The 407,088-nt window shown below is 39.8% G+C and overlaps 3 protein-coding genes across 13 annotated transcripts; 1 reads left to right on the top strand and 2 right to left on the bottom strand.

Moving 5' to 3' along the window:
• Nucleotides 1-1,389: 1,389 nt before the first annotated feature.
• Nucleotides 1,390-135,617, bottom strand: GLT1D1 (glycosyltransferase 1 domain containing 1). 7 transcript variants are annotated; one of them, XM_087754378.1, is made up of 14 exons: nucleotides 135,220-135,617; nucleotides 82,103-82,187; nucleotides 72,488-72,674; nucleotides 57,913-58,061; nucleotides 54,253-54,358; nucleotides 48,394-48,445; nucleotides 43,507-43,543; nucleotides 42,249-42,305; nucleotides 32,567-32,662; nucleotides 31,438-31,487; nucleotides 24,387-24,430; nucleotides 22,760-22,880; nucleotides 15,386-15,484; nucleotides 1,390-8,470 (listed from the first exon to the last, which is right to left on the bottom strand). In XM_087754378.1, exons 3-14 carry the CDS (start codon nucleotides 72,631-72,633, stop codon nucleotides 8,324-8,326), a joined length of 1,104 nt encoding a protein of 367 aa, XP_087610504.1. In that variant the 5' UTR covers nucleotides 72,634-72,674; nucleotides 82,103-82,187; nucleotides 135,220-135,617; the 3' UTR covers nucleotides 1,390-8,323. The 7 variants fall into 7 exon arrangements, with proteins under 7 accessions (XP_087610504.1, XP_087610506.1, XP_087610508.1 ...); XM_087754380.1 differs by lacking the exons at nucleotides 72,488-72,674; nucleotides 82,103-82,187; nucleotides 135,220-135,617 and adding exons at nucleotides 69,626-69,748; nucleotides 69,938-70,024; XM_087754382.1 differs by lacking the exons at nucleotides 72,488-72,674; nucleotides 82,103-82,187; nucleotides 135,220-135,617 and adding an exon at nucleotides 69,916-70,054.
• SLC15A4 (solute carrier family 15 member 4) lies at nucleotides 70,225-101,106 on the top strand. 2 transcript variants are annotated; one of them, XM_009474505.2, is made up of 8 exons: nucleotides 70,225-70,869; nucleotides 79,166-79,461; nucleotides 80,340-80,508; nucleotides 81,581-81,658; nucleotides 86,143-86,311; nucleotides 90,607-90,762; nucleotides 96,178-96,336; nucleotides 99,718-101,106. In XM_009474505.2, exons 1-8 carry the CDS (start codon nucleotides 70,300-70,302, stop codon nucleotides 99,864-99,866), a joined length of 1,746 nt encoding a protein of 581 aa, XP_009472780.2. In that variant the 5' UTR covers nucleotides 70,225-70,299; the 3' UTR covers nucleotides 99,867-101,106. The 2 variants fall into 2 exon arrangements, with proteins under 2 accessions (XP_009472780.2, XP_087610503.1); XM_087754377.1 differs by lacking the exon at nucleotides 99,718-101,106 and adding an exon at nucleotides 95,603-95,737 and having other exon boundaries at nucleotides 96,178-96,315.
• Nucleotides 135,618-139,208: 3,591 nt separating the features above from the next.
• On the bottom strand, nucleotides 139,209-362,473 carry TMEM132C (transmembrane protein 132C). Of its 4 annotated transcripts, XM_087754856.1 has the most exons (10): nucleotides 362,398-362,473; nucleotides 362,041-362,225; nucleotides 295,573-296,461; nucleotides 236,910-237,056; nucleotides 196,861-197,044; nucleotides 168,739-168,882; nucleotides 153,113-153,318; nucleotides 152,358-152,631; nucleotides 151,128-151,319; nucleotides 139,209-142,142 (listed from the first exon to the last, which is right to left on the bottom strand). In XM_087754856.1, exons 3-10 carry the CDS (start codon nucleotides 296,331-296,333, stop codon nucleotides 140,943-140,945), a joined length of 3,108 nt encoding a protein of 1,035 aa, XP_087610982.1. In that variant the 5' UTR covers nucleotides 296,334-296,461; nucleotides 362,041-362,225; nucleotides 362,398-362,473; the 3' UTR covers nucleotides 139,209-140,942. The 4 variants fall into 4 exon arrangements, with proteins under 4 accessions (XP_087610982.1, XP_087610981.1, XP_087610980.1 ...); XM_087754855.1 differs by having other exon boundaries at nucleotides 362,041-362,425; XM_087754854.1 differs by lacking the exons at nucleotides 362,041-362,225; nucleotides 362,398-362,473 and adding an exon at nucleotides 360,847-361,377.
• Nucleotides 362,474-407,088: the final 44,615 nt, after the last annotated feature.

Below are 407,088 nucleotides of genomic sequence, written 5' to 3'. Positions count from 1 at the left end.
TCTCTCTCTCGCTCTCTCTCCAGCTGAGCCGCTGTGTGTGTCCGTCACTGGCACCAGTTGCCACCTACCGCTGCCCCTTCTTGCCAGACTGGCTCAGGCACGTCACCCTCATCCGTTCTTTGCCTCCCAAGTTCATGTTCAGGAATTTGGCCTCTTCTGAGGTAGGTCAGGGTTCCATGAAACTTTCCCATTTTCCCCTGAGCTGCCCATCAACTCTACAGATGCCAGCTGAACCTCGGCACATCTCCGTTACGTGGCTTTTAATGTGCTGGTTCAATTAACTGACTGGGGCTGGGACTGGAGACATTAAACAAGACATAAAGAGGAGCCATCCACAAGAATTAATGACTGCTGCTTAAAAGCTACAGACCTGAGCATCAATTCTTCCTGTTTAAAAATGGGATTTAACTTTACAGGTGTTAGCAGCATGAGGTAGAAGTGCAGTGACAATAGAGACTGAGTCTCTTAGACTGGTCCTTCCATTTAAAGCCTGATGAAGCTGGGATCTTACAGTGCGATCCGTTGTGTGATGAAGCTTTGTTTCAATGGAATGAAAGCAGTTGGTCTCAGCAGTCTCAACCTGGTCCTTATGAACAAGCATTTGCATTCAGCCCCAACAAAAATCTCGCCACTGTGGTTCACTGGGCTAAGAGAGATCACAGTCCAGGACCAGAGGATTTATTCTAGTCCAGTGAATGACTTGCTGTGGGATAGGTTCCCCTCCACACAATAGTTCAGCTCCCGAGTCTGCTCTGTTGTCTCCTGATGTGACATTTAGAACGGTGTTGCATTGCACTGGCAAAACTCAAGCAAGTGCTACAACAATATTAGCTGGCTGGAGCTCCTGCCGTGACCCGTAGAGGTGTGTGCAGCCATCAGTCATCAGGAGATCCTAGCCTCACAGAACAAAGAGTCTAAAAGGCACTTTTCTTTTCAGGGGGAAAAAAAAAAAGCCCTTGGTTTGCAATCTCACCTGCTGGAGAAGGGAATTACAGTTCTATGAATTGGTCTTCTTATCCTCAAAAGAAATGCAAACTTCTTGAAGGACATCAGTAACAATCCTTCAAAGCTTCCCCTGCTTAGCAGAGAGAAGGGCTGAGGATACACCTCTTCTTTTATTTCTGCTTTGGCTGAAATTCCCATTTCACTTACAGTTTTCCCTGTGTGTCCACGGGCACGTCTACAGCTCCCACTTCTCAGCAGTGCAAAGGGCCCTGTGCTACCGCGGTAAAGGGCATCCCGTATCTGCGCTGGGCTGGGTGACTCGCTCCTGCTGTAGAGCTGCCTGTTGGCAAAATCGGAGCTCGGCAAGCAGTGGGATAAACGGACAGAAGTAGCTTCAGCACGGAACAACGTTGCCTTAACAATGATGGCTGGGAGACTTCTCTGTGCAAGCTTAAACACATCCTGATGTTTTATTCAAATGACATGCAGGGACAAATGTTTTAAGAGTGGAGGGGACAGAAAAATTATCTCATTAAGCTACAGAAAAGTAACTAAAAAGGATGGAAGATGCACTAGGTAACTAGCTGCACAATACTCCAGGGACACCTTGGAGCATTTCCCAAGGCTACAACAATCAGAGATGTAAACAGTAAGAAGCAGTAAATACAAAACTGAAGATGAGCTACAGGCTTCGTGAAAGACTTTAAACCTGTTCGGAACAGAATCATTACTGAGGTCATACTGAGATCAAAAAGGGAGTGAAATGGTATTAAAAGATGATGAATATTCAGAACATGTAATACTAATGTTCCCCTATCCCAGCAAATGGTTATTAAATTTCCCCGTTGCCTCTTACTTTGCTATATTTTCATACAGAAGAAGATGCAGCTTTTTCGCCTGACTTGCAGTGCAGTCTGTAAATAGCTATATTGTCACTAATACTTGGCCAAAACAAACTTATTTTCAACCACATTACAAAGTGTGAGCCGGCCTTTAATGCCTTTATTCACGTCAGATAGCACCTTGTAATCCAACAGCTGCTGATGCTGTTTGAGGAGCGAGACGTGCCACGATGGCGTTACAGTCTGACTCTGAAGGCAGCGGTGCCACGATGGCGTTACAGTCTGACTCTGAAGGCAGCAGTCGACTGCTAAATAGGGACCGAAGTGCTAGTATTTTGCACCAATCTTTGAGAGCATTACTGCTTCCTTGGAGGGCGTTACCTTTCCAGCCTTACTTTGCTCTTCAAATCACTGCTGTCATTGCTGGATTATACCAGGTGCATAAATAGGGATTGTAGAGCCAATAGTTCCTGCCAATAGTATTTATTATTTCCACTGCGGACCAGAACACCGCTGTGCAAAAAGCCACGCAGAGAGCCTGCAGCCTCCTCGCTCCTCAGAAGCCCCGAGCCCCAGCGTGGAAGGGCACGGGGAAGCACTGCCTCGGGAAAGCAAGAACACTCTTTAGGTGACTTGGGCGTGCACCACAGTGGGTGATGCAAGGTGTGAACACTGGTACAAGTTAAGCAGGAATTTATGTATTTTTTAACGTGGTTTCAGGTGACTGTACTTAAACATATTTTTAAAAGAAAAAAAAGCTAGGAAAGAAGCTAGGAGGCTGTCAGGGATGGCAAAGGCCACGCTCCAAGCATATAAGCTTTTGATATATTACTCACGTTAAATTAAAGATTCCGTAACTCATTTCACTTCATTAAAGTCACTAAAATAACAGCACTTTTCAATGGCAGGGATTAATTTTTGAAGCAGTACAGGGGCATTTAGTTTCAATGCCTGAATTGATTGAATCAGACAAATGAAATAAGTGACCTCGATCTAGCAAGGTTATAGTTAGAGCTGGACTTATGTCTTAAGAAGATTTGTGCTGAAGTACACAAGAATGGAAATTGCAATGTAAGTAGCATACTAAAATATCATAAAAGAGGTGATATGACTTGTTTCTGGGGTGGGAAGGGTTAAAGGGTGCTGTAGGGGTATTTGAAATGGTATTTCAGGTCAGGTGTTCACAACTGTGATTCCTCAGTAACCAGATGTTCTCTGCTGTTCTTATTAAAATGTATTGTTTAATTTTAAACAAATGTTTTAAATTAGCTTAATGGTAATGCTCTAGGGGAAATGGATTTCTAAAATCATTCTTCAGGCACTGGACAAAACAAATGCTGGCCTACATTTTTGGAAAGGATGAAAGATTTCAAGTGCCCTCAATATTTAATACCTAAAATTAAATGTCATAGGAATGACATGGAATAGTTACTTGATGAAAATATGGTTCATTTAAAGAGGATTAAATTGCACATAGAAATTATCCACCCCTTCAGAAAATTTAGATTGTTTTTAAAAAATTAGAAATCCTGGTTTCATCTCACACTTTGCTCTTATATTGGTGACCATAAGTCTTTTTTTTATAGTACATCTTTTACTCTAAAATTCTAAATGCAATTAAGACTTTGGAAGATCAAGACTTTCCTTTGGCTACCTCAGGCAGAATTAAAGGTACCTGTGGTATCCAGGAATACTGGGACATTTGCAAGGAGATGCCAAGCAATTGCAGCTGAGGCTGTAGAGACCTGCTCTTATATGGGATTTCAGTTTCAAACATGGAAGCAACTGGGCTTGGACCAACCAGCCAGAGGAGGGTGGAAGCGAAATAAATTCTGGAGTGATGAAATTACTTTGGACAACTTAATGAAAAAAAATGCTCGGATCCCACTGAGCCATTAAATGATTGATTTCCACATGGAAGCACCCATCTCCGCTGAGAAGCCTTTGACAAAACTGTTTCTTTACTTTCATGTGGAACGGTTCTTGACCAAAAGATTGAAAAGACTGAGGGGAGAAAGGGCCAGAACGGGTTATGAGCCCAATAGACAGGAGAAAATATGTTGAAAGGCTGAATTACTTGCGCATTCATTAAACATAAAGGTAGCATTTGCAGATGTTTGGATTGCTTAATATTCAGGCTAAGTAAGTAAGTTGATGGTAAATCATATGGGAACACAAATACTTTTAAAACTTCCAATATATAATTTAACATTTTCTTTTGACGGTTGCCTTTAAGTCCTGATATGTCTTTATGTCTTTAAGTCCTGATATGTCAAGTAAAAACATCAAGCAAAACATCAAAACTAATTTCCCTGAGATCACCAGGTAACTCCCGTTGGCTGATTTGGAGCTCTGAGGTTCTGTTAGAACTCGAAATCCCAGTGGTCAGCATCAGGCGCAAGCGGCATCCCAAAGGGCTCTGTCTTAATCTGTTGAGTCAGCCAAGCTACCAAAACGATCATGGCTGAACATCAGAAGTCCTGCAAACCTTGGCATCCCGGATAACTATTTTAACAGTCAACTTCAGCTGTGTGCAAAAGCTGAATTTAAAATGTTAATGCTCCAAATGCCATGTTACTAATTACTTTTGGAGTTAAGTCTCCCCAGATATAGCCTTTTCTAAAATATTGAAAGAATTTGCTAATATCCTTACAGCCATAGTCATACTCCTTCCTCTGCTGCTCTTTGTTTCATTCATGCCTTCTGAAGTCTGAAATACTCCAAAATTTCTAAAATGAGCTGTAATGAGTCCAGAGAGAAAAGTTCGACTTTTGTTTTCTTTAAATCCTTAGAGATACATATCTAAATCCTTTCCCCAATTCTATCAGACTACATTAATTCCCTCCAGGCACAGTGTATGGTCCACCTCTAAGGTGCTCTGGTTATTGCTGAGATAAGCTGGTACAGACGCGTATAATCTGTTTTCCGAAGGCCGGTGTCAGAGCCAGCTGTTGATTGCACTATTGGCAAAGGACAAGAGTCTGACAAATTCTGTGTGCGTTCTGGGAAGCGAAGGTGCCCTTACTGCCTACCGAGACCCTTTGTGAGCGTAAGCCCAGGGGCCGGTTAATGCTCTCCCCGGCAGGGCAGAAGCAGAGGGGAGTGCAGCACTGGCTCCGCTTGCTGGGCAGAAAAGCAGAGCCAAGACTGCGGAGGCGGGAGCGGGAGCTGGTAAATCCTTGCTGGTTTAGGCCAACAGTAACTTTTTGCCTGGGAGCAGACAAAAATGGGAAGAAAAATTAACTCACTATCAGTGTTCTTATGGCATACATCGGTTAAGTAAGTCTGTAATGGGAATATAGAAAGTAACTCTAAAAATTGGAATATGTATGCTTTAGGGCTACTTAAAATGAAATCCTAATTCCGGAAGCTCTCATTCCACACACCACAGGCTCTAGCTGGGTTTTGCCACACACTACCAAATTGTCTCCACTTCTGAAGTACTCGTGCCAAGAGAGGAAACGGCATAGTAGCACCCATTGTACAGGTCCACTGCTTCATTCAGTTCCTGTGGATTCATGGCAGAATTAATTGCAAAATAAAATGCATGTAATTGGATTAATTAACAGTACATTTCGAGGTCCTGAAATACAGAATTGGCCACGGGGTAAATGCACAATGCAGGTTTTTCCTGCGAACAGAACAAGTGCTATTTTTGGCGCTGTATCTGTATCTCATCGAGGTGTGCCTTGCTTAAAAAGCTGCTAGGATAAGAAATGGGGCTTTGAAAGGGGAAGATAAATACTATAATTAGGGCTGCAGGACAACAAAAGGATTATTCTTAAATATAAAAGCATTTGAGTGAAGTTGCTTGAAAGATAATTATACCTAAAATTGCTTGCATGGGGTCTGATATTTTCTTTACAAGGACTTACAAGACTCATTGAATATTTATGGACCTGGAACATAAGACGGGATGAAATTTAAAACATAAATTCAATTGCAATTTATTGTGATGAAATTCCCTAGCAGTTGTTGCCCCAACCTTTAAGCCTTAATAGACAGGCTCCGTGTTGCAGAACGCAAGCCCATGTGATAAATGATATCAAAGCTGAATGCCCTTGATTGATGAACGCTGCCTGGTTTGATGACAGTAAAACAGTCCTGAGGGCTGAGCTCACCACTATTTTGGTTGCTTTATTTTTTTTTTTTCCTTAATGCATATATTGCAGAAGGGTTGTTTGTGCTTCTGGTATGGTTATCACATGCAAATGAGCATGCTGTTTCCCAGATGCAGATTTCATATTTATAGATTAAATACAGCCTGAAAAATCGTATGTTAATTATATTCTGAGGGTGTAGCAGAATTTCTCACTTGAACATGTTTTGTTTTGCTGGAAATAGCGCAAATTCCAGATCAGTGTATTTAGCTGCTTGAAGCTTGGTAATAAATGTATCACGCTTTAGAAAAAGCTTTCTCATCATTACTATTACTAATCATTTAGCATTAGCTTAATGCTTAGACTTCTATCCCACATTATGTATTTGTTTATTTGTTTTTAATAATCCGCATTTCTCAGAAGACAACTGATCCTATAGGAAGGGGGCTGGGAGGAGGGCTAAGGATCAAAGCCAAGCAAGCAGATTATCAGAGATACACTGGCAGAGGGGCCCTGTGAGAAGAGGTTTTGAGAAGAACAGGACTCCCTGCAGCCGGCTCAGTTAGCTATAAATGGTCTTTTTTTTTCCTATTGCCTCTAAAGGTCCCATACCACATAGGTCATGCTGCAAATCCGTGTTCTAGGGCTCCCTCCTTTAGTGTATATGTATAGTTTGCTGTGGCCAAAAGAGACACACTGCGATCCCACGAGAAGGCTCGCTACTCACTGGTAACGGAGACGTCCGAAGAAATATGGCTCCTCCTGAGGCAGCAGGGAAAACCCAACCGGCTGATTCAGTTGCAGATTTAGAAACTGTTCAGTGGTAGATGTTGGCTGGTGGCTTTTAAACTGAGAACTAGTGCAGAGGTACTTACGTCCCAGCATGTCCAAGGACACACCAGAAATATTTAGGAAAAATGTGCTCAAAAGGGAGCGTAGCAATTTTCCTCTTTGAAATTGGGCCAGTTTGGCCCTTGGGGACTGTGTTATCGAAGGCAATGCTGAGCAGAAGTCCACTACAATAGAAGGGAGGGGAAGTTTCGGAGCAGTCAATATACGACATTCAAGTTACTTTCTTGTTTACTGTCCCAACAGTTGCAAAACATCAAAAATAAAGAGGAAAGCTTAAAATACACAGTGAACTTCATTATTACAAAGAAAAGTCTGATACAACCACCATTCAAATCAATAGAGAACTTCTCACTGGTTCTTATGGGGGCAGGATTAAGCCTATACAAAGCAAACAGAGTTTCCCAATAACAAGTAGTTAAAAATACGACCCTTTTTTTTTCTTCTATAAATTTAAGTCCTTTGATGACCAATTATGGATTTAAAGATATGTCCATAACCACTGGGTTGGCAGGAATGATTAGTATGGACTTCAAGCACAGGTAAGTCTCACTTTAAAATAGCCTGCTGCAGTATATTACAATATATCCTGAGAGCCGCAAATGAGAATGAACAGTACCAAAATACATAGTAAATTGAAAATACCTTCCCCCCCCGCTTCACCCCTTTTTACAGCTCTCATAAATCTTTTAGTAAATAAGTAAATCACAGAGGTACCAAAGAAACTGGCAAACTAAGAGGTAGTTTATGTAACAAATCATCTCTGTCTGCAAGCACATCTTGCTGCTGCGGGCAGCACTGTGCAGTTCTGGAATCCGAAGCCATGTACGGCTGTCGGGTGCTGTGCCGACCTTCCTGCTCTAGTCCCAGGACCCAAGAGAAAATGCAGACATAGGACTGTTTGGCCATATCAGCTTATCCGAAAGCAATTCAGGTACTTAGAGGGTAGTACAAAACATGCCCTATGCTCCTCGCTTTCCCCAAGCATCAACACTCCCTATGCTCTTTGGCCCCTGATCATTATGCAGTCAACAGACATACAGACATTTTGATCTTTCAGTCTTAAGAAAGCTTTCATCTTAATATTATTATACTCTGTATATATAACTACTCTTGGCTTTATGAACATGCATGTGCATGTCACATGTACCTGAATACATTCAGATTGGTATAATTGGGAAGAAAACTGCTACTGCGGTTTGGTTAGGATGCAACATGAGCAGAACATTTGATGTAAGCTCTATGTGGTGGAGTGCTCCACTGTGTACAAGAAATCATCCTCCCTTTGAGGCCTTACAACAACAAAAATTTTGTGTCTGCTCAAGGAGTATTTTTCTCCTATGTGATGTTACAAAATGATACTGCTCCGTGATGAATTGGTACACTAGAGACAGTGTGCTGAATTAGATAAATTTGATAGTTTGAAGTAACAGGCAACTCCGGTGATGCTGCTATGTTTGAATAGAATAATAATGCATGTCTTACTATCTCTTCTAAAAAGAAACCAAGAGAAACCCAAATCTAATCACATAGCCATCGTTAAAGTGCTCTACACAGACTGCTGGGTATCAGCTGTAGTCTTGCAATTCACTGGAGTCTTAGGACAAGATTCTGATAGGCTTTTCTTTCACTCTCCCATGAATGATATTTCTTCACGTAGGCTTTGGCCCTTGTTACAATTTCTCTTTCCATAATGGGGTTATTCATCAAACTCTTGGACAGCACAACAAACTCCTAAAAAAGATAGAGAAAATAATAAATTAAAAGTTCCTTGAAGTTCTAATGGTACTGAAATAGCTTGTACCCATATCTCGATTTCGGTAAAGCACTTCAACTGTGAGCCAATATATGGAGCCATTCAAAGTCATTTTTCAAGGTCAAGTACCATAGTTCATTTATAAACAATGATCAATAAATAATTATTTTATATATTAATTTATGCACCCCAACAACTAAGACATTTAAAATCAGAGACATTCCCAAGGCTGCTAGGGCAAATATGGGCAACAAATTTAATGACACAAAAGTTGTTTGCCTACCCAAGTGTTAGAAAACCAGGCTGGTTATAAATTAAATAATTCACCTGGTTTCCTGCATGGAGGACAGCTGGCATCAGATTGTTTGATCTCAGCTCAGCTAAACTTAGATCTCGTTGCTACTGTGACATCTTTAGTTAATTTTATGGTAAGACTAAGAAACTCACTACATAAATATAGTCACAGTGTAGAGATAAGAGCAGGCATGCAGCAAGAAGCTCTTCGGAGCAGTTGCATCTGGGCAGTTACAGATACAGCAGTGTTAGCTCAACAAGCTCTGCAAAAAAGCCATGTATGAATTTCCTTTAACTTTACTAGGCAAAATGCTAGACCTTGCAGATTATAACTATTCCTTTGCCTGCTGCTCTGCTGCTCTAATTTAGTTCTGGGGAAGAGAAATTGTGAACTTCAAACATGTGAAAGGAGATTTGATGTCTGAACTAATCTATTCTGAGCAGCTGGTCTAATTTTCTATCAAGAGACAACTTCCAATACTTCAGCTTGATTACAAATGTACTCAGATCTTTGCAAAATAGTGTCTTGGTTCGGCTCAGAAAAGCAGACAGCTATTGTGTCAATGGAAAATTAAGATAATACATTACTACACAATTGGTAGTGAAGATCAGTGCGTAGGGACACGGGGGACAAAAAGGATGGCAGAAGGAGATACACTATTTACGCAATCTGTCAGCCATGAAAGGAAATATCACAAATAAGACCAGAGTTCATATCAACACTAGGTTAACGAGAAAACTATACTTGAAAGCCTAAGTACACAGTGTATATAAATATATACACAGATATAAACTTTTTGGTTACCACAGAATCAATGTTGCTGTTGTAATGCAAGTGATGGCTATGCATAATACATAACTATAACCTGACCCCTGGGAAACACTGATATGTGAAATCACATCGAACATGTTATAATCGCTGCTTTGACTCTCACTGACAAGACAAACTATCAATATATGCATCACTGCCATGAAATTTAAACAGTCAGAGATGCACGTCAGTTCTGTTGGAAAGGTTTGTAACTAGGTAATAGAGTAAGAGGATTTTCATACATGCATATTAACGATAACCTCTTATTTTACATAAAATCAGTACTGCTTGTAATCTTTGCTCTGTCCGCACAGCACTGAAAGGGCGGCCTCTGGAAGAGCCACGAGGGCCACATGTGTCACATCCAGCCTGCTTTCTGACCACAAGGACCTTCCATTCGGGTATGTGCTAATTTATCTGGTGTATTCAGGTCCTTCCTTGGGACCCACGTGCTCTGAAGAGGGTGTTTCCTGACTGCTCGTGCAGCTGTCCCTGGAGGAGATAGGTGAGTCTGGTCTAGAGCACCCTGAGGCTGCGGCTATCAGGCGCTGCAGATACAGCCCATGACTCCAACTTCAGAGACACGTTCTTTTCCTTCCTCCCTGTCTGCCAAGAATACAGAACAGGGAAGGTGGGAAAGTCTTACGTGACTTATGCTGGCATCATCCAATTGCCTGTATAATCGCAGTAATAAATACCGTTCACACTGAACTACATTCCAACTTTAATTTTATGCTCCTGTGGAGGATTTTATTTAAAGTAATGTTTAAAAATAATTTATGTAAATTACCTAAGAACAGAGGCAGCAATGTAACATTTCTTGACAGGTAGTCCTATTAGCATTCTTTTAAAATGTGGATATAGAGGACAAAAACTTGGAAACATGTAAATGATAGAAGAAATGAGATCCTTATTCACAGTTACAATACTTATTGCTGGGGATAATTTCAGGAAAATGCCAAACTGAGTCCAAAGCATAAAAGCTGAGAAACTGCAGGAGGGAGAAATAGCAAATGGAAAAATACCAGGAAGCAGAGAATAAGGACTTCTCAGCTTTATCCCTACTTCTACTAATCAAATGTGACCACCTACAAGTCACTTGCAATCTGACTGGAAGCCAATGGGAAGATTCATTATGACTTATCTGGGTTTTGCCTCACACTCTTTGAGCAGCTGGATTAGCTTGTTTTCAGTTTCGGACACTCAGCTTTAGGTAGAAATAACTTCATTTTTCAGGTGCCTCCCTTAACTCCAACTGACTTGCATTTCAGTTGTAGTTTTGTGGTAAGTCTGAAGCATGGGCTCCCACTTGCAGAATGCAGACAGTCAGAACTCGGAGCTCCTTCAGAAAATTGAGCATTTAATTTTTCTTTTCTAGAAGCCCACAATATACAAACTACTTACGGTGTAATAACATGTCTCTGTATCAGCTGTTATGCTTTAAGTATTAAGTGATATTTGCACAAATATTTGTGCACTCATATTTTATTGTAGATGTGAAGTAAGCTTCATTTTTCGTGAAAGGGGGCAAAATTCACAAATTACTTTTCAATTATCAAACATAAGGGTATGCACTTCAGCAGCCAAAATGAAGGAGGTGCTATGCATGCTAACTTACTACTTGGGGGACATCCGTATTTCTAATAAGCCTTTTGTCCACATACAGAAATGGGTATAATTACTATATATGCGACAGAAAAACACAGTGTATAAGTTGAACCTCAGTAGTTAGCCACAACTCAGAAAGAACAGGGGAGAAGATCATCTTATGTACATCCAGAACTGATATTACACATGCCCTTTTTATGGGTAGTACTTCAAATACAGGCATTTTTCAACAGCCACATCCCTAATATATTTTTCTCCTGGTAAATTGACCAGTCATCTTTAAAGAAAATGTCAGCTTCTCTATATAGTACCTAAAAGAAATTCTCTATAATATTTTGCAGAGACCCAGAAATACAGGTATCTGGGAGATAAAGCTAGAAAATGAGTGCATGAGTAAAAAGAGTGAATGTTCCTTCAATTACCATGAGAACTACACCGGTGCCGCGGCTCACGCGTAATGAAAATAAGATGCATGGTTAATATATTATTTATATAATGAAAGTAACCATTTCATATCAGCTTCAGCAGATAAAAGAACATGATTCTTAAACAACAGAGAATCACCCCAGGGAAGGCAAACGCCAGATGTAAATTCAGAATAGCGACAGATCTACCTAGTGGCAGGCAAAGCTCAGAACTTAGCTGGCACATCCGTGTACTTCACAGGGCAAAGGGCCAGTATTTCTAGGGCAGTATAAACAGTGGTTGCTGGCACGGCCAAAAATTGCAAATTAGTCTATTCAGTGTGAAGGTTCAATGGTCTAAAGACTTTGGCTATATTCTGGCTTGAAGCCCCGGTAGAAATGGCATTGACCCATGTTTGGCAGAGGAGACCAATGCACCTCCAATGTATTGCTGCCTGTACTCAGCGGAGCTGCCTTTCCCTCTCACCACTTCAAAAGTTGTCCCTGCTCACAGTAGTCTTTCCAGGTCCTGCTCTCTCTCAAACTCTGTTTATGCTTGGCCCCTCTCTTATTAGCTTTGAAGTTTATTTACCTCCTTCTGTTTATTTAGCTCCTTCAGTGAGCTTTTACAGATGCTGAACATAAATTTGGAAACTTAGGACGCTGAATAACTCTTTGCGTCTTCCAGTTTAACATGGTTTTGCATTATTTATTGCCCAAAAGCCACTGGCTATTCTTATCTCATTTTTTTATTTCAGGTCCCATTAACTCAGTGTCAAATATTCCATAAACTTGTAAATTCAAGCAGTGGCAGGATCAAACCATAATTTAAAAGTAATGTGCACAGATAATGTAGTACCAAGGACAAAACGATTCACAGCTTTCACTTTTACATTAACCGTTTCCATCTGAGTATTGTCTTCAGCGACTGAAGCTTCAGGCATGAAGCCTCAGCCTAATGTGCAAATGGTTAATGATGACTACAGTTACGCACAAAATCTCCTACGTTTCTCTAAGCCACAAAAGCTCACTTTCAGCAAGAATAAAAGAAGAAAACCAACAGCATTCACAATCTAAAACGATTCTCATTGTGTAATGGTCAATTTATATCACTCTAATTTAGCTTTCAAAAGAGGAGACAGTCCACAGACCAGCCACAATTGCTCATATCTAAGCTAACCGTATTGTAAAGCTTTCCCTCCCCAGATCAGGAACAACTTGAAAATAAGCAATGCTTTCTGCTCTTGACCTATGATACAGTCTGTGTCATCACAACCAGGTAGGATCCACTAAACTTAGCAATGAAAATTTCTTTGACATTTTCTTAAAAATCTTTGGTGGCCCAGACTCCTCAAGATACAGACAGACTTCCCCAGGTACCTGAATACAATACTCATCTCTCTGTATGATTAAAAGCATTTTCCCTAACTAACGTGCTGCAGTTGAGGTTACAGCAGAAAATAGTTTACCAGATGCTTAAGATGTCAAAGTAGTCAGAGTAACAAAAAACCCAGAAAACTTCTTCCCAGAATATATGCTTTCCCATCCCTATTGTCAGACTGCATCTTCTAAGGCAGTATTCAAAGTGCCACGGGCAGACTATTCCTTCTTCCAATAATAAAAATATGAGGAACACCTTGAAACTGTAAGTGTTCTAACTTAATAGCATTTCTTTGATCTAATATAACTCTCAACCTCTGATAGACTGTGTAAGTGGTTTAAAAACTGTATTTGACATGGTTTGGGGAGATAAGGAATAAGAGTAAATGGTTACTTTATCTTTGAAACCATGAGTGATGATGATTGGCATTCTGAGCTCATCTCTGCAAGAATAAAGTTTTTCAACAACTCTGCAGTGGGATTAGGGTATTAGTCTGCAAACAAGTATTTTCCTGACCCATTTGCAAATGTTGATAGTTCATACGTTATTTGACACCAATGAAAGTATAAAAGGGCTTTTATTAAATGAGATACAATTGCTGTTTTACAGAGAAAGCAGGGATATTACTTTCCTTTCTAAGATAGGGTAACTGCACAAACATTAGTCATTCCAGTACAAATATCACCTAGGAGTATGATAGCTAATATGGCAATGCAAGTTACCATCTTCACTTAAAAGCCATTCTGCGTACTACAGAGAGAGAATAACAGCAAAAAATGGGTCAACAAACAGCAGAATAGGGGGGGTTCTGATCTTTGGCACAGCACGCTGCAGAGAAGGGAGCTCAGACAGAAGGGGTTTATATAAACTAAGGTTACAGCGTTCTAGATGTATTTACAGCCTGTGACTCCAGTTCTGATATAAAAGAAAGTCCTTAGCCATTTGTACAGAGTCACTGATGTCACTGGGACTACTTTTGTGCTTAAAATTGCACTTTCCTTTAAGTGAGGAAATATATAGCATATTTTTAATTGATCTTGAATTCCAAATAAACACTTGGAATGTAGGATGCTTGGAGATCACAGAAGAGGCTTCTTACAAGGATGTATGATGAAGCTAATTGGGTCTGGTATGAATAATGTATTTGAATTCCAAGCCAAATGTAACTGGCATGTTGAGGGAAACAACAGAATCTATCAGAACTAATATCTGGAGAGCCATCTCTCTGAGTGTTCAACACGATCATATATCCTTGAAGTTTTGAAGAAGCATATGGAAGGCACTGGGCTTTTTGCAGGGAATACATGTACAAATAATTTTACAAATAGCTTTACATCTCAGCCTCCACTAGCCTGGAAGTACCCCATTTCCAAGGGCTATTGCAAGAAGAGGGAATACTTCTGCAGCAAAGTAAATTGCAGAAGTTAACAAAGAAATTTTGTTGTAGAAACCATCAGAAACATTGAATATTCCAGGAAAACAAAACAAAAACATGAGCTGCAAGAATTTTCTATTTAAAAAGCCTCCAAAACTAACAGAGAGAACTCACCTTCCTGAAACACAACTTCATAGGATGCATTCATCACACACTCCACAAAGTAAATAAATATGATACATTTTCTACTTTGCAAACTTATCAAATGGACTATTCTAGTAAGTTTTTTTTTAATCTCGAGTTGGATAAAAACACTAAGGGAATCTGTGTCTGAGAGTCATCTTCCACAACATATACAAATCTGTAACAGCAAAGCCACAATGCAGGAAAATGTACTGAAGTGAAAATTTCCAGCATTTAAATATGGGTAGTGTTCCCTCTTTCCCTACTCTTGCTTATCTTCACAGAAACTCCATTCTACCACTTTGCTTAATTTTAGTCATTAATTATTTTCTGACCAAGCGCTATCGTGGGCCTAATAGTGCTTTATATTAACACTTACTGCTAGAAATTATAGATAATGTATTATCTAAAACTTCAAGCTCATAGTTCTCTTTTGGTTAGCTACTGCTTGTCTAATACGAGTGCACATTCAGTTAGCACTTGAAGGGAAACAGGACATATGCACAGCATCTCTTCCAGGGTTTGCTTATGGAACCTTCAAAAACTAAAGTGCAGCAAGTTGAGAACGGAGGGCCGCTCAGATGGCAGGCGCCGAAGCAGCCCAGGCTAGCCAAATGTTCAGCAAGGCTGACACCTAGTAAAAGTTTAGTGAACTGCAAAGTGAACGTGAGACAACCGCAGGGCTTCGAGAAAGGCAGTCTAACACCTAGAGGTTTAGGAGCACCTGAGAAAAACTGCTGAGAGAAAAAGCCGCGTTTCCAAACAGACAAAAGCATGTAATGGAAAATGAACCTAACTTTTGGAAGGGAAAGGTCTAAGGATTTGTTGTTTTCTTACCTGGGGATCTGAAAATAGCAGCCCTGTTTCCTTATGTTTTATTATTGCTGCATTCCCAGGAATGTTCCTCGCCAGCACTGGAATATCTAAATCCATTGCCTAGAGGAATACAGAGAAAGAAAACAACAGTTTATTAGGATTCAGGGATTCTGAGATGTTACTGATGACAATTTTAAAATTAAAAGCAGAAACAAGAAACCAAACTTCCTTCCCATCTCTCCAACTTTTTAGCTGAAAAACACCATGTCTATGGTGATCTCCTATATGGAACTTCTCTGAAATAGTTTGTTTATATTTTTCTTAGTCTTGTAGCTTTGAACATATTATCAGAAGCAATCAATCCAGAAAGTCAATGGATAGCTGTTTCATCCGTTACTATCATCTTCCACCTCAAAGTATGCAGTTTGTTTCCCATTGGAAGCTCCTGACATATGGCAGGCTTGCAGAGGATGAAATTAAGGTTCAGATCAAAGGTTGTCACTGTCACTCCTGCCGCTATTGTGCATAGATAAGAAGATTAGTTCATAGCACAAAAAGGCAGTCTCCCCAACAAAGTAGCTGTTCTCTTGTTCCATTAAAACACACTTTTCACAGATTTTCTACAATGTGCAGAACTGGACAGATGTGGGCAGTTCCAGGACAGTGAAGGTGACTGTGGAAATCACTTGGCTCCTTCTCCTCAGTTCTGATTCCTACTGGCCATCTAGGACTCTGGACGTTTGTTTTTTTTTTGACAGCATCTGTTACTGTAGCCTGTCTTGGACTTTGAGCTTTCAGGGAATGCAGAGAAGTATGCAGTGATGCACCTTCTGACTGAACTGTACCAAGGAGGAGCGAGAAAAGGTTATGCTTTCAGAACACATTATGCTTTCAAAACATATTATCTACAAAGCTATTGGTATGGGACTCCTCAGAGACAAGGAATGCATCTGAGGAAGTAGGGTTTGATTCCACATAAATTACGGGCTGGTTGCTTGATGTATTTATTCATTTATTTGTATGCATATGTATGTGCGCATGTATGTATATACATAAAAAAAGGAAAGGACGTGTGGGGCTCGACATCGTAGCATTTCAGGTTGCCTGCAGAATCACAAGCAGAGACGCAGCACAGCATCCATTCAAAGCTGGTAAATCATTTCCAAGAGATCTAAAGCCTGGCAACTTTTAAAAATACAGCTTAGATTTTGAAGTAACTAGTGTGCAAACCCTGGCCACTTAACTCTTACTCATGCATATCCTGATCTGAAACTTTAATTGCTATTGATTAATTTGAAAGTCTTGAGATGCATTGCCTGTAAAACCAGGAAAACTTATATTGTACAATTATTACAGTGTCAAACAAGAGAAAGAAACTCACTCCCCCAAATCTTCAATCTGTTTCATACTGATTCCCTGTCACTTCAGAGTGAATGCATTTTTAATGACTGTCATTACACTCCCGGATGGGGAGCAATTTTGCTTCAGTCTACATAGCAAGAAAACAAAACTCCAAGGAGAAAACCATGTTTTTTCATACTTCGGACAAAACTGAAGACAAAAATACCCTGGTTGGTAATGTACAGAACCAATTATGTTTTTAACAGTGAGGGACTGCTGTGACTTAGCAACATGTCTTAATAGCTTAAAATATCCAAGAGAAATGCTGTTTAAATCACCACTGCAGACAAATTTACTCTGGACAAAGAAATTCTGTAGTCCTTCTGGCATGAACATCTGCTTTGCAGCAGTTAGCTCTAAAAATAATAATAACCCTTAATGAAATAACCTGTTCTACACTTCGTATCTGAAACTACTGGATCAGCTGGAAGGAATTTAAACAAATAGTTTAACAAAGTGATCACAAACCAGAATAAATGAGAAATATAAAAACTACAGACCAGATTTCTGAACTTATCTAAGTGTCTAAAGTTGTTGAGATGCAGCTTTTTTTTAAATAAAAAAAGAAGTAATTTTGGTGAGAGGAAATACGGGTTTTGGTCATCCACAAATTATTTTGTGATTTGCTCTGACTTCACTGTTAAACAAAGCAAATCTGTTTTCCAAAGGCAGATTTACAAAACGTACGATGACAGTATCTACTTATCAGTACAGCGAAGTTCGTAGAACTTACTTCAAAGTTCACCCAGAAGACGAGAGATACCGGTGCCCTACTCTGCCTGACGGCTTTTGAATCTGCAGGCCAAGGAAGTTGCTTTTGGCTCTAATTACCCAACCACAGACCTAACACGGGGTTCCCACAGAAGCGCCAACGTCTCAAAAAGAGACAGAAGTTCTGGTTCAGCTCTTTTTTCAGCCCTTCCTATTGACAGGCTTAAATGCCCTTGTGTTCAGTCTGCTGGCTGTTGATCTCATTCAAACATGTTCAATGAACAGGGAATGAAGATATTTTACCTGAACTTCTGAACTGAAAATCAAGAGCTTGATAGTGGCAGTGAAGTGTGTCAGCGTTCATTGTCACCTGCCTGAGGCTCTCTCCTCACCTCTCTGTATTTCTCCTTTTAAACAACAAAACTGTAAGAGTATTTCAAGTCTGGCTACTTCCCAAACAAGCTATTGTCCACTCAAGGGAAAAAGCACCATTAAAAAAAAGAAAGAAAGAAAGAAAGAAAGAAGAAAACGCACAAAACACAGCAGAACGACCCCAGGACTGACGGCTGGAAGTGCCGCCATCCCCACAATAGTTACCTGCGAGACAGAGAGGCGTTTGGACTCGAGCATGTCAGAGGCAGTGAGCAGCGGACACTGCCGTCACGCTGCCCATCGACAGTGATCATCAAAGATGTGAGTGCCCTGTGGCACTTCTGTGTTGGGCCTGACCTAATGGTGTCACTGCTTAGGCTGGCACAGCATTGCCGTACTGCAGTTTAGATGGAACTGTAGCGCACACTTAAAAAAAAAATTGTCATAAGATATGTTCATTCACTTCTGCTTCTGAATGCTACATAGTTGATGACTCATTGAAGTTGATCACTAAGTATATATTTCATTTTCCATAATTTCTGAAATCGAGGGAAAGACTTTTGTTCTGTCTTATAGAGTTGGAGGGCAGTAACTGCTACATCATAAGAAAACTTTCGGGTCCCAAAACACATAGGTACCAATGAATTATAGCTACTAAAAGACAGAACAGATGGCCAAATACATAAGTTGAGGGGCTGGCTTTATACCAGCTAGCCTTAAACAAATGGATTGGGCTGTAAATAATTACTGCATGAAGTAGCTTAGAATTTAATTTAGATACTTAGTCTATTTTTAAGCAGTAAAGAGAATCATTTGCATTGTTGAAAATATGTGTAATTTACTGACCTAAGTTCCACAAATAATAGCATAAAATAACATTTTAGTCCATTGGCCATCTGTTTTGTTACATTATTCTGACTGCAAATGTCTTTTAATGCTATTTCAGAAGGATGCAGGGTGCAAATTTCAGCTTTGGAAGCATGCTACACAATAAGCATTTCTAACCAGCAGTATAAGGCTTATAGAGTAAATACAGATTTTATTTACTATTTTGTCTTCTGGATTGTCCCTCATTTTCTTCTTCCTAGCCTATGCATCATTTTGTTGGCCCCTCTTCAACTTTACTGCTCTACAACATCCCTTCATTTTTTTTTTTTTATTATTTTTATAGTTTGCTATGGCTTACATTCCAAACTACTAGGTCTGTACTTCCTGTGTTGTCTAAGACTGGATTTTGCCCTACAGCAGAATAAAATCTGGCCATCTCCCTTTCCTATGATTTTTTTTTTAATTGGCTTTTTTTTGGTAAAAGCGTAACAATCTAATGATTTTTACAACAGTTGGTATACTCTTGAGAGCACAGAAAAAGTGCTCTGATGAAATGGTGCTGCAGTCAAAACTTTTTTCTTATCAACTACATAGAGAACTTACTTATAAAATTTTCCAGCAGTAGCACCTTTTTCACAACCACATGCCCAGGAGCACGCAGAACTCCTGAGTTTTCTGAGGAAGAGATGTATTTTAAATGCTTGCTATAGCGTTTGTTTTCTCTTCTTCAAATGCCAAATAAAAAACCAGATCAGTTGTTAGGCAAAATCTCTGAGACATCAGTTCTAGATGACAAAGTAATTAGTTATGGTTTCTAGTTCTTCCATACCTTAGGGCAAGTTGAAATAGATATGACTATATATTTATCTCATTTATCTATTATATATTTATCCCATGCTAAAATACTGTTTACAGATTCATGACCTTGTTAAATTTTGAACTTTCAAGTGAATGAAAGTTGCATTTCCAAATTCAAGCAAGATGTTATCTCCAGCCTAGGCCCAAAAGACTTTTATACATAGTTTCCTGCCTTATTAATTTAACAAGATCTTAACAGATGGCCCTTCCTACTGCTGGCCATCTCAAGCAGGGACTTGACTTTATTAGACTGTCACTGCCTCTGAGAGAGAGGCTTTTACAGTAGGATATTTTATAAGCATGTCATCAAATCCCACCGTACAACTGTCCAGTAAACAGACATACAATACCAAAACCCTTATAACTTTAGAAGAAGAATTCAAACAGGTCTGAGGTACTCAGAAGAGCATGCTTCCAATAGTTCTCAAGAGATAACTAAAGACCTAATTCTGCTTGTAGAAAATCCTGACTCAGCTGGGACCAGAGCTGTTGTCTCACGAGCACCTGGGCCATGTCTTCTGGACTTTCCTTCCTGTAACGCAAGATTTCAGTTTGTACCTGTCAGTGCTACCTCATTGGCTTGTAACCAATATGCACCTGAGCCAGCGTGCTCAGGCTTCTGAAAGCGTGCCAGCTCTTTTTATCCCTGTTACGTGACTTCCATGATAAACTCCAAGTTATGAGTTAGCAGTTTAGAGATTAGGCTGCCCTTCCTCCACTGTTCAACAACAAGGCAATATAGGACTGAGGCTGGGGGAAAGACGTGGGTTACACCTATGGTTATAGATTTTCCAGGAGGAAATATTCCACTTCAGAATATTTGAAATTGCATTTTATCTTCAACACATGATTATACCTGAACACAAACCAAACCTGACTATTAGGTTTGACGTTATTCCACCAATGTAATAACAGAAGAAAGGGGAGCAGGATATTTTTCTCTTCTTTTTATGAAAAAGTCATCACGTACAAGGAAATAGCTAACAGCCTGCTATAGGTCAAGCCTTGCACTTAGAAGAGCGAATTTAATTTTTCCACTGTGGTCAATTGCCAGTTTATTTTAGCACGTTTAGCTGTTAAACTCAGATTAAGACTTAAAGGTAGATTAAATGTTGATTAACTTTGTTTTTAGTAAAGGTAGTATCTTCAGTAGAATTAAATGTATCAATCATTAGACTAGCCTAGGACATGATATGCACAGCTACATGTAAGATGAAAAATTAATACTACCTAATATAAAAATACATATAAAAATAAATTCAGCATGAAAAATTAAAATTAATACTTCTTGATAATTCATCCTAATATATAATTTTTCCTGATGTAAGAAAAACATCAAAATGGAGGAAGCTAACATGGCAAGTGTATATAAAGACATCCCGCATAGAATGCTCTTTTGCCAGAATAGTCTTGTAGTTCATAGAGAAAGAAGAGAAATATAACTTGAAGTATTTACGATTCTGTTCGTGTAGTAATTTTCAGTGAGAAGAACAGTTGGTGGAGGGGGGTCTTTTTTTTGTTTGTTTTGACTGGTCTGGGTATGAATTGGGAATAAATTAGTCAACATAACTGTATAGTGGAAACTTAAAGGAACAGCTTTCCACTAGAGGTGGCATTTGACTATTTAATAGCCCTGACAGGATAATAGAATAGTTCAGCCACACAGAGAAGAGCTCAAATAAAAACTTTCCGTGTTGATTTAGTCTTATAGTTATCAGATTCAAAACTTGTCAGAATTGCAACCTCAAAAGAGGAGAGCAAAAATCAATAATTCCTGAAGCAGGCTCAACATTTCTGCTGAAGTAAACTGGCATTATCTTTTTGCTTTGAGTTACCACATATTTGTTAAGACACTGAGCTTACAAGATTGCTCCCTCTCCTGATAAAAGCTAAGGGAAGTGCCTTTTAACTGCTCAAATCGGATGGGAAAATTTTGGGGAAAAACTATAGCAATTGTCCGTCAGTCCCGAGTTTGCATAACAACTTGTATCAGGCCAAGTACACTTGCACTTCTGTTGCAGATGCTGTGTCTCTTAACAGTCATTCTGGTTTGCCTTTTTTGCCCCTTTTTTCCCTCCCTCTCCAACTCACTGACGCTCTCAGGAAACAAATCAGATTGGTTTTTGGTCAACTGTGACGTGTGTAGTCCTGAGGGTAGCATGGAACTGGTGAGGAGGAGGTGACAGTTAGTAACTTTTACTTCTCTAAAGTCATCGACTTAGTTGTGGCTGTGTACTGTGTTGGTACACTCCACTTCATCTCAACTACCGAACACACAGAATCTGTCTAGCCTGCCACACTGATAGGTGTGGAAATGTCACAGTCTGTAGCAATTGTTTATAGAGTATTGTTGCTGTGAAACAGCAGCTGCTTCCACCTCTGAGCATTGGCATTTTAGAAAGGAAATACACATTTGCTACCTTACCACCACCCGACTTTCATAATTCTTACAATGCTCACTTAGTTCCTACTTGTGAAGGACTTTCAGGTGTGTGGAAGAAAAGCATGCTGGAAATGCAACATGTGATTACTCATTAGAAACAGAAATAGAAGATCCATTATTAGAAATCATGTAATAGTTTCTGTGATCTTCTGAGATCATCACAAACCAGCATTCAGCAGTCACCAAAACCCACTGAATAGTAAAAGGCGTCTGCCCAAAGAGCTTTCACTTTAAGTACATTTATTTTTTTCCTAGAAAGCATTTGATACTAAGCAGTGCCCTACTTTGACAGGTATGAAATAAACCTGGTTATTCATTTTCAATACTGATGGCAAAAAAAATAACTGAGCATGTCATTCATTCATTAATCATTTCAGAATTAAATAACCAATTACAGCTCTTAGATTGCTTTTTGAAAGGATGTAAAAATAAATGAAAGTCTATTCTAGCAACATTACAAGGAAGTGGATGTTGAATCAAGAATAGTGACAACCCCAGTAAATCAGAATGATTCTTATATCTCAGGTCTGTATTGTTAATTTAACAGGATTGATAAAATTACATTCTGTCCTTTAAAGAATAAATAGACAAAGCATAAAAAACTGTCAGTTCAAGGGAAGAAAACCTTAATTACTATCACTTGCAAAAAGAAATATTTTAGTTTTGTCTTCACTAGCTTTGAAACATGGGCATAAAATGTTGACACACATTTCCAGTGATAAAAGGCAGTTTCAGATTCACTGTAACCTCAGTGAAAAACCTTGCCGCTAAGATGCAATTACCTCCAGAATTGCAGCAGACATCCCCTCTGAAATGGAGCTGTTCACCACAGCAAAGCACCTTTTCATAGCAGCATGAAGATCATCTTGTGGCACCTCCTGTAGTAAATGTACTCCAGGTGCCCTAGAAATACAATGCACAAATAGGACACCTCCTAAGAACATGCTCTAACAATTCTTCCTAGAACTTAGGGCAATGATGGAAGGTGGTCAGAGCAATTCAGGCATGGTTCTGACGCTAACATCGCTTGCCCACGGGCAAGCCACTTTACCATGTTAGCTTTCTATCTGTAAATGCAGTTATAAACTCAATTACACATTGCTATCTGCTACTTCATTGTCTGTTATTCTGACGTTTTATGGTTGATCCCTTAACACTGTGCTCTATTAACCACAATCAGTCTCATAAATGAAGGATCTGAGTTCAATGGATAGGGGTGCAATTTTCCCGTAAGGAATTTGTGTAGTATAGAGAGGATGCATGCAGAGATTTATGAAAAACACACAGTTTAAATACTTGGAGAAATGCAGTGTGATCATCAGAATGGTCAACTGCAGGAGATGCTGACTTTTCAGATGCTGGCTTTTGGGGATGGAATGTGGTTCTGAAAGATCTCTTCTGCTTCCTCTTTTATTAACAGCACTCTTCTGTTCTGAAGGGTTACATTTCTACTGTCCTCCTCTTCCTCAGATTAATGAAGGTCAATCAAATCAAGGGTGAAGGGTGGGAAAATAGGGTAATTGGGTGTTCAGTCTCAGATGAAGTGAATGAGATCTTTAAGACTGATGATCATTTTTGAAAAGCTCGCATCTCCTCCGCTTGATGAGCCTGCTCCTGCCTCTTTAACCTCAACATGAGATCACTAAGCCAGATGGCAACACAAGTGCATTTGACATTAAGAGCAGCTCCTTGTCAACTAGACTTTGTTAAACATTGCTTTTCTGATTGTGCAGTAACATCCAGCTTCTGCAGAGCTAAATAACCATATCAATTGGAGTATAAATGCATGATTACAGGAGTCACGTTTCCCATGATAGAAAACAAAAAACAATATCTCTTGCTCCAAAAATGGAATTGCAAGACACGTATTTTATGCAGATTTTATTATCAGATACCATCAATCAGAGATAATATGGCTGTTCTGTTCAAGTCAGACAATTCTAGGTTCTGCAGACACACAAAAAAAATCTCGTTTCTCTAACATTTGTATCCTTCAATCAGGAGCCATATAAACTAGGGACAGAAAACAGCTGTACAGGGTTATCTTGTCCATCTACTCATTTACCCAGCAACAGCAAGCATGCAAAAATCTTGCAGAAGCCAGGATGAAAGAAAAAATGAAAAGACCCAAAAGAATAATAAATATAAATCACACTAAATCAGATGTGATTTAACACACAAACCATGAAGAGATCTACTGGTTAGTCTAAAATCTAAAATGTGTACAATACCGAGTCTGAGAATGTTACATGCCAAATAATCAGTACACATTCGTTTGTTAGTTATATAGAGCTGTGCATGTATGTTCATTCATATATACAAAAGAGCATTTATGCACATGATCTAAAAAGCCAGTCAGCCAACTGCTTTCACTTGGAGCAGATAAAAGACTTAACATTAACGTCTTACCTTTTAACTTTTTCCTTAACTTCACTTGTAAAAAGTGGATCAACCTAGAAAGGAATATACACACAGGTATATGGCACTACTTAGCACTATAGCATATGTTTGAAATACCCAGAAAAGAAGAATAAATTTTATCTTTTTTTTTTTTTTTTTTACTAAAATATTTAAATGCATGAATGTGCTGAGCTGTAAAATCATACCACAGCTCTGTAACTTGGTGGTTACCTTTGACTCCTCAGACAAACGCCCTCGTGAGCGACCGACACTCGGGATATGCAGCGGGGGGGAGCGCGCAGTACCGCAGCGTGAACCGACTACTCCACTCCAAGCCCTTAAGGGACTGCTCTAACGCAGCGGAGCCTGGGGCTGCTGTCAGAAGGGGAGGTTCCACTTCTTCTCCCCGACGTCCCTCTGGCTGCAGGTTCTCATTAGAGCTAGATCTATTTAACATGAAGGACTGTGTTCAGATGACTCTGCTAAGGCTAACATGATTCAAATGACCGATTTGACAACTCGCTGTCTAAGTGAGGAACAGTGCTCTGATGTGCCCAGCAGCTGTCTGTCCCTTCAGGTACGGAGCAACCAACGCGAGGAAGGAAAGGAACTTCCCAGGCTCCAGTCACCACAGGGAGCAATCCGCATGTAAACCGAGACAGTCGGATAGATGTCACGTGCTGACAGAAACACTTCTTTGGAAACCAATAAACACAAAATTCTAAAATAGAGTCTAACATGAAGGCATGCTAGAGTTATTAAAAAGTTGTCTAAGCCGGGCAATTAACTCCAGCAGGTTTATTTACAAAGCTTACCTATGTCTGCTATTTTCATGTAACATGATTAAAAGAAATATACAGAACTTGGAAATCCTTAACTAGACATGAAGAACAGAACTAGACTTGTTTTATTAAGGCTGACTGACTATATTAGATTAATTTATGATAGCTTGCACAGCATGCAGCAGTTGTAAGTACTGGGAACAACATAGCTTTTTTTTTTTTAATGCATGTTAATATTTTGGTTTGGGGTTTTTTTTTAACACTGTGAGATAGAGAACACTTACAAAGCATTTTAGAACATTCTTTTGGAAAAAAGTCAGAATTTATTTTATAACTATGATTGTGTACTTTGAACACAAGATTAATTACTTCATGAAAACAGGGCTTCATAAATTAAAAGATTCAAGCGAATCACTCTTGCACTGAGGAATGAATTCCTACTGAATGCAAGAAATAAAAGGCTTGCATAACTGCTTAAGAAAGTATTTTTGGTAACAGCAGGGGGGAAAATCCAGTGCCCTTTCCTGAAGCACCACCTGATCCTGGCGACAGAGTATGGTACAAATCCATCCACTAATCCAGTATGTCATGTCGCAGGTTCCTTGGATATTTCATACTGAACTTCACAATTGCTATTTCTACATAAATATCTTTTCAGCTTTTTCCCCAAAGTACTATTTTGATGCTGAGTTCCTCTCATGAGGAACTATATTCTGTTTCCATTAAAATCAATCGAGTACTTGTAAGTGATTTAATGAGCAGTGGGATATGGTCTTTTGCTCTTCTACCTTTCGAAGGATGAGAAAAACTACAGCCTGTGACTCATAAAATTTGTAAGATATTAATTTCTATCCCATCTACTTCTGTGGAAGCCAAGAAATTGCCATCTGCCTCATAAACAGAACAATCCTTTAAGCGGTATTCTTCTATTGGTAGATATTCTAAGGAGCCTGGGCTGAATATGAGAATTCAGTTAAAATATTACTTTCAGGATGGGTGTAGCAATGACTTAGAGAAGTGATCCCCCTGAGCTACATTTAGGAACTTGAGGGGGCACAGTTATCTAACCACAGGCTCAATATAACAGAAATTAGATACAACATAAACTGTTCAGTAAGTTGGAAAAGTACTTAAAAGATGTGAATGCTTCCAAAGCCAACTGACTATGGCAGGATGCCTAGCAACTTAGCACAGTCTCAGAAAAAGCTACTGAAAAGAAAAGTATGTTATTTCCACCCAAAACGTCTCCAGGATCCAGTTCTTCCACAGGTAGAGTGTTCGTTGCCACATTTTATTTTTTTACCTATTAACGCAGCAGGCAAATATGACCATCGGTTACCTATCATCTTTTGTTAAAAAACCATCCATGCAGAGGAAGAGCCTTCAGAGAGCTGCACATTTCATCAATTTAGCAGAGATTAGAGGAAGGCAGCTTGCGCTGCATGCGTAGTTTCTGTCGAACAGATGAGATGACACATGGAAAGGGGAGTGGGCACATAGCAAGAAACCGCACCTAACCACACCAGATCCGCTACTCAAGGCAGTTCTACTCCGCTGACAGGCAAAGAAACATCTGAGATATGTTCAACAGCGCAGAGAGTCACAGATCAAGTGCTGCACAAAGATGAAGGTGCCTGTTAAGCACAGGGCCTACCATGATCAAAATCTAGGAAATCTTCTATAAACACACTATATTAAATTGTTGTCATGTAAAAATTAACGCAAGCAGAAGCAATGGTCCAGAAACATCTTCATTATAATGCTGGGACTACTGTAGCCCTCTAGACTTTGTATGGAAAACCAGGTCTTAGTATGTTTAAAGTTCTGTCAGAATGTCACCCAGAGTACTAAAGAGTGAAAAGCTCTATCTGCAACCATAGTCAATACGGATAGGAAGAATTTGCTCAATTGCTTGGGTTTGTGAGGTGTTGGCAGCATCACTGTGAAAGGAATCAGCTTTATTCACAGTAGCAGGTGACCCCACATCATTACAATTTTTATCTGATCGATTGCTGAATAGGCTCAGCAAGACTGAGCTTCCCCTACAACTGAAAACACAACTGCTGTCTGCAATGCAACACAATTTGCCTGCAGCAAATGCACCAGAAATAGAAGATCCTTGCGAACAGACTAAACTTGGCCATTCTACATCATCTTTTCCACATACTAAATGCTTAAGGAAATTCAATGTCTTCTGGCTTAACCTGTGGCTCTACTACTGCAATTTGGGACAATTAACAACTTGTAAAAAATAGTCTTAATTCAGCTGAAACAATTTGGCAACTAGGATCTAAATTAATAAAACTTCAGGTCTAAAAAAAAACATAGAACCTTTTTAAGAAATATTGGAACGGCTCATTTCAACGTTTCTAACAAAAGTTTCATTTTCAGGGAGTTTTTCCTGAAGAACAAGCAAACAAAGGTTTAGAAGAGTTGTCGGCTTAATGGTAGCAGTAGGTCTTACCGTTTAAAACATATCTCAGTCAGTAGGACACTTATTCAGGATGTAGCTGGCAGAATTTCATATTCCTCGGCAGGCTAAAGAATTTGAAATTGTCTTTGTCTCCTATCTGACTTTCCTAATTACTGTGCTCTAGGAGATTCCGGAGCAGGTAATTAGACTTCGTCTAGTTGCTTAGTTTAGTTGTGGCAACAGCTGTTTCATTTTAGAACTAGGCCAGAAAACATACAGTAGGTAACAGCCATCCCTTATAAATAGATGGGCTACATGACCCGCTAGGTCCCTCCATCTGTGGAGGCAGATATTCAACTAAAACTGTCTCAATAGGCAAGGAAAGAAGTTGGACAGATGAAAAATAGCTGTCAGTGAAAAACAGTATCATTACAAACACAGCAGTATTCTGTACTGTCTACAAGGACGGTTCAGAATTACGCAGAGAGTACAACTGGGCTTCACGAGGCTACCCAACAGCTGGACACAAGTTTTGTGGCCTTTCGTAAAGTTTCATAAGCTTCTATTCTTGGAATATAGAGCTGCTGAAAATCAGCTATTGTTTCAAATTTCATTACAGGAATGAACAGAAGGAAAACTGGAAGAGGAGGTAAATGCTAAAAATTTTACATTATACAGGACCTTCAGTGTTACTTAGATTGCACCATTTGAGACAATCACGCATAGCAAATGTAGGGAAAAGGTTATAATCTTACGGAAGCAAAGCCAAAATGAGCATGTGGGCCTTTTGTTCTTTGTATTCTTAATATAATCTTAATGGGCTTTTTTAAAATATTCACTATAAACATGACTTGCTTCACAGATAATGGCACTGATTTTCTTAAGATTTTGTGGTTTGAGAAGTAACATGAATAAGAAAAGTAGAGCTAAATACCAATAGAGCTGAGATTTATTTTCATCCTTTAGCAATATTTTAGTACCAGGGGAAAAATATGGTTTTAAATGTTTTAAGGAGGTTCAGTCCTTGATCCCGCCTATGCACTGCCACAGGGTTATTTCTGGTAGCTTACTGTAAAGACTTTAGCTTATGAAAAAGTGAAGCAAATTTAAAAACATGACTAAAATGTTTAAAATCCTCACTGGAGGCAGCAAGTGCATCTTTTGGTTTGAAAGCACAGCTTCATTACACCTGCTCTAGATTTGCCTTCCACACCAGTTCACTTCCAAATCATTTTGTGGATTAGCGTGGAAAAAACTGCAGATAAAATAAAAATGTAAAAACAGCTTTTAAAAATAAAATTCTATGTCCCAAAATTTACAAAGAACAAAACTGAATGAGAAAATAGAAAAATTGTTCTTACTTGCCCATTCAGATTTGATTTATTTCCTTATAAAACAGACTGCCTCCAAGTTTTCAGGTTCATGTGAAGATGAATCAGAGACGAGACTGATAGGGGGACACGAACACATTACCCAGATGAAACAGTGAAGCTTTTAGTACCCTTTCTGCCATCAGCAAGAGTTTGTTTCAGCTGCCTACTCATACCTTTTCCACTGGTTAGATTAAGACTACGGGCTGCCTTTTCAAGACTTCTGCTGCTATGGATATACATGTAGCACAACGGATTTCCTTCTCAAAAGTCCTGCAATTAGTTTGGTTAGTTTAGCGTAAAGTATGTTCCCTTGACATAGGCAAGGTACTAGAAGCAGAAGCAGCAGGACAGTCTCCCCGCAGCTCCAGCTGGTCCCTGTGCAGGGCTGCGGGAAGCTGTGGGAATGAACCTCATTTTGCACAGAATTCGGAGAAGCACTTGGGTGGCTCAGAGGCATCTTTCCCCCTCTCCCTCACCAATTTACAGTGCAGTCGCTACTGTTGAGGATCTGGCCCACAGCAACTACTGTGCTAGCAAATAGGTAGGGTATTGGTTAGACTGAGATTTGGGAAATATTCAACTTTCTCTCATGGTTCTGAAAATAGCCATGCACTTTGTAGTTTTGCACTTTTTCAGCACTGTACTTAAATCATAAAAACATTTATATGTTCATGGATGGTTCCTTTCTACAGGGCTCAGATTCTGCAGGTGAAATCAGACAGATCTCAAAGTGGAAATAACTGGAAACAATGGTGGATACTCAAACACCACGTTGTAAGAGACCATTACAAAAGAAAGGACTGGCAGAAAATTTATGCAACCCTTTACTCCCTTTGAAGCATTCAGAACAGACTCAGACTTCACTGAAGCAGTGCATGCTTCCCTCTTCAGAGAAGTTCAGTCTTGTTACTTCCCCCAAAATCATGCTGCTTGATTTAAAAATGATGGGGTGGAGTTGGGAGGGTTCAATAGTTTTTTTTGTTTATCTTCATGCTTCATAAGCCCACATTTTCAAACCTTTCTCCACGACTAGAAGATTATTTCACAGTAATGACTGTGATAGTTTTGATTTTAAACTTTTTCAGGAGCTGGTGCTTCATGAAAGCAAACCATTGCTGAGAAACTCATGACAACATTTTGAGATGGCAACCCAACTGTACGTTTTATCTAAAGAGTTAGCAATCACCCAAGAGCTGCCATTTAACTGATTGACCCTGTTGTGAAAAGAGAGAATTAGGAGTTGTAACTTCCAAATTTGTTAAACAGGGTCTTTATGACCTAGGGGGGAAAAATGAAATCTCACATTAATATTGGCCAGCACTTTCACTAAAATACATATAATTCATTTGGAAGGAAGGATACCAACTCTAAGCTTAATCTGAGATGTGGACATGTAAGAACAACTCAGTTTCTGATGTTATTTATTTTATTCAACCCCACCTTGCCTCTCAGGTATCTGTATCCCAGGCTTTAGTGCACTCAGATTCTAAATGTGAAACAGACTTCACCAATTTTATTTGTCAGCTCAGGCTCTGTCCTTGCTGTCTGGTGTCAGACAGAAACCTGACATCATTTTGCACCTGCTGGCAACCGTTAATTGTGTATGAATGAGACTACCAGAAATGGCATCAAAATCTAAATGGAATGGAACAAAGACGCAATCCTCCACGTGAACAAAAGATGTAAGAACAGGGATAATGAGCATCTGGTATCACCTTCGCAGTATCAAAAATCCTCATTAACAGTACCCGCTAAAAAAATTCTTCTAGATGGCAACTGTTGCCTTTCACAATATTTGATAGGTTCATTTATAAATTATTCATATTGAAATAGGCATTTCTAATGTTTTATTTGCAAGAGTTCATATTTTTAGTACTTTCTGATTCTCTAAAAAATTTTGCACTATCCCACAGGTATAAAAACAGAAGGCAATATTAGAATCCAAATATTTTGATAATTTTATCTTCAGAAGTTGCTTCTGTAGTCCAATGAAATCCTAAATGTTTTGTTCTAAGAGACCATAATAGATTAATAGCATTATCAAGTCATGTGCTTGAGCTAGACATAAAATTATAGTAATCCAGCTGCAAATGCCCTTTATAAAACTAGCCCAAGTCTTCTAAACAAAAAAAAAATCAGTACATGTAAAACAAATCTACAGCTGCTGTAAACTATTTTAGTGCTACTGATAACAGTTTGCATTAATAAAAACCTACCTGAATAGAGTTGGGCTATCTCAGTTCCTATCCTCTTAGAAAAACCCTCTTAGCTGCTTTCCCTTTTGCAATGCAAAAGCAGAGCACATGCTGAGTGAGGAGGCCTTTGAGCTGATAGCTTTACAACTGCTAGGTTTGTACCTTCTTATCTCTGCAACCGAAGTCCTCTGACTCAGGCTCAGTTTGGAAAGAAGTATTGTGACATTCGGATGCAAGTAAACAGAAGTATTTAGGAACAAACATACAAATAAAAAAAAAATTACAACCACAACTTACTGCAGGTCCAATTATGCCCAGATGGACACTGGGATCCTTTCTGTGCCAATCTAAAACAGAAGAGGAACATCTTTTTTATTAATCAAAATTATTAATTTTTAATGTAATTTAATTCTTTCTCTGAAATCAATGTAAATAGCAGCATGAGTAAAGAAGAATTAGGCAAATATGGTATTACTACTTAAAAGACTGAATGTGTACCAGATTTCATGCTCAGCCCTCACGTTATTCTGCAGAATTCAAATGATTAGCATATCTGAAAGTTAGTATTTAGTATTTCTGCTTCATGCAATCTCTTATGATTCAAGGGTTATTTAACTAAGCTCAGATATTAATTTTAAATCATCTCAAGAGAGCAATGCTCTATATAATGCAGTGACTCTGGCCACTAATACAGAAATTTTTTAATTCCTTCCTACGTAAAGGGAACATGTGGAAGCAACTGCAACCATTACGATTAATACTCAGCACAAGAGAAATCTACTGCTCTTTCAATACCAGAATAGAACAAAACCACTTACTTGACTCTAATAAACTACATTTGTTACTAAGCATCACAAGGTGGTAAAGGCTTATAAAAGTAAGCTGAACAGTGGAGGCTAAATTTCCAACTTGGAATACCCAAACCTTTTACAGACACAAACAGAACCTGGCAAAACATTCACCTACGTGACTACAAGAAAACTTCAGCCTAGTTTACAGTGTTGAGCCATAACGATGGGTGGTAAAATTTGCTTGTAACTTCAATGATATTAATTAGCACACATGCAAATCAGCATAACAGCCACAGGACAGTAAGATAAAAAAGTTATTTTGAAGTAGGTGAGCTCTTCTTTTGTCTTCCATTAATATTGTATGTAACAGCAAAATAGTTTTCCCAGCAAGTAAAATCATCAAATATTGCTTTGATTTTAATGCTCTGTTATTCCAAGCAGGCTGGAAAAGAGGCGGTACAGAAATAATGTGCTGAAAAGATCAATGGTTACACGAGCATTTCTTTTTTTAAATGAAAATATGTTATGAAGTTTTCTGCAGTGAATAAAACCGCTTACGCCAAACTTACAGACATTAAAAGAAATTAATCTGAATCCGGGGACAAAACAAGGGTATTCAAATAGCAGGCACCTACCTGAAAATACATCTACTAAATACAGAGGGTCTTTGACTCTTCGAAGTCCGCATATCAAAAGAAACATATGTAAACTGCCTTTATCTGTAGGAATGTCTGTAACAAATAAATTAAAAAGTCTGAATGCAGATAAAAAGGCTGAACACCCCAAGTTGTTTCATGAATAACACATAAAGTGGTAAAAGCAGTAACAGAGTGGATCCTGAAAAATTCCCATTATTATCCCCTCTGTTTCTTGCTCTTGCATCAATTCTCAAATCAACTCAGTGGAGAACGTAATCATGCACATCAGTTTATAGGGCACGGGAGTTTATTTCCAGAGGCAGTGAATGTGCTGGATTTGGATAAATAGCCAGTGGTCAGTATTCCTGCACACCAGAACCCAGCTTTGACTGACAAGGCAACTATAGAAATCAGTGTGTTCCTCAATTCTTCTACCCATAAGAAGAAAAAAATTGCATCCATATAATAACTCAACACCTATTTCAAGGATATTGTGAGGTTTAGTTCCTCCAAGGATGCAGGGATTAGAGCTCTTGATCTGACACTTTTTGTTATAAAAGATCAGGTAAACGTCCCATAGTTATCTATCCCTAGTATGCCAGCGCTGCTACAGAATAATTAACTAGAAGTTAAAATTATTGCAAAGCATTTATTTTAACCTTATTGCCAAGAAACACAAATGAAAAATAATTTGGAAAAAATCTCAACATGGGAGTTTTTAACATGGAAAATCTCTCTTGCAAATACACAGTAACAACCCATAAAAATAATTTTGTAGGCTGTATTAGAAAAAGAAGATCTGATGTATGATATTGCAGTTGCCATTGGCTCTATGACAGCATAATTAATTCAGAACATACTTCTGGAGAAGGGTCACTATGTGATGAACTTTGGTAAAATGTATTTATGATAAAACAACATAATTCACAAATTGCTGAATGAACACACATAACAACAACATAATTTAATAACCACTAGAGGGGTTGAAACATTCATGTTTGATTTACCGTACTGAACAAAACAGTTTGCTGTCCTTCAGTTCACCTGTTTATTGAGCTCGTGGCGAGGATGGATGACATGTATTATCAACACTAGGCAGTTCAACAAGGAGCATCAAACTGCTGCTCCTCAGCAGCCGGCTGTTTGTGGGACATTAATGCCTGGGTCCCCCGCTGGGGCTATGTCCCATCGCTACCGGGAGAGCTACACTGCACGGTCAGAATGACTGTCTGTGGGATTTATGATTAACAGAGGAAGGCAGCAGGACAGTTGTGGTGGCACGGTGATCTGCCGCTGAACACTGCAGAGCTCCCTTCTCTGAGGCCTCCTCCTCCTCCTCCTCCCCCCTTTCCCTGCCAGTCTCCACCAGCTGCAGGAACGACTCAGCTGCTTATACAGCATCACTGAATTGCTGCAATTTGTAATGTAAGATCACTCAAACTTGGTACTAACTTAAATTTCCTCATGGTGCTGCATAACTTAACTGCAGGGCCTGCTCCAGACCCTGGAAGAAATATGCCAGGAATATCTCCGTTCATGCCAAGGAGCTGGATTAACATGAGCTCCACATGAAACCTCTATTTTGTGGGAGGGGGAGAATCAAGAGAGTGATGATTCATGACATACTCAAGTGCTATTGCTTTTAAAATTAAAATTCAGTTCAAGGACTTCTAAATGCTCCCTGTCACAGGGTTCATTATTGAGTCTGTTTCATTTAACTTAAACAGCTTGACTTGTCAAGAGTGGCTGCAGCAGACACGGTAAGTAATATTTTACTGGTTATTGGACCAAGAAATAATTTGTAATTTATAATACACAAACATTTGGATTGAAAAAGCCATTCTTCTGGTGCAATGGGCCATTAATACTGTTTGATTTTAAGACATGCAGCAGTGGTTTCAATTCATGACATGAACTCACACAAAACAAATTACTAGAAAGTGTCAGCAAAATTCAGATTGCATTTTAACTATCCAAATGGCACAAATATTCATTTTAAGTTATGAACTCCCACCTATCGACGTTCAGCTCTGGCTATTTTGGAATAAACGTAAAGTTAGCACCGACAGCTCAGTCAGACAGTCGTGAGAAACCAGGGCTCCCTGTTCTCACGTAGAGACGATAGAATTACTGCACTCTTGATGTGACAGTACACTAATCAACATTAACTATGCTTGAAATTACTGCTCCTTTTTATCTCTTAACATCTTTTTGTTTCTATCTTAATAGCTTTCAGTCTTTTCATTTTATTAGAAAAGAGTTTAAAGTGCTCTGACAATGAAAAGCCCTAATAGACTGATTCTGTGCGGTCCTGACTGCCATTCTGCTCCCTGTACGAAAACCTTAACCCGAAAGAGAAATGGGAAACTGGCCCTACAGACAGTAATTGTACTTTGTAATCTGGATTTTGCCATTTAGTTCCTGTGGCATTTAAAGGTACTTCTCCCAAGAATCTCATCAATAACAGTCTAATTATTTCACTAATGAAGTTACCTAAAATAATATTTATTAATGAAAATAGCCCACTTATTTGACATTTATTATTTTGAAAAGACATCCACCAGCCTGAACTCTCACTGCAGACTATCCCCTTCGTGCAACTTCACAAAGCCCTACTTGTCTATCATGAAATGTTACGCACTTTTCTCTGAAACAGCAGATATTGGGTACACTGGACTACAGACTGGATCCTACGTGGCATTTCTAAAAACTGTCATAGAAGGGCTAGTCAAAAAAGGATTTGCCTCTGCCATTCAATTTAGTGAAGTAAGAATGAGTTGTAGTTTTATTTTATCGTATGCTGTAGATCTTAGTCATCACCTAGTTCAGTTTTACAGGCAGACCTTCCCCACTCGATCCACTGAGAAGCACATAAAGACCTCCCTGAGAAGACTGCATTACCAGCACATCACTGCCACTGTTTAGTGCTGGGACTTTACTCATTCTCTGTCTACTTAAGATCAAATTCCAGCAGCACTTGTGTATCGTGTGAGCTTTCTGCTCATTCACTGAAAATGGTTAAATTCACACATGAAGATGATGCCTGCACCAGTTTTTGCCCACCTGTTGCTTTGTCAAGCCTTGCTAGCACCCCTGCTGTGAAAAAAAAAAGGTAGCCATTTGTACAAGAAAGCAATAATTTTAGTATGCTTTGTCCTCACAGGAGCGCTGAAAAGAGGAACATATTAAGAGAATAACCGCAATAGCTGCCTTTACCGGCTATTGCCATCAGTTGGGTGAAAACTGGTATTTGAAAGAAGACATTTTTTCTTTTTCCTTGAGCTGAAATGAGACTTTCAGTATGTGAATTTTTGCCATCATTCTGCCTTGCCCACATAGGCTACTTAATCTGTAACAAAATACTACTGCCTCATGTGATTCAGTTCTGAAATGGAAATACAATCAACTGATTTGCTCTTTCGATACATTCACTGTGTCACTATCCTGTTTGAATGACATGCAAACACCCAAATAACAAAAAAAATGCTTGTGCCTGTTTCTCCCCATTTCTGTTAGTGTTACAAAAGCAAAGACTTGGAACAGCACACTGTGCTTCATGACCTCTTAGCTCATGCATCCTTCTGTTTGCTTTGCAAAGAAAATACAAAATGGAAAGATTTGTACGTAATCACTGGCAATGATAAAAAAAAAAAAGACTGCATGGTACATGTTTTCCAGCCATTCTTCAGAATCACTATAGACTAAATGCACGTCGTCTTGCCACTGTAATCAACATCTCCGTCAGTGTCAAAAATAGTTGTTTAATATCAGTAAGAGATGCTCCTTCAAACATGCATTGTCAGTAGTTGTCTATGGCTGTAGTCTGATTTGTTACATCGGCTTTATCTCTAAAAACAGCTGCACATTGGCCACAGCTAGTCTTGAGCCTGCTTAGCAGGTCACCTGTTTAGCAAGATGTGAGAGGTCAAAACAAGAACAGTGATTGATAGGATTACGAAAACTCATTCTTCTCATCAGCCTGAGGGTACGCTGTCCTGATATGCCACGCAGGAGCAGGGGGGTGGTAACAAATGAACTGCAGGTGAGCTGAAATGAGACAGATACAGTGGAAGATTAAGACTGACACGGAACTCCCACAGTCATGTAAGTCCTTGTTCATGATGGAGCAGAGCTGGTATTACGCTGCTCAAAATTGAAACACAGCAATCTAGCATTGGCACTTAAAATTTCAGAGCGGAATTGCATGATCAAAAGGGTATCCAACTGCTGCGCCAGTGTATTTGTTGATAGTATTGGAACCTGGCACAAAATATATTGGCTAATAGATGAAATGTGATTAATACTCAGGATTCATGTTCTCCTGCTAGCTGTGATTCTGAGTCATGGCGTGGCCTAGAGAAAGTTTCTCAAACCTGGACTTATCCATCTAGACTTACCCATTCATCTGCAAGCAGGTTAATAATTGCTTGACGTGAAGCAATGGCACTGGGTTTAACTTTTGGTAAACTGTTCTGAGGTCTTCAGTTGCAAGACAGAATGAGAGAATGGAGTATATTAAAAGTGGAAAGCGTTTTCATAATGTAGCACTGGAAATAAGCAGTTTATTATTTAAGATTTCATTGGCTCCTAGTTTGTTCCTTATCTGAGACTGTATAACTGTTTGTCACATCAACTATTTTACTATTATGACACACTATGATAGTTTACACTTTGGCCTTAATAAAAATCTGTACTTAGATGCCAGGATAGCAAAACATGAACACAGACAGCTAACACAAAAGCCTAAATAATTTCTGAAGCATTAGTAAGGACACTGTTTTTCTAAGAAAGGCAAGAATAAGTAGAAGTGTTATCTGAACAGATTTTGATAGAGCAGATTCATTTAACTCCACCCCTCTAGGTACTATCAGGAAAAAAATGTAGTAATCACAGATGTACAGTAAAAATAAATATATTACTGCAAATCTTTAATCTTACTGCAAAGCTGCAGGCCTCTAAGTGAATGAGTAATATCAAGCATTAGCTTGCTGAGAGGTAAAGAAGCAGTTTGAGAACATCTTAAGTAAGCAATTTTCTCACCACTTCCTCAAATAAAGAAAATAGAAATATTTTTCTTACTTAAAAGTCTTTACTGTGCTTTTCTAGGGTGTTTTTGAAATGTCTAGAGAGGAGAAAAATATAAAAAGGAACAATGTGATTTTTCATTCAAAGTTACTATTTTGTACCTGAACCAACAACTTCACAAAGCGAAAGTTCTTAAGATGTGTTCATTCCTTTACAGCTTAAAATCCAATTTGTACTAGAGGTTAAGTATATTTTATCAAGTATATCAATATTGGTCTTATAGGTTATAATTTAGGATACAAAGATTGCCCAGTAACAAAAAAATCAGTCTGCAGTCAAAACATTTCTCATCTCAAGGATGATCAAAGATTTTAAGATTAATTTTCCAGGCCCTGATTTCAAGTTCACTGTTGTGTTCTATGGACCTTTAGAGAACAATACTAAGTCCATAATATTTGGGCTTGTCATCCATTTTTGGTTTTGTTCAGAAACAAAACCTAAGCCATGATGAGATGGAGAGGGTGGATAACCTTTCTCATTTTCCTTTCTGTTCACTTTGAACCACAGCAGGTCTTTTACTCCTCTTGAAAATTGTTCATCTGTCCATCTCCTATGCATCTGAAATATTAACTGATCTCCTAGAAAAGGAAAGCCATAGGTTTATTGCCGAGATTTCAGTCTCTAAGATGGTTATTTTATTTTCTTGAGTTTGAAACACAGATAATATTGTCCAACTCTGGCATTATTTTTGATACTCTCAATCTTTCAATTCATAGTTATTCTTTACGCTCCTCTCCCTACACCCAGCAGAAATACCATACATTGGCTCTTTTAGTCTCTTGCGACCAAGAGTTTGATTTTGCGTCTCTTTCACAAGTCAACTATTAAAAACAAGCCAAGTTTTCCAGCTTGTTTGACATGGTGGTGTCCTACTGCAGGACAGCTTCAACATGCTGTCTTACTTTATACTGACTCCGAAGTTTCTGATTGAAGTCACTGATGACACAGAACTTCAACAATTATTAGCCCACTTAGGTCTTATTTCAGCAACATACTTAGCCACCTGCAGAACTCAAACATTTATTCATGTTTTATGAAGTTGAGCTTTTATTTTACAAAGCAGTTTTTTTCTTAGAAATTAAGGGGAAGTGGAGGTAATAACTATATCCTATATATATCTCTCTATATCTCCTATATATATATATATATATAACAACTATATCCTATATAACTATATGTTTACAGTGCTATTCACATTCAATAGTGAATAGTTGCTAGAGTTGCTGATATGTTTGTGAAGACAACAGAAGTTAAATGACTCTGTTAACTTCCAGGCTACTAATCCAGACGAATTAGACTGCAAAATCCTCCAGCAATCCTTTCTTCCCGTTTCTCTTTATTTCTAACAGATCAGACAACAAAAAAGCTGTATGCTTTCAGATCTGTTGGGGAACACAGTTTACTGCTGCTATCATATCATTATTTCTGTGGTCAGCTATATATCTGCACAAACTTTTACTATTTAATTTTTCTTATGTGGGTCGTCTTTTCCAGCATAGCTTTAGGAAAATATAATGCCTCTGTAAAACCCTGTCTGTGTCATGACAGGTTATGTAAACTTTTCAAGCTCTGAAAATAGACATGCTATGAAGCAGAAATTATCTGAGAGTAGAAAAATCAAACTACAATAGTATACTGCACATTTTATTTGATAGTGCAATAAGCATCTGATCCTACGATTCTCTGTCACCTTCCAGGAAACCAGTTTTTAGTCTTGTCTGTTGGGTACATGAGCTTTCCCAGTTCATTAGTATAGACATTGTTAGTTATCTATGTCTTCTGATCACATGATGTCTAAGTGTTCATTAGGGTTTACATCTTACAAGCTTCAGTCACATTCCATCACAATCAAAAGGAGCCTTTCATCATGGTGTGATGACATCAAGCCTGTCTGTGATCTTAAGCAGCTACGCTCCATCCTTGAGCTAAGTTGTTAGAGATCAGTCTCAGTTTTCACATTTACTTAGACTGTCTTGTCATTTTCTGTCAATCAATGTTCAGCAAAAGCCTGAACTTTCATTGTTTCTCTCAAGTCTACAGACAGGCATCTAAAATTGCTAACAAAACTGATTATGCTGTATATAGATTCCTGTATTATAAGGTCAGAGAAAAAACATTTTGATAATCTGGTTTGACCTCCAGACTGACACAGGCTGTAGTACTTCCCTAAATAGTTTGAGTTACTAAATATACTGAAAACATTGTCTTCTTGAAGTCTGTGTTGAAACTTGCACTTGGTTCAGCTTTTTGGTTTGGCTACTGTTGTTTACTGTCCTTCATCCACATAAGACAAACACTGTGAAGCTGACTGTTAACCAGAATGCAAATTAACTTTAAAAGCAATTTTCTTGTAGATATGTTTTAACAGCCAGCCACTGAAAATACTGCAGCTAGGAGCTAGCACACTAACGCTACACAAACATCACCTCTGCAACTCTCAAGTCTGCTGCTGAGACTATGAAAAAAATACTAATTCCATGATTTTTGTACTGAGGTTGTATTACACCCATAATAACAACAATAAAAAACCTTTCCCAGCACTGCTTCAGTTTGTATTAGGCAATTGCTATTTATGTTAACAACCCAAACTATCAAATGAAACGTACAAAAAGCTGGGATTCCTTAGCTGTTGGTTTAGTACCGTTCACATTTGGGGGCTGGGGGTTGGGGGAAGTCCCCCACAGTAAAATGTATTTGATGCATTCTGCCACTCACTTAAATCTACCACTAAATTATTTTTGAAGCCATTACACCGATTTAAAGAGACTATTTATGTACTGGTGTTATATTTAACATGAGTCAAATGTTAAGGCTTTTCTATGACTGAAAAAAAATCAGTACAAAAAATATTCGTAAGAAGTCTGTTCTATTAAAAGAAGTCTTGAAATATTGTGAAGAGCCTATTTCATTTTAAAGAATAACTTCACAATGTATGACCAAAGACGTTTAACACTGATGCCTCAAATGTATTATAATTTGTATTGTAGGGCATGTGCTATTTCTTTACATTCAGTCCTGGGAATCCTGAATTTGAAAAATGTTCAACGATACTGCTAAAGATACAGGCAAGAGTTATCCAGAGAAATATTTCCCACAAAAATCATTACATGCCTTTAGATACGGAACAGAACTTTATGAAAAAAGTCTTTGTCAAAAAAAAAAAAAAAAGATCATAAATGCCATGAGGTGAACAAGATTGGACAGCTTTATCTGCATAACAGCGAGGGATCTTTTCAAGTGCACTTCATTGTGCAAGCCTACACTATCAAAATCGTATTCTTCTGAGCAAAACTGCCTTCTATTTTTGATAGTTTTCTACTGATTGCTCCAAGTTTAGTAGAATTTTAAATACTTTAAAACTGCAAATCCCTGGAAAAGAATTCAGTGGGAACTCCTAATTAGTCTGTGGTAAGCGCAAAGGTACAGCCAAAAAACCTGCCTCCATGTGCAGTATTAAAAGAAGTGGAAATTGTAGGCTGCCACCAGAGATGGAAACAGAGACAAGACTGATAAGATGAAACAGTCACAAAAAACAATACTGAATAATCTGATGCCAGTTTTCAAGTTATTATTTAACAGGCACAGACGTTAGAGTCAGTTTAGTTTGCTTTTCGTGTACATTATGAATTATTTTTGCACTTTTGGATTAGTACACATTAGGCAAAAAACTGTCTCTAATGTATTAGATGAAATGCACTTTAGGGGGAGCTTCTCCCTCCTCAATCTGTTGACTGCTCTTTTAATCATAAAATGGTTGGACACGAGATCCAATCAACACTAAGGCTGTGCTAGCAAGTGACAAATCATTTCACTTCCGAAAATTATTAATCTTAGTGGCGCTGTGCTTGCGTGCCGTGATTTATTGAGAACCAAATAACCTCACAATGCTCAATTTAAAATTGGACACCAGTTTTGAATAATGGCACACATTTACTGATGTGATAAAGCAATTGAATAGTGAGGATTCATTCGTAACAGAGGGAACAGCTGTACTATCATAGATCAGATTGATGAATATAATACTGAAATATTTTTACCACAGTAAAATGCCTACAAATTCTTTTAGGGAAAGGCAGCTGTAGCAATTAAAGCATTGCCAAGATCAGGTGACTTTAAATTAGGTCATCTGCCTTACATGTCATTACTTTGGTGAAGACAGGCTCTACATCAAGACCAAATAATAAATCATCAACACATACTTCCCTTCTTCACCACTTCTTCACCTCACCTGCTCTTCTGCAGAAGACATCCACAGTTTCTATCCCACAGCTGTAAAGCACAGCACGTTCAGGTATTGGTGCTTTGGTGTAACTTACCTTCTAAGGGACATGCACCCATATGTCATGACCGCTTTATCTTTTGGTGCAATTCAGCCCTGGACAGACCAGAAATCTGGAGGCAGTCGGGGTAGTTTACTAAGCAGACTAATCTGATTGATATTCTGCCTGAATCTAACATTAAGAGTTTTTCATTTTTCATATCATTAAATCATTTTACTACATAATCAGTTAGCTTTCACATTCTAAATTTCTTTCATCATTGATATCTACTAAGAATAAATACAGTGAATACAGAAAAAAAAAGTGTGTTTTACCTGTATTTTGTAGAAATCTATACCAGTCAAACGTGTCACTGGGTGTAGTCTTAATTCCTGTATTGAAAAAAAGAGAAACACAATGTTTGGTTGGTCCCTGAATGGCTGAACTACGGTTCTAGAAGTCTTGCCCTAAGAAAAAGAGTATCCCTCTCAAGCACACTGACTTCCATACACGGCTGTTCCTAGCTCAAGCTTTTCTCTTCCCAACAACGTCAGGTTGTCTGCACAATCCTTCTGTAGTCATCAGATAGATTGAAATTCAATTTAAAATTTCGCACAATCACACATTGTATGAATTTCTTTAGCAACCCAGGGAATTAAACTCACTTACATCATGCTAAATTTGGCCTTGTAAAATCTACACATGAGATAATATTATCTGAGGGAGCATATTATTCCAAAACAGATACAGGCCAGCTGAGACCCAAGTCCTTAACATAAGGCAAATAAAATAAATTAAATTTATATAAAAATTAAATATTAATCTAAACAGAATATTAATTTACTTGGTTTACCTTATGTTAAAGACTAATTATTTTACTAATGAAACTATTTTATTAATTTATTCAATCTCTTAGATAAATATTACCTCACAAGGGGCTTAAATATAGACAAAATATGGGCTGAATAGACCTCACAATGAATTATTTCAACATAACAGTTTTGAAAATAATTTTATTTTCTTTGAAAGTGAAATACACAAAATGGCATGAGTTTTGGAATCTGTAGACAGTTAGACAAATAAAATCAGGAGCTGTAGCTTAAGTAATCACATTTAAAATGCTGAGTCGAGTGTTCCCTAGACTACTCAAGTAATATACTTTGGATTAGATACTTGTTGGGTGTCATTATTCTGGGAAATCAAAGGATTTATGGGAATTTGGAGCTTCAGAGAATAATCATTCAGCATCTTATGCAAAATCAGACTGAGGGTCTACTCCTAGGCTTCTAACTTCTGTATGCTTTGGAGAAAGCTTGGTGTTACCTTATCTTTCAGATTCCTACTGTAAGGTACGTGGGAAAACATTTTTTCTAAAAGCACCAAGTGAGTTGAAAATTTAGGCTGAGAGACTGAAATACTGCTTCAATTAAAGTCACTGGCAAAAAGCTCAACTTCAGTGGAGCCAGGACTTCAAACCCTATACCCATTTCAGCAAAATATTTCCAGGGCAAAGAAGGTAGATATATAAACATGCAGGTACTAAATACGATTCAGATAAATTGAATGCCTTAGTCAATATTTCAAAACTCTTACCTTGAGTTTGGACATATATTTTCTTCCTAGCATCTGGCTTTAAAGAGAAGGAGAAGAAAAGTAACTTTCATAGCTCACCACAAAAGATCTGTTCAATCTTCAAAAAAACCCAACTAGTATAACAAAATGCACATCAGCGTGATTTTCTTTTGACTATTAAAAATCAAAACAGACTATTAGAAAGATACATTTAAGTAACATCAAAAGCCAACAGTCAGCAATCTAAATTACATTTACTATGAACATTTACAGTATCAATGAATCCATTTTGCAATTAATACAATTACCAAGTTAGTACAAAGGCATCTTTTAGTTTCTCTCTGTATCCTCTCTCGTAATCATTAACCTGCTTATTGTATAGAAAATTAAGATATTTCCCTAGAATAAAAAATTTTCAACTACAGAACAGCACTGGTTCCCAAAAAATACTAATCTTGAAAGAAAAATTATAGCTGGCTTTGAAACCACAGTCTACATTTATCCATAATAGGATTTTTAAACACATCAGACATGAAACAAATCCCATTTACCTCTAACCTTTTCAAAAAATGCTGTCAAATATATATAGACTTGTCTATACAGGAAAACTGGCCAGTAGTAGTTATTGCAGAATATTATCAAATAAAAATTGCATAAGAAATTATTTTAAAATAGCTATAGTAAAAGAGGTAATTACTACATTTCCAAAGTTACTCCTGAAGTGCTACTATGCTAGTTATATAAGGTAGGTGATTAAATAAGCAAGTTCTTATTTCAATGTCCTTCTATAACTCCAACCATGAATGTGGAATACACTTTTTTCACTAAAACATTGAAATATTCTTAGGATCTTTCCACATTGAAAAAAAAAAACAAAACCAAAAAACCAACACCACCACTCCCCCGCAAACAAGCAGAGTTTTTTGAGCTCGAAGTGTTTGTGCAAAGCTTTCTGTTCAGACAATTCCTAGTTGTTTTAAAAGCACCAGTTGCAATGCCTGTAAAGGAGTAAGCTAAGGAAGGTATTACTCAACTGGTGTAGTCTCCAATAGGTTTGCTCAATGTTACCTTGAATGTTTCGGTCTGAAATTCTATTCTTCCAAGCAGTTCCACTAATGCTGTTGCTTAATTTAGCATCATAGCGTCCAGAAACAACCAACCTTCTTTAGAGCACCAGTCCTTCCCATCACGAGACTAAATCTTGCCTCCTTCTCGGTGCCAATTTCCTTACGTAGAGAGGCACAGTCCTAGGGCACGGTCCAGTGCAGATGGAAAAAGGACTACTAGATTGCCCCTCCAACCATTCCACTTTTGAATGCTGGGATACACCACTGATACACTGCTGAGCTCTTCAAGCTAAATATTGCTATGCAGACTGGCCTCTGAATGTGGAAAGTTGTTGAAATACCATAGCCAGAGCTAACCCAGGCAGAACATCGCGTATGCCAGTGCATCATGACAAGCTGCACCTTAGTCTTCCCTTCTCCTCTCCCACCCCGCCCCATCCTTGGCAGACTGTGAACTCACACCTGCAGGATAACGACTCGAAGGCAGGAAGAGGACTTGTATTAGGAGAACAAGAATTAATGGAGGAACAAACTGTCAAGCAACCAATTCCTGAACCAGTCAGCTCAGGAAAGAAGCAGCCAAGGAAGCGTTTGGTTTTTTTTTTTTACTTGCAAACATTTTGGTTTTCTCCTATCACTCCTACGTGACCGCCCCTCCAGTCCACTGCCCAGTCAAAACAGTCTATTTTAGTTATTAAAAATGAACTGGAAAAAGAAATGGACAGAAAAGAGGTCATTAAAAAAGTTGAATAGCCATCAACAAGCAGTTCACAGATGGGAAGGAGGCGGTTTCTGAGAATCAGAGTGAATTAACCAAGCCACAAAAACTACATGAACAAGCAGAAAATCCACACATAAATGAAGTGGGGGAAAAATAACACCGTTTATGCTACAGTGGAAGAATAAGGGACTTTTATCTTTCAAAAGCTATATGAACTTTTGCGTTCAAAGCATTTAAAAACATGAAAAAAATTGTTTACTAGGTTATTTTATTACTTAGCATTTCTTGGTCCTTCTCTTACCTATGAATAAGCAGCATTTTAAATTATATCACATCTTCCAATCCTAAAAAAAGCCTTCCAAATGATGGAGATGGCATTGCAAGCTGGAGGCCAACTTCAGAATTTAAAATTGCAGAAGTGGGACAGCTGAAATTCAGCACTAGGACACAGATGCAGCAAAACAGAAGGTGGAAAAAAGCAGATGGGGCAGAGGGCAGCTTAAGCCAGCCTGGCCTCCATAGCTGACACGCTGCACGGTTCTGCCTCAAACTCTGGTGGGTGAAGATAGGCTTTTAGTTCCCTAAACCCACTCAGTTTCAAAAATAAGCTTAAGTTAAGCATCTGGTTTCATGCTCTGCTGGACCTTTAATGGCTTATGGTGAGTAAATATAATCCTGCCAGGGCTTGGATCATCAAGAAGAAAATAGCAGTAATACTGTGTAACAGGGCGTACCGATGTATTCACACTTTATAGATCAATTTTCTGTTATGTTCTTTATTTTAAATGGTCTTGAGGAGAATGGAAAAATGAAATTGAATGCTAATAAAACTGGCTTATGTAATTCTTATGCACCAGTTTTACACTACTGAAATAAAACACTGACCGTAAGCACAAGATCTTTTACAGTGTTTGAAAGTCACTTGGAATATAGATTATTACAAATGCTGTATTGTGTACTTCATAAAGATAATTTATCTAATGTAATGGCAAAGAAGTTGTTGGAAGACACAATGCAATTGCTTACATGTTCGTAATTTAATTTCTTAATTGACTGTCTAACTGTTAAAGCACACATTAGAGGAATAATGCAGTTCACATTAGTGTGAGTTAATATGTACAAAGTGTTAATATTCTGTGACCTAGGTATGGAAAGATGTATTCATAGCCTTCACTGTTTGAAAGTAAATGTGTGGCATTTGCTCTCACCCTTTATGTGAAGATACAGCTAGAAAAAGAACTCAAAACCCCAGCATTTAAGAGACAGGTCAGCAGGTGGTATTTCAGTTTAGGACTTGACAGACTTGCCTCCAATTCCCTGTCTGCCACAGACCTTCTCCAGAACACTGAGTGAGTCTCACAGCCCCGGAGCACAAAGGTGTTTAGGTAAAATCAATCAAAGTTAAGTACTTAAAAACATTTGAAGTGCTGATTTCAAAAGGATTTCAAAGTTCAAGTTTGTTTCTCCTCCTTATACTCTGTTACTTTTGTCTTCTTCTTGCACAAGATCTATGACAGAAGCTGTGCCCTTTCATGTTTACCCATCATGAAGTTCACTGTAGTAACTATTAAAACCAAGTTATATTTGTAATGTAAATACCAGATCCTATGTCTGCTCATGTATCCTTTTAAAGCAAATAGATAAAAAAATCAATTTGTGCTGAAACAAAGTATTGAATATTAAATTGTTCTGTTGTGCAAGCTCCAATCTAAGTCATTTTTTCTAGGCAAGGGTGTATTAATGATTATATTATGATGCAAATCAGAACTGAAGAGATACCAAACAGTTAGCTTCTACTTCTTTCATTTATTGTTCAGCTTCTGCTGATGTTTCCCAAGATGAGGTGAGTGGAGCTAACAGCTCGCTGCAGCTGGAAGAGGGTGGTCCTGCCTTGCTCATTTTATCCCAGTGTGTTGCCCCTAACTGTTAGCCAAATAGTTACTGCTTACCCTTCACTGGATCTGGTGCTCATTGCAGTTCTCCGTGATGCCGTACAAGTCTAGCCAACAAGTTAGTTGGAAAGCTAACCTTGCACAGAAAATCAGCTGGGCTAACAAGCTAGATCAGCAAGCCCTGCTGCCTGGTGTGGAGTTTTTCACAGGTCACCAGTGCAGCCTGACACTATCCAAAAGCACTCCGTGGACTCAAATGACTGGCAGCTCTTTATGGTCTTCCTCCGCTCTTCAGAAACCAGGATTGAGCACTGTCTGCTTCAAGGATTTGTCTCAATTTTCTCCACTGGCAGTCTGCCATCAACTCAACCATGTAAGGGTGAAAATGTTGACCCAGTCTATTTTCAAACAGGAGCATCAGATACTAAAAATAATTGCACTGAATGGCTGAAGTAGACCTGCAATACAGCAGATGCAATGGTACCTACTAAATGAAGAGAAAGAGAATGAACCATTATTGCTCCCAGTTCTTTGCTGGCTAAATGACCTCCTTCAAATACACTGCCAAATGGATTTAACCGCTACACTGCTGCATGAAAATAATTTTATTCAGTATTTTTCCATATATCATTCAGCACAGTGTGTTTCACTTTGTTTTCAGAAGGACAGACGAGTTTTAAGAAAGTTAAGTGCTATTTATGTGCTATGTGTCCCTCAAGACCTGGTCAACAGGGCTATACATGTCACATATTGCTGGGCTTAGCGTAACTTCCATTTTACCTCTGCAGTTCACCTTAAGAAGTTCATTCTATTTCCAGTGTTGACAAAACAAGTATTTTCAAATTATTCTTCCAAATTCTTTATTGTAAGTAAAGCTGTTTAGTTGAATTTTGGCAACATATAGAAGTTTATTAAATGATGCAAAAAGAAACAAAATATGCATATGGCATCAGGAGAGATGGGATAACAACAGCAATGATTAGTTTTAAATGTTACAGAGAAGCACTTCCTAAACTGCTGTATACTCTTTTCAAATACGAAACAGCTTTTAAATGCCAGATCTATTTGACCTGTTGAAGTACATAAATATGAAACGCTTTCTCTGAAAGGAAAAACAGGAATAGAGAATATGAAGATTATTGCAATTCTCTAGCATTATTTAGAAAACATTTTAGGAGAATGCACAGTTGCTAATACTATAAGCATTACCATCATCATGTAAACATACCCACTCTGCTGCTGCCAGTTCCTTCATTTTCACCGTGAAAGCCACTGCAAACCTAGTTAAATGGACAAAAATAGTTGGGATCATCTGCTTAAAGTGTAACATAAAAACAGAAAAGTACTTCAGAAAACATCTTTATAAGAACAAAGAGCAGAGGCTTATAAAAATGATTATAGATGGAAAGACAGAAAGCAGGCTTTCTATTTGTTTTACCAGAAAATACTGGTTAAACAAATGTTATCTCTTCAGGCTTTACAACTTAGAGCTCTTGGGGAGTTAAAGTGAGGATTTCTTAAAGTAAAGTTTGTACATCATTGCAAGGTGCAATAGCCCTCTCACAACCAGAAAGCGAGGTAAGAAGGAATCTGAAGTCCGGTTAGTGTCATACTATTGTTGTTTGATGAGACCCAGTCCCACTATTTGCCACTCATTGCAACTGAGTTTAATTCAAATGAGCAGACGGAATTTTTAAACCTTTCCCCAATGTTCTCTCCTTATTTCTAAGTAGTCAAAGCTCTCAACGAGTAACTAACATCTGAGAAACCAAAATGTTGTTCTTCAGGAAAAATATCAGAATTAAATAAACTAAAAAAAGAAAAAAGATGATCCAGTGACTGAGCTTCAACTCTGGAATCTCACAGCCTTGGGACGCTCAGCTCTGTAGCCCTGATGTTAGGCATCTGCAGCGGAGATGAAATTTGCAGTGCTGAGTTAGACACCTGATAGTCCTTTACAATAAATAGGGAAGAATTGGGTGCCCAGAAATGAGATCTACCACAGTCATCGTTTCAGGCAAAGAGATCATTACGCTAGCCAGACACAATACTGACAGAAGGGCATTTTGACTGTTCTCTGGTTAAGACTCTTCTTTGTTATGAGAAGGGTGCTTAAATGAATGAACTGTAGAATAGTATATGAATACCATCCGCTCCTCCTCTGTAATGTATATAAATCGTAACGTCAAAGTAAGAACAAGCAAACAAAAGTGTACTTGAATAACTTAATGGCTAGGGTTTTCATCTGGGAGGGAGAAGAGAATTCTGTTCCCAAGCTTGCTTCCACTTTATCCCTTATGGCTCTTTATAATGGCTCATCTGGACTTCTGCTTATGTGCCTTTGAGAAACGTATGTAGTCGTCGTGGTTTAACCCCAATCGGCAACTAAGCACCACACAGCCGCTCGCTCACCCTCCCCCCCGATGGGATGGGGGAGAGAATAGGAAAAAAAAAAAAGTAAATCCCATGGGTTGAGATAAAGACAGCTTAATAGGACAGCAGATGAAGAGAAAATAATAATATTAATAATAATGATAATGATAAAAGAATATACAAAACAAGTGATGCACAATGAAACTGCTCACCACCTGCTGACCAATGCCCTGCCCGTCCCTGAGCACTGATCACTGCCCCCCGGCCAACTCCCCCCAGTTTCTATACTGGGCATGGCGCCATATAGTATGGAACAGCCCTGGGGCCAGTCTGGGCCAGCTGTCCTGGCTGTGCCCCCTCCCAGCTTCTTGTGCACCGGGCAGGGCAGGGGAAGCTGAAAAGACCTTGACTGGTGTAAGCACTGCTTAGCAACAACTCAAACATCAGTGCGTTAACAACATTATTCTCATCCTAAATCCAAAACACAGCACTGTACCAGCTACTAGGAAGAAAATTAACCCTGTCCCAGCTGAAACCAGGCCAGTAGTACACTATCATTCCACGTAACAGAAGAGTTATGTCAGAGACCATTTAAAAGCAGCACTGATATGAACAGTTTTCATTTTTGGGTGTCTCATTACAGAGAGACTTCAGCCACAGAAGTCTGATTTCTAAACATACGAGATAAACAAGTTATTTTTACGGGGAGCTCGGTGTAATACCAAGAAGTCATATGAGATATTTTTATGGAGTCCAAGTTAATAAAGAATCCCTGTTCAGAAGAGATCTTAAGAACATGCTGGGCTTTAATGTAGCGTTTAAGTTGTGATGAAACACATGCTTTGACTGTTCTTAAATGGAACTTTAGTGTTAACTGGAACCACAAATGGGACCATTTCTGAAGACTACCAGATCTGTGCAACAGAAATGTTTGAACGCCTCCTTCATGTGAGACATAATGTGTCTGCTCAGCAAAACTCCTTTTTTTTAATTGCTTTTATAGATACTGAATATAAAACAGAGGTTATCACATATTACACTTATGATTCAGTGTTTCTTTTTCATAGAATTAATGTAATGTTTCTGACCTGAGCCAACCCTATGACATCTCAATGGTTAGAGATGGAGCACATTGCTAAGTCACAACCAGAACACTGGAGATGTTATGTTTCAATTTGAGGACATGAAATCACAATCATTCATTAGAGGTCACATAAATGCCGAATTATAAATCCTACTTTTGTTTGTTGAAACAAACCTTATTCCCATACATTTGTTTGGTAGTATCTGCTTTATGGTACTACAATGAATTTCACATATACAACTTGACAGCTTTAAGGTTATTAAAGCCTTTGCAAATGCTTGTTTTGTCAAGTTGCACATGCTCCCTTCCCAGTTTTTGCAATTATACTTTCAATATATCACATTAACAAGCAGAAAAAACTGTTGTTCCTAAGTCTACAAAATACTGTTCAATAGAAAAAAATACCCTAGAGGAGTACAACCACCATTTAGAGGAATTTGATTAAAAATGAAACACTCATTATAAACCTAGACAGTGTTCAATACTTTGTTTTATGGAATGTGGTGGTATATGGCATTGGAGAAGTAATCTACAATTCCTGATACTTTCTGCTTAGAACCCTGCAATCAATAAAGAAAAAAAAAAAATCAATATTTCTTTTAATAACTATGCAATGAATAATACTAGTGATAATACTGGAGAAGAGATCCATTCAGAATAACTTCTAGAAAACTGAATTACTTTTCCTGTAGCAGAGAAAATATTATGAACTGCATAAGGATGCAGTAATATATTTTGAAACATCATAGGAAATTCAAGCTACTAAACTATACTTCAAGTTCCTAACTTAATTATCATTAAAAAAACATTCAGTAAAGTGCAATTTTTGCATAAGCTATATTAGCCATATTTGTGACAGATCATATTTTAAACACAGAACTGGATCAAACGGACACACTCAAGAGATTCTGTTCTTATATACTTTTCATTTTGCGCAGTATTTAAATTTAACTGACGTGTTAGATATCTTTTTTCTCTTCCTTCAGACCTGTTTAAAGAATAACTTCTGATTATTTGGTAACAAAACTAAACAAGTATATAATTTTTGTCTCGAATGGGGCCTTAAGTTGCTTTCCAACTACAAGTCACACTAAGACGTAAGAACATGCCCTAATGATTTTTCAATGAGCGTGATTAAATGCTGTCTTTAAAATCTGTTTACCTACCACATTTTATAGGGCACTTTAGACAGAACAGCATATCTATGCCAGCGTTGTTAGTTAATAATAGCTAGAACATATAGTGGCATTAGCAAGGCTAAAACTACGAGATATAATCCTGCTACAGGTTCTGTATGCATTTCGTCATTGCTAACATGAACCAAAATCCATACTGCCGTATCTGAACCACTGTAGTTATCTTTCTTAGCTAGAACGCTGTGATGAATGAACAGAGATAGTATCCTGAGCAAGCTCTGTTCAGCAAGGCATTTAAGGTCTCCAACAGTAAGTATGCAAGCAGTACCACTGGATTTGATAAGATGCTCCAAATGCTTAAATTTTATTTCACCTTGTAAACTTGGGGACCCCTTCACTTATGCAGAACTCAATTCTGGAGTGATGACCCTTCGGAGTACTCAGGCAGCTCAGGCACAGTATAGTTCCATGAGGCTGAGTAACTTGCTGTAGCAACTTACTGCCACCAAAAAGACATCCTTCTCTTATCATTCCACAAGCGGATTCTTATTAAAGGGGTAGAAAACTAACCCGGGGGGAAAAAAAAGCCAATTTTCACCATTTAGTGAGTTAAACCTGCTCAGAAAGCAGTCCAATCCTGGCACAAGGAAGGGTGGATCACACAGCCACAAGAAAGAGAAAGGAGAAGGAGAGGAAGAGAGGTAGCAGTAGAGCCATCCCAGCCATCAGTGAGCTATTGAGCTATTACGCATGAAGTGATGACCTTAGCCTCTATCTCAATAAGACTTAAGCTGCCTATTAAATTAATTTCATCCATTGGAAGCTTTACATACATAAAACGCTTCAGTTTCCAATAAGAAAAGGGCTTATTGGCCCATCATGGACATGATCAAACACTGTTGAAGTCAACAGACCTTTGGATCAAGCAGAAGGAAATTTCTTTTCTGGGGATGCTGAAACAAGGAGAAATGCTGCAAAAATCTTTTTGGTTTTTAGTCATTCTTTCTGATTTCTGATCAGTTCTTGAACTACATTTGATAACTACACTGACATGTGACCAGAACTTTTCTGGACTTTAAAACACCCTGAAAATACTCCCTTGTCAATTCACCTAAAAAAACTGAGAGAACTTGAGACTTTTTTCAGTCTCTGCCTCTTTGTTCGTGTATCTAGAGAAAGGGTCACATTAGCGGGAAAAAAAGAACAAAAGCTCTTTATACTTGAGTCACCTGCTTTTCAATCAAGCACTCTGTCAACAAGTGAAATGTAAGGCCTTCGAGAACAGGTTTGTTTCTGTGATGCAACAGGACACATGCCAGTTATTTTTAGTTGCTGTCTCACTTAAGTCAAACTGCTGGGCACCCTGGTCTGTATGTGCAGATAGCACTTAATGCATAAAATATGTTAGTTCCAAGAGAGAATATTTTATATATTTGAATATATGTAACATAAACCAGAATTTACTACGAAACAGAGGTTTTAAAAAGAACAGCTTGGAGCAACATTTAGCACTTCTGGCACAGGGCCTTGGCAAATGGGGTCAAACCTTGTTTAGGCTAATAATATTACTACAATAAATTTTAATGAGAATATTCATACCTCCACTGCTAACAAAGATTTGTTATTTAAATAATCATATCTCCACCACTAACTCACCATTAACCACCTCCACTACTAAAGATTCACTATTTAAATACCAAATATCAGTCATTTCATGGCCAGGATAGCTCTGTACAAATGAGAACTGTATAAATATTGTCGGAGATACTTAGATGTGCATTTCTTTACCTAAGTCTCTGCAAATATAAGCAGTCTAAAATAATTTGGTAAGAAATTAAAACTTGATTGCACAATATTGTACCCATCACAAACACGTCAAATAAATCACAGTCAAGTTGCTACAGTCCACAGTTATACTAACCGTCAAAAGCTGTCTTTATAATGTCTACCCATAAAGCAGATTATTCTACAGAGCAATCTACTGCCAAATCCCAGGTTAAGTATTCTTGCTATTATTCTTCTCATTTCTTTTACCTGCCTTAGAATTTTATATCCTCATCACATGCATAGTTCTATCATTCAACAAAACAGTTATGATTCACTAGACAAAGCACAGCATTAGTTAGCAAGAGCACAGATTTCATTAGCTTTTAATGGGATTTGAGTGGTTCTGAAAATTCACAGCCCAAGAGACCAACTTTCAGCACTACCTCTGCCAATTCTTACATGGACAAATACGATGAAACGATTGTAACAGAGGAAATATAAAATGAAAAAACTGCATACAGACTATATTTTATGAAGACACTGTTCTACTTCCACCACTGAATCATAAAATAATATGTAGAGATCATAGGGATTTCAAGTGGTCCATCTTTTGTCCACTGGCCTACACATCTCCCAGTGATTCCAAGCATTTATGGAACAGTTCCTAAAAGATCTGCCATTACAAAAATACCATTTCCTGTCATAAACCTTCCACAGATGCTTTTACCTGGCTTCTCCTAGGACTGCTCCCATTACCCGATGTTTCTCTTTGCATTTGATATCTTCATTTACATCTGTCCCACCAAAGATGATTCCAAAAGGAATTCTGCTACCTGCAAAGCAATGACTACGATGAGCAGTTGACCAACATGTCAAGGTAATGACCAGAAGGGGACATTAAGAGTGAAAAAGTATATTGATAATACTGTATCACATACGTAAGCAAAAGCCTTTGAAAAAGAAACCTGGAGAAACTTGAATTTGTATGGTTTTGGCACTGAAAAAAAAGGTACAATAACTATGCACTTTCACAGCACGTCAGTCTGTTGTGCAGCTATGAGATTTTCTTTGCCTTTTCCATGCTTAGTAAAAACAGTCAGTTAGTGTTTACACTTGGTAGCCCACCAAACAGGGTATATATTTTAAATGTTATTCATATTTTAATAAGATGCAGTATTGCAAAGTTTGGTCCCAGATATCTAGCCTCAGCCACTCATTCACTGCCCCCTCAAGCATGCCAATACAGTGGCTTGGGTGACCACGCAGCAAAGTTGGTTACTGAATTTTTTTTTTTAAATATTCACTTCTGAAGCTGATTTTACTGCTACAAAAGATATAGATGGAGCCACACCATTGGAAAAGGTCACTGAATCAAATAAGGCAGTATATATGAACCTGCAGCAAAAACATTGTTTTGCCTAATTCCAACCCAAAAGATGGATCTGTGTTTATAATTGGTTGTTCCAAGACCTTCTGTGATCACCCAAGTTATGAAAGTTGGTTTAGGATGCCTTACAGTGCTCAGAACAGTAAAAGCAGAGGAAGGCATGTTAGCTGTGGGACAGTCTGTGCACGAGACCTTATCGACATTCAAATTTTATAGAGTATCAACAAAATTGTATATACCCTAGTGGTGTCTGCACTCTGGTAAAAGCCTAGTTTTGATACACGGCATCAGAATAAATTCATATTTGTGTAAGGATAAAGCCATCAAAACAAGGTAGTGTAGCACTTCTATGCTAACAGCAGCTAGACATAGATGGACAAGGCCAAAGACTACTTAGATGAAGTAGTAGTGCAAGATTCCTTCCTAATAGTATTTCTTTTCTGGGAGTCAGGTTATTTTTAGTAACTGACAAGTTACCAGTAATGTTCTCCCCTTAAACTAATCAAGATAGCAGACAATAATGTTTACTGTTGATTGTTTCAGCACTGAAATCGATTAAGTGGTCAGTTTTACACCACATTAAGCTAACAAATAACAGCCTCGTGCTAGCTAATTACTACATGCAGAACATAGTTTTAAATTCCAAAGGGGACTGCAGTTTTGCAAAAGAAACAGTTTCCAGTAAGACAGTCTACAAAACCTCTCATTAAGGTGACCAGTTTTGTGGATTTTGCAGATTTCTGTCAGCTGTAACAGATGAAGCCAAGGTTTCCTTCTGACTGTGAACAAGAATAAGCAGTCAGGCTGTATTGCCACTACACACTGTGGATCAAGAAAGGCAGAAAATATGCTTTGTCTTTTCCCTTTTGCTATCGGATGGAAAGGGAGAGAGATCAAGGACTCAGTAGACATCACTGTCCTCAGCACTGGACCAACAAGCAGGGCACTAGAGGTTACTGTGTTGATGGAGGTTCTTCCTTTTGAGGGATAATATAACCGACCTTGAATGTCCATGGCTGTGAAAACTACTGGTGACACTTCCTATAGCTACCCACAGTGTCTTAGTGGGTGGGGGGGAAATGGCAGGTTAAATTCAGTGAATTCTCATAATTAAAATTCATGGTTAAAAACAAGCGAATAAGGACATCTTAAAGCAAATGGTGAACAAAATAAATATGTTGATAAAGATAGAAAACATACTGTATGTTTCAAATTTATATTTGAAAATTAAGTGAGCTGTAAGATGAGGATTTATTAGCGTTGCTAATTTCCTCATTACTAAATGAAAGAACAAACAAAAAGAATGAAAGACTAATTGCCATTCTGGCTACTTAAAGACTTCCCTTCACATTTTCAGATATTATACTCTGAGGTTTGTAGATGAAGAAAATTAATGTGCACTATTAAAGGACCACAGCACTAATCTTCAAGACACCTACTTTCTGTAATACAATATAAAATATATGTTGGCATTCTAATAAATAAAAAAGTAAATAATTATTATGTCATCTATTATATGTGTTGATCATACATCTCCAACCATGCAAACAAAGTTTCCAGGATGAGGCCCAAAAGATTGGTAGTATGGTAGTAATGGTAGTATGACTGTAATCACTAAATTTCTTTAAGGCATTTCTTAATATAGGCTATGGAAAGACTAAATGTTACAAGAACCAGGAATACCCCCTGAATCACTTTTTTCCTTCAAGAAGTCTACAATAACTTTTACACTTTGACTAGGATCATCCCAGCAATTATACTAGTTACTGTCTCGCTTTTCACAGATTTCCGTTTTATTTTTCTTTCAGGTATTGCAGATGCTTTTTGGAACAGTGTGACTGACTTATTTAAATTACTGAGCTTTTGTAAATCATTCAAATATCAGGCTTTGTAGGTCACTTGCAATTTTGAAAAGCTAATAGCAACAGAATTCGGGCAATGCTACGCAACAAAACTGCAATAAAGTTTTACAGCAAACATTTAAAATCCAACCTTATTTTTTGCTCCTTAGCGAAAAAAAGAGATCGTTCTAAGACCTGCCATAAGCCTCCTCCAAAACAATTCTAGGTCTTGTCACAAAAACAATCAATCATCTCTACATTCCAACAAGAGAAGTCTTAATACATACGTTAGCAGAGATCATCTTACAGAATTACTTTTTTATTTGGATTCTAGGATCCCTACTGAAATCAGAGCTCCACTGTAACAAAAGATACACAAGCATGCCAGACATCAGAATTCATGCTTTCTGAAAGCCCACCAGCACAAATGGCAGGGGGACTTCTGAAGTCTGAAAACTAGCACAACACAACTTATACTGACATCTGATGAAAGTACCAAATTATATACCTTTCTCCAAGTGAATAGATTTGTACAGTACGAATGTGATCTCAAAAATGGATACACACTTGCAATTTCAGTAGGTGACAGTGTCTGTAATTTTGAAAGCCAGTGCTTCCAGTGTATCATTAATGGCAGGCTAAATTTTGTTCTACATGGCTAGATACAATAGAAAATGTTATTATTTGTCTGATAACACCCTGTCTCCTACAGTTTAGCTGGCATGAACAACATCTCAAAGTTATTTCATGTCCAAAAAACCCCGACTCATTTTTGAGCAGAAATATCAAATTAGCCTCTCTGCTTTCTTCTATCTGACCTCAGCTATATTTAGCCAAGCCATTGTCCTCTGAAAGAACACATTTGCTGAAAGTATCTTATTGTTAATATAATGCTCTTATCTTAATGTAGTTAAAGTACTTAATTATGAAATGCACTGTGTGCTTTAAAAGTACATTTATTTAGCTCTCTCCTCTCTGGATCCAGTCTCCCACAGAGAAAGATTTTCAGCATTTCTGAACATTTGTTGAAGTGGATAAACAGAATAACTACATTACGTATGGGTTTATACATTTACAGCCGTTTATAACTGTATTCATTCTCTTCTCTTTCAGTACCTTTTTAAGAGGTATTTTTATTGCAAAATAGAAAGAGGATTACCTTGCAGAAGTCTGCCTCCTTTATAAAGATGAATGGCCAGGGCTGCATCAAACTTCTCTGTTGAGGTTAGATTTGCTATTTCAGTTGGACTTTCATACATGAAAGCATCTTTAAGAACACAGATATGACCTGCAGCATGTAGATGATTCCTTTATTATCAGAACAAATAGAAAAAGAATAGAAAAAAGATACTATTAATGTTGTAGGCATGCCAGTATATTAAATAAGCTTAATCAAAATGTTTTTCCTTAATAATTTTTGCTCCAACATTCACCTTTATGCTAATTTTGTTCAAGCAACCATGGAGCTATTCACAAGGGTTTTTTTTTTTTCCTGGAAAACATTTGTTACCTTCACCACTGTGAAGCCACAGTCACACTGCCAAGCAACATAATCCACATCCATTTTAAGGCCCAAGCCTACAAAGTATCAATAGCACCTTTGGAAATCAGCAGAAGTGAAGTATGATCAGGATCTTTCCTGACAGAGCTTCAGCTTAATATGCTGAAAAGACTCCTTTTGAATTAAGCGTGTTAGACCTTGGTCTTAAAGATTCCCAGATCCTTGTTCTGGAGAAAGGCCACCGAGTGAAGAAAACACAAGTATGTCCAGCTAACTAATGCTATTAAAAATATAGACATGGGAAAAAAAAAAAAGAATACATAAATAAAACTGGAGAGTTGAAATTGTATTCCCTTTCTGTTTGATTGTGGGTTTAATTGCTTCTTGTCTTAGTTACCCATTTGTAAAACAGGCACAGGATAATTAAAGTGTAAGAAAAAAACTACACAAAAGTAATTACACAAACACTTTCACAGTCTTTTTTTAAAATCTCAATTGCTAAAAAGAAAAAAACAACAACAACAACAACAAAACCCACCTATTCTAATGTCAGCTTACCCATTCATCTTTATACACAGTGGTTCCTCATATTAAAACATTGAATAAAAGACTGCCAAAGTCAAGAAACTGATTGATTACAGAAAGCTCTACTTTAGGCATTTCACTGAGCTTTGTTTTAGTCTTTTCTTTTATACACTAGGCTCATAACTGCCCACCAAAACCAGAATCAGTTATCAATGTTTCAATGACATCAGCCAAAAAGCATGCAGGAGAAAATCTATGTTTTGATAGAAACTAGCACATTGCATGTGCTGACACATCATGTTTACGTCTTCAATATTACAAAGAGACCACAAGAATGTTTTCTGCTTATTACATATTGTTCCAGTTGATTTCTTTCTCCTAGCATATTAATTGTTCTGGCAGTAAAAACCTGCTAACTCAATAGCTTCTTGGATAATGTCAGCTCTTTCCTTTCCTGATCATTTCCTATCCTCCCAAGGAATGTAATTTTCTGTCCTGCAGAAGTTAGTCATTACTGCAGAAATTGGTGCTAAAAATGTTGTAAAATGTCTTGAGGCCTTGGAAGGAATGTATTAGCACTAGATCAGACAGAGCTCCACTGGCACAACATATGGTGCTATATTTCTTCCTTATTCTAAAAAGAAACTCATTTTACTTTTAACTTCACCGTTTGAAACAAGACCAATAAATTATAATAAGTACTAATAAATAATGAAATACAGCCAGACTGTAAGCTCCTTATTTACACTGTTGAGCAATTATTTACATCAGTTGTCCCATGAACTCGTACCACGTACCTGCTTGCCTCTTGAAAGAGGCTCTCAATTTATATCTAAATAATGATGCCCAAATCTCACAGCTGTGGAAAGAAAATCTCTCGGGCAAATACTCGGGATGCTCGTGCATGCATTCCATAATTTCACAGGTGCTCATTAAATACTCTAAAAGAATTCTGTCCCATCAGTATTCCAATTACCATAAATCACTATCATGTACAAGCAATATGTTTGCATATTACAATTAATTGGAAAATAACTCTCTCAGGACATCAGGAATCAAGAAACTCAGCTAGGAATTTCGATCTAAAGCATCTTTTTTTTTTTTTTTTAATATAATAGGAATGAATACTTTTCCTTTCCTCCACGGTTTCCACAGCTCCAAATCTCACAGCTGAATGACAGCTGTTTCTGCAGTAAATAGAGGGGGACTCCCTCAAGTGTTCCAAGGCTCAGAAATAGTGGATTACCTCTATTACTTCAATTTTTTTTCTACACATAATGACTCAGGAGCATGTAAAAAATTTGCGTACAGCTTAAGAAAGAAAAATTATCAAATTATTCCCAGAATAATTTGAATTCCCAGATGTAAAGAGGCCTTAATCCCATAAACATACTATTGAGTTCAATATGATTAGTCACAGGCTTCAGATTATGCATATATGGAAATATATGTGCATAGAAGCAGAGTTATTGGGTAGTATTTAAGTACTGAAATTTACAGTGATATTTTCATATTTTCTAAATGACTTTTCATCTTTATAACCAAAAAAAAGCAGACTATGATTTTCACACATATGCTGTTATCAAGGAACACGATAAGAGGGTGCTGCAAAGCTACTGCAGGAGATTTTTTTTGAAGGCTGATCTGTCTGTGAAGTCACAGATGTCCCCGAATCAAGCCAAGAGAGAAGAGATACATTACCCATATCTTTTCTCCTGGCAACTGTGTATTCACGTTATTTTGCCGTTTCATAAACAAATACTTTCTGAATGAAAAATAAAAATGAACATGTCTCCTGCTGTCTGTGAATCTAAGACAACACTGAAAATGCTAAATCTCAAGGCTACATTTTCTCTCTATCACAGTTTTGTATGTGGTAGATAAACTTCCAAGTAAGCGTCTCAACAACCAGTGATTATTGCTTGGATCCAGAATTTGCCTTGCTCTGCCATATCTCGCCCTTCTGCTGAAACTGCCATGGAAGCCAATGCCACTACTTGGGGAGAAAAATAAATATTTTTAAAATGGAGTTTGGCTGTCAGATTCCGGATTTCGGGTGTTTTGCTAGGAAGTAACCAAACAGGGAAAACTTCAGTCATTCAGTAAGTTTGAAACATCATTTCTCAGACTACATTATATTAGTCACTACTTATACTGTGATATTTATACACATCTGAATATTGGACAAAATATTTCCCAGCCCCACTGATCTTAGTATTCCGGGAATTCATCTTTTTTGTTGTATTTTTTACACTCTTTGGAAAGCATGAGGCTTATAAGTGAAACTTGTGTCTGCTCTGGATCTATACTGTATGCAGAGAGATACTGCTAAAAGGGACAACCCTTTTCTGACCCATTTTCACCTTATTAAAAATTTCTATAGAAAAACATTTTTCTCTAACACAACTATGAAATACCAGGTGACGTTTTATAATGTTTCATTGTTTATTTCCTACATTATTGATCACTACTGCTCACTTATCCTGGCTAGCAGCCCTCCCTCCTTCACCCTGAATCTGCAGTTCACAGCTCTTCATATACAGAAACAGTTTTATAGTTTCAAATACAGCATGAGTGAAGCTAAGACACAAGCGAGGTAAAAGTATCCTTACTTCTAAAGTATTACAGTTTTGAAACTTGCTTTATTTTCTGTGATGTCTTCATCTCAAAAACATTTATGTTCTAATTTTCAACTAATATTTCAATGGAATTACTTGCAGACAAAGAATGTTTGATTTCCAAAAAGTCCCTGGTAGGTAGATACACTGACACTTCTTGAATGGCACAAAATAGGCTTAATCCAAAAATATTAATTATCTCTTTCCCTAGGCTGTCTATTCTGTAAAGCAGCTATGCACCAACCACTGTTAAATCTATACAGCACAATTCAAAGCTTATTAAGTGAGCAGAGTCACTTCACTGCCTTTTCTGAAACTCGGCCAGAGCCGAATACTTGCAATTCCCACTGAAGCTGATCGAATTACAAGAGTTGAAACCCTGCTTGATCTTCTCTGTTTTCTCTGTGAATTATCTTAATTTTTGTCATACTTGTTAAAGCAAAGTATTCTTCATTTTATTTCTCTCTCAAACTTCTCCTTTAAACAACACAGACAAATTGTGTTGGCATGAATGAAGTATGAATAAAATCCAGTGTGAATAAGAACAGAAATTAAAAATGTGAGCAAAAATGAGGAGAGAACCCTTCTATCTCTATGTTCTGAAGTCAGTAACTGTCTTTGGAAGGACAAAATAACTCTGCAAAGTTTAATCCTGCCTTGTAAGTAGTTCCAGCCATGCAAAACATGTTGGGATGCAGTATACATCAAGTGCAGGCCACGTAAATGACTGTCTCTCAGTTCCAGAGGTGAAGGATGAATGCCTGCCTTGCAGCTGTCCTGCTCTGGGAATGGCCATGCAAACGGCAGGAATGCACCGGCACCTGTGCAAACAGACGTAGGTAGGTAGAAGACCTCTTATGATCTACCATGAAGAGAAGAGGATCTTCTGCTGTACGAGTGCTCTTCTGTGTGATTTTAATGGCAGCAGATAGGGTAAGACTAAATGGAAGAAAAGCTGGGGCTCAGAATTACTCCAATAAATGTCTAAGCTAAAACACAATTGTAAAGAGGAATGATAAGCATTATTGAATTTGTGGGTTTAATTCTCTTGCAGTTGATTACCTGGAGATTTGCCGAATGGCTATCTCAACCGTGCCATTTCAAATGAGAACTGAACCAATCTCTCCCTCTCCAAAAGATATTTACATATTGACGAAATACTTCATCTAAATCTTTCTAATTAACCAATTAATTCAAGATTTCTATTCCTCATTACTACCAAGTAATAAAAGATGAACGGAACATTTCAAGGGGTAGAGAAGATTCATTTATTTTCCTTCCTAACACCCTCTTTGATCTCATTTCTCAGGCTGAAGAATGACAGCCTAACCAAAGACGTTTGCTTAGTGTTTTATACTCATTGCTCATATTTTTTTAAGGTGATTAAAGATTATGCACACCAATACGAATAAAGCCCACAGCACATTCATTATATCACTTGTTTTAGCAAGCTGATTTCTAGCCAAATTAGATTCTGGTATCTTTGTCACCAGTTACTTTAAACTCAGGAAATGAATATCTTATTTATGAAAAGACGAAGCAGTTACAAGAACAGCTGTAATATCATAAACATAGTATACCCCGTGATATTAAGCCATAAAATTAATCTATGCTGGCACGTGTCCAATGTGGAGAGACAACCTCATTGTTTCATTTATACTTAACCAAAAGTTGCCATGGTTCAATATAAAAAAAAGATTGAACAAATAAATTCATAAGCATGTACACAGATACAATGGAAGCCAAATATTAATTGGAATATATATTTTCTGTGTATTAACACATATGCTACAAAGGTTACCATATGCACTTAACCTCCGGTATGGCAGATTAGTGCGAGAAGTGACATGCCCAAGCCTTGGGCCATACCTGTAGATTTATTTTTCTTTTTAAATGGCTTAAAGTCTTAAGAAAAACAGTATTAGATGGAAGTATCTGCGTAGGATGGTTTTAGTGATAGCTGTCACTCGACGAGCCTTTTAGTCAGGAAGATGGATTTAATTGCTGGCTAATACTCTTTACTTTTTTTTCCTGATCAGACTTTTTTCTTCCTGAATGGGCTCCTTAATATTATTACTATAAATGACATTTATGTTAGGTGATAAGATAGCAACTGAACATGACATAAGTTACTGACTCTCAAACACTATTTCTGTTAGAATCCTTTATCCACCTTTATTGTGAACGTGAATTAAATGGACCTTTCACTCATTATTTTCTTTCTGTTTGAAGGTCTATGTGCATGAGAAAGCAGCATCCACTTTATAGGGTATGCCTATAAAGCAAGAGGATGCTAAAGCAAGTTGGTGTGCTCTACTCAGATCACTGCAGATGTGTTCACATAGCTGCAGACGATTGCGTTAACATGGTAATATATTAAACCATTTGTCAACTGAGCTGTTTGCATCTCACCAAGTCTATGCCCTCTTTCCTACTAAAACACATTATCTTAGGCCACCATGCATGAGTCAGCTGGAGAAGGCTAATCAAAATTGCTGGTTACCGTGACTCACGTAAAGGCACCTTGCTAAACCACTGTGCCTCGATGCAGTATGCTCTCATGATCACAATCAATCTCAGTGTAGTTAAAATACAATTTGAAATAATCTGTGGACATTTGTTTGTCTGGCTTATTCAGGCTTAGTTTAACTAGAAATAATGCAAAACCTGCTTTCCACTAGATTACCTCTGAATGGCTCCACAGTCTAAATGTTTGACTTTCCTCAAAGTTGAACTGGAAGATGAAGGTAAGTGAATATTTAATTTGCAAAGGTAGAAGAAATAATCTCATGGAGGAAGAATGAGCATTGATGTCCCCAAGAATAACTAGTTTTGTATTATCCAGTAAGAGCAAAAAGTAAGAGATGAAAGCAAACGCAGAATGCCACACAAACCACCACAAATGAACTCTGTGGTGACATGTACAGGTATAAAAATGTGTATTATAAGAACATATTTGTTTTATCTCAACATTTTATTAATAATTATCATTTTAAAATACAGAAAACTTCAGCTTTCTCTGGTCTTTATGCTCCATTTGCTTTGTATCTTCAATGCCTGGGTGACTGACATGAGGCAGCAGTTATGTTCTACCACTGTCTTATACAATAGAGTAGCCCTGCACAAATCTGAGACTGAACGTGGTATGACACAACTAGTGTGAAAGCCTAAACAATGACAGAGGACTATTTCTATGCATAAAAGCGTGATAATATGTAGATCAAGGTTGGGAAAAACTTCTAATAGCAGAAGGCTACCCAAATAGATTCATCCTAAGAAAAACAACTAAACTGTGGATAACTCTTTGACAGGTAAGAAGCAACCAAGTCCTTATTTCGGGCCTCAAGAGGACAAAACCATTTGGAAATTGTTTGATTTTTACGATGACTTTTTTTTTTTAAACAAAGCTCACATGCACAGCAAAGCCCTCAGAAATGCTGTCAGCCACATCTTTTTTCCATGTCATAGAAAAAGTTAACCTGGGACTTATTTATGCAGTTCTGTTAGTCCAAACAATTTCAGAGCACTACAGATTCGTGTCCATCATCCCCATGAGCCGCATGTTGAATGCCCACAGCAAGGGCGCTAACTGGAGTAGCTCTTGCGCAACCGTTGCTCTAGCTCCAGTAGAGACCCTTATTTCAGAGCCCGGAGCCTACTGCTCTTCGCGTTGACTCCTCACCTTATTCTGGGTATTTCCCAAAGCGGGCAGCCCTTGGGAAATCCACAGCACCACTGACAGGGGTTGGGCAGGGGCTGTGTGGGGCGGCTGGTGAGGGGCTCTCTGCTCTTGGCTTCTGAGCCTGGGTCACCCTGCAAGCGCAAACTGCTCCTGTGCCAGCAAAATGCCCTGAGCAGAAAGGTCTTTTGTTTGGCTTTTGGGTTTTTTTTTTTGGAGGGTGGGGAACCCCTCGGCTCCCCCTCTCCCTCACTCCCCAGTAGCACGGGCAAAGGGAGACAGGTTTCCCAGACAAAGCCGCAGCAAAGCCGCAGCGGGGGCCGCCTCCCCCGGCCACAGGCTCGGCCCCACAGCCAGCAGGCCCCGGCGCCCCTGCGAGCGGCGCACCCACCCTCCGAGACGCCCCGCCGCGGCGCTGGGCCGCCCGCCCCTCGCCCGCCCCCGCCGCCTGCCAGCCAGGCGGCTGCGGCGGCAGAGACACCGCCTCCGTGCGCCAGCGCGGGCGGCGAATGGCGGGCGGCCCCGCCGCCCCCCGCCCCAGCCCCGCGGCACCGGCCCCCAGCGCGGAGCCCCCTCTGCCCGCCGGGGAGGGCTGCGGCGGCCTCAGCGTGAGGGGCCGGCAGGCAGGAGCGGCGGCGGGGATCGCAAGGGGGGAGCGGGCAGGCGGCGGGGCCGCAGGCGGCGGGGCGGCGGGGCGGCAGGCATCCCCGGCCTCCCCTGCTCGCGGGGCGGCGGGGCACTTACTGTATCCTGGCCGCGGTGGTCGCGTTGCCGGTCTGCGCTCGGAGGCACGCCAGCAGGAGCAGCCTCATAGCGGCCGCTCCTGCCCGCCCCGGCGGGATCCGCCTCACTGAGGGGCAGCGCCGCGGCCGCCGCCTCCTTCACCTGCCGGCGGCCCGGGCGCGGCCCCGCCGCCTCCCGGAAACAGGGCGGGGAGCGGGTGTGCAACCTGCCGCGGCCCGGGCCCCGCGGAGCCCTGCCCCGAGGGCGGCAGACCCAGACCGTGAGGGGAGGGCCGCGCCCTCGCCAGGTGTCCCTGGGCAGAGGGCACTCGACCACAGAGCCAAGCTCCCGGTCTTGCGCCAGCAGGTCTGGGTGCCTTCCACCCGCCCCCAAATAGCGCTAAGTGGTTTCATTAAACAGTCACAAAGGTGATGTGCTCAAATCGTGGCCTCGGAGAAGCCTTAAATTGTTGGTCGCACAAGAGAGCTCCTGAGAAGAACACCAGGGCAAGGCTGGTATCAGCCAGCATCTCCTGAGGCAGTTCCCCAGCTACGCCGCAGCCGCCATGTGTCTCCCAAGATGGAGGCGGTTCCTATTCAGTGCAGGAATGGACAAAAAACTAATTGTGGATCAGACGCCAACAACCAGAAAAGCCAGGACAATGTGCAGGTCCAAAGAACGAGGCAATGGGGCAGTCAAAGACCACGCGATGAAGCAGAGCCAAAGGTGTGCGAGACCAGGGGAAAGCTCTGGTGAGGAACCGCAGCCTCCACAGCAGCAGGCAGAATCCAAAGATGCAACAAAGCAGGGAAGAGAAAAAGGAAGAGCCTGAACTCAGGACCAAGAAAACTGTATCCCAAACGATCAAGCCAGTCTTCAGGAAAAACCCCAATTATTATCAGAAACACAGTGGCTAAGATCAGATGGGTGGGGCAGAAGCAGTAAGACTGAGAGGCCAGTTTAGGGAGTCTGTTGGGAGACGGATAGGGACCAGGTGGCTTACTGTAGATATACACGGCCTTCAACTTGATTCAGCATTTTGTAAAAACATGGACAGCGTGTGCAGAACATTTGTGGCCAGATGAGGAGGGCTTGATCTAACAGAAAACTCACTTTTTTGCTTGTATACTTATAACCTGGTCTGGTTCCCTGATGTAATTCACCATAGGGCCACAGGGATGCCTATGTTTCCCCAAGGCTGTAGAAGACAGGGAAAGGTGGACTGCAAACTGCAGTACCTGTTTATTGTAGCTTAAGTTACTCTTCAAGTCTCCATGTCAGGTAGAGGGAGAAAAATATGCCACATACAGAGAAAGACTCTTAAATTTAATAATTTTTAAAATAGTAGTTCTTCAGATAACTTGCGTGGATCTCTGAGGATGACAGGTATTCAGGAATTGAGGGTTTAGAAGTGATAAAGATATATATTGGGGTGTATTCTGGCAAATTGTAAGCATTTTGGTAAGCTGGCTCACGTTTTGCTAATGGGTCTTCATGCTGCAGAGCTATGTTCAACTGTATGCTGAGTTATCACTTAGCAATAATTCAGCACAACATTGTTCAGACTCTTTTAAACTCCATCCAAACTAAAAAAGGTGGCTACAACTTAGAAGAGCAACAAATCTCGCATAAATGCTAAAAATAGCATAAATGCTAATTGAAGGGCAGGCAGGACCAACCTATTTTCATAACCATTTTAGAAAGCATTTCTGGTATGAAATCCCAGCCCAATTGAAATTTAGAGGGCTTTTGTCAATCCGGCCAGGATTCTAGCCTTGAAGTTTGTTTCACTGTAAGTGGCCTGTATGAAGCACGTTTGGGCTTTTGAGAGCACTTAACCACCCTCAAATCCAGCACCAGTCATCTCTGTTAGTCACCGCTGCCCAACTGTCTAACAGACCTGTAATGTATCACACAGACTGCACGAAGGTTATGCAGCTGACTTTCTGTCTCCTGATACTCTGCTACTCTATATCCTTTCCCAACAGACCCTCTTTCTGGTTCCAAGATCTCCCCCATCCAGCTGCTGTCCAGCTGCATCGCGCCACAAAAGGTTGGCAGCGTGCGTGCCAACCAAGAAACACACCTTGCCCTGTTGCTGCAGCCCTGTACCTAAAACAGCCTACGCAATCCAAAATGGGGACATTCCCTCATTGCACGGCCTTAAGCAGGATATGTGACGATGCTCAGAAAGTCATGTTTGGGGTTAAAAGGAAGCTGCAGTTTTGGTATCTGGATGGGATCCCTAATTACAAATAGCTTGGTCATTGCAACTTTTCACTGCTGCGAGCTCTAAAACCAGACAATATCTATCCAGCACATTTAGTGTATAACACAAAAAAGACAGAAATGCAAACATGAAAGTAAGACAAGGCCTGCTCCATCAGACAAATGAGGAAACTTAACCAGTCATCTAGGAAATAAAGAGGAAATAAAGGAAACATTCAAAGAGGTCTTAACATATATTACTATTTATGGTAACTCTGTTTTTTATGCTATATAGGCCTTGACTGACAAAATTAAAAATCTCTAAAACTTTGCAACATTAAGTATTGTGTCTTTGAAAACATGTACATGCACTAATGTATCACTGTATAGAAATAGGTGCATTCATTGTATTCAAAGAAAGGGTCATGGATGTATCTTAATGAAGTTTTAAATATACTGTAGCTACGTTTTCTTGTTTGGAAGAAAATTAAAAATCACCTTCCTGAAGCTGCTATACTTCCAGAGAGAATGTTCAGGTTATAACGGGAGCTATTGAATTTTAGTGAGAGTACCTACTTCTCAATATCTGAAGATTTAAATAACATTTTATAATGTACATTTCAAATACTATTCAGCATTGCAAGGTGTTTGTAACAGTGGTTGGGTAGGCCAACACAAAAATCTCACCACATTCACGAAGGTAAATTATGAAGGGCCTAGGATGTGATATTTGCATATATTAAAACACACAATAACGCAAAGTGTGCTTAATTATTTTGTAGTCTCTAGCAAATACTACTAGACCCCTTAAAAAATGTAATCACAATATGATATACTGTACTAAGCTGGGCAAAGCTGAAATGTAATTTTTTAAATTACACAATCAGTCATGTTATAGTAGTTCACAAAGAGAGATCTCTGTACAGCTGGCTGCATTGTCCTCATTGTGCTTTGTCGTGAAATTTAACTAGTTAAGAGAGCAAATATATTTAATGAGTCATTTTTATGGCATATGTTATTTACAAAGGCCTGTCATTAAATGGATATATTTACTTTTACAAGCATCGCTTGCTCAATTACCAATGCTGTTCCAAAAATTTTAAGTCATACCTAGATGTTGGGTGTAACTATATGATGTCAATCAATTTATCTTTTTCATTGAACACGCACAACCAGAAGTATCTTTCCCACTTTGTTCTGGCCAAAAATATGACTTTAAGATCTGCTGTTGAAGACAATCATGTACTTTCACAACCTTTACCTCAACACATGTAATGGAACAAAAGAACGCCTTAGGCCCCCGATCTTGCAACCACTTATGTGTGTTTTCTCATTTTAATCACGCACTCTGTTCCATTCAAATCAGAGCCTTCATTCTCCACACGTACTTATGGCTTGTACCACTGCAGGTACACCTCAGATACACCCAACGTCAACCACCACGCATCCAGCTGGTGCTCTCCCACCATGCCGGCTCCCGAATCGCGGTGCAGCTCCGCACGCTCAAGGCCTGCGTCTGCTCCATTGACCAGGGGCAGCACAACACGGACAAAAAGAGGAATTTACAACACAAATTCTTTTTTTTTTAGGATGGCCGTTTTACGGGGACAATCCTTACTTTTGCTTTTCCGACTGAGGAGCTGAGTAGGCAAACAAACCACATTTTAATTTCGCCATCGTTGTTACTGCTGGATAAACCTCAGGAAAAAATGAGGGCGGCTCATGGAAGCCAGCGCTGAACCTGTATCGTTAATAAAGTCACACAGCTCCATTTAATGCCTAAAATGTCATTCCCAGCCTGAACCAATGCACAAAATAACCATAAAATCAATTTTCCCTGCTGCAGCCTCCCCCCCCCCCGCCCTCTTTACCCGGCCAGGCACCCTAATGGAAGCGGCGAGGGAAAACCTGAGGGGAGAAAGCTCCGCACCGCCGGAGGTGTACCCAGCCCCGCCTCGGCTCGCTTTGGCTCAGCCCCGGCGCTGAGGAGGCGGCCCGCGGCCTGCCCGGCCCGGGACCCCGCACCGCCGGCGCCTCCCAGGGCCCACCCCGCAGCTTCCGGCCCGCCATGCCCCGCCCCCGCTAGCCCCGCCTCCTCTCCCCTCGGTCGCCGCTCCCTGCAGCCCAGCCGCCCACGTGATGGCGCTGCCGGCGGAGCGACGGCGCCCTCAGCCAATGGCGACGCGCCGTCCCCCCCGTAGGCGGGCCGGGCCGGGCCCCGCCGCGCGACGGCGGCGAAGTTTCCTCAGGGTGGGCCGGGGAGCGCGGCGGGGCCGCGGAGGAGGCGCCGCCATGGAGGAGGCCGAGCCGAGCGAGCGCAGCCCCTTGCTGAGCAGCGGGGAGCGCGGGCGGGCAGCGAGCAGCGCTTTCCACGGGCGGAGGTTGGCCTGCGCCGCCGTGCTGCTGGCCGAGCTGCTGGAGCGAGTGGCCTTCTACGGCATCACCTCCAACCTGGTGCTCTTCCTCAACGGGCCTCCCTACGGCTGGGAGGGTGCCCAGGCCAGCCAGGCCCTGCTGCTCTTCATGGGCATCACCTACCTGGTGTCGCCTTTCGGTGGCTGGTTGGCTGACGCCCTCCTGGGGAAGTTCGGCACCATCCTGCTCAGCATGGCGCTCTACCTGCTGGGCATGCTGGCCTTCCCCGTCATCGCCGCACCGCACACCCGCCAGGGCCTCTGCGGGGACATCCCCTTGTTCCCCATAGAGAACTGCTCCTCTCCGGCGGCCAATGCCACCGTGGCGCCTTGCTCCCAGGTGGGAGCCACCCGCTACTGTGCCACCGCCACCTTCGTCGGACTGGTCCTCGTGGGGCTGGGCGTCGGGTCGGTCAAGGCCAACATCACCCCTTTCGGGGCAGACCAGGTCAAGTATTATTTGGCAGCTGCCAAATCGTTTGTGGGTGCTGATCTGAACCAGGGGATGGCTGTCAGTGGTGCAGAGGGGCTTGCTTTGGTGGGATGGACAGTGCACCAACTGATTCACATCTCCATAGGTGTTAAGTCTCAGAGGGGATCAGATCATCCAGCCTTGTTCCCTCTGTAATGCAAGCTGTTAAGTTGTGCCCTGTTTGATATAATTTTGGTGTCTGTGTGGTGTCTGATCTCTTATGACCCTTGGTTTCCTCATAGCCCTGCCTTAGGTGCGCTGCCTGATTTGACTAAGCCATCACCATCTTGAGGTGTTTGGTTGAATGCTTAATGGCCACTAAGTGGATTGTTAATTGTCCTCCATTGTGGAGTTTGTACCCAGTTAATTTGACCTCAGAGCTCATCAGGTGAAATATCTGATACACATTTTAGCTTTGACAAAGATAGCATGGGCCTTCTAGGGCAGTGGTCAGAGGCCTTTATCATCCTGTGATAAATGAAGGCTAGAGAACAAACAGTTCTTTATGCTTTAGGTATTCTCTGTGTACTGCACTGTGCTTTTAAGTGATATTTTTGTGCAGGCTAATGTTGTGCCAGATGACGGGTGGGAAGATGCTCTCAACATGGTAAACATATTACCTGTGCTGTTCTCATAAGGACATGTCGTGTCCAACGACCTTACTCAGATCCACTTCAGTGATATCATTTATTGGATCATCACTGCAGAACCAAGTGGCTTTACAGAAGATATTTGAAAGGCAGCTCATAGTTCAGTATCAACTGGAATGCAGGGTTGCATGTATTTTTTTACAATCCTATGCTAAGGTAGTATGCTGACTGTGGATGTTGAATTGGAGTATAATTTCTGTTTTACAAATTGAGAATTTCAGATGCTTAGATACTGAGCAGCTTTTCTAACCAAACCGTTCTTGATGACAAAGCAAGGAACATGCCTCCAATCCAGTTGCATGTCTGTTTCCTGGCCCATTGAGTTCTGGTTAGTGCAGGTATCAGAAATGCCATGAAATTCTTTGTGAGAGGTAGGATCTACCGCAATATCTTTGCCAAACATACCTCTGGTCTCTGCTGTGCAGTTTACATTTGTCACTCTTTGGCATTTCATATATTATAAATTCTGGAGTTCCGGGTGAAAGGCAGTATATAAATGTAAAACATTATTATAGCCTAGGATTGTGTGTCCCCAGTGTATTGGTTCTGTTTAAGCCAGCATGAGCCCATCAAGTGAAATAGCTTTAATATGACTTTATCTTGTAAGGTGTTTTTCAAAACTGACTGCTTATCCCCAAAACACTTTATGAACGTTAAATATAAGAGATAAATAATGGCAGGAACAGAGCAAAAGAAGAACCATTGCCAGTGGAAGTGTAGCTGTTGTAGCTGGATTTTTTAAAGGCTTTCCCCCCAGGATTTCACGGAAAGCAGTTTTTGGCTAGGTTTGCAGATAATTCACAGTGATTTATGTAGGGTGAAGCAAAAGAAATACTCCTTTCTGGTTCATAATAATCAGTAGAGCTCTGCTGAGGACTGAATTTTTCCCCTTCTCTGTTTTTCTCGCTTATCTATTGTTAAATATATTACAGCATACCACTTACCTGGTTGTGCAGTTCTGGGCCCTCTTGGGTGCCTTCTCCCTGCATAGGAATGTAGCAAACTGCTGGGTAGATGGATGTGTATTGCTGAGAATAAGGTCCGTCTCCCGGAGTTGCATTCTTGGGAGGCCAGAATACAATGCAAACATGTTTTGGCTGGATGTGTGCTGATAAGATTTGTCCTCTTTCCCTTAAATACAGAACAAAGGAAAATATGAATTGCATATCGTGTACTTTAGCTGACGTGAACCACCTTTCAGATATTTTTAATTACATTTCATTGCAGATCTCTTAAAAATTACCATGCAAATTTTTCAGTTTTAATGGATGATCTATAATTCGGGTGGAGAACCAAAATATAATAAGGATTTTTTTATTTAGACTTAAGGAATCATTTTGTGGAAAATTGGCAACTAAATTCCAATACTTACTTTCCTCTGAGGTTAAAAACATGTAGTTTCTTAATTTCTGTTAAATGGATGCTTTTAGAAGTGCTGTTACAAGTGACTAAGTAGACAGCATAGAGTAACTTTTGCCTGGCAGCTTAGCAAAAAACCAGTTACTGCAAACTAGGTATATAGCAGCTTTACTTAACTGTGTTTATAAGTAAGAGCTGTTTTTCTAGAAGTTGCAGATTGATCCGTTGTACAGGTCTAAATCTGAACTGATGTTTCTCAGAATAGTGTTTATCATCATGTGATGGGTATAACCTGGCACTTTCCAGTTCCCCTTTTCAGCGCGAGGGTTTTGCAGTCACTTCCTGTTCTGTGTAGCAGTTTATGACTTTCTGTAGTTAGGAAACAATATGACTATCCCTCATTATTGTGAAAGCTGGCTTACCCTCAACGTCGAAGCCAATGTTAGTAGTACTAACTACTGACATTGTAGTTAGTACTACAATGTAGTACTAACTGATCTTGTTAGATCAGTTACAAGCTGATCTTGTATCAGCTATAACCATTGTTCTAATTATAGATGAATCTGGTTTGGGGTTAATGGTGATTAGAGGTGCTAGTTTTAACCCACAGTGTAATTTCTCTCTCAATTGCTATCATAGTCATTAGATCTATCAGTGCATAACCTGCCAAAAATCTTCTAGCTTTGCTAAAACCATTGTTGTTACAGTAGCATCGCCAGAGGCAGGACGCTATTGGAAACTGTTGGTGTAAAGACGAGTTTAGAGTGATTTTCAACCTTTACTTATTTATTTGTAGAACTTAGATTTTCGAGCCTTTGGGGAAGGATGGGGGACCATGTATAAAGAATTGAAGGTCCCTAACTGCAAGTTACTTTTTTGTTGTTGTTGCTGCTGAACTTCTTAGGAGACTGTGGACGTCCAAGACTCTGCAGATAACAGTTTGAAAACTGAAGTTGTGGCATTCACATGGGCAGTACTAATTTGTTTCTGTTTCCGACAGAAACAGAATAGATATGACACTAGTGAGAGGAAGCAGACTTTAAATGTGGACTGGCCAAATTTTAGTGTAAAAATTTGAAATTATGTAGCAACTGAGTAGTACTGTATAGCTCTGTTATGGAGCTCTCTCCAGATGCTCTGAAAGAATAACTGGTGTCTGTAGTGATGGATTAGAAGGTCAGAATTCTGTAAGAGTAAATTTGACTGCAGGAAACTGTTAGCGTTGCTGTTTCTTTTGTAGGCTAAAGATGAGGGCAAGCTTCTACATTTCCATCCTTGCTCTGTTGTGTGACTGCTCACATAGTTTGCTGGGATAAGTTTAGGGGGTTTTGTTACATTTGTCACTTGTGACTGTCAGTCGATTGCAGGAACGAGTGAAAACTGCTAATGTCAGTAACTTTTAAATAATCTTCTTTTTCCTTTTATGTGAGTCAAATAGGAGGTCATAGCTTTGGACCTGTCATGATGTGAAGAGGGAGAGAGGGAAGATTATGACATACTAGAACTGTGAAATGTTGGGGTTTAGGAAATACTTGAGTTCGTTAGCAGATGATGCCAGAAATCAGATGTCACAGTGGAATGGTAGGCACCAGATAGGCACTGGCTGTGGCAAAAATAAGAAATCCTGTGGATAACTCTTTCTTTGAAACGGACCTAGCTGTAGACAACTAGCAAATTTCTTTGTGACAAAGCAAAGCATCTAAACACAGGAACTATGGAGAAGCAATGATGCTTGTATAGATTCTTGGCTCTTTACATAAAAATCAGGAGAATCTAATAGAATCTTAATATTTGAGCTGTGTAATATTTTTGGTTTCAAGCTGTACAAACTGCTTTGGTTAGTACTTGGATCATCTCCTAAGAAAGGTGTTGGTGTTGAAAAAGCCAGGGGAGGGATAATTCAGCAAGTGATCATCTTTTTTTTTAAGTCAGAATGAGGTCTAAGTATTAACTTCAGGGACAGCGGTGCTGTGGAAGTTGCTGTCAGTCAGATATTTGTAATGACTTTTCATCAGGTGTTGTAACTAAAGATCTAGTTATTCTTTCTCTCTTTGTTTTAGTTGTGTTTAAAATTTTGTTCTGATTGTAAGATGTTAACCTTACATCCTAAATGAGTTTAGAGTATTGCAGTGCAAGGTTACACAGCTGATGTGTCCTCTGCTGAAAGTGGCTGTAAATAACTTAATGATTACACAGTTCCCATAACATAGTGTTCCAGGCACTCAGGATTCTTTACTACAAAAACTGGTCATAATTACATCTCATCTGACTGTAATCAGTCTGATATAAGTGTTTTGTATTAGAAATTTTGATTTTGAGAACTATTCCTTTACTGTTTTTAAATCCAGTATTGTGTAGGTCCCAGCTGTAAAACTCAGAATGTCACTGTGCTTTTCTTTTTGCATTTGGATTAACTATATGTAAAGGATAGTTATCAGATATATCAAGAAAAGCACCTTTTGGACTGTAGAAAAATCAAGTGTTAGTTTAGATTTTCTTTTGCAAAACTCAGGTTAGATGTCTTGAAAGTAGCAAGATTATTTTATTTCCTCTTTAGAGGCCCACCTGAATGTAGGCAGCATTGACATGTGGCCCATGACCAACAAAGCAGCTGTGGCCAGAATGCTTAGAGTTGCTCATTTCCTTAATTTCTTTGTTGGTGGGGTTTTTTTTGGTGTCGTTTTTTTGTTTAGTTTTTTGGGGTGGGGGGTTGGTTTAGTTTGGTTGTTTTTTTTTTTAATTAGATTTTGCCCTATAGTTTAAAAGAGGAAAATTTAGAGCAATTGGGATACTCCTTGTATGGTACAGTAGGTCATTCTGTATTTTTATTGAAGTAGAAGCACTACTGGATTGTTCCTTAGTGTTCTTGGAGAATGATGTGGTATCCCATTTAGTAGGGAAAAAAGGTGTGAAAAGTTTGAAGAATGCAGAACAGTGAACTGGAGACTCAGGACTGGGTATTACGCAGTGGGAGTTGATGTAAATAAGTGACAGCTGTCTGACACTGGTAAACTCTGTGGAAAATGTCTGAGCTCATTTGCAAAACAACGTGTTACCTAGAGCAAATAGATTGTGTGTATTAGATACTTGCTAGTGTTCATTTGAGTCAGGACACCTTTGAAACAGTCTTACTACAGTGTTTTTGTTCAGTGATGGGAAGCCTTGCACTCTAGCCATAGCATTGCACTGATACTGCTTGCATTTTCCAGTTGTAAGGAGTTTGACTAAAACATGGTAAATCTAAGAAGGTGATCTTTTTCATACCTTTTAGGCACTACTACTGTTTTTGAGCTGTTTCATTGTGATGGGGACAAAATCTTTTAAACATACCTGTTGTGACTCTCAGTGCAGGGATGTGGAACCCTTAGCCTACAGGACAGATTCAATCCAGGACCCACACCATACTCATGCCATTTACATGCATCATTTTCCTGCTGCAGTTGCTGGTAGGATGTTAAGAATATAATGAAGCTGGTGATGCTGGTACCAGAAGGAGAGCACTGCTGTGCTTGAGCACAGATGAAATTGAGCAGTGGGAGTGATAGATTTTTCTTTCTGCTTGGGTGATTGAAAATAACGCAAGCATAAGAGAGAAAAGAATTCCTGCAGTTTTGTGAAAAATACTTGTCCTTGATAAAGATAAAATAATAAAATTCTAACATGGTTTTTTTCTTCTTGGTCCCTTATTAAAATGTAGCGTCAACTTATGAAGAGAATAAGCCAGTCTATTTTGTGCTGTCACACAGCTCAAGTAATAGCCAGCAGGGGAAAACTTTGAGTAGTCCCCTGTAGATGTAATGTAGCTAATCTTTTGGGCAGCCAATGTGATGTTTGAAAGGAACTGCAAGGATTGCCTTTTAACTCTACCGTGTATTCTCGTTTTGGTAAGACATCTTCATAGTTGTCCACTTTGACAAGACGTTCCACCAGTTAGTTCAGTATGATTTTTATTAAGTTATTAATGTTTGTCGATAAAATGCCACAGTGGCATTTCAGACGTGGCTGTGATGTGATTTTTAGTGCGTATATATACTTTGATAAGGAAACAGAAAAAGGATTCTTTCCGTTGTCAGTCTGCAGTGTGTCTGTCCCTTGAGCATTGCATTCCTTTTTGGTCACTGTTTCAAAAAGGGTACTGGAGATGGACATTTCAGGGAAGGGCCACAGACATGGTCAGTAGCTTCCATGCAAGGAATTGTGAAACAGTCTACAACTTCCTATCTCTGAAAAGGCAGCTAGAAGGAAGATGTGACAGTGGTTTGTGGAAATAATGGTCACGGGGAGAGAGGCAGAAACGGACCAGGATGGGATAAAGCTCAGCTGTCTTCTGCTGTTTCCTGGAACTGGGTAGAACGAGTGAGGCTAGTACAGGGCAGGTTCAAAACAGACAAGTGGAGGTGGTTCTTCCCACTGTGTAATTAGCTGGGGAGCTCTTTGCCACAGGATATTATGGATTCTGAAAGGTGACCTGGGTTCAGAGGCAGGCTGGACAAGTTCATGGAGAGGAGATCTGCTGCATTTTTTAAGTAGATAGAAGCCATCCTTGGTTCAGAAAGTTTCTCAGGAGCTAATGGTTGGAGGCTGGGATAATACCCGATAGAAGCATCGTGCTGTGCTTGCCCTGTTCTTACCTGTATCAAAGTTTGCTTTCATCTCGCAGCTTTTACTTTGCATAGATGTGAGCAAGGTCATTTGTAAGAGGGAGGGAAGTCATCTTCCTTGCAGAAATTGTAAGAGAACTGAGACTTTATGATGAAGAAATGGAAACTTCATAAAATAGATTGCTAACTCTTTACGTAAGTTGGAGCGCTGTGTTTACAATGTAATTGTTTGCTAATATCCTGCTGCCATTTTGGGTTTAGAAGGAATTCCTAGCTTGATACACTACTGCAGGTGATGACTGTTAAAATTAGGAAATGAGTACCAAGTTGAAACTGGAAAGGGAGAATTTCTTGGGTTTAGGCTCCAAGATTGTATTTGACATGCTAACAGACCTACCTGAATGCCTAACAATGCTCTTAACTATGTATAGGAATAGATGCCTTAATGTTTCTTTTGTTAGGCTTGGTTAAATGATACAGATGGTTTTGTGCACCACTGAGAAACTTGAAGCTGTAAATCAGAACTGACAATGTTAAAAACTTATTTCAAGACATAGCTTGCTTTTCATATTGCAAACTAAACACAGATCTTTTGAAGATCTGGCAAATGAGGAAGGGAAACTTGCAATTAGAAATAAAAAAACAACAACTCAGCAAGACTGGTGCACGGCACTGACTTGCTAGTCACTGTTAATGGCCTTTCAGTCATAAAACAGTGACAAATATGGTATTATGAATTCTTCTACAGACTAGTTGATCTTTTTAATGTATTTCAAATTTTAACTTGCATAATTTCTCTTACATCACATCTTATGAGTGATGCTGGGTTCCTGTGACTTAATTACAAAACATGGGATGACTTATGGTAGGCAATGCAGCATAAAGAATGATGGTGAAAACTGTACAGGATAATTCTATAAATGAGGGACCTCTTTACTTTCACTGGAGAGACATTGAGAGCTTCCAGCAGAAAAATAGCACTATGAAGAGTGCTGACTTAATAGAGGGATAAATGTTTACTGAGGCCTTGTGACAGCTCAGGCAACCCAAATTTAATTTTTTTTTTTTTTAAAGGTCAGAATGGCAAGTCTTCCATTTATGTTCTGGTGAGAGGCATTAGGACTGTGTTAAAATTTAAATTTGTGCTTTAATTACCAAGAAGTCATTTGAGGCTTCAAAAACGGAATACGGTTGACTGTTATGTGTATACAGTTGGAAGAAGCAATTGTTGCAAGAAGCAATTGTTGCAATACTACAAATACATGAATTTTTAGGTAGCATAATGTTTTTTAATTAAAAAAATAGTTATTTCAACTTCTGTGGACTATGGGACGTTAATCTGAGTGAGCTTTGCCTAGAGAAATGACCAACTGAGAGACAGTGTGGTAGAAATAATAATGGCCTCTATGAGGAAGCTATGTAGTTCAGTATTGTATGGCTTTTTTATCCATATGCTGAACTTCTAGAAGGTCACTGATATAATGGGGAAGCTCAGTAAGGTGTCATTTCATCAAATACCATGCTAAGCCCAAAACACTTAAATCATTTCAGTATGACTCTAAATTAAACCTAAACTCTTCAGTGCATTGAACTTGATTGAATTCTAATAAACAGGCTTCATTTTCTTCAGAAATTGAATGACTTGTTTTTAATCTTTTCCAGGTCAAAGATCGGGGTCCAGAAGCCACAAGAAGATTTTTTAATTGGTTTTATTGGAGCATTAATTTGGGAGCTATTCTCTCTCTGGGAGGCATTGCATACATTCAACAGAATGTGAGCTTTGTTATTGGATACAGTATCCCAACAGTTTGCATTGGGATTTCATTCATGGTTTTCTTATGTGGTCAGAGTTTCTTCATCACAAAACCGCCCGATGGTAGTGCCTTCACAGACATGTTTAAAATTCTCACATATTCTTGTTGCTCAAGAAAGAGACATGTGGAACGTTCAACTACTAGGTTTGTAATGAGCTCTTTTGTATAGTCTGAATTCAGTGAATCAGCCTAAGAGTTGGAACTAGTTAGTTCAAACTAGCTGGCAGTGACACTACAGAATACACTAGAATATGCAGTTTTGCTTTGAGAACTGGAACTGGAAAATCAGAGTCCCAGAGAAATTTTCTGGGAGTTCTGGGATGAAAGAGAGGCACATTTTGAGATCACCGGATCTCCATGCTGCAAGATCAAGTCTGCTGTTTTCAATTGAATGCTATGTCTTGCCAGTTCAGAGTTTCTGAAAGTGTAACGTAACCTAAGCATGCCGCTTTTAAGCGTTAGTTAACTTTCTTCTCTGCTTAGATATGTTTATGGGACACCTTCTGATTTGAAAAACACTATCAATCATCTGCATTTAATGTTGTAAGTAAGTGGCTTGATGGGCAGTCAAAATGTGTACTGGCTTTTTGCTTTCCAAATGGTTACTCCACTCTTAAGAGATGCCCATGGAATACTGGTGGCTGAATTTAGTCACTGATGATAAGAAATGTCAGGTGCCTCCTCTGCAACAGGCTTTCATGTATTCAGATTGCAAGACAATTAAATGAATTAGAATAACTTGTATTTTGTGATACTGTTTCTTAAGTTCTGCATATTGTAGTGCCAGTTGGTTATGTGTGATAGGGGGAGGATGGGAAATAAGGAAACCTTTTAAATGGAAGTTTTCAGCTTGTCCTTTTGCCTGCTGATGATCCATTCTGGCCTAGTTGTTTTGCTGTGTAACTTACACAAGTAACTTATTTTGGAAATGCATGAGCTTTTTATAATGAAGCGTCACAAGATTTCCAGTTATGTCAGTTTTTGTTGTTGTTTAACTAAATGTTTCAAATTCTTTTCAAAAGCGAAGGCCAGGGAGTACTTCAGCAACCTCGCAAGCAAAGCCTGTTTGAGATGGCCAAGCTGTCTCGTGGGGGCCCATTCAGAGAAGATAAGGTAGAAGATGTGAAGGCTCTCGTCAAGATTATCCCTGTCTTTTTGGCTTTAATACCTTACTGGACAGTATATTTTCAAGTGAGTAGTTCCAAATGGTTACATTTTTATTTTACGTGTCTAAAAAAAATAATTTCTAATTTAAGGGCCATAACTTCGTCTTCTCCCAGTTGCATTTGAAAGGTCTCGGGGCACTAGCATTAAGTTGCAGTTCTGAGCCTGTGTTATAAATCTAACTCCTGTCTGAAAATTACCCCCCAGAGCCGTTACCTGGAGGAAGCACACAGAAGCTTGGGGGGGGGGGGGGGGGGAACTGTTCTATAAGGTTTACTTACAGTTGGCATTCAGTAGCTGTGGTTCTAAAGCCCCATTGAACATTGAAGAGGATTTTTCAGAACTCTGGTATTGACAGTTTGACGTTTAATACCCATGTGTTCAATAACATTAACTACTTGTCTTTCACACACCTGGGGTTGCATCTCAGGAATAATTTTAATAATATTATGTTAGCAAAAATAATACTGTGTGATGGTAGCTTCTTCTGAATTTTTTTATTTGCTGGATAAAATTGTTGTGGAAAGCTGTATTAGCTTACCAGTATGCCAAAGTATCTAATTTCACATTTTTCTGGGGGCTCTTCTGTAAATATGAAATTTACCCTGAAGCTGAGAGATGAAAAATGGCTACTAAGAATACTTTCAAATAATATTTTGACTTAATAATAAAAAAGAAAATAAAATCATTAAAATGATAAGTAAAACTAACAGTTGTACAAAGTAACATAACTTAAATATTGCACTCTGTTTCATCTTGCAGTTGATTCAGATAGGTGAGGGTAAGTGGTCTAGATTTCATTTTAATTAATTTCTTTCTGGTTCTTCTGGCTTAGTGAGATGAATTAGGATAGCAAATATGTTTTGGGGGAAAAATATGCAGAAATTGTTTTTAAAGTCACATGAATGATTCTTTGTGCTTTTAGTAAAAATAAATGTAAGGGTTAAAAAAATCTTGCAATGTTCTAACAGTTCTTTTTGTTTTGCTATATCAGCACTTTACTTCTGATATAATCTTTGTTAATTATTAAAAATGCAAAAATATCTTGCTCTCAGTACTTCTTGTCCAAGTAATCTCAACTCATCTTTCCTAATGCTAGATGCAGACAACATACGTATTGCAAAGTCTCCATTTGAAAATTCCTGAAATATCAAATGACACCAACTCTATTCATACGGTAAGCAGGGCGAAACAAGTGAAAAGTATGTTTTCTTTAGTTGAAATGCAAAATAGGTAAGTATTGTACAAAAACTCCAGGAAGTTAAGGTAGAGACTACAGGGAATCGAGGGCCACAGACATTGGGCATTTAGAAGCATGATGCATAATACAGAGATTTTGGCATACCTACCGGTATATGGAGTTCACACCATCCTGTTTCGAATGTATTAAGATAACTTTCACTGCTTTAATTAAGAGTGTCTTTATCCTTCAGTGGACAAAGTATGATCTTTGAAGAAAGCTTATAAATCTATATGCCCTAAGTTTTCGAAGTTGTAAGTAGTACAGAAGCATTCCTACAAACTCAGGAATACCCATACTTAACTGAAACATTAGTATTTGCAAATTTGGAATCTGGGATAGATTTGCAACTTTATACTGCTTAATCAATATTCACTTTACCTTGAATCAGTTTAGCATGTTGAAGGAAGTCGTTCAATCAATATTTTTCAAGAAAGGCTGGCATCGTGTAATTGCAGAGATGGTACTGAGGAGTAAAAACAAAAAGTATGAATGTAAGTTATTACCAGGCTTACTAAATGTTCTTTTAAAATTAAGTTTCTTCTGTTTAATTTGAAATTAATATCAATAAGACAGAATGGCTTTAGTCTTTTTTTTACAGTTCAAAAATAAAAAATGCTTGTACTTAATTTTTCTTTGAACTTGCTTGAAAACTGAGCTGCTTCTGAATCACAGCTGAAGGCTTAATGGAAGTTAGTGATATTGGCTAAGACAGACCTCTAAAGCAACCAAATGCTAGTTACTTACTTTTACACAGTTAAAAAAAACTAAAGAAAGAGTAGTCTGAGACTTTTACAGTTAAATCTATGCCATCTACAAAAGGATCTAAAGCAAATTTCCTTAACCGAGTTCACAGTTTGTGTTTTTTTGTTTGTTTTTTTTTTTTTGCATAGCTTTTGGGCATGGAAAGCCATTGCCACTTTCATTTCAAGGTTCAGTTTTGTGGTGTTTGAGTTGCATGTTCATTTAAAAATAAGATATTTTCTTATTCAAAAATTCTAAGTAGTCTGAGGCTTCTGTTTTAGTTGCATCAATTTTAATTGTGGACTACATTTGAGGTGGTTGTTTTTGTAGCATATACCTAATTCTACTTTAATACAGGTTAGTAAATTTAAATTTTGATATGTAACCTCTTTTGCTCTTCTCTTTGAGCTTTTCACATTTCTTTATTGCTCACATATGAGAGGGGACTCTTAGTTGTTTTTCTGTTATTATAAACCACATGACCGTCTTGTTAGAACATTGTCATTGTTGGACTAGAGAAGTGAATTTTCTTTCTTCTAGCAAAGAGCACACAGGACTTCAGAGTCCCATTGTCAGTCTGAATATTAAAAATAAAAATATTGTCAGTCTGAATATTTATTGTGTAGAAATGAACTTGGAGCTTTGGTTATCAAACTGAGCTTTCCTCACCGCCTTTTTGGGTGTTAGAATTGTTTTCAAGTTGTAAGTAGAGCGTTACGTTTAATTAAATTAGTTAAAAAAAAAAAAGGCTTGCTTTGTTTTGTTTTGCTGAAAAGACTCTACCACTCATGCCATGTAGCCACTTTTTCGAACTTAAAAGTGTGGCTTTAAAAGTTAGTTACCTGTTTTTAGTGTTTACTTACAGTATGCGGAATTTGAGGCAAGGATAATGGGACAATGATCCTAGTCTGTCTTGATACTTCTAAATAACGACTTTCTATCTTGCGTAACAGTGACTGGCTCCTTTTTCTGTAGTGCATCAGTTTGGTGGTGTTCTTGTTTTATTTTGAAATACTTTGCTGTGATCTAACAGCATAAGTCAAATAAGTTAATTTGATTTTTGCTATCATCTTCCTTGGTATGTGGTCTGCCTGAAGGATGCTGACCTGCAATCTACATTATGTAGGTAGTATCTTTGAAAGCAATTCTAGCTACTTTGGTTTCTCCGAAGTGATTTGAGGTAACTAAGAAAAGGGGCGGTAATATAACGTTTTACATGAGCAGCATTGTACCTCATCAGGTCTAGGTTTTCCTTAAGCTCTTCTACGCACCTCTGCCCAATACTAATAAAGGCATATTTTCTCTTGAAATGAAAAGAGTGAAATATGTGTATGCCCTTTTAATTTGCAGGCTCCTAATAGAATAGAAAATGGAAAAGCATACATTTTAAACAAAAAAAAAAAAACAAACCACAAGTGATTGATTGTATGAAATACAGCAGTGCCAGAGGCATTTGGTATTTCTCTTCTTTCCTATCAAATTCAGCAATGACAAAAAATTCCTACATCCTTGACTCTAATTACACAAATCAGTCTTTGTACGAACTGTACACAGGTTAATGCTGGTGTGATATTTGAAGCCAACAAAAAGGTGAATGGGAGAGGGAGGGAAATTGACAATTTTAAAGTTTTGCTAAATATTTCAAAATAAGCAAGAATTTGACTTGCTCGGCAGAATTCATTGTGCATTTTTCAAGGTACGTGAAGAGTGCTAAGCAATGTATGTAATCTTATGTATCAAACTGCTGAATATTTTCACATAGCCAAACCAGCTTATTATTTAATTTTCAAATCCATGATCTTGAAATGCCTGGGAAGCATTAAGGAGAGGTTAGGATGAATTCAGTTTTACCATCATCATCATCATAACTTCTTAGGGTTGGCAAACTATGAACCAGAAAGCATTTGCCTGGGTCCTTTGGAGAACTGCAATGACAACTGTAATGCAGAGCAAGAAAGCAATAGTATTTTTAATGACTGTTGTTACAACACGTCTGCATGCAGAGTGCTACAAATGCGCCAGATACATAGGCTAATGCTAGGTGGAGATTTTGACAAAGCCTAATACGGACATGGCTTGGTGTCACTAAGACTTGGTGCTCGTGGTGCAAACTCCTGTGAAGGTGCAAACTCCTGCTCTGATTATGAAGAACTAAGGTTCACGTTTTGCTAACTCTTGTTTTTGTAGTTTGTCATCATCTCTAACCTTGAGTTTCCACACACAGAGGAAGTTTAGCATCAAAACCTCAATCTGCATCTGAAACACACTAGATCAAGCACTGCTTGTCTTTTGGGTCAGTCAGTGCAATGCATAGTACAGCATCACACTGTTCTAAATGCCATTTTAAAAAATATCCCCAAACCAGAACATTTTTATAAATCGTCTTGTACTGTCTTGTTCTGTTAGCTCAGAACAGGTGCTAAATATTAAGCTGGGTAGAAATTGTCTCATTCATACAGACAGGAATCTTATTGTCAATTACTGAATCTTGCAAATGAGAAAGGATGCATGTATTACACAATACTCTTTGTTCATTTGCCAAGTGTAAATTAATTTTAATTAAATTTTGTATTACATTAGTAAAATTCTGTTTCTACTGTTCTGTGGTGTGTTTCTGAAAGTTCTAAGCCTAATAATAGAAGATCTACAGAACCTGGCTATTAAATATTTTTCATGACTGAAGTAGGAAAAAAAGTTTAATTCTGTCAGACTAGAGTGTATCACTGGGACCCCAATAGTAGGGACTCTCTAATTGCATTAAATCACCTCCTGACCTGTGTGCCATTAATATTGACTTAAATGCTTTTAAAAATGTATCTTGGGATGTATTCATTTAAATAATCTGCACAATTTTGTTTACTAGATTTGAGTGGCACAATCAATCATTCCTCAGACAAGTGTTCTATGACTAAATAAATTTTTCCAGCAGAAAAGCTCCCTAAGGACAGTGATTTTTTCTATTAAACATATTTCAGAGTGTATGCAGAAAAACTCACGTTGCGATAATGCTAATGGCCATCTCACCTTTCAAAAGGAATTCATATAGTTTTAGTTAGATTAGTTAACAAAAATTAATTCAGACTAAGGACCTAAAATATGAGCCCTCTGAAATTTAAAATAAAAAAAAAAAGTCCTTGGCAAAACATCTTTGCTGAGTTCTACATTTTGTTTTCTCAGAGTACTCTCTTCATCTGCCCAGTAGTTTCTTATTCCTCATTTTGCTTGGAACTATGTGCAGTATCATTCGCTTTTGTGTAAAGAACCGTTTTGCTCTGAACACTTGATGTTCTTCAGTTCCAGCTGAAGGCTCCTACATCCCCACCCCACCTCCCCCAGCCCCCCCAAACAAACCCACAACACCCACCTCGGCACAGCTGGAGATGCATCTTGAAAGTGAGAATATGCAATACTGTTGGAGTTACTATGGTGAGGAATCATTTGTGCTTCTGAGCTAACGGAATTATGAACTGCCAAATGAAATGAAAACCTGAATAGCTGAGTGTTTGTTTTCTTCAGCTTTTACACACTCTTATTTTTCTTTTCCCAGTGTCTATCAGTGCACTGTGGTTTGTTTTGGATCTCAGTGTTTCATGGAAAATATTTTTTCCTTTGTTAAATAATAGTAAAAATCAACCGTTAAGTATGAAATTGCTAACTTAAGTCATCTATCCTTTCAGTTTCCAGCAGCCTGGTTGACTATGTTTGATGCAGTGCTTATTCTGATCTTAATACCCTTAAAAGATAAATTGGTGGACCCCATTTTAAAGAGGAATGGCTTGCTCCCGTCCTCACTGAAGAGGATTGCGGTTGGAATGTTCTTTGTAATGTGTTCTGCGTTTGCTGCAGGTAAGAAAACAACTTTGAGATCTACTTACGTAGCTATTTAGTCAGCTACTCGCAACAGCATTTTTAAAAAACCTTCATGAATCTTTTATTCAAGATTATTCAGAAGTCTTTTTCATGGGATAGTTAGAATGCAACTGCATGGATGCATTTCCCACAATGAAAGAGATTTTATCCAAAAACTTACTGAACTGTTTTGAACATTTGCAATAAAATTGGACCATTTTTCCTGCCTGAAATAGACTTCAAGTATACCTTGTAAAACCAACTTGTTAGTTCAGGTTTTCACATAAAGTGTTACTTTCTAGTATGCTTGGTAGAGGACTGTTTGTTTTCTGACCATATTTTCTCAACAAATGCCTTAGCTTCATGATCAGGGTTTGGGTTGCCTAAACAAAGTGTCCAGCATTTGGATATAAGGCTGTTAGTCCTTCTAAAATAATCTCTATAGCATTGTGGAAGTCCATGTTGTCTGATTCATTAACCATTTCTTTCAAAGTTGAAAATGTATTTATCCTGAAAAACAAATTAGTTCAGTAATAAATATGTTCCTTCATATAGTCTGACTTCCAAGTATTAAAGTGAAATTTTACCTAAAACTCTTTCCCTTTATGTGAAATAACAAAGTTAGGTTATGACTGAACGAGAGTTTCCTCCCACTTTGGGTTTTTTCTCCCGTACCTTAATGTTCCCTGATGTTTGGGAATTACCGCAGTGTAAAATAGCTCAGCCATAGCATGAAAGGAAAAAGATGGCAACTCTGTTTGAACCATAAATCAGCTGCTTTTGAGATGATTTAAAGTTGTTAAGCACTGCTGATGTGGAACTGAACATCTCTGAGCAATGCTTCATAGAACCTATAGCCTTCACCTAGTATCGCTGTAATGAACATATTGATAAAGCATTATAGCATTAAATAAATTAATTTCAGCACTTGTAATCTCCTATATTTTAGAGAGAGGGACACTTTATACGGCTATTAAGATTTCTCTCAATGAAAGAGATAATTACCTTATTAGGCCAAGGTCACTTTGTATGTGGGCAAGTAAAGTTCTTAAAGCAAAGTCATTTAAACTTAAAACAGGAATGTTTCTCTTATTCCATGTTACTTAGGACACTGCTACCAGCAAAAGAAGATGATGTAAAACAGTTAAATGTCACCTCTTTAAATAGAACCTGCTGGCTCACAAAACCAGCAATATCTGTCTTTATTAGTACTGGGGAAAAAAAGCATATTGAGCTATGATAGCTGAGTTGGGGAATGGTTTCATATAGCAGAATTCTTAAAAATTTCAAATGCCTTCTTGTTTTCTATTCACCTACAAATGTAACACATTCTTTTGTTGGTTTGATCCTCCCCTAGCTCTTCCACAGTAGAAACTGAGAAGGTGAATTCTTTGGGTGGTTATCTGCAATCTGGTTGGAAAGTTTAACCTTCTGGAGTAACTTAACATCCCTTAGTCATAATATGAATTTAAGAGCTTCAGTTGTGACAAATTTGGGGCATAGGAAACTCTGTTTATTTCTAGCAGGGGGGAAAGCTGCTGTTGGTTTATATGCTTCATAAAATTTTTATTTTCTCATTAAATGATATTTATAGAAGTCATATTTTAATATTCTTAAAATACAACATTACTTCCAACCATTTCTGCCTTAGAGAGAGATACTGATTAAAATTTTAAAAGTATGAAGATGTTAGTATCTCAACTTGCAATCTTGGAAGTATCTTAATCATTTGTTTGTGCCATATGTCCATTTTAACTTAGTTATCTAACTGGCATTAGTTCTGGACACTACTTAGACTACCTATTAGATTGTTTAGATTATTTAAAATATCTTATAAACTGTGTGAGAATACAACTGATTAGATTTAATGAACATCTGCTGTGCTTCATGCATCTTATCGTAAATTCCGAGCAGCAGTATTTAAGGTTATTCAACTGAAAAATCTACTTCATTTATATATTAAACAATTATAGCAAGAGCTTAAGATTCTTTTACCTATTAAAACTGTAGGATTAAACTTGAAACTTGTCTACCAAAGTCTAAGAAAGAATCAGTAGATTCTAGATTCTGAAGTACTCTGCTTTGAAGATAAATTTATGGCAAAGTTTGGTAGTTATGGTTCTGCGTGGCTAAATGCCTCCTAAATCTGCATATGTTGTGAAGAGTATCAAACACATTAAGGATCACTAGATGTTTTGAGGTGCTATAATTTTGTGTTGAATGTATGAGTGAAATTATGTCTGAGTTCTTAGCTGACTGTACTGCTTTGTTTACGTTTTCATTAAGTTCCATTCTAAAATGTTTCTCAGCTATATTAAAACCAAAACATAAAGAAATCCAGCTTTATTTTAATTACATCAGCTCTTCAAAGTTCCGAGGGCACTGAGGTAGCTGCAGAGCTAAAGAAAGATACTGAAAAATAAGATAGGTAAGTGGTCACCTAAAAAGAAGTGAGGAAGGTAGAGAAAATGTGGTGGTCTGGCACTAGGAGGTACTAAGTTCAGAACAGTCTTTACCTCAAAAACAGATGTTATTAAGGAAAACACTCTTTTTAAGAAACATTTGGGGGCCTCAAGGTAGTATTTAAGCAAACTCGAATAATTCTAACCTGTTTTCCCTCTACAACTCTTGTGTCTCAGAAGATTAGACTGTAGAGCTGTTGCAAGATTTCGTACTTGAATAGATTCTAAACTGCTACGAATGAATAAACGTGTTACACAAATGCAGCTTTCCATCCTTTCCAAAGTACTTTGTAAGTCAGTCACTTGTTAATGTGTGCTCCTTCAGTCTGGTTTTCAGAGCTCTGGCTCTTAACTCCCTCATGATGACATGCAATGTTATTCTTAAGCATATGATTTCTAGAACTTCTTGTTTAGTTATGGCCTTGCCTACAGACTATATATAGGGACTACAGGGAGCTTTCCTCATGCTTTCTTCCCAGCTTGGGGTTCTTGTCATGACCAGGACTAGTAAGAAACTGCATGTCGTGGTGTGAGGTGGTTTTGGCGAACATCAGTCATTTCCCTTGGAACACTGTCACTTAGCAGAGAGATGGATATCTGGTTGGCCCCCTCAAGGTTTGTATGTCACAGATTTGGGAAGAAACAGGAGAACAGATATTATATTGTGCATTAGAAATTGCTTGTGCTTTTTTATATAAAAAGTGCTGTCAATAACTTCAGTCAACATCATATTAAATGTCCATGTCATCCTTTGGCTGCCTCTAGGAAAGAAAAAGCTAAAAGTGAGGAAGCAGATCTAATCACTTGTACATGGTATGATATCCATGAAGCATCACATCTGTCACCTAAGCCTCATACAATTTTTTTGTAACAGGAGTGATATTTTGTGCCCCAAGATTAGGTCAGATCTTGGCTCAATAAGTAGAAAAAGACTGGAACTGACAGGCACTAAATGGGAGGCCATGTGTGTGTAACACGTGTTATAGGAAGTAATGTCATTGACTCAGCCGTGCTCCTCTGAATTGGTGATGAATAAATCCACCTTATTTCCAAGGATATTGAGGGTTCTTTTATAGAGGTCCTTTCTGGGTGAAACAGGCAGTTTTATTAACTATGAGCTATTCTGTGCATTTTATGTAACAGTGAGGCAAATCCTTTCATCCGGGCAACTTCAACAAAAACCCAACAGCATTATTTGATACTCACTTTCTACTCTAAACTGTTGTGTTGAGCAAGCTAAAAATTGTTATATTTTACACTATCATGTCTATTTTTCATTGTCCACGAAGTGCTTTCTGTGCAGTATACTGCTTGTAAATCAAGCTCTAATGAGCTTTTGGGTCTCTTGGGATGATAAGTGTCATATAAATGCTATGATCATATTCATAGAGGGTTTTCATATTTCTACAGGACTAGTGTAGCCATTTCAATAAGCAAAATGGCTTCTAATTTATTAATACTATGGTGGCAGATGCAATGGTTCAACACTGCAAATAGTAGTTTGTGAAAATGAGACTGTCTTTAAAAAAAACCAACATAGTTTGTATGAGAAAGCTCTCAGCTAATCCATCTGGAAAAGAGTTAAGTATTTGTATAATTGTTGCTACTGAATAAGAATATGATCACTAATTCTATGGCGGAAGAACTGTATGTCTTGAAATAACAATAGCAAAAGTAGTCTGAAATGCCTTATGTTAGGAAATAAGGGAATACATATTCCTGTTTTATAGTTTGTAATTGCAATGCAGGGCTGAATCCTGATTTAATTCTTAACATGAAGAAACAGTGTTTGCATCTTAGGTCAATCTTTTTCCCCCCTCCTCCATGCAGGAATTCTGGAAAGCAACAGACTGAAAATTGTAAAGGTTAAAACAATTAATCAGACAATTGGAAATGTTACATACCATGCTGCAGATATGCCAATATGGTGGCAGATTCCTCAATATGTGCTGATTGGATTCAGTGAAATATTTGCAAGTATAGCAGGTAAGAGTCTTTGTGTGTTTTAAATCTGCTTTCATATCTATCATAAATGATGGATTCTTAGAAAATAAATACTTACTTCTCAAATCATTATAAATAAGCTCTAATGTTCCCAAATAAAATATTATACAATATAACGTAATACAAGTGGCAAAGCACACAATTGTCTTTCACATTTGAAAATTGGCTATATAAGGACATGTTTGCAAGACTGACTTTTAAGCAGACCAACACTGAAATATTTGCGTGTCATCCAGTTAGCATTGGATATTTGCAATCCCTAATGGAAAACAATATACTCTTTCAATATTGTATTTTTAAAGAATAGTTTTAGTGCAGTATTGTTTCTTCTGAATCTTCCTCTGTGTTGCAAATAAAATTTGTGCTTTGTAATTTTTTTGGCTTGAAAACTGAGATCACGGTTTAGACAGTCAATTAGTAAGTGGAAACACCTTTCTGAGGGAAAAAGGAAGAAATAAACCATCTTTAGATTTATCAGCAGTTTGGATTCATGTTACTTGAGTTTTTACATCTCTGAAATAAGAAAAGTTATGTGACACTCAATCTAAACTAGTTTTTTTGTGAATATTAATAATGAAGTAGCTATTTTTTATACAGCTTTATCTGCTTTATTTATAGATCAGTTTTTCTATAGTTGTTGTAGTACTTCAGTGTGATACTAGGCAAATGAACACTGTTCAAATCTTGCCTTTCTTGAACAAATGCAAGAGATCTTAAATTTCTTAATACTGTTCTGTGTGATGTAGTGGACGGCTGTGTGATCATACTGATTTTTAAGCTGAAGGTGAAGTGGGAGGAGAGGGTGAATAGGACTATAAAATCTTATTTGCTGGTCTGTTTCATATACATGCAGGGCTCATTAGCAGGAAGAACGCACAGGCAATCTCTCTGTGGTCACTGTGGTAGGGCTAACACTGGTTTACTATGATTAAACAAGTGAAATGCTACTGTGAATCTCTTAGCACAGTGTTTACCCATCTAGTGCTGGGGAGCAACGCTTAGTTACCGGTAACAGAAACCTTTCCTGATGTAGAAGTAGCTATTCTGATACTACTTCAACAGAATTGCAGAGCTACCTGATGTAACATATTGGAACTCGTCCAGTGACTTGATTTAAAAATCATTTAGTATTTGCTTAACTATAGTTACCTATTTGTGTGCTGAACTACTGTTTTGGATTATTGAACTTTGAAGATTATCCATTCAAACTGGCATTACATATAGCTCTTTTTCTTCGATTCCTTATGACAGAATTTCCTGGTTTCATTTCCCCTGTAGGAGGTTACTTTCTTTCCCCACGCTGGGCAAGCACAGTGGGTTAAAATGAGATTCTCTAATTCTGCAAGACGTTGCTGGCGGTAGCCCCAGCTGTCACATGGCCCATTTGTTCCCCTCTTAGTGGAACAGAGAACTGCGACTCCATTGGGCTTCTGGTTACGTGTGTTCTACTGGCATCACAGTTATTAGGAAATAAAACAAGGTGGTTGGATTGCTTGGCAAGTAGAAAATGTGGGGCTTGTTTTTTTTTTCCTATCTATCTGCTCATTTGCTCTAAGCTTTTCTTCCAGCTGTCTGGCCTTGGATTTGATGTGACTGGAAGAATTAGACATATCCATCACGTATTAAATTCTACTTTAGTTGTTTAGTATGTTGGAGGAATTCTTTTTAGATATAGCTTTGTCTTGTGTGTATTTGTAGTTTTGCGATATGCATTCAAATGCACCACTAGTGTACCCTTTCCTTCCTGGTGGATGGTCGGTTGATGTCTCACAGCAGGTTGTTGTTGGGAGTGTCCCATTTGCAATGTGAGTGCAGGGTCCTCCAACAAACAGTTAGCTCTATGCATGCATGGCATGTACCTGGGAACCAGCACCTAGCACAAACTCTTGTGACAGTGAGCACAAGATTTGGACAGAAGGCCCTACTGGATCGCACCAGCTGAAATCCTAGTTCTTCTCTTTTATACTGCAGCAGTCAGTAGTGCAGATGCACCTGCAAGTGCCGAATGGCTGAAGGTCTGAGGTCATTGTCTGATATCTGATAAGGGTCCCATTCCTGGTTCCTCGTGTGGTGTCCCCCCCAGTGATGTATAGGCAAGTCCTTGAATTAATTTGCTTCCATAAACAACGAGTAAGATGTGGGGAGAGTTCTTTATCTTTAAAGCACACTAAGACCCAAGATGCTAAACACTTTAGATTTTACATACTTAAATGGAAAGTATGCTTTAGCAGTGCAATCAATAGGTACGCTTTGCTAGACGATGTATCTGCATAGTCATCGCTGTCCTATATTACAGTACGTTTCATTATGTGTGAACAGTAGCCGTCACAAATCCTAACACAAAAATCTCAAGATGGGAGTCTTGCTTAATGGAGTTACTTATTAAAAATAAGGCTGTATTTAGCATTTTTATCAAGAGTAAAATTAATTACTTACCGTTAGTTACAACTTTAGGAATTGTGCCAATTAAATCTGAACTCAGATAACAGATGACTTATCAGAAATGCAAGTGTTCATGCAAAAATAAATAAATTTCTTCCCTCTTACACATTCTTGTTTCTTTGTCAGTCACTGTTACTACTTTATAGGTGTTCACAAGGAAAAAATAAGAAACCTATCTGCAGCTTGTAGAAAGGTCAAGGACTTGATGCATTCCCTGTTTGTTGAACTCCAAACTGAGGGTTGGTTTTTTCAACTGCTTTAGTGGACTTCGTCATGAGAAGTCAAGTCTTTAAGACTTACACTATTCTTATTGAATACCCTGCTGTTCTGCACTTGCTGGGTCTGTACCAACAGCTTTATGACTTCAAAAATTGTTGGTCAATGTTAGGAAAAACACAAATGCTTCTCTTTCTTTGAACCAGAAATTCTATGCAGATCTTAATTGCTTTGTGTACTACACTTTCATTTGATCTGTTTTACAAAGCTTTTTATCCTGCCTTCTAATTGTTATCTAAACAGAATTTGTAGTATCTTTAAGAAGTCCTCTCAAGACTTAGTAGAGTATACTTTACCAATTTGATATTAAAAGTTGATACAGGCATCTATTGTGCTATAAAATTCAGCTTTAAAATAAGCAAAGTGTTAATGGTTACAAAACTGTAGTGATTTGGAAATGTTTGTTGTGAACAAAAAGAGGCTAAATATCGTAAGAGCAGAAGCATAAGGGTTTTTTTGTTTTGTTTACTGTAAAGCTAAGCATATTCTTATTAAGCCACATTAGTTACACTTGAGGTACCTTTACAAAGATGACACACATTGCATTAATCTTTTGTATTATTCTGTCAATCCTCTTAAAGCGCCCTTATTTAACTGGGAATCATAATCTCACATGACAACACCAAGTAGAGGGTTTAATTTCAAAACTGCTTGTTTGAGGTAGCATGAAATTGTTATCAATGGCTGCTAGCAGGCAAAAATACATCTGAAGGCAAAGAAAAGATTTTACATTCTTTATGCCGGATTAAATATTAGGGTTGCTGGAAACATTCAAGTTTAGAAACGCGCCTTATTTTGTTGCAAAAAGTGCATAGTGTTACACCCATTCTGGTTTTTGTTTTGAGTCTTAAGATCCTTTTCCAGCAGTTAACGCTTGCAACCAGTATATCTGCAAAATGAACAAGAGAAGAAATGGGCCAGATCCTTTCATGTGATACACTTGAGCTTAACTTGTGCGGAACGTACAAAAGCCTGCTGACCAAAATGTGACCGATACTCTGGAGACTTGTGGCAGCTATGACAACTTAACAAGAGGTTAAAAAACAAGCTACTGTATCCTGAGAGTGGTCTATGTTTTTTTTTCTTTAAGCGAGACTGGCCAGATAAGTACTCCTGGAAAAAATCTGAATTGTTATATTAGTGGCAAAGCCTAGGAAAAAAAAATTGAGTTTTTAATGCTCAAAATAAATAAAATTTCACCCCCACCCTCCTTCCCCGTTTGCAGATGTCTCTCCATCTCTGTAGTGATTCTGTTGTTACAGTTTGAATTTACAGGAACCCACACAGCTGAGTTGCATGAAGAATGTTTCAGTTCCCTTTTAGAGTCACAGACAGGTTGCTGTTGGCCCGTTTTAACGTGTTTTATAAAGGAAAAGAGCAGCAGTGTGTTGGCTATCAGAGATTTCTCAGGTGGCAGTGCAGAATGCTGTTAGATCAGTGAGAACATACCGTTCTGTTTCTTTCACAAGATGAATAAAGTTCCTCCCTCACAACAGGCAAACTGACCTATCTGCCTGGCTTGAAGTGTTAAGCCTTTTCTTGAAAAGAAATGCCAGTGTATTTCTATTAAACTCCGTCCGGAGTAGCAAAAGTCAAATACCAGTAACGGTGAAAATAATGCATGCCTTTATTATGCAAGACGTAAGATTTGTGCCATTTTCAGGTCTATAATGCGGTCTTTGCCAAGAAAAATGTTAGATGAGGTAGCATTAATTTTCGGTATGCAGCAGACTGTTTTGAAACAAGCATTTCACCTGTCAGAGAAAAAGCTCTGCAAAGAATGTATTTGACTGTCTCTTGTGAATAATCCCATTTGATTTTTGACAGGATTATTATTCTAAAATGGAGAGTTAATCATGGGCATTAGTCTTTGCAAGGCAGAACCTAACCCAGTGTGTTCTGTTGGTACTAAAATTCAGTAGCACAGATTTTCAGATTGATGTCACTGGTATTTTTTCCTTGATTTTATTGGTTGAAATTTGAGTCAGGATAGTTTAAAGTTGAAGACCCATTTCTACACGCCTTAAAAAGAAGAGGCCAGCAAGCAATGAGCTCGGAGAATTCTGGATCAAAATTAAATTAAAACTAATTCCTGCCTTTCCAGCTACAATTAATTTCTCCGTCTGCACATTCAGAGATACAGACACTGAGTCTGTGAGGAATAAATGTTCATGGTCAATGCAAGAGTGACCTTCAGTTCCCGAGTACTTCGTTGTTGGCAGGGAATGCTGTGTGCTTTGTAAGTACTGCACAACAGATAGATAGGTAATGTAGAAACAAGTGAAATGGGGAACATGGAACGTGCCAGGTTAGAGTTAGTTTAAGTAATTTCTTTGAGGATCATTTTAGACAGAAAGATGAATATGCTGCCTCAGAAGATTTCTTGATTTTACACACGTAATAGTACTAAGATCGAAGTGCGTGTTTCAAATGTTGTCCATTGAATGGGTTGATATATTGATGACCTTTGACAGGGTTCATAAAGCAATGAGAGAGAACTGGGAACTGATAGGGGTTCACTACCTCAATTCCCTGTCTCCTGAAATCCAAGGCTAGTTTTAGGTCTTTAACGTACCAGAAGTAGTATACATCTGTAACTTCTAAAGCACTAAACTAGAATGAACTGCTATTGTTTCTTAGATCTTCCAATAGCTTTTTTTTTTTTATCTTTTAATACAGGTCTAGAATTTGCATATTCAGCTGCTCCCAAATCTATGCAAAGTGCTATTATGGGGCTGTTTTTTTTCTTTTCGGGGATTGGATCATTTGTTGGCTCTGGATTGTTGGCACTAGTGTCTATTAAAGAAATTGGCTGGATGAGTAATCACACGGATTTTGGTAAGTTATTTTCAGTGTATTCACAGTCTATAAAGTAGAAGGCTTCCCTCAGAAGCAGTTAAGCATCAAGTATGTGGAACTGTTGGGTCTTAGCACAGTTGTTATTTTAAAAATATAAATTTGTCTGCTGTTTTGTTAAAGACCATGTTTCATCTTGCATATAAGTATGAAGTAATGCGCCTATGCAAAATGATACATTGCCCCCATGGGAAACACACATGTAGTGTTTTGCCTCCGTAAAGCCTGTCGATTACCTGCTCAGCTGTTACTGCATTTCATCACTAGAAATTACATATAAATTTTTGTATTTTAGTAAAAAATATTTAAATTATGTGTGGAAGAAGAGTATATTTGGTATAAAGTACTAAAATTACTTTCTGCGGTTATGGGGAGTAAAATGTACCCATCTCTCTCTTAGTGATTATTCAGCTTCCTAGTTTCAAGACACTTCATCGAAATTACCACAAGTTAAATTTGCATTTCTGCCTGCTATCTATTTATACTCTTTGAAAGTCCGACTTATCATCTGCTTTGTATTGCCAGTTGAAGTTAAAAATAATTATTGGCACCAGTAGGTGGCACCTTGGGAATTCCAGAAAATCACACCGTCATCAATGGGCTAATTAGTTCCAACAGAAGGAGTCTGAGAAGTTCTTAAAACGTATGCTAGACCTACTGTGTGTACATGGCTTAAAAGTGCAGCCTAAACTTACTTTAAATTTGGTATGAGAGAATTTGCCATTTAAGCTTTATTTGCATGCTACCAAAAAGTAATGTTGTCTGGAACAGTACATATGCCACAAGTTGTCATCTTTGGTTTATAAGTTGTTCTTTAAAAAAAATGCAAAAGATGACGAGTAGCCTTAACTTTATGGCAGTGTCCTCACCAAATCAAAGTTTAATCCCACTGAGATTTTTTTCCTCCAGTCAATTTCAAAATTAGAAAAGCATCTTCTTCTGCAATTCTGTATAGATAATTCAGCTGATAAGGGCTCAATAGGAGGATAATAATTTCATACAAATTAACATAGGTGATATTTGATGGTGCTTTTTTAGCCTCTTGCCTTTGTTTTCTGAAGCAGCCTAAGAGAAGACAGTGCCTAATATTGTCTCTGTAAAATATTTAGGTTGTGCTAAATATACCCAGAGTTGGCTAGAACTGGGAGATGTTACCTTTCATGACTCACTGGTCATCTGTTTTGAATAAGCTACTCAGCTCAGTGGATTGTCCTCTGGACAGCTGTCAGAACTGGATATTTCTACCTTTCTTGGTTCGAAGACTCGATATACAATCGAGCCTTCTCAGCAGCTATACGCTGCTCAAGGTTGAAGCGCTCAGTGGGTGATTTTGATTTGTAGCATCCATAGTAGCTACTGTTTTAACTGGTTATATCGGTAACTGTTTATAACTCGATTTTCATTTGGTATAACATTATTGAAAGTTATCAAAGTCACATCTGAAATTTACTTAGGTCTTCCAGGGTAGGAATTGTAAGGAGGAGTCTTTACGAATGAGTGACTTCTGAATTTTTCATTAGATGCTGTATAATAACTATAAGCACGTGCACCAAGTTTGCGCTATTTATGCTAACTCATGAGTATCATTTGAGGTAACTGACTGCCTCCAAAATCTACAGAGAAAATTCACTCTCTACTGGCACTTCTCTGTTGATTGCTGCCATTGAAATGACTGTTATTTCTCTGACAAAAACTGAGATTTCATGGGTTTAATATCCCATCTCATAAAGGATAATTACTGCTCTTTAAACACGTCTGCTCTTGAAATGGAGATTCACATGTATATTGTATTTTAAATGTCAAGGAAAGACTCCGTTTAATTTTATTGCATTTTATTATAAGTTCATTTAATTGAATCTTAAGTTTCAGTAATTAAAGTAATTTAATCTGAACATTTATAGGCATGCTGTACGAACAGCTTGTTAGGATCGATGTATACGTCACCATTTTTACTCTCTCTAACCTTTTTGATAATCACAATGGTCCAATTGGCTGTGGCTCATGTGGCATGTTGGAAATGAGCCACAATATATTGTTCGTGGAAGTACAGCAATAGTTAGTGCACGTTTCTTAATAGCGGAATAATGTTTTAGCAATGAGCTTTCTTAATTTAACATTATTTAATGTGGTACAAATCACTGATTTATAACAACTTTGAGGGAGTGTCAAAGGTGAATTGAACCAAAAAGAAACCATGTATGGTTTCATGAATTCTAAACTTTGTTCCAAAAGAAGGCTGAGAGAAAAATCTCAGTAATTGCTTTCTTTATATCTACAGAGTTGCCAAACTTTTTCCTTAATAGCGTTCACTTTTTGATTCTTTTTATTTTATCTTTGACTTAGCAGAGAAGGGAGGTACAAGCCTCCAGATGCAGAGAGACCATATAGCACTACGCAGGGCTGAGAAGGCTGCTGGAGAAGACTCTCTAGTATATATAGTACAAAAAAATCATACTTTTACCTGTTCCAATTAAGCTGTAAAGCATAAGAGACATTCTTTTTTTTTCCTTGACAAAAGCCACTGTACTGAAATACACTTCACTGTATTCTCCAGGCTCCTTAAAAGCATATCGAGTGAAGATGCTAAGGGCGTTAAGTTAATAGCCTGTATGAGCGTAGCTTTGCTTCCATCTTGAACGCTGCCTTTCACTGGGCGCTGTTTCTGAACAGTTTACAGTCCAGGGCTTTATTTGCAGAACTTTCTTTTTTAAGTCCATTTAGTGGCGACAGCACAGGGATGTTTTCTTTTTTTGCTTTTGAAATGAGTTGTCTCCTCAAAAATTCATAAGTGATCTCTGTTACTTACATTACGAAGAAAGTAAATCATATATGAAAATGCACATTGACGTTTTTAGCTGTTTTATCTGAAGTCAGCAAAGCATTGCGATTTTGCAGTATAGAAACCAGACTTAAAAAAAGGGGGGCGGAAGAGGAAGAAAGGAAGATTATTCACCTATTAGCCTTTTATTAAAACTGTTTTGTCTCTCATGAAGCATGCCCACTGCTATATGTGTGTAGTCTTTGTTTGCACAAAGTTGTGACAGTGGTAGGAGGAGCTTTCAGCATTTTTTTCAATGTAAGAAATCATGCAGTAACAGCGTATCAGCCTCTTCAGGGACATTACTTGGTTTAAGGCATTGAAGCACAAAAGAAAGCAATCCTTGTACTGTGTGCATCTTCCTCAGAAGAATCTTTTGCTCTGGATAATTAAAAACAAAACTATGCTGTCGGATAGAAATGTGATTTGGTTTGGTTTTGTCCATGTTTTGCTGAAGAATCTTCACTGCTTAAGCTTGAAGGGATTGACATTGTTATTTGTATGTTGTTTATTAATGGGTTTTTTCCCTCCCCAATTCTTTCTAGGTAATATTAATGGCTGCCAACTAAACTATTATTTTTTTTTGCTGGCTGCTATCCAAGGAGCAACCCTCTTGCTTTTCCTTATTGTTTCTGTGAAATATGATCATCAAAAAGCGAAGATTAATGAAGTGGCTGCCAATGGGAGGATCTGATATCTCTTACAGAGCAGACTTTATTACAGCAGCACACAACGAAGTGGCAGTGCACCCTGAGTCTGCGAGATCTTACGCTTTCTCCAGTGAGACTCTTACTAGACTTGCATGTCACAAGAGTTCTCGCCCCTGCCCCCTCTCGTGTAACGTAGGTAAGTGCCTTATGTTGGCGGGGCTCATTTCTTGCACTACGTCCTGGCGGAGGACAAACACAAATCTTGGAAGTGTATTAACTCTAGGCATTCAAGTTGCTCTTTGTTAATCGTGAGATGTTTACTTAACTCTTGAAAGTTGGGACACTTACACTTGGAAATTGAGTATAATGAGTCACATGTGACATGGATTGTTCCTGACTGAAAAACTCTGCTTAGTGAAGAACAGTGGATCTAGAGAAACACTCAACAGTCTCAAGCCTACATTGAGGACACCGGAAAAAACATTCTACAGAAACCTCAAGTAGTGGTTACAAGAATAAATTTTCAATCCTAAGAGTCATTTTCGGGGGAGAAACAGGGACAAATTAAACTGCAGATCAGCTGAGATTAAAAAGAAACGTAGTTTTATAATTGACCTTTCGCTGGCAGTGTCTCCAGGATTTTAGTCCAACCTTGCAGTCAAGAGTATCCAATACCGAAGACTGCATTGTATGCCACAGTAGCTTGTCATATAGCTGCTGTAAGTTTTGGTGCACAATAAACACTTGTTGGGACTGAAGTGGTTTTACTTTAGAAATGTTTTTATTTTTGAATCTGCATTAGATGCGTTAGGGCAATATGGAAACGTACATCTTTTGACAAAGCACTGTTCAGTCTAACGCTGTTACTTCCCTGAGAAATATTCTAAATATTTGCAGAAAGAAAACTGAGATTGAGTTCTCAGAAGATGAATGCGCAATAACAATTTAGAATCCTTTCAGCCGGTTCCTTCAGTCTTGTGTCTTACTTCTAGCTAACATGCTACAGGGTTTGTATCTTTCAGCAACACATTCCTATAGCAGAGCAAATGGGTTTATGTCCAGCCTCTTCAATTTTAATGATTCTAACAATTGTACTTAAGATTGTGCGCAGACTGGTATGGAAGATGCAAGGAATCATGCAGGAAGAAAATAAAAACTCAACTTTTTATGTGTTGAATTTTTATAGTTTCCTTTGTCTGCATTTATGTTGTTAAAAGGTCCTTCTTTTGTACATGGACATCTTTTTGATGAGTTTACAAAATAAAATCAACTTCTGTGCTGTGAGTTTTGACCCTTTGTTTCTAGGTGAATAAAATTATACAAGTGTTTTGTTCCTTAGCCTTTAATTCCTAAATATACATTGGAATCCTATTAGATTTCTACACGTACACTGGCATCCTGTTATAGTTTTGTCAGATAATACAGCAGTATGCAAGCTGTCCTGTCTTTGCCAAGGTAAGTCAGTGGAGATGCTTCAGCTATTGCATCACTTAGTATGATTTAGAATTGGAATAACTAAGGAAAATAAGTAAGCGACATCTCATATGAGGAGAAGCTAGTTTCCTTTTCTAACTTTGTTTTAAAAGCTCCACATGCTATGTTTCTGGAATATCCCATTTACCACCAGCTAAAAAGACCTAATATTAAGATGGTATAAGCTGCATAAGGACCATATAGAGACCAAAGAATTTCTTTCTTGAACATACACTGGTTTAGTCACGGACTTCTGACATGGGGATGAATCTGGAGCGTTTCCTGTTTGTTTCATTAATTTCCAAAGCATATATAATCACAGGAGAGAACTGGGTTGTGCCCGCTGAGTAGTATTCTGCTAGATTTATGAAGATTTGCTTTTAGAAGTGTTCCTTCTTCTGAAGGACTAGTACTGTTCTCAGAACCTCCGAGACAAGTGTTGCTTCTGGTGTGAGATGTCATCAGCTTGGGTGTCTGTATACTTATCCCTTTTCCAGTAAGTGAACATAATTAATGTAACTATTTTTTCCCGAAGATCTAAAACTTTTCAACAGTGTTCATAAACTTCCCGCCTGATTACGGGTCTGCCGATTATAGTTAAAACTGAGTTTAACGAAGAATGGAAAGTAATCTGCAGATTACCAACGAAACTAGGTGTCTAACAGAACTGTGACAGTCTGTGTAGGCAAGCGTTAGTGAAACTATTATTTAAGGAAAAATACGATCAATAAATACTAGGTTAGCCTACTCAATATTTAAGCAAATGTCTTTTACCCTGTTAGAAGCATACAGTAAGTGTCTGCATGTTTCTGTAGGGCTGGGATGGTTTTAACTCTCTGGAGATGAGACTGAACATGCAATCAGTTGTATAATTTAATTTTTATTTGGACTGACTTGGCTGAGCTCCAGGCACAAGTAATTATGACCATTTATGAAGATTAATCTGACACTTCTCATCAAAGGGATAAGGCCTTTATGTGACTCAAAGGCTCAGCTGATTCTTCCTCCCCGTCTTATCTTTTAGTGTTTCCACTCCAGTCACAGAAAGACGACTAATCAATTAACTTTGTGACAGAGCACTGCACCTCATTAATGAAATACCTTGAAGTGTACAGTTTGAATTTAGTTACATTCGCTTCATAGATTGTTCCAGCGCAACAGAAGGACCTGACAGGAGTCACCCCAGTGGACGTTTCTAAGCCTCTGACTTTCGAGGTGTCTTAAATTCAAAGCACAACATTGAAAAGTAAGTACTCGTTCAACATGAGAGCGGGGATCTGATTGAAGTTCATTACTTTTACTCATAAAGGATTACAAAGAGAGTAAGCGTGTACCTTACAATGCCTGTGCAAGCTCTAATCTCATGTATGGGGAACAGCTGCCCAGGACCCTGTGTTTCATGTGGTGGATGCGTTGCTCATACAATTGCAGACCTTTCAAGAGTACAGCAAGACCGGTTTTCTCGTGCCTTTGTTTCTACAGTCTATACTGAATATCCCTCCTCAGAAAAGGGGAGTCTTTTTTTCATTTCTTCTGCTTGTATAAGCCTCCAGAGTCAGTTTAATTACAGTAGCTGAGGCATCCATCAGTCTTTCCCTTAAAAGTCTGTAGTCGACTCCATGAGTTGTTTTTGTTTTGTTTGTGTCTTTTTGGTTTTTTAACAGAAGTTGCTCAGGGCTGACACTTGTCAGAGGTTTCAGCTTAACAATAAACCTGTATTAAAAGATGCATGGAGTTCTTAACATTTTTTTTTTTTGTGTTTGAAATTGCTTTTTGAAAAATGTTATCCTAGTGATTTTGTTTATATGCAGGGCAAGTTATATGTTAGTGCAGAGGAGCCCTCTGGGCGAACAGATTACAGTGCTTTCCATTTGAGCAGTCAGTAGTTTGGGATGCAGATTCATCTCTGAGGAAGCAGAGAAGTTGCAGACCGCCACTCAGCGCCGCTGGTGGAACAGCGGACATACCGGAGAGCACGGTACCTGCTGGCCCCAGAGCAAGGAGGTAACTGCAGCGGAAGAACAGAGAAGAGAACTAAGGTCAGAAGCTATTAGAGGGTTAAGTATGTAAATAGACACTTTGCTCCAGGTAGCACTAAGTTCAGAATAGCAATGAACGGTGCTTTCAGTCAAGACTGCCCAGTGACAGTTAATATCATCTGGCTCTTGGCTGGTTTTTTATGTCATGTACACAATATGGTTTAATAGTCCTTTCCATCTTGGAATTAATTTTTCCATTACAGTATTCACAGCATAGATTTTGCTCTCTAAATCAGTGGAAAGAATAGTTGTCAAAACCTAGTTACATAGTAATTGGATCCACTTACTTACAGGGGTTTTCAAATGAGCCTTACTACGTGACTAGTAATCTCTAACCTACAGTCTGTTGGACTTAAAAGATCATAACGAAGGATGAAAAACATTACACTTTTACAAGCACGGAATTGGGAATTAATTACAATCCATCCCACTACTTTCATTCTGCCAGTGGCTGCAGTAATGCCTGAAAAAGGAGGTAAAATAACCCTAGCGCATTGAGGAATGATGGGAACAGAAAGAACTAGGAACTTTAAGTGGCTGCTTTATACCCTGAAGGATGAAAGCTTACTTTTCTTTCCATTCTTTGATTAATTCCATACTCCATTATATGTATTTTTTTATCATCTTTCTTAAACATGCTTCCTTTATCAGGACGTTCTCCTACAGTGAATAAGTTCAAAATACATATCTTAACATTAACGGATGTCCTTTAGTGGAAGGGATGTCTGTGCTCAGCTGAGCTGTGACTGCGATTTACGCAGACAGTCCTGAGCTAGCTAGGTAGCGACTGGAAGCACTACAGGGCAGGTTGGTACGGATGATCCTTGGCTGGCTCTGCTGCTTCAGAGGTAGGTGTCATCGGTGTCCACCAGCAGTCTGAGTTAGACCTAGTCCCCACAAATCGCAGGCACATCGAGACTGCAGCGCAGACATACTCCAATCCTGTATTCCTCCTTCGGTGCACAGCTACCATACAGCGTTTTACTGATAAGGCTTCTCATCCCCCTTACTAGGAAGTGTTAGTCAGTAATGAGATTTAGTGATACCACAGAGCCTATAAATCACTTTTGACAGGGAATAGAACACTTTAATGAACAAGGGAAAACAAGGTAAATATTGCTTAGGCTTTTGAAGATGGAACTTCAAACAGATAACATGCTTTCTGAGAGCTGCGAAACACACTTGACTATCTCTGCCCATCTAAAGCTGTACATCACAATCTGTCCCTATCTATCCCATCACCTTTTCAAGAGCAGTTTCCTCCTGGCTCTGAACTCTCAGGAGACCCTAAGGTCTTGAATTGTTCTGTCTGCTGTAGCTATGGAAACTGGGTAATACTGTGTATCAACACAAAACGACTATAGCATATTTAAGTAATAAAAACTATTAACTTGATCATAATGACAAATGGCTGTACTGTCAGGCAAGATGCTATAAACTACTAGTCTGCAAACTAAACATCTGTGAAGAGCAGTGTTCTGCTCAGAGTTGGGATGAAGGGGCTGGAGGGAGAAGATGCTAAGGGCTGGTGTATAGCTCCAAGTTTTAGGCAGATTGCTGTGCAGATGCTGCAATAATTAAAATGCGGGGAAGGGTTCCCATTAATTAATTTCACATTTTAGAACTTTGTCAAAGTGATCCAGAGTTAAAGCGCAACTTCCTAATGTTGCCTGGCAAATTAAATATCCTGCACAGGAAAATCTGGATTAAGTTCCTAGAGTGAAATAATTAAGATGACACGTTGGCAGACTTTGAAGTGAGTTTTCATCCCGCCCGTAGCTAGGCAGAGGATAACGCAATTGCAGTAATTCTGGAGCCAAGGAACATAAGTGAGATCCTAGTGACGCCTGCGAAGTGCAACTTTACATTTAAATTCTGGTTCTTTCCTTTGAGAGATGTCCCAAGCATTTGATAAGCTCTGTCCCCTCGGTTCCTGAGGCACTGCCGCCTCTGGGGAGGAGGGTGATAGATAGAAAATGGAAAGCCGTCAGTCAAAGGACGGCGTAAAGCAGGTGTACAGATGCACACCTTCATGCGACGTTACAACAGATACGACACTTCTCTTTCTAGCTTTGTCCATACGTCTGGGGGAAGTGCTTTTTTTCTGTCACATTAAGAAATTGTCTGGAGGCTGGGGATGACTGCAGAGCGCTGGCTTGGCTATCTTATTTGGAGGTTTAAAAAGTAAAGCTATGCTAATAAAGCATTTCTAATAGTGAAGTTATCTATTTTCTCTGTTGTTTTTTTCCCCTTTCATTCCAGTGTAACACACTGTCAGTGAAGTACTCCTTGACAGCTTGATGACTCAGTATAATTTCACACTAACAGTTATACCCCAACATTGAGCTCTTGGCTGGATAAACGTGAGTGCCCTCGCTGACTTCAGCAAATTCCTGTATTGCTCTTACGTTAAACATCAGGAATTTTTCTGCTTCTTTCTTAAGACATTACTGATTGATAACCTCCATACCATCTAAATACCTGTCAGCTCATCGCAAATTAAAAGAAATGTGGTTTTTGGTAGGTATCCCAAAATTTCCTAGGTTTTTAATGCAGAATTTAGTATCGTATTACATGTCACCGATGGAGGGAATTCAATTAACTGTTACTTTACAAAAATCATTGGCAGTGGTCATTTTTGTTGTTTCTGCTGCCTCTGCCCACCAGCTGGCGCAGACCTCAGCAGCGGTGCAGTGCTACGGCAGACGGTTTATGACGAGAGGTGATAGTCTGGGTTTGAGCCTAGAGTTCCTGGGGTAAGAGAGGGAATGTGCTCTTCCCCTCCTCTTCCAAGTAATTAACGAAATGGACAAGTGATCCTCGGGGGGGGCTCTGTTTCTAGGTTTAGGTGGAACAAGACCTGAGGGATGGGACCATGTCATCTGGGCTCACTGCAGACAAACGCTTTCAACTTCTATGGCATCTTGTGCAAATGTGTCTTGAGATGTCTGTCTTGAGGCATACAAGCCTGAAGAAGACATTTCAAAAGGTTGAATTTCTGAAGGTCTGAAACCCTGCAGACGAGCCTGGATGAAATAGGCTGGTTGTGTATTTCATCTGTTCGGCATAAAAAAGAACCTTCTAGTTGCTGCAACCTGCAATTTAAGAGTTGACAAATTTCATCTTGATTCTTCCAGAAAGGAATTAAAAACAACCCAAGTGTTTCTACTTAAAAGCCTGAAGGACTAAAGGGAGGCAGATGATTACTCTCAAACAGCAGACATTTCACCTCAAAGGCATAACTCAGAAACATGAACCAGGTGTTCCTCTGCTTGTAAATACAGCACAAGCACTGTAAGAGGTAACTTACTTAAGATGGCAGCAAAAAAGTAGAATAAAAGCAGCAAAAGGGATCTCTGCTGTAACCCAAGCTTTTACAATGTCATATATATTTAAAAGGTGAGTAGCGTTAAAATGAATGAACTATTACTGCATCTTCTATTTTTTTCACTGTTGCTGCATGAAAATCCTATAGAGATACTTCCAGAGGGCTGTCAGAGCCGCACTGCAGAAGATGCGCAAATCACTGGCCATGCTTTGGTTTAGTTTAACATTGGTGCTAACAGATAATACAGATAATATTTGGGCTTTTTTTTTTTCCTACAGTTACAATGAGGTATAACCCGGTAGTGGTCACGTTACATGATTAGTTATATCTGCCTTCTCTCACTGCTGTAGATTACACAACCCCTTGTTATGGTAATTATTAGCGTACAGCCTGGCACAGATTATAAAAATAACTTTTATTCAAATACAAAACCTAAGATTTGTAAGTTAAGTAGTGATGGGAATCATGGGCCATTGGTCTACACCTCTGGTCTGTCTCATCCATCAAAGGTGAAGGTATTATGAAAAAACTAGTTAGGAGGTTGTTTGGACATGATGCTGCAGAAGGTCCCTACTGTGATTTAGCAGCAGATTTGAGCACAGTGCTCAAATACTAAGATCAATGCTTGAAGAGTTACTCTAAATCAGACTAGAAAAAAGAAGTAGAGGGAGTAGTCATAGAGTAAAGGTCTAAATATCTTATGTTGGGGATTGTCTACAATGGCAGATATCTAGGAACGCATCTAGAAGGTTAGTCTGTCAATAGCTGTCCTGTGTTAACTCCTCATATTGACACCTGTATGGACTACCAGTCTTACCAGTTTTAGCAGTTTTTATCTGGATTAATTTAAATGAGAAAAGCATTCATAGTACGAAGGAGAGCTTAGAGACACGTTTGAGTCCCCTCTGACAACTCGGTGGTCACCACCTCAGCCCCTGCTAATCACATGCAATTTTAATCTCCCAGTTGTGAGGCAACGTAACTGCACACGAGCCTTTCCCTCGTACTGCGCGTATCCTTTGCATTGCATCAGATCCCGCGGAGGGCAGGCTGAGAGCCCTCCTGCAACTACTGTCGAGCTCAACAGACATGTAATAACTTGTTTAAGTGCTGCAATTCAATCTTGTCTCTGAACCTAAAGGGTAAATGTACCAAGTCAGCACAGGCAAGCGATTACACCATAAAATAAGCAAAACTGTGAATTTTAAAGCATTTTTGCAGTGTAGAGGAGCCAAACATGCTAAAAGTCTAAAGAAGCACTTAAGTCCTGTTTCAACAGACTTTCAAACAAATCTCGGTAGTTTAACCTTTACAATTTTCCCCCTCTTTACTGTCTTATGGTAGCCTACGCTCCAGTTCCGTAGTGGTCTAATATCATTTACCACTATTAACTGAGCCCAGGAACAGGCGGTGGGTAAAGCCTGCCAGTGATGCTGTTACAGGTTTTCAAAAGTTTAATAATTTCAAAAATTATATTGTGCATGTCCACAATCCTCATCATTTCTAAATTCCAACTCATCAAATTTGATGGTCTCTAATGTTACGAAATTGTTCTACATGATACAAAACTGTCCAAATTCAAGTACTTATAAAAGCATGAAGTGCTACAATAATTTAAAATAGCTGTGTGCTTTGCAAAGCGCTCTCATATTGCTGGAACACTTCAAATATTTTTATAAGGATGTCAAACTGGAATGTGGTCAAATAGCCTTTTGAAGTAAAAGCAGAAGACATCAAAACACACTCCACAGAGTGAGAAAAGCACTTGGAGCATCTCGAAAAATAATAATTTCAGCTCACATCCAGCTTGCAGCTTTGTGAAGCAAAAGTCTGCACGCTGATGCAGTTAAAGGAAGAGATTTGTCCCTTATGGGTGTGTTCCAGAGTTTGGGTCCTGATCCTACAAACAAGCATTTGCTTCATTTTTAATAAGTAGGGGCACTTGTGCCCCCAAAGCCCAGCATGTTTTGTGGCTTCCCAGAGGCCGCCGTCCTCACCAGTTCTTTCAACAAGCCATGGAAAGTTGATGCTGGTGGGAGTTCACATTCACAGGCAGCATTATCTGACCAACACAGTGAACACAACTGAGCAGGGAAGCAGAAGTGCTCCCAGGCACTGAACAGCGCAGTCTGGCAGCTCCTTCTGCTGTAGTGAAGCAAAATATGACAAAATCTGCAGATTCTACATTGCCCCAATTCTTACAAATTTCCATACCCAAGACAGCAGCTGGCTGTCAATGGAAGCCTCTCTGCTCTTAGCCATCACCAAAATATGGGGTCTTACCTATGTACGTCCACACACATCGTGTGCCTGCCTGTGTGTACAGCAGAAAAGTTTTAAGAGGCTTTACCTGATTTCTCAGCAGTTAATATAGGCTGAATCCAGCAGCCCGATTTTCATGTTTCTTGGAAAAGATGGCTAATTTGGGGTTCAAAGTAGTTTTGTTTAGTTTTGCACATGAGTAAGGCTTGACAGGAACTGCCTTTAATTAAAATTGTGCTACTGCATCACTCAGGCCTACAGACTACGTAGTGGGAAAATACGCCATGATAACATCCTCCTTCAATTTCCTCTTTAATTTTTGCTACAATAGATGTATTTTCTTCTGCCTTCTGAAGAAGAGACTAATGCATCCCTGAAGTTAATAAAATGATATGGGGTCATTTTTATTGAAAGAAAGTTAAACATCTGCTGTGTCTATTACAGTATATTAAGCAATATTTTATTATTCTCACTGCCCTGACCTGATTCGTGTCCCTGGCAGGCGGAGAACCCCATTGTCTGCTTTTCATATACAGGTAGCAATTGAAAATGTGCCTATGAAATAAAATGTAGAGATGCAGGCCGGCTGCAGGTAAAAGCCGCCAAGGACAGGTGGTTTTAGTGGTCCCCAGCTGTCCTGCGTATGCCCACCCAGCTCACAAGCCCTCCCTTCTCCCCATTCTGTGAAAGGGCACATGGAAATTGCTTCAGGGGACATTGTGCCTTGCAAAGGCTGAGTGAACAGCAGTGTTGGAGAAGGGGACACAGCCCCCAGCCACTGCAAACAGCATCAGTGCTTTGACAGATGTGGTCTTAGCAATCCTCCACAGAGAGCAGCAGCACCGCGAACAAGGGGCATACCTTGGGAGTTTGCTTAGAATTTATTCCACCCCACTCGCAGAGATCAGCTAAGGGCTCACCAAGAAAGGCACTTATTACGCGTGTGCTAAGCATGATGCAAGCCTGGCAAGAGAGAGCATCTGGACGCAGAATGAGATCTGGGTAACGCTGCGCGGTGAGGCAGGGCACCGGGACAGGACTTGCCCACGCCTCTGCCAGAACGACGTGGGCTCCCGAGAGACCCACATGCCTGGGTGTTTAAAGCAAGTCTAGATTAACAGAGCACCAGACCTGCTCTTAGTCTTTTCCATCTCTAATAGGAGTAAGATGCTACTAGCTATTATGAATGAGAGGCACATCACATTGCTTTGAGTCTTCTTTTATACAATTCAGGTTTATGCAGTAGATGACAGATTCTTTGTTCAAAATGGCTTTTTGCAGGTGGGAAACAGACTGCCTGACTGCTCATGTACTTGAAAAGCAAAAGGTCTGCCCGGGGGGGGCGGTTATTACTGCTGAAACCCATCCAGATGTCAAACGCTAGACCATAAGGAGCAGAGGCACCATCTCAGTCCCAGGAGTTCAGCTTGCAGTCCCTCAGCTGTCTGCTGCAGCCAGAACTCTTGAGTTTCCCCAAGGTACGGGGTGGGGTGGGGGCAGTTTTGGGATGAGGAAGCTGTTTTGGGGTGGGGTTGGGGTTTTCTTTTTTTTGAATGTGGGAAATGAGGTAGGCTGGAGAAATACAGTGATTTGCTTTCCCTTAAGCTTTGTTGAAATTACAGCAGTTTTGGTAATGCTTCACATCTACTGTGGGGAAGCCCATGGGGGGAAGGAAGGCAGATGAACATTTTTAGTCATTTTTCATCCAGTTCTGATGGAGGCTGGAAGCTCAGGGACAGGCATGAAAGAAAAACACTTCACTTCATATTAACATTTCCTTATACCTACTTAAGAGCCCTGTATGTGCCAGCAAAAAACCCAAAACTAGAGCACCCGTGGGAAGAGAACACGAAAGCGATGTGAGCGTAGCCGGAGCTGTGCCCAAGTGCAGTTTACAGAGGGGAGGAAAAGCCTGGCTGAGGCATTTGCCCAGCTCTCAATATTTTATAGAGATGTTTGCCCCTAGCTGCCAGGATTTAAAATAGATTTGTTTATAGTGAACACAGTAAAGTGACTATCTACTGAGAGGCTGACAGTTACAATTAAGCCATCATTGTTGGCACGAGATGCAAATTAAAACAGACGGCAGGTTCAAATGGTATTAGAAAATGCCGATTCGTTGCACTACTGCTTTTTCTTTTGAATTCTGTTCACGTATGAACTGAGCTAAAGTAACACCTATTCAGGCCAACACCTTGTAATTTGGCACATCTGCCTTTGAACTCTGATTTCGTGTCGGCAGTGGCATTACTTCAAGCTCAGCTTCCCGCCCCTCAGCACCCCAGCAGCCAGTGCCCTGCGGGCCTTCACCAGGTGCAAGAGAGGTTCAACTCAGTGCCACCGATTCCCTGTCTGATTCCCTATCTCAGATTCCCTATCTGCTGAATCTGACCCTGATGCTGTGACCGAGCAGGCTGCTGCTTCAGAACCCTTATTGCTGTGCAGTAAAACCAGCCCGGGCTGCCGGCAGCTCTGCCCCGGCCATTGCTTCCAGGCCGTCGGAAGTGGCACTGAGGGATGAAGCCTTTCAGGACAGAAGTGAACCGTTGCCTTTTCCCCCATCCATCCCCTCTTTTGGGTTTGCCATGGTTGCTCACAATTAAAAGATGGCTCTCATCTATATTCTTTCCCAGAAATCAGCCTCTCTGCTAGTTCACCCTTTATTGCTGTGATACCTATAAAAACAAAACTGGCAAATGGTTCAGCTGTCTTTTGTGGTAAGTGGCATTGCTTCCCTGTTCCACAGCACTCGTCTTTCTGTAAGCCAAGTGTGCATCTAGAGAGAAATAAAAGACACTTCAGTTCAGGATTTCTGCTTGTTCAGTGCTCAGCACATTCCTGACTTGTCTATTAGGGATCTCCTCAAAACAATAATATCGCTGATGGAGGAGTCTCAAGCCTGACGCTGCATTTGAGACTGACCAAACCTACTGCTTTATTTGCATTTTGTCTTGTTTCCAGTTTAGCAGAACCCTACCTGTTGGAGTGACAGCGAGCGGCCTCATCTCCCTGTACCAGTGTGGGACAATGGCATAAAAGCTTGTGCTCAGCATAAACTGAATATTCCCCTTCTTCCCCCGATTCCCACTGCAGAATGGCCTCAACCTACTCACACACATCTTGCAGCTTCTCCATGATGGGCCGTTGAGCAATTCACCACTCAGCTCGACTGTAATTCAGAAAGTAACTATTTTCTCACTGCCTCTGTCTCAGCATCCCTGAAGCATTGCACAGCAGCCAGAGCCCAAGATGCAGCTGTACAGCGAGTTTCAGCAACATCCATTTCTTTATTTACTATCACAAGGCCTTTGTTCAGCCCAACTTTTTGCTCCCTTCTACTGTTGCGCTTGCTGTCACCATGGAAATAGCGCTGTAACTACAGAACTTAGTGACTTTGTGTTATTAGTGTGGATTGTGGAAGTCACTCCGCAACCCATCGAGAGGTTCACCTGTGAAGGCATGAAAACACAAGGTGTGGGGAGCCTGGCGGAGGGGCCCTCGCACCGCAGCATCGTCTGGAGGCCGCTGCTGCGCCGCGGGGGAGCGGGAGGCACGGGGAAGATCTCAATTCGATACCTGACATTACTTTTTCAAGGTCATATAACACGTCTGTGGCAATTATCTGTGCCTCAGCTCCCCCCATTTGTATAATGAGGGTAATGATTCTGATTTATCTGACGGGCATTTTGAGGCTCTCTCCAAATCATTAATGTGTTAATGCACCTTGACAGTCTTTGTTTTAAGGGATTAAACTAAGAATTAGAATAGAATCAACATCTTGTCAGATTCAAGACTTCTTCACATAAACTGTAATCACAGGCTTAGGTAATTATTGTGTTTCTTTTCCAAACGTGGCAAAATAAGAGACAAATAAATAATTAGCATAGCCACATGTGAAATTCTTCTAGCAATTAAAGCTTTTTTCATACCCCTGTTGGAAACCAAAGCCTAACCATGGACCACAGCACCTCACTAGCCACCAAAACCTCTTCTGTGCTCTCCTCTTATCCAAAACCAGAGTACAGAAATCTCTGCACTCTCCAGTCCACAGCTTACAACTGCACATTACACCATAGACGTTACGTACACTGGGCACCATCAGTTCTGCATCAGATGTGTCTCAGCCATGAGAATTTCAACATTCAGCTGCAAAAAGGCAAGACTAAGTATCTGGTACTAGAGTATTGTACGTTTTAGTAGATTAGAAATAGGGATAAGGCCATGGTGTGGCAACACACATGACTTTTTAGGATTTCCACGCCAAACAGCCAAGTCCAGAGCACACGTGCTCTGAATAACTTTGTTTGTGCCAGGGAATCCAGTCCAAAACCCTCCACGTAGCCCATGCATCAACAGTCCTCGGCCAGATTTGGTAGGGGGAAAAGCTTCCCCTCTGTGCACGAACGTAAGTCAAAGTCTGGCCTGGTGTTATCTTCTCCTGACACTCAGTATACTTTCCCCCTTGCGAATTGCATATTCAAGTTACCTTTCTGGCGCCGCTTCAGCACACCCTGTGCGATGATCTGCATTTGTGTCATTCGTCCCACTCAGCCACCAAGCCTATTACCACTAATGCACTCTGACGAGCCAGCCGTCAGGGAGAGCCGTGACTGTCATCCTGCTCACATTTAGCGCTCACCCTCCTGGCACGTTAACTGCCTTTTGAGCGTGCATGGATCCAGCTCCAAGCACTTAACTGGGTTAGGGGAGCCCACCTCTCCTGGTGGCAGCGATGGTGGTGTCTGCTGGCTTTTGCAGGGAGCGCTGTCTCTATTTTGGATGCTTCAGGCTCTCTAGAAAAAACAGCTATAGGACATCTTCTGGTTTTGTTTGTTTGTGGCAGGACTTTATTTGGACTTCAATCCTGCATGCTGTGAACACCTCTCATTTAAACACTTGGGGGAGCAGCACCCCACTTGTAGGTGGCCAGAACGGATCAACTGCCAGGAGAAGCGCAGCGTCTTCAGGGGCCTCCTGAACTGCTCCTGAGTAGTTCAGTCCTTCTCTCCTTGCCTTCTTTCAGTGATAAGGAAGGGATCCAGCTTTCCCTTAACAGTCATACTTAAATTACAGATTTGCACCGATTATGCTATCCTACCTATTCCATTTGCTATTCCATTCCCAGGGCCAAAACACCACTTTCTGCATGGCTGCACCATTCAATGAGCAAAGGCAGCTTCTGCTCCCAGGAGGAGACTTTCCAGGCTTCATGAAATTCAAGAAAATACTGAGTAAGATCACCGCTATCAGTCCACTATCTGTATATTAGGAAGCATTTGAAGGAAATATGTTCTCCCTCCCCCTAGCTGTTTCCACCTAAACCCTTCACTAACATCATAGTGAAATTTTCCAGCTGGGAAATCAAACTTCATTTTCCCCCAGGGCAGCTCAGGTGATAACTGCTTAGCCACTAGCAAACGTTATTATACCGAGAGGTATTCTCCTTTTGTTTTCCATCAAACTGATTTTCCAGCTCTCCTCTGTATCAGTCAATGCATTTGCTTCTCTATTTCTTGCTTGTCAGCTATGCTACGCTATGCTTCGCGTGAAGGTGTGAGAACCATGAAGCAAAGCTGAGTGCTGCTGTCACCTGAAGGGACACAGACAAGGCAAAAACTCATGGAACTAACACATGAAAATGCATGTGTTAAAATATTAAAAATCATCTGGGCTTTGGGTGTGCTTTCAGAGTTTATGGTCATCTAGAGGCAACAATGCATTAAATTGGAGAGCTATTTTATTGAATAATACTGGAAAGGTTGTTTGCAAAAAAAAAAAAAAATAAAGGTTGGGGGACTATTGAGCTCCACTGGTGGCACAAGTACAGTTCAGCCCATTCATTAACTCCCAGTATCCTGGAATCTCTAACTGATCCAATGCATACAAGTAAAGAGATAGATGAATGTTTTTCCCCAGTTAAAACAAAGCCTAGACTTCACCGACGCATACTCCACTTGCATCATTCATAGCCGTGACACTGCAACCACAGACTGTATCACAAGTAAAACAAAGACAAGCAGCCTGATTGGGGATGGTTGTGTAAATCTGGGGGTCACAGGATCCCATTTTGCTCCCTCCAAGAACCCCGGGTGGGCATGTTCCTGTCTCTGTCAGTTATCCCCCAGGGAACAGGGACAGACCTTCTCAAGTGGAGGCCTAAACTGCTCTCTTTTGGGAAGAAATTAAACATTCAAAAGGATCAGCCTACGCTCCTGCTAACACAAGGTCAGATCTTCTCTGCATTTCATCCTACCTATCACTGCTTTTGCTGCACTTAGAGGGGCAAGGCTCAAGAGCAGAAGCAAGGATATGAACATGGGGTAACCTAAGCTGGCAAGGAAAACCACGTATTAGCAGAGTACCACCGCCTCCAAGCAGGTAACAGGGCTTGGTTGGGCAGTTTGGCAAGACTCAGCTCCACGCCCAGCTTCAAGCCTAAGACTGGGAACAAAGGGTCCCGTTGTGCTTGACCTTGTACAAGCACGTAGCCTAATCGGTCCCTTTGCACCCAGACAGGCATGTCAGCACATCGCAGGTGAAGAACCCAAGGGGGTAAATAATCTGCCCAGATCACCAAGAAAGCCTGGAGGAAGATCAGCAATTCAAGTCAGCTCTCCTAGACCTCTGCTTAGCGCTCCCTGCCCTTCCTCCTCCCCCCGCACATCCCCAAGCCTATGCCCTGGGACTCCTTAACTCTGAATACGCCTCTTGGGGCTCAGCCCCATGCTGAAGGAGGGGCAGGTTACTCACAGGACTGCTGACTGCTCTGCCATCTATTTGCTTTTTTATTATCTCTACCTCCCAGAGCTGGGATTTTTCAGGACAGTTCATTTTCATAGCAACACTCTTAAAGGTAAAAGCCTCACCAGGGAACATCCCTGCATGCAGAGGACAAACAGCAGCTTGCTCTGCCTGCTCTGTGTGTAAGCATCACTCAGGCTGCTGGTTTTTTCTTGGTACTGTCCAAATATTGACTGTGCTCAAGTGCCACTAAAATACCATTCAGTGCTTGTGCAATCACTTCAGGCTGTGGAAGCTCTCTGAGAGAATAAATATTTTGCTGGAGTGCTGCTTTTTAAAAAAAACACTTTGAGAAGAGTGTTATTGTCCCACAGTCAGTATTAGAGCAGGACTTGAAAACATGAAGCATGGGCTGGCCTACAAACAATCCTCAGTAGGATGAAGGAAGGAGGGAAGCAAGTGAGGAACCCCACAGCATTATAGTTTGGCATCTCAGAGGGGTTGAGCGGCCTGCGCTGGAGCAGGGGACACCCGAGGAGAGCTAAATGTGAGAAGCTGGCTCCCTGGCAGGAGCAGCAGAATGGGGCCAGGACAGAAGAGGCCCCCAGAAGGGCAGGGTGTCGTACGGACTGTGCTCATGTGTGGTCCTGGAAAGAGTCTGGATTAGAGGGAGCACAAGGGGAGAGGAGACGAGGGAGCACCTAAACCAGATGCCCTCTCCCGGGGCTGCAGTCCCCTGCCTACTTCGTGTCCAGAAACTCATGGCCAGTCTCCCAGGAAGGGAGAATTTCAGAGGCCAGAGCAAACCCGAAAGGCTGCAGGTTTCCAGAAACAAGTAACTTCTGATGCACTGAGCAGGGCTAGTGCCACCAAGTCCATCCAAGCAACTTCTTCCCTGCTACCAGAGCAAATCTGATACACAATGTCCCAGGCTGCTGCATCTTTCAGAATATTTTTGTTAAGTAAAAGATGAGTTTTGAAAACTTTAAAGCAAAGCATGAAATTCTGCTGCTCCTGAGGCTCTCTAAGGCTAGAGTCCTTCCCTCTAATGTAACGAGCAGTAGGAGAGGTGAAATGACATGGATAATGAAGAACGGGAAGATAAATAATAGGGAACGGGAAAGTGAATGAGGGAAATAACTCTTCCATTGTTAGAACAGTGCTAGTGGCAGCTTTATAGCAACTTATCATTTCTATTTAAAGCCTGGTTTGGGGGCTATAATCTCTCAGCTGTTTTCTGTACCATCTGGCTGAAATTTAGCATAAAATTTGTTATCTCAGAGGTAAATGAATTCTTTTCCTTTTATCAAAATTGCAGTATTTCGGCAAGGAAACCAAGATAGAGACACCCACATTCAGGAGTGTTTTGATCAGCTAAGGGCAATCTTCCCTTTCAAAATAGCTTCTTGAGATAATCTGGTCACGGGAACGACATCTAATTCTTCTGCAGTGTTTTTCAACATTGTCTGTTCATGCTCTGGAAGTCCCACATGCGAAGCCTCAAAGCCAGATGCGCTGAAACAGCCCCCCAAGAAACCTCCAGGACAGTGCCGTACCCAGAAGGGCACCCTCATATTTCCCCTGAGCCACTTGCCAGGGCTCACAAGCAAAAGCCCCGTGAGCCAAGCCCAGATCTGGACACTGTGGGAAAACAGCACAGCCAGGGTTTGGGGAGCTTCTGGAAAGAAGTGTGCCATAGGCACCTCTGTGCAAATTCAGCAACCCAAAGCTAACGAAGCCATGTGCAGCCTGGCACTGCACGCGCTGCCTGTTCCTACCTTCCAGTTTCAGCTTTGCCCCAAGTTTGCTGTGTGTCCCTGGTCCTGTCACTTCACCCCTCTCACCCCACTACACTCATTGCATTGACTTTGGCCAAGTACTCAGAGATGCCCGAGAGGGAGAGCTTCACTCCACTGCTGCCACGTGCTGCTGTACTTGCCAAGGGTGGACAACATACTCAAACATCACTTCTTGCTCCATTTCCAGGCCACCACGCTTGGGAGACTGCATGCCCTGGGGGAGCACAGGCTGGTTACCAGCAGCCCTGGGATATGACTCTCAGAAGTCAGTGGCTTCTCACATGCTCTTTCCCCATCTGTTAACCTGAATAAGGGCTTCTTCCAGTCCTGGCCAACTAACAGGGACAGGAGTTACCATCTACCCATTCCCTCCACCAAGCGCATTCGCTCCCATTTCACAAGCTGGGGATGCTATAGCTCATTTCCATGTTTCACGGCTGAACATTTATTTTCCCCTTAAACCCTAGACAGCTACTTTCTAATTCATTTTACATAAGCCTGATTTCCATGCTCTGTGCTGCTTCGCCCCACTATCATCTTCAGCCATCCTTTGTGTTAAAGGTGTAGAGCTTTATCTGCTGAAAGAAGTCTCTATTTTCCACTCTGGACTTCGATTATGCAGCACATAATACAGCTCAGTGGAGGAAAGTTGTTGGAATAATTTGTATCTTTTATACAAACTGATAATAAAAATTTAGCTCCTTGATGTATTTTTCTCCCTTAAACTGTAGTTATGTTTCCTTGAATAGATAAATGCAAGATAAATTCAATTACAGCATAATTTCTCCCAGGATGAATAACCTTTAAATCAGCTCTGATCTCAAAACACATTATGAGATAACATACTGTCCATTACATTGTTGAAATTGGGGCTATGGCAGTGCCTAGAGTTGTCAGTATGAATATCAAATTATTTATGTTCCTCTTTGCATCCTTGAATACCAAATAAGCTCCAGAATACTGACAGCAAGAAGCCCTATTTAAACACTGGTTTTTAGTGGAGGCAAGAGGTGCTTGCTTGACAGCTCTTGAAATTGCAGTGCACTATTAATCACAGAGATGTGGAGCAGCACTACGAGCTCCCACTCTGCTGTCACCTTGCCGAGAGTTTCCCCTCCTCTTGGGGAACAGTTCAGAAATAAAAGCTCAGTTAATTCTTCCACTTGGCTGACTGCATTGCTGCTGCTCAGAGCTCGTGCTAAAATAAAAGGGGAGCCACTGTAATGTTTTGAGCAGGAGCAGTCCTGAGGTGCGTGCCTTTCCCCATCACGCCCGTCAGAAGATTTATGAGTTCTTTACCTCCTCTTCCATTTTACAAGCCTGAATATTTTAGCACAGCTATTGTCTGCTTTTGGGGGACACTTTTGTCAAAACAGTATTCAGTATGAAAGCACCGTGCCTTAACATAATCCCTCTCCAAGGTTAGTAGTGTCACACGCTGGAGTTTGAGTGCTTGATGAGAGCAGCAGTGACTGCACACCATCTGAACACACCGTGCTCTACACCATGAAATTTCCTTCCTGCAAATCAAGTTAACCCTATGTTAAATGTGACAAAGCTTGAGATGGTCCAACTTGCTGAGACCAATCAATCCAATGTGATTTTAAGTGCAGACTTGGGAGAGGAAAAGGAATTTTTTCTTTTTAAGCAAAAGGGCAAAGGCCAGCTTCACTTGGGAAACAAATGGAGAAGGGTCTTGCACAAGCTGGAAATCTGCCTGGTCACATTCTGCAAATCAACCTCTGTACAGGTGGCTTGAGACCTCTCTTCTGAAAAGCCACCATCCAACAGATACAGTTAAAAAAAAAATCTAAAGCCATTTGAACTAGGGCCTGGGGGATAAAAATCTATATCAAAACAATAGGTGTGCTTAGGAATGGTCTTAGCTTAAAGAAGAGGAAGTTCAATAGCTTATTTCACATCAGAAAAAGCAAACCAAATGATGAATCTATAGTGGACTTGTTTTAGTGGGATGGATGAGGGGAGGATGAAGTAGTTTTTGATTCATCCCAGATACAATCCCCTTGGCCAGCCACCTGACTATTCAGTGTGGTCGGTGAGTGAAAACCAAAACTAAATTACTAATACAACCCTACCAAGAAGCTGTAGGACACGCTGGAGCTTTAGAAAGCAGCTTTTTAGCTCTCCAGCAGTTGTTTTCTTTCCTAATTTTTAAGGCCATCAGCATGTCAAGCAGAAAATTCAGTCAGCTGTAGAGAGCTGTAATTACCAAGACTGTTTACAAGAAGCTTTGATGGCAACAAGCCTCTTGTGCAGGAAGAAGTTTACCATTGAAACAATTTGAGTGTCAAAGTCTCCAACTCAAGTGCCTGGATGGCTTGTTACTACCTAATGAAACGATGGGGGCAGAGCAAAAGGTGCTGTTAGAGCTGCTTGAAGCAAATAAGCGTGAAAGAGAGAAGCCTTGAGCAAGGAGCACGGATCACCAGCTTCTCCAAACCTCACGGGAGCCTGAAGCACTGGCAATGAGATGAGATGAGCACCCAGGTCTGCGCTTCCCGATGTCGGCAGTGTTCTCCGGGTGGCGAGCAGGCTGTCGGCCACGAGAGCTCCCTTGAGTTCAACAGAGGCCAAAAGATACTCTGAGCTTGTCAGCATCCGACCTCAGTGAAGACTGTTGTACATTACGCCAGGCACGGGGGGGGGAGAAAAAAAAAATCAGCTGGGCAAAGCCAGGGTTGGTGCACACAAGAAAGGCTGCGAAGGGGAATTGGGAAGGGCAGGATTCTGCTGGGAGGAAATGGTGCTTTGTTTAAAACCCAGACAAGTGAAATGATTGTTTGACAGAAGTGTCTGGAAGCTCCTATTCCTGGTTTTGTTGTAATTTGCATTTTCTTCTGTTAAAAAACAACTTTACGACAGAAACAACCTCCTGGGAATTCAGTACAACTCAGGGCCAGGCAGTGTATTTGAATGAATAAGGTTGTCTTACATTTGGTGGTCCTAGGTGCCCACTAGGTATTTTTTTAAAGACAACTAAGACTTGAATTGAAATGCAAATACCTAACCTGACTGTGGGAGGTTGGGCCCCCCTCATGGTCCGAGAGCACTGAGCAGCAGCTCTCCTGTCCTCCTCCTCCTCCGGAGGGAGGCCCTAGGCAAGTACCAAGCAAGGTTTTCCTTCACTCAGTACCAGGCAGCCTTCTGCAAGCCACTTGCAACCTGCTTTCTATCTTCTAAAGGACAGAGCTACCTCCAAAATCAAAGCCTTGGAATTTAATTCAATACATGCATCTGATGCTGCTTACAGAGGGAATACGAGGTGCTCTCGGATGAGAAGAAGCTGCTTTCTTCAAAGCAGGAGCTAAACTTGACAGTACAAAAAACACTCCCGTTGGTCACAAACCAGCAAGTGGCCCACGTTTATCACTGGGCTTTAGATGGCCCCATTTGACAAGCCTCTGCTAAGCGACTCTGCAAATCACATCACGTTTATCTGCCTTTGTTTTCCTCCAGCCAAGGCAAGTCACTTTGTAAAAACAACAGCTGTTAGTCACAACCTCCCAGTCCCAGGGAGTCAGCGTAACTTATGAAATAAGACTGCCGGGTATGATTTACCAAAGAGGGAAAACCATTTAAATTTACTTGACATAACCAACAATAATCATTCTCTCCGTCTGAGTTTTATTAATATCTGTGCATTGCTGGTGATGATGTATGAAGGAGACAGAAGACGATGCTTCGAAGCTGGGAAACGAGACTGGCCCTGCGGGGCTGAGTAAGTATCTGTGTCAGAGAAGCACACACGTACCACAGAAGGTGTCATTTTTATGATGCAGTGAAGCATCTGTGACAGAAAGCAGAATTATCGTGGCAGTAATCTCTCTGAAGACACTCTCAGGTGGGGAGGAGAAGGGAGAGGTCTTTTGATTAGACGGTGGTGTTCAACCTGGGAGTATTTTGCAGTGAAAATACATTTGGTAGGTACCGCCTGCACATTCTGTAAAGTCATTTTGCTCTAGGTCAGCCACAGGAACCCAAACACGTTTTCACAGCGAGAGGCAGCATTGCTCAAGGCGTATGGAGACGGCACAGGGACCAGGCATACACCCTTGCCCTGGCGCAGCTCTGCACCATCTGCTGCCGAGGAAAGTAATTTTGTGCCTTAGCCTCAGTTTCCCTTCATTTTAAAGGGGGCCAACAGTCAGCTTTTTATGCTATTTAATGAACTTTTTCAGTGTTTTAAACCACCTAATACAAGTGTTTCTGGCTAGTCTGAGGTTCAATTTCTGTTAGGCTGAGCATGACACAAGGCTACAACCCTGGAGATACAAAAGCCCACAGTAAAGGCAAAGCCTGGTCTCGGATATCACATCTGCCGTCCCTTGACTGTGACAGAGTTCTCACAACTGCCGAGAGGGAGCTGAGCATGAGCAAGGCTGGGAATCAGTAGTGGGTCCACTCAAAACTCTCCTGACCTTGGGGAGACTGAGCCCAAGGAGCCCCAGGTAGCTCTGGCCTATTTGCACGAGAGATGCCACACGGCCGGGCACAGGCTGTGTTCAGAGGGCAGCGGCAGGTGCAGACCCAGACCGATACTCAGCGTTTAATGCTCTCCCTTGTCACCTCCACAGTTCAGATGTGCAGCTTCGGCTGCTCCATTTTCAGCTCAAGAGCACGGCAGCTCACACCAGGCAAAGTGGCAGTCTCTTCACAGAGGATGCTTTCTGCCCATCTAATTATAAGGCTTTTGCATCTTTGCCTGGCTGAACGTTATATAGACACCCTTTGGTACAAAGTATGAGACCAAACTGAAGTAGGGTCAGAGTTGGTAGACCCATACCCCTGCCTGCCCTCCATGGTATCTGTTTTCCTCTGAGAAGGTCAGTCCTGTGATTAAGGCTTCACAGGGAGGTCCAGATTCTTCCCGAAGCCACAGGAAAGCGACTTCCACTGACATCTGCCAACTTGTTAAAGACCTTTAAAGCCTGCAGAGGAGGAAAACATGATCAAAAACCTTTTCTCCTCTGTGCTTTGTTTTATTATTAGAAGCAGCAGGGGAGCTGCCTGCCTCCCCTCAAGCTTTCCTACTTCTGCAACAACCTCTCTGGGAAAAGCTTTCCTCCCATGCATACCCCTAACCATCCACCAGCATCCTTTCCATGGAGGTGGCTCCTGGGTACAGCAGTCATGCTACACTAGAACAGCACGAGCCGGAGCTGCCCAAGGACTCTACAAGTGCATCCACTGCCTGAACCATCAGAGATCCCTAAAGACTAAACAAAAAATAATAATAAAAAATAACATAGAGCAATAAAACCAGAATCAACCCTAAAGCGTTCACCTGCTGCATGGAATCTCTCCAGAAACTTACTCTGTCATTCTAGCCACTTGCTACACATTAGAGAGTTTCAAAACCTCCAGTTTTACAAAAAGCAGAACTTTCCCAAACAGCTGTTGTTTAATTCAAAGTTTTTGGTTCAAGGCAGGCATTTTTCATTCACGTAGATTTCAAATGCAAGCCAAGCCAGATTCAAGGAGACACTTACTGAGGAAGCTTCATCAAGGAGAATTATACCTTTAGACAAACCGTCGCTTTACTTCTATTACCTAATGCACCACAAGTGATTTAAGAAAGACAGTGTGGAACTTCTAGTACAGAAATTAATCTACTTTATGATAGCAGATTGTGCTGCGATTCTTTTCGGAAAGCACTTGCACAATAATTAAGCTAATACCTACATGATCAACAGCACACCATCTATTTCATCCGTAAAGTTGTTTCTCCTTTAATTGCCAGTATTTTCCATTTTCACTTTGCAACTATTTATAACACAAAATGAAACATACCCCAGAATAATATTCATGTATACACACAGAGTTGTGGCAACAAACTGTAGAACAAAGCTTTCAGCAGCAGATTTACCTTGGGGATTTGAGGGACCAAGTATTTGACTCCTGCCTTTCTGTCTTGATTACTAAATGCAACAGAACCATTCGCCAAAAGCAGCCTCCCTACAGCGCCCTGCTACTACGTTTTGCCAAGTTTTCTGCTTTTATGAGTGAGGAAAGAGGGAACCCCACTATGCTTGCTGGACGTTCAGGTTAAGGGTTCCCTTTGATAGCCTGAGCAGTGAAGATGATAGCAAAATTTGGTATTTATTGTACGTGATGATAAAAATCATTGCCCAATTAAATAAGTGATAGTATACATTCATAAAAGCAAGATTTAGGGAAAAGTTTGCATGTTTACCAGAACACCACAGTAATGGCACAAGGCAGTTTTGTAGTTGTAATCCTCAAGAAAAGGATTGGAAAGAAAGGTTTCTCATATTTCCAAGTAAAATCTGGAAGTGATGGGTGATTAAGGAGTCTAATTTCTGCTTGCAAGAGTGACTGAAACCATATGCTAATAATACTTCATATACAACAATAAAGACAGAGCAAGATTTCTGAATCATTCCTGGGAAAATTATGGAATTTTAAAATATTTCTAAAAAGTGTCAAGTTTTTTGCTACATGGTCTCCTGGATCACTTTAAATTATTACCTCATCTCTTACGTGATGCATGGCTTTCTCCTGGAATTAACCGATCTTGTTGTACATGCACTGCAGATGCACTTAGCATATGCCACCCTTTGAGCTCGGTTGAGTTAAGCATGCATGTAACAGGGCACTAGAAGTAGATAGGTTTTATTTACACTGCTGCAAGCTTTCTGAACGCAGCAGAGATGTAGAGTTCCAACCCTGTGTGAAAGTAATTATAGGCAGTGTCCAGGGCAGAGGTATACAGAAGAGACCAACACAGTGACAAGGGCAATTGAACAGAGCCTGGTGAGAGCAGAAGGAAGGAGCCAGACAAACGCGTATCAGTGCTCAGGTCCCAGCCTTCACATTCCATTATCTACAGGCACTGGGTGAATAATGCTGCCTACAATGAGGCCCTTTGAAATGTCCCAAGAGATGCCGTGGACAAGGTCAAACTAAGAGCCGAGTAATGAGCTTCAAATGGTGACCGAACGTCACAAGAACTGTCACCGAGGCTGGAACTCAAAGGCAGGTTTCATGGGGGATGTGTCAGAGAGGCTGCAGACGGCGCTGGTACCGGCGGGACTGCTACCCAAGTGGCATTCAAGATCTGAATTTTTTCGCCAACGTCTATATTCAAAAACCAAATCCCATAAGTTTTTAATGGAAGAAAGAGAATAAAGATATAAAAGTATTAAGAGCAGAGTCAGGCAAAAGGAGAAAGGCACCCTAGCAGCTGGGGCGGAGATCGGATGATGGACAGATGTGAAGTCATGAAGAGGAAACACAATCGAGGAGTATCAGAAGTAGCAATCAAACTTCAGAAGACCGATGACAATTCAGTCTTCCTGAAAAGGTCATGGTATTTTTTACATTTTTTTTTTTTCCTCCCCCTAGTTCTAATTTGCCTCTTTTTCAGATCTTCCCTTACCCTTCTTTGTAACACAGCATCTCACTTTGCTTTTTCCAAGGTTTGTTTTGTATGGACCACGAAGGCTTGAATGCTGCTAGAGTACTCAAAAGAAAAAGCCCACTCAAATACTTGGATTATTTGTAGAAAAATCATTGCACACAGTTCAGAATACACAGTCACATATGCTCTGAAAAAAAATAAAAAGCAAATCCATCCATTAGACTAAATGGACGTTTAAGAAGGACTAAGTAGCTGTCAACCTGCAGGGAAGTCATGGGTCATCAGTGACACAGTTAAAGCTTCAGCTGTAATGACAGAGTCAAGCTTTCTGCCTTCGATCACTTTTGCCCTTCTATCAAGCAGAAAACTAGTAGAAGCTCATGCTCTTCTTTAGCCTAAGGCTGACAAATCCTTGATAACCCAGGGGTGTGTTTTTACCATTACTTCAGTTCGTAAGTTTTACTTCAGGCTGCTCAAAATTGAGCAGAAAAAACCAACTGGGGAAGGAGCTGTTTCTACCTTACTCCTCCAGCTCACGAGCATCCAGACACAATTGATATCAGCATTACTTTCATGGAGCATGAGGACAGCTTCTTCTCCTCAAGGACCATAGAAGAGCTCCCTATGCCCAAACCTTCACCAGAGGTGGCAGAACTATCCCAGATCCACCCAAAAACACAGCAAGAGAAGCCAACACAAGACACTCTAATAAGGTGGCACATTGCAGCTTGATGACCATGCAATCCATTAAGAGCTTAATAAGTTGTGGGAAGTGCATAAGCATAAAGGGAACCCTGAGGTGTGTAATCAGAGGCAAGCTCCCTGATGAATTAAAAGAAAATGAGATCCATGTTTCAGCTGTCATCCTGATGTAGTGGCTTGGAGAGCAGCCAGGGATTCCCGGGAGTCAGCCACGCCAGGATCCTCCAAGTAGCAACTGGGTTCTCGCGCAAGCTTGGGGAGGCATTTCAGTCTTCTGGGGCTCTTCAGTGCTGCCTCTTTGCACTCCTGAGAGGGCAGAGGATGGGTTTGTGTTGAGGCACGTGTTTATATGCATGCGTTTAGGCTGTTCATAGGGAAAACAGACAGGACAATTATACACCCTAAGAAGAAAACTGTAGCAGCATTAGAAGTGAATCCTACTCCAAGGCTGTTCCCCACCCACTAGCACACAAGATTGTCTTATCCTTGGTATAATCCAAGGCAGAAACCTGGACTCTGGCACCATTTAGCTAAACCAAGCAGAGATAAGGGGGGGGGGGGGGGGGCGGGGGGGGAATTGACGTTCACAGACCCATATTAACTTTGCAACAGGCTGAATTGGTTGCTTGGATGGATTACCCCTCTTGGGATTCTTCGGTGGGTGTGCCTGGATCTGGAGAGGATTTCCAGAATCATAATTGGGAACCTAATGCTTTTTCTGGCTTAAGCCAACCTCCTTTGTCCTTCACAGGTCCTAGCCTCACCAGCTACTCATTTAGATGCACCATTTGACCTGTCTTTACTCTGTAATCAAGGGCAGTGTATGGGAATCAGAATGAATCAAGGCTGCTCACTAGCCTTCTGTAATTCGTTTAGCTCAGTAGTGTGATAAAAGGAAATCCATGGAATCCATATTAGCACTACTAAGACTGAGGCCACTGGTTGCCATTTTGTTTTCTTAAATTCAGCCTCAGAAGAATGGTTTCAATATAGGAAAATTAAAGCATGGCAACATCATAGCAATGGGATTATTTCCCCAAGTGCTGAAGGAAGGAGAAAAGGAAAAGAAAAACGAAAAAATAAGAGAATCCTTAACATCTGGGCTTAAGCACAATGGAAGCATCTGCTGGTAAATGATGAGGGAGAGAAGTGCAGATTTGGCAATTTCTGGGTTGTAAATACTGCACAGCTGTGCTCACCCAAGTGGCCAAAGATGAGGTCTGGATGGACTTCACAGTTCCTTTATTGGCCTGATATGAAAAGATTAACTTATTCCCCTTCACTACAACTCTGCTTGATGCTGAAGGGAAAAAAAGAAAGATTTTATTGTACTTGCAAAGCAAAAGTAATTCTCTTCCACTGCTCACAAACTTTATGTGCTTTTAGCTTAAGGAAAGTCTGCATGAATGGACCATAATGCAAAAAAGGAAAGGAATAACAACATGGGGGTGGGGGGGTGGGGGCTTTGCTCAGGGAGGGAAGAGGCATCTGCGTTAAAACTTTTTATTGCTTACTCTGCAAGATGGCAGGTGAAAGGATCAGTTACTCCTGGAGCATCCCCTGGGAAAACACTTGGTATGAAAGTTGGTACCACATCTCCTAGATTGCTCACAGGTATCAGTCAAGGGGAATTGATGCTCCACTGCTGAGCAGGGCATGCGTCCTTCACATGCTGATCTCTATTGTCATGGAAAAACACCCACTGATATTGTCATGCCCTTGCCACCACTTCAGCCTCTGCTCCATTGCACGTTTAAAACACAGCAATAGAAGATTTTGTATGGAAATCTATGCACAATAGCCAATCCTCATTTCCCAAGCACTACGCAATGTTTTCCTTTGCTTACCTTCAGTCCTGCCCTAGCAGGATGGCAGAGCTGCCTCTGTCACTCTGTCAGAGTGCTCACAGCACAGCAAGGTACAACACAGCTGTGCACTATTTATTTAAATACTTGGGGGGGCACAAGAGGGTGGAGATACCCTGCAGCCTCCTCTTCTGCTATAGTTAAAGTTACCTTACATCACGCTCACAGGAGGAAGTACAACCAGAGCAGGGCAGGAGGGGTGCACTTCTGGGAAGGGACTTGAGCAGCTTGGGAGAAGAGAGGAAGAGGTGGGGGGTGCCACATCCTCAGCGTTAATTTACTTTGCCATAGCTTTGTCTGTGGATAGAAATACTACTGAAGAGACCCAGTTTACAATGAGGTATCATGCAGGATAGCCTATACCACAACATAACTCTGAGGAGCAGCAGCATAGTAACCCTGGGGCAACAGGACCCACACGGCCACCAGTAACTCCCTGAGGACCTTGCATGCTGTCAAGTCCCGGCCCTATTTCCCTCCTTGTTTACGACTCATGTTCTCAGTCAGATACAGACACATGGAGAGCCCATAGCCCGAGAACTGTTACTCTCTGCACTAAAACTATTTGCACTCTGCAGAGATCATTAGCAACTAACATAAGCTGTTCTGATGTTCTTCACATCAAACAGTGATAGAGAATGCAGAGAGAACAGTTCTACAGGTTCTCCCTCCCTGTCCCCTCCTTAAAACTAATTTTTCTACTAACAAGACACATTGTGAAGTTGGTAATGTTTTCTTGCTGCTAAGAGCTGCAGCTCCACCTTAGGTATCAGACATCTCCGTCATAATTGCACTTTTCATCCTCATTTTTAAACTGTTATTCATTTAGAAAAACACTCCATTTCTGCCCCCACACACTCAATTATTCCCAGAGGTCCTGAAGCTAGTATGCCTGTTATATTCGAGGTGCAGCTACAAAGATTGACAGAACTATATCTATATTTGCAGACAGAAGAATTCCACCGCAGTGGAACTGTGCCATTCAAGGGCAGATCCCTCTCCCCAAGAGATACACAGCAATGCCAGAATTGTGCAACAAAACCCAGAGTCCCTCAACAGAGCTTGCAAGTCACCAAGATAAGTGTTTCAGCAGTGACTTCTTGTTTGCAGACCCCCCCCCATTTTCCTGGATCACAGACCCCTTTCAGGCACAAGGATGTAGCTGCTTACAAAGCCTTCGGCTGTAGTGATTACACAGAACTCCATCAGCTCTAGGTCTGCATGTGCATGAACTACCACCCAAGAGATCAGGAGCAAGCAGATAGGACTTCCAAACATGTAGCATGCCATGCTTTGAGTGCCATCTTCTGGCAGACAGTACTGCATGCCTGCATTTGTATACAGAGCAGCCTTACAATGCTGATGACATCTTGAAACTGGTTAAGCAGCTAATCATCTCTTGCAATCTTGGCCAAGATTTCTGCCTAGGTAGTTTCCCTTTACTATATCAGGTTAGCACTTATGTTCCTGAGAAATTTCTTCTTGGCTATTTAGGAATACACCAGCTCCTGGTCTTTCCCACTATCAGCCTAGTTTTATTTAACCTTGAAATCTTAGAGCTATCTTTTTCTTATAATAGATGCATTAGAATTTTTCTTCATAAACATCATCATGACAAAACCTCTGGATGGAAGCCCAGGACAGCCAGTGCCTAGTCCGAAGGGGCACTGCACAATGCCAAATGAGTCCGGCTCTTTGAGCTTGAAGACTTTCTGCCAGGTAATTGCTAATATTTCTGCTAGATGAAGAGCTCAAAGAGACGAGCTAAAGGATCAAGATTTTCTGGAGCTGAATTTGACTGACTCAGAACTGGGTACGTGGCATGATTTTAACCATTTTCTACTAGATCACACCCTTGAATCCAGGGACACCAAGTTCCCACTTAAACCAAAGGATTCAGGCACTTAAAAGTGAAAGACTTCACATCTAAAATAGCCCCTGCCCTCCTGTAGTGCTCAGCAGCATTCCTAACGCACCCAAATTTTGACTAACAGCCCAAGGCTGAAGAGAGGCGTTTTCTACAGCTCCACATTAACGAGGGATCTGCAAAAGCCTTCAAATTGCATTTTTAACCATTGCATCACCAACATCTGAGGGAGACTCAGGGATTTCCAATTCTTACAGATTAGCAATGCTGCATGGAACTGAAATAATTACACTTGTCTAATTAAGCCACAGGGCTCTGATGGGAAATTGCTAGCAAGCATATTTGCAGGCCTTTTCAGAACCAAAAATTGCATCAAGCCTTGTTCAACCATCCATTTTCGTTTAAATGTACAAATGCAGCTGCTTGTGTGCCACCTCCATGTGACTGCTGTTCCCTGGGGCTGTTCCTGCATTACCTATAAGTGAATTCCCACTTTCCAATAAAGGCTCTGTTTTGAAATTCATGATTATTTTGGTTATTATTTTGACCTTCCTACTGAAGGGCCATAGATTTGTTTCTGAATCTAGCGTTCACTATGCCAGCTTAGCGCAATGAAATTCCCTGGTCCATACAGACACAAAATGGACAAATTTGCAGACAGAATTTGATATTAATTTATTCTAAAGAGCAAGACAACTTGTTCTAATAACTCCAAAACACAAGTTATGACATTACCTATATTAGCTTCCTAATTTAAGGCAGGAAATAACTGTTGTTAGAAAGATGTTTGATGAGAGAAGAGACAAATGGGCTAATTAGGTTAATACTTTTTCTTAAAATGACTTCTCAGCATATGGAGATTTTTATGTCCATTACCTCAGCTAGAAGGCTGACATCAAGCTTCCTGGCTGGCCTCCCCCTCTCTGCCCTCATGCTGCTATGAGAGTATTTCTGAAAGAACATACGCTTACTGCTAACTGAGCAGGTTTTGTGAAGTAAAAAGGTCATTTATTATTGCCTTCGCTGTGCCACGGAAGGATCACGCTGGCAATGCAGGATACTGCTTCACACAGACACCCGCCTAGAAGCGGGGGAGGTGGGAAACAGCCACCTCATCTCTCCCCAAACTTCTCCAAGCATTATCACGATACCTCAAGACACGACAGAGCATGATGGTCTCTGGCTCTCCTCCCTCCCCCATACACACCCCTCTCTGCTGCGGATGGGTCTGTAGTAGAGACTGGCATGCATATGTTTAGTAGCAGTACCCTAGAAGGGAACATCAGGCTGTGAAATTCCCCCTTTCTCAGCCACCAAGAGGTCTAAAGAGAAACAGGGTTGCCTGCCGCTCGATCACTGCCTCCAGAGCAAGTCTTCTGGAAGATTCAGTGGTACTGAAGGTAAAAGAGCAGGACTGGGAGAAGAGAACAAGATCCAAAGGGGCCATGCATTTGCTGCAGATGCTGATAATCTCAAGCAAGATATACACGCAAATCAATTTTCTGCATTTGTCTGCACTGAGGTACATCCCTCGGAAGCGCTTAATTTTATGTCCCATTTGCACCTACTTCCCACGTGCTTATGCCCTTCACCAGCTGAAGGACTGTACTGGCCAAAGCGCTGGTTTCTATCATCAACTGAAAGGACTTGGCTTCTCCATATGTTTTTCCAATGAGACCAACACAGTGCAATTCATCTCAGCATCAACCCTATCATTGAATTTGATTACCTGCTGGTTTAATTTGGTGAATTGTTAATTTGAATCCACTGATTTATGGATTCAGTTTTAATAGCAGCCTTTGATTGCTGCATTATTCCATTCTGGTAGTTTAGTGAAATTGTACTGGGTTAGTTTAGCAATATGCCTGTTTCATTTTATATTTACTTGCTCATCTTTTTAATAAAACCTCTAAGTACATGGGACTTGTTATTTTATCAAAGCATAGCCTGGTTCATAAATCCAAAACTAAGGGCATTTTAAACAAGGGCACTGAAAATACTGAACTAAAATAAGACATAACAAAAGCTGGGAAGGCCCACAGGCCTTCTCTCCTCCTTCTGCCCTTTCCACACACCCTCTCACTTTCTCCTCCCGACCACTCCCCAGTAGCTTATGCAAATGGAACATAACTTGCTGCAGGTCCACACCATATATATCAACCTACTTAGGGACCAGAGGAATGCAGGAATATTTAAATACTGTGCAGCTGGCTATGCCCTACATGCAGAGCTCCCGTGCCATTGCCTTGGCCCCATAGGTCCTGCAGAAGCTGCAGTAGTAGGAACAGTTTACCATGGCAATCCTTGGGTCACTGAAAAACTATGGGACATCCCCACACCTGCTCTGGTGGACAGAATGGCACTGAAGAGGCACTGGACATCTCCACCTTTAGCCTTGTGCTTACAGCTACCTCAGTCTAACCAGACTAGATTTTTTAGCCCAGCTTGTTCCCATTGGGGGGGGGGGGGGGGGGACGGGACGACAAACTTGAAAAACAAAACAAAACAAACCAAAATGCCTCTGTCTTTAGCCTTTTCTAAACAGAACTGTGTTTTGATCTGCTCCTTTTACAGCTAGCAGCTGAATAAATACAAGCCCTACTACAGCAATTACTTCATGAACAGATGATGCTACAGGAAGGACTGCCAGGAAGGAACCTGAAACACGGACGGCTCTCCAAAAACCTGTATTACAACAGGTCTGTACTGACAGACCCGAGCAAACATGGAGCTCTGTGAAACTTAATGGGAAATGCTACACTTTGTAACCATTCATTGCTACGACGAACCACAGCACTCACTCACAACTGCACATTATCACAGGTGATAATTCACTCCAGCCACCTCTAGAGAGTGACACACTCGTAATTCTTATATAAGCATTTAATTCCTTCCTACTTGAGATGAGCTGGATATCTCATTAACACATGCCTAGGAATCTTCCCTTCAGCCACAAGTGTCAGGCCAATGCAGCTTGTATCACCAGAGTCCACAGGCTTTTGTTCAGAGAGCAGGAGCCAGGGCAGCCTCGTGGGGAGCTGAAGGCAGAGCACAGATGTCCAGGTTCCCTCATCTCCTCAGAGCCACTTGCAACGCACACGGCAACAAACCCCTCGCTCACACATACCCAACTGGAGCTACCTGGGTCCCACTGGCACTACCCAAGGGAAACTGCAGGTCTACAAATAACACTGCAGAGTTCTGGTAGTCACGGGCAGAGCTGTGCAGAACAGCACTCCCTGTATGGGGGAAGACCTCTGGATTTATAATGGTGGTTTCTTCCCAGTTGGGAACAAATCCTTTTTGCTCTGCATTTGGGGGAAACTTCCATTTTAGTCTGCTTGGGGGGTTTCAAGGCCTTGAAGGCGTCAGTTATCCGACTTGCTCATTTCCCTCTTCCCCCAGTGTGAGCTTGCATCTTATTTTTGTAATAGTAGGCTTTAAAATAGTAAGACACAATGCCCTACAAAGCAGAGAAGATACTCTTGGAGCGCTTTTAAAAAAGCATGTAAAACTCATGCCATGCTGATGGATGTGGTATGACGAACCTAGAGGCATGATGGAAAAAGTAAATGGAAGATCCCAAAATGCAGGGGTGGAGTGGAAGAATGGGAAATGGTGACTTTATTTGCCAAAGCGTTTCTGTTAAAGACTATTAATCTTTTCAGACAATCCATGAAGAGGCCCTGTAGCAATATCATATTAAATTAATAGAGTCTCATCATTATGGTAACCTCAGCTCAGTTTTATAAGATGTATAGTGTCATCATAACCCAGATAATTCTGCTCCTATAGCAATTGCTACTAAATGACACTGAAGTGACAATCACTAGCTACACAGTATTTTGGGTGCCTGTCTGTCCTGAATGGGGCTTTCTGCCTGCAGTGCGGCTGTCCAACCAGAGCCCCATGAGCTGTACAATCCAGTTTGGGAACCAAAATCTTCCCTGTCATCAGAAAACATACAGTTATGACCTGGCCCTAGAATAAGTCACTATCACATACAGCCAGATTATCAATTATATGGACAGCCTTTACCAACAGTACTGTTGATCACACAGTTCCTCAGGCGTCAGCATAGATTGTCAGAGTGGAGGCTCTGGTACCTGCTGTGCTGCTCCCACTCCATGTAATGAGAGCCAGGCAACGTAGCCATCCTAGGCCTCAGGGGGATTGCATAGATCTTACCCCCAAACCAGGAAAATTATGACTCCAAACCAGGAAAGACCACAACAGTCAGAGAAATTATACATGCATTACAGAAAGCACACTAAGAAAGCAATCCTGGCCTTCATACAACTTAAGTCGTTATCTTTTCTCTCATGGGACTTGGCTCTCATTCTTCAGTTCTGCAACATAAACTGTCCATGTCTCTTTCCACCTTCCCTCTCCCCACAGTCCACAGGAGATCTGAATAACATGAATTTGTGCCAGTGGCTTTTCATTAGCATTGCTGAAAGTTAAATCAGCAATCTCAGGAAGCTAGATGGCAGCTTAAAATATCCAACAGTGAAAGAAACAAGCAGTGAATGAGCAGATTTTGATATGGCCGAGGGCAAAACAGGCATTTCTCAGCCAGGTGCCTCTTTTACTAGGCCATGTGTGAGACAGTGGCAAAACTACCAAAAGCCTTCTGTAAGATTTCCCTCCTATCCTGCATTTGTAGCCAGACAGAAGTGCCGAGATAACTATGGTGCTGCAATCTCTTTATGAAGGATTCCAACCTAAATTGTGGCTTCCAGGAATTCAGTTGCTACTCACGTTATTTGAATTCTGGGGATCAAAGCTGACCCTTACAGTTGTCTTGCAGCACAAAGCTCAGAAGGGCTGAGAAGCAGCCAGAGCACAGAGGTACTTCAGTGTCCCCTGCACTCACCACCCTACATAGCCATAGAGCATGCTGGAAACTGGCCACCTGAAAAGCCTTCAGATACAGGCTCAAGGGGAAAGCAGAGGAGCAAAAAAAAAAAAAAAAAAAAAGTTACCAACTATCTCTAAACGTGTTACTGCACCTCCAGAAAGACGCACCATTGGCTGCAACGTGCCTGATAGCTCACAAAGCAACCCCTCCAGCAGCCAAGGGGATGATTAGTACAGGGTGCCTTTGCAACTTGATATGGCTCAGCTGAACATCAGACATATTGCCTCCAAGATGCTCGCGGCTGGCTTTGACACTGTCACTTCACACAAAGAGCCTTAATCCCTCCATAGCATAAGCATAAAAAGAATGGGTCTGAGTTTGTCCAAAATAAGTAATCAAGAGGGGGAGTTATTTGGTAATTTGCATCATTATCTCTGTCTGCTGCTGCATCTTTGCTGACAGCTTATTTTTAAGCGCTGAAATTCAGCTTAGGAGTCTTTCAAAACAGAGCAACACTCTTGCTGCTATGGCTACTTGGTCTTGGAGCTTGGCAAGAAGGAAAGAAGAAATATATGTGCAAGCACTGGGGGTCACTGTCCTGTTTCCAACCCAGCAAGCTGGCTGTAGCACCATGAACTAACTGCATCCTTGCTTTCCAAAAGCAAGAGCCTTTTTCAGGTCATCTCTCAAATTTAATCAATGTCAAAGTATTTCTAGAAAGCGAGGGCAAGTCAGCATGCTCACTAGTTGAAGGAATACGGATTTCCTAGCAGTTAAGGCATATCAGAAACGTTCAGGATCCCACATCTGATCCAGGACATACCATGTTGACTTTGCACTATGAAGTGTTCCCATGCACATATACCAGGCAAATCACATCTTATTCCCTTAGCAGTGGGCTTCCCCTTGCCAAAGGTAAAGCATGATCAACACAGAGTTTCTCTTGCTGATTCCCAAACTAGAGACACCTAAGCAAGCAATAAGATTTCTCCTTCCCTCAAAACAAAAACCAGTAATAAAAAAAAAAAAAAAAAACCAACAAACAAAGCAGGACTCACTTTTCACAAAGGTCCATTCTGTACCAGCAGCCAGTGGCCTCACAGCAACAGGAGAGCTTCACTTTTTCTCTCACCTTCACCTCCTCCTGCAACCATCATCCTCCCATCCCACGGCTGCCTCATGCCGCACTGTGCTACCCTGCCAACAGCACAGCCTTCACACAGTGCTTGACCTTCATCTGCAACAACTCAAATGCTCTCCTCTGCCCCAGCAGGCTGGGCTCCTCATTACTGACTGCACCAGGTGATTTCACTAATTACCTCCCTCCAGCAGACAGGCCCAGCCCTCACACAGGTCCAGCTGTGCTCCCGGGCCTCGAGAAGGGGAATGCGTTCACCCAGCACTGGCTCATTTGAGAAAACAGGGCCCCTTCAGCCAGCTCAAATTTTTATCCTTTACCAACAATTGGAAGTCACTGAGCTTCTCAGATGAAAGGCTCTCCTCTAAGTGCAAATTATTATTAATGAATTTCCATCTTGGCTCCTTGACAGAAAAATGTACCTTGCAGCGTGTTATCTTTGCAACCATGCACCCCTGGCACTCATAGATTCCCTCATCTGGCAAGTAAGGCACGTTGCCAAGAGTGATGTTCAGAGCAGCTCTCTGCACCCTATCCCAGTGCCTTTGTAACTGCTGCAGCACAGCAAAGCTTAAGAAATGTAAATCCTGGCATTTGACCCAATGTGAATTTCTCAAATAAATGATATTTCACAGCCCGATGGCTTCCTCCCTGCTGAGATGATCATTTACAGTGGCTCACTCCGAATTGGGCTTTGACGGAATTTTTGGTCAGTGGAAGATAAATTGAAAAATTTCAGTATCTGCCTCTGTCTCTGAAGCACCATGTTCTGCAGCTTCAGAAAAATTAAATGCGAAGGCAGGGCCGAGTTTTTCCCTTTTTTTAATTCCCTCTGTTGTCTCTTCAAATACAGCCTGTCTTTCTTTGTAAAGACCATGCGATTTTGAAGACATGCTCCTGTTCAGCCACGAGTTACAGAAGTCAAAATCAATGGCCTCTTCTAAGCTTCCTCTGGGCTTAAGACCTACAAAGAGCACAAAGAGGCACAGTGCCAAGATTTCCAGGAAAGCAAGCGAGCCCCTCTGCAGCTCAGCCAGCCCAGACCTGGGCAGCAGGTAGGCACGGCAGCAGGCTGCTGCGAGCAGCAGGAGACACTCTCCCTGCTTCGTTTGAAGCAACATCCTAAAGAGCCAGGCTGGCCGGTGTTAGCAAAGGAAATATCAAGATACATGAAAATTCCTGCTGCTGAGGAAGAGAGCAGGCTGTGCTCGGAGAGGCAGGCATTGCCCCCATTCCACCCAAGTCTCCAGAGCACTCCTGCTAGCCTTCTCTCTTTCCACTTTCATGGCAGGGGAAAACAAACCCTTTATCTTGGGAAGCACACAAATTCAGCTCTATCATGTGGCAAAGCAGCTTTAAAACTCTTCCTAAACAGTCAGGGACTTCTCATATATATTAAATCAAAAGTCCAGACTCTTAGCTGCTGTCAATTAGCATGGCTCTACCAGATGGCTTCAATGGAGACGCACAGATTTACAGCAGGTGTGGATCTAGACAGAAATGCTGTAGTTGTGACTAACAAAATACTTGAAGCAGGACCTTGGGACTGGAGAGGCTTCCTGACTCCTCCTCCCCCCAACCCAACAGGCCTTGCATGATGCGGGCCCGCTGTTAAACGCATCATGTCCTGTCTGAACATATTTTCCACATTTCAACTACTGTCACATATATAGTACAGAACCTGGAGCAGTGGCTCTTCTTCTTCGCTATAGTACGATGTCATGTTACGATAGGCAGTACGTCAGGTGTCTTCCTCTTACAGCTTTAAAACCCCACCGTGTTGCCAATGTGGAGGTTAGCTGAAGTCCATTAGTTGATAACTCAGGAACTAAAAGACACCAATAACAGGCATGTATTAGTAAAAAAACACCAGAGAAAACCATTTTATGTGCTTCAGGGATGTTATATTGCCATTTAATTTGCTTTGGGAAAGTGGCCGCGCTGACTGCCCCCGAGTCCTGCAGCACTTAAGCTGCTTAAGCCTCTCCCTTTGGCCATGCATGTGCTCGTGTTGGCAGTTGTACGTGATTATCAGCGTTTGCAAAGTGATTATTATGGCACAGACAAGATAAAGAGTAAGTCAGAACTGTTACAAATGTCCACAGTAATCTGCAGCGTGTGTAAAACACCGTATGTATTTGTGAATGGCAAGTGTCCAACCCAGTGTTACAGGCTGCAGTCAATGGCCTCTACATGCGCAAGCCTCTGAAACCACCCACTTTGGAGGGGCTCTACAGAGATTATTTTTTCTAATTTAAATACAATGAAAAAATACTGTCACTGAGACCCGACACATGGCTAATGGTCAATGAAATCTTGCTCCCAAGGAGCATGTGTGTATTGGCTAATGCCACAATGACCATCACTGTATATTAAAATTAATTTTTCCAAAGGGTAGTTATTTCAAACAAACTGCCTAAGTCTGAGTCTACAGACAACAGAGAACTACACATGCAGTCAACAAACAAAAAGCAAAAAATAGTGATTATTTCAATGAATGCTGAAACAATGAATAAACTATAATTTTCCTATTCATAACAGAAGAGCTCTGCTCCTCTTTGAGAAGGTTGAATCCAATCTGAGCTGCATTAATACAGGAGTGTGTCTTTCAACAAACATTTACATCACTGTTTTTGAAAAGGAATTGCAAAGTAGTTTCTCATGGGAAACTTTGATCACTGGCACCCCCCACCCCCCACCCCCCCCTTAATGTCAATGAAGACACATTTTCCTTTCTTGAAAAAAGCACTTGAGCTTTTGGAGAGGAGGTGAATTAGGAATAATGTTTTCACTCGCTGTGGAATACTTTTCTTGGACAATGCGGTGAGATAGTAAGACCAAGACAGACACGCACATGTCATCATGAAAATACAGAGCCAGATGAATTCTCCTCACAAGGTTTCCTCTCGGTAGCCAACTGTTTATGTTAGATGGAGATACCCTTTTCTCTTCTGATCTTATAAAGCCTCAGCTGCCAAAAGCAAAGAGCAAAGTCAGGGTGCCTGGACTAGAAACAGTGATTTAGTAATTACCCCTTTCCTCTCCTGCCAGTGCTGTACCAATACACCAGAAAGTGCTCGGGAGCACTGGGTTACTGGAGATGCCATTCTTCATATGTGCTGTAACAGGGGCTGTTCAGCACATTAACAGCCTTCTTAAAAATGTACTTTAAACAATTACATTCTGTGCTACTATGATGTATTATTTTTACTCCATACTATCTTTCTTGTTCCTCTGCTGTTGTATGTTGCAGCTCCATGCTGTAAATGCCTTTTTCACCTCAGAGACACCTGCGCTTTCCCAGGAAGATATACTGATCCCTGAGGTGTGGCTGATGCATCGCTGTGCTTAGCTTGTAAAGTAGCTTGGGGTCCTTTGGGATACAGGGTGCTTTGTATATGTCAGTTGTGATTCAGTGAAACTTGCTTCCATCTGAACCTACTGTATCAATCAGAGAAGCACCATAATTAATTATGACTGGACTGCACAAAAGTTGCACACATCAGAAGCAAGACTCCTGGAGTTGTTCGTGCTGATGGTAGGCATGAAGATGAACAAGATGAATAGCGACACTGCCATGAACTGTGCCTGACTGCTGTCTTCTCCTGCCATCCATCATCATCACCACATGTTGGGTGGGAAGGGGAAGCGGTTCACAAAAGAAGGGTCAGAGCAGTGAAAAACTTTTGTACATCTCTATTCTCCTCTCATCAGAAAGCAGCTTAAATCTTGTTTCAGCTGTTAGGCAGTGGATGCAGTACTTCAACACAGAAATGACAGAAGGAGCCCCCTCCCCTCAGAAAAGAGAGGTTAATTTGTCAAGCCATGTAAAGCATTTTAATTACAATTCGTATAACATGTATAAATAAATATTACATTCTTTCAGTCTACAATGCATACTAGGCATATCTTGTTAAAACGTCCATCTATGTTACTGGGTGGCAGGATTGATTTTGTCCAAGTACAAAAACCAAACTACGGAGTTTAGTAATAAAAAAAAAAAAGAAATACATGGGTAAAGACAGGACAATGCAAGTGCTTCTGGCTAACAGTCAGGATCTAATACTGCTTTCCAAAAGGCTGGATATACCATCTTCCTTTCAGTTTCAAAAGGTTTTGGATAACAGTGGTTTCCTCGTTGTATAGATTTTGATCTGTGTCCTCCACGAGTGTAAACTGGCACTGAGTCAACACAGTTCTGCCAGTTTACACAACGACTCTATGACTTCATTTTGTATTTGCTTCAGATTTATTACTGGTTTTGTATTTTTTTATTCAAAACATCAGCTTTACAATCTAGTCTAAAATTTTCAGTCTTAGCTGGTCCAATGGCAAAAAAAAAATAATCTATAAAATAGCTCCAGGTATTTCTTGATCTTGCTTCAGTAATATTTCCCTCCCTTCCAACAGTGTGTCCAGACGCCAGCTCTCCCAGTACAAGGAAATAAAAGTTTGGGGACAATCAATGTCTTTCTGTCCATTCTTCTTCTAGCTTTCAGAGCTTGATGAGAGCTGGTGACATTAGAATAAACAGAAAATTACAGAACAAAATCATGAATTCATGGACTTGGCAAAAAAACCCCAAATCCAGGCTGTACATATTTGGCCTGTGATGGTCTCAGTTCCAGGTACATTTAAAATGCACCAGTGGGGCACTCCCATCAGTTGTTACTTGTAAATGCTAACATAAAACAGCACCTTCTTCCCTTGATGAAACATGGGAACTTTGGTTGCGGAAATTTAAAATGAACAACTAAATAAACAATCCAAACCTGAAAGTAAAATGAATACTTCTTCCAAACAGAACGTATTTCTAGCTAGGGTGAAACGATGGAGGCTTAGGCCTTCAGAAGAGACACCACATAGAAATTATTAGTCAATACTTATCCCCTGAATTCTTTAAATGACAGGAGATTATTTATAGCTCACTTAGAAACAGAATGTTCTTGGACCACTGTGAACTTAGTGAACTGAAAATTTTCCTGGTTTTAAGATATTTAAAAGAAAAATACAAGAGGGAAAATTATTCTGTTTCAACTTACAAAACAAACAGAAAAGTAAAAGTAAAAATACCAGGTAATTTCTTCCTCCTTCATATGTAATGCCAAAGACACATCTTCACTTCAAACGAAGGAATAAACAGAGATGGCTTGAGTAACAATCTAAAAAGTCTCCTTGTGGGTCATGTGTCCATAATTGTGATGTTTTATTAGAAATACAGACAAGTTATTGTTTGTCTCTTGCTTATTCTTTTCATGCTCTTATTTTCTCTCTTTTCTTTTTACAAATATTTTTGGTACTTTGAAACATTACTATCATTATTATTTGTATGACCCATAAACCAAATTTTCACAACCTCATCTTGCCCAGTTCATCATACTGGTCATACCATTTCCTTGTTCCTTTCTGCTATTTATATTCCACTTCCTAAATCCATGAGTAGCAGAATAACCACTGGAAAAACAAAACAAACTGAAAAACAAAAACAAACCATGGACAGTTTGGCAAAATTCTTTCCCTGATTATAAAAACTGCCTCATCATTTCTCCTGGTGATTCCTTCCCCTCCCCCTCTTCTGTCCCAATATATACTGTAGAACTGAAGGCATCAAGGTGTGGTTAAACCCAAAAAACCAGCAAGGAGCTACATTTTGTCTTTGAACTTTTCCATGTAGTTTCGTATCTCTTTGGAGTCCCCCAGGTCCATATCCTGGCACACCCACTTAATGTCATCGTCATTGCTACTTAGGATTGAGTTGACAGTAGGACAACCATCGTCAGGTGGGATGGTAGTGAATGTTGTGAATTTTACCCGCTTCCGTTTAGATGTCGGCGAATGTAAAGGTTCAGATTTCTGTTCCTTTCCTAGCTTGCCCCCTGAGTCAGCACACCTGTGAACCTGGCTCTGAATGTTCTTCTGAGCACTGCCATTGAGGAGCTGGTTGCTCTCCTCACAACCTGAGCCTCGGTCGATAATAGTTGTGTGCTCATCCTGCTGAGGTGATGCATCTACTGTGTTCTCCAGCAGTTCTGCTTCATTTCCCAGCCAGACCCAGTCATGGGAATGGGTCATGGTGGCCTGTCCTTCCACCAGAACCTGCTTGTGACGGTACTTCAGTGCAAACGTTGCACAGTTTATTAGGAAGACTAGAATTGCCAGGCAGAAGACCCCTAGCAGAGCATACATCCCGATCTCCAAATCACTAAGGCCCCTAGGTGTCTGCACCAGGTCATTTTCCTCCATGCCCGCATTGCCTTTTGGGAGGTCTACTTGAGCAGGGAAGTTGGTGAAGTCTATAGGAATGTTCTGCAGCTGGCTGTCATCCAGGAGTTTGCCACCATCCAGCCTATTGTTTTTAATTACTTTATTTTTAATTACGGATTTTGCTGTGGTGCTGACTTTCCTGATGGCACCTTCCTCTCGCTCTGCTGAAGAGCTACCATAATACCGTCCATCCTGGCCATACCGTTCCTGATCTGACACTTTGTGCCGCCGGTCGCTAGCATGGTTTTCAATCTCATCAGCATCGTAATCTCCACCTGTATCAGAGTCTGCATCATTCTGGCCAAACTTGACTTTGATGTTGCCGTTCCCCACAGCTAGGACACTTTTCCTCTTGGACTTCTGGCAGGCTTCAGAAATCATCATGTCCACCTTGATTAACGTACCCTGACCTTCACCTTCTGCTGCCACAACTGGCCATTTTAAGGCAGCGTTCTGGTGGATCGAGACAACAGCTTCGTCTAATGATACAGCAGAAAGGGAGAAGTCCTTAGAGTCATAAATGTCCAGCGGAGTAACAGAGCTGTCACTGAACTGAATCCAGGTGCTTACTACAGCTTCCTGAAAGGAGAGGGATATGGTTAAAGACAGGGTCTGAAATAAAACAGCTCAACCCATTGCAGCTCATCAATCTCTCAGCTCTGAACGCAGCTGGAGGAAATGGAAGACAATGGCTCTGCACTGCATTTAAAGCAAACCAAGCTTCAATTGATGGGGCAGAAAATTGGTCACATTTTTCACTAAGGGTTCCACTGTTATCCTTCCTGCAAATGTTTTGCAAAAGAACATATAAAATAATTGATATGAGATGTCCGTAATACCGAAATACCCATTTACAAGCTACAATTTACATGATTTATAAAGAAAGTCATTCCTGTCATACAAAATCTGAAAGAGACAAACCAGAAAAATTACTGGAGGCACTTGACAGAACACTTATTTTCCTCATGTTCCCCATGCACAGCTGTCACAGGGAGCTGTCAAATTAAACAGGGCATAAATATCTTAGCAGGAATAAGGAGCTACCACAGTATCTTGCAAATGGTTGGAGCAGAAGATTCATCTGAAAAAAAGACGACTCATGGAACAATTGCCATTTTGCAGGAGAAAGGTTTGTTTTAAGTAACACTTTGTCCTTGAGATAATTAAAAAGTCCACTGCATTTCTGTGTCAAGGAGAGGAAGATGGGGATTCTGTTAATATCTCTAGGACAAAAATACAAATGGCCTGGGTTTAATTGGACTGTCTTTGTTCTCTGCAGGTAGCACTGTTAGAAGTCATCATTAGAAGCAAACACAAAGCTAGAGGTCAGCTCTTTGCCATTTGAAATCCCATCCAGATGATACAGATATTTACTTCTCCACGTCTCAGTAGCTTTCTTTGCAGGAGATTTCTTTATTTTTTCATTTGCTCTACGTCTTGCCTGGTTAGCCAGCAGACGTGCAGGCAGATTGCTGGACTGCAACTTCACACAAACCCGAAGTTCTTTTCTTCCCAGACTTAAACCGCAGATGGCCCTAATACCTTTACACTTGGGTACATCAGAACAACTGGGCTGAAAATCACCATCAGGGAAAAACATTGCCACCCTGTTAACGTCCAGTCATAATACAAATTTACAACCTAATATGGTTTTCAATTGGCTACAATTTGTTACGCTATGGTTATAAACAAAGGGAATTGCTACCCTTCTAGTTAGATTTAAAGCTTTTCAATGAAAACAGCGAGGGGCATTTAGCTGTGCAGAAGGTTGGACTATACTGAATATTTGATTTCCAAAGTGCTATCAGCAAGTTCTTGAGGGACTGAAAGAAGAAAAAATAAGCTGTGGCACAACAGGAAAGAAGGCAAAGTTCTTGGTGATTCAAATGCACTTCAAACAGCTGAAACGGAGCCAGGGTAGCTCAGAAGCTGGGAAGGGTGAACTGCGTAAGGAAATTAAAACAGCTGATCTTTCATTAGAGAAACAACCCTGAAATGGCTGAACAGACAGAAACATAAAGCTGCAGGGCACAGCTTAGATTTATATCATAGAAATCTATAGTAGAGCAAACCCAGTCGTGGGAAAGTAAAGGATTTTTTTTTTTAAATGGATATGTGTAGAGAGAAAAAGATGCATCTCTTCCAGCAATTCAACACCCTGTTGCCTTCCTTCTCCCTACAATAAGACAGCAGCCTCGCGTACCATCGGGGAGGTGTGTAAGATGCACTGAATTTTCATCAGCCTACGCAAGGCAAAACGACCAGCATCATTTCAAACATATATCACAACAAGCTTGACATTGTCTGCCACTGGTGCTCTCTTTTGGAGAGCAGAATGAGAAAATAAGTGCAGAATTTTGTGCAGTTAAGGCTGGAAGTTATAAGGCCTGCGCCTCCTCCCAGCTCCGCTGAGGACTTCCATAGTTCTACACCTCTACAAAAGGATTTACATTACTAAAACCTTTGTGAATTCCTTAATAGCCAAACACGGCATACCCAGCGTTGCAGAGCCCCAGGTCTGATTAGGGCTCTTACTATGCAAGTAGGTTTTATTCATGGTAGAACAGCACCTCTGAGGGATCTGGGGGTCTCCATCCAGAGGCTGGAGAGGAACACGTATGGGGAGCCATATATTCTTCTTTCCCGTCTTCTTCAAGATCTTGACTCCTTTCTGCTTTAACAGCACTCAGGCACCTTTCAGGTTAAGATGTAGCCAGCATGGAAAAATTCAGCCCAAATGGCTAGAATTTGACAAAGTTGTAAGCAACTTCAAAACAACTTTAATTCTTTACACTACGTCTCTATTCTGCATTCCTGGTTTTATGAAGCAGAGATAGAGAAAAATGAAATGGCAGTCAGCTGAAATTTGCAGGCACACATGTGACTTACTATGATAACAGAGGTGTGCAACAGCTTAGCCATTATTTTCAATCAGCATTGGTGTTTTTTATTTCCAAGAGACCCTTTTTTCATAGGAAGAAGCAATTTTTTCACAACACAACATTGTCATGCTTATACTACGGACAGCATTAATTAAAAGGGAAAGAAAACAAATGAGAGAAAGAGGGACAGAATCTCAAATCCTGCCAAAGTATATTGTATCAGCCCAAATATTCTATTTGGCAAGAGATCACCTCCTCTCATTCACATCGTTAAAGGAAAGCTGAAGGCAGGGGAAGGAAGTGAATTTCCCAAATGATTATAAATTCTGAAAAGCTAAAAAGAAAAAAAGAAAGAAAAAAGAAATTATTTAGTACCATGTCCTTCAAAGAGCTGTTTCTGCAAATCCTATGTACTGCATCGATAAATCCCCTCTGAATCTCTGACAAGGTCATCCAATTACTATCAGCAGATGAAGATGGATTGGAGCTTTCTTACCTGCAAAGTTGCTGCCCCTAGTCTGATGCCCTCAACACTGAGGTGACAAATGCTTGTGTTCATTAATTATCAAGCATAAACAAATAGTCTGAGGGATTACCTGGCTCTCCAGTCTTTCTTTCCTCCACTTTTCCTCTCCCTTTCACATATGCACGCACTCACACACACATGCACGCGCGCTCAGTTGCGCTCCCAGACCAAGCGAACCACAACTACACATTAGGGCCAGTGTCTCTTAGAGAACAGGATGATTTATATGGTGACTGTGATGATGTGAAGTGAGTCAGATAATGTACATTAGATCATGTCAATGACAGCAAAATCCAGTCCAGAGGAGATAAAGAAACTGCTTCCCACAATTACTGTTGATTATCGCATTTTCCCTTGTGCCTTTGCTGTTCTCTTCCTCCATTCCAGGTATAACTACATGCCAGATCAGCAAGCTGGCCAGTTCTTCATCTGCTGCAGTTCCACCACCTTTTGTGGCCTTGAATTACATTGCTGTTTATCAGTCCAAAGATGCCACTTGATAAATCTTCTTGGATAAACTTGCATTTTGCTTTTTGGTAGTAGTTTTATCTCCCTTGTTATCCACTTGTTATGTTTAGGTGGGTAAAACAAAGGGGAAATTACCCGGGTACAGAAGTAACATAGCACTAATGGAAACCAACGGTCCTGGAGGAGCTCTGTATGGCCTGACGTGGAATACTTCAAACCCTGCCATATGAGCCACCACAAACACTGCTGTTTGCTGGCTCACTCTCTTCCACCTAGATAAAACAAGGAGGCTCACACTCCAAAAGGCAACCTGAATGCAGGAAGCAGAGCTGGTTTGGAAGCTCAGTAGAAAGCCCATCATACAGAGATCTAATGAGTCCTACCGTGGTGGGGCTTGCATGAGCTGCCTGTGAAAATCTGGGAGCCACACCAATGATTATTTTGCCCGCTAAAGCATTATACAGTATTTGAAAGTCTGCTTATCTTAGGATGTTCCACTGAGCCCATCTGTAGCACCACAGTCAGTGATTACAAAGTGTCCTTCAATACCACCTCAAAAAAGCTGATTCTATGATTCTATACCAGGGCATGCTATCTTGTATTCTTTGAGCAAAAAATAGGAGAGTAAAGTGTGTAGGACTGGTTGCATTTTAGAGAATTCTGCTGCTTAGAAACACAGATGTGAGGACTGATCAGTATATTTGATTTTATTCCATGCCCAGAATAAAGAGGCCTTTTAATGGTCTGCATTCACTAAAGCACAAATAAAAGTATTTGTGAATAAGCCCTCAATTGCTGGGGTCAGCTGCAATAGTCCTGAAGTGAGGCAGGACACCAAAGGAAAGAAATGGATGGCTGGATGGCTCTGCAGAAAACAAATATATCCCTCCCTCAAATAAAGGCAAGGGGATACTGTTCTCAGCAGCTTCTATTAGACCAGCTCTGATTGTTCTGTCTGGGGACTTGAATGCTGAAATGGGTTTCCCTAGCAATTTTATCACATGAAATATCAAAGTATTACATGTGCATTTATTTTTAAGCCTGTGGCTTGTGTAGTAAAAACTGGGCTTGATTGTTACGATGTGGAAATGAAAGGCAGCCAAGACTCAGATCTTAATTCAAACCATGCATTCCCCTACTGTGTATTTCTTTCTTTCCTTTTTGTCCAATCTGCTAATGTGACATTCCTTTCCAGTGGGAATTTGCTTCTATTTGCAAGGGAAGAATTCAGATTCTTATCTAACAATACATCCTTTCTCCCTTTCCCATGCTGCTTAATCCCTTTGTCATACTTGTGAGCCACTACATTGCTCTGTCAGTTTAAAGAAGACATAAATACAATTCAAGTGTAATTTATACTGCCAGAATGGGGTAATGAATCCACACCATAAAAATACTCCTAATGTCTGTTACTTAACTGTGAGATGTCAGTGAACTCCCAGAACTAGTTTGCATGAAGGACATAAGCTAAACCAGGACATTATTGTGTCAATCCAAAAGGCTGGGATGTGCAAGCAACTCCAGCTTGTTGCCCTGATTCAGGTGGTGCCGAGCACCCTCACCTCCTATCAGAGCGAGAGCTGACATCTTGGAGGACACTCCCTGAGGTTATGGATGACCTCACAGAGTTGGGTCTTGTCACCGATGTCAACAGGAGCTACACATGTGAAAGAGAAGAACTTGGCCTTTAGAAAGTGCTAACATTGTTCTTTTTTCCCTAAGAAAATGCCTGCAGTTTTCCAGTAGCACTGAGAGATATATTAATACACACAGCTATTTATTAAAGGCTTTCTTTTGTCTTTCTTTTATTCTATCCGCTCTCCCATTTCAGTTCATTAGACCACATGCAATACCCTACGGTGATGAAACAGCTATGATATGACTGCGAGTTTCTCTGCAGAGCTGAAATGTAAGAGTCCTTGAAGCTCACTCAGATCAGAAAACACTTAAACGCTGTAGGTTTTCTTTTATTTACATTTTGGAGAGGTCTTTAAGATGGCAGTGTTGATTTTAACAATGGTCAGCAAGCCAAATGGAACAGCTTTCCTACCTGAGCAGATGGCCACTAAAAATAGATTGCTCACAGCTACAGTTTCCAAATTTTCAGACGACATTTCAACTTTGATATTTAAAAGTTGGTCAGCCTGCATTTATTTTTAGGCACCTAAATCAGTGATCCACTTTTCAGTGCCAATGAGCTTCTCATTGATTTAAAAAAAAAAAGGAATTATAGGCTTAGCATCCCTCAAGGTCACCTCATCTCACCTCAGGTAATTAGTTGCCCAACTATAGATAAAGATATCCAACTTAAGGCATCCAAGATAAAAAATTTTAGCTTATCATCTTTAGAGTGCTAAGTATTTGGAGAAACTGCCAACTTTTCAGGACTTGTGTTTTGGCTGCTTTGTGCTACTTATGCAGAGATGGTGCGGTCATTATAATCAAGGAACTAATCTAGTCATTATATTCATTGAAAGAAAATCACAGCGAAAATACTACATTAATTCCTACGATATCAAAAGACGTGTAATAGCACAATCGGTATAATGCTTTAGGCCTTCCATTGTACCATACAGATGTACTGCTTAATCTGCTAGGGACAATATCATGCCCGCTAGAGTACCAATTATGCAAGGACATTTGCTAATCTATGTTGAAGCTTGGCTATTGAAGGTGCTAAAGTGGAGCCAAGGAAAACTTTTGACTAAGAACACACTGACTGTTTTTTCCATATAACAATGCTGAGACATACACACTCATTCCTAAGAAAAATAAAACTTTCAGCTCTCTTAACTGTTATTTTGTTTTTCAGTTGCATCAATAAGGTTTGCATGAGTTACTTGGGCCTTTTTCTAAACTTGTTTGAGAGGAAAAGACACAATTAAATAATGAAGGCCTTGCAACGTTCAAGTATATGCTTAGTTCTGGGCTGCCCCCTTGAAAAAAAACCTCTTCCAAAAGGGCTTGATTTTCAGAAAACACTCAGCACTTGCCTTCTGAAATTCCAGCTCAGTAAGGATCTCAGCTGGTATACTCCAAATCATGAGTCTCTTCTTGCAAAATTTAGCCACAAGCATTCCTACATTTGCATTCATTCTTCTAAGGGCAAGTGACTTAAATGTTATATCCTTCATTCAAACTGCAAATGAAAGGAAAAGATGTATGTGACTTGATAGGCCGCTCCTATGCTAAGACTATTTCCTTCAGTGTATTTTCTAGTGTGAAATCTATTCCCGTCTTATTTTTTTGGTGATGCAAATGCAAAGTCCCTAAGGTCTCTTTTCAACAGCCCTTCCTTGGGCAAGCCCTGTCTACAGGCTGAGTAAGACTTAGGCCTGAGGACAAATGAGTGGCTTACAATAAGACAGGAAGTGAATTGCACAGCACGTGGAAATAGCTCAGGCCTCCGGGATGAAGGCACTGCTGAAGCGCCCCAGGAACTAGGGACTGTGCTCAGGGTCCACAGTGGCCTGGCATGACCAGGATCAGGACTGCGAACACTCACAGTGCTTGAAAAGGAACTGACTCTCACAAATACGTGAGAAGTGATGGTCCCAGTAAAGCCTTCTGTTGTGAAGCAGGCAGGATACTTCTCTTTCTCCTGGTGAAGAGGAGGTGGTGGGAAGACAAGCAGAGGCAATGGGGGTGGGCAGGCTCCAGACCAGAGGAGCTGGAAGGAGAAGCAGAGGCTGAAGTGGGATTCCACAAGAACATGCTGCTCTATGTTTGCGGGAAACTGGGACAGAAGGTGCCGTGCATAGAAGGAGTGGGAAAAACTGACTAATTTGGGATTGCTACTAAGCAACTAGACTTCCTTGGGCGTTCCAGATCCTGGTGTAGAGGTTTTCCACTGCCTTCTAATAGAGTCTAAGTCCTGTTTTTTTTCCACATGGACTCTAGAGAGGAAACAACAGATTTTAAACTTATACTGAGAAAAAGGTGCTTGATTTTCTCTTGCCTCCTGTTTTACAGTTGGTATCTTCAGTGAGCACGATGCAGTAGTGCTATCCGTAGGCCCAGGAAGAGAACAGCAGGGACAGCAGCACCCACACTGCCCAGCAGTACCAGAAGCAGAAGGCGTTGCTCAGAATGGGAGCCTGATATGCCCAGTCCCTTCTGTATCACAAATGTGCCGCTCTGAGGAAACTGAAATTGTCTCGCAAAAGAACATCAGCTTCAACAAAATATTTCACTAAAATTGTTCCATAACACAGATGCTGGGAAAAATAATTTCAAAACAAGCCATGTTTACACATTTTTACTCTTTTGTATTATTTCACAGCTTGCCAACTGTAGTGATATATAATGACATGTCATATCATATCACCATGCCATAATACAATATGAGATGTCATGTTGTGCGCTATTGAAATGCCCTGTCATAATATGCCATAACCTGATGTTGATAAATATCTTTGCATACTCAGGACAGATTATCTATAAATCTGAGAAGTTGACAATATATCTGTGCAACCTTTCCAGATTCACAAGCTCTTTTATCTGCAATCAAAGCCATGATTCTTCCAATGATGCTGCAGGACAAATGGTGCTCTGTCCTACATAACAGAATTGGGTTAGCCATGCTTTAGCTTTTGCTTTTACAGTTTTTGTCTGAAGACAGTATGTCAGACATGGTTTCTAAGCCCTAGAGAAGGGTATAAATGGGTTAATTACATAACATTCTTATGTTTACAGGATGCAGTAAATGGAACAGATGGGCAACATGTCCTTCTAGTTTGGACATTTTCCTGTCACTAAGTTATAAAACAATCTAAATTATTTTTATGTTCCAGAAAATTAGGTAGCAATAATCATGAAAATGGGCCATAAAACTTGACTTGAGATCTCTCCCAATCTATGTGAGATGAAATACAGTTTCTGTGAGAGGAGTAACTGTGGACAGAGTTAATTGCATGGTCCTCAGTCCCACTCTTCAAATCAACTGACTGAAAGAGTGATGAACACGCAGCTTGTTCCACTGCTACTGACCCTTGTTTTTCATCTGTTCCAGAGCAACTGTTTGCCTCGATCTGGTGGTATTCTCCAATCTTCTTTTCCATGGGGGTTGTGACCTGAAACATGCTGCTTGAAAGACTTCCTTTACAGAGATGGAAATTTGCTGGCTTAAATTAAGTACTATCAGCACAGTGATACCTAATGAACTGAATGACGAACCCCCCAAAATCCATCTATAAAATAAAAGGAGAGAGGAGCCTGGCAGTCTGCCGTGACTCCAGGAGGGAAAAGAAATGTATTTGGCTATCTTCTGCCTCTATTTTATAGCTCTTCAAAATATTTAATTGTTGTGACACACAGAGCTCTGTGTTCTCTGGCATGGAAAACAAGGGCATGCTCATACAGCAAATAAGGATCACTGTCCAAAGAGTACCTGTGTTGTGAAAATAACAGATGTTGCATCATTTAAAGGAAGGGTATTAAAAATGTACATAATATAAACTTCAGTGTAGTCAGAACATTTACTGCAGATTAAGTTCATATTTGAAGGGAAGAAATGAGAAGACAATTCCAGAGTACCTCTAGAGGAAAGCAATTGACATGGACATGTGCTACACCTACACTTTAAAGTCTAACTTCTAAACTTGTCATGAATTATCATCTGTACTTCATGTTGATAACACACTGCCCCACCCCAAAAGGCAACAACAATAAATAGGGAGTGTACACTACCTGCTTAGGAGTATGAAGCAGCTCTTGAGCAACAGTTGTAGCCACAATAGCCCGACTACTTGCTGCACTTGGCTGAAGAAAGAGTGAAAGCCCAGCCACCAGCTGGACTCCAAGGTCTGTTATGGTAACTTTGTCATCTAGCACAGTCACTGTCTTCTCTGCCAGGATGGAGTCAGACAGAGGAGACAAAACCTTTGGAGAAACACAAAAGAATCAACTTAGGAAAAGGTTGATCAATTAAAATAACCTTTCTTAAGGTCATCATCGCTTCTTGTCTCCAAAGCTTTAGAAATGAAGTGGCAGAGCACACTGAAAAGGCAGTCTGATTTCATTAGCAGGTCGGAAAAACATTCAGTAGAGAGGTTATGGCTGAGAACATTGCACCCAATACTGAGAGCTATACTATCTCAATTGTGTTATTTGCATCATTTCGCTAGAAGAGTTGATTTAAAACTTTCTTCCTCTGCTATTCTGTGTCCCAGTATGGATAAGCTCATCAGATTTACTTCCCAGCCATTCCAAAGGGAGGTTAGCAACATCTAGGATTCCTCCTTCACTTCTTTGCTTGGAAATTCTCATTTCTCTCTTTTCTGTTTCTGATGGAACATAAAGGTAGTAGGATATCCTTCCATACTGCTATCTTTAGGGAGCTAAAGATAGCTAGTTCATGCACATACTGTCTTCTCCACCTTCCCCATCTCATATCTACAGCCTAGATTAGCTATAGTCACTCTTTGCGCATTGGCTTTAGTAAGGATTCAGCTGGGGCAGAACTGGGATATGGTGTTGGCCACTTGTGCCTTTCAGGGTTATTAATCAGGTTGTATGTTTTTTTTCCCGAATTAATGTTTTAATAAGTCAAAAGAAACTTGGCACAATCTAAAGATCTCTGTCTCAAAAAGTCAAAATGGTGCCCATCAGCTGACTGGTGGTAACCTGCATCCATGTGGGGCAAGAGCTCCGACTTCTCACTGAGTCTGGCAGTGCTACCTCTCCTAAACATCTCTGAAGGCTCTATGGCTTCCAGCTGCTGGCCATACTGTGTGCCTCGGACCACCTGTAGCTTGGATCACTGTCATTGGGTTAATGCTGTGTGTGACACTCTAGAAGGTCACAGGAATGTAATGGGAAATTATCCTGTTTCAAGACAGCAGAACACTGTACTGGATTTATGCCCACACACAGGTTCTCTATGGGAATGGTGGAATGTGGCAGTCGAGAGCACAGTACCTGCATCGTTGTTATTCCTACTTCCCGTCCGATCAAAATCCTGCCTTCCTGCAGCTTGGCAATGTGAGGATCCTCCAGTTTCATAAAATCCATCACCAGGTCTGTAATGTCAAACTGCCAGTCTGAACCCAGCAGGTAGCTCAGCTGACCCCAAGGGCTAGAATCCTCAGCTACAAATTGCGTGAGGACTCGCACCATGGCATGCTGGTACTGCAGAGTGCATCCTCTTCCTTTCCGCTCATCTTCATCCTCATCATCGCTGTCTCTGGTGGGTCTTTTTTCATAAGAAAATGAAGCATAAAGGAACATTTTCAAGAACATTAGTGAAAACTAACATTAGAGTACTAATGGAGAGTACACCCTTAAATAATAGCCCTCCCTTCTGGTTTTTTGGGCCACTGCTGATTCATGGCTACGTTGCATGATGAAGCACCATACAAATGGACTACACCACTTTTTCATCTAAGCTGCTATGTCCGAACAACAACAACTCTATAAGGGGACCTTGCCAGAGCACCACACTGTACTCTGTTGCACAGGACAGACACACACACAGAAGCAAAACTCCCACAAATTTTAAAAGCTCTATTATATCTGCAGATTTCCGGTGCAAAGCTGAGGATTCCAGTACTGCTGTTCCTCAGGGAAAGATGCTGCATTTTGGGTGCAGGTGCTGCAGCTGTTCTTGCTGAGAGTTAAAATCAACTCCATTCATTTTACAAAAACACCCAAGAAATTTAGCAACTTAAACCCACCTTTTGTTGGAAACAACTGGGACTCGCCACCCTTTTATTTGGCTCAGTTCTGTGTCCGAAATGTCGATCTGAAGAGGCAGGCGTGGAACCCAGACTGTGATTTGCAGAGGAGCACTCAGATACTGATACGTGAAGTTCACAAGCGCGTTCACCTTGCCTTTCATTTCTTTGCCATTGACAAAAACATAGTCACATCTGTCAGAAACCTGGGGCGGGGGGTTGCAGGGGAAGAGAGAGAGAAAGAAGAAAAGGTAACCATTGCAACAAAACAAGCTCAAAGTGTACCCCTGGCATCTCAAAACCAAAAACAAACAAAAAAAGCTCCCTTTTCTTTATGCATGTTAATGATGGCCTTTTACCATGGGAGCAGCTGAACACAAAAATCCTTCCTTGGCTCAAGAGGCATAATTATGCGGGAGATGCCTAAAGACTGGATACTATTTATGAAGCTGGTGGTTGATTTTCGGTTTGTTATGCAGTGAGCCACTAGCCGATCACAGTGCTGTGGAATTTATAATGAGCAAGGCTCCTTCACGGCTTTAAGAGGAACCCAACAAACCAAAACAGGTCTCAATGGGGGCAAGCAGCAAATCAAAGCTCTACCTTGATGAGTACCTTCATCAGGGGTGACACTGCTTTCAGCCTTCAAGACAAAGCTGGCTCTGGAGTGGATTTTATCCACTGAAGAGTAACAGAAGTCTACTTATTTCCTCCACAATAAACATTATCTGTTTATAAGTGTTTACATTTTGATTAAAGCTGTAAAGTATTTCTAAACACTGCAGCAGATTTATCATTAACATGTAAATGCTGTCCTGAAATATAAGCAAGCATTATCATAGCCATGTAAGAGTTATATCAGTAATCACTTCTTTAATCAATGTTGTAATTTACAGACCATTGAGTTTTCTCATTTATTACGTTACTGAGTACTAGTGATAAAATCACTCCTGAATATATAAATCATTAAGAGGGATGCAGATAGTATGAAGTGACTCCATGTGATAAAGTCATTGTCATATCTATTCCTAAAGGTATCATAAATGTCTGGGGAAATCCTGTGGCACATTAATCATACATTAAGTGGCTAGCAATGGGAGCTGTTGCGTTACTAAATGAGCTGGTATGTCTGCAGAAATTAACAGTAACCCCAGCAGATCTCTTCAACTCCTGCTCTTGCTCCCATCCCGTCAGAATTCTATTTCATCACCCATAATGAGGATCATTAGTGGTGGCAATGCGTCTCCCCACCTGAACAGATATTTATATTATCATCTGTTCCCTTTTATCCCCACTCCCATTCCCAATATCATTTTATTCAAATGAAGATTATCAGCTGGAAATGCTTATGTCCCCAGGCTAATCAAACAGATGGATGTCCTCTGTGACCACAGATACAGGAGCTAAACTGTTCCCAGTTTGACATATGCATCCCGTTTGTATCCTCTGTCAGGTTTAGGCACTGCTCACATTCTGCTAAAATATTTGATGGTGAGACTGCAAAATGAAACTTCAGAGAGCATAATACAAACATTCCTATGACTCATTCCCTAAGAGGGTTATGCTGTAACTGGGCTCTGTTGACTGAAAACAATACCACGTATTACAATACCTGACCCATCTGTCTGTTTAGGCTTCTCCGTCAGACCATCTAAGAGGGGTTTAAAAGTCCAAAGGTGGCAGAAATGTCTTCACTTTATCACGATGAATGGCATGCCCTATTTTTACATGTATTAACTTGAACGGCAGTACAGAAAGGGGTTTAGTTCACACTAGGCTGTTTCAGAACGACTATTTGATCTAATCTAAAAGTACTATGCAGCAGAGGTGCATGATATAATACATAATACCATGCAGTAATTCAGAACTCTTTCCTAGATAGGCTGCTCTTTCTTTCTGTGATGTCATTGAGTCAGCTTCACCCTGGGAGACGAAACATCGTGCAAATGTTTCTCATGAAAACAACTCCAACTGCACGGGCAAGCAAGGGCTACGTGGCAGGAGTTACAGCCTTGACTTCCTGACCACAGAGGCATTTCTGCCTCGAGCCGTATACGGCTGCTAGGACGGACTGGGGGCATTCAGCTCCTGTATTTGAGCTGCTGATGTCTAATGCAAGCCCATTGTCTCGCTGCTGTCTCAGTTGCATGGGAACAGGAATGGCCAGTGGGTGACTTTCCTCTCTCGATGCTTGGCAGTCTTACCACCCCTCTCACTGAAGCTGCCTGTGCCTCTCCACCAGAGACGAAGACCCTGCAAAGTATCTTAGACCAGATACCTAATTCTTAGATGGCTGAAGTTAAAAGGAATTCACATCTAAATAACATACCATGTATGAACGTTACCTATGGCACAACATCCTCAATGAAGTTCAGGGTACAAGGAAGTCCCGGCTGACACAGACTCTAATTTCTGTCTTCCTCTGTAACCTTAGAAAAGTCAATTCGACTCTTTCTGTCCATTTTCCCCCACTGGCATAAACAACACAACCCAGGGAGCCTTGGTGAGCAACAGTCAGAGAAATGCACTGCACTTGGAGCACAGAAGAACTTCTAGAGCCAAATGGGAAGTAGTGAGTGTGCCTGGGGGAGAAGACCCTATGTCTGGAACAAAGCAGCTTCAGATATGGCTCTTTGTTCTTTAGCCCTATCTTCCTTCGAGCAGAAGCTTTTGGGAGGCTTGTCAATAAGATCTAAATTAATTCTGCTTGGAGCAGTAGCCGTTGCCATCCTGAAACTGGTTCCATCCCATTCATTTCTATGGAGTTTATCCCAAAGACAAATGAATGAACTTTCCGAGTTAGTTGTACAAGTTGCTTATTTATGCACATAGTAAACCACATACACATGCTGATAAAAGATTTCTGATAACATACTCAGCTTCAGACTGACCAGGTCTGGTCTGGATATATGATTTAATATTATCTAAAGCCCAATGTTGTCATTAACAGAACAAATGCGACTGTCAGGGAAAAAAACACAATAACAATAGTAGCAAAACTGCAATTCCTAAATGGTTCTGGGCTGAGATCCAATCTCCATCTGTATTTGTAAAGCTGCTATATGCCTTCATGAGTATGTGACAAACAAATGGCTAAACAAATACATACAGCATCCTAAGGAGGTGGCTGCTGTAGCTACCACGCAGCCTTTAAAATTGCTACAGGTTAATATTTATTACTGGACATGCATCAGCTATAGTGGCAAGTCTTTATGAGATGCATTGAGAAAAACATTACTCTTTTCACCAAGTACAAGCATTGCTGATGTCCTTACACATGCTCTTTCTTCTGTTCCTGTATTTCTGATAAAGAGGCAGCACACAGAATGTACAGGAGCAGCAAAGCTTATATTCTATTGTATTACTGTGTGCATTCTAACTATTGTGCTTTCAGGTATCCATTCTTGAAGGAACATTGATGGCTTCTGACAAAGAAAGGCAACAGACTTTCCAACTAGTGCTATACAGGGGATGAAAGGGAGAAAGTATCTCAGTGTCTAATTCACAATGTGTGTGTGCTCTCCATACGTACAGGATTAAGGATACTCCTTCTCAAGAAATGTTCAATTAAAGCTATTCCATAGTCTACAGCTTCTGTAAGCAACACATCTCAGCTAAGCTTAGCTATAGCAGGCTAGCAGGATGACAGCAAGTGCTTCCCTTGCCCTGGTCTCACAGTGTCCCATAAAAAACAAATAAAAAGGATTTCTCGGCCTCGGAGAACAAATCCAGATATACTGATTCTGCTACAATTTAGAACATCAGCAAGCCACATGTAAGGTCCGATTTGCTAAGCAGAGGTCCCTCACAAAAAAAGGGTAGGGATGATGTGGTACAACCCCAGACCCTCTTAGCTCAGATGGAAATAACATCACAGTCAACAGTTTTTGGAGTTATTCAACGCAGACTTGGCAAAACTATTTTGATCTGTTCTCATATGGGGTTAAAAGAGATGGAATCACAGGACTGGTAGGGACAACTTAAAACACCGTCGCATGGAATCACGGAGGAAGGATAGAAGGCAGATTAGAAAGAGTAATAAATTAAACTGGATCATATTAGAACTCAAATTCTCTTTAATTAAAAAGGTATATGTTTAAGCACGTTTGATAGATAAAAGTACCTCTCTCTTTTCCTCCAGAGTTTTGCAATGCTTCTGGAAGGTCACTGGCCAGTACAATGACCGGCTCTCGTCTGTCAGCCCTGCCCACAGCAGGCTAAGCAAGTTTCTAATAGAAGCTGGAGACTCTGTGAACAGTGATCTGTTTCTCATCTCCTGTAGTATTTATGCTTTTACTATGAAAACATCTTCCCTCTGAAAGTGCTTTTTATCTTTGGCATCAGAAGAAGTGAGAGATGATGAAGGGAAAGCCTGCTTAGCCACCGCCTTTAAGTGATTGTTTTTCTTCTACCCTGCGTAGCTGATCAGCAAGAAGTTTTGCATTTTAAAGAGCTTTCTGATGCTATTTCAGCAGTTTCTTTCATTATTAAGCTGCATTCAGCTACTTTCCCCCTTTTTTCTATTTTTCTAACTTCTCTCTCCAGATTAAAACTAAAATAAAGAAGCTAGACAGCAAAAGACAGGGCTAAGCACAATGCCCTAGAGGTTTCTTCTTTGCCTTCCTTTTTTCTGGCATTATATTTTTGTGCCCCTTTGTAACAAAGGCCGTTGCCTTTCCAAATGACTTGGATAGATTCTCTCTGCAACAAATCACATTTTATTGAGCTGACAGAGAAAACTACTGCCTGGAAATCAAGAGAGAGTCACTCCTGAATCACTACCTATGGCGCTATGTGACTGTGATCTGGGGGGTGGATGTACCCTTCCATCTGGTAAGGAACAGATTAGCTGCAGTGAATACTAAGGCGATTCCTAGTACTGTTACCAGTCAAATGCAGAACCTCTGGGTCTTCCTTTACTTACTCCTTTCAGGTTAAGGTCTTGATCCCACCATGACCTCTGTACTGCAGAATTGCAAGAAGGGGCATGAGCTGCTTGAGGTCACCACAAAGGATGTGACAATATACTGCCTTGGACTCTGCGGCCATAAAGGGGCTGTTGACACTTCTGTAAGAATATTGGTTTTGCTGGGTTAAATTCCGCTACAGATTCCCGAGAAATCTTCATTCAACTGGTGGAGGCAGATAGTTTACAAAAGACAAATTTCATGTCAAATATAAGCTAAAACTGTCTTTCAAAAGATGGTGAACTCAAAACACTATCTGTTCTCTATCTGTTGTACACAGGATTGGAAAGAATGACAACTATAAGACCTAAAAATAAACGAGTGGTACTAACTCTGTGAGTCTAGTCTAGTCTAACCTTGTTATTCTCCTAGTGGTTTTTCACCTCTGAAGGACAAAAAGAGAAGTTTTTAATATGGCAAACCTATGAAGTTTATGAACACTGAAAATTTGTGAGGCATCAGTCCATTTTCTAGGTAGAAGTCTGTGTGGTTTGCTCTTGATTAAACACCCTGAGGTTTAAAAAGTCTCAGAACTTCAAGACAGAACAGAAATGAGGAGATATGATAATGGTAGATGTCCTGCTTGTATTCATCAGGTTCAGAATCTTGTATTTTGGTATGTAAACCCATTTACCCATTTCTGTTATACTAGTGTAAATGTTGCTAAAATATTCAAAGGTTACATAAATGTTTCAATATTTGTGAAAGCACTTCTGTGAGCAAAAAGATTTTTCCAGCATCTCTTAAAGGAATCTCAATTTCAGTGAAAAAAAATACAGGATAATTAGTAAAGAATAGTGATGTTCAGCACTTTTCAAATATACGACACTCCTAGCATTTCAGCTCAATATCATCACTCTTACATATGAGAAGGGCAATTGAAGCTCATGGAGGTTAAGCTTTGTGAACAAAGTCATTCATTCCATTAAGGAATACAGAGCACCTGAATGACTTATCCACTGAATATACTGACACTTACATAATATATAGAAAATATTAGACAGTGATAATCATTCCACAAGATTTTTGGACAATCCTTTAGAATTTTATGATATTCATGTCCTTGCTATAGAATTTCTTCTAAGATTTGAGAGAGACTCTGTATAGCTTTCTAGCCTTGATGCCAATTAAACTCTACAGTTTTATACATAAAGGAAATCCTGTGCTACATGAACATTAGGAAATGGCATCTGCTTCATAAGAAGGATTTCAATGCTTGGCTGCATAATCCTGAATAATCAATAACCTACCTACTGGAAAATGGAAGCTGTCTCAAGGCCCATACTATTCATTTTTTCATGTTAAACTGTTTAAAACTGGTAAGAGTTAAAGCTTCAGACCTGAGCTCTTCCATCATCTCTGGAATGATATTAACAGGTTTGTGACACTGTTAGAGCAGCCTTTAAAATGGAAGCACCCATTATAGGAGTTGCTAATTGCTAGCGTGACTTGACTTGCCAGAGCCACCCCTCGTTCCCACTGACTGCAGCTGGAGCTGCGCTCAGTGACTCGGAAAGCAAAGCCAAAGGCTCCCCTCACAGGGTGAGCACAAAGGTAAACACAGTAATGCAGAGTTAATACTGATAAGACTGTCATTTTAAGAAATGAAAGGCTTGATTTTTCACATTATGTGCAAGAATAACCCTGAAAGTTGTTTTTACCTAAGACCCACCGAAAGGAAATAAAAATGAATTTGTTTCTTGAAATAGTTGAGAATAATTACTCCCATTCTGGAAACTGTGATGAGGGAGCAGGGCAGGTATTACACTTTAATAACTGATTTAAGCCGCTCTACATTCTGCCTCTCTTAAAACTAACTGTCTGCACTTTTCAATGGATAACATGGCTTGTTGTGTTGCTTTGTGCTTGTAAACAGCTGCCACATTCCAAATGTGGTTTCAATCCCTGCGATCAGTCCTCAGGCAAAGTTCCCAGCAACCCGCACTAATAACACAGGGATCGAGCCCTGAGCGCTGAAGAAGAGAACTCTGTAAAATCAGGGCCATAGTTTAAAAGCAATTTGGACTCTACGCTGAGAAAGGTCTGCATTTTCAGTATCAGCAGCCAGATTAGCAAAACTAAGTAGAAAACCCCTAAAGCTAGAGAGCATTTCTAAGGGAAAAGGCTGTACATTATCTAATCTCATTACAAAGATTTTGCTGGCAGCTTTGCAGAGCAGAAGCAGTACATTTAACTAACTGAATATCATTCACTACGACAGAACTGAGAGAGTAAAAGGGGCACAAAATGCCAGCTGAGACTGGAGGGCATCTATTTGCTCCCAAATGACCAGCTTTTGAAGCTGAACTGTAGCTGCGCTGAGCCACAGGAGCTCTCTGCAGCTAGCATTATCACGTAAAACAAAATCTGTCTTGTTTTGTGCACTCTCGAGTCAAGTAATTTCTGAAAATGGGGCCGAACAGAGAGTTTGGGTCCTACTCACTGGGGATGTGCCAGACTATATATGCATCATGGCCCCAAGTATCTTGCCTGGCAAAGCAGGATCACAGGGTGAATGCAGGGACTTTTAATTCCATCTACAGACTTTGGACAGCAGTTGCACATTTGAGAACATCCCAATGCTTGTCATTTTCTAACTTAGTATGTACCTACAATATACAAATTCACAACGTGTCAATTACAGCTATTGACAGAAAAGGAAAGGAGAAGTGAACCATCGTTTCTTCTGACTGTATTACTCAAAAAGGTCTCGAGAAAACTGCTTATCTTCCCATCACATCTACAGCTGCCACAAGACTAATGTTATTTCTCCCATTTACTTTCCTGGTCTTGATCTTGCAGCTTTGAAGTTGATTTTGAAGCACTTTCTGTGGAACTTGAGGCACCGTTACTGCCACTCTGCCTTGATTTTTCATTTGGGATGTATAGGTTTTCCATACTGACATCACTAACGCAGGTAGTGAGCTGGGTGAAGGCATGAGATAGAATCATAGAATTATTAAGGTTGGAAAAGACCTCTGAGATCATCGAGTCCAACCGTTACCTTAACTGCCAGGTCCACCTCTAAACCATGTCCCTAAGCACCACATCCACACGTTTTTTGAATACTTCCAGGGACCATGATTGCACCACTTCCCTGGGCAGGCTGTTCCAATGCATAACCGCTTTCTCCACGAAGAAATTTTTCCTAATATCTAACCTAAATCTCCCCTGGCACAAGGGACAGGGAAAGAAGTCTGCAAGGATAAGGTTTAAAAGTTTCTTTAGCTGCCCTTGAAATTTTTGCATTTTATGTGATGGCAAGGTATTTACAACTTTTATTGCTGAATTTAAGTATTGCAGACCATGTAAATTTTGAATTTCAATTTCCACAGAGGTTGACTGCTTGGGGAGTAGTGGTATCCATTAATGATATAACATCTTCTGTGAAAGCTCCACATATTGCTGGCCTATACGCCGTATTTGCATCCGACAGAAGTGTGCGGTAAAGCTTCATTTTTCTAAAGCTCCTCTGAAGTTTTTCCGCTCTACTGATGTACATTGATCCCAGTAAATCACAGAACTGTGAAAAATATGGAGGAGGGCAAGGAGGTGGACTTCCTATTTGCAATTCTGTTCAGAATATAACATATCATATTAGATTTACCAGAAGAAAAGCCTACAAAGTCACAGTGCTTCATAACAGCAAAACAATGGAATTCCCATGCTGTGACTTTCTTTCCTGTTCTTAAAGCTTTTCAGTTTCACACAAATCACAGGACCACATAGTATCAGAAGAGGAAAGAGGAGCCATCAGAGAAATAGGGTGCTGGGTTTGGACTCAGAAAGAGAGACAGCTTCTACTTTTGAGGGCTTTCAAAGCTATGTTAGGGTGTGGTGAATAGGAGCTGCATTTGCAGTTCATCAGCTACCGAACATAAACTTCAGAAAGGTCATTTGTGGTGGCCCTTGGGGGTATCTGCACCATGCAGTGGATGTGACAGAGATCCCATGCTTGTTCTGAGCCTGCTGGTGTGTCCCTACAGCCCCGTGCAGAGGCCCTAGCTCAGGACACAAAAGCAGCGTAGCCGTGTTGGCTCTCAGCACGGTGCCACACGGACTGAGCTTTCAGCTCCTGATGCTGGCGCTAACCAAGAGAAGACTTGCAAGCCTTGAGAATGAACACACAGGCACCTTAGGAGTAGTCCAACTTTTCTACGTTCCTTCCAGAAAGTTATACAACTACTTTATTTTTTAAAATAAGAGTACTGCTACAATTTTGACTGTGTGGGCTGAAGTACCTGAAAGAGGCATCAACCCTCCATGAGTAGCTGCCTGCTTATTACAGTGGAGGAGGACTGGCAGTAGCTGCTGTTGTTCAGATTGACCCCTCCATGCTTTCACTGAATGTTGCAGGACTTCCATAAAACCACAGAAGAGCGCACTACATGAAAGTGACTGCACAGAATATGGCCTATCTATTATTAGACCACACTGGATTCCTGGAAACCCCATCTAGCATGACTTTTCATTTCTCCCTTTGTTTTATAGGGTTGAGTTAGGAATGAGACTTGTTTTAATCAGAAGTTTATCCACCTACTCGTTTTTCAGCATGCTCAGCTCTACAACAGTTGCACCTAGCTAACAAACGCCAAATAGAGTTTTATTTGACCTTAGTAAAAAAATGAGTGATAAATCAATTGCATTATATTCACCGTAGGAGCTTTTTATTGGAAGTTAGTGTTCTTCCTTGATCAAAATAGCTGGTAGGAACAACCAGTTCTTTCTAGTCAGCCCCTTGGTTTTATTTTCTCCTATAACCTGCACTAAAAACATAATGTAAAGCCCTAAATCCTCTGAGTCTTGAAGGCTGTGCAATAAAGCCCCATACAAAGAATATATGTGTATGCTGAGGTGCAGAAGTGCAATGCAAGTTTGGACGCTCACCCTGCCATATGCAGCAGGAGTTAAAAGGTATGAGGGAAAATGTCACATGCTCATGACGTGCCAGGGTTTCTAATGGGATGAAATCTTCTGAAACTCTGCTTCCCCTTGAAATCACCATGTGCATCACACTTCATCACTACCCACCACATCATTATCTGCCTCCAGATGCTGCTGGTAAGAAAGCACAGGGAAGAAACCTTAGATGCCATGGGAAGCTTTGTTTTGAGCAGACTTAGCTTTCCTCTGACAAATACTTAAGAGAGTCCTCATTTTTATATTTTGGCAGTATCTGTAATAATGTTTCACTGAACCAAGTACAATTATGTCCCAGCTATGTTTAGGACCAGATTCTCTACAAGATCAGTTCTGTAATGCTCATCGTGTAACACTTTAATTTCAATGGGAAAAGGACCAGATCTTGAATCAGCCCTGTGGAGAGCAACACACCAGATATTTAAGTCCTTCCTTAACAATCTCAAGCATTTCCATATCCTTTAGCACTGCAACACACCAGGTAAGGGCAGTCACACACTGATTCCCATTCATCTTCATACAGGTTCTGACAGACCAATGTATTTTGGCACTAGCCCTTTCTTTAATACACTTCACACCCTTCCATCACACCAATGTTTCTGTCATTACCCGTCCCCATCTCACCATTCCCTGGGTGCCTGTTTTGCTCTCTCTTGGTTGCATGTCCGGAAAGTTCCAATGGATCCAGGGACCAGCTGAGCCCTTACAGAAAGCAGATCAGGCAGCAGAAGCTGGTGCTGCAGCAGGACGTTATCCCCAGTCAGTCCATCAGCTGTGGGGAGAAGCTGATCCCCATTCAGGTCAATATATGTACAGTGGGGGGACCCCTGCTCTCACTAACAAAATATCAGCCTTGCTTATGCACGGATAACCACACTGGTCCAGGCAGGGCTAATATAAATAAAGGGCAAGATGATTTCCTTTACTGGCGGAAGCCTGCTTTTGAATTACAAAGTCTGGCATCCAGCCCCCGTACTCAGAGAGCAAGTGATCGTGTTGCCCCAATATACAGCCCCACTGATTCGAGTGAGAGTAAGTATCTTTCTATTTGGTGCCTAAACAATATGATGAAAAGACATCCATAGACACATAATCTTGTATTTATTAAGATTTTTCTTCTCTGGAATAGCCACGGTACTATGATGAAACATTAAGGAGCCTGAGGGACTGTCCCCATACCATTAAAATTTCAGGGTGAGCTTTCCTGATGGCTTTAATGAGTGCGGCACTTTAATGAGTGCAGGATTGAGGCTTAAGAGTTTGATTCTTTAATAGTTGCCTGTAGCTCAGCCACTCAGCTTGGAACTACATTCAACCTACTGGCAGGAAAATGCATAACTCAACATTTAACAAAAATACCTATGGACGCTGCTAACTAGTGGTTCCTCTGCCTGTCAAAGGGAAAACAGTGCTTCTGTATCTAGTTTTAAAACACATATTAAGTTTTGCAAATACTGGAAATTAAGGAAGAACAGTGAAATTTCTTTGTAGTTAAGTAACAGCTGAAGAGGTTGAAGCATAGCTATTTGTGTAAGACTGGGTACGTTAAGACAATAGCAGAGTATCATCTAAATAAGGAAGTGCTAATGACTTTTCCTTAGTAAATAGGGTCTTGTGATATGGTTCCAGATATACAATTTTAAAAAGAAATTACGACAATTAGTACACAACTATTTATTTACATCTTATGAAAATGTCCATCTGTCAGCTTCCTTACTGGCAAACTGAGACTTTCCTACATCATGCGTTACACAGCAGCCAGACTGGCCTTTAATCTGAATAGATTCACAAATGAACAGCAGGCATTTCAACATGAGTTTGCATCTATTTAGCAAGAATTAATTGCATTTCATAAACTGTTTCCACCACAAATGGCAAAATCTCTCAAACATTTATGAATCCTAAACAACTATTTCATATGAGTATGTTCCCTGATGTCAGCAGTATTCACAGTAAAGTTACTCATGTGTGTAAATGATTCCTGGATTGGGCCTTTAAACAAGATCTGTAACCTTGACAGGTGTCTGTAAGTCCCATCACTATTGCTTTCAAAGTGTTGATACCAGCAGTAGTTCCAGTCTTTTCCAGCTATGAAGCTAGAGTTCAACCATAAAACCCCCCTAGCCAGATTTTCAGCCCCCAACAGTTCAGTGTTGCTTTGATCTGGGATTTTGTTTCAAGTTACTGTGATAAGAGAGGGCCAGCTGTGACACTCTGTTCTGGATTTTAGCTCCAAACAGAAATTCCTAACATTCTTGCAGGGCCTTCACCTGTGGTTAACGTCTCCCTCTGCTCATCAGTGCCAATGAAACCAAGAGCCCACTGTTTATTAACAACTACTGAGGGACGTCTTATAGGTAAGATCCGTGTTTCTGTTTCCAGTGATGACCACAGCAGCTGCACGTGTGGACCAATATTATCTGAATCCATGTTTTGATCTGAATACATCTCAAAGCTATTAATGCCATTTAAAAATGAAAAGAAACTAGTAAATAAGGTCTTTAGAGAATGGTTCAAGGTTAATACACTGAGACTAGTATCCAGCTTGTAATTTACCAATTGTAAATAACAGCAACACAATAAGAATACAATACCATGTATATAGCATCCCCTCATGCAGCAGTGGGATAAAAGCTAGTCCAAGAATGATGAACTACAAACCCAAAATGTTTACAGTAGCTTCTGAAATACACATAGCACAAAAGATTTTTGAACTCAGGTTATTTTAATGGAAAATACATCCTCAAGTTCATAAGGATTATCAAGAGTTTTCAATCTGGAAATGTCACAAGGTATTGCAGGTCTCCTGAAACTGCTGCTCTTCACAGCGTGAAACCACATCTGCTCTAGCAGCCAGGTGACCCGGGAACCCGCAGCAATATTTGCTCTTGAGCAAACTGCACAAAAGCACCAGCAAAAGCAGTCACGTTCCACTTGAATTTCCAGGAGGTGAAAAGGAGCCTACACATGCAACTGCAATTACTATTAATGGATCTAGATATATGGATCCTATTGGTAAATTCCAGCTTAGCAAAGTAAAATTTGGCTGTTGCTTGATTTTTAGTGTCATAATAAATTTTCTGTCCACTTTTAAAATGTTGGACCACTGTGTGAAGGTCTAGAGCATTCAAAGACTTTTAAAGTTCATGAAATCAACTGTAAATTTGGAAGTAAAGAGTTGAAACTACGAGACAATAAAAAGAGTAAAAGGAGTCGGAGTCAGCAGATTAAGACAGGACACAAACTGTGCACTGAGCTGCCTCAAGACCATGCTTATCACTGGGGCAACTATTACCTGTTACTTGCAGTATTTTACAGAGGATGATGATATATCCAAAGAATTTAACATAAAAGCTTGATGGGGAATTTAAAAATTAATTAAGGATTAAAGGACTTTGTGCTCCATTTGAAGCTTTCTGAGTGCTTTTTTAAAATCAAAACCAATATGAACATGTCGATTTGACTTGAACCCCAAACTTCATTTCCCCATGTAAAAAAATCTCCTGGAAACTGGAACATTCTAGAAGAGAAAAAAACCCCTTTTTCCTTTATGATGAAATAATAAAACCTTTTTGTTCAAAGCATTTCATTGAACTCTATTTTTTAACTACCTGCATGTTTCATAGCAGTTAGCACTCATGTTACAGATGCATTCCTCTAGAACAGAAGATAGTTTCTCTATTCATCTGAGCAATTTCAAAACATTTCTGAAGAGAAAGAAATTACACCTGAAAAATTTCTCTAGTCGATTCCAATAAACACTGTGTGTTAGCCTCCAGTTATTTGTTTCACTTCAACTCCAGAGCAGCTACATAGGGAGGATTCTAGAAGCCACTTAAAAATGTTCCGATAGTGCAGACAGGCTCCATTTTAAGAAATCCTTTTAGTGGAGATAAATTATTTCTGTAGAAAATAAGAGAAGAGCACAGCAGGGTCCCATGTGCTAAGCAAAGGACATAGTGCTTCAAGAAAACATTCTTTCCAAACAAAGTGTGGGAGAACTGCAATAGTCCAGGCTGTACTGCAATTACTGCAAGAACACTCTCTGTTTTTGTAAGATTCGGGAATTTCATTTCTTCTCGATCCATATGCAGCACAGCTATAAAAGCCAGAAGTAATTTTTGCAGACGGATTTTTATTTGGGAAATCATTGTGCTGTCATTTTCTATGCATCATCTGGTGATGTATAACAAATGCCCATCAGACATATTTTTTTTTCCCTGACCTGAGTCTTCCTCTGAATGGAAGAACTTAACACTGGACATTTTCACTGCTGGAAAGAAGAAATCCCCATGGGGCTGGAATTATCTGGTGAAATTTTGTAAGCTGTTTAAGCAAGACGGCTAATCTGGATGATCACAGCAGTCCTTTTCTGAATTTATTTTTTTAATTTGTGAATGCTATCATGTGTTTTTTCTTACTCAGGAATGTGATTTCCAATAAGGTTACAATCAGGATGATCCCTAAACTAAATTCCAGCTATTACTTTGATTTGTAGGTAGGTGGCTACATTAGGAAAAAGGTTAACAGGAGTTCTTTGAGATTAAAAACTCTGTAAAGCATCTAATATATGGGAGCACTTCAAGCTCCAGCAAACCGGAGAGATTTGTTTGGCTCTGAAGGATCCACTGAAAGCAGAAAGCTTCCTGTAAAAGTCTTCTATAATGGCTTCATTAGTTCAAAGTATGACTATTTTTCCCACCTACTTGGTTACTGGTATAATAAATGCTTCTACATAAATTCTACAACAGTGCAGCAAACTGTTGGGTCCTGCAAGTTCACAGGAGTTTTATTGCTTTCCATGAACCTACAAACTGAACTGACTGTAACACATAGCGCTGCGGCATTACTATTTGTATACTGTACATCCAAGAGGGCTGATAGCATATTAAAGACACCTAAAGGGTATCATCACAAAGCCCACTGTGCTATATGCTGTAAAATCACATAATATAGTAAAAAAACCCTGTTCGAAAGAGCTTATAGACCAAGGGTAGAATCACCCTTGCTTAAAGCCTGTGAACCATAAACGTCCTGTGTGGAAAGTGCAAGGGGATTCATGCAGAGCATTGCCTTTGTACTGACTCCCTGAACAACTGTGAATTTCCTTCAGGGTTTGACTACACATTCACAGCAGAAATTGCTGTGTTGCCTTAAGACAATACTGGTGTTTGTTATTGTGCGACATTAAGCTGCTAGTGCTAAATTGATGGACGGGTCATGTGAATGCTTTCTAGCCACTTCTGTGCAGAATCAAGTTGTTAATTCAAAACAGCTCTCAGCAGAATGTGAAGTCGACCAGGATGACTTTGCGTTGCAGTTTCTGGGGAACGCTTACCCAATCCATTCCACTGATGCGGCTGTGAAGGTGATAATCACAGCTGGAAGGGTGATAAGAAACATCTGGAGCGGCAGTACTAACAGCAGAGCTAGTACTAACAGCAGAGCTGGTTTTGCAGTGAATGAACTCTGTGCACAGAGGACTTGAGGTGACATTATCAAGACATTTTAAAATCAGGACACAAATAAAAATTAAACACAGAAATTCTACTGAAACTCAGTGTGGTGGCTGTACTGTTGCACCTGACTCACTCTTTTCTTAAAAATCCCTCTCCTCATGCTTTTGAAACAGTAGTACAATTAATTTGCAGAGCCAATTTAGTGGTTGTTCCCAGGCTATTATCATTTTGTGTATAAAAGACATGACATTTGAGAAGCTAATACATGGCATGAACTTACTTTAATGACGTCTTCATCAGAGGACTTGCACTCAACTGATTCAGAGATGTCTGTCACAGCACTGTTCTCCTCAATGGAGACCACCTTGATGGGCACTGCCACTGTTTTTCCCGTGAGAATTGCGGTGTTCAGAATTTCGGTGTCCTGTACACAAAACAAAGCACAGCGCTGTTCAGAGACAGCTAAAGAGATTTCCAAAAGGCAAGCATCAGCTCTTCAACTGGACTAACACTCAAGAAAGATGCATTAGTTCTCAGTGGCTAATGATCTAATCTCATCTTCAAATAGGGGCAACTTGGTAAAACGTAGTAAAATCCCAATTATATTTTACTTGCTAAATAAACAGTCAGCTGCATTGCACATTGTTAAGTAGTGAGCAAACTGACTGCAGCTAAATTCAGTCCAGGCAGGCACACATCCCAGGTAGCTTTTGCTTCTTCAGTGTGGGGCTTTTCCCAATACTTACCTTCCAAAACATGAGTTCAGAGTTTTTACTAAACTGGATTTGACTGGCAATGTTTGGGACAGGATACAAGAGCCTCGAAAGTAAACATACTGCTCTTTGAATCTCAGCGTATTGCAAAGATGGGGCCTCTCTGTGAACTTTGTATCTGGAACTGTTTCAAGATTATTTAATTTCCTTTGATATGGCCAATGAAGCAACGTAAGGAGTCCAGAAGGAGTTAGTGATGCTATTAACTGCAGGGAAAATAACAAGGAAAGCTGAAGTTTGAACTTGGGTGATGGCATATAAAAGCCTTTCAAGGAGCCATCGACTAAGCTAACGCTTACAACTCCTGATCTGTTTCAGCATCACCACATTCCCAAGATTCCCATGAAGGAAGAACTTCAAAGTTTGCTCCAACTTTTCAGTTTCCAATTCTATAAAGTGAATAAAATATTCAGCAAAATCTTCACACCAAAGTTATGAGGACTGCAGCCACTGATGTCAACAGCAGCAAAATGGGGCGCTGATACTATTGATACTGTTTTCAATTCAAGTTTAATGAGTTTGAAATCTAGGTCAGATTTTCTTTTCGTCTTGCAACTTGTTATTTCTCAGGTTCTCCTAAAGCTCTCATAAGAAATCCCATCAAACTTAAAAATACTGTTAAAAAAGGAAGGTTGACCGTTCTAGAAAAGTAAGAACCCTGAATAATTCCTGTGGCATACATGAAAACAAAGCTACCCAACACAGTAAATCAGAGCCAGGTTTATAAATAACATTCCTGAAAAGTTTAAGGCCATTCTCAGGATTTTCTAAGGTAGAGACCACCCCCAGCCATCCTCCATACAAATTCTGCTGAGTACCTGGCGTTTTTGAGCAACAGAGCACTGTAGTGAAATGCATGGCTTTTGGAGCTTAACTTCTGTCATCCAAACTTGAAAATTTTGTTCCAGAAGTATTTATTTCCATGTACTGGTATTTTGATAAGTCCAGAAACAGATGCAAAGGAGCAGATCTCAACATTTGTGAAAAAAATTCAGTAACAAACCCAACTACTGTTCTGGCTCCAGACTTCCAAAGCAATAAGCATTGAACAACTCACATAGGTTCAACGAAAAGCAGGTTCAACATCTTTTCTGCTGTGTATTTGGCTTCTGCAAGTGCTCTATGTCCTTTGAAATGAATCTTTTGCCTTGATCCCTTAAAGCCTTATTTTTTGTGACTGTGAGTGTTAAACACTGCGAACTAAGGACTCCAGGGCAAAGGAACAGCAAGAGAGTTTGTGGAAATGACAGGACATCTTTTCAGGCTATCTCAGCTCTGCTTTGAAATGATTCTACTCAGATCCAGTTTTTCCTTAGCAACTGATATGTATTACTGATAGAGAAATCTAATTTAAAGGGACAGGTTCAGAGGAAGAGAAATCCCATAAATAGAAACAAGTTTCAGATATAAAACATACTCTGTGTCTTGGGGATTTACCCATATTTGCATTTAATGGTAATTTATGAAGTTCAGGACAAATCAGAAAGTCACATACACACAAAACAAAAAAGAAACAAGCCCTGCACCACTTCCAAGAAGATAAAAACAAAGACCTGATTATGCAATGAGGTGAAACTTTTGTGCCACAAGCAGTGGCATATAGTCATCATCCAGGTTTAACTCGCAACAAACTGCCTGGGAGTCACTAGAACTTCCTCCAGCTCAGCTTTGCTCACGCCTGCAGCATTGAGTAATCAGTGGCCTGAACATGAGGTCAAATATTAAGAAAAATGGGAGAGAAGATAAGTAGGAAGCCCAGCAGACAAGAACACAAAGCACCCTGACCCGCATGCGGATCCTGTGCTCCTGATTCCCCAGCCCTGCAAATCACCAGGAAAAGACCAGCTCTGGCATTACCCTGGGTGATGGTGAGACTGCCAGTAGTATCGCTCTAAATCATGTTTGCTGCACCACCAGCCATGGCTGCAGCTGAGCTCCGAGCCTACACCACAGCACCAGGAGAACACTAAAGGACAGGATTAAAATCCAGTATTGGAGATAGGGTTTTAAAAAATGGCATGCAATAAAGTTAAATGCAAGTTGCTACTTTTCTGTAGGAACAACAAATCCTACAAATACAGGACAGAAAAGATTCAACAGAAAAAGCTGCTCTCAGAAAAGCATTTGGGGGCTATAGCAGACCACAAGCTGAACATGTTAGCAACTGCATGCTGCTGTCGTTAAAAAACAAAATGGAACCAACCAAAGAACTCTCCTGTAGTAATTGTATAAAGATGAGTATCACCTGTAAGACATGAGGTATTCCTACTCTACTCAGCACTAGCAAGGCCTCAGCTAAAGCGACTACATCCAATTTTGAGAACTACACTGCAAGAAAAAACTTTCTCAAGTGAAAAGAAGTAAAAAAGAAAAAGGAAAATAAATAAAAAAAATAGAAAATAAGATCCAAGAGGAATAACTGAAGGAATTGGGATTGTTTAGCCTAGAAAAGATTATGGGGAAAAATGATTACTGTCTCCATATACATAAAAGTCTTCCAAATATGAGGAAGAATAAACTGTTTTCCATGTTCATGGACAGGGCCTGAAGTAATGGGCTCAAGACGCAACAAGAAAGATTTGTTTGACATTAAGGCAATCTTTATTATCAAAATAATGATAAAGAATTGATGGAATAGGTTGTCTGGGGCAGAAGAAAATGCAGAATCTAGCCTAAGAGATCTTTGAAGAACAGGTTATACATCATTCAGAAATAACATGTTCTTTGAGTCAGGTAGACGAGGAAAGGGAGCAGATGACCTCTTGTGGTTCATAGAATCATAGAATTGTTTAGGTTGGAAAAGACCTTTAAGATCATCAAGCCCAACTATTAACCCAGCACTGCCAAGTCCAACACTAAACCATGTCCCTAAGCACCACATCTACCCAGGTTTTAAATACCTCCAGGGATGGGGACTCAACCCCTTCCCTGGGCAGCCTGCTCCAATGCCTGACTCGTCTTTCGGTGAAGAAATTTTTCCTAACATCCAATCTAAACCTCCCCTGGCGCAGCTTGAGGACGTTTCCTCTTGTCCTATCGCTTGTTACTTGGCAGAAGAGACCGACCCCCACCTTGCTACAACCTCCTTTCAGGTAGTTGTAGAGAGTGATAAGGTCTCCCCTCAGCCTCCTTTTTTCCAGGCTCAGTTCCCTCAGCTGCTCCTCATAGCGCTTGTGCTCCAGACCCTTCCCCAGCTCCATTGCCCTTCTCTGGCCACGCTCCAGCACCTCAATGTCCTTCTTGTAGTGAGGGACCCAAAACTGAACACAGGATTCGAGGTGCAGCCTCACCAGTGCCGAGTACAGGGGGACGATACCTTCCCTAGTCCTGCTGGCCACACTATTTCTGATACAAGCCAGGATGCCATTGGCCTTCTTGGCCACCTGGGCACATTGCTGGCTCATGTTCAGGCGGCTGTCAACCAGCACCCCAAGGTCCTTTTCCGCCAGGCACCTTTCCAGCCGCTCTTCCCCAAGCCTGTAGCGTTGCCTGGGGTTGTTGTGACGCAAGTGCAGGACCCGGCACTGAGCCTTGTTGAACCTCACACAGTTGGCCTTGGCCCATGGATTCAGCCTGGCCAGATCCCTCTGCAGAGCCTTCCTGCCCTCCAGCAGATCCTCCAGCTCCTGCCCAACTTGGTGTCGTCTGCAAACTTACTGAGGGTGCACTCGATCCCCTCATCCAGATCATTGATAAAGATATTAAACAGAACTCGCCCCAGTACTAGGCCCTGGGGAACACCACTTGTGACTAGCTGCCAACTGGATTTAACTCCATTCACCACCACTCTTTGGGCCCGGCCATCCATCCAGTTTTTTACCCAGCAAAGGGTACACCTGTCCAAGCCACGTTCCCTCCACCCCTGTATCGTAGTATTCTCCAACTTTTCAAAATTGAACGATAACACAATAACTTATGTATCCTGTATCCCAAATAACCCTATTCTGCCTCACCCATCTCAAATAATATGAACCTTCCTCACTGGACAAAAGAAAATGATCTAAACCTTTAAAATGGAAAAGCCTGACAGGCAAATGTGACAGATATTCCTGCTTTCTGCACTATGTAGTGCAGAACTGATGTACCAATTGTTAAGTAATAATCTGTCACTTCTGTTTCTCTCTTTCCAATAGGTCATGATTGGTGTATCTGAATTCTAAGTGGCTTTGATATAAAGCCATTATTACAAAGGTTAAAAAACCTTTTGAAATTTCCCAAGACCTTTCTGGAGAGAAGACAGAAAATTTGGCTACTGGCACATTATCAGCAATTAGAACCCTCAATCTTCTGCCCTTTACTAATAGTTTCATTAAAGGAAGTAGTGTGCATCCGAATGAATTTATTTTGATTAATTACTTCAGAGATGCATCTGCCCCAAAAATTGTAAAAGGCATCACTGGTCATGATAAAGGGCTACTGAAATTTGACATCCCTTCTCTGTAGCCCAATATGAACTTCAGGAATTTCAAATTCATGATGTGCACAAAGGAGACAGAAACATATTTAGATATTACCTAATGGCTTCATAGCTAGTACCATTACAATCATTAGAGATCCTCAGCATTGGGAAGCAATTGGTAGCTACCTAGCTACAGCTCTGAGCAGAGATGGAAACCTTTGTATTTCATCTCTGCTGAACGCAGTCATAACTCATTGGTATTACACAGATTAAGAAATAGTGAAGTATAAGCAATTAATATGTTACACACTATGTTAAAAGCAATTTTCAAATCTGCCAATTCCCTTACTCAGTCTGTAAGTCCCCTATGCTATTCAACTGTGATAATTAAAATAACAAAAAAAAAAAAGACCAAAGAACCAAGTCTTGATTCTATTGTCTTTTTGTTTAGAAGTAAAATAGAAAAATGTGTGTCCTATATCCCTGTATATGGAACAGCCTTATGGCACAACTTCTCCCTCCTCTGTATTTCCTTTATATTGCCGCAATAAAGCCAAAGGCTTTAATGTAACAGAGAACTGACCCATTGTCTGCATCCATACACAAGCTGCTAGGCAGGAAACTCTAAATAATGTATGAAAGGATCCATGGCCCAAGACTCCTCAAAAGCTGAACTGAAACTCATAAAAATTAAAGGAGCTTAAATAGAACTCTGTCTGTCTGTCTGCTCTGCAATACTGAGCACTCTGAACGTGCACCCCAGGCAAGGGGGCTCTGATTCAGCACCCGAACCTGCTTCCCTTGCATTCTGCCACCTCCTGTAATACCCTTGATTACCCACTGATAAGCAGAAACAGTAGTTGAATCTTTAAGGATATGTCAAGCAACATTAAGAAAACAATTGTTCTCACATCAGAACAGGAAATACGATAGCTGGTAGAGGTGGCGATTTTTATGTTTTATTTTTAAACGCAATATACTATCCTGTTTGCAAGCTAATTTGGGAGTATACAAACAAGATTACTAAGAAACCTTTAGAGAGACTAAGAACTCATTTAAAATGTAGGCGCTTTTCAAAATCACAATATCTTGGCCATTTCCACATTCTTTAATTTTTAAAATCCCCCAAGAACTAGTCTACTTTCTGTGCAGGCAGCAACTAAAGTTTTAAAATCAAATTTATTTTGTGTGGCAAAAGACTGAAAGCATCTGATAGCAATGTTTGGACTTGTTCCCAATAAATTCAAAAATGAGGAAAGTAGTGTAAATTGAGAAAACAGAAAGAGGATGAGTTATAAGTAAGCATCAATATCCAGGTCAGAAAGAAGTTTGTTGTAAGTGTATTACAAACTCTAAAAAAGCAAGGGTTGTCATTTGCAAAGTCGAAATGGAGAACCACACATATAATTCTCATTGACACAGAAGGGAGATTTGAGCTCTGAACTTCTTTGGAAGCCTCCAACTGTCTTTGCAGTGCAATGACCAAATCCCAACAACATCTGAACCTGATACCGCAAAGACAGAGTTGGTTTTCTTGTATGAAAAACTACCTACAAACTCCTGATTAGGATGGTTCTTTCCTGTTACCAGGGCATCCCTTCAACAAGTACAGCATATGAAGGAAATCATTACTATTTAAACATATTTCATTAACAAACAGTAACATTAAGAAACATTTTTTCTCATTCCTCTAACAGTTAGAGGAAGACTAGCGGTTAGACATAAGGCTCTAATCAAAGGAGACATTCAAAAGCAAACCGTTGAATTGTCTGCATAAGAAATCACTTTAAAAATTTATTGGTAAGTTTTAATTTCAAGCTCGCTCTCATAAACAGAACAGAGCAAATGCCTTTACTCAACATATCATTTTCATTATCCACTAACAAAACGTCTACTCCTTCCCAGCCCAGACAATATCTTGTGTACTAGTCTAGCTGAAATCAGCACTACATTTCCTTGCTCAAAACCCCAACCTTTTGCAAAGGACCTGAACCATCAGACTCTCCATCAAGGACACAGAATGGTACCTCCTCTACACAAGCCTTCAGCATGCTTCAGTGACTTCGGAAATGAAGCCCTGAGGTCACAACCTGATACCGACTACAGATAAAGAAAAGCTTCTCTGCTGACATATGTATGCAGCAAGTGTGGTATGACATCTTCATAGCATAAGCAACTTCTACTGTTCATCTGCCTTCCCCAGGTAAACAAAGAACGTAAGAGGGCTGGGTGGCTTTCACACCTATTTATAGCTAAGCACTTGAGAAGTTGTGACTTATGTGCAACTAGCGAGGACAAAGGGGTACTCCCATTCATTTCCCTGAATTCGTGATTTGGAAGGAAAAAAAAAAAAAAAAGAAGATTTAATCAAGAAGCCCACAGGCTAGAACTGGTGAGTTATATCAGCCTAGTGGTTTGGAACTCCTCTGTGGGTGCCTGTATCAAGTTACTACAGTTACAAATGTTGATATTAGATTTGAGTAGATCAGGAAAATAATTAATTGGCATTTCAAAGAAAAATGGTGAGATCGGAGTCAGGCAGGGGGTCAGACACTACATTATATTGCACTGAGACCTGAGTTCAGTGAGACCATTCTATAGAATTTGATGCAAGTATCACCACTCTACGGGAAGTCTCCGAGCTTTTCTGCTTGGAGCTGATGTTACGATTCAGAGTACCATAAGCTTTTGTAACTCTGGTCTTTGTTACATCTGGGTTAATCTGAATAAAGTCCACTAGAAGTAGTGGTTGTCTAAACATTTTCTTCCACAGCTGCACTCGTGCTACTTCACAGAAAACTCAGCAGAACTGGTATTCAGAAAAATCAGTACTTGTTTAGAATGGGAAAATAACATCCATAAAGCTAATGTATTCTAGCCAGAGCTGAGAAGAAGTGTGTGCTCACATTTGGTCATTTGAAGTTAGGTAACACTATGGTTGACTCTGCAGGAATCTCACATTTTATTCCATCCTTGTTTCAGTTGGGGAACTTCCACTGATGTCAGTGGGAGCTCTGTGCAAAGAGCAAGCATATGAGCCTTAGTTGCTTGAATTTAGCTGAAGAGCAAACCTTATGTTCATCCAACCTCTCGGTTGTAAGAAGGCAAGCATTCAGCCATGACTAATTTAGGAACTAATTCAACATTAAATTGCAGCAGAATGAGGAAGCAAAGTGACAGCTGTTTAATTAAACTCTAAATCCGATTAGATGGTGTTATCAAGAGAAATCCATGGGAGCCTGAGGTCATGAGAATGGTCCTGTTTACAGGCTGAAAATTCTGTAAGTGGAATCTCATAGAATGATGTTAATCGTAGCTCAGCATTAAGATCTCTCCCTCCCACAAACACACTACCTCATGAGTAACACACCTATACTGTAGACCTGAAGGAGTGACACAGAAAAGCCAATTACGTATTAATTCATAAGGAAAGTTTCTTGACAAAGTTTGTGGAAAAGAGGCAGTTGGGCACTGTCTACCTTAAAATCAAAGCAGTATTTGTCTTATGGAAAAAGGACAGAAGCAGCAAGCCCTTGCATGCTGTTGACAGCACTGGTATCGGTGCAGACAATGCCTACGCAGGACTGCTCCAGGAGCTGTACTGTGCTTCCAACTATTGTTCAACCCATCACCCTTGATGAACGCTGACACCTTGGCAACACATTTACAAAAGATGGAGATGTGGGAGATATAAACTCCACATACGCCAGTTGCAAACACCATAAATAGTCTACTGATGAGCACTAAGTTATGCATCACAAGTTTCCAGGGCATCCTAGTTAGAGTGATGCACAGAGCTGTACTGCACTGCAGACAATTGTTATGCTGATTTGTGAGTCTGGTAACACGACAGTTGTAGATCTGAGTTATTAATACTACTAAGATTACAGCTGATTAACAAAATAACATTGATAGGCAGCAGACTCTGTTTATCTACATAATCTCAGGATTAAAAGTAAATTATACATTGTGCTTTCTGCCAACTGGATTCTCTGACACTCACATTCACAGACAGTATACACAAGAAGGGAAAGAAGCTGACGTTCTCTGTTTTTAAATTCTTAGCACACACTTCAGAAGAACAGGAGTGTTTCTACAGACCAAAGTTGGCATCATGACTGAGAGCCTCCCTGAGGCAAATTCACTCCACGGCAGGCAGTGGGGAAGGGCAAATTTTGTTGGTCGGATTTAGGTTTGCTCTTTTCTTTCACTCAATTCCAATGCTATTGGCCCGTCACATGTAAATCCTGCTCTGCTTCATTCATCAGTTTATAACACAAGGACTTCTACTTCATGAGTAATATTATATTGCAAAAGAAATGGGGTAATGCCACTAACAGTAAAACCAGAGGGGGGCAACCTGCTTACTTAGTAGCACCCCTCAGTATTTGAACATGGATCCAGATGGAATCCAGGCTACTCCATGACTGTAAGGTCCATTGTGCCAAGGAAAATGTAAACTAATGAACAAATTAACAGCGGTGAAAAATTAGGCCATTCAAAATCTACAGAAGAAACAGACGTATTCAATAAAAGTTGCCATTTCTGCAGTCTGTTTCTGATGAGGATCGTAGAACAAAGGATCTCAAAGTTTCTTTTGGATGCTAATTCTTTTTGACACACGACAACACTGTGAGGTATCTTCTCTTTATTAAATCTTTGTTAAATGGCCAACAATGTACAAGGCACAAAAATTAAGGACAATACCTGCCCTGAAGAACAAATAATGCAGAAGTCAAAAACATCACCCATGGAAAGACCCAAAGGTGGACGTTGGCATTGTTCTGTCCCTAGCATGCACAACATTTGTTTGAAGGGCTTGATCAACATGATGTCTGTGGGTCTCCAGGAGTCTTAAAGAAGGTAAATGGAGGAAATGTGGAAACAGGGACTTAGGGAAGGGATTCAGACTCATATTTCTCACCTCCCAGAAGAGTGGCTTTGACCATTTTTAGTACACAGGCAAAGCCCATCAGTGCACAGGCTAGGCTGGGGCCCCTCACCCATTTCTCCTGGGGCTGGACCACTGCACGGAAAACAGTGGCAGATTCCTGCGGCCAGAAGGGGAGAAAGCAAATGGCGCCCAGCTGGGATGGGAAAGTCTCGGGCCCAGCACAATCTTCCCTGTAGTTTTTGTGAACCATGTAATTTATGACAAACATCTGAGTGCCTTTTCAAAATGGAAACTCAGTGTTCTGCAAATACAATGCCTTTTTAATCAATGATCTTGTCTCTGTTTACAGTCTCCATATTGAGTTAAATCTTAATTACTGGCCCCCTACATTAGCAACAGACCGTTCCATTTTCTCCCCTGCTTGTAGAGTTTTCAAATACCCTGCTAGTGGAATTTTTCAGTCCTGATAAATTACACTCTGTAGACAGAAGAGGGGAGTGTAGAATATATTAACAGATAAGGATGCAGAAAAATATCTTTGGAGTCTTGGATGACTAATCCACACTTTCCTTGCAGTGAATCTACCCTGTTAGCATTTGAACATGCAAAAGGGGAACATAGCCAATGATTACTTTGATTTAGCAGATGCAGGCTGTATTGCTAAAAGTAATTCTATCATCACTTAAAAGTGAGCATCTCTTTTAAAAAGTAAAAAGAGACTGGAGCAACTGAACAAAATTAATCATGCCTTTAATTTCTTTGTTCTGTTTACAGTTAGTGACGTAAAATGATGGAAATATGTTATAAAGCCATTACTCAGATCGGTGTATTGGTACGAAGGCTACATTGACTTAAGGTCAGGTACAGAGGTCTGGACTCTACCTAGATTATTATGAAAACAGGATCTCACTTCTTATTCCTTGTAATTTTGAATAAAAAAATAAAATCTTATCAGCATAAACTGTATCCATGTGTGAAGTCCATAACCAGTATTCTGGCAAGCAGAAAAACATGCGATAGACACAGGCTGTTTTACAATAAGGATGAACCCTCCAAAAAGGACAGTGAGAAACATTTTGCTTCAAGCTAATGAATGCCCTTTCTTCAGAGCTTATGGAAACAGCAATTATACTAGCAGACAAGGCAGCTTCCTGTGGTCTGTTAAAGAGGGATAGCCAGTCTCTGTCTCTTCATTTCCAATGTGTTTGAAACTAGGTGGAACAAAGAAACCTTATTAGCCAGTAGGTCCAGAAAGGTGTAACAGCTCTGAAGGTCCTGTCACTTCTTTCACTTGTGAACCACTGAGAATCAAATTCAGATTTCTTTTAACAAATTTGTTTCAGAAGTAAATATTTACTTTATTGTATTTCTTATACTAAGTTTATCATATGCAGTTCACAATGCCAATTCAAAACTTGATTTTGGAGCTGTAATAGTTTGCCACAGGCACTGAGACTGGCCAAGGAATCTTATTTCCTCTCCCTTGTGGAATCAGAATCCAAGCGCTTCCATTAATATTTCTACCAGTAAACTTCCACTGCCTGAATATCGATGCTACTTGTATTTATTACTTGTATAAAAGTAACTCCATTCTGGCTCCACGATAGCTGGATGTCAATATGCTGAACAGTAACTATAATAAGAGACTGTTTCTACACCAAGGAGGAAAAAAGAGCAACCAGATCAACTGATTCTCAGCACATCTTGGTGAATAACTGATTCTCGTTGTTTTCTGAACAGATCTAGGAATGAGAAAAATCATTCCCACACCATCTGACACAGTGTGGTTTTGATTTTCTTGCTGAATAAAATACTTCAAAAATATTGAAGTGTTCTGGTTTTCTTTCCATTTTATTTTCCAATAATATTGGGGGAAATACATAGCCCCACTGTTATATCAAAACCATAACAACAAAACCCCCAAATTATTTATAAAGCATGGACCCCAAATACCACTTTCACTAAATGGGTCTTGATATGATCCCTTATGGCTCTTTCAATTTTTTCATATATATAAAATCTTTGTATTGTTTTATCTTAAAACCTGTCTTTACCTAACATAACGCAGGGTGGAATGAGAAATGTATGGTCCTTTTCCCACAGAGAGCATGGATTCAGCGAAAGCAACGATTACTTGACTCCTTGGAGAACCTGCATCCTTGGAGGAGCTTAGAAGATCCAGATACCTAACTTGTGAGAGACCAAATTGCCTAATTACTAAGTATGTTGGAGAGGATTCCCTCCAGCAGCAACAACCAGCATCCCTTCTGCAAGGAAGGAGATGTCAGACAGATTTCCCCAAGACTGCAGACAAGAGAGTCCAGTCTCCAAAACCCTCTCCTTCCACCTGTCACAAGAACCGATACACTGCTTGAATCAGGCAGAGTAACATGCTTAGCTCACACGTGACACTGTATTACACTTGCATGCAACGCTCCTTTTTAAATGAACGAAGTCCTCAACTTCAAACCTTCCTGCTACCCTAAATTACTCCAACAAGATGATCGCATTAGATAATCTAACCCCCTAGGTGATGGAAAATGCAAATTAATAAGGACATGAAATAAAATCAACTGAACATTTTCATGCTTGATTGTGTCTTCCTTTGCCATCTTAAAAGCTGTAAATGCGCATAGTTTGTCTTTTTAAAGTGTCTATCATAATCAATGTGTATCAACAGTGACTGAGCCTCTGGCTGGGGGCCTCTCTGTTTTGTAGGAGCTGTGACACCAAATTCGATTAGGTACAGCTCACTAAAAAGACAAATATTACGCTAACGCTGTCTCTATGTCCTGTTGACTAGAACAGATATGTCAGGATCCAGTGGCCAATATATACTGTCAAAGACAGACTGTATGTCCTGCTGTGTGGAGGAAGAGTCTGTAACTGAAAATTACTTCAAAGGAAACAATTCTGGAACCACTTAAAACATAGAATAAGCCTTAAGGACAACTGCAGGAGACGGGAAGCAGAAGCCCACATTTCACCTCTCTATAACCACTTAAAATATAGAATAAGGACATAAAGTGACTGGAGAAGATGGGAAGCAGAAGTCCACATTTTATTTCTCTATACTTAGACATCACTGAAACAAAACCCCAATTTTTTAAAAAATGCATATGTGTAACACAGGAAACTACTGGCTCCTCTTTGTGAAATTTCATTCCTTACTTTCAGTACTTTGTTAAATTGACTTAGAAATGAAAGCACTTACACAGGAAACACATTATCTAGAGAGAAAAAATTGTAGTTAAGGGTTGAAATGTGAGTGATTACCTGAGATATTCCAACTCCAGCATCATTATTGGTTATTTTGAGCATAGAAAATGCAAACAGATGAAAAGCTGCGCAGTGACAGGTTAAAAGCCCTTATTCTGAGACCGACATACTTGAGAACCTTCGCTGCTGTTGTTTCAGAGCATTACTACTTACGGATATAAGTATACTTACAGATACTTATGAATACACTTACACCTGATGAATACAAGCAATAAACTGTCCTAAGTTCTCTTGAAAACGTATGTTTTTATACATTTTTGCAGTGCATAAATTATACATATTTCATCTATGGTAGACATATGACAACATCTACAATACATACTCATACCTATATTTTTTATTTAACAAGCATTCTTAGAAGAGTAGCCATGTGCTTGGAAAATAGAGTTATTAGTTATACAGTTATTAGGTCAGTGACTGTAGCTACTTACAACATTCTCAGGAAAGGATAAATATTTGTTACGGATACCAAAAGCTATGCCAATAAAATGGCCTCAGAAACTGCAACACATTCTATCCTTTCTAATCACAAAAATAGCTTTTCATTTACTCAAACATCTAAGGAATAATTATCTGAGAAAGCCTTCAGCTATGATGAACACCTCTCATGTTTTCTCCATTACTGAATGGTCCTATTAAGTTTATCACAGATGGGAGTGGGAATATTGGTAAAGCCTGAATGGGAGAGAAAGGCAATAGCCACCTGGTGATCTTATAATGGAATAGTTCATGGATGCTTAAGCAGCCATGGATGGAGCTATGTTATATCTTCTTGCTGAAATAATTTCATGGCTTACAGTTCTCTTTTGTTATAAAAAGACTAACATGTGAAATTTGTCAATTTAAGGGCATTATCTGGGCTCAAGATCTGTCAGTCATTTACTTTCCTTTTCCATGAGTCTGAGGAAGTTATTTGGAAATGGACCCCCAGTTAAATTGTGTTTGCTCCACCATTAAGCAGGACCAGCACAGCTCTGGTGATGTCTCCAGTCTGTGATGACCGTGGGAATATAACTGGTAGTAAAAAGGCAATTTTCATTAGCAATTTGAAATTCTTCCCATGTTCATTTCAATTAAACCTGCGGCCCTGTTATACAGTTGGCTATATATCTGTAATAATATTGCTGTGATAGCTGTAATCAATAGACAGTTGCAGACTGAAAATATACAAGTGTATTAGAACACATGCATGGATGCACACACAATTACACACTACATGTATATATGTGAGTAACCTGTATGCGCACATATACACACACAACTATAATGGAAACAAGATTATGAGGCATTCTGCGTTAATAGAAGCCATATACTTGATTATAGGCAGAGAGAGGCAGTATGTTTCATTTTATATATAACACATTTTTATCCCAGATATTTCTTAATGTAAATATTTTGCAAACATAATTTTTTAAAACCTGATCCCACTGAAATCAACAGTGATTTTGCCAGTGGCTTCAGTAAAGCCGAGGTCCATGCTATCAACCGTTAAGGAGTAAACCCTAAAGATTCTTCCTTAATGTGCCTTCCTTTAGTTAGACCCAAGCACTTCTACAAACCCCTGCTGACTTCCACCTGAAGGACTGGGGTCCTACTCCTCAGACAAAACTGACTGATTTAATTGCCTGTTATGCTAATAAGATATGACAGATACAAGGGGTTTTCCACCACTTAGTGATGATCTGGATCACAGTGTTATTTCTGTTGTGAGTTTATCCCTTAACATGTTGCAGATGTTCACTGTGGTTGATATGAAACCAGCATCATCACTGACATGGGTGGAACCTGTAGAGACATAGTGTATAACAGTAGCACAAAGTCATGCTGGGCAGCAAAGATGGAAATCTTAAGGCGGTTTCTGAATGATGGGAGTCAAGAACAGCTTTAAGAAGCCTTACAGCGAGGGCTTGATGTTTACAAATGCTTATGTACACTCTTACTTGCTTCAGTTTGTAGTGCTGTATTGTTCAGCAGTAGCAGGAAAAGCTGTCAAGGAAGTATAGTTTGATAAATTAAACTATACACTGAAGATATCCACATAGTTACAGACAAAAAAAAGATGGCATTTTTAGGGACATACTTCACAACAGATCCAATTCACAATTTGCAGATCTGGGAAAAGATTGAAGTGCCTAAGAACAGAGTGCCATTTATATGCTCTTAGGTATCATGGCTGGCCTCCAGATGCTCTTCCATACGGACACGGGTCTCCTGTAGGTCCTGTGTCATACCTGGTAGGCCTGGATGGATGGTCAGGCTCTACGGCATCTTTTATGGTATTACACACCTATGTGTAGGCATCTGGATCACCTCCTCCTTTCTTCTCCTTGAATTAACTTGTGCAAGTTAAGTTTCCAATCTGCCTTCTTTGTGCTTCAGCTCCCCTTTTACAGAGGGGCTACTGTCCTTACTCCATTTGTTTAGAGTGGAAGTACAAATTCAATGAAAATATGATGTCTACTATAACCCACTCCTGGAATTTCAGGTGAAGCCCTCAGATTCTACTGAATATGAACCAGGGTTAATACAGTGCTACAAACCACACTGATGATGAATAAACTGTTCAGTTTGGAAAATCGAGGTACAATCTTATCTAGTCTGATTGTTCCAAGAGAACAGCACAGTACTGATCACAGTGTGGGGTGGCATGCACTCTATAGCTGGGGTGAAGCAATTTTAAATGCTTTATGGACTTCAAGGATTAAGTCCCAAGGACAATTTCTTGTTTTAAGTAACTGGGGTACTGCATGATACATGGATGATTTTTATGACCACTGTGGAGGGTTGTGAACTTGTTTTATTTGTGTAGATTAATATGCCATGGATTATTAATGAGTTACTTTCTCCTTCTAATAGGCAGTATTCGTCTTCTACAAGTTCCTTAAAGTCCTCAATTTTTGGCTGTAGAGTGCACATGAACACTTGGCTCAAGTTTGTGGATGTCAGAACTCTATTTAAACCACAGTGGAAGTGAAGCAGGCAGCTTCTGCTAAATTATTTCAATTTAATTTAGTCTATTTTGAAATCAGCAAGAGAAAATTTCTACTTGCTCTTTTCTTATTTTGGCTGTACAGTTTTAATTTTCAATAAGCAAAATCTGTAACAAAGACACAATAGGGATTCTTATGAGACTGCTATGAAAAAGTAGTAATAAAAATGCAGAAAATAGTCATTATTATTATTTCCTACCCTTGCCTCTAGATTATTTTTCCTTTTCAAATAATTTATTGATTTCACTGACTTCATAGCAGGTCCACATAAGCAAAGCACACAGAGGGCAGGAACAAGATTATTGCATTAATGAGAGCAGATACTGTACAGACATCAGAAACTGAGGACAGCTAAAAAGATGAGAGAGTGACACAGGAAAATTAAATTATTGATCAGACACATGTCTAACAGACTGGTGGGCCTTATAATATATAGGAACCAAACCCAGCATATATGTAAAAGGAGGCAAAGTAAATATATCAAGTATGTATAATCACAGATGCAATTATTTCCTCCTTACTCAAGCAAAAACATGGTTTATCTTCAGGGGTTGCTTTGCAAGATCATGCTGGCTAGAGGTTCACGGCTAGAGAAGCACCCTTGAAATAGGTTGCTATGATCATTGTGTAAGTCAGTGATATGAAGGACAAAGGGATCAAAACCATCTGTTTAAAGCAGTATTTTATTTGTTACTATAATCTGGAGCAACCACAGTGACCATTATCTTTATCTGAGCATCTCACAGCAACTTACAACACTGAAAGAGGCTTGAAAAAAGATTTGTGTGCTTGAAAGCCTCCCTGTTTTTTCTAACTCTATTGGATGGCCTAATAAAAGACATTACCTCTAGCCACAAACCTTGCTTCACTTATATTTTTACTCTTCAGGACTAGAACAACATTGCCAGTACTGGGTAGGGAAGACTGGCATTCATGCTTAAGCAGAGAATTTTCCTTTCTAAAGAATGAGCCGTACAGAATGATCCTGTAAGCTAAAGTTACATTGTAACACAGGAAATATTAACTACTGTGTCCATTTTAAAGATTAATAAACTGCTGTGGACCTGAGTGTTGCCAAAGATCCAAAAGAAGCAGAAACTAACTCCAGATATGTGGCTCCCAGTCCATCAGACAATTCCTATTTTTGCATATCAGAGTCTCCCAGTGCTTAATGAGTAGTCCATAATTTGAATGAGGTAAGAGCAGTGAGGAGGAATTACTGAGTCTCAAATGACTTATTTATTACCACACCAAGCTCACTCCTGAAGCTTCCAGGCATTCTTAAAACATATGCCGCAGGACACCTCGTGCCAGCTGGCAGCTCCACTGTTAGTCACTGCTTTTCAGTGCTTGCAATTGACATTTTGTCCCAGATCCAGCATCTAAAACATAGTCTTCTCTGCTGGCTCAATGGAAGCTTCAAGCCATATAAAAACTTCTTGGTATTGGCACACAGGCACGTAGTACCCTCTACAAAACGATTCCAAAGTACATCCAGGTCTTAGACTGATCGCTTTGGTTTCTGCTGCTGACATAATATATGCAGCAGGAGGCCTTCTACCTTCTGTTAGCTCTCCAAAATGAGAACTCAAGATCACAAAGAGGTTATAGCAAGCCTTTTGGATATCACTCAATTGTGCACTGTTTCAGAACATAAAGGAAGAGAATTCACCTTTAAATCACACAAGGTGATTTTGCCCACATGCTCTTTCCCCAGCTACATCCTGGCAAAAGCTGGTTTATGCAAATGAAAATAAAAGTGTTATGCCAAGGTAAAAAATTTCCACGTTAAAGACAAAAAGCAAAAAAAAGAGATAAAGAGATAAAGTAGCTCTTCCTGAAATGGCACATTGAGAGTAAAACTCGATAATGAACCTGAAAGTTTGAACTGTCAGAAGTAGTTTGGGGGTAGAAGGTATCGATAAATGGGCTATGCTGCAGAACCATACTATACGTAAGCACGTTATGTCGTGCAGTAACACACCGGTGTGCTCTCCAATACTGAATTTACAGGCTAATGTTTCCCCCTATCATTTTCTCAAAAGCCCCAGTGAACTTGAATTATTTTTTTTACACTTATTTAGTTTAATCAAAATACTTATTTCACGACTTCCAAAACATGCATAGCTCTGGTCCGATAAGGCCTTGGAGAGCAGAGTACAACACAGTCGCTAATCCTGATAGTGACAGTCAGCATTCAATATTCAACTACTGTAATTAATAAAACTGCGCTGTTGTTATTTTTCACTAATAGAAGATTTCCAAAAGCAAATTGCAGAAATAAATTACATCATTACAGCCCATATTATTTTTCTGTGAGGTAACAAATCTTGCAGAAAGACGATCAGCTTTGCTAAAGAAAAAAAAAACAGAGGCCGAGTGAGATGACTAGGACCTGATTAAAATTAATGCCAGTGTTACTTTTGTTTCCCTTTGCTTGCTGAAATTCCCTCTCTCACCAGCATGCTGGTTTGCTAATGTTCATGCTATGGTGCTGGTGCTTTAAATATTAGGAATGATTTGTTTCCAAGGGGAGAAACAATCTTGGTAAGTTCACTGTGCCGATTTACATTGCCAGGCCCTGCAGTTTAACTACGGTCTAAAGCACACACCACAGCAATGGGGCCACTGCCACAGTGTACAAGTTTTGGTCTGTTAATTCATTTAGCATATGTGAATCGACCTGGAGAGCTTGGGCATTGCAGGAAGACCTTTGCATACAGCCCCTCTAGCTTAGCAAAGCAGGTTTTGTTAGTAGCTCAAGCTTTGGTGTGGTCTTGGTACCCTTTTGACACTGGGATAATGAACAGATCAGATCCCATCACCACTGCTGCTGCCCGTATCTTCATAGCAGCTGCTGCACAGACAGGCAAAGAGAAAGAGCCAGAAGCATGGTGCTAGCTTTCTCCCCAGGACTGCACTGAACCCATCCTAGGTTTTAGTGTTTTATCTCCCTCAAGCAGAACTACTGAGTTTGAAGTACAGATTCCTAATGAATTCCATGACAAACATCCTCTGTGCTGAGAGTCTGGCAGGATAATGAACTGTAAACTGAAAGCAGGGTAAGGCAAACATGCATCTAATAGCAAACTGAAGGTGAAAAGTTGCTGGGTTTTTTAATGCTTGGGGTAGCTCATTATAACACTGAGGCTTATTAAAGTCCTGGTGATTTTTTTTCCCCATGCTTACTCATTATCTTCCATTATAGTAAAGCATCTCCTTGTTGTCTGGATAGTCTCACTGTCCAAGCTGGAGCACCTCAGGACCTCATTAATTAGAGTCCAGCCTAAATAATTCATAATTCTGCTAGGTGAGTATTTCACCTGATTGTGAAGAATGAGGTTCCCCAGAAATATTAAAACTCTCTTTACAGATCAAAATCATCATTAGAAGTTGCCAATTAAGAGAAATCTTTCCTGTTTTTCAGTATGGGTCACAGCTAACCCACTTAATGCTCAAGCTGGCTGAGCAACTGCTGTGTTTGCAAACATACCTGGTCTGCTCCGGCAGTCACTGTTCAGCCTGGCACCTCTTTTAAGTGACAACACGAGAAGGTGGAGACTGTTTACTCTTTAGGGTAAACCACAAATGTTTGTTGTCTGGAGTAAGTTTGGGCAGTGCCTGGACTTTATCAGTTAAGTCAAGACAACTGATTGTTAGCTAAAGCTAATGAGAGTGCACTAGTTTAGATGAAAACTAGTATATTAACTGTCATAGGAAAGGGCATAATCTAGCAATCGAGACTGCTGAGTTCAATTCCCCTTCCAGCTCTGCCTCATGAACAACCTCATGCAATGTTCTTCTATCTCCCTTTCCATTTCTTTCAAATCCTTTGCAGCAGAAGTGCAGTGCTGCAGGAGATTCAGAATCAGGCATAGCATTTGCCTCCCATCCTTGGCCATGGGTGAACTCCGGTCAAAGTCTGAATTGCTTAATGCATGCTACAGCCTTACAAATTAGTAACTTCTCTACCTTTAAATTCCAGTTCTGTTTCAGCTGCAAACTTGTGCAGAATATCAGACTCTGAAATTGGTCTCCTGCTCTTGCTGAGAAGTGCTTCTCTGTCCTCCTCCATCTGATCTGGCAGCGAAGGCAGCAGTGGAGGGCACATAGGGTGAACACAGTCCTTAGCAGCTACAGCATCCAAATACACAGGCCCGGAATGTCCTTCTCATGCACTATCATCCGGGTCCAGAGCTCACTTTCTGCTGGCTCATTATTATGTCTCTGCATGGTCTCTGCTCACACGTGTGTGGCAGCTGTGAAGTTGCCTTTGTGGTTATGTTAAACAATCAGAATTTTAATCAGCTGTCATTTAAAATATGAACTGTTATTTAAGATGTCTTCTTCTGATGGAGCAGTATCACAAACCTGAGCCAATACTTAAAGCAGTCCCAAAATCCTGCCCAAGAAATCACAAGAACAAAAGAATCTCCAGACTTCACGTTACAGAATGCAGTGCCATGAACCAATACCAATTCATCTGCAGCAGAACGTGGACTTGATTCAGGCTAACTTGCAACGCTGAGAATCAGCGTAGAAGCGCCTGGCTATCTCCATGCAGCCCTGCAATGTGCCATGCTGTCAGAAGAGCGAGCCCCTGACAGTACTCTTCTAACATGCACAAGTGATCGGCATCAAGCCAGGACTGGCTGGGGGATCTCGAATCCCTACGCCTGCTATGTTAGGACAAAGGTGTGATCCTACATCCCAGTATCAGCTGCGCTGTCCCTCCTTTCCCGTTCATGGAGCTCAGTTTCATCCAAACTTGAACAACACCTTGACTTTCACCAGCTTGGCTTGTGGACTGAGAATTCTCTAGAGGATTCCGACTTGTCTGTCATTTGTCTCTGCAGCATTTAGCGCTGTGAGACACTCCTCTTCGAGGGGAGCAGTTAGGTATTACCACAACACCAAGCACCCAATAACTGAGTCTCTGTCTGTCTCACTGCACATTCTCATTGTTCTGCAATTTTTCATTTGGTTCACAGGATTTCTCTCCTGTCAAGGCTGAGAGGCATATATGTTAAGCCTCATATTAATATCTCTCTACTACAGGCAGGAAAATTGGCAAAGAAAACCAGAAGTTCTCTATATGGCAGAGATCGTCAAAAATCTGGAAGCTAGCTGACCCCATCTCTCCTCAGCATTTTAAAAATCTCAAAGTAATCCATTCAATGGCATTGTCAGATAGGAGGGATGCTGGAAGAGGAAATTACACATACTGGTGTGCTGCATAGAAAATGACATACAACTCGATCCAATGGAAAAATTAATTCCAGCCAGCTGAGATAGCCTTATTGATCCATTCTCATTTCCTGCAAAAGGTAGGGCTGAATGTGATTGTAGTAAAGAAAGCAGAAACTAGAGGCAAAAGTGCAGGGGTTGTAGAAATGATGACTGGGACTTAAAAAGGCACAGTTAAATTAAGCCATTTTGAATTCTTTATGTTGTCTGCATCTTCTGACCAATTTAAGATCAATGAACAACAGTTCATCCTTTTTTTTGCTTTTGTTTCCTGATGGGCAGACAACAAGAAAGCCAATTCTTAACAGAGAAGATTAATCGATATGCATTGCTAGTCACAGCTCAACGCACTATGTGACACAGCCAATTTATAAGCAGGTATGCAGGCTCCTGAATTCATCTGGTATAAATACAAAGCAATGACACAAACTTTAGTGAAATTTTATCCATCAGAAATCTAAAGGAAGGAATGCTATCCTCATTTAAACAATTGCAACCTGCCATGATGGAAACTGTAGGTATAGAAGTGATCTCAGTTACTGCAACTCTGGTCTTTCACACAGAGCACTCAGTCTGTAACTAAACTCTAAAAACTTTTGACTTCATGGTATTATTTAGGGCTTCACAGTTGATTTAAGTTGTCCCAGTTAGTATTACTAGTAGTAATAGGATAGTTTTACATCTAATTAATTTCCTTCAACTCAGTGTTTATTTTATACGATTCATAATTAAATTATCTGAGACAATACCTGTCAGCTGAAAAGTTTGATATGTAGAGTATCTGTTCATTTGTTTGTGATAAGTAAATCAGGAGATGGATGTGTTTATATAGCCTCAGATTTTATCTTCTGGAAAGCTCCTCAGTGCCTGTTGCCCCCCACTTCATTCACGACTCAAAGATTAACAGGAGTGAGAATTCTGCACTTCCGTGACCTTGAAACAATAGAGCTTTACGGTGTGAAGTCACAGACTGTGCAGGGCTGAAAACTCTATTTATTTAGGTCCATATTTTAAAGTGGTATTACAGGGACTTCATTACAATGAAATACCTTAAAAAATCTCTACCTTAGGGAATGGCATACATAAATGTGTACATAAAACAAACACTGCTTTGGGAGCTAAATTTTCGATCATCTGTGTTTTAATGGAAAGCAAGTTAACAAGCACACATAAAAATGCCAAAAAGTGTTTCTGGCTGAGTCACAGCTCTGCATCGTAGATATCCATTCACTTACTTCTGCAGCAGAACTGTCAATACATTGAGTCCTGAATGTAAAAGAAGGTACACACAAACCAAGCACTTCCTAATGAAACAACTTGCCACTGAGCAAAAGGTATGTGTGCAACTGCAGTGCCTAATGAGAAGCCAAGGAGAATGCAGCTACACATTACGGCTGGGTTTGTCAGGGTACTCTACATAAAAAATCTGAACTTGGATTAACCTGGAGTTCACAGGATGCTATTATGTAAGGAAAAGATGCAGTCTACATCAGTAGAAAGGCAGGACATGTAGAGACAGATCTTTTATTAGACCCACTGATACAGCTGGGGAGAAAAGACAAACTTCTGAGCACGTGAGGTATGAAACAGCAGCAACAACCTGTAAGAAATGCCTGAGAGCTGTTCCAACTTCGATATGCTTGTAAGCAGTTATTAATGGATTATAGAGCCTGATGAAGGAAGCCTGAAAGACCCACTGAAAATTTAGTATTAGTGTTATTTTGAAGAGAAAATATGCATGGGTGAGCAAGCTGCATGGCTTCCCATGGTGACAAATGTCTTTTGGAGTAAATTCAGACTAGAACTCTCTGAATAGACTCCTGACATTGGGTTTATGCTTCAGCACTTTAAATACCTGTATTTCATGCAAGTCACAGTTGGAGATAAACTAATTTGGAGGGAGTTTATCCTGCTGTTGAAGGACTACTACTTCAGTTCCATATACAGGGACCCCAGTGGTCTTGCATAAATATTAAACCATTGATTCCCCATCTTCCTCCCATGAAGGAGTTCTTTAATATTCATGTGCCTTACTGGCATCAAACAATGAACTTATACACAGGTCTTCTACCTTGTTCTATCCCAAAGCAAAATTTAATAGTACTAAAAAAATGTATTATCCATTTAAAGCACAAAAAGAACAGAAACATATAGACTCCTTCCGTGCGATTTGTGGGTGTGCGCGTGCTACAAATGTGAACAATTTTGGGTTTGTTTTTTAATCTAGTCAAGTGGCAAAATCAATGTAGTTGGCTACATTTGCTCATAAAAGGACAGAAATTTGAGGAAAATGTGGAAAGTAAGGTTAGAAAACTTGTATACCTTAACTGGCAAGTTCTAAGGTTACTTGTGATTAATTGAGGAGGTCTTCAAAAGCAGCTCAGCAGATAAGTAATTAAGCTCCTATGAAAGCACTTTCCTAATTGATCCTGCAACAAGTAACATGAAATAAAAAATGCCAGCATAGGGCACAATTCAGACAGTAGATTTCTCTACTGGAAGATTAAATCTTTGGGGTAGGTTTTTCCTGCCAGAAGACAGGGGGATATATTTTCTGGTTTGCCTTAAGAAATCTTTTTATTTTCTTATTTAACTCTCCTACTTGATGACTTTTACAATCCCCAGTTTCTGTAGCCGTAGTATTCTGCAGCTGTTGTGATTTAAGTGAGTCAAGAGATCTGAAGGAGGGATTGTGTGCCTGAAAGAGATCTATCTTTCTCCATCTGCATCACATGATCTAATAAATGATATTACCTCTTTACAAATCTTGCTCCAGTTAATTATTGCTATTCAGTGATGGAAATATAACATATACATTTAATCTCATACTTCGAGTGAGACATACAGAATCTCATACAGCCTGCATGAACGATATATTGAATATATTGAGTGGATGGTTGCACCAAGTGCCATGCTCAAGAGTTTGGTAGTGAGAGTACTACACATGTGTGAATAGGATCTATTTTTGATGCATTACTCCCCACAGTACTTAACTAAAATTCCGGTATGTGAGAGTTAGAAAGCAACAGAACCAGTTAGAATTACATTTTTCTAACTTTTCTGTCTCATTTTTCTCTCTGAATACCTTGAAGGGTGAAATGTTCTCCAAAATTACTCAGATTGATTAACTTCTGAGCTCAGGAAAAAAATATACTTACCTCAAATTTACATCTCATTTTTTCTGGGAAAAAGTGATTACACTTATTCTCAGCCCAGTAGTTTTGATCTCTCTTGCTCCTTTTATTTCACCGTAGTGTTCACCATAGCAGCATCACTACATTGGTGTTTCTTACTTGTATATGCTATTTAGCGCAGTAGTTAGGCACGCAGAACATGGATTCTACTAAACTCTCTCTTTTGACTGTATGATGAATTTCCATTGATTTTTCAGCAGCCGTATTCTACCACTTGCTCTCCTGATCCAAGTCCTATAATGCGCTTTTAAAATTCCGGGTTCAGTTCTTACTGACAATGTCAACTGTTTAATCTCTTTCATTCCAAAATACTGTAGCAACAATCGCACTAACCTTTTGAAGACCCCCTTGTTTTTCATCTTACTACTTTTTTTGTAATGTAATCAGGCATAGGGCAATAAAAGATACATGATCTTTCTTGCTTCATAAGTTTGGAATTGCTCACATGAGACATACTTTACTCTGTGAGTCAGAGACAACCTTTATGTTAAACCAAGCAAAAGTTTGCTGCTTTTATCCTCAAAAGACAGATGAGGATGCCCATCAGACCAATGGCAGAGACTCAATCAGATCCTACATCCTAATCCAGTACAATACCTTTAGGCAGCTCCTTCTTTCTTTTTTTCTGTCCACCTTTAAAAATTCTAAATGACAGATTTTACTTTTGATGTTAGCAGTTTTACTGTAGGAACACTCCATGCTTAAATCAACAAAATCTGTGCTGCTTTTGGCTGGGGTAGAGTTAATTTTCTTCCTAGTAGCTGGTATGGGGCTCTGTTTTGGATTTGTGCTGAAAACAGCGTTGATAATACAGAGATGTTTTCTTTATTGCTGAGGAGTGCTGACACAGAGTCAAGGCCTTTGCTGCTGCTCCCCCCACCCCAGCAGCGAGGAGGCTGGGGGGCACCAGGAGCTGGGAGGGGACACGGCCGGGACAGCTGACCCCGACTGCCCACAGGGCTATCCCACACCGTAGGATGTCATGCTCAGCATCTAAAGCTGGGGGAAGAAGAAGGAAAGGGGGGATGTTCGGAGTGATGGCCTTTGTCTTCCCAAGTCACCGTTACGCATGATGGAACCCTGCTCTCCTGAAGATGGCTGAACACCTGCCTGCCGATGGGAAGCCGTGAATGATTCCTTGTTTTGCTTTGCTTGCGTGCATGGCTTCTGCTTTACCTATTAAAGTGTTTTTATCTCAACCCACGAGTTTTCTCACATCTACTCTTCTGATTCTCTGCCCCATCCCACCAGGGGGAGAGAGCGAGCGGCTGGGTGGGGCTTAGCTGCTGGCTGGGGTTAAACCGTGACAACTTTACCCTCTAGAGGATTATGAACCACACTTGCTGATAAACATTGAGATTTAATTTCTGTGCACAATAATGCACTGTTGCTTTACAGTGTGCAGCTGAGATAAAGAGCATGGTCCGACTTCTCAGCAGATACAGTATCATCCTCTTTCTTTTCAGTGTGACTTTAGTTTCCGAACAGGAGAACTGCCAGGTAATCAGCTCAGCTAGAGATTAATGCCTAAATGAAGAAAGCACCCTGGCTGGATATTCAGTGTTAGCTAACAGAAAACTCGGAAAATTCCCTTTATCTACTAATATCCTGCTAGCAAAGCCAATTTTGCATTGGTACCCCATCCGACTGGATTCTGTTGACACAGTATATTTTGGCTCCAGCCAAGTGTTATCACAAGGTACAGAAATGAGATAAGCAAACACAAGAAACCTTTACTAAGAGAAAGGTTTAATGATTTCATTGTTTGAACCCTTTGCACAACCCAGAGTGCCTAGTGGTACATCTGTTGGGAATAAAGGATCTCGCCTTATATGATTTATAGAATGCTAAATTCATTCATTTAGACCTCCAGTTCTTAGAGAAACCCTAGTAGGTAGATAAATTTTAATCTTGAATAGACAAAAGTCTGCAAGTAAATCTTAAACCTTCTACGCAAGTGCAAAGGCATTAGACCCTGATATGAGATATTAAAAAAAAGTTTTGATTCCCTCAGATATGGAATACAGAGAAGAAGCTGATTAATTCTTTCAAGAAATGAACAAGAAGATGTTAAGTCTGCCAGTAGACAGATGTCTATCACTTGGTACTGGAAGGCATCTATTTCAAAATAAAATCTGACCACAATAGCCTTCCTTTACCCACATTGTCAAGTCTTTACAGGACTGATGCTCAAATATGTATTCCCTGTTCAACTCCACAGGTAATGAGGACAATTAGTTCCCTCTCAGGTCTGGAATGTAGCACAGGCTTTCTGCTGACTTAACAGACTTTGGATCAGGAAATTGCTGGGCATGACCTCATTTGATACAAGCAGCAGTTTTACTCTTCAAAGGGGAAGAATATATTGAAGACCAGGACTTCCAGGAAATAATACTCATCTAATTATCTGCTGCAAACCACTGCACACTGTAAAAAGAAAAGACTGACAGAATTTCACCACCAAGATTATGCACAGGAGAGGTAAAATTCACAAGTGGGATGGATACGTCTAACTCTTCTTCCAAATCCTGAGCTCTAACACTGACTAATGGTAGCATGTACAGCTCCTCTATTAATTGCCACTTGGTCCTGTCCTAGGTAGCTGTCAGCTTGGTGCTTCTCCCTTTCCTGAGGTTCGGCAGGACTTCCAAAATAAATGCTCAGTGCCTACTTCACCTATGAGCATGGAAAAAGTTCTCAGCATGTACCTAAACCCCACAGAAAATAAAAAGCCTACCTAAAAACAGTGCACCTGAGATGCTGGTGACTCCAGTGAAATTTCTTGTTTGCTTGACTTGGAGCAGGAATTTAATCCTAGGTTGTTCACTTGCAGGAGGGGACCTTAACCGCTAAGTCTCATTGCTCCCACTGTCCCAACCTTGCTTTGCAGAAGTAATTGCATCTTCACGGGGCCAGAGAAAGAATAGGAGACACTGCTTCCACAAATCACATTTGTGAGCCTTGTAAAGACAGGCAACGGGTGTGATTTCATGGGGAGGTAGGTAGCCCACAACTGGTGGTGCTACAATGCTGAGTAGATCAAGCAGATTTTAACCCAAGGCCTTTTTCCACATGAAAGTCTATACTACTTTTTTTTTTTAAATATATTATTGAGGTTATTATTATTTTCTGTTTCTTCCTTGAAACCACAGGTTCTTACACTATTAGGGAAACAGCCAGTGAAATTAATATTAGCCTCAGCCTCCTAAGGACCAAGCACCTTAGGCTTTAGCAGAAAGTGCTCGAGGTCCTCTAAAGTTGTTCTACAGCTTGCAGGTTCAAGCCATGTAATGGCAATTAGGAATGGGAAGGTAAATCTACTTGGCCTTGTGTTACCAAGCTGGTAGCCTGGAGGGAACCATGCATGACAGAAATTCAGGATTTAAAGTCTGAGAGAGATTTTTAAGTGGCAGAATCCCTTTCCTCTGTGGTAAGTTTATAAGAACTGAAATAGTGTGATGTGTACAGACCATTAAATGAGGGCATGATTTTAGCAAGTAGTCCTCTACAGCTGTAAAATGGGGAGGCAGGGCAGACAACACTCCTTTGCAAGTCTGAGGCCTGGTATACGTTTTCTCAGACCACATACAGATCAGGTGGAGCAACATGCTGAAACAGTTTCTTACCATGGCCAATGGAACAATTCCAACCAGATCCTTCTGGCAGATGAAGATTTCAGACAAGGTTATGTCTGTTGTCCCCTTCCGAGGGTATTCCACCTGCCAGGTGATGGGCTGCGTCCCAGAAAGGCTGCTGAAACTGGCTATTTCAAAGTTCATCTGCACGACCTCATTGAATAAACTGTTACTTCTGAAAAGAGGAAAACAGGGAAAGGGAAGAGCTATTACTTTCACTGAAGAAGGCAAATGAAGTGAATCATATTAGCTACTAGAAAATGCAGCTATTTATATGCAGATATAATACAAGGCCTTTTCCAATCTACAACTTCTTCAGAGCATGCAAACTGGAATTATTCAGAATGGGTCAGCTGCTCTTACTATGTACACTATCTGGAGGGATAAAACCCAAGATATTGTATCTGATGAAAGCAAAATATACTTATTCCATTACATGTTTTTTATGATTTTGCAAGTATGATTCAACCCTATTGCAAGATGGATTTGACCCTGATCAACCAATGTTAACTCCAGTGCAGCTCATGAAGACTGAAGAGCTCAGAATTAGCGCAGCCAAAAAGAAAAGCAAGATTAATTGTATATGTCCACCATCAAAATCACCTAAATCCTTGGCAATGAAATTCAGTGTAACTAAAGTTCATATATGCTGCATGGAAGCCATTAAAAAAATTAACACGATTAAATGGCAAAATGACAAGATTAGTCTAAACTTAGAGGTACGCTCTGGAAATTAAAAACCCGGGCAGCTGAGACCAAATAGAAAGAACAAAGCTATGGCAGGTAAAACACACTATGAAGTCAGGAGGCATAAGATAATTTGAATAACAAATAAAAAAAAACCATGCTGAAATTCTTTCCCTAGCATTAAATTTCTTTAACTACATGAGAAATAAAAAGAATACATGAAAGAAATTTGCCGGATTATCTGCTAATTTAATAATAAATAAATAAAAAAAAAAAACAGAACAAATTATTTGCATCAGAAATTACACATTAACTTTTCTGCAACTTTCCACAGTGCACTTTCCACAGTGTAGAAAGTCTTAACATTTCATAGAATATTACTTCAACCTAACCCTACACTGTAATAATTTTAAAATTAAGAGAAAGACAGGCATCTTCCTAGCTTCAGTAACCCAGTCCCAGCTTCATCACACCTTTGGATGGATTCATCACATAACAGCTTCAATTTTTTCTTTTTTTTTATGTACAATACACGAAGGCCCATTTCTGAGAAAATCTATCAAGAACTGATCGTGTACAAAGCACTTACATTCTCAAGTGCTAGACTTTCTTTTTACCTCTGAACAGAAATCACCATTTTTTATTACTTAAGACATATTCTGTACTTTACTTTGCATGATTACTTTGAAAGCAAATGCGTTCCCCTGATAATTATTATTTTGATTATGGGTTTTCATTTGGATGGCTTACTCTGAAATGTCTTAATACTGCCTAATGCTTTAAATTTATTTCCTTGCTGTTTTCTTGCTGTGTCAAAAGAGAGACATTGTAACACTTTTGCAATAGTGGTGTACTTCCTCCATGCATTTAAAGAGTGATTTTGTGTAGTAATGCGATAGATGGATGGGGTTAGCAATTCATAACTCAAGACCAGCCTATTCCCATTTGAAGAGTTCCTACTAAATAAATCTTACAGCTTGTAAATACAAGGCAACTGCGATAACTGTAGTTTACATACTTCTGGGACATCTCAAAATGAATACATACTGGATTGAACTTTGCAATTTATTTGAAAGCGTGATTATATGCAAAGATACCTGAATCACCTGAGCTACAGCGTTCATTTAGCTGTTAAAGGCACCATTATGCCTTAGATTAATGACACCTGAAATGCCATTATTTTCACCATTTCTAGATCTGATGCTTAGTAACTGACAGAGAAAAAGTTTTTACGTGTGATTGACTATCTCAGTGCTTTCACTTACGCTAAATAGAGGATAAATTTTTGCATACATCAAAGCTGTTCTAAGAGATAATATATGTCAGGAAAGTTTTCCTGATCAAGAAGTCTACACTTCTCTAAATAGCCTCCGAGCAGATGTGAAATGTGTAGCTTTACAGCAAAAGCCCCACGACTCTACCGGTGGGATCAGAGAGCTCCAGGTGGGAGGCTGGAGGTGGGAAAGAGCTAATTTCCAGCCAGCCTGCTGATTCCTGATGCACTGACTTAGGTGGGGGCTGATCACCTCCTTCTGGCTCCCAGCTCTCGATTCACAACACCTAATTTTCCTTGGTCCTTCGGACAGTTTCTAAGAGTTTCCTGGTGTTCTGCTCATGAGCTGTCCATACTGTTTATCTGCAGCACACACTCGAGCCTGGCTTTGGGCTACCCAGGGGAAATACCCAGAACAAAATTTTTGGGCATCCTGTTTCTATGTAGCATTTCATGGCACACTTAACTGCAGTGCGGACAGCCCACAGCCTGCTGTAGCTGGCCATATCTAGGTATCCACACACTCTTGTAATGATGTCCTGTGATTGAAAACAGGCAGTATGAGGCATCCACATCTTTTCTACGTGGTTCCCAAGATCACCTGCAGCATGAACATTAGTTCAGGCTAGCTGCAGTTGGCATGCACACCTGCAGACGCAGTCGGGAAGTTCTCCAGGGATCACGGTGCAGGCAGGGACTCGTCAGCCTTCAGTGCAGACATAGTTTTTAAAGTTACTGTCTCAGTATTCCTATTCCATATTTCATACATGTATATATATCCTGTAGTTTACAGGGATTCATCTTTTATTCCAACCTAGTAATACGTAAAGGACTCTACTACATCTTTTGGACTTTATATTCTAAGCCCATGATGCTCAATGACTTTGATTATTGCCATCAAAGAAAATGTCAATATTTTTTCATCTATTATGCACGCACATACATATTTGGAGAACTACGTGGCAAACTGCACAACTGTAATGTAAACCGCACTTGACTGCTATTGCCTGAGTTGCATTCTCGGCGATATTATCTGCACTGGGGCCACAAACAACAGCCCGTATCTCTAAGAAGCACTAAACTCCACCACAAACAAGTCTGACATAAACTGACTTCCTTCCTCCCAGATGCAGAGTTATCAGAATCACTCTTCCACCACTGACAGTTACATCTGCCACCATGTAATCTAGGACTAAAATGAGGGACTTGCTGTCCATGCTCTATTTATATACCATCTGTTGCAGTGGGACTTGAGGGTCATACACTCCTAAATCTCTTCTCCGTTCCACTGTAGACATAGGTATCTCAATTTTGCACATGAGGACGGAAGGGGGGGCTATGGGAAACACACAAGGTCATATGGAAGACTGGGACAGGGTAAGGAACTGATTTGCATTTTTTCAAATTTCTTGTTAACTACTGGACCATCATTCTGGTATCGAGATGGAAACGGGAACCACAGCACTTGATTCTATCTTAAATGGTCTGCTGTGTATGCATCTTAAATTTCAAAATCCCTCTGTACACGAAGCATATTTTTGATAACTGATGAGCTATTCTGTAAAAGAAATCACTGCTATCACCTTTTACAACACTGCTTCAAAAACACCTGCTTAATTTGGATTTCCAGTTCTCACCAAGCACTTGGTACCACTCACTGAGCTATTACAGCCAAGTATCTTCTTGACCCATGACAAAGCTAGGCTGCTACTTCCGAGGTGTCAAGCTGTAGTGATGGAGAGATACAAAAAATGGTACCAAAATGCTTTGACAGAATTCTGTAAAACATTGCTAAAATATTTCTTCTGTAAAATACATGATACAAAAATGTCCAAAAATATGCATGCTATAAGATAAAGGTTTTATTGGCATTTTTTGAGGACGACCTGCATAATTATTTCAATGCCTGCATTTGTGAGTAATGGACTCATCTCCTTCCATAGCAATAAAGCCTTTATACAATGTCACACTATCATCAGTTTCCTCCTTCTCTCTTCATACAGAAGAAACAGAGAGATGATCAACAGCTGGGAAAGCATCCACTTGAAAAAAAATATGCCTTCAGAGATGTGTAATGGCTGAGAAAAAAACTTCTCATGAAGCACATTTAATGTTCAGAGCTTGTTCACTGACTGAAACAGCAATTCCTTAATATCCAACATTTAGAAGTGCTCAGCAGCCGGAACAGCAAGTAATTATAAAACTTTTCTAAAGTACACAGCACGTAGTGATTACAAATGAAGCTTCATGAAGGCAGGGCTTCTAAGGAATTGCTCTGGGGTGGATATATGAGTCTAATTTGATTGGATTGAGAGTTCCCCTGGGCCAGTTCACTCCTTAGATTTATTTTAATTTATAAATATGCTAATCATTCAGGGCTAGATTGGACCACGTGCTTGCACAAGGGAGTAAGGACTCCCTTTGATCTGCTAAACAGCCACTCCAGCTCTGGGTCTGAGCACACAGGTGTAAGTGAGGAGCACTGAACCTGTAGTTACTCCTTTGCTGGAGCAGATGGGCAATGATTAGGTGCTTCTTATTGGTTACAGCAGCTGAGCCAGCAAGTTAGTGATGGGGTTAGTAATTTACTACTGGCATAAGCTACCAGTAAATTATTACCCCAGGAGAATAGGAGGAACTGTGCTGCAGAGCTGTGTGAATGCTTCTGAGGAACACAGTTTTAGAAAAAGAAGGTGGAACAGAAATATTCTGTTAATGGAGAGATAATAAAAAATGCATAAAAGGCAAAACAGAAGTGACATAGGGAGACACTGCCATGGAATTCACCAGCTCTTGCCAACCATATGGGCAGAACACACACTTTTGATATCAGCTAGTGTTAATTCAACCAGGATTCTCGATTTTAGAGTATTTTTGAGTACGATATTAAGCATTCCTTTGCAACTATTTATTGGTTATTCAAACCTTCAGTGCTCTGAGAAATATTTACCCTTGGAAGGAGATTGTTCTTATACGGATACCCAGGCCTGGCTGTATCAAAAGCTGTATTTAACCCTCTCTTTAACATAGGGGATGTAAAACATGGTATCATGTATACACAACCCACACGTAAGCCCATGGATAGACTCATAATGTGGGTAATACCACAGATACTAGAATGCAAAACAGATTCTGTTTCTCTGCAGAGGTCTAGTAAGAGGTGCAATGATGTTAAACTTGGGGCTTGTACTGGCCACGCATGGCCAGGGCTCAGCTGAGCCCAGAAACAGTGAACCCCAGGCCCAGCGTTGCAAAGGCTTTCACAGGGTGCAGCGGAGAAGGAAGGCAGAGAGTTACTAAGAAAAGCAGCGCAGAGATCTCAGCTGATGCAAGATCCATAAACAAATGGAAATCTTTGTTGAATGCCTGTCTACATGTGTGGACCAGGAGTCTCTGATGAGAGATTTCCAAGTGTTGGGTTACTGCTCTGAGTAATAGAGCAGTTTCGACTCTTAAATGAGTGCATCTTAGGACTGCTACGGGCTAAATCAATAATTTCGATTTATTACAGTGGCTCTCAAAAGAGAAATTTTAAAAAGCCTAGATTAAAAACATTTTTTAGCCATCCTTTACTCCAACAGATTTTTACTGAAAGTGCCTAGGGATCCAGGAATACTTCGACCTGCTGAAAATTTAGCAACTCTTTTCCTCTTTAATGCTATCTAGTTTGACAGTGACATCTTAATGCAAGATCAGCACTTACTACATGAGATAAAAAATCGAAAAGAGTACAAACCCCATTATCCCTCAGTTACACTGCATATCTTACTCTTCACTAAAATTAATGTATTGAAGTATGTTACTACCATGTACAGAGAGAAACTCTCATCAAAAGCCAACGGTCAAACTGGACCCCAGAGCAATCTGTACTTCAGGTCACTTAGATGTATACACCAATGCCTCTTCCCGTCGTAGAAAAGACTGTAATGGGGTACAGGACATATGTTCCTCCATTCCTGTTATTTTCAATTTCTTGCTCCTCCTGCGCCTTTTCCTAACCACATTTGAGAACCGGCCATCTTCAACGGACACACGCTAGGATCAGGCTGAATCACAGTGATTTAAGAAAAATTAACAAAACACACAGATTAGAACCTGATCTGGAAAGTGTGACTGATGAGCACTTTAAAGATGATGAAATTATGGAGGCAGCTCTTTACACATCAATTCACTTACCTAGTCAGCACTCAATGCTAACAAAGGGTGGCTCATTAGCAACCCAAGCTGCTTTGAATCAGACACCTATGAGCTAAACGCTGTAATATCCACCACTGGGACCTTAAGCCATCCATTTCCCTTCTGAAAGACTTGATCAAATGGAGTACAAATGCTTAATAAAAGTTTCTTTCAGCAGGTCCTTAATAAGAGCTGTTACAAAGGTAATTGCTTTGAAAAACTGTGGAAAGGATGTGGTAATTAAAGGAAAATGCCAACTACTGGAGACAAAATGCAGTTTAAATTTCTTATTTTGCAATATTAGCCTAGCTTTCATCTTTAAACCATAAAAACCAGCAGAGGAGAAAGGAAAGGATGATCTATTTTGGCAATTAACAGATAGGGAGGACATAATTTCATGGAAAACTACCACATTAAAAATATTATGAAGGTCTTCAAAGGAAAATACGTGAGGTATAACTTAACAAACTCTTGAGCAACATAACATAATGTATATGTGTATCTTCAAAAGGATGATATAATGCTGTACTTGATTTCTTCATACAGTCCAGATGAGAGTAGATTAGTTAATAAGGTTTCTTAGCTTTCTTGTCATAAACTGTGATATAAAACATAGCTTTTTGATTAAGGTATTGGACTGAGACAGGAAATCTCATTTCACTTCCTAGCTCTTCCACAGCATCCTTTAATGACCTCAGGCAAGACATGAAGATACAGATCCTTACAGCTAAAATAAAATCAATAGGAATTAGGCATCACAGAGCTTTAAAAAACCTCTGGTGTCTTTCTGCTACTTTAGGCACCTGAATACAGTACCTTTATCGGGTTGGTCCTAAGCCCCAGGATCTCAGCTGGGTTCAACCACATGCCAGGTAGGAAGGAGTCAGAAGACCACTCAGGGTTCAACTGCTGCGTTATGGTGAGAGCTCCCACTTGCGAGGGAAATTCTTGGCTGATGAAATATGCACTGCCTGGGTGGCCTAAGGTAGAGGAGCCTGGGGTGTGATCTTTCTGTGCCTTTATTTCCCAGTTGAACAATGTGAACAATATTTTTTTCTTCGTGTCAAACAAAAATTAAGAGTATGCGATGTCTGACTCCTCTGTACAAGCCTTGCCCACAGATGCTAATCTCAGTGCTGTTAACTGGTATCCTAGAACAAACAGCAAAAGCCATGTTGCTAATTTGAGTACAGAAAACCAGAAATGCTCCTCTCTTGGACAGGCAGAAAGCTGAACGAGACAGTACCTAAAGGAGGGAGACCTGACTGGGGATCACGATAACTCATCAATTTCTTCCTTCTATGCAGAGCATTTTTTTAGAGTCACTAATCACCAATAAATGTTGTGGTCAAGTTAGCAGGCTCATTAGTCTTCTCTGATACTACATCACATCCAGGCACAAGGTAGATGAGATTGATTTTTCCCTTTTCCCAAAGGAAGAAGGCATGTGACCCTCTGCCTCAGACTGGTGCCATCATATAAAGGCTATGTGCAAATCCCAGTACTGAGCTATCATCATCTCCCACCTTTATTTCATTTTCCATTCACTTTACACAAGATATTAGTCTGCTAATGTCTTCATTATAATTTCAGATAACAAAATACATAGGCAGATTGGTCAAGAAATAAGCTTTCACAGTGATTCATCATCTCTTCCTGCCTCTGAGAAGGACATTTTCTACTTAGTATTCATTCAGTGCTGGAATCTCTCCAGAATCACTGTAAGCAAGCAGTATTTTCCTCTTTTGGAGACAGCAAATGTTTAAGCACTGAAAATCTTCCAAGGGACATCACTGGAAAGGAGACCCTGAGCAGAGATTTTCAGAGAGATTCACTCCAAACCCAGTGCTTTCAAACGGAGAAAGGAAGTCAGAATCATTCCAATCATCAGCATTAGATTATATGGCTCTTTCAGCCTCCTAAAAGCAGCAAGATGAGATCAAATACACAAAAGCATGTTTTATCATTCACTTTTAATTGCTTACTTTAGCAGTTTGGGGGCAGACAGTGAAACATACTCAGAGACAGGAGAACACATTTGAAAAAGCAGCCTATAGAACAGATTTTCTGATTCCAAATATCTTGCATGTGTGTTCTATTCCATTTATAAGTAACAGTACCCCTAGAATTCATACAGAACAAGGTACTTCATTTACTAAATCCATTTATGAGTTGGACGGACTCAGCCTCCTCTTTCAGTCCCCGCTTGTGTCTGTCATTCATACCAAGCCCTACTTGCAGAAACTACAATGCAGCATGACTCAAGAGACAGGTCACCAATTTCTTGAGCGTGCACTCCTGGCTACCAAACTGATATTCTCCAGGGGGATATAAAAAAAATCAAGGTACCCACAATTAGCAATGAGATTTTGAAAATATGATCAAAATGGCACAAAGGTGTAGAAGGGTCTGGTTGCTGGTGTAGCCCCAAACAGACTACCCATCCCTTCCAGTGAAGATGTGTCAGTTGCTGTTGACATGATCAGTTGCTTTCTTTAATAACTGGTGACCAATACTGTACTGTGCCAGACACTTGTGGTCTGTTATGCCCTGAAATGACACATTGATCACAGAAAGGGATGCAGCCGAACTGCTGATTGCTATGCATAACATCCCTCCAGGTATCGCTCATGGAGATGTAAGAGCATCAGGCATTTGCACCTGTTTTGAAACAAACTGAAGATGAAACTGCATTATGGATCAGGTGGCAAGACAAATCACATTCATATGTAACTGCATATGTAAATCAGATGTGTGATATGCACATCTAATTTACAAGTCAGGTGTCTTCAGATTCCTGTTCCTATAGTTTTTACTGTGGTTTTTTTTTTTTACTGCTCTGCTAACATATCTGCTTTTGGGCTATGCTTGAAACTCCAAAAATATTTGTGCATAACGATCCCCAATTCCTTTTCAACAGGGTAGCTGCACATGCCTCCTGGTTAACCTAGAAAGTTAACCATTCACCAGGCGTGTAAAGTTGATAAAATATCTGCGTTTTGTAGAGGCAATGGATGTAAAGAAAGCACACATTTAATGGCATAGTAAAGGAAAAAACCCGTAACCATATAATATTATGGTGAAACAATGAAGAAAGTAACTCAAAGGTGAACTAAAGTAGTTTTTTCAAACTCACTGGCCATGAACAAAGTTCATGGGGCAATGAAAAGTCAAGCTTGCGGGTGACAGCCCCATGCTCTCCCCTACATTGCATCTGGGCACGATTGCAGCTTTTCAAGTTCAAGTGCACAAAGAAAGTAAAGGGATTTTTCAGATCAGAAGCAATGATCGACAACTGGTTGGCGGCAGCTATCTGAAGAGACCTCCAATTTAGCTGAAAAGCTTTTCTAGGTGTCTGTGAAGCTGCCTGAATAGGGAGTAAAAGATCTTGAAATTATCTGCGTCCTTTGATAAGTAGGCTCAACAGCTACAATTTCAACACAGAGAAAACTCAGTTTGTGTGGAGTCCCTTGGACCAGAAGCCACAGGGAATTGAATGATACTGTGTACAATCTAGAGCTAGAGAATATCAGCCCGGGGAAGGTGGAGAAGTAGTTTTATTTCTAGAAAGTCAATATATTTTTGCAAGCTTCACTAAGGAGCAGTCTGCAGCAGGAATATATTCCTTTTCCTCAATCTCAGGTCATACCTCCTGTCTCAGACCATATTATTCCCCTTACTAGTATTTGTAGAATATATGATATACTCTTTTAATCCTACTCTTTTCTTGTAAATTCTCTTTAATGTTGTATGCTGCTCACATGGTCTTTACTATGCTAAAGTAAAATACAGTTAGGGTAAAGCAGAAACTCAAACTAGTCTAAGGAAAAGAGAGTCTGAGCAGTAACAGTAGGATAAATATTGAGCTCAGCTGAAACTCCACGTAAATGGGAATGACATAGGTGAAAAATGACAGGAAAGCAGAGTCAGGTATAGTGGTCTAATTTAGATCTACCCATTATTTGCAGGTGTACTTACACTTTAGGACACTGTCCTGGATAATTGTAAAGACTGGTCCACTCTGAATAGATATGTCCAAAAGTTATCATCACAATGCTGACTAATAATATTTTGTTCTTTCACAATCTCTGTAAACTGCAACTATGCAGCATGATCTTGCAAGGTCGAACTCGCAAAGGAACATTTTACCCTCTCTTGGTGTAGCTTTGTTGCAGTGCATTGAGAGTTTATAGCATAAAACTGTGACAAGCACTGTAAAACCAAGGCTGTGCATGGAGAAGTGTGAAGGACAGGAAGGCGGGGGAAGTTTTGAAAGCGTTACTCACATTAAGCCTTCCATCCCCCCATTCACTATGTCGGCATCATCAGGCTGGCATTTACATGGTGACCATAAAAAAAAAAAATGTTTAGCTATCCAGGAGGAACACACATTTAAAACCCCTCAATGTATATTATGCATGCAGTTTACCAAATCTGTCCTCAAAAGATATGAAAGGAAAAAAAAACAACCCAAAGCCCAAAAAGTGTAGGATAAGGTACATACTGACATTAATCAAAGAACTCCCCTGAGAAGGGGAAAAGAGTAAGGCAGCCCATCTGACACTGAGTAACATCCAAACACCCCATCATAAGGAGGGAAGTTTCCTAAAGTAAGATAGAGGCAATATAGGTTAGACAGTAATAAAAAAAAAGAACTTTTAGCTTTTTCTCTCTATCTTTCTACTTCCCCTGAAGGGGTAAAGAGGGAGCGGAAGCTGCAGGAGCCATTTTAGACAAAGAATCTCCGTCTTGAGTTCACAGTGGAAAACTTTAAAATGCCAGCAGTGGTTGCTGGGATGTTATATTTCCCTTTCCCTTCTTCTTCCTTGTCTGTTTTCCATTTCTTTTTACCTTCCCCTTCTTTCTGCATATTAAAACAAAAATGTATGATGGAGAGAGCTGATGCTAGTGCATATCCTGGGGAAATGAGACAAAAATGTGACCAACTTCTTCAGTCTGCAGTTATAAACCAGCTCTTATTCAAATTTACAAAAATCGTGGACCCCAGGGCTTTCAGCATCTGTAGTTCTGGAAGTCTGATGGACAAACCTTTATTTTACAGTTCGTAAAGCAAAGCTTAACAACGCTGCCTTCCTAACACCATCCACAGCTCTCACTCATTGTAAATTTAAAAAGAGGCTTATTAAAAGCGGAACCAACATAAATATTGGAGGTAGATCCATTACATTTCATGATACAGTTATTTCGTGGCTCATTCCAGTAGTTCACTTCTCCTGTTCAAGGATAATAAAAGGAAGAATGTCCCCATGACATTCAATGGCAGAAATGTCATTGCTGAAGTGCCTATGATGTGCAATTAACATTTTTAAGGAGTCATTTAAAAGGATACTGTCAAGGCTGATAGATTTGAGATTACACCAACTATCTATGTTTGGATTTCTGCATAATTCAGCATCTCCCTAGGTAGTTTACCCTTTCACTTCTGGATATTTATATTTTTCTTTCTCCTTATGTGGACTGTATTGAGGGTACTTCATGCATTTACCATTGACTTCTCCCCCATTGCAACATTATAAAGTTGCATTACAATTGCAATCATCAGAATTTCTATCCAAAAAGTTTTCATTTTTTTAATGTTCTGCTTTCCTCAAGCAACCTGTAATTTTCACAACACAAAATATTTTGTTTTGGAGCAAAAAAGTTGTGGGACAAAAATAGTTCGGTGTTAGGGTGGAGTTAAAAAAAAAAGTAAAGTCATTCTCTGTTACTAATGAAGACATCACCAGCAGGATGGAGACTTCAGGTCTAGACTCAGTGTATTTGCGTGGAGAAAAGAAGTCCTGGATCTTTGTTTCTTGGCAGTCCTATCTGACACCTCTGCTTAATAGAACGAAAGAGCAGGAAAATACAGAAGATATTTGCTATAGCAGAAAAACTGTCTTTAAGGAAAATGTTCATCAAAGTTTCTGGGAGATGTCAGCTACTTTTTAAAGATTTCATTGGACGACGACGACGACCGAATGTTTGTGTTTGCAGCTAAAATGTTTCTTCTAAGAGCTGATAGCGGACATCAGTTTTCAGGCAGAGGGCAGACGTTCCTGTCTGACTGTCAGGCACATGAAGAGCAATGTGTCCTCAATATTTCAAGAAGACAAATGAAGGAGACACGATCCTAATGTTAAATGGCCTGTGAGAAAAGCAAGTGCCTACTCGACTGACAAAACACTTACAGATAAACTCCAAGAGCAACTTTGAAGTGATGACTCTGACATCTCTGGTTCTGTCCCAATCTGTTTTTTCCCCTACAGCACCTCAATTAGAAAATAGCTATGCCTAATTTGTTGGGAAGTCTCAGTTTCAAATTCACTAAATCAGGCCCCAATTCAAAGCAAGAAAACACAATGGATTTGGATGATGTTTTTGAGAGATGTCATGCTTTATAGAGGTGAGTACGAAAAAATGTTCATCTTAGCTTGACCCCTAGGAAGAGTGTGGGAGTGCCAGGGGGAACCATAGGCTGCATGGCATCAGAATAGGCTGCATGATATCAGAACACTCTTTAAACAACAGTGGGTTTTTTATTGCGGAAAGTAATAAACAAGAGTCTAGCACAGAATCTCTCTATGCACCATATAATTACACATTAGTCTCACAGCCCAAAGCAAAGATTTAAAAATCTACTATGATTTTTTTCCAAGTAACCATTACTGCCTTTTTATACCCTTCTCTCTATGCCTTTCTGCACTAGGTGAATCAAAAAAGGTTTCTGTGTAATTATAAAAATGACATTGAGGGGACACTGTCAAAAAGAAGGAAAAAAGATTCTAAAGAACAAGCCTTCCCTTTGTTATTGAAATCTTCAACAATATTAGTCACCACTCCTGCTCTTTGCTGACTTTCGACGCTTTGCTTGATCCGACAGGTGGAATTAGACTGATGAAAGTCCAGCTTTCCAAGGCTCTGAAGAAATGCAAAGCTCATGTGCACACATAGCGTATGTGTGCAGGATTAGAGAGGTGCCATGCCCAGTGAAATGAGAAAGAGCACAAAGAAGCAGGAGTAATCACGTTCACGAGGAAGACACAAGTTTAAGATAATGCACCTATGACAACACTGTTTCTTACAAAATCATAATCTTTCATCAGCAGGCTGGTGGCAGCACAGGTCTGAAACAGCTATTTGGGATGCATGGGAAGAAGTAGGGGAAATTAATGATTTGCAGTCACGTGGGGCGAAATTCACCACTGTGTGAATTTGTCCTACACAAATCCACGTATCAGAGCTGAACTCCGAGAGTCAGACTGCAGAGAAGGAGACTGCCTGCTGACTCACTCCTGAATCACAGATAGGCTGCCTTCTGCTGCTTCAATCTAACCAGTAGATAAGTAAGTCCAATTAGTTTAATTTCAAAACTAAAATTAAGGGTTGTCTTCTCTCTAAGTGAAAATGGAACGTGAAAAGAGTAGAAATTCAATCCTACGGGGAAATCCTCGCGAGAGTGTACGTTATCAGATTTGCAGTCCTCTTCTCCGGGAAGGTACTTGCAGGAAGCAATGAAGCTTGATGAAATTTGCAGGGGTGAGAGTGCCACGTGCTCAGGTTCTTTGCCAGTTTCTAAAGGTGAAGTTTATTTTCAAAGAACTGCCCGCATCCCACTCTGCGCTTTGAATGATGGTCTGAATTGGTGTGAATTTCATGCATAAACGTTTCCTTCATTTTATAAACAAGGTTTGATTTGGATCAGTAGTAACTACTTACTAATGATCTTTCCACTAAATCTCCAGATCTCAAATCCTATCCATTTGTCTATCAGCCATCTCTTGACCCAATTTGCCCCCCTGTAATGCTGCATCAACTACTTTTGCAGAAAGCAAAAGCTCGATGCCAGCAGAGACTTTAAAAATTACAGATGTCATTAACCATTCCTTCCTTAACCCCAAGTCAGAGGACCTGTCCTTAGGAGTGCAAACGGCCATGTTACTGTGGATTGCCAAAGTACCACTGCCCAGCTGAGCCCCAGGCGTTCACCTTGGCATGCTGTTCAACTGGGGTAATTCAATTGCATTTACACCTTTGTCTGTACGTTAAGAAATCTTCTTGCGCTCGTTAATTGCTCCTGTATGAGAACACCAGCAGAACAGACTCCACAGCTGTGTGAATGTCAGATAAGAGACAATTCTTAAAGACAACCATTAGACGTCTGTCAGCCCAAGCTGTGCTATACTCTCGTCTGAACTGCCAATGGGAAAATGCACTCATAGCTGTATGCAGAGAAAATCCAAGAACACTGTCATGGATTCTTATTTGATAAAGCAGGCTTGCAGGAGCAGTATGAAAAAAGGTTAAAAAGGGGGAAGGATGACAGCCAGCTAGACCGGGTGGTCCTGGAAATTAACAGCACAAACATAAAGGAGTTTGCCCCTTCCGGCCTCTTCCCAGCTACAGATCCTTAATCTAGTTTGATTTTCCTGGGGTAGCAATCTGTCAGATGCATCCCCTTCAGAACAAGATTATAAAAGGAGTGAATCATGGACACATTATTATTCCCCTCAGCATGTGGCACTTTTTCTTTAAATACAGAAACCGTAGCGTGCAGGAAATGATCCATCTATTAAAATTTGTGTCAACATCTCTCAAAACTCTTGAAGCTGTACAGTGAATACAGCTACCCATTCTCCTGTGTCTGAAAAATCAGTATGATGACAACACTGAAATATGTTACATGCGACACTTTGGTCCTGACCTTACTTTCACTCAAGTCAATCGGCGTTCTGCTTTTGATTTTGATGGGAGTGGGGCCGCTGTTCCATTGTCACCTCTCCTGTACCCTCAGGCACTCTCTCCAGCAGCACTGTCAGCTTACAGAAGCCAGGGCAATTACAAAGTATTTTCTGATGCCCAAGGCGAACCAAGAGATGACCTTTCCACCAGCAGAGAGCTGCTTATAGGCTGCTATTGAATATTCCACCAACTGTAATGCTCTGCTCCCAGAGATGACCTGGCTGCACTGCATATGAGATGGGTTTTCCTTTTGCTGTCCCTCTCCTCCCCCTAATTCAATGAATTGGGGTCACAGTCTGATTCTCCTCTGTTCTGCACCTTTGTTTTTACCTCCACCTGCGACAAGATCCATGCTTTAGCATCACTTGGCAGAGTATTTAACATCACGCTGCAAAGGACTGGACAACAAGCTGGACAGTAACTCTTCCTTTGCTTTGGGATTATTTCAACAGACAGCGATCTCAGGAATGCACATGGCTGGCTGACTGACTGTCCATGCTCGGCCACGGAAAGTAAACATGTTTGTGCCCAAATTTTTTTGGTCACAAAATAAGAAAACAGTTGTAGCTGAAGTGACCTGAATCATTCAGGTTACCTGAAATACCCTGATCGATACTGTGCCTCGACTACCACAACAGAAACACAGGTGGTGTTGGTTCAATGGAATTCATGCTAAAATAACTGAACAAAAACTTTCACCTCCACAGATTTTAAATTCTGGCTAATACAGAGATAAAATCTCTGTAGAGCAATCTGACATTAAGAGTTGAATTTCCAGGGGTGTTCAACTCTGCTGCTCTGGTGAGGGAGCAGGGCTGAGGCAACATGGTACATACAGAACCGTCAAATACAGGTTACAAATAGCTGCAAATATCCTGCTGTTGCTGACTGCAGAATATCCAGTTTGTACCAGAAAGAAAGAGGTTAATGCATTCTGGATGGAATGGTCTTCAGAGTCTGTTATGCATTCTAAACATGCTCATATCCACATGACATTCAATCTAAAAGATTTTTGAAAATGGACAAATATTTTCTTAATAATTTTCAGCAGCACTGCCAACTCGTCCAAGAATTACATTTCACGAGGAAGTTAGCTTTTATTTTTGCAGATAGGATGTCTGTGCTATCCAGTCCTTTCTATGAAGAGACTTGGCCTTTATGACTAATTTAAAGGGTTTCCCAAAGCAGATGGAACATTTTGAATATAGAAAAAGGGATTTACAGGAATACTGAGCTCCAAACATTCAAATAGAAAGACAAAATTGTGACTAAGGCAATATTGGGAAGTAAGAGGTGCTCTAGGCTATCGGAGATTGTCTCTTCATCCTCAGTAGATGTCACACAGTGTAAATTAGACATTATTTCTTGACATCAGTGGATTTTTACTCGATTCCTCTTGCTGATGATCTGGTTCACAGAATGAAAATGTCTTGGTGAAACGGACAGAGAAAGGGAAGAGAGAAAACAGAGAATATCTTAGCTGGCTGTATTAGATTATCGTACACTACTTCCACGTTCTACCTATGCCAGCAGATAAAAAAAAGCTTCTGGAATTATTGATGTAATTTACTGGCAAGCACAAAACCATCTGTGACAAGCCAAAGAACTGACAACATCGAACTTGTGAATGAAATGCTGTGTGTACGTGTGTGTATACATATATATACAGTGGGAAGTAATAGAGACACAAGAAAACATGTTGGACCGGCTGAATTTGTCAAGCTTAAATTACACCTACTTCCCTTCCCTGTTCTCAGTTCTCAAACTACACATTAGATTTACGTTATCCTTAGCTAGCCAAGAGCTACCGTCAACCTCCTATGATATTAACCACACAACCAGGGCCATTTCCACACGGGAACATTGCCAAAGGCGATTCAGATCAGATCTTCTATTTACAGATAAATTCTCCTTGCTCACTTGCTGCCCCTTTCTCTCTCCCTACTTCAAAGCTCTGGTAGCTGGCCCTGGGTTAAGCAGCAGGCATCTCTGTTAGCTGCATGCTGTCGGCTTACGGAAGTACCACGTGGTCCACTGTTAAGAGTCTGTGTCAAAGCCCTTTCTGGGGTCACGGACTAACTGTATGATCTCACACCAGTCATTTGTCTTGTCTGTCCTTCTATTAAGCCTGTCAAGAGAATTGGCTCAATAGAAGAAAAACAGGAGCTCCTTAAAAATGTATTGGCACATCTGAGTTGAACTTTTTTTGGGTGAAGAAGCTATAAAAAATGACTCTGACGTGAACTTTGAAATATCAATTTGTTAAAGAGGCAGTGATTTCCCTTCCCGAACAATGCTTTTCATGGTGTGAAGCCTTGCAAAGGGAACACGATGTGTATTTAGAAACATTTTCAGAACTATTTATATGAAGGACTGGGTGATGAGAAATGTTTCAAAAACTATTAAGGCTGCCTAAATATCTGTTCTTCAGCAAGCCTACGTTATGGTTTAAAACCTGGCAATATATTTATCAATATTTTCATTCCCAGCTGCATTTCCTGACATTTATGCCAAAGCAAAACTCTTTAAAAAGTCATAACAGGACTCAAGTGTTATTAAGGGTATGATCTAACAAACAAAACAAATGACCTTCATTCACACTTGCCTGATTGTTCTGTGAACTTGCAAACAATAGATCCTGAGCACTTTCTCAGACTCGAAGAAATATCCATCTTGGGTGAAATCATCCATATGCAGAGAGTCAGCAGAAGCTTTAAATGCCTCTAACATACTTCAAAGCAGGACTGAATTATGGCTTAGACTCTGTAACTATTCTCCTTTCTTTCTTGTTACAGTATTCCACTGAATGCTGGCGCACCATTGTGCTAAGTGGTGTATTACAGAGTAGAAGATGGTTTCACGCACCAGGAGACCTTGTGGCCCGCACTGACAAAACAAACCAGAAAAAGAGTGAAAGGATGTTTATTAGTTCCATTTATAAATGGAAAAATCAGGCCCAGAGAAAACAGAGTGTTATCTGTAGCAGCTAGAAACTGGACCTAGCCCCCATTTCAGCGCCTGGACTGCGAGGGCTACCCCTTCCTTCCACGCTCCCGAGCAGCACTTACAAAGGGAACAGAGGAAATCTGTGGGGGATGTGCGAACTGAAGTTCTATCTTCTAAATCACTGTTTGGTGGCTTTGCTGCAAGACTATCCTTGCTCTTTCTTTTCCATGAGTACCTTTCATTTCTCCCACATTGCATCTCAGACTTTGGGGGAATTTCATAATACCACACCAAAAGCTCCCAATAGCAGCCAGAATTGCTTTTACTGCTGTTTAACACAGTACTGAATTTAAATGGCTAATGTATACGCCTCTCTCACACATGAACACAAACTGCATAGCAAAACTTTAATTTATCAAATTAAAATGCACTATAGCACGAATTTATTGTATCACTGCTCAAAAATGTTTTTATGCATTTGATTTTTTTTGGTCTTTTATGGTTTTGGCAGTAGATGGAAAGCAATCAAGGTTCCATTTGAAGCAGCCGTGTAAGCAATTCTCATTTAACAGAAGACAATGAAAAATTAATCTGAGTGTAACTAAGTTTTCATAGAAACAACAAAACCACTCAGACATTATCATCTTCAACAGCTGTTTACTGACTTCATTTACAAAATTACCTGTCAAATTTTACTATTTCCCCCAAGAAAAAAAAAGTCAACCCCAAGTACCTCTCTGAGTTAATAAAATGTTCCACGTGTAACAGGATCCCTTTCTTGCAATCATAATACTTAGCAGGGAGGTGAAATAATGTTCAGCACTCCCTCTCCTGCAGGTTTCAATTCTACACTTTTAACTACAGGAAAAAAATGCAAACATGGCTGATTGGTAAAAGCCTGGGTATTTTCCTCTCTCTCTCCCACTCTACGGAACATCTGTCTCCTCTTTTCAATGGGCAAAGCAACATTTGTCATTCCTGGAAAGCTGTTTACTGTAAAACAATCACAACTTTCTCAACATATAATGAAAACACTTGAAGGAACTACAAAAAGGGATAATAGCAGAATGGAATATTTTTCTGGTGACAAGCTTTATCATCTGGGGATGCATATCCCAGGATCAGTTTCTTTCAGTGATGAATCTGGTCCGAAGAATTTGTTTAGCTAGAAGAGCACATGCCGTTGGTTAATACTACGCAATGTGCACAGTGGGAAGGATGCCAAATAACCATCAGAAGGGGATGGAAGGGTTCAGGGAACGTGCTGCCTGGCAGTCTGATCCCCGGGCACAGAAGCCGACAGGGGATGGGCCAGCCTTCTGACAACTGCAGGAGTGGTTGCCTACCCAGCAACAACCAAGTCATCAGCTTGGTATCTCAGGAAAGAGAGGAAGAGAGAAGTAAGAAGACAAATACAAAACGGCTGAATTAATTGTCCCTCACATGCCTATTCCCAGGCTGAATGAATGCTCTCAAAGGCTGTCTCAAGTGCTGTTGCTGTGCCTGACTCCAGATTTAGGAGATGGGAAGGAGTTAATTATTGAAGGGCAGCTACAGTGAGTGGGATTCACTGCTCCTACTGACTTCCTTAATGGTGGTAAAATGTGCAAATCCTGTGGACTGTAGCTGAATTTAAATTACAATGCTTACAAAATATAAAGCCTAAAAAAGAGGATTTATACGTGAGCAGATTTAGCCGAGACACAGACTCCCTCAAGACCTACGTTTTGTTTACATGCAAAGTAGACTATGCCTCCTGAATGACTTTAAATCCTGATGACAATTATTTATATATCTATCCACCCTCCTAACATGGTTCTGAACCATAATTCCTGCTGCTAAATGCCCTGGGGAATATCCACTAGTTATAGGTTCATCCCTATTTTCTGGCCATTGTCCAGCAAACCACTTTCAATGTGTAAACAGTCCTGCTGCCTTCACTGGGTCTACTCATATGATGCATAAGATCATAAGAACATGTTGCTTAAATAAAAACATAATATCAACAACAATAGCAATACTAATACCTTTCTCTTACTGCTTTCAGACATAATATTTTATGCACAGCTCTTGAGAGTAAAGTACTATTATCTTATTTTATGATATACAAGCTGGGGAACAGAAAAATGAAGGGACTTGCCCAAGGTGATCAGGAGTCCATCGGAGAAATGGGGATACAAACAATAAGTGCATGGTTAAATTGAGTACCAAAGATTTTGTAGAGCTCTGCCTACCATGTGAGTGAGGCTTTGAGTACTCTGACGTTGTTATAAAGAAAATCAGCGAGGTTATATAGTAGGAATCAAATATTTTAAAAATTATTTGCATCTACTATCACGTTAACCAGTCCAGCTCCATCTTATCCAGAAAGTGTAATGAATATTTAATTCATATTAAAGCTAAGCAATCACAAAACAAAGGCTTTTATATACTCCTGACCCAGCTGCAGGAATAAACTTGAACACTTTCCACTGTTCTAAATTTCTTAACAACCATCAATATACACTTAATTAGAATGGATTATAAAAAAAAAAAAAAACAACCCAAAACCAAACATGCAGTATCATCTTTAAACAAAAACTAGTAGCTTAAAAGGTTTTAAATTCTGAAAGCGGGAAATATTTCTTGAGAAAGAGAAAAGGCAACACACCAAAGCAAGCCCTCACAGCCTCTTACAAAAAGATTTCTATCCACAGTCATATCCATATGGATTTTACATTCGCTCTCAATCATACCTATCGAAGACTTTGTATATGGTCAAGCTGACTGGTGTGGGAAATGTTAACAGGAAAAACTGCTGCAATCTGTATGCAGTAAAATGAACCAGAGGTAGACTCAGATTATCTTTCTGTCTGGCTTCCACTGGCATGTTACTGTAATAAACCTTGGCAATTTGTATCCGTGTCATCTGGATCCAGGAGAAAGAGTGAGCAGTGGCTGCAATTTGCCAACTGCATTTTTGTCATCAAAAAAGGCAATGGCATCAAAATAGAACTGTTTCCATCAAGCATTACAAAACTATATGGACTTGTAGATTTTATTGTCCTTCTGGTCAAGGAATATCACAGGGAAGGACCAGTAAGAAGTTGCTGCTGTTCCTTATGTCTTTGATCAACAAACTCTCTACAGTCTCCAAAGCTGTCAAAACAGCCACTTTTCAGCAGCATCAAATCCACTGTCAAATGGAAAAGGAAGGAAGGTGACATAATTCTGGAAAGTTATGGAGACCATCCGAATAAAATTGGGTATTGAAACATTATGAAGATGGGCCAGGGCACCGAGAGCTCTCATTATGAGCCTCCCCTGATGTTAAATGGCCTGGAGATGGCTGTTCAAACTGCACTGTCTGCTGTTTCCCTAGACTAGTCATTTCCTCCAAGGCACAAAATTAAAGCAGTGATGGATGGACTACTCTGCTGTTTATCTGGCCCAGTTTCACAATGTGGCAGTGTGTAACTGTTGAACTCCAGTTAAAACAAAGGAGGTGCAATAAAAAGTTTCTATGAACATCCTTATTGAGCTTAAAGGAAGAGTTTATTATTGCTAAGTCACATAGCAGAGAATGAAAGATGGGAATGAGGACTGTCACCTGCTTACACTAGAAAGGAACAAGAACAAACATGACTATTGATTTCACATTAACATTGCTATTTTCAGCTGTCTCCCTGCTTGCTGTCCCCCCTCCTGCCTCAAACAGCGTGGACACCCGCCAGGGCCCTCTGGGCAGTCAGCACAGGGGCGATCCTCTGCTCCCAGAGCGTGTTCAGCACAGCCCTGCTTCCCCCTGCGGCTCCACGTGGCAGCTCCGGAGCAGGTCCCCGCATCTCCTCTCTTACTTTCTCCATTCTAACGGCACAGTTATTTCTTTGCACTTCCCCTGCTTTGACCCACAGGGCTCCCTGACTCTCATGCAGCTCATGGATGTTGCTACCACTTGTCCTAAGCTAGACTTCTAACCCACCTATTTTATGTCCTCTACTCCTCAGTCTCAAGTCCTCTGTCTTCTCTGTTGTCAAGCTCAAAATAGAGCTCTTTTCTTAATGCCAGGTTCTTTTCCTGAATCATTCTTGCTATCCCTCCCATGCCAGAGCACTGCTCAAAACCTGGCGTACTCTCCCTATGCTGGACTACAGCCATATCTGCCTTGCCTGCCCATGCTCATTTTGAACTGATAACAGAAACAGCTCCCCCAGTGCCCCAAATACCCATGTTTTCAGCCTCAACTGTGCCCTCCATAAACTTTCTCAGAATCTATAGACAAATTTGCAACAGGAGGTTCCTATTATATATGCTCCCATTTCACAGCTCATTTTTTTACCCCATTTTAAGAAATACTCTTTGTTTTCAGGTTCTGTTGTCAGACATCTGGTTGGGATGGCAGGTGAAATTTCTGGAAGTACCTTAGTTCCACTTTCAAAAGTGATGGGGTAGCTCTGGGGTTTTCAAAACCACAAGTTCCTTTCAAACTCCAGTTGCTTTCAAACACATCTGCTTTCTCCCAGGCAGTGGGAATTTGAGGCCCCAGAGCTTCTGAAAATTCCAATAGGTGTCAAACTGTTGAAATAACTGCTTTTTTAAATTTAGGTACTACAAACTATAGTCATCAAAGTATTTATGCATTGCTTCACTTGGTACTGCAAAGCCTAAGTGAAACAGATGGCCAACTCAGGTTTCCAAAAGTGACTCAGATACTCAGGAGCCCAACTCACTCAGGAAGCCAGTACCAGTTAATCTTCTAAATGTCAAATGGCAATTTTGAAAATAGTACTTTCCATTACCAATAAGGGCCAGAAACTTTGTGCTTTTTAAATGTTTGCTTTGTACCAAGTAATACCCCAGGCTCCACCTGTCTGTGTTTTCATGTTCAAAGGACAAGTGAATACTTGAGTAATGCAGTCCTTACAGGCAGGTCACCAGCAAACCACCCAGCTCTGCAGCACTATAGATTTTTTCTTGTAAAGGGCATTTTTAGGCAACAAGCTTAAGGCTTGTTGAGGGGTAGAAAGCTAAAGAATGTATATAATTAGAATTAGCACCACGGCCTTCCTTTGCTTGCCATAGCTTTAGTAGTAAAGTGCACAGACTGCAACCACCCCACATAAGAGCAAAGTTCTTATCTTTGAGGCCTTAATCGATGTTTAACAGAAATTTAAGCTGAATGAAGGAAGGCTGTGTTAGACAAGTGTCATGGTTTAACCCAGCAGGCAGCTAAACACCACACAGCCATTCACTCACTCCCTCCAACCAGCGGGACAGGGGAGAGAATCAGGGGAAAAAAAGTAAAATTTGTGGGTTGAGATAAAGACAGTTTAATAGGACAGAAAAGGAAGAGATAATAATAATAATAATAATAATAATAATAATAATAATAATAATAATAATAATAATAATAATAATAATAATAATATAAAAAATATACAAAATAAGCAATGCAAAATGCAATTGCTCACCAGCTGCCGACCAATGCCCAGCCAGTTCCTGAGCAGTGGCTGCCACCCCTGAGCCAAATCCTCCCAGTTTATATACTGGGTGTGATGTCATATGGTATGGAATAGCCCTCTGGCCAGTCTGGGCCAGCTGTCCTGGCTGTGCCCCCTCCCAACTTCTCGCTGGCAAGGCAGGAGAAGCTGAAAAGTCCTTGACTAGTGTAAGCACTGCTTAGCAATAACTAAAACATCAGTGCGTTATCAACATTATTCTCATCCTAAATCGAAAACACAGCACTATACCAGCTACTAGGAACTAAATTAACTCTATCCCAGCTGAAACCAGGACAACAAGCCTGGATGGCCTTAATGACAATGGGTCATTAATACATGGGCATGTATTAATTCATTTAAACAGTACATGTTGAGGCTCCTTCTGGATCCCCTGTGATGTATAACCCAGCTCTTCTATAGCACAACACTCCCAGAGCACAGATGGCTTTCTGGTCATTGTTATACAGTGGCAGATACCATGACTCAGACAGAAGAGGTTGAAACACTAAGAATTAAGAAATGTTTGGATGCTGTCCCACAATGCAGCACCTAGGAGAAAGTGCACTGGGTCTAACGTAAATGTTATGGATACAAGATATTAACTGTTTCCCCCTTCTGACACTATGGACCCTGAGACTGGCACAGGGCAAAGCTCTGCTTGTGATGGAGAGTTCCCATGGATCAGCCATTAGATGATTTAGAGGTCACCCGAGCAACTTCCAGTACGTTTCTGCTGCAAACGGGTAATTAATCAAATCAGCGTCCTCCCCAGAAATTGACTGAAACCAGAGGGCAGACGGAGTTGAGTGCATTTGGTATTTTTAACCTGGAATGTCAAGCAGAGGAATAATGGCCATTATCTCCAGTATATATCTTAGAAGAGGGAGAAGTTAGGGAGGTGATTTCTACCCACATCAGTAAGTCTAAGACAGAGTAAAAAGACAGATGAATGTGGAAATTGGTTTTCAGAAGAGACAAGAGGGATGCCAGTCCTACAAAGACTTTGAAGGTTAACTTTACACACTTTTAGGGAACTCTGGAAAAGCCTGCAAGTTCCAGACTTGCAAACCTAAGTTTTCAGGTATCATCACAGTTTATTTCATTTTCAACGGAACCAGATTTGGGTTTGGATATATACATTCCCTTGTACAAATGGCAAAATACTGTCACTGGCTGATGGCAATATGGAAACTCTCTGTTCCCACAGCTTAGTGGGTAGGAATGCACAGAAGGAAGCCAACACCATAAACGGTATACAGTAAACGATAAAGTTATATATTTAAAGTATATATCTCTCTCTAATAACTTGGATCTCTGTTCTTAGCACTATGCTGTTTTTAGTACAAACAAAGGACCTTAGCCCCAAGGAGAAATGTGACTTCCCTTAGAAAAAGAACAACGATTATAGTTTTGGATTCCCTTCCAAGAGTAGTAATTTCAACACCTTCTTTTAAAATTTAAATTGCATCTAGTTAGCAAAGAGAGAATGACTTTCGGCATATTTTTCCTGCATCTAATAATCACTTCCATTCACTTAAACTATCTTTTTCCCTACAGAGGATTATTGCCATTAAGCTACTCAGAGCGTGCCAATAATTGAGAGGTTTTGGCTATTGGAGTCAGAGGCATTAAGATTTGAGAAAGAGTAATACAGAGACATGGAAGACATAAGCTGAAATGCTCACATAATCTACACTTGATTTTAATTAGAGACCGAAAACTTTAAAGGCTCAGGAGAGATTTGGTCTGGACAAGCACCTCTTTGCTTCTATCCTACTCACCGTTACGGAGGGCTCCTCCTCCCCTCAGTCCTGCCAAGCCTGAACACTCGGTGACCCAGCTAATTAGCCCCTCTGGTTCTTTTTTCCTTTCAAACCCTCACTGCTGAGACAGGTACACAGGGTCTGGGGACTTAGCGCACAGTTCAGGGCTAATCTGTAGAGCATCTTAGGCTCTGAACTGTGGAAAAGCCTTGGGCCATGAAGACCCGAGCTCTGCGCTCTTAGTGTTTAGTGCATGTTTTGCACAGTGAGAAGCAAGTAACATGGGCAGACTGCAAGCAAGTTTCCCCATGAGCTCTGTAATGAGTGTTTCAGAGCTGTCTGTTCCTTGTCCTTGATCCCTCACAATCATTCATGTTCATTCTCTCTCACGTAGGTGTTCCCACATGTGAGAATTTTGGCTCTTAAGACTCCAGTAACAAAACAGATAGCACTTACCCATCAAGAAGGTGGAAACAAAAAGGTGTCTACAAGGAGCACAATTCTGCTTTGTACGTGTGAAATGAGGGAGCTACATTGTTGGGAAAAGGGATATGTCCGCTAACGAAGCACAGATCAGGCTGGGGTCCTACAGAAACAGGTTGGTGACTATCACTAGCTGATAGCTCTTGAACATTAGGGGCAAGAACCTCGGCACTTCAGTGCCTAGGAAAATCCCATCTCTTTCCCTGCTTAAGATGAAAAGCTGGCAGCAACTATAAAACTAAAGGGTTTACACACTTTTGTGAATCTGTCTTCAGGGATATCTGGAATAGTTCTAATAAACATGCTAAAGAGAGTATTAGATCTCAATAATTACTGACTAATTATATGTATTGATGTTTAAATAGCAGCATTTCTAAATCTTGTAGGGCACATACTGTAAAACTTTCACGTAAAGAATTTGCATAGAAAGGAATCTTCAAACCCTCTTTAACATCTTCATTGGAACAAACGATCTTGCTGTACACTCTGACATCACTCAGGAAACAGCAAATTATCTCATTCAATTGGCTCACGAGTAAAATAGCATGCAGCGATTAACTCTTTAGAAACCACATCCCCCTAATGAGAGGATTTGTTATATGAAAAAATATTAAATTTATAATAAGAAATACAAGAAATTAAATATAAACATAGAGAAATATAAGAAAAATATAAGATTAAAAAGAAAAAATATTCTTAAATATAATAAAAATTTTTCACACAGGGCTGAGCTACTCAGCAGTCATTAACATTACAAAGGGATGAAGTCTCCAACAATCTAAGTAATCTGAACAGTTAAGTCACCCACCACAGTCCACAAAGACATGGCTTCAAAGTAGGCAGGATTAATGGTCTTGCTTCCTGGCAAAATGAACTCATGCTTGTATATCTGTGAATAATTTTACAGAAGGCAGAAAGAGCTACAATAGAGCCTGACAAACACTTCAGTCAACTCTTTACTCCAAATAGGCTAGGGTTTTTATCTTGAGAGGGTGTCACTGAAACTAAGTTTTCTCTCTCCGTTCCGTCTAAGGTCCATGGAGAATTCAAAACTGGAACCACAGAAAATATGACAGATATTGATGAATACAAGTGATTTACTGCACTTTGGTAGTTAAAGCACCTATCCATCCAATGCGTGGGTCACAGCCAAACTGCAGGGCCTGGAAGCACTCTCTTGCTCATGTGTCTGTGCACGTCCATGCTGCATCCTTGCTCCACTTGGGTCAGGGTGTGACCCAAGTGAAAATCTTTCCTTCCTCTGTATCCAGGTTTTATGGGGAGTGAGCCAGGCCACAGGCCAGAAGAAGCCTATAATGTGCTCCAGTCAGTTATCTCATCTTGCTCATGAGACCCCAGGAAGAGATGTATGTGCTTTCTTAGAAGGAGGACCATGAGGGTTCAGATGATCTCAAGAAGAAAGGAATACAACACTGGACTCCCACAGCTGGCTAATGATGTCCCCACAGGAGCTGCTGCCAGTGGCTGCTTGGTGCACACTGAGGGTAGAATCAGATGCCTGATTTTTCTTCAATCCACAGCTAAATTTGCAGAACTGTAGAAAAGAGGAATATCTTTTCTAGGAACCTAGGAAATGACTTGAGAACTTGGCAAAGGAACAAATAGATTACTGGCATGATGACAATTTGACATTACGAGCCTTCCAAACACAAATAAAAAAAAAATATATATTCACACCACAAATGTTAACGCTCCTAATGTGAAAGGCATGCTGCTATACTACCCACAAGAGGGGAAACCACCACAAACTCTTCCCCCTTCCAGGATCCATAATTCCAAACTAAGACTTGATTAATACTGCAAAAGAACTCAACAGTTAATGCGAATCTCCCCAGTGGCTGGGAAAGGGGGTATCATTACAGAGAAAACCCACTAGTCCCATAAAAGACAGACAAGAGAAATCTCTGCCAGGGTATTTGATAGGATACAAAGAGACACTAAGGCCCAAATCCAGCCTGGAAGACATAAAGCATAACCTGCAGTAGATGAATTTCATCCCAAACCTTTAGTTAGTAAGGAGGGTAAAACCAAAATATGATGAAGTGGTAAGGGTTCTTCAAAAAGGAAAACAGAACGAAGAGGGATGTTGGAGCCTGCACATTGAGCAGATCTAAAAAGAGGGCTCTAAAAGGACTTGGGTGGGAAAACCTGAAGAAAACAACTGAGAGTTGCTGAAAGTTGTTTTTTTTTTTCATCTTCTGTCCTTCAAGCAGCAATTAACTTGTGCTCAGTGGTATGCATAAATAGTAGTTGTATTCTTAAATGTATTTAGGATGTACAAGCTGTTCTAAAGTTGTTCATGAAGAGTAGGACTCAATGCTAACGGACAGTCTTCTCCAAACTTCACTGAATGCTGAATTAGGCTCCAAATTCAAAACCTGGTTATTTCTGTCTGTCCTGATAGTAGGTATTAACTCCTATTAAAAAAGCATAAGTTCTTCTATTGCCAATTACAGACACATCTTTTCAAAACCAGTTGTTGAGGTATAGCACTCAAAGCACAGTCAGTGAAACCTGTATTCCTCTAGGAGCAGATTACAGTGAAGAGTTCACACTTCTCAAACATTTATAAAGTCAGAGCCTATTTATGCACAACATGGTCAGCGGGGTCTGTAAAAACCACTGCCCTCAAATGTCCTGGGTGCTGCTCTAAATGGAAGTCTGTTCTGTGACTCTGGGTATCTTCTGAGACTATTTTTTTTTTAGTAAACCCACAGAGTGAATTTATATGTGATCCACAGTGAACCACAGCAAATCTCTACTGATTTGCATCAATGAAGGATGTGGCAATTATATGATGTTTGATGACTACGTGTTTAATCTCACCTCAGCAATTCTACCAGCTCCAGGAATACTGAGAAGCGCAGGAGAGGCTGCCTGTCAAAATAATTCACACAGCTTTGATTAACAGAACGTGGCAACAATCCCCTTCTCGGATGGTTCTGGGCGTAATGTTAGCAAAAGCTGAGTTTCTAGCCAATTCTTAGTGATCAAGTCCCCTATACTTATCATGACATTTCTAGGTTAACTTTTCTAAGTAAGAGTACTGTTGGGAATGGCTTGTATTTACTATGCATTTAAACAGTGTTAATCTGTAATGCATAGGAGCTTACTAGCTCCTTGTGAGGAAATCACAGCAGGTATAACCAAACTGTGGAACTACGCAAGTATAGATAGCCAAACAGATACGCAGCAATGAACAAGATCTGTCTTTAAATATTCTCATTAAATTTCTGAACATCTCTCAGGACAAAAATTGACAAATAGCATCTCCAAGTGGAGAGCCTCATCATCGTGTTACACTTTTTCAGAGATGACAAAAACACCATAAGAAATGATAATCAAAGACAATTAAAACCTCTAAACCCAGCTGAACAATTGCTAAACTAACCAGAGAGATTATATTCCTTTGGGGACTGTCAGTGGTACTCGCTGAGCTCTGAGTTAGTTGAAATCTAGTAGTTACAATGCAATACTTCATGCAGATTATATACATCAGAAATTTCTTTTGCTTAGTACATTCCAATGAACATTGCCACACAGAAGCTGTAAACTATTTTGGGTAACAGAACAGATATAAACATTGAAATTCTTGTTAGTTGGTCTATCAGTAACGCTTTGGTTGACAGGGCACCTTGCTTTCAAGCCATCCAATATCATTGCTAAATATGCCAGTCTCATTAAAACCAGCCGAAATAGGAATGAATTCAGTGGCTGAGGTCACTCAAGTACTCTGGCAGAGTCATTATTGAATTTCTACTAGTGTGATTACAGAGAGTGCATGCTCAGTCCATTAATTTGCAGCATGGAAACCAAAAATCAATGGGGTGCTACTTAAAACTCCTTCTGTGATAATTACCATCATGTATGCAGGCATACACATAGAAGGGGAGTGTGTAAGCTGCTGTTCACAGCCTTGAGCAGGAAAGAGACTATCTGGCAGTTGGACCAGATGATCATCGTAGGTCCCTTCCAACTGAAATATGCTATTCTATTCTTATTTTCCGAGCTGCATGTTGGAGAGAAGGAAGGAGAGAAGAGTAAAAATTTAGTCTAAACTTGGGGTGAAATTCAGACTGCAAAGGAAATTTTGCCCTTTGCTGCAATGAAGCTAAGGTTTCTTCCCTGGAAATTTAACTGGAACTGAAATTCCTGGCAAGTAATCAAGAATTCAGCACTGATCAATCAAAAGACTGTCTATAACAAGCATCTCGGTTTTCTTTAATAAACTTATTTCCCCATGAAATTACTAGCATGTTGGCAAAGTAATAATGGGAAAGCTGTATGAGCTCTTCATGAACAACAGTGGGACAAACCGGTATACATTGTTTCAGCAGATCTACACTGATTTATACTGCTGTTGACACTTCGCATTCCGACCCTTCAAAGTAATAAGAACATATCACAGATTTTTCCAGTAAAAAGTACTGAATTTCCTTGCTTAAGGAAAAAGTGCATTCAAAAAACAGTGGCAACTTTCCTATAATACTGCTACTCCCGTTTCATTTTTCATTCTTAATTTTGAAAGCATTACGAAAGAATATCATTACAGATCTTAATCATCCAATATAGTCTTCTACTGAAAGAAACAGAACCCCAGGGGTCTTATTTAGCCAGGATTTGATGGATCATAACCAATTTTTTGGAGAACTCACAGACATCTACTACCTTTCAAAAGAGCAGCCCACCTCTACCTTGTTCAACTGCCAGGAAATACACAGTATCCTCCAAACACTTCCTATGGCCCCTCCGACCCACCAATTCATGTAACCAAAACCAGGTGATTCGTACAAGCACTTGACACAGCAAGACAAATCTGCACTGATTTACACTTAAGCGACTGTGGCTGTGCAGCTCTGAAAAAAGAGGTTGCCTTCTAAAATGTCAGCATTTGCTGATATTGACCATGAAGTGATAGTGAAAAAAACCAACATCTTCCTTCATTCCCAGAATGTGAAATACCAGAGGTCTCCCTGCAGCCTGAATTGTAGATAAATTATGACTTGCAAACGATGAGTTATAGAAGCCAATAGAGTAAATACTCTTTCTTATGTAAGACAGTTCTGTGTGGAGAACTGCAATGATCTCTGATGCAAGCTAGTTTTTTAGTCTACAGGAGTTGCTTTGTCTGTAACAGACAAAGATTTTTACTTTCTAAGCATGTAAAAGCATTTATTATCTCTACCTACTATGTAAAATGTGCAGGCGGAATTGAATGGAATCCATCATATCGGAATGTGAGAAGTCCTTGGTTTTGCCGAGTTGTGTTATGTCCAGCTTGAATTACATGAACTGTTGTGTTTGCTAACAGTGCTCATATGCCATAAGGCGTTTGCAGAACAATAATGATGATGCTTCATTCCGTCTGAAGCACTGGTAACGTGGCCTACTAGTAGATATGCAACAAATTAGTATTATTCCCATATCAGTCTGCAAAAGTTTCAAACATGCTTTACACCAGGAAATGGATCCATTCAACTATTTTCAGGCAGAGACACAGAATTAACCAGATAAAGGAGGTGATTATTATTATTATTATTATTATTATTGTTATTATTATTATTATTACTACTACTACTACTATTATTATTATTAAGAGTAGGAGCCTTGTCATAGGCTAGGACCCTGCTGCATATTGTACAAATAACGAACATGCTGCCTGCTTCAGCAAGACTACTAGAGAGACAGCAGATGGATGGAGACAGGTAAGAATGAATGGAAATACTGAAAAAAATACTAGAGAGTTGTAGGACAAGAGCTGTATTTGTTAGCAGCCCAGATATTGCAAGCATTTTTCTAAGAAGATAAATGAAAAAGAGCAAGGTTTTCTAAGCCTGAGATGTGAGTGTCTCAAAGAAGCAAACACACCTGGACTGATGCACTAACAACGCCTGTCAGATCAGGTCTTCAAATTGTTCAAGTTCAGGACCTCATACTGGTTTGGCATTCAGAACAATATATTTGTAATCACAGAACTGGATACTGCAAATAAGTTTAAACAAACATCTTATGATTGTGTAAGGCTCAATCCTGGTTTAAATTACAAAAATGAGAATCAGTAGATTAATTTCATTCAACACAGTGGAGCTAAACCAATGTAAAACTGGTGCTAATGAGACAACAGTTAGGGGTCTGCCAAGTGTTTATGAAGACTCACCTTCCTCTATGAACCCTGTATCAATCATATAAGTGATTTCAAGTGATAATTTTAATGTGCTTATAAAATTATTTTTTCATTACAACTATATCCAACTGGAGGATATGCGATGGATGTAATGGCAGAGGCTAATGAAATGCTTTTAAACTCATTTTGAATTTTAAAAAGATAGAAAAAAAAATGCAGTGTGTAAAAAACATCAGAGTTCTGTCTTTCTATTATTTAGGCCTGGTGAGAGGTACAACAACAAAAGACAGACGATGGGGTCTCTGAACGAAGAAGGCAGCAGGAGTCATGTTTAACAATCCCTCGCTCCAGGTATACAAGTAACATCACTTATTTAATTACATACGCAGGTCAACTGGGAATAGAACTTGATGATCTGAACCAAAGTGACAGCCAGGAGTGGTGACGGGAGGGAGAGCTCTGCTACGAGCGGGGAGTAGGAGCCCACAGAACCAGCAACACGCAGTAAAATCCTCCGAGTCAGCAGTTACCATGATCTGCTGGTTTTCTTACCAACCTTGCTTAACTTCTAAGACTTACAACAAAGACTTAGCATCTATATAATTTTCCACTTGTATCATAGAGCAGTCACCATTATTATATAACAAAAGGAAGAAACAGAGAAGATATTTTTATCTGTACTTTAAATAGGCAGTAACTCATCAAACTAAAGTAACCTTGAGTGGAAAAGTAAATCTCAGTAAGCCAGTGCAGAAACGAATGGTTCACCTGTCTAATATATTGTGCTTTCTCTAAGGAAATGTAAAGGTCTCAGAGAAACGGTGATACTTTACCACTGTCAGTTGGTTAGCTGCTACTGATCTGACAGAGGCATGAGATCAGAAAAATGTTTAAAAATATCTAATTCTCTTTTATGAGATTGTAGCCTATTTTCCAGAGGTCTCTCCTGAGCAGTTTTAAGCATCTTGAGTTCAGAGGAGTTTTGTTATTACAAAATTCCTCAAGCAGCAATGGTACAGAGGGCTTATATGTATACGAAACTTATTTCAATTTGCTCCACCGAATACTAACAAAGATCTTATTCACTTTATTCTAGGAAGGTTTGGCTTTTGGCGCTTTTTCCTAAATTTTCTTCATTCTTTATTGCCTGATTTATCTCCTCTGCTGTGAAAGTTACAGAGGAAAGCAGAGTTGCTTGGCAGCATGATGTGGTATTGCTGAACTCAGCTGTTTATGGCTTTCAGCAGATGTTTCTGCTTCAAAGACAGTGTGAGAAAATATACACATGCACAAATTCCACCCCCTCTCCCCCAAATGCTGCATCTTTTGTCTCTTATCTTCCATTGCCTCCAAATCACAAGGAAGGCTGCACTACAATAGCTGCTAAAACATCCAAACCATGCCAACTGTCACAGATAAATAAGAGCTGACCTTGCCCCGAATTAGAACTCATGATTTAAAGTGCAAAGAGAAAAAATTAACAGAAGTATCAGTCCACGAATATGCTGCAGCAGAAGGAGATTTTCACGGATAACCTCACTGTGAATCACAGCTTGCTTATTAAAAGGGAAAGCAATAGGGATTGCTGTGTGCAAGAGGCAAGAACACAGCAGCTTTCAGCAGAAGATGCAAGTAGGACAGCCAGCCTCTCCTACTGCATATTCCAGGAGCTTTGCAAAACACATGCTCGGACATAAGTCAAAGGCTGAAAAGTAGACTGTATATTTTCTAGTCACTCTCTGAGAAATGATTACTTTGTCAGATATCAGAAAATGATCTCACCCTGGACATCAGGAATTACAGTTATTATTGAACCTGCCTATCAATTTGGAATGGATATAAAGCTGTTGTCCCATTATTCCATGATTGCACATCCTATTCAATTTAATATATGTGGGGCTCTGCTCTGTTTACATAATAATGAAATAAAACAATATATCCAACTTGACTGGAAAGCAGAGAAGGCACTGTCGGCAAGCAAGACGGCTTTCTCAGCAAGGCTGGGTTATTGCATGTATTGGCTAAGCCTCCAGCATTTGGTTTTGATAAGCGTGTAAAAAGCTTTTCCAAACTATACAGATTTGCTGAGAAAACAAATTTGATGCTTTCATTTGGGCAAGAAATATGTGAAGAATGACCTTTCTCTTGGTGCTTCAGCCCTTCTGCTTCCCAACAGACCCAGGAACGCCAAAGTGGACAAAAAAATATAAAAAAATTAATTTATTGGAACTGGGCTGGAACTTCTGTAGAGATCATGGATAGATCTCATTTAATGCATTTTGCTATCTCATCTCTATTAATTAATTTCTTTTCTTGGAGAGAAAACTCATGGGAATGCCTTACTCCTTGGCTAACACTATGTTAGGTTATCTATAAAGACTGATGTAGGATTTTTTGAATGGTCAGGACCAAGTCTAACACTGGTTCTGTTGAAATCCAACATGAAAATTCATCTCAATAGTGCCTAACAACAGGCTTTCAAAAACGTTATCTTAGATCATAATATCTTGCTTTGAATTTCAAACAGAAGAGAGAATGTTGCAACATACCTGATAAGAAAGAAAATACTTTCCATTTAGTATCTTCCACAACACTTGTGCAGACCCTGTTGGTTTTCTGACTCGGCCTTTATCTGTTAGAAAGCAGGTATTTATGCTGATGACAAGTTAAACACAAATTTCTATTGAAACAATTGACTGGTAATAGTGTTGTTATTTATTTGGATTATGGTAGGGCCAGCACTCTATTTATGGATCAGGGCCTCACAGCAGTAGGTGCTAGATGAAAACTAGACAGACATATGTCGTTGCCGTGACAATTGCTATAGTTATCTCAAATTTGATCCTTCTGAACTTGCATTACTGAAAGTATTGAAAAGAAAGGGCCCTTCAGGCTCAGTGAGAGTCCTTGTCCATGAGGGCTCCCATGGAATTTGCTTTTCCTTAATGGAAGTGAGGGCTGCCCATTAAGTCAAAACCACTCAGGATTCATAAGGTTCAACAAGTTGCCCCGCTCCCGCAAGTACCCAGTAAGAGAGTAAAGCATAAGAAACAAATATTCTCTCTCAAGACAGTTTGTGCAGACATATGCTTAGACGCTGGAGCAGAGCAAGCAATGGAGCATCTGCCTCCTTCCTGCAGACAGCCTACTCCTGAAAGAGAGACGAGAGACATTCTTCATCCTTCCTCCCTCCCCAGCTCAGGGCTTTGATAAACACTCCTGACATTCAAAGCAGCAAAAGAGGAGCCATATGAAGGGCTCCTTTGGGAAGCAACCTTCTAAACCCTAGTCTTCTGTGCCCTAGAAAAGATATTGTTGCAAGGCACAGCTGGCTGATCCTCCACCATATGTGCAGATGTCCAGTGCATCTTTGGCACCTAAACCATACGCTGGAGACATCTGTGCCCTAATTTGACCTGAAGCAGGCATCCTAACATAAAGAGAAATCTTAAAATGCAAAGACAGCAGGCAGAGATAAATTATATGGGAAATGAGACGAGAAAGGGTGAAGGGAAAGGATCTCTAAAGCAGCAGGTAAAGGGTTAGCTATATTATTCCTGATACTGTTATTGACAGCTACATGCATACATTCCCATGTGTCATTTTAAGCAGACAGATGCACATCACAGGAATGATGTGCAATTCCAATCCTTGGAAGCTCTCAGGGTTGCACTGGTAATTTGCCAGCAGCCTAAAAGGCTGTACCTAATTTGCACCAAAATATGCATGATGCTTAAAACAAAATACTTAGGAGGCCATAATGCTTGTTCATATGTGACTTTCTCATAAATGAATGGAAATTGTTTCTCTTTTGGGGTTCAATGGTAAAAGAAATCCACTGCTGATGTCTTCCTCTTGAAGTATCCCTACAGTTTGTACAAATCAGTTTCTACAGACACAGATGTGACCTCCTGAAGACATATACAACTTCCCAAGCACCTGTTACTACAGTAGTAGCATGTGCCATCTCAGCTCTGATCCCGCCTCAATTATCAGTCAGAAGGATAAACAACTGTAATGAAAAAATCCTGACCCATGAGCACCAAACCTCCCACTCCTTGTGAAAACTGGTGTCCTCTGCTCAGACTGCAAGGTTTTGAGGTCAGCAGGTACCACTGCCACTCTGCTGAGCTCTACAAACCACTCTGACCCAAAACTGTGCCAGAAGATGACCCAGATTCTAGAAAACTGAATAACACCCTGCTCGTAATGTGTGAATACTCTTCTCTGTGTCCATATGTTGGGCACAGACTGGCTGTCTTCAGGTATAGCGAGACACACACACCGCATGGCTTACAATTCTTCAAGTTTGAGGAATGTTGTACACATACGCATTACTTTTATTTTTCAATCACAAGAGAATTCACTTCAGTGCATCCCTTGGCAGTATATGGTGATGCCAAACAAAAGAAGGACCTGCATAGAATTCTAACAGCTTTGTTGCTTTCCTCTGTGCCCCGATGATATGAAACACAACCTGGTAACATCATAAGCTGTTTCCACGTGAATGCAATGATACCCAGACAGTGTTTAAAAAAAAAAAAAGACTAAAAAAATGTGTGCACATGTGGAATAAGTGATTGTGACACAGTCTGAAACACAAACATAACATCTGGAAGCACTCTTCTCAAGTCTGCCTCTTTATCACACAGATGGCTGGAGAGCTGTAAGCCCACGGGCCTCTCAAAAGGTTCAAGGCCAAGAGGATAAAGTGCTACATCACAGCAGTTTTCCATTATGTCAGTTTTTCTAAATGTCTCTCCGTTCTCCCACACTCAGTTTCTCTACCCAGTTAACAGAAATCAAAAGCACTGGGTGACTCCATTCCTCCACAAACAAAGTACAACATCCACGGGTAGAAACAGCAACCCAAGAACAGACTGAAGGCAGCTTGTTCCAGCCCGCTTCCAGGCTTGAAGGAGCAAGCGGAGTTAGGCCTAGATTAGCCCCAGTCTCTGCTTCTTAGTTGTTCTTGACACTGCAGTTATAGGATGCTCTGGCTTTGGCAGAGAAGCCAGCTTAAGAAATTCCCCTAACCCTCCTTGCTCCTACCCTTAATCCGTCTTTCTCATCCCCACAGCCGACAGCATACCAGCTGGTGGAGGTATGCTATTAAAAAAAAAAAAAAAAAAAAAAAGACGAAAATTACTTAGGCTAAAAATAATCCTTGCTCTGTCTTGGAACAGCTCTTATACCCTGTGGTGGCAATCCAGAATAAACTACACAGCAAATACGAACCCTTTCACTGAAGCCGTTCTCAGGGTAGATGTGGTACTTCATAAATCAACCACACAAGCCTTAGGCTGGAACCAAACAGAGGCAAGACTAAGACATGGAAATGGTTATAACAGTAACCAAAAATATCTCTTCATCTACCCTGAGGACACATTTCAAACCTACCAGCTTTCTTCCAGAAATGAGAAACAACAAGGGAAAACAAGTGACCAAGCAGTAGTCTAAGACTTTGTTTTCACTAATCAGCACTGTTGTTATCCTCATCAATAGCTACTTGAATCTCAGCACAAATTGCATTATGAGGCACACAAACATTGCTGATTTCAAGCTGTTTTCAGTTACTTGCTATAGTGGTAAAATCTTTCTGAATAAATCTAAGTTAAGAATCTATGGCTCTTGGCTTTAGCAGCACAAATTCAAAGAGAACAAATATTGCTTAAAAAAGTAACAAAGTGTGACCCACTTAAATTCTCAAAAGGTAATGGGTAAACAATTATCGATGTGAAGTATCTAAAATATGTCCCTTATTTTTTACTATTTATATGATGTGAAAGGCATATTAGCTGCCAGGTGGTGTTGCATTCAGATACAAACTGCTTGTTTCAAAGTGCTTACAATGTAATTATATCCATACACTAATGATAGTAGAAATATGCAAGAAAAGAAAACCAACATGGCAACAAAAATGAATAGTTCTATTGAGTATGGGCATTTGTTTCCATGGATATTAAGGGGAAAGAGTGCAATGGTTCTCCACGGTGCGTCAGGGAGATTCCCGAGTAAACGAAAGAGCATAAAGGCCTGAATTTCCTGTTCGGGTGCCTAACAACTCAACACCCCGCTCTCCCCATTATGACCAGAATCAATCCTAGATGCAGTTTTATCTGGCTACCACAAAATAGTTTGTAGGAGGCAGCACTCCAACACGCTGAGAATCTATTATGAATTTAAGTAATATTCTGCCTTACTTCACAACCAACTGGGAACATGTGACAATACCAGGGGAGAGCCAAATTTCTCCTGTTGGTTGCAACAGAGGAATAAGGCACAACTGTAGAAGACCCTTCATTCTCCTTTCCTGCTAGCTGATGCTCTGAGTTGTGCTAGAAATAGCTGGTTATGTAAAGAAAAATAACACACTACCATCTTCTTGACAAGCTGTGTGAATGTTCATAAAGCATTCAAGAACTACAAACTTTCATTTACTTGCTTTTCAGAAGCTCTTTCGCAAAGACAGTGGAAAACACCTCTCTCTGTTTAAATTAACCAACATATTTATGAGTTGGCTGAGTTTGCTGCAGAAGAAGATTAGCCTGTGTTAATGCTGGAACTCCAGAACGGTACCTCACATCTACGCTGACCTTGCTACAGAACTGCACATCATCCAAATGAACTGCACTGCTAAACTAGCCTGAAAAAGCTGGTGGCAGCACAGAAAGATCCCATCAGGGACTTGCAATTCTCAACCAAATTCAATTAGCTTAATAGAATATTTGTGCTCTGCGCAAAGGGCTCCAAGTGACACTTACAAACTCAGTAACTGCAATGCCCACTACATTGTATGCTTTCCCACTGGGATCTCAGCACACAGATGCCCAGGTTTCCCTATCCAGCTCTTCCTTGTACACAAACATTTCATTCAAACCCAGGTTCATCACGCTTTCAGAAGACAGTGACTATTTACATACACAAATGAAAGAGGCATTAATTAAAACATTGACTTTTATTTGCATAATTAGTGCTAAAAATATTTTTATGGGTTAATGAGACTTTATGCAAATCAGACTGAGAAGATTTAATTTGGGGTTTGATAACCTGACTATTATAGTTCCGCAGTTGCAAATACACTCAGAGTTACATGCTGTTCTAAAGCCATGTCTTCCCTTTCAAACTGTTTTGTTTTTTACTTCTGGCAGGCTCAAATGATATGTTTTTCCTCTCCGTTTATCCCCCACCCCCAAACTCTCCACTGAAAATCTCACTAACTGCAATGATATCAAGTGTAAATACATTGCATCAGTGAGCTGCTCATGACAAGAGAAATTTCCGCACTTTACAGAAGTCTAATATTTCCCAGGCACTCTGACTGGGCACAGAATACAAATGTTAAAATCTGCTCAGGTTTTCTGTGCCTGAAGATACTACAAACCGACTGCATGGGAAAGCAATAACCAACCCAGCATCCACTGAAGATTTTATGATACTCTTCAATGAGCCCAGGTTTGAGGCTAATAATAAGCGCAGAGCTAGGGAATCATTGCTGGGATCTGTACAATGAAAATGCTCTATGCGAACTAACATACAGCAGTGTTGTGAGAATTCATTAAGATGATACCCAGCAAGAGCAAAATAATTTCCACTGAAAGCAGCATTATACGACTTTACTATGTGCTGCGGAAGACAATCATACTTAGTGAAAAAGCACTGCTTTTATGTCTGTGGAACAACTAGACCAAGTCTCAATAAAAACACATTAAACAGGAAAGCAGGCACCAGCAGGCCAGTTCATACCAGTGCTCCCTGGAGTGCACTGCTCTGCTTCTGACAGTTACCAGTGTATGGCTTAGCACAGGAACCTCTGGTTCTGGAAGAAGTAACTGTTTGCAAAAGGGGATTCTTCTGTATTACACACAAGACACTAAATACTGAAAGATTTGAATTATCCTGTACCAATGCTTGAAAGTTACAGCGGTTCACTGTGGAAGAATTCATTGCTTGCTTGATGAACCAACCACAGAGTCTGTGATACGTTCAGAGAAACAAGGTCAAAACTATCAAGCCAAAAAATTATGTTCAGTAAAAACCTTTAAAATTAAGGATATTCACATTCATGCCAAAATGACACACACACACCACCACCACCTCCCCGCAACGCAGGCCTATTTTATTCATTTTTTAATTTTAAACTGATGAATTTTATTACCTGGAAACTGAGATGCCCTGTTATAGATCAGCAGATGGTACCGTAGTTAACATAAGTGTCTCCAGATTTCCAGGCTACAGGTTTAATAGCTATGAGTAGTGGTAATATGAGCCCTAAGTCTTTCAACCAATGAATGGTATCATGGATATAAATGAGTTTAATGTGCCGAGAATATGAGGTTTCATACCTGTTCCTTGAACTTGGTGCTATCCTCTGACAAATAACTGTTGTGGTTGAATGCTTTCCACCATTCCCCACCTCTTGTTTCACATCCCACTGCTGGGGGTCGCTTGTCTTTGCACTGAGAATGTTTACACCTTTCTTCACCTTTGCCCTGTTGGAAACAGCAATTGTAAAAAGTTTAACAAGAGAGTCATTCAGGACTTTGATCTTCCAAATGTAGCTCAAGCATGGAAATCTCAATATATCAGTTTTAAGCTAAGTATTAGATATGTTTCTAATCCATCAGTGAACAAGAGTGGTATCATGAATGCAGATCTAAGGCAACGTATCACTTTTTTTGGACAGAACCAGCTGTGTGCCTTTATCCGTTCTGCCAACAGTAGGCTGGAGTTATGAGTAAGACTGAACCTGCAGGAAAACCTGCAGTCAAGGTTCTTTTCTCTATTCTGGCAATAATTTCTCCCAAAGAGAAATTTGTCCCAACACAGAAGACTCAGGAAGGTGTTGTTCATCTGAGTATTTTTCTAAAATACTTACGCAACACAAAATGTTAGTTATTGAGCAGAAATCATCACCTCACAAGATGTCAATATCTTCTTGACATTTAATAGGACTCAGCACCTAAGTTCCTTGGAAAAACTGGTCTTTTTGAGATTTTAGACACTAAAACACTTTAAAAATGTAGTCACGAATGACTGAGAGTACTTATCTTCTTGTTGCATTTTTTCAACAGTGAGACAAAACACAATTAGTTTAAGGCATTGAAAAAGAAAACTTTTTTTTTCTCGGTCTAAAAGCATAAGTGCTTAATCTTCTTATTTGTAACATGAAACACCACGGAGCTTCACAGATCACTGTCTTGCTCGAGTAAAACTAGCACAAATCTGATGCATCTCTAATGCCTTCAGTTGAATTACTCAGAAATGAAAACAGAAAATTTAAAGGGAGAATCAAATTTGTTACTGAAGGTTCTTTAAAGCTCTAAGTCCCATAAAGTTTTCCAGCATATTACAGTTCAAATAAATGAACAATAAATAAACATTTCATTGATAAGAAAACGCTACCACCAATCTTGAAATCTGTATAAATCCATCAGTATGTTTTTGGTAGTACGTATTTTAGAAGATGTTTGGATGTACTTTAGGGTACTGTTATTTAGGAACTGGAGAGAAGTAGAAACCGATCATTTAGATACTTGTTCAGCTGTTCCTTGAGATGGGCTCTGAAATAGCATAACATCAGTCAAAATGAGGTTCCTCACGTTTGGATTTTCAACAGACTTACGACTTTGTCAGCAGCTGCAAATTGCTCTTTCCACCATGTAGCCTGACATAGTCAATACCTAGGCTCCTGTTAATTAGGACGGACATTTTGTGTGGCCAAGGTTAGTGGTAAAATACACTGCCAGAGGACGAAAGACCATGGCTACCATGCCATTTTGTTAATTAACTACAGAATGGGGCATTAAGTTGAGTGGTTTTCACATATGCCATTATATAAAGCCCATTAAAAAAAAATTCCATCCCAGTGTAAAGTAGGTTATGTTTAGTGAGAAAAATCAATGTTGTGATTGCACTTAGCACTGGAATTAGAGTATGAACACCCAGAAGATTGAACTTCCTAAATAAATATGCAGAAGCACAGTTTGCAACTCTCCCTCTAAAAAGGGCATTGAGTTTTATATAACAAGGTCAATGGATGAATCAGAATTAAGTCAGACAGTACTGAGCCCCATACATTTTTAAATGCAGTCTGTACGCATATGCTACAAATGTTTTCACTTAAATTTTTATTTACTTAGTGTTTGAGTGCTAGCAAGGAAAAGTCTATTTAATTTCTTACCAAAGAAATTCGATTTGTTGACCTTGTTGTATGCTTCTGATTAAATATTAATTTTTTAAATCAATAGTGCCAACTTTGTACATAAGAATTTGCAAGTTATACTACCTCAATAAACCCTGAGACCGAGGACCTGGAGGCCAAATTGCTTGACAGTCTCCTGTATTTACCCACCTAATCTATGCAGTATATATACATTTACCGTGTTTACTTAAGGGAGGCAGGTACGGTGACAATAGACAGAGATGACAAACAGCTGTAGTACTCCAGGTTTCCTTAGTGCGTGGTTCCCCACTCCAAGTGGAAAGTTCTCCCCTTGGCCATGTCTGCTTATTCACAAGTAGATGGTTGTCCTCACACGGAGGCTTTTCTGCACAGCTCTACAACCTGAAAGTATCCACCAGCCATAGCTGTCAGCTTGGACTTCCACCCAAACTGGAGTCAAAATCTTCCTCTCCAACGTTCTAGACAATGATTGTATTTACTGTGGGTGTCACTAAATTGCCTCTGTCACTCTGGCTATATGCTCTCTGTGGCAGCAGTAACTAAACCAAGGCCTCCAAGTCTGCTGCCCAGTAACAAAAATCACCCTTTCCTCTTTCTGGATCTAAACATGGACCCTGCTAGGCAAGCCACCTACATATGCATGAAACCTATGGGCAGCAGCTCATTTATTTGAGTTTGATTGTCTATGTGCTGAAAGTTAAGCACAGCTTTTGATCTTTTGACAAAAGCAGACCTTGCAATGGAAAGACGAAAGACCATCATTAAGAACAGCACAGAATACCAGAGGTCAGCTTCAATCCCACACTGGATAGAGGACTCCATCTGAATGAGTTTTTGAAGCTTCATGAACACATGGTAGCCAGAACAGCAAAAGACTTTCTTGCTTGAACTTCTAAGGTTATTAATTCATAGCACAGGAAATCTCTGCCTCACCTTTGTCTCAAAATAACTGTCTCTCTTTAAATCTCTCAAGTGGAGAATTAAAACATTTTGCTGGCATGCAGAACAAGCAGCATCTCAAAGACATTACAGAAAAAGTCTCCACCAGCTTACCTAGAAATTATTACGTTATTTTTGTCAAGACCAAGTAAAAACATTTACTTACTTATACAACCTCACAGCAAATGCACTTGTGTAAATGTGCAATTTCCAAGCAAATATTTCATTTCCAAATTGACGCTTTTAGTTGTATACAAAGATTTCCATTTAGCACCTTATCTTCCTAACATGTCAAACTTAGAAATGATGCTTCTAATTAATTTATTCTGATCAACTACAGATGGAAATCTAGCTGTTCCATTTCACTGTCCTCAAATTACAAGAAATCTGAGCAGTATTTAGACATAATACTATACAGCTGATGAAGACAGTAACTGAAAGGCAATTGAATCAGCAACTGCCAGAGCTGAAGATGTGGACTTATTATTTCAGGAGCTCAAATTATATTTTCCTATTTAAATTTATATTTTAATCTTGCAGAACCGCTACGGCCATGGAAGGGTTCTGCCACTTGCAGCAGTGCTATAGAGAGGGCAGACTGCTGAGTACTCCACACAGTTCTTCACATGCTGTATGATTTTGCTGGTGTATGCTAATCCTAGAGAGGATCACCGCTCTTATTCCAAAGTCATCCTCAAAGCACAGACCCAAGCAGGGCTGCATTGCCTGGGTGCGCTGCGATACAGATAAGAAATCTACTGGTGAGGGAAGAATCTGAAGTTACAGGCAGGCTAACACCACGTGAAGCTGATGAGGAGCCCCTGGCTGTACAGGTCCCTAACTCCCTTTCGCCTGACACTAACACCCAGCTGACTCACTGGCAAGCTAAGTTGGTAGCATTAATCAGTGGATGATTTAGCTTCCTGGACGGCTTACTGCGAGATCAGCTAAGCAGCAGTGTCAGTGCCAGGGAAGTGCAGAAGCACGAAGCGAGGGGTGGAGGGCAATACCCTCAGCAGCAGCAGGTACCTCTTACGTGGGGTCAGTATTGTCAAACTGCACTCTAACAGAAAGTTTACACGGCAGCTTGGGTAGACAAGGCTGCACTAAAGAATAAAAAACTAAATCAATACTAAATTCCTATAATCAGTGAGCTTCATAATATCTGGAACAGTGTTCCAGACACTAAACCTTCTGGTTCCTGTTAGACTGTTTGTTTTCAGAGGGTTATACTTAGCTCTGCATCTTCTGTGCTCCTCATAAATGCCATGCTATTCTCGGTATGCCGTACTTTGATCTGAGAGCAGTCTGGTTTTAGATCAGTCACCACTGCTTTGTACAGACAGTCTCTTCAGCTCACATCTGTTGTCCAAGCTGCTGTGCCAGAAGACTTTTCTTTAGGAAGTATTCGAAACATAAATATTAGAGACAGATGCAGGTTCAGTCTAACCAGGGGGATCAGCTCACTTATAAGGTAGTCCCTGGGTCACAGGAGCCGAGCGTGGCCATGCCATACCTCACCATGCTGGGCAAGTGAGAGGATGCTCATGCTAAATTCTCTGCATTTCCACACTTAAATCCTCATCTGTTTATATGTCAAGTTGGTGTTTCAACTTAACAAATACTGACCCCTTTTGGTCAGTCTTCTCTGAAGCCTCAGTGTTTCTTGTAACTTTGCTAATCCTCCCTTAGTTGCCCAGACTAGTAGAAGCCCTTGACATTACTGACTGTAAAGGTCACATTGTAAGAAATTGTTTTACTGTATCTCCCAAAGCCCCGGGAGCCTCTCCTGGTGGCCTGTTTCTGGGCTGAACTTTACAGTAAGTCTCTAACCTTCCCAAGTTCTGCCAAAAAAATTTCAACTTCTTCCTGCCGTGATTTAAGTTCACTGCTTTCCTTCTTTGTTCCCAGAGTAAATCAGAAGATTAAAGCCAGCTGCAGGAACCCATAAAACCCAGGCAGGAGACTAACCACAGCAATTAAGCAAGATTTGTTTTATTAAGTAAATCTTTTTCCTTTCATCTTTCTATGTGAAATGCGTTGCTAAATCTCACCGCAGCTCTGAATGAACAGGACAGACATCTGCCTGGCAAAACAATATTTATTAAAAGCCTCGTTGCTGGCCTTAGTTGAGAAGCCAAAAGCAGAACAGAAGAATATGACCTGGTTAGCCGTGTCGACCTTTCAAATATGCTCCTTTAATTTGCAAAATACACGGACAGAGTAAGCGTGATTAAGCGGCTACGGCTCTGCTTAGGGAATATGGGGGATCAGGTATCAGCTCCAGGCTTCCTGCACGGCTCCGCACAAGCCACAGGAGCCCTGTTTGCCTCCATCCCACCCTAGAAAGCAGATTTCCACCTGTGTTTCATGTGGCCACCTCTTTGCTATACAGGTTTTCATTTACAAGCCACATGCACAGGTAAGCAGCAAAAGAAACTCCCATCTCAACTGGGGAATTTAGGTACTAAATTTATTAGGTGATAAATTACTGCTAATAGTAGTATTTCAGATTTGGTTCCCATTAAGAAGGCTAGTCCAAAGGCCCATCCATGCAAGAGTTTTGTTTTCTTCGATTTCTAGATTTACAACATGGGCTAATCATTAGTAAAAGCACTAGTAAAATGCTCCTCAGAGCATCCTTTCTCCTTCGGGCACTGTCTTTCTCATGGAGTATCCAGAAAAGGCCTTCAGGAAACAGCTTTTGTAAAAAAAGGGTAAACACCCTTTAAAATGTCAAAACAGCTAATCTCTAGGCATTTAGCCCTTACTCTTCAGTCCTTCCCCTTTTCCTTTCACTTCTTAGAATGCTGGTCTATTTGAAACAACTTCAAAAAAAATGTCATATCAAAACAAAAAATATTGAAATATTTTACTTTGAAAATGCAGTAATCAAATCCTTAAGAATCTCCAAACCAGAATGCTTAAGCTTCTTGAATATAGGTGTAATTCTGCAAGCTGCTGAGACAAATTTCAGTATTTCTGAAGCCTCCTCTGTCAGCTGAATTGGCCTAAATTCAGCTTCCCCAAAACTGCATATTTTGGTGACTTCACTGTCCATCAAAATTATATAAATTCCTTCCATTGCCAGTGAGCAATCCTGGGATTCAAAATTGCTCAGGGGCTCTTCTTTTGTAGTGCTTCTTACATAACTAAAATTCCCTGAGACACTAGGAAAATCAGCTGTCTTTTATTTCAATGGGAATAGGTGCTCCATGCCCCTTCGGAAGCTTTGAAGAGCTCAGCTGCAAGGCACGAGGTGGATGCTGTCAGCTGTTATTTTTTTTTTTCCTCCCCAAAAAAGAAATCAAATGTGCTTTGGGATGTTCCAGTCACAGAGTTCTTTGGTTTGGGCTGATTTCTGTGGCTAACTCTTTGTTAGCATTACCAGTCCTCTTGAGGTGTCCAGTATCCCATTATTTATTTTAAAAGAAAAGGAAAAAGAGATGCTTTCTGTGAAGCTTGGGTACCACTACTCAAGTCACAGAGACAGTCATTTAACCTGCTTTCTCCAGCAATGAATGTTAAGAGCACTAGTTAAAAGATTACAGGAAAGGGGGTGAGGGGGTGGTGTATATTTAAATAAATAAATAGATAAACAAATAAGTAAAAGCAGGAGGGAACTACACAACACAGAGAATCTGGATTTGTCTCCCAAGCTGAGAGGAAATCCAATCTGAATTTACAACCTGCTAACATTCTGCCTCTAGCAAAGATAAACACTGTAAACTCCTGAGGTTCACAGAAGCTGTCACGGAGCTGCTACTGCATTTAACTCCAGCTCATCCTGCTTTCAGAGAAACAATCACATTTCAGCCCAGATATTACTGAGGGGTTCTCAAATCCACTGGTTGGGTGGAGTATTTAAACCTGAAGCAGGCTCACAGGTGCTCAAAACATAAGGGAGCTCTTGCAGTGGCTAGCAGAAGCTCTACTAGCCCTCTGCCTTGACTAATTGCATTTATGGGGCCATTTAGGTGGCAAAACCACTGTTATCAAGCTCAAATTATCAGAGCAGCAACAAGACAGGAGACAACATGGTCCAAGATAGAAGAAAGCCAAATCATGCACCAAATAACTTCAGTTCAGCATATACCTTCCTTTTCTTAACTCCCCAATCCATAGCTTCAAGAAGTTCTTTGGACATAGCAGTTATCACCAACTCCCACAGTTTTACATGAAGTATTGCAAGGTTTAGATTTTATTTTTTTTTAAAGCCTCAGCACTTGGAGTCATTTGGAACAAATCCTCACAGCTATTAAGAAATGGGGAAGAGTGAAAACTAAAAGCAGAAGAATAAGTGTTTTCAACAAGAACCCCATATTTGTTCTTTTTGTAATCCTTAATATTTTTGTAACACTTGAGGTTGGCATCCCAAAATACAAAAATCCATTCCCATTAGGAAGGATGGAGATCCCTTTGTGATAAGCACTGTCCAGGTATGGTGCAGAAAGATCTCCTTCTCCTCTGACTTTACAATATACGTATTAATCAGCAAATGGGAACGTATAATTTGGGAGCACAAAAATACAAGGGAAAAGACTGCTCTTTTCAACCCCCTTTTCATTGCCCTTTACCTGTTAATTCATGGAATCAGCAAAAAACCTGGGTTCACAAGAAATGCACGGGAAGCTATTACTGAGAAGACCAAAGTCTTACAGTGCCTGAGAGGTGTTTGCAGCAGTGCTTTAAAGCTGTCGTACTCCTCATACTAAGCATTTTAGATGCTTAACCTTAACTGACTAGAGGACAGTCCGAGTTTGCCGTTTTCTTGTGACTTATTCATCCTTTCCATTTCCTTAAAGAGTGAATGAGTAGAAAGGCTCTTTTATCCTTTGAAACTTAACATAACCAATGGGTACAAGTCAAAGATCCATCTTATGGACTCTGCAAGGAAGTGAAAGAAGCTGATGCATAATCACATCTAGGTAAAGTCCCTGAAAAGTCTTTGCTACAGGATCAGGATCGGAGTGAACACTCATTTATAAAGAGTTGTTATTCCTTATACGAGAAAACATTGGACATCATGGCGTCTACTCTGCTGTCTGTTGAAAAATGAGTTGGAATAAGCATCTGCCTCACACCAACACGTGCTTGCAGAGAGAGAGACAGAGATGGGTGTTGAGTAAACAAAAACCTACCAGGGTGAATCCAGAGTGCAGATTGTGCTGCACATGCTAAACACAAGCTCATTGCCTCCTCCGACCTATTTTATAGGACCAGAGACGCTTTTTAGATACGTAAATGCTTAGAGATTATATTCCCTATTACGTGCAGTTTCTATTATTACAAAAAGATCTCTAAGCTACATATTTGTGACACAGCCCCAGCTGGCAGAGCAGTAGCAGTACTGAGGAAAATACTTACTGTTTGCAGTGGTTATTAGGATTATTACTTAGACCCCAAGTGACTTTCTGAAGTAATCTTCCCGTGCAGTCCCTTTGTGTTTTTAATCCCATCCGCACTCCCCCTTCAGCAGCTGTTATGAATACAATTTTGCCATCAGCCGTGCAGCTATGAGGGTTGTGTTTCCTCTTCCCTTACAGAAATACAATATTGCTGAGATCAGCTGCTGGAAAGAGGAAGGGACAGGTATCTTTAAACCATCAGGAAAGAAAGGAGCTGTTCAGTCAAATAATTGTTTCAAATGTTATGTACTCTACTAGGTATTTGTACAAACGATGAAAGGAAAGACTATCAGATGGTTCATTCCCAAGATGCAGCACTGGCTCATTTGTACTCTAATTAGTCTAACCTAAGTTGACTCAAGGATGGAGGATTTTACCATTGCCCTGGACAGAACTCCCTCCAGACAGCAGGGAGTTTGCTGACTCCGCGGGTGCTATAACAACGTGTGCTTCCACCCGTTTAGTCCTGCCTCCTCTCCCTCTCTCTTTGAAGTACCAGGCAGCACCAACCAGGGGCAAACTTTTGGCACTGGTAAGTGCCAAAACTGCCATCGACAAAGTGGAAAGACTGCTAAGAAAGATAACTGTAGTTTAAATAAAACAAGAATTATGGCAACATGTTTCCTTTATATTCCTTGTACCATGGCCCCAATATTTGGTAACAGTTCTTGCTTTGCTCATCATAATCCTCACACTTGCATATAGTCACTTTAAGGCACATTAACAATGCTGCTATTCTTGACTTTGTTTCAGAACAAGCACACCTTGTGTTGTAATCTTCATGCAAGAGTGTGATAGAAATGCTCCAAAGATGGTCTAGGGGGATACAGCAGACAGAACTGCTAGCTTTTATGTTTGAATTGAGTCTTAATCTAGTAAATGCTGGCAGTGATCTGTACTACAGCCTCCAAATTGGGTTCTTTCATGCTTTAAGCTTACCCAGCAACAGCACAAACCCTTGTGCCCTGAGGCAGTTGCTGGTAGTTTGTGTATTTAGGTACAGATCTGAAGCCCCTGAGACTGCAATAAGTCAGCAAAAGTACTCCTGCTGACCTCAAGGGCCTTGGATCAGAAGCACCCACGGGTTTCTGTGGGGCCAGCACCTGGCCTGTCAGAGCCAGCGGGCACTGTTGGCAGGCAGAGCATGTGATGGACGCTCATGTGGCTCAGGAGCGAGAAAGTAATGCTAATAAATTACGGATGGGGTGTCGCTCAGGGAGTTCAACTAAGGTAGAAAACTACTCTCATCCTCCTGCAGCTTCTTTTGTAATTTAAACCAATATTTTTCTTTTTTTCCAGAAGTGACTGAATAGAGAGACAGATATAATTTTCTAATCATTAAGAAATACTTCAAAACCTGGTGGGTTTTACCTTGCACGTGTATATATACACTTGTCCACAGATACACACACAGAGTATTTCGTACACAAAGTTTTCTTGTTTCTCTCCACTTCATCTTTTCCACATCTGTCCCTCCACATCTGCTTTCTCTTGGCTTTGTATACCTCTACATCTCCTCTTATAACACTCCTTTTTCACTTCTCTCGCATTTATTTTCACCTTCCTCTTTCATTTAGAAATTTGACTAAACCAGCCAAGTCATCAGTGAGTTACGGTTCAAATTCCAACCCACCCATCCCTGCTCTCCTTCAGCTGCATTGAAAAGGCACGCTGAATCCAGTCCTAGACCTTCAGCTTATTTGTCTGACCTCGGTTTGCAGTTGTGTCACATCACAGTGCAAAGGCATTTATTTTATTTTATATTGTTCTCCAAAAGAAATGTAATGCCAAAAAAAATGATACCGTTGTTTTCAAAAAGCATGGACTCATGGCGAATTCAGTGAGGCTGCCAGATGATAAAAACACAGACAATGAGGGGTCCTCTTTAGACTGGGAAGTTTTCATGTCCAAAAGCATTTGCTAAGGTAAATGAAAAATTTCTCTCAACTCCTACACAATTTCTTAGTGGAGAAACTATGGCTCCACCTCATGACTACACCTGCTGTCCCTCCTAATCAGTCACCTGCTCCTCTTCAGGACCCCCTGTTTCTGGCTTTGGGATATACTGTCAGAGAGCTGACTTGTCTTGGCTGGATCTAAACAGCCTTGACTAATGTATCCCAACAAAGGGAGGCCCTTAAAGTCTTTCCACATTAGGTAAGTGGTGTCCAATTCCTGTTACAGAAAACCAGGAATAAATATCGACTGTAAGAGAAAAGAGCCTGTCCAGCTGTAGGACTGTTACACCAAAGGATTGGGTACAAGAGCTCAGGCAGCAATTCACTTACAAGTTGCTTTCCCTTTTGTATGTTTGGGTTGTCTTACTCCAGGCTCAAGTATCTAATTGTAACAGCAATTACTGCTGCAGAGCATCTCAGCCAACTCTGCCTTCTCTGCCCACAGAGGGCTGTCAAAGCCATCTTTAATACTAATTACAGACTATCAAAGAAAGGGCTTTTCCTATAGAAACTCACTAGCAAGAAAGAAAGGGAGTAAGAACTGCAATCAAAATAAAAGCATGACTTGACACTTTTTTATACAAGGCACCGTTTGCCCTTTTCAAAAGGCTGAAAAGTTTTTGCATGGAGACGGGGTTGCCTTAGGAGTGAGCGGGCAGATATCTGTGCGTTAGAAACCACAAGCCTTCTGTTTATTGCTGTACAGTTACAGGACCAGGTCTTACACCTTTAATTTGCCAGGCCCATTTAGGTCACCAATATTATCTCAACACCCATTCTTGGACATGCCCAAGGGCAACAGTTCCCTTGGGCTATCATCAGCTATGCCAGGAGGACCTTTTAAGGACTTTTTTTTTTTTCCTGAGGCTGAGCCTGCACTCGAGGACAACTGTGGACTCTTGAAGCCATAATGAACAAGGTGAAGTCTTGAGAGGTCAACAAACTGCTGAGCTCCTTCGACATATTGCAGGAATCAGCAGGAAGTTTCCGGGATGCATCAAAAGAAAACCAGCTGTCGGTGAAAGCCAGGGGCAACAGCTTGTTCCCGGATGCAGATATTAAGGTCGTGATATACTTAAAACAAGAAAAAACACCCACAAGATAAAATAGATCAGTACATTTGTAACTCTCATTGTGTTTATTCCTTCTCTTTGTGAGGATTACAAATCAGCATAAATCACACTCTCTTTATCATCTCCTGGGGAGTCTTTTTTTTCCCTCGATGACTCTCCCCAAAAGTCATTTCAATTCATCCAACTGCAGCCAGCTACTAACTGCAGGGATGAAAATCATTTTGTTTCAGCTTGATGCAGCAGAAAAGCACTAGACCTAAATAGCACATGACAGGGTAGAACACAAGCACCTGATTTAGGGTTGCAGAGGCTTCAGCAGCAACAAAGGATTTGCTTTCTGAAAATGCTGAAGCAGCTACTCCCAACACTGTCTGTATCAAACCAATAACATCCAAAATGAAATGCTGGGTAAACAAGTGCGTGCATGGATAGGTGAACACACACAGAGCATCCCCTGCAGTCAGACCTGAAGTGCTGCTACAGAACCTCGATCATGCCCCTCTTAAGTTCTCCAACCTCCCATGCAATTTCTGTTTATAGTTAAAGCCATCTCTAGAGACAAGAATCTTAAGCTGTGTAGATAAGGTTGGAAATGTCATGAATACATTATAATGGTTCAAACAGCAGTCACTGAACAAAAAGACCACTAATATATAGCAATATACATCCTCCCCCTGCTCCCTTCTAGTTTGGGAGCACCTAATTCATAACTTTCAGATGTTCGGGACTAGCAAAGTTGCTGCACGTTCTCTTTTGGGGCCAAAGACCAAATAAAAGCAGTGTGGGCTTGCAGTGATCCTCTGCTCCATTTCTATGCTATTCTGCAGAGTACTTCCAGACATAGGTGAGAAAAACTTGGTCTACAGGCCTCCTCTTGGTGTAGTAACAATGAGCCTGTCTTTGTGAGGGATGTTTTAGCACTGGACCCTATGTACCGGAAAGCTGACAAGGTTGCTCAGCAGCCACGGAGGCTGGTGTTACTGGACTTGCACATTACATATGCCAGTCTATTTAATGCCTTAGCAAACCTCTGCCTATCTCCTAAGCCACTCTCTTCCTTATTTGAAAGGCCTTAGATAAAACCACTAAGAGTTATGGAGTATGCAACAACCAAGGATATAGAAAAATGACAAGTACAAAGAGAGGAATATGAATAATATACAGAAGCAGCCATTATTCTGTGTACTGAGGGACAGTGTTTCTGCTCCTTACAAAAGGAAGGATTTATCTTCCCCTGATCAGAGGTGACAAAGCTAGAATGTTAATGCTAGAAAAACACAGGGAGGGCAGGAAGAAGGCTGCTAGCAATTTCACTTTGATTTCATCAGCCGATCATGCAATTATACATTTATTTTTTCGTGAGCAGCAGACACTTTCACACTTGGTGTATCCCAGGGGACAGACAAATTACCAAGTCTCACAGATCTTTCTACAAAATTCCACACATATTTCAGTCAAGCAAGACATCGATGTTCTCGATCTCCTGTCCTTTAGGCCTGACACGGCTCGTGTTACCGACTTCAAAGGGGACAAGACTGGTCATCAGGTACTAAATCTTCTTACAGTGACAGGAGTTTCATGCAGACATAATTCAGGACCAGCTCTGATTCTGCCTTGCTGTGGATGATAATCAGGTCAGGCCTTTAGCACCTAAGCTCCCTTAAAATTATAGTACCTTCTCTCCACCTACGCCCCCGCTCCAGTCCATGTGTCTGCATGAACTTGCAGCTGGGGATGCTTACTAGCTCTCAGCAACATCTACTGTGTCAGAAAACATCACATAAATGCAATTATAATAATTCTACACCGAAGCTAGCTCATATACACCCACTATATGGTCTGCTTTAATGCTCACAGTGCTGAGTTTTATGGAAATGCAACCATGTTAGTGTAAGCATACTTCCAGCAAACACAGAGAAGATAAAGCAACCCAAATGAGACCAGAGATTGGATTGTAGCATTATTCGTAGTAGAAATAGGAGCCTCAAGAGAGAAGCTAGGAGCTCTGCTATGCTGTCATACTAATGCATTATTAGAGAGTTTATACCCCAAAAGGGTTAAAGGGAAAAGGAAGGGAAAAACTTACACCATAAATTGCTGGAAGAGCCCTGATTTTGTCTGGACCAAAATACTTAAGGTCCAGGTATTACCTACTTGCATATGGAGCTGGAAATTCATCACAGTCCCATAGACCTGTTGTTTGTTTCCCATTGGCAGGGAAAGTGGGTGCTAATTCTCAGCATGGAGAACCACTGGGCTGAATAAATATTAACAGCACAGTTGCATTATATGGAGCAAAGCTGCTATGCAGTTAATATGCAAAAAGTGTCCCAGCCTTGCAATAAACCAATATTGCCATGTTGTAATACTGAACTATCCACAATAGTATGCCGGTCCACAAGATCGATTGTGACTTCATTTTATGTCATATGCAAGTAGGCCATTTTCCATCTTTTTATGATATTTTAAGGCCATCATTTCAGCCTATAAAAAGTAGCAAAAGAAAATGAGACAGACTATTTCAAATGTTTAAATATTGTTACTGAAAAGTAGTAGTGGAAAGTATCCAAAAAATCTCTCAAAATTAACACTGAATTAAGTATTTAAGTCAGGTATGTAAGCTTAGGACACGCTCCCTAGCACCAAGCAGATATATCTGAGATACAGGGCTGGACTGCAGGATTGCCTTCTTCATCAGCCAGCTGAAATCCAGCTACTAAGTATGCTTTTAGTTGTCATCTAATTTAGTCTTTCACTACCAACCTGCTCTCTCAATCCAATTTCACTAATTTTTAAGAACCTTTGCCCTCCTAATCCTATTATATTGGTGATTTAAAAAAAGATTTTCCTGCAAGTGATTCAGAAAACAAACACTACCCCTGCCACCTGCTTCTACTCCTTCTTCCCCCCTCAAAACGATGACTTTCCACATTGATCCCTGAAAACTCGTCAGTGCTTTGGAACTTCTTTGGAAATAGATGCTTATTTTTGCCTTTTTGTGCAGCCCCTTCTAGCTGGAATTTCCCAGTGTCTGTTTGCAAGGGTGGCATTTGGAAGACCAATGACCTATTTTTTATTTTTTATTTATACCTCTGCTATTCACCAAGCTTAAGGCCCCAGGATGAATGCATCCTCCCCAGTGCATGCCGGATCCTCTATTGGCTAATGACATTTGTCCAAAGCCTCTGGTAAAAACAAGGACTGCGAGCTGAGCTGCAGTAATACCAAGGGTAATGCGAGGTTCACAAAGGCAATAAATCCATCATGTGAATGGTAGTGGGGAGATTGACTTTTTAGTGACAAGGCAAAGAGTTGAGAACTGGGAGGTTATGAAATCATTACTGGATGGGAGAGGGGTTTAAAAGAACAGAATTGTTGTATTTATACATTTGTAATAAAACTTTTACAAATGGAGTTGAATGAGGGAAGAAAAGCAGGGAAATAGTATTTTTATTCCCTTAGCTGAATATTTGTAGTATATTTTAATTATTAGGATTTCTCCTCTAAATACATGTTAAATGAGGCTTCGTAGCAGCCGTAAATAATGTGAACCTTACAAAAATATGAAGTTACCTTGCAGAGGCGGAACAAAGCATGTGAGCTGACCTGTGCTGCCTTTATTGTGATTTCCATATGAGAATGAAAAGGCTGCTTTCACAGACAAGGCTGAGGCCTACGGGCACACAGTCTGAAAAATAACACCACCTTTTCATTCGTAATCTGAACAAATTTAATGTAGAAGCTATTGATGGAAAATGAACTTACAACCTCACATTTCTATTTTTTCCAGGGTAGAACTGCACTTTAAGTCACAGGCTTCATTACTGGAATAAGTGCATTTGTCTCTTGCAGGCCTGAAAAATAAAGCACTGAGAGCAACATATGGAATATGCCTTGGGCGAGAGATTTTCTTCTGGTATTGCTGTTTTTCTACTAAAATTGAAGTCATGGCATGAGTCCACATGTTCCCATAAAGTGTTTCACAGGGTGTGGCCTAAAATAAAGGCACCCAAAAATCACAGACATTTTTTATAATATTGCTAATCTGAACTGTTCAAAACACAATGATCTGGGATCCCTAAACTCATGAGATGTGGAGTCCTTATGATTTCCTCCCAAGTTCTCCACTTTTGAGTCTGTCCTTTCAAGTCAAATTCTTGGGGAAATTACACTGAGTTTCCTCTGTAAATATGAGGGCTCAAAAGTTCATTTTATAATGGGAAGTTGCAATCTTCCTGCCATCCCACAACTGCAGCAGTGGATGCTCCTATAAAAATAATCACCAAGATTGAAATTCTGAAGGAAATTGTGACAGTTAGCAACATCGATGTTAAAAAGCATGGCAGGTGCAAACTTACAGTTCTACAAGTTCAACTAAGCTTGTCTCTAGGCGAGTTAAATAACTGTGAGTGGGTGTCACACCGGTTCCTTGGCTATTATCACTGCACAGAGAGACAACCTAGACACACGTGTCTTAGAGAGCCTGTATCGATTTAAAGGTTTCCACTAGTACATCTCAGGCCTTTGAACCTCCCTGCTCTAAGATTCAAAGATACAGAGCTATCAGTATCTCTTCTGATTTAGGCAGTTCTCTGCCTTAATTTCCCCACGTTCCTATAGGTAGGGTTTCACTACCTGAGCTCAGAGCTGTGTTGCAGTCTTTCAGTCAGTATTAGTAAAGAGCTTTAGGGCAGAGGAGTGATAAGCATTGTAAGTACAAGGACTACAGAAGAGCCTCAGGCACTGAGATTACCTTTACTTTTGAACATCTTTGATGCAAGGTCCTGGACAAGCAACGCGGTTGTGTTATGCTCAGTAAAAATTTATGTTCTTCGTTCTCATCCCAGTACCTAGCTAAGCCTAAAACTGAACAACCTCAGAAAAAGTTATTCCAGTGAGAAGGTCATGACACTCAAGAGGGCTTCTCCTCTTGAAAACAGGGGTGCAACGGGTCTGCCTGGTTAAGAAATGCCCAAGCAAACAGTTTAACTTCCACTGAGTCTGTTTTGATTTCAAACTCACAGTGTCAACAGTTCCAAAGGAAAGTGCTTTCTGGTTTCTTGTTTCACACTTACAGAGTGGCTGATTGAAAACCTAGGCATGAAGAGAACTGGGAGTCTCTGAAATGCTGTAGAACAGGAATGTTTTGCAACAAACAGCCTGATATAACATAGAAGCACTTAGAACTGCAGTATACATCACCATCTCTTTTTCTAGCTCTTCACTTACACACAGTGATCCACAGGCCCTAGACATACTGCCTCTCTATTTTTCCCCACAAAAATGAAGAAGAAATCAAATGGATACCTTTCCAGCTTCAGTGTTCATTGGGAATCAGTTATCACATGAAACAAACTTAAGTGGAGTTATTTCTTCCAAGCCAATGTTAACAGTTAACAGTTTATGTTTTGGTTTAATAAGATGGGGTAAGAACCATAATCTGAATAGCAACCAAGGGAAGAACCCCAGAGCATCTTTTGCATGTGTTGAACAGAACCACAGTGTCTAGGTTATTCCTAGGTACAGTGTTGCATTGATATACGACTTCAGTTCTCAAGGTCTGAAAACCTGCATAAAAATGTACTGAGGACAGACAGCAAGGGCTAGAGTAGCAAAAATCCTCCACTCCAAGGTAAGCAGAAAAGACAGGGTTTTGGAACTGTTCAGCCCCCAGGAGACAAAGAAAGGTTTCATGAAGAAACACCAGATATACTGCACTGTCATATTTACGAGTTAAGAGAATCCCATCTAGCACCAGTAAAGTCCATGCATTACCTAACACCGAGAAAGAATACTTGTCTGTGCTGATGCATAACGTGTAAGAGAACAACTCAATCAACTAATGAGTGAAAAAGCTGGGCTGGAGGTTTCACTCCTCAAGGTTTCAAAACTCCTAGTTCTAATAAAATACAGAAAAGGGTTTTTTTGCCTTCTATTCACTGGTTCTAATAAAATACAGAAAAGTTATTCCCTGCCACCCCCTACCCCCCAGACCTCCCCTTCTTTTACTGTTAGCATCAGATTCCTCAAGAAATATCTAGCATGGAACCTATTTGATGATTCTCATATACTACTAAGCATCAGGAGCTTGTGTTTATACCCTATGTGTATGTGGTACATGTGGTACCTTATGTAGAATAGTTAGCATCAGCAAACACGTCTTGTGAACTGCAAAGTACAAAAAAATTCTATTCTGTAAATGTTTTGGCAGCAAAAAATGTTTTGCATAAACTCCAGATTCCATGGGTACATATCACTATGTGAAAGGACATGTGCAGTTCTTCTGAATCTGAAACAGAAATATGATTAATTAAACAGAGGAGACAATGAACAACAAAATTTAACAAGCCAAGTTGTGATTAATGTCCTGTTGCCTTCCGAGAATTTAGGTAATGAATCTGATTTTACACTTCATGTTTTCAACAATGTCTGCAGAGATAAAGTAATGGAATGTCCATTACCCTGGCGTAAGATTGACATATTCTTATAAAATGCCTTGTGATTGTATAAATAGCATTGAACAAGGAAAAAATCAAGATCATACAGCATGTATAAAATGTCCATAGACACCTCATTTTTTTCTATTCAGCAGGAAGCAGCAATGCAAGCAGAGAACTGGAGGGTATATTAAGAGGCATTTGTGCATTTCAGCATTTCTGTCTTACCTGACGGTGCTTGATAAATCCAATGCATATAAATAAAAAGTACGGGCAATCCTTGGTGCTGATGCTGATTTTTCATTGCTAAGGTTCTAATTCAAATACGGTCCATATTAATATTATTTATAGATTGTTATCAAAGATGTAGCACTTGCAGGGAAGAAAAGCATTTTTGTTTATGATCCAAGCCACACTAGCACTGTTTTGTAGAGGGCAGGCAGCTCAAAAAGGTTGAATGACTTACCCAAGGTCACACACTGACTAAATTGAAAATAAAGGAACAGAACACGTAATACCCGATTTCCTTTCACATGCTGTCTTGTACACCATGAAATCTAATGTTATCAAGTGACTGGTTTGTATATTTGAGTTGGGAGTCTGTCCACTTACAGCAGGAAATATCTCCTGTTTATTGGACTCTCCAAGCAAAGGTCAAAGAGCAAATAAATAACAGAGTTGAAGCAAGACCACTCCACTGCAGCTATGAAATGCCTGGGTGAGATACTATTGCTAAAACTTAAAGCTTTCCTTCATCGTACTCCACAGCCATATAAACAGATAAGGGATTCCAGGTCAGAGGCATTTCCCAAACCAATTGTGCAATCCCAGACACAAACAAATAGTGAAAGCTAAGCCTTCTGATAGCTCTATCAGTCCAGAATATTTACCTATTTTTTTGGGTACAACTGATACTGACATGGTAATTTTCTCTCTTATTCTGCAAGTTACTCAATTTATGAAACTGTCAGTCCTTCGTGACACCCACAGCAACTTTTATAACATGGCGATCAAATTTTTTTAGCATGTCAACGTCAAATATTTTGTGAATGTAGTTGGATGATGTGGCATTTCCAAAAAAGCTTTAGAAATTGTGCAATCATTTCCCCTCCCCATTTCAGGATGGGATAAGCTTAATGAATGGTACAGAATTGCACTAAAATAAGCCTAGCTTGTTTCTGATGAGCCTTCACCTCACCTTGAGTGAAATTCACTCCCTTACGCACCACCAGCCTGAAGCCTATTCACTATTTAAGTCTTCAAAACAGGATTAGGGGATTTAAGTAGCACAGAAGCTTTGCATTTTCCATCTAATTTCTTAATGAATTTTTGCATTAATGGAAGCGAGCATTATAGCCAAGCATTCAAGCTTCTCAACAGCGCTGTTGAGCAGACAGTTCCAACCACAGAGAATGCATGACCTCCCCAATGTTGAGCAGCAAAAAGTTGTTTGTTTTTGGGCTGAGACAGCATTTGAACTCGGATGCACAGAAGTCAAAACTAAGTGATGAATTTTTCTTACCTTTTCATTACTATAAGGGATTTTCTAGCTTGCTAGTTTTGAGTTAGTACTCAAAGCCAGTCTTGAATAGCTTACTGCATACTGTCCTTTAAACAGATCTAACTTAGAAGCAGTTCTTGACAGTCTTAGCAACCCAGATCACATCAAGAAAGGTATTTAAGAGAGAAAAATGAATGTCCCGTGTTAATTAGCAGCTATTTACTCCTTTTAATATGCAAACACATAAAAATGAAAACTGGAAGCCACCCCATCATCACAAGCCATATTAATCTCAGATATCCTGCTACACAAAAGTTTACAAACCAGATTTCTTGGCACTTTATGCATGCATGTAGGCAGACTTTTATCTAAGGATCTGAACACGGCATACAAGCATTAGCTAATTAGATTTCTTGCAACCACTATAATATCGAAAGCACTTAGAACAGAGATAAAGGTACGGTTAAACCACAAAACCAGGTCTCATGAGACCTGTGTATCAAATAGAGCTTTACCACAGGCAGCCCGCACAACCGCTGGGCTTTTCCTATGTATCAGCTCCACCACAGCATTTTTTCCAGCTCTCGTAGGTAGGTTTCTTGTTCTGTAGTATTATATGCCCAGAAGCACCAGTCACAATCAAAACACTCGACAAACTGGTAGGAGGAAAGATTTCTACCCACACATTAAGGTGACAAGTCCAAAAGACACAGAGTGCTGCACCGTGCCCAGAGAGATGAACTGCTTTGTCTGACTTGCCCAAGTCTGGAGGAGAGCTGCAGACTGAACCCCTATTTCCTATGTCTTTACCTGCCAACATCAAAAAGTCCAGAATGCCTTGGATTTGCCACACATACACAAATTACCCGTGCAGTACATCCTAAGTCTAGTACAAACATGTCTGTTGTTGTGTACGCATGATGTAAAATCTGCACACACAGAGTACCTGTTTAGCTAGGGTACCTGAAAAACTATTAAGAAGCACCTTTGATCATTCACACAATTAAATCTCCTAGATGGCTGCTTAACGGTTGGATGGGAGTAGAGTACCAAAGAAAGTAGTAGGTACACGGAAACCTGTAAAGACGGTAGCTTTCCACTCCTGACTAGTAGAGATCAATTGTACATCTAATCCCTTAAGTGCAGTATCAGCTTATTATCCTTATTTCAGAGTTGCAAATTGTTAGGGAATATTCTTTTAGGAGCCAAAATGTAAGTACAAACTAGTCTCGCTAATTTGCAATTCACTGAAGAGGAGATGTCAAAAAAGGAGGAGTGAAGGAAAGGGACAGCCAGGAATGGAACGAGGCTGTCCTAGTTCTCCTCTTTAACTTCACGGAATGTTTGAGAAGAAAAAATAATAAATGCAATCTGAGCATAGGGAGATCTAGTCTTCAAACCAGACAGGCCTGCCTCTCATTAGAGTTCCTGGGAGATGTAAGCAAGCAGAACCAGACCCTATGAAAAAGGAGGGATATAAAATCCCAGATCACTTCAGAGAGGCAATAAAAACAATACAGAAAATTTATAACAATCCGGTGTAATTGTTCAAAAGTAACTGCTTCATGGACTCTTATGAGGCGTGTAAAGATTTTTCAACTGATAAAAAATGTACACCATTTTTAAGATGGGAAAATTTAAAGCACTTCAGAACAGCTTTGCAGGAAAATAGGATACCGATGACTATGTTGGTTGATGACCTGCTAATGTAAATTTAAAGAGAAACTGCTCTTGCTAGTAAGATATTATTGTATTTATTTTTTCACAAAGCATTTTTAAACAGAAAATCCCTTCAATCCCTTTAAAATTCAAAAGTTAAATGCTAGAAAATAAGTTTGGAGGCTCTAGACTGACAGCTTGCTTTGGCTGGGTGCAAGAAGACATCTACTGTCTCGATCTATGACATTTTCAGAGCTTTATGCAAGAAAGGTACGACATCCGTACTGATCTGAGTACTGCAGTGAAAGCGTAGCTTGGCATGTTTATAGTTCAGGAATGCCCATCTTTGATCACACAGGTCAGGGAAGCTGTACATTTGGTAGTCGGAGCTGGGGACTATGAATGACGTGGTCTAGTCCTTTCTCTGCTATTTACTCACCCTGCAATCAAGTTGTTTAACCCTTTTATGCATTGGTCTACCTTTTAAGTAGAACAGGCATGAACATACCATACAGGTGCCCCGCTAAAGCTTAAAAGAATATATTTATTTTTTCATCAAAAGTCACCATAATGTTGCCTAAAAAATTTGAAAATTATCATTGTTTGCAAGGAGTCCAGCCTGTTTTGAATTCTACTATATTCTTGGAAACTGTATTATTACCTGAAAAGTAGTTTTACAGGTCTATTTTATAGGTTATGTATAAAATAATTCCTAGCTTCAGGAGATTTAAATTTAAGATGTTATTTTTCCCTTGAAAGCATTAATTTCCCTCTGAATACTTTCTTAGTCTATTCAATTACTTCAGAATTTTTCTCTGTTATTAACAGTGCATCATTTAGCCTCATTTTTGTTTTAATCATAACAGAATCAGGCCAAGTATCTATGCCTGTATCTGATAAATGTCTTGCTTTAATATGCAAATATATAAATACTAGCAGAAACCAGCACAGCAACTATTCCTATTCAAAAAGAAGTACTAAATATCGTGGGGTAAAATATCCCCCACTGGGAAAAAACATCAATACTGTAGGCATAAAACATACAATGAGTCTTTTACAGCATGTTTATTTGCAATAATATAGTTGTCACGTTTACTTGTTTATGCCTGCTTTCAATTTTCTGAAATGACTGCTAGAAAATGTTAAAGCCAAAAAGGTAATTACATTCACCAAACATTGCCATCAATGATTCAAAGAAGTGGAGCAAACCTGTAAATTATAACAGCTAAAATCAAGCTCAGGCCATGAAGAGTAGCATAAGCTACAATTATAGCCTTTGGCCAAGCCACAAATGATGGGGAAGCAAGACAATTGCTCTCTGCAGAACAGCCAGCGTGCTGCAAATTAGGTGTCAAGGTGTGCACATATTTCGGTGAGCCTTCGACAGCATCCTTTGCTGCCCAGTGAGCAAGGACCAAGAATGATGTATGGGGAGGTTATGTATAGGCACTGTTGCCAGCTTTGAGAATAGGCAGTATGAACACAAAAATTATGCAGGTACAAATTCATCAGGAAAATTGAGGGAGCCTTTGTCTCTCCACCAGCACAAGCTACTGATGTGCAGTTACCTCTTCACCAGGGACGCAGCCCAGGCCTCCTCTTACCAGTACACCGGGAACCAGAACTCCTGTGTGATGGATTAAGCCCTGGATAGCCAAGGACCAATATTCCAAGGTATTTGCAGGGAGACAAAAGCCTGTCATTTTTCTGCTGCAAAGTGAGACTTTTATGTGCTGGAAATGTCGAGTTTTAGACTGAACTACTTAAAATTAGAAACACAGAAAGCCAGAGAAAAGACACTGAGATCATTAAATCTTTATAGGTACCTTAAAATTCTATTGACAAGAAGTAATAGAGATTTAAAAAAAAAAAAAAAAAGGATAGAAATGTGGTAGCCAACAGCCATTGCATCACAGTCAAAAAGCAAGTAAGGGTCAGAATTATTTACAAAAGTCACTGGTAATTCCTGGTCTGACTTAACTTGCTGATCTACTTTTTATACTAATTGGCAAAAGAAGAGATGATGCATTAAGACAGATAGTACTTACGTGATCCATATTTTATTATAGTTAGCATTATGCTCTCTTATTGATTTTGTACATCTATAATCACATTCCCCTTCCTCTTTCTCCAGATGTCCCTTCTCATTAGTATTCTTTCCATAGCATCACAGAACAATACAGGTTAAGGCACCCTGGGAGACACCTAGTCCAGTCCCCTCCTCAAAGCAGGGTCAACACTGAATTCAGACCAGTGTGCTCAGGGTTGTTGGGCTTTGAAATTCTCCAAGGACGGAAATTCTACAACCCCTCTGGACCACCTTTTCAATCTTTCTTCTTCTCCAGGCCACACAAGCCCAGGGTTGTCATGCTTTCCTCTCGGAGGCTACCAGCACAGAAAACTGATTTTCAGTACTCTCCAGCAACACCCTTACTCCTTGTCTCTCCAGTCTTTTGCTTTAATTCCTACAGTAAGTATGAAGACACAGCAATGTAGCTGAATCGGAAAAACTCGGTGACTCTATATACAGGAAATCCTGATAAGGACTCTTAGCCTGCTGACATGCATCTGAAATAGAGTGGCATACTGGTTTGAAAAACTTGGAAAAGTCCAGCAGCAGCACTGTATATAAATAAATGCCTTGCCGGCACACAAGACATCTGATCATAGACTATGTTTGAAAAGTGAGCACTAAGGTTGAGATCAGCTTTTTGACTCTGTCTAGATGAATCATTGTGTTGTCCATTTCTGAAATGAAATCAACCAGTAGCACATCAACGCTGTCTTCCAAACATGAACTGAAATATTTGAGTATCCCTGGGAAGGCAATTTTTTCTTGACTCAACACTTGGCCATCTAACCTTGAAATGCTAGATGTTGTAAATATGATATACTGCTGCTATAAAAGTGGGGGAAAATGTCTGAAATTCAAAATGAGAAGGCAGTAGGAGGAAGATTTCCCCCCCACCTTACTGCTATATCATTCTGGTACTTAAAAATAAAATCTCAAAACATGATCTTGCACTACAGAAGTAGTCATTTGTACCTATTTGAAATTGCCTAAGTCGATATATAATGCTATTCTCCCAGTCACAGGACATTTCACATCCCCTTTGCCCAGATGTAAAAGTATTAGTGAAAATTTGCTGCAATCAATGGCCATCCAGTCAATTGTGGCAGCCTTTGGAGCAACAGAGCTATTTTGCAAGGCACAAGATCCCCTGGATACGCCCGAGAGAAGCAGAAACTCATCAGTTTGGAATTCTTCTTTCACATTTTGATCAACAGGGTATTGTAGCATAATCAATAGACCTAGTGGTGACTTCTCGGAGTGGCTCACCTCCCAGAACAGCAAGAATTCTGTGCAGCCTCTATATTGAGCCTTTCTTCCCTCGCTGAGAGTGCAATGCCTTAACAAGATACGTATGAAATCGGAAAACAGGTAATGGTGCTGGGCTTGTACTCTTGACATGTCAAGTCTTTGAGGCAGACATTAACCAAAATGGCTACATATCTGTAAATGTAGGGGTGTGGTTTTTTAGTCTTTAAAAGGTATCTTCAAAATAAATACTGGTTCGAACTATTTCCTTGAAAGCTTGTATAATGCCCTTAAAGTAAGTCCTTAAAAATATCCTGTCAATCATTCTGCATTTCACTGACTAAGTAGTAGCATTTACATCCATGAAGACAGTTTGGTCTCTAATAACAGGAACATATCTTTGTGGGTTTTTTTAGGTTTTTTGTGGGGTTTTTTTAGGTTTTTTTGTGCGTTTTTTGTTTGGTGTTTTTGTTTGTGGTTTGGATTTGTTTGTTTGTTTTTTAGCATTACAGTTAGTGATGAAGGAGTTTGAACAGAGCCATTAAATAGTACACATCATATCCTCAGAGTGTCAGAATTCTCAAGGTAATAGCCTTTAATAATAAAAGGAAAAATCCCATCCTCCCAACAGTATTTTCTAAGGAACTAACAGATTTTTTTTGTTGCTGTTGAAGTGCCAGGTGTCACTCAAATCACACTCTTAAATAAATGAAGATTTAACTGGTCTAATCCAGGGCAACTGATTATCTGATTGTTGATATCCTTTGCTTATGCATTTCTTTGTGATTCACTTTTTCCTGTTTGTAAACTGTTAACAAACATTGTAATACTCACTTCTGTGAAATGCTTTGAGAAGAAAAGATTCAAACCAACATGACAGGAAGGAGACGTGTTGCTACTTAGGCCATTTCTGATCTTGATTTCAGCCTCCCTGTCACAAGCCCCCGGACCCTACACGATGTTCACTGCAGAACAGTTGCTACTTTAGGTATTATCAGCCCCAGGTGTTTGTTACCAGCCCAGTACTGGACACTAAGTACTCTTCTGTAGGATCTTGAGGAAACTAAAATCACCAGGTGTTTCTAATGCAAGCCCTATTTTTATTACTCTCTTCTCAAATTGAACCCACCAACGAACAACAGAAAGACATTAAATGACCTTCAGATAACACCTCGGTTAAGTCGAGAGAATAATGGAAGAGAAAGGGACATATTTGGGGCATCTATGAAGAATGACTGATCACAAGCTACTAAAAAGCCATACTTGTTTGGCAATTCAGGGCAACAGATGGAGAGGCCAACAGAGAGGCACATTATTCTGTAGCACAATAATGGGTGAAGAGGCATTCTCCTATCTAAACAAAACTGAGCGTAGTACAGCGAATGCAGTAAAAAGGGGGTATATAGTACACTCCTCATCTCCTCAGAAGTGCAGGCATCTTCCTTTAAAAAACTTTCTATAAAAGAGCATGAGTTATTCTCAATGGTGCTTCATTTGCAGTTGTAGCAGCTGGTGCTCAGGGCCATGACTGTTGCTTTGACAATAATTTAGAAGGAGATTTTGTCATTTTCTGTAGTAGACACTAAGATTATGGATAGTATTGCTGAGTCACAGTTATCAGTATTTTGTAATATCTGGTGTCTCCTCAATACACTAGAAACACTGTATGAATATACCAGAATACCAGCTGTAATTTTTAAAATACCTTTCTAAACATCATAGTTGGGCAGACAGTGCCTGAGCATGTAAAATTCACATGTTCAAAAAAACCACACAAAAAAAAAAACAAAAAACCAAACAAATTCAAATATACATTGTTAAAAAAATTATCCTCAAGCTGATTTCATGATTTTGGGGGGTCTGGGACTTTGTTCTGCTAGGCATTAATGTATCATACTCTGACTAGGAATCAGATGAAGGTAAATAGAACAATTGCAGAAGTGAAATACTACATACTATCATGGGAAGAGAATTTGCTGTTTCAAATGTCTACAGAAGCGCCAAGGTTTCCTCCCACTGAGGAAACCCAGAGATTCCAAACCACACAGTCTTAATGAGATTCAAATGCTCAAATGCATTTTCCTTATATAATCTATATATTCTCCTGTTCAAATACTAAAGGCTGCCTCTTCCTTTCCTCCACGGCTCTGTTATCATGAACAGCTGAATACTATAGCAAAGAAGGGAAACCAACAGAGACCTGCCGTAAGTTTTTAGAATATGGTTTTATTTTAAAGTGTTTGCTTTAGGATAGCCAGAGAGATTCAAAGCCCAACTTTTAAGAGAGTCCTTGGGAAACACTGCAGACAATCTGAATTTGCACAACTGCACTTTCAGTTAACCTCATTAATACAGAATTATCTCGGTGGAAACAGTAGAGGCTGATACAGAAACTTATGGAATTTCAGGGAAAAAAAAAATCCATTCTGCTACTAACTAAAGATTCTCTCTACAAAGCACAGAGCAAAAAGTAGATGAACCAGGACAAAAAGGGAAACTTTCAACCACCCTACCACAAATGCAGGAACACAACCCCCTAAGCAGTCAGAACTACTTAGGTTTCTAAACTTCTTACACTTCTCCTCCCTGCCCCCAAATCTGTCTATAAATCATTCTGTAATGTCAGGATGGGGTATAAATTACAGCAGGTTCTTCAGGACAGAGTCTCTCTTTCAGTATGAAAGCCTGTCTGGGACCCCTAAGGTACAATATTTCTATTAATATTTTTCACGTAATGGAAGGCATTAAGGAACCGATACTCATTTGTTAATGATTTTCTAAGAGAAGTCTAAATAATCTTATTTAAAAACCAAAACATACAACACCAGCCAAAAGAGAGCTTCCAACACTGTTTAGCCATGCTTTAAGCGTAAGCTGTTATGGCAGTTTGAAGTACTAGGTCTCTAAGGACAAAATACAGTTCCAGCGCTGCTCCAGGTGTCGCACATAGAACACTTTCAGTGCTGCGGCCCCAACTCTGACTTCAGTTCTGCTCTTGCTCATCACCTGGCATACCTGGCTCTGGTCCTATAGCTCTTACAGATTACAGCAATTTCACTACTCCCTGGCATACCAGAACTATGACAGACTCTTTATTGTACAAAATCAGGATAATTCTCAACTATCAAAGAAACTGCTATGGCTATAGTTAGCTGCAATAAGCAGAATTTTCAAAGTTTATTGAAATAGGATAGGTTACATGATTGGTTTACTCCGAACTACCCTCTTTGTTCAACTCTGCTTCTTAATCCTCTTTTTTTTTTCCCCCCCCATTTCTTTTTATATTGGTCCATAAGCACAGACACATGTCAGGCATAAAATGGCTGGAATATTCCCTGCAGCAAAAGAGCAAGAACTGTTTGACTGAACAGTTGGGTTCGTTGTACGATACAGCCTTGAATCTCCCAGACAGGGCCACAAGTCAATGCTCAGACACCCACAAAAAATGGGAAGATAATCAAAGGAACCTGTGGGTCATTCCCAGAGCAAGATAAGCCACCTATTACAACACTGGTCTGCTAGAATGCCAGCTTGCATATGTTTGCAAAGCTTGTTGGAAATCACAGGCTGCTTAAAAAAAGGAGCAGAAGAATCCCTTCTAAAATACACTGCTCCTTTCTATAAGGTTTCCTTACAAGCTATGGATTTTGAACTATACACCTAAGAGCTGAGAAGCAAACAGAAAGCTTAGTGGAAAATGGTTTAGCAAATAGAACAGCCAGTGTGTCAAAGCGTAAGAGGTAGCAGGAAAGCCAATATGAATTGAAGAAAGTTTGTTTTACTGCCATAGTTCTTGTCGATGTCAAATCCAGGAAGAGTAACTGCATTCTCTAATTCTTGGCCTAACTTCCAAAGTATTAACAACAAGTTAGCCATAACAGTCACTTTATATGGGCCTTATCACTACAATCATCAATAGATTCAGTCCCATACCAATCTCATTAAACAGTTTCATACTGTCATGTTACAGAAAAATACATGAAGAATAAAGGGACTCAAGAGATGTGCTCATTATAAGACAGAACTCAGCAGCAAGACAGGAAAATAAGATAAACTCCCAAATTTCAGGCAGGTACCAGATGACTCCCTCACCCCATCTCCGAGTCCAGCAGAGAAAAGGGAGGACAGAGGGACTGCACACCCTCCATGGGGCACGGAGCTGTAACAGTCACCGGTGCTACGTACTTCCCAATAGAAGCAACGGCAGTGCTAAAGAACTGCAGTTCAAGTTTTGCTGGTTTAACCCAACTACATCTGTTTGTAGCTTTTGATCATTTCTAACCAGACAGGAATCTGATCTGGAAACCAACAAACCTGCTGTATTACCAGGTGGTTTGCTTCTTTATGAGTGGTTCTGGAATTTAGCCTGAACTTCTGACTTTAAAAGGAGGTGTCCCAACTTAGAGTTGAGGTAGCAGACAGAGAAAGAAATGATGGAAGACTTACCCTGATGAAGCTCAACCAGGACTACAAATATTTCTTTACAAAAAAAATAAAAGGGGGGGGGGGCTTATTAGAGACAGAACAGAAAATCAATCACACACAAAAAAACCAATAAAGTATAAGGTAATCAGAAGCGGAAAAAACCACTTTTTTTTCCTGTGTCTGCATAAAAATACACACAGCTGGATAACAGCACCATCAAAGGAGACAGAACAACAGAATTCCTTACTGGTCCAAAACATCCACGATTTGATCTCTTGACTTGTGCTCCAGTGCTGAGATCCATAAACAGGCAGAAGTGACTGCTTATGCTGCTCTATCCAGCCCTTGAATGGGAATTTCTGATACCGCATCCAAAATTAAAGTAAAACTGCTTAACCTCTGTATTTTACTACCTGACCTCCAAAGCTGATAAAAGCATATTTTTTCCCTTGAAAAGAAATAAAGCCATTAGGGAGCCAGGAAGCGCTTTATCTTCATCTCATGACTCTTGTCCAAAAGCTTGCATTACATTTTTCTTTCTCATTTATGCCAGTTTGGTAATGTGATTAAGGGATGGTATCACTGGCACAAGCGTAACACAAGCACTACACAAAACAGCAGAAACTTGCCCTGCCTTCCAAAAGAAGAAAGTACATGTGGAAGATATATATAAATAAATGGCATTGATCTGAAGACTCAAAGGGAAATTTAGTAGAGATTATGTATGTGCCAACATAATGGTGCTGAAGTAACAGCATTTAGATTTCTTTCATGCAGAAGTATCAAGACAGTTCTCTTACAGACTGATTTCATGGTGCCACCTTTAACATGATTCATATACAAAAGCAGTTTCTGTCATGATAGGTTGTGTTTTGTACACTCATGTTACAAAAGCAGGTATTAATGCCTTCAGTAACCACATCTTCCATTTCATTAAAAGTGTGTGACCGCATAAGGGAAAGCAGAAGAGTTTAGACTTCCAAATGTTTGCGTTTAATAGAGAAAAATCACCTGCTGCGAGCAAAGCATGTAATTTGCTGTGGAACCACCTATCTCCTGCCATTCTAGAGCTGTCACCCTATTTCACTTCCCACCAAAGGCCTTTAGAGAGAAATTAATTTTGTAGGAAAAAAGACTCAGAAAACTATTAGAAGAGTTTGGATAAGTTGAGTGGATATAGCAGAGATGGTTTATTTAATCTTTAATTAAAGGAAATAACCACTCATCAGGCAGATAAATGGGAATCTAAAAATATTCTCTCAATATGACCGCAATACATTATGCAACACACAAACCCCACAAGTTCAGCAATGTCTGGTCCTCAAGAATAACAGCCTACTCTTCCTCTCTTCTCATACTCTGCATTTTGGACACAGTAAGTTCATCAGTCCCCACAGTGGCAGAGCAAATCATGTCCATGTGACTGCAATTTGCCCTTGGGTGTAAAGAAGCCTAGCTTTGCAGGAAACAAGATTTTATTTACTAGTTTACACATATGTCTGTTGAACATCTTGATCTCTAATGCCTGCAGAAGGTTTTGAGACAACATCTCACTTAGCATTTCCATACCCTGCTTCATCATAATGAGTTAGTATTCATTAATTTTAGGGATTCTTTGTCTTGCTAGAAAGAGAATGTTTGAACCAGAATATGCACATTGTATCTACTGAGATTTCTACTTAATGCTGCTTCTTTTTGCTCTTGCAGATGCTGCTCGACTCCAGGATTTAGGAGATTTTTTGTGCCACCACCTAGGATACAAATTTTGATTTGCTGTATTGCTGGGAAAGGTTACAAAGATACAGGTTTTATCACTTGACTTTTTTCATCTCTTCTATGTTTAGATTATCTGTGCTGTTACAATCTCAAATGCTGAATGCTCTCTGCAGCTGCATATGTATCACAGATGCACAGTAAGCTCCTCTCTATATAGCAGCATTGTGTCACAGCGTGGTGCAATGGATAGGAAGCTATTCCTGGATACGATACCAACTTCTTGTGTGACATTGGACGAGGCCTCTTCACCTCTCTGTTCTTCATCCTTCTTCTCTGAAATGCTGATGATAATGTAAACCCACTTGATTGCAAAGAACTTTGAAATCAGAGGAAATTTCAAAAGAAATGCTATTTATTTCTCTACCAAAACATGCGCATCTGTGATGAAATAAGACACTGCTCTCCATATCTCTGCCTCCATCCAGCACTGAGATGCTGGTTTTTTCCATCTCGATTTATTTTCTCTCCAGCTCTCTCGCTTCCTCCATCTCTCCCAGTCTTGCTATGGACTTTGAAATTTGGCCCTAATTTTTTTTTTTTTTTTTAAAGCTCTAGGAACATCTGGCCTAAAATCTGGAGCTTCAGTAAACACTAGACCCCAGTTATCACTTTTACTATTCAGACCAATCTCCTAATTTAATCCAGAACCTGCTATACTTACCTGTATTCATTGGTAATATGTCCCTTTCACAAAAGCCTCACCCAAAGCTCTTTCAAGTCTGTAATATCACAGCATGCAGAAAGAAAGCAGAATCCGTCCTTCTGTGCTCTGATGCTGGAGAATGAAATTTTTGACCTGACTGCACAGCAGTTAGGCTGGAAGGCTGAAACAGAAACACTTCTGCTTACTGTGACGCTGACCCAGAGCTGTGCATGACTTTCCTCTGTCCTGAGAACGGTACTGACCCCAGTAAATAATACTTCAAAGCCCACTTAAACCAAGGAAGCCTGACCCTTTGAATGACTCCCCTGCATTCTAAACAGAGCTCTTGACAAAAGAGGAGCCTATCAAAGATTTACCACTCTTCCCCAATTTATACAAACTATCATCTACCAGAACTCCATAGGACATTACTCAGGTATTCAAAATAATAATTAAAAAAAGGATTACGTGGACTATTACACAGAGACTGTGCTGTAATTTCTCCTCTTGGGATGTCAGAATTCTCTCTACTTCGGTGAGCACCCTTGTCGAGAACTCTAATGTCCAAGAAAGAATCAAAATATTACTTTAGATTTCACTTAATCTCACTTAAGAAAATGTGTGTGAAGGCACATAGGTGTTTTTAACATACCATACTACCTTTGAAAATCATTCAACATTACAGAACTCAAACGGGTCTGGTACACAAGTTCAGACATGACAACGCTGAAAGGTAATAGCCACCTCAGGAGAAAACCCTGCTTGCCAGTTCCAGAATGGAAAGTCTGACTAACTATACTTTTCTACCTTTCTTTTATCCGTAGTTCCATCACTGAAATAATTTAAAAACTAATAGCATAGTCTGCAATAAGTCATATTATTTTTTTGAAAGGCCATGAACTGAATGCCAAGCTCTGAAATGCAACTGAACCCAAAAGCAACTTCTAGCCCACAGTGCCACCAGGAATTCTGGTTATTAGAGGACACAGAAGGAAAGAATAGCGCAGATACAGCTAGTTCCCCACTGAGCAAAGTATGCATCAGAGAGGAAGATGAAAAAGAGCCAATGAAGGACTATGTGACAGCTATACCCACAAAGAGATGTGCAGGTAAGAATAATCTACAATTATTTATGCAACCCATCAAAATTTACACAAGCACCTCTTCAAAAGGAACAGAAACACCACACTGTAATGCATCTATTGCATACACAATATCTTCTTGTATTGCAAGCAAGTATAAAAGGAAGCACAAAAGAAGGCTGAATCTTTTTCTAAAAAAAACAAAACAAAAAAAACCCAAACCATTTTCAAATTTTATTGGGGAACCTAAATGAAATACTCTTTTGTGTTCAGCTTAATCTCTATTGCACATTACTAAACCATCATGCATAATACAGAGCATTTGACAGTCTACGTATTAAACACAGTGCTGGGTTAAGCCAGCCTGAAAGAGACACCGCCAAAACCAGAACAAAAATAAATACAGAAATCACTCATCTTTAAAAGAAACTTTCCTATGCCATTATTTGACCTATGTGTTGCTTTCTAGAGGGCTCAAGAAGGTTTTGAAGATAGGTTTGGAGATGCAGGAAAAACATTTTGTCAGAGGAGTCTTAGTCCTTATGCTTCTATAGATGTCCTGTGAGACCTGTGAAAATAATTCTTAAAAGTCATTGGTATTTGCAAGTGAAAATATGGGAAAACAAAAAAAAAGCATGCTCACTAACAATAAAAAAATAGAGTAACAGTTTTCAGACATAATCAATGAGAACCTAGCATAGCCAGTGAATTCAGGCCCAAATTATATCTGCATATCATCCCTGGAAAGGTGTCACTCATGTTTCAGTCTAGTTCCATGATAAACATGAAATGGAGCAGACTTTGTTGACTCTCTTCAAGATCTGGGTAATGCTGTCTTCCTTATTCAAGAACAGTTGGTCTCCACCACACTTAGAAACTGTCTTCTGGCAACAGGAAGCGAGTTGGAAAAAAAAAAAAAAAATCAGTGCATAAGACACTTATGGTCTGGGAACAGCAAGAACATAACCGCAAAGGCAGTGGTTGCCCCAACAGGATACTTTAAACTGCAAAAAGAACTCACAGCATTTTTTTAAAGGATATCAAAAAGTAAAAGCTCAGAAACAGAACTTCATGAGTAATTAATTTGGTGTTTGCTGGTCAGACTAAACCACTAAACAAAGGTAAAATTATTACAGTCAACATAGAATGGTTTTGGGGCTTGTTGCATACCACAAAGCAGGAAAAAAATGTTACTGGATGAAGTTTTTTTTTTTTTCTCTTCATAAACTAAAAGACTGTTTCATTTTCAGGTTGTTCGGCTCTTTCTTAAATTAAAATTTGACATATTCATTTCTTTGGCTGCCTCAAAATTGTACTCTTCACTGAACACATCATTTTGCCAAGAATTTCAGCCAAACTCAGCTCCTAATAATCCTGAGCTATAAACACCACAACAATGAAGTTTTTTCCATTATTGGAAAGAGGGAGCTATATAGCATTTCATAGAAATAGCATTAGAGGCAAGAGCAGAACTGTTTATAGAATTGCAGCTACAGAAAGGATTTTGAGAAGATAAAAGATCCGAGGTATCAAAGACAATATGACATTAAAACACTACAGCTGAAAAGGAGCAAGAATGAGGTTTTAAACGACCATAGCTAGTGAGGCTTTAGATTGCATCTCACCTAAAAATCAGCCTCTATCATAAAAACTGGACATTTTTAAATACTTAGAGGAAAAAGCTCTCTCTCCTGATACACTCTATACTTCCATCATATATGGCAGAACTCTCATTTATCTATTCAAATGGACCAACCATATCTTGTTATATTCAAGAGAATCATAAGGCAGAGAGGGTTTAGACTTTTTCTAAATTTTCTGTTCTCATTTACAATGCCAGCCTCCATTTTTTGCTTCTGTGGTAGACCATGAACTGTCCTAGGAATGGTATCGCAAAATGATAAATGCTTGAATCTGGCATTACGTAGCACCCTTTGCTACAAATGGAATAGTTTTCTGTGATCATGAAATACATTGCTTGCAATCTAGCAGACATGGTCATTTGTTCAGTTCAAAGCTGTTAATAGAATATTCATACTTCATATTTTTTACATTGGTGGTGTATGAACTAATCAAATTTTCATCTTACCTGTACCCTATGAAACAAAACTAGTCTTTAGACACATTAATTTCCAGCCAAAGCTTTCCCAACTTGAAAACATCAGATTCACAGGCCAAACACTTTGGCTGGCACTATGTTGTCACAAATTGAAGTTCCGATTGTAGTTTTCAACCATGTTAAAAATCATACATAGATATAACTTTCATACTGGACTCAAAAGTAACACACCATCCTGCTCAGTCCTTCTAAAAGGCAACATTGCTTTATTCTTAGTGTTCATGCCCCATGCAGATGGGATTACTGCTTTGATGATCAAATTACTTTTGTTTATATTTTGATGACATGACTAATCATAGACTGATGGTTATAGGGTGAATGTTAGCAAAATTCAGCTCAAAATTTTCTTTCACTGGCCTATAGTTAGAAGAACTGGTGGTAACATGCAGGTTGGTCTCTTACAGATTTTTCAGTTTTTCTGTGAATTTCTACCTGCTTCTGTATTGCTGGTTTTTGTAACAGCATTTCAGAGCATTTTCCTACTTGGAGGAAAATGGGGGCTTTTCAAATGACTGTTAACTGAGCAATGGGAAAACAAGTGCTAGCCAGAGGAGCAACACCGACCACTTGGGGCATGGTGCAAAATTCTGTTGCTCACAGAAGGAAAGTAATTTTTGCAATGAGTGAGACAGACAGTTCTGACTTACTTTTCTATCATCATCATCCTAGTAAAGATATAGAAGCAGGTTTCAGTTCTGAGTACATTTGAGTAACAATTTTGCAAGACAGACTTGGCAACTATTTTGTAATAATTTAAGAAAAGATCAGTTATCTGTACAACTATTCACCTGGGATACCTGATCTGAGAAACTAAAGGGGTATGATGTACAGCTCTTCCTGTTAGCGTGTCTTACACTGGCCATAAAAAGAAAGACTTCCAAAATCACAGTAAAACCTACCCAGATTTTAAGAGGTATTAAAGACAGCTAAAAATCTAGAGAAGGATGTAATACAAGATCCAGTTCTAAGACGACATGGACACTCATTCCAGGTTGGCAATCTTATAACCTCTCTTCAGGCATCTCAAAAAGATAACCTACTGAAAAACTGATCCAAAGTTGGTTAAAGAAAAGCACCTGCATCTGAGTTTTTCAATACTGTATTTGGCTTCGTGGAGAATAGATGTGTTTTCATCATGATTTAATAATAAAAACTGGTGTTGGAAGGGGGAGCTTAGGGTTTCCTCATACAGCAGTAGTCTTGCAACCCTTCCTCAGAGAATGAAAAATGGAACTGACTTGCACTGTCCAGTGGTAAGAACAGGGAAAAAGGTTTAGATAACAGAAAATTAAATTTTAGATGTCCTTAACTTTGCAAGCTTGTCTATTCCATATGGCACACGGGAATAAATTAAGAGGTGAAGTCATCCATGACCCTATACTTCAAAGACTTTGCAAAAGTATCTACAAACTGCAATGTGGGAAAAAGTTAGAGATAAGGGAAGAGATGCTACAATGCTACATTACCTTTAAGCATGTCTGATTTTAAAAAAGAAATAAATGTCCCTAAACTATACTCCAAGAGCAGCAGTATGTCCACCTTGCAATTTCTTCCGCATCAGTGGTCAGGAAGCTCTGTCAGGGACCTCACAACCTCTGACCTTGTACCTTACCTACCAGGTCATGCTAAAATATATAAGCCTAAGTGTAGGGTAGTACTACATGCCCTTCTCTCTTATTCTATTTGTACTACAGGTTTTTAAGGATGCTTTTACCCCTTGGGAAGAGAAGTAGGAAGAGGCCAGCAATGTAATTTATGTTGTTCCTAGTCTGAGTGTCATAATCATTTGTCTTTTGTTACTATGGAAATCACTGAATAGAGAAACTGTGCATGGGCAGCCAATTAAAGTGTCAATAAAAGTAAATACATTTAAAGAGGTCATGTCCATACATTATGCAATGAGCAAAAAAAGGCTTATATTTGTATCATGCTAATTAAATTGACATGGTTATTGCAAATCATTTTGCTTCACCTGGAGCTGTAATTAAGTGACACCACTTAATGAGAAGGAACCAGCACTGACTGAACATGCTTCTGTAGCAAAGCTCCTCTGACAATGAAGGATGTTTCTGTTTACATCTCTCATCATTCCGCATTCCCAAATGCCAATGTCTTTCCAGTGAGGTAAACACTGTTTTTTAAAATAAACAATTACGAGCATTTGTAATTTTGGGCAGCCTTTAACCTAGCTTTTCACTAGCTATTTTGAATGCTGAAAAAAACCCTTGAAATAATCTACAGTACTATTTCTCCTAAAGATAGATTTTAGAAAGTAAAGCATCAAAGTAATCAACACAAAAATTAAAGTTTTAATTGCCTTTCCAGTATGACTTATTCAACCTGGACATACTAGGCCAAATTCTGTTCTCTTTCATGGTGATTTCACTGGGATTATTCCATATTTAGAGCAGATTTATAAATTGGTTTGGCCCCAGAACTTCCAAAAGAAGCTAGTATAGTCAGAAATTCAGAACTATCTGTATTAAATGCTTATGTAGTATACAGAAACAAGACAGAGATACACTAACAAAGCTCAATGTTACTATTTCTTCCTACTCTGCTTCCTTTGCTTTAAGCTACAGTCTTCCACCTGAATGCAGAAAACACACCAAGTTTATTTTAAGGTGCAGCAACAGCTTCTGCTGACATCTCCTGCCACTGCGTGGAAGTGTGATGGATGGCAGTAAGATGATGTAAAAATGAGGCTTCAAAGGATTTTGCCAGCATCAGCCACACCAACCATATGTCCCTAATTTGCATAGCCAAACTTGGCAGAATTCTTTTATTACGGTTCATTTTGTGGTCTCTGCAGATCCCATAAATATTTTCCTACATAGAGAAGCCTTGCCACATTAATTATAATAGGATTGCTTTGCTAGGCAAATGGGAACACTGCCAGGATCTAATAATTTGGAATCTTGGTGCTTAATATTCAGAACAACTCAAATACGAGATGTATCTGGAATGCCTACTGGATCTTTCAAGTGCACCATCAAATTTGGATCTCAAATTTGAATCTTTTTTTATTATGCTTTCAAACTTGAAAGTGAATTCAGTGCTTTTAGAAAAGAAGGATAAATAGAAATGCTCTGAGCCAGGAACACTGTTGGCAGGGTCTGTAAAAACTCTTTCACCCATTTCTGTGAGAAAGATGCTATTTTTATCCTGGACCGTTCTTGAAAAAAGACCATCCTTCAGGTTTACTGTGTAATGCAGTCAGAACAAGACTAAGAAGGGAGTCTGACAGATTTTAAATTATTATGGAAATCATATTTCCTAAGCAAAATCTAGGTATGTCTGGAGAGAAGTCTCACCAGAAAAGGCTCATTACAATACTTCATCCTCTTTATTGTTGCTCCTACAGGTAGCTCCAAATCTCTTCATATCTTTATGTTAGCAGGAATGAATTTTCTTAAATCTGTCTGTAGCTGAAAGGCTGAAAACCAATACTGACTCCTGACAAAATTAAATTGTTGTGATTGTTATGACATCAAGATGTATGTATCTGAACTGAAGCGAATGAAGATGAGACCCAACTCTAAGGAACCCTGAAAGTGAATTCACTCTTAGGAGAAAAACTGATTTCTGTCACTCAAGGTAATAAAAATCTCAAGTACAGCTCATAGTTGTGCCATTTTGGACTCCGAGAGCTCAGGAGACTTCAAGATCTCCAAAACCAAAGTCCAGCACTCACCAAGTTCAATACAGAAGACCAAACTCCATTTTACATGAGATCTGCACACAAATACTGTCTCCATGGCAGACTACTGAATCTTTCAGCCTGAGTTTAGCACCAGCTGTGAGGAAATATTTAAAGAATATATATGCTTCCTTCTGGGTAAAGCAGCCCAGCAGTGGTAGGGATTTTTATCTCAATGTGTGTAAAACACAATCTGTGCACGTTTACTCTCTTATCAGTCACCCAAAATCATGTATATAGTCCTGTAAAAATAACAGACAAAATTAGATTTTAGGACATACAGTGCACCGAGAGCCCCACTGTGGATTCATACCTTGTTTAACTTGTTTAGGAGTCATTTAATATCCGCTTACAAGAAGGCACTGTCAAAAGTCAGAACAGCAAGATTCAGTCACTTCATTACCAAAGGTGAGTAACCAATGTTCTCACAAGACAGACAGACGGCCGCCTTGAGATCTGTCACTGGCACTACATACTAATAAGTGTTTGCAACCATCCATCTTCACAGGCAGATCTGTCTGCAAATCACTAAGCAAACTGGCAAATAGCCAGAGCCTCTGCTCTTTCTCTCCCTCCCTTTTTTTGGGCCAGAGAGAAACAAAACAATCCCAAGACAACCTTGGCAATTCCCCCTGTGTTTGTTACTACTATCTCTTGTTTCAGCCATCAAAAGTATTGTAACATACATACAAAGGCAAGAAGAGCATCTGCATGGAGGGGAAGGCAAATGCTTTGACCCATAAGCCCTATTCTTTGCCTAAATCTAGTCTCAAGTGCTAGACAGCATGTTGATAGAGGATCCAAAAGTGATGTCTGAGGAACAAGTATCAGCCATTATATACTTACATTAATGCCTTCAGTGCTTCTAAAAAAACAACCCATATATATGTATGTATTTGTATACAAGTATATACATATACATTTATTTCAGTAAGCACCAAGGTAAGAAAAAAACAGACGAGGAGACTGAAACCATTCTAGTGCAGGCTAGAGGCTACTACTCTAGCTATGAGCATGCCCATCTTTTTGCACCAAGGCTTTGAAAGGTTTGCATCAATTCTGTTGACTGTAATCCCTCAATGACAGTCACAATCAGTGTTTTAAATGCACTTAACTTGACTAGGTCTCAGTGGATTGTTTGCTTTTCCAACTACCATACGCTTAGGAAGAGTGGAATATAAGCCTGGCCAGCTCTCAGGCATTCTTTTATCGATCCCAACTCTCTCATCCTGAGGTGGTGAAGCTCCCACAGACATCAATGAGAGCTCTTTGCCTGTTTTGAGAGAGGCATGTGTTTATTTGTCATGTGTTTATTTAAAAATAAACAAAGTGAATTGAATCAAAGAGACTGCTGGGTGTTCAGCATCAGTACTGGGGGGGGGGGGGGCAGACACAGGACACAACACCCACCAAGCTTTATTCCAGCCCAGGGAAGCCACTGGAACCAGAATGGTTCAGCAAAATAGGGCCTGATTTGACTTTATCCTGTCCCACCTTCAAATTTCAGCTCTGCTAATGGATATTTTTTGGAAAGCACAGCCAGAAAGGATTCCTGAGTTACTGCTACCCAAATGTTTTCTGTAATAGCCAACCAGTTTTAATAATGACTTTCAATAACTACAACCTCAGGTGGTTTCAGGCCCACTGCATCCTATAGAAAGTATTTACAGTATAGCCTATCACCAGTGCCCCTGCTCCTACAGATCTTTGCACATTAGCAGAACTACTAAAGAAAATTTCTTTTACTCACCTTGTCCTTCTTTCTCTTTCTAGAAAAGCAATAGTAACAACATTTTTTAATTAACAATCCCATTTTAAGCTTAAAATACAGCCAATAGGAGAAAATAAGAAATTAACTACAAAAGGCAGGAGTTAGAAGTCGCACGGCTGAAACTAATAGAGACCATATTTACGTAAGAATGTGTATTTAAGTATTTCAGGTTTAGGATAAGATCCCCTTTGCCAAAAATGTGGCAGCTATATTTGCTAGTCTCCATGGGAAATGTTATAAAGAACCAAAAGCAAACAAATTTTCCTTTCAAATAAACTTGACCCTTATGTTTTAGACATATGTTTCCCTTTGAATCCTTGTCCTTCTTTGATGGTGCTACATACTTTTCCCCCTTTAAGAGCAAATACTTTGGTGTTACAGCAATACTTTCCCACAATTCTACCATGAGGGCCTCTGGTTTCTGAAGCCAGGGCTCAAAAGTCATCTTCACTCCTTGCACACAGCTTCTCCAGGCAGGATGCCCCAAGCCCTTTCTATAGTTCTGCATGCAAACTTTAGCTATTGCACTGCCATCATAGCAAGGGGGGGGGGGGGGGGGGGCGCGGCGGGGGGGGAATCTTAGTGGCATAAAACTCAGTGTAGAGGGCAATAGGATTCACTTCCAAATTATCTATGATCCCTTGCACTTTTCTGTTCTCTCTTCTTGCACACTAACTGATGTGTTTTTCCTCTTGTTCCCAAGCTCTTTGCGTGGAATTAGCTCTAGCCGTCCTCCTTTAGCTATGATGAGAATTTTTTAAGATAACTGAAAAAATCCTGTCTCATTGTAGCTTACACAAAACTACTGGGTTGTTAACTACATTCTTGTTATTTTAGAAATGAACCTCACCCAAATTAACACATTGGGTAACAGGTTGCAAAGGCATCACACTGGACTGTCCACAGCAGGACCAAACACAAGACCTCTGAATCCAGCAGCAGGAAGTTACAGTTGCAAGTAAAAGGACTTTAACTCTTTGCTTGTGAGCAACAGTGAATACAGACTTCGCTATAAGGCCCACCCACCACAGGGAGACAAGTGCTCACTCCAATGTACTCCAGAACTGTAGTCACTTATTCTATGTATTTTCTGCTAATATATTTACGGACCTCCACCAATGTACAATTAAGAAAAAAGTTATGGTGGCGCTTTCCACAACTTCTATATCAGATCTCTCTTGCTTATGTTCAGCCTCACTCTTTGTACTTCTGTCCTCATTTGCACACCTGTATGAACAACTCCACAGGGAGTCTGGCACTTCAGAAATTACTTCTCTTTCTGGACATGTCTTGTTTTAATTATCTGTTTTTTAGCAGTACGACTAATGGCTGAAAGAAGAAACTCTGATAATCAGGAGGTGGAGTGCAATGTTACAGGCTACTAGTCCTTAGCACAAGTGCTCAATTGTTGACCTGATCACATCCTGACTGAAGTCAATGCAAGCTTTGACGTGGATTTAAATTGTCACAGGATCAGATCTGGGATCAACTGAGATCCGTGTCATTAACTGTAACCTTTATATAGCATTTACGCGCATCATTAGCTAAATTTTACGGTACTATCACAACACCCCAAAAAATCCTGGGTCAGAAATGGGTGAGGTCATTAGCCTGAAATAATTCCTACTAATATCTATAGTAAGAATTTATCACTGATTGCAACGGGACTAACACAGAGCACGTGGTGAAAGTGATTTTTACAAAGAACCAAGATGATTACATTGAATGAAAAGAACAATTTTTCTCCTCCATCTCCAACACTTTATCTGTTTACAGTTTTGTCAATGTGGAAAGCTCACACCTGGGAATTTCATAGTTTCTGAAACGAACATATCATGTGAAAAATATGTCTGGATAAAACTCCTTGTTATAACAGGCATTTCAAAGTTCAGAAGAAAGCACGTTCCAATGAGGAGAACCAGAATATTGTGAAGTACAAATGCATCATGAAAACACAGGATTGTTTGTATTAATAAAGAAGTTGTAACAGGGCAAAAAAGGTCACAGTCAGGATCCAAGTTCCATCATATCTGACACAGTACAAGCACATCACCACTCATCTCCTGACACTGTTCTCCTAGAAAACATGCATGGAAAAAAAAAGATACTAGCTAGTCTGCTTTGCAGGATGAAACAGATAGCTCTCAGGAGAATTTCACCTTGCAAAATAAATGAGCATGGGTATCTAAAATCAGTTACATGTGTCATCTAAAAGCTAAACTTATTTAATTTCTTGTACAGGCCAGAGGCTGCAAAAGAAATCTACCTTGCACATATATTGCTCTTCTAGTTTCTTCTCACTTTCCCTATATATATAGATATATAGATATACACACAGAGGAAATACATTTCTCCCTCATTTGACCATTGCAGAGGGACTCAGCAATCAGCTCTGACATTGGTGAATACATAAGCAGTATCCAGAAGACCACAGCCAAGGAAGAAACCTTGACCAGCCCTCTTCCCTACCATCTCTGCTGACACTAGTAGGGTCACTCAGAGCAGTAGAAACTCCTGGTACCATCAAGATGCAGACTGGCTAGCTGAACACTTGCCTTCCCATCTATTTACACTGTAATCTCAAGGAAGAGTGTTCCTTGGGAATGACGATGCCCTCTGCGTGCAGGACAGCCAAGATGCCCACCAGATAGGTTTCAAATATGAACACTGGCCCTGGAAAAAGTGAACATCAGTTTTTGTTACCCTGTTTGAACTCTGCTAGATCTGTCCTGTGCTTGTACATTCTTACTGAGGCTCAACACTTGTTGACGTATTTTATACTTAAGCTATAATTAATATAATATATAGTATATTTCATATATATTATATTCATATCGTATACAGAAATACCTTAACATTAGGCTTACTGGCCAGTCATATACTCTTTGGCCTTAATGAATTTTCATTCAATAAGCAAATAAAAACAGAAAACTTCAAGAAAACCTTACTGATAAATGTGCCTGTTCACAGGGCTTTCACTAGCTGAGTTCAGAAAAACAAATGAAAGACTTCAGATCCATTTTTTGTTTTCAATAAAAATCTTGTTCAAGTGTCATGAATATTCATGGTTTTGGCACAGCTCCAGATTAAGCAAGAAGAGCCAAATCAAACAAGAAAACAACAGCCCACTTGGCTCTACAAAAGGATGCATTGGATTTTGTATGCTAAAGCATGCACTTAAAGGTACAAATCAAACTTTGCTGTGGCTATGCTCAAAGGGAAATAAATTCCCCCAACACCAAAAGCAATCTCTTAGTATGCTAAAATAATAATGCTGGGCAGTAGTTACTAACTGATCCAAAATCCACTGGCATCAGTAATGTGTCGTATTTACATCACAGGAGCGTAAAGGTTGAGGAGCTGCTGGTTCGCAGCTGCTGCTCATGGCAGCAGTGGTGGCAGAGATGACCCAAAGCAGCCGTTTCTGGAGGCCCTTTGGCTAAAACAGGTGCGCTGCCTCTGGCAGTGCCACAGACTGGTCTGAAAGGTGCTGCCTGCAGACCTCCAACTCCTCTCCTCGGTGCAGAGGGGACAGGGTTATAAATTGTGCTTTCTCAGAGGCAATCTAACAGCTGTCTGTGGTGCCCTCAACCAGTCCTTGTATTTAGGTAGGTCAAGAACTGGATTTGCAACTAAAGCTTGTGCAACAATAGGAGAAAAAAATATGCCTAGCACACTTTTTTTTCTCTCCTAAGTCTTTGTATACTTCCACAGAAGAGTCACAACCCCTCTCAGAAGGATCACCAGATCTGTTGTGAGCAGGTTCAGTGTTACAGTCCCAGCATGCTAATGGACACGAGAGACATGGAAGGATCAACTGAGTGACAGAAAACTGCTGGCATCTTACTCCATGACCTACTGCTTTAACCACTTAGTACCACTTGCACCAAGGGAGTATACTTTTATATATATTTATGAAATAACCACGTAACACACTCACTTTATTACAATGAAGGATAAGAGAGACAACTTGACTAGAAGACTTAGAGAAGTCAGAGTCATTCTCACCATTATTGTTTTCAAGCCTGACCACGTGGAAATTTAATATACAAACACTGGAACTGTGATAACATTCTGTCCCCTCTCATCACATGCTGGAAAGCTATTATTACTCCTGTATAAGACAGCCCAGGCAGTAGCATATCAAACGCAAGTCTTGCATTGTGTTTAATCAGACAAGAGAAATTACAGCTCCAATCTCCATATTTCTCTCTCCAGTGAGAATGTAAGGAATGGAAGGTGCAGATAAAGCAAAAAGATGAATAGGTTGCTTAAAGAGAAAGAAAGACTTAGCCAAACAGTTGGGTGCTCACGCAATATAAATCTCAAGTTCCAGCGCAACCGACACTTATTCACATACATAAATTTACTCATATCAGAACGTAAAGCTTAATTGAAATGATCCCATCAGGATCCACACAAGAAGCATACTAAAAGTTAAACACAAGTTCAACTTAAGAAGAGCTGGAAAGCATCATCCTGTCTCTCTAGAGTGTGGAAAAAAAAAGCATACGTTTTACAGCTGCTCTTTCCCAATCTCTGTTCCACATATCCACATCTGACAGTTACACTTCTACAATGACATCATACTTGTGCCTATAAGAAAATCTGCTCTAAATATATTTCACAGCAGGGTAGGGGTCCCGGCAAACATTGCTCAGGGACTTGCAATAAGTCTCTCTCAAGCACGCGCAACCGGTGGTCAGTGAAGCCGTTTGCTAGGTTTGAGTGCAGTCAGAAGGTAGCAGCGCAGAGACAGCCTTCTGCACGCATATACCCACAGACTTGATGGCAGAAGAGGATGAGCTGTCTCTTGCCCAATCAGTAATTAACGGAGTAATATGGATTGACTGTAATGAGGAGAAAACAGAGGATACTGTCATGGAAAGAATAATGGGGAAACACTAGTCTAAGAGCAGGAAGTTTTATGGTGATGAAGATGTGTGCCTAGAGCTCAATTCAGCCCAAGTTTTTAATCACCTATCCATCCACTTGAGCTGGGCATCTCTACCCTACATTATACAGGCATCTTTTTTCTGCATCTCCTGTTTCTAAAGCATCTGAAACAGCATGAAGACACAGCACTCCAAAATTCCTTCCCATCTGATAAGCATGGCTACACAAGGCTCTTTACTCAGATGAGCAATCTGTACTCACAGAACCTGCCCCAAAATTGTTACAACTGTCCACATTAATCTGCCTTAATGATATAAGGACTTCTGGACTCAAACATTGGAGAGTCACTTTTAATCACAGGTGACAATTAAGATGTTTAGACCAGGAAAAAAAGAAAAAAAAAACAAAAAACAAAAAACCAAACAAAACCAAAATGAGTCTGACTATTAATCACGATCAGCTTTACATACCAGGCCAGGAACATTCATTTGGAATCTTACAAGAAACACTTCTCTAAGGATGTTTTAAGCCTTAGATAACATACTAGAAAGATGTGAGAAGCATAGATGGCCAGATTTAAGAATTCCCTACCAAAATCTATCCAGATTCCAATTTTCTCCAAAATACCTATCTGGAATGAATTCCCACACAAGGCTCTTTTCTGCTGTGAATGATGAAGCTCTAAAATGGAACAGAGAATAGTTTGCCTTTTTTTTTTTTCAGATAAGAATATTCTCAGAGTTAAACTCGATTTGTGTTTCTTATTTTTCTTTCCTTTTTACATGTACAGAAAAAGAGAAATAAAAGATAAAAACAGTTATCCATTGAACAAACACTTGAGTACATGTATGTTTCAGAGTGGCAACTGTGATTTTTAATACAACTGACTAATTTCCTTATGTTCGTAAAGACTCAATTACTACAATCCTCTTGCATTTTTCCCCCCCTTCTTTCATATTTCTGACTCTGAATCAGTTGAGTATTTGGCAAAAAGGCAAATCATAGAGCCAATGTAACTAGCCCAGGGGGCCCCTTAAGCACCATTTAAACAATTATCAAAGTAACAGTCCTTATCCATTGAGACTTTTTTTGAGCAGGGAAGGACGCGTGGATGTTCACTTGCTCTTGCCATGAATCTATTAAATATCCTCCTTGAATAGTTAGGACTTAAATAAAAAGACACAATAGAAATGAACAGCAGTGGGATATGTGGAGGCGGATATAATTACGCAACAGGACAATCGTTGCCTTTCTGAATAATCAGAGCTTCCTAGAACAAGAAGTTCTTGACCATTTCCCATTCCCAGGAATCGCTCTTACATCCCGCCGAGATCTAGCCATGACTCACTCATTTAGCACTATGAAAACAAGAGACTTGTTGTGGCTCTTTCTATTGAGCCCTCTTACCTAATATGCTTACTGTATGATGTTAGGCAAGGCACCCCCAAAAATGACACCTTCTGGTATTAGCTTTACTAACATGGAAGAAAGGAGTACTATCCCCAAACCAGAATAAGCAGTAATATTTAAAACCTAGCTAACTGTATGATTCTTTTACTTTAAAATAACTCTGCAGAAGTACGAAAGTATCATCTGATTCATATCAAATGGGTAAGGCAATTAGACCCCTTTCAACAATATTCATTGCAGTACATAGCACATTCCCATCCGCAGGATTAAAAAGCATTTCATAAAGCATGATCTTGATTTAAAAGTTACTGCACATGTTTAACTTTGGCCACAGCACATACAGCTAAGTGTATGAACAGTCTTTATGCAGAACTGGGGCTACAGCTTCAATCCTGCACACGCTTCTATCCATGCACAGCATTTTTAATGTCATCGCTCCCAAAAGAATGGTCTATCAGACTAAGTTGTGCTTGATTTTAGTGCAAGGTGGTACAGAGTCATTCCCTCATGGGAAATCCCTAATATAGTTAATAGAGATGAACTTAAGAGGGCTGTAAAGATGTTTAATGAGGTTCCATCTGAATCACTCTAAAAGCACATAGAATAGAATACAGAACATGCAAGCCCCTTCTTGTAGATAAAAATTAGATTATTTTTTTTTTTTTACTCTAAACAGAAAAGATAATTGCTACATTTATCAGATAATTGTGATATGGAGAAGGGAGAACCCTAGAAAACACTTGCAGAAAGAATTCTTCCAACAGCATTTTCCTTCCAAGAAGAGCCAGACCTAACAGCTCTCCCCCATGGGGGTGGCACTGGGGCTGCTGCATGTTAGGACTCAAAGCAAATCACCTCCCCTACTGCGAAGGAGGAACTGTAACACTTCTTTCTGCATTTGCATTGCTCCATACAGGTTTCGAGGAGCAGCAATCTGAAGGGAACTGGGTAGCAGAGCCTCATGGAGGGGACCGGGGCTACCAGAGTTTCATACAGCTTTTCATGAGACATTCGGGGTTTTTAAGGCAACAAAATAGAAGTATTAACACAGGAAAAGAACTGCTACTCCCATCATTAGCGTTCAGAAAAAGGATAGGAGGGATTTTGAACAACTGCCAAAAGTTCACATGATCAATTTGACTTCAAAATGGAGCTGCTTAAGAGCAAAAACAAAGTTAGCATGCCTCATCTGCTATTAGATCCCATTTCCCTTAAGCACTCCCCAACACACAGTCAGGGACTGTTTCCACCCTAAAGTATCAGAAATCTAATTAAACACAGGTAGGAGTAAAAACAGAGTTGAAGTAGCTGACAAAATTATGCGTGTGTTGAAAGGTGAAACCAGTTATATACCAGGGCACTAGACTTTCAGTTTATTGCTCTCTATCCACTACAGTCATGACATATGTGCACAGCTATGGCACCCATTAGGTGTACATGGCGAATAAAAAGAACACATTACAGTGGGTTTTATGCCAAAGTTTACTTTGAGTAAGAAATAAAAACAGTTGTTACCGTAACAATGGACAAAGCACCCATCACCTGAGTTGCTATGAAAATTAAAGAATGCAAGCTACAGATGACAGCACAGCCATACTTTAGTAACACAAAGAAAGATGACGCATATTAATTTCTGAATGACTATTCAGGACTTCTTTAAAAGATCTTTCAGGAAAATATTAAAATTAACCAGCTGTCACTGTCCATAGCCAGTTGATAAAATCATCGCTCAACAATGTCAATATTTCTGCCCAGTGTTAATTACAATAGCATTGCCTCAGTCAGATAGGAGAAAAATTCTTAAGCAGTACCCTGGAGTCTTAGAAAATGGAGATTACACATCATCTTCACACATTTCTGTCCAGGCTAGACTGCCGCTTGCAATATCCTTTCTAGGGCTTTGAACAGCTTGATTTAAGATACTAACGCTTCACCACGAAAGTCACTTGGCAATTGCTTTGAAGCTCAATGTCACCTAGCTCAGGCCCTAATGGACCTAAGCCGCAAGGTTGCTGTTACTTCCCTTCAGAGACTGTTGTCAAGTTCAGCTCATTAGGTCTGGAATCACCACTTTCCCATGTCATCACGAGCACAGCAGTACCCACCAGGAAATCAAAATCCAGTGTCAAGGATACAAGTCACCGACTTGAATGCTGCCACAATGTTACCTGCAAGGTTGTGTGACCCTCCTGACACTATAGCTGACTTGTGCAACACCGCCTGCTCTCTGTTCTTGTATTTGCCCTGAGCCTCTCTGTTCAGAGCAGCTCTGTCCTCTTCAGTGTACTGTGTAGACAAACAAATTAAAACTTTACCACCATCCTTTTATTATCTGCTGTCTCAGAAAATAATACTACAATACATGGAAGTGTACATTGTCTACTGTCATCATCGTCATCCAACCAACAGCAACTCAGTACATACAAAAAACCAAAAAGGTTTGGTCATTCCCTTCTACTGGAAAACTGTAATCAGGCTGCTATGAAGAGCAGAAGCTGGTGCTAACGTGGCCTCTCATGAATGTCTCAAATCCAGAGGGATAAAAAGCAGCCTGAAGCCTGTGAATATTCTCATTACTTTCAACAGGACTAAATTTGGATACGTTCCTAAGTGACAGGCTCCTACTGTGGGCTGGTGTTTCCTTTCCATAGGAAGAACGCTGTATGCAATCAGGGCTTTTTCTAAGCTAGACATAACCTCAAGCAGAAAAATATTTTTGTTGCTACTGGTGGTATTTCTACAACCTGCTGAGACCAGGCACACCAAGTGACTCAGTAACTCCAGCAATTAGCATCACAGCACCTAATTTTTTTTTTTTAAAAGCTATAGCAAAGCTCAGAGTCCTCAGTAAGCAGCCATGCAATCCATAATAAAATTTAGTTTCCTCAAAATAGGATCCACAAATGTCCAATATGCCAAATAAGGAACCCCTTTAGGCTGGTCAGCAACGTGTGACTTAATGATCACCTGCAGGGCTGAACTGCCTACCCCAGCACTCACAGGGCAAATGAAAGACTAAGTATGACTTTATGGTCTAGTATGTCAGGAACTTTATCTGTGAAACCAAGTTGTGATTCATGATCCACAACTATTTGTGTGTTCTGTTTAATGACTAATCAGGGAAGCTGAGGAATCAAGCTCTAGGCTTTCATGTATAAGTACCATACATTCCCTTTAATGAGCCTGTCCCTTTTGTACAAAGAGCTCAGTCTCATAGCACTATGGAAATCAAGGCTTACATCTTAGAGCCAGAGCTTGTAAGAAAAAGCAAATCTTTTTAAGCAGCCTGACAGCTGATAATGCAGAGGGCTATGTCTGAAATGCTTCCCCCCCATTTTTCTTCTTTTCCCTAAGATACACGCTATTTCTCAAGTCTTCTTTTCTCTAGTCTTGCTGATCTAAGCAGCAATATGAAAGCCTAAAACGATGTTGTTGGAGATGATTAGACTGTTAGTGCAAATTAACCCCCTGGCAGCTTTGCTAACAGAGACATTTTGTAACACACCAGACAAACAAACAAAGATGCCGAATTTCTTTTTAAGCCAGTCTCATCTAAACTATGAAATAACCAGCTTTTCTGTGCACTGGAAGTCTATAGAAGTGCAATTTTCTTTTCAAGAGAATACTACACACAACAGCACACACCTCTCTGAAGAGGCAGCACATACAGGGCAGGGTGGGTTTTCAAGGAAGGACAGAGCACCCCAATGGGGTCCCAAAGGAAACAGTGACAGAAATTGGAGTCAAACACTTTATACCTTATTGGAAAGCTCAGCATTCTGTAAAAATTAACTCTTAAGTGCAGAGCAGCACTTCCCACCATCCCCACACCTTCTATGGAAGTTTTAACTGTAAAGTGCCATAAGAACATATAAACAATGTAAGTTCTTTGTGTATGTGCTGTCACAAGTGAGGAGCAGTACTCTGCCAAAACAGAAACTTCAATCAATCTGACAATTCAATCAATCTGTCTTAAATAATGGGCCCCACAAGAACCAATAAAACAATACGGATAAAAACCATGAGATTTTACAGTTCTACTGGGCCAGGTACCTACTCTTGGATTACTCCCCATACCTCCACCCCACCCCACTCCTCCCTGCAAGCCCTGAGCTATGCCTTGCTGATGTCCCTTCCCAGTATCATTCCAGCAAGTCACTACTGCTTTTACAGCTTTAACAGATGCACTAGGTTTTAAAGCCTTGTCATACAATTTTTCTCAGGGATACTAATTTCCATTCAGACCTACAGGCTCACACACTTTCTTGCTTACAGTGGCCTTGGCACCCAACAGCTTCTCAGATAATCACACTGAGGATTCCCAGGAGATTCCCTAATGCATCAGATCACAGCCTTTTTCAGACAGCCAGAAAACATTATCTTGGTTCAACTAAAATCCACTCCCAGTAGTATGAAATTTCCCTCTCTACTGCTGGTTTGGGAGGGCTAGAGTTTATATGGTATGATCTTTTAACGAGCCACCATTGTTTCAAATTAGGCAAGTAACCAAGGATTTAAGTAACTGTTGTAACTTGATGCACACAAGTGGCTAATAGTCTAAACAGAAATGAAGTAGAAGTGCCTTATCTCATCTTTAAGCAGCCTTGCACATACACAGGCTTTTGCAAAGATCAGGCAGAGTAGAAGCTAGCAGGAGACACACTGCACCTCAGAGCGGCACCTCGAAACAGAAGGACAAGAGCCAGAGGCACCAGTGCGCATTTAGCAACACATGCTGCGGTGTATTTGGAAAAGAAGCCAGGAATGACGTCACTAGTTTGCTGAGATTAAAGGGGATGGGAAGGGAAACTACTTACAAGAGGGGATTTTAACAAGATGCCTCAATATGAAGTTTCTGAAACTCAGACATGCACATGCATTTGCCAAAAGTTAACCAAAACCTTCAGCTCCAGCACTTGGAGCAGCATTGATAGCTAGCAATTCTCTGGCTGACTGCTGATGCAATAATTTTGTTCTCTTCTATTTATGGCCAACCCCTACAATGGCCCCCATTAACTCCTTCTACTTTTCCAATCGACATACTAGGGAAAGTTTTCAAACACACAAGCCTGAAGCTCAAAAGTCCAAATGCGTTTTACAGTTGGGTTATATAAAGTTATTATATAACCTATATATATAGTTCAGGTTTGTCTACACTCAGCTGATGGGACTTCATGTCTTAGACTGCACCTAGAAAAATGTGGGTGTTACCTGTCACATAACCAGGAAAGCTGACAATGGCATGGAGATAACCCTGGATTTGGCTCAAAGAACCCACAGACTTCAATTGAACATGCACTTTGGAAACGCCTGCTTTCACAAGACAAAGAACACTCCTACAGGTATTACACCACCAATTTAGTTAATTCTTGTAAGACTTCTGCATGATAGGAATTCCACTTTACAGGCAGCTGATCAGAGTGTTAATGATAACATTTTCAAAAGGGAGGCTGTAACTTTTGATTCTCCGTGCCGAGTACTCTACGGACTTCAGCGCCATTGAACTTTACTGCTCAGCTCCTGAACGTATCGGGGTCTAAGGTCTCTTCCTGGTTCACTGGCTGCAAAGCTGTGCTCCAGCAACTCAGTCATGGTCAATCAGCAAATGACTTCCAAAGTAAGGAACACAGACTCAGTCTTCTAACAACAAATCCATAGTTTATTCTCAGTACTAAGCAGTACATTGCATTGGAGATGTCAATAGAATTGTTCAGAAGGTTTCTCAAGCACTACATTTTTTTAAAGGCTTTTAAAGAGAGTCAGGGGAAGAGTGCCTGTTTTCTCTTTTCTAGGTACCTTCAATTTCAAATTAATAATCAGTTCCTTTTAAAACTTTACCAAACCTGACTCACTGCTACCACAGACTCGAGTGAGCTCTTCACCTCTTCACTTGGTCTGGTGAGAAGCACCTTTTCTCAATCTCAGTTTAAAGGACATCCTTACCAGCTTAGCATTTCTGAGAATGAGTCATTTGCTTGGAGGACCCAGCTGCCTCTGGTACAACACTGATGTCAATGAAGAGTGCCTGCTAAGGGCTAATGAAATTAAACTAACCGGAGTGTGATACCATTCTCTCAAAATAGCATCAACACATTCTGTTCTTTGTAAAAGCATTTTTTACATCACAAATGCTTTTTAAAGTTATATTGGGAAATATTTACCCTTTTACTGTTAGTCTGTCATTCTCTAGTAAATGACAATTAGGAGTACTTCAGCAGACTATGTCCCCATTGCTTACTGAAGCAGAATATAAAAAATGACAGCACATGATGGCTATGAATTTTTAACCACACATTTACTTTGGAGAAATCTTAACAAAGCACTTTGCAAGTAACAAAGTGTAATAGCACCTTGCAAAACCATAATCCCCACAGTGTAACAACTTTTGTATCATTTACTGTCACTTGTATTATGCAATACAGATGCCCTACGGGGCTCAGAGGCTCACTGTACTGAATGATGCACACAGAGCATGGCCCAGTCTCTTCCCTGAATTGTGTAAGTACAAACAAGCACTCTGGGAAGGTGAAGAGGTAAGCAGGGATAAAATGACATGCCTGAAGTAACACAGTAAGTCCTGACCAGAAGCAGGAGAGCATCCAGGTCTCTTGACTTCCTAAGTAATGCAAAATAAGGACTAGACAGACTACTACCTTTCTTTCACTAACCTGCTCCACTGTAGATTTGCAGCTGAATTGTTACTAACCATTCTATAGAAGGGAAAGCAAAAAAAAAAAAAAATCAATAAGAATTAAAGTTTCACAAGGCTAAACACCAGACAATGAAATATATAAACCTTCATCAATTAAATATATAAAATCCCTTCAAGCCATAAGTCACAGCTCTGAACACTTTTGCAAACCACCCCTGGCCTGGCACCTAAATTATGGGTCCTACCAATACCATAAAGTAACTGGGAAACCCCTTTGATGGACTGAAAGACTGGGGAAGAGTTTCTTCAGTTTCTCTGAACCCTGATTAAAGGTTCATAAGTAAGTGAATTGCTTTTATTTTCCAGTCTTAATAATTGACTTTACTGAAAAAGAGATAAAAAGAAAAAAGTGAACAGAATAGTCCAAAAGATCTTTGTCAGCAAGTTTACATTTTGTTTATTCAAGATGGAAACATGAATGGAGAAACTGTATCTCAGGTGAGAACAAAGCACAGTTTGCTACCCAAGATGCATACTTTTCTTTATACAGTGTAAAAATTAGCCACTTAGTTTTATCTGTGCCTCAGAATACAAGGTGTATGTCTAAAGAGAAGGTTTAAGGCACTATAAAAGGAGATCTAGCTTTCAAAGACTATATCTGTGTTATTTTTTACATTCGTGCAATAGATAAAACTGTGGGTCTGAATTTTTGAGGACAAGACCTTCTTTTCAATTGAAAACGGAACATGAAATAATGAGACAACAGAAGCAAGTCTGAGGGCTTCAAACTCCTCTCCCTTCAGATGTCAACTGAAACGCATTTGTGTGGTGAAGTAAAACTTTTAAATATTTAAGTAATGCAAAGCTGCATAGGAAATAAAAATGTTTTGCTGCGATTCACATCTGGAGACATATGTACTCACAGAAGAGCATCCCACCATATCATTCTGTCTCTCAATTTCACTCTGAGATGCATTAGTTTTAAAAAATGAAGCAGTATTAAAAAAGCACACTCTTCATTTCACAGTTGGACATCAGCATTCCATTTACTATGGAAAATAGGTACTTGGGATAATACGTCCCAAATTATGGGTTAACACAAAACAGAGTGAACTCAGCTCTGGTTTTGGTCTCATTCTGGTTGACTTCAGCTTCAGTTAGTCATGACATCACTTGCATTTCCAGTGATGCTACCACCACACTGCAGCATTAAAAACTGATAAACTAACAATTAAGGACCAGCAAATCTCAGGGTACTAAAGGTTATTTCATCATAAGGTAAGATTAAAATGGCAGTATCTAAAACTAAGCAGTAATTGCTTGAAAATGTTATTATACTTTTGTTTTTTTCATATACAGCAGGTAGAACAGCTGAGGGCAGTGCCAAGCCCAGACAGCTCCTGCAAGTGGTTTACTCCCTAGGGAGGCTCAAATAGGTCTTCCATGCAAAAGAGCCAGATTTAGTGCTGGAGATTCCCCCTTTTCCAGGACCAGTTCCTCCAAAATGGCTATTTATAGCCAGATCACAATCTAGTCTTTGAAATATTGAGATTTACAAGCAAGGAGTACTCCAATATTAGGATCATAAGTACTTTTTCTAGCTGTTCTGTAGTGCTACTCTATATGTGCATTTTGCTCTCGTTTTTCAGCTGTTCTCCATACTACCTAACACAGCACTGCTGTCAATACTCATTAGGAACTGACATATAAAGCTGCCTCGGCTGATGGGTTTAATAGCTTTCCTCACTGCATTTATCCTTTATCCTTCTTCCAATCTCTGGATTTATTATCACTACTAATTACCCATTGTCTTGGGTTGATTTGTTTGCTGGACAAAGGTAATTCAGTAACACTGTTTACAACCTACATCCCTTCAGGTGCAGTGAGCTGCACTGCAAAATCTGTAATAAGCAGCCTGAGGGGAAAAAAAATACCCCTGTTTTTCACCTCTTTTCTCTAATCAGGACAGATAACAACTTCATCTCCTTTCTCTTTACTTATCCTGCTCAATACCTCCTGTAAATCGGGTTATCACGTAGTTCAGCACCTTCTAGAGTGAGTTAGAGATTAGCTGCTGCCCAGCAGAGTAACATAAAACACTTAGCACTCCCACACCTTTTGCTTTGGCCCTGTGCTGTACAGCGCTCTGCCAGATCAAATGTGGCATGTCACGCCATGAAAAACAGATGGAAGGATCCTTTAAATACTTTTCCAGCTACTAGACCATTAGAGCTACAGAACAAACGCAGCAATGCACACAGGCCAGCCTTTTCAAAGCTGCCTAATGCATTCAGCTCACCAACTCCCCAGTACTACAAACAGAAATCAAGTGCCCAGCTTCCTACTTACTTTCAAATATCTCAGCATACACATGCAGCTACATGTTACCTTCCGAAAGTTAACCTCACAAGAATGGCTTATTTTCAGTATGGTTATGATTTTTCCCCTTGTTTGTAGCCTGCTGGGTGTGAGGGCAGTTCATAAAAGCATTCAAGAACAGGGTCTTGCCCTAAGGATTTTGCTTTCTAATCCTTACAGACAATACACCCAAAACGATGACTCCAATTAGAAAAGCTTGTGTACACAGCAATTGGTGAAGCAACAATCAATCATGGTAGCTCTGCTGAAGCCAGTGGTGTTAATTTATAATAGCTCTGGGAAGTAGACAGAAGACTTAAATGATCTTTATTTTAAATATTGCTAGCTTTTTGCTTTTCTGTCCTATACTGATGCTACTTTTTTTTTCTGTTCATAGTTTACCCAACTACTAGAGGTAACAGTAATTTTCCTTACTGAGCAGTCAGCAGTAAGTGTAATTCATCTTTATTTTGGGGGCCCAGAAATCCTTCCCAATGGTAGGAATGCAGTGCAATACTTTCTTCCCCCTTCTCTATTTCTTCAGCTCTTCTATCAAGATTCTCCCATTCATATTAGTGTTGGTAATATATGGCAAACCCAAAACCCCTTCCATCAGAGGAAGTCAAAGTCTTTTAGGAACAGGACTGAAACAGCCTTCCCACTCTTGAGAGCGATGTGACCAACCGTTCGCATTTTCCATGTTGCACATAGAAAACGCCTGTAAAGACTTACCAGAGGTGATGCAGCAGGACAGGAACAGGCCTGTGAACAGAACCTATATCCTATAACCTATCAGTATTGTTTGAACTGCTTTCACAATAGCCCTGTGCTGACTAGATGCAAGAAAGGAAGATCTGCGTTTATTCAGACAGTGTTCCCACTGCGTTAATGTACTACCATGCATAATTTGCTTCACTCCCTGTCATATTAGTCATTCTCTTTGACTTTACTGGTGTTCTTGGGCTGATAAATTTATAGATACAGTAATAGGATTCTGAATTAAGACACAATTTAAGAACACAGTTTCAATTGCAATGATTTGTGGATATGAGGTCATTCAGACCTGTCTACTTTCGTTTTGCCAGAGAAGATTTGTAGCTATTATTCCCCCCGCCCCAAAGCAACGATCACATGCTGTTTGCTTCAGCACTGGATGTTGCAATACCTCAATGAATAATATACAAGAAGCAGAAAATAAACAAAGCCACTATGCCTGGGGCTACTGTGTGGTGTGTTTTTCTTTAGGATGATTAAATGTGAATGCATGTCATAGGATGTCGGGATTGCTCTGCCGGGAACCCATGAGTATGAGAGCATACAGCCCTCTATCTACCCAGGCAAGTGGCCACAGAGAAGGTTAAAGGAGCCCCTAGGCAGACCCAACATATGCACTGGCTCCTCCCCAGCTGCTCTATTCTCTTGGCTTTTTTTTTCCTGTAAGATACAGGCACTTCATAGATTTCCTGGGTCAAATTCTACATTCTTTCACACCTAGGAAGTTTCACCGAAGACAACAGATTTCCACCACAGAAGCAGGAAGCTGAACTTGGCTTTGACCAGCCTTTCACCAGCACTCTGCCACTAAAACCACAAAAGAAACCTTCAAGGTTGACAGAACAGTTCATGCCTCAGGGTACAGTCCCACATGACATTCTCCAGTGGGTATTAGCTGTCCCTTCCCATTGCAGTGTCAGGAAAACCATTAAAACCATTTCCTTTTCTTTTACATGGAATTACCCTCTGTACACCTTAAGCAAAGCCTCCATCTGATGCCTTAACAACTACACAGATCAGCATCTTTGGTAGATACAAGAGACTAACATGCCTGCAGGATAAAGTTTTCAAAACCAGGATTGCTTAGGAATATCTCCCATTGCTCTTCTTGCCTTTAGTGGTGAAGAGGAGAAAGCATACTGAACAGTGCTGATTTTTACAACATGCATCAGCCCTATACTACATCTCAAGACAACGATCACCTGCCCATCCCCACTGGAAGCAAGCAAAAGCCATTTAAAAAAAAAGTCTTGGTCTCTTCAGCCTCTTGTATTCTTGTGTCTGTTTCAAAGTAATTTTAAGGAAAAATGCAAATCCTCTTTCCACCAGAAGGGTGTTTCAGCAAGAGAACATGGCTTGAGCTCTGCATTTGTGGTAACACAGAACAACCAATATACCAACAAATGTCAGACTATTCACTTCAAATAAATCAGTCACCTGTTCTCAAAACCAAAGCCAATCCATTTTGTCCATAACAGCAAGTCACACAGGCAACTACTGACGTCCTACATTACTCTCTCTATTGCACCTCTCAGCATGCAAATGATATCCTTCCCTAGGCAGTCAGATTCATTTCTGAGAAAAGAAATACATCACCAGATTTCAACAAGCTTGTTTATCTTCAACTCACTTTTCAGGAAAATAAAGACTGTGACACAGAGCTTCAAAGGGTGATCCCCTCTCCCATCCATCCAGCAAACACCCAGTTCATTGCCTTTGGATTTCTTCTTTCACCACAGCTATGCTTGTTATGTGGAAAAGTATTCTGTTTCTGCTACTTTGTGAAAAAGGATTTTCAATAGAAGATAAGCAACAGCATCAGAAAAGACTTCTATAAGGGAGGTTTCAGTCAGTAAACAGGTGTCTGGGAGATTATCTCACCAACTTAACCAGAGCTGCAAACATCAGAATGATTCTGGGATGACTAAAACCCCCCTTTTTTAAAATAAAAGCCTTTTATCTGCCAAGCAACACTTCCTGTTCTAAAGGCTATTCTCCTCGGTAGTTGTCAACTATGTATTAATCTAATTCATATAAGCTTTAGAAATAAATACTTTCATGTGCAGAATCTTTTGGGAAACTCTGATTCCCTGGGGCTTTAAAAAGCAATTGTTGCTCATCACCGTGGAAATTTCCCTTGAATTTAAAGCCTGGTAACAAGGGGAAAAAAGATACATCAAATATTTCAGTGATTAACGAGTTTCCCAGTCTTTGTCATCCTCAAAGGATTTTCAGCTGATCTGTAGGGAAACTGCTACAGAAGAAAAAAGGAAAATGATCTGACCCAGTAAGATAGTTCTTGTGTTCCCAGTTCCTGTGCTCGCCACTCCTGGCTAAAATAATGGCACTCACTTATAACAGTGCCCTACAATCAACGGCAATATCAAACACATTAGGCCTTATTTTAAAGGGTATATGTGTCGGCAAAGACAAATGCTACTTAACTACAAATAGATATTTAAACCCCTCCCTAAAGAGCTCTCATAACAAAACCACTCTGTGTGGGAGAGGCAAAGCACTGTCAGAGCACTTAAAGAAAAGTAGGTAATTGAAGTTTTGCTACATTTAAACTCCTGTGCAATAAAAACCTGATTTTAAAAGCCCTGTAAAGCAGCGAACTTTTCTGGTGCCTTACTGTCTGTTATTGCACAGAAATGGCCCCACTAAAACAGCGAATTGCTGTTTTGCACATTGTTGCATAATGGGGGTATGTGATAAATGGCATGGCACACATGTTAAAAGCCTCCTAGTGACAGAGGCTTTCAATCCTCTTCACGGTGTTCAAGGAGGAAAGTAATGTATTTCAGTGACTAGGTGCAACCTTCAGTGTGGATTAAGTCCAAATTAGTTAAGATTCATCCCATGTTCCCAACAACTTTGTGTGCTACCACATTAGAAACATGCAAAAACAACCTAGCGTACCTGAGCATGAACTGATCCACCGTAGAATTGTTGGCAATTGTCACATAAACATTCACCACCTCTCCTTGTTTGACAGGCTTTGAGGGCAACCAGACAGCAATATTACTGTCCAGCCGCAGCTCCATTAGCTGAGAAGTCTCCTGGCCTCGATAGAGGCTCACAGATCCAATCCTCTGTAAGTGGGACATGGTTTCATCCACACCGTCTTTTCCTGGCCGGATAGAATTTCCCTTCCTCATATCCTCAGCAGTACACTCTCCCTTCTCGTCTCCCAGTTGGACAGTATAGTAAAGCTCCACAGGGCTCCCTTCAAACTGATCCGGTGGCTTCTTGCGGCCTGTGACAACCGTGGGGGGGTTAAACCAGCTTGGCAGGAGCTCCAGCTCTGCCACACACAGCCCCAGATCCCCCTTCAGCCTGCAGCTGCCTCTGACTTCCCGCGTCTCTCGGAAGGCGAACACCCGCAGGCAGGGCAGCCGTTCCGTGGTGCTATAGTCATCCCAGTCCCTGCCCACGATGTAGAACAGGACCTGGACTTTGGGCTTGCTCACGTAAATTTTGTCGCTCATTATGTAGGCCTTAAGCTTCCAGTTATAAGTAAACTTGTTGGCAGATCCAAAAAAGTCAGAAGTTAACATTAGGTCCTGGGGCACAACTTGTTCAACAGAAAAAGGTCCATAGCTGGCATTTAATATTGGTGGTCTCTTGGCCTTATATGGGAAGAATGATTCCACCCTGGACTGCAAACTGGAATTTCTCATAAAGTCCTGGTTGGCTTCTTTGAGAAAGAAAGATGTCTCAGCACTGAATATCCGATAGCTCACACGTAGGTATGTTGGTAATGAAGAAAATCTCTGATGATTGTCCAAGATCCCTCGACACTCTGTCACTAATAAAAGAAAAGGTGATGCGAGTTAGACCAAATCTGCTTATAGGTTCGAAGGGACATTCACTATGACTTTAGTGGAGCTACCTGGTAAGTTAGGGACAAGCATTATTTCACACAAAAAATATTTACAGTGTAGCTACGTGTTTAGATGCCACATGTTTAGCTACATGTTTAGATGTAGCTAGTTTTTTTGCATTACATTCACAAAAGAAAAAAATTCAGCCTTTAGTGCTACCTTGCGTTTAACAATGATAAACATTTTGTCACACGTACATACACAGGTGATGTACAAAGGGTTGTGTGCAGCACCAGTAATTATTCATACTTCCAGAGGGAGCAGGAAGAGGAAGATACAGATAGCAGAAGCAATGCTTGTCCCAATAGCCATTTTACATGGCTCAACTGACTGCAGCAGTGCTTTACTACTGCACAGCAAACACAGAGTACTCATCGAATACTTTGGCTATCACCTGAATGAGAAATAAATAGGTTGTTTGTCACTCCTATGCAATGTCTCACCTCCCTAACAAAACTTCAAGCAAACTTGCATAAGCTTGCACACACCAGTTCTCTTACAGACTGGCCAGAAATCGAAGTCACAGAATTGCTTTTGGAATGCTTTAAGTAAACACAGTGTCTTTTAAACCACCCATGTGCTCACCTTCCCCACTCTTTTCCCAATCATACCACCCCCTTCTGAACTTTCCACCCACTTAGAAACTTCTCTCCTGTCTTTCCAATCTTTTGTTCAGTTACAACATGCACGAGGTATTCGGTATGTTGGTACGGTCCACTGAACCACAGCCCCCGAAGGACTGCTTATGACTATCCCTGCAGGAACAGCGGCCAGGAGATCAAAGATAGTTTCTGTTCTACAGCCAAAGACAGAAACTGCTTTTCTAAGAACTGACACACACACCATTTCACTCTTCCTCCGTCAAGAAACCTTGCTCTCGTATTACTATTTCTAGCACTATGGTCTACACCTCTATAATTGAATAGCAACACTACCTCAGCTTTTTAAGTTATTTAAACACAGATGCACATTACAGGCTAGAAATATTTCAGCAAGTGCTAATATATAAGATGCACACAGAGAGAAATTAGTACATACTGGCCAATTTTAAGTTTCAGCTAAATATCAGATTCCTTTTGATGTACAGGTTTTTTCCTATTATAAAAGATTAACAACATGTATTGTTGAAAGACAAAAATTATTACTAATTAGGGTAGATAATGGAGGACAGTTAAAATACAGGTAGAGCACATAATGCTACTCACAACCCCTCTTCCTAACTCATAGTGAAGAGATTAACTGTAGGTACAGAAAGTAAATGAATGATGATGCATCTCGTGCTAGACTGTCTTTAGTATTTAAAAATAGACCTCGCCCTCAGACATATGTCAGTTCCAGTGTCCTTGGGGAATCCCATCAGAGTCAGGATTTAAGGTTCTGTGTAAGTTCAGCTCTTTAAAGAGGAAAAGCAACCGTAAGGGCAATGCATAATGCACAGATTCATCTGGAACTCAGCAACACCTAAAGATCTCTAAAAAGCCCTACAGACTCTCTTATCAGCTTTCTCACGAAGGTCTGCAGCTTGAGGATTTTTGCAAATAAGTTCACTGTCCTTCTAGCATGTCTGGCTGCTAGCATGCTAATTATGCAGTCAAATTTAATTAAATGTTTTCAAGTAATAAATAATCAATATCTGTCATTACGCCTAATGACTACTGCTGACAGACAACCTCACTACAATCCTGTTGAGTGTGCACATAGCTACTGCACTGGCACTACTTGGTGCTGGGAAAGCAAATAGCTTTGGAAAGCAGGTGTTAGGCAATTAAGAAAAAAGGAAAGAAACAAATGTGGAGGAGAGGGAAAATCAGAACTCTCAAAGGACAGCAGCCATAAATTCAAAATAAGGAATTAAGATGTGTTCACTCATGTTTAATTCACCACCACTGGATGATAGAATTAGTTCTCCTAAACGAGCAAACTGCCATGACTGGACAAAAATAAAAAAAAATAGAAGGCAAAAAGAGAAAAAGGCAAAAGGCCTGTCAATGAAAACACCAGAATGTAGTGAATTACCAGCACAACACCCTCTCTGTCAAGTAGATTCACATTTAAAATATAACATCAGTTTAGGACACTGTTACTATCCTGTAAGTCTCCAGTCCTTGGCATACATTTTAATTCTGCTGGAAAGGAATCTACAAATGCCACCTCCTGAGCTGATTGATTTCCCCTTAGTTGAATCAACGTATTTGTCTGTTAGGGTTACATCCCAAAGTGCTGTAACACTGAAATAAGGAATGCAAAGAAGATCCACCTTGGACCATGGGCCTTTCAAGAAAACAGCAAAGCCTTATATTTCTTCTGGTCCAGGAGCAGAACAGGAACTTGGGTTACTGAAAGAGTAGCAGTTCAGTCTCACTTTTCTCTCTAAATCCCTTCACCTGCCCTGGATGAGCCTGTTGAGTTTTGGTCAGCTTCCTGCAGCCCTTTGCAAAGAGCTATCATTGACATTTACATGACAGATACCACCATTCTTTTCAAAAATATTTGGTTTGCTACACAAGAAGTCAGCTTCTTACTGGTCAGTTTGGCTACTGAATTTGACTTGCAAATCATTATAATTTCTTTATTAGGCATCCTCTTGTCCAGGCCAAGAGCCTTGTAATATTAGAGGGCAGCAAACTAGTTAAAGAAAACACATAAGCACTTCCTTGAATGTAAGCATTAACTGGACTTAAGTACACAGGTATGTTTTGCTGAAGTGTTTCCACGATTAGAGATATTCTAGATTTGGCACCATTGCTACTGAGGGAATACCTTTGGCTTCGACAGATCTGCAAAAAACAAATAAACTCAGCAGGCTGCAGAGACCAGTGAACTCCTCTGATTTCAAAGGGCTGTTGATCAGCATCTATGCTTGAAACTTAACAGCTGGTTTTCTGCAATTCCCAGGACTTTTGCACATTATCCTCAGACAGACAGTGGTCTCATTTTTGCAGGCACTCCATTTATCCCAGATCAATCATGTGGCTGAGGTGTGTAGGACGTGGCCCAATATTAAGAAAAACAGCCATGCAACTTCCACTTTAATAAGCTGAAGGCAAACAGCAAAACCTATGTGGTCAGACTGACAGCAAGGAGAAGAAAAAGCTTTGCTTTTTTATTGCAGTCTAAAGATTTCCACCCACTTTCATACCATACATAATGGAGTGCTATATTTCTATAGTGATATCTGTACTTCAGACAATTTATTTAAGCACTTTAAGCCTTTTACTGATAAAACTGGTAGTTAAAATTGTCCATTTTATTTTAGAACCCCAACCACGTGCATCAGCAACTACAGGCCATCATTTAAGAGGTTTGTTCTATACTCTTCCTCTCTACCCAATAGTCTTCATGTCCTGGTATAATTAATTACCAATGTTTCCGGAGAACATTTTTGTATGCTTGATCAGCTCAGCTACAAAGTTTTTATTTATCAGAGAATCTATTTCAAGAAGATGCCAAGGTTTTACTGAGTTTCATATCACAAGTTACTATTTTAAATAATCATTAAGCATAAGATTACTTTGTCTACCTGAAAAATAGACTGCAAGAATACGGGCAAGGGTGAGAAAGGAAATACAGAAACACCATTTCTGTACTGAAGACTAACTCTGATTACAGCAGGCTTGACTTACAAGTAGGCAGTAAGTGCTTTACCCTTTTACATTATCAAACAAGAGTTACAACTTGTCCAGAGACGAAGTCCAGCATGGAAAAGATTAAGAACCATCAAACAAAGCTAGTATTAGCCAAGAACAAAAGTTAAGGCTTACAAGTAATTACCCCTCCTTTGTAACAGCCGGGTGACTTTTTAAATCCTTCTTCTGGCATCATATGCTTCTGCAGCACTTCATCTGAACCCAAACAGGCATCTGTTAAGCACATCACCGGCTCCAGTGTGACAGTTCAGCTCAAATTCCTATAACCTAGCAAGTTCATTTTTGGAGCTGGATATGAAACAGTGAATTCTGATCTGTATTATTTCTTGGATACCAGTGTAAAAGGAATTTTCTTTGGGGGAATTTCATATGGAGCTGGAGCCCTAGGTGCTGGATTCACTGGAACAGTGAAAGCCATTCTTTTATGAGGTTGGGTTGAAACAACTTTCTTTTGGACTGGGAATTAAGGGTTTAGATTGTGGGTGGGAGATTACTGGCCAATGGCCACGTAGCTTCAGACTGGTGTTTGATGAGCCACCGAGCCTTCAAGGAAACCATCTGCCTGTCCCCTCAGCCAGAAGGCTCTTAGCCAGAGAAAGCCAGGGAGAAGCAGAAGACATCTGCCTATGCAAAGGAAGAGTAATGTGAGAAGCTTTCTCTGCACCTTGTATGGCCCTCACAAAGGCACATTTATAATTACTCCTTCCAGGAAACAAACCATATGAGAAGTGGTAGACAAATTTCTTTCCCTCTGTGTTCTTCTATTACCCTAGCACATCAGTACAGCTGAAGCTTCCACCAAGAATTCTGTAACTTTTATGGCAGGATCTTCTCCTTCCTTTTCGTAACAGCTTTACCCACTGCCTTGTTCCTCCATTCCTAAATGTGGCTATAATCGAATGCTGTACCATATTGGGGTTTGAGGTTTTTTTTTTTTGGTTGGTTGGTTTTTTTGGCCCAAATTCCATGCACTAGAGTTCTAAGAAAAAAAAATTAATTTACAGCACCACCACCACCTAAAATTCTGCAAATCCTGTAAATATTATCCCCTCTCCTTACATGGACTCCTATTCCCATGCTGCCCCTACACCCAGAGAGCCTAACTGTACTATAAGCGCATTATACAAAAACCATCCTCTCACAAAAGTCTCCACCCTTGAATTCTCTTCTGTGACTCCACCTTCCACTACAAACCTGTCCTGCTCTTGCACAGCAAATCACATATTGCAGCCCAGGAAAAACAAAGTAGGGAAAGAATAAAAGCAGAAAAGATGCACTTAAATCAGCACAGATGTTTCCTTCACCACAAAATGTAAACAGCTATGTTTTCTGGTTCATTTTGCCTTAATTTTCTACACTGGCACCACACTTAGCGATTTCAGAGTGTATGAAGTCTTTGTAGCAAGTATTTTGCTTAGAACTAGAGCTCAGCAAATACTGCAAGACTTAAGTGTCTGAATATTCATTTAGACTTCAGAATGACCTTAGTTGTACTCTCATGCCCTCCAAGTTCCCTTTTCTTAACATCTAGAAAAGGGAATTTTGCTGTTAGAAAGGCTGGGTGGAACTTAAAACCAAACAAGCTCAAATTCAGAATACAGAACATGTTTTTAACTGTGAGGTTGACTAACCATTGCAACAAGCTATGGAAGGGAGCAATGGCCTGTCCAGGTCGTCACATCAAGACTGGATTCCTTTCTGAAAGGTACTTTTATCTCAGTACAAGTTACTTTTTAAGTACAGGGATAGCTGGAGCCTCATACACCTTTTTGGCTTAAAATCTACAGTTATAAGACGATTCAAAAAAATCAATTGGAAAACCTACATGACAGGGTAACTGCAGAAGCCACGTTTTCTATTTCTCATGCTAGCACATCAAATATCCTTTCTCATCCCGTGAGAAAACAGAGAGACTCTTTGACTAATTGCACATAGGCAATGTCAAGTGTCAAATGCTTATGGTGAATGCCTGAGACTAATTCATGAAGTTAAAAATAAACTATGGAAACAAATCTGCCAAAGAAATCCACATAGCAAACATTTGAGGGAAATTGCAGCCTGTTCTCAAATATTCTGTGAGCAACCAATAAGGGCAGTTTCATCAAATAAATGATTGCTAATAAAATTATTTTCTCATTTCTTTTTAGAATCCAGGTTTCATTACTGAGACCTGAAGTCCAAGGATAAGTTTATAATTGTGGTGTTTTGTTGATTGACCTGGGATGGTATATTGCTATTCACATATATAGGAGTACAGACCCTTGGTAACCAACCAGACGTATTTGAAGCCCAGATATAGATGGAACCTTATTTAGCCTAGCTCAGAGTTCCGTTAAACCCCATCACAAAGATTGTTGGGGGACACTATCAGCAGCTATTTTGAACAAATTTCCTATTTTATTTCAGTGGGACATATTAACTTGTTTCATTCAGTATATCGTTAAATGGAAAACTGCAATAATATTCTATTAAATAGGCTTTCTTCACATACTGAGAGTACATCCTTAATGAAGTTATCCCTTGTACCTTACTGCAGCCAAAATCTTCACTAAATCTCAACAGACATTCGTGGATTTAGTACAGAAGTGAACACTTCCCCCATTCTTCTCCAGCAGAGGTAGAACATAGTTATTTCAGAACTGTCAGAAAAATGACAAAAGTGTCTAAAACAATGAATGTCCAAAAGTACACCAGGAACTTCTGCACTTCTTTAAAATACGAAAAGAAGGGGACAGTCACCGAAACTAAATGATGGGAAAGTGGATTAAAAAAAGTTTCATACAGTGTATGATTAGATGATAGAGCTCATTGCCAGGGAAGAAGGCACAGAGGCCAAGAACTTATCCAGACTTAAACTGACAATGTGAATATTTGGAAAGATATGCAGACCATATAGAGTAATATCATCAACTACATGTAAACTCCTTGTTTTACTGTTTATCTATTAGAAACCAGGATTAAACCTTTGCATTATAAAGCATTATCCAACATCTGTCAGGTTGTTCCATTTTCCTTAGGATTACTGACACAACAGGCACATGTGTATAAACCACAAAGAGCTGCTTCGTGATGTACAGCCTTTTCACAAACAGAAAAGAGAATCTTTGAAGCCTAATTTGGAAACACAATGAAAACTTTCAGAAAACTGCACATTAGAAATGCATTTCTGATCTTTTAATGACAGCCTAAGAGCTCCAATTTTTAATGGTCACGGTTCTATATATCTCACCCTTTGATTGCAGAAACTCCAAAATATTCTTTTATTGCAAACCTATCTTCTCTATCACCCTCAATTCATAAATCTGAGACATGTTAGTCAAAGACTGTCTGACATTCAGGACTGAAATCTATAAACTGTTTTCTCAGACTGGTTGATGACCTTAAAAGTCTGTAAAACAACAGTGTATATGCAAAGGTCAGCGAAGGTTTCAGAAATCACTCCCAGCACTGACATTACCAAATGTCCATCCTGCTGAGGCCATTTGACATATTTAAGCTAGTTTACTGCTTAGAATCAAAGACAAATATCTGCAACTCAAAATTCCGCTAATGAAAGCTTTTGTTAAGAGATAAGGTTTGGAAAACTTCTATATAGACACCATTCAGGTACTGAACCTTTCTTCCCTTTGCCAGAAGCTGCAAATGTCAGTGTCCTGTGAGCAACATACAGTAGGTAAAATGTCATGCGATGGCCTTTTGTTCCAATGCTGTTTGCCTCATTGTGGTAAACTCCATGGATTCTGCATTCATTCACTGTGTCAGCACTAAAAGTCCAAAGCAAATAACACTTAAGCTGATTTTGTCTGATAGCTGCAGAGAAGAGGAGAAGGATTTAGGATACCAGAGTTTATTCCCAGCTCCATCAAAAACATATGGTAGCCATAGGAAACCTCTGCAACCCAGTTTCTCTAGCTGTGGTGTGCTGACCCTGGCTGGACATCAGGTGCCCACCAAAGCCACTCTATCACTCCCTTCCTCAGCTGGACAGGGGAGAGAAAATATAATGAAAGGCTTCTGGGTCAAGATAAGGACAGGGAGATCACTCACCAAGTACCATCATAGGCAAAACAGACTCAACTTGGGGAAATTAATTTAGTACCAACCAAATCAGAGTAGAATCATGAGAAATAAAACCAAATCTTAAAATGCACCTACCCCCCCCACCCCCCTTCTTCCCAGGCTCAACTTCACTCCCCATTTTCTCTACCTCCTCCCTGCCAGCAGCGCAGGGGGACGGGGAATGGGGGTCGGGGTCAGTTCATCACACATTGTCTCTGCCGCTCCTTCCTCTTCAGGGGAGGACTCCTCACACTCTTCCCCTGCTCCAGCATGGGCTCCCTCCATGGGAGACAGTCCTCCATGAACTTCTCCATCATGAGTCCTTCCCACAGGCTGCAGTTCTTCACAAACTGCTCCAGCGTGGGTCCTTTCCACGGGGTGCAGTCCTTCAGGAACAGACTGCTCCAGCGTGAGTCCCCTGTGGGGTCACAAGTCCTGCCAGCAAACCTGCTCCAGCGTGGGCTCCTCTCTCCACGGGTCCACAGGTCTTACCAGGAGCCAGCTCCAGTGCGGGCTTCCCACAGGGTCACAGCCTCCTTCGGGCATCCCCCTGCTCCAGCGTGGGGTCCTCCAAAGGCTGCAGGTAGATCTCTGCTCCACCATGGGCCTCCATGGGCTGCAGGGCACAGCCTGCCTCACCATAGGCTGCAGGGGAATCTCTGCTCTGGCACCTGGAGCTCCTCCTCCTCCTCCTTTTTCTTCTTCACTGACTTTGGTGTCTGCAGAGTTGTTCCTCTTACATATTCTCACTCCTCTCTCTGGCTGCAATTGCACAGGTTTGGATTTTTTTCCTCTTCTTAACTCTGTTATCCCAGAGGCACTACCACTGTCTCTGATGGGCTCAGCCTTGGCCAGCGGTGGGTCTGACTTGGAGCTGGCTGGCATTGGCTCTGTTGGACACAGGGGAATCTTCTGGCAGCTTCTCACAGAAGCCACCCCTGTAGCCCCCCTGCTACCAAACCCTTGCCATGCAAACCCAATAAACTAGCAATGAAATGACAGAAACTATCACTAAGTTTGATTGACTTGTGATTAAAAAACAAATTGAGTTTATCAGAAAAACACACAAGGTAAAAAACTGTCTTTTTTTTCCTTTAAAGCAGGCAAAAAATAACCCAATGGAAGTCACAAAGTGGGGAATAAGTAAACAATACGGTCAGGATTCTCTAACTTAACCAGTAACTTCTCAGAGATCTGGACTGTTTATCTCCCGTTGAAGACACTCCGCTAAAGAGGCCTAATTTTCATGGGAGAACAATTATGTGAAAGACAGGTCTCTGCAGAGGATGTCTCAAATTCAGCCCTGTAAGATGGCTCACAAAAACCCCCACGAAATTTTGAACCTTGGCCAGAATATTACAATGATCAGTTACATGAATATCACAGATTTTTTTTTTTTAAATTACTGAAGTCTCATAAAAATGGGAACAGATAAGATGTAAGCTACAAACACAAACCAAATAGTTCTGGCCTTGGCAATGTATCAATTCCTTGTCCTGTCTCTCTTTCTCTAGTTCTTAATAGCACTGTGCTTTCCTCTGCTGTTTAAGTCTTTGTTAGATGCGATAGGCACTCACTCCTCTGTTTAGACATTAAATTGCTTTACACAGGCTCCTTGTTTAAAAAGAGATTAGGGTCCTAGAGCCTGAATGGTGCAATTTGCTCAGCACTCTCCACTGCCAGAAAAATCAACAAGAACTGAAAGTACAAAGCTTAGCCTGAGTAGTGCTCAGATCTGTGCAGGATGGAGCTTTCGGCCTACACAGGTGTAGAAAGAGGACACAGAGGACGCAATAAATGAATTACAATGCTTTTCCCCATACCACTCTAAGAAAAAGGGAGAGTAATTTTTCTTGTAAATAGGTACATTGAGAAGCTAATTAAAGCCAACCAGTGACAAACAACAGGACTTTGTATTACATTAGTGCCAAAAGGCCCACACTGAGATTCAGTCTCCACTGTGCTCTGCATTACACAAATATAAGGGGTATTACTCAAAGAGCTAGGTATAACCTGGCAGTGAATAATTCCAAGGCTGAAAAAGCAAAAAGGATTTCTTATCATCAGATCTGGACCAGGCTTTCCCTGGGGTTAATAATACACTTTTAGCATACATCTTGACATATTCATAACTGGCATCTCATGTTTCAGGGCCTGTATTCTCAGGGTCCTGGACTCTGCCATGAAATAAACCCCTTCTAGACTTGTGCCTGCAAACAGCCAATAATCCCACGCAAGCCAATGGGAACACTGCAGGAATTCCTGAGCTGTGAAAAGAGTTGCAGATTTGGGCATCACATCGGGGAAAGAATTGTTTTCAGGATCATGTATTTTAAATAGACCTTGAAGCACCATGCCACTGGAAATGCTGAAATACATTATGAGACCTTTTTCTTAATGAAAATGCCCTATGGTTTAAAGGCAATCCAAGTTATCTTTAGGCCCAATAACTTACCAACTGCCACATGAATTCTCTGGAGTTTTGTTTACATGGCTAAGTTTTCCATGCTCCAACAGACCATGCATCGGCAACCCTTAGATACCTGCGACAGAGCAAAACCTCTCCTGGATAGCAGTTTCATTTCTTCAATAGCACTTTCCTTAGACCTGTCATCATAATGAGAACGTTTACACAAGAGCACTGATAACTGACTGAAGGGGTATGTAACTTGGATTAGTGGCAGTTGTTTAAAACTGCCTTCAATAAACTTTTCAGCTTCTTATCTCATGGTCTTGAGGGAGTTTTACTTTTCAGAGGAAAAAAAAAAAACATTATTAGCAAAAACTACATCCATCATCCTACCCAGTACTTGTACACCTTTTTTGTTTGCCTTGATTTAAGTCCAGAATCTGCAAAGCTTGAGCTTGGTAGCAGATCTCTCAATGTACCTTTCAATGTTTGAGATCCACACAGAGTCACACAGAAAAGATTGCCTAAGGTAGTGCCACACCACATGGCAACCGTGCTGTTTTGCATTCTGGGGAGATATAACACAACAGATCACAGATAAATCCAACTAGCTGCATGTGGCACATGAAGCAGGAGACAGTGGCATTACACTGCACTTATATCAGGTGAAAGCATCAAAGCAAGACAGTAAGATGATAATACGATGTAAGAGTCTTACCGTTAATATATGAAACTTGGCAAGACAAGGTAGCAAATGGTTCCGAGATTAGACTCTAGTCCCTCAACTTTTCCGAGTGGTGACTAAGTGCCTCAGTCTCTGCTACCTGGTGTCTCTGGGAATCTATGCAAATTTGGTGTAAATTATCTAATTTGTGAAGAAAAATACCATGAAAGTACTGACTTAAGTTAGCTTTAACTGTTGCAGAATTTCACCCTTAGAAAAGTTTCACCACTGGTATAAATCAGTAAAGTTCCATAAAAGTAAAAAAAATTACTACGCGCTACACTAGCAATGTCCCAGCCCCAAAGATATTTTCTAACTGCTTCCTGATAAAAGTAGTTTCTTATTTATATGAAAATTTAATTTAAGAGTGAAGACAAACATATCCTTCTTTACACCCTCCTCCACAGAAGAATTTAGAACAGTAACAGACATAATTGCATGCCCATTTACTTGCATGTATTAAATACTTGCACGCATGCAGTGACTTAAAACATGCCAGAATATCCCACTATCCTAGCTACAGCCCTGCTAATGATCTCCATTTCAAAAATGCAATGAGGATTTATGAGGAGATTAATTGAGAAACAAGGCTGAGGGGGTGGGGGATAGCCTTGCCCATTTGGGAAATGAACTCAGTGTCACCTTTAACCCCTAAGTAATTCTTTGTCACAGAGCACAAAGCAACTCATCATACCAGAACAGCAGCAGGACAGAAACCAAGCGGAAATTTATCTGGTTAAACACCTTCTTTCCCAGGGATTAATTAAAAGGGCTGGTTAGAGCACTGGTGTTATTGTGGTCATAGCACCTCTAAGGGCTGTTCTTAAAGTGATATCTCCTAAAAGGTGACCTAGCTGCTGCTGCTAAATGAGCAAAGGCAAGGGGATACTGGGGTGAGTAGCCACTCCCTGAACTGTTGTTTCTCTCAAGTATCCTGTCCCGACTCAAAAGCTTTGTGGCAGCATCCCAGCTCTCCACAGCAGTCACTAGGTGGTCTGTCTGGTGAATATTGGTACTGAAGGACAGAAGCAGGAGGGAAGAGGCTCCTTAAGCCCCAGTCCCCACATCAGCTGAACTTCAGCCATTCTGTAATCTATTCTCTCCAGTTTACCTGCAACAGAAAAGTGAGTGGGTGAAGAAGTGACAGGAAGACCAAAGCACAACAGTGGTTGTGGTGTTAGTACTGGGTATGGGAAAGTCAAAACTACAAGAGGAAGAATGAGATCCAGAAGAAGGAATCCTCCAGAGGGATAGAAGCAGACCTGACAGAATGATAAATCATAGTGAGGAAATGCAGAAAAATAATTATGTACATGTGTTTTTAATTGTTTTTATTGTTTAAGGAAGAAAGGATGATTTAGAAGTCCCTCTCTAAAATCTCTTTTATTTGCTCTAATCTGCCTAGAAAGGCTCAAACCTAAACATGCCATCTGTACCTGAGGAAGCTATCTAGGAGAAGACAACATGTGCCAATTCCAGTTTGGGAATTAGGATGCAGAAGCCAATAGGACCAAGTTCTTCTTTGCATGACAAAGTTTGTACCAAAGGAATAAATTCAGAAGTCAAAAGCAAGGCATGCCTAAGATGAAGATACCTTGCAAGAACCTAGATCCAGTGTACAAAGCAGAGCAACAGCCTGGTGAGTCTTCAGGAAGGAATGATGGAGTGCATTAATGAAAAAGGCAAAGTTGGCCTGCACACCTCTGAAGGTACAATAGGGTAAGTCTGTATTTTCTGGGGCTGGCAGAAAACAGAATTCTTTCCTAAGAATCCTACTTACTCTTGCTTCTCAAGTGTCCTTAAAGTCATTGGCAAAGACAAATGATGATGATGGATGCAAGTTTGTTACGCCGAGTGCCACAAAATTGCACAGAGCACATGACTTGTACCGTCTTTCTAAGAGGTTGAATGTGTCATGCTCCTAAAGTGCTGTTGCTCAAGAATCAGCAAGACCTCCCTGCAAATCAATGAAATAGAGCCTTGCTATACATTTTGCAAGTTATATTAGGAAAGGACAAAAATAGAACTTCCAAACCTTCCTCCTCCCCCATGTCCCTGCCACAGATCCCTAATTCACACAGCTAAAAACACAGAGTGCCTCCTACAATTTTTTCCAACAGGTGCAGTCCTTAAAGATAAAATTAATTTTTTCCTTTCTGTGAGATCATCCTCATTCAGCCTGGCTCCTAAGGGAAATTAATGAGTGCTCACTGAATATGTTTACATAAGATCTCCTCAGGATATATGCTATTAAACATTAGGAGCATTTTAATCTGCCCTCTAAGGGACAGAGAAGTTGATGTGGCTGGCTAAAGATGTCTCAATACAATGAACGCTGTCTACTCGCTACTGGCTGCATTGGCTGCACTAACACACTGTTGGCTTTGCAGCAGGCAACCACATCAGCTCTGGCGACAAAGAGACTAGCAGCAGAGGATGGAGTTACAGCTGAATAAAAGCTACTGATTTAATCAGAAGTGCTCAGGGCTCCATTGTCAGTGAGATGCTGCAAGACCAAGGCATACTCAAAGTCCCAGAGGTTCTAAGACCCTAGCTTTGAGCACAACTTTCACTCTCACCCTACAGCTGGCCCCTGAGCCACCACACATGGCTGTCTCCCCTGCCAGCAGCAGTGACTCTCTGTCCTAATGCACAGGAGGGAGGCCTGTTGCACTCCTACGGTAATACACAAACAAGCCTGTCTACAGGTAATACACAAACGTGCTTCTGCCTACCAACATGTATTGTCTCACATCTATCTATACTGGACCCCAACTGCTCATTCCCAGGCAGTGTTTCTCAGAAAAGACTCTCTGCCATAGGAATTTCATCACTGACTGTTAGAGTTAAATGGTTCACAGGTAAAATTAAACCTGCAAATTCAAATTCCTAATGCATTCCACAACCACAGCTTGCCTACGCTATCTGATATGGGCTCCTTTAGAAGCAGAAAAATCCTTTTGCTAGTTCTAATTTACATAAAAGAAATATAGTTCTTTAAGGTCTTTGCTTAACTACAACAGTATGTATCATCATAGTGAAATATGCACTTGCGCATGTATAAACATACGTGCGACATATATTTGTGCACACACACATAAATACAGTTCATTTCTATATGATGAACTGTAAATCCAGCTCTCAGACTGACTGGTCATATCATGTCTGAGCAGGGGGAAAAAGCCAGATACCTTCTCTCTGTTGCAACTTTACCGAAGCCAGATGTCTTGCATCAGAAAAGACTGTGGTCTAGCACGACTATTGGATCAAGACAATATGATTTCAGCAATGATTAAAGATGCCTGTGGCTTCTGGGCACACAGGAACAAAGGAAGCCCTTCTGTTGGAAGGGGGGTTAGATAAAATTCACTGCTGCTTCCACATTTCCAGCTTTGTCTCCTTCATTAGTTAACAAAACAATAGGCTCAAATTAATCAAAAGAAAAAGGAAACTATTACTATACTGACCAGTTTACAATGCCTATCCTGCAGTTCCTTTTGACTCCATGTTTCCCCAGGTAAAGCGAGCCAGCTAAAGCAGAGTGGTATGAGAGCCATTATGTCATGCAAACTCAGGAACCAAAACTTTAATGGGAATCATTTTTGCTTTCAATAAAGAAATATAAAGCCAATGCCACCCTGAAGTCCCGGAGTACTGTATTAACACTCTTGTCAGCTGTAGGGCTTTTGGACTGCTATTTTCTTTTTATTTTATAAGTCTGTTTAAACCTGTCTGCATTTCAGTTTGCTAAAGTTGTTTAGCCACATATGAACTCCATTCTGGCCAGCTGTAATAAATATCACATGCTGTAACCCAAGCAGGCAGTTGTGCTAGTTTGCCAGAGATCCTCATTCAAAAAAAGGAAGAGAACAAGAGCTGTTTTAGAGATGCTGTAAATGCTGAGCTGCTCACTGTGAAAACTAATGCATGGTACTTGTTCTCCATGGAAAGACAAGGCCCACAAGTGGGGCAGGAGGTAGAGGGAAGCCTGTTTACACCAGGCTCCTCTGAGCTAACAACTTATTTATGTTTTACTTTGGAGGCAATATCATGCATTTGATTTAAAAGACAGATAGAAGCATCTTATACCCTTGATGGATATGGAGCAGACTGTGTAGAACTCCTGCCCTGTGGGCTGCATGGTAAAGAGCAGAACAAGTCTCTTGGTATAAATTTAAAGGCAGGACCTACAATACAGAGAAATCTTCAAAGGCCAGTCAGGTTTCCAGTCCAACAACCCTGCCAAGTGTTCCTTTAATCCTTTATTTACCAGTAAATCTGCCACTCTGTTCAGCAGGCTTTTACTGGTATTGGGTTTCAGCTTGAAGCCCAAAAGCTTTAAGCATATGCTGTGTAGCCCTAATGAGAAACTCAGTCTATTAACGGACAGACCTTCTCCACAGGACCAGGTCTTGGCAACATGAGTCAGTTCCTGAACTTTCACCTCCCACTTGGCAGCATACCAGACTAACTCCACATCTCTCAGCTGGCTTACATTATCAGCTCATTATTAACATACATCAGGGCCAGATCTCTTTTACATGCACCCAGCAAACAGGAAACTACACAAGGGGAGGGCTCCTCATTTTTGTCTGACTCTGGAGCTCATAAAAATGACTAATTAGAACCAGCTACAGTGGAGGCACTCTGCAGATTTGCTCACATGTTCTCTGCCTGTGCACCTTAGTCCTGACTTGGGGTAAACACAAAGAAACACTATGGTAGTCCATAGCTGTCTGCAATGATCAGGCATCCCTTCCTTCTGCCACAGTATCTTACAGTTCTTAGCACACCTCTGCCTCACGCAAGCGCTTGGTGATATTCTTATTTTACAGTAACGCAATCATTATGCAGACAGAATAAATAACTTGTCTAACGTCACACAATGTCTACAGTAAAGAAAGTTGGGTTTCCTGAAATCAGTTCCTTTGCATGGATTCCCCCCTGCAGTAAAGAGAACTGTGGGAACTCTTTGCAGCCAATTTCAAAAGAGAATGGTGTATATTTTAGATCTACACGCTTGCATGGATTCAGAGACCTAGGTTCAGAGCTTCACTTTGAAGTGGCCTGCAAACCACTAGCAATGTAAACACCACACTTTGGGAAAGTATCATAGGGAATCTCTCACGATGAGAGCTGTCTCTCATCGAACATGGAAGATGATTCTCTTGCACAGTAAGCACTATCCTTAATGATATGCTACTATTGGTTATGAGGTGTCCCACTTCCCCCCCCTTACACAATTAGTATTCTTTACATTTGTTTTCTAATTACACCCCCTTTATCAGTCATCCTTACGCTCACAAGATTTGGGAAAACAAAAAAGAATCTCTCCCCTCCAGCTGCCTGGTTCAAACCCAGTCCAGCCAGGCAGTAACTGAAAGTTGCATCAACCTGATAACTGTTTCCACGCCATCTGAGCACAGATGCCAGCACACAAACAGTGCCCACATTAGAAAACATAAATGGAGACACACTCAGGGAGCAAAAAAGGTCAGAAAAGTCTCCTCAGGTCAGAAGGGGGCACAGGGGGATATTAGTAATGTGGATTAAACTCATGCTGTTACAGAGCATTCTGTACCTATAGTCATCTTAGATTAAGGTACACATCCTCTTAATGCATAGAGCTCACAGCTGTTTTGAAACAAACTTTCAGGAAAACTAGCCTTAACACAAATCAATGTAAAATCTGGCAAAATCTAAGAGCCTACACAAGCCCCTGATTTTCTTTGGCTGCTCAAAAGGTAGCAATTTATATTCCTTTTTTAAAATCAGCTACAGTTAATATTATTTTTCAGAGCTGATCTCATTTCATAACTTGCCTCCTATTCAGACTGAATTTATGCACAGATGCTCAGAGCCAAAAATATGTTCTCATTTAATCCACAGCAGAACAGGTAAAGAGTAAATATATTCCACACAGGTTCCTGTCTTGCTGCTTCAACCTCCCATAGCACAGCAGTAGGCATGATGAACTTAGTAGCTGCCAAATGACCTGCTGTTCCAAGAGGTTTTTGTCAGCTCTGTTCCTCCAAAAGTTCTCACTGATAATTAGAGGAGAACTAATACAAAATATTCTTATAGATCTTTCAAATGCAAAAAAGAGTTGGAAATAGATTTTAAGTATTTAAAATGAATCATCTTTTCCAAAACTATTGTTCAGAAACCTGCAGTGATCAAAAGCCAACTGATTCTTTGTGGAAGCAACGGTGGTCAGAAAAAACAGAATGCTTCAGATCAACTGGTCAAGAATAAACCATACAGCTCTTCACTGTAATTACACTAAGATGGTAACCTCTGAATTCAGATGAAGGTTTTGTTATCCACAATAATTTTAAGGTAATCCCACAATAGAGGCACCATATCTGCAATTCTTCTAGAGCTGCTGAATTATCTTAGGCCACTCATTTCTGGGTAGATAGAGGCCCAAAGTGAACATTCTTTTGCAGAAAGAAATGTCTGGGGCCTTAACTACCACTCAAAAAATGGTTTGGGACCTCTGAAAGGGTGATTATGTAATGGGAAGTGGTATTACTTACACTATAAAACCAAAAGATATTAAGATGCATCAATACATTATGGTCAACTCAAAGATAAAATGTACATTTAAATTTATTTTCATAAAACTAATTCATTCCTATTGCTCCACATGATAAGAGAGACCAACATTAATACAGGAGGTAGAAGAGGAAACACTAAAGTTTGTTAGATATTTGCTAGATATTTGATACCAGTCTCATTACAAACAGTTGAGAAATTTCATTCTCAATATTATGTTTTATAGTAGGTAAAGAAAGTCTGACTCCTATTAAGAATAAGGGTATGATACTAATCCAGTTAAGCCAATGAACTTACACCTTCTGACTTTCTTGCTACTTGGAACTGACCTGTGAAAATCTTGGCAAGATAAATTAAAAACTTTTCCAATATATAAAGCTACACCTTTTTCTCATTAAGAAAATAATCTGGATTCCAGCAGCATTTTAAGCTGTTTCTCCAAGGCCACTATGCAAATGCAACTCATGGGCCGCATGGCCGGCACCCACACCTAAGAATGGGACCAACGTCTTTATTTTGTCTTAAATACCTGCATAGGCAACCTGATTTCAGACATGCTAAGATCCCTCAAGTCTCAGCAAAATTAGCCCCATTAAGAAACAAATCACAGTCTGGTGGCTACATATGGATGTAGCAATTTTACTTTAGGTTACCCAATTAGAAAAACACTGGCTCTTTTCCTTTCCTAAATGCTTTCAAATTAATGAAAAAAAATCCACATAGCAATGGCTGAGCAAAGATTAATACTTGATGGAATTTGCATGTAAATCTGCCGAGATTTAATTTTAAGTAGAAGTAAACTTCAGCAAAATGTTTACTGCTCAGCATTTCAAAGCACCACACCAGCCTTATCTTACATTTAAATGTTTTAGAAGCACTGATACTACTTTTCATTAGTGTATGGTATTTTCAGTTTGAAAGCTATAGACAACCGCTCTGTTGAATAAGCTACCAAATATCATTATTAAAACTATCTGCCCTAACACCAAAGCCAAATATGGTAAACGAGGTGCTGACTCATGGCCATCCTGTTATCATCATCTCCTCAGTCCATCTTAGACCTTCCCATCGCACATTCAATTCTGACACTGAAATGGCAAACAGACAGCTGGTTTTGTAGCCAAGAATCTGTCCTGCCCTGGCTATCAGCCAGCAGAGAAGCCCTCTGAGCAACTCAATCAGCAACTTCCTGCAACACCAAGGTTGCTTCTCCAGCAACCACGCAGCCACGTGGCAAAATGAGTTGGTCCACCTCTGTACCTCTAAATCAGACACATCTTTCATAAATTATCCGAGAGCAAGTACCAGTACAACAGTTAACCCTTCTCCCACCACTATTCCAAACTGCCATCAAGGAATTTCTGCACTGTTAGCTATTGCAAAGCACTGCTGCGTAATGACTGTTAGTGCAAGGTAATCTTACAGTAACCACCACCCTTCTACCTACCTGGTCAAGCCCCTAGCAGAGAGGGTATGCTTGGTCACAGAAAAAACACTGCAACAGCCATTTAATCTCTGATCTCCATTAACTAGAATATAAAACGACTACTGCTAACATGTTCAAGAAAGCAACCTAACTTCAGAGGAAGTTTGATAGTCCCTGATCACTTCTGATTTTCTTACAAGTCCAGAAGAAAATGAACAAGTCTTGACTGTAGCTAAGCAGAAAATATGAGAAAATAAACATTAATCAATTTATCTCCTATACTGCATTCTTTTTCATGGTTGGAAATCTAAGGAATAACCTATATGTAAGTCTTAAATACATGAATCTTATTCAAGTAGTCCATATTGACTAGTTAAGTATGCTACTGATTTCTAAAAGATTAATGGCAATTGTCAGAGCTACCTGCAGACTTCCAATGCTTATAGACAAACTGGAGCTATAATTTCTGAAAATTTCTACCAACCTCAACCATGCACAGCATAGATGACTCATCTTCCTCAGTCATTCCATCCATCTAGAGCACAGAAGGAAACCTGGTTCCTGTGAATGCTGTATCAGATAATGTGTATGCTTGGAATGACAGGAATACACCTACTGAATATTTTCTGGCAAATATCTCTGTTCCATAGCTACTGTTATAGGATCAACTCTTAGCTATCACATAAACCAGTATCTGAATCTGATGTGGGCTAGGAACATTCCCTAAGATCTGAAAGTTTTAGCTTCATTTCCTTTAAGAAAAACAACTCTCTCAGTTTTCCTTCAAGCTTATACACTTGAATTACTGTATCTCCTTACACAGCAACAAGCCATAACCACAACAGATTTATGAAATATTAGTGGCACTATTAATGTAAATAAATGATTTTCTGATAGCATTTTTGAAGTTACTAATACAACAGCATAAATAAGCCCCCTTGATGGAACATTAGTAGTATATGTTGGCAGTAATCCATTTCGTGATGTAGTCAAGTAGGGAACTCCTTGGGCATACTTAATTCCTGTAACTGGCAAATAACAGTATGAACAACTTTGTCTTGTTAAATCTCCTTCTGCTCTACATTTTCCATTCATTTCATTTCAGTCTCAACACTACCACCAGCTCAAAGAGCTTTACTGAACCATAACAAACCTCACAACAAAACAACTCAGGAGCTAAAAAACTTAAATGTTCCTTTGGTTTTTTTAAACTTCTGCAGTTCTCATTAGAAATGCTGCCGACTGAAACAAATCTTTAAAGATGAGCATGGTCTAATGGTCAGAGCAATAAACAGTAAATTAGCACACCTAGATTTTATTCCTACATCTCTAGATTATTCACTAAGATACTAGATACTCGTTGTTTTCAATCTCATCTAAGTAGTAACTACTTGCAGTCAGGATCATATTCTTCATACAAAGCAGGATGAAACTCTTACCGTGATTGACACACAGCAAATAACAAATTTGCTGCTCACATGAGATAACACGCATCCTAGACATAGCTCCTTCACGCTTTCAGCGTGCTGCAGGAAAGAGACCAGACACGCACAACACTACTACTTTTTCAGTCCTTCAGAACTGCCTTCCCAATCAAAAAAAAAAAAAAGCATTCTCAGCAGGAAATCATCAGATCTAAACATTTCACCCAGTTAATCTTTCTTTCTAAACCCCCTCAAATCCCACATTTTACATACAAATCCTTATTTCCATCTCCCAGAATTCCCTTGCATCTACTATGAAAGCATCCTGAAACACTTGGGGGAACAAAGCAAAACAGTTGATCAAAATCATGATTAAACCAGCATGTTTCCACAGTAGGTTTAGATCTGTCCAGGTTTTTGTAACTACAGATATAAGAGGGATTACTGGGCACGTCAGACCAGATGGGACACTCAATAGCAAAGGAAAAGAGTTCAAGAAGCAAAAAGACAGTTGCTTCAGGAAAAATGAAAGCCAGCCCTGTGAGCAAAAAGAATGAACTTGCAGCATGTCTCTTCTTTTTCAGTGTGCCTGTGAAGTTGAATAAGGCACTCTTCTAATGTATAATATTTATTTTGGTTACAGTATGTCTGCCAAAGAAGTTCTGAGAAATTCGAGTTAAGTATTTCCTTACTTAGGCATCTGAAATGTAAATGATAGTAGAACCTTGCCACTATATACTAAAAAATTATTGAAGATTTAACTGCTTGGCTGCCAAAGTTAAAATCCTATCTAGTACTCCAACATGTTAAAACTGAATCAGTGGCTTTTTAACTTCTGCTAGAGAGAGGAAAAATATGAACTGCTTTCCAGAACCAATTCCAGATTTAATACACATAGCAAAAATGCAGATCCATTCTAGAACAGGAAAGATAATACAGACACTTTTTTGTGGGTTTTTCATTATTTACATCATCTGTCCAAGCTCTACCTATAGCCACTGTTGGAGTAAATGTTTTGGTATGTCTGCATCTCCACAAAAAGGAGGGACTCTGGAAAAAAAAAAAACATGTCCTTTATTTATTTACAAGTACTGTTAATTGTGCTGTTTACATTTCAGTTATTCACATTTTACTATTAGATACATCAGCTATGCTTAAAAAATGCAGACCCGACGCAAACACCTGTTATGCTTCAGCATCACTTCCCTTCCCAGTGGAAGTCAGTATGATTTTCATAGTTTTACAGATGGTAAAACTAGGAACAGATTAAAAACTTGCCCAATCCATGGCAGCAACAAGACCAAAAATCTATCAGGATTGACACAGCAATTGCACAAGACTTCAGACACCACGAAGAAAAATACTGGTTTGAGCAGTTTTTCTGTTCTGCAAAGGACCATTATATTCATACATGTTCATATCAAAAGAACTTCATCTATTTTACATATATCACAAGAAAACATCTAGATAGCCCTAAACCACAGGGAAGTTAACAGCCAAATTTAAAATCAAAATCCTATCCCAACTACTTACAGAATTTCCCCATTTCTTCCTTCAAAGACATCCCAGTTTATTGCTGCTCTAGTTCTTGCCCCCACCAGAAACTTAGCTAAATTCTGTCTTCTGGGTATGTAATCATTGCACATTAATGTGCCAGTGAAACAGAAAGCTGTCCTGGTGTTAAATTCCCTAGTTACCCAGATAACTGCTTTCTCTGTTCCTTTGCTAGTTGCTAGGAATCTGAAGGTTCGGTGGTAATTGCAGTGGTTAAGACTTCAGTGCTATTGGAAATGAACCAAAATCTCTGAAGTGCAGCAGGAAGTGCAGACTGTCCCAGTATATTCACTGCTTGTCCTGATAATTCCCTCCCATCATTAATGATGTTTGGTTTTAGGGTTGGTTTTGGTTGGTTTTTTGGTGGTTTGTTGTTTGTTTGTTTTTTCCAAATGGCAAAGTGCTTTGAAATTTTTAAGTGATCCCAGAAAACACAATGGCCTCTTGCTTCAGTAAGACATGCTCAGGAGATCACAAAAAAAGAAATATCCTGAGGGTAGAAAGAAATACCTTTGAACTCAAGGATGATATGCTCTTTTCCTTCTAATCGTTGTAACACATTCATTTTACTCCTCATTTTTGGTTACTTGTATTACACAAGATTCAAACAGAAAAACTAGTCTCTCTACACTAATCACCAAACAGACAACAATGTATTCAGTGTTCACAATGGGGTTTTGATGGGGTTTTGCCTTCCCCCCCCCCTTTCCTTTTTTCAATAAAATCATTCCTAGTGTGGTTTAGGAACCTCTAGATCTGCTCTAGAAAACCAAAAGAAAATATTAGAATCCACTGAGAACCTCATAACACCTGAATAAACATAAAACAGGTATTACCCACATAAATACAAAACTATAGGTTTTGATGTGGTTGCACACATGCTATAGAACATAATACTGAATATATATTAAAAATTACATATAAAACCTATACCACAAGAATGATAAGGAAGAAGGTTACAAGATTCATAAATTAGAAAGTGCAAGAGCTTGACCTATGTGCAATCTTAATTTCCCCTCTGTTGTGTATATGTAATTCTAGATTATATGACTAGAATTTGAATACTGTGAATGGCACATTCACAGTACCCATGTTCATTGCATAAAATGGCATGAAAATAAACATTCCCACCACTAAGTCCTTTCTTTTCAGAGCACAAAGGCTTTGAAGGGTCTCAAAGAAAAAATATTAATAAAAGGTTATCAGACAAAACAGTTTTCCTCTGATTTCTTCCTCAAACTGAATAGCGTTCACTTTTCAAAATGTAAAATTCAGCCAGAGACAGACAACCGGTACAGAAAATTTCAGTTCCAATTATGAGGTACTCATAGACAACCAAAAAAGGCCCAATAATGAGAAATACCAGGCAGCCTCAACTCTAGATGGCATTGCCAGCTCCTCTTAGAATTCATTAGCTTGCTCCAAGGTATCAAACTCATTGTAATTTAGACTGATACAATCTTACTACAGTCAAAAAGGAGTATTTTTACTGAATTGATTGGAGAATTACAGAAGTCTGTGTTTAGTAATTCTAAAAGTGACTGAATAGTTAAAAAGGAGGTACTTGTTTTGTTGAGAATTACTATTATATTCCCAAAGAACTGAATATTTATTAACTATTAGAAGCTATTTATATATTTCTGCAGAGAATAATTATGCCAGTAGGCATGAACTGTGAATGAATGTAATTCATACTACATTGAGAAGGCACAGGTCAAACACTATCATTTCACTTCCCCAATTACATGATTCACACCTGTTAAATCCATGAGTGAACTGCAAATTCCTCAAACAGACCATTCACATTTTTCATTCTGTGACTGAGCTGATTCACCCAAACAGGAATCCCAAAATACCATGATTCCTTATATATTTAACCAACACAGCTGCTTAACAATAAGCCTGATTTACTTCTCCTCTATACTTCTAGGAAGGTGACGTCTTTTAGAAGGTACAGTTACGCATCTCATCATTGCAAGGGTCATAACTTTCAATTTCTGCTGATGCCTCTACAATGAAGGAAAGAAAGGTACTGAAGGAGAAGCAGGCAGGGCATGTGCCTGTCAGGCTCAGAAATGGAGACTTCCAGGACAGTGAAGGCTGGAAGCTTGTGACCTGGCATCAGGAGGCAGGTCTCTTCACCTGCTGATCTACAATTACAAAATAGGTTCAGTGCTCTGGCAGCAGAAGAGCAGCTGGGAAGTCTGTCTGGCAAAGCACCAGAGCTAGCTAAGCCTGAACCACACAGGAACACCGGGTGTAGTGGGAGACTGTCTGCTGTGGTGGACAAAGGCCCCCATTTGCCAACCTGATCTGCTGTCCGAGGAAATTCGCTGCTTGCAAGGGACATTGCAGAAGGACTACTGCTGCCTCCTTGGCCCTCAGACTATTACCCTGTGCTGCTTTTTCACACATGCACCTGCTGCTAATGGAGACCTGGACCACACCAAGCATCAATACACAGCTCTAGTGATGAGGGTCAGGGCATGGATGTCAAAGTGATTTTTTTCTCCTTGATTTTGCCAAAGTGTTGGCAGCAGGTTCAGGGAGGAGATCCTCAGCACCAGTGAGACCACACCTGCAGTACTGTCTCCAGTTCTGTGTTCTCCAGTAGAAGACAGACATAGACACGCTGCAGCAACACCAGCAAAGGGCCACTAAGATGATTAAGGGACTGGAGCATCTGACATACGATGACTACTGCTTCTAGGCCTTGCATTCTGGCCACTTCTCTGCACTGACCAGATATCATTTGATTTCCTCACAAAGCAAGCTGAAGTTCCCACCATTACTGAAAGCTCTCTAGCCCTCACTTCTAAAATAAGCGGCAGCATCTTTACAGACTCACCATGAGCTGGCTGACTGCTGTAACTGCTGATCACTGAACAGGAAAGGTTTACAGCAGGAAGATGGGTACATGAGGGGAAAAGCTGAATGCTGTTTCAGTATCTAAAATCAGTTAGTGAATGTTTATAGCACTCAGATCTCCAAGTCAAGTCAGGTAAGTGTACAATGTAATGGTGCCCTTAAGTCATACACTTTAAAAAGTGAATATGGAAAAGAAAATGTAAACATTCTTTCAGTTTGGCCATGACATTCATTGTTTTTAATTTATTACTGTTCTGCTGCCACATTTCTTTATCATTGAGAATCAATTCAGTAACAGAAAGAGCTCATACAACCAGCCAGAATTGATACGCATACTTTGTGCATGTTTCCAGGGCAGATGGCAGGAGAGGTCTGGCTGCCTTATGATCTCATAAATGAGATGTCTCTAACTGCCAGGAGAAAGGGATAAATCATGCACAAGTAATACCTGGCCACTCAGGTGAGTATGGCCAAGATCTGATGACCTCTTCTTTCTGTCTAGAGGGGAGATTTGTAATTCTGTCCACTGTGCAACGGTGCCTTTGGTACTACATTAAAATGCTGCTTAAGTCTACTTCTGGTGACAACTCTTTATTTCAAATGATTGTTTATGAAATTTAATAGCAGCAGTTCATTTCTGGGTGACGGTGTTTTTGACACAGAACACTTGAAGTGAAATGTGAGTGGCATTTTAGTATTGCTCCTGTACTAAATATGATCACATCCCTGGCTAATTAAAGTGCAGATGAGCTGTCATTAGGTCTGTATGAGCTAATAGCCCTTCTCAGGGACCAAAATTTAAAAAGTTACAACATAGCTAGGGTGCAATCTTGCAGGCGTTAACTTGTATTACTACTCTTGAAGTCTAGTAGCAGCCAGCACCCACAGGCAGTAATTCTGAAACTCAACCTATAGGCCTCTAGAAATTTGGTCATTTCTTTCCATATTTGAGGGCTAAGCTCTTTTGAAAATCCGGCCTCTGGAGTTTAAGCAAAATTCAGTCTGTGGTATAAACTCCCTATTTTGCAGTTGGAAGTTGACATCAATGATTTTTTCACACGCTGAACAAGCAACTGACATGCAAAGAGTCTCCTCACTATAAATAAAGAATCTGAAGTACACACAGCATGTTTTTTTTAACCTATTTCTAACCTTACTTGATTTTGCAGTATCACTATTAATTTACCGGTTTAGACAAAGCGAGCTCAAAAATACTGTAAACTCTTTGCTCAGACAATCCAAGCCTGAAACTTTTTTCTTGGAAACAGCTTGGTTGATCAAGTCTTTGGTAAAAACATTTGCATTTTTTGTTCGTAATCTAGGTGAGAAGCATAAAACCATCTACATGAGAAAAAGCTAAGGAGAAAAAAAATAATCCCTCCAGTACCAATAATCAGATCCCAATCAGTAGCAGTATGAAGAACCAGCAGCAACAGAACATACCTGTAATATGGTCAGGCTGTTAGGCAGACTCAACAGCTCATTTTAAGAAAGTGCCCAACTCTTCCCTGCTCTCCCTCCCCTAGATTTTTCGGCTTGCTCCTTTCTGAGAGTATGAGTCTCTCGCAAGTTACATCAATAAGAAAAATGACTAAATCACTGCTGCAATTGTTCAGGGTCTGGGCAAATATAGGAATTTCAGAGAAATTATAGACATGAAGATAGTTAACTGCTGAACAAGCTTATTTATGGTAGTTTCTCGATTATGAGCTACTTTTAACAAAAAAACAAACTTTTTTCTAAATTAAGCTTCTTAATTTCTAAATTAACCCAAAATGATTTGGGTGCTTACAGGATATACCAAGTCAGAGAACCACACTGATGCCTGAATCAGTTAGCCTTTGTAAGCTATACAGCATGTCACCTATTTGCTGGTACATTCAGTGGAAGTTTAACACATCCATTCATTGCTAGATCCACTTGGCTAGATTCATTCATTTACTTTTAGTTTTGCCTTTAAGCATCTCTCTAGATGTCTGAAAAGAAAGAGATAAGCAATTACTTGATTTCATCCTTAGGATTTTAGCTCTCAACCTTGGCATGGTGCCTCTTCAGTGCTTGATTAGTGTCTAAATTCTCCACAGATTAAAGAGGATTGTCTTCTTTCTCAGTGCATTTATACACATGGAAGAGAAGAAAAGTCAAAGGGGTCCAAACTTCATCGGGTGTAAATCAGCTCAGTTTTTTTCAGCTCTGGAGAGGCTGTGCCAATTTACACATGGTAAAGATCTATCCCAAAAGAATTTTCAAGCAAATATATACATTTAAGTGTGCTATAAAACCTTAGCTATGATTTTAGAGTCTGAATTAATTCCATAATAAATAGCCTCTTAAATACATAAATATGCTCTCATCAAGTCAGCTTCTAGAATAAACTCCACAGGATGTTTTGAATCTGTGCCCCAGAGATCATTGACTATAAATTGGAAGAAGAGAAATGGTTTGCTCAATACATGAAGTAGGGCCAGGCACAGAAAAATAATTAGAGAAAGCTACTGTTGTAGTTCTCTGGTTTATTTCTGTCTGAAAGTCCTTGAATAATGATCCAAAACACACCACTAGTGATTACTGTTTCCCAGTGATTAATCAGCTGCAAAGTCGTCATCTTTTTTCTTCTTCATCATCTCCCTGAGAATAGAGAAAGAAGCCATGCAGTGGCTTTTTGAAATGAAGCATTTTGTTCAGCTGCTCTGTATGAGTCCCACATGGGGGCCATACATTTCAGACTTCAGCCCCTCTTTCTAGTCCAAAATCCTTAATCTGCAAATTATTTGTACAAACGGGGATTAAAAAGAATTTGCACTTCCCCCAATCTCTTCAGGGTCTGTGCTTTTAAGACAGCTTTCAGAAGCCTTTCAGAAGCACTCCTTTTCTGCTCTGTAAAACATATGCAACAAATGCAACAAGACTTAGGTGTGGGAGGGAACATTACTGATACGAACTCTCCTAAACAAATTCCAGTCTCACAAGAGAGATCAGAGCTGCCCGTCCAGCTATTTTCAGATCTCACCATCACATGACTGTGGCGTAAGCATTTCTATGAAATACTGAGGTCCCCAAACTTCCAGGGCCCAACTGGAGTGGTTCAAAGGACTCGCTAGTTTACACTGGCTATTTAGACAAAGATAACAGTAATAAATTCAGATGTTCTTCCTCTTCTATGACTCAAAACTACCCACTTATTCTGCTGCTATAGTTACCATTAACATTTTAACCTAGTATCAAGGAATCAGATGTATATGTTTTGCTTACTATTCATATACCTACAGTCATAATCCAGTTTTAAGCTTGTAATGAATATTCTATCGTATCAATTCAAAGGGGTTTTTTTTTCCTTTTTTTCAGTTTTTCTGTGAATATAGTTTCACATCTCTTTTAGAAAGCCCAGAAATGAAACAAATAAGATTATACATGAAGATGATTGAGCTCAGTGATAGAAATGCAGCAATTAAATATGAATATATACTAAAATGCAGAAATGCTAAGTTTCCAATTCATTTTACTTAATATGGAGTATTGTAAGTGAACTTATACTGTATTTCTCATTTGATAATCTCCTTTTACCAAATAGGAATGACCTTACTGATGGTACACCAAGATGCACTGTGCAAACTTTTTTTACAAAAGCTAGGTAGGGCAGTTCTGAGAGCATTCCTACTCAGAAATGCGCTTCAGCCTGTACTTATGAGGCCTTTGCTCTTACTAGCAAGAGAATTGTCACTGACAGAAGCCTTGCAGTGTTTTCTGAACGGCTTTTAAAATTAACAGTCTATAAATTCAAACTCTAAAATCCTTATCTGCAATACAGTTTCAGACAGATAATGTGCATACCTGTGAGAGTTCAACCCTGCTTTGATACCAGAAGTACAGGCACACCATGGAAACAAGAGAACCAAATGTTATCCTAAAACCACATCTCTGACAAAAACACTCAATAAAATTTTCAAAACATTGGCATTTAGTACTCTGCCCACTAGTAAGTCATATGTTAAACATAACAAGCACAAAGTTAATACCAAAAAGCAAGAAATCCAGACCTGAACCTTATGAGGAAAAGTACAGGATGCAGATTTCAAGAATGAGAGCTGTAAGAGAAGTCCAAGATTCATTTCCAGCTCCACTGTGCAACATTACCTGATGTTTGCCATTTCTAACAATAATGGCTGCAGTTAACACATTCCAGCTGGGAATTAGTAGTAGCATGATGTTCAAAAACTCAGCCTTTGATGCCCTGGTGAACAGACCTTGGATTTTTTTCCTACATTTGCAAACTACCTTTACAGAGCACTGTTAGGTACTATAATCAGTCAGTCTTTTGGGTCATTCCCAGCCGGGATCGGAATTGTGGCCACAGGATAACTCCCTCCTTATGCCTGGAAATATAAAACCAACAAAGGTATGATCTATGGATAAAAAGAAAAGGATGGAAAAACAAGGTTTTAAAAATGTATTCAGAAAATAATAACTACAGTTCTAGTTCAGCAGGTCTGTCATTAAAAAGAGTATATTATTTCATGGGGAAAAAAAAAACATAATTTACTTTATAACACCCATATTAACTGCCTTAAAAATATTCAGAGGTGTTGTATTGTAATTTGAAAGGCACATTTCAGCTTGTTACTCATGTCCCCGAAACTGCGATAGAAGACTGCAAAACAAAACTCTTCTGGTCAGCTGTTGACAAGGTTTTGTTTTATTTAGACAGACACATAAAAAATCATAGCAAACCTCTGTGCTTCTCTCCCTTCCTAACATAATTTGACCAGAGAATTCAGAGGGGTCAGACCACACAAATATATAAACCAGGATCAAACGTGATTCATGTAAGTCAATGGAGTCATACCACAGATGGCCTTTAAACCTGCTCTGTCTGACCTGAAGGACTGATCAAATATACTGGTTAAAGTACACTGGATATTTTTTTTGCCACTGTCACCATAATATTTTAATCTCAAACATGCTCAGTTTCAAAGCACCTCTATGAGACTATATTATCCCTTCTTGTATCAGGTGAACACAGACATGATTTGCCCAAGGTTACACAGCTTGTGTGGCAGAACAGGAGAATTATCTACATCTTCTAATTTTACATTTACAAATGTAATAACAGCAGACAAAGTTTTTCTTACTCATAGTAGTGAACCTTTACTCAAAAATTGCTCACTAGCATCATACAGAGTATCTGAAGATCGTGATCATGAGTCTATAGCCAGGATCAACAGCACAGAAATTATGTTCTTAACACATGAGTCTATAGGTACTTATTATAGTTCTTGTTTAATATAATCTTAGGAAGGACTGCTCCAAACTCCAATTAGAATCTCAGATTCCAATTTTTAATTACTCATTTTAGGACAAAGTAAACATAAGTAGTATTAATGAGGTAAAAATGTTATTCTACATCATGAAACTCAGCCAAAATGAGAACTAACCTAAGAAAGATCAGAAATTGAATGCCATTTAAATTCAAAGCCACAAAATCAGATCAGATGCTTTTATACCTTAAGGGTAGTCCAAGCTGGAAATTCATGATGAAACTCGAAACCAGGGAAAGTCCTCTGTGCTGTTGCCAGCACAGTCAAGAGAAGAAAAAGCCACAGAAACTATTGTGCATTTTAAATAGAAAGAATATCATGGTTCTAGAACTGTATCAGCATCCATCCTTTCAGAAAGGAAAGACCATGTAAAAGCTGCTAAACAGAAGACAAAAAAATAAGGGGATGAGGGGATCTGAAGAAATCTGATGAAAGAAAATAAATCCAATTCCAGAACAAAATTGTTTTGGTGTTGTCCCCCCCAGTTTTAGGCATAAGGGCAGGTCCATCAGCTTTCAGTAGGAGTTAGGTGATTATCTCTGCTAGTCCCCATGGAAAACTCCACCCTCATCTTCTCTACAGGTTCATCTACTCAGACTCCAAATGAATTACACAAAATATACTTTGCCTTCTTTAGTGTATTTACTGAAGAGATTATTATATTCTTGAACTGCCCTCACCCCATTTTCTATTTCACTGAAAGCAGAAAAAAAAAGTACTCAGTTTAGTTTTCCCTTTTTTAAATCCACATCTTTCCTCCCACCACTCAGCAATGGGAAACAGATTCAGACAGCCTGAACACACTATCTCAGCAACAAAGCATGCAATGTGCTCCATCTCATCTCTCCACTCCAACTGAGTTTACAGCAGTGGGTGGTTTTCAAACCTAACGTTTGATCAAAATGAAAAACTGGGCATTCCTTTCACCCTATGACAGGCAGGCTGATATAAATCACAGCCTTCCCAGCAAGGGTTCTTCCACAGACAATGAGTTGTGGCATTGTCTCAAAGCTCAGCCCTAGCTATTGTAAGAGAAAGTTTCAGGTTTTTAAAGCAGGCCTGGGCTTTTTACAACAGCACTAAAACCAAAAGAGGGAGAAAATTTATGGTATGGTTGTTTGAGGGGTGAAGAAGGTGGTGTTTCCCCTTCAGAAGTTGTATTTTCAGTGCATTGCTCTGGGTAGGTTTGTGCCAGTTTCTGCTTTTATTATTTGTATTTTAATAGCACTGAAATCTCCAAATCAGAGCAGCCTCACAGCATTTTACACACACACGTATATAAATATGTATCCACACACTCACAGGGAAAGTCAGAGTTCATGCATTGCCCCTTCATTGTTTTATCAGTAAGAAACTGCTTCATTAGTCACCACCTCCAGAAAAAGCTCTCAGATCTGTCCACAGAAGGAGGGGACTGTATCACAGGCACCCTCTGGTTCCGATTTATTAATACGGACAGTGTAGGTAAGCATTAAGTAGTAGATATTAAATTTGTGCGTTTGTGTGCACAACACTACAATATCTGATCAAAGCAAAGCTGATACAGTACACAGTACCATTGCTTTTCCTTGCTAACCCAATAACCTATTAGAAATGCCCTCCAGTCTCAACAATTTTAAGCCTTGACTTCAAAAGATCAGCTTATCCTTCAGGGCTAAGCTGACTGACAGGTGGGGGTCAGGAAGAAATCCAGTCCCCTCCCTCCAGCCGGATGGTATAGAGTTGCACAATTGGCTAGGCACTTTAGGGGGTTTCTTCTGCATTCCTCTGAGGCATTTGAAAAAGGCCACCTCCAGAGCTCAGACACCCTATTTGATGGGCCACTCGTCTGTTCCTCTATCCCAGCTTTGTGTAACAACAGCTAAGTTTACAGGAAGGCTGTACCATAAAGAGGCAAGAAGTTGGTGCTATTGTAGAAGCTAGCTATTATATTATGCAAGGGAGCTGCAGCAGTCTAGCTGCTTTTAGAGACCCACATACCTGCCAGAGGTGGAGGATGTAAGTGGGGTTTGAGCAGCACTGTATGTATCAGCTGGTCCCACTTAGATGCTTTCTCAAACCCTTGGGGAATCCAGCAACTATTTGAAAGGATGTCTATCCTAAGAATCTACTGTGCTGCAGAACAGTAAGCATTAATAGCAGTAAGAGTACAATGAATATGATGAATGCAGATTAAAAGAGGAATGAAGAAAAGGCAGGCAGCTTAAGAACATGCACTGAGCAAAGAGGAGGCAACTGGAGAAAAAGAAAAATACAGTGCACACAGAGAATAAGGAGAAAAGATGAGGTACATGTGATCTTAGTGCAGAGAGGGTTTAGAGCCATCCACTGAGGTGCACGTGGAGAGGCACTCAAAGATTTTCCCCTTGGCATATATGTATCTGTGTTCAAAAGGTCAGAAACTACTGCAACAGACACTATGGTGCAACTGTCTGTCTATCATGCTCGCCCTTAGGAGGAGAGTCATGAGCTTTATACTCTACAGCTTTAATGCAGATGACATAAGCCACACCTGGTCAGCGTTACTTTTTAAAAAGCACACAAATACCCTCCACCAAGAGGCTCTAATTGTACTTTTCCCCCACACTCTCTTCCTAAAAAGAATATTAGGACAGGGCAAGAATCTCATGGACTTGAGACTTCCATGCAGTGAGAGTTGTTCATGCGTGCTGAGTTTCGGAACGTTCTTTCTATTAACGATACTTTTTCTATCCACAAGTATATCAGTTAACTTGAAGCACTATGCTGACTAAGCAGAAGCCTGGATTATATTCCAGCAACACATGAGCTGTTTCCATCAGCTAGGAACACACTCTGCTCTACCTTACCAGGTTGCGCCACATTACTAGTATTCAAGTAACATTCTTATGCAAATCATTTGCAGTGCAAAGTGTAAGAGATGCAATAGTAGATATATACCTCGAATTCATTTTTCCCCACAAACTGGATGCTAAATTTCTCTTCATAAATCTTGTGAGCCAAGGCAGGCAAGCAAGGCTAATAGTTACCTAACAAATAGAGTGTTGTTTCTCTGAGAGACTAGAATCCACTGTACAGACATCTACAACCACGTTTTCTTTCACAAAATACAGGAATCTAGAGGAAAACCAAGTAAGAGATGATTTACTCACATTCCAATGGGGGGGGGGGGTGCAATTCAAAATTATAGGGGAACCAGCTTGTCCATCTTTAGAGACACATGCAAAAGGTGGCTTTAAAAGCCTTTTCCCATTTTCAGTCATGAATTTGCATCTTTGCGGACCACTGCTACCCAAACCAGGCCACAGCTTCAAATTCAATAGCCAGCTCACCAGTACTAGAACTTTCCAGTCACTGAACTTCAGCTGTGTGTCAATTCTGTGAAGTCCCAGTGTTAAACTAATGCAGGAATATAAGCACAAGGCTGGGAGCAGAAAGCTCAGGGTCCTGCAATTACAGGCAGCTCTGCTAGAGCTACTCTAAAGATCCACAGAACATCATTCACATGTCATTGCATATCACCATACATGTCTAATAACTGATTTTTCATATATGAAAAATAAGCATAATGAGCCACAGGAGGAGAGCAGGAAAAAAACACAGGCATATGACAAAAACAGCTGATAAATTTAAGTTCTGCGATTGTCAGCATTTTAAAACTTAAGGAACAAATATGCCAGGCTCTCTGAAAACTCATGGTAATAAGGTAAGAGAAGAAATAATACTTGTCTGTACTCAGATTTAACTATGTTTAAAAATAACATTTCCATTCTCTTATCAGCATCGTGTCAATACAATCTGGTGTGTGAACTGATGCTAGTACACAGGACCAGATCCTCAGCCGATTTACATCACTTACTTTAAATAACAATGCATGAATGAACAAAGTGCCTGTTTTATAGCATCCTCCCTTTCAAGCTTTTCCCTTGTCTCAGTTCATTTCCCCGTGGCATGCTTTGTTCTTAAAGCAGTCTTAACCACTCATACATCAAAATATTTAATCAACATTTCTTAGTCAGAAAATAATCCTGCTTTAGACTGATTCAGTGGGAGACTCTGCAGTGGATTCAACATAAAAAAGGGTCAGAATGCATTTCCGAGGGTGCTTTAGAAAAATCAATGCTGACATGTTTTTAATGAAAAATCAATAAGTGACATTAGATAATGAAACAAACATCCAGCGGCATTGCAGGCAGGCCATTTAGGCAATCATTTTCAGAAGCAACCAGTGATGTTTGCGCTTCAGCGTGCAAGTAACATGCTCAAGTACTATTTTTTCTTTTTTTTAAATGAGAATTTCAAAATCTGTTTCCTGTGAACAATGACTCAAGGGCTTACAATTTCCCTTCTCCCTGTTCCCTCACTCCCCCCCAACTCCAAGTAAATCAGCCTAAGGAACCAGTGTCACGGTTCCTCTAACACTGTCTCTCCATTGGGAACCACTGACCCGTGTAGCTGCCTCGAATGCTTTGACAAGCTGCAGTTCAGCCTCAGCAGGGGAGAGAGATCCATTAAAAGCTGAAGTTGTGAAACTCTTTGGAAGAGGCCTGTCCCTTCTCAGAGTAATTAATTCTTTGACTGCCACACTGAGATGCAATGAATGAACACATACTCTCAGGAGTAACAACTATGCTAATGGAGAGAAGAATACAAGTGCTTACTTGAATTGGGTTAGACTCTCTATATGTAAACCAACAGTGCTATACCCATACCTGAAAATCGGGAAAACTCAGAAGAAGCCTACCTCATAGACCAATATTTACAATAGACATTAGTTTCCACTCATATTCTTTATCTACATCCTGTGGGAGTGACCAATAATGCTTCCACACAACTGACAATCTTTGCATCAGCTTGTAACCTATAAAGTACTTCCCAAAGCTTTGGATGTAGGCACATGCAAGGTCTCTCCCAGCCACAAGGATGGTCATCTATTTCAGTGGGACTACAACATAGCCACCGCCCCATCAAAATACAGCACGCAGACCTGCTGATTGAAGCAACGTGCTTGAAGAACATTACTCTGGCTACTGCAGGACTCATTGCAGCATATAAGCGGAACAGAATTGGTCTCATGTGCTTTTCATGCAGGGGAGGAGGGATTCCATTTACTTAGGCTCTGTACATTTGATTAGGATTTGAATAAGTCCTTCTCAATACCAAACAGTCTCTGAACTCGGTGAATATCTTCCTGGCTCTAACTGTAACCATGTAAAACCGTGTGTTCTGTTTGCAAGCTTTAAACTAAAGCTAAAATGAAATAAAAACAAAAATCAACCAACTTGGTAGCAGAAAATAAATCAATTTGAGAGGGGAAAAAAAACCACACATGCAAAAGTTACTGACCAGAACACAGAAACAAGTGATCATGTGTTCATTATTAAATGACCTACCAAGAAACTGGTGGGTGCAAGAATAAACCTTTCCACCTAGAGATAGATACACAGCAAACCCTCACCTCTGTGCTAGTTCTGTGTGACTCATAGCTTTAAAAAAAATCAAAAAAGAAAACTAAACTGTAAAATACAAACAGCTCTAGTCAGTTCCACTGTTTTAGATCCCCCTGTTCCAAAACTAACAAGGAAACAGACAAAAAAATTTCCCTAAAGGGTATGAAGTATTCATGCTTTCCAGGAAAGTTAGCAAATTGAGTAAACCCAAGCACAAATGTAGGATGCATTGTACGTTTCAATGAAAACTAGCAATATTTGAGGACAGATTTGGAACAAAAGCCTACCCATGGAGTCAACAAGACGACTGCAAGATTCATTACAACATCAGACATGGTGTTTTGGCTTCTGGCTGGACAGAAGGCTGTAGCATTAACACATGGTTCATTACAACAGAATTAGAGCCTGGTTATTCAGTACTGCAGAAATTAGGGATGGTACACATCAAACGGATTTTCCCATGAAAATACAGGGCCTCCAGTCCAGCCCTAGAAAATCACTAATTATGGTGCAGAACCTATTTACATTCACAGAATACAACTTCTGTTTGGCAGTTGTCTTGATTGTTTCCACTGCAAAGGATTTCAAAGTCATCTTCATGAAAAGATGTGATTGAATATTTTTTTGTATTACAGCAGAAATTTGAACAGAATTAAGATATAAAAACACAGTAACAAGAATGAATTTAATATTTTCTCTTAGCAAGAGTACAATGATGTTTTATTAGCAGGATAAATTACTTTGCACCTCATAAGCAATGACTGTTACATTGAATTACTGTTGCAATTCAGACAGTTACATGTAATCAATCAAAGAAGATTTTAAGTCGTTGCTATTTAATGGCTAATTCCTCAAAACACAAAATATGCGAGCTCATGCAATTAGTCTCCTACAGAATGAAGGTAATGAAGATGTCACAAAATAAGCAAGTGTTTGAAAGTAAAGCAACCCAAACATCTTGGGGGAAACAGGGAGCTTCCTTAGTATTAATAAAACACTTTCAAAATACTTGTTAGAAGTACAGTATTCTCTATTGATTTCTACTGAAACTCTCATGGTAAAATATGCTATTCAGTATAATGAAGAACACTGTGATCTCATTTAGCAAGTTAGGATGCATTTGAAGATTTTTTTTTTTTTTTACTGAAAATAGGTTCAAGCCACCAAGAGCGGAGAACATAAATGTACGAATGTCTCCATTTTCTTAACCACTATTTATAGCTGATTACAATATTTAAATACCAGCAATAAAAAAAGGCTTCTTCCACTAAAAAAATGCATTAAAAATATCCAGCTTTTAAGCATCTTCCTTATTAAGTCTCTTATATAACATCAGATTCTCAATTGGAATAAGTCAAAGGGCTCCTTCAATACTAAACAGAGATATTATATTTTTTTCCTCCAGCTAAACTTCCATGCCATTTTAATTATACACAAGGTTTTACAGAAGATAGATAAATGAGGCTGTGTCTCAATAGGTTACATCTCTTCTTCTCCATTTCCTTCTGAAAAGAAATAAATAATGGTTTTGATGCCACTAGGAACCTAGTTTTTGCAGTTCACTTTCCAGTGAGCTCACAAGCCCACTTCTGAGTGCTGCTCTCCTTAGCTTGCAAATTCTCACCCACCTCGGGCTCCCCATTGACTGTAATGTGAGCTGCCCTGGGTCCTCACTGACAAAAGCAGGATAAAAAGAGTGATAAGGGATACAAATACAGGTGTTTCCATGATTCACACATGAAAGTATCAGGAGTTTTCTTCGAGCTCATGAGCCATAAAGAAGGTGAGAAGAGGGTAATTGATGAGGGATGGTTAACAGTATAGAAAACAATATGAAAGAAAGCAATATGGGAGGAGCTGGAAAGAAGGGGACTCAAAGCCAACATATAAGTTTTAACCCTTCTAAACTGATCCACATACAGGTATTAACATGAAGGTTATAACTGCACTGGAATAAAGAAATATGCTGCTAAGTGTTTATAATTTGAAATTACATTCATGAAAAATACTAGTTATTATACTTGTTGTCACTGATGGCTTCTCTTTTACATGGGCTACTTTATCTAGCAGCCACTTGGTCAGTTCTGTTTTTGACACTTGCTAAACTAATCTGATTAACTAAATTAATCCCCAGAAGCAGCTAGCACATTTTCTAAATGGCTGGCTGGCTGGAAGGTTTCTCCTGCCTTATTGCTATAGCTGACTCAGCTGGATGGATGGCTGACTCTCCCCAGAGGATAGCCAAATGAATGGCTTTATAGCCCTCGTTCCCCTGGCAATCTGTCATAGAGTTTAAAAGCAACCTTCCAATTCCTCATTCCTACTGGTTATAAACCAGTGCACCATTAAGCAAACAAACCTGAAGTAATATCCCTGCCACCTTTCAACATACAAACTTGTGCATGCCAAATGTAGTTCAGACATAGAAGCAGTTCATCAAAATATTTTTGCATGTGTATTTACACACATACATATTTTGAACACACACACACAAGAATTTTTTTGCAGAAAGGGAGGGAGCAAAGGGAGAAAGTCAGGAACACAGTTTGAGTATGTATTTTTAGCATAAAAAATACCAAAGTAAACAGCTAAATTAATTACTGGTTTCTCTGATATAATGTACCTTGATTATAGTAAAGGGAAAATGAAGCCTCATCCTCTTACAAAGAGGAGAGAATAATGACTTGTAGAGCAAGTTTATCCACTCCACTGCAACACTTAAAGGATGCTTACACAATTTTCAGTTTAGGTTCTACTTTATTTTCAAGTACCAGGTGAGGAACAGACAGATTGTAATAACTCTTACTCCAAAGCATCACTTGGATTTAGCCTCTCATCCATAGGCCCAAGTGCCATTCTGACCCTCTCTGGATCCAGGATTCCTGAGGTCAGATCCCTCCCTCAGAACTCCCTACCTTTCAGTATCAACTCCAAAGCTCTACAGACTCATTATCAGCTTCACAAGCTCTACCATTTGCCAGCTTGGTGATATATTCCAAGTGATTTTAATTGCACAAGAATGATAAAAAAAAAAATTAAGTTGGGCAGGGGGAGAAAGAAGTCTTAAAAGATTTTCACTCTTCCCTCCTTCTCCTGAATAACATGATTCCATTTCATAAGAGATCAAGAGGGACCTTATATGTCAGTCTGTACTAACAAAAGTATAAAGGAAAGTCAGTCGCTTCCTCAGTTACTGTGAGGGAACATAAATTAATTCCACAAAGGAACAACTGACAGCAAACAGATTCACTTTCTGCACAGTTGGGAGAAATGCAATGCTCTTACTTAAGAAAAAAGGATTAAAAACAACAAACTTAAATTTGCTGTCTTCAGAACCATCAATCCATTTGAATGAAGAGAGCCCACCTTTCAACTACAAATTGGCAGAAGCAGTGAATCATCACAGCAAATGTTGTGCCCTTCAAAGCTACTATAAAGAAGTCCTCTAGGCTTTTCAGAGGTAGAACTCCCTCCACATCTTCAACAATCAACATACTCCTTTATCCACTGCACACTAGTGCCCTTGTTTGCTTCCTGTGGCTGGACAGAGGTCATAACAAACCACGTCGCAAACCAGATGCTCAGCTTATATCCTGTCTCAGAACTACAGTTATTAGATCAATTTTCTTGCTAGTGACATTTGAGAGAATCCTCCAAGACAACATCCTGCATCACGTATCTGGCCATATCACACCGTACATCAGTTCCACAGTTGAATGTGTCTGAACAGTTGATTCTCAGTGAAAGAATCTCTACACTAACTACTGAGCATGCCCAAAGAGCCCTTCTAAATAATTCCCAGCATGCTCTTTTAAGGGCTTTCTGTACTTGGAAATTTGGTGAGAGGTGGATACTCAGCCTCTCTCTAGATCACACTTTCAACCTAGCAGGATACAAAGCCCTGGCTCACATGGCATGAAAACACCTGTCAGGAAGGGCTGGCTGAGAGGCAAAAGGCAAATAGCTGCACTGTTTGGCTACTACTAATACAATTAGCCTGAAGCAATTCACCCAACCTCCTCACCCTCCTGAGTCACCATGTGGAAGAGTCAGTAAGAAAAATACATCTGTTGATCAATTAAACAATCTTCACTGACAATGACTGATACCTTGTCTGGGGCATACAAGATTTGCCAACTGTGTTATCCAGTCCAGTCATGCTGGCAAGCTGCCTAGTTACCCTAATACCTTCATACAGTAAAGGTACTGAAAACCAAGGAATATAGACTTTCCTTAGAAGTGCATCAAAGCACATTCCTTGATGCATAAACTTCTGAAAGAGGAGTTGAAGGTCAGGGGAATAGCCAGAATCCACTTAGCATAGACAAAACCCACAGCTTAGCTACACATGTAACTGAAAAGCACTCACTAATGAAATACTCTAAGGGAACACAGTGGACCAAGTCAGTCCTTCCCACACTGAATTCAGACTTCACTAACGAATGCATTACACCTGGGACTGTAAAAAGTAAATACCAGGCTGAGTGAGCTTCTGACCTTGACTGAATAGTTCCTAGTTACATCACTGTCACAGATGGCAAATAGGATCATCATAAGAATAGCATTCAGCAGTCATTTTTAAAGATACAGCACTGAAACACTTTTACCAAGAACTGCGATACCTTTATACCAGGTACACTGGCATTGCAAGCTAGCCCAATCAAATGGAAGTGACTGCCAGTAAGTAGCAATGCTATATTTTCAGAGGCCTTACAAACAATATGCCAACCCTCTTCTCATAGTTTGGCCCACAAGCCATGCACCTAGTAAAGAATTAGAAGGAACTGGTAGATCATCAAGTACTTAGACACAACTGAGTAGAAGCCTGGTTTGAGAATCAGCAGTAGGTAGACATAAAGATAAAATTTCCATTCCCCACACAACTGTTACTACATGTCACATGCAAGCAAAAAAGCTACTCATCTATACATGTTTATGTAAGCAGCTACCAAACTATTTTAACCATCATGTAGATTTTGACCTTCAGCTGGTGGCAAATGTCAGCAGCATGGGATCAGATTCACCTGTTTGTTTCTCTGGTCTTCATCTCCTTGCCCCATGCAAAGCTGTCCCATGCTCAGCTACAGGAAGGATCACTGTTCATGACAAAGTGCTCTCTCAGTGTATGAGATTACCATCATTACCACAGGTACCCCCAGAAAAAAAAAAGGAGAGCTTTAAATGGCAGCTCATACAGGGATATGGAAGAGGAGAAAACAGATTCTGCCAGGAGAGGAATGGAATGGAGCTGGAGGAGGGGAGATGATGATTTTCAATGGAGGGGGTTAGCAAGATGAAGTGGAGTAGTGAAGCTCCAATTCTGAGCTGTTACAGGTGAAGGGATCTGTTACTTCAGGTATATCCATAAGAACACCAGTGATGAACAGGAATGATGTGCTGCATGCCGCTTGGATCCACTCCTCCCCCTTGCATACCACCTTCCCCCATCCCCATGTACCTGGCAGCATTCCCTAGATGCTCACCAACTGCTGGAAAAGAGAATACCAACTCTGAATCGGGGACAGGAGAAAAAGGGAGGGAGTGAAAGAGAGACACAATTACTTTTTCATTCAAATGTGAAAATCCAGAGATATGCACAGGTAGAAGTAAGGGCAGAATAGAGCCTTAAATATTTAGTCTTCTCTGAAGCTTTCACACTAATCATTTAAGCCAGCCTGACATCTTAAAAATCTATGGAATTATCCAAAGCCTTTCTGTTAAGCTAGTTCTAAGGATACAATCAGTTCCTCTCCTGCCCTGACATCATGCAAAGCAACTCAGGCAGCAGCTAATAAATCTAAGCCCCTGTGATGTATTTCATCTTCCACAGAAAAAAAAAAAGATGGAGAGGAAACCAAAACCTAAAAGAGGATCTGAGGAAAATCTATTCATTGATCAGGGGAACAAGAGTACTAAATTCAGCTGGCAAACAGCAGCCTGGCAAAGGACTCATCGAGACCACTTCCGAGTGTACCATCACAGCTTTGTCCTGTATTGTATCAGCTAACTCACTAAGAAGTGCAACATGTTTTTATATGCACCCATCCAGCACTACAACAGTCAGACCTTTGAGATCCATTTTTTTGATCCATTCAAAACAACACTATCCTGTACAAATCCAGACTCAGATTCTAAAATTTCTCAATGCCAAAAGTGTGTCATCTGTAATTGGCATATCATAGTGGAGAAAGCCCCATGTTCCCTAACAGAGGCAGTCTCACAAAGGCAAAGATGGTCACTTTCTTTTCACTGATCTCTCTAAAACAACTTAGAATAATCCCACATCTAAAACCAAAAAAATTTAGAAGGCATAAAACAAAGCAGCCTTTCCCCTGTACTAGAGGATTACACATAAATTCAAGCACAGATTTGTTGAAGAGTGGGAAGGGGTTAAAAATCTGTAGAGAATGAGAAAGAAGGCTAAAAAGCACTACTGCAGTTAATGTTAAAAACATTAATTTCAGTTCATTTGTGCATTCAGAGGCATTCTGGTTTGAATTTCTTCACTGAAACCAGATGTCTTCACTGATCATCAGAATGCATAGACTGCCGCATAATCAGCTTGTCCTGGGCACAAGCTACAGCACACTTTGTGGCTACAAAGCATCTGAAGAAATTGGGGAATCTCAAAAAGGAAGCAGCTAAATGCATAAGCTGATGACTACTCAGAAACACAGCTTTCAATGTTGAAATTGGGAAGGAGGATGGAAGAGAACAACAGCAGTTATGAATCCTGAGCAGTGTCACAGTATGAACACAATGATAAAAAAATATAATCAAGAGACAAAAAGCTTCACAGGGAATTAATGCTATCTAGTTGCTCTGTCATTGCATACAATCAAATAGATGTTATAATACCAAGACAGCATGTCACAGAGACAGCTGTAATAATTAGAGCTTTAACAAGCTCTAACACAAAACACTACAACATGGCAGTGTCACAATCATCTTCACTCTCAAGCTGTCCAACTGAGAAGGGAGGTTGTGCTTATATTAGCACACCACTTAACTAGTTTCTAAAAGCAGAATTAAAACCTTCTGCCACATGCTGACACCTGGCTGCTGTCCAAACTTGTACTTCATTTAGTATTATCACTGAAAAATGGAAGGCTTAAGCAAAACTGGAGGGAGATGAGAAGACAGACAGTTGCCCATTACTGTCAGCTCATTCCATGTGCCCGCTCCTACAGCCTTCAGGAGACAGGAATCCTCCAGAAATCACATCAAGAAAAATTAACTTTATTAAATTCACCAATTTAGGCTATTGGTCCCCTTTTTTTGTCCCCAAAAGCTTATCACAACATCAATTCCGTGCAAGCAGCCTGGATGTAAATTTAATCTCAATGATGGATTTTCTGGGTCTGTAACACATTTTGTGCATAACCAACATCCCTACAATGTATGTCCTGACTTCAGAAATCAAGATGAGCATTTTCTGGAAATGTGAGTCCAACACATAGGCTTTGCATAAAGTTTCTAACATTGTTTCCCACCAACTGTCTCCTGCAACACTACTCCCATGCTATTCCTAGCACAGAAACAAGTTGTTCAGCTCTGTCCCAGCTCCATCCAGTGATACAATGGAAATTGTTCACTCTAGGCTAGGCTGAGTGCACTAGCTCAGTGACAGGTAATGGTTTCTAGCTCCAATAGCTTTTTTTTTTCCTTATCCATAGCATATCTGCTTCACTTAAATCCTCTTTCCTCTATACTCCCAGGAATGTGGGAAATTAAGTGGTAGAAGAAATACCATTTGACTAGTTTGTAAGCCTCCAACAGCCCTGTTTTCCTCATTTGAGAAGTTCCCAGAACAGCAGTGTTTTACATGCTAAGCCTAGCTAGATGACAGAAACATGAATATGGTGATTTGTTCATCAGTTTGCATACATATCCAATAAGGATAATATGAGAAAAGTAATGAACAAAGAACATAGCAGTCCATAAAAGAAAAACTGAATAAAAGATTGAGCAGGCAGGGTTATGTATTTCAGCAAAGTTTCCTTCCTGTTTATTAAGTAAGAAAGACAGCTTTTCAGAAACCTTACAGCAACAGGGATTCTCATTTATTCAACATGAGCACAATGTAACTGCTAAAGACCTGAGAGAAAGTATTTTTGATGTCAAGACAAAAAAAAAAAAATCACACACTTCCAAAGAAATGAAGAGAGTTTGAAGGGAGGAAAAGAGGTTAAGAAGAATACTATCATAGTCTGTCATAAACACATAATGGTCCTACACCAAGGGAAGGAAATCTCTTCCACACTCAGCTCTACGCTGTCTGACCTGCTAGGTAAGTTATTTCATGAAGCTATCACTTTGCAGTGGCCATTCCCATACCCTTAGAGATTCAGAAGAGAGCAGGACCTGCAAAGTATGTACACCCCAACACTTCTTTCCATCAGGAATGCCATTGATGGAGAAAGGAAGGATAATAATAGCCAGGACTTAAGGTTTACCATTCTTTTGACAGTTAGAAAGTAAGCTTGAAGTGCACCCCTTTTATCCAGTCCCACCCTTTCTCTCACTCGGTCTGTCTAGTGCATGGGGGTAATTAAAGTATTTTGCTACCTGACTGACAGCCCAGCGCTCCGTGAGCTACAAGGATATTAAAAGGCACACATATTCTAGAAGGAATGTAAACAGAGCCATAGCAAAATATTCAGCAGTCACCTACAACAGTATTCCTAAAAATCAGGAAACACTCTACAGAACTTCCTTCCCCCCTTCATTGATTTTTTATATTAAAAATCATATCCAGTCTCAACTGAACAAAGATAAGACCATGAAGGTTCTCATTTTCCTCTAAGCATCCAATTTGCTAACGCATTTTAGCTAAAATTCCTGCTTAGTCACGCCTGACACAATCTAGTCTTTTAGGCAAACATTCCCTCCATTCTATGTGCTATGGCTGCCAGCCAGTTTTTAGTTGATGTACCCAGAGTTTTTCTGCTTGTGTCCAAGCACAGCGAGATCTCTTAAACCTGCTCTCACACAGCAGTTTTATCCTTGCATACGCTCTCCATTTATAAACAAAGCATATGCATATTTATGTATAGGCAGGTTTAAATATGAGCACATTAATTTTAGAGATATCAAACAGAAAAACATCAGATCCTCTAACTCAGAGGATAACATAACAACTGTATGTCCTGAAACAAATCTTTCTGCAAACAGCAAATAGGCATTATTGTTCACCCTGGAATTAAAGCTTTGTTGCAAGTTGATTTAAATGAAAGGCTTTGTCTCTACAGAAAAATACCAATAGAAAAAATGTAATAATCATTTCCATAAAAAAACCACACAAAAACCACAAAACCAAACAACTTTCAAGGCTTCTACAAAAGGAAAGTGAAAAAGAGGGACAGACCCAAACCTTCTGATAAGACATCAGCCTCAGAAATTCTGTCACTGAAAACACTGTTCAGTAGCATTTCCTTCTCAGATAACTTCTTTAAAATCCAGTGAGTTCTGTCTAAGCTCACAGACAAGATTTTTGTGAAACAAAAGGATAAAATATGCCCAATGCTTTGGTCTACTAACTGATCACTATTCTCACTACCAGGTCCTGCCTAATTTAGCTAACTACTCAGTCTTCATATTAAGGGCAAGAGTGGGCTAACGCATTCAGAAGGAAAGAAAAGAGGAAATAAGTTTTTTCCTGTTACCTGCAATAGTGCTCTTTGGATGGTGGATGGCAAATTGGCTTCCAAAAAAATTCCGCCACATCCACATAGGCAGGTGGGAATTGGAAAGCAATGGCAGAAAGTTCAGGAAGTCCAACTCGCAACCTGCTCTCACTGATGCTGAGGTGAAACTCTTCTGTAGCAGGTAATTCCACTGGAGTCAAGAAAAGCTGGGAAAAATTCTCAGCCCTTCAGGCCACCAGTAACCTCTTCTACTCCTGGTACAATACGGCCATGCCCTGTCCTTCTCGATACTTGGGAAAAACATTAGATCTCAGTTCTCTTCCTGTGCTATTCTTAGGTTTCTGATGCCTGAAGCTGCAAGCATATCAAGTTTCCTTAGGTTGAAAGAGCACTGTGAATGTCTCCAAACATTCAAATCTTTCTTCTCTTAGAGGAACAGCAAGTCATTTCTTCAATTGTGCCTGCTCAAGGTTTTTCCAGAAATGCAGCAGAATGGCTCCTGCTATGGAAACTGTTAATTGTTCCCCAAAACATGATTAATTTCTGAGTGATTGTTTTAAGATAGTTGGTCCATTGCCTCAGCTCTAATTACATTTCTCATGTCAATTAATTAAAACCATGCTAAATGAAATGCCAGTTTTTATTTAAAGTTTAGGGGAAAAAAATCATTGGATACAATTAGATGTTACCAGACGTGATCTCAGCAGGTTTTCAATTATTCTATGTATAATAGGTCCCTAATTCAATACAAAGCTGTAATTAAGAATGTAATTAACTTGTGGCATTCTACTGATGTCATACACCACAAGAACACATAATGAGCTAGTTTTCAGTGCAGAATCCTTAATGGATTGGTCTGTTTCATTGAGAATGAATTAGGTACATAAAAATAATTTACTATGGGAACTTGGCCAATATAACAGCCACATTTAAAAAGCAAGAGCCAATAAACTTTGTCCTGTCAAGGACAATCTGGCCAGAACCCAAATCTGCACCTGCTACCCGTGGCATGAAATTGGCGGACTTACCTTCATAACTATCAGAGAGCTCACTGGCTGTATCTACACAGCTCTTGAGAACAGGTCTAGGGATTGGTAAGCAGCACAGCATGTTTGCAGATGTATCTACTTAGAATCTGGATGTGGGCAGCCTGTCTGGATAGGAATAGCAGCAAATTAAGCTGCCTGATGTTGTTTTGGTGATATACTCAGCTGTTCCATGTACACAGCAGACAGAGTCCCATGTGCTTTGCAGATCATCTTCCAGATGAAGCAGAGCTTCTGGGTTCTGTGTCTGCATTAAAATTCTGGATTTCAGTCTGGGTTTTATAATATACCATGATGCATCCAATCTCTGTGCCATCACACCACTCACTAAACTTATGCGAAACCCTCCAGGTCTCTTCTGCTTATTAAAAGAAAGCTCGTGCTTCTGTAACACAGACTGTACTGCTGTGCTGTCTAAATCAAAGATTTCTGTTGTCAGTTTCAATAATTTGACCACCAACATTTCCTTAGATTTTTTTTTTTTTAATAGATGACATAAGGGGAAAAAAGTGAGAGAATAAGATACATTTCCTGAGGAAACTAAAACAAGTTCCAGAAACAAGCCATCAGAACTACAAATAACTGGTCTAGGTTCACACAGTGAAAACAAAAGAGCCTAGAATATATTTCTTTTTCTTTCAAGTAAGCCCTCTTGCAAGAAGGGGATGAGGATAAAAGCCTGATTTATCAGCTAAGGAATCTCCTGCACTGTAGTTTGCTGGTGATATATAAGTAAACAGATGAAAATATAATCATGTAAGGCACAGATAAGCACTCTAGGAAGTATCCAGGAACTCTATAGCCATTGAATAAACTTCTGAGTCTAAAAAAGACATCCCTGTTTTTCTTTCTCTCTAAACACTTAATATTTCCCTCTCTTTCGGAAAAAAAAAACTGAAGTCATTAATGGAGTGTCTTATTACCCTATTCCTGCTACCTGCTGAAGGAAATTACCACTTTGACATGAAAAGAACAAAGTTTTATTTTGTAAGCTGACTGTTAAGGAACTTCTTTGTACAACAGACAAAACCATCCTCAAAACATTAACCACTACATTCAAAAAAATCTGTAAATAGATTCTCCCAGCTCCACTCTTAACAGCTTAATTAGCAGGAATATTTACAAAGATCTTAAAGGAAGTCTGACTGCTTTCACTGTAGGAACCCAGAAAAAAGTTTAAATGAAGACCTTAAAAATGCATCAGATTAAAAACTGGGAGAAGTTCTTGTAGTATTCTTATCAAACACACAGATCAGTACCATTCTTGACCTTGAACATGCTTAAGCCTTTTCTGCAATGTCTTGAATCCTCATTGCCTGCAAGCTGCAAGGAACTTTTAGGGGATTCTATAGCATCTGAAATCTGGTGAGGGGAAAAAAAAATATTTCTTCTGCATGCAGTGTGACACAATAGAATGCAATAAAGATTAATTCCATTAAATCTATGCATTTAACTTACGTTCTCCTTCAGCACTTCCTACAATCAAGGAAGAAACAAGGATGCTTCCAGAAAAAGGAGTCAGATCTCAATCACTATCCAGTGCTGTCCTTCAGGCATAGAACTTTGTCCTCTTCTTCTAAAATAAAGTAGCTCCTAAATAACATACCGCAGTTGGTAACTACAATCAGCTGAAGAGAGTCCACTAACTGACCTGCTCTAAAGATAAGAATTATTACAGAACAGCAGCATTAATTGAACTTAAAGTTAGTAAGTCCCAGCCACTGCACTGCATTAGCTGCAAGTCCAATACCAAGATGATCAAACTTGGCAAAATCAAGCCTTGAGCTGCAGCTTTGACATCTGTTGCCACAGGGTCCAATTCCATTCAATCCTAACTTCGCAGGCTACACCCATGAAAAGCCATCATCATTTTTCTTGCAGGTCAGTAAAGTTACACAGGTAAGAGACAGATAAAGTTTTATCATTTATTTGTGTACAGTTTCTGCTGCTCTCCCTCACCTGAAAGCTACTGAGAGCCATCTTATAAAAGTGTTCGTAAATCAGAGATACTTCTACAAGAACTCAGAGCACATACAGCAAGTCATAAATGTGACTTTAGGGTCACGTTTAGTCCTTTTAGTTTGCAGGGGAACATCGCTTTGATTTTCTTTTTTTCCTGCACTCTGTTCAAAGACCTAATGAAAAGAAGCCAAGAAGTCACAGGTTCTTCTTCCCATGACTTTTATGGTTGGTAAATTTTCAAAACGTGCACTGTTCCAAGCTGGTTGCATTGTGGGTCCACCACCATCCCCCTACAGATGTGCCAGGTATTCTAACATCCCTCCACTGAACCCTTCACTTCCATTTTCTTTTGTTTCCTCACAACTTCATTCTCCTGTGATGAACTGTCAGCTAGTGAAATGGAAACACACACTGACCTATCCTACATCAGGACATTAATCACTTGAATGTCACTAACATAAAAATGTTCTTGAGTTCATCTATCCATGGAGGATTTTTTCCTCTAAGTAGTTATCACATAGACATGTTCAAAAGTTACCCGAGAAACCTCTTTCCAATCATTTCCTCTTTTATCATTCCAATAAACCTGATCCAGATGCTGTCTTTATATACATTGCTAACGCTATCAGTTTATCAAAATTGAACTGGTTGAATTAATGGCCTTAATTACCAGTAAAGGTTCTTTGAATCACAAGATGTCTCTTCCAGATCAAAGTGGCACAGAAAGAGTCTGAGTTCAAATCTATTCCCATGTATCCAGGGTCCTTATTTAGGATTTTTACTCTTTTTCCACAGCTCAAGATGTTGGCACTTCATGAATCAATCTCAAAGGATATTAAAAGCAGCAGGAATAGCCTACAATGAGCCAGAAGGTTCCTTCACAAAAAAGAATGTGAAGTTTGCCAAGGAAAGCACTAAAAAAAAGTAATAAGGAAATCCAGATTTAAACTTAATTCATCCCCACATACATAGGCATTAAGATACAGCCTTTAATGACATATTATTTCTTCCAGAGAACTTCTGCCTAAGGCTGACAGAATGGACAGCTGCTCACCATTTCTTTGTCATTATGTATAACCCTATGCATTAATTCAAGACACAATATTTAAGTGTTGCACTGAATTATTAAAATTCTGATAAACTTTTTATGCAGCTTATCATGATACTATACAGAACACTTCAGAATATTAATACATTTACTTACACAACACTTTTTTGGAACAGAATTTTCTATATTTTAAAAGGGTGAGCTGCAGCACAGCAAAATTAGTAACTACACTCTCAGAAGCATCTGCTAATACAGATGCCTAATTTAGAAAACCTGTGGCCTGATTTTCTGAAGAATACAACATTAGTATAAGTTCTGAGCAAATTTCTTGCTTACTTTAGGGACAGCTATAAAAAAAACATGAAAGCATAATAAAAATTTGCCTTTTTGCCCAAGCACAGTGCTAACTCTGTAGCAGGAACAAGAACAGAATATAATTCCCCAGAGCACTGCTAAACTCCTTTTTATCTTTCTACAATCTTTGCTCCTTCCATGAGACACAAATTAACCTGCAAACTTATCCAGCATGTCTGGCCACAGCAAATAAAGATAAAGGAGGGATTCAGAAAATGGAGTCCTGAATGCCAAGGGAAGTTTCTGAGAGGTAACATAAGATGCTTAGAACCAGATATCCTCTATCTTCCTTCTGCAGTTTGCATTTGGCTCATGAGGACAATCTTGTGGCCTCTGAAGGGCTATTAAAAATATGTTCTAGGATGCTGTCACCAACACCAAGTATGAAAAACAGTGACAGCCACAGAGGCTGTTCGTACTCAGAAATGCCGAAGTTCCTCTCTGTATAGATTCAGAAGTTAAACTCATGCTGAGCCTGTTACATCTACACACCTTCCAGCTTCTGTAACAAATGAAGCAGAAGTCCACAGACAATAACCTCCTTCAGTACAAAAAACTGGGATTTTTTCCCAGGAAGCTATCCATCCTGTGTACGAAATGAGACAGCAGTCTTGTAGATAACCACCTGTTCCTTAACCCTTGTCATGCCGAGATTGTTTCTTCCTCCTTTTCTGCATGAAACAGAATAGAGGAAGGAGGCATTCTGAGAGCATGCAAGAGCCTCTGTGGCTCTGCAGCTTTTGCCCTGGAAACTGGGCCCATGATGGCTTATGACAGTTAAAGAGGAACATACCCAAGAAAATCCGTATGCAGCTCTGGTATCTAAGATGCAGTGTGCTCCACAAAGACAAGATTCTCAGAATAATGCTGCTGCCACCCTCTCAATTCTGCATTAAGAATAGACTAAACCCAATTTTCAGACTTAGAAGTCTGGCAACTTTGAATAGATTTTTCATGGAATTAGACCAAGAGCTATACAGCTTCAAAAAAATTTTTATCCCCCTTTTTATGTGCCTTTTTAATGTAGGGACATGTTTGCAGGAGTTATCTGCAGTCATGAATCTTACTTAGTAAAAATGAATACTAGCATTCATACATCATCATCACTTCAGAAAGAGAGATTAAGGAAAACACCATCTATCTTTGCCTCTAACAGTGAAAATCACAGGATTTAACCCAACTAGAGCTGCTCATGGAAATTATTCTAGCTGGCTAGAACTCAGGATTTCTAGCTGGCTTTGTTCTCAGAAACAACTGAACCACTTCACAGAAACTTTCCCAAATCAGTCAAAATATGCAAGCATAGAAAACTTCAGCTAAAACTGTTACAGCTTGAGAAAGTAACACTTTACAAGGGTATTATAGTGAAAAAGTGTTGAACACAATTTAGATGTGATTTTCTAATATACAGATATTTGCCACTTTTCAGATAGAAAATTGTGGTTAAACTAATTTTTAAACTATCAAGTCAAAAAAATTTACTGCACTTCCCTGACTTTTTTCAATATAACACTGATCCATTAGGAAATATCACATATGCAATGAATTAGACCACAGATCTTTCATCTCAAACTGCTTTGAAATGTTGCTTACTGAACCCACTAGAGTTCATTTTTCCAATGAAGAAAGATTTCTTTACTAAGTCTTCACATTGTGAGTATACCATATGGCTTGCATTTTCTGTTTCTTCAAAACAGTTTCCCAAAAGCTCACACTGATTCCATTTTCAGTTAAGTGGAGCTAAAATCTAAAACGTGGTGAGACAAATTAAAAGGTGGGGGGGGGTGTGTCATATTCACCCTGCACTTATGTAGAGTGCTATTTACTTTTGTGCCATGTTAGTATAGAATTTAAATCTCAATATAAACCCAAGTATATTTCAAAGATTATTAGAAATTAACACAATCACAGGCTGGCAACCCAAAACTCACTTTCTAAGAGGGTGCAAAGTTGGGTGGCATATACAAGAGTATCAGCTTTCAATAACCAAATCCACAAAACAGAGCACAGGTAACAGAAGACAGAGCTTTCCAGCTATGTCTTGTAATGCTTAATGCACAGAAATACTAACTGGTGTGTTTCATTATTTTTCAAGTTTTGGGGATTTTCTGTTGTGTGTGTCCAACTTCAGTCACGTATATCCAGATTCATCCTATGTAACTGAGGCATCAAAACATGAACGTCACTTGTCCAAGACTCTGATGATGGAAGAATAAAGGCCCTTTTGGAGTCAAAACATCACATCAATCTGAATCACCCTCTGGAAGCATTTCTTAATCTTCTGTGATCATAGGAACATGGAGTAGTTTAGGATTTCCAAAACGTACTGACCACTTAACAGAAGCTACAGGCCCATCTACTCTTTGAAAAATAAGTCTATATGGGTTAAATTAATCTCACCTATACTTACGATGCTTAATATCAGCATCTGTGTACAGGTAAGTTGTTATTGCCACCATGGTCAAAGATATAGACAACACTTTCAGTTGAAATCCAGAGAGCAAATCACCTCACCCTAAAGCAGACATCTACATTTGGGCAGATGAATCACCCTCTTGAACACCAAAGACCATTAACTAGATCACCAATAACAATAACTGGAGCAATGATATTGACACTCCAAAAATCAACTAAGTTTTAAGCCCCAACCACCAGTAAGAGCTAAAATATCCAAACTCTATAGTTTACTAACGAAAATATTGTCCTTTCTTTCCACCCCCCCACCCCCCCTTTCATATACTCACCTATATCAGGTGGAAAGAATACTAATATTTAGGAGTACTCAGCATTAGATGAAGACAGAAAGCACTACAAGAACTATTATTTGACAAAGCCATAGATGAAATGAACAACTGCTATGCTGACAAAACTTCCATCAAAACATCTAAGCTTCTCTCTGCCTCTGGAAACTCTGTGCAGGGCTACTGTAAGACACAGGGCAGAATAACTGAAAATTCTGGTTACGTATTATGAGGTTAGTTTTCACTCCCAAAGAAATAAGTAACCAAGGATAAATATATTTAAAATGCCTCTACTTATAACAGCCAAATAATCTAGATTAAATGTACTTTAAATTATTTGAATGCATGGACTCAGATGAATTGTTTTAAACATCCTCCCATGAAGGATGCTGAAATAGAATTATTTAAACTGCACCTACCACTTATAAACATAGACTAATTAGCAGAAAAAAAAAAGATTTCCAAAATCACTTCAACTCTGACGAGTTCTAGCAGTGCCAAATTACATCTGGCATCCTGAACTAGCTCCCCTCTTCCAGCAAAGGAATATGCAAATGCTGTAAAAGAAGAATTCAAACAAAACTATTCTTTGCCTGTGAATAGCGCTACAAATGTCCTCTTCATCAAATCTGTCTCCCTTCATAGGAAGGGAAATTGCATGGTAAAATGAGGTAGACTGAAGACACTTTACCAAGCAACCACGAATTGTTAGATATGTAGAGAGCAATATATATGTGGGTTGATATCTTGATGAATAGCAAGACTCCTACTGAAATAGCAGAACCAGGATTTTGCTTGCAATATGCAGGGCATGACAGAGTGCCCAGAGAGCAGAATCTGCTTCATTACAAAGGAGCTAGAACTTGAGCAGCTAACAACTTATGCCAGTGTCTTGGCAGTTATTCACGTACAGGTTCTAACACTAAAATCCAATTTTTAATTTCAGAAAAGTCCACAGTCATAAAATAATGAACTACAAAAAGTCAAGGGAAACTAATAAGCACTGGTGACCCAAGGCTTCAATTTGACATACTCTTATTAAATGATAAATGAAGAGAGTAGGTGCAAGAGCCACAACATACAAAAAAGGTCAGAACATTCCTCAAGTTTAAGTGGGTTTGGACCACTGTTAGTTTGATTCAATATACAAAGTTGAGAGATCCATTTTAAGGTCTAGGCCAGGATCCAAACTTTTATAGGCACTCAGAACAGCAGATTCAACTCCAACTTTACACATCTGTGCTACTGACAAAAGTGGTTCCTTTTCCTCCCCCCAAATAAAACAAAACCAAATCAATATAAGTACTCATCAAATAAACTATTTGCATTTTGTGACTTTCCTCAACAATATTACCTAAAGGCATGATTTTTACCTCAAACCAGTTCTGACATTACTGCACTACATTATCATGTTTAAATGTCATTTGATGATTTCTATTAAAGTGCCACAGTTTTGTCACTATAGCTAATTTAATTCTAAATGAATTTTCAAAACCAAGACTAAAGTTCAATGGAAGCCTGAAGCTTTGAGGACTTGTGAAGCTTTGAGCATGAAATATAGCGATATCCAACTTTAATCCGTGAAATAGCCAAGGCAACACCGTGAATCTATAGTTCTCTGAATAACAGCATAATGTAATAAAGTAAGGCCTTCCAGATGGACATTGCACTATAGGTGTTTCCAGACCAACATTTGTCTTTCAAGACCAGTCAGCATCCTCCTTTCATCTCCAGACTCCTTGTGACACTCCAAAGGAAAAAAAGAGACTATACTAATTCCATTGTGTCACAGACAACTGGAAAAAATCCTTCTAGTAGTTTGCTAACATTCCAAAGCACAACACATTAGTCATTTTCATATTGATTCCGTAAGCTAATGAGCATCTCCAGTGAATTGCTGAGTACCACCATGTGATACTGATCTTGTATCAGAGTGGGTTTTTTTCCCTGGGTAAAAATGAAACAGCAATAATTAATTCACATTACTATCTAATCAGTTGCAGATATTATTGTAAAAAGAACTTGCAATTTTATGCCAAAGAAAACATTTTTCTACCCACATTATGATAACAAAAAGGTAATCAAGTGCTATAGTCACTCCCATTTTACAGATGAACAAATTAAGTCTGAGAGGTTACCTAAGCATTCACATTTGCACATACAGCTGGAGAGAGAATAAAGAAAACAGGGGATCCTACTTACAATTTCTTGCTCTTCCCATTAAAAAAAGCCCTTTTCTCGCTGAGATGGAATGACAAGAGGGCATGCTAAAAAAATATATGGGAAGAGAGTTCCCTATTTCTGAATTCTTTTAACAGATTTCCTTCTGAAATTGTCAATGGGATGATTATGAACAACTGAAGCACAAAGGCATTTAAAACAGTATGAGCTCAATAGCATCTCTCAAAAGACTGTCTTTTTAAACACCTATAAAAGATGGAAAATATAACGATTAGTCACTCTGCCAAATAATGCCAAATAATTTTTTTTTTAATAGTAAGCTTTGTCATCTAAAAGACTAAGATTTGAAGATATACAATAAAGACATACCAAGATAGAGACAAGAGACCCAGTCAAGAATAATCACAAACTCATGTAATGTCACATCAGCTTTCCCAAGAAGCACAGGCTTTACACTTATGTTAGGCATGTGCAGCTCCCTTGGGCTATCAGTGCCAAAGCGTGTCACAGACATGCTCTGAACAAGCATTTTATAGCATAGATGCTGGCTCCAGAAAATGTGGAGCCTTTTCTAGTTGTGCTAGCCATACTCTGCACAACTCAAGACCAAATCTCAAATTACATCTACACACACACAGAAGCATCTTTTCCATCTAAACAGTTTAATACTGCACACCTGGAGCTGTGAAACACATCAAGTTTCAGAGTACCCACCAGAAGACCAAAGCAGATAAGAAAGAAATCCTAAATTAAACTCATCATTAAAAATGCAAAAATATGAGGAATTACAACCTACGGTTACTAGGAAGTATGACAAAAGTATAATACAAATTGTTCCTCTACAAGTTTTTACATAAATCTGTTGCAAAATTGAAACCCTCATGAGTTTTCAGGCTAGTACTATTCACAAGCAGGTACCTACCCTCACTAAGAGGCAGCCAAATTCAATCTCCCTCTTCCCTGATGTTCTGATCAGTAAAAATTAACAGGTATGAGAATTCAATACTATATTACTTTCTCCACAGTATTTATTTATTGTATTTGCTACTTTTTATTTCATGCCAGCAGAGTGATAAGTCATTTGATTCCACAGAGCAGAAACAAACATTCTGGCTCTTTCTACAGAGATACGAAATTAAAAAGAAAAAAACACCATATCAAGTCATGCAAAAATGAATCAGGTTTGAAAGAATAAAGATGGATAAGGTGTAATGACTTTCTCCACCAGCACATACACACCACCAACCGAGCAAACACTGGAGATGCGTGTACATAACAAACAGGCTGTAACAGCCCAGTAAATACAGGTCACTGGTCAGTTAGGTTTCACTGTCTCAACACAAGTCTAATGGCATTGTACAATGACTGACTGTAATTCAGCTGCAGACAAGAAGAATTAATATCATTAATTAAACCAGAAAACAGTTGGGCCTGATCCCATACCCACTGACAGCAATGGGAAGGTTCTACCTGGTTACAACAGGCATTGGAGTGGAAGACATTACAGCAGGCCTGTGCCCCGCCTGTCCAACTCTACTTCTCCTCCATATACATACATTTCTCCTCCATCATTACTACCAGAATGCATTTCTGCATCCCAGGCTCTGGGGGAAAGGGAAAAGAAAAAAAAAACTACTCTAGCAGCTGTGCACTTCTATACCTATTTTGTTCAAGCCTGAATCCTTTTTTCCATCAACACAACTGAAATCCATATATGCTCCCCAATATATTTCTGCTCATTTTGTCACTCCAGTTCTAGTCTCAGCTTCGTGAGATGTTCCCTTACACAACCTTGATCTTTCCTCAGTGTTCCTCCCCCAAAGTTCCTGTCTTTCTGCAAACCTTCATCCTCACTTTTTCCTTTAAACCACCTTCCACAGTCACTCTTCCCCCAATTAGTATTCTTCTTCCTTAACCAGCAAGCCCGACTCTCCCTCCCACCTGTCCCCCGATTCTTGTCTTTGCCAATGTTCAGAACGCACTTTCCTGTACCGTTCTCCTTTTGCCCATTTCACTCCCCACCTTAAGCTCCAGCTTCGTCCTGTCTTTATTCCAATTAGGGAGTTTCCTCTTCCAGAAATCTCCTCTGCAGCTAGGGAAGAGGATGGAGCATAGAGAGGACAAGGATGGACACTGTCCCTACCCACAGCTCTTATGCTTTTCCCAGGTCAGACTTCTGCATTGAAGATCTGTAATTGCAAGGAAAGTAGAGCTCATCCTGACATGGCATATGCCCAATGCATAGCAATTTTCATAGAATTTAGCTGTAAGGACACATCAAGTCTGTCTTTGTCATAAGCAAATTCATTCTTTCAAATGCTGCTAACTTGACATGCCGTCAAATCAATGGTGGACTGTTTTCTCAGGAATCTCACAAGTCTCCTCCTGGAAAGTCATCAGGGTATCACTGCTTCTCAAAGAAGAGGTCAGCAACTATTTTTAAACAAAGGAAAATCCACAGTTCCACACACACATACTAGTTCTGTTCTTGTAAACCACTGAACTCTTGGCTGAAGTTTTGGAAAAGAAAAAAAATTTGTTCAATCTGAGGCAGATGCTTGGCATGGAATATTTTAGCTGAAACAGTTAATGGTTGGGGAATTTATAAGAAATTAAAACCAAGCTCTTTTAATGGCAATTCTAATACGAAGCAGTGCTACCAGTCCTGTTTGTAACAACAGTGCAAGAAAGTCAGGGTTTAGGGCCTTTTTTTGTTGGGGGTGGTGGTGATGGTGTGTATTTGGTTTGAGTTCAAGAAAATAGTTTTATCTTAAGCATCAAAAAGTGCATTCTACCTGAATGAGGAAATGGTGATACATTAATGTAAGCCTCACTTTTATTTGTTCAAAATAATACAGAATCAGCAAAATGAGAAAAAACACCCAATACAGAAATCAAAGCTGCATAGTTTACCACGTGCCTCTCATGTTCTCCAACCTCTCAGTGTTTAATATACTGCATTAGATATATAATGTAAGCAACTCCCATAACAATCTCTTTTTTTACTATAGTGTCCCATGAACAAATTAAAGCTACCACCGCAAGTGCTACGTTGCAATGCCGTACTTGTTTTAGCTGTCCCTCCCCCACCCAGGCCCATCCTCTTTTTTGCTTATACAAGCAGTAAGTTGATCCCAAGGTGATAAAATACTTTTTATAAAGGGTAAGTTTGTATGTGCTTTATCTCCCTGAAGCAGCTTACAGAGGAATTAGAGGCATGCCAGAGTTGGCACAAAAAGAGGGTTGCTCAGTTTGGGAGAGGGCAGAAACCTGGCAGCATCAATTTACATTGGCTCAAGCTGGTAAGGAACGGCACCCTCAGGCAATACAACTGGTTGGAAAAAGAAATTTCACAAGGACAGAAACTAACATTTTGAAGTTCTTTCATTCTCAATCAGAAGAAAAAAAATTAAATTGTTATGTAAAGTTAAAACACTTTTCAAAAGTCATTTGAAAAGATTTGTCATTCCATAGCAGTTACAAAGAGCTGGTTCATTTTTTTAATATCAAAACAATATTATAGAAAAATACTAATGATGTGCTGTATAGAGTATCTATGCTATTATCAGTTCGCATTTGAATACATTTACTAGAAGTCAAAATTATTATTTTATGTGAAATAGTTAACTTCACAAAAAATATTAAATTATCTAAGTAAACTTTAGATGCAAGCACAATTTAAAAAGTAAATTGTTTTGTAAATTGTATCAGTTTCAAAACTATTTTCAAATGAAGAACTGCTCAGTTGAAAAATTTTATCAAGCAGAAAAATACAGCAATTACGTAAGTAACAACATTAGATGTATTGGTAGATATATTTCAACATCTATACTCTGTGATTGCACGTCGCAGTTAACGAGCAGAATCTAATGGACCAACCTCTCTGTTTCATCAGTATCCTGGGATATCAGCTTACCTTTTATTTACTTAAGATTTCCTCTTCAGGCACAGAGAAACTGACTTTTAGATGTGCTCAGGAGACCATTAAGGATCTGTTCATCCAAAAGGATAAACTTTGTTCAAGGTCTTTTTTCATAATTAAGCAAGCCTCCCCCCCTTTACAATCTTATTTAGCTTCAAAGTTTTCATATAACTGTCAAATTCCTAACCACTGTTTTGAGGCTTCGTGTTTGCTTCATATTATTGAAAAGGGCAATTACAGTCTCCCCTTGCAACAGGTTTGTGTTTCCTGATCTTAAAGAGGAACATACAGCTAAAAGCACCAAACACACAAATTCCAGTAGCAACAGACATATATGATAAAAATATTAAAAATTTCACACTGTCCTTCTACAAAATTGTAGAAATTTTATAACAATTGTAGAAGAAAATGGAAAATATTACATGCGAAGAAATAATTAACAAAAAAGGCGTTTGACCTTACACATGACACTTGCAACACTAGCAGATGGCAAAATCAAATAAAATTCTTACTGCAGTAAGTAATAAAAGAAGCGTCCACTTGAGGAGACTTGCCTAGCTGTTTACATCTGTCAAGCTGCTAAAACTGCACAGTTGTAAGAGACCGCTTTTGATAATGACAGTGGAACTCCGATTAGCATGGTCGGTGTTATTCAAAGCAAAAGAAGTGCCAGAAAAGGTTGTCTCCAAGCCCAAAGTTACTGACCCAAGATGTCAGTGATGCAATAGTAAGACATTAGCACATTTCTTAAGTGTAGTGGCAAAGAATCACTTAGTCAAAGTGCACTTCCCTAAAGAAAAGTTTGTCTAATTGACCACTGCTGCAAAGATGCCTGTAATTTCAGTGATAGGGATGACACTTTGTTTATGGAATTCAAGCTCAACAGATTAATATGCTTTAGAATAGCAAAGAAAATAGAAGAGTAGACTCACTGGGTCATTTCACTAGATACAGTTGAAAAGAAAAACTGTGACCTGAGGCTGTGTATTGACCCAAAAAAAACGTGAACAAATAGATAAAGAGAGAGTATTTCCATTTGCTAACTAAAACAGACACAGGCACTACTGGACTGAAATTATTTCCAAAGCTAGATGCATCCGCAGGCTTTTACCAGATACCTCTAAGTGAGGAGACTGCAGAAGCTATGAACTTTCAATGCACCATTTGTCCGTCCCTGTTTCAAAGGGGTCACATCTGTCACTAGAGCCTGAGCCAGTCCACAGAACACAAAACAGTACAACTGCTTGAAGAGCTGAACACTGTGAAACTGTTTTGCTAGGGTACTGAGTCTGTAAGGAAGACTGAATAAAATGTAAAGGACTCAGGCCTGTAAGAGCAAGTCAGGACAAGAGTTTGAACTAGACAAAAGCAAGTATTCTGGCCAGAAAGTTATTGCATATCACTATGAAGGACAGAGCATTGAATTTTCAGCCAAACACCTTAAGTTAACACCTTACAGCATCACAAAATATTACCTGTATTTGTATCACTGTAGTGTTTAGATACTAAGCAAATAAAAAGGCCCCACTGGACAAAGTGGCCAAACCAGGATCAAGTCTTTCACCAACTAAATGACAATCACAGTAGATGAGAGACAGGGAGAGAAAGAAGGAAATGACTGATGAAAACAGCAAGACAGTGGTATTCCTGACAGTAGAGACAAGATCTGATTCCTGCTACATGGCTTTCCTTTCACTAAATCCTCTTTCCTCAAACCTACCCACTATGCAGTAAATGTCTCCTTCAAACTGATGGACAAGTATTATTTTAAGTCACCCACAGTATGTGTTTGCTTTCTCTTGCATCCTCAGTTGAGCTTTTTAACATCCGTATTAGACGATTTTCAACTACTGTCTTCACATACTTAAGTTCTCTCAACTTGTTGCCATTTTATTTTTACATCTTTTATCATAACATGCTTTTTGTCTCTCTCAAAATAGCTAGGACACATCTAGTGGAGCCTACCAGATGTGAACTACTGCCAAAATCTCAGTGTAGCAGCACAAACTGGCATGCAGCATATGAGTAAATCAAAGGGTTTAACCAAAGCCTTGAAGAAAACCGGGATTCACCACAACAAATCTCTGACACCTCTTCAATGGCGTGATCATACTCTGAAGATTTCAAACTTTCATTTACTTATTTGTCTCTTGACTAACTGCCTTAAATAGGCATGACCCTAACCACAGTTACAAACAACAGCTCAGAGAGCTGTTGAAAACTCTACCCAGGGAAGTCTGTACGCCAACACTTCTAGCAAATTTGCTGTTATTCATGGAGTTTCTAGCTATTCCTTACAAGCCACCTTTACAATGGTGCTGAACTACTGCTTTGTCAGTAGAGTTTAAAAAGAAAGACACAGAACTTTAGTTCCCAATTCTCAATAAAATCCCCATCCTTTCACCTCAATGAACAGTTTGTCAATACTTACTAACATTTAGCCATTTAAGAGAACATAACAGTGTGCTGTTTATTACTGCATTTCATACAAATACTTAGCTCCCCAATTCAAGAACCAGACACATATTTACACATTAGAAAAGCAATCACAGGTATGACATTTTATATCACAGTCATGCATTTAGAAGCATGCTTGAACAGACATTTCTAATATAACTGCTGGGTATTTTACTAGGTAAGTACAGTCTCTAATAAACTTGAAGATCTACTACCAGATATGAAAAGAAAGTAAATTAGAATATTAATACAAAATTAGAATATTAATAGCACTACCTCCATTTTGAAAGTGTTATATCCAGAAGAGAGATTAGCCACTTATAAAACTCCATGCAGTTACAATTTAACATAATGCGAGTCCCTGCTGTGTTCTTAGCTAGCACTAATGCAATGAAATTAGGAAAAAAAATTTAGGAAGTTTTCCATAACACTAGGGTATGCCATGCTATTGAACTTTTAAAATAGATATAAAAAACCTCACTGCTTGAACAACTTAAAATTGGAATGAAACCGTATTCAAAACAAAGAGCCTCAAGCAGTTTCCACATCACCATAACTAAAACAAGGACATATTGCATGATTGTGGTATAAAGAAGAGCAGAACCAAAGCAGGTGCTACACCACCATATGGATACACAACTGTGTTTGCATTTGTGTTCAAACACTACTGAGGTATCTAAAATTCCGGTAACTCCATGCACCTTTAACATCTGCTCATGTTCAATACTTTCTTGCATATATGTATTGCTTGTGCAAACGAATCAATCCTCTAGCTGTGCATCCTTAAAAACTCTTTTTCAGGACTTACTAGACTCTGTATTTCCAGTTTCTATGGTTCTTGTTTTAGTTCACAGCTAATATGAAACTGAGGATTCCCAGTTATCCATGCATTATACAATAAAGCAAATCTGTACACTTGTGTTTGCATTTATGCTCTGATTCAAGAAAACAATTTTAAAAAAAACCTTACTTCAAGCTCATGAATACCTCCTCTTGGCTATAAAGAGGCTTAAGCACATGCATTAGCACTTTGCTGAAAAGAGGTCATTTCCTGAAAGGAATATATATACACTCGGGATTTACCTATGTAAATATGATTTCACACACATACTCTCCACCTAGGGAGCAGGCATCCAATAATTGGTATGTAAAACATGTGCTTTTACCTAACTGCAAGAGCACTTTTGCACACTGACTTTTTATACATCCTGGTCTGACTAGAGGGATGGCTTAAATTAAATGCCAAGCTTCTTTCTTGAGATTGAATGAATTAACATTATTAGCCAGATAATAACCACAGCATAATGGCACACCAAAGCCTAAGGCAATGTTTCAGGAGAATTTTCTTAGAAATTCAGGCCTGATAGGAGATGCTAATGAGTTCAGAGAAGTAAATATAGCTCTTTAAATAGCAAATGACAACTTGTCTATAATAGTAAGTTTCTCAGCACATTTACAAACGTTTTCGCTTGCAAGCCATAAAGTGACTTTCATTTAGTTGGACTTCAGCTCTCAAGAACAATCACTATCCTAACACGCCGACAAAAAGTGCAAATACACAAGGGGAGCGCAAATGAAATGCTTGTTAAGGCCTCACAAGGAAACCATACAAACACCTTATTTAATAAGTTTAATTAACCAGCTCTTTTCTAAATCATACTGCGCCCAGCAATGCTGAGAGGCAAATTCCCTGCTCAGAAGCTCTGCTTTTCTTCACTGAAGGGAAGTAATATTTTCTTTTATTCGCAGGGAGCACACTCCAGAAACCCCCAGCAGCTGCTGCTAGCAGTGGCACCACTACTGACTTTTTTACAGCATGGCTGAGTCAATGCTGACCCAGGTTCCAGCAGAGAGAAACGGCTTAATGAGGTTGGGCTGTTTATAACCTCTCACTGTAGCACTTTCTCCCACCCTTAAGAAGCAGCATAACGTATGTATTTTTCCCTTATAAAAATATTTTCAGATAGAAAATGCCCATGTATCGGTGCCTAACTCATTATATTAAGTCTAATGCAAACGCTTATTGGAGAAGATGCATTTGTGACTGTTAAAGCTGCATGGCAGAAGAGACACACTGCCCCAGAAAAATGCCAGACCCTCTTTACAAGTCTTAATCTCGTGCAGTTTCTGAAGGTGAGCATGAGGCTAATACAATTCTCACCTCCAGGCTGCAGCAATCAAAACAGAAACCCGTATTTTAGATTCTTCACATCAGCGCTTTCAGAGCATGTCGAGTCACTGGGATGTCCATTAATTTTAATGTACTATATTAAAATGACCGGCATTAAGAGGCCATGCAATTTTCTGCCAAGTACTTTGTTTTGCCTACCGATCAGGGTGGGAAAAGTCACTTTATGAATTGCTACTGATTCCGCCCTTGCTTCACTCTTGAGATACTCCTGTATATCTCACAGCTGCCTCTACAGTCAACTACCCTGGGAGAGAGGTTGGCAGGACTGGACCAAACGAAACAGTGAAGAGTCTTATTAGTAATCTTCTTATGTCAGTCAAACAGCACCACTAATACCAACAGGATAAAAGGCGAAATTATTTTTTTTTATTCCTAAGGATGGCAACAACAGCAGGAATTGCAGAGAGCTTAACAAGTTTCTATCCCCCCCCATTGGGGAGAAGGATATGTTTTTAGAAAATATCCACAACTATCACAGTCTGAGCAAGAAAACAAGGAGTGTTGAGACATGGCAGTCACATACTATTGTGCACAGAAACCCCTGTTTGGATCATGCACTATTTGCATTCCTGAATCACTTTAGAGAAGGTTTGCCTTTATCAAAGGGACTCTGTGACCACAGAAGTTCAGCAATGAGAAAAAACGGCAGATCATTCAAATGACCTCTCTGCTAAGGCAAACCTGTTCCTCAGCTGTCTCTCTAAACAAGATAACAAGCATCTTGTCCACTCCAGGTAACAGGGCTCCTATCCAGTCTCTAGAGCTACCACTGCACAACTCCAATATAACTTAAAGGACGCTATTCCTAAACACTGTCATTGTACTCCTGGTGCCTCTTACAGCTATTCTGCTCCAAGCTGGGATTGGGACACCCTCTCCCACAGAGAGGATCCCTTTAACACAATTAAATTAAATTTGTAAAATTTAATTTAATATTTGTAAATATTATCATCGTTGAGGCAGAAAGAAAGGAAACTTTTCTTGCTTCTCATTTTAGTCAAACGCAAGCTTGCAAGGTTTCCTACCATTCCAATAAACTGGGGGGGTGGGGGGGGTGGGGGCGGCGAAATTTTAAAACGGCAGAGAGAGACAGAGGCAGGATTTAAAGAAAAAGAAGAGGCAAGGGGAAAAGAAGGAGGAAGGAATAATTCAGTTCACACGCCGCTACGGTGGAAAACAAGCCGCTTGCTTCAGGAGTTCAAGTCGCTGCCTGAGTAGCTGCAAACCAGCCCAGCGCACTGCCCGCGATCAACTGGTGACTCCGCTCGCTCCAACAGAGAGCCCCAGCCGGCTCCCGCTCCCGCCCCCCGCCGCCAGCGCCCGGCGACAAGTGCCTCCCCGCTTACCTCCGCAGAGCAGGGCTCCGAGGAGCAGGCTGACAGCCGGGCACCGGCACCCGCCGCCGCGGGCAGCCCCCGCCATGCTGAGGAGACGGGGACACGTCCCGGGCGCGGCTCCGGGGGGCTCCGCCGACGCCGCTAGCTCTCCCCGCCCGCCGCCCGCTGCGGGCGCGCCATCGCCGAGCTTCACACGCGCACCTCGCTCCGGAGCGCCGCTCAGCCCCGCGGCGGGCTCCTGTCCATGCCGGCTCCGCTCCTTCCCCTCAGCCCCGCGCCTTCCTTCTCCCCTCCGCGCCCTGCCCTAGCGCCGGCGGGCAGCGCCCATGGCGGGCTGAGGCTGACGGGCGCCCCGGCACCGCCGCGCTCCCCGGGCAAAACTTTTCAAGCGGGCGAGCAAAGGGCGGGGAAGGTCCCGGAGCCGGCGGCGCTGGGTCGTCCGTCGCCCGCTAAACCCGAGCGGCCGCGGCTCCAGCCGGCTCCGCTTCCCGAGCCTTTATCTCGGGGCCGGCGGCAGAGGCGCGCAGACACACTTTTCCCTCAGAGGAGGGAGGGAGGGGGAAGGGAGGGGGGACCGTTGAGCTCGAGCCGGCGGCCGTTGGCGCTCGCGGCGGGGGAGGAGGGCGGGGGGAGCCCTACCTACGGCCGCCCTCAGCGCGGGGCGGGAAACGCTGAGGGGAAGGAGACCTTGGGCGGCGGCCGAGGGGAGGGAGAGCCGCCCGGCACCGAGCAGGGGAGCGGGACCCGGTGCGGGTCCCCTGGTGCTGAGCTCCCCCCCGCCGCGGGAGGAGGCTGATGAGGTGAGACGCCGGCTCAGAGCGCCCGGGCTGCGAAGGGAGGAAGGACTTTTGCAAAGGCGACGTGACAGGAGAGAGGGGAGCCCTGCCTCGGGGTGCGAGGCGGCCAGGGTGGGGGCGCAGGGCAGAGATCAGGAGAGGGCGCGGGAAGGAAGGGACCACGGGCGCAGCTGGCCCTGAGGAGAGGAGCAATTCACCTCCGGCATAAGGGGCCACCACGGAGCTCACCACCCCATTTCTGCACTCCTGCTTTCTCAGGTCCTGCTCTAGAGCAGCATATATTAAAAATAGAAAACCAAAAGAAAAGAGCCTTACCAAAACAGGACTCTTTATTGTGCGCATATGCTTCCCTCCGGAGAGGGAAGCCCGCTGCAAGCCCTAAAACAAAGAGAACAGCTTGACTCACCTGCATTTCACCCAGCTCCAGCCCTGTCATTGCCTCATTCTCTTTTTTCTTCTTTTCCTTCTGCACACTTTTTCAGTTCCATCTCTTAAACATAATTCACAGGCCATATTTTTATTTCTATTAATTTACTTCGATGTTTTCACTTGGGTATCCTGGATAACTTCAGCTGGCATCTCTTCCTCCTTCTTGTGGCAAAAAATGTAAATTTTTGTGGCCTTACAGTAAACATACTTTTAATAAGCTTCACTACAGCTGTGGCATACAGCAAGCAAGCAAAAATTGAGTATTTAAAATATGTTAGTGTAGTAAGTATTGAGTACAGAAATCACCTAAGCAGGGAAACAACCCCCCACCCACCTTAAAATGCAGCAATGCCTTAAAATGGTGACTTCCTTTCCAACCTGCTGCTTTTATCCTGAGAAATTAGGCTCTGATCCTTCAGGCAAATACTCACAGCCAGTCCTGTATGGCTGGCTAATCAACCAAAATCAGTGAGGTTCTCTCCATCTGTGGTCGGTTACTGAAACAGGTGTCAAAGTTTATCATTAGATATCACCCTAAATAAAATGAGTAAAACATATTTTGGCTGATTTTAAAAAGCCTGTCATTCATGCAAGACATTATTTCCAGTTTGATAAGCCAGGTCAAGAAAGACTACCTTAACACAGAGGTTTCTGATGAAGAACTGTAGAGAACTTTGTCAGGAGTTTGCTTTGTACTGTCATGGTTTACATGATTTTGTTCTCAGTAGCAGCTAATTCAAATGTGGAAAAGGCAGAAAGAGGATATCGTATGGATGCAATTTTAACATAATTTTTATCACAATAATGTAAAGAAGCATTTCTCAGTGAAAAACTCATTCAAAAATGTGTAACAACTTTAGTGTCTTCTGCTTGATTGTAAATTCTGCTAGACGCTATAAATACTTGTTAGAGGATTTTAAATATGAGAATCCAGCAGTCAAAGTAAAACACAACAGCTAACAAACATTAATGTCCTGCACTTGAATTTGTAGATAATATGTGTATACAATCCATCTGATTTATAAGAGAAAGCAGATACGGTGAAGACAAATGCTATTTATCTCCAAGGCAATTTTTACTAAGGGACCAAAACCCAATCCTATCATCATTTGTAAACTACCAACATTTGTCTTCTTTGAATTGTGAAGAAAATTTCAATATGATGTAGATTGGAGGGAACATGAGATTATTTGGAAATACTGACAAGTAGGACATGTCCTGTTCATCAAATCCGAACTGGAGTGTATATGTTATTTGCATAACACGGTCTGAAGAAAGTTTTGGAAGTTGCACATAGAACCCATTGGCAGAGACTTTCATGGATAAGAAGTAGAAGTCAGATAACAAGGTGATAAATATGGTAAAGAAGTCTGGACAGACCTGTCGTTGTAGGTATAATATTTCAGTACCAGAATTTTCAATAGAAGCTAGCATTTTCAAAGGAAACCAAAGGAGTTAAATACACAAAGCACACTCAAATCCAAAGAACCTGGCTTAATTTATTTCTTAATGCATTATAATGAAAATATGGATTGCTGTGAACAATTTATAACAACAGTACAATTAACACCAAGCACAAAAACAGAGAAAGGGTGTGTTTGAAGGCTAGGGAGGGTATATATGAAGTCCTGAAAAAGGAAACCGTAACAATAAGATTAAAAAATATGGAAAATGTCATTGCCTACCTTTAATACAGTTCAAATTATGGCTCTAAACACGTAAGCGAAGGCATTCAGTATATGTTAAATTACATGTAATCGTGACTCTGTTTGGATTTTTGTGATGTTTTATTGCTCCAGAGTGGTTTTGTATGTTTAAAGTTAGATTATGACATTTTATTCATGTTGATTATTATGCTATTCCTGAGATTATCTAGTTGAAGTCAAGTAGGTTAGTTTGCAGAAAGTATATAACATGAATGGATATGAATTTAGTCCTTAAGAGTTCAATTCTGTTCTCACTAAAGTTTATGGGAATTTTATCCCCAAGTCCAGGTCTTACCTTGTCAAAGGGTTACCCAACTGAGTAAGGAGAATTGGTTAGGTATTTTTGTTTCCGGTGATTTTTACTACTAGCTCAGCCCTAGACTTCAGCACATCCTAGTAATGGTGTGTCAAGGTATTTGTCTTCAATATAGGGCATGAATAGTACAAACTTAATTTTGAATAGTATGTAACCTAATTTTGTGACAATTAAATTTGTCACAACATAGATTTTGTCACAATTTTTTTTGTTTTTTACGTGTAGTAAATATTTCATCAACAGATACTTTTAATGTAGTTACATGACTTTGTTTCTCTGGAGGAATCTTGGGAGTTTAAGTTTTGAACTCTTTATGGGCTCTCGTGACTTGTAATAGGCAATACTAAAATTTTCAGTCTTACAAGTAGCATATTCCCGGCAGTAAGTGTAAGGAAATAAGGAACATGCTCAGAAACAAATAGAGTGACAGTGGGCCAAAATTTTCAAAAGTACCATACAGTGTACATTAGGCTGAAAATGCAGCCTACACTGAGGTCTCGCACAACCCCCTTCTTATATTTTGCCAGCCACAGTGTTGAAGTCACATGCCAATTCACTGACCCAATGCTAAAAAATGAAAGAAGAAAACAAAATCCATCAAATCAAAGCTCATATTGCCATGTTCAGATAGCAAATGATAGCGGAACTCTCCAACCTGTACGCAGGTATTTTGAGGTATTTTGTACAATTTGTATTTTGTTGATGCATCTGCTGCATCCACGTGGAAGTTCTGTATGGCAAATATATCTCACCGACATTTCTCAAGTGAAAACATGATAATATACTTCGAGGAGTAACATATTTTGTAGGTGACTGAGTGTTACAATAGGTACTTACAGCTATCCAAATTGCTATTTTTTGTTAGAGAATGAATAAGGTATAAAGTTGTCTTATACTGAACATGGGGATGTATAACATTCATCATAAAATAGAAAATAGTTGAAGTACAAGATTTTACACATTTTTTTCTTAATGTGAAAATGTGTCTTTTCAAGGCAAAAAACGACCACATTTTGTGCTATGTAGACTTTCAATAACAAAAGAAAATCAAAAACTTGTCAACCAACCCTAAGACTGTACTGGAAGCAAACGTGTGTCAGAAGCAATAATCTGATACAACTTCAGAAAACAGATTTTGGTATTGTGATGTTGCCAGCAGTTTAGCACTCATTACATAAGTGAGTATAATAGACATTACAGCCTATAATCTTGGTTTTAATCATTCCTAGTCTTTGATTATGACTCTGTAATTTAGCCAAAAACATAGATTGTCCTTGGTACATGTGAGTGGGTTTGGATGTGATCATTTAGCACTGACTATGTCTCCTACTCGAAGGCCCATTTAACTTGTTCTCTGTTTTAGCTTGCCATGTATTGTTATCCTTGGCACTATATCATACAAATGACTCTGTCTTTCAGTGTGACCTTAAACAAGTCACCTACTCTATCCCTCAATGTCCTTATATGTATAATGGGATAATGACACCAAATAGTTTAATCAAGTGCATGGACACGTAGAGGAAAAACGCTACATATATATTCTACCATTCTTTAAAATTAATAGGACTAGGTGAATAAATAGCTTTCTCATTTACAGTATGCCTCTCTGCTCACTTACTTGTAATCATTCAGAATTATACTTTTCTTAACTCGTTTTCTTTAAATATAGAATTTTAAATCCTTGGAATGTGATCGTGGCCAGTTCACTGCAACTGTCCATACTGAAAACGCATTCCGTATTGTTCCATGTATACAAGATTTCAACAGAAAGAAAGGGAGAGTGGTGCATCCCAGATTCTGCCAGAGATCTGAAGTCACATGAGGGAATGGAGTGAAAAAATGTTCAGCATTCAGTTTTATCTGTTCTTGTACCTAGGTGCATTATCATCTCTCTTCTGTCTTCTATGCTTTGTTTAGCAGTTAGGAGTATTGCCGTTTAAAGTGATTTTATTATACTTCAGTGTCAGCATTTATCCTTGAAATAGAGATATAACTTGTATCTCTTACAGTTATTCATTTGTGCTGCATGCAGACAGCATGACATGGGTTTATATTCCGTACCTCTGAAATGTGTTTTTCTACCATAGTGCCTGGCATTGTCATCTTTTTGGCTGACAAATGTTTTTAACCAGGACTTAGGATCACAAGATACCATTATTTGCCAAAGCAACCAGCTCACCTAGTCCCTGTGATCTTTCCTAGTTATTATACTCATGACTGTAAGCAAGGTACACAATATGTATCTATTGCATGAATCAAAAATTTGGGGTGCCATGGGTGCATACCCTTCAGTTTTAGATCTGAAGATATGGCTTTTTTGACCAGAAGACCACTCCTCAAAATACAACTGAGTATATAAAAAACTAGTAGGTATTCAAATCACTGATATCAAAGAGATTCAATATGTGGCCTTCTGTCCTACCATTCCACACTGCTACCAAAATGAGGTAAATTTTGGTAACAATGGAGACAAAATGTCATGTGGCTAACATGGTTTTAGGTATTTATTGTCTAATTCTATTCATAGATAGTTTAGTAAAATAATGGAAGTATCTTTCCTCTGACTCCTCCCTTTGCCAAATTTATCAATGAGAAGCTTCACAGAAACAAGCCCAGGAAAGCAACTACAAGGTAAAGGGCATATCATTTAAAATGGGGCATTTGATAAAAAGCATACAGGGATCTGTGAATCTTTCAGCATTTTAATTTTTGGTTGCAAAGGCTTCACCTGACACATCAGCTTTAGAAAAGTCATGCCATTAGCTACATGCAAATTTAATTTTCTATATGAAAATTTTCTTATATGAAAAAATTACTGTATGTGCATGCAAAAGCTTTTCCAAAATTTTCAATAACTGAAATTTTTGAAGAATCTGATCTTTTTTCCTCAATGTGCTAAGAATCTTTAAATAATACTAGCTGCACTGAGTCAGACCAAAGGTTCACCTAGCTTGTTTCTGACAGTAGCCAAAACCAGATGCCTTGGGAAGAGTACAAGAGGGCAAGTGTGCAGTGGTAGTCCTTTCCCAGGCTCTGAAGATTTGAAGCTCAGAGAATTCCTGAGCCAACAATTGTATCTTTGTCTTTGATGGATTTCTCTCCCCTGAATTTCTTCAATTGTTTTTGAACCAATCTACATTTTTGAGCGTCCACAAATCTGGTATCTGTTCTAAGGCCAACTACCAGTGGTTTTATACATAAATAATGATGTCATGTTCCTGTATTTTTTTAGTTCCAAAACTGTGATAACTATATTATAATGGTCAGATTTTCAAGATGTCCATACTTGTAGTAAACATCCAAATTGCCAGTAACATTTGGGACTATTAGCTTCCAGAGACATACAATGCGAATATAACTTCATCATTTGTGGAAAGCAAATGTGAGCAGAATTTGAACAGAGCCGAGACTAAGTATTTGTTTACTGAAATCCCTGGCAGTATTTTCTCCATCTGTAATGTTCCTTCTCTTTGTTTCTTTGTTTTACCCAAGTATTATAAGCTGAGACTACATACTCCTGGGAAGGACCATGATGGACTAATTATGATCTCTGGATTCTATTGCAACAGAAGTCTATAAACCAATAATCCCCATGTCTTATATAGCATTTTTCATGTGTATATATTGTGGCATTTACATATATGAATAACCTTTGGAACAATTCATCCACAAGTGTTTCTGATCCCTCTTATTCCTTCTCTTATATTTGTATGCATAAAGTAAAATAAATCAAGATATCTTGATAAGCTTGTAATATGTATACCACGAATCACTCTAGTATATTTTCTGCAATGTGAATTAGTTGCCTTAATATGAACCTACTAACTTAAGAAAAAATTCTGTCAGATACAATACATTTCGAAAGTGTTTGCCACTTTACTACTGCATATTTTGATTAGCTTGAAGTTCAGGCTTTGAAATACTCAAGACATCTGTTGCAGGTTCCATTCTGAAAGAGGATAGCTACTTCAAAGTGCTGTGCCCAGGATAAATGGCTAATCCAGGTGAACCCCTTGACACTTAGCTTGCGTTCAACCATTACTTTAAACACGTGGTAACAATTATTAGACTCTAAAGTTGCATTGAACATACCAGATCTGTTGTGAACCGTACGTGTGAACGGTCACATTAGTATGGTATTCTCAGACAATCATAACTGAGGTGACGGCATCTGACCAGGAGTTCAGAGAAATGTCTTTTAAGGTGGATTTAAGTTCTAAGTTCTTCTGAGTGCGTTTTGTTCTGAGGTTGTGAATCGGGGAGCTCTGCAGTGTGGCGCTGGCTTTGCCGAAGGCGAGCGATTGCTTTTGCAGTGCGAGCAGTGCCCCCTCGCGCATCAGCCCGGGCTTCCCGCGTCGCGGCGGAGGGAGGCGCAGGAGCAGAAGATAGGTAGGCTTGCTGTTTTTTCCAATGCATCTGGTACGCAAGGGCAATAGGAAAGCGTCACGTCTCATTAATGTGGCATACAGACAAACAATGTTCGGATCATTCTCTGATCATGATGGATTATTTGGTCATAACAAGCATATTATCCTTGCTTAATGAATGGAACATGCCATTTCTTCCTAGCCATTGTCAGTCTTTGATGCAGTACAATTAGCAGAGGTTCTCATTTAATTACCTAGCATAATAGGACCTGAAATGCTGAAATTCAATCTTTCATATAACTCCTGCTTTTCAACAGTCCCCTAGGCTAATGAAGATAATGTTCCAACCTAATGCATATTATTTATAAAGAAAACATTGCAAAACTAATACAGTCTTACAGGAGTATAATACTTCAAATTGCTTTAGGAACTGTTTGATTACTGTAGCCAATAACTATTGTAAATTGGTGAAGATGCAATTAAATAGTCCTAGTTAAAAATTAATTATAATCTAGAGAGGAGTAGGAACTTTTAGATGTTATTTCTGCCTCTCATTTTTTCCCAATCAAATGAAGAAAACTGACAACAAATAGATTTGTAATGACATTTTAGATACAGCTGTCTTTTTAATAAAAAGAATGCTGACTCTTGCCTGTGTTAGGAAAGATTTTTTTTTTTTTTAAAACAGAACTAAGGAACTATTAAAAAAACAGCTTAGGCAACTAATGGATTAAGATAGCCATCTAAACAGATTTTGAGGAACATATGCACGTGCTGCAGAAACTCTTGCAGCCTCTTGGCACTTCTGAAGATACCAGACTTTTTTCTATATTTTGATTTGCATATTTACTTCAAAAACTTCGTCCAAGTGCCTAAATCATATCATAAAATGAAACATTTGTAAAACTAAGCCATACTTTATGACTGTCTCCAGAAAATGAAAAACTTTCAAAATTCACATCACTATACAGTGTTCACTGTTCAGCCTTTTTATTATACAGTAATTAATTAGTACGCATGAAACGGGGTACAAAGTTCTACCAGGGCATTCCAGTTCTCTGCAGAAACACTGAAATCACCTCAGATATGACTCTTATGTCTCAGGGGCTTGTGTTAGATGGTCTCCAGAGGTCTCTTTCGGTCTAAACTACTCTAGGATTCTATCTCATTATTTCATTATTTCTGTGAACCTGAAAATCACCAAGTTACTTTAATGAGAAGAGGAAGAAAAAGGAAAGAGTGATAACTGTCCATGCTGAGCTCTCAGTAAATATGTTTCCAGACTCATTTACATGAACGTCAGGGCAGAAACAGAAGGAACCTGGTTGTATTTTGATTTGCAAGTGTCACCAGTCCCATAGAAATCACTGGCATTGAGGGCAGGAGGTTAAAGCGAAGGAAGAACTTAACCTAAGAAGCTTTAGAGAAGCAGGTCATTGGATCAGTGGGCTACAATCAGCCCTGAGCATTTCTTGCAGAAACCACCATCACTGTCACCGTACTGAATCTTCTAATTAAAAACAAAAGTCAATATGACTCTACAGATGAGCCACAGACTATTTATTATGTTCTCATTAAATATTTGTGGTCTGAAGACCACAGTTCAGCAGCCTCTGACATCCACAGGCTTAGGACGTACACTTCATAACATCCCCTGAGATCAATAGGAACTCATGGGGGAGTGCGTAAGTCTGTCTGCACTTCCCTCCTTAGTAGCAGATACATCAGACTTTGTGGTTACGAAAAGCAGCTCACTTTCCTGAAGTGGTGTGTTTTATTTAGATTGAGCAGATCAAGGCAGAAAGCTCTCCAGCTAACTCTTCTGTCAGTGCTCACTGCTTTTTTGAACATCTTTGCCAACAGGAGTTAGTAGAGAAGAAACTTAAAGATACCCAAAGAGAAGTAGATTGAACTTCTAGCTCTATGGCTAATCTTTGATGTTCTAGGCTGCATCCATTCAGCAAATTGTAAGACTTCTAATTGGTAGTTTAATAGGGCATATGTGTGAAGCAGACATACTTGTTTAACCTTTGAATGTCAAAGATAAATCACACTATCAATCAGAACCGGAGGACTTTTTTCTGTAGTACCAAGGTGGAAATTTGGCATTTTAGGCTGAGAATTGTCTTTCCATTGAACTATGGCTCACACATTTCGTGCCAGAAATAGATTGCACATGAAGTCATTTTTGTCTGCTAACCCAAAAAGCAGCTTTATAAAGACTCATGGATGAGCTTTTTTAAGCTTCCTTGATTTTACTGTCTGCTCAAAAATCTAGACTTAAGGCCGACATAAGGATTTATATATCAGGAGTGTTGTTCCTTCTCCCCTCCCAGCCCCTCTTTCAAGAAACAGGAATTGTCCAAATTTCCACAACCGCGTTCAAGCAACATGTATTAACCTAAATTAAAACTGCTCAATGAGACAACCTTACATTTTGCCTATATTGCCATCAGAAGTAGCTACAGGGTAAAGAACAGTTAACAGTTAAATTATGGTTTGCAGTAGAGATGATTAAATGGCATAAATAATGAACAATAATGTAAAGGTGAATCAAGAATTTCATTAATTTCTTAATTAATGCAAGGCCAAAGAGATATTCAATACAGTTGCAAGACAGCAATTTTAAAATTGCCCTTATGAATAGGGACAATGTCTCTGGAACTCCTTACCACAGACACCATTAGGGGAAGAGGTTAGCAGTATTAAAAAAATACAGGAGATTTATATTGACAACATCTGAAATGACAATAGTAGCATTTTCACAAATTTTATAAGCCCTTATTCATCAGCATATTAGCCACCTTTTAACCAAATAAATTAAGGAACTCTATTTTTTGGCAAATTATCTTGTAACCATATACAACTATTCTTCATGCCTTACTTTGAAGCAGACACAAGATAGTATATCAGAAGAAGCTCTTGGTCAATGACTCCATAGGTTCATAATAACTGAAAAAATATTTCATTAAAAATAACAAAAAAAAAAGATAATTTCCTGGCTTTTAATAGCTAATTTCATTTGTAAATCTAACATTTAATTGAATCAATAGTCAACTGCATTAATCTGAATCCCTTGCTGCAGCTGCTTCTAAGGGGTTGAACATGTAAGAGCTTTTCCTACTTTCTTAATTTTATGAGGCTTAATTTAAAACTACACATGACAGCATACTAAAATACTTTGATTTTATTGTCAATACAATAGAAACATTCTTATTATGAAAAGCTTATTTTTATTGTTATTTTTATTTATTTTCTTGTATCTGTAAGAATATGTATTATGTAGTATTATGTATTATTTTAGTAGTCTTTTATTATTGAATCACTGTATTGCATTGGCACCTACAGGTTGACATACCCCGTTTGTCCTAGGTGGGGTACAAAACTGTATTCAATAAGTCTTGGACACAAAAGCTTGCAATCAGCAGCATAGGAATTGGACTTGTCTGTAATTTTCTGCTAAGAAAGCATGTGTTGTACTTTCAAAACATTCAATCAGTGTTCTGATTTCAAATATCAACTGCATTTTCCTGTCCAAAACACAGTAACTTTCATCCAGAGGAAGCAAAATCAACTGCATATTCGTAACCTGTCTATAAATCACATGCCTGTATCTTTTGTGCAGAACTTTTCTGTCTCTGTTCTCTGGGATGTTTTTGCTTAGCAGAATAGGCAGTAGAAATTTTTAATGCCCCTTTCTTTCTTCTTAGAAGGTAGCAGTCTATTCTCCAAAACATCTGTAAAATCCACCTCCTGACTTAGAAGGACAGCAGCAGGTCTGAAGTGTTCACCATCTTCTAGAACTTCAGTTAGCGGACATCTGTCATTTAAGTCACACAAGGTTATAGTGTTCTTTCCTTCCGATTGGTGACAATGATTTAAACATCATGTTCTGCTGAATTTCCTGTGCTCACTGCTTGGATGAGCAAACCAGACCAGACATTGATCTTGGTTTATTGCTTTGTCCACCATTCCTAGCTACCCGAGTTCTGTTAATTTGGAAGGTTTGATAAAAAGAAAGCTTCAAAAAATATATCAGCATCTCAGTTCCATTTGGGTACCAAATTAAAAGAACCTGGACTTCAGTTTCTCTGTGAAACTGTTCTCTACATTATAGGAAGTAATCGGTTTTCCTTATCCTATCAGGTACTGCAGAGATTCTATTGTGAAGCTTGCAGGTACTATAGCAGTTAAGGCTAGTTATAAATTTCAGATGAAGAAACAGTGGGAAGAGAGCATGATTACCTTTAATCTTCTTCCAGGTTCGTTTCTCAGCCTTAGCAATTGTCAACACTAAAGAGAGTAATTTCAAAATTCTGCACATGCTTTGTTCCAAGACCACAATTCAGTCATGTTATGAAGTAAGAGTTTTATTTAATGCAGATTGAATCTGAACTGCTAGGAATATCGGAACTGTATTTCAGTGAACCAGTTGAATGTATTTGATATTAACAGAAGAGAAAAAGAAATCCACTGCTTAAGCTATCAGTATGTAGTTTGAGCATTTAGATAGCTGCTTAATATAAATAACACCAATCCCATAAAATAGCCATATGAGAGAAAGGAAATTTTATTTAGTTTAATTTATGATAGTGGAAAGTGCCTATACCTTTTAAGACATTCTGGTTGAGGTTAATATTACCTACAGTGCCTTATTAAGAAGCTTAATGGCAATTCAAAGTGAGAAGCTATTCAGACTCAATGGTAGTTAAGTACTTTCTTCTAGGTCAGACTTCTAATTGGTTCTAACTGTGGAAAAAAAGGGTAGAAGACTATAAAGAGAGAGGAAGAATTTTGGTGCATTGACTGAGTGACCAGACAGAGCAGTATTTTAAAGTGGAAAAGAAAAAACATGAGTTTGCACTGGAGATTGTAGTAGGTGGTGAGGTATCTGTAGGGAATATCTCAGCTGTATACAAGCTCTATGAATAAAGGGAAGAGTAATTAAGTCTGCAGCAAGTGGTGTTTGTTCATAGCAGGAAGATTATGACAATCATCTCCTGAATTTCAGACCTGAAGAATTACTGTCTGATAAGAGCAAAGGTAAGATAAAGCAAAGGATACTTAGTCAAAGTACGTCTTTAGTTTGTCTGCATTAGAGGTTGTTAATGTGTACAGTACTAAGCCTTTCCTCTGTGAGACCCTGACACACACTGAAGCTGCTGAACATGGCTGGCTCTAAGCAGCTGCCTAGAGGCACGAAGCAGGCAACTGCCTTCAGCAACAGATTGCTGGTGGTGCAGCAAGAGACCCCAGCCTGGCCGCCTGCTTTGGTTATGCCATATAGCTGTTGCTGCAGCAGGAGAAAAGCTCAGGCTGGATGAGTGGTGGGAACTAGTCCCAGCAAAGAAGGTGAAAGGGCTGGCTCCTCCTTGCAGCTGCAACAGTCACTGTCTCCTCTCCTCATATCTTGCAGAACAGCTAGTCTTAAACTCCACAGCTTTGTTTCCCACCGTATTTCTGTACCAGCTTCACTACTTTTCTTTACCTCCTCGCTGCATGTCCCTCCTGGTTCCCTTCCACTCAGGTTGGTGTTCAGTGGCCCCCCACTAAAATGATTCAGCTCATGAGCAGCAGAAATAAAAGGCCGATAAAGAAAATGCAAATACTTTTCTGCTTGGCTGGCAATTTAAATCAGTTCAGTGAAGATTCCAAAAAAGCCCGTGCAAGGGAGACACAGCTGTGAGCAGGCAGATGAGAAGGCAGAAGCAGTGAAGAAGGGAAGAAGAAACAGGTCTGTCCCTTTCAGGTACAGCAAGTTGTTAGACTGTCTCAGCAGTTCTGTGGAACCGTACCCCCGTGCACAAGGAAAGGTCAAAAGAGTCCTTTCTGCAACTATTATAATGGCCTAATATAACCGTTGGCAGCAGTGTATCAGCAGTTCACAAATACAGAAGGAGAGCAAATTAGTTAGGATATTAATTGTCTTTTTTTTCATAGTTCCTGTACTTTTTCTAATTCCAGAGTTAAGCGAGAGAAATGTTTTCATCTATCCTAATTGGATTCAGAACAGTAGCTGAAACGAGAGAAGTTTCCTCTTAGGAGGGATCTTTTTACTGTGCATTCCAGGTGCCTGTTCATTTCTCTTTTGATCATGTGAATGTTTTACTTCAACTTTCATAAACAAACATTTGCCTTAGATAATATAAAGAAGCCTTCGAGCATTATGAAAGCACATTCCAGCACTACAGAGCACTGTGAATGGTCACATTTACAAGGTCAAGCGTTCTTGCCAAAAGACCAAAGAGACATATATTATTTAAACAGAGAAACAAAGGGTGAAAGGGCTCAGGCCATTGAAAAGGCTATTGTCTCTCTTTCAAGGGACTATGGAGTTTAGTTTATGAAACAGAAATCAGATCAGACCGAGATCGAGCCAGATGGCTTTGCCACCTGACAAGGTTAGGCGATCTGTCTGACCTTGTTAGGAACTCAGAGTGAGTGGTAAATAATGCCCACTTGCCACTTGCTCCTAAAAAGGTTTTTAAACAATAGTGAAAACCTAACATGTCAATTACGCAGCTTACACCGCTAGAACTAACGGGAGGATAATTTTACTGACCTGTTATGTTTATGCCATTATTACCATGAATCGCACGGCAGAGGGCCCTGTAGTACAGCTGCAGATAAAGAATGTTATTTTATAAAGCTCCATTCATTTTCTGATGCTAACTGAGAGAGTTGTTTTAAGCAACTGGAGGCTTGCTTGTATTTGTCCATAGGCAGTTGTTTTCTGTCATGTTGGAAACACCAGCCATTAGTAAAATGATGAGCAAATGCAGTTTTATTGTATTAAAATTCATTACTCCATTGAACAAATAATAATTTCTGGCTGAGGGAATTCAAACTAGTAATGGCTTCTCTAATAATTCATGTAATCTTTTACAACCCTGCAGAATGTACATAGTGTGTTACAAAATCAAAACAGTGATACTACTGCACCTTACCCCACAGTATAAAAAGATACAAAAAGGATAGGGGTTTTGGAGTAACACACTGACAAAGCAAAAGTGGGCTGGAACAGCTAGCAAAATATTTTTACAAAAAGCTGTGCAAACATATGAACTAATTTGTCAAATATTGTATCTGAAACAACTTCTGACTTGTGTCCCAAGACCGGAATTTTACAAAGCTTATGACTACCAGAGAGGTTACAAAATATTCTGTCATGTATTAACTGGAAAAATGCAAAGAGGCTAAAATGGTCCAAATCTGAGGTTTCAAGAGTTGTTTTGGAACACTGTTTCCAAAGTTTCTGTGCTATGATCCTCACGCTACAACCAAATTATGTTGAAGGACCATTTTTGTTCAGCCACACAGAGCTGTTGTGGTCATGTGAGCCCTTGCTGTAATCTCTGGGGTGAAAGACTGTGGGTTTAGCAAGTTAGAAGGTAAGGGACTCAAAAAAGGGCAGAAGGGAGTCGTAAGTAGATGTGCCCAATGTCTGAACCATAACCTGGAGTAAGAGAGTGTGCTCTAGGCCAATAGATTTCCTGTTCAGACCATCACCCACAAGCAGAAATGAAAGTCTAATGCAGACGTTACTTATACTTCTTCAAGATTTGGCCAGGAAAATTAACTTGAGGCTGTTGTGTACTGTTTTTATGGAGAAGGGAAAGGAAAAAGGAAATGTGGGAAAAGGAGCTAGATGAAAAGAGTTAATGGTCCTCCTACCTACCCAGGGTAACAGTTTAGACTTACTCTTATCTGAACTTTAAAGGTTCCGGGTGGATTTTTAACCTGAACACCTGGGAAACGGCCTCATACTGTCCCAGTTAACCCTTAGTAGATGCAAGTGAATTCAAAAGTAGTGTGTACAGTTCTGATAGCCAGTTGCACCTCAATGAATGAGCATTATTAATCTGTGGTTTTCTCTTTTTCTTCCTTGCAATTTCCTTTTTTTATTGTTGCACAACCAGAAATTTTTCTTTCGGATTTCTTTTCCAGATCTTCCTTTCCAGCTATAGATAGCTACCACATTGTTTGTGTTAGCATCTAAGTTTGCGGTTTATCCCCTAACTATGATGCACTATTTTGATGCACTCAGCACCCCACTGTCTGTTTCACCGCCTGTGATTGCATCCACAGGCTTAGCTCTAATGCCTTTAGTGTCATCATACTGTTATCTCTATGAATTTGTGTTAAAGAAACACAGAAAACTTCCATATGCATCTGGCAACAGAAAAAAATGACATTACTAAATACTGACATGATCTTGCATCCTGATAAAGTTTGTAAAGGTGCATTGAGAAAAAAGCTATAGCTAAAGTCAACAAGAACAAATACATTACATTGTATCCAAAGAGTTCTTGCACACATAGTATGTTAACCAGTCTGAAAATACTGGGGCTGATATTCTGCTACTATGGGACAAAGTAAAAATGAAGCTTCTATTGTAATATTGAATATCTTTTTGATACAGTAAGTGTTAGACTTCATTAAAAATGAAGTGAATCATTGCAGTCTTTGGATAGTGGGGAAAAGGACAAAAACGATTTCATCATTGCATTAACAAATTATTTAAACTCTGTGTACTGATACATTTCCACTCTTAAAGATGCTGGTTTGGGACCTAAGAAAATGAGATTACTAATAGGTTAGGATCTATACTGTGTGAGCAGGTATGGTACAAATGTTATTAAATTTTACTAATGTCTCTTATTTTCATGTACTATGATTAATGGTCCTGATCAAGACTGAGGTCCCACTTTAGCTGGCCGTTGGCAAGTTGAGTTTACAGCCTAATTAAAAAAAGTAAAAAGTAGAGGAGAAACAGGGAAGTAAAGTACCTTCGACAAGATCACATAGTATGTCAGATAAAATCCGTGAGAAACCTGATCTTTTTTCTAAGTGCAAGGAAGCAGCCAAAAGCCTGCCTTGCCTCCTTGGAGCTAAGATGAATGGAGGTCTGAAAATATGTAGTGTTGTTCTTGAGGAATGTGAGATTATGATTATTTACTAGTTTTGGACTGGAAGTGGCTTTTGTATGCTGTTCTCTTCACTACTGGATAACAGATTGTTTGCTCAGACCTTTTAGAAAAGTAGTGGTTGCTGAAGAAAGGTCTTCAAATAATGAATTGTGGAATTTTGTTTGATAAGGACTGAAAAACCCGAAAAGGTCAGGACAGAGTTCACTTAATGGATGGAAGACTTTTCATTGACTTTCAAAAACAGTAGATCAGGTCTGTAACTGAGGCATCAAAATTCGTCCCTTCAGTAGAGTGAATGCATATCCAAGCTGATGTGCATCTGGATTCTAATATACTTTTCATTATGCAAATTTGAATAGCAAGATGTATAAATTTGCAGATGGAAATAAATAGATTCTAGGCTATTATTTGTTAAACCTTTGCTCATAAGACTGCAGCTTAGCTGCTTTTATACAGAACTACAGCTGCAGAGAGGCCAGAAGAATTCAGCAATCAGATAACATAAGAACAGTGATTTCCAAAACATCACTGTAGATGCCCATTTTACTAATTGTCTTCCCTTGTATCTTCCACTAGCAAGAGCAACAGTAGGCTCCGATTGGATTCCTCTCACCATCTCCAGAGAAAGTGGGACTGGTAAAAACGGTATGACCATCCCTTCCCATTTTTCAATAGCTAAAGTTGTCATTGATTTGTGGAGAACAAACACACAGACACACCCCTTTGCTTGCCTAGGGCCATTGCTATTCCTTTTCTTTCCAAGTTTCAGTACTGGATATGGGAAGCTGGTGGGTTGAGTTGTCCACTTCATATTGGTATAGCAGCATGTTTGGCAGAAGTATTCCCCTGTGCTTTTATCAACATGTCAGCTCTTCTAGAACCTGAAGGATCTCTTCCAGATGAAACAAGCAAATACACTCTTCCTTCAGTTCTTTTTTTTTTAAGTCTGGTACCTTTATTATCAGTTCCTAAATGTGATTTTTCTGATGTGGACACTCTTTATAGGTCAGCAGTATTTGCCCAAAGTACATCACAGTCAAAAAAAATTTTTTTTTCATTGTACTACATGGACCTTGGATCAGTTTCCTGGAAAACTGATACTCCCAGATAATTCCACATAGACAGAAAATGTTGCTGACCTCTGTATTATCTTTGTGTTATCTCTGGAAGCCTTTCTGCAAGTGGTTTTGCACTAAGAAATGCTTTGCAGATATTGCAGTATTGGTATTACCTGAAGCTTCTAGCCGCTCTAGAAAAAACATCTAATTTTGTAATACAGAAATTACTTTTTAAAAAAGTCAGTAATTGCCAGAGACATGGATAATGTCTGAGATACCACTGTCATCGGTTATTCTGAGCACAGTGTTATTTAGTTCATAGCATACTGAGCGCTCACAAGCCAACAGCTCAGGCATATCACTGAAAATACAAGCTTAAAGATTTCCCTTGCTTCTGATCCTATCCTACAGCTGTCTACAGATGGTAAGCACTGGTAAATTATTGTATGCAGAGCACAATGACATTGGTCGTGTATGAACAAGAAAGGAAACACTTAAAAATTGTGCACTGACTTGAAAAATGTATCTTAGCCATCAGGAAAGAGGTTTGTGATCTTTTGTACTTCAAAGACATGATGATAAATCTCACTTTCTAAGGATTACACATAAGTATCTTATGGATACCAGGGACAATAGGTCAGGGAATTAAAAAAAAAAAAAAAAAAGACAGCAAAATAAAAAATTGCTGTTATGAGTCATTAAACAAAATTCTAGTTATGTTTTATGTACTGTTGAATAAAGACCTCATTGTTATTTATTAAAGTATCATCATCACCTGATATACCATGGTAGAAGAGGATGGATTTATTATTGTTCCCATACAACTAAAAGGTTAACACCCTTCTGACTGCAAAATAATACACTTTCAGCTAATGGGAGCATTTAGCATTTAACAGAGCTGTGAAAAAATGTCCTTGATATTTATTAATAGACCAATACCATTTTCTACAGCCAGCTCCTAAAATCTTCAGATCCTGACATGAGATTTAAAGCTTTTCTCAATTAGTTTCTCTTGAGTATTCTACTTGCAAATATTAATATATTAAAAGATCAAACAAAAAATATGGGTTCATATTGTTTCAAAATTTCTTTTAATGGAATTATAAACAACAGGTCAAGTTGAAAAACTCACTCTGTTCCTACAGTTTTTTCTATTACTACTTTTTAAACTAACAAATGGTATGTGAGGTGTCATGGCAGTGATGCAACTACCAGTGTTACTCTTTAGAGAATCACTGAGTATCGGAGGTTTTTTATTTACTGTGTCTTAATGTCATTCTAATAAAAAAATTCTGATGAAGAGGTCAATAAGCCATTTTCAAAATGTTCACCTGTCTGTCAGTTAGTGGGGGCTCAGTTAAATCCAACAACATCATCTTGTACTACTGTGATAGACATAATGCAGTGATCTCAGTGAATGGACTATAGGGACTGAGTTTTATCATAAGCAAGATATAAAAATTCCAGTGATAGCAACTGTAAAGAGTCAAAGAAAATATTCATGACATAGCTACTTTGTTTACATCCTCTGGGTAAGAACACAGATACCCACATCTGTCCACGGCAGTGAGACTTCCTGCTCTTATTAATTCAATAACAATAGGTGTACCTCATGTGGTGCTGAAATCCTCAGCCTAAAATTATTAATCCTTAGATCAGAATTCAGTTATCAGAAGTGATCAGTATGACTTCTGTTGCACTGTCTTGGCCAATCAGTGTTGTCCACTGATACAGAGCAGCCTGTGAGGTACATCAAGTAGTGTCTCAAAAATTCTGTTTCTTTCCTCACGTAAAGCGGTCAACAAATTTCCTATATAGGTGATGGATGTAAGTAGCTGTATCTTCTGCAAAATGAGTTCATGTGCAGAACAATGGAAACAAGTACAATTCTAAATGTGAAATGCTTGAACATCAACAGTTCCCAAATCAGTATTTATTTTCTTTGTTTCTTTGTTATGGAAGTTAGTTGGATATAATGAGTATTTTTCAGTTAGTAGACCACATGTTGATGGAGTACAGACATCTCCTGGTAAGTGTGAAAGAGCTTAAGAAGAAAATGTGATGAAATATGCATATTCTTTCTGTACAAGAAAGAAGGGAAAGAAGCTCTGACTGGAAGGATTTTTACTGTCCTTCAAGTTAAAGAAAAGGAAAGGTACATTACTTGAGCCTTTTCTCCTGCAGCCTTCTTTAGAGACTTAGAAGATGAAAGTAGGATCTCTTTGGACATGAAAACCTTCAAGTTAAACACGATTGTTTGGTATTTAGTAAAAGAATTTAATGAACTCTTACTAGTATGTTCCTCATGTATCTTCATTTGAAGCACTTGCAATATGCCCTAATATATCCAGAAAAAGTACTACATGTGTTCAAAGGAAGCTGCTTTCCACTTTGTACTTTTGCATGTAAATTAAATTGCCTGAGCCATTAGCACATTGGAGAAAACGCTGGAGAAGATAGTTTTAAGTAAGTTGCAAATATTACTTCATTCCCATAGGCATTTCACTGAAGCCTTTTAGTCATTTAAAACTGGGGGTTTGGATACTGTGTATTTCTGTCCTTGTGTTTAAAATTCTATTCTCGGTTATGAAAAAGTGTGTTTCCTAGGGACTCCACATTCTTCTATTACTGCAATAGTATTTAAAACAAGTATATATTTGGTGGAGGTAGAGCTACATCTGATACAGATCATGCATTAAGTATGACATGATATGATATCCAGTTGGAGGGAGCTAAATTAAATGTGGGCGAACTGTAACTGAAGCAAGGAGGCGAGAAAACACTACAAACTAAACAGAAGCTACTGTTTAAATGTTTGCACTTTAGAAATGGTTGTATGGCTAGTGTTCTATTTTCTTTTTTGTAGGGCCTTATATAACTACCACCATGACAATAGTTAGATATATTCTTACAGTGTATCAAGTGAAATAACTGAATGTCACATGTAAGCTATTTTAGCACTCTTCCTTTCCAGTCATGAACCATGGAAATCTGTGAAAAAATGTTGGTTTATATCAGCTGACTGGACCCAGGAATGTATTTAGATACCATTAATGTAAAGTTATCTGTAGATATTACCTGGAAATAGAAATTAGTCCTGTAAACAAAATTCACATTTGCCCCAAAACAGGGGGAGAGTACAGCACAAGTTATTTAGATGCCTAGTGAAATCAATGAGGTGAGACATTTTATCTACATACTATAAGAAAGTTTGGCCCTGTGATTTGCTAATCCCTCATGGGTTTCTGATACAGTCTCAGAACAAAGATACTATATTAGATGGAAGCCCTGCTAAGAAAAGATATCAGTCAGGTGTAGCGGGAACACCAGTGAGACTAAAAAAGCTATTTTGGGGAAGAAAGAAGAAAGCTTGCCAAGTAGTTATCTTCTTTTGGAGAGGCACGAGGCCCAGGATAAATTAAGAGTGTTCTGTACAATTGCAATGGTTCTCTAAAATCCAGGTGATTTCCCTTTCTTTAGACAGTAAAATACATTACTTTTTTTTGAAGCTGTCTCTATAAGAGAGACATTCTGCTAGAGTTATTCCCTGTGGAAAGTCGATCTTCTGTCTTCTGTACCTAGCCTCAGAGAGTGTCTTGAATCTTGAACTTAACCACTGTAGGAGTTTCAGACAGTTGTTGCATAACTAATATGCATAATCCATAGAGGGAAGAAAACATGTCAGAACTAAGATGGTGTGATAAACTAAAACTGTCATTTGGGGACAGAGTGAAAAGTAAATTAGTGAAACCAGAAAGCCATTTTCTTCATGACTAGCCACCATGATGATGACAGTAATTTGCCATTCACTCAGCCCTCTGTCCGAGTCTGATGTGCAGGGAAGGACACATTCATCAAAAAAGGAGCATGTTTAATCAATTCGCACTATGTTCCACTCTTTACTTGATGTAATGTTTTAACGTTATGGTGCAACGTAGTCACACTCGCCCATATAATAATTAGTGAATAATTTATTTTCCACAGTGGCAGCCATAAAAAGTCAATGGGACTCAATGCGCAATAAAAGCAGAGGCATAAAAGGTTGTATAAAATTTCCCAGAAAGGGGTCTGATCCTAAATTTGTTGAAGCTACTGGCAAAATTACCTTGATTTAAAGTAAAATAATGTTTAATATTTGATTGTAATATGATTGGAGAAAATGTTTATGCCTATTCCTAGCATCAATGCACATGACTCCAAAATGCATTACAAAGACTACTAAAAATTGTTATCTTATTTTCTAGAAGGGAAATCCCTTTCACAAGCAGTGATGTAATTCCATCTTTGTTTATTTTTCTGCAGGAATGAAGCCACGGATGTGTATAGCTAAAATTATGAGGTAGAAACAGAACTCTCTGATTTGGAGGCAGCAAAAGTCTCAACCTTCTGTCTAGTGACGACACAGGTATTCCATTATATTATGTATACCTTTTAGCTACTGTGTCACAGCAGTATATCAGCTCCATCACAACAATCAGCAACTAATCAGGATTCTCACTCCTACACTGATCATTGGAATGACAAATAGGAAAAGTGAGAACGAGGAATCCACAACAGGTCTTTGGTTGACTTTGACTGAATTTTTACTGCCAAGTAAACAGCTCACAAATCCTCTCTATGTTTAGACAACTTTAGGAAAAGACATTAAGGCAGAAGTTTTAGAAGTGAATTGCTGACTTCTTTGAAGTTGATGCCTCCTGACATAATAACATGGGAAACTTTTTAAAAACACTTCCTAGAAGAACATTTTAAAACTTGTTTTGATGCTATTCATATATTTTTAAAAAAATATTTACTTCCAACTTAATGCAAATGCTTCTGCAATTATTGTCACGTACACTGCATCCTGCTTCACCTTTGGAACAATAACCCTGTAGGTGTTTCACATACAGCTCAATGCATAATACAGTGGGGAATATCTGTCTATACAGGTTTAAATACAAATTTTAATTTCTCCATTTTTCTTTTGCCATAATGTCTTTCTGTATTCATTCTCTTGGCTAGGAAATCATTTGTCCTTTGTGAGTGCAAATACTCACAAAGACTCAATCATTCATTCTCCCACAGGTGAAATTCACTTGAGGCGTGGGGAAAAGTACAGAAGGGCTAAATCTCTCCTGCATTAAGACTAATGTTATTACTCAAATCATAAAATATAAATGAAAAAGATATTCAGGCATCTCTACTCATTGCCAGTTTTCAGTTTTTCTTGTGAGATCTACTCAGTATATGTATTAGTTAAAGAGATTTAAGTATTTCTGTTATTCTGGTCTTACGTTTGTTAGGGTTGCCTTTTATAGGTTACTGTGGCTTTTTTGGTTATGGTACTCAGCATTTTATCTTGCATTTGCAATTTTTACAGGTCTAGCTAAACCTCTGTTCCCTTTTTGGTTTTATATGGTTTGTCTTTATCTTTTCTGGAGTGAAAATACCAAAATTTTTCACAATACCAAGATATCACGCATCCCTATGAAATATGTGACTAGACTAAACACTTCTGGTTCTTCTATTTTGGGGCTGGTCATCAGTGGTCATTAGTTCTTTTCTGGACTGTGGGTTCCTCTGCAAGAAGCTCCACAGCACCAGATATCAAATTCCCCAAATAAGGAGATCTGTTGAAGGACGCCATGGCTCATTTCTGGCCCACATGCTCAAGTTTCCTTTCCAAAAACTCGCACTGTGGGAGCTAGAGGTAGCGTTTGCCCAGGTCTCATACTGCCATGGAGTCGGGATGTTGCTGGGATGTTTGCACGGTCCAGGCTGCTATTCCAAAGTGGAGGCATAGCCATTGTGACCACTTAAAAATCAAAGTCTTCATTTACTAACAGGAAAAAACCATGCAAAGAAAAAAATATTTTCAGTCAGCAGTCTATGTTCATAATTATTTTGTTAAAATTTAGTGTAGTGCATTGACCTAGGTTCTTCAGACTTTTCATTGCTTTCCTGTGTTAGTCTGAGCTGCTGAAATAGCTTCTCTACCACTGTTCCTTGGTGAAAAAGACAGGGAGAAGGAAATAATTTAATCCAATTAGAATCTTGTTAACTCCAGGAATTTTTCCTCAATATTTCTAAAAAAATGAAATAGTCTCAGCAGTGTACTGAGTTAGACTTCAGAGCAAGTTCTGCTACAGTCTTGTAAGCCCCAGTGGTTTGCTTAGGAATGCTTTGTTTAGAGACATTTTCCTTCACGTCCTCTCAATAGTTTCTCTTAATTCCTCACCTTTAAGTGGATTAATATACATTCTAACATTCAGTCTAATTAAAATTAAATACAAGCCAGATGGCTTGTAAACATTTTGAAAGTGTAGGTTATTGACTTAAAAAGTGCAAAAGTCACGGGTAGGCAGTGCTCCATATCTAATGAAGTTTGAGACAGGATCCTGTGGAAGTTTTGTAATGAGGTGTTCTTTGTGGCAGAAGTTTAAATGAACAATGCTTTATGTATGATTATGGCTTTATGAGAATCTTACAATGTTTTAAGAGGGACCACAGAATGTGACCATACATACATGTATGCAAAGAAAAGAAAACAAAACAGTCTTACTCTGGTCTTCTAGCTCCCACGCATGCATCTGTCTAATCTCAGACCTAGTCCAATTTAATGGAAGTCATTAAGCACTCCCACTTACCTATCTGATTTTGTCATTTCAGCGGGAAGATGAAACAGGTGTTGGGAAAAAAAAAATATGTTTTTCTCATCAAGAATACATTTTGTGTGTTAGGCTGGTTCATTCCTGCATAAATGTTTCCCTATTCCATTCAATATTGCTTCCTGCCTGCACGGAGAGAGTTAAATCAAAGCAGACTATAAAGGGGTTGTTAAAGGACCAAAGAGGAAATGTAAAACAATGACACAGATAAGAATAGCTTCAGATACATGGCTTCAAAGTAGTTAAGATAATAATGGCTGGGTCATCACTTGGAGAAAAGCTAATGAGCTGGCTCCATCCAGGCTAGAATGGGTACTCTTCCCAAGGCTAAGTGGGGGATCAAAGAAGCCTAAAACCTCAAAGAACTAGAAAAGGGAGGGAGCTTTGGGTGAGCCAAGAGAGGTTTCCCAGAATGTGTCAATTACAGAGCTGACAGGCTGGGAAGACTCACAGACAGAAAGAATGTGCTGCAAGCAATGTAGGCTGTTCCTCCTGCGAGGGAGACTAATCTGGATTTATGTAAATTATAGAGTGTGGAAGTTTAGACTGGGAACATGCATATAAAAGAAAACCATTATTTTTTTGCGTTAACACCTGGGCCTGCAATCTTTGTTTCTTTGAGTTAGTGAACAAGTAATATTTTCCTATTAAATAAGTGTGGTTTGCATCTTTCTAATTAGCCTCTCCAGCAAAATTCCTTCACTAACTAAAACCCAGTTGAACATATTGAACTAATCTTGATGGTTACCCAGGAACTGTTACCCAGCTACAAAAGGGCATACTGCCAAATTTCTGCTTAGGAAAGTAAGTACCCTGGGCCTGACACCGCTGTAAGGACATAACCTTGAGAAGGGACGACATTCAATAACCATGAGGCTTTCTAACAGTAATGGATCAAAATGTGCTATGAATTTCTAAGCAGATCTTCTATGAATGAGAAACAGTTCTATAGTAAGGGCTGGTGATAGCCCAACATTGATGTACGGGTATGTATTGTTAGGCACACACACTTAATTTGTTCAAGATACTTAACATTTTTCATGGGGATTTTTATCTCGCATTCACGGCATCTTTTAAAGCAGCTGAGACATAGGTGAAGATAAAAGATTATTGTGAGCTTCTCCCCAAATGCCAGATGATGACCATGGAAGGATCAGTGAATATAACAGGGGTGTGGGTATTCAATGGGCCATTTTGGCAAAGCATTGTTAACTTAATTTCACAAATACCTTCAACTAGAAAGAGGCAAATAGTGTTATTTGAAGAGAAAGAAATCTCTCTGGAGAATTGTTTATTTATCAGACTACAGAGAAGAACCCGGGCACTTTGAAGATCTCTGGGTGGTAAAAATCTGCACTTTGTGCTACCATCATACCTCACAGGGGATCAACAAACTTCTTTCCAGTTTAGCACTGACAGCAATGCATACTAAGCTACAATCTTACGGTGCTGAAATGCAATAATGCCATGACAATGCCAGATGAAATATGCAGCTGCTCTCTCCATGTTCTCTTTTTGAGAATCCAGTACAGTCTGTTGATACAAACTAGCACTTGGATGGAGACTTGCCAACACAGCACATGGCTCAAGTGAAACAGATGAGCATTGAAGGACAACAAAATGCAGATTACTTTTAGACTTGTTATGCTATTGCTTGTATGATTTTAGGCTTTGCTCATATGTAGCCCATTTAGAGAATCCCAAGTATGACTATTATAATTATACAGCCAATCTGAGGTCAGATAAAACAAACATCAGTGATTTAGTCATTATTACATGATTTTTTAAAGTTGTCGTCGAATGTACTGAATTATGCCATTATAGAAGCATCTGTTTTCCTGGATACAAGACCTTTCTTCTATAGATCACTCTCTCACTGGAAGCTTTTTGTGAGTGGCAGTGACTCTGACTTAATGCGTCTTTTTTCTAAGTGGGTTCTTCTCTATCATGGAATTTTTTTGGTATTGTTATTATAAACTTCCATAGAGATAACATTTTTAATAGCCTATTCTATTTTAGCTCCATAGCCCATGCCTCAATTTTATTAGAAAATGGTCTGCAGAGGCACCAGGGTATAAGAATCTGATTAGAAAACTTAGTGCGCTGTCTTTTTAGAAAGTATCTTTGTGTTATCCATAGCAGAGGAAAATGAACTATCCAGTGAAGTTATAATACACAAAACTAATTCAAAATTTCAATGACTCCTCACTTATTCAAATGGCTATCCCTAAACAGAAGAATTGAGCAAACTGGTTAGAGGTAGTCTTATGATAATATCCTTACATTCCTGCAATGCCTTTCTTGCCAAGATATTTTACAAGTAGATACAACCCAAGGGTTGTAGAAATGAAAATTATTTTAGCCCAAATAACACTGCTTTCAGTGGGACAAGCAACAATAAAGAAAGACAGGGAAAAAGGATTATCTTTATTTTGTGAACCTGCAGTGGGAGTTAGGCAGAGAAGTTGGACAAAGCAGTAAGGTTTCCACATCTTCCTTAATGAAGTGCTATGAAGAATTTGTTGATCATAAATGATAAGGGTTCTGTTCTATGTCTCATCTAGAAGACTTCTTATTGCAGCACAGTACCCACAACAACCTGAAGGCTTTGCAATGACTGTACTAGTCTGGCCCCCTCTAGCCTCAGGGATGTTCTTGTAGGGAAACCATGCGAATCAGGACCAAGGCAACCAACCAGGACTTGTAAGTTGGACTTCAAGAATGGTGTGACGAAGACAAGTGTCTCACTGTCTTTTATGGGAGGGAAGATTTTGATGTACAGCTGCTTGGCCCAGGGTGTATAGAGGACTCTGATGTTCACTTGCGTTTTGTATTTTACAAGAATGTTCAGGAAATCCAGACCATCTGAGCTTTCTGACTAACTGATGCAGAATTAAGGTATGAATCTCCCACTTGTTGCTTCAAAATAATAGCCCAATATAGTCTTAGCCTAATATAACATAACAGATACACTGAGACTTGTGACGGGGTGACCATCAGAACACAGTACAGAAAACTGGGAGAAAACTGTGTACAAGAATCTCTTGTCCTCAGTGTTTAAATTTATCAAGTGACAAGCAAGTTAGATCAAAATATATATTCCCCCAGAGCAGTATCATTTCCCTGTAATTCACTCCCCCTAGAAAGAGAAGCTACGCACTATTTACAGTCTTACCTCGTTGCTTGCTAGAGCAATTTTTTGAATGTTTCTTTCTGCCACCTTTCTTTCCACAATTCCATTTGTTCCTTCCCTTATTCCTGAGCACTGAAATATCTTCTGTGGGGGAAGCCAGGATTTAATTTTTCCTTCTGATTTTTTTTCAGACTTTAGCATAGACTTGACATTGCTTATCCTTAAGTCACATTTCTGGTTGACTGACAAGTATAGCTATAAAGAGATACAAATTGGATTAACTCAATTCTTTGCTCTGGGAAGTAATGCCCATTGTATTAGATTCTGATCTTCTATGCTAATTTCTGAGATAAATGAAATAAAAGGTTTACAATTCTGTATGCTAATCACACCTTATACAATCTTAGGAAGATCTAATTATAGTGGAATTACCATTGATTTACTAAAAAAACCCCAATCTATTGCAATATTGTACTGTCCAAAAAGTATTAAAAAGCTGGCCACTGTATTGCAACACTTTTAACTGCTGGCATGTTAGCCTTCATCACTACATGTACAAGCTATTGGCTGAGTGAGTCAGTGACTGAATAATAACTTGTTTAATAATCTTTTGTCACTGTAGTATCTCATCTGGAGAGTTATCATAATAAAGACAGTAATTGTTTCTTCAAAGTAGCCATTAGAGAATTCTGTAACTGCTACCATTCTAATTAGAGCATTCAAGATTAATTTCAAGAATAGCATTCCCTAAGAGTTCAGTCACAGGAGACACTCATTTAGAAAGAAGTAAAGTTGTTGTCCATATTTATAAAGGCTGGTCCCCATTAGATGGGATACTTCATACACTTAAAGCAGAATACTATAGCAAGTAGAGACGAATAAAGTACTGAACTCACTTTTCTAAGGTCATTGGTCTGCCTGGGAACTGAAGAATTATTTCCTTAGCGTTGTCTAATATCCAGTTCACTAAGATCTGCTGCATTTCAGATGTGCATCCTTTGAGGAAAACACTTCTTTATATTCTGAGAGTGCAAGGACTGCAGTTGTACTGCTGGGAAAGAGCCAAGCATGAGACTGGGTGACAGGCAACTTTTCCAGATGTACCTGGTATAGGCTGATCAATAACCTGCTTAACATATTAAGACTGATTTGCACAGGCAGTTTCCTGATTTTTCTCATGCAGCCCAAGTTTGATTGCAGGCAAAAAGATATAAATCAGCCTCTTTTTGAAAACAAAGCAAACCCTAAATTCATCAGATGTGGACAACTGTGAGATCACAGGGAAAGAAGCAAATGGCATCATTTGTTCATTGTGAAAAGTTGGGACAGAGTTGCGGAAATGAGAGGACATGACTGTTTCATACTGTGTTAATTTTGGTGTGCTAACTTCTTTATTCTACATTTACCATAACTATAAAATCACTGAGAGACACCAGATGGTGCTATTGTAAATGGTCTTGCTACTTTTGATGACCTGCTGATATGGCAGTTTGCTTTTGGAGAAATGCTTATGGTCAGCTGCGATGCATTCATTTTTGGAAGCTGAATATACTACCAACAGTAGTCTGCGTTGTACTAATCAGTGACAGAACACTTCTTAACTGGAGTAATGGCCCAGGAGCCCAAATGAAATTCCTGACTTCAGATTCCAATGAATTTAAGGGAAACCGAGATCCATGTTTGGATCTGAAGCTTACTGAAAAAGACCTTTCTGCTTAGCCAGAAATATACCACCTGATATGATTCAGGATAATGTAATTCCAAAAGCTGCAAAACTGGTTGCCTTCTACTAGTTGAGCAAGTAAATGCTTTTATTGTTTTAGGACTGTGAAGGCATTGTATAAAATATCATTTTAAAGTCAGCATGCAAAGCATTTCAGCAACTTGTGACTCTGTATATGATCTGGCGTGCTGCTGTCACACTGCAAATCACTGCGATACAATAAATACTATCCACTGAGAAATAAATATTTTTATTTTTAGCTAGTGTACAAGCTAAATACATAGTGATCCTCTTCAGAGTGATGGTAAATTGTGCTTTCTCATGCATGAAGGTGTTCGTATTACTACTCACTGTATAGCACATTTAAAACAGCCTTATTCTTCTTGGTAGCGCTCAATTTTCATTTTAAATGCAGAAGGTATGCACACTAGTACTGCATTAAATTTTCTACATGTGCTGTGCTGATATGCTGTCAGGTCCCATTGCCTGTCTATTAATCCCTGTTTTGATGTGTGAAATTTTACATTTGAATCAGAGGGTCTTATTTTTGATTGCCAAACTGCTCTATGACCAAAGTTCTCACAGTATTCTCTTCTGTTTGTGACATGGTGTTGATTCTTCCAGTTTTTGGTGGATCCATTAAACTCATACTTTACCTCGTTTCTTGTTTACTCTCCCACACCCCTGCAACTAGCTACAATTCCAGTACATTCAATGAGATAATTTGTCAGCGGAAGAGGACACCGGTGAAAGTACCACCTTGTACCTCTCTAGAACTGTTACCTTCTGATAGGTGAGCCATTTCAGCTGGCTTATTATCAACGGCAAAGGAAGAATCTCCATAGCGTATGATTTTATTTCAACTTCTTCCTATTCTAGCAATGGAAATATCCTCTCTCTGGGGACTTTTTTTTTTAAAAAACCTTGAAATGAGACGTAGGTCGGAAAAAATCTAAAATTTCAGAAGTACTGAAAAACAACACAATCATAGTCTTATGTAACTTCTTTCCACTGTCTGATCTCACAGGATAGCAGGAAATAGGAAATATAGTTGAAGATGATTCATCACATGCCCAAAACAGATGTTCCTCAATTTGAAAGGTATCATCTCAGCCAGGCAAATAGAACTATGGTGGATGTCAGATGCAGTTATATTTGCCTGACAGATATGCCACAGTTTGGAATAACATTACTGCTAATGATAGCCTACTGTTGATGTGTAGTTCTTTGTTTTATTGTTGATGTAGAGCAGTCAGGTCTGCTTGGTGCAGACAAAGCAATAAAGCTTTGTGTGTGTGTGTGGTATTGCTAAATTGAATTATAATGCAAAACACAGACAGCATCCTCACTTCATTTTTCAAGCATTGCCTGTATAGTCTCAAAAACAACAGTTAATAAAGCAAGTTACTCTCCTCCATAGAGTTAAACCACCTGATTTATTTCCCTTTAGGATAGCAGCTTCCTGTGTCTGACCTTTGAGCAGAGCTGAAGTTAGATCCCCATGCAACAGGCCAGCCTTTGTGTGTGGCTGCATCCCCATCTGATGACTGATGCCAATACTAATTGTACTAGGGCCAGCAGCCACTGTCATCTCTCAGAGCTGTAAAGATTTCTTGCTCAGGATACGAAATTATAAAATGCCAATCTCCACGTGCTCCTGTGCAAAATGCTAGTGTAGCTTTGCATATTTCCTCAATGGGGTTTGATTTCTGCTCTAAAATAAAAAGCCTTTATCATTAAGGTAAGGTACCTACTTTCACAGCAAGCAACAGAGTAGATATAAAAGCCCAGGTGCTGGACAGCTACATAGGTGCTAAGATACACCAGGACAGCTGTCCAAAACTGGAGGGAGCTTAGACACAAGATTGAAGATTTATACTGAAAAATGCTTAATAGGGGTTTTATGAGGATAAATACAGGGAACACACAGGAACTCATCATTCTTCTTCCTTGCTTGATGGGCAAAGTTTGGTCAACACCTTTTTTCCTGTTGGCTATTAAATTCTCTGGCTGACTTGCATGAAAGCGCTGTAAGTAGACACATTTATTAACTATGAGTTATAGACCAAAATTACAGCTTTGTCATTGCTCTCCATGTCAACAAATTCTGTAGGAGTGCACATAGCTGAAGTTAGAAAAGTGACACATTAGGAAATTTTGGCTTTATTTAGGATTATTTACCTTGCAAGGCAATATTAAAAGATTTTCTTTTTTTCAGTGGTTCTCTATAGGAATACTTGCAAATTTTCCTGGGAGATGCCTTTAAAGAATTTCTACTGTTTGCTGTGGGAGGTAAAAGGGTGGGAATGCAATTAAAAAAGAAACATGTTATTCCATTGTTTAAGAACTTACATAGTTAAACATCAAATGTTGAACATTGTCTGTCATCATTCAGTCATTTGCCATTGAAGAAAACACTTATTTATACTGGCTAGCAAAATTGACTTTTACTGTGGATGAGCAGTACGTAGAATATAAAGGTGACTGACAGCCAGAGAAAATTAAAAGGACACATATATTGTCAAACTGCTTTCTTTAGCAACAGGTAACTGCATTCAGAGTAGGCTAAAGGCATGGGCTGGCTTGTTTTGATTAGGCATAGCAATTTGCTATCTATCTTGCATAGGGCTCTAATCACTTGTAAGGGCAAATAGACTGATTTGCTAAACATACTGATGGCAACAGCCAAAGTGAATGTTGAGGGACTGTCAGCTTTAAAATCACCCTCTGGAAGTAGGGAAGTTGCCACTTGTAAGTTGCACCCTCTCTCCTGTGTGCACACATACATGTGCCTTCCAGCTAATATAATGAATGAATTAAAGCCGAACAGAGAAACTTGAATAGCATTGCGTTTCTCATGGGAGGACCTATATGTTCAGTTCTTCATAACATCTGAAAAGAAAATGACTCAGTGTTCCTGTAAACTTAAAAGTCTCATGAAAGACTTTAAATAGGGTTAAAACGAAGCTGAGGGGAAAAAAATTAAATCCTTTTTTGTTTTTCTAACCATAAAAGGAACTTCAACACATCGAGGAATAAAATTTGAAAACGGCTGCTTGACAGTTTAACATAAACAATTCCAGTGATGAAAGCACAATATGGGGATAATTATCTGTTCAAATAAATCTGCTTGATGCTAATGAGCATTTGAACAATCCATTAAGCAGCCAGTTTTTTTCTGTGCAATTTTCTTTGGTAAGCAAAAATGACACATCCAAAACTTTTATTAAGTATACAATTTCCTCTCTGTATCTTCCTGCCTTTTACAGAGATCCCTTTTCCAAGAAGGCACTGCATCTCCAGCAGAAACAGCAACGTTATTCCCACATAACAGCTTGACACAGTGACAGCTGCTGGAGCTAAAAATCAGTTCAGAACTGACCCAGTGCTTCACACCGGTGTTGCAGTTCGGGAGAGACTGCAAAGCCCTTCTGTGGTGGTTTTATCCTGCTGAATGAAGCAGTCCTGTATGACTGTGCAGTAATTTAACTAGCTAGCAGGAATCTCACAACCAATGGATCTCTGATTTGTCCTTCATCCAGTCCTGCTCTGCTCTGTTTTTTAATAACTTACCCTCTTACACATGGTCAGTGAATTCTTTCTCAGAAAATGTCCACAGCAACAATAGTAAAAGATGGATTTGCCCTCAAATCCAGAAAGTATTGACCAGTTCAACCACTGGCTATGAAACATGAGGGTGAGAGCTGAGAAGAAAATAATTTTTCATGGGAGTGTACTCCTAGTATCTATTATTAAAATACAGCAACCAAAATAATCCAGAATTCATAGGATGTCAATCAGATTTAAATGGTGCCTAACTACATATTGCAAATATTAGGCTATTTCATTCAGTTTTTCCATTGTCTGATAAATTGCCTTTGAAACCCTCAGTTTCAGAACTTGTGGCAATAGCGATTGATTGCTCAGAAATTTGTGCCCAATTTTTTTTTTTTCTTTTCTTCAGGCAAAACAGAGTTTTTAACTAAGCAGTCAAAGACAGAGAAACAATAACACATTATGCAAGGAACCAGTTGCATAGAGATATGATAGAAAATGTGGCAGGAATTAATATAATACCCAAGCTCCCTAATAAATTGCTATGAATATTAAGCATATAGTAATTAGGACTGGACTGCACATGATTTCTTAGCCAAGAGAGGGCTGAATTCATAGTTGTGCCTTACTAACTCTAGTGTGTGGCATTTCATCCTCACTCACGATAGGGATTTGCTTACCATATGCATACCATATAGTTTCACCTTGCTTACCTGCAAAATTGTACGCAGGCTACATTCCTGCATTGAAGGGTACAAGTTTTTCTGCAGTGTCTGTATATATACTATCACCAGCTAATCCTTTGTAAGGCAAGGATTTTCTTCTGGGTATAAAATTAGTTCCATTGTAAAGCAACTTTCAAAAATGATGTTAATGTCCTTATTTTGGAAAAGCCCTTTTCTTATGCAAATCGAAGTGCTGTGGCACTAAATGCTTGCTTTGGCCCCTGCTTGTTTCTAATATTGTATGTTGTTCCACAAATAAACATGGCTGCAGTACCTGCTGTTGAATTAGGAGGTGGTGGACTATTAATTAGTCCTCCTTTCTGGTCACCTGAGACTTTTGTTGTAAGAACCTTTGGAAAATGATTTGTTAATTCACCGTATGTGACTTCAAAAGAATGGAAAAATCCATTCCAAAATTATCAGTGCAATTAATGCAATTTCCATAAGCACTAGATGTGGAAAGGAAAGTAAAACCCCTAGCACGAGATCATCTCATAACTAATCCTTTGGGGGACAGTAAGAGAAGTTACGAGGCTAAGGGTCATAAAAGCAGCTATATACGTGTTGGAGGACAAACGGAAGAGGCATGGATTTTAGTGAATCAAGGATTGTAAAGGGGATGGTGTTAACGGAAACGTGATAAAGCATTACAATGGAAAGGGGTGGGGGGAAGCATGCTGTGTCTATTTTTGTACAAGTGACAAAACAATGCCAGGGCTGTTGTGTTCCCTTCAAGAGCAGAAGCGTTATCGGTTCCTTTAGAGAGGCTGATTGCCACAGGCAGTCACGCAGCTGGCTGACAAGAGAGTTGGCAAGCAGGAATGGTGGCATCTCACCCTAAGTTTGCTGTTCTTATTTATTTTTCCAAACAATGAGAGGCAGCATTCAGACACTGATTCTAAGCATGCAGTAGCATAATGAACAGAGTGGCTCCCCTGACTTCAGTGAAGTTCTACCAGCAGGCAGAATAGAGGGCAAGGAGAATCGAGCATGCAGCATTATTCTCAATTTAAAAAATAGGCTGGTTTGTCATCTGTAGATGAAAAACTGTATTTTGTCTATCAGCCCAGAAAGCTAAAGCTCCCCTTGGGCTCACATGTGGTCACTGCCCCCACTGCTGCATCCCTCTTTTGAGGTCAAGGGATCCAAGGTCCTTGCCTCAAGTGTGCTTGTGACTTTCTGTAAATGAACCAAACATTCAGGCCACCTTCACAAAGACCAAGATTTTCTAAATGACTAATGATTTAAAATGTCCCAATCTGTGAATGGCTAGCTCAAGACATTAATAAAGATTTTTAGTTTGTGGTTAGATGAGTGACAGGAAGTTTTTACAGTCCTAAGTGAAACTATATTTTTTCAAGGTGTCTGATTTTGGAACCCAGGATCACTGCCCAGCATTAGCAGATGAAATCTGAACTAATCAACTGAAAACTAATGTTTTGGATGATATCTGAAAGATGAAAAGGTTAGATTATGTTGCACTTTACCTTCATTTTCTTATTGTCTGCTCACATTTCCTCTCCTTTATACATGTATTATTAAAAAAAATATTTGAATCATGGAAGTATTTCCCCTTTTCTCTACCATCATCATTTCAATCTTGTGTTTTTACTGGAGTAGAAGACACTGTAGAGCAAACTATGGAAGAAGTTCTTTGACCAGAGGGAATTTCTTGCCTATCATATGAAATGTAGCTCATTTCATTTCTCTGTGCCATAGTTTTCCTATCAGTGAAAGGCCAGAATATTTCATGTTTCCTTGTTAATAGACAACTATTAGGTTCGATTTAAGTTTTTAGAAGGCATGCTGGGTATCTTATGATTGCATATACTTCTTACTTCACTAAATTGCATCACTAATATAAATATTCCTCTTAAGAAAAGAGGCTTCTTAGGAAAATCCCAGACTTACTTACATATTTAGGCTTGTTAAATAACTTAGCGCAAGTATTTTGGGAACCATATTCCATTACTCCTACTGGTCTTGGGCAGTATCTATATTCGATATGTTGTTCCCTGGTAGTTCGCTGTCCTTCACAGAACATTTATGTCTTATTTTTTGTTCTAAGATACCTAATATGCTTAAAATTTCTTAGAAAAGAATGCCTCCATCATGCATGTATCTTTCTGAATACTAATGAATTTTCTGACATGTGTCCTTCAAGTTAAGGGGTAATTTTAGTCATTGATAAACACCATTTAGTTGAGTAGGTCAAAAAATTCTTTCAAAAAAATTATTCAATTAACTCATGTGTCCACTTCTGCTTATTGGTCTGTAGTAAATAAAGATAGATGTTTTATTTGAATGAATGTTTGCAACTACTGCCAGTATAAATCCGTTTATGTTCCAATACTTGGACACACACTTAAGCAGTCATATATTTAGACTGCATGGAGCCTTTTTTAAAATGTGCTCTTTCTGGGAGCAACACAATTCAGCACTTCCCTGAATAGTATGTGACATCTTCCAAGTGAATTCAGATGAGATTATGGTAGCAAAATCACTCCTTTGATGCTCAAGAGGTGCAGATAGGAGTGTCAGCTCTGGCCTGGAACCTGTAGAATGACGTTTGTGCAGTGCTGTTCCTGACTGCTGAGCAGTGCTGAGAGGCTGGGCATATGAGCTTAGGCAGAATGGTAATCCATCCAGTGTACAACCTGCACAGCTGACACTACTATCTGTACCTTTCTCCCCTGAATCATCCCTTTTCTTGTTTCTGTAGGCAAAGTCATGGCTTCTTCTCATCTCTTCAGCCTTGCTGAAGAGGCCATGAGACCCTGGATTTTGTGTAGTAAAAGGGTAGCCGTGTGTGCCTCCTCACGTCCATACTTCCCCACCAAAGGTCTGCCAGTAGTGTAACGAACACAGGAGTTTGTAACAAAATGACAAGGGCTTGGGTTTAGTCCCTCAAGTTACAGTCGATTGGAGTGACATGTCTTGCCTGATTTCTGTACTATCAGTTTGGGATACAGGTAGAAAAATTCATGTGTGTCTGTATAGATGCATAGAGATATTTTTTCACTCCATTTTGAAAATTATCATAGGACATAAATACATAGTCCTTGTAGAGGGGTGAATTTCACTGTGTACACTTTTGGTTTTTATTAGCTACTGCAGAAGGATATTTTAAGAACCTTGAAACTATATCCAGCTTCATCTAATTCCCAAAGAGAGAAAGTTAAAAGCTCTCATAGCTCAGCAGATGAGGCTTTTTCCTCTTTCTGGTTAAGCCAGGACAGGGCTTCCATGGTCTAATGTATTTAGAATTGGATATAGATTTTTAAGAATTGGATATAGATTTTTAAAAGAAGCTCAGAAGATTTAATTCTTGCCATCTACTTGGTCATAAGGAGCTATTTATTACAAAAGAGAGATGAAAGATTTTTAATTGAACTCTGAATTAATTTCAAAATGCATTTTTTTCCTTACATGAGAAAAATTTTTTTGTGTTTGCTTGTTTCACACTTACATTCAAGAAAACTGGTTTTCATGGAGACTCAGACATTGAAATTGCCTATGCTGAAATGATTTTTGGTTACATAGAAACCTCACTTGCTATAACAAATAATGAACACATATAATGGAAAAATACTTTAAAGCCATTTCTTTAAAAAGCTAGCAAAAGCTTAACAACAACTTAAAAATCTGTTAAGGTAAGTTTTTCAGATCTGGAAGTGCATGCTGTAAACAGTTTTTCTCAATATCTTGCCCTAGAGATCTAATTTGCTGTTATTAAACATAGTGAGATACTCTTGTTAAAAATAGGACTAAAAATAGCCTTTCAGTATGCTATTGCACTGGTATTTTTAGGTCTAAAAACTATTTATTCCTCCTACTAATTGCTGCTTCATATTATTTAATTTTCAGTGACAATTTCATTTATCTTTTGTGGTTTGATTCCAAAGAAATTCTATTTTGACAGATTTTGGGTGTTATTTTCTCAATTGTTACAGTATGGAAAAAAATAAAGTTCTGCTGTGAAAAGAACAATATATTTGTTGATCAGCTGTTCCTCATTTGTCAGGAAAAAAAAATCCAAAGAACTGAGGCCAACTTCTTATTAGGAAGGTAGACATACTCCAAGCACAGTCAGTGTTTTTTATTGCCTTTTTATGGCAGAATAAATGACCAGGTGAGAGTCAATGTGATTATACTATTGTAAATCCCAGTTTTATTTGGACTGCTTTTGCATGGTTAAAAGCTAATAATAATATTAACTTGATCATTGGCTTATTTAATGAATACACTTGAGCCTTATTATTTCTGAGAAAGCCCTCTTGAAGGAAAAAATTGTGGCTATTTTGTAGGACCCTGAGCATTAACATACCAAACAAATCGTGAGTCTACGTAGTCTGATTTTCAATAGCCAGCCAAACTCTGCTGATACCAATAAGTGAAGTTGCTCAACTCATTTACAACAGGACAGATCCAAACCTGTTGTTTGAAAACACGCAAACTGGTATCAGCACATATAGTTCTGTTCATTTCAGTAGCAGAGGATAGTAGAAAGAGATATGGTAATGAATGTCAGGTGTTGAAAGGTATGTAAGGATATTTAGTATTTTAGCCTGAATAAAACCTCTTCCCATTCACAGTCATCCGTCAACTTAGTCTGGAAACCTGTAGATTTCTGTTGCCATCTTATCCTAGCTGATTTAACTTAAAATTTTATTCGTATTTACATTTTAGTGCTTTCGTATATATATCATTTGCATTTACAGCACTCAAGCATTGGGGAATATAATGCTGAGAAAACAGAATAAATGATTAATACTTTTTATATTGCACTGTAATATAGGGGGCCCAGTAAATGGCCAAATCTGCACTGTGATTGGGTAAGAATTGCTCAAATACAGTCAAAAACCTGTCCTTATTCTGGAAGGTTTCATGTTAAGGTAGAGTTTCAGATCGATAAGGATAAGAAATGTTGTTTTCTTAATTCCTGAATCTGGCTGTAAGCATAGCCAATTACTCAAAACCTGATGCTATTCCCTGTGATAGTCATTGCTTTATTTGTGGTATTCTTGGTGCTACTGGGCCATACGGAGCAAATATATCTTCAGATGGGATTTACTGTTGTTTCTTCCTTTCCTTGGGCTGCATTTGAAGTGTCCATCTCATTGCAAAGCATCTGCCTCAAAGCTAGTCCCTTTGAATCCTCAGTGCTTGTGAAGTGTACTAAAAGTAGTATGATTTACATGAGCGCTGGAGGTAGTGGGAAGGCACAAAGAAGGCAGGAGGAGTGGTTATCCTGAGGGTGCTAGGTGACATTGAGTTCTTTCCTGGTGTCCATGGAATTCATGGAAAGCTTTTTGAAAATGAGGGAGGAAATTTCGCACATGCGAGCATGTTCTTTTCATGAAGGAGAGCATTATAATAGCAAATCATGATGCAGTCAAAGGCTGGGGAAAATCTTAGAAGAATTTGCTCTGAAACGTTGACAGTGAAATGTAATAATAAAGGACTAAACTGAAATGCATTGCAGCCTTCCACCTCCCATTGCTGTTATGTGGGAGGTTGGAGCACTTTATGATTTGGTGGCCTATATTCTACGTTTCATCTGATGACTGGAAAGAACTCTTTTTTTGCTATTGCCTCTGTCAAGCTGTCAGTGCATCTAACACCGGCTGCTAACAGGGACAGCTCACTAGAATGTCTTAGGTGCAGGGGGTGAAGTTATTTCCCACATCTAGGGTTGCAGAGCCACACTTAATTCCCCTTCCCCCAGCCCCCAGAAGCTATAATCCTCAGCTTTTTGATCAGATGGCTCTTGAGAAGTTGTCAGTACTTCTGTCAGTCAGAGAAGGTCAAGGAGGATACATGAGGAATAGAGAAACATTGGTGATACTACATGTGTCAAAGTCTTACTCTAGGGCCTGTACTGAGAGAACAAGTCTTTTTTTTTTTGTTTTTTTTTTTAAATATTCCTCCCTGCAGGGAGCTTTATCCCCTAGTCTAGGAGTTTGAGAACAAGAGAGAGGATTTAATAGCTCCTGGCTTCTAATCTCAGGGCTGACACAGACTTGCAATGTGACCTCAAGCAAATTATTTAAACCCTCAACATCGAATTCACCTCTGTTCCTGCTCTCTGCAACCTCAGTGTCATTATATTGAGAACATAATTTGTTCCTAATTCCATAACATGTAATCCTAAGATCAGTGTTTGTCTTCCTCATAAGTATTTGGCAAGGAAAGATCCCTTTTCTGGTCTTGCTAGAAGTCTGTATTTCAAAGTATTCCCAGTGGGCAAGTACTATGGACTAGATCCATCCTAAGGCTTTGGCCTTCAGTATTTCTGGTGGGAACACGGATGGAAATAAAGACATAATTATAGACTTATAGAGGAAAAGATTCGCTATATCCTGTATGTCCTATATGGAAAGAAAAAGGCCTGCTGCCTTGACACAGGCATTCTGCTTTTCCTTGAATTTCTTGCTCTCATAGGTTTCTTCATTTTCCAGGCATCAGATGTCTCCTTGAATCTCTCATTCTCCTGGACAAGGGCAATGGTGACAGATCTCATCTCCAGCAGACAGAGGAGGAGCAAGGGAGAGGCAGTCTCCTTCTGGTGAGTTATAAGGCTGCTTTCTCTTCTTCTTTGTTTTTAAGCATTTAATTCTAAAGGTGAAGGATGTGTCCCTGTGTTTGAGAGACACTTTTCATCTCCTGTTACAAGCCCTATTGCTCTATGAGAATGTCACAGCTCAACAGCCCTGCAGCATAATGTAGGGGAACAAGCAGATCATGCTACAGCAGCTGCAGGGTTAACTGTGATGCCCATGTTTTCAGGCTGCCAGTTGCAGCTGGTGCTATCTGTAAGCCTCTGTTTCTGCTGCCAATTGTGAGAAATGTACAGACCAAGAATAGTGGATATAGGCCACTTTTCTCTAACACTTTCCCCTACAAGACCATATGATGCTTTAAAAAAATACAAATTGTGCTTCCAAGCACAATTACATGCCTCCAAGGTCTAGGATGTAAGGGCTTTAGGCCTTAATTGATTCTGGAAATAAAAGGTGCAAGAAAGACATTTTTGTTTTATGAATGGATGCTCATAGATAAGTCATGGCTCAAGGGGACACTGAAAGGTGAGGCTCAAGGGGACCGTTATCAGCTTGTACCAGTAAGCAACTTGAAACACTCAGGACAGTGCAATGTCCTAGTACACAGAGGAGAAACAAATGACAGACAGCAATATACTTATTGAATTCAATTTCAAATTAAAAAGAGGAGATATAACTGGAGACTCCGGCCTGAATGGTCTATGTTAGTATATCTGCCATTGTAGATAAATAAACTGTTACAGTTTGTGCTGCACTAGCATCTCTCCAGAGATTGTGGCATACCTCGAGGGGAACACAAATAGCACGAAGAAACCCAAGCTGGAGTATGGAGCAGTAGCCTACATGGCAATAACCAGTAATCTAACGTGGGCCAAGCTGGGCTCCCAGTGTACCCAGTCAAGAGAGTTCTAGCTTGGAGGATAATTGGAACTGAAATGTGGTCCAAGGTCCATACTGATTATCTCTTACCTGAAAGTGCATATGGAAAAGCGCTATGGTCTCTGTAAGCAGCAGCTGTTGCTTTCTGCTAAACAGAGTATGTGTGAACTGTCGTTTCAATCTGGTGGAGCTGCTGCGTTCAGTGAGGCAATCACTTTCAATAGGCAGGGCCATGAAATTGAGGGCAAGCATTATGGGAAGTGGGATGGAGACTTAGCCTGCTAACTACTTGGTGCCTGCCGGTAGTTACACCACCTGCGAGACATCTGGCACAACAGAGCTGCATGCCTCCATACAGCCAGTTTGATTATGTGTGGGTCCTGGCCATGAAGATCTTGAAATGTGCTCTCAGAGAGATTAGCTTGAACACAGTGCTGTGAGCAGTGAATACTTGACAACTCTTTCAAATGGCCCCAGTGTATTTTAAATTAAGCTTTCTGAAACTGGGTCATCCACAATCAGCAAGTTACTCCAAAAAAGTTTTAGCCCCCACTGAATAGAAGTGTGCACAAAAAAAGCTGGGAAAGACATGGCTAGATCTGACTTTCTAAATGTCAGTGCTGTGTTCAGGATACTAGAGCTGTTCAATTAAGCATCGCAACACTAACATTGCTGGGTTTGTCATTATATTTAAATGGGTTTTGATCAGTTTCCTGGGAAATGCTTGGGTTAAATGAACATTCAGGGTCTAGCACATGACTGATGCTTGAGTCTTGTGGGAGCAACAATTTCCAATATGTGGTTGTCTGGCTTGAGTGCTGCATGCCAGGGCACCTGTGCATTAAGACTTTACACAATCATTCTTTTGTGTCTAATGGGGATTGATTGTTTAAAAAATAGCCAAGATCAGCTATCCTGAACCACAGCAAATGGGGATTCTCCTTAGGATTTTTTTCGAAGTAGTGAGATCAAAACACTGGAGTGGTTAAATGGAAGGTTGTTATGCTGATGACTTCTGCTAAGTCATATTTCTTCTTCTGAATAAATTGACAGCAACTTGAGAAATTCTATTGGGACTCCAGTTGCATTTCTGAAGTACCTCCTAAAAACCCTGAAGAAGCTCAGGTTTTCTTTTTTTATGCTTTTCCTAGAAGAAAAATGACAATATCTGCAGCCTGTTTTTTTCGCGAAGTATCATTTTCTCTCACTCTTTCATTGCATGCTGCTATTTAAGTCTCCCATCCTATGTTTCTCTTGCAGAGGACTTTAGAACTAATACTTGCTCCTACTCTTAGGCAGTTCATGTCACAAAGTTGGGGATTTTTAATAGTATATTCACGTGCAGGCCAAGTGGCTTAAAAAATGGGTAATACCACAGCCTCTTACTGCTCAGGAGGATTTTTTTTTGCTCTCCTAGTTCTAGTAGCCTTGAAGATAATATTTTTGACCCTTGTTATCCACTATAATTATCTTCTCTTTTTCTAGTTCATTGATAGAAGATTTAGCCATTGCACTTTTTTTTCCTCAGAACGTCTTTGAAAGAATACCACTAGGGATTCTCCATTTTTTTTTCAACACTTATGATTGTAGCCTACTTCCAAATTACTAATTTGTTTGCAGTATCGAATCTGTTGATACAGTGTCTTGTACTTTAAAATCTTTTACTGGTATGAATGGGAACACTGCTCATAACAGGGGCTCTCGGCGTTGTTTGGGAACATTTGTGCTGCAGCTGCCATGGCCTGGGTCCATTTCATTCTTCCATTTGTTCTAGCTGAAAGTTGTTTAGCGTACTAGACTCTTTTGGAGCACAACGAACTCTGAGTGATCATAGAGCTGGCAGAGAGAGCATACCTGACAGCCTTCTCAGTCAGCGCAAATCATTCAACATCATCGACTGGAATTTGCTGTTCTTTGTCATGCACATGCTGACTTCAATAAGCTTCAAAAGTGCATATTTTGCTGCCAAAGAAACTATCCATCCTCTCTCCAAAAGGATCTTATTTAATGTACATAGAAGCTTGAAAGGAGAAGGATGAGCTCATATAGATGAGCAGCAGATTCTTAATTACTCCAGGGATGGATATTGAACAGTGGGTTAGCTGTAGGAAGACAAAGCAAAGTTACCAGAGAGATTTTTCTACCCTGTGCTCAGTACATATCAGTTGTTTGTGCTAAGGTAAGCACTGAGTGATTAACGACCAAAATGTTAGCTGGCTACCTATTCAAAAACTAGGATTGATCAATAATACTAGTGTTACAGCTAGAATTGGTCAATAATCTCAGGACATAACTTTTTCAGTGTAAATTCACATTACATTTGATTGACACAATTTATGAATTCATGCTGAGTTTATCAAATTGCCTCAGCTAAAAGATTCATCAAGTCAAATAATTTTTGTTTTAAAAGTTTTGGTACAAAACATATTTGTATATTTCCCCACATTTTTAAACAACCTTTTTCTTTTTTTTCCAGGTGCATCTGAATAGCTTAAAACTGGTTTGTGCCTTACCAGGACATTTTTTAATGGGGAGGGCGATGGATTTTTGCAGTATATCATCCATTTAGGCAGGGAAATAAAAAACCAAACCAAACCAAACCAAGTTATTCACACAACTTGGCTTACTGAGTTGTAAAGTCATGTAGGTGGAGCTTACTCTACAGCTATCAGGAGCTGAGGGTTTGAAATACCTCTACAAAACCTTTCCCAGAATTCCCAAATACTACTGCACATAACTTAGTATGTCTAAGAGAAAGTCCCTATTTTGAGATACTTTCAGTCTAAATGGACAAGGTAAACAATGAAATGGAGACAGTGAGAAGAAAATGTGATCTATGGACAACAGCAGAGGAATGACAGGAAAGGGCAAGGAGCAAACAGAAAAGCTCATTTAGTTGAATCACATAACATGCTATAGATACTGCTGAAATGCATTGTAGAGGAGGAGGTGCAGCCCTTTATTTCCCTTCTCTGTCACCTATGAAAAACCTTATGGTTGGAAATGGTACTCCTGGCTCCTTAGAACAGGTAAAAAATGTGGAAAGGTCATAAGAAAATACGTGGAAAGGAAAGTAAAAGACTTCCTTACCTACCACGTACTTGCTGTACCTGCTCCCTTTTTTTTAGCCTTTTAGACCTAAATATTAACAACTTGGTAGGTCAGGGGTTTCCGGGTGCCTCTTCTGTAACAATGAATTCAACCTCAGGTGAAAGCAACCGTGTTGCCTCAATCAGGACAAATATTGAACAAAATAACCATCTAGGTTATGTAATTGCCTGTGAAGAATTGTCTGTCATCATCATCAACAAATGGCAAAAATGTTCCTTTGCTGTTCATTTGGGGATTTTTTTGTTGTTGTTGCTGTTGTTACAGCCTGTAAGAGAAATCACCTTTAGTTTTCCAAGTATCAGATCAGAGATCTGAGGGTCCCATAACTCTGCTCAGCTGAATGAGCATTCACTACAACTTCCCTTTAACAGGGGTTTCACAATAACTCCTATTTTAGATGTGGATTGGAGTGAAGAGGTTGTGAGGGGTTTTAACCCCATGTAGTATCTCTAGCTAATGCAGGCTTTTAATGTGGCTGTATAACCATTTGCCCCCTCCCTCAAATAAAATCAGATCTAAGTCTCCCAATACCCTTTGTAGTGGAGAACATGGTGACACAAGGAGTATAAGGCATTTGCTCAAGCTCCCATGGGTGGAAGCGCATCCTGAGGTTCTGGCTCTCCTTGCAGAATCAGTGCAATGCACTGCTCTTCTGAAAGCTGGGCAGAGCCATGAGCAGTATTGAGGTGCCCCATACCTGCCAGCCACAGGAGAAGAGAAACTTTTCCAATCCTTTTTCACTGAAAGGAGAGATTATTACAGCTCAGGGGTATTTAAGGAGTACAGGGACATCTAAAGAGACAGGTAAGAGAGGTGGAGGGCAAAGAGAGAGTATATATCTTGGAGTACTTCTTCAGATATCTTTTAAAAAGGGGAAAAAAAGAGAAGATTGACTCAACTAAGTTTAGCAAAGTGGCACACTGCTCCTGCGATAGCCAAGTTTGTTATTTCAATGCTTACACTGGTAGATCAGGAGAAGAATAATTACCTCTACATGTTGTACATCTCTTGATCTGCCAAGCAGGAAACAGAATCCTCAGAGAATTTATCCCCAAGGGAAGATATGAATAAAAAACCAACTGCAATTGGCTCCGCTTCCTTTTGCATTTTGTTTCAGACTCCTTGCTGCACCAGCAAGTGTCACTATGGTCTTTTCTATATAGCAGCAGAGATGAGAACGTGAGTTTTGGAGAAGGAAAGGGGCAAAAAAACCTCCTAATCATCATTATGAGTGTGGTTTTGCCACACCCCTACCTGGAGTCAGTAACCCTGAGTTACAATCTCCCTGTGTTTTCAACGGGAAGGTGACCTGAAATTATTTGTTAAATCTTTCAGTCTGGAGACATTCTAATGGTAGGATCATGTGACAAAATCTAATTGTTTTTCTTTCTTTTGTTCTTGTGGGGAGAATTGCTGCTTGTAATAATTATGGTTTCATTTTCAAGATAGTCTATTTGCTAAACCAAATTTTCAAGTTCAACTTGTCAGATTTTGATATTTGGGAGTGGAAGTTCATTGGGGCATATTGCTAGTTCTCTAGATAAGAATTAGAAAATGAAATATTGATTAATTTCTGAAAAGGAGTGAAATGAAATCTGTGACTATAATTTTATTTCTCCTCTGCTCTTTCAATGCTGTTGAATATTTTGGCACCATTTTCAATATATTTGATGTTAGATGAGGAAGTGTGAAAATGGAAATGCATTGGGGAAATGGAAAAACACCAACATTCCTGTTACTGAAACAAAACTAAATTATTATGACAAATATTATCATGAATATGGAAAGGAAGCGAGATTGTGTTTTCTTCTCCAACTGCCTAGCCGCAATTTCATGTTCCATAAAATGGAAATTCAGCAGCATGCTTGTGACATTGAAATGTTAAACTCTGAAACCAATTTTGTCATCAGGAGACATACAGCTCATTAAAAATATTAAAATACATTCCTCCCTTCCCTACCTAAATATTTATTTTTAACCCTTTGTACCCAGCTGGTTTAGGTCATCACAGAATCCTAGAAATTACACCTAAAGTGCCTATTCATTCCTATAACATGTGGGATTGATGCTTTGGGTGAAACTCCCCATGGTTTCTCATTGAGCAGGGATTCCACACTTTATTTCTTAGTCATGTGCCCTGTACCTTTTTCTAAATCTTCTCGAGTGTCGTGTGAAGTATGGGAGTGTAGGTACAAAGGAAGGGAGGGATGTCAGCCGGCGTAACATAGTATGCAGTGGCTTTTCAAGAGGAATGAATAGCTCAAAGCAGTCACCCACTCCCCAGTGAAGTTTTGGATGTAGAAACCATG

This window comes from Nipponia nippon, unplaced genomic scaffold (genome assembly GCF_047370975.1).
Source record: "Nipponia nippon isolate SJK-2023a ecotype South Korea unplaced genomic scaffold, ASM4737097v1 scaffold_18, whole genome shotgun sequence".
In the NCBI taxonomy this organism is placed as follows: Eukaryota; Metazoa; Chordata; class Aves; order Pelecaniformes; family Threskiornithidae; genus Nipponia; species Nipponia nippon.
Note: the sequence above shows the minus strand (reverse complement) of the source record. Positions and strands in the feature narration are given on the sequence as shown.

What these genes read in the sequence shown, in the direction of transcription:
- GLT1D1 (XM_087754378.1), bottom strand. Translation starts at nt 72,633, where the DNA reads ATGTTTGCATTGTATTCTGGCCTCCCAAGAATGCAACTCCGGGAGACG. An exon ending in GTTAAGGAAAAAGTTAAAAG is followed by an intron (nt 22,881 to 24,386) that starts GTAAGACGTTAA and finishes TTGTATTTCTAG; the next exon opens with GGCACCTGGAGTACATTTAC. An exon ending in TGTCTGCTGCAATTCTGGAG is followed by an intron (nt 15,485 to 22,759) that starts GTAATTGCATCT and finishes GTATTCCTCTAG; the next exon opens with GCAATGGATTTAGATATTCC.
- SLC15A4 (XM_009474505.2), top strand. Translation starts at nt 70,300, where the DNA reads ATGGAGGAGGCCGAGCCGAGCGAGCGCAGCCCCTTGCTGAGCAGCGGG. An exon ending in ACTGGACAGTATATTTTCAA is followed by an intron (nt 80,509 to 81,580) that starts GTGAGTAGTTCC and finishes TCCTAATGCTAG; the next exon opens with ATGCAGACAACATACGTATT. An exon ending in AATATTTGCAAGTATAGCAG is followed by an intron (nt 90,763 to 96,177) that starts GTAAGAGTCTTT and finishes CTTTTAATACAG; the next exon opens with GTCTAGAATTTGCATATTCA.
- TMEM132C (XM_087754854.1), bottom strand. Translation starts at nt 360,922, where the DNA reads ATGGCGGGGGCTGCCCGCGGCGGCGGGTGCCGGTGCCCGGCTGTCAGC. An exon ending in GCACCAAGTTCAAGGAACAG is followed by an intron (nt 197,045 to 236,909) that starts GTATGAAACCTC and finishes TCCTCTTTTCAG; the next exon opens with AAGTAACAGTTTATTCAATG. An exon ending in CCAGTTGTTTCCAACAAAAG is followed by an intron (nt 152,632 to 153,112) that starts GTGGGTTTAAGT and finishes TTATGAAAAAAG; the next exon opens with ACCCACCAGAGACAGCGATG.